This window comes from Schistocerca gregaria, chromosome 2 (assembly GCF_023897955.1).
Source record: "Schistocerca gregaria isolate iqSchGreg1 chromosome 2, iqSchGreg1.2, whole genome shotgun sequence".
Classification (NCBI taxonomy): domain Eukaryota; kingdom Metazoa; phylum Arthropoda; class Insecta; order Orthoptera; family Acrididae; genus Schistocerca; species Schistocerca gregaria.
The window spans coordinates 301,028,100-301,603,861 of NC_064921.1; the positions used below are offsets into that span (position 1 = coordinate 301,028,100).

Sequence of the window (575,762 nt, forward strand, 5' to 3'; positions counted from 1 at the left end):
TCAACTTAATCAGGTCCCATGTCCTTAATTTCCTATCTTTTTGCAATTTTTTTTCAATTTAAATTGTGGTCAAACTCTTCATCTGCTACTGGAAATGTCTTACAATTTAAAATCTGGTTCCAAAATCTCTGTCTTACTGTTATATAATCAATGTGAAACCTTCCAGTGTCTTCAGGTCTCTTCCATGTATACAACCTTCTTTCATAAGTCTTAAAACAAGTGTTAGCATTGACTAAATTATGCTCTGTCTATATTCACCTGCTAATTTTTCTTCTTTTCCTTTTCCCACTATCAAATTCCAGTCCCCTATCAAAAATAAACTTTTGGCTCCCTTAAGTATTTGAATAATTTCTTTTAACTCATCACACATTTTTTTCAATATCTTCATCATCTTCAAAGCTAGTTGGCATATAAACTTGTGCTATTGCAGTAAGCATGTGCTTTGTGTCTGTCTTGGGTGCAATAATGCATTTTTATGTTCTTCATAATAGTTTACCTGCATTCCTATATCCTTATTCATAATTAAACATACACCTGCATACCACTATTTATATTTATAGCCCTGCATCCACCTGACAAGAAATACTGTTCCTCCTGCCACTGAACTTCACTAGTTCCCACGGTATCTAATTCAACCTATTGATTTTCCTTTTTAAATTTTCTAATGTACCTGCCTGATTAAGGAATCTAACGTTCTACGCTCGAATCTGTAGCACGTCAGTTTTGTTTCTCCTAATGGCATCTTCCCGACCAGTCCCTGCTTGGAGATCTGAGTAGAGAACTATTTTACCTTCAGAATATTTTACCCAAGAGATGCCACTATCATTTAATCATACAGCAGAGGTGCATGCCCTCAGGAAGAATTACAGCTGTGGTTTCCCCTTGCTTTGATCTATATGTACCAACACAGCAAGGCCATTTTGGTTGATGTTACAAGGCCAGTTCAGTCAATCATCCCAACTGCTGCCTCTGCACCTACTGAAAAGGTTGCTGCCCCTCTTCAGGAACCACAAATTTGTCTAGCCTCTCAACAGATACCCTTCCATTGTCGTTGCACCTACGGTGCAGCTATATGTATCACTAGGCACACAATCACCCCACCAATGACAACGTCCATGGTTCTTGGTTAGAAACATTTTTAATAACGGTAACACAGACGTTGATCAGTATTGTACACACTTTACTGTGGTACAGCCATGTAATAGTCACTACAGTTTTCACTGTATACAGAAAAATACACGAATACCCTACAAACTATGTAATTGTCATCCATGAATTCTTAGACAGTGTCCATGAGTGTGGGGCAGGCAGGGGGTATCTGTTGATGACTCACTTTTCCATTAGAAGAGAGAGCAATCTTTTCTGTGAATCAATCCATATTTTGAATACCATATATTCCTGCTATTTCTTATATTATAGTTTTTTAACTTCATATACCGCAGAGTCTGGCAACGCAGTGCTGAACACTGAGTAGAAAGTTTAAAATTTTCTTTCATTCATTGATTCCATCAAAAAGGAGAACTCTGAGGGGTGTGGAATGATTGAAGGTACACATTCACAAAAATGCAGGTAAGTGATAGAAATGTAATCAATGAACAATATTAACAGTAAATTATCATTACACTGCTTAACACCACTCTGAGGTTACTAAAGTCATGGGATAGCGATACACACATACACAGATGATGGTAGTAACATGTGCACAAGGTGCATGGAGGAACAGTCATATGTACTCAGGTAATTCACATGGAAAGGTTTCCGACATGATTACAGCTGCACAATGCGAATTAACATACTTTGAACACAGAATGGTAGTTGGTGCTAAATGCCTGGAACATCCCATTTTGGAAATAATTAGGGAATTCTATGTTCTGAGATCCACAGTGTCAAGACTGTACAGAGAATACCAAATTTCAGGCATTAGCTCTCACCACAACCTTCACTTAATGACCGACAGCAGCGGCATATGAGTAGAGTTGTCAGTGCTAACGGACAAGCAACATTGCATGAAATAACTGCAGAAATCAATGTGGGATGTACATAGAATTTATCCATTAGGGTACTGCAGTGAAATTTGGTGTTAATGGGCTATGGCAGCAGGCGACCAATGTGAGTGTCTTTGCTAATAACACAACATCATCTGCAGCACATTTCCTGATCTTGTTACCATATCGTTTGGACCCTAGATGGATGGAAAACTATGGCCTGGTCAGATGATTACAGTTGTTAAGAGATAATGGTAAGATTCAAATGTGGTGCAGACCCCATGAAGCCACAGACATAAGTTGTCAACATGGTACAGTTCGAGCTCACAGTGGCTCCACAATGATGTGGGCTGTGTTTATATGGAATGGACTGGGTCATCTGATTCAACTGAACTGATCACTGTCTGGAAATAGTTATGTGTGGCTACTTGGAGACCTTTCCAGACATTCATTAACTTCATGTTCTAAAAAATTAAGGAATGTTTATTGTTGACAATGTGCAATGTCCCTGGTCCCCAGTTTTTCATGACTGGTTTGAATAACATTCTTGACAATTCAAGTGAATGGTTTGGCCAGCCAGATCACCCAACATGAATCCCATCTGCATCTACACTATGTGACCAAAAGTATCCGGACACCCCTAAAAATGTACATTATTCATATTAGGTGCACTGCACTGACACCTAATGCCAGGTACTCCATATCAGTGACCTCAGTAGCCATTCGACACCAAGAGAGAGCAGAATGGGGCACTCCGTTGAACTCACTTCGAACATGGTCAGGTGATAGGTGTCACTTGTGTCACACATCTGTACGAGAGATTTCCACACTCCTACACATCCCTATGTCCACTGTTTCTGATGTGGTAGTGAAGTGCATGAAGATTTTGACAGAGCACTGAAAGACCTAAGTCGAAACAAGGCCCCAGGAGTAGATAACATTCCATTAGAACTACTGACAGCCTTGGTAGAGCCAGTCTTGACAAAACTCTTCCATCTGGTGAGCAAGATGTATGAGACAGGCGAAATACCCTCAGACTTCAAGGAGAATATAATAATTCCAATCCCAAAGAAAGCAGGTGTTGACAGATGTGAAAATTATCAAGCTATCAGTTTAATAAGTCACAGCTGCAAAATACTAACGCGAATTCTTTACAGACGAATGTAAAAACTAGTAGAAGCCGACCTCGGGGAAGATCAGTTAGGATTCCGTAGAAATGTTGGAACACATGAGGCAATACTGACCTACGACTTATCTTCGAAGCTAGATTAAGGAAAGGCAAACCTAAGTTTCTAGCATTTGTAGACTTAGAGAAAGCTTTTGACAATGTTGACTGGAATACTCTCTTTCAAATTCTGAAGGTGGCAGGGGTAAAATATAGGGTGCAAAAGGCTATTTACAATTTCTATAGAAACCAAATGGCAGTTATAAGAGTTGAGGGGCATGAAAGGTAAGCAGTGGTTGGGAAGGGAGTGAGACAGGGTTGTAGCCTCTCTCCAATGTTATTCAATCTGTATATTGAGCAAGCAGTGAAGGAAACAAAAGAAAAATTCGGTGTAGGTATAAAAATCCATGGAGAAGAAATAAAAACTTTGAGGTTCGCCGATGACGTTGTAATATTGGAAGAGACAGCAAAGGACTTGGAAGAGCAGTTGAATGGAATGGATAGTGACTTGAAAGGAGGATATAAGATGAACATCAACAAAAGCAACACAAGGTTAATTGCATGTAGTTGAATTCAGGCGGGTGATGCTGAGGGTATTAGATTAGGACATGAGACACTTAAAGAAGTAAAGGAGTTTCGCTATTTGGGGAGCAAAATAACTGATGATGGTCGAAGTAGAGAGGATATAAAATGTAGACTGACAATGGCAAGGAAAGTGTTTCTGAAGAAGAGAAATTTGTTAACATCGAGTATAGATTTAAGTGTCAGGAAGTCATTTCTGAAACTATTTGTATGGAGTGTAGTCATGTATGGAAGTGAAACATGGACGATAAATAGTTTAGACAAGAAGAGAAAAGAAGCTTTCTAAATGTGGTGCTACAGAAGAATGCTGAAGATTAGATAGATAGATCACGTAACTAATGAGGAGGTATTGAATAGGATTGGGGAGAAGAGGAGTTTGTGGCACAACTTGACTAGAAGAAGTGATAGATTGGTAGGACATGTTCTGAGGCATCAAGGGATCACCAATTTAGTATTGGAGGGCAGCATGGAGGGTAAAAATCATAGAGGGAGACCAAGAGATGAATACACCAAGCAGATTCAGAAGGATGTAGGCTGCAGTAGGTACTGGGAGATGATGAAGCTTGCACAGGATAGAGTAGCATGGAGAGCTGCATCAAACCAATCTCAGTACTGAAGACCACAACAACAACAACAACAGTGAAGTGGAAACATGAAGGGACACATACATCACAAAAGCATACAGACCGATCTCGTCTCTTGACTGACAGAGACCGCCGACAGTTGAAGAGGGTCATAATGTGTAATAGGCAGACATCTACCCAGACCACCATCCCACAGGAATTCCAAACTGCATCAGGATCCACTGAAAGTACTATGACAGTTACATAGCAGGTGAGAAGGCTTGGATTTCATGGCTGAGCAGCTGCTCATAAGCCACACGTCACGCCAGAAAATGGCGAAAGAAGCTTTGCTTAGTGTAAGGATCTTAAACACCGACCGTTTGAACAGTGGAAAAATGTTCTGTGTAGTGACAAATCATGTTACACAATGCGACAATCCAAAGGCAGGCTGCGAGTGTGGCGAATATCCGGTGAATGTCATCTGCCAGCATGTGTAGTGCCAACAGTAAAATTCGGAGGCGGTGGTGTGATGGTGTGGTCATGTTTTTCATGGAGAGGGCTCTCACCCCTTGTTGTTTTATGTGACATTATCACAGCACAGGCCTACATTGATGTTTTAAGCACCTTCTTGCTTCCCACTGTTAAAGAGCAATTCGGGGAAGGCGATTGCATCTTTCAGCACGATCAAGCACCTGTTCATAATGTACGGCCTGTGGTGGGGTGGTTACATGACAATAACATCACTGTAATGGAATGGTCTGCACCTAAATCCTATAGAACATCTTTGGGATGTTTTGGAATGCCAGCTTCATGCCAAGTCCACCGACTAACATCAATACTTCTCCTCAGTATAGCACTCCATGAAGAATGGGCTGCCATTCTCGAAGAAACCTTCCGTCACCTGACTGAATGTGTTCCTGCAAGAATGGGAGCTGTCATCAACGCCAACACCATATTGAATTGCAGCATTACTGATGGAGGGCGCCACGAACTTGTAAGTCATTTCTAGCCAGATGACTGGATACTTTCAGTCACATAATGTACATGGATACTCCGCAAATCACACTTAATTGCCTGGCAGATGGTTCATTGAACCACCTTCACATTAATTATCTATTATTCCAATCTTGAACAGCACATGGAAAAAACTAAAGCCTATATCTTTCCATGTGAGCTCTGATTTCCTTTATTTTATTATGATGGTCATTGCTCCCTGTGCAGGTCAGCATCAACAAAATATTTTCACATTCGTAGGGGAAAGTTGTTGATTGCAATTTTGTGAAGATTCTGTTGCAACAAAAACACCTTTGTTTTACTGATTTCCACCCCAAATCCTGTATCGTATCAGTAATACTCTCTCTCCTATTTCACAATAATACAAAACATGTTGCTCTCCTTTGAACTTTCTTGATGTACTCTGTTAATACTACCTGGTAAGGATCCCAGACCATGCAGCAGTACTCCAGAATAGGACGGACAAATGTAGTGTAGGCAGTCTCTTTAGTACATCTGTTAAATTTTCTACATGTTCTGCGAATAATTTGAACCTTTATGTTACATTATTGAGAGGTCAATTTGTGCTCAAAATACTGCACCAGCAATACTTAAGCAATTATGGATGGCTATAGGGCCAGTATGGCTCAATAATCTACACGGGACTTCTAACGACTTGTTTGAGTCCATGTCATGTCGAATCACACTAAGCCGGGTAAAAGGAAGTCCGACGCGATGTTAGGAGGTACCTCATGACTTTTGTCACCTCAGAGTATTTGTGTGCACACCAGCTAGATGTAACCCAGTAATCGAACAGGAAAGCCACTGCACGGAAATAAATAAAATGTATATTCCTACTGCCCCAGTTATGTTAAATAGTACTCACAGAAAGATCCATACCCAAAGACTGGAAAGTTGTGCAAGTCACACCAATACCCAAGAAAGAAAATAGGAATAATCTGCTGAATTACAAGCCCATATCACTAATTTCAATTTGCAGTAGGATTTTGGGACATACATCGTGCTCAAACTTTGAATAAAATGATTTATTGACAAATAGCCAATACAGATTCAGAAAATATCGTTCGTGTGAAACACACCTTGCTCTTTATTTTCACAAAGTAATGACTGCTATTGACAGGGGATGTCAAATTAATTTCATATTTTTAGATTTCCAGAAAGTTTTTGACACCATTTGTCACAAACTACTTCTTATTAAATTGCATGCTTATGGAAAATCATATCAACTGTTTGACTAGTTTCTTGATTTCTTGTCAGGAAGGTCACAGTTCATAACAATCGATGGAAAGTCATTGAGTAAAACAAGAGTAATGTCTAGTGCTCCCCAAGGAACTACTTAAATGATTTAGGAGACAATCTGAGCAGGCCTCTTAGATTGTTTGTAGATGTTACTGTCATGTAAAGCCATCAGATGATCAAAATGGATTGCAAAATGATTTAGACAAGATATCTGTATAGTGCAAAGGGTGGCAATTGACACTAAATAATGAAAAGTGTGAAGTCGACCACATGAGCACTAAAAGGAACCCCCTAAATTTCAGTTTCACAATAAATCACACAAATCTAAATGCTGTCAACTCAACTAATTACTTAGGGATTACAATTATGAATGACTTAAATTAGAATGATCACATAGATAATGTTGTGGGGAAAGCAAACCAAAAACTGCAATTTATTGGCAGAATACTTGGAGGCTGCTCACACTATGCTTGTTCGCCATCTTCTGGAGTACTGCTGTGTAATGTGGAACCCGCATCACATGTGATTGACAGAGGACATCAAAAAATTTCAAAGAAGAGCAGCTTATTTTGTATTACCATGAAATAAGAGAGAGAGTGCTACTGATATCATACACAAACTGGGGTGGCAGTCATTAAAGCAAAGCCTTCACTGCAGCAGAAACTTTTCATGAAATTAAAACCAGTAACTTTCTCCTCAGAGCCTGAAAATATTTTGTTATCACCCACCTACATAGGGAGAAATGATTGTCATAACAAAATAAGAGGAATCAGAGCTTTAATAGAAAGATTTAAGTATTCATTTTTCCTGCACATTGTTCAAGATTGGAACAGCACAGAAGTGGCTTGAAGGTGGTTCGATGAACCCTCTGCCGCGAACTTAATTGTAAATTGCAGAGTAATCGTGTAGATGAAGATGTCATGCCATGCCGGTCACACATATTTTCAATGCTGGATAATCAGATGATTTTCAGAAGGTATGGCTGATTTTCTTTTGAAATGGTAGGATTCCCAATTTCTTCCTTTATATTAGTGGCAGCTTGTAGAATACTTTTGCACCAGCTTGTGCAAGTTCACTCTAAATCCTAGACACGTATGTGAAGTTAGCATAAAAACTTATTTTTGTATCTTGTATTGTGCCTGATCAAATCACATTTCATCTGAAACAGATTTAAATTACTAGTAACAAAAACAATTAAGAAAAATGTATATTGTTAAAGGGATGTCAATAATGCTGTTCTATATTAGTTTGGCAAGTAGAATTGTTTGATCAACACAAACAGAAGTTTTGCCAAGGTCACAGAATAATCTCTCTTATTTAGCTCTGCCAGAATGTGCATAGTTCTTTCTGAGGAGATACTTAAATGCAAACCAAACTGAAAAGTTGTTTATCAGTTTTGCTCAGAAAAAAATAGTTAGAATTTTATCACTGGTCACTTTGCCACAAACTCTTGAGAAGACTCAACCTACATGGCTTTGCACTGCTATACTGTTTTGTTTTTGTGAAGACTTATGTGGAAGGAAGAAGGAAAATTGGGTTTTAACATCCCCTTAATTATGGGGTCATTAGAGACAGAATGCAAGTTGTATTTGGCAACTAGATTTCCCATTTCCTTTTGAAAGAACGCTCTCAGTATCCATCTCAAATGATTTACGAAAATCACAGAAAACCTAAATCTGTAGGGCTGGACAGGATTTTGATTGACCATCCTCTTAAATACACACCGAGTGCCTCACCAGTGTGCCACCTCACTCATTAGTTCTGTGGAAGTAGCAACTAATGAATTGGTGGTGGTGTGTAGACAATTAATGCTTAATGTCACCCAGGCCAATAGTCAAATCTTCAAATCTTCGTAAATGCAATTGGATTGCAAAGAACATTTATCAGTGATGTTGAAATAGTGACAATTTTAAGCCTGTCTGATAGCCTTGCTTTGATCTGACTATAATTTACCTGGGTCTGTCAGTAAATGTTTCCTTCTAGATCTCTGGTGGAATACACCATAGAAGTTGTCTTGCACACCACACATCACCAGCTGTGGCCACAATAAGACTTTCCACAACACCACAGAAACCCCAAGGGCAAGACTTAGGAATGTATCGCATCATCATTTCTGCCATGGCTATTTTCCTGGGGACACTATTTCATTTTCATTGCTATTTTTGTTTATTTTTTATTTAATAATGTACCCATTTTCCTTTATTTTTGGAATACTGATGAATATGCATATAGACTCTTAAAAACATCTTCACTTATCAGTTGGTTTGGTCATGGCACAAATCGTTACATATAGTCAACTTAAAAAAAAAGGTAAATGTAAGTATCCTTGATTATATTCCGTGTCTATTGTCTAGTTTTTCTGGTTCAGCTTCATTTTACAACTTTTTGCTATCAATTTCACCCACATTACTAATATTATTTGAACATTAAAAAGTTAAAGGGTAGGACCTCTGAATGATACACAACGTACCTCCAGATGTTGACTATGATTCTTCAAAGTTAGAACTTGAGACTCAAAGTTATAGACATAAACTATGCTTGAAGCTGAAGCTTCAATTGGTATTGTTTTAGCATAAATAAATAAAAATTCAAAGCAGCCTAGTTTTCATTATTTGCACAGACCTAATCTATTCCCCTCCACAAAAATATGCAATAGTCAGTAATTAGAAGATGAAGAATCTTCTCACTGGAAATGGCTTAAAGCCCAACTATCCCATTTTATTACTCCACTTAACATGAGCAGTAAGATAACCATGTCACACAACTGTTGACATATTCACACAAGAGTTCTACAAAGGTATCGGAGGCAGATAGAGTAAAAGGGAGTTCTGTGAGTGTGTTTTGTTGATTCTGCAGGCACACAAATGTATTGTTGTAAAACAAGACCATACTAAAAGTTCTATATGCTAATCTGGTCTTGAACCCACGAACTGAATATTACATGTAGGGTCAGTGCCTGACCTACGACAGCTATTATCAGTCAAAGATCATCTTTTAACAGTTGATGGGTGTGTAAACAGAGATGACCATCAAGTGTAGAACGCTCTAAGTGTCATCATATGAGATTACTGCAGAAACCATCTGGCTCCACAGCTAAGGTTGCTGATGTACACCTGAACAGTGGCACCTGACTCAGAGGTAAGTCAGTTCGAATTTTCACCACTAGCATTTGGCCAGCAAGGAGAAGAGAGGGGAGGTGAAGGCACAAAGTTCCTGATCACAAGTGTTTGCGCCAATTTCCTGTATTAAATTCCAAATCTTCTCCACAGTGTGTCATGAAGTGAGGTCATATGATACAGTTGATGGTTGTCTGACCATCAGATGAGAACATTAGGCTTGACAGCCCCATTGGTTGTGTTTGAGATTAGGGGCTATGTGCCGGCACCAGGTTTCACCCTCTCACTTCTCTTATCATCATAATAGCATACAACACAAATGCAACACTACTCTACAAACACAGCCATTACACTCACCTACACTCTACAAATGCTCATGCAATACACAACTCTCACATATCCACACAGAAAGAAAACAAAGATTCCAAAACTTACAAAGCGGGAAAGCGCCAGTAGACAGGCATAATAAATAAAACACACAAACACACACACACAAAATTTCTAGCTTTCGCAACCGACGGTTGCTTCTTCAGGAAAGAGGGAAGGAGAGGGAAAGACGAAAGGATGTGGGTTTTAAGGGAGAGGGTAAGGAGTCATTCCAATCCCGGGAGCGGAAAGACTTAACTTAGGGGGAAAAAAGGACAGGTGTACACTCGCACACACAGACATATCCATCCGCACATACACAGACACAAGTAGACATTTGTAAAGGCAAAGAGTTCGAGCAGAGATGTCAGTCAAGGCGGAAGTACAGAGGCTCACCCTAGACAGATTACACTCCCATATTTTATTTACTCAGGCTTGTCTGACATTTGGCATTACCCCCAAAGGCCTCACACTTAAAGTTCCCATCTCTGGCTGCAATCCTTCTTTCCATCAGTCGTTCCAAACTGCACAATCCATAGCCCTCACCCTCCTAATCCTTCTCCTATACATCGACTTGGCCAATGAACACACCCGTCAACTCCTATCCCAAATCAAAGTCCTCAATCTTTCCTCTCCCACATCCACACTGGCTGTTCATAGCATCCTCCTACAGGCCAACCGCAAATTAGAACAGCATGCCACCCTCCATCTCAAAAAACTATCCAATCTCCTGGTTTACCACCTCCAGAAAGGCAACTCACTCACCCTCCACAACCTTCCCAACAAACCTCAACCTCCTCTCATTGCACACAGACCCAGTCTCTCCCATCTACTCAATCTCCCACTTCCAGCTCCACTCCCCGCAACACCTCAAAATTCTAGTCAACACAATCTGGAACCACAACACCCCAATTCAGTAGTTAACCTTTCCTCCAAACCTCTCTCCCAATCCGAAACCTCTGTCAGAGCAGCTTGTGCATCTGCTGGTGCCTTTGACTGCTATGTAATGGCAGCAGAGGAAGACAGCTCTTTTGTACTGCACTACACAAGTAAGCTATGTTTACACATGCAGGGTATGTTTCGGCCACTTCCACAGAGTGTAAGCTGATGCAGCAACAGTAGCCACTATGGCCAGCCACTCTTACATGTGTGCGACCCTTGCTGCTGGATGCACTGGCTATCAACTGCAGCGTGAACTGCCCCGGCAGGCCATGTTCTGTCTGGCCTGACCTTTATGATTCTGACCAGACTGACGAGACAGAGAACACACTCAGTAACACCAACCCTTACCACATTTGAAGTAGGTGATTAGGCCATATGTGCGCATAAAGCTAAAACTCAAACGAACGAAATATGTTAAAAGTGTAGTTTATCAATTGCGTGAAGGACAAACCTTTTAATACACAGTGACTCATCAATTGTTTCATGGAAGTCCATTCATCCTATATTTGTAATATGACAGTTATGTGCGCATTGCTTGTTCTGTGAGATATTCCCAACAGAACAGACACTATACATACAGTTTACACACTGACAGAAAAAATCTAATACCAAGAAGGAGTTGTGTGACATAAACGAAAGTTGGTGGAAGTGTTTCTACATCTGTAAGACGACATCAGTTCAGATTTAATGCATAAGAGTGGCAGTAGTAGGGCAAAGGGGGTATGAGGACGTTTTGTTAGTATGGGTTGCCTACATCAGGGGCAAGTATACATTCAGGGAGAAACCTATTTTCTCTTTTGATTGACATGTCCTTAACCTATTGTTCTGCTTGTGACACCCTGGAGGTAATCTGTCCTCATCAGAAATCTTCCCCTACCCTTTCCCCTCCTCCTCCCAACCCCTCTGAAAACATCCAATCCTCTCTCAACCCCCTCAATATACAAGGACACTTTCAGGTCTCTCTGTTATTCGAGTAGCCCAACCTACTCTATCATTTTGATTGACTAATTAATTAAACTGATCAATTAATTAACCCCTCTCCCTCTGGTAAACCTTCCAGCCCTCCTCCCCACACACACCCGAAAATTTTAAGGAAAAAGACACAATTGAAATGGTAGGAATGCAGATGTTATGAATACATTGAGTGCCAACACTTGTCAGTGATCAATAAAGGATCACTCAGTTTTACATGGAGAATATGTACAACGCTCGGTCACTGACATAGCCCGACACATGCTGAGTATCAGTTCCCTGTTCTGCCGTCCAGAAGGCACAGCCACCGGAGCCTGCTCTGCAGCTGCGGGCAAGAACTGAGAAGCTGGCCAGCTGGAACTTATCTTTGTACCTGCCTCTCCTGAGAATCTTAAGCTGGAAATCCCTATTCATTCCAGCCATAGGCTATCTGCAACATGCACCCTGCATGCCAAATTGTGTCATCCTAGGAAATCAACCAAATATTTATCACTGTAATTACAATTAAATATTATGAATGTGGCTCCAATCTGATGGTATTCGACAATGAGCAATGTATAGGGAAAACCTCCTCCTGATGGCTGTGGCTCTGGAAATATCAATATCTATAGCCTTCTTATGACTGGACGTAATTTTCCACATAATATGCTTCATCCCCTTTAAGGCTATCAGTGCATTGAAATCACAATCTCCCCACCTATGACCAGACATAGTAATTTTCTACGAACATGTCACAAAAATGATCACAGCAGCTTTACACTCCAACACAAACTTTATAAGCCTGCCAATCACAGTGGATCTATGACACACCCCATACTAGGTGTAATACTTCGCTAATAACTGAATGCTGGTGGCACCAAACAATACTGAGCAAAAATACATGATGGACGCACAGCCTCTTTTGTTTTTCTTACGAGTGGTACCAATGTGTTTTAGGAAGAGAGACGTAGTCATCTTACAAGCAATTAGTGGTTAAAAACAAGATTGCAATAACCATATTACTGTCACCCTGCATAAAAAGCACTCTTAGTTCTACAGGCACACATAAGTATCACTAATGATATCAGTTTTAAAAACTATACATACCTTGTAAATTGAGTTATGGTATGGCTTCCCAATGAAGTAGTCTTCCACACAGATACTGAAACACTGAATATGGACGGTGATCATGGGGTGTCCATTAACAGATGGAATGTGCAGGTGCACATTGCCAACAGTGTAAGCTAGTAATAAAATCACCATTCTCACCAAATTTAAAATGTGATTCATGTAAGGAGCTTGGTGTTAATCTGATATTTGCAACTCCATGTCACTGCTAGATATTTCCCATGCAAACAAGGAGTATCTGTAACGCATTCTATAATGTCACGTAGACAGTGTAACAGAGGTTCTGCGATGCATGTGTGGGTTATAAGCAAAGGGGGATGATGGGTGATTCAGAATGATCACACACAGCAGACAGTGCGCTATGTGAGGAATCACTTTAAAAAAATGCAATGCTAGATTGAAGTCACAAGTAATGTATGAGCAACACACCGGCTTCTCAGATCTATAGTGCTACGCTTTCTGGTAGAAATTCTGTCTGGGATTTAGAATCAAGTCTCTCCATTCAACCACATATTTGTGTTGGATCCCATGGAGAGGTCTTTTAATGATTAATAATGAAGCACATATGGTAAGCAATAAGATTATATGCTCATGGGAAAAAAAGATATGAGCAGCAACAGAAATCAACTCTATACACAAGTGAGACCCCTGTTGCAGACACCTATACAATGGAGTGGAAATCAAATGAACTTGTAGAACTGTTTCAAGACTTTTAAGTTTCCATCAAGTGCAGCACTACATGAGTCTCCACAGAGGCCCCCTAAGGGCTCAGAGCAGTAAATGGAATTGCTTCCAGACTTCAAGTTTGCAATACAACTATCACATGCACCACTCATTGAGTGTCATACAGGTATGAAGCTACTGTTACTATACTTTTCATGATCGTCCTATCCAAAATGCATGCATGTGGATCATTAGGGAGAGGTCAAGTATTAGGATCTATTAGGAGGCTGGTGTAGAAAATCAAACAGAGCATGGGTATGCCAGTTATATGACTATATAAATATGGTAAACTGTGGAAAAAATATGAAAATACATAAAATTGGTAAAATTCAAGGAAAACCTGGTACAATCACGAAATATTGATGGAAAATACATAAAAAAGAGGAAAATACTATGAAATATGTAAAAATTGGAAAAACTGGTAAAATTATGGAAACTGACAGAAAATACATAAAATCAAAGAATAGCATGAAATGAGTGCCGAGCAAATAAATAAAATTGCATGCTCTGGAGGAAGAGAGTATACTGATCTTACATATACACAAATTAATAGTGGAAAAAGAAGGCAAAATTACAATATTATCCTGCTCAGAAGCAATAAAACCTTACACTGGGCCATGACTTCTGTGTGTAAGAGGGTTGGTGGTAAACTGCAATAAGACTGTTATATCTCCTCTGGCTATTGATCATGGTGTTTATTTCCTTGAAGATGTCACTGTTTTCTCGTAGGCATTTTTGGCTAGTGATGATCATTTTATAGCACTGTTGTGACCATATCATAATTTCTGAACTGTAATCAGGGTTCATCTTCATAAACAGCAGGCGTCATACACCTCTGGATACCTATATAGTATTTGTCTTACAAAGAATCCATGTTTTCTCAGATGAGCAAGGTAGTTGTTATATAACATTACAGTTTGTTGCCATAGTTTATTATAGAGAAACTTGTAGGGAGAATGTATGCCATGCAACGTAAATATATTCCTTACATTGGAATATTAACAGTGTTGCATTCCACATGACTAACAGGTTGGAAACCACTCAGCTCTAGCATTACAGCATGTTTAAGTGCAAAACCATGTAGCCTTAGGACTGCACGAGTTTGTGTTCCATGATCATTTCTCTCTTTCCGATATCTTCTTGATGTGGACAACAAACACCAGGACATTACTTCAGAATTGAGAGCACAGTTGATATATGTAAAACGTTTTGAACTCTATCCATCTGGACTTCCATCATGCATAAACATGTTCCTTCTTAAGCATCTGTTATCACCACAACACTCTCTTATCTACTACACACCAATACGGGATGCTTATCCGCTCGACAAGCACGTTCCTCAAGAGCTCTTGAGCACTTAGCTGAGTGCCATGAGTAAGACTGGTGCAGAACAGTCTTTTCTGGAGACCGGTTACAGACTCAGCTCACTCTGTTCCTTCACAAGACTTGGAATGTAGTGGGTATAGTACCCTAATACTTCGGGTAAGCTGCAAATTAAACTGGTGACAGTGTTATAGGGAGGGTTGCTTGAAGACGATGCAGGGAGATCGTTCACTCTCAAACTTTATCCTAAGAAATCAAGAATACTCTATGACTCCCTTCCACATGGGGAAACATGGGCAATCATAGTCATAAATTATATACTTTGATCAAAGTGCTAGAAATATGTAGATGACCTAACTACATTGGTATATGATGCTGTCTGGTATACTCTGGCGTAAATGTTTGAGAATTATTCATCAATGGACATACTGCATAGTCATCTATCTACATTCGTAATCTGGATATAATAGAGGGAAACATTCCATGTGGGAAAAATATATCTAAAAACAAAGATGATGTGACTTACCAAACGAAAGCGCTGGCAGGCCAATAGACACAAAAACATACACACAAAAATCAATCTTTCGCAACCAACGATTGCTTCATCAGGAAAGAGGGAAGGAGAGGGAACGACGAAAGGATGTGGGTTTTAAGGGAGAGGGTAAGTCAACCAACATCCTCCCTCGCCTATAACCACATGCATACATCGCAGAACCTCTGTTACACTGTCTACATGATATTGATATAGAATGTATTACAAATACTGTTTGTCAGCACGGGAAATATCTAGCAGTGACTTGAGGGAGTGGCAAATATCAGGTTATTGCCACGTTCCTTAGTCAAATCATTTTCTAAATTTGATGTGAATGGTGATTTTATTACGAGTTTCCACTACTGGTGATGTGCACCCGCACTTTTCATCTGTTAATACATACTCTGCAATCACTGTCTATATTCAATGTTGCGGTATTTGTGTGGAAGACATCTTCATTCGGAAGCAATACCATAGCTTGATTTATAGAGCATGTATAGTTCTCAACATGGATATCATTAGTGATACTTGTAGAACCAAGACAGCTTTTTATGCAGGGTGACAATAACACAGTCATTGTGATTGTGTTTTTGACAGCAGGTTTCATATAGGACGATTACGTCTCTCTTCCTAAGACATACTGGTACCATTGTCAAGAAAAACAAAAGAAGCTATGCATCCATCGTGGATTTTCTCTCAGTACTGTTTGGTGCCACCAGCATTCAGTAATTGATGAAGTATTATACTTAGTATTGGATGTGTGATAGTTTCACTGTGATTGGCAGGCTTATAAAGTTTGTGTTGGGGAGGGGGGTAAAGTTACTGTGGTCATTGTTGCAACACATGCATGACTCTGTCCGGTCATTATGAGGGGATGGATTTGATGTGGGAGGTGGTGCTTTCAACACACTGGTAGCCTTAATAGTAATGAAGGACTCTACATGGAAAATTATGTCCAGTCATAAGAAAGATATAGATCTTGATATTTTCAGAGGCACAACTGTCAGGAGAAGGTATATCCTGTACTTGTTCATTGTCAAATGTCATCAGATTGTGGCTGCATTTGTAATATTTAATTGTAATTCGAGAGATAAATATGTGACTGGTTTCATAGTACAACATTGTCGGCAGGCGGGGCACGTGGCGGAAATAGGCTATGGCTAGAATGAATAGGAGTTTCTGGCTTAAGGCTCTCCTGAGCAGTGGGTACAAAGAAAAGTTCCAGCCGTCCAGCTAGCCAGTCCTTGCCCACAGCTGCAGGGACAAGTTCTGGTGGCAGCACTTTCTGGATAGCAGAATAGTGAATTAATACTCAGCATGTGTCGGGCTGTGTTTTTGACTGCCTGTGTTGTATGTATTCTCCATCTAAAATTGAGGGATTCAGTATTGGTCACTGACAAGTGTAGGTGTGGGTGTATTCATAACATCTGCATTCCTACCACTCCAATCATCCCCAGATGCCCTCCATGGCCAGGGGTGGTGCTCTCTCACATACACATATGTACACAATTGCAGCAGTTTTCTCTGACCTCTGAGAATTATGCACTGGCAGTGTATGAGGGGATGAGCCTCCTTCCAATTGTAGTGGAGAAAACCAATTTAGGAATTCTATTGTTCTTTAAAAGCCCAACCCCACATCAAATTCCTGATTGACCAATTTGTTGTTTCCTATAGTGGTATTGTGAGCACACACACCAGTCCAACCCTTCCACGATTTATTTAAGGACACAGCATGCAACTGAGCTGAGATTTAAAATTTTCAGCTCCTCTAACATAATGGACTTTGTACCAAATGACCTAACTGTGTCCGTATCCACTGATAGGAGGAAAGGGAAAAAAAAAATTTCAGTGTGGTTTGGAAATTGGACGATTGCAGGATCAAATCCTGCCAAATATATCCAATCCTAGTATCCATCATTAGGAAGCAAGGAGAAACTGTCCCACACAAAGGGTATCAATTTTGTGAATTTGTCAATCAATCTTATAGAGTCAGGTAACATTTCCAAGACATCCACAGCTGGGCGTTTACCAGGTAAACTTTTTTTTTGCGATTCAAGCTGAGTGTGACCAATCATGCGTACAGGTCCAGCAGTGACATGCAACATGTTGTGAACACTCAACAGGGGGAGAGAGCATGTATTTGATAGGAATTTCTCAGTGTGACATCCGGTCTGTGACACACAGGGTCTGAGCAGCCATATAGCGAAGCTGGTGACCCAGTGCGTTATGCCCTGTGGTCAGTGTAAAAGATTTTTAACAGTGTAATTACAAGTGGTGAGTATGTTTACAGTATTCCTTGTGCTTTGGGACAAAGAAAGTGCCTCAACTGTAAATATTCTGTACCGCCTTGTCACCCTCAAAATGTTTAAAGAAAAAGTATTCCATACAGTTCAGTAAATCACCCAACAATTTTTTTTAATAAATAAAAGAACTATATTCCCATCACTGCCCTGTATTCAATAAATTATTTAAATAGACAATATTCCACACATTGCCTCATCTACTAGAAACTATTTAAACAGTATTTCATACACTGCAATCGATTCTCCGCCTGATGCCCAATCAACAGTCTTTTTCCTGCCAATTTTAGGTGAGGGTGTGGGAATAGTGGGGCTGGAGGGTTCACCAGAGGAAGAGGAGTTAATTAATTGATCAATTTAATTATTTAATCAATCAAATTGAAAGAGTTTATGGGGCTATTCAAATAACTCAGGCCTGAAAGTCTACTTGTATTGGTGAGGGGGATGGAGCAGTATTGGATGTTTCCAGAGGGATTGGGAGGAGGAGGAGGAGGAGGAGGAGGAGGAGGAGGAAAAAGAGTAGGGGGAGGTTCCTCAGGAGGACAGATTATCCCCTGGGTTTGTAACCCACTTATCAGAACAACAGGTTAAGGGGCTGTCAATCAAAAGAGAACTATAGGTTTGCCCTAACTGCATATTTGCCCCTGATGTAGGCAACGCAGACTAACAAAATCTCCTGATACCCACTTTGCCCTGCTACTAGAGGCAATAGTAGTGCCACTATCAGGAAGCAAATCAGCTTTGCTTTACAAACACACACTAATGGTCGTGAGCATTAGTTACCATTGATATTGGATGTGATGAGTTAATGTTATTCAAGAACGCCTTTAAGGCGACAAAGATACCGTCACCATCACCCCATGGAATTTGAACTAGGTAGTGTAATAGGGCTGCGATGTTGCAGAAAGGCTTGGCACGAAAAGTAGCCACAGTTCATGATTGCTGGCAGCAGTGGTCACAAGACTGTAAGGCTGGACTCTGCATGGCCACATGACACTACCAGAGGGAAGGCCACCATGTTCGGCATTTAGCTCTGGTGCACCTTACTGCATCCGCAGCAGCAATTTTAACAGCAGTTGGCACCACAGGGACACAGTTACTTCAAGGACAGCTCTGAGCCAGGCACCGTGCAGGTTCATTCCATTGGCCCCAAACCTCTGCCATCTGCGATTTCTGTGGTGTAAAGTGAGAGATCACTGGAGGGCAAGGGTTAAGATCTATTATGTTTTCTGATGAAAGATGATTCTGTACTATTAAGTGTTCATATCTCCTCTTGCCAACAGCTGAATTGGATGTCATGGCAAACATATGTGCTTTAAATTTTCAAATCGATTCCTAATTTAATGCTTTCAGGACATAGTTGACTGCTGGAATCACCATCTGACCAGTAAATTACACATAGGGCGCCGAAGCGGGGAGGAGGGGAGGGGGGGGGGCAGTGGGTGCAGCTGCCGCTAGGGAATATTAATTTCGTTTAAGGGTGTGCGAAAATTGCTGTAGAAGCATCTTAGTGCTATTGGAGTGCACGGCAGTCAGCACGAAAGAATTCCGGACACTGAGAATATCTGTTGTCATCCAACTAGTGCCTGCAATTAGAAAATGTTTCATCTGCTGAAACAACTGGATAGTATACTTCGATATTTTTCATTAGTTTCAAAAACGAATGTAAAAGATTGACACACGAATATCAATAGTTTAAAAATGGACATTGCATTTGGTATAACAGCGATACAAAATATTAATATTTTTGGTTCAGTACCTATATCTGGTGCAACAAGCACGTTCTTTGGTCGTTCCTGCCACAATTTGAACACTTAAAAAACGAATTATTGTGTCAAAAATGAACTTTATAACATAAACACAAACATGTAAAAAATGAAGTAAAATCTTTGAAAATAATAGCTTCGTTGAAAACTTGAACGCTGCACAATACCTATAAGACGAAAAATGCAAAATTAAATGTATATTGCCATAGCCTGAATATTCGGGATCTTAGTAATTGCGAACAACGGGTAGCTCATAAGGAAAGGAAGATTACATGTCAACTAACTCTCTGACTTACTTACAAGCTATGAAAAAAATAAATGTCCCGGAAATAATGTCTTCCTAGAGAACAAAAAAGTCGCCCTCACAGTTCCCACGTCACTATTTTGTTTATAGGTGCACACATCTTCAAAACCTCAAATGGCTATTGGCGTAACAAAACAATAGCACCACCAAAGCTTACTCCTTCAAAATTGAAATAATGGTTAACATCTGCAGGCGCTAAATTAAAGTAGATATTTTTTTCTTTTTTTCTTGCTGACGGGGTGTGCTTTTGTCGTTTTGTATGGTCGCTGATTGGTACCTGTCGGTAGAAGTAGGAAACCGCGAATGGATGTACTGCTAACATATGTGGTGTAACAGTGGGAGGCGCTCATTGAGTAATTGTTGTGCAACAGCCTTTGTTTAATTAATTTCATAATCACTACTGCAAATATCCACCACACATGAGCAAAAATGTCTTTATAGTAAGCTGTGGCAAAACTCTGGTGAACGGTGCAGCTGCCTGATGTTGGTGGCAGTCAATGAAGTTATCTGTCAATTATTCCACAGTCTACAATCAGATGTAAGTGAGCAGTGGTGCATGAACGTGTTTCACGTAAAATTTTGTGCAGTGTGAGGTGTAAAAAGGTAGTGAATAGAGTAAGAAAAATTACTAACATCCGTAAATGTTGGTTCCTTATAAACGAATCAAAACCAAAAACGGGAGTGAGGGTATGGAAAGTATACCACCTGCGATGTTATCACACGGAACGGGTGAGTCAAACTTAAACTGTCTACTAAAAATTCCTGTGATTGTACTGATGGAGGAAATGTACATCTAGTCAGTTCATCTCCTGGTTTCAAATGCTTTGATAAAAAGGATAGTAATATCTTGTTCAGTATGACCTACGTTGGAAATTACTCTGGAGGAAAGGACATTGACGATTCGCTAAAGTAAAAGATTTCATTGAACCATGGCAACCTGACAAAAATTGTAGTTTCAAGACTCAGGTTAGATGGTAAACTCCACCCGAACTGGCCATGAAGGCCGAAGAGGTACTGATAGTATACTCAGGAAATTTCGATTGGCTGTTCGTCATCAAATACATGAATGGTTTATTCTAAAGCAGTAAAACACGCAATTTGTAAGTTGTGTTTGCCATTTCTTGGCATCATGGTGCATTCATAAGCCGTCCACTAGCCAGTTTCAAAAAGTTTCACAATTTGTAAACGTGCATATAAATTCCGAATGTCATAAAGATGCAATTGAAAAGTCAAGTAATCTTGTTAATGTCGTCATAACCAACAAAACTAAGATAATACAAAAGCTGTGAATGAGCATCTTGTAAAGTTTTTAGTACACTAATTGCGGTAGGCTAAAATCATTTGTATCTTGCGTATTGACTCATATACTACATGACTTGCCTTCAGGAGGAAAAACAAATTCAAATGCAGTTCCTGACTTTTTATTGCAGTTTAGAGAAAGTCAGGTGACGAAAGATTACACGAACATTTTGAAAGTACTAGAAATTCAATTTATATTTCTCATAGGACCCAAAATGATTTAGATTCTGAAGCAAACTATAGGCTTACAATTTTGTGATATGTATTATGCTATAGCTTTTGCACGAGCGGGAGTACAATTTAGTTTCCATATAAATCGGTTAGTAAATTGACGGTGCAGCTTGTAGTAGTGGTTCAATAACGCAAAAGGAGGAGAAATGTTATTCATAAGATTTTTTTTTATTTATTTTCCTTCAGGAAAAGAATTGATGGAGAGAATAGGGCTCACGATAGGACGAACAGAAAATAATGTAAATAGCGGGAAAACATAAAATCTGAGAATGTAAAAACAGGTTTTACTACAATTAGTATATTGTTAGCTCTTTAATGTTTATCACGTGGACCAGGTACTAAAAGCGCGCAGTAGAAACCAATATGAGTAAATAATCAGCGGATGACAATCTCCTCAAAATTTTTGACTTACATATATGTAGAAAATGTTTTGCCCCGCTGACATGAAAACCTCTGTGCACCCCTGTTACAAATTACGTTATTTGACTCAAGTGTACACGCGCAAACACCAAAAAAATGTGGAACAGTGTCGCGAATTTGTATCAATCTGTAACGCTGTCTTTTTGAAAAACCAGTTATCACTCAAAAAGAATAAATCTATCATTGTACCGACGTGCGCGAAGTAAATGCTTTCAGACTCCACTAGTGTCAGCCGTTAGTGTGTTATCAAATGCTCTACATATCTAAGAGGGAATGCGAGCACTAGCGGTCTCTGTCACCGGTATGTTGCTGTGTCTAAATTTACGTAGCACGACAGTTTCAACGCACATCGGGCTTCAGCTGCGTCAATGTTCAGAACGTTAAATGAAACTACTCTTTTGGTAGAAACGGAAATTGTGATGCACAGTTGTCTTACTGGTATGACGATATTCTAATATGCAAGAGCACATTTATCTTAGTTATGGCTTACTCAGGTTCTGCAGACCGCTAGGTTGAACCTGTAGTGTTGGTCGACCACTGGAAATTTTATTGCAAGCAGCCTACCAAAATGGCATTTTTGAACAATTTTCGCGTCAATAGCGTAAAACGCAGCATTTAGTGTTTATTATTTAATTGTATAAAATGTTACCATACAATTGTAAGATTAAATGAATTGATGAGATTAAAAATTAAGAAACTGAAACCATCAATGCGTCAAGAACTGTTTTTTAACGTCACTGTGAACAGTTATAATTAAAAAGAAGTTGAGTTTCATTTCTATGCAAAAATCAGTATTTTAGTTTTCATAATGACACACTGAAACTACGAATAAAAATATTTTTATGAAAATATACTCGTATTTATTTTTAAAAAGTTGGCCAAGTGTGAGTAGAGCTCGCGTTCTGACGGTTCCGTAAAATTAATTGCATATTAGATAATTTCCATCGTGGGAATCGATAATCTCGACGATTTCTGTCACCTATCTATATCGATACGGACAAGATATCGGTCCTGAGAATTCCAAGACTTTCGAGAATATTTTACTTTTCAAAAGTAAATTTTTTCGTGCACTTTCGCATTTGCTATTATAATTCCAGAGAAAAAGAAATCTAATAGATGTACAATTGGCAGTCGGACAACAAATAACAAAAAATATGTTTTTCTTGATACAATTACCAAGCAACAATTTTCGGATTTTTTTTTTCCTTTACTTGTACTGGAAAACTTTGCTTCTTGCTATGTGTCATGCTTCTATGTCAACGAGAAGTAACCTATAGGTTTCGATGGGTGAGTTTGTTTGCATCAAAGTATGCGAGACATATATGATCATATTTTTTGATCGCATTGACTTTGAAACTTAAATGTTGTCCACCGACAAGGGACCTTGCACTTTATACGTGACAAAAATTTTAACTTGATACGTTTACCCTTTCCTGAGAAAAAGGAGTCTAAGCAGACAGGCACATGACAAAAAAAAATTGTATGATATAATTACAAATTAACAATTTTCGAATTTTTTCCTTTGCTTGTACTGTAAAACCATGTTTCTTGCCATATTTCATGGTTCTGTGTCATTGAGAAGTACCTTTGAGGTTTTGACGAGTGAGTTTGCGTCAAAATATGTTACATAAATGGTCGCATCGTTTGACTTGGAAGCTTGAAGTTTCTATACCGTCAAGGCACCGAAACGTTAATATGTAACATAAATTTGAACTTGGGTGTATGTCAACCTGTACTTGAGACTAAGAGTTCTTACCAATTGGACAGACAGACCGACAGACAATTCTGTTTACGAGGTCTGTTCAGAAAATTCTGGAACTTAGTCCACAAAATTTTTCTGCGCTTAACTTCCACTAATTGGACAATGTGTCCTTCGAAATACTCTCCTCCACAATTGAGACACCACACCCAATGCCGTTTCCGCTTCCGGAAGTATTCTTGGTACGCCTGTTGCTGGATCGCGCGAAGTGCCGTCTGCGATTTTTTTTATCCCATCAGCCTTTCCAAATCTTCGTCCTTTCAACCAGATATTCAATCTTAAAAACAAGAAAAAGTCCAAAGGGCCCAGGTCTGGAGAGGCGGAGGATGAGGCAGCACAGTGATTTAATTTTTTGTGCAATAGTCACGCACAGCAGGGATGAGTGTGCGGGTTCATTACCGTGATGCAAGAGCCACGGATTGTCTCGCCGCATTCCAGGCCATTTCCTTCTCACATTTTCTCGCAGGCGCCGCAGCGCGTCCCGATAGCACCATCGATGAACACGTTGTCACTGTGGCACGAATTCATGATGAATTATGCATCATGAATCCTTCAAAGTCAAAGAAAACTACCACCATGGCGTTGACATTTGACCTGACCTGTGACGAGCTTTTTTTGGTCTTGGAGAATCTTTCACGGCCCACTGTGAATACTGAATCTTGGTCTCAACGTCATAACTACAGATCCGCCTCTCATCATCAGTTGTGATTCTCTTAAGGACCATCTCATTATTATTTGCACGATCCGAAAGGTGTTTACAGGTTGCGAGGCGAAGATCTTTCTGGTCTCGTGACCTGTGCGACGAACTTGGCGACTACACGATGCATTCCAAGATGCTATTTCAGGATTCCATGACATGGTCCTACTGAAATGTTATATCCTTTTGCTATATCTCGGATAGTCTGTCTTCGATTGGCACGCACAATTTCGTTGAAGTTGCTGACATTGGTGTCGTCGGTCGATGTCGAAGGGCGTTCTGAACGACAGTTATCTTTAACTATCATCCAGCCATTTTTAAACCATTGTGAACCATTCGTAACACCGAGTACGGATTAAGCACATATCACCGTAGGCTTCCTGCTTTATTTGGTGTATTCTGTAAAGTTTTTCTTGAGATTCTCGCAAAATTTAATCCAGGCGCGTTGTTCCTCTAACTCTGCCATCTCGAAATTCGCTAACTGTGTGACACAACGTGAGTGTAGGCTTTCTCGGTGAATTTCATATATGAAGTCTTCACGGGCTGTCAGCCGAGTACCGTCGTCGTATCGTAGCAACGTTTCGATGGAATGCATCTCCACCATCTTCAGGTGAAGTGTCAGGATATCGTCGGTCGCGGGCTGATATCACTGCTGGACCGCTCTCCGCTTCCCGCCGCCGGCCAGCGGACGCGACGGTGCAGCTTAAATCAGAAGACTATTGGCAAAAAATCGACGCCCTCCTGCAGGATCCTGCCTAAAACCGACTAGGGAATGACCCCACCACAACAGTGACTCGCAAGAACGTTGAGATGTTCAACAACTCGGGACTAGAGAAGGATACCATCAGGAAGCTGTACTCGAGGACACGGGCACCACCACGTCTCTATGGCCTCCCAGAGGTCCACAAAGAAGGCTTACGACCTATTTTGAACACTATTAAATCGCCGACATATGATATTCTAATCATTTATCATAGATGCTAAAACCCTTGGTGCGTTACGGTTCACACCATGTGAAAAACTCGGCTGCGTTTGTGAATGTACTACAAGGCATGCGACTGGAAAATGAAGACCTACTAGTCAGCTTCGATGTGACATCCTTATTCACACGAGTACCAACAGAAGACTCCCTGGCTTTACTCAAAGAACACTTTGAGGAAGATATCATCAAGCTCTTTCGCCATGTGCTAACCACCACCTATTTCTAATGTGGTGGGAAGTTCTACTAACAGATTGATGGTGTAGCTACGGGTTTCTCCTAGCACCAGGCATAGCCGACCTACAATGGAGCACTACGAAAATCTACCACTGGACACTGCTAAACACAAGCCAAAAGCTTTCTATAGGAACGTTGATGATACTTTTGTAGTTTGGCCACATGGCAGGGACAAACTGCTAGAGTTCCATCAACACCTCAATAGTATACATGGAAATAGCAAATTTATGATGGAGATAGAAGAGAACAGAAGCTTACTCTTTCTGGATATCCTGAGCACAAGAAACGCTGGGTCACGGAGTGTACGGAAAGGAAACACATAGACATCTATCTTAATGCCAACAGCTGCCACCACCCTGCTCAACGCAAATCTGTACTCAACACCTTAGTGTACAGGGCCAGGTCCATCTGCGATAAGGCAACTTTACCAGGAGAATTGCAACACCTCAAGGACACCTTCAAGAAAAATGGATACAGTGAGAAACAAATAAGGAGATCTCTTAAGACCGACCACAAGAAGAGAGAAGAGAGACCAGATGAATACGAAGCAATGGGCTATGCGTTCTTGCCATACGCGTGTTCTCCAACAACAAAGATCGCGAGAATTCTCAAGGAACATAAAGTGAAGACCGTTTTACGCGCAGCGGGAAAAATCAAAGACCTTCCCGGTTCAACCAAGGATCCACTAGGAATGACGGCACCTGATGTGCACAAGATCGGATGTGAATGTGTGATGCAATATATAGGACAGACACAGTGTTGCATCTCACAGCGCCCCAATGAACACATCAGGCATGTAGGCATGGGTCAGACCAACAAATCTGCTGTTGCAGAACATAGTATTGACGAGAAGCACACCTTCGATTTCGAGTACACAAAGTAAATATGCAGTACAAACGGATTTTCGACTCAGTAATCAAAGAGTCCATAGAAATAAGGTTACACGACAACCTAATCAACCGTGACAATGGCTACTATCTCAGCTCAGCTTGGGAGCCTGCAATCATGAAATTCAGAGATGAACGTTCCGTTCCACCAAGGGCCATGGACGGAGCAGCCAGAGACGGACGCCGGGACACGAATCCCGCACTAGCGTCCACCCCCCACCACCACCACCACGAGCCGCACCAGGCGCATCGGGCCTACAAGAGCATCTGATTGCCCTCTGTGATGCCGCAGAGGAGGGGGGTCAGCAGGTCGACAGTGTTCGACTTCAGGCTCTCCTCTACCCCAACATGACTGCCGCAGCCGACGACAGCGATGACGGGAGCGTGATGGAGTTTGACGACGACCATCGGCGCCCGGTCGTTGAGCGTCAGAAGCAGTAGTTAGCCTCGCCTTCTGACTGTGAGGCCACTCTGCCTGCTGAACGTGGGCAGTCTAAGAAAAAGAAGGCCATTGTTGACACAGAAGAATTCCAAGTGCCGCGTAAAACGGCACCCCGCCATCAACTGGCCACGACTGCAACGGACATACCCGTCCACAACTCATTCGCGGCCATTGATGGTGCCGCAGGCACCCCACAACCAAACCCCCCTCCCCTACCACCCTCCTCCACCCTCTCTGCCCCCCCCACCCATCAACATAACATTCTCTGGCCACATCAGAGAACTTGAAAATATCCTTGTGTCAAACACTGATTTCCCCTTCAAATTCAAATCATCAGGCGACAATTGTTTTAAACTATATGTCCAGTCACCCGCCGATCTAGATAAGACTCTCATTATCCTCAAAACAATCAATATAGAATACTTCCTCCCCCCCCATCCGGTCTCGCCACGTTTGGGTAGTCGTCAGGGGGCTTCCAATGCAATACTCCGATGACGACCTGAGGACGGCCCTATCATCGCTGAACATCACCCCCACTGTCATATCCAGAATTATTTCCCCCCCCGAACCTGTCGCCCCACACCACTTTTCTTCGTCTCCGCTCCTGACACGCCGGACAACCGCCGCCTCCCGACTCTCACTCTCCTGAATCACGTTAGCGTGACGATGGAGAAACCGCGCTCCAGGATGATGACCCTGGTATGCTATCGGTGCCAGGGACTGACGCACTTCGCAGGTGACTGCACTCGTGAGGTGCGTTGCCTGAAGTGTGCCGGTGGTCACGCCTCCTCGGAGTGCTCTAAACCCAGAGACGCCCTACCCCCCACCTGTGCCCACTGTGGCGGGAATCACACGGGCAGCTACATGGGCTGCCCAAAAATCAAGCTGTTTAGGGCAAGTCAAAACAGATTTGCAAGGCCATTGGCGGCGACCCGTGGGGGCGCCAGTTACTATGGTGCCCTGGTGGGATCGCCACTGCGGGCTTACTCCCAACATGCGTCTCGCTCCCATCACTCCCCTCTGGGCTCCTACCCCCCCTCCTCTCCATCTCCATCCCCATTCCCATCCCCCCCCCCTACAGCATTCCCTCACCTCCCCACCCATCAGGCGTCAAGCACTGCTTTCCTTTCCCCACGGCGGGTGTCACGCTCCGCTGTTCCTTCCCCATCCCAGCAGCAGGCGTTAAGCACTGCTGCCCTCTTCCCCACCCCAGTACAATCTCAGCAGCACCCTCTCCCCATCCCACCTTCTGTTCCCACCCACCTCAGTGACCTCATCAACAATGTTGTTGAGGCACTGACCTTGGCAATCTCCACCACTTTCAACTCCCTCCTCCAAACCATCCCACACCAACACGCCACTGCCCTCTCCCAATCCATGGCCCCCTTCACCACCACCACTCCCATTCCAACCAGTCATGGCTGTTAGATATCACGGACTGACAACCATGATCTGGAACGCCAATGGCCTCCCCAAACAACAGGGCGAGTTCCGACAATTCCTCCTAGATGAGGGGGTTGATATTTGCCTTGTTGCTGAGACGCACCTCAAACCTGGTGTTTTTGTCCGTGTAGTGAACTACTCCTGCTACAGGATAGACAGGCCCACCACCTATGGCGGCACGGCGGTGTACGTACGTAACTCCGTCCGTCACCACCCCATTCCCCTCCCCAACTTAACACCGTGGAAGCCACTGGTGTTGTTGCCCACACGGTGACAGGTCCCATCACGTTCGTTGCTCTTTATAGACCATCTCGAGGCCTTCTTGAAACACCAGACTATGAGGCATTGCTGTCGCTCGGCATCGACGTCTTTGTTAGCGGTGACTTCAATGCCAAACATTTTGCCTGGAACAGTAGACTAACAAACACTTCTGGTCGTCGACTTCTCCGGGTCGCTGAGCGGCACCATGCCCGCACCATCGGCCCGCACGACCCCACCATATACCCCACTGGAGGACGTCCCCCAGATGTCTTAGACATTGCAGTGATGAAAGGTCTACCCCACCCCATCACTGCAGCCACCCGCATCGCTCTAGCTTCTGACAACCGGCCGGTCATCTATTCCATCGATCTCGTTGGAATCACGACCGCACTGAGTGAAGGCCTGAACATCCGCGGTATTGACTGGAAGTCCTACCAGCGACAGGTCGAAGCAGCCCTACCCACAATCCCTGCTGCCAATCAAACTGATGCAGATCGCACCCTCATACACCTCACCACCATAGCCCTAAATGCTGCAGCAGCAGCGACCCCTCACCGTCCACACAGGCCCCTAGACCATCTGCGTCCAATCCCCCCCCACATCCTTGCTATCATCACAGAGAAAAACCAGACCATCCGAGAAAGGCAGCTCAGTCGGAATCCGGCAACCAAGCGCCTCATCAATAGATTACAGCGCCAAATCAAGGCTTCGGTGCAAGATCACCGCAATCAGGCATGGGAGAACAAAATCTCTGCCATTGACCTGAGTGACCTGTCCACTTGGCGGCTCACAAAAAGCCTTCTGAGACGAGAGCAACGGATTCCCCCTCCAGGTTGGCAATAATTTTGTGTCCGAACCCGACGCCAAGGCTAATGCCTTCATTGATGTCTTCGCGCACAACTTCACCCCAGTCAATGACCCCGTTGACCCGGACCACATCCGCCTGGTAACGGCACGCCTCCCACAACTCCTTGCTGTTCAGGACCATGAGGATGAAATCACCCCCATCAATGAAGAAGAGGTTGAACTGCAATTGCGGTTTCTCAAATCCAAGAAAGCTGGTGGTCCCGATAAGCTGACGAATGCCCTCCTCAAGCAGCTACCCCCAGCTTCTATTCCCATCCTGACGGCCACCTTCAACAACATCTTCACAACCAGGTAATATCCCACTGCCTGGAAACATGCTGAAGTGGTCGCCATCCCCAAGGCTGGGAAGGATCTTCCTTCCCCTGCCAGCTACCGCCCCATCAGCCTCTTGCCCGCCATTTCCAAGGTGTTCGAGAGGCTGTACCTTAAACGACTGCTCATCCACATTGCCCGAGAACGAGTCCTCCCTGTTGAGCAGTTTGGCTTCAGGCAGGGACACGCAACCACCCACCAACTCCTGCGCCTTGTAGAAGAGGCACTGGACGCCATAGAACGTAGGGAGTACTTCGGGGCTATACTCCTCGACGTGTCCAGAGCGTTTGACTCGGTCTGGCACAAAGGGCTGCTCAACAAATTATTTTCCCCTCGGCTTTCCAGTGTCCCATGTACGGCTAATAGCCACATACCTGGAAGGTCGCACCTTCCACGTTAGGATCCCCGACGAGAAATCTACACGACGACGCATTAGGGCAGGAATACCACAAGGCAGCTTACTTGGACCACTACTCTACTCCCTCTTCACAGCCGACCTGCCCTCTGCGCCGAGGGTACATTTAGCTACATTTAGCTCTCTACGCAGATGATACTGCACTCTTCTCTCGTTCTCGGAGTGCGGCAGGTCTACAACAGCGGCTCCAGGGCGCTACAGATTCCCTAACCGACTGGGCTAGGACCTGGCGCCTGGCATTTAATCCCTCCAACACCCAAGCCCTTATCATCTGCCGACGCCATATTCCCATTCAGCTCCCTCAGGTGACGGTCCTTGGTACCCCAGTCCCCTGGACATGTACTGCGAAGTACTTGGGTGTTACCCTGGACCAACGCCTCACCTGGCGCCCCCACATCGATGACGTGCGTCGTAAGGCAATGGGGCGGCTATGCCTGCTCTACCCTCTCATCAATCCAACCTCTTCACTCCCCCACACACCTTGCTGTTAGATTGTACACCTCCCTTGTTCGTCCCATCCTTGAATACGCGGCGGTGGTGTGGGGCAATGCTGCCCCCACCCACCTCTGCCGACTCCAAACCGTCCAGAATCGGGCTCTCCGGCGTGCCCTCCACCTCCCCTTCGACTTCCCAACCCAAGAGCTTCACAACCTGGCCGAGGTGCCGCTCCTTCGCACCCGCATCCTCTCCGCAGCGAATTACTTCTACCAACATACCCGTCACTCTCCTAATCCCTTAATCCTCTCCCTGGGTACCCGTGTTCACCGTCTAGCCACCACTCGATGGCCTGACCTTCTATTCCGCCCCCCATGAATTCGCATGCAAAAGCCACCTCATCCCATGTCAACTACTCTTCCTCACATCACCGATCATCCACCAACATGTCATGTCATTCACCCCCCCCACCCCTAAAGCACGCCATCCCCCCTTCCACCCACTCTGTCCCCAATGTTGGCCTAATCACGACAGGCCCTTCCTCTTTCCATCTCTTCATCTGTCACCCTCTGACTTCTTTCTCCCCCCCCCCCCCCAACCCATCACTTCAAGATTGTCTGCCACCATCAAGACGCAGTCATGATGAAGAAGAGGCCAGGATAATGGCCTTTCGCTTTCACTTACTCTCACTATTCCTCCTTCTGTCCTTTATTCTGTAATTTAATCAAATCCCCGGCCAGTCAATTGGGCCGTTCGTTTTCCCATTTCTTCCACTATCTCTCTGACAATTCTTTCAATCTTTATATAAAAAAAAGCACGAAAGTCAGGCAACCATATGACCGTCACGACATCCAACACCAACCTTCATGTAAGAAGGAGAAGCGCCTTAGTTGCGCTAGTACTTCGCCAACCGCAGAGGGTACAGCCCTCAGTTATATGTGCAGTGCAGGGCGATTCCGCGGGCGCGTGATTGGCCGGCGGCGGGAAGTGGAGAGCGGTCCAACAGTAAAGCTATCCATACTGCCTTGTACCACTCTCATCCTGTCATCGCATACTTAACACTGCCGGAAAAGAAAACTGGAGACAGAACCCAGCAGTAGCTGGTTGGTTGGTTTGAGGTATAAAGGGACCAAACTATCGGGTCATCAGTCCTTTTTTCCTGACGCAAGCAAGTCTCAAGGTACAAAAACACCCAACACCACACCCGAAAAGAAAACGAATGGAACGAACCAAAAATAAGGAAAACATACACCACAAGGAAAAGTAGAAAAAGCTATTAAAACCATAGAGCATATGGTGTGGGCTGGCTGATCACAACAATAAAAGAGGATGAGCCAGCCACTCTAGAACACATTAAAACGTCCACCCCAAAAAGACAAGGTGAGATGAACACATGTAAGGAAAAGACGACCACCAAGACAAACAAATGCAAATAAAGTGCGACAGAGTTAAAATGGAGGGAGGGTGGCGACCTCTGAGAGAAATCTAAATGCCCAACCTTAGATGGTACGATAAAAATCCCCCTCACGAATAAAACGTAAAACCAAATCTGCTGTTGAGGCAGTATCACGCAACACCGAAGGTAGTGTGCTGGGAAAGTTGAAAGTCCGCCGCAGAACGGCTAAAAGTGAGCAGTCCAGCAAGATGTGGAGCCACAGTGACACTGGCGTGGGTTCTTGCAATGGAGGAGGTATCCATATGTTAGCCACATATGCCCAATGCAGAGTCGACAGAGAACCACAGAGACCCAGCAAGAGGCCCACGTGGAGGTCTTCCACACATTCGTAGTCTCCTTAAGAGCAAGCAGTTTGTTGTGCATACTGAGATTACGCTATTGTGTCTCCCAAGGTTGAAAAACCTTGTAGCATGATAATGATCGCAAGTCAGTTTCAGGGATGCCGATCTCCAGAAGCAGTTTCCATGTTGCCTGTTTGGCCGGTCTGTTGGCAAGTTCATTTCCTGACATTCCGATGTGGTCTGGGGTCCACGCCAACACCACAGAACGCAGAGTGACTAGGTCATTCTAGGGCCTAGGTGGACTCCAGGATGGTCGCTACCAAAGGACGGCGGAGGCAGCACTGGTCGATATCTCGTAGGCTGCTCAAGGAGCCAGTACAGAGAAGAAACGACTCGCCAGGTCGTGAGCAGATGAATTCAAGAGCACAAGATATGTCTGCCAGCTCTGAAGTTGAAACACTGCAGCCATCTGGCAAGGAGAGCTGTCAATATGTCCTCCGTGAACATACGTGAATCCAACGTGACCATCAGCCATAGAGCTGTCAGTGTAAACCACTTCTTGGGTTTGGTACATCCCAAGAGTCGCGAGGAAGTGCCAACAAAGAGCCACGGGGTGAACTGAGTCCTTTGGGGCATGTGAAAGGTCCAGGAGAAGCTTTGGCCTAGGTGTACAACATGGAGGTGTACGTGAATGGACATCGAGTATAGGTGGTAAAGGCAAGTACTCCACTGCAGACAGAAGAGAGAGGACGCAAACCGCAATCTTAAGCCCTGACCTGGGTCTCTCATGCAGCAGATGAACTGCCATGGATGGGAAAAGGAGACATTAATTTGAATGCTCAGGACAACAACGCATGTGTGCTACGTACTTGGCGAGCAGATGGACACGCCTAACCTTCAATGGAGGGACTCCAGCCACCACCAGCACACTGGTCACCAGAGTCGTCCTAAAAGCTCCTGTAGCCAGTCGACTGCCACAGTGGTACTCTGGGTCGAGTAAGCGCAACGGTCAGGGCGCTGCTGAACCATAACCCAGACTACATAGCCAATGTGGGATTGAACAAGGGCTGTGTAGAGTTGCAGCAGTGTAGAGCGATCTGCACCCCAGTTGGTGTTGCTCAGGCAGCGGAGGGCATTAAGGTGCTGCCAGCACTTCTGCTTCAGCTGATGAAGATGAGGAAGCCACGTCGATCGGGTGTCGAAAATTATTCCTAAGAATCGATATGTCTCCACTACAGTGAGTGGATTATCACTAAGGTAAAGTTGTGGTTCTGGATGAACGGTGCGACGCCGACGCCGACAGAAATGCATGACACACGACTTCGCGGATGAAAACTGGATGCCGTGGGCTAGAGGCCATGACTGCACCTTGTGAATGGCTCCCTGTAGGCGCTCAGTAACACGAGTACTGGAGGAACGGTACGAAATGCAGAAGTCATCCGCATACAGAGAAGGTGAGACCGACGGCCCGACAGCTGCTGCTAGACCGTTAATAGCCACAAAAAATAGAGATACACTTAATACAGAGCCCTGCGGGATCCCATTCTCCTGGATATGGGGGAAACGATGGGAGGCATCAACTTGGACATGGAAAGTATGGAGCGATAGGAAATTTTGGATAAAACTCTGGAACGCGCCCCGAGCCCCCAGTCATATAATGTGCCAAGGATATGATGTCACCAGGTCGTGTCATAAGCTTTTCGTAAATCAAAAAAGATGGCAATCAGGTATTGGCGTCTGGAAAAGGCTGTTCAGATGGCAGTTTCGAGGGAAACTAGATGATCAGTGGTAGAGCTAGTAGGCCACGTAACTCCAGTATGCAACACAACCGCCGACACACCGTACATTCCAGCATCTTACAAAGAAAGTTGGCGAGGCTGATGGACCAATAGATATCCACTCCAAGCGTGTTTTTACCGGGTTTGAGCGCTGGAATTATGGTGCTCTCCCGCCATTGCGATGGAAAGACGCCATCACACCAGATCCGGTTCTAGATGACAAGTAGATGTCGCTTGTAGTCGGACGAGAGATGTTTGATCATCTAACTGTGATTCCGATCTCGCCCAGGAGCTGTGTCAGAGCAATGTGCAAGGTCGCTGAGGAGCTCCCACTCTGTAAATGGATCATTATAGGGTTCACTGTGACGTTCAGGAGAACGAGAGGGCTTTCCTTTCCATTTGCCCTTTGAGGGTGCGAAGTGCTGGAGGATAATTCTCTGATGCGGAGGCTCGAGCTTAGTGCTCAGCAAAGAGCTAGCAATTGCGTTTGCGTCGGTAGATGACACGCCATTGATGTTAATGCCAGTAATACTTGTCGGGGTGTGGTGCACACAAACACGTCTGATCTTCGTCCAGACTTGGGATGGTGACGTATGACACTCCTGGTCGAGACATATGTCTCCCAACATGCCTGTTTCCGTCTTTTTACAAGCTCGGGAACGCGGGCATGGAGCCATTTATAAGCTAGTAGGTGCTCAAGGGAAGTGTGCCGCTTATGTCGCTGTAGAGCTCGCCGACGCTCTTTAATGGCCTCAGCGATTTCCGGCGATCATCAAGGTACTGACTTTCCCCAGGGGCACCCTAAAGAACAAGGGATGGTATTTTCCGCCGCAGAAACGATCGTTCTAGTGACCTGCTCAACTACCACACCGATGGTACCATGTGTGGTATATTCAACGGTGGCAGCAGAGATGAAAGCTTCCCAGTCTGCCTTCTTTAAAGCCCATCTTGGTAGACTTCCAATGAATGGCGCTGGGGGAGTGACAGGAAGATGGGAAAGTGGTCACAAATCATCGTGGGCTGTCAAGTTGACAGATGGGAGAAGTCCTAGGCTGCAGAGGGACAAATCAATGGCAGAGTAAGTGCCATGAGCCACACTGAAATGTGTCGAAGCCTTAGTATTTAAAGAGGCAGAGATCGAGTTGAGACAGGAAGTCTCGACATCTCCACCTCGGCAAGTAAGCACAGTGCCACCCAACAAGGCTGTATGAGTGTTAAGATCTCCCAAAAGTAGGAGAGGTTTAGGGAGTTGATGAATCAGTGCAGCCAATGCATTCAGGGGTACTGCACGATCTGGAGAAGGATATACATTGCAGACAGTTATTTCCTGCGTCGGCCTTATAAAAAAAAAAAATGTTTCAAATGGCTCTGAGCACTATGGGACTCAAGTGCTGTGGTCATTAGTCCCCTAGAACTTAGAACTACTTAAACCTAACTAACCTAAGGACATCACACACATCCATGCCCGAGGCAGGATTCGAACCTGCGACCGTAGCAGTCGCACGGTTCCGGACTGCGCGCCTAGAACCGCGAGACCACCGCGGCCGGTGCGTCGTCCTTATCCTGACAGCCACAGCTTCAAGAAGGGTTGAAGGGGCACAGGTTCACTACATACTGAGTTAAGGACATAGACACAAATTCCACCTGACACACTGTTATAGTCGCTACAGTTCTTGTAATATCCCAGATAGAAACAAAGGGCAAGGGTCCACATTGCCAGGGACCAGGTTTCCTGGAGGGCAATGCAGAAAGCAGTCGTAAAGTTTAACAGTTGCCATAGCTCAGCCAGTTAGTGGAAAAGACTGCAGCAATTCCACTGGAGGATGACATTATCGTAAGGCTGGGAAGGCATGAGGCATGCAAGGAGGCAGGTTACACCTCAGGGTCACCTGCTACCACCAATTGAGTATTTGCATCCATTCCTATTGTGAGTAAGGCATGGGTCAGATCCAGGTCCTCAGGGGAAGCCGAGATCCACCTCATCTGCATGTGCAGAATTGGTAGGGAGTGGTGATGTTGAGGCCAGCAGAGGGTCCTTTTTCTTGGCAGACTTCTTTGTTTGCTTGCCCTCTCGCTTCTCTTTAGGGGCTTTCTTGGAGGACTTCTCTGAAGTAGCTTCAGGCATGGAGGAAGACCGTGAAGCTGTTCATCCAGCAGCTTTTGGCTCCTTTAGCCACTGACGAGTGTCTGCTGTAGTATTAGTGGAGACCTTGGGAGAGAGGGTCCCAAGGGACTAATTCCGCACGAGAGGAGCTAGAGGAGGCTGTTGCTTCTCCTGTTGGACAGGAGGGAATTGATGTCCCCTCCATTTTGGGGGGGCCTTGCTCCTGAAGTAGGTACTTTGGGAGTAATGGAATGAGATTTTCCCCCTACCACCAAGGGTGCAGATGTGGTCTGGGACCCTGGAGGGTCCACTGTTCATGGCACAGAGTGTGGTATGACTGGTACGACTGGCGAAGGTAATGTAGCTGCACCATATGTGGACGTGAACTGAATGGGGTGTGATCGTTCAAATTTACATTTAGCCTCTTGGTAAGGCAACTGGTCCACTGTCTTGTACTTCATGATTTTCCGCTCCTTTGGAGTAATGTGCAGTCTGGCGAGCAGGAGGACTGCTGCTCTCTGCAGCTGATACAAGTGGCAGGAGGTGCACAGAGGATATCTAGATGCAGTGGACGTCTGCCGTCTCGACATTTGGCGTTGGAAGTGCAGCAGGAAGACATGTGCCCGAATTTCAAGCACTTAAAGCACCATGTAGGGAGAGGGGCTTATGGTTTAACGTCACAGCGGTAAACCGTCACCTTGACCTTTTCAGGTAACGAATCAAGGCCAAGATGAAGGCACCAGTAGCAACCCTGTTGTCTTTGGGTCCCCTGTAAACGCGCCAGATGAAATGAAAACCCCTCCGTTCTAGATAGGCGCGGAGCTCGTCGTCAGGCTGCAAGAGGAGGTCATGATGGAAAATAATCCTCTAGACCATGTTGAGGCTTTTATGGGGAGTGACGGAAACAGGAATATACCCAGCCAGTCACAAGCGAGAAATGCAAGGGATGGGATGGGGATGCTGTCTGAATCAAGACTGCACCGCTTCTCATCTTGGACAGCGCTGTAACTTCCCCAAACTTATCCTCAAGATGTTCAACAAAAAATTGAAGCCTCATTGGTAGAAAGGAGTCCCCATCCATTCTACTACAGACTAAATACTGAGGCGAATATGTCTCTCTTCTTTCTGTAGCCCTACTTTCCTGCCATGGTGTAGCAGGGAAGGGAAACGATTTAGGGTCTTATATGTCAGCATTGTACTTGATCTTGCCCTTCTTAGAGGCTGCTGGCTCTGTACAGTCACCAGCAAAAGATGACTAAGTCCACTTCATTGTGGGTCATCTGCCCTGATGCCACCCACTCCGATAAGGGGCTCTCCTACGGGCGCCACCCAGCCACAGCAAAGGCCACCAGGCATGATGGCCGTTGCTGGGAGTCCTGATGCCCAGGAAGGCAGGCATCTACTCCTTGGTATACATGGGGAGTTCATAGCTCAGGCATCAGCCGTGTGATCCCTGTGTTGTCAGGGAGCTACCACCAAATGGGTACATCACAGCCGCACCACAACAGACTGGCTACCGTGCTGGATATTGGGTGCAGAGAAGTCCAGTACTGTCATGGGTGCGGAAGAGGACAGGAGACATTGGAAGAAGATGATATACCCCGAAAGTGTCCTCGCCAAATATCTGAATTGCAGGTGGACATGCAAAGCCATGACAAGAAGTTCAGGATATCGAATCTAAGAGCACTATGGATAACTCGTGCACCCTGTAAGGCGTCCTTCCCCTTATGGCCCGCACTTCTATAGAATTTGGAAAGTGGCAGGACAAACCATAAAATTGGACCTGAACTTGTAGGGCCTCTTACGACAGGCAGGGACAACTCGGGCCTATTCTAACCCCCGGACCCGCAGGGGGACCAGCAGTAGTCAGCGGAGGCTTGTGAGCGAAGAGTAAAGTGCACTACTGGCCATTAAAATTGCTACACCACGACGATGACGTGCTACAGACGCGAAATGTAACCAACAGGAAGAAGATGCTGTGATATGCAAATGATTAGCTTTTCAGACCATTCTCACAAGGTTGGGGACACCTACAACGTGCTGACACGAGGAAACTTTCCAACCGATTTCTCATACACAAACAGCAGTTGACCGGCGTTGCCTGTTGAAACGTTGTTGTGATGCCTCGTGTAAGTAGGAGAAATGTGTACCATCACGTTTCCGACTTTGATAAAGGTCGGATGTAGCCTATTGCGATTGCGGTTTATCGTATCGCGACATTGCTGCTCGCGTTGGTCGAGATCCAATTACTGTTAGCAGAATATGGAATCGGTGGGTTCAGGAGGGTAATACGGAACGCCATGCCGGATCCCAACGGCCTCGTATCACTAGCAGTCGAGATGACAGGCATCTTGTCCGCATGGCTGTAACGGATCGTGCAGCCACGTCTCGATCTCTGAGTCAACAGATGCGGACGTTTGCAAGACGACAACCATCTCATCTGCACGAACAGTTCGACGATGTTGGCAGCAGCATGGACTATCAGCTCGAAGACCATGGCTGCTGTTAACCTTGACGCTGCATCACAGACAGGAGAACCTGCGATGGTGGACTCAGCGACGAATCTGGGTGCACGCATGGCAAAACGTCATTTTCCGGATTAATCCAGGTTCTGTTTACAGCATCATGATGGTCGCATCCGTGTTTGGCGACATCGCGGTGAATGCACATTGGAAACGTGTATTCGTCATCGCCATACTGGCGTATCACCCAGCGTGATGGTATGGGGTGCCATTGGTTAAAGTCTCGGTCACCTCTTCTTCGCATTGAAGGCACTTCGAACAATGGACGCTACATTTACGACCCATGGCTCTACCCTTCATTCGAGCCCTGCGAAACCCTACATTTCAGCAGGATAAAGCACGACTGCATGTTGCACGTCCTGTATGGACCTTTCTGGATAGAGAAAATGTTCGACTGCTGCTCTGGCCAGCACATTCTCCAGATCTCTCACCAATTGAAAACGTCTGGTCAATGGTGGCCGAGCAACTGGCTCGTCACAATACGCCAGTCACTACTCTTGATGAACTGTGTTATCGTGTTGAAGCTGCATGGGCAGCTGTACCTGTAAACGCCATCCACGCTCTCTTTGACTCAATGCCCAGGCGTATCAAGGCCGTTATTACGGCCAGAGGTGGTTATTCTGGGTACTGGTTTCTCAGGATCTATGCACCCAAATTGCGTGAAAATGTAATCACATGTCAGTTCTAGTATAATACACTCCTGGAAATGGAAAAAAGAACACATTGACATCGGTGTGTCAGACCCACCATACTTGCTCCGGACACTGCGAGTGGGCTGTACAAGCAATGATCACACGCACGGCACAGAGGGCACACCAGAAACCGCGGTGTTGGCCGTCGAATGGCGCTAGCTGCGCAGCATTTGTGCACCGCCGCCGTCAGTGTCAGCCAGTTTGCCGTGGCATACGGAGCTCCATCGTAGTCTTTAACACTGGTAGCATGCCGCGACAGCATGGACGTGAACCGTATGTGCGGCTGACGGACTTTGACCGAGGGCGTATAGTGGGCATGCGGGAGGCCGGATGGACATACCGCCGAACTGCTCAACACGTGGGGCGTGAGGTCTCCACAGTACATCGATGTTGTCGCCAGTGGTCGGCGGAAGGTGCACGTGCCCGTCGACTTGGGACCGGACCGCAGCGACGCACGGATGCACGCCAAGACCGTAGGATCCTATGCAGTGCCGTAGGGGACCGCACCGCCACTTCCCAGCAAATTAGGGACACTGTTGCTCCTGGGGTATCGGCGAGGACCATTCGCAACCGTCTCCATGAAGCTGGGCTACGGTCCCGCACACCGTTAGGCCGTCTTCCGCTCACGCCCCAACATCGTGCAGCCCGCCTCCAGTGCTGTCGCGACAGGCGTGAATGGAGAGACGAATGGAGACGTGTCGTCTTCAGCGATGAGAGTCGCTTCTGCCTTGGTGCCAATGATGGTCGTATGCGTGTTTGGCGCCGTGCAGGTGAGCCCCACAATCAGGACTGCATACGACCAAGGCACACAGGGCCAACACCCGGCATCATGGTGTGGGGAGCGATCTCCTACACTGGCCGTACATCTCTGGTGATCGTCGATGGGACACTGAATAGTGCACGGTACATCCAAACCGTCATCGAACCCATCGTTCTACCATTCCTAGACCGGCAAGGGAACTTGCTGTTCCAACAGGACAATGCACGTCCGCATGTATCCCGTGCCACCCAACGTGCTCTAGAAGGTGTAAGTCAACTACACTGGCCAGCAAGATCTCCGGATCTGTCCCCCATTGAGCATGTTTGGGACTGGATGAAGCGTCGTCTCACGCGGTCTGCACGTCCAGCACGAACGCTGGTCCAACTGAGGCGCCAGGTGGAAATGGCATGGCAAGCCTTTCCACAGGACTACATCCAGCATCTCTACGATCGTCTCCATGGGAGAATAGCAGCCTGCATTGCTGCGAAAGGTGGATATACACTGTACTAGTGCCGACATTGTGCATGCTCTGTTGCCTGTGTCTATGTGCCTGTGGTTCTGTCAGTGTGATCATGTGATGTATCTGACCCCAGGAATGTGTCAATAAAGTTTCCCCTTCCTGGGACAATGAATTCACGGTGTTCTTATTTCAATTTCCAGGAGTGTATATTTGTCCAATGAATACCCGTTTATCATTTGCATTTCTTCTTGGTGTAGCAATTTTAATGGCCAGTAGTGTATATTCACCTACTTATAAAGTGTGTTCCTTTGATTTTAAAGTTTTGTTAATATCAGCTTGGCGGATAAGATCGTAGCGTTTTTATTTTGCGTGTTGGTATTCCGGTTGCTATGGGTTTATTTATCGATTGTTAATTTTTATTTGTAGTTCACTGTTGCTATTTGAGTTTACATATTGTAATTTTGTTGTTTGGAGATAGTGATGGGAACTGTGGACGCTAGAAAATGGAGTGCCAGTGGAGTAATCGGAACATTTGCGACATAGGGTCTATTCTTCTGTTTGAATTCAATAGAGGGGTGACACCAGCAGAGGCAGGCAGAAGCGTTTGCGCCCTTTATGCGGTTAATGGCATTGGATAGAACACGGCAAGAAAATGGTTTTCTCGTTTTGAAGAGAGTCACTTTCACATTAGAGACGTCCACGCCCAGGAAGACCTTTGGGGTTTGATGGAGATCGTTTAAACGCGCTAATCCACAATGATCCACATCAGTGTACTCGAGATCTGGCAGATGCTATGAACTTTGATCATTCCACTATCATGAAACATTTGCATGCAGTGGAGAATGTTCAAAACTCGGGTGTATGCTACATCATGTTCTGAGCCGAAATCACAATGATCAATGGGTGACCATATGTGCATCTCTTATTGCTCATCATCAATTGGCTCGTGAACAACACCGATCATTCCTATCCTCTGTTGTTACTGGTGGTAAGAAACGGTGCCTTTATGCTGATGTAAGGAGAAGAATGCAATGATTAAGCCCAAACAAAGCAGCAACTTTATATGCAAACTAAAGGTGGAGGGAGGTGATTGGCTGCGTCAGGATATAACGCAGCAATGAGTGAAAATGTGTATCAGACCGGGATTCTAACCTGAGATCTCCTGTTTACCAGGCAAGTGCGTTAACCACTGCGCCATCCGGGACACAGTGTTATCACATCTGCTCAGACTATCTCGGCATGCCTCACGGTCGATTCACATTCTCACCAAGCGCTGCCACACATCTGCAGACCCCGTTCATTTCCTCCATATTTGCTCTCTGAGATTCCCGCAGGAGGTAAGTATTATATTCAAATGTTTTATGTTTTTATGTCATACTTTATGACATAATCCACACCCATAGAATCATCTCATTTTTGGGGCTATAGAACTAAAACTGAATCTAATGTAATCTAATCTAATTAAGCCCGAAAAACGAGGCCTCCATTGCAAGACAGTAATTGACAAGCTCATCTTCAAGAGTGCTGCCTAAAATTGTACGTCTGCCCTTTTTAACATTCGCTGCTTCCTTTGGAGTGGCATATTTCATGTTAGACAATGTTATTAGCGTAGTTTATGAAACATTATACTGCTTACTTGCTTTTTTTCCAGCCCATCTTTTTACTTCTAATAGCATCTATAGCCCCTTTAATTTTGGTTGGACTCCACACATTCCGACTTGTTTTCACCATTTTATTCCCTTTGATTCTGGAACAGAAATCCCCATGTGCCAAAGATAAACGACCAAGAGCTGTGAACGTTGTGTCTTCCCTGTCAAATACGGCATCCCTGGTGTCTGTAGCCAAATAATTGTAAGCGAGGCCTTCGTATGTTTAACAGCTGCTCTTTGTGTTCTAAAAGAGCACCGAACAGTCTTGAAGTTTCATATGAAACTTGGAAAAACTGTGGGGAAGACTGTTTATCACATACCAGTCCCGGATCTACGATATTTCCGAACCGGGTCAAGAACTTTATGGCCATCAAACCTATTTTGAGGACAGGAGAAATTAAAACTGCCCTGTAGTGCCTCTCCTGCTCCCAGTAGGTAGGTTTGACATACCACCCCCCTTGAAAAAAAACCTAACAATTAATACTAGGTGGGATTATTTGTAACGGGGAGAATAAGCACTGTTCAGAAAATTTGCACTCTTTATTGCCTATTAGCTAATAACATATTTTTTGTGGCATAAAATTAAATATAGGTACCATAAAGAAGGAGACTAGCAAGACAGTACAAATTTCTCTTATCCATAGGTACGGCATTTTGTCCTTTCTGATCTTGCTACAGATTTACACAGCGTGTTTTCCTTTCTGCGAAAAAATCTATTATCTCATCAAAGTTCGTCAAACGTTTTGCTACATGACAAATCACAGTGTAGTTCTCTAATACTTAAAAAGCTGTTAGTATGAATAGTACCCAAGACTGGTGGTGTTTCTCGATTTGATTACGTCTATTTTGTCACTGTTTGTTAGATAAAACGAAATAGGCCTTCCCAATATTGCAGCAATTGTAACACACGCCAAATAAGCGAGACTGTTTTGGCACAAATGGTCATTTACATGGATAACACGACAGAATGTAATTTACAAAGTACCAATATGCATATTAGGCATACTACAAATACTAGTTTCACATTTCCTTCATACGATCCTGTCTCTCAAGCATAAAATCGAAAAGTAGTAGTACGGAATTTTTACATAAATTTGGAATCGTCATATCGTTCCATATAAATTTTATGATATCCCAATTTCCTCTCCTTCCTCTTTCAAGCAATCTTGTCATCACTAATTCTGTAACCATTCGTGCCATTGTCAAAACTAATTCTTCGGCTAACTTCGCAAAGCTTGCAGAGTCACAGGTTCAGTTATCCCGAGTTTAATCTCCAGTTAGGCATTATTACGGGTCCGTACATCGCGTTTTCTGAGAGTAGATCTTAAGCAGCTGCTATCCAGGCACTATAGGACTGGCGCTCAGTGTAGCGATCAGCCGGCCGAAGTGGTCGAGCGGTTCTAGGCGCTACAGTCTGGAGCCGCGAGACCGCTACGGTCGCAGGTTCGAATTCTGCCTCGGGCATGGATGTGTGTGATGTCCAAGGTTAGTTAGGTTTAAGTAGTTCTAAGTTCTAGGGGACCTCAGATGTTAAGTCCCATAGTGGTCAGAGACATTTGAACCATTTTGTAGCGATCAGGCAAACATTTTCTGTCAGAATTTCAATTTCCTGGCTGCACCGATAAAATTAATATGTAATCTTCCTTCAGATGGCTCTGAGGACTATGCGACTTAACTTCTGTGGTCATCAGTCGCCTAGAACTTAGAACTAATTAAACCAAACTAACCTAAGGACATCACACACATCCATGCCCGAGTCAGGATTCGAACCTGCGACCGGATGTAATCTTCCTTACCTGTTAGTCGTTTATTTCCATTGTGGTAGTCTGAATCTATTGGATTTCGCTAATAATTATAATAATGCTTATCATTCGCTCGCCCAAACAACCACATAAAAAAAGACGACTGGTCTTTACACGTTCTGATTTATTCGGCACAGCTCGTATAGCCCCTTCCATTTTTGTCGGCGGAAATGTTTTTTACTTCTAGATGCGACGGGCATCCCCTTGGAAAAGACATCACGTACGCTATGGATGCATTAAAAAGTCGACTTATGTCGAAAATCGTTCGGAAAACAACTTAGAATGTGTTCAAAAAGGTTTAAAAATCAACAGCGATGCGTTTCAAAATCGTATAAATACTCGGTAGACTAACGTGCACTCGATGGCAGGCGCTTTGAGAAACAAGATATTTTTGCTTCAAGAATATGAATTTGGCACCTCCTGAAAGTGCCATCCAGGGCAGATACACCCCCCCCCCCCCCCCCCCGCCCCCTGTCCCCCCTAGATCAGGCCCTGTCATATATGGAAAGCACTGAAGACGAGTCACGCCCGGGATATCAAAAACGGATGGAAAAACTGAAAAGTAGGTAATCTGATTCGATCTGACGATCGATTGAGTATTCACTTGATTCTTGATACCATAAGAATTGACAAGAATGTGTAAGGCTAATTTGACATACCTAGCTAAACATGAGAAAAACTGTGCGCGAAACTGGTACCAAAAATCCTCACGACTGAATTAATAAAAGCTCGTGAAAGTGTTACTGACAATTTGAATAGCACTAAAATGATCATAATTTCTTAGAAAAAGTGAAAACATATGACGAATCTTGTTTTTTCTCTTGTGTCCAGAAACTAAGCGCCAATCCATGCAATGCTAGGGCTCAACTTCAGAGAGAGCTAAAATAACTCGAACGAGAAAAATCAAGATTAAAAACGATAGTGACTGTTTTCTTCGATATTAGTGGAATAGTATATCTTCACTGAGTTCCTGAGAGACTATTAATCAACGTTAATACCTCGAAGTTCTTGCTCAACTCCGTGAGAAAACAAAAAACACCCGAAATTGGAAGAAAGTTCTGCATTAAGACAAAGCACCGGCTCTCATACCGCATTTTCTTTTCAAACGAAGTACAGCATTCCACTGTTAGACTACCCACCTTCTTCGCCTGACCTTGCACCATGTGACTTATCTGTTTCCTGGGTCAAATCTGCATTAAATGGACCGGATCTCAGTCCATGGAAGCAGTGAAAGAAAAAGCGGCAAGCATCATCAATAAGCCCACAGAGGAAGACTTCCGGCACTGTTCTTGTCAATGGAAAATTCGCATGGATTGTTGGAGTGATGGAGAAGAATATAAGGGTACTGATGGCGCCAATAATTAAATATGTACGTTTTACAGCATTTTATAGCCACACCTCATACATGGCGAGCCGGCGGACAGGAGAACTAAAGGCCATTACAGATTACGCAATTTTAAGCAGTCTTCCTCAATTAGAGTGAACGATTTAGTAGTTTACTGGAAAGCAGGATGTCAAACGGAGCCGTTTCAACTTCGAGCATATAGCTTTTTCCTTCACAGGAACACCAGTAATAGCACTAAGCTAGGAATCGTTGATTTCCAAGATAATAGGAACCTTGAGTATGGAAAAATTAGTGAGAAAATTTCAGCTAGGAATTAAGAGAATGATATGGCTGACTTGAGACAAGCATTAACGAAACTCTAACGAAGAAACTTGCTGAATCTGAAACAGATCAGAAAAGTAGTGTATAGTGTCAAGGAAAAGATAGGAAGTAAACCCACAAAACCTTTGAAATTCCCGTGAACTGTAAGAAAGGTCTAAGAAGAAACATACCTTATCTTTCATCGGTGTGGATGAATATGAAACCAACTTTTAAAATCATTACAAGATAATGGGGAAGAACACAGAAGAAAACTATGCAGCGGCTAATGTGAAGACGAAAAAAGAATGATCTAAAAAATGACAGACACAGGAGCAAATTTCCAACAAAAAAAAAACAAAAAAAAATTCAGCCCTGGAGACATTTCAATACGTCGACTGCAGCTAACCTCCTGGTAAAAGGAGTATTAACAATAATTCTCAAAGACTGCATCAGAGAAGGAAGTGAAATGATAGGACCTGAGCATGCCTATATTTCAAAAAAAGAGGGAGAGATTGTAATAATTACATTGAGAGGTACAACTAACATATGGAAAATGCTACTTCTGTAGTCGGAAACTGGCAAGGCACTTGAAACAAGACGACCACAGTGGTGTGACAAAGTTCTTGTAACCCAAGTCTGCATTGTTGTCAAATTTATTCAAGTTGGTGGCAGTAAATATGGCAATATTGTAATGTCATGGTGAGAAGTTCAAATTTTGGCGGCAAAATATGTCATTTGCGCTACCTCCACTAACCTAAGTCATCTGACCGCCACCCCTTCCTAGGAATTGGTGGGAAAAGGACTCAGTCTTTACTGGGCTCCTGGATAGGATGGCCATAAGTATTTTGCATGTAATGTTTAAATAAATAATTCGAGGCAGTTGCTCCATCCAGTGTGTCCACCATGAAGTAAAGAGTCCAACTGACCTAGTACTCAGTACTGCCAATAGAGGGTGCTGTTGTCCTTTCCATGACGTAATCCAAGATGGCGGGAAAAGCACTCAGCCTGTGCTGGGCTGCTGGAGTGAGGAAGGTGTGTACTTTATTTAATTTGGAACAATTTATTTAGGGACGGATTTCACAAAGATCATTTATTACACTGATACAAAGCACTCACCCTGATGATGTGCTTGGAGTCACCCTGCAGACCTAAAAACTACTTGTAAATTATCAAAATAATGCAGTACACTGACGTACAGACACCGAAACAACTCGTTAGTTGTCAATAAATAATGCAGTGCACAAATACTCATTGCATATAAAAAACACTTTCGAACTATCGTCAACAGCAACGTTTCAGAGGCCCCAATGCGTGCACGCGCCGACACCGCCGTCCTCTAGATGACCGATGGCGAACTAATTCTTTGTATGTGTTAGACAGCATTCGTGATCGTGAGGAAATTTGAGAAGATTAAATATGGATGTGTCTTTGGGCTGGACCATCATTCCCACTCATGTAAATTGTCTGGTTGACTGCTTCTGTACATTTCCCGTCTTTATTTAGTTGAGGGAACATAGATTGTTGTGTGCGCATCTATCAGGTAACAGACAGATGGAAGACACGTTTGCTGGTTCTCTAGACACGAGAAGCACCTTACCTGAGTTTGTAAACTATAAATATGATTTGGAATATGCTACATCATCGACATCTGTATTGATATGTCTATGTAAGCAGAAGAAACTAACGATCCAAGTCCAAAGACAATTTATTGAACTATACAATTAACCAAAACAAATTCTCCAAGTGTAACACCAACACAAAACAGTGATCCGTCTTCGAATCACAACTACATGGAAAACAACTGAAATAATTTCCTACTTGTCTCCACCAGAGACTTCTTCGATGTACCAAGCCTAATCCAGAGACCAGGGGGAAGATCCAAGCCGGGCTGCCGGGGCGGCAGATATCCACGTCTGCTGGCGATTGATGAACTGCCGATGTGTGGCCGAGCGCCAGCCTTTATAGCGCTTTGGCGGATGAGTACCTCGAAACTATTTTCCATCACGTGGTTTGACGTGTGAAAATAGAGCCGGGATCTGCAGCGACCTCTTCCTTATGTTTATGTGGCCGGTAGTGGCCCCTGGTGGCCGCTGGTGTCTTTGCTGTAGTAGTGTTGTTGTTGTTGTTGTTGTGGCCGATCATCAATATTGCCTGTCGGTTGTGTAGTGCTTCGGTGGGCCTGCGAAGCGGTAACCCGCGCGGCAGGCAGTCAGTTTAGTTGCTGATACTCTAGGCGCCGTGATGTCTGGTGGAGAAGGCCACAGCAAGTATTCACGAATGGAAATATCAATTACCTCTGTTTTTTTTTTTTTTTTTTTTTAGAGTTCTCAAGTAAAGGGCTTCGCAGACAGTATAAGTTTCTATTTAGTCAGTGGTTTACACCTCGCTAAAGTTTCGGGTTTCTAGAGAAATAATATCCAGTCTATATCTTCGGAATTTACTGTGTGAGCGATAATGCTGTGTTCTTGATATCGAGAAGTATCGCATAAATGGTATAATATTCTGGCAAACCATGTGAAAATACATGTGTTCTTGTAATCCCAGAGTCTGGCGAGGGGTGTAGAAAGCAAGCAAGCAGGTTGTGGCCAGAAAAACTAACGCCTTTGTGCCAAGGGGAAAAGAGCTCTTCTTTGTACAACAGTTCTGAGAGTGACTTCGGTGCATGAGTGCACCCTGGTCGCGCATCGGGAGTGGATGACTTGTGACCATCGGCTGCAGTGGATGATCGTTTGACTTCTCCGGAAATATCTAGTGCTGTGAGGAGTATACCTACGGTGCATGTGCTTATGTTCCCTGTCTTCGCCGTATATGTACAAGTGTCTGGCAGTCAATAACTATATGAATGATGCAAAAAGGACAATTTTGTATGGCACAGGATATTAATTGTATGTTTACTACATCGACACAGTACATGGTGATATATTGTCGGGTTGGAGATCGTTTTCACGCTCTAATATTCAAGATTCCATCCTCAGTGACAGAGCAGGGTAACTGAGTAAGAGTCTTTCCGTATTTGACGATCTACAGGCCACTTTGCAGGATTTAACTGTCAGTGTAATATGGCGATCTCTACAAAATAGTTTTGCCACTGAATGTCTCGCCTGATGAAAGAAAGAAAAAGGCAGGCAGTGCTTCCACACTGGCAGCATCAGTAATTTGGCGGTTAAATTGAGTAAGCGCCGATCAGAATGTTCCATTCATTCGTAAGATATCCTTTGTGCTGGGCGTACGAGACTGTACATAGCTGTGAGAACATTACCGTTTCTGAGGCGTATGTTGAAAGCAGGACGTCACAATTTCCAGGAAGGGTAACACGTGAGGACGGAGTGCATCCTTAGGACCATCACGAAGAATGCAATCGGTGTTATTCTGGGCTATTTTAGTAAACAGTTCCTGTTAGTAGAATAATTTCCATATAGACAAGCTGAGACATCACGAAAGCCCCTACAAAAGCGACCGTTAACTAGTTCTGCAGCACTTTACTATTTGTGAGAGGTAGACACGCCTTTTATTTACAAAGACATGTGACCTCAGCATAACACTGAGAACCTTTTAGCTGTGCCTGCGCAAGTGAGCCGCTATGCAGACGTCTCTCACTTGATGTTGGACATACAGGTAGATGTCAGTCACAGTAAACACGTGTATACCTAGAGTTGACTTGGCTCTTCAGTATAACACTTTAAGAATTCTATCTGTATACCCGAAAATAGACGCGATTTTCACCTACAGGCTGTATGTAGAAGCAGCCTGAGAGCAATAGCTCACGCCACTGAATTCGTCTGTCCGGCGGTGGCTCGTGTGAGCGTCGGCGTGTGCGCGCGTTGAAGCCTCTGACACACTGCAGTTAAAGTGATTTTTACGTGCAATGAGTATTTGTGGACTTCATTATTTTCGGCTGTTTAAGCATTGTGAGCATGTTTGCAGAGCCTTTTACATGCAGTATTTTTTGACAATTTACGAGTTGTTTGCGTTTCTGTAGACTGTGTAATGCATTATTTCGACAGTGACTGTGTACAGAGCATTTTACATGCATTATTTTGATGATATACGACTAGTTTGCAGCTCTGTAGGGTGTGCAATGTATTATTTCGATAATTTACTAGTAATTTGCCGGTCTGTAGGCTACATAGCGTGATCCCAAACACGTCAGAGCGAGTGTTTTGTATCAGTGCAATAAATGAACTACCCGAAATCCATCCATAAATTAACTGTTCCAAAATAATAAAGTACACTCCTTCCTGTCTCCAGCAGCCCAGCACAAGCTGAGTCCTTTTCCCGCCATTCCCCCCTCCCCCCCAAGACCGCCATTTTGGATTACGCCATGGAAGGGACCACAGCCGCCTCTGGAGGCGGTAATGTGCACTAGGTCAGTTGGAATCCAGACCTCATGGTGGACACACTGGATGGAGCTACTGCCTCAAATTGTTTAAATAAATACTGCATGCAAATTAAAGAGTTACATCCACGCTATCCAGTATCCCAGCACAGGCTGAGTCCTTTCCTCGCCAATTCCTAGGAAGAGATGTCAGTCGAATGACAGGTTAGTGGAGGTACCCCAGGTGACCTTTTTCCCGCCATTTTCTTAGTTTAGTGGAGGTAGCTCAAGTGACCTTTCTTGCACCAAAATTTGAATTTGCCGCCATTTTCTATGGAATGGAAGGGGTTTAGGTTAGTGGAGGTAGCCCAATTGACCTATTTTCCCGCCAAAATTTGAACTTCCTACGATGATGTCATTGCGATGTTGGTATGTCTACGCTGCTATCTGGTCAAATTTGGCAACAATGCAGAGTGGGTGACACGAACTTTGTCCCACTACTCACATTTCCACGTTCCTATTCTCACTGCCCGCAGACAGAGGATAATGAAGGGTGATTCTCGTGACTTTAGCTGTAAGACACTCAAACGTGATTGCAGAAAAAGAGGTTTAGCAATAAATATTCAAAAAGTATCTTTATTTTTTTTTGTATGGTTTTACGGCGCAAAACTGCTACGGTCATTAGCGCCCGGTCTGTGACTTAGGAAAAGGTAAAAAAACGCAACTGGAAACCAGCAGCAATGGGAACGAAACTCAAAGAATTGGAGAAACTAAAAACAGAAGGAAAGCTTAAAAAACCACTCGAGAAGGGGGGTTGGCTGTCCCCAAAAAGAGCTTCAAATGACTGACATCTCACTGGCACTAATAAACTCGAGAACGCGATCGGCTGAGCGCGTGTAATCTGCTAAAATGGAAGATATATCAGGCGATAGCTGTAGAAGGGCGCGTAATGGAGTAAAATAGGGATTCTCAATTAAAAGGTGTCTTACCGTCCACAGCTGAGAGTAATGGGGACAGAGTGGGGGAGGATCGCCACTTAAAAGATGTCGATGGTTAAAAAGACAGTGCCCTATCCGGAATCTAGTTAAAATTACCTCCTCCCGACGACGAGTTCGGGAGGAAGAGGTCCAAGCACAGGGAAGAGCTTTCACGTCCCGCAATTTATTATTGGTAAGTGTCGACCAATGTGCGCGCCATAAAAGAACAACACGACGACATAAAACACTACGTAGATTGGCGAAGGGAATCGTGCGAATAGCTGGCCGAAGAAGAGAGACTGCAGCCTTGGCCGCTATATCGGCCGCCTCATTTCCACAGATACCAACGTGTCCTGGGATCCAGAGGAACGCCACAGAGACGCCCCACAAGTGGAGCAAGCGCAGGCAGTCCTGAATCCGATGGAGAGCTTGGAGACTGAGGAGAGAGCTGATAACATGCTGTATCCGCTGATGGCGACGGATGTATTGGTCAGCCTGGAGAACAGCGTAAAGCTCCGCAGTATAAACGGAACACTGGTCGGGAAACCGAAATCGATTTGGGGTGTCGCCAACAATATAGGCACTCCCTACACCAAACGATGTTTTTGAGCCATCAGTGCAAATAAATGTAGCTTCCTTCCTTTGTGCACATAGAGCAGAAAATGCCGGACGATAAACAAGTGAAGGGGTACCATCCTTGGGAAACTGACAAAGGTCACGGAGCAGGCAGGTCTGGGGACGGAGCCAAGGCGGTGCTGTACCCCAAGTTGTCAACAAAGCTTTAGGAAAGCGGAAGGAAAGAGAATGGAGCAGTTGACGGAAGCGGACTCCCGGTAGCAGGGAGGAAGGGCGGCCTGCATACATTAAATCAAGGAGGCGTCGAAAAAAATGTCATGGGCTGGATTAGCAGGCAGCTCGCCAATTGGACAGCGGAGGTTCAGCAGTCTCAGCATAATGGCTTTCCACAGGGCTGGTGTAAAAAGCTCCAGACATCAAACGTAATCCACGGTGGTGGATAGAGTGGAGACGCCGAAGAATAGACGGCCGAGCAGAGGAGTAAACTATGCTTCCATAGCCCAATTTTGAGTGCACTAAGGCGCGATAGAGGCGGAGAAGGACCACTCGGTCCGCACCCCAGGAGGCACCATTCAGGACACGGAGGATGTTGAGGGATCGCAGACAGCGAGAAGAAAGATAGGTAACGTGGGAGGACCAGCATAGTTTTCTGTCAAGCATAAGACCCAAGAATTTAGCGACGTCCGAAAACGGAAAGGTTGACAGGTCCTAGATGTAAGAAAGGTGGAAGAAACTCCGTACGACGCCAAAAATTAACACAAACGGTCTTACTGCGAGAAAACCGGAAGCCTGTTTCGATGCTCCAAGAGTGGAGGCGATCGAGACATCCTTGAAGACGTCGTTCAAGAAGGCTGGTCCGCTGAGAGCTGTAGTAGACCGCAAAATCGTCCAGAAAGAGGTAGGCCGAGACATCAGGAAGGAGACAATCCATAATTGGATTTATGGCAATGGCAAACAGTACAACACTTAGCATGGAGCCCTGGGGTACCCCGTTTTCTTGGGAGAAAGTACGGGAGAGAGTAGTGTTCACCCGCACTCTAAATGTGCGCTCTGCCATAAATTCGCGAAGAAAAAGGGGCAACCGACCTCGAAAGCCCCAAGAGAACAGTGTGCGGAGGATCCCTGTCCTCCAACACGTATCGTATGCTCTCTCCAGATCAAAAATATTGTTACTGTTTGGCGTTTCCGGAGAAAATTGTTCATGATATAAGTGGAGAGGGCAACAAGATGGTCAACTGCAGAACGATGCTTTCGTAAACCGCATTGGGCAGGTGGTAAAAGACTGCGGGACTCCAGCGACCAAGCTAAACGGCAATTCACCACACGCTCGAAAACCATACATACACTACTCTTGAGAGAAATGGGCCGATAGCTAGAGGGGAGATGTTTGTCCTTTCCAGGTTTCGGAACAGGAACGATGATAGCTTCCCGCCATCGTCTGGGAAAAATACTGTCGGTCCAAATCCGATTATGAAGGCGAAGGAGGTAACGCAGACTATGGTATGATAAATGCAGCAACATTTGTATGTGGATACCATCCGGTCCTGGGGCGGATGAGCGAGAAGAAGAGAGTGCATGTTGGCGTCCCCTAATGGAGAAAACAGTATTGTAGCTTTCGCGATTTTCAGGGGAGAAAGCAAGAGGTTGCACTTCCGCTGCACGTTTGTTCGGGAGAAACGCGGGCGGGTAATTTGAAGAACTCGAAATCGCAGCAAAGTGTTGACCCAATGAGTTAGAAATTGCGACGGGGTCCACTAATGTATCGTGCGCGGCAGTGAGCCCAGAGACCGGGGAGAAACTAGCCGCGCCAGATAACCGTCTAATCCGACTCCAAACTTCCGAGGAGGGAGTGAAGGTGTTAAATGAGCTAGTAAAGAAGTCCCAGCTTGCCTTCTTGCTATCGCGGATGACGCGACGGCATCGCGCACGGAAATGCTTATAGCGGATACAGTTGGCCAAAGTAGGATGGTGTTGAAAACGCGAAGAGCACGTCGCCGCTCACGTATTGCCTCAAGGCATGCCTCGTTCCACCAAAGAACTGGGGGGAGCCGGGGCAATTCGGAGGTGCGAGGTATTGAACGTTCCGCAGCTGTAAGAATAACGTCTGTAATATGAGTTACCTCATCGTCGACGCTAGGAAAGTGACGGTCATCGAATGTCGCTAGACACGAAAAAAGTGTCCAATCGGCTTGGGCATACTTCCAGTGTCACGGACGCATATACGGCAGTTGTTGCTGCAATTGAAGGACACATGGAAAGTGGTCACTCGAGTGTGTATCAACTAGGGTGAACAATTCGGAGCGCCGAGCTAGCGGAGGCAGACAAAAATATAGGGTCCCTAGTGTTGAGGCAAACAAGATCCACTTGGTGGAAGACGTCTATCAATGCACTTGGACGTGGACAAGGATGTGGAAATCCCCAAAGCGGGTGGTGGGCATTGAAGTCCCCAACCAGCAAATAGGGGGGTGGAAGCTGACCAAGAAGATGAAGGAGATCAGCTCGTGCCATTGGTGTGGACGATGGAATGTATACAGTACAAAGAGAGAAGGTATATCCAGAAAGGGAAAGACGGACAGCGACTACTTGGAAGGAAGTGTTTAATGGGATTTGGTGATAATGGAGAGTATCATGGAGAAGAATCATGAGTCCTCCATGTGCTGGAGTGCCTTCAACAGAGGGGAGATCAAATCGGACTGACTGAAAATGGGGGAAATCAAAGCAGTTGTGGGGACGCAGCTTTGTTTCCTGAAGACAGAAGATGACCGGCGACTAGGACAGTAAGAGGATCGACAATTCATCCCGACTGGTTCGAATGCCGCGGATATTCCAGTGGATAATGGACATAAGGTGGACAGAAAATGGAAGAATGTGACCAAGGTTGCCATCAACTCAACGACTGCTCAGAGCTTGCGACCGACAGTGTGGAACGGCATTCAGCCGAAGGCAGAAGATCCTGCTCCATAGGTTGTTCAAGAGGAGCTCCTGCCACCAGCGATCGGCCGGTTGATCAGCCGCCAACAGTGCGCCTCAGCGACACAGAAGACGGCCGGGGGCGGCTACCGCCAGGTGGTGCTGTAGATGAGACACGCCGTGGCGAAGAAGGAGAGGAACTGGGTTTCTTATTAGCCTTCTTGGAAACAGGATGTTTAGATGAAGGAAGAACTGATGGTTGTGAAGTTGGGGTACATAAAAAATCTTCACGGGTAGGCTCTTTTTTGGAAGTCTGACTTTTGGACTCGAGATTTATCAGAACCCGATGAAGGGTGAGCCATAGAGTGAGCAGGCGAAAGTGGGGAGGTTGAACGGGCGATCTTTGTGCTGGCCGATCTGACGACCGTGGCACTAAAGGTGAGATCACAAGTCTGCATGGCCGCCTCCTTTGTTGGCTGAGGAGAGGCAAGGACAGTGCTGTATTTTCCTGTCTGAGGCACAGTGGGCTTTCGACTGGCGAATAATTTTCGAGCAGCAAAGGTCGACACCTTTTCCTTCACTCTGGTTTCCTGAATGAGCTTTTTAAAAATGGGACAATCTCTAGAGGAAGCTGCGTGGTCACCCATACAGTTGATGCAATGAGGGGAGGGAGGTGGACAAGCACCCTCATGGGCATCCTTGCCACATGTAACACATTTGGCCGGGTTGGAACAGGACTGGCTAGTATGATTGAACTGCTGACACCGATAGCAATACGTAGGGTTTGGGATGTAAGGGCGAACGGAAATTATCTCATAGCCCGCTTTTATGTTACATGGGAGTTGAACTCTGTCAAATGTCAAGAAGATAGCACAGGTTGGAACGATGTTCGTGTCAACCCTTTTCATGACTCTATGAACAGCAGTTACGCCCTGGTCAGACAGGTAGTGTTGAATTTCCTCGTCAGACAATCCGTCGAGGGAGTGTGTATAAACGACTCCACGTGAGGAATTTAAAGTGCCGTGCACTTCCACCCGGACAGGGGAGGTGTATAGCAGCAATTTATGTACCTGGAGGGCACTGACTGTTTCTAACAACAAGGTGCCATTCCGTAATCTGGAACAAGACTTTACAGGACCTGCAATTTCGTCGACACCTTTCTGACCGTAGAGAAGTCGTGACCTTCATCAGACCGAGAAACAACAAGGAACTGTGGCAACGATGGAAGACTTGTCTGTGGCTGAGACTCATTGAACTTACGCTTGTGAGAAGACATAGGAGAAGATGAAGAAATGATTGCGGAAGTATCCCCCATGATTACCAGCGTCTCCGATGGCGCGCTCCTCTCTTGTGTGGGCCCTCTCTGAAGGCACTCCCGTCTTAGGTGATTGTTCACACCTCCCGAGAAACGGATGAAGGGATCAATCGGCACTTTCGGAAGGTATCAGCCTGGCCGTTACCAGGGAGTACGTAGGTGTCCTACCTGTCTTCCCGGGGCGGGGAATTACGCGTTACCCCGTCACCGGCTACGCATGGAAATGCGTGGGTCGGTCTTCAGACATGCACAGGGAGGGAAAAAAAAGAAAGGGAAAAACAAAGAAAGGGAAAACAAAGAAAGGGAAAAACAAAGAAAGGGAAAGGGATGAAGAGATGTCTCAAACGCTGCAGCGGAGAAAAGGGTAAAGAGAAGAGGTAAGGAAAAGAGAAGGACAAAGGAAGGAAGAAGACTTGCAAGCAGAGAAAACGAAGAATGTGTTACTTTCTCGAGCGTCCGTCTCCGGACGTAGGCACAAAACATACTCCCAGAGAGGGAGAAAGGGAAGGAAAGAGGCGGAGGGGAGGGGGCGAAGATGGGCGATGGGAAAGGATGTGGAAAAGGAAGGTATGCAGCCTGAAAAGGAAGGAGGGCCACATTAGCTCGGGGTCCTGCGCGCTCGCTACGCATGAATCCACAGGAGAGTTGTAGACCCCCTGGAAGTATCTTGTTGGTGGTGGAAATGTATATAATGAAGTGAATGTTATTCAAACATGCAATGGACTTAAAAATCTTGAACTTTTATTTAAGGAATATGACATGAAATCTACATTACACTTCCACGCTGATTACTCTGTTGGAGTACTGGCTATTCTTTGTAAGCAAATTGGATACAAAAACCAACAGGATATGATATAGAAAATTGTTGCGTTTTAATGGAATATTTGTTAATGGCAGGAGGCAGTAACAAGCAGAAATGCACTATTAAAAAAGAGAACAGGTAGCTGTACTTAATGTGACTTGTAGGATACGCCACTAAAATAGGAGACTAACTGGCCTAGTGCAATCTCCAACACAGAAAATATAGGTATTGTACTCCCTAATTGCCATATTAAAGCTGGTTAACTTATTTTTTCTCAAACCAGGACCATTTATTCCGCTCCATAGCTATTTTTCTGCACCAGCGCCTCTAGACAACAAACTTGGCAATCTGTAAAAATATAAACATAGCTGCATCCAGTCACCGAGCCTTTCCAGCCACATCTATAAATGACGCGAGCGTAATTCTGCCGCGTGAAGCAAACTGTAGTGATCAACAAGATGAATATGTAAACTTCCGCAGAGTCATATGATGATAAGCCTTAGAAAGCTCGAAGACCACTTCGAGAAAATAAAACAATATTTCGTGACAGGGAAAAGCAATACAGTATTTAGCATACTGGTCAGGGGGTTCTTCACTATTACTAATAGACGAGCTTAATTGACAATCTGATTCCTACTATACATTGACACTGGCGGCGTAAAGAGAGAAGAAAGTTAAAATGCAGTCTTGCAAGTTTCGCAGGAGAACTTCTGTGAAGTTTGGGAAGGTAAGACACAAGCTACTGGTGGAAGTAAAGCTATGAGGATGGATCACGAGTCGTGCTTTGGTAGCTCAGTCAGTAGAACACTTGGCTGCCAAAGGCAAAGGTCCCGAGGAGTTGGAGTCTCCGTCCAGCGCACATATTTAATTTGCCAAGAAGTTTAATGTCAGCACCCATTCGGCTGCAGAATTAAAAAATCATTCTGATATAAAATCCGTCGAATTTCAAAATCGAGAACGAAAAATATCAAAATTCCATGTCAACCGCGATAAATTCAAAAGGTGCAACATCTTTATGTGGTCCACTGCAAAGCATTAGATTTCTGAATATGAAAAAAGTGGGTAGGCAGCCTGTTATTACACATACCCACTACACACGTTTCGGCAGTAGCAGCATCAACGCTTGACAGCACTATACTACAGTTAGAATTAATGTGCAAGGTAATGACGTCATCGCTATCAGCTTCTGTGACCATCACACTGTAAGCATTCAAATAAAATGTGTACCTCGTTCGCAAATAATTGGTAGAGGATACTGGAAATTAAATTGTAACAGGTTCCAAATAGCATAAGTAAAATTTGACTTTGGGGCTCGTTACTGTTCGTAGTTCAGTTGCAAACATTTCTTTCGTGACGTATTTGTTTTGTTTTAGTCATGAGGTCATACGCGCCCAAGTCAAAACTATACAACACGAACACAGAGAGGAGGGAAACGACTATACGTCAGTCCCAATGGACATAATAGGAGATAACTAAAAACAGGCACATGGAAAAAGGGCTAAAAAAACACCATACGAAAATGGAGCTCCAAAACTAAGAATTAAATGGCCTTCGCCATATTGCAACGTCGGATAAAAAGTAAAACGCGGTCGACAGCCCGCGCGTCATTCGCTAAAACGGCTGATAAATCAGACGCCAAACTCAAGCTGGAAAGTAAATTGTTAAAAAACGGGCATTCCAGTGGAAGTGGCGACAGCTAAAATTTGGGCACAATGTGTACAAAGTGGTGCCGTAGCGCTACTTAGCAAATGACGATCGATAAAAAGGCAGGGCCCAATACGCAGCCGAGTTAAAATAATGTCCTCCTGACGAGAGGGCCGAGAGCACATCGTCCAAGCCGCTGGGAAAGGCTTAATAAGACGAAGTTTATTACCGCGAAGGGAGGACCATTGGCGATGCCAAAGGGACACCACCTTCAAACAGACGGCAACGCAGAGGTCATCGGAGGGAATAGAGGTACTAGCGGGCTGAGGTACGAGGACTGCAGCCGTGGCAGCAGCGTCAGCAGCCTCGTTTCCTGGCAGACCGATACGAGCAGGAACCACATAAACATGACGTTGCCTCCACCAAGAGTGAGCAAGTGACAGTTTTCCTGGACCAGCTGCACTAAGGGATGAGTAGTCTACAGCGCACAGAGAGTTTTGAGGGCGCTGAGCGAGTTGGAGCAGAGGACACGATTGGGAAGGCTGAGTCGCCGGGTGTACTCCTTGGCCTAATACAAGGCAAAAAGCTCGGCTGTAAATACTGAGGAATGTGCTGGAAGCCAATATCGAAAGAGACGGGTGCCAATGACGAGGGCAACCCGACCCCATGGTCAATCTGAGAGCCACCAGTGTATACAAAGGTACGAGGGCAATCCTAAAAGTAAGGTATCCTATTTTTTATATATATAAGTACATATACCTGTTTATTTCTACAATGGTTTACATCAGTTAACAGCTTGGATATTTAGCTATTTTTCGACATAATTACCATTTCTGTCGATACATTTTTGTAGACGCTGTGGCAGTTTTTGTATACCCATGTCATACCAGCTCGCCGCCATGCTTTTCAGAAACTTATGAACCTCTTCTTTCACCTCGTCGTCGGAGCTGAATCGCTTTCCGGCCAAATATTCTTTTAACCTAGGGAACAGGTGACAGTCACTGGGTGCAAGTCAGGACTATAGGGTGGGTGGGTGATCATGTTGCACTGAAACTGTTGTAGGAGGGCAAAGGTTTGCCGGGCAATTTGTGGGCGAGTGTTGTAATGGAGAAATGTGTACGCCCTTGCTCAAAAGTCCTCTCCGGCTCTGAATTGCCCGTTTGAGTTTTTTCAGAGTCTCACAATACCTGACAGCGTTAATTGTGGTTCCAGCGATTCAGCTCCGACGACGAGGTGAAAGAAGAGGTCCATAACTTTCTAAACAGCATTGCGGCGAGCTGGTATGACATGGGCATACAAAAACTGCCACAGCATCGACAGAAATGGTGATTATGTGATAAATAGCTAAATGTTCAAGCTGTAAACTTATGTAACCCATTGTAGAAATATACAGGTCTGTTTACTTACAATAAAAATAGACCTTACTTTTGAGATTACCCTTGTACTATCGCGAAGTTCTCTGCGAAGGCTGTAAAACTGAAGGCGATAGACAGAGGCTGGAGTAGTGTCCTTAGGAAGCGAATGAAGGCTAAGATGAACATGGGCCGCTTCACAAAGCCAAGGTAGTGAAGGGTTCACACCCACTGGGAAAGTTGCAGGTAGCATGAAATTAAGCCACCGTAGCAAGTGGTGAAAGCGGATTCCAGGAGGTAACAGAGAAGAGGGACGAACCCCATACCGACGATCAAAGGAGGAGGCATAGGAGGGGTGGCCTCGCATGGCAGACAAACGGTATGCATTCCTGCTGAGGGGAAAGTGGTAGAACAGTGCTAGTTCAGCAGATTCAGCATATAGATTCTCAAATGGGCTGGTGTAAAAGGCACCCGTGACCAAACGTATGTCATGATGATGGATATTGTTAAGATGGCGTAAAAGGGATGGGCGTGCTGATGCATAAACAAAGTACCCGTAGTCGAGTTTCGAACGGACTAGGGTGCTTGGATCGGCACCCCAGGAAGTACCATTGAGGACATTGAGACACTGCTAGGTAAGATACATGGACGGACCAAGAGTGATTCCTATCGAGCAGGAATTTCGTAGTGTCAACGAACGGAAGGGCAACAGGCCCAAGGTAGAGAGTTGGTGGGAGAAATCAGAAATTCATAAAGGCGGTTTTGTCAGGGGAAAAGCGAAAGTCTTTGTAGATGCTCCAGGAGTGAAGACGATCAAGACAGCGCTGAAGACGCCGCTCAGTGAGATAGGTCCGTGGAGAACTGCAATAGATGGCAAAATCATCGACAAAAAGGGAGCCAGAGATGCCCGGTGGGAGACAGGCCACTATAGAGTTAATGGCGATAGCAAAGAGGATGACGCTCAGGACGGAACCCTGAGGCACACCACTTTCCTGGATAAAGGTGTCCAACAAGGCAGAACCCACACGCAACTTGAAAACTCTGTCTTCGAATATAACAGGGGTACGGAAGATACCAGTTCTCCAGTAGGGGTCGTAGGCCATCTGCAAACGCACTGTGCATTCGTTAGTAAATCGCGAGACTCGAGCCACTACAGCAGCCAGGTTTGAATCATACGTTCCATCACCTTCTGAACGCAGCTGGTAAGAGATGGGGCGGTAGCTAGAAGGAAGATTTTTGTCCTTATCAGGCTTCACACCAGCATCTGGTAAATGTGCCCTCTGCCCAGATGCGGTTGTATGTGTTTAGCAGAAAGTGTTTGTTCGCAAGAGAAAGGTGATGCAACATCGGAATATGGATGGCGTCTGGCCTTTGGGCGGAGGATCGGGATGAACTGAGAACATGATCTAGCTCCCTCATAGTAAAGGCGGCATTGTAGCACTCACGATTCTGAGAAGTGAGGGTATCGCCCGAGGCTTCTCCACTCGTTTCCGAAGGATGAAGGAAGGTTGATAGTGGGAAGAGCTCGAAACAAACTGGCGGCCTAAGGTGTTGGAGATAGTAATACGGTCCATGCTTACATCTTCAGCTACTGTCAGGCCGGAAATGGGGGATGGGTCTTGGTTCAATAAAGCCGTCGGAAGTTGGCCCACACGACAGAAGAAGGTGTGGAATTGTTAAAAGAACGAATGAATGAAATCCAGCTAGCTCTTTTGCTATCCCTAAGAACTCTACGACACATTGCTCGAATCTGTTTACAATGAATGCTGTTTGCCAGCGTAAGGTGACGGTTAAAAACGCGTAGAGCACGTCTCCATGCGCGAATGGCGTCGCAGCATGCCTCAGTCCACCAAGGGACTGGGACACGACGTCGTAAAGAGGACGTGCGAGTAATGGAACGTTCTGCAGCAGTAAAGATAACGTTGGCGATATAGTCCACCTGGTCATCACAACTGGGGAAATCTTGTTCTCCGAAGGTGGCCAGGGAGGAGTAAAGCTGCCAGTCAGCCTTAGTAAGCTGCCATTTGGGCGTGCATGCGGATGGGGTAGGAGTCAGCAGATGGAGAACAAGCTGGGCAGTGCGAAAAGATAGGTCCAAATGGGAATAGGTGTGCGAGAGTCGGGAACTGTGTGCTCCTCTGTTAAGACAGAAGAGGTTAAGTTAGTTAAGAAGCGTAGCCAAGAGGGCACCTCTCTGACAGGTCCTGGGAAAACCCCAAAGGGGATGATGCACATTTAAGTCACCGAGTAGCAAAATTGGGGGGGGGGGGAATATCTGCCCAATAAGCTGAAGGAAGTCTGCCCTGGTGATAGCGAATGATGGAAGGACATAAATGGTACAGAGGGAAAAAGTCAGGCATGGAAGGAAAAGGCGAACTGTAACAGCTTGAAGACGGGTATTCAGGGAGATGAGCTGACTATGAAGGTCATCCCATATGAGCAGCATGACGCCCCCATGAGACTGAATGCGGACCTCAGGGGGAAGGTCAAAACGAATTGGTAAGTCATGTGAAAGCTTAAAGTGTTCATGAGGGCGCAATTTCGTTTTCTCAAGGCAGAGTACAAGGGGATGCTGAGATGCTAAAAGCAGCTGTAAATCATCTTTGTGGGACCGAAGGCGTGAACGTTCCATTGCAGGACAGTCATTAGAAGGAAGAGATGTAGGGGTTCAACTCGGCGGCCGCCGAAAGACAGCCGGTGTAGAGTCGCCACTACAGGGACAGAAGCAGGAGGATCCTGCTCCATGGTGTCCACAGAAATGTCGGCGTGCTTGTGCCGTTTATCTGTGGAGTCCTACACGGAAAAACGGTTTTTGATGCGCACCAGCAAGACAGAGGCCGGCCGAGCTAAGGGACCACGTGGCGACACTATCGAGTAGGATCTTCGAGTTGGCGAAGGAGAAGACCGTTAGTCTTTAGCGGACTTCTTCGGGGCCTTCTGGTTATAGGGAGACATGGGTGTTGTTTGGCTGGAGGGACACAGGAAGTCTTCACGGGAGTACTATTCTGTCCTTTCCTGCCTGCTGGTTGTGTAATGGGTGGCTTCGCCCCCTTTAGGCGAGAGTTTGACGGTCTGTTGCACAGTGGGACGGGGGGATGGCGATGCTACTTTGACACTGGACGATTTCACAACCTCAGAGCCGAATTTGAGGTCACATGCATGTCTGCGTGGCCGTGTACTTCGTGGAGCGAGGGGTAACAAGAACTATAGTGCCAGACATGAGAACACAGGGTTTGCGACTAGCTAGTAACTTGCGAGCTACTGGGTAAGGCACTTTACAATACCCCTGCCCCCACAATGGGATGGCTACCGTGCTGGGTTTTGGGTGCATTACTTTTGGCAGAAAAGAAGAGAGCAAACACAGAAAGGTACAAAAGCGGAATGTGCATCACGGTGAGAGACGTTTCATGCATGATTCAAACGGCTGTAAAATTTGGAAGCGGAATGTAGGTGAAACCCAGCAATGGAGACTATGTAGTGAAGAATGAAACGTTGTGTATGATGATGGAAGAGGAAAAAATGAGTATCCCATATTGAAGCATTGTCGGTACCAAGAAGAGTATCCGACAGAAAGTTGTTGTTGTGGTCTTCAGTCCTGAGACTGGTTTGATGCAGCTCTCCACGCTACTCTATCTTGTGCAAGCTTCTTCATTTTCCAGTACCTACTGCAACCTACATCCTTCTGAATCTGCTTAGTGTAGTCATATTTTGGTCTCCCTCTACGATTTTTACCCTCCACGCTGCCCTCTAATACTAAATTGGTGATCCCTTGATGCCTCAGAACATGTCCTACCAACCGATCCCTTCTTCTGGTCAAGTTGTGTAACAAACTTCTCTTCTCTCCAGTCCTATTCAATACTTCCTCATTAGTTATGTAATCTACCCATCTAATCTTCAGCATTCTTCTGTAGCACCACATTTCGAAAGCTTCTATTCTCTTCTTGTCCAAACTATTTATCGTCCATGTTTCACTTCCATACACGGCTACACTCCGTACAAATACTTTCAGCAATTACTTCCTGACACTTAAATCTATACTCGATGTTAACAAATTTCTCTTCTTCAGAAACGCTTTCCTTGCCATTTCCAACCTACATTTTATATCCTCTCTACTTCGACCATCATCAGTTATTTTGCTCCCCAAATAGCAAAACTCCTTTACTACTTTAATCGTCTCATTTCATAATCTAATTCCCTCAGCATCACCCGCCTTAATTCGACTACATTCCATTATCCTCATTTTGCTTTTGTTGATGTTCATCTTATATCCTCCTTTCAAGACACTGTCCATTCCGTTCAACTGCTCTTCCAAGTCCTTTGCTGTCTCTGACAGAATTACAATATCATCGGCAAACCTCAACATTTTTACTTCTTCTCCATAAATTTTAATACCTACTCCGAATTTTTCTTTTGTTTCCTTTACTGCTTGCTCAATATACAGATTGAATAACATCGGGGAGAGGCTACAACCCTGTGTCACTCCTTTCCCAACCACTGCTTCCCTTTCATGCCCCTCAACTCTTATAACTGCCATCTGGTTTCTGTACAAATTGTAAATAGCCTTTCGCTCCCTGTATTTTACCCCTACTACCTTCAGAATTTGAAAGAGAGTATTCCAATCAACATTGTCAAAAGCTTTCTCTATGTCTACAAATGCTTGAAACCTAGGTTTGCCCTTCCTTAATCTAGCTTCTAAGATAAGTCGTAGGGACAGTATTGCCTCACGTGTTCCAACATTTCTACGGAATCCAAACTGATCTTCCCAGAGGTCGGCTTCTACTAGTTTTTCCATTCGTCTGTAAAGAATTCGCGTTAGTATTTTGCAGCTGTGACTTATTAAACTGATAGTTCGGTAATTTTCACATCTGTCAACACCTGCTTTCTTTGGGATTGGAATTATTATATTCTTCTTGAAATCTGCGGGTATTTCGCCTGTTTCATACATCTTGTTCACCAGATGGTAGTTTTGTCAGGACTGGCTCTCCCAAGGTCGTCAGTAGTTCCAATGGAATGTTGTCTACTCAGAGGGCCTTGTTTCGGCTCAGGTCTTTCAGTGCTCTGTCAAACTCTTCACGCAGTATCGTATCTCCCATTTCATCTTCATATACATCCTCTTCCATTTCCATAATATTGTCCTCAAGTACATCACTCTTGTATAGACCCTCTATATACTCCTTCCAACTTTCTGCTTTCCCTTCTTTGCTTAGAACTGGGTTTCCATATGAGCTCTTGATGTTTATACAAGTGGTTCTCTTATCTCCAAAGGTCTCTTTAATTTTCGTGTAGGCAGTATCTATCTTACCCGTAGTGAGATAAGCCTCTACATCCTTACATTTGTCCTCTAGACATCCCTGCTTAGCCATTTTGCACTTCCTGTCAATCTCATTTTTGAGACGTCTGTATTCCTTTTTGCCTGCTTCATTTACTGCATTTTTATATTTTCTCCTTTCATCAAGTAAATTCAATATTTCTTTTGTTACCCAAGGATTTCTACTTGCCTTCATCTTTTTACCTACTTGATCCTCTGCTGGCTTCACTACTTCATCCCTCAAAGCTACCCATTCTTCTTCTACCGTATTTCTTTCCCCCATTCTTGTCAATTGCTCCCTTATGCTCTCCCTGAAACTCTGTACAACCTCTGGTTGTTTTAGTTTATCCAGGTCCCATCTCCTTAAGTTCCCACCTTTTTGCAGTTTCTTTAGTTTTAATCTACAGGTCATAACCAATAGATTGTGGTCAGAGTCCACATCTGCCCCTGGAAATGTCTTACAATTTAAAACCTGGTTCCTAAATCTTTGTCTTACCATTATACAATCTATCTGGAACCTGTCAGTATCTCCAGGCTTCTTCCATGTATACAGCCTTCTTTTATGGTTCTTGAACCAAGTGTTAGCTATGATTAAGTTGTGCTCTGTGCAAAATTCTACTAGGCGGCTTCCTCTTTCATTTCTTTGCCCCAGTCCATATTCACCTACTACGTTTCCTTCTCTCCCTTTTCCTACTACCAAATTCCAGTCACCCATGACTATTAAATATTCGTCACCCTTCACTACCTGAATAATTTCTTTTATTTGATCATACAATTCTTCAATTTCTTCCTCATCTGCAGAGCTAGTTGGCATATAAACTTGTACTACTGTAGTAGGTGTGGGCTTCGTATCTATCTTGGCCATAGTAATGCGTTCACTATGCTGTTTGTAGTAGCTTACTCGCATTCCTATTTTCCTATTCATTATTAAACCTACTCCTGCATTACCCCTATTTGATTTTGTGTTTATAACCCTGTAGTCACCTGACCAAAAGTCTTGTTCCTCCTGCCACCGAACTTCACTAATTCCCACTATATCTAACTTTAACCTATCCATTTCCCTTTTTAAATTTTCTAACCTACCTGCCCGATTAAGAGATCTGACATTCCACGCTCCGATCCGTAGAACGCCAGTTCTCCTGATAACGAAATCCTCTTGAGTAGTCCCCGCCTGGAGATCCGAGTGGAGGACTATTTTACCTCCGGAATATTTTACCCAAGAGGACGCCATCATCATTTAATCATACAGTAAAGCTGCATGCCCTCGGGAAAGATTACGGCCGTAGTTTCCCCTTGCTTTCAGCCGTTCGCAGTACCAGGACAGCAAGGCCGTTTTGGCTATTGTTACAAGGCCAGATCAGTCAATCATCCAGACTGTTGCCCCTGCAACTACTGAAAAGGCTGCTGCCCCTCTTCAGGAACCACACGTTTGTCTGGCCTCTCAACAGATACCCCTCCGTTGTGGTTGCACCTACTGTACGGCTATCTGTATCGCTGAAGCACGCAAGCCTCCCCGCCAACGGCAAGGTCCATGGTTCATGGGCGGAGGGGCAGAAAGTTATATAAGTAAAAAAGAGTAGTAAAAGGTAGACTTTGAGCATGGACAGAGAAGCAGCGTTGCAATGGTCAGAGCTATGTAGGACAAGCATGACCTTACAAAAAAGATGCAAGGGGGTGGGGGGCAGGTGGTAATATTAGAGTATTTTCGTAATGAATTATATTAAATCCTCCCTCTTTTGCATAATTTGCCATGATATCCATAAATTGCAACAATTCAGTTGTGCCAGCGTCACACACTATGTCAAAATGTCTTTCTCAAATTATGTTAATATTTGCCGCCATTTTGGAAATAGGATAATTCTGCTGCTCATGCTTTCGCTACAGTGCATAGATCTCAAGTAACGTTGCTAATGTACCTGGAATGGTAATAAAAGGGGTGATGCGATGGGGGACTTAATCTAAGTATTCCTCTTGTCCTAGAGAGAAGGGTGGGAAGGAAGTGGGGGAAGAGGAGGAGGGAGGGGGGGAGTGGGAGGAGCAGGAGGAGGAGGAGGAGGGGGGCCTTGTCTCGGGTCATTAACTGAACTATATCAGGCGTAGCGAATGAGTGACCTTGATTTTCTTGCCACTTTTGTGTTACAATTAGCTTTTCAGGGCAACTATTTGCTGTGGCTTGTCTGGTTACCTAAAAAAGAAAGAAAAGAGAATGCACACATTTCTTACATGCATGGGAATTAAATATGTCCTAATTCCTTGTCACGGCTGCCTGTTTCCATCTTCTCCTTCCCCCTATGTCCATCTCCTCCTGCCCCCACTCTCCTCCCTCCCTCTAACCCTCCCCCTATCTCTTTGCCCTTCACCTCTTCCCCCTTTCTCTGTCCATCTTCTTCTTACCCCTCTCTCCGTCTCCTCCTTTCCACTTTCTATGTCCATTTCCCCCAACCCAACCCCACCGGTCTGACTATCTCCCCTTCCCCCCTATCTCTGACCTTGAGCCTTGTTTATTGTTAATGAAAATTGAGATTTCGTGATTGTATTCTAATCATAAGCCAATAAGCTACAAAAACAATGTTCCTGTTTCTAGTTATATACATTTAAAATATATAACCTTTATTGTCCAAAAGGTTATGATATTAATGTGTAAAAATCTGAATTAAATTGGTCAAGAACTTTGATAATTTTGGTAACAAAATATCCGTTTACAATTTACATATTTATTTACATCCTGCATATATTAAAAAAGAGACATAATAACATGCGTGTCTTCAAATGCAGTGTTCTGCCAAAATTTCAAGGCACACAGCCAAGAAATTAGGAGAGTTGCGATTTAGTAAAAACATACATTTACATTCTTATTTATATAAATAGGTTAATGTGCGTAGGTGACCATGTAAGGGGCATTATCTTTATGCATAACACGTATGAGGTTACATCCTGAACTTGAGTGTACCACACACAAGTGTTCCAGAGATGTGGGCGAGTTATCAGGTTACATCGTGACCTTGAGATAGGATCGTTAATTTTTTTTAGAGGAGAATATTATAACAATTAGAGTCTGAAAGAATTGAACCAGATACAGATGCAGAAACATATATCGTATAATGACCAGAGACAATGAGGGGGGGGGGGGGTAATCATATTACCAAGTTCCCTTGTTTATCTCCACAGTTTTTAGTTGATATGTTCGAAAAGGTAAAAGCAGAACGAATGATTTCATACGACAAAATAAAAGAAAATTGTGTGCATAAGAGTGCAATCATTTGAGTGACGCAATAATGATTGGCGGCACGTTGATGACATTGGAAGCCTGATGATTTTACCATCAACTTACGTAGGAAGCCCGCGACACATACACAATTCCACTTAAGATTCTAGAATTATGTAAGAAAACACAGTCGGCCAGATTTATTCGTAACATTCACTAGCAATTCGTCATGGCCAGAGATCGAGGACTATATGATTTATGGAGAAACTTCCATGGACCCTCAAGATATAATAGCTCGAGGTATTTGATCGGAACACGAGATTTACGGACGTCCTCAAAAATTGTATGTTTGGAACCGTTGATGCTGGGGATACACAACAGACACAATCGAACAGCAGAAGCGACATTAACTCATACGCACAATTTAATTTAATTACTTGAAAAAATCCGACGATTTATACTGATCGGGATATGTTGATGAATATTTGCAACACGTCACTCAAACAAGTCATTGTTAACAGAATATCAAAAGCAATTTATGATTTCATCGTGAATCACATGAGGGACCAGACTTTTTCGTAAGCCTTATATTGGCTGAAATACACACCGAGAACCATATTGCGCTTGCATTATCATCTACCTATACATGTATACTCAGCAAATCACATTTAAGTGCCTGGCAGATGGTTCATCGAACCACCTTCACAATTCTCTATTATTCCAATCTCGTATAGCGCGCGGAAAGAATGAACACCTACATCTTTCCGTACGAGCTCTGATTTCCCTTATTTTATCGTGGTGATCGTTCCACCCTATGTAGGTCGGTGTCAACAAAATATTTTCGCATTCGGAGGAGAAAGTTGGTGATTGGAATTCCGTGAGAATATTCCTTCGCAACGAAAAGCGCCTTTCTTTTAATTACTTCCAGCCCAAATCCTGTATCATTTCTGTGACACTCTCTCCCATACTTCGCGATAACACAAAACGTGCTGCCTTTCTTTGAACTTTTTCGATGTACTCCGTCAGTTCTATCTGGTAAGGATCCCACACCGCGCAGCAGTATTCTAAAAGAGGACGGACAAGCGTAGTGTAGGCAGTCTCCTTAGCGGGTCTGATACATTTTCTAAGTGTCCTGCCAATGAAACGCCGCCTTTGGTTAGCCTTCCCCCCACAACATTTTCTATGTGTTCTTTCCAATTCAAGTTGTTCGTAATTGTAATACCTAGGTATGACCGTGGTCTAGGGGTAGCGCCTAAATTTTGATAAATCAGCATTGGCGGCCGAAGACTTCCGGCATAAGAAGTCAGCCTCATTCTGCCAACGGCCTTGTCAAAGAGGGCGGAGGAGCGGATAGAGGTTCAGGGCACTCTCTTGTCCGAGGGGTGGGAAATTAACCCTAAAGGCGGAAAAATCAGCAATGATCAACGACATGAGGATGCAGAAGGCAATGGAAACCACTGCATTAAAGACACATAACTTGTATCCACAGGACATGTGGCCTGTAGTTGAAGAAGTGTCATGATGATCTCTCCATTGGCAAAAGATTCCGGAATAGTCCCCCATTCGTATCTCCGGGAGGGGACTGCCAAGGGGGAGGTTACCATGAGAAAAAGATTGAATAATCAACGAAAGGATAATGTTCTACGAGTCGGGGCGTGGAATGTCAGAAGCTTGAACGTGGTAGGGAAACTAGAAAATCTGAAAAGGGAAATGCAAAGGCTCAATCTAGATATAGTAGGGGTCAGTGAAGTGAAGTAGAAGGAAGACAAGGATTTCTGGTCAGATGAGTATCGGGTAATATCAACAGCAGCAGAAAATGGTATAACAGGTGTAGGATTCGTTATGAATAGGAAGGTAGGGCAGAGGGTGTGTTACTGTGAACAGTTCAGTGACCGGGTTGTTCTAATCAGAATCGACAGCAGACCAACACCGACAACGATAGTTCAGGTATACATGCCGACGTCGCAAGCTGAAGGTGAACAGATAGAGAAAGTGTATAACGATATTGAAAGGGTAATGCAGTATGTAAAGGGGGACGAAAATCTAATAGTCATGGGTGACTGGAATGCAGTTGTAGGGGAAGGAGTAGAAGAAAAGGTAACAGGAGAATGAAAGAGGAGAAAGACTAATTGAGTTCTGTAACAAGTTTCAGCTAGTAATAGCGAATACCCTGTTCAAGAATCACAAGAGGAGGAGGTATACTTGGAAAAGGTCGGGAGATACGGGGAGATTTCAATTAGATTACATCATGGTCAGACAGAGATTCCGAAATCAGATACTGGATTGTAAGGCGTACCCAGGAGCGGACATAGACTCAGATCACAATATAGTAGTGATGAAGAGTAGGCTGAAGTTCAAGACATTAGTCAGGAAGAATCAATACGCTAAGAAGTGGGATACGGAAGTTCTAAGGAATGACGAGATACGTTTGAAGTTCTCTAACGCTATAGATACAGCAATAAGGAATAGCGCAGAAGGCAACACAGTTGAAGAAGAGGAATGGACGTCTCTAAAAAGGGCCACCACAGAAGTTGGGAAGGAAAACATAGGTACAAAGAAGGTAGCTGCGAAGATACCATGGGTAACAGAAGAAATACTTCAGTTGATCGATGAAAGGAGGAAGTACAAATATGTTCCGGGAAAATCAGGAATACAGAAATACAAATCGCTGAGGAATGAAATAAATAGGAAGTGCAGGGAAGCTAAGACGAAATGGCTCCAGGAAAAATGTGAAGACATCGAAAAAGATATGATTGTCGGAAGGACAGACTGAGCATACGGGAAAGTCAAAACAACCTTTGGTGACATTAAAAGCAGCGGTGGTAACATTAAGAGTGCAACCCCGTTGCAACCCCGTTCCACTGTTAAATGCAGAGGAGAGAGCAGATAGGTGTAAAGAATACATTGAAAGCCTCTATGAGCGTGAAGATTTGTCTGATGTGATAGAAGAAGAAACAGGAGTCTATTTAGAAGAGATAGGGGATCCAGTATTAGAATCGGAATTTAAAAGAGCTTTGGAGGACTTACGGTCAAATAAGGCAGAAGGGATAGATAACATTCCATCAGAATTTCTAAAGTCATTAGGGGAAGTGGCAACAAAACGGCTATTCACGTTGGTGTGTAGAATATATGAGTCTGGCGACATACCATCTGACTTTCGGAAAAGCACAATCAGCTTGACAGCTCATGCATCGAAGCTGCTTACAAGAATAATATACAGAAGAATGGAAAAGAAAATTGAGAATGCGCTAGGTGACGATCAGTTTGGCTTTAGGAAAAGTAAAGGCACGAGAGAGGCAATTCTGACGTTGCGGCTAATAATGGAAGCAAGGCTAAAGAAAAATCAAGACACGTTCATAGGATTTGTCGACCTGGAAAAAGTGTTCGACAATATAAAATGGTGCAAGCTGTTCAAGATTCTGAAAAAAGGTGGGGGTAAGCTGTAGGGAGAGACGGGTCATATACAATATGTACAACAACCAAGAGGGAATAATAAGAGTGGACGATCAAGAACGAAGTGCTCGTATTAAGAAGGGAGTAAGACAAGGCTGTAGCCTTTCGCCCCTACTCTTCAATCTGTACATCGAGGAACCAATGATGGAAATAAAAGAAAGGTTCAGAATTGGAATTAAAATACAAAGTGAAAGGATATCAATGATACGATTCGCTGATGTCATTGCTATCCTGAGTGAAAGTGAAGAAGAATTAAATGATCTGCTGAACGGAATGAACAGTCTAATGAGTACACCGTATGGTTTGAGAGTAAATCGGAGAAAGACGAAGGTAATGAGAAGTAGTAGAAATGAGAACAGCGAGAAACTTAACATCAGGATTGATGGTCACGAAGTCAATGAAGTTAAGGAATTCTGCTACCTAGGCAGTAAAATAACCAATGACGGACGGAGCAAGGAGGACATCAAAAGCAGAGTCGCTATGAAAAAAAGGCATTTCTGGCCAAGAAAAGTCTACTAATATCAAATACCGGCCTTAATTTGAGGAAGAAATTTCTGAGGATGTACGTCTGGAGTACAGCATTGTATGGTAGTGAAACATGGACTGTGGGAAAACCGGAACAGAAGGGAATCGAAGCATTTGAGATGTGGTGCTATAGACAAATGTTGAAAATTAGGTGGACTGATAAGGTAAGGAATGAGGAGGTTCTACGCAGAATCGGAGAGGAAAGGAATACGTGGAAAACACTGATAAGGAGAAGGGACAGGATGATAGGACATCTGCTAAGACATGAGGGAATGACTTCCATGGTACCAGAGGGAGCTGTAGAGGGCAAAAACTGTAGAGGAAGACAGAGATTGGAATACGTCAAGCAAATAATTGAGGACGTAGGTTGCAAGTGCTACTCTGAGATGAAGAGGTTAGCACAGGAAAGGCATTCGTGGCGTGGCGGGCCGCATCAAACCAGTCAGTAGACTGATGACAAAAAAAAAGTATTTAGTTGAATTTGCGGCTTTTAGATTAGACTGATTTATCGTGTAACCGAAGTTTAACCAGTTCCTTTTAGCAGTCATGTGGATGATCTCACACTTTTCGTTTTTTAGGGTCAACTGCCACTTTTCGCACGATTCAGATATTTTTTCTAAGTCGTTTTGCAGTTTGTTTTGATCTTCTGATGACTTTATTAGTCATCTGCAAACAACCTAAGACGGCTCCTCAGATTGTCTCTCAACTCGTTAATGTTCATAAGGAACAGCAAAGGGCCTATAACACTACCTTGGGGAACGCCAGAGATTACTTCTATTTTACTCGATGACTTTCCGTCAGTTACTATGAACTGTGTGACCTCTCTGACAGGAAATCAAAAATCCAGTCACATAACTGAGACGATATTCCATAAGCACGCAATTTCACTACGAGCCGCTTGTGTGGCATAGTGTCTACAGCCTTCCGGAAATCCAGGAATACGGAATCGATCTGAAATCCCTTGTCAATAGCACTCAGTACTTCATGTGAATAAAGAGCTAGTTGTGTTTTACAGGAACGATGTTTTCTAAACCCACGTTGACTGTGTGTCAATAGACCGTTTCCTTCGAGGTAATTCATAATGTTCGAACACAATATATGTTCTAAAATCCTACTGTATATCGACGTTAACGATATGGGCCAGTAATTTACTGGATTCCTACTGCCTTTCTTACTGGAATTGCGGCAGAGCTAATGAGAGGGCCAATAACTGCCCGTTGTGCTTTGAAAATGGCTTTAAATGTTACAGAACAAGAATTTTCAGCCTATAGTATACACTGGTAAGTAAAACATACGGACGAAAGTAACTTTCACCTTGTGTATCACTGCGAAGTAACATAGCTCGCTGAAACTTCGGTTACACGTAGAAAAGAACTGCCACAGTATAGTGCAGAAGGTCACTGAAATAAATATGCAAAGAGACGAACAGATGTCACTTTCATTCAAAAATAATAATTACACTGATATACCGTGATTTCATGGTGGTGGTGGTGGTGGTGGTGGTGGTGGTGGTTAGTGTTTAACGTCCCGTCGACAACGAGGTCATTAGAGACGGAGCGCAAGCTCGGGTTAGGGAAGGATTGAGAAGGAAATCGGCCGTGCCCTTTCAAAGGAACCATCCCGACATTTGCCTGAAACGATTTAGGGAGCATGGTGGTCTTATGGCCATTACAAAAGGCGGGACGTGGTTCGTAATATGGTGTGTGACCACCACGGACAGTAGTGCATGCTCTGCAATGGGCTCCCTCGTGGGCTGCTAAGTTCCACTCCTCCGTCAGTGCGGTCAACAACGGCTTGATGGTTGTTCCTGCGTGTGGACGAGCTGGAATACGTCTATCGAGGAATGTGTTGGGCAGACGTGTTCCAGCACGACGGCATGCGCCAACAACCATCCAGCAGTTATTAATCGCTCTGGTGGAGCAATGGTGGTGGTGGTGGTGTGTTGGGGCTTATGGGCGCTCAACATCGAGGTCATCAGCGCCCTGACACACATTAAAAGGAACGAACGTGGACAGACCTAAGAAAACTAAAGCACACACTCAAAGAAAGCAGGAAAAGAAGGAAAATGCTACATAAGAAAGTAAAACCTAAGGAAAGGGGAAACATAGCAACAAGAATGTCACAGGAAATTGTTATTGGCTGCCCACTGACATAAAATATGGGCTAGCTTCTCACACAATGAGCAAATTAAAATCATCCCCCTAAAATCTTTGTAAAAACATTTGACATGTCACAGAACTTTAAAACTTTAGCCACATTCGTCCGAGTGTTGCCTGAAAGAGATGGCAGGTCCGCTGGCAAGTCAGCTGCGGCCCGCTGGTAAGAAAATTAAACGCAGTCCAATAAAACGTGGCGCACAGTGACCTGGACGCCGCAAGCACCACACAGTGGAGGGTCCTCACCACACAGTGGAGGGTCCTCTCGCCGGAGCAGGTAACCATGCGTCATAGGGCTGTGGCCTATTCGAAGCCGAGTGAGGAGAACCTCGTCCCGTCGATGGGGCTGAAAGGAAGTACACCACACACGCGTTGTGGGCTTGACTATACGGAGCTTATTGTCAGTCACTTCCAGCCACTCATCCTCCCACCGACGCATGACTCGTGAGCTCAACAGCGAGGTGAGTGCGTGAAAGGGGATAGCACACTGAGATACTTGTGGGGCGACACACGCCTCCTTGGCTGCGAGATCTGCCCTTTCATTCCCAGCAATGCCGACATGCCCCGGAACCCAGCAGAAAGCTACAACCTTCCCCAGTCGCTGTAGTCGGAGGAGGGCATCCTGGATGGTCTGGACAGTTTTTTCTGCCGGATACAAACGTTGCAATAAGTGAAGGGCACTGAGTGAATCGGATCAGACAAGAAATTTAGGAGAGGAAGAATGTCTCATGTGCTCCAGTGCCCGCAAGATCGCAGACAATTCTGCATCAATGACAGCGAAAGTCTGAGGCAGGCGGACCTTGAAGACACGATCTGGAAAAACAACTGAGCAACCAACAGAATCCCCTTGTTTCGACCCATCCGTAAAAACAGCTACATAGTCGTGGTGCTCAGATAAAATGGCAGAAAATGCTGCATTAAAAACGGTGGCAGGAGTGCAATCTCTCTTGTACTGCAATAAATCTAAAATCACTCCGGGCCTCTTCAGTAACCAGGGTGGCAGGCGGTTAAAACCCTGGATTTGGGGTTGTACAGATTCCACACCGAGGGACTCTAGTACACGTTGCACACGGATCCCAAAGGCAATGTACCCTGGGGACGGCGGGAAAAAAGGCGGTCCAGAGGTGGATGGGCAACAAGATGGTGAGCAGGCGAGCTGGGAGCTGCAAGAAACTTACAAGTCTGGCGCAGCAGCAGGAGCTGCCGCCGGATGGTAAGTGGCGGTTCCCCAGCCTCAGCACAGAGGCTGGGTATGGGACTGGTCCGATAAGCACCCGTGGCCAGTCGAATCCCAGCATGGTGAACAGCGTCAAGGATCTGCAAATAAGAAGGCCTCGCTGACCCATATACTGTGCACCCATAGTCCAACCGTGAACGCACGAAAGCTCGATAAAACTGAAGGAGACGCGCCCTGTCCGCTCCCCAAGACCTGTGGCTGAGGCACTTGAGGATGTTGAGTGCCTTCAGGGTTCTGGCTTTCAAGTCACGTAGGTGTGGCAGCCATGACAACCTGGAGTCAAAAATTAGGCCCAGAAACCGCACTGTGTCTCTAAAATGTAGGACAGTATCCCCCATATGCAAGGCAGGCAAAGTAAAAAGACGACGAGAACGATTAAAATGAACACAAACACACTTATCGGCAGAGAACCGAAAACCCGTCTTTTTAGCCCACTCCTCTAACCGTCGCACTGTTAACTGCAACTGACGGCTCACGGTTGCAACACTGGAGGAGGAACAGAAAACAGCAAAGTCGTCCACAAATAAGGAGCACTGTACTGGACTCCACACTGTAGACGTTATACTGTTGATGGCTATGCAAAGAGGAGGGTAACGCTTAAAACGCTGACCTGGGGGACACCGTTCTCTTGCTCAAAGCGATCAGACAGTGTGTTACCAACGCGGGTCCAAAAAAACCGCTGAGACAGGAAAGACCAAATGAAAATCTGGAGGCAGCCACGAAAGCCCCATTGATGCAGTTGTGCAAGAATACAGTATCTCCAAGTAGTATCATATGCCTTACTGATATCAAAGAAGACACCAATACAGTGATGCTGACGGAGAAAAGCCTGCTGAATAACCGTCTCTAGGAGGGTCAGGTTGTCGACCGTGGACCGAAATTTTCGGAAACCACACTGAAAGCGGCTAAGGAGCTGTCTGGTCTCTAACAGCCAGACCAGACGCCGGTTAACCATTCGTTCCAGGGTCTTTCCGACACAGCTTGTCAAGGAGATACTACGATAACTACTGAGACATGTGCGGTCCTTTCCCGGTTTGAGGAGAGGGATGAGGATTGCCTCCCGCCACGAGGTGGGGAACACTCCTGTCTGCCATATGAGATTAAAACATTCGAGGAGGATTTCCTTTGACGCCGCTGGCAGATGTCGAAGCATGGAGTACCGGATGCGGTCGTAACCTGGTGCAGTGTCAGAAGTCTCACTAAGAGCCGATTCAAGTTCCCACATGGAGAAAGGGGAGTTGTACGCTTCAGAACTGTTCGACCGAAAGTCCAAGTTCGCTCTTTCGACAGTCGTACGGTAGCGGCGAAACGCTGGATCCTGATTTGCAGTGGCAGTATTTTGTGCAAAATGCTCTGCCAGCGTCTGAGCAATGGCTCTGGGTGTCGTTTGGAGGCATCCCTGGTTCAGGACAGCAGCTATTGGTAAACGGCTATGTTTACCGGAAATCCGCCGGATGGCTTCCCATACCTTTGTGGAACAAGTGGAACGGTTGATGGAGTCCAGGAACGCCTGCCATGACCTTTTCTTGCTCTCTTTAATGACACGGCGTGCCCTGGCTCTCGCGATTCGAAAGGCGGTAAGATTGACCGCTGTTGGGCGGCATTTAAATCGGCGAAGAGCCGCACGCCTGTCCCAGATGGCTGAACGGCACTCTTCTGTCCACCAAGGCACAAGGCGCCGCCTAAGAGTGCCAGAAGACTGTGGTATGGACAGGTCAGCAGCATGATGGATCACAAGCGTGATATGATCCACCCATTCTTGGATGCTATTGTGGCGGTCAAAGACAGCCAACCGAGTGAACAGTGGCCAGTTAGCCCTGCCAATTATCCACGATGGTGGCCGCTGCTCCAGCAATACATCATCCAGGAGATGAATGCGGATGGGAAGTGATCGCTGGAATGAACGTCGTCAATGACCTCCCAGTGAACAGAGTCGGTGAGGGTTGGAGAGCAGAAAGATAGGTCAATGGCTGAGAATGACCCTGTAGCATGAGAGAAATGAGTCGGAGTACATGTGTTGAGGATGTACAACACTTGAGGTGTTAGGAGGCTCTCCAAAATTCGACCTCGAGCGCAAAGAGAAGTGGAGCCCCACAGGACATTATGGGCATTGAAGTCTCCCAGGAGGAGAAACGGGCGGGGGAGTTGGTCGATAAGATCTGTGAGAGCGTCTAAGGTCATTGCATCCAGAGGGGGTAAATAAAGGGAGCAAACGGTAAGCCTCCGAGGTGAATGAATTTCAACTGCAACTGCTTGCAGGTCAGTATCCAGGGGGAGAGCAGAGGAGTGGTGGTCATTATTAACAAACACAGAGACTCCGCCTTTGGCCCTTTCTCCAGTCAGGTCATCTTTGCGATATTACGTATAGCCCCTTAGTACAGGAGCATCAGATGGTTTGAAATGCGTTTCCTGTAAACACAAGGCACAGGGGGCGTTGCCGTGCTAGGAGGTGCAGGTCCTCTACATGTGCCAGGAATCCATTCATGTCCCACTGTATAATGGGAGCCATCTATCAGGGTGGGAGTACCTTCATTCTCACTTTCTGTCGGGGAGGAGAGCCCACAACAGACGGAGGCTCAGTTTTGGGGCGAGATGAGTGCCCCAGTCTGACATCAACCTCCATCGCCTCTGAAGAGGAGTCGAGAGAGACGTCAGAGAGAATGATATCCACTTCAGCAGACTGTAGAATGTCGGTCTCCTTTAGCGGGCGAGTCTTCACCTTTGTCTTTGGCTTCGATTTTCTGTCCTGAGGCGGCATTGGTGCCAAAACCTCAGAAACAGTAGGGGGTGCAGCAGCGCTGGGCAGTGCACAAGACTGGACCCGGGAAGGAGCAGGAAGTTCCATGACGTCAGCTACCACAGCCTGGTCAGAAGGCCGGGGGGGGGGGGGGAGGGGGGGAGCAGCAGGCTTCACAGGAACGGCAGCAGCACACGTACATTGACAAACGCAGGTGCTAGTGCTGACAGTAGCAACCTCCGTTTGTGTAGTGGCATCGGATTTCAACACTGGCTGTTTGAGAACGGAAGAAAAGGAAGCAGCGAACGTGGGCGGCTGCATGGACTTGTAAATTTTCTTCGCCTCACCATACGAGAGGCGTTTTGTAGTTTTAAGTTCCTGGATCTTCCGTTCCTCAAGGAAAACTCTGCAGTCCCTACTCCACACAGGGTGATCCCCAGAGCAGTTGACACACTTGGGAGGATAGGAGCAGCCAACTCCCTCATGGGCGGCTTTACCACATTTCCCGCAAGTGGCTTCCCCTCTACAGCCGAGAGTAGTGTGTCCAAAGTGCTGGCATTTAAAACACCGCATGGGGTTGGGGCAATAAGACCGCACACTGAGACGAAGGAAACCGGCCTTCACATGCTCTGGCAATTTGGTGGTGTTAAATGTAAGGATAAACGAGTCAGTCTTTACGAGAGTACCATCCACCCGTTTCATAATGTGTTGCACGTCGACAATTCCTTCCCGGGACCATTCAGCCTTCAGTGCGTCTTGGGGAATGTCAACGAGATCTCTGCAAGTCACAATACCCTTGCTGTAGTTCAAGGTGTTGTGAAATTCAGTCTCTATCGCAAACTCCCCAAGAAATTGCGCCTTCTGAAGGTTCTGGGCTTGCTGTAAGCTAGATGTTTCAACCAACAAGGTGCCATTTCGCAAGCGCTTTACAGATTTTAGAGTGCCAGCAATGCCTTCTACGCCCTTCTGGATATAATATGGTGAAACTTTCGCGAAACTCCCATCTTTTCTTTTAATTACAAGAAACACATTCGGCGAAGCAGCATGCGTTCTGTTACAACTACCCGAATCAGGAAGACTGGCTACACGAGCCCCCTTGTTAGACTGGGTGTTAGAACCTACCAGCGGCCCACCCTCTCCGCTGGGAGGAGAAGAAGAAAAGTTCGAGGGTTCCATCTCGGTCCCACGAGCAGCTAGGGAACTAAGAGTCCACCTAGACAGAGCCCCGCGTGCCTAGGTAAGCCTTATACAAATGAGGTGCAGCAGGTTCCCCAGAGGTTGCCCGCTAACGACTGTTCCACCTCAACAGCCATGGAGCAATGGAGCGCCCTACCATAACTCATTAGCAATTTTATGGCCAATGTATTGAGAGCATCTGGACAGAGTCAACTTTTAAAACAGTATAATCATTTGGGACCGACGCATAGAAAGTCCTTCGAGGAAATGAAAATCGCAATAAAATAATAGAAATCAGAGCTCGTACCCAAAGATATAGGTGTGGACGCTCCCATGTGTCGTTCAAGAGTAGAATCAGAGTAATGCCTGACACTTACGAGCAAACAACAGCTTACTCATGTTGATGTAGGTTGATTTTTAGGTAATATTTCGAATCAGAACAATATCTGTGCTAATAGCTTAATTGAGAAACAAATAATAATCTGTGGGACTGAATTAATCTGTGTTAGCAGACTGAAGAAAACAAACGTCAGTGTTCTAGCTACCCCTAGAGTTCAACAGAAAAAGGAGAAATTCAGAAAAATTCAACAAAGGAGTCCAAATATTTATCACGAAAAGTTCCCTGTTGTGCTTGAGAGCTAGATTTTTCAAGAAGACAACGAAGGATAAAATACTCGTTAATACAAATACCAGAACAGCCTTCGCTTTCTGACGACATTATCTGCACCAGATGCAAAATGTATAAACGTCAATAACGAATTATAGAACGTAGAGTCGTTTTGAAAGCGAGCCTGAAAATTAACAATAAGACTAAAATAATATACGAAGAACGCATCAAACAGAAAATGAAACAAGAAAATGCAGTCACAGAACCAGTTAAGTTTTGTATTTTGGGCGCTTGGAAGAGACAGGCGTGGACAACAAAAGAGATCAACAGAAGGGCAAAAGTTGTAGTGCCTTTGGGAAACAGTATTTTTAATATTAAACCTACTAAGTGTCTGAAAAGAAAAGTTACTACCGCTTTTGAGCTATGGCAATGAGAAAGGAATTTTAATGTGAAATCATTTAAAAACTGAGGATTATTCAGTGAAGAATGCGGAGTGGCAAGTTTCGAATTACTATCCGCGCCAGACAGCGCAAACCGAGTTGACACTTGGCGAGGTAGCTCGTGGCAGTTGCCGCAAATGGGAAAATTAATCCTTGCAATATCAACACTTTTCAGTAACATATATTACCGGAGAGGAGGAGTTACTTTATGTCCAACACAATTCTTTTATTGTCAGCTTTTACTAAAAACATATTTTTTGAAGAGAGATTGGTGTGTAAGTAGGTCCTAAACCTGAAAATATTCAGTGTGGGCTTCATTGCGAAAAATCCCCTCTACTACTAAGTCTTAAATTTTTTGGTCAAGTTTAACGGAAAAATTTAAAAGATGCATATGGAATCTGGAAAGAGACTACAATATAAAACACTTTTTCAAAATTTTAAAATATAAAGTACCACAGCTTCCCCCCACTGGTCCTACGAGGTTTTACTTCTTTACAGTTGCTCCTGTCAGCCATCGCACCGAGTGTCGGCTTGGTTTGCCTGCATAGTATGAGGGGGGGGGGGGGGGGGGGGTCAAACCAATGGACAAGGGAACGATGGACAACTTAATTATTACTGCAGTGAAAATTCAGGTAAGCGAATGGCTGTAGAAGTTCTTAGATGGTTTCGAGGAAAAAATAAACAAAGTCGATACGACGACCTAATGGAGGTAGGGTGGATGACGTTAGAGAACATGCAGGAACAACACGGGCGCTTGTAGCTGGAGATCATAGAGCGCAGGAAATACTGGAGGGCAGCTTTTATCCGAAAGTAGATGTCTGACGACAGTTTTCATCGTCGTCGTCATTATAATTTGTACGGCAAGAGCTTCAACTGTGGATGTTTTATCGTGAAATCAGAAACTGCGTCCTTAAGATTCCTGATGTCCTGCACTACATTACAGACCATGAATCTGTCTTCACGTAAGGATGGCATTCCAACCAGATTTTACTGTGTGTTACTAATTTAGTCGATAACACTTAACCTAACCACAAATACGACTAGATTCTCCTATGAATGTGTTTCTTTTTGAGTGGATCTACCTGTTCTTAGCTAGGTTTGTATAGCAGACGTGGAAAGATTAGCCCAGAATGGAACGAATCGGATGTGTATGACAAACTGGTTAATGAAGCAATGTTGACCACAATGAATAAATTCTAGTGCTGATCGAGGGCACGGTAAAGAAACTTCGCAGAACTGTCTGTGCAGAAACATACAGCGCAAGAAAGAAAACAGTTGTTGCATCTTGTCCTAACTTCAACACTTCAGGAGAGATTTAAGCGAGGTATTGACTACAGGTATTGTTACATTCACAGAGAACACTGTTTCGTCGACGCAACAATGGCCCCTGTATGATGGTACAGAAGAGGGAGGGGGCGCAAGAGGGGGGAGAGGAAGAGTTATTTACTAAAGAAATAGCTTATACACGGAGTCTAGATTAAATATAGATACCCAAGCCACTGTATGGCGAAGAGAATTTTAAATGTCGTGCACGTCCGTAATCTCTTTGATATCTCATTTTTTTCACAATGTTAATCGAAATACATGATCGAAGCACTGAAATAGTTCTAGCCCTTCTCAAACACTAGGCCCCTAATCTTAACCAAAACTGTTTAGCAGAAACATTTTCTGGAAATTTTTGCAAATGCAATAAACTGCGTAACACAAAATTAGCAGAGCGCTTTAAATGCCTTGGCTTTATTCCCATCTTTCATTTCAAATGACTAGGGGTCTCAGGCTGATTTTCCTGAATTCTGTCAATGCATTTTGCCCTTCCCACAATTAGGTTTTAATTCGTTTCACTTCACACCGCCTAGTAAAGTCAAACCTAGATATTTAATTAATTTGACCGATTTTTATGATATTCATGCGCATTGTATTAACGTTTTGATATTTATTTAATGTTCGTATAACTGAGTTGAGAAACGCCAAAACAGCAGGTTTCCATCTTATTCAATCATACTAACCTGAAACAAATCGAATTTACGCCTTCAAGCGTTTTTTTTATTTTGCTTTATAGTTCGTGCCTTGGTAATGGCTGTCAAACATATTGCCATATCTAAATCGAGAGATTTTGTTAACGTATAAATATCGGTGTTTATTCAACGGAACTGAAACAGCGACGATCATCAGGTTGTGTTAGTCCATAAATGATACGTAAACGGGCAATAGAAATTTATCTGAAATGATGAAAAAATTAAGCAAGGCTACAACCACGTAGTATGTTTACCTTCCACAGTCCAAATTAGATAACTGACCGTAAACGCTGATCTAAAGAGGTTGATACTTGGGACTTCCTAACATTAACATAATCCAAGTTCCTCCCGGACGAAAGTGCTTTAGACTGGTGTGTTTGTTCAGTGGTAAATGTAGTTGCTACACTTTCAACACCAACGTAACATACTGATGCGCCAGAAAATTATACATCCCTATATAATGAAATGCCTCCAAGGAACACCTGAATATAACAAAAACACGTGTCTAGGCAAAATATAATTTTATGTGAATAAAGAGAATAGAGATAAGTTAGAGGGAAGCACTACAATACTGTAGCCGCAAATGCATTAAAATTCTTAATTACATATGTTTTGCCACGTTAAGACTACAAACCATATGAAACTGATATCTACCATCTGTCATAATATTTTTTGCCCATTCTTCGAAGTGGGAAACTGCTGCATTTAATTTATGGGATGGAATTACATTCACTGCTAGCTAGTAATTATCTAGTGACTCGGCGCATTATTCCAAAATTTTCAGTTATAACCTATGCAAACCTGAACGAGAACGTTGCCCCTAGAAAGTTTAATATTCCAGTACCTACACCGGGCCTTTCCTGAGACACCAGGGACAGCTCCTTTGGGTAGTTTCTTAAATAGCGGTTCCTCACTGTCGTGTATGAAACCAAACAGCTTTACATATTTTCGAGCTACCGACGTTGTAAAATACAGGACACTTATTTGGCACTATATTCATAGCAGAACTGGCACCATTGCTATCTGACGCAACAACGCCGCGTGCGCAGCTGTACATCAGGATCTGGTCAGTAGCGCCGTCACGGCAAGCAGCGGAACTACGGACCTTTGCTCATCAGTCCACTGCGGTTGGGCTGCCACGTGTCTGTGTGCTCCGTGTTGCAATGACAAATTTTAGACGATACAAGTGATTCGAAAATGGATCATTCTTTCATAATCAACAGGATATGTCTTTGGTCGAGACCTCCGAGAGCCATACCTTCTCATGTAAGGACATGGGATGGTTTGTGTTTATTTTAATGTCATGGACTAAAGTGTGATAGACTTGTGTTTCTTTTATGATCTGTGATTTGAATACTGCTTTGCTACGTGATTCATTTTGAATTGTTATTAATAGTAAATATACCGCTGAAAGGCAAACATTTTCAACAACGTTACTAGTGTGAAGAAACACAATCCCATCGATGATGCAGCACGCGAAATTAACAACTTATTTCAGGGCATACAGCAAATAAAATTGTTAGGATACGTTCAGAAAAATATGGAATTTAGAGCTTCTGAAACTCAAGAGTAACGTTTCTAATTTACTGAAACATTTCTTAAGGTAAATTTATCAGATCTGTTACATCACACCGAGAAGATCCTTATGATTGAACCTGTAATGCAAACCGAGGTTTCTTGCAGCACCGCTAGAGCGCGCGGGGCTAGCATTTGCTCGCATTTTAGTGGGTGTCAGAAATGGTCTATTTCATAATAAATAAAATGTATCTAACCCTTTCCTTCTTCCCTTGATTCGAGCTAATGTAAGACACTAAATAAATTTCTACCAAAAAACAACGACCTGTACTCAAACTGAAAGACGCCTGGTAAGCATACAAATTAAACGTCATAAGCGACCGGACGTACAAATATTGTCATATTTATTTCAGGTGTGCGCATCAGTCAGTGTAATTCTGTGTACTACGTACAAATGAATGGACTTCCTCATTGCTAAATGTATCAATTTTGTCCCCCTCAATCTAAGTAGTAGCATTGGTTTTATTAGACCAACTAAATGAAACTCCAGAGGCTTATTTTAAAAATAAAATAAAGCTCCATTAGGCAAGAAATCACAAGTACTATATTATGTGTAGTGTCTCTATAGTTGTACGTAAGGTTTACTTACAGTGCTGCAAGTAATTGTCTATGTAGTTGACTATAGAAATAGCGACTTTGGGTATGGCTGCTGATGTATAGATTTTTAACGGCTTACCAATGAACACACAAAATCTCTAAAGGAAATTCAGTGTTAAGTAAATTTTCTCCATCCGTACATTTTGTGTATCGTTACGAAAGTTCAGAATGTGCTAACCACGAAATGCTTTCTTGGATGGCTAGTATTAAATGATTTTAACTAAAAATATTTTTATTAAGAGTTTACGGCACAGGCTTAAGTCATTAAAATACGTTGTTCAAACAGCTGTAATACAAGTAAATAACAGGGCAATCCGAATACATTAACTTCCGAGTCACGCTTCCAGTTCTTATCCTCTCTTTGAAAAATATCATTTCACTGCAACCACAAAAAGCGTTGTATTCTCTAATTCCACATTGCATAAACAAGTTTTGCATTGATGATAGCACGAAGTGTTGAACAAAACTGATTAACAACAAGTACGTTACTGTACAGAGCACAGGGCAGCACAGCGACGCTTCCCTATACAGCCCTGTTCTGCACTCTGAATTCGACCCGATCTGATCTCCTTCCCTGGTGGCGGCCTCCCCTCCGTGACACTCTAGCAGTGGACTCGTCCAGTCGGCTGCGCAACTCGCGCGAAGCAAGTTCATTCCCGCCAATGCGACGTAGCGTCCCAGTCGGCGAGCCTAGCAAGGTTTTCGTTCTGATCCCGCCACGGTGACGTCACTCAACTGTAGATTAGTGTGGAGAACCACAGCAGTAATGTGTTGTGCAGGAATCGCCGGATTTATTATGTTTCGTGCGTACGTTTTCCTGCCGAGAGAAGCTACGTGAAGGTTCCCCGATGAAGAGTTCAGCGCAAGATGGTTAGAGAGACTCGTCATCTGTGGGTCGGAAATTTGCCGGAGAATATCCGTGAGGATCGCATCCGAGAACATTTTAAACGGTATGTTGTTTGGTGCCAAGGGAAAAATGGTGGTGATACCAGATCAGCATCATCGAGTGTTGTTGTCTTAGGTGTTTTTTGTTGTTATGGTGTTGTGGATGTGCTAGAAGGTGCCAGTGTGTGCAGTGTTTCACGACGTGAGTTGTTTTCAGCTTCGGAATCTCCGACAGCGAACATCGAACTCAGGCCTGCCTACTCCGGACGCCGTGAGTCCTAACGAACAACATAAACACAGATCATTTGTTTTGGATTGCTCCTTTTTATTATTTCAGTCTATGATGTTATTTGTGTAGTAACTAATTTTGAAACGACAGTTTCGTCAATGCATGCTTCCCCACTTTTATAAATGTCTTCTGTTGTTTTGGTGTTTAGTTCCTCGAATTATATGTAATCGTGGAATTTCAGATTGAACAATACCCACGTATGAGGTCGCATTTCAATGTTTTCTCTATGGTGATAATGTTACAGTTTTTAGTATCTTATTACACAGTTTCTTTCTTCAGTGGTTCTCATTTTATGTTATTAACGTGCCACACAAGTCGCCAGTGTGAAATTCCAGAAGCATAGCACTAGGGGATAAAATCAGTCTAAGCACCGCTGACTGTTATGCGTGTGATTTTAATTTTGTTTTGAAAGTGATACAGAGGCGGCAAACATGTATGACGTAGTATGGTGGGGGCGCTGTAGCTCTCGAATGCGGAAAGCCCGGAGATACGATGCAGATATGGCAGCAACATAGTAGATACATTTAACTAATCTTAGCTTTCAGGTTAATGGTGTTTATTCGTAGTAGCTGTCAGTCTGTAAATTGTGAAGGAAGTGTCAGGTCCTTTTTTGAAATTAGCGTGTATCTAGTCGTCGAAATGCGATCTATCCACGTCATTATACACATTACATATGATATGTCAGTGGTCTGGCGTATTCGTTTAGATTTTCATCATATCTGATGTGTCGCCTACTGTGTAAATCACCACTCCCTCCCCTTTCTGCTATCATTTCTTTTAAAACTTGTCATGCACCACTGCTTTGTGAATTAGAGGCAAGGGGGTGTTATATTCAAACAGCTTATGCTTCTTCATAATAATCAATATTTGGCAGTCAAGTATTTAGCAGTTTTAATTTTTGTAACACTATGTCGTGATATATATATATATATATCTTTTAGTAGTGTTACGTATTCCTTTATTTCGTAGCGTGCAATGTTTGAAACTGTATAGGAAGATATGGTTAACATATAGTGTACAATCAGGGTTTCTGCCGATGTCAAGTTCACGTATATAGAATGTTTATATATTGTAGAATGTGTTGTGGTAGGCTGTCGTGCAAAATTTCAATCCTACACATCTTTGTCATATTCTTCTGTGTGAGATTCGTGAAAGATCGAGCTAATTTTCGCAAATAGAAATCCATTATTGAATAAGTGACATTTATCATAGATTGCTTTAGAATACGACGATTCAGATATGTGAGGCAGTTCATGCACGTCTCGCGGTATATATTGAAACGTGGCCACAGAGATATTGGGTTGTGTCCTCTAGTGACTACGACGAATCCACATAACTGTTACGCACTTTACACAAAACACATGGATATTTTAAGATAAAAACTGAAATTTGTTCTTCATTGGTTCCTAGTAGCCAAGGCGTACTTACTTTATTTAGATCACGTTTCGAGTATGCCTTCAAAAGTTCAGTGAAGGCAGCCATAGTAGCGCAAATCATATCGTAAAGATGGTTTGCAATATCTACGCCATAGGCCGAAGTACGTGAGGTACACATTTTGTTCAGATTGTAACTTTCTAAATGAGTTTTGTTTACTAAACTGGTAACCTTGTTATGGTGTTCTATGTTTGTTGAAATTTTTAATATATGCTATTTCTCACGACCAGTGTAAACCGGGAGGATGTTGCAAAGCAACCCGCAATTAACCAGAACTAATTTTGTGTGTCATTTTGTAGAAGCAAGATGCATAGTGAACTTTGGTGGCTTAAATTTGCAGTTCCTTACGTGAGACTATTTGTAAATATTGTTTTGTCTGCGTGTTTTAAAGTTTGCCCACAGTTATATTTGGTAGGGGTAAGACTAATGGACATAATTTTGACAAGTGACACTCACCTACACTGTAAGTGCGCAGTAAGTTGTTATTCTTTTAATTGTAACACCGAAGAGTATGCTGCTGCCACCAAGACATTGTTCGTGGCAAACAGGTTATGGCCAGTACATACCAGTTATTCGCAGCGTGTATCATTACTTTTCTACAATGTGGTAGTTGCCTATGAACGAACGCTAAGTACAGATGAATTACAGACAAAATTTGCAAATAGAAAACTGCATAGGCTTAGTGTTCACACACGCGTCAAATGGGTCTCTGTAAGCTATACTGGATAAATACCGAGTGACAACCTATTTGTAAACGTTTCTTCTAAATTTTGATACGAGATTTAAGAAGCTGAATCAGTGAAATGTGAAATACTGCTTATCTCTTTGGAGACGATTTGCTACATACCCTACTACTTGTCCAGTTTCCTTAACAGAAAATAATTTTATCTTTTCATTTGCGAACGTTATGGTTATTTATTGTTCTGGAATACCGTATTTGTGAGCACATATTAGTAATGCATCTTTTGATATGTCTATTGATTAATTTCATGTTTATGGTATTTTGCGTAGCGCACATTTTCGCACAATTGAGTACAATGTTTGCGTGCTAACAAACCCCGGAGTTCATGGACTTTGTTGGTTGTAAATGCAATATTTGTGTCTGACAACATGAGTTTCATTCCTGACAAATTTTTATCTCTATGTCACGCCATGGTTTGGTTACTGATTGAATTGTACTCGTTAGGATAGATTGTTGAGTAAGTCTGAGTAGTAGGCCAAGAACGCTATACCATATTTGCGCGTATAACGTCTTACGTCTAATTCCTTAGTTTGGTGTAGGCATTTCCTAGTGACGGGATGTTTATCATGGTATTCAGTGACTTAAGTTGGCACCCTCTTATGTTATATTGGAATCTGTTTCCACTGAATTTGTATTTTAGTTTCTTTTAACACAAATTTACTGACCAAATGGGAATCGTTTTGCCGTAGTATTATTTTAAGGACTGTAGTTCGCCAATTGTAAAAAGTTTGTAAAATGTAAAACAGTGAAACCAGAAAAGCTTAGTGTGGACTTACGCATAGTATTTATAAAATAATAGATTCACAAGTCTGATTTTCAGTGATTATTTAAGATAATTACGTTTCAGAGGAATACTATTTTTGGAGCAGTTAGTGGCCTAGTTGCTTGAGCGATTCGCATATGTCTTCAGTTTAAGTATGCGATTTTACCCTGGTAGTGAAAAGTAGATACAAACTTTGGTACCATTTACCATTAATTGTTGCACTGAGTATCCATAATCGATAGTGTGTGTTTTGGTAGCGACTACCTCAGTTCCGTTGGTCACCCACAAAACCGTATCTACTTCCTCCGTACTTCATTGTTGTTGTTTTTTTTTTTTTTTTCCTAACGCCTAGTACGAAATTTTTGTTGCTATTACGCTGGTAACACTAATCATCGATCATCAATACCCAGTTTCCGTGTTTAGGGGTGGTTTGAAAGTGTCTCACGAAACCTAAAATCATTCCTATTCTAAATTATTCTGTGTGATAAAGGGACACTTCTTTACACCGTTTACGGCAGTCTCTCAACTCTCGTGTAACTATCCAATGTCCAGTGGGCAAGTTACTTAACTTCCCAGTAAAGGTATCTTGTATGAATTTCTTCGCTTCGGATAAGACATTATCTTCCATGAAGGCATTTCAGTTTTAGCATAGACTATAAATAGCAACGGAGTGTGAACCTGTCAGAAAAGTGATTGTTTGTACCAAAACGTGACGAGGACCAGGGCAGTTGCGTTATAGGCATCCTTCTAATTTTTTAATCATCTCATCATGTCTCGAGGACTTTTTGAGGTTTTCATTGAACAGTGCCTCTGCGTTATAGGTACCCTTCTAGTTTTTTGAATCCTCTGATCACGTCTCAAGGACATACTCAGATTTTTGGTAAATAGTACATTTGAGTTAAGGTGATGCCCCAAGTATATAGGCCGTATTAACTGATCAGAAAGCTGCGATTAGAAATATTGCGTAAACAGCTAGCACGAGATAGCTTGCACCTACACACTCATGGTTTTTTTCCCAGATTAACACTATATAACAAGCAGCTTGTATCATTATAGTTGCGTGGACATGAATCATACCGAAATTTCCTAGTTGGGATCCCGCTCGAGTTGAAATTATTGCATATTTTGATCCCTATTCTAACCCGGAAGAATCTTGCTTCGCGCGTGCGAATCATTATTCTGAATGGAAATTTTGCAACAGAGTAGATGAAGTATAATGCCAGCCCTTTATTGAAGTGAATGTGTTAAGTGGATTTACGACACTCCTGTTGTGTAAGTATCAGGAAATGTGCGTGACAGTAGATTTATGTTCTTCGTACTTCCATTGCTAACTATGTCTTGTGATCTAGTTCACATAGCTCCACGGGGAGTGTCTACTGAACAAAGTGTTTCCTTCTTGGTGCCAGTTGTTGTTCAATCTTGGAAACCAGTTGGTATTTTGTGACGTCCAAGTGAGCTGGAAAACTTCGTCACACAATTCGTCTCAATTGATGCCTCAGAAATTTGATGCTCACAGTTTTTATTTGGATACACTGTGCATCCATTGTGTCCATTATTGTTGCTGTTGTAATGCATCCAATGCCGATACTAATAGTATCCCTAACTCGGATGCACATTATTTATATTGGATTAAATTTCAGCATTTGTTCTCGTGCGTCAACGGAATTATAAAGTGTTACTGATTTAAGATTTTTCTACGTTCATTCAAAAGCAGATGTAAGGAACCCCAGATTTCATACAACTTGTGGGAGTCCCTAAACAAGGTGCCCTAAATAGGAGCAGTGGTCAAATTCAGAGATATGACAGGAACGATCATTTATAGAAAAAAGTTAAGTAAATATGGGCTCTAAAATGCATACGTTAAGAGCTATGAGCACTCGTTATCTTCGCTACTGTGAAACATCTTTTTTACTTAACAGCTGCTCATAGCTCTTAAAAGGTATGCATTTTAGAGCCCATTTTTTCTTCATTTGATCCATACTACCTCCTCACAAAATATGAAAAGCAAGGAACTTGCAGTTGAAGAGATTTGTTCCACAGTATCGATGATGTTCGTTTCTTTCATATCCCTGAATATTGACCTTGCCTTTTGGGACACCCTGTATAACTGGCGCCCTAATACCTCCGTAGCCTGAACAGATTCTGTGGAGTACCGTAGCATGCTGTTTGGTTTTTGCTCTATGATAAGTCGCTGCATGCATTCCATAAACGCGACCAAGTACTGCGATTTGTTATACATAGTTATTGCAGATTCTACGAATTCTGAAGTCATGTGTCCCTACAGAAGTGTTCTTCGACGCTTTTATTTGCACATCTAATGCGTTGTTGTTTCAGTGAACAATAAGGACTGCATAGGGATGACCTTTGCTCTATTTCACGTGTTACGATACATAAACTTCCAAGTGAACCGTAAGGTTTAGGATGGCGGAAGCGTGTCGCGGCATATTCTCTTGTTGTACCATGTTCGTCACATATCGATGTTTCCGCTCATTGTTTCGAAACAGTAGTGCCAGTGTTTGTCCCAAGCAGTTTTTGGGAAAAGTTTGTGACAATAAAAGTGTATGGTTCAACTCCTGGAGACGTGCTCGGATTGCCTAACGGTTAAGGCGACTGCACCTGCCGGTGTGGCACTACCCTCAGCTGGTATAGAAATCATAGGTAATGTCAGTAGTTTATCGTGTGCGTTTCTTACTGCTGTTAAGATGTACATACATTTATTAATAACCATAACCAAGAGGTATGGTGAACAGTGCCAAACGTTATATCAACACTGTCTTTTATCTTTTACAGGCAAGCACGTTTTGAAGGAGTAGTAGCGACGTCAAAAGAAATTTGTATTTTCATTTGCAGGGCAGAGGCACGGAAACAACCGATATCTGCAAATGTCACTCATTATTAGTAAATGCGTGCAAACGAGTAGCATTTTACATGATTCGGAACTCATTACGCTACTCGGGTCAGTATTAGGAGTTTCAGTTATGTGCGTTTTCGCTCGCCACTCCATTCGGTTTCATTGTTCACAGTAGCCTAAACCGTTTGGTTATTACTTCCTAGTCGCTTGCTTTCCTTTTATGTTTCAGCTGCATTGGCTCCTGACTGGACTCACGCCCGTGACGGGTATTCGCCACGCTCTGTTACCCTCCAGTCCAGCCGCACCGACAATTTCTCGATACGAATCGTACCAAGTTGCGACCGGTCTGTATTTCGAGCCAGTTTCTCGATACGAATCACGCCATATTTGGAGCGGTGTATATTTTTTCCACGTAACTGGTTACTACAGACTAGTGCCGATCTTTAGAACACAATATCAAACCGACCTGCACGAACCCATTACATAGGCCGTAAATTATCCCGCAACCATTGCGTGATTACGCACCTAGTCGTTCTGATTTTCGTTTTCCACTTGTGTAAACTAAGATTTTAGCCGAATTCTGAATGGCTTGTTACACAGAGCCATTTCCGTTTTCATTTCATTGCCTCTGTCACTAATAATTAATTTGCTCACCCCCTACTATACAACTCTTTGTGCTGAAATAGTCCCAACAGGTATCCTGTAACTGTCTGTTATAAAGTATTCTTCAGTTTCTAATCATGTGGCCATTAATGACCTTTTGGAACTCGAACTTTCGGTGAGGTGCTTATCATAAGCTTGTCATGCTACGTATCCATATTTGAACATTACCATGTTGCCATTCACCGCATGTACACAGTAGTGTTCTCATCAGGTAGTATATTTCATAAATTACTCTACTGTGTTGGGTAAGCATGGGCAAGAGAATATGCTGTGTCATATTCAAAGAAAAGTCAAACCGATATTGCTGAATGCAAATTCCGTGCATAATATCCCAACATTTTTGTTGCGAAATTGGGAAGACATGTAAATCGCTGTGCTGAGAAAATTAATCAACTCGAATGACAATTAAGAAGTAAACAGAATAACGAGTGGTTTTTGGAAGTGCAGATGGATTATGTAATGAGTTATTAATCTTCTGCTAGTGTCTGTGGTTGGTTCTGAGAATGTATCTTTTTCATGTGTTAAGTTTGATCTTTCGTAACCAAAGAAGCTATAAAATACAAGAAATACAGTATTGCTCATTCGTAACGTATGTGCCAAACCATGTTTATTACCCAATGTTGTATGCTGTCTTTCATCTCTTTGTAAAAGCCGTAACAACACCCCCAGGAGATTTTTCAAATTTTCTTTAACGTTGATGTTGCTACAGACGACTTTTGTATAGTAGAACCTGGCCTCATGTTGCCGGTTTTCTTGTCGCGCCCCGCTGTGGACGCCTACGCGCCGTAGGTGAACAATGGCGCCCACTTAACCGGATCTAAGGAGGTCACACGCCTGCTGCTCCGTGACTGGCTCCTGTGGCAGGTGAGGCTACCGAATCGAGGGCATCCGGAGCAGACACTGTTAAGCCGTGGCTGCCATTGCTGGCGTTTCTCCATCATTAACAGTTGATGAATTATCGGACATCTATGTAAAACTGGCCACAATTCGATTAAAACGTTGTTCGATCGCCCCTGGGGAGCAGAAGACGTCCAGTTACTAGAGACGGATGAATACACGCACTTATGGAGTAGTTGCCGATTGAAGCTAGTGCCTGTGGGTTCAAGTGAACTGTGACTCATTCTTCCTTGCAAGTACAACGACTGTCCCGTTATAAAAAGTTGTAAATCTGACTGCATGAGCAGCATCAACGATTATTGCGGCAGCAAACGTCCAACGCGAAAAGATACATCTAGCAACTCTATGGACCGAAGATTAAAAGACAAACAAGAGTCTATACAATTGAAGAAAGTTAATTTCGATGACAGTGTTGTGTAAATAGCTCATGGACCTTGGCCACAAATCATATAAGGGTTTACGAGACACGTGCAGTGATCTTAACCAACATGCATTTGTATCTGTTAATGTTTTTACACCAAAACAGGTTTACCTGCTGCATATAGTTTGACGGTCCTAATTTACTGTAGTCCGGTTTTGATGCAGATAATGGCCTTTTATCTATATGCTTGACATTATCAAGTTAGGAGGCGATTTCGAGTTATGTGGACACAGAAGTACAACTGCAAACAGGCAAGATCGCTGTAGTTTGCTGAAACTGGTCATCGAAGTAAATGCTGTACTATAGCGGTCATAGCTGTTTGGAGTTGTACTTCTGTTTCTGCATAAACCATTAATATGTCGCCTCTTCAACTTATTGAATGTCAGTTTTCCAGTTTAATCAGTTAGCTTATTATTTGGCCTCATGATACCGAATTAACCATTCTACGACAAAAAAATCCGAGGTTATCACATGAAATCGAACCCGGAGCCTCCGCGTCAGTTGGTGGCGACAAAACCACCAGCCCACGGAGGCGGCAACTTGGTTATACAATATATGTTTTCCCTGGTTTGTCAAAGTGACATCATAGCGACGCCAGGGTGTTCCTGTAGAAGACAACGCTCTGCTTACATCGATTTGCTTGTCGTAAGTTGGCATAATCTCATGTATCTGTAAGCGTGATTGCCTGTCGCCTAGAAAACTAGACTCCTGCCCTGGAGGTGCCGGGAACTTTCGCCCGGGTCCCCATGGTCCGATGTCAAAATGAGTGCCGAGGGTCTTTCCCGTAGTTGAAGGCAGCCGGGACGAGGTATCCGTCGTCCCTGCCGCTACTATTGCCGCGACGGATAGAACAGCTACACTCCAGCTGCAGTCAGGCCTTTTAGACCGGTAACAGTGAGGTAGACGAGTTCCAGTAACCAACCATCCCTCCTTCAACCTCTCACAGTAGTATTCAGAAACAACACTTGGAGTGGTGCTCAGAACGAAAGTAACGTTGCACCACGTTTTTCTACAGTGCACCCGGACAAGAGCTGAGGAAGTACGGTCCCACATCTGAAGCGTGGACTGTTGCGCGAGTGTGATAAAACTGGAGTACAAAACTTGTTCGGTGACAGTTACTTCTGTGTGTGCCCTATTTTCAACTAATTTGTGGCGACAGTTGGTAGCAGAGCGATTTACTGGATTCGTAACGCAGTAATCAAGGTAGTGGACTCGAGTTCGAGAGGGATGTGGCTCGCACTGGTATCACGTTCAAGAGGTTTGTTGCGAAAATCCGCTTACATCCTCCAGGTTTAGGTTATCCGTGGTATCTTTAAATTGGTTGTGGCAAGTTTCTTTTGCAGGGAGCGTTCGATTACTTTTCCATGTCCTTTTACAGTTCGAATTTGAGGTAAGTCTCAAGTGTCCATGTCGTAGACTTGACAAACTCATGTCTCCTTCTGAATTGCTAAATTACATGCGTGTAGCTCGTGATTTATTCAGCTAATTTCCGTTTTTGCATTGATTAGTAAAGAAGGCACTCGAGATGTAAGGCACAATTGTAATTTGCTCAATAAGTAAAAACGTTTTACAAAGTTTTCAGGTATAATGTACCTCAGCTGAACGTCATGTAGTCGCGCAAACAAAAAGAGAAAGTGTATAAGCAAGTAAGACCTCAGATATTCATTACCCTTTGAGTATAGTTCGTCATTTTTAATGCTCTTGGCGGAATAATCCAGCGGAAAAACCAGCTATTAGCTGAGAATTTCATAACACAGTGTGTTTTTATTTTTTATAACACACAGTGTACGTAGTACACTATGTCTGGTACAGTGGTTTTTGCCTTCCAGTATATGTTGATATTAGTCGATGTATTACTTTTGGAAAATCATATCATTTGTGTCTTACTAGAAAATTGGATGCACATTTAACCGCACATTGTGAGAAACCTGTAGATTTTCTTAAGGATTGTTTGGCTAGTGCTCTCTCCTCAACTATCATCAAGTTTCAACAAAATACAGCGTTGACAAAGCATTATTCTTTTCTTGCCCAGCGGCTGGAATGTCTTCGATGTTAAGTCGCAGGTCTCCTACACGCGCAAAAGCTGGGTTTATAAGGCGGCAGTATGGCTGAGGAGAACGTTCATCGCCGCTGATAACTATCGCGCAGACACATCCCGTTAGCGAGTCTGCCGTGGACTCTTGCGGAACGGGATCAATGAGACCGATCTATTCTCACGTTGTAGGAAACGTGACTGTCCGATCATAGATGTGTGATGACGTAACAAGCGGGTGGGCACGCAGAGGTTATATAACAGTCCAGCGTTGCCACGTCGGACGCCGCCGCCTGCCAGTCTGAGCTTGGCTGCGCTGGCGCGCCGTTGCCACGTTGCAGCGACAGCTGCGCTGCGCTCTCGGACTGGGCTATTTGCTTTGGTCTCTTGCTTGCGCGCTGTCCTGCGCCTCCGGCATGTAGTCTACCGCGTCGGTATCGCATGCAGTGCCCCGCGGTATCACAAACGCGGCTTTCTCAAAACTGGAATAGTTCGTGTACAGTACGTCGTTCTTGGTAGTCATAGGGTAATTTTAGTTTTTGTACATACGGGAGTCATTTCTGTAGACTGGTGGACACGAACTTTTACACTTGGGTGCTAGGTAGACCAACAAATTTCTAGAATTGAAGATACATTGTCGCATGCCTAACGCAAGTTGTATCGAATGTGGTTACTACATATATTGTGGATTTTGTTACACAGTTTGTGTAGTATGAAGAAGTTTTTTTGTCGCAACCAAGTATTTGCAACTCCTACAGAACTGCTAAGAAGTTAAAAATTCGTTGTGTGATTAGGCACGAAATTTATAACGTTATGATTGTAAATTTCTTCCAGTTATCACCCTTGTTTAGCAGTGCGCAAATTTCTGTGCAACTTCATTTCAGACGTACACAGTTGGTGCTGTTTGTTAACTAATGCTTTAACGCGATGGAGCAACGCAGTCCTGTAATTTAACAGTTGCCGCTGACCGTGGTGTCGCCCGTGGCTGTTTTCTGGATGGTAGTACATCGTTACGCATGGTGTGGTAACAGAGGAACACGCTGATTTTTTTGCTCCAAAGACTGCCTACCTTTGTAAACCCGGACTCTCCAAATAGTCTCAGTTAAAGTGAATTTCGTGTCATCCTTTTGCAGGATGACACAGCCCACGTGTGGTTTCCCTCAGAAACTGTTGTCTTCGGATTTGGGGGGGGGGGGCTTTATTGATATTAGTCGCTGTTCAGCGCGTGCAACGTTTTGTCATTGGTCAGTGAAATCATACGACGGCTGTGAGCGATCTGTTTGACGTTGTTAACAATAAATCTGTGGGAATTCATGTTGGTTTGCACTATGGTATTTTTTTTATGAAGTGAAGTAGAAAGCGACAATAATTCTCCTCACTGTGTAATCTTCCCATTTTTTCTGCATGATTAATAATTTATTTTTTTAGATGTTCAACACATCATTAATTTACCCTATTCACTCACAGTCTCTTTACAAGGGTTGGACAGAAGTATAGAACATAACCACAACACATTGCCATACCGAGTACGGTGTAGGGAACCCTTTGGTGTTCGAAACAGCTCCCAGCTTCACAGAATGGATAAATAGAGGCCTTGTATAGTTTTCAAGGGTATGTAACACCATTATTCCTGCGAAATAGCGGCAAGTTCAGGTAACGCTGATGGAAATAGATAACAGTCGCATCCTTTTTCTCTCCAAAGACCATGAAGACTCGATAATACTGAGATCTAGTGACTGAAAGACTAGCGGAGATGGGACCCTTCATCCTCGTGTCCACGAAACCATTCTTGGACGATTTGAGCTGTGTGAACAGGGACCCTGTCGACGTGGAACGCAGCATCACCCTTGGGGAACAAACATTTTGCTTTGGGATGGACCAGATCAGTCAAAATGCTTACATAATTCTTGTCAGTTATGCGACATGGTAACTATAGGGCGCATGGAATATCACTGCCGAACCTACGCCGGGTTTCTCTCTTGGGATGTAAACTCTGCCGGATGTTGTAAATAGTGTGAAACAAGACTGGCCCGACCTAATGACTTTCGTCTATTAGCCCCATTTGCGTTGTTTTAGTGGTGACACGGTTAGCGAATACGACTTGTAGTTCTGCCGTGACTTTTGCAGCTGTAGTCGTTTTAGCTTTCGTCACAGTCGTCCTCGATGACCGTGTGTCTAGATCACTCTACACATACATTCTTCCGCGTTGTTACTTTGCGGATGATGTTTTTTCCGGTTTTCCTGCATGCGTCGATACGATGCCTCTTGTAACAGTGAACAATACGACTAACTTAACGAGCACCAACAATTTGCCCACTTTGTGGAGTTCCCTTAGCTCCGGCATAATATACTCGTAACCGTACAGAAATCGTTCAGGCCACGACTGACACGACTTACTTCGGACATTGTACAGGTTCCGTTCGTAGGCAAACACAGCAGCGCCACCTGCAGGCTTAGCTAACTAGCATTTGCGTTTATATTGAAGCATGCTTCGGTCGCTGTTTTTCCATATTGTTGCCCAACCCCAGTATACGTCGTTGAAACCCAAAGGGGGAAAAAAATGTGTGTTTATGCATCACATTTCATTTCACTCGTTCTTACTTATTGTACTTTGCTAACTGATTAGCGTAATATTTCCATTTCATAAATTTAGATAGCTATGTGGCTCGTAAATTATTGTTCTTGGGCGCGTAGTATTCAAAGAGAATGACTTGTCTCGGAATATCAAAAGCTTCACCGTACAACTTTATGAACTTGTCGAGGGAAATAGCTCTATTCCATTTACGTTCTTTCTGTTACTAGATCGGGTGAACAGGTATGAGTTCCATCCTTAGTAAATTGCATTTCAGGCTGTTGCATTTTTTTTTTCCCTGGGGCAGTTTTGTTGCTATTTTCATTGTAGATAAAAGGATGTTAGCCTTGATGCCTCACATTCAACGGAACAGATGGTTCAGTATTAGAATCACTTGCCACAGCACCTAGCTTGACACTTTACTATCATTAAAAAGGTATAGTGTCAGTTCTTTCCGGCATGCATGTCAGAATGAGCAGACCACTGCGTCGATCCGCAGCCGTATATGTATACACTTGACGAAAGAAATTTCAGACTTTTGCTGCAATAGGACATTGAAAGAACACATTGGTGACAAATGAAATATCTCAACTTTATTGCAACAAAATTCGGAAATTTCTTTCGACAAACTGTTTCCTATCATGTCGTAACGATGTTTTACACAGAACTGTGACCAGAGACTAAAATTCTTGTATTGTGTGTGATTTGTCTTGGCGAATCTGCACCATACCTTCAGTGCTACATCATTCTCTGGCGATACCGTATCTCTGAAGTGGACTCTTAAGGAATAGAACTAATGTTTTTAACTCGACCCCTTGCATATATATATGCTGCAGTACTATTCAGTTGTGTATCAAATACTTGAGCCTGCGAGTAGGAGGTGGCCTATGTTGTAGAACTCTGAATAGAAGCTTCAAAGTGAGCCTCCATTTCTCAGTTTAATACGTCCAGACAATCATAACATTTCGTAGTATGGGGCAAATTGCACGGATTGCTTTCGTGTCTAGCTTAATACGTCTTTTTTGCAGATACCTCCGAAATGTCTGTGAAGATTTTAATACACATACATTTGTCCCTGTTCTCTTACAAAATCTTTCCAGCGATGTTGGCAAGCCCGTATTTTACGGGTGAACGGTGTGGCATGACAGCTGCGCCGGATGTTCAGTCGACTGTTGTTTACAGCACTACGGAAGGGGCTTTTCCTGCATGCAACTCTTTCTCTCTCCCCCCCTTTTTTTTCTTCCGTAGTTGACTGCCATATGCTGCGCGTACAATGAAAGGCGCTTACTGTGTGCAGACTAGGGCTGCGCCCCAAATAACGTAACTTTTAGCTATATATACACATTAGAACATTGCTGTGTTGATCATTCTGATTGTTCGGTCGTCACAGTTTACGCAAGTACATGCGTGGTACGTTGTTTCCGTGACTGTGTTAAAATATAAACAAAACTGCAACGAATCACTCCTTAATGTAAATTGTTTTTTATTTGCGACACATGCCAAGGCATTGCCACCAACATCAAGTGACAGTTTGAGTAGTTAGTTCAGGTGTGTTGTTGTGCATTGTTCCTTGGAAACCAACGATCTTGTAATATCTGCAGTCCCGTGCTGCTTCATTACGTACACTCCTCTGTAGATTTCGACATCGTTGGTTCCCCAGGGGCAGTGCACCTGAGTCAAACACCCGGTTGTTGAACAAAAACTCCGAGACTCATAATTAAAAAAAAAAATTCGCACTAGTCGCGTTGTGGTCTGAGTAAAGAATGGAAGAGTCAATATTGTATCGGTAACACCGTGTTCTAGGATTCTCGCTAATTTTGTCACAGTGAATTTGGCGTCACATCCATTCTGTTATGGAAACCATTCAGTTTGTAACATGAAGAATATGGAAAAAGGTATGTATTTAACTCGGACGTAAGTTACTGTTCATGGTTTAGTATATGAACGTAAAAGCTATCGCGTTCTGTCTATTTGTGCGGTCGATAACAAAACTGGCCGCGTCTGTACTGCAACAGGCCGACGTGCTCCGCCGACAAAGGCCAAAGGTCACCGTGAACGCTAAAAGGGGTCATGTTTTCTCAGGGCATCGCCAAATATTTACATTTTGCGGAAGCGCGTCACAGTAGAGATGCCTCCATTCTGTTGGGGAGGCAACGCGTTCCTGTGCCTTTGCCGTGAAAAACGCAACGCAGTCCCAATGCCACAGCACGCGGTGCCAGTGGTAATACTGCGCAAGGAAATGGGAACATTTCTTGGAACACTCGTTTGTAGTGGGCCTTAGATAGAATGGATTATCAGTCGTTTCAGGAGAGAGAAAGCGAAAATTACCACTCGGGCTATTAATCTCGATATCGTAGTGTAGTACTTGAGGCGGCTCGAGAGTGAGTACAAAGATTCCCTTCTTGGGCAACTGATTCCTGTGTGCTCTTGCGACATGTGGACTGCGTTATCTTCAGCAACATTAGATTTCGTTTGTGCCAACACGCTCAGCTCCATAAATCTGAGAGAGAGAGGGGTGGGAGAGGGAGGGGGGGGGGCGTATGTGCGCGCACCATCTTCTAGACACGGGTAAGTGCTGCTAAAGGTTGCACATTGCAGGCCTGTGGAACAGCCACAATTCACTTCTCTGGACATTTATAGTATCTCCTTTCAAGGAAGGATGCCTGTTAAGCCTCTGAAAACAAACCATAGGCTGCGCTGATAAGTAGCACCACCCAAAGAAGATCTAATTACTTGTCTTCTTTGTAGTGTTTCTAAAATGAGAGAGGTGTCGCAGTGCTTACGACAAAAGACACGGTTTCGGCACAAGTGGAGTTACATGCTCGTCCGTCTATCATTAGTCTGATTTTTCTGTGTTTTTTCACGCAAATAACTACTGCGCCACCTTAGTTCCTAAAGTAAACTGACTGCTACCTTACCTCACTCATCATCATCATAAAGACAATTATGTTAGATTCTTAACCCCAGCCCCCTCTCCCCGGTCATTTGCTCTCGATATCATAGTTGACTTTCCTCCACATAACTATACTTCTTAGACAAGAAGAGAATAGAAGCTTTCGAAATATGGTGCTACAGAAGAATGCTGAAGATTCGATGGGTAGATCACATAACTAATGAGGAGGTATTGAATAGAATTGGAGAGAAGAGAAATTCGTGGCGCAACTTGACTAGATGGAGAGATCGGTTGGTAGGGCATATTCTGAGGCATCAAGGGATCACCAATTTGGTATTGGAGAGTAACGTGGAGGGTAAAAATCGTAGAGGGAGACCAAGAGATGACTACACTAAGCAGATTCAGAAGGTTGTAGGTTGCAGCAGGTACTGGGAGACGAAGAAGCTTGCACAGGATAGAGTATCGTGGGGAGCTGCATCAAACCAGTCTCTGGACAGACCACAACTACTACTACTATGCCTCTACGCGAGCAATTGACGTTGGTGGCTCTTTCGTGATAACACTTTCACATGGTTTCTTTCGGCTAATAGTACTAGCAAACTACTCGATATACTGGTGTACTAACGTGGGGAGGGCGGTTTGCTTCGAGCCTTTGACCTCTATGTATTTGTTCTCATAGTGTTAATGCGGACTTCAGCCATATCCGTTCAAGAGCAGCGAAGCCGTACAGCAAGCAAATCTTGTTGGCACGCGCTGCTCTGATCCTATTAACGAGAATAGTAGAGTCGGCTTTGGGAAGTCTCCAAATACTGGTTGGAATTTATATCCAGCCTCCGATCATTCGTTACTGTTTTCGTGGAGGCTTTTCGTTCAGGATTTGGACCACACTGTTCCACGCCATTGAGAAATGTGAAAGTAATAAAATCGAACAAAGAAGCTTAGATTACTAGAATTTCAAACAAATAAAACAGTCGAGAAAAGAAGTCGATTGGAAACTTGTGCAAGAATCCGTATGGTTCGTGGGTAGTGCTGAGGAACGTGAATGTCAAAGGTAATATGGCAGTGGAAAGATTGATTGAGCTGAGAAGTGCGGAAGAAAGCATCTGAAACATACAGGTGCAGATCATTAAACTTACCATGTAATATGTGTTCACCGATGAAGTAAGTGGAACGAGAAAGAAATAGGAAAATAACCTACTTGGCCTAGTGCTGGGAAAGGAATGTATCTTCATCTTTAGATTTCAGAAATGTCGACCTTAATTATCGTTGCTTGCTTAGGAAAGTGGCATTGTACAGTATATGTAGAAATAATTCAGTTTACAAAAACAAATATCAGTTTTTTTCCGCGCAGCTGAAACATGAACTATTGCAGCTCGTATGTTAACTGTGGGCCAGAATGTGTAGAACGCTGTCAGTCGTGCTTTCTCCAGTCGCAGCGTGGGAAGCTATTACGGACATTACTTGTTCCAGCATCATCGAACTGTATCTGTACACTGTGGCTTGGTTCACCCACACACTCGTAGCTAGTGCAAAACGCAACAGTCTGAAAACGTTAAAGTAAGACTTAGAAAAAGAGCTCTAAGTTTACAAAATTGTTAACGCTTTCGTGGCCACTTGTTGACAAACTGCCTATTGGCCTCTGTCTCGGGTTCTTCGGCCGACGTTGTTTGCAGTCGGTACTGGGAGATGAAGAAGCTTGCACAGGATAGAGTAGCGTGGAGAGCTGCATCAAACCAGTCTCTGGACTGAAGACTACAACTACTACAGCCACTGACTTCTACGAGGCAGAAGTCAATAAGGCAGCTCTAAGTTTGCCCGATCTAAGCTGCTTTTCGGCGCTCATGTCCTGCATTCAGGAAATGACGTCACATGTAGTCTCTGAGAGGTATGTACTACAGACGATTCACGGATAGAAGGAAATCCATTTGTTATCGGATGGCACCCTTCTCGGGAAGAGCAGCAGCCAATGAGCTAACGGGCCCATGAAAGCAGTGTCCGGAGTCAACAGTTGCGTTGCTGAGTTTCACCTGTCTAATAGTATTAAAAAGGAAATAGTATAAGCTGGCGTCATCACTCTCACTGACAAATACACAGAAATAATACACCTCTCCTAATTCCTGTATAGGGGCGTGTTCTGCTTTATACCGTGTAAGAAAGTAGTATTGAAATTTGCTGTTCCATAGACGGAGAAATTTGGAGCGTGCTAGTATCCGCGCGATCGACTAATGCCCTGTGTTCCGATTAATATCTTCCGTGCTTGGTTTGATTCTCACCATTTCCTCCTAATATATGAAAATAGTATGAAATTCTTGTTTTTCTTCTGAGATAATCAGCCTTCGAGACATTGTACGTGCCCAAAACTCAAGTGTATGTGATAAATTGTACGGAAGCGAAATATTCTTGTAATCTTGACAACCCCTTCTCACGTTTCCCACTTGCACAAATAGACAAGAAGGGAGCGTTGTCGGGATCTCCAAAAGCAAGCAAGTGGAAAACTCGTTCACGCATGAAACATGGAAGGAATTGTCATGGTGTCGGTAGTTAGTACGTGACACTGAATGATTTTCACGTGTGAACAAGAAAACAAACACACGTAGTTATAACAAAAGAAAATCAGTTTAAAAGAATGCGGAAAATACGTGTGGTAGGGTTTTTTCGTTCACGGCAGACAGTATGAAAAAATGTCAATACATATGTAACGTACTCAAATTTCTAACACGGTTTGCGCTACAGATTTTCACATATGCAGGATGACCCAAAAGTCTATAAACGGTTTTAAACTTCAGTACTTCACGGAATACTGTAGGTAGAGAGGTAAAAATTGACACGTGTGCTTGAAATGCCATGGAGTTTTATGGAAACAAAAAGTACACAAAATGACCAACAGACGGCGCTTCATATGACTGAGAACAATAATTAGCGTAAGAATTGATTTTTGCCAAGGCAATGTTCTCTATAAAAAATGCTCAACATGTCGACCGTCTTTCCTCAACAGTGCCTGTAGTCGATGGACAGTGATGTGAACAGCACTGTACATCATTTTAGTAGGTATTGTGAGTAACTGCCATTGGATGTTCTCTTTCAGCGTTTGAGATCGGATGATCGCACAAGACTTGAAACTTCAGGTAACCCCACAGCCAATAGTCGCACTCGTACTCTGGTGACCTGGAAGGTGAAGCATGACGGAAGTGGTGGCTCGGCATGCGATAATCAGCAAACTATGTGCGCAAGAGATCTTTCACACAAGTAACAATATGGTGTGGAGCGCCGTCCTGCATAAATATTACCCTTCAGATGATGTTTATCAGCTAGACTAGGAATGATGCTATTCTGTCACGTGTCGGCGTACCTCACAGCCGAACACTGATAGTTTGAAAAGTAACACCCCGCGTTTTCTCGAAGAAAAAGGGTCCGATCACGGTTGATGTAAATCCACATCACACCGTGATTTTCTCGTAATGCAATGGGGTTTCCATGACAGTTCTAAAATTTTCAGTAGCCCAAATTCTGCAGTTGTGGGTGTTTAGAGACCTTCGGAGCGTGAAATGGGCTTCTTTGGAACCCCATTTTTGGAAGTGCCAACATCGCAACTGCTCTCTACGTCACAAAAGACGTGGATAACAGGTCATTACGACGCTGGGTTTTCTACGAGTAGCATTGGAAGGTACTGACCTGTTGCTGTCCAACGCCATATATGTATTGGTATTTGTAATTTTGGCCTAAAACAATCCCGTGTTATTTCAGAAATGTGTGTCAAGTTTTACCTCTCTACGTACATATTACTTGAATAACTGCATTTTCAAATGTTATCGGACTTCTGGATCACCCACTAAATCGGAAACAAGCATCAGCATGCCTATCTGCAAATATTATTTGTCTGTAACGTCCAATGTAAATTTTATTTTGGGGTATCTAACAAACTCCTTACATCACTTTCGGTGGAGTAACTAAATTCGAGCGAGTAAATAGTTTGGTGTCATTGTCTAAATATTATTTTGCATACGCAGGATGATTATTGCAAGCAAATTCAATCGGATCTGAGTTTCATTAGCTAATCGCATGTCCTTGGGCCATGTAAATCAGTGCAGATCAAGAACGGAATGCAGTGGGCCTTCAAGATTCTTCCGTCCCGAATGCATATCCTTGAGCTCGTCGTCAGGCAGTACACAACAAACAGATCCTGCTCTCGCGTTAATACTAGAGCACCGAGACTTGGCTGTTACACAGATCTGCTTCTCTATATTTCGCACACCGTGCAGCGAGATAGAAAGGTAACAAACGACTACTGATTGCTCATTACACATAATGCAAGCTTCATGAACGCAGCAAAGAATGGGCGCAGGCAAAAGGCGCCTGCCACAGTGGCTGTGCGGTTCTGGGCGCTACAGTCTGGAACAGAACGACCGCAACGGTCGCAGGTTCGAATCCTGCCTCGGGCATGGATGTGTGTGATGTCCTTAGGTTAGTTACGTTTAAGTAGTTTTAAATTCTAGGCGACTGATGACCTCAGAAGTTAAGTCGCGTAGTGCTCAGAGCCGTTTGAACCATTTAATGAAAGGCAATATGTAGAGGCAATTGTAGAGAAAATGGAATGGAGATATGAGCCGCATGGAGCCCGGCGACTGGACGGTAGATGGACCGACGATGTTCGTGAGTTTATTGCAAGAGATAAGAAAAGACAACACGATGACGTAACGGAATGCGGGACACATTAAAAATCATGCAGGGGCAACAGTGATGGGAAGCAGCTTATATCCAACAGTGAATGGCTGACGTGAACAACATCCCAAAAATAAGATTTCGTGGTAATTAATTTGTTGGCCGGACATACGTATTCTTAATTGCATCCTACAACTAATGGGTAGTATCTCTGGAAGTTGACATTGTCAAGCTCACATATTCAGGATATGGAACGTGTGCCTTAAGAATTTTGTACTTGGTGCCATCTGTGTCGACCTCTGGCCTTCTGGGGCAGGAAGGGCTGCAAGCGATAGCGAGGCGTAAGCGAACACGGCGACGCAGGCCGCAGGCGAGAGAAACGGCGTGCCCATTGAGGAGGGATGGCTGGCGAGAGCCGCGTTTCGGGTTCCTTTGTTTGCGCTGGCGCACCTGCCGCCCCCCACTGCATTCCACGGCGGCGCTGTACAATGGCCGCGGACAAAGACGAGCAAGGCGCGCCGCCCGCTACCTGCACCTGAGCCAGCCAACCCAGCCTCGCCATTTCTCCTCTACGTGTTCTCAGGAGCAGGTTTTAGTTAAATACAAATATCTGCGATTTCCACCTTTGCGATTTCATTTTAAAAAACAGCCTTATATTTCACTGTTTATTTCCTGCATGACGTACTAAGAAAAAATATAAATCACAAATTATTCAAAAAAATAATACGAATCCACTACTTCTACGAAAAATTGTTTTTGACACAGGATTCCTCGTTCACAGATCTATATCAATGTCCGACGCGAATTAACAGCTTCATCAGGACTTTACTCCATTTTCCAAAGCTTCTTCTCCTGGAATACTGTTGGGCAATGCTCCATACTCTACTGCTTCGCAGTCACATCCACGGCCATCGACGATCTGTGCACGGCAGCTCTAGTTCTGGTGTGGCTTTCCCACCCTGGTCTTGGTATATAGGGTTCTTCGTAACAGTTAAAGACAAGAACTTTTGTAAAATATTTCTTTATATCCTTACTCCAACAGAAAGAGTTGTCACGGAAACGGAACATCTTATTGCTTCGGAGATCTGAGGGATGTCAGGTAGTATTTGGAGCGTTATGCAGTACGGTATAGATAAGACGTGCTCTTGGAAGTACGGGACCGCTAAGCTTATTCTATTATCTAATAACGCCATAGTCGTCTCGGGTCTGGCGGAACGATGTTTACAGTGGCATGGAGCCAGGTGTCAGTGAGGGTTTCAGCGTTCCATTTGCAATGTATTTAGTAGCACATCAATTTTGCTGGTGGCGTGTAGGATATCTGCTCCCCCCCCTCCCACACCCCAACACTGCCACCCAAACTGTTCCTGTCATTTGTTTTGTTAAATTATGTTACAATGCAGTTGTAGCTAAAAGTTCCTTTGGTATAACTGTGTCACATTTCGAGGGAAAATCGTCTAAGTATGCACATATTTGTTTCGACTTAGGTCGACTAAGTCGAAACAAGGCCCCGGGAGTAGACAACATTCCATTAGAACTACTGACAGCCTTGGGAGAGCCAGTCTTGACAAAACTCTACCATCTGGTGAGCAAGATGTATGAGACAGGCGAAATACCCTCAGACTTTAAGAAGAATATAATAATTCCAATCCCAAACAAAGCAGGTGTTGACAGGTGTTAAAATTACCGAACTATCAGTTTAATAAGTCACAGCTGCACAATACTAACACGAATTCTTTACAGACGAATGGAAAAACTAGTAGAAGCCGACCTCGGGGAAGATCAGTTTGGATTCCGTAGAAATACTGGAACACGTGAGGCAATACTGACCTTACGACTTATCTTAGAGGAAAGATTAAGGAAAGGCAAACGTACGTTTCTAGCATTTGTAGACTTAGAGAAAGCTTTGCTTTTGACAGTGTTGACTGGAATACACTCTTTCAAATTCTAAAGGTGGCAGGGGTAAAATAGAGGGAGCGAAAAGCTATTTACAATTTGTACAGAAACCAGATGGCACTTATAAGAGTTGAGGGACATGAAAGGGAAGCAGTGGTTGAGAAAGAAGTGAGACAGGGCTGTAGCCTCTCCCCGATGTTATTCAATCTTTATATTGAGCAAGCGGTAAAGGAAACAAAAGAAAAATTCGGAGTAGGTATTAAAATCCATGGAGAAGAAATAAAAACTTTGAGGTTCACCGATGACATTGTAATTCTGTCAGAGACAGCAAAGGACTTGGAAGAGCAGTTGAACGGAATGGACAGTGTCTTGAAAGGAGGATATAACATGAACATCAACAAAAGTAAAACGAGGATAATAGAATCTAGTCGAATTAAGGCGGGTGACGCTGAGGGAATTAGGTTAGGAAATGAGACAATTAAAGTAGTAAAGGAGTTTTGCTATTTGGGGAGCAAAATAACTGATGATGGTCGAAGTAGAGAGGATATAAAATGTAGACTGGCAATGGCAAGGAAAGCGTTTCTGAAGAAGAGAAATTTGTTAACATCGAGTATAGATTTGTCAGGAAGTCATTTCTGAAAGTAGCCATGTATGGAAGTGAAACGTGGACGATAAATAGTTTGGACAAGAAGAGAATAGAAGCTTTCGAAATGTGGTGCTACAGAAGAATGCTGAAGATTAGATGAGGCCCGCATCTCGTGGTCGTGCGGTAGCGTTCTCGCTTCCCACCCCCGGGTTCATGGGTTCGATTCTCGGCGGGGTCAGGGATTTTCTCTGCCTCGTGATGGCTGGGTGTTGTGTGATGTCCTTAGGTTAGTTTGGTTTAAGTAGTTCTAAGTTCTAGAGGACTGATAACCGAAGATGTTAAGTCCCATAGTGCTCAGAGCCATTTGAACCATTTGATTAGATGGGTAGATCATATAACTGATGAGGTATTGAACAGGATTGGGGGAAGAGAAGTTTGTGGCACAACTTGACTAGAAGAAAGGATCGTTTGGTAGGACATGTTCTGAGGCAGAAGTGTTCAAACTCAGAAGAGTATTTCTGGAGCCACTCTGTAGCAATTCTGGACGTGTGGGGTGTCGCATTGTCCTACGGGAATTGTCCCAGTCGGAATGCACAACGTACATGAATGGATGCATGTGATCAGACAGGATACTTATGTACGTGTCACCTGTCAGATTGGTATCTAGACGCATCAGAGATCCCATATCATTCCAATTGCACACGCCCCACACTGTTACAGAGTCTCCACCAGCTTGCCCAGCCCCCTGCTGACATGCAGGGTCCATGGTTTCGTAAAGTTGTCTCCATACCCGTAAACATCCATCCGCTCGATATAACTTGAAACAAGACTCATCTGACCAGGCAACATGTTTCGAGTCATTAACAGTCTAATGTCGGTGTTGACGGGCCTAGGCGAGGCGTAAGGCTTTGTATCGCACTTCTGTCACGTTGTACGATTCTCTTCAGTCGTCGTTGGTACCGTTCTTCTTTTTTTTTTTTTTTTTTTTTTTTTTTTTTTTCCGGACCCAGCAATGTCGCCGATTCCTGATATTCACAGTACCCTAGTGAAATGGTCGTACGGAAAAATTCCCACTTCGTCGCCACCTCGGAGATGTAATGTCCCATCGGTCGTGCGCCGACTATAACACCACGTCCAGAATCACGTAAATCGTGATAACCTGCGATTGTAGCGTCAGACACTTGTCTTATAGAGGCTGTTGCAGACCGCACTGCCATATTCTGCCTGTTTACATATCTGTATTTTAATATGTATTTTAATATGCGTGCCTATACCAGTTTCTTTGGCGCTTCAGTGTATGAAACATGTTTGTTCTACCTTTCGTGAAAGGAACAATAGGGTTAGGATACAGATCTGGTCCCACCGAGAGCGGGTAATAGATATAGTACATCATTTCAGTCTTTAACAGTGATAGTGTGTGGGTGAGAGACTTGCACTGCCCGGAAGCTGATCCTATGAATTCTGCGATGTGGCGTCGTAATGAGCATCTTCCTTACAGTACACACCATATATACTGGAGAAAGGTGGGTCACAGTTTGCATGAAATGTACAACAGACGTAGCATTCAGGACCAAATGAAAATTCTTGTTTTCACGGGTCATTTCGTTCCAACATGTGCTCACAGGCTACTTCTGAAATCGTTAGATTACATCGTGGATTACATGACCCTAAGAAAATGTGTGTATCCGACTACGGATTTGCTCTAAGGACTGTTGTCCGTCGGGAGCTCCCGCCGGAGGTTCGAGTCCTCCTTCGGGCATGAGTGTATGTGGTATTCTTAGCATAAGTTAAAGTTAGCTTAAGTAGTGTGAAAGCCTTGGGACCGATGACTTAGCAGTTTGATCCCTTAGGAATTCACACGCAAAGCCTCAGTCGGGAGCAAAAATTAAGGAACAACCTATAGATGACTTGCGGCTGTCCGGGTCTGATACTGAGATGATTAGAACAGCGTTTCACATTCCATTTCACCCGGAAATTCGCTGACTTACTCTCAAGGTGTTAACTACTGTTAAGATGAATCGATATGCTACTTTATCAGAGACTTCTGCTGGATGAAGTTGATGTTGATTTCATTTTGTTGTACATTTGGGATACTAACGCAAGTCCAACAGCTATAGAGACACATTTCCATTAACTCTTCAGACATTATTCCCGATGACAGCATACGTACTAATGAAGTCATTTTTGGTGAGAATTGTCCTAGTTGACATTAATATGGAGGCGTGCCCACTCTTCGCCTTCGTGACGGCTTCAACTGTGCTGGGGACACTTTCAATGTTTGAATGTCTATGGAAGAATGGCAGCCCTTTCTTCGAAACCAAAGGTGGAGGGAGGTTGGTGATTTGGACGCGTGTGGCTGAACCGAATTCTTACGTTCAAACTCATACCAAAGGTGTTCCATTGGCTGCAAGTCGGGACAAAGGGCAGGCCAGTCCATTTCTGGAGTGTTATCATCCTCAAACCATTTTCTCGTAGACGTTATGACAGCGTGCACTGTGAGGCTGATACAGTCAATCATCGTCTTCGAATGCTGTAAAATGTGTTCATGTCCTTCAGTATTTAGTATTTTGTTAAACGAAATAAGGAGATCACACCCCAACCACGTAAAGGATCCCTGTACCTTAACACCACCTCCTCCGTATGTCCCTCTTAGCACTAAGCATGATTGACAAACCCAAGCCTTCGCAATTTGTTTCCTACCTTTCACTGTCCAGTAGCACAGCCGTTTACACCACCAGAAGCGTCACCTAGCATTGACTACAGAAATGTAGCCCGTCAGTACAATGAGGTTGACGTGTTCTTGGTTTAGTGGTGGTTGTTCCTTCGCATTTCCACTTCACAATTGCGTCACCAGCAACGTTTTGGGCAGGATTAGAAGTGTTGAAGCTTCCTTTATAGAGTTGTTACTCAGGTAGCTCTCCTAACCGACCCATTCTGTTGTTACTGCTTTTCTACCACACTATAATCCCCGCCTCCTCCTGTACTGGTGGTTCTACCTCTTGTGACATCTAGTGGTCAGTTCGGCATTAAATAGAAGTGTCTGAGTACTTTTTATCGGACAGTGTAATAGGAACGGGATAGCAGTACTGATAATTGAATGGAAGTATTTTCTATACGGAGAGAAGGTGAGAACATCCTGAGTCGAAATTAGAAACTAGAGCCTCATACAATTTCTTCCTACTCCTCCAAGTGTGGTACATGTTAAGCAGGAGGCCCTTTGCTGGTTTCTTAAGTTTTTCATTTTGAAAAATTATTGAGAATTTCAGTTTGGCTCGACATCCATATATGACTTTAGGGTTGGAATTCAGGATCGTTGAGATTTCACCTCTCATATCCATTTGATTGTGTTATATTTAGCTATATATCTGAATTAGATAATGTTATCGTGGTACAGGAAGTGTTGTTCACCACGTCTGGATCCTGTGTTTCCGAAATGACATGCCATAATGTCTGTGTGATTTTAAAACTCTGTTTCGCTGCAATGGCTACAATTGTCTTATTAAAGAATGGAACTTCAAATTTTTACTTCAGTAGATGCTGCTATGTATCAGCAAAAGATAAACTTCAGACTGTCTCTGTACCAATTGGGACGTAGACTACCTTGTGATCCATTCATATTGCCCCATGTATGTGTTAGCAGTACGCGCCGTTCGATTGCTCACATTTGCTCATGGCCCATCTACATCTATTTCCTGCGGAGGAAGTTCGTCGTACCATCATGTGCCCAACCTTCCCCCCGTGTTATTATCCAATTGTTACCTCATTCTTGCGTGGTGTGATTTGTCGAGGAGACCTAATAAAGAACGGAAGATAAGTTAGCAAAGCTTAGTGCTGTCCGGTGTTGTAAACGTTTGTGCACCCTCTGAAAAAGAATTAGCTGTAACGTTCTACATCTACATGGATACTCTGCAAGTCACGTGTAAGTGCCTGGCAGAGGGTTCATCGAACCACCTTCACAATTTTCTATTATTCCAATCTCGTGTAGCGCCCGCAAAGAATGAACAAATGTGTTTCCGTACGAGCTCTGATTTCTCATATTTTATCGTCGTGATCGTCCTTATGTAGGTCGGTGTCAACAAAATATTTTCGCATTCGGAAGAAAGAGTTGGTGATTGGAATTTCGTGAGAAGATTCCGTCGCGACGAAAAACGCCTTTCTTTTAATGATGCGCCGGCCGGGGTGGCCGAGCAGTTCTAGGCGCTACAGTCTGGAACCGCGCGACCACTACGGTCGCAGGTTCGAATCCTACCTCGGGCATAGATGTGTGTGATGTCCTTAGGTTAGTTAGGTTTAAGTAGTTCTAAGTCTAGGGGACTGATGACCTCAGAAGTTAAGTCCCATAGTGCTCAGAGCCATTAATTATGTCTAGCCCAAATCCTGTATCATTTCTGTGACACCCTCTTCCATATTTGGCGATAATACAAAACGTGCTGCCTTTCTTTGAACTTTTTTGATGTACTCCGTCAGTCGTATCTGATAAGGGTCCCACACCGCACATTAGTATTGTAAAAGAGGACGGACAATCGTAGTGTAGACAGTCTGCTTAGTAGGTCTGTTACATTTTCTAAGTTTCCTGCCAATAAAACGCAGTCTTTGGTTAGCCTTCCTCACAACAGTTTCTATGTATTCCTTCCAATTTAAGGTTTATTGTCTTGACAATATGTAACTGTTTTGCGCACGAACTGTCGTAAGCGTTTCTTCTGTCGGGTATTGACATATTTCTTATCGAAAGAAGAATGAGCTAGTAAAATTCCAGTTGAAGGGTGAAATTGTTTGATGCGTCAGTTAAAACTAAGGATTAAGTGTCATTATTCGTTTTGTTCATATATTCTAAGAAGAAGAGATCAAATCTACTAATTCAGTTATCCACACAAATTACGATTTTTCTTGGAGAACAGACCCAACGTACACTTTTCCGCACTGCGCGTCTCAGTTTCCACATAAGATGTGAACAGAGTTTTGACAGTGATGGTCTTCAGCATTGGTAACGAGGACCCTGAAAGCTGAACGCATTTGGAGTTTCCAGAAACTTTGAGGGTAGCTTCCCTCCTTCCTGCCCCTGGCAGACTGTGCGGTGACAGGTGTGTACAGGGTGGGCAGCTAACGGTCCCGGGCATACCACACACAACCGTTAGCGCTGTTATCGCGCCCTCCTTCTAGTCGCGACTGCAGTGCATACTTTGAGCCCAAATATGCTGTTGGTAAGGAGGAGGAAAATATACCGCTACATCTCATGTGACGAGTCACCCAGTGTTCATGCAAGCCGGTCGCGTTTGATTATTGGCAGTAACATAGTAATGCCTTTAGCAGAAGCAATGGTGAACTTATTTCATACTGAAAACCTCGTAGAATACTCAGGGGTCGAGCGCTCGGGCTTTTGTGGAAGCTCGACTCTTGGATGCTGCCTCCATTTGCATCGCGAACTCGTGCCGTGAAGGTCAGCTTTTGGCTATCGTCAGATGGACGTAGTTGATTAATCTACGATCTCGAATCATTCATTACTTGCAAACAGGGTCACGATTGGAATTTTCCTCGTTTTTAAGTAGCGAAATGCGATACCGTAATGCATGAACTACGCATCGTGTCTTGTGTAGTTTTCAAAGCAATGAGTGGTACAAATTACGCTGTGAATAACTGTGGCATTGTGTGAAAAGTATTGTCACACAACCGTGGCGTCCAAAGATTTATTGACTCGAATGGATAGTTTCATTTCATGTTCACTTCTCGCCTGTGGCTATAACAGGAAACTAAATTTGAACTTGAGAGAAAAAAAATACTTAGACACATGGCATCCAGAGCTTTGGAAATGAATTTTAAGAGCACCAATCCTCCCCTGTTTACTGCAGTGACAAATTTTTGCAAGAAAATACTTCCGATCCTACTCCTCCCGCATCACCAAGACGTAAATCCAGTAGAACTAATGAAAATGAAAGCTCCAAAACTAGATGCAATAGGGTAATATATTTTTAATATTTTACACGGCAGGCCTGTTTCGATTTATTGTCATTATCAAGCCACCTGATAAAAAAATATTTCAACGATTATCCACACGTAAATCATGGCTGTTTTTGTTTACATTTGCGTTCGTACTTAGTCCAATTGGAAGTGACAACGATTTTGCAGTAAACCGAAACAGGCCTGTCGTGAAAAATATTAAAAATACATTACTGCTGGTTTTGGAGCTTTCATTTTTATGTCGTCTTATAAGCCTGAAAAGCTGCAAAGAAAAGGATCCGTAGCTGTACTACATCAAGCATCTCGCTCTCTAACCTCATATTTAAATAAATTAAAAAAAAGGTTGATGCTTTTGCTGCTAAATAAACGTGTGTCACCTAGCCTAGTGCAAGCCTTTCGACGTAAAACGCTATGTCGCCGATATAAGCTTCAGTTTCGCCCCTGTTATGTTCGAGCAGCATTTCAGTTGGTCTCGCAAGGTTAAGTGAACCCTCTTTCCACCAGAGAGAAAGTTGAGGTGCTCAACGGGAATCGAACCCCTGACCAAGGACTAAGTTCACTTGACCACGCTGTCAGGTTCCTTTGCATTCTGTGGCATTAGAAAACTATAAAGGCCGGGTAATACATAGCATGAAATGAAATGCTCATAGTAATAAGGGAATCAGACCTGGTACGGAAATTATAGGTGTACATATTTCCCATAGTCGAGAAGTTTCCCTAATGTTCCTCACCAGAGGCGTTTCGGCAGTCGTCCTTCTTCCCGGGTTCCATACACAAATGGAACGGGAATGAAGCCTACTAAAGGGTGCTATGGGAAAGTATGCATGCAGTACAAATTGATGAATATGGATGCCTATGTAGACCAGCTTTAACTTTGTAAATATGGAAGCTCTTATCATTGCAATTTATGAGAGACGTGGAGGTAGACCGTATAAGGCGTTGCACCGATTCGTCGCTAGTGCGCAGTTTGCAAGCAGAGTGCTTGTGTTCGGTGCTGCGCCCGCACCTCTCACCGGCCGACCTCGTTCGCCTTGGTGGGTAAATGTAGCGGCGCTGCAGCTGTGACATTTGAGGCCGGCGTGCAGGCCTTCGGCGCAGCAGGTACAGCGCGCTCCCTTCGCGCCGTTTTTATGCTCTCCGCGAGCGGAAACGTTCGCCCACAGCTGTTTCAGGGCTACGGGAACAGCTCTGCTGGTATTTCGCCGGTGGCATTCTGCCAGGTTCGTGTATCGGAAGTAACGTGGCGGTCGGAGTAAGAGAGATTCAGCATGAACACAATCATGTATCTTGTGAAATATCATAAGACGCAAAAATACCAATAAATGCAATTTCCGAGAATAAAGTCATAAGGTATTGTTACAGGATAATGGTTTTGTTTACAAGCAATAAATAATGGTGTTGGGACTGAAGTCCGAAGACCGGTTCGCGCAGCTCTGTCCGCTAGCCGATTCTCTCCAAGCGTCTTCATATCTACATGACTCCTGCAACTCACCTACATTTATTACCTCCGTACTGTATTCATCTCTTACCCTCCATCTACGATTTTTGCCAATGACACTTCCCTCCAGTAAAGTAGGTGATTGATGTCTCAGATTGTCTCCTATTAACCAGTTTCTCGTTTTTGTCAAGTTGAGTCACAAATTTCTCACCTTCCCAGTTCTGTTTAGTACCTCAGCATTAGTTACATGATACATCCACCTAATCTTCGCATTCTTCTCTAGCGCAAACTTCTCTTCGTTGCTTGTATAAACTGCTTACCATCCACGTCTCAATTACGTGCGAGGCTACACTCCATACAAATATCATGAGAAATGACTTCGTGACACTTAAATTTATATTAAATTTTAGCTAACGTGTGTTTGTTTCTCAGAAATCATTTGTTCCTACTAGCAGTCTGCCTTTTACAGCCGGCCGGAGTTGCCGAGCGGTTCTGTTTCAGTCTGGAACCGCGTGACCGCTACGGTTGCAGATTCGAATCCTGCCTCGGACATAGATGTGTGTGATGTCCTTGGGTTAGGTAGGTTTAAGTAGTTCTAAATTCTAGGGGATCGATGACCTCAGGTGTTCAGTCCCATAGTGCTCAGACCCTTTTTTTTCCAAACTACTTCGGCCATTGGTAAATTATTTGCCTGCCCTAATGCCAAAACACGCAGACTACTTTTAGTGTCTCATTTCCCAATCTAGTTCTATTAGCTTCACATAATTTAATTCGACTACATACCATTAGCCTTATCAGTGTTCATTCGGCCTAATTCCTAACCCTTTGCAGTCTCTTTCAGAATGAACATTCTCACCAGCAAACCTGAAAGTGTAAACTTTAATTCGCTTTCCAAATTTCTCCTCGACTATCTTTATTGCTTGCTCAGGGTACAGGTTGTATATCAGGAATTCGTAACAGCCCTACATCACAACCACTGTGCCCTTTGTTCTCCTTCGACTGTTGTAACTGCAATCACGGCTTTGTATAAATTGTAGATAGTCTATCGCCCCAGCCGGCCGGTGTGGCCGTGTGGCCTCGCGGTTCTAGGCGCTACAGTCTGGAAGCGAGAGACCGCTACGGTCGCAGGTTCGAATCCTGCCTCGGGCATGGATGTGTGTGATGTCGTTAGGTTAGTTAGGTTTAAGTAGTTCTAAGTTCTAGGGGACTGATGACATCAGATGTTAAGTCCCATAGTGCTCAGAGCCATTTGAACCATTATATCGCTCCATTTATTTTATGCCTGTTATTTTCAGAATTTTGTAGATTGTAATCCAGTCAACATTCCAAACGATGTCTATTAAATTTACAAACACAATAAACGTAAATTTGCCTTTCTTCAACATATCCTGTAGGATAAGTTGTAGGTATGTTTTGCGTTGCGTGTTTCTCATTTCTGCCGAACCCAATCTGATATTCTCTGAGGCAGCCTTCTTCCAATTTTTCCATTCTTGTGTAAATCGTTGCCAGTACAGATGAAAAATTATGGTGTAACACTAAATTACTAGAATCATTTATTGATGAGGTCGCTAGGAGTAAAACGGGAGAGAGAAAGGCACAATTTAGCTTGCGTGAGCGTTTGTGTTGCTTTCAACGGATAGAAAGCACGACCAGATCCACCATTTGGAAAGCCGTTAACAAACTGTTTATTTTTATCTGGCTTATCACTGTCACAGCTCGGAATACATCTCCCAGCGAAACATTGGGGCCGAAGTACATGAGGCCCGAGGTTATCGCTGGCTGCTTTGTTTACTGTACTGTGAATCGTCTGTAGGATTTCGGCTTCAGTTTTTGAAAAGGCTAAGGTCCAGCTATACGGAATATTATCAGCGCGTTTGATTCTTTGTTCGGTAGTTACACACTATCAACACAGAAAAAAAAGTTCGGGTCCAAAATATTTGACATCATAGCAATATCTACAAGAATGAAGTAATATCTACCAGAATGAAGAGGAAAGAATAAGAATGGGACGACATGAGAGTAATACTCGGATGAAAAAGGCATAAGACAGTGATGCAGTCTTCCTCCTCCACTCTTCCAAGAAGCAACGAATGAATTAGAGGGTTCGTACCTGATATTAAAGTTCATGGTGGAAAGATATCATTGATAAGATTCGTTGATAACTTTGCTATCCCCTAAGACAGCCGGCCGCGGCGGTCTTGCGGTTCTAGGCGCCCAGTCCGGAACCGTGCGACTGCTACGGTCGCAGGTTCGAATCCTGCCTCGGGCATGGATGTGTGTGATGTCCTTAGATTAGTTAGGTTTAAGTAGTTCTAAGTTCTAGGGGACTAATGACCACAGCAGTTGAGTCCCATAGTGCTCAGAGCCATTTTGAATCCTAAGACATGACCTGATGACTACTGAAAACAAAATACAGTCCGAGAGAGTAAGCCAAAGACGAAAGTATAACTACATAAATGAGATTGGCAACAACTTGACAACAAATTTGAGCACAACGTGAAAGAATTTTGTTAACATGGAAGAAACATAAAGCAAGACGGACAAAAAAAGGACATATGAAGCTAGCGTGGAGTGATCATTCTTAATTTGATGAAGGAATTTGCGAGAATGCACGTATAGAGTGCAGCGTTGTGTGTATGGAAGTGATTGACCAGGATAACGTGAAAGGAGACTGGAAGAGTTAGAACAAGTTAAGATTGTAAATACCTCACAAAGTCGGGGGAGGAGAGGAATATGCGTAAAACACTTATCAGGAGGAGGAACAGATGATAGGACATGTTATGACATCAGGACGTAACTCCCATGGTACTAAAGGAAGCCATTGAGGGCACATGTTATAGGGAGACAAAGTTTGGAATATATACGACAAATAATTAAGAAAGTTGGAGGTTAAGTGCTACTTGGAGGTGAAAAATTTGCTACAGAACAGGAAACCGTGGTGGCCCACACCAAAGTAGACAGAGGACTGCTGACGAAAAACGAAAACTGTTCTACTTCGTATGTTATATGTTCAGAGGCTCAAGTATCCTTTTAAGGAAATAAACACAAGCTGATAATATGACCATCTCCCATCAACCTAAACTATTCAATTTTGTGCAGTAGTTACCCTCAACATGATGTATACATAATTATTTATCTCTTCGTTGCTAATGTGTAATTAGTAACAATTAATGAGATCATAAAGGTAGTTAAAAATTGATGTTTTCGTATTTTTTGATATAGTAAAGGCAATTTCCTTTTGGGATTTTAATAACAACAGACTTACTTCCTAATCTGCCAAATGCACATTGCCGTTTCGCACTTTTGTTCTCAAATAACAAATCTCATATTCTAGTTCAAGGCACCATAATTATACTGATAGCTCTGGCCTTAATCTGTTGGGTTGACTCGGAGCAAAAGAACTGTAATCTCTGCGCAGGATGTCAACGGCAGAAACTAGTGTTATAATACAGATTGCTGGTATTTTGTCGCAGTGTTCTTTCCTTCGGTAACCAGTAAAATCTCAAATGCAATTTTTTAGTACATCACCATACGCGGCTCATTAGCGACTGGTAGCCAAGATAGAATGAAAGTAAATAGGCCTAACCTGAATTTGCACGAGCATCGACGTTACTAGTAGTTTTATGATGTTTTGTCGAAAATTTACATAGTGAGACACAAGCTGTACGAAAATGCAAGTCAACTGAAGGTGAAAATAGCAACCGGCCACTGTCAATAATTCTGTTTATGAAGAACAAGTGGCGTCTTCGTAGGTTTCGAACTGACACGTTCGTCAGATGACTGTTCACGTTTAAAATTAAACGTTGATGATTCTGTTACGTAATGCTGGCGGTTTTCTTTCAGGCGAAAGTTCTTTGGGCTTATAACGTAAAACGATTTGAGAAAAATCTGCTGTGTTGTACTTGAACCAAAAATATTAATGAAAATAACCTTTTGAGATAAGAGCTGAGTTGGTTTTTGTTACTTGTTCGAATTCTGCGTCTTTATTTAGATTTTCGATGTAAGTAACTAAAAAGTAGCTCAGCTCTTATCTGAAAGTTAACGTTGTTTTAATTCATCGTTAGAAAACAGTTAAAATAAAGTATTTGTAAATCGTTTTTTTTATTTTAGGTCAAGTAGTACTTTTAAATCGTTTTTTTATTTTAGGTCACCATTACTCAAAGACCTTTCCTCATAATGAAAATCAGTCAACTTCATGTGTACACCAAAGCATTGTGTATATTTAAATGTGAATAGCGGTCCGTGACGGACTTGTCTGCTCTAAATCGGAAACTGGACCAGTTGTCCTTAGTAAATGGTATCATTTACAGTAACTGGTTACTGTTTTGCTCTATTGCAAAAATTAAACTGCCCTTGGTTTATATTGTTAATTGCTTACGCTTCTTATTCTTATGTAAACGTACCATGGGTGGAGTAATCCTGGTAGCAGCAGATATAATGTATTCCTTAATGATTTATTAGGAAATACGAAAGTAAGGGGAACTTACCTGTAAGTAACACGTGTCATTTCTGTCTTATCTTGTGGTTAATTTTGAGGTAGTGATAAAGAGATGGTGATGAGTAGTAGGTGGCTTGTTATCTTGCTCAACTGCGGCTAAGCGTGCGATAGCGGGGAAGACAGCAGAGCGCTGGCTGGGGACGACGCTGTTGGCCAGCTGGCAACCGCGCCGTCGTCCCTTGCGTTTTTTGCCCCTCCGCGGTTCCCCTCCGTGTTGCCTACCCCATGTTTACCAGTCTTCCCTGGAAAATCCCCGCGCCCGCCTTACACCATCGTTGCTTTCGGCAGTTCCTGTGTACGTCGTTCTTCACCACGATTCACGTACTCGAATCTCCACTGTGCTTACCTCATCCTATTCGACCCTTTACCCACGCTCCATTTAGGCCCTACAGTGAGTACGAAAAGTATTCGCATGCCCAAATATTTCATGTTTGTGCCATATTCAGGACAGACCTATCAAGAAAGTACGCTGCTGACTGTATGCTTTGGTATTTACCTTTCATACGAAGATCAAGAAATTTTAAAAAGGAAAATATGTTGTTGTCGTGGCCTTCAGTTCAAAGACTGGTTTGACGCCAACTCTCCACGATAGCCCAGCCTGTGGAAGCCTCATCATCTCCGAATAACTGCTGCAACCTACGTTCATTTGAACCTGCTTACTGTAGTCAAGCTTAGGTTTACATTCCTCCCTTCCCGTCATTGCCAAATTCCGGGAATTTCATTTTTGACGCGCAGCAAGTATTCAGACACCTTTTATCAAACCTACGAACAAATGTTTGTACAAAAATGTATATAATTTGCAGGTGATAACTTTGATATAGAGGCTGGCGATTTTATATACAAACACCAGGTACAGAACAATACCGAGCATATATTATCAGACTAAACGCTGACACATACCATTGTTATTTTTCCTACAAAGAGATAAGTTTTGTAGACGTTTATTAATGGGTTTTGTCAGAATCAGTGCTATACACAGTTGATATTTTGCCCCTTCTTTTTTTTTAAGTAAGAAATAAAAAACGAAAGAAAGAAAAGAAAGGTCCTGCAGATCGCTTAACTTGCATAAATTGGCTTGTTATACAAAATTTTGTGATAATACAGAATACATAATGTTTCACACACAAGCGGTATTTACAGGTATAAATGTTGCCGTGTGGGATGGAAATTGTCCCAGAACCAAACGAGAGTACTTTCCCGAGCCCTTTTGTTATAGCACTTTATCAACTAGCAGCCATGCCGCAACAATCAACCGTATAAAATTTCACATTGATTTCAAAATTCACACGTCTTGTAGCAGATGCGCGCAAACAATAGTCTATATTTTGCTGGCTCCATTTTCGTTCAAAATTGTTCAAATGGCTCTGAGCGTTATGGGACTAAACATGTGAGTTCATCAGTCCCCTAGAACATAGAACTACTTAAACCTAAGTAACCTAAGGACATCTCACACATCCATGTCCGAGGCAGGATTCGACCCTGCGGTCGTAGCGGTCGCGCGGTTCCAGACTGAAGCGCCAAAAACCGCTCGGCCACTTTCGTCTCAGTTACGGTGAGCTGTGAACCACAGATCTTCTTCGACTTCATTTTCATTATTCGTTTTTCATTTTCCAATCATTTTTCATTGAATTCCGACCATTTTCAAACAAAAGGAGGAGCTTTTGGACTTCGATGGTGGAATAGAGTGTTGGAGATTAGATCGGTAGATTGAGTAACTAATCGAGAGTTACTGGAACGACCTGGAGAGGATTAACAGTCATGGCACAACTTTACCAATAGGGAGGTATGGTGATTAGACAGATTTTGCGACATCAAGGAATAGTTAATGATGTAATGGAGGAAATTACGAAGAATAAAAGTTGTAGGAGAAGACGGAGGTCGCTCACAGTATGCAGTTTACGACCGAAGCAGCTGCGGAACATCTACATACACTGACACAAAACTCTCAGCACACAATATAATTCATATTGTTGTTGTTGTTGTTGTCTTCAGTCCTGAGACTGGTTTGATGCAGCTCTCCATGCTACTCTATCCTGTGCAAGCTGCTTCATCTCCCAGTACCTACTGCAACCTACATCCTTCTGAATCTGCTTAGTGTACTCATCTCTCGGTCTCCCTCTACGATTTTTACCCTCCACGCTGCCCTCCAATGCTAAATTTGTGATCCCTTGATGCCTCAAAACATGTCCTACCAACCGATCCCTTCTTCTAGTCAAGTTGTGCCACAAACTTCTTTTCTCCCCAATCCTATTCAATACCTCCTCATTAGTTACGTGATCTATCCACCTTATCTTCAGTATTCTTCTGTAGCACCACATTTCGAAAGCTTCTATTCTCTTCTTGTCCAAACTATTTATCGTCCATGTTTCACTCCCATACATGGCTACACTCCATACAAATACTTTCAGAAATGACTTCCTGACCATTAAATCTATACTCGATGTTAACAAATTTCTCTTCAGAAACGCTTTCCTTGCCATTGCCAGTCTACATTTTCTGTCCTCTCTACTTCGACCATCATCAGTTATTTTACTCCCTAAATAGAAAAACTCCTTTACTACTTTAAGTGTCTCATTTCCTAATCTAATTCCCTCAGCATCACCCGATTTAATTTGACTACATTCCATTATCCTCGTTTTGCTTTTGTTAATGTTCATCTTATATCCTCTTTTCAAGACACTGTCCATTCCGTTCAACTGCTCTTCCAAGTCCTTTGCCGTCTCTGACAGAATTACAATGTCATCGGCGAACCTCAAAGTTTTTACTTCGTCTCCATGAATTTTAATACCTACTCCAAATTTTTCTTTTGTTTCCTTTACTGCTTGCTCAATATACAGATTGAATAACATTGGGGAGAGGCTACAACCCTGTCTCACTCCTTTCCCAACCACTGCTTCCCTTTCATGCCCCTCGACTCTTATTACTGCCATCTGGTTTCTGTACAAATTATAAATAGCCTTTCGCTCCCTGTATTTTACCCCTGCCACCTTTAGAATTTGAAAAAGAGTATTCCAGTCAACATTGTCAAAAGCTTTCTCTAGGTCTACAAATGCTAGAAACGTAGGTTTGCCTTTTCTTAATCTTTCTTCTAAGATAAGTCGTAAGGTCAGTATTGCCTCACGTGTTCCAACATTTCGACGGAATCCAAACTGATCCTCCCCGAGGTCGGCTTCTACTAGTTTTTCCATTCGTCTGTAAAGAATTCGTGTTAGTATTTTGCAGCCGTGGCTTATTAAACTGATAGTTCGGTAATTTTCACATCTGTCCGCACCTGCTTTCTTTGGGATTGGAATTATTATATTCTTCTTGAAGTCTGAGGGTATTTCGCCTGTCTCATACATCTTGCTCACCAGCTGGTAGAGTTTTGTCATGACTGGCTCTCCCAAGGCCGTCAGTAGTTCTAATGGAATGTTGTCTACTCCGGGGGCCTTGTTTCGACTCAGGTCTCTCAGTGCTCTGTCAAACTCTTCACGCAGTATCGTATCTCCCATTTCGTCTTCATCTACATCCTCTTCTATTTCCATAATATTGTCCTCAAGTACATCGCCCTTGTATAAACCTTCTATATACTCCTTCCACCTTTCTGCCTTCCCTTCTTTGCTTAGAACTGGGTTGCCATCTGAGCTCTTGATATTCATACACGTGGTTCTCTTCTCTCCAAAGGTCTCTTTAATTTTCCTGTAGGCAGTATCTATCTTACCCCTAGTGAGATAAGCTAGTACATCCTTACATTTGTCCTCTAGCCATCCCTGTTTAGCCATTTTGCACTTCCTGTCGATCTCATTTTTAAGACGTTTGTATTCCTTTTTGCCTGCTTCATTTACTGCATTTTTATATTTTCTCCTTTCATCAATTAAATTCAATATTTCTTCTGTTACCCAAGGATTTCAAGCAGCCCTCGTCTTTGTACCTACTTTATCCTCTGCTGCCTTCACCACTACATCCCTCAGAGCTACCCATTCTTCTTCTACTGTATTTCTTTCCCCTATTCCTGTCAATTGTTCCCTTATGCTCTCTCTGAAACTCTGTACAACCTCTGGTTCTTTCAGTTTATCCAGGTCCCATCTCCTTAATTTCCCACATTTTTGAAGTTTCTTCAGTTTTAATCTACAGGTCATAACCAATAGATTGTGGTCAGAGTCCACATCTGCCCTTGGAAATGTCTTACAACTTAAAACCTGGTTCTTAAATCTCTGTCTTACCATTATATAATCTATCTGATACCTTTTAGTATCTCCAGGGTTCTTCCACGTATACAACCTTCTTTCATGATTCTTAAACCAAGTGTTAGCTATGATTAAGTTGTGCTCTGTGCAAAATTCTACTAGGCGGCTTCCTCTTTCATTTCTTAGCCCCAATCCATATTCACCTACTATGTTTCCTTCTCTCCCTTTTCCTACATTCGAATTCCAGTCACCCATTACTATTAAATTTTCGTCTCCCTTCACTATCTGAATAATTTCTTTTATTTCATCGTACATTTCTTCAATTTCTTCATCATCTGCAGAGCTAGTTGGCATATAAACTTGTACTACTGTAGTAGGTGTGGGCTTCGTATCTATCTTGGCCACAATAATGCGTTCACTATGCTATTTGTAGTAGCTTACCCGCATTCCTATTTTCCTATTCATTATTAAACCTACTCCTGCATTACCCCTATTTGATTTTGTGTTTATAACCCTGTAGTCACCTGACCAGAAGTCTTGTTCCTCCTGCCACCGAAGTTCACTAATTCCCACTATATCTAACTTTAACCTATCCATTTCCCTTTTTAAATTTTCTAACCTACCTGCCCGATTAAGGGATCTGACATTCCACGCTCCGATCCGTAGAACGCCAGTTTTCTTTCTCCTGATAACGACATCCTCCTGAGTAGTCCCCGCCCGGAGATCTGAATGGGGGACTATTTTACCTCCGGAATATTTTACCCAAGAGGATGCCATCATCATTTAATCATACAGTAAAGCTGCATGTCCTCGGGAAAAATTACGGCTGTAGTTTCCCCTTGCTTTCAGCCGTTCGCAGTACCAGCACAGCAAGGCCGTTTTGGTTAATGTTGCAAGGCCAGATCAGTCAATCATCCAGACTGTTGCCCCTGCAACTACTGAAAAGGCTGCTGCCCCTCTTCAGGAACCACACGTTTGTCTGGCCTCTCAACAGATACCCCTCCGTTGTGGTTGCACCTACGGTACGGCCATCTGTATCGCTGAGGCACGCAAGCCTCCCCACCAACGGCAAGGTCCATGGTTCATGGGGGGATAATTGATATAGAGTAATGAAATTTTCGGAAAATATTTGTCTAGGTAATATATTTAAGTGGTTAGCATTCCTAAAGTAAGCGCGGGATAAGCCATTGCAAATGTGAAATGCTGGTTGGTACATTATTAAGCTGCGTAACCGCCACAATGTTGAATGGAAGCATGCAAACGAGCATGTATTGTGTTGTACGAGTGTCGGATGTCAGTTTGTGTGAGGGGGCTCCATGCCTGTCAATGCAGGCACGGTTAATACTGTTGCGGATGACGCTCTAGTTGTCGTCCGACGATGTCCCATATATGCACGATTGGAAACACATAAGATGATCAAGCAGATCAAGACAACATATCGAGACTCTGTACAGCCTGTTGGATTACAACAGCGAAATGTGGACGAGCGTTATCCTGTTGGAAAACTCCCACTGGAATACTGTTCAAGAATGACAGTACAAATCGAATCAGCAGACTGGCGTACAAATTTTGCAGTCAGGATGCTAGGGTTAACCACTAAAGTGAAATAGTTCTTCAGACCGTAACTCCAGATGAAGGCCCAGTGTGTGTAGCGCGGATACAAGTTGGTTGCAGGCCCTCAGTTGGTCTCCTTTTTTTTAGTTGCTTCCACGATTTCCCTCCAATAAGTTCTCGCTTGACACCACTGAAGTCGCACAAGGCGATAGTTAACTGTCTGTGGAATGCACTTGGCGTCTGGATCGGAGCTTTAGTTGAAGTAAGCGATTTGTAACACTATTGTGTCACTGTGATCCCAACCGCTGCTCAGAGTGCTGCAGATGGAGTAAGATGCGCCATGGCCGAACACAGTGATTCCCTCGGTATATTGACACTTGACTGTCTGGAGCCCCATGTTTTTACGACCGCACATTCTCGTGACCAACGCCGCCAGCAATCTTAAACAATGGTTACATGCCTGCCAAGTCTTCCTGCAATACCGCAGAAGGAACATCCAGGCTCTCATAGCCCTATTACTCTAGATCGTTCAAACTCAGTGTTGTGATGATAATGGCGTCTTTCTCACCTTAAAGGCATTCTTGACTAACATCAACTTACTACAACCAGTCACGAAGGTAATAACGCTCACGACAGTTGCAAAGTGTTTTTAAAGTCAACCTGAATTGCACCTTGTTAGTGGCGCTACTAACACCCCAATTGCGCGACTGGTGCAAAATTTGAATAGACATAATCTTCCACATGTGTAGAAACGCCCTTACCAACTTTTATGTCGCACAACTACTCCTCGGTGTTTTTCCGTCAATGTTCGTCCTTTGCAAGCACATACTGGAGGTACACCGTCTGCATTATTTCTGATTTTCACGCCTTTATTCGCTTACAGAGCGAGGGAAAAATGGCAGTCTAAACTCCCTCGTTTATGCTCCAGTGTCTCTCGCTTCTTATTCTGATGGACCCTATGCGAGATAATACGATGGTGGTGGCACCATTACGGTCGTACACCGAGACGGCTGTAGCATTTCTGCGCAACGGTAAGCCTCCAACTGACGCCGAAGCTAAGGATAAATTTTGTAATAACTAAGGCGTATAATAGCTTTGAGTACAACGTAATACTCAGCGTAGTATGGTTCATGCGTTCAGCCATCGGCGACCCCTTGGAGCCGGCGCCCGGGTGCGGTGCACCCCTTTGCACTCTTGGTGGGACCAACTCTGGTTGTATAGTCGTAGTGTAATACTCGTTGTCTAATTTTACACAACAGTTGTTTGTGGGAACTACATCTTTCCTGCAAGGTTTCTCACTTAAGATCCCAAAGCATTCCTGTGACACCCTCGTTTTGCTAATACCAAACTGTAACGATCCTAGAAGGGCATCTCTGATTCGTTCGATGTCTGTTGCCATGTCTACTTTGTAAGGAAATCAAACGATGGAAAAATACTCTGCAGTTGGTTCCACTTGCGTGATGTACACAATTTCTTTTACAGTGCGCTGCAGTTTACTAGAACCTTCGTACATATATTGATTCTTCCATTCGCCTTTCCTGATACTTATTTTGCGTGACAATCACGTTCAGATCGCTCCTTAGTGTTACTCGCATCTACTTACAGGGTGTGACATTATCAAGATGTCCGTCACTAACCTTTACCATATTCTGTCTAGTTTTTTCTCTTTGTAATAGGCATTATCTTACATCCACCCATATTTCATGAAATTCATTATGTCAGGTAGAAATTTTGTCCAAGTCTTCCGCAGTTGCTTACAATTTGCCAACGATCATATTTTTCTGTACATAACTGCATCGTTTATATATACTGAAAATATTGAGGTTGTATTACGCTTCCTTGGGGCGTACACGATATCACTTTTGTTTGTGTGGATGACTCACCGCTCAGTATAACGTACTGGATATTATTAGTGAAGTATTCCGCGAACTAATCACATACTTGCCGAAGACAATGCGGACGATCGTGCCAGTAACTATGCAGGTTCGAAAATACTTGGCCATGGTATGTTAACGGTGGAAAGGTGCACAATGACGACAACAAAACGAACAGCTACATGATGGCTCAGGCCTGGTCAGCTGGTGGTTGGGTGCGAACGCCGCGTTGGGTCAGAGACCGGAGCGTGGTGAAAGGCTGGTGGCGGCGCCGGCTGTTGCGCCACGGCGCTGGCTGGCCGCTTGCCAGAATTCCGCCCCTGCCCCTACCGCCTGTCCCACTACTACACTCGCCAGCCTGCGTCATTCACCAGTCTCCGTCATGATCTGCTCCTCGCCTGCCCTAAAACTCTGTGGCTATCCGGACCCAAAAGATTTTTGCCTAAGCACAGTTTGTGAAATTACAAGGGGTGTACTAGGCTAACTAGAGACTGTAATTTGCCGAACCGTGTGGCTGGGCCGATGCGAGTGTTTCAGTATGTCCATGAAGTAAGTCCTCCTGGAGGTGGAGTACCTATTGGGTGACACGTCTCTCTGTGATAGTTTTTGTGGTTGATATTTACGCAGTACCCACGACTTACTTAGATAATAAGATGCGAAGTTCTGAAGATTTCTATATAGGCAGATCCACAATATCTATCACATTAGTGATACTGAAGATTTATAAGAGTTTTATTTTTAGGATTCCGTGCTTCAATCGGTAAAAATGGAACCCTTATAGGATCGCTTTGTTATTTTCCTGTCCGACTGTTTTTGACTTTTATCGTTGCGACCCAGTCTGCCTGAATGAGTTCAGAATTACTGATTACTATAATAAAGACAGAACGGCGTAGCGCAGTGGTTAGCACACTGGACTCCCCTTCGTGAGAACGAAGGTTCAAACCCGCGTCCGGCTATCTTAAATTAGATTTTCTGTGATTTCCCTAAATCTTATAAGGCAAATGCTGGGATGGTGCTCCATCTCTAATAACCACTAAGTCGTCGGGGCGTTAAACTCTAATCACCTCCTCCTCTCTTATAATAAAGGTAGCCTGGCTTCTATGTGACTTTGTCACATATATATTATTGAAAATAAAAAAAACGTTCTCGAGAATCTTGGAATCCATGGGACGGATATCATGCCAGTATCAATGTCGGTAAGAGGCAAACATGCTCGAAATTCTCGGTTCCCCGAATGGATGTACTGCCTGTGCACACAATTTAGTTTGTACGTGACACTCAGTTTGCGAGTCCTACTCGCGCCTGGCCAGTTTTTGGTGTCCTCTCAGCGGTTAGATGTGGTCCACCACGACTTCCCATCTTGTGACCATCTCTTCGTCTAGATTGCCTCAGATTTTTGTTTGTACCCATAAACACACAGTGTCAAAACTATAACTTCATGCATAATTAACGTATTAAATAATTTATTCTTAAGGCGTTTATGATGTCATTTGTTGAGTGTATTGAAGCAATGCTAACACAACAACAAAATATTTAAAAATATGTTTCAATAATTTGTGGACTCACTCGTCCTGTTCAGTCGTCTTTTATCAGAAAGCTGGCGGAAGGCGACCTTGAGTGAGAACAGCGAGGATAGAGCTGTAACGGACATGTCGCCTCCCGATAAGATATTGCTGCCACACGACCTTTTTTTCCTCTCTCCATAACAAATAATGACAATAGGCCCACTGTGTGGATTCTCATGCGCCGCGTGTTGTACGGCACATCCTACTACATTGATCATTGATTGTCATTCATGAATGGCATACCAATACTGTTTATAGCCTAAGGTCGCAGTGTTTTTTCTTTCGATATTATTACATGTTATGAGTGATCATAAAATAACAGAATTTTACAGTCACGAAACTTAAGCACTGTTGCATATCTGTCGTAAAAGACGGTGAATTAGTATGTTGATTAGATTTAGAGATGCGGTAAGTCAGTGGCACATTTGAAAGGGGATCGAAGCACTAATTCACTGAAACGAAACTTACATGATAAATATACCAAGAAATTACGGTTGCCGCCCGGGACCGACTTTGTGGTTAATTCAGTTCTTGTAGTTTTCAATTCAGGGATATTTCTCTAATTCACTTTGCTTTAAGTGGCATTATATGCATGAGTGGCATCAGATAGTAAGTATTTGGCCTTAGGTTTCTCCCATTATTGATTTTCTATTTGCATTTCTTCTAAATGTTGATTAGGGAGAAAGAATGGAGAGTCGAAGATCTACATAGTTCGGTAAAAGATGATAAACTGTACTTAATTTCTTTAAGACGTACTACAGCCAGGTGCAGTAGAGGTAACGTCAAGTTGATTTCTGGGCTATTGAAGGCTTTGCTCAACTTTTTACAATAACTGTATTTCATAATTCAATTTCGCGTACTGCATTTACAGTTCACACTCAAAAGCTACTCAGCAAGAGAGACACCTATCAAAGAAAATACAGATTTAACATCTGGGAACAAAATCAAGCTTCTCTGAATTCCTTATATCTAAATCAAAGAAAACTTGTATATCTTCACTTTCAATACTTTACATGCTCTGGAGATATCGTCCAGTAGTATTGCCTGTTCCAGTGAGGCACTTTCTGACAGTGGTATTCTACTTTCTCCACATGCCACGGTTGGGGTTGAGCAAGGAGTTGCGGGTTTGGCGTTCTGACTTGCGGCATAGTGATCGATCGTGTTCTCAGAGACGGTTAGAGAAACATTGCGCCAGATAGCTCCTTCACAGCTCCGACATGCCACAGGAACCCGAGCCAGCCTCATTCTGTTAGCCGTGCAAGATCTGTGACAGCTGGATGACTGCATTAACTGGCAGCCTTAATACCTCCACAGGCTCGTCGTGACACGTGCTAGGTGTTCAGTAGAGCTTCAGAAGACTTTTCGATGGCCACAAGGGTTTCCTAAGTCGTAGATCATATCGAAGAAAAGCTGTAGTAGGTAAAAGCGTGTCCAATGGAAACTTAATACCTGTAGCAGGAGCAAGTTGCATTTGACGAAATACTCTTCTATTTTCACAAGCATGAAACTTTAATTCCATTGCATATCAAGAATCGTCGTCCAGCCCTCGGCTGAAAGCCAAACGTTTGTTGGAATGTTTCTATAATTTGAGAGAAACCCTATTATTTCGTAGCAGAAGTGTTTTTACTGTTGTAAGGTAGTACAAATAAAATTTTAGTTTCATGTCACTTTTTTTTAAGTCATAATACACTGGAAAAACTCCATTTGGTGCGTGTGTGCTTAAGAGCTGTTTCATTTATGTTTTGAAAGGAAATAGTACAGCCTCGTGTCCGTTATGTGCAACATCTTGAACCTGTTGTCTGCCTGTGAATCTGTACCTACGTACGAGCATCATTAGTTGAAGGACACCTGACACGCCCATATTATTGTGTAAGGTAGTATTACTTGGAATACGCTCTCCGGTGTGAGGTGGAAACGCCAGAAGTCTTTGCCAGAAATAGCAGTTGCACCAATTTGGAGAACTTAAGTGCTCATTTAATCCGCAAACGTAATTGATAACAACTACTATTCTCTCAGGTTCACAAAGACACGCACTTCAGAAATAAGTATCATCGCGTATTGGAAGCATGAAGGTGCAGGAAGAGAGTTCAGTGTGTGTGTGTGTGTGTGTGTGTGTGTGTGTGTGTGTGTGTAGCGATTGCACGTGATATGACACAGCGCACTGAATAGAACGAACGTTTCCTGTTCGAGTATTCCCACAATACCCATATATTCGACGACGAATGATACGACAGCCATATTGGCGAAATCACCGTCTTCGTGATCTGGGCTGTTAACTGTCCATATAATACCCCAGTGACCTCTACCTTTTAGACATTTCTGGCGGTACTACACGCTAAGTCGTGCGTCATACGATTCATCACATGGCATCATCATTTACACTTCGGCGCCGTTTACCCCAGAACGGCAGAGCGACCTGCCGACATGAAGCAGCCAGCGGAACCCGTACGGCGGCGGGAAGGAGTGTGTTTTCGCGCGGCTGCAGTGGTGCCTGGCGAGCAGCCACGGCTCGACTGAGCCGGGCCCGGCAGAGGCAGCCGCCCTGCCGTATCGATCCGCCTTGGCGGGCCGGGCCGGGCCGGGCCGGGGCCGGGGCACGCCGGGCTGCCCGCCTGCGCTCTCGCTGCGTTGCCGTGCCGCCACTGCAGGGCACGGCGAGCCGGCCTCTGCCTCTCTATGAACGAGCGTCGCAGTGTCTGCCATTATTCACTAGCGTCTCCGGCGCGTACACTCAGCCACCCTAAAGGTCACATCTCGGTACACAGCCGCGCAAGCCTGTCCGTAAGCTGTGTCGCTCAAGGGATTCCCTTGTATTTTATACAAAATGTCAATGGGCTTTTCCTGAGATCGGAAAACGTACGCAGGTGTGCGCGTAACCCCAGCGTAGTTACATTGGAAAGGTCACTTCCAATCGCCATCACGCAGATAGCCCGGTAGTGCTTTCAGGTTTTGAGAAGTTATTTAGGACAAGCAAGTCGATGAAAATGGATAATATAACACAGAATTCTACCACATTTGACAATGCCTCTGAAATTGAACTACAACCAAAACGCATTTGTTTGTAGGTGATAAATTCCGCATATTCATTTCGTTGGTCGAAACATTAAGATGTGAAATTACGTAAGAACGATAGAAATGGTACGTGGATAACACTATCGTCGAATCCACTAGAGTAAATGCCGATTGGAGATTCAAAATTCGTTTGTCATAGGATGAGGACCCATATCACCGACTTAATTAAGGTGGCTGCAGCCGGTATTATTGAGAAATCGATCTTTCACTGTATAACTTGCAGGGAGAAGACATTGAGGTGAGCAGTTATCGGCTCTAAAAGCTGAAGCTTGATTCCTGATAACTAGGCTACCTTAATTACGGCCTCTGTGATACGTCTTCCTTTTTGTATCGAAAGTGCCATATGTCGTGACGGATACCGATTTCAGATGGAAGGCGGAGTGGTTGGACATTAGATTCATATCCGGAAACTGGGAATTGCCGAGTCCCGCGTTTCTCTGTACTGATTTCGATTATACATCGATTTCCTGCATCACTTCGAATGCAAGGGTGGTTCCTTCTACCGATTTCTTTTCCCGTAAGTAACCAGTTGAGCTGCTGCCACTACAGCTCTGGAAACGTTGCTGACGACGCGTTTTATTCATCCTCAGTAGAACGGGGCCTTGCTGTAGTTTGCATCACGAATGAGGATCGAGTTTAGGCTTGCTTCTGCTCCTACGCCTCTCATTCTCCGACAGCCAATGACAGTTAGGTAGTGTTCTGAGCGCTCTTTTGTGATTGTCGTAGCCATTGTAAGCATATATCGTGATTGTTGCGAGTTATTTAGTGCATTTTTAACCTATTTGTGGCAAGTAGTCATCGCTGATGATGGTAGTGGTAAGTGACAAATTGTATGTAACCAAGCGAGAGCCACAATTTTCAGGACACACGCTTTCTTCAAATGCAAAGCACATGATGTGTGTACAGCAGCTGTCGCTCGGAATCTGCAACAATGCAGTCAATCCCTATCCGTGCCACAACCTGCGTGATCCGCCATGGTTCGTTAATCGGACACACGACAAACCTTTGACGAATTCCAAAAAAAGTTCATTAAGAAGTTGTTGTGTTATTTATATCGACTTATTACTGCAAACCAAACAGTGTATGGTTGTAATCATGAATGTGTAGTTTGTACACAGTGAGCCGTAGCATTTCGACCTGGCTGTTTGGAGAGCATTGACGCGACGTGCGCCCAAGTGGACGAACATGGTGACTCCCCACTCTGGTAGGGGCTGCAGTCCGCATTGGATGCTTTCTGGGCGGAGTTCAATTATCGTAAACAGTGCCAGCGGCGAACAATGGACGCGGCCCCGGAAAGGATGGAGAAGCGCGATTCGCGTGTCCATCTGCCGCCAGCTGCGAAACGCGTCGGCCGCCGCTTTTATATTCAAATAGCAACGCGAGCGGTCAATAGCGGCCTTTGTCAGCGATACCTGGTGGCGTGCGGTGTTGCCAGTATGTACCAGCCAGCTGCATCAAACTGTTTCATTCTCCACGCCGACGCCCGTCGTATTCGGAGCGAGAAGCTGAAAGTGACTTCTGAGGGCACCACCTCACTTTCTATAGTTCTTTTTTCATCGAAGTACTGTATTTTAATGTTATTATTTTACCATTAACGCAAAATGTTTGATCTTTTCGGCAGCTCGCTGGCTTCTAAAACACACACACAAAGAAACAAAAGAAAAGATCGCAAGTGCATTTCACGTAATGAAATTTTCGAAATGTGAGCACAAAATATAATCCTCGTGATGATAATGGATGACCATGCGAAACATGAACTAAAATATTGCACGGTGTTGGACATAGGTTGTGTATAGTCGTGTTACTCATGGCACAGACATCAATGCTGTTCTAGTAGATGTCAACGTGTACACTTCATTCAGCAAAGAAATTGACAGAGGATAGTCAATCGGATTTATGTGGTATGTAGTCTTGATCCCCGGCTTCTGTGATAAATACAAAACTGCGAATAAGTTCACCCGCGTTCAAAAAGTGCAGTTAGTTGCTGTTGATACACATCTTTAGTTTGTAAAACTTTTATCGAAGTGATATGATGAAAGAAGGAGAAAGAAGTTTTATATTATTTCGTTTTTTCATCCGTGCATTTATGCCAATTTCATACCGCAGATCATAAAATTAAAACGAAAAGTCCAACAAAATTACTTATTGTGGTTAGCTATCCGTGTACACGAGAGATCGTCTCGTCGCGTGTTGCGTCTGTGACTTGGTAATCAGATCGGAGACGCTCAGTGTAACTTGGTAGGCGGAATACATTGTCAATCCCCTCTAATTTGCTAGCGCAACAAGTGCTCCAATTATGGAATAGGAAACGGTAATCGAACCAGTAATATTTTATGTGTGCATCAAATACGCGGGACTGGTGTCGGCAGTTATAGCACTGCTGTACCCTACTATTGTTCTTTTGGTGTGCCTTCTGCACAAATTTTCTACGCGTTTTCGATGGTCATCGTGTACTTTTAGTAATGTTATTGTGTGTGTCCCAACGGTTCACTGCTTTGACATTTGTCGCTGTCAGCAGCCACTATCGTACCAGATGGTTCAAATGGCTCTGAGCACTATGGGACTCAACTGCTGTGGTCATCAGTCCCCTAGAACTTAGAACTACTTAAACCTAACTAACGTAAGGACATCACACGCATCCATGCCCGAGGCAGGATTCGAACCTGCGACCGTAGCAGTCGCACGGTTCCGGACTGCGCGCCTAGAACCGCGAGACCACCGCGGCCGGCTATCGTACCAGACGGCACGAAAATTGGTCACTATCAAATTATGTAAAACTCTGACGAGGAATAAAAGATTAGTCAGATTTGTTAGCATTTCTCTGCTTGGTACAATACACGTTTCAATCATGAGCTTTACTTCAGATACAGTGATTTGCCTTAGTTAACGCCCAGAGAGATTGCAGTTACCCCACATTTTTATGTATGCAGTATTTTGTTAGCATGATTATTGTCATTAATGTCTTCATTGTGTATAACAGCATTTACTACGTAATCCACTACACCACTTAGCAAATTCTTCGCTGCAACAACTTTATGGTAATAAGCGGCTATTTATACAAAATAACTTACACCCTTTTGGATCACTTTCATAAGATACTCAAAGCATCCGAATCATTGAAGACGTGCCTACGTGATTTCTGTGCCGCGCCCAGTAACTGTCATTTATTTTTCGGCAGTGTCTTTCAGCGCGGCGTTGTTACGCTTAAAACCTCTTGAATCACGTGATCTTTCTTATTCCATAATTGCGTGATTTTTCTGAATTATTTCTAATAAAAGACAGTGTTATTTCTCGGACAAGACTGCGTGTATTCCCTGCTTCCAGTTTCATCTTCTTCGCTAATGAGCTTACTGTGAGCAGAACACCAAGCCCCACTCATAACTAAGTCATCTGTGTAGTTGGATTAGCCTTCAGTGTTGGCAGAAGTTGATTTGACTTATATTGGAACAGATTTGTTTTTGGTTCATCGGCTGCTTAGAAGTCTTGGAAGGCTGTTGTTAGTTTCCCGTAAGACATTTTGTGTCTCAAATTAGTGAGAAGATTTGTCTCAGGCTACTTGTTATTCAATGTATTTCTAGGACTGCTTGAAAGTCATCTGCGTGACATGTTAATTTGTACCACCTGACTTCGACTTTTAAATAACGATTTTCCTTAATATGAAATCAACGTCTCTATAAGTATAACTTTGCGCAAACTGTCCAGTCAGGTAGAAATAACTGCAGATATCATCATTTCGGGTTTATTACAAGGTGCACCATTGATGAGATGAGCATTTTGAGGAGACGTACCGAATAAGTGAACGAATGCTTACGATATTCTTGGAGTACGCGAGGCATACTTCCGGAATCCTAGGAAAATCTACACAATGCACAGCTGGCTTTTTTGTGTGGGCGAGTCGTTAAGCACAGGGTAATGCCGTATGCTAGCTGCCATCTCTAGCTCCGTTTGTACTTATGTTGCCCAGCGGACGGTCGTAACAGTGCTGAACGAGGTTAACCGCCTCCAGGAGATTGGGTCGTTAGCCGCTGACCGGGCCGTGTAGTGTCTCCGTGATCATCGTCTGCTCTTAAACGATGCGGAGGAGTGGCTTTCTTCATTGCGGTCGATAAGAAAGCAGCCGTCGGCCCTGACACGGATTACGGCCCCGTGTTTAAGGAAGCGAGCCATCCCACACAAAGGTCACGGCAGCGTTGGCTTGCGGAAGGTTTTGCCGGTGTCGTGCGTGATCTTAGCCAGTGATTTACTGAGCCTATGAGAGCTCGGTCAGAGTTCAAGAGTTTAATTTTATGTACGCTGTTATTCATTATCAGATCGTACTGCGCAGTAGGCATGGAGTTTTTGGTGTTAAAGACTATTACCCATGGGTAGAGATTCGTAGGCGCGTTTCACGCTGGGACACTGGTGGCGGTCGGCAGTAATGGTCACCGGTGACGTGAACACCGTTGGATCACTGGTATCCGACCACGCAGGTATTGCTAACTAATTAGTTAATAAAATGGACTCTTACAGGGGTAGCAACTAAATTTCTCTAGCCTTTTATAGTTCGAAAAATAAGGTATTAAATTTGAAAAAAGAACATACAACTTACAAAATTTTGTTTTTCTTATCCGTGCTCTTCTCATTGAAATCAGGGACAAACTTCGTTATAATTGCTTGCCACGCACTCGTTTTCATCAGTTTGTTGCTATAGTCGTCGCTTTTCACATCTTAAAAAAAAGGAGGACAGCGTTCTACTTCACTTACAAAATCTTCCTTGTTAATCAAATCTAATTTCATGACTACAGTATGTATAGTATAATGTACAATGAATATTTCGCGTCACTGTCGCAGAAATGATTGCCTGTCGGTTGGCAAATCTGCAGCGCTGTGTCTGTGATCCAGTGTTCCATTGTGAACAGTCCAAACTAATGCATATACGTTGGTGACTGCTGTGAACACAGCTTCCTTGTCCGTCACATGTGGCGAGGGTGAGTAACTGCTGGGTCACAGTGGATTGGTGGGGTAGTGTAGTATTCCGGTGCGAACGCTCCAGTTCTGTCGAATGTATCTCTGTCGGTGACTGTCGCTGGTGACCGTCACCAGCGTCCCAGTGAGAAACGGGCCTTATAGTTCGTATTTGAGTGAGTCTCTTGAGCACTTCTCTGTGTTGTTCTTATATCCATATGTGTAGGTCAGTATATTGCTCTCATGGTCGGCAAGGAAAGATACTACTCACTTCCTCGTAAGATTGACCCCTAGTCTACTGGAAACGGTACGTTTGGCTTCAGCTTCTTCCGGCATACGATGTTCGCGTCTTAACTTTACAGGTGTCTGAAATGGCAGCATAGCAAAATTTATTTTTGAGTAGTCGCAAAATTGCGGTGAAATTATGGCTTTCGATACAGAGACAGGAGGTTTAAATTGCAGTGTTAGTTTTTAGTGGTAGAATCTCGTCGACGAGAGAAAAAGATATTGCGACGCAGACTCACAATAGTAATGACGCTGGCTCAATTCACGGACAGATTGTTTGCGATGCTTAACAGAGATTTGTAAACGTTATTGTTTATGAACGGAAGTTTAGCTGCCTGTGTTCCCTGAATACGTGTGAATACTAGGCCGTGTGGATCCACTGCGTCGTGTCGAAGCTGTCGTTGCAAGATGTACCACAAGGAAAACTATTCGCGGTGCTTGATAAATTGACGCATGATCACAGAAGATGCCTACTTATGCGTCCACGCATTTTCCAAGACCAACCAAGTCCATGCAGCATTCTTTTGCGTCATTAAAAAAAAGTGTCAAAAATGAGATGAGTTCAGTAGTATTCACTTCTTGTGCGGCGCGTGATACGTCTCCGATGAAGCTCAGTAATTCACCCTGCACTACAATTTCTAGGAACAGGCTTATCGACTGACCGCCAGCGTGTGGACACGCGGACAATTATCGTACAACCACACGTGTAAACCCTTTATTTTTGTGCAGTGCAGTGGCAAGAAAGTAGAAACAGCAGCACTAAAGTAAAAAAAAAAGATATACAAAGTTTCTATTTTGGTAGCAAATTAAATGTTAGAAAAGATAATGTGTCGTACATTTTCCCCGCTGGAAGTCCCAGTGATCTTCATGAAAAGAACAAGATGACTATTAAATGTGTCTCCATTGTAGTTTGGGTACAAAATCGTATTTGCATCATATTTGCTATATTTATGATTAGAAAGGAAGACACACGATAATCACTGTTAAGATGTGACTGTAGGGTTTTCTGGTATCTTCGTTGGAGTTAACATGCTTTTATACACCGTCCAGTCACATTAACGTTACCACGTACCGGAAGCCTGAAAAATCCCCTTTTGCAAAGCATACCTCTGCGAGACGTGCAGGAAGAGTGTCAGTGAGGTTCTGGAAGGTACCGACAGGGATGTGGAGCCATGCCGATTCCAGTACCGTTGCCAGCTACGCTGTGTGTCTCGCTTAAGGATCCATGGCGCGAACAGCCCCATCGAGGTGACCCTAGAGATTGTGTATTCGAACTAGGCACATACACTGCGAGCTAATATGGTATGTTGCATTGTCTTGCTGGTAGACGCCGTCGTGCCATGGATTAACAAACTTCATGGAGGGATGGACCTGGTCCCCAAATATAGATGCATACTCGTTTTGATCCATTTTGCCTTCCAGGAAATGCTCTCCGTCCAGAATCCATCCGAAAATTTTTGTAGGATCTTTGCTTTCAGGCTGTCAGATGAAGCAAAAACGTGATTCAACCGAAAAGGCCACCTGTGTCGCCGCTCGGTGGGCGTCCTCTTGCGTCTGATTTATGCACTCATGCATGATTGCATAAATCATGCGCCTGCTGCGGAGGCCTGTACGCAGCAACGATCGCTGAGCGATTGTTGAGGAGACGCTGTTGGTAGCCCCCTTGGTTCATTTAGGCGATCAGTTGCTCAAACAGTTGCACGTCTATTCGTCCGTACACATATCCGCAGCTGTTGTTCACCCCTGTCATGTCTGGCGCGTGGTGCACCACATTTCCCTCACCGCCTGTTTTGGATAGCGCTATTTTGCCATGCACGGTGTACGTTAACCGCGCAACAGGTGAACACTTAACAAACGTAGCCGTTCCGGAAATGCTTCCACCCTTGGCCCCAAAAGTCAATGATCAAGTCCTTCTTGACGTCAGATAAATCGTTCTGTTTCCGCATTACGACGACTATGGCGCTGTTTACAGTTCGCCCCCTCACCACCCCCCCCCCCCCCCCCACACACACACACACACGATGCTCTTTATATACCCTCCACTGCTAGTGCTGCTGCCAATCGTGGTTATTGCACGTGGCATCGAACACAGCCGGTGGTCTGTGACTGGGCAGTGTAGCCAGAAACTGCGGTCGCGATGCTGTCAGATCTTTGACGAAGATGGCTTTCTACCCATTAGTTGCAGAGTGGGATATAGTTGTGTAAACTCTTTTCTACTCACGCTTCAGTTTCAATACGTGCTTAAAATTCTTTCGTTACCTCAACTGTCAGAGGGATTTTTACGGAGACCAGAATAATGTAATAGAAAAACGTACCTATTTCAGTTGTGTGGTTCCCACAGTCTTCCAAACAACAGTTACGACGAAGTCTATTTTACCAAGAGTTTCTGCACCAAAAATGTTTGCTGTAGCATGCAAATGGATTGTCTGATTTCTGATACTTTTGTAGTAAGACTGCAACAGTACCACTTACAGGATATCTATCACCAGCATTATATATGTTTTGGTACTATTGTGTTCATAGTAACTTCCAGTGGCTTCTTTACAGTTTACTATTTTTTCTCGTTAGTCAACTGTGCAGTTCTCTTTTACGTTCGCCCCTCTCATTTTTTCCCTATTTATGTCAGAGATCATCAAGTCCTCCATAAAATTTGTAGGCGTCCCCCGCAATAAATAACTGAGCACGGCGAGGGAAATAGAGCGGAAAATATATCGCAGCGCTGTGGGCGGTGCGTGTCTGTAGGAGCGCGCGCGCGCGTCGCCGAGCGCGGTCGCGTGATCGATTGCGTTCGCAACACGGCGTTGCGCCGCGCTGCCTCGCGTATTTGTTGTGGAAACGGGATTTTCGCTCTGCTGGGCAAACAAATAAATGAGTGTGGGGAGGGGAAGGCTCTCGTGCCCTCCGCCGCGTTTCATTATCCTGTGGGAAAAGTTTTCCAATTAAAGCGCGCGTGATGGTCAGTGCTCGGCGCGCGCTGTTGTTTCGAAACCGGGAAGAGACGCGCGGGCTTGTTTTGCATTCGGGGCCGGGACCAGGGCCCGCTATCCCTACACTTCCTGTCACGAGTATCATCTCCCCTTCCTCGCCCAAGTGTTTATTTTGTTCTCTGTTTGTGAGGGCGAGGGCTGCAGTCTCACCCCTTTTCAGCATAGTAGGTAGCTCAAAATTACTTTCTTCTGCTGTACACGTTCTTGCTGGCCGTGCATGTAGCGTACGTAGATGATGTATGTAAACTGCCTTCCTATTATAGGTCGCTAAAATAAATTTTGTGATGAACAAATCCTGGGCACACGCAGCTCGTATCCCGACGTTGAAAGAAATTTTCATTGCAATTATTTGTTCTCCAAGAGCAAATTTGTGGTTCCTAACTACCAGTCAGTGAACCAGTGTCGTAGCTGAAATTTCGAAGTTCTTGTTAGTGTGTCGTGAATGTAAAGGACATGCTGTTGAAAGTTAGCCGCCTGTCGGACGGACATGCATTCCGGCGTACTTGTTAGCGCCTTTAGAGTACTTGTTCGCGCCTTTCGAGAGCAATGTTGTACGTTTTGACAGAGGGTTTCCCCCTCACCTTCCGTCATACAGATCTGTAACGTAATAATGCATTGTACCAGTTGTCATCAGTCATTCACACGGTGTAAAGTAGATACACACCCGACCCTTCGTAACAGGTATAAGGAACGCAGTGACACCATTTTCACTAACCATGTTGAGTAGTTCTACGAAAACTTCCTGCACAACACTTCCTTGCTACTATCTTAACATTCAAGTAATAATGATTTTCCCGTAACTGAACAGTGGCGCTTTTGTAGTGGCTTCCGTTTCATGGATCTCTAAACAAGGCCATGAAAAATCTTTAACGGTAAAGACGTGACTTGGCCCGTGTAATAAGAAGGATGCCATAGTCAGTGGCCTAAGGTTGGGGAGGATAAGATCAATCATTCCGTACATAGCTGACTCTTATACTACTGTGACACAAACGGCACTGACTTTTAAGTGTACACACGGAGCGAGGTGACGCAGTGGTTATCGCACTGGACTCTCAATCGGGAGGACAACGGTTCAAAACCACGTAGGCCATCCAGATTTAGGATTTCTTTAATTTCCCTAGATCTCTGCACGCAAATGCTGAGGTAGTTCCTTTGAAGAGGGCTCGGCCGATTTCCATCCCCATCCTTGACACTATCCTATCTTGTAGACGGAACGCTAAACCCAACATAACAGGTGCCACGGTCGTTACGGTCGCAGGTTCGAATCCTGTCTCGGGCATGGATATGTGTGATGTCCTAGGGTTAGTTAGGTTTAAGTAGTTCTAAGTTCTAGGGGACTGATGACCTCAGATGTTAAGGCCCATAGTGCTCAGAGCCACGGTCGTGATTGCAATTTCATGCCGTACGTTAGTCAAGAATTGCGCTGATACATTACGAGCGTAGGATCTGAATGTATAAATCTTTTTTATGTCAGTAATGGAAAACACGAAAGTGACACTCTCAGTAGGACACAGTTCCACTCATTCCATGTGACATATCTTAATAATTTTTTTAGTGATACTGTCGTAGTTGCGGTAATTTGTGCGAACCTTTCTCGTCGAATAAACTAGTCAGTAAGGTTGATAATGAATAGTGGTAGAACATGACTGTAATAAACATTACATTTGATATTTATCTTGTTTTGTGGCAGGAAGACTACACAGAATTGCATATATGCACCTAGTGGAAATGTGCATTATTAATTATATTGAATGCACAGTGGGAAGAAGATTGCTGTCAGGACATTTTGGTCCAAGTTTTTCGTTGTTTATCCAATTTCTTCAAAATGGCCACTTGGTAATTTACTGTCTCGTAATTACACACACACACACACACACACACACACATTCTCTCTCGCGGCGCGTAATTTTGAAAGGCAATAGCCTTAGTTCCTTGTAATATCCCGTCCGAACAACAATTTCTATTTCTCAGCATCACTGCCGTATGTGACTGTGGCTGTACACAAACTTTTCACCTTGGACGGATCGTCGACAGCTTGCTTATATAAAGAGTGTCGAGTGTCTCGGGAAGAAGCCTTGTAGCGCTCGTAGAGGCGGCAACAGAGCGCGCCTGGGTGACGTGGCAACGCTGGGCGCGAGCGGAGCCGCGGCCTGGCCGAGTGATGTAATGGCGACGGATCGATGCGGCGCCACGCAGCACGGCGCACAACCGGAGGACTGCCTCGGCCCGAGCGCTCTGGTCCTTATCGCGCCACCGAACCACCGCCGAATCTCTCTGTCGCCTCGCCAGTCTGATTAATTGCCGAGGGCGAGCTGGGGAGCAGCCCTTCCCCCTGTATGTCTCCTGGGTGCCGCGTACGGAAGCTGCCAGCACGTGCTAACTTCTACGGTACCGCTCGTGAGTCTGTTGGTACATGAGATGGTACTACAGTACCCTCATGTACCCACTACTACTCACCATAACGTGCAAGTGGATCACCGTGAAGTGCGTGGCAGAGGGTACTGTTTGTTTTAGGTAGCTTACCGTTCTACATCTACATCTACCTGATTACTCTGCAATTTATATTTAAGTGCTTGGCAGAGGATTCATCGAACCACAATCATATTATCTCTCTACTATTAAACTCCCTGTTCCAGCTCTGATTTCTCGTATTTTGTTTTGATGACCATTCCTACCTATGTACCTCAATAAAATATTTTCGCATCTGGAAGAGAAAATGGGTGACTGAAATTTCGTAAATAGATCTCGCCGCGACGAAAAACGTCTTTGCTTTAATTACTTCCATCCCAACTCGCGTATATCTGCCACACTCTCTCCCCTATTACATGATAATACAAAACGAGCTGCCCTTTTTTTGCACCCTTTCGATGTCCTCCGTCAATCCCACCTGGTAAGGATCCCACACCGCGCAGCAATATTCTAACAGAGGACGAACGAGTGTAGTGTAAGCTGTCTCTTTAGTGGACTTGTTGCAACCTTTGGCTCGCCTTCCCCACAATATTATCCACGTGGTCCTTCCAACTGAAGTTGTTCGTAATTTTAACACCCAGGTACTTAGTTGAATTGTACTATTTATCGAGTAATCGAATTCCAACGGATTTCTTTTGGAACTCACGTGGATCACCTCACACGTTTCGTTATTTAGCGTCAACTGCCACACCATACAGCAATCTTTTCTAAATCGCTTTGCAACTGATACTGGTCTTCGGATGACCTTACTAGACGGTTAAATTGCAGCATCATCTGCAGTCAACCTAAAAGAATTGCTCAGATTGTCACCCAGGTCATTTATATAGATTAGGAACAGCAGAGATCCCAGGACACTTCCCTGGGGAACACCTGATATCACTTCAGTTTTACTCAATGATTAGCCGTCTATTACTACGAACTGTGACCTTCCTGACAGGAAATCACGAATCCAATCGCACAACTTAGACGATAGCCCATAGGCCCGCAGCTTGATTAGAAGTCACTTGTGAGGAACAGTGTCAAAAGCTTCCCGGAAATCTAGAAATACGTAATCAACCTGAGATCCTCAGTCGATAGCGGCCATTACTTCCTTGCTTCATTTCGCATTCACAGAGCGTAAGGAAAGTACACCTGTGTTCTGATACCAGTGCGATCTCTACGAAATAGGGAGCTTAAGACTATTCGTATTATCTGTCTCAAATCTTCAAGTTTTCTGCTCAGGTTCTCTCGAGATTTTACGGTGCCTTTTTTGAAGTGTCTGCTGCTTAATATTTCTCAGTATTTATATCACACTCTTGCCAAAGGCCGACATAATATGAGACCCATGTAGTTGAGAAGTATTCAGTTGTGCAGTCTTATAAGTAAATTAGTATGGTCGTTGCACGTAATATTGCTAAACAATAATTGTGAAAGACACTGACTAGTCAACTCGTTAATCGATAGCCAAAGGATATCACGTTTTAAGCGGCGTGGACTTTTTCTACATTACGAGTAGGTGCCTATATTGCCGGTCTTTGCGGCAGTTTATTATTTTATCGAGATATAACAAATGTATTTTGGGATTCGTAGTAAAGCAGGAGGCTCAGCTGTAAATTAAAACCAATGGCCAATCACTGATTAATTGCTGTTAATCAACGAAGACAATAGAATGCTGTAATAGGTCCCGGTGGAGTCCCTATCATGCTAGATACCGAAATTCGCGAGTAATGTGGTACAGCTCTCAACCATAATCTACCGCACATCCCTTGAGCTGAGAAATGTGACCTCCGTCGCTGTCGTTAGGTATAAGCAGGTGACATTTACCCACTCGAGGGATGTGCCTTAAATTATGGTCGAGAGCTGTACTACATTACTCTCGAATTTCTGTACAAAGCCTTATAGGGACTCCATCGGGACCTTTTAAAGCATTCCATTTACTTCGTTGATTTACAGCACTTTCTCAATAATTGTCCATTGGTTTTTATTTACAGTTGAGCCTCCTATCGTACTACGAATCCCCACATACAGTTACTCCCAAGTATTCGTATAACTTGACTGGTTCCGGTATTGTGAGTCATTGGCCGTGTTATAAAGTTTTCAAGAAGTGTACAGCTTTAATTTTTTCTACATCACAGTATTGAGCGACGTACGCAATGGTTACCACGCTGGACACGCATGTAGGAGGACAACGGTTCAAATCCGCTTGCGACCATCCTGATCTCCAGGCAAATGCACGGCAAACAATCCGAGCTTATGCTCCCGTCGCAATGACCTCGACATCGACGGGAGTTTAAACATAAGTCTTCCTTTCTTCCATATGTATCATAGCTGGTTATGGATGTACCAAGTAAAGATTTTGCCACGATACGACTCTCATAACTATATTCTTCTCGGGTTACATTTCTTTATGCAGAAAATTGCGTTATATGTCAAAAGTAAGAAAACTATTAAACCTAAAATTGTGTACTTCAGTGTGTCTACGCCATTGAAATGAAGCATTGACAGTTTGCTTACGGCTGTCGTCCAGGTTATACACCGCGTCGTATTGTAAATTGATATTGTTCGGCCACTGTCGCTAGTAGCCTAAATCAGCGAATTAATATGTTACGTTGTTGTAGTGGCTGGGACTTTGCATATCGCTTTACCACATAGCTCTGTCTGCAAACCACAGCTGCTGTGTGGGAATTGGTCGTGGTCCGAAAGCTTAGGAACTTACTTGCATTCTGCTTGTTACGCTGTCGTCGAGTCGCCTCAACACAATGTAAGTATAATATCTATGGTGTAAAAAGCACATACGTTTTGTAGTAGAGTACTGTTCTAAGAGTCATCCTCGTCTGTTTCGCTCCAAGAGGCGGATAATCAGTAGCGTTCATCACTAAAACACAAACCGAAATTGCCGAATCAGACAGAACCACTTTATTATAACATCTACATGCGTTTCCACGCCTATGCTGTGATGATATGCCAGATCTAGGCCATAGCCCAACGCCATACCACCCGGAAACAGTTTGAAAATTCTAAAATAAAGAGTTTAATGTATTTTGGTATTAGATCGCTGTATGGTTCAGTGGGTGGCAGACTAAATATCCAAAGCCAGGGTTCACCTAACCTAACAGAATCGGTCGGCGCATTGCCCTTTTCATCTCTGACAAAGGATTGTATATATGAGTAATATTAAGTTGCTTCGTCGTTAAGACTAGCTGTTACGTATTACTTTCCAAGTAAGACCGTAGGTTGGAGGTAGGCAAGGGGATGCCACATAAAATAGGACAATGTGTAGTAAAGCACGGAACTTCGAAGTAATCTTCACCTAATTAGTCATGTACGGGGAGTGGTTAAAGAGCATTTCGTGCTGATTTTTGCTGGGAGCAGTTGGCCGAACTGGGCGGCTGGTATTCCTGCGAGGAGAGTGCGCACTAACGAACTTCCATTACGGCCGGCCTTGGCCACCTGCTGTTGATACGCGCTCTGATGAACTCCGGCGTGCAAATATTTACTCGCCGCACCTTATCACGCCCGAGTGCCAGCAGCCTGCCCCCCCCCCCCCCCCCCCTCCCGTACCTGTGCGCTCCCCACCCCCTGGTTTGCGTGATTCGCCCAGGGAAACATGGTCGAGAAGCTCTAAGAAAATAAATTATTCACAAGACGCACGAAATGTGATGGGATCATTTCTGTTCCAAACGGCAATACCCCAACTTAAGTATCTGGTTACAAGAAACAGTGGTTTGCTTTCGGAATTTCCTGCATTTAATAGAATCTTCCTGTTGTTGCAGTCTTCAGTCCAACGACCGGTATGATGCAGTTCTTGACGCTAGTCTATGTTCTGCAATTATGTTCATCCCAGAATAATTACCGCTAAGTACAACCGTTCGAAGGAGCCTACCGTTGCCAGGTCTTGAACTCCATTTACAATACTTTATTCCCACACTTCTCGCTATTGCCCAATTAACTATTATTCATGCCTCTGGATGTGTTCTCTCAAACGATCTTTTCTGTTGGTCAGATTGTGCCATAAATTGTTTTCACTCCAGCTGAATTTAGTACATCGTCATTAGTTACGCTTTAACTATCTCTCTTCTCTTACGGGTAACACACTTCATAAGATTCTGTTCTTTTCCGCGTACTGTTAATCGTCCACGTTTCTCTTCTGAGTAAGCCGGCCGGGTTGGCCGTGCGGTTCTAGGCGCTACAGTCTGGAACCGCGCTACCGCTACGGTCGCAGGTTCGAATCCTGCTTCCGGCATGGATGTGTGTGATGTCCTTAGGTTAGTTACGTTTAAGTAGTTCTAAGTTCTAGGAGACTGTTGACCTCAGAAGTTGTCCCATAGTTCTCAGAGCCATTTGAACCATTTCTCTTCTGAGTAAGGCTACACGCCAGACACACACTTACTCGTAATTTTTTCTCCCTTCGGAAAAGCTTTTCATGCTATACCCGGTCTGCATTTTGTGTTCCGAAATGCTACACTGGCTAAGCATTTTCTGAAATAGGCCAATATAACCTTTAGAGCAGTTGTATGTAGAAAATACGTATTGCAAAAGAAGGATCATTTGTAGAATGAGGTGACAAAGTCATGGGATACCTCCTAATATCATGCTCGACCACCTTTTACCTGGCGTAGTGCAGCAACTCGACGTGGCATGGACTTAACAAGTCGTTGGATGTCGCCTGCAGAAATATTGAACCATGCTGACTCTATAGCCGTCCATAATTGCGAAAGTATTATTGGTACAAGATTTTCCGCACAACTGACCTCTCACTTCTATCCCATAAATATTGATGGGATTCATGTTGGGCGATGTGAGTTGCCAAACCATTCGCTCGAATTGTCCAGAATGTTCTTCAAACCAATGGCCGAATAACCGTGGCCGAAGATAGAGCGCATGAATGTGCTCAAATAAACTCTAACAAGTAGCCGAATATAATCTTTTCCAGTCAATGATCGGTTCCGTTTGGCCAGAGGACCATGTAAACACAGCCCTCACCTTTATGGGGCCCCACACTAGCTTGCACAGTGCGTTGTTGAGAACTTGGATGCATGACATAGTGGGGTCTTCGCCACACACTAACACTTCCATCAGCTCTTACCAACTGAAATCGGGACTCATCTGGCGAGGCCAGGGCTTGTGTCCAACCGATATGGTCACGAGCCCATGACACGCGCTACAAGTTATGTCGTTCTGTTAGCAGAGGCACTAGCGTCGGTCGTCTGTTGCCATAGCCCATTAACGCCAGAATTCGACACGCTGTCATACGTATACGTTCGTCCGATATTGATTTCTGCGGGTATTTCATGCAGTGTTGCTTGTCCGTTAGCTTTGATGGCTCTACGCAAATGCCGCTGCTCTCCGTCATTAAGAGATGGCCGTCGGTTGCTGCTTGTCCGTGGTGAGAGGTAATTTCTGAAATTTCGTCTCCTTAAAGATTTTCGAAATGGAATGCCCCATGCGTCCAGCTCCAGCTACCATTCCGCGTTCAAATTCGGTTAATTCCCATCGTACTGCCATAATCACGTCGATAACGTTTCACCTGAATTCCTTTAGTACGAATGACAGCTCCGCCAATGCACTGCTCTTTTATACCTTGTGTGCCTGATACTACCGACATCTATATATGTGCATATCGCCATCCCATGACTTTTGTCACCTCATTGTATATAAAGGTCGGTGACAATATGCTGGGTATAGTGGTTACAGCTTACGAAAGGCTTCCATGCTACATAGTATAATCCTTCACAGCCTCTCGATGGAGTGCCCTTATACACAATTTGCAAGTGAAATGGCTCCTAGCGTAATTCACCGCAGATCCCTTGAGCAGGGAGATTTTCACCTTGATTCGGAAAGAGCGCAGGTGACAATCATCTACGAAGAGGCAGTAGAATTGGTACGCTTCCTCACTCTAGAAGACATTACATGGACGGGAGACCGGGGGGGGGGGGGCGCTCTATTCAGATGAACGTGGGTGTTTGGTAAATATGACCAAAAAATGCTCTCCGTTCTGGCGATACATCTTTACCTTCCATGACGTTTGTGCATCTACGTTCGCATCATGTGTCGCCTATTCATAGACGCACTTGAGTGTGTTTTGTTTATGTAGAGATGACTGATAGTTGGCGTTAGCGGAAGCGCTTTTTGTGGCCAGGGCCGGTGACCCGTTTAGGCGGGCGGCGGGGCCCCGTATCGGGTGTCGGACGTCCGCACACAGTGCTGGCCAGTATGGGCGCCGGCGGACCGGGTGAAAGTACGCCGTGCAGCCGCTGAACCCCACTTCCGTTTCCTCCACAAGGTTGCCGGCTCCGCGTTACGTAAGCAGCGCCGCTCTCCGGCACGTTTTCCTATTCTCGCAGCTGGAAACGAAAGGTTACTCGGAGGGTAGGGGCTAGGAACCTAGTTGGGCCCGCCTTATCGCCGGCGTGACTCCGCCCGAGCTCTGAACTTTGGCGCGCCGCGCCGCGCCGGACAAAAGTCGAGATAGACGTCACGCGCTCCGCTGGCGCCCCACTCTTGCGGGCCGTTGCCCTTCTCACAATTGAGTGCGCCGCCCGTCGATGGCTATTGCTGCGATTTGGCTATTAACAACCGTCAGCAGAGGCCCACGCATACCCTATCGAATAGTGATAAGATTACAAAGTGGTGCAGAGCTGGCAATTTGTTTCAAATGAGCACAAATTTAAAATTCTGCACTTTGCAAAACGCACAAGATGATACGACTACAGCATCCAGGAGCACAATTACAACCAGTCAGCTCGGGTAAATAAATGCATCTACATCTACATACACATCTGTACTCAGAAAGCTACGCTATGGTGCATGGCGGAGGGTAACCTGTACCCCTACTACTACTCGATTTTTTTTTTCGTTTCACACCGTTAGTAGAGCGAAGGAAAAAGAGTATCTACGAGGGCTATCCACAAAGTACATTACGTTTTTGAATTAAAAATAAATAAAGTATTGGAAATGTTCTTTTTTTATTATATACAGGTGAAAGCCACATTTAAATACTACTTTTCTACATAGTTGCCATTTAATTAAGGCACTTATCGTAGCGATGGACGAGCTTAGAAATTCCTTCGTCGTAAAATTCGGCCGCTTGCGCCTTCAACCACGTGGTTACCTCTTCTTGAAGCTGTGCGTCGTCATCAAAACGCTGCATAGCCAACCACTTCTTCATTGCTGGGAATAAGTGGAAGTCGCTCGGTGCCAGGTCGGGACTGTGAGACGGATGAGGAAGCAACTCCCACTTGAAAGATTCGAGAATTTCACGAGTGGCATTTGCCGTGTGGGCCCGTGCGTTGTCGTGAATCAGCAAGATCTTTGAGCCCAACTTTCCCCTGCGCTTTTTTTGTATTGCTCTTCTGAGGTTGTGCAGAGTTTGGCAATACCTTTGAGAGTTTATTGTAGTGCCTCTTTTCAGGAAATCCACAAAAATCACACCTTTTCTGTCCGAAAAGAGGTAACCACGTGGTTGAAGGCGCAGGCTGCCGAATTTTACGACGAATGAATTTCCAAGCTCGCCCATCGCTACGATAAGTGCCTTAATTTAAATGGCAACTATGTAGAAAAGTAGTGTGGCTTTCATCTGTATATAATAAAAAAAGTTCCAATACTTAATTTATTTTTGATTCCAAAACGTAATGTACTTTGTGGATAGCCCTCGTATATGTCTACATCTCTCTGTTTTCATCTTAGTGGTTCTTACGCGAAATGTAGTGATAGGAGTGGGATCTTTCTGCAGTCAGCTTTAAATGCCGGTTGTCTTAACTTTTCTCAATAATGTTTCTCGAAAACAGCGCCGCCTTACATTCAGGGATTCCCATTTGAGTTCACAACGCATCTCAGTTAATACTCGACTCGTGGCGATAACATATTGGACCTTCTGGTGACAAACAGACCCGAACTATTGAAACAGTTAATGCAGAACAGGGAATCGGTGATTTCAGCCGTAAATAGAAATATTTTTAAAAAAGTAGGAGAATTTTTCTGTTTAGCAAAAGTGCCAAAAAGCAGATTTCAGAGTACTTGACGGCTCAACACAAAATTTTTGTTTTAAGTACAGATAGTGTTGAGGATCAGTGGACAAAGATCGTAATAGATGGAAAGGAGCCACCGTGGTACAACAACCGAGTTAGAAAACTGCTGCGGAAGCAAAGGGAACTTCACAGCAAACATAAACATAGCCAAAGCCTTGCAGACAAACAAAAATTACGCGAAGCGAAATGTAGTGTGAGGAGGACTATGCGAGAGGGTTTCAATGAATTCGAAAGTAAAGTTCTATGTACTGACTTGGCAGAAAATCCTAAGAAATTTTGGTCTTACGTCAAAGCGGTAGGTGGATAAAAAAAAAAAGGTCCAGACACTCTGTGACCAAAATGGTACTGAAACAGAGGATGACAGACTAAAGGCCGAAATACTAAATGTCTTTTTCCAAAGCTGTTTCACAGAGGAAGACTGCACTGTGCTTCCTTCTCTAGATTGTTTCACAGATGACAAAATTGTAGATATCGAAATAGACGACAGAGTGATAGAGAAGCAATTAAAATCGCTCAAAAGAGGAAAGGCCGCGGACCTGATGGGATACCAGTTCGATTTTACACAGAGTACGCGGAGGAACTTGCCCCCCTTCTTGCAGCGGTGTACCGTAGGTTTCTAGAAGATCGTAGCGTTCCAAAGGATTGGAAAACGGCACAGGTCATCCCCGTTTTCAAGAAGGGACGTCGAACAGATGTGCAGAACTATAGACATATCTCTAACGTCGATCAGTTGTAGAATTTTGGAACACGTATTCGAGTATAATGACATTTCTGGAGACTAGAAATCTACTCTGTAGGAATCAGCATGGGTTTCGAAAAAGACGGTCGTGTGAAACCCAGCTCGCGCTATTCGTCCACGAGACTCAGAGGGCCATAGACACGGGTTCCCAGGTAGATGCCGTGCTTCTTGACTTCCGTAGGGCGTCCGACACAGTTCCCCACAGTCGTTTAATGAACAAAGTAAGACCATATGGACTATCCGCCCAATTGCGTGATTGGATTGAAGAGTTTCTAGATAACAGAACGCAGCATATCATTCTCAATGGAGAAGAATCCTAAGGCAATGCAATCCGAAAGCAAAGGAACTAGGTTACAGTACGCTTGTTCGCCCACTGCTTGAATACTGCTCACCAGTGTGGGATCCGTACCGGATAGGATTGATAGAAGAGATAGAGAAGATCCAACGGAGAGCAGCGCACTTCGTTATAGGATCATTTAGTAATCTTGAAAGCGTTACGGAGATGATAAACTCCAGTGGAAGACTCTGCAGGGGAGACGCTCAGTAGCTCGGTACGGGCTTTTGTTGAAGTTACAAGAACATACCGTCACCGAGGAGTCAAGCAGTATATTGCTCCCGCCTACGTATATCTCGCGAAGAGTCCATGAGGATAAAATCAGAGAGATTAGAGCCCACGCAGAGGCAAACCGACAATCCTTCTTTCCACGAACAATAAAAGACAGGAATACAAGGGAGAACCGATAGAGGTACTCAGGGTACCCTCCGCCACACACTGTCGGGTGGCTTGCGGAGTATGCATGTAGATGTACTTGTGTGTTGTTTGAACTTATCAGTAACAAATCGACAAAACACTTCTGAATTTCTTTGATGTTTTCCTTTAATCCGACCTGGTGCAGCTCCCAAACACTGTAAAGTATACTCAACAATGGGTCGTACTAGTGTCCTAATATGCGATCAGATGAACCACACTTTCCAAAAATTCTCCCAATAAACTGAAATTGAACATTACAGTCCTTAAATGCTCATTCCATTTCATATTGCTTTGCAGCATTAAGCCTAGATGTTTATCTGCATGTAACATTTTGTAGAGACGTGAAATGGAATTATCACCCAGGCTCTAACTTCGGTAAGGTAGATGAATGTCTTCGAATCATTCGCAGAATAGTGGGAAAGTATAGTCAGTATACAGAAGAGACTGCGTATAAAACGCTTGTGCGTGTCGTCGTAGGCATTGTTAAAGTATAGGAGACCATTAGCTAATGAATCTAACGAGAATGTTGAACGCCGTATTGCAAAAAGGGCAGCATTACTATTATAGTCGCAGGTTTGTTTGATCCACTGGGGAGCGTTACGGAAATGCTGAGACACCTGAATTCAGTGTAGACGCCAGTTATTCCTTAACTTTTAAGTCGGTTTTCAAATAATAACGGCCATTTTAAAAAGCCATTATTAAATCGAGAGATATTCTTCATCACGCAACGTGTAACTCCCGTTGCGAATCCTAATTGTAAGACAAGATTAGACGAATTACAGTCCGTACAAAAAAGTTATACCTGTTTTCTTTCCGCATTCCATACGTGACTGTACATATGATACAATGCTATGTTCCATTTCCCACGCTCTGAACAGTGTTTTGCAGATTGTGTATACAGGGCGTTCAAAAATTCAATGCCCGAACTGAGCGGGGTGACAAAGGAGACAAAAACAAATAGATTTCGTTAAGTAACCATCGTTGTGGTGTCATGTTCTACGACACTTGGTCAGTACACAGTGGGTAACACTGGTGCCTGTATGAGAGTTACAATGTCGACATCAAATGCTACACGTGGAGAGAATCGCGAGACTAGCACTTTGTTTTCGGTGAGGGCGAACACTGTAGTCGAGAGCCATGAGTGTTCTACGAATATTTCTCTGCACCCAGTTGTCCATGTCCATATTATCGTGCAGAGCTAGTCGGGGAGACCAAGGACGGTGCGTACACCTATCGTTGAGGAAGAGGTGCTGTTCCACTAAAGAGGAGGTGTCGCACCTGCCTTCCCCCCCGCCCCCCCCCCCTCCCCCCTGAGTGTCCGTGGGGTTAGAACAGGCCCGAGGTTTTTCTGCCTGTCATAAGAGGCGACCAAAAGGAGTCTCACACGTTTCGGCCTTTATGTGATGGGCCCCTGTAGGGTTTGACCTCCATTTTTCAAAATTTCCCCGAAGAGCGAGCCAATTGGAGAAGGGCGCCCTACATGGTGCATAGTGTCTATGATGCGCTGAGACCTCTCGCATCCTTCGTCGACTTTGATCTGCATTTCCGCTCATTCTCCAGCTGTTCGGCGAAGTCACCCTCCTGGGTGCATTTTCCTCCATCTTCTGTGCAGTATCGCTTCCTGCGCTGTCGACGATAATGGACTTGTTAGCTCGTTTGTGCCTGATATCCAGTACGGTAGCCAGTCCGTTGTGGTGGAGCCGTCATATACCCTGTTGGTTGTAGCCTCCTGACCACACAGGGATCGCACTGCTGATGCCTGCGCCGTTAACTCCGCACGTAGGCTAAGGAGTAGATGCCCGTGACCCTGGGGCATCGTGACTCCTGGCAATGACCATCCTGCCAGGTGGCCTTTGCTGAGGCGAGTTGGCGCCATGGGGAGGGCCCCTGATCAGAGTGGGTGGCATCAGGGCGGATGACACGGCATGAAGCGTAGAACGTCATCTCTTGCTGGTGGTCAAACGCCAGCAGTCTCTAAGCGGTCAAGGTCTAACTTCTATGCTAAGAAATACGACCCCAAATCGTACCACCCCCTGGCCACACCATGGAAGGAACGACAGGCTAAGAGTGGCAGCGAAGCTTATTCACCCTCGTATGTACGAGAGTTGATGGGGAATCTTCCTTGTCAATGAAGCTTCAGTTTTTTGTGGAGCATTTAGAGTACAAGCTTGGGGAGGTGGAGTTCTGGTCCAAAATGTGGTCAGTGTCGGTCTTGATCAAAATAGCATCCTCGGCCCAGTCACAGGCACTACTCTTCTGTGCCAAGCTGGGGGATTTTTCTTCTCACGCTCCATAAGAACTTAAGTGTGGTCCAGGCTATAATATTTCACAGGGACCTTGTTTTTCAGTCTGACGATGAGCTGCACGCCAATTTAGAGCGGCGAGGTCTTCATTTCGTCCGGCGCGTCCACCGGGATCAGAGGAATAATAAGGTTGCCACCGGTGCCTTCATCTTGGCCTTCGAGGGTGACACATTACCCGAGAAGGTCAAGGTGATGGTCTATCGCCCCCCGATGCGGTGCTTCAATTCCTGGACGTTCCGCCATATGTCTTCCCGCTGTACTTCCAGCGTCACCTGTCGGTATTGTGGAGTTCCTTCCCATCCCAATACTCCCTGTGCCCCCCCTCCAACGTGTGTCAACTGCAGAAAGCACCATTCGCCTTGCTCGCCAGACTGCAGGATTCTCCAGAAAGAAAGAAAAGTAATTGAATACAGGTCCCTGGACCGACTGACCTATACTGAGGCTAAGAGAAAATGTGAGGGGCTACATCCTGTGCATATGACGTCAACCTACGCCGCCGTTACGACAACGGTTCTACCATATTCCGTTCCACCGCGTACAGTAGCCTCTTAGAGCCGTCAGACTCCACCTGCCCCTTGATGGGGGGTGGGCACTTCCCACCCTGTTGCTCCTGGCCAGCCTTCTTCAGGAGCAAACCCCCCCCCCCCCCTTTCAAACGGGGACACCGGTCTCCACTTCTCAGCTGGAGAAGCGTAAGTCTTCTTCGGCTACTCTCGCCAGGAAGGGATCCCTTGGATCACTCCCGTTCTCTTCCCAGGCTCCTGCCAGCGGTCGTAGGGCTTCACGGTCCTCCTCAGTCCGTGAGACTAAATCGGTGAAGACCTCTCAGCCGGACAAACCTAAGGAGCAGCGAGAGAAACCTAAAAAGCAAAGACCCCCAAGAATCAAGGCAATGCGGTGGCACCCACACCACCACTACCTACAAGCTCAGTGTCGGGCCCTGAGACACAATGGATGTTGATCGCACAGGTACTCATCTGGTGGAGCAGGTGACCCTGGGCGTATGCTGCCTGATTGAGTGTTTATGCCTTTTGAGTCTCACGATCACGTAACCCTCCAGCGGAATTGCGCCGGTTTTTTCCACCGCCTAGCTGAGCTACAGCAACTGTTCAGCTGTACACCTGCTTTCTGCATTGCCCTCCAGGAAACCCGGTTCCCGGCAATGCGGAACTCTGCTCTCTGCGGCTATAAAGGATATTACAGAAACCGTAGCGACTATAATAGTGTCAGGTGGCATTTGCATCTTTGTTCTGAAATCAGTATGTAGTGAACCTGTGCCGATTCAAACCTCTCTTGACGCTGTGGCTGTCAGAATAAGGACGACGCAGAAAATAACTGTCTGCAGTGTATATCTTTATCCAGATGGTGCAGCAACCCTGAACGTGTTGGATGCACTGATTGATCAACTCTCAAAACCTTTCCTACTTTTGGGAGATTTTAACGCACATAAACCCTAGTGGGGGTGGCGTCATGTTTACTGGCTGAGGTAAAGAGATCGAAAATATACTGTCACAATCTGACTTCATAAATACGGTTGCCCCACACATTTCAGTGCGTCATATGGCACATATTCGGCCTTGATCTCTCGGTTTGCAGCCCTGGCCTTCTCCCATCTATCCACTAGAGAGCACATGACAACCTGTGTGGTAGTGACCATTTCCCCATCTTTCTGTCACTCTCCTGGCGTCATGCCACCGGACACCTACCCAGATTGGCTTTAAACAAGGCAGGCTGGGAAGACTTCACTTATGCTGTCACCGCTGAATCTCCCCCACATAGTGCCATCGATGTTGTCGTTGAGCAGATCACCATAACAATTGTTTCTGCGGCGGAAAACGTGAGTCCTTGGTCTTTAGGGAGCCCCTGGCGAAAGACAGTCCCTGGGTGGACGCCGGAAGTCGCTGAGGCAATTACAGAGCGTCAGCGAGCTCTACAGGGACATAAGCGGCAGTCTTCCCGAGAGCACTTAATAGCCTTTAAACGGCTTCGTGCCCGCGTTCGCCAGCTTATAAAACGACGGAAACAGGAGTGTTAGGAGAGGTACGTGTCGATCATTGGATGCCATATGTTACCTTCCCAAGTCTTGGCGAAGATCAGATGTCTTTTTGGTTACCAGACCCCAACAGGTGTTCCTGGCATTAACATCAGTTGCGTGTTTACCTGCCTACAAAAAGCGATTGCCGAGCACTATGCTCGAGCCTCTGCATTGGAGAACTACCCCCCTAGCCTTTAGCACCTTCAAGCGGCGGATGGAAAGGAAATTCCTCTCGTTCACAACACGCTACAGTGAACCCTGTAACGCCCCATTTACAGAGTGAGACCTCAGCGCCCATGCACATTGCACCGACACAGCTCCTGGACCAGAGCGGATCCACAGTCAGGTGATCAAGCGTCTCTCATCTGACTACAAGCGACATTTCCTGGTTATCTTCAACCGGATCTGGTGCGATGGCGTCTTTCCATCGCAATGGTGGGAGAGCACTATCATTTCGATTGTAAAACCTGGTCAAAACCCGCTTGATGTGGATAGCTATCGGCTCATCAGCCTCACCAATTTCCTTTGTAAGCTGCTGGAACGTATGGTATGTTGGCGGTTGGGTTGGGTCCTGGAGTCACGTGGCCTAGTGTCTCCATGTCAGGGCGACTTCCACCAGGGTCCTTCTACCACTGATAATCTTATGTCCCTCGTGTCTGTCATCCGAACAGCCTTTTCCAGACGCCACCATCTGGCAGCCTTTCGCTTACGTAAAGCGTACGACACTACCTGGCGACATCATATCCTTGCCACATTGTATGAGCTGGGTTTCCAGGGCCTGGTCCCGATTTTTATCCAAAACTTCCTGTCGCTCCGTATTCTCCGTGTCCAAGTCGGTGCCTTCCGTAGTTCGCCCCGTGTTCAGGAGAATGGCGTTCTCCAGAGCTCCGAATTGAGTGTCTCTATTTTTAGTGGCTATTAACGGCGTAGCAGCAGCTGTCGGGCCGTCGGTCTCACCTTCTCTGTATGCGGATGACTTCTGCAGTTCGCACTGCTCCTCCAGTACTGGTGCTGCTGAGCGGCGCCTACAGGGAGCCATTCACAAGGCGCAGTCATGGCCTCTAGCCCACGGCATCCAGTTTTCATCCGCGAAGTCGTGTGTCATTTCTGTCGGCGTCGCACCGTTCATCCATAACCACAACTTTACCTTAATGATAATCCACTCACTATAGAGGAGACATGTCGATTCGTAGGACTGGTTTTCGACGCCCGATTGACTTGGCTACTTCACCTTCGTCAGCTTAAGCGGAACTGCTGGCAGCACCTCAATGCCCTCCGCTGCGTGAGCAACACCAACTGAAGTGCAAATCGCTCTACGCTGCTGCAGCTCTACGAATCCCTTGTTCAATCCCGCTTTGACTATCACAGTCTGGTTTACGTTTCGACGGCGCCCTCAGCGTTGCGTTTACTCGACCCAGTGCACCAATGTGGTGTTCGCCTAGCGCTTGAAGCTTTTAGATCGAGTGCGGTGACCAGCGTCCTGGTGGAGGCCGAAGTATTAAACTGCTCGCACAGTTAAGTTGCACACGTTCGTAGTTCTCCTGCGCGTTCGAATTACCACCTCCTTTTTCCAACCACGGCAGTTCATCTCCCGCATCGGCGGCCCAGGTCAGGGCTTACGATTGCCGTTCGCGTCCGGCCCTTCTGTCTGAACTGGAGTCCTTCCCATTACTACCTCTCTTCCAGGTACACGTACACCTTCATTGTGTGTACCTATGCCACAGATTCTTCTGGGCCTTTCGGAGGGCCCTAAGGACTCCGTTAACCCTGCCGCTCTCCGTTATCACTTCCTCTCAATTCTCGACATGTACTGGGGTCATGAAGTTTACACCGACGGCTCGACGGCTGATAGTTACGTAGACTTTGCGTATGTTCATAGAGGACATACTGAACAGCACTCCTTGCTAGATTGTTGCAGTGTTTTCGCTGCAGAGCTGGCGGCCATTTCTCGTGCTCTTGAGCGCGTCCGCTCGGGCCCTGGCGAGTCATTTCTCCTGTGTACTGACTCCTTGAGCAGCCTACAAGCTATTAACCAGTGCTATCCTCGCCATCCTTTGGTAGCATCCATTCAGAAGTCCATCTATGACCTGGAACGGTCGCACCATTCAGTGGCGTGCGTGCGGACGCCAGGACACGTCGGAATCCCAGGCAACGAACTTGCCGACAGGCTGGCCAAACAGGCTACGCGGAAACCGCTTCTGGAGATGGTCATCTCTGGAACTGACCCGCGTTCTGTCTTACGCCTCTGGGTTTTTCGGATTTGGGAGACAGAATGGCATAACAGTACGAACAGCAAACTGCGTGTCATTAAGGAGACTACGAATGTGTGGAAGGCTTCCACGCGGTCCTCTCGTAGGGGATCCGTTGTCCTCTACCGGCTCAGCATTGGCCGTACGTGGCTAACGCATGGTTACCGTCTCCGGTGCGAGGTCCCACCTCGGTGTCGCTGTGGCTCACAAATGACGGTCGCCCACCTCTTGCTGGACTGCCCACTTTTAGCCTCTCTGCGGTGGACTTTTAACTTTCGGAGCACCCTACCTTCGGTGTTTGGCGACAGTGTGTCAACAGCAGCTTTAGTTTTACATTTTATTCGTAAAGGTGCGTTTTATCATTTCACCTAAGTTTTAGCGAAAGTCCTTTGTCCCTCTGTGTCTTCACCCGAGTGCATGTAGGGTGGAGGTTTTAATGTGTTGCAGAGCGGCTGGAGTCTCCTTTTTATTGTCATGGTTAGCCAGCCATAATAATTTGTTCTCTTGGTTTGATCTCTTCTACATGTTTCTTGCGTCTCTTTGTTGTTTTCTTGTCTGATTTTGCTCATTTTAGTGTTTGTTGCCCTTCTGTCATTCTTGTGATTTTCTACTTTCTTCCAGCTGTGTTTTCTATGTCTCGATTATTTTACTCCCACCCTTGTGAAGTTATTTTAATCGGAATGAGGGACCGATGACCAAGCAGATTGGTGTCCTCCGAGGACACCCGTAGATGCAGATTCTGGATTGTCGCACTAAGCGGAATTGTCTGGTGGTTAGTACTGTGGTTAGTACTCGCATCGGACAGCAACGGAACTTACATTTATATTCTGGCATCCAAATGCCGTTCTTCCCACTTTCCCGCCACTTATCGAGTAGTCGCTCTATAACGATTTCGCTGGTGATGTAATGCGACCTTCCTTTCTACTGTCAAATCTCCTTCGGCCGTCAAAACTATGCACTGTGCCTCTGAATTTATTAAGGGTAAGAGCTACACAGATGGTGAGCCGTTTGCAAATAAAGTAACAGAAGTCATACTACATGTGGCGTTAAATTGTGGCAGTCGTATTGTCACTTGGAAGTATACTGTCGATAGCTGGTCTCCCCAACACTCAGAATTTGAAATCTGAAAAGCAGCCTCATGTGCACGACACTCATCTCTTGCCAATACATACCAATTATTCACATCAGGGACTTTCAGGCGAACCATTCAGCTTCGATGTCACCCAGGAACCTTCTGCTTGGCCCAACCTACTAATTAATCTGCCAGTATCCCATTAGGGCTTACCTCGGCGTATCCTCATTGTCACCAGACTATTTACGACATACTACAGATTAAACACGTACGATTGTGGTGTACTATTACTATGAGCAGGAATTTCAAAGTTATTTTAATGTCAGTACAGGTGTGACGAGCTTGCGTCCGTTTCGCTTTTGCGTCATAAAACAAATGTCTAAGAAGGCGATAGGCATGATGGATATCTTATTTTCCTCTCAGGGTTGCATTAAGCAACGCGAGTGATGTACACGCATGCTCATAAATTAAGGATATGGTTTATTCGCCTGGGGACCTGCAAGGTGCATTCCACTGACCCCTGGTCACAGGAGAGCCCCCGTAAAGCCTGGTGTCGAGAACACAGTCCATATTCATTGGAACAGTGGTCCCAGGTTATGTTCACAGACGAGTCCGGGTAGAGATTTCGTTTTTTAAATTTTTGAACGTAGATAAATAAAAATAATTAAAATCACATGCACAGAGATTCTAATCTTTTACTATTATGAATTATGGAATTAGTCTCGTCGATGACGCACATGGAAGAAGTTATTTCCCTCTACGTCGATTCCTATATGCATAGATGAAATACTGGATTTCTCGACGTGTTCTGTTTCGTATAGGAAAGCAGTGAATCAGCCACAGTAATTCTTACCGAAGCATCGAATCCAGTTAGCAGAAGTACCATAATTTTAATGATGGCTACATGTTGGCCATCACAATTTATGAAAGACGTGAAAGGACTGTAGAGTGCAAGTAGTGAGGTTGTAGCTATGAATCCCGTCGTTGTTCTGCACGTTGCTTGATAACTGCCACTATGAAATTTCTTAGTGCAGCTTACTTCCACGCGGCACTGTTGTGAGTAAGTTCGTATAACATTTAGTGTCTGGAATATCATTCCCAAAATGGTCGCAATTTAGTTGAAAACCAGTTTGTTAGGACGTAGAGCCCAATGAGAGTCTCTTGTGGGCGGCTGTAATGACTCTTGGCGTGCATGCGTTGGCGCGGCGTTCGTGTTGGCTAAGTCACCATCGCAAGGACGTCTTGTGCCATAGCGTGCCGGTTTCCACACCTCCAAGCTTTTCCTGCCGCCCTCCATTTGGAGGCGGTTGCGCCGGCAACTAGCTAATAACATATATTTTTTAACACCCCACATAAGAAAACACTGAACATCCGCTTGGCCAGTGAGAGGTGTGTCTGTCCGACACGTTGGTGTCTACTTTACCGTCATCTGTGCAAATTACGTATGGGGTATTCACAGGTCTTATGCTGGCAAACTGTGGCAGACAAATGATTATCTGCGGCCGTTCAACTATGATTATAAAGTATCAGATTAAAGATGAAGTTGTGTGAAGGCCCAGTACGTACGACACTAGCGCATTTCTGTTGTGTGCTTAACCGGACTTTGATCTTAGCTATGTTTTTCATGTATGGAACGTTCCACTGTGGATCCGTGGAGAACTATTTGAACTAGAAGCAGAGGGACACACATCTTAATACTCAGGACACAGTCAGCATACTACCACAGTATATAGCACGTTCGTAATGCAGCTTACGTGTTGCATACTACTGCTACTTCATCATCATCATCATCATCATCAATCTCCACTTACTTGGATTCGGTAATTTGCACTATTTCGTCTCGTGTTTGAGAATCATCGTCACCTTTTATAATATCGAAAGTTATTACAAAAACATCGGTTTCCTACCCTTTCGAGCTTGCAATATAATGTCGGTGTACAGTGACGCAATATTTATCATCTAATAGCGTAGAACAACTTTATTATAAGGTTGTGAAGTTGTTCCCTTATTATCTGTTGCCCATAACCGGCCATACTTTCGCATTACTTATCCTCAGCGAAGGTCCATAGAGGCTGCAAGCATCAGTTTATTTAGTAGAAAAGTGTCGGCAGTGAGCTGAAGTGTTAAAATGTTAAAAACGGGTCGAAGTCACAGAGAATAGGTAACGGCACTCTTTTTTGCTAAGATTCAATGAGTGTATCTTACAGCTACCCAAAAATCAGTTAATGACGATTTTCGGTAAGTCTCTGCACTTACCGCAAGCATGGTGTGTGACAGTACTTCAGTGACTAATTCGCAAGTATTGAGAGAAACTAACCTGGCACAGTTCATTAATCGAAAGAGGTACGAATAGGGCTCGCACAAGACTCTTGTCGTCTTACACAGCATCAGAGAGATCTTATGTGTGAATCCGTAAACGTTCTGTCAAGAGTAACAACACGACGTCTAACATAGGCCTGTTGTCTTTCGTGATTTGTTTGACCTTAGTGTCTGAAAGAAGCCCAAGACATATGCTGTGGGTGGTGTTTTCGTCGTCGCCGAACTGTGCTTGCCAGTCTGCAACTTGAACGGTGATGGAAGTGTAGCATTATTGCTTCTCTGTAAATCGTGTTTTTCAGACTGTCATGGTCTCTGCAGTCACTCTTCAGCATCCAGTACGTTTTGCGGTGGCCCTGGGTCGCCAAGATGCATCGTCGTAACTGTGAAAGTTTTTGCGCGCTCGCGGCTCTTCCTCCAGGGCAGGTTCGCTTTTTGCGCAGCTGGTTTGCTGGTTCTGCTGCTGGAGCTCGGCCATCCGTTAATCGGAGCGCCGAAGCGGCGTGCCGTCCGCTAGAATATTTATTGAATTTCCGACCCGGAATTGCTTCCTAAGATTAACCTGACCATTTCCGCCGCCTTCCTCGCATTTAGTATAGCTTCATTCTTAACGTAAAATGGATGCCCTCCAACCCAAACCGTTCCGATGCTGGTTGCTGCCCTTGCCCGCAGGCTTTCTTGCAGCAGTGCGTTTTGCTCCGGAAGCAGCATCCGGGTGACTTGCTCGCGTTTCTCGCTGTGTACGTGCGTGCTCGCAAATAAAGAGAGAGAGAACAAGAACATGATGAAATTTAGCGTACACATTAGGGAATATGTTGCACGTATGAAGAAACTTGTTGTTCGAAGTAGCTTGGTTTGGAGGCGCCAAACAACGTAAGTACCAGAGCGAGGAGCAGATTCCCAATGGCGCAAGTTACCAAGCACATCCTGTTTCTGATAATCCAACAGCCAGCCAAAGGGTGCGTTACTTTGATCTGAGAATTTCGTGCATTTTTGTCTTGCGGGGTACTACAGCCGTATATTTGTGAGTTTCCCATCTCGGCTGTTTTTCACAATTATGTAGTACGATTGGCCAATTTCGGTCTTACATGCCACTTTCGAGCGCAGAAGGTATCTGTGTGTTGTACCGGTATCCTGTTATTAATATATTGTACAGTACTTCGACGCCTACTGCGCTGGAAAATGACCCGTAAGGGCGCAATTGGTCAATCGTGCAATATATAATAAACTGAATACATGTGAAAAACAGACAAGGTGGAAAACTTCGAAATTTGCTTCAATAGGTGTACATGTTGAGTGTTACTACCAAGAGATTCTTCGTGTTACTGCTGGTCATTCAGTCGTAGCTTATTGATCGGCTTCCGCTTCTCAGTTACCGTAAATTGGTTTGTTGTGTCAACAGCTTAAGTATATTAGAATTGCTCCAAATTGACTTATCTCTCTTATTAAATACTTATTTTGGGGCGGGGGAATAGAACAAACTAGTAATTAATGCGACATTTGTCCAGCGCCGCGACCCACATTCGGATTGGAAATGTATCGTGGGCTGCATAACGTAAGCGTATGTAATTTTATATATTCGTGCGACAAAGGAATGATTAAGATTGAAAGATTGATCTATATTAGTTGCAGCCACAGCTGCAAACACTGGGAAGTACTAAGTGCGCGAAATGCCAGACTTTGTCGACAAAGTGTGACCAGAATATTGAAGTATGCGCGCCGCGAGCACATGTAAGATATCTGTAATAGATTTACGGAGGACAGGCGAGCTTCCGCGGTTGCTTTGCGGAACTAACGTATTGTTTTGTGTTCCCATTCGACTGAACTGCGAGAACAACTCCTTCATTATTGCGACTTATATCTGTATTGAAAAGGTGCTATATACACTCCTGGAAATGGAAAAAAGAACACATTGACACCGGTGTGTCAGACCCATCATACTTGCTCCGGACACTGCGAGAGGGGGCTGTACAAGCAATGATCACACGCACAGCACAGCGGACACACCAGGAACCGCGGTGTTGGCCGTCGAATGGCGCTAGCTGCACAGCATTTGTGCACCGCCGCCGTCTGTGTCAGCCAGTTTGCCGTGGCATACGGAGCTCCATCGCAGTCTTTAACACTGGTAGCATGCCGCGACAGCGTGGACGTGAACCGTATGTGCAGTTGACGGACTTTGAGCGAGGGCGTATAGTGGGCATGCGGGAGGCCGGGTGGACGTACCGCCGAATTGCTCAACACGTGGGGCGTGAGGTCTCCACAGTACATCGATGTTGTCGCCAGTGGTCGGCGGAAGGTGCACGTGCCCGTCGACCTGGGACCGGACCGCAGCGACGCACGGATGCACGCCAAGACCGTAGGATCCTACGCAGTGCCGTAGGGGACCGCACCGCCACTTCCCAGCAAATTAGGGACACTGTTGCTCCTGGGGTATCGGCGAGGACAATTCGCAACCGTCTCCATGAAGCTGGGCTACGGTCCCGCACACCGTTAGGCCGTCTTCCGCTCACGCCCCAACATCGTGCAGCCCACCTCCAGTGGTATCGCGACAGGCGTGAATGGAGGGACGAATGGAGACGTGTCGTCTTCAGCGATGAGAGTCGCTTCTGCCTTGATGCCAATGATGGTCGTATGCGTGTTTGGCTCCGTGCAGGTGAGCGCCACAATCAGGACTGCATACGACCGAGGCACACAGGGCCAACACCCGGCATCATGGTGTGGGGAGCGATCTCCTACACTGGCCGTACACCTCTGGTGATCGTCGAGGGGACACTGAATAGTGCACGGTACATCCAAACCGTCATCGAACCCATCGTTCTACCATTCCTATACCGGCAAGGGAACTTGCTGTTCCAACAGGACAATGCACGTCCGCATGTATCCCGTGCCACCCAACGTGCTCTAGAAGGTGTAAGTCAACTACCCTGGCCAGCAAGATCTCCGGATCTGTCCCCCATTGAGCATGTTTGGGACTGGGTGAAGCGTCGTCTCACGCGGTCTGCACGTCCAGCACGAACGCTGGTCCAACTGAGGCGCCAGGTGGAAATGGCATGGCAAGCCGTTCCACAGGACTACATCCAGCATCTCTACGATCGTCTCCATGGGAGAATAGCAGCATGCATTGCTGCGAAAGGTGGATATACACTGTACTAGTGCCGACATTGTGCATGCTCTGTTGCCTGTGTCTATGTGCCTGTGGTTCTGTCAGTGTGATCATGTGATGTATCTGACCCCAGGAATGTGTCAATAAAATTTCCTCTTCCTGGGACAATGAATTCACGGTGTTCTTATTTCAATTTCCAGGAGTGTAGAAATTTTACAGCTCTGTCTGTTAAGTACGAATATTGTGTCGAACTTAACACATTACATTGCTCACAGTGACGTACTTAACATAGGACACGGTATGTTAACTGATAGGATTGTAGAATGTGAACTGATAACTATATTTAGTTTTTCTCTTAATTTTTGCACTTTTTATTGTACTGATACGTATCTTGCGCTCCTCGCAGAGGTGGAATACAAAAATTCGATTCTTGTTGGTTTGAAACGGGGAAAACGGAGAGGAAGAATGATGGTTATATCAAAAACCGTATTTCATTTGTGCCAATAAGTACTGGATACTTCCGGAGATTACCGTATCTAATTTTACGAAGATAGACACAAGCTGTAGTGATCAGCACAGCTTGTATTCAGAATCAATAACATGGCCCCTACGTCGCAGTAAACAAGGTTATAAATTTGGTGAGGCGAAAGCATCCGTACTGCTGTGGAAGAGTTCTAGGCGCGCAGTCCGGAACCGTGCGACGCAAGTCGACTAACGTGGACTCAGAAAACGACAGAAAGTCTTTGTACTCGCTTGTTGACTTTCCAAAATAGTCTTGGGCTTAATCTGTGTGAGCTACACGGGAATAGTATAATGTAACTACCGTCTGAGTAGCAGCAATGTTTGTCAAGTTTTGGGGAGTGGGCGAATTCTTCTGATGAAACAATTTCAGGTGATAAAAGAAGAGGGCAGGTAACTGACACGATATAGTTGTTGAGAGCTGAGCTTCCGGAGTGTAACAGCCAAAAATATTCTATTACATCTGGCGATAAGCGTTTACACGAACACTTCGACCATCGCAGAAGTAAATATGCGCTACAATAAGGTCACCTGCGTTGCTGCTTCTCCGTCTGCAAATAAATATTTGAGATTTTTACTTACGAGTTACGTCGTAACAGAAGGCGGCGTATGTCCTGCTCGGCCGTCCAAATTTATGGTTTCCCCAGTACCTCTAAGGAAGCCGAGGCGAATGTTGGTGGTGTTCCTTCACAAGACCACACTCAAATTCCACAACTGTGATCCAGTATGAGCTAATGCTCTGTTAGTATGATGTTGCCGTCTACTGGTTGCTACCATCTTACCTTCCCAATCATCTAATGTAGTTATACTGCTGCTCCAGGCAGTTGTACCGTGCTCTACTGAGCTAAATAAGACGTAGTGACTCCATTGCAGCAGATAATTTTTGAGGTTTCAGTGATGTTTTTTCGTGTAAATCTAGTTTGCTAGATTTTCCGTGGATTAAAATAATCGTAATCTGTACAAGAAAGAGTTGATTGAGCAGCAGATTTGACCATCACACGCATTTGGTAAATCCTCTTCAGAGGTGGTCGTTGTGAGTGGATGCTGAGCTGTTTAGAAAGGAACATTCTCACAGAGTATCTCAGTATCCCTGAACATTTCTAGTGATGATCCTTGCGTTGCAAAGTATAATTTACAAACAGAGAAGGGGAATTTTATCTTATTCCCAACAATGAAACCGCCCGAGAGATCAGCTGAAAGAATCATTGACCTATAGACTTACAACCATTCTATTAGTATGTGGTTTACGTAATGTTTGCGTATTACCAAATGCCGTTACCACATTTTTAGTGCTGTCTACTGCTAAAGTAAGATGTCCAACCTTGACTGGTTTTCTGTTTTTCGTAAGCGATGTAGCGTCTTGCGAATGGCCTTCGTCGCCCCATTGAGGGGAAAATATTGCCGACTAATTGCCTAAACAGTCCTTGAGGACATTCTTCCACGTCACTCCTTTCGTCTGGTCCAAGAAGGGGGAAAAAAACCAAAAGATCTTACATAACGCCAACATCCGGGTATGGCATGCCGTGCAGCACATAGTAGCCAAGTCCACAGTCTTCTCACTTGAGGATACAACAAGTAACTAAACAAACTCGTTGAACTAAGGTAAGAAACCTTTCGCACGTTTATTCAACAGTATGGCAAAACTCTTGATACTGTCGCACATTTCTGGAATGGTTTTTTGACGTACATTTATATTTCGTTGCTTTATTTAGTGGACATACTTATGAATGTTCTTGTTGCTTCATTTTTAAACTTTGATTCAAATGCTTGGTATCATAAGTGCTTTTAATTGACACGTATGTACAGTTATTTGCGTATAGTTTATAATTCATTTCTACAAATAGCAATGGAACATTAATATCCAATCTGTTACGCAGATCAGCAGATTCTCAGCATTGCACGATGATAACGATCGGTAGTTAGATTTCGGATAAACGTAATTCGAATGTCTTCACTATGTACTAATTTGGAAGTACGTAATTTGTAATACCGATTTTAGTACCGTGACAGAAGCTGTTATCTTTACTCCTCTGATAAAGTTTCCTTAGTGTCTAACAGATTTTTCCGTATAATCTCGAGCCACTGGTCACATTTTACTGATACTTTGCGTTTTTGATCCCATACATGTGTTCAAAGATTTTAATAGAATTAGATTTCTTTTTTTAAATTTAGGAATAACCACTGTGAATCAACAATATTTTTCCCGTAGAGATAAAATTGGTTAAGTCAGTATCATAAAACATTCCCCTAAGGAAGTAGGTGGCATCTATTTGTGCTTTCCGGTCGCAAAAGAATTTCTGTGTTCTTTCTGGTACAAATGCAACGGGTAATGATTGTAACTGACACTTAATGCATCTCATCTGCAGAGATCAGTACAGACTTCGATCAAAATCTAAATATTTCAGAAGAAATCCAGGGGTAGTGCGATTGTTTGACATTTCTCGCACCGAAAGTTATCTATCTAGCCCATACTAAATTAATAAAAGTTTGAGTTAATTTGCCTCTGGACCACTGCATATTTATCCTTTACTTGTCTCTGCAGTAGTTTCGTTGGTAAGCCCTTACACATCCTCCATAGACTCAGATTTCTATATTTTTGGAGCCCCGAAGAAAGAAATTTGTGGCCGTCGATTTTCTTCGGTGCCTGGGTGCATTCGTGGTTCCATAGGCATTCACGAATTTTTTGTCCTGAAGACATTGACCGTCTTATCTCACAGTGCGCTAAATATGATAACAGTCGTGGATATTTTTTCTAAAATAATAAACAGTTTAGTTACTTACTCGTTTTCATTTGACTGACCCTTATAGTACATACGATGAGATGCCTCTGAGCTGTACGTAGTGTAGTGTAGTGTGAAACGCGCACATATACTTCCACATTTCGCGTTTTCATCAGCGCATTAAGAGGGTCAGAGCCTGACCACGAAAAACACATCCATACTTAACACCACCTCCTATGTACTTGGCTGTTGGCACTACACATGCTGGCATCTGAAGTGATCTATGACCTCGCCAAACCGAAACCCTTCCATCGGATTACCACAGGATGTAGGGTGATTCGTTACACAAATTGACTCGTTTACCGTCATCCACTATCCAGTGCCGCCGCTCTTTACATAGTATCAAGTGTCGTTAAGCGTTGACTGCAGAGATGTGTGGCCTGTGGGGAGCTGCTCTACCATTGCACCCCATTCTTTTCAACGAACTTCGCACTGTCATTGTGGTAGCTGGATTGCTGGCAGCACTTCGAAACTTACAGAGTGTTTCCTTCAGCGTATTTAATTTACAACCACAGTCTGCATTGCTCGGCGGTTCTTGTCATTCGGTACATTAGCCCTCGTCTTGGTATAGCTGTAATAATTCCTATACGTTTCAACATCACAAACGCATCACCAACATTCGGCTTGGGCAGCTCCAAAAAGGATGAAATATCCCTGATGGATTTGTTACTCAGGTAATTAGTCTGCGTTCAAAGTCACTCAGCTGTGATGGCTAGTCCATTCTGTTGTTACTCTTGTGTACTGACATAACAGTACTTCCCCGTCTCCTATTGTACAGGTGGTCCATTGGTTTAGGAGAACAAAGCTACATACATACATACATACATACAGTGTGTGACCAAAAGTATCCGGATACCTGGCTGAAAATGACTTAACAAGTTCGTGGCATCCTCCGTCGGTAATGCTGGAATTAAGTACGGTGGTGACCCGTGGCCTTGATAACAGCTTCCACTCAACAGGCATATGTTCAATCAGGTGCTGGAAGGTTTCTTGGGGAATAGCAGCCCATTCTTCACGAAGTGCTGCACTGAGGAAAGTTATCGATGTCGGTCGGCCTTCCAAATCATCTCAAAGGTGTTCTATAGCATTCAGGTCAGCACTCTGCGCAGGCCAGTCCATTACAGGGATGGTATTACCGGGTAACCACTCCGTCCCAGGCCGTACGTTGTGAACAGTTGCTCGATAGTGTTGAGTGATGCAATCGCCATCCCCGAATTGCTCTTCAACTATGGGAAGCAAGAAGGTGCTTAAAACATCAACGTAGGCCTGTGCTGTGATAGTACCACCCAAAACAACAAGGGGGGCAAGCCCCCTCCATGAAAAAGACGACCACACCATAACACCACAGCCTCCGAATTTTACTGTTGGCACTACACACGCGTGCAGATGACGTTCACCAGTCATTCGCCATATCCACACCCTGCCATCGGATTGCCACATTGTGTACCGTGATTCGTCACTCCAAACAACGTTTTTCCACTGTTCAGTCGTCCAATGTTTACGCTCCTTACATCAAGCGAGGCGTCGTTAGGCATTTACCGGCGTGATGTGTGGCTTATGAGCAGCTGCTCGACCATGGAATCCTAGATTTTTCACCTCCCACCTTACTGTCATAGTACTTGCATTGGATCCTGATGCAGTTTGGAACTCCTGTGTGATGGTCTGGATATATGTCTGCCTGTTACACATAACGACTCTCTTCAAATGTCGACAGTCCTTGTCAGTCAACAGACGAGGTGGGCCCGTACGCTTTTGTGCTGTACGTGTCCCTTCACGTTCTCACTTCACTATCACATCGGAAACAGTGGGCCTAGGGATGTTTAGGAGAGTGGAAATCTCGCGTACGTTCGAAGTCCGTGAGTTCCTCGGAGCGCCCCATTCTGCTGTCTCACGATGTCTAATGACTACTGAGGTCGCTGATACGGAGTACCAGGCAGTAGGTGACAGCACAACGCACATAATTAAAAAACGTATGTTTTGGGGGTGTCCGGATTTATAAAGTGTATGGCTTGTGTTGAGAGTCGCTTGTTGTTAAGTAGTTTAATGTTGCATTTACTTGTTTTACACTTTTATCCATCAGAAGTGCAATTCCAGTATTAACCGTACCTTATAATGGATTTGAACCCGAAAATAGTTATGCAGGATTATGTGGGCTTTATTTATTTATTGACGATTGTATTTTACAATTTAGCCAACAGTTCCGTTTTGCACATAAGTGAAAGCAGTATTATTTTTCACACGTAAGGATCTGTTTCAAAAATATAATGTCCTATTCATGAATACATCGTAATGTCAAAGTCTTAAACGGTGCTTGATAACTTAAGAGGCCATTGAACTGTAGTAAGTATTTCGAGCTCTGATTTAGGAAGTGGTAGAGGTTGGCAATTTCATGGTGGTGTTCTTAACTATAAGTAGACTTGCTTTGTATGAACCATGTCACAGTCGCATTAAGAGTAATGTGATCATTCTCTGGAACCTGAAAAATTATTTTTGGTCAAATTAGTCAATGATTAAACCATCGTTGATAAAAGTACCAATTCTAACATTAGATAAAAGTCTCTGTAAGGCAGCTGAATAAATGTAGCAGTCCCTTCCACAGCCTTAATCTACCCTAGGTTAATATATTTGTGACTTGGTTTTGCTTCCTCGATTAGCTCCGTAACATCGAATGTATGCGCCTTCGATTCTAGACTACATTCCAATTAGATTCTATTCATCAGTTCGAGTGAAATTGAAACTAAGACTTTAAGCGTACTGATAGTTTTGCGATAATGCGTGATGATGATAGTAATAGTGCGGTAAACGCCTCGCAGTCTAATTTACGGAATATTTCACAGCTATACCAGAGGTGCTCAACCCGTCGATCGCACTCGACCAGTCCATCAGTATGGCTTTATGGAGCAATCTTTCAAAAGCCGTGTCCGAAATATTTTGCAATGAACTGTTGTTGTATAAATATCACTTCGTTAACAATGAGAGTTTTGCGCGATATTTTTAAACAGTACATTAAACCCAACAACAGTTGTCTCCGCTTCTTTCGCCTCCATCTCCATGTCACCGCCTTTTAACGCTCATACCAAGAAACAGTCATTCCTGCTGCATAACGATTATGATACTATCTGTAAAGTGTAACTTGATGGCGTGTTCTGAGCGATGGTTACGATAGCAGGGGTAACAAGCTTCACCTTCAGTGGGCAACACAAACCCCTGTTTTCAAGCTTCCGTGTGTGTAGAGGAGATAATGATCAGTTAATTACTTCGTATTATCGCAACTGAGAGAGCTGTTGGTATTGAAGAGAGAGAAAGATTACTCACAACTAAATGATGTCAGCTGGTTGTTGCTGTGTCATTTGTAACAGATATGACAGTAAATCTAAATGAGTCACCCAAAGAACTTAAAGGAAAAAACCAAACAGTCATAGCTTTTATGCCATTTGTAAAGTGTTTCATGCAAAAACTTGTCCTTCGAATTGCACAGCTACAGAATCAAGTACGAAGCATGTCGCTCAAATATACTCAAAACTGTTGGGTCAGTAAACATCATTGGATCAAGAAACTGAAAAGAAGTATACAGTCAACATGAAAGCACTGAAGTCAGAGTTTGAAAACCAGTTTTCGGGTTTCAAAGGAATGGAACCTGTTCTGGCTTTCATAGCTCAACTCTTCCAAAAATGGATTGGAAGATACCACAAGTAAAATAAGTACCCTCTTGTGGGCCAGAACTTGAAGAGGTAATAATTTGATAATTTTTTGTACAATAACAGTTCCAACCACCTAAAGACGTTTATTTACTGCTGTTCGGTTTCGTCCACTGTTCTGGTCATCAGATGGCGTACTCTGTGAAAAGGGTAACATGAATGTACTACTTAGAAGAACGTAAACTACAAGTGAAAGAAGGAACATACTACATCAACAAATACGTGAGAAAAAGAAAGAAAGAAAGATATACGAATGGGAGTCTGCTGAAGCTGACGAGGAGCAGGCGCCAGTCTAGGAGGCATATCAGCACTGCTGTATTACGTGTAATTTACATCGCGTAAATAGCGGAAGCTGCACCCACCGCTCCAGCATTACATCATTGTCAGCCAGTAGCCACAAAACGCGTTAAATGAAGTCTAAATTCAATTAATTGTGTGCAGTATTTACGTCCAGACAATACGTATGTCGAAAATACAAAGAAACTTTATCAAACCATAATATAAAACTGAGTATCGGGAAAGCTTTGTCAAACCATAATGTTATACGTGAGGGTGGGTTTTATCATCTTGTTTAAATTTTAGCCCATGTCCTCCAACCTAGTGCTTTTAGGCTGGAGGTTTTAATGTGTTCAGAGTGGCTGACTTTTTAATGTGTGCAGAGTGGCTGGTTTCTCCTTTTTATTCTCGTGGTCAGCCAGCTATGGTCATCTGCTTTCTAGTTTTACTCTCTTCTAGCTGTTTCTAGCGTCTCTCTGTGGTTTTCTTGTCCTCTTCTGTTCCTTGTAGTGTTTGTTACCTTTCTGTCGTTCTTGTGCTTTTTCCTTCCATTCGGTATTGTTTTGTACGTTTCGTTTGTTTTCATCTTTCCCTTGTGGTATTAATTTCATAGGAACAAGGGACCGACGACCTAGCTGTTTGATCCCTTCCTCCATTATTTAAGCTAACCAAACAAACAAACCGTAATGTAAGACATAAGCTTCAGTAAAAAGAAAGAAAAGAAGCTGTTAATGATAAGAATACGCAAGGTGCCCGTGTATAGGCCCCGTGTATAGCAACCTTGAGGCAATTATGTTGAACAGAGACGCCATCAGTAACTATAGTAACGTTCTGAAGTTAGATGTATTACGACTACACATCAAAGGTACGTCGGTATTGGCTTACAATCTTTCGCTCGCCAGTAATAAAGGTACCATCGTCAAAATCGATATGTTATTACTACCGATCAGAGAACGAAATAGTTATTATACATTGAAATTGTCACAATTAAAGTAAAAAAACTTGGTCTTTTATCAATAAAAGGAGTTACAAGCAACGAGTAATTCATATATAAAACATTAGTGCCGGTCCATAGGGACAAGTATGTCAGGTGTAGATGGCGAGAAAAATATTAGCCTACCACAATCATGGAAGTCGTATGAAGATCCATATGTTCATATTCTTAATATTATGTTCAGCATTAGATGTGAGGCATTAATCATCTCCAGAATTACCAATTATGTTAATCATTAAAGATCATCAATGGAATAATACAAGCTAATGAGGATACACTGATGTTCTTGCTGTCGCCAGAGTAGTGGTGACGCAATGTCCTAATCATCGTTACCGTACACATGTCTTGAGTTCCAATTGTGAATATTTGATGTTACCGTCAAAGGTTTATTTCAATTTATTTTTGTATTATTCCATTGTGGTTCTTTGATGCTGTAAACGTAACTGTAAACTCAAGATAATTAATGGCACGCATCTAATGTACATGATATTAAGAATATGAACAAACACTGGTAGCAGTTACTTCTGTAAAATATCTGGGAGTATGCGTGCGGAAGGATTTGAAGTGGAATGATCATATAAAATTAATTGTTGGTAAGGCGGGTACCAGGTTGAGATTCACTGGGAGAGTCCTTAGAAAATGCAGTCCATCGACAAAGGAGGTGGCTTACAAAGCACTCGTTCGACCTGTACTAGAGTATTGCTCATCAGTGTGGGATCCGTACCAGATCGGGTTGACGGAGGAGATAGAGAAGATCCAAAGAAGAGCGGCTTGTTTCGACACAGGGTTATTTGGTAACCGTGATAGCGTTAAGGAGATGTTTAACAAACTCAAGTGGCAAACTCTGCAAGAGAGGCGCTCTGCATCGCGGTGTAGCTTGCTCGCCAGGTTTCGAGAGGGTGCGTTTCTGGATGAGGTACCGAATATATTGCTTCCCCCTACTTAACCCTCCCGAGGAGATCACGAATGTAAAATTAGAGAGATTAGAGCGCGCACGGAGGCTTTCAGACAGTCGTTCTTCCCGCGAACCATACGCGACTGGAACAGGAAACGGAGATAATAACAGTGGCACGTAAAGTGCCCTCCGCCACACACCGTTGGGTGGCCTGCGGAGTATAAATGTAGATGTAGATGTATCGATCTTCATGTCGTATATTATGGTTTGATAAAGTTTATTTGTATTTTCGATATACCTATGTTCTGGACGTAAATATTGTACACGAATGATCGTATTTAGACTTTATTTAACGCGTTTTATGGCTATTGACTGACAATGGTGTAATGCTGGAACGATGGATGGAGCTTCCGCTATTTAAGCGATGTAAATTACATGTCATGCAGCAGTGGTTATATGCCTCCTAGACTGGCGCCTGCACCTCGCCAGCTTCAGCAGACTCCCAATGGGATAGCCTTCTTTCTTTATCTCATGTATTTGTTGACGTACTATGTTCCTTATTGCGCTGGTAGTTTACGTTCCTCTAAGTACACTTATGTTACTCTTTTCACAGAGTAAGCTGGGCGAAACTGGTCAGCAGCAAATAAACAAACATCTTTATGCAGTTGGAACTGTTTATTAGATAATAAACTTAAACATTTGTTATAACTGCTGACTTTCCAATAGAAAAGGGGTAAAAATGTTTTATAAAAATTGAAATAGTTTTAGTTCAAAATGATATCTCCGTAAAGTCTTAATACAGTAAAGATAAACGTCTGGAACTTAGTGAGTGTAAAAAGTACCCTAACGTTTTATAAGTGAAATCGTATGTGTTATCGTTCTTTTTTGTGAAATTATTCATGTCAGGCAGCATTTTCAATGATGAACATACTGAGTGATCCTTATCTTTCACACTGTGGAAGGTTGCCTCTGACATTGTTTTGTGTTTAAACCTTTTACGCATTTTTAATTCAGTAGATCTCTAAATAGATTAAACTGCATGTAGTAGGTGTCAGGTCCAAAAAGGTTGAGCACCACAGTAGCAAAGATACTACTGGTAGATGACATGGCAGAAAGTGTGTTGTTAGTTTGTATGCTGAAAAAAAGAATCAACGCTGTTCTCGTCACGTTTGCTTCCTTGGAACACGGGAGTAGATTCCCGATACTTTGGAAACAGAGTGTAGCGGCGGCCCGTGCGTCCTCGGCGGCGGGAACTCGGCTATTTGCGAACACTGCGCGCCGGCGGCATTTTATTTTTTCGCCAGCGGTGCTGCGTGTGTGCGGCAGCTCGCGGTGTCGTCTTGGAAACGTGTGGGCCGCGGCAGGGGGGAGGGGCGTGCGGATCGATCTGCTGCGAGGGCGCAGGCAGCGCAGGGGTGAGGGCGAGGAGGCGCGGTCGTGGGCGGCAGAGGCGGCGGCAGGGCCGGGCTGCGGAACCCAGGCCGGCCGGCCGCCCGCCCGACAGGCCTCGGCCCGCCTCGGGTGCGCTCGCCGCACCTCCGGCATTCAAATTGATTACACACACACACACGTGTGCCCTGGCACTCTCGTAGCTTTCGCGTGGCCTCGATCGATTCCTCGAAAATCTTCTACACACCGACGGTCAGCTTTTTCCGACTCGCAGCGAGCGCGGACCGAGGTCACAGTAGCATCCCTCCGGTTTCGTCTTCCGTGTACTACTGAGGTTAGAGGGTCGCCAGCCGAACCAAAGCATATTTTGTATACACTGTTTATTTTGAAAACGCTCTTGAAGTTATTTTTTTACTTGTATGCGAGAGAATCGTTTACATGTGAATTGGGCCTTACACAATGATACTCCCACGTAGGGATTTCATATGTAAAGAAAGAAACTGAGGATTTTATACAGCCCATGCGACGCAGCAACTAATCTACTGCGTGGAGAACGGATCAGTGTTAGTATATCTGAATTAGGCTTAACCATGTAAGGTTCCTCATCGCCAAGTTTTAATTATTGCGTCGAAAAAGTTAATGTTGCGTAACTAAATTTTTGTTTGTTAGTTGGTACGTGCCTGGAGTTGTGATAGACATTAAAATCCTTGCCAATAAATGCCGTAGTACGCTTCATGAGCAGACAGAATAAAATTACAAGCGCTACGGTACTTTTTGGCAGGGATTTCAGTGTGTGCCAGAACTCCACGTACCAACAAGCAAAGAAAAACGTAATTGACTACATCATCGTGTTTTGTTAGCGTACTGAAGTTAACTTCACTGGTAATAGCCACACAGATTGTTTTAATTTATTTAATTGTTGTGTATTAACCGTTGTAGCTCGCTTTCAGGTGTAGCACTGTTAAACGAAGTTGTACAACACCTTCATTAACCCGTAAGCACACACATGTGGTAAAATCCACCCCGCTGTACCTCTGATGCGTTTGAAGCATTGTTAATTACATTCTACATCTATGACTTTCGATATAGTTTTCGACCAACTGTTCCTCCCCATATCAGTGTGTTGAGATCTCCAGTTTCATGCATCGTCTTGATGAGTAAAGGTGTACGTTCTAGGGCCTACGTCAAAAATGCACACCTTTGATAACGTAGCCGCTATACTTCAGGAATGGATTCTTTGTAGAAATTTGTGCAGATGAATATGAGATAACGAGTCTGAGAGCGAAAATGGACCACGTTTCATAGATTGATAATCATTCAGATACTGAGAAAGAGGCAGTTATCGACGTTTCAGAGGATTTGGCTGCACTATCCCAAGCAACTTATAAAGGAAAGAATGGCGCGGATAAAATCTGCACCACTTAGAAACATGTGCACTCGCTTATAAAATCTATCTGAGATCCAACACGAGTGGAAAAACCAAGACAGACGGGAGCTAGATTGTCTTCCGCGAGATTTGACGCGTGTCTCCGGAAAAAGGGAGCGGAAAACGAAAACTACGTACAATATTTGCTGTCGGTTAGTATGTAAGAAACATGAATTTTTAGTTCACAAAGAATGTCTCAACAGAGATTTTGATTCGATCTAAAAGACAAATATCGCAGAATACACTGTCTCTGAGGGAGATATACAGTTTTTGTTACAGTGAGAAGTGCGTTCTCATCTTAAAAATTGTGAAATACGTCTTTAAAATACTCTAATGATACGATGTATACAAATGGGTTTCAGTTTTCTGGGTAGTTCCATGAAAATAAATTATTATAACAATATGCGCTTGAGCTTACATGTTGAGACAGTTAATGTTGGGAGTGGCGTCCATCACGCTTCCAGTGAATCTATGATCTTAATTGTATTTTCAGATTACCTTATTCTCTCGATGCTACATGTTTTAACACGAGTCACAAAGAATACCTCACAGTCGATGTGTGCTGCTTTGTTAAGATTATTTACACTTTAACACATAACGGTTAACTAAGGCAAAGAAGACTATGTTTGTGTTTTTTGCCAAGTGAATTTTGTATCTCTACACCTTTTCATTTTTTTTTTATCCTTCAGATAATACACACATTTTTAATCATGGTACTTCTCAGTATAAGATTGGTTTCTTGCATTCACAATGTTGTCAATCAGTACGTTATGTACTCTTGGGGAATGTATGTAGATTAGGAAGAGTCGCTGTGTCATAAAGTTAGCTAGATATGACGTTGGATAAACTAATGGGCCCACACACTACGTAAAAGCTAAGTGACATCAAAGACTTATTAATAAATTTCGCTGACGGATCAAGTGAACTCGACTTTACGGGGTAGTGCTATCACAGCACACAACAGTAACATTTAACTTCGGGCAGTTTGTGCGTGAAGTGCAGTACTATCCGTTGGAGAGTGGCAAGCACGCAGCCTAGCCTGCTTGGTAATTGTTGCAGGCACAGCACAGCGCTGCGGCAGGGACTCCGTGGCGCGTGGCGTTGTAGGGTGGGATGGGGTGGGGTGGGTGGTGACCCGGGCGGGCCCGGCGGGAGCTCGCTGCCATGGCAACGCCCGGACCGGGGCTGCAGCCGCGCCGCTGCTACTGCTACTGCGGTGCGGCCCTGTTCCCCGTGCCCGACACGGCTTTCACTGGCTGCCAGGCACACGACTTCTGTCCCAGAGACGTACACTGTAAGGGGCTTGCGGAGAATGAGTGTAGATGCCGCTTCTGTTGCTGCTCCTGCTGTTGTTGGGTTTCTGGAGGGTGTCAGTAACGAAACACTGGTCGTCTTAATTTACTGTCTAGATATTGCTATGTACTGCCTTATTCTCTATTAACTGTCTGGGTGTGGCAGTGAAAAGTAGACATCCATGCCTTGCGATACGGGACTGGATGTGCCGTTTCGCAAGTTCGCAAGTGTGTGTGTGTGTGTGTGTGTGTGTGTGTGTGTGTGTGTGTGTGTGCGCCTGATTGGCCTCTGTGGATCCGTTCTCAGATCTCCATCCTTATTTTGAGCGAGAAATCGCCGATCACCTTGTTGCCTATGAGTATATTGATGTCCTCTTCACTTTCGCGCAGTTTTAGATGCTACGAAGCGGTGACACCGAACATAATTTAGCAATAACCAAGCAGCTGCAATCAGCCAACGAATGTAACTGTTAGCGAATGCCAGTTACAATCCATCCGAGCTCCCTATGACATTTTCTTCATCAAACGACGAGTAATTCATTAATTTCGTGGTCTCTCCCAACTAATTTAGAGTCACTGATCGTGTGAAACTCAGTTGGCTCTGGTTAGTTCATGAGATACGAAGGAAATAGCAGAGCTAACGAAAAGGTCGTCTTTCTTGACGTGGAGAAAGCCTTTGACAATTTTCCGGACCGTCGCCTAATAAACAGGATACATACACACGATATACCCGAATAGATTACAGTAGGAATCTTTATGAAATGTAACTCATCCACAAAGCAGGTAGCTTATAAGCCGCTTGTTATCCTTGAGTATTGTTTCATCTACGTGGGATTCTTACAAGGTATAACTGATAGAAGAGATAGAGAAAATCAAACGAAGAGCGGAGCTTTTCGTCACGGGATCGTTTAGCCGGCGCGAGTGTGTTATGGAGATGCTCGACAAACTACATTGGCCGACGTTATAAGAGAGACGTTGTGTATCACAGAGAGATTTACTATTGAAATTTCGAGAGAGCACTTTCCGGGAAGAGGCGGACAACATATTACTTCCCCCCTCGCATACGTCTCGCGTCACGACCTCGAAGAGAAAATTCAAGAAATTAGTGCCAATATAGAGGCTTACTGACAACCATTTTTCCGACGCGCTATTCGCACATGGAGAATCGTTGGAGGGTTCAGTTAGAGGTAGAAAAGTTCTCTTCGCCACACGCAATTAACTGATTTGCGGAATATGATGTACATGTAGGCTAGAATTGAAGGTTGTCCAATAAACGGACTAGATCTCGGTTATCCTCAAGCCTGTTTTGTGGCGCCACTGCTGTTCACCGTGTGTACAGTGGTGTAAGAAACTTAAGGATGAAAGTAACTTTTGTATCACGTGTTACTGCTAAGTAATATAACTTAATGACTGTTGGTCCGGACACAGGAAAAGCTGCTACAATGTAGTAAAAAGGGTAACTGAAAGAAATACGCAATGAAGCAACTGAAATTAAACTTTTATCAAAGGGCAATTACACTAAAGTCAGTAAGATATGTGATTGTTCCCCGACATCGCATAGGGCAAGACATGGTTAATAGGATGTGCGATCATCGCGGACAGCAGTTTATGCTCTGCAACGTGCTCCCATACCGGCCACAAGGTTGGTAGTGAGTTCTTCTGGGAGAACGTTCAATTCCTCCACAAGCGCGGTTCACACCTGCTAGACGCCCATGGTGCATTTAGACGTGCTAAAATAGGATGGGGGAATGGGCGGGCCAGTCCGTTCACCAAATATCCTCGTTCGAGAGCTGGTCCACCTCCGCAGTTCCATGCATTCGCTTTTCCCCACCCATAAAACTGAAGTCTAGGGCGAATTCAATCCTGGAAAGGCGCACATGTGGAAGGACTAGTGTCGTACTAACGATGACTTGTGGGTGCGCCGTGTTCAAAGACACGGAGGTCAATAGGATCATGCAACACATACCTCCTCACACCATAACATTTGGACCACCAGAACAATCATGCTCGATAATGTTCTGGAAGCATTACGCGTGCCGTCCCCCCCCCCCCCCCCCCCCTCTCTCTCTCTCTCTCTCTCTCTCTCTCTCTCTCTCTCTCTCTCTCTCTCTCTCTCTCTCTCTCTCTCTCTCTCTCACTCATCATATGAGAGCCATAGTCACTACTCATAATGAACAGGCTCTCATCCGATAAGAGCATGTGGCCCCACTTCTTGTTGGTCCAGTCTCTATGCCCTGGGCACCGACGCAAAGGGAGCCGCCGATGTGAGGGTGTCAATGGGAATACAAAATACTGCTCGTCGGACAAACAGACTACCCCCATGCAGTCGCCGTGCCACTGTGGAGCGTGTTGTGATTGCGTGCCAAACAATCCTGTTAAATGTGGTTGTTACTGCACCCGCTGTTTGATATGGGTGCTATTTGGCTGTTAGGTAATGTAGCGGTCATTTGCTGCTGTAGTTGCCCATGGTCGAAAGCCACCTAGCCTTTGGGCAGCAGTGTCAGTGTGTTTCGGAACGCTCCCCACGCACGTAAAACGATGTTGTGAGCAGTTCGAAACTCCTGTGCTACACACATCGCCCATCTTCCAGTGTCCCGATGACTCTGCCCCGTGTGAAGTCATGCAAATGTACCTGCTTACTGATTGTCACATGCACTGTCTTTTCCCGTTCCTTCTTGCTGCGAGACTAACGTTATTCGGTGCTATAGTCACGCTGACTTCTTACCGTATGATGGCCAACTTCCTCTGCAACTGTGGCAACATGGTCGCGCAGTTTCATTCAGTTCCACCAAGTGATTATTATGTTATGTCGCTTTATCTGTTTTGAGAGACGATATCGATATAAATGACCTCCGTATGTAGACTGCAGCTCTATGAGGCTATTCATAGACGACGCAGTTGTTTTCGGAGAAGCTATAGAGTCTGAAAATGTTTAGATTCTTACTAAATGCAGAGAGAGTTGCAGACGGTCACTGCCGGTAGAAGGATTGCCAGCTAACTCAAAAAGTAATTATGATGTAATGCACGTAAATTGAGGAAAAATTTGATACCGTTCGATTACACGATCAGTGACCTGTCATCACCTTCAGGAATCTAGGAGTATCTGTCCAAATCCATTTAATTTAGAGCGGCTACTTAAATCTAGCAGTGGAGATGGCAGAGTTGTTGTCTTCCGACTCATTTTTTACTACTGCTCGTATGCAAGGGACCCTTGTAATGTTTCAAAGAAGTCACTCGACTGTAAGATGTCGTTAAGTTGTCGCGACTGCGATGGTCAACAAACCGCATTGGGAGAGATTGTCATTGTGTACCGCAGAGAGCCCTACAAAATTCTGAGAGCCCATATTGCGAAACGGATAGAGAAACATAGTACTTTCTCCAACATGTCTCACGTTATGAAGAAAGCACAAAAATTAGATCAGTTTTCGCTGTTATAGATGGGTAGTAACGTGGTTGCACCATATCTCAAATGATTCGATTCTCTGCAGTTTTGGTTTTTCCACAGCCCATGTTTCACAACCGTACTATACTGTGCTTCATACGTACATTCTCAGAAATTTCTTCCTTAAATTAGAGCCTATGTTTGATACTAGTAGACTTCTGTTGCCCAGGAATGCCCTTTTTTCCAGTGCTAATCTACTTTTCATGTTCTCGTTGCTCCGTCCATCTGGCTTGGTTTGCTTCCTCGATAGCAGAATGCCTTAACCCAATCCTGAAGTTTCTCCCTGTTTTCATTTTTGCTACTTCTCATTATTTTCGTCTTTCTTCGATTTAGTCTCAATCCGTATTATGTACTCAATAGACTGTTTATTCCATTCAGCAGATCCTGCAATTCTTCACTTTCACCGAGGATAGCAACCATTGGTATCATTTCACCTTGGATTTTAATCCCACACATGAGTCTTCTATTTACTTCCGTCCTTGCTTCTTCGATGTACAGATTGAGCAGTAGAGGCGAAAGACTACAGCCTTGTCTTACACCCTTTTTAATCCGAGCACTTCGTTCTTGGTCTCCCACGCTTATTGTTCTCTCTTGGTTCTTGTACTTGTTGTATATTACCCGTCGTCTTTCCCTATAGCTTACCCGTATTTTTCTCAGAATTCCGAACCTCGTGCTCCATTTGACATTGTCGTACACTTTTTCCAGGACGACAGATCTTATGAACGTGTCTTGATTTTTCTTCAGTCTTGCTTCAGTTATCAAACGCAACGTCAGAACTGCCTCTTGGTTGCTTTTACCTTTCCCAAGAGCAAACTGATCGTCATTTAACATGGCCACAATTTTCTTTTCTATTCTTCTGTGTATTATTCGTGACAGAAACTTGGATGCATGAGCTGTTGAGCTGATTGTGCGATACCCACTTTTCGGGTGCTGCTCTCCTCGGGGTTGTGTGGATGAAACTTTTCCGAAATCCTGTTGGTACAAAGCCAGGCTCATACACTCAACGCACCAAAGTAAATAATCGTTTTGTTGCTACTTCTCCTACTCTTTTAGAAAGCACTGCCCATAGACTGCCTAGTCCCCTAGGCATACGCAAGAGGGCTACGCAATGATTCAGCTACAGTTTTGTAGTCACATGTTAGTAACCATAATTCAGGAATCCCTCATGTGTGTTGCATGCGGTAGGAGCTTAACATGATTATAGCACTGTATTTCGTTAGACCTCATCTTCCTTACTAAGTGGGCTGGCGCAGTGGTTAGCACAACGAACTCACATTTGGGAGGACGCCGGATCAAAGCCACGCTCAGCCATCCACATTTAGGTTATCCGTGATTTCTTTAAATCGAAAGGGAAAGGCCGATTTCCTTCTCCGCCCTTGAAACAGTCCGAGCTTGTGCTCTTGTTTCTAATGACCTCGAGCTCGACGGCACGTTAAACCCAGATCATTCCTTCCTTCAGTTTCTAATGACGCCGTACTGACTTGTTAAACAGAACACTAGAAGTTTTTCGCCTATTTAGCGTGATAAAGCGATAGTCTGAAATAAGGATGATAGCTCAGTACGTTTGATAGGTCATTATAGTGGTAGAATTATAGATCATCTCCGAAGGAACTTAATTTCGCGTGGAATGTTGGAAGTAAAATTTCAAGTTCTTGAGTGCTTCATGTTTAAACTGAGTGCTGAAACATTCGGTATGCAACACCTTTCACCATCTAAATGACATGACACAGTTTATTAAGTGTTATGTTAAACAGTACTCCCAAGTACGAAATCTCCAGGCGTTGTGCGGTAATTTCTTGGCAACCAATATTTTGTTGTATACTGCAGTTTACTATGTTACGCTGGGAGATTGCCAAAGTCAACATTTGTCCACTGTTGCCCTCAACAATATGACTACCTCACGTGAGTAAATCCGAAACCTTCTGTTGCGAAACATTGATTTGCGTAAACAGAGATGATGACAGACCCAAGTCGTTAACTGTTTCTAAATGAAAAGCACAAATGTGTTTCGTATTTAATTCGATCTGATCGAAGGTATGCAATACTACGATCTTCTGTATGTGTCAGATTTCAGAACTCACTAAAGATGGTTAAAGCCGCTGATAGTTGAAATCTTTTGATTAAACAAGTAATTTGTATTTCGGTATTCATAAAGTATTTAAAATATTAAAAAATGTGATGAGTTACACAAACTTAGAAGTTAGTCACGTTAAAAAATTTTTTTTATCATTTCAGTGTAGCAGAACTGTTGACATTCAGAATTGCGTCCAGCCTTCTCGGAGTGGATAAGTAGTGCCCCGGTTTAGTTTTCAATGGAATTTTGTATCTGCTACATAAACAGGGAACTGCCGGGCGACGTGGCATTCCGAACCCACTCTCCAGTGTTGCAAACGCTGTGTCAAAGCGAATTTTTGGCCCCAAGAGTGAAACATGCCGGGGGTTCAGTGAAGATCTGGGTAGCCCTATCGTGTTATTCCATGGACCCCATGGCTACACTGCAAGGTCTGCATCTACATAGATACTCCGCAAGCCACCATACGGTGCGTGGCGGAGGGTACCCTGTACCACTACTAGTAATTTAGTTTCCTGTTCCACTCGCAGATAGAGCGAGGGGAAAACTACTATCTATATATCTCCGTATGTGCTCTTATCTCTCATTTCTCATCTTCATGATCCGTACGTGCAATGTATGTTGGCAGCAGTAGAATCGTTCGTATGTTAGCTTCAAATGCCGGTTCTCTAAATTTTGTCAGTAGTGTTTCTAGAACAGAACGTCACCTTCCCGCTAGGGATTCCCATCTGAGTGCCAAAAGTATCGACGTCTTGTTCGAACGTACCGTTAACAAATCTAGCAGCCCGCTTTCCGATGTCTTCCTTCGGTCAGACCTGATATGAATCCCAAAAGCTCGAGTCGTACTCAAGAATAGGTCTCACGAGCGTCCTGTATGCGATCTCCTTTGCAGGTTAATCCACACGTTCCTAAAACATTCGCAAAATACCGAAGTTGACCATTCAACTTCGATACCACAATTCTAAAATGCTAGTTCCGTTTCATATCACTTTGCCCAAAAATTTAAACGACTTGACTGCAGGACACTACTAGTGCTGTATCCGAAAGTCGGAGGCTTCTTTTTCGTACTTTTGCGTATTAACTTCAGTTTTTCCGCATTTAGAAGTAGCAGATATTCATCACGCCAACTAGACATTTTGTCTAATTCGTCTTGTATGTTTCTCCAGTAACTTGATTTCGGCAACTTACCGTACCGTACAGCATAGCATCAGCAAACAGTGTGTGCTGCCCGCCCTGTCTCGAATGATTTATCTATACGGGGTGTACATAAAGTCCGGGAACACTTTCAATTATTTATTCCACAAGAACCAAACATTGTATAGATATCACACATATGTTATTTTGAAGAGAAAGCCTGAAGGTTTTTTGTGTGTACCGCCACACCATTGTTTGGAATTTGGCGAGTTCAGGTGCGGGGACAGCTGTTTCATGAAATGGCCTCCCCGATCACCAGATCTCATTTCATGTGACTTTTTTTTCTGTGGGGTCGCTTTAAAGATCTGGTGTATGTTCTGCTTGTACCATGTGATGTAGCAGAGCTCCGGGAGAGAATATGGGAAGCGACTACCACACTCTGGGACGGGTATGGCAAGAATTCGATTATCGTATTGACGTCTGCCGGGTCACTAATGGTTCCCATATAGAATGTTTGTAAAAAAAATAATAATAAAAAAACCTTTCAGCGTTTCCTTTCAAAATGCAATATGTATGACATCTGTACAATGTTTAGTCCTTGTGCAATAAATAATTGAAAATGTTCCCGGGCTTTGTGTATACCATGTATAGAGAACAACAGCTGACCATCTCACGTCTCTCGGACGCTCCTGAGTACCCTAGTTTGGGATGAACACTAGCCGCCGAGGACAACATATTGGGTTCTATTACTTACGAAGTCTTCGAGCCACTCACATATCTGTGAACTTATTCCATATATTCTTACCTTTGATAACAACCTGCAATGTGACACCCTGTCAGATGTTTTCCAGAAATGTAGGAAATATGGAATGTGCCTGTTACCGCTCATCATAGATCGGTGTATATCATGTGAGAAAAGGGCGAGCTGAGTTCCGCACGAGCGATGCGTTGTAAAACCATGCTTTTCAGTCTCAAGAAAGTTAATTGTATTTGAACTAAGAATCTCTTCAAGGATTATGCAACAAACTAAAGTTAGGGATATTGCTCTGTTACTTTGCGGGTCCGCTTTTTACCCTTCCTTGTATACTAGAATCACCTGCACTTTTTTCGGGTCGCTCGAGACTTTGTGCTGGGCGAAAGATTTACGCTAAATGCAAACTAGGTAAGGGACAGTGCCGTAGAGTATTCTTTGTAAAACCGAAATGGAATTTAGCATCCCGACCTGGTGGTTTATTTGCTTTTAAGTATTTCGGTTGGTTCTCTACGCCGAAGATGCGTTTTACTATGTAGTCCAAATGGTTCAAATGGCTCTGACCACTATGGGACTCAACTGCTGTGGTCACCAGTCCCCTAGAACTTAGAACTACTTAAACCTAACTAACCTAAGGACATAACACACATCCATGCCCGAGGGAGGATTCGAACCTGCGACCGTAGCAGTCGCACGGTTCCAGACTGCGCGCCTAGAACCGCGAGACCACCGCGGCCGGCACTGTGTGGTCCATACGAGAGTCTGTACGTTGGTCAAATGGCGGTATGTTTGTTCGATTCTCGTATGTTAACGGTGTCGTCAATTGCCAACGAAGCCGATTAGTGATTTTACTTAGGACCAGAATTTTCTCGGGTTCTATGTTACATATTTTGCTAAAGTGTGACGGTGGTAGGTTTTTGATGCTTCACGCATAGTTCTTTTCACAGACGCACTAATCTCTACTAACCTTTGCTTGTCGTGAGTTGTGCGTTCTTTTTTGAACTGATAGTGCAACAGCCTCTGCTTGCTCATAATCTTCCGAATTTTGCTGTTTTTTAAACCATGGTGCCTCTTTCCCAACCTATATCCACGTACTAGTCACGGTTTACAATCTGCTTAAACTTTGTCCATAATTCCTCTACGTCCACCATACTTGAGCTAAGTGATGTCAATTCACTGCCTAAATGAGATGCTAACAACTGCTTATCTGCTGCATTTAGCAGAAACACTCTGCTAGCCTTCTTGACTGAGTTAATAACATTCGCAACCCTTGTTGCTATAATGACATAATGATCGCTAATCTTCATTCGTATACTAACTTTGTCGATAAGACCCGGCCTATTTGTAGCTAGAGGGTCTAAGATATTTCCATTGCGTGAGGGCTGCCAATCTAGCTGCTCGAAACACGTTTTCAGAAAACGTGCTCAAAAGTAATTCGCACTAGTGTCTGTCTATACCTCCCGCAATGAATCCATAGACAACCCAGTCTATATTCGGTAGGTTAAAGTCGCCTCCAACTAGTATTGCACGATCTGAGTATTGAAGCGCTATTGACCATATACTTTCTGACAGTGTCTCTAGAACTGTCATTGCAAAATTGGGTGGTCGGTAAAAAACATCCAACAATTAGCGTGGTTTGTCCTACACCTGTTATACGCGTTCAGATGACTTCACTGCCACACACTAAACTCCGACCTCAATAGAGAGAATATTTTTGTCAACTGCAATGAAGGCTCCCCCTCCTGTGGCCTCTAGTCTAGTCTAGTCTTGTCTTTCCGATATACGTTCCACGACTTGCTAAATATCTCAGAGCTTTCCACTTCGGATTTCAGCCAGCTCTCGGTGCCAAGAGTAATTTGAGCGCGAGAGCTCTCCTGGAGCGCAGTAAATTCGCGAGCTTTGTTACGAATACTACGTCAGTTACTGATAAAACTTTGACAGTCGTATTGTCTTTACTCTGAACGGCTTCTGACTTCCGTTGCTGCGTATCGACTGGCGAGTTTTCATCAGAGCACCTCAAACTATTGTGTAGTACACCCCTGACTTACCAAGGGGAATCCTACAAACCCAACACGATGACGCAGATCTAGAAACCTGCAGCCAAGACCATCACAGAGTTGACGAAGCGTTTGGTTGAGGTCCCGCACTTGGTTCCAAACCAAAGTATCCCGATCAACTCTGGAAAGAGGCTGCAAATTGCGTTCTCTGGTTGCATCTCACGCGCGAAGCCACCAACTCTGCCAGCTGCCTGTATGAACTGAGGATGGCCTCGGAACTCATGCGACAGGCGTCTTTGGTGTCGAGCGGAACCACAACATGCAGATGGCTGCACCGTGCACGCTCTAGCCGCAGACAAAGCTACCTCCACATCTAGGCTGAGACCCCCGGCAGACATACCGAATGCACATTGTCTTTCTTTCCAGCCCTGAACGCCATCTGTCTAAGGGACTGCATAACGGTCCTAACGCTGGAGCTCTCGGTAACTATTAAATCTCTCCCCTCCTTGTGCCTGCTCTGACCCTGCTGAACGGGCGACCACCTGTACACTCGTAGGGTCAAGAGCGAGGCCAGGCGGCCAGTCTCCACATTCGCCCTCTGCCTTTAGCGACGCGAACTCATTACCACCCACCACTTCTGTGAGGGCGGATCCACCGCGTCGGGTAAGCCAAGAGATGCCTCTTAATCAGAGCCCCTGGACAAAACAAGCGACACCTGAAATGCCCCATGTGACGCGCCAGATTCTCTGCCACCGCTACACTCCGAGGGAGCAACCGGAATGTGACTGACCGTAGCCAAAAGCGCATTCAGCTGTTCGCGAACTGCGACCAGCTCTGCCTGCATCCACATACAGGATGCAAACATCCTAACCATCCTAGCAAGACTACTGAAGAATGAACTATAAAAGCAGGCACAATTCTAGATATGTGGTTTGCTCCGCTCCTGATGTGTCACCAGTGGACGCTGACTCTTAAGCAGAAACACGCACGAAATTTAATAAGCATATTACGAGGAAAACAGAAAAAGATTAACTTACCGCTTGTAGATATACAGGATGTTTGAAAAAGAACTCCCTAGTTTTAAGTATAAATTTAATGGGGAAATTAATGAAGAATTACGTCAATGAGTACATATCATCAAGGAGAATTCCTTCAAGTTTTGTTTTATGTTAGTAGACTTAATCGTTGGATTCATTTGTTGCCGTGCACACGTCCAGACGATATTTCACTTCTCGCCACATATTCACCAACATTTCAGGTGTAACTGTCCTAACCGCCGCGACCATTCTTTCCCGTAAATGACTGATGTCTCTGATCTTTTCACTGTACACAACCTTTTCCATGTGATCCCAAAATAATAAGTCCAGTGGTGTTAAGTCTGGGCTTCGTGGTGGCTAAGGTAGCCCTGCCTATCCAATTTGTAGTGCAAATTACGCAGATCGTCATACGCAGTACCTCTAGGCACTCCTAATTGTAGACTACGTCTGGCCAGTGACTTCTTCGGGCTCCGGACGCACGAAACACGGATCTGTCCAACACATCTTTAGAAGTTCTCGGTCTACCTGGTGATTTTGCTTTTAAAACACTACCGGTTTGCTTGAAATACTTCAGCCAATGACGGATAGTTTTTGCTGTAGGTGGTTCACCACCATACTGAAGTCAAAAATTAGATTGCACTGTTATAACTGACTCAGTTTTAATAAGCCAAATAGCAAGCTGCGCTTTCTGTTGCGGAGTAAACATTGTTGCTGAGTTGCTCCGAACTGCAAGCGCGGCTGGACTGAACCGAGGGAACAGAGGAAAAGAAAGAACTGCACCGGTGCCGTCTCGAGGTCAAGCAGACGGGTCAACTGCAGGGGAGCCAAACTTGAGAGTTGATGAATCAAATACCACAAACTATACTTCTCCGTCATAGTTTCTTGATCCTACTATTATTGACTACGCGAGTAGAGTGCACCTTGAGAACGGTTGCTTGAATTGTAGCTACATATTGGGTGTCCTTCTGTCTTACGTGGGGAGCGTGTCCGACACGATTGGTTGCATTTTGTAGAAGTATGATGCGAAATACGTTTTCCTACCTCCATCTAAGATTAGGGCCTTGTTAGGATCTGTTAAGGATGGTCTTGCTTTGCGTAACACGTGTGTTTATCGTATTCGTTGCAGTTGTGGCATGTCATACATTGGTCAGACTATCAACGCCGTTTAGAACCGGAGTACTGAGCATGAGCGTCTCATACACACTTACAACAGCCGAACAAAGGGCTATTGTTGAACATTTTGTTGACACCGGTAACTCTTATGGAATATAACAACACTGCGATTCTGGCATGTACTTCCAGCCATTGGGAGAGTGGTGTTAAAGGAAGCAGTTAAAATTAAATTAAGAAGCAACCTTGCAAATAGAGATGGAGATTTTTGCGTTAGTGTTTTCGTGCGTGTTTTTGTCCTACATTTCCTGAATTTCTCTGCAAGCCGAGGTTTTAAATGCCATTGCACAGCGGGTGTCGATATAATGTGTCGTCTTTCCAGCAAAGTTAATCCCAAGTGTCTCGGAGTAATTACAGTAACCCAGCTCATATTGGCACGAAACGAGTTATTTTCCTTGGATTCTAACTATTCCGTGTTACGCTGGTCGCACAGATCCTGGAACGCATAGCGCGCAAGGGCACCTAGAAATTTTTTGATCGCCGGGGCAGGAATGACCTACAACCTTCTTTATATACCTTCGCTGTGTCTCTCCAAAACATTAGATGAATGGGGGCTCTCCGCAGATCCCCATCATACTCACCGACGATGCTCACACGGGATAATGCGAAACCACGATTCATCGCTGAACGCAATGTGACTGTCCTTCATTGCCAGTCCATGCTTCCCGGTCACGGTACCACTCCAAACGTAGCCATTTGTGTTGCGTTAACGGCGGCCTGTTCTCGGATGGCAGACGCAGACGTGAAGAAGTTATGAAATGCCATCCCTTCTTGTGGTGGTCAGGCGTGGTGGAGCGGAACCTTGACGAGTACGCTTGCCCTCACGTTCCCATGCAGTGCTACATTGTACTGCTGTTAAATTCGACAGCCCACGTGTCTGAATATTGAACGACATGGCCAGTCGTCCAAATGATGAAATAAAGCCCCATTTCAGACTGCCAGGTGCCTATAAAGCTGACTCAAACGAGTACGTGGCATCTCCGTGCCCTTCGTAGTGTTTGCGCAACATCTGACGCTGTTTACGCCTCTTATATACTGAAGGAGACCTGGTAATAATGCTGAACACAACACTGTTACACACTGTTTGTAGTTCTACCTGTCACAGCGAATTGCAACTCTAATAATTTACAACCATGCTAATGGTTATACTGACTTCCATCCTTGTTCTGGGCGTGTTTCTTTTTTCGTTAGGCTCTGCATGTCATCATGTACACATTTCACAAATTCCTCTGATGTAGTAGCAATAGTCCACTTATATCTTTTTATGTATGGTAGTGGTGGTTTGCTCTTACCAAATGAGGTACTGCTGCGTTTTCTCCAACCTCTCTATTCCCTTTGTAGCAATTTACACGAATACTGTCTGTTGTTCACGAAGAAATACAGGCGAGTCTCGTAGTTGATGTTGGAACAACCACGGCGACAGGAAAGATATCAGTAGATCATTCTGTTACTACTTTCAAGGGGCCTATGTATAAGTTCATGCGATAACGCTATCCGGTGAGGACTTACAGCAGCGCGGCGTACGAGGCCGTTTTTAATAGACATAAATAAAGCAGCTTTTTCCTAGTTTCTTCTCTGGACTTTGTGTTGTTAAATGTGTAATTTTATGCGTGAAGGCTGCAAAGTTTTTATGTTGAGTGTGATTTTGCGTTAGTCTTCGTATGCATGAGTATGGGAGCCAAGAAGAGGGACCAAGAGATAACGGCATCTAAGTATAGCGAAATTGTTCGATATTGAAGGCAGTGACATTCAACCCGGTCATGAGCCACTCTCACATTCACGTACTTCAAATTCCCGTGAAGTATTCTTTGACTCATGATAGGAGTTGTAGCGCAGGCGACTGATTCTGAATAGGACGAGGAATTGCTGAAAGTGGCTAGCGTTGGTATGAAAATGGGCAGAAGCACGGCGGACGCCTGTATTGCCTCGTGCCGCCGCGTCACGTTCTCCGCAGGTTCAGGGTTATGCAGGATTCCTACAAAATGGTAGCATAACGACTGGTGGCGTTGCGTTTCATTCTGGCGCAGAAGAAACAATTAAATGGCTGTGGTTTGGACGCGATATCGCTCAGAGGTGTACGAGACACTTTACGATGACTACCCGACTCCGTCAAGAGTAAGATTATACGGGTTTTATCCACTGTCATCCCACTGCTGTGCAAAAAATATTCTTCTGGCATGATCGTCACTTTCCGTATGTGACAACTGATCTGTCGGAGACCCTAAGCAGAAGTGACGACCTGAGAAGGGGAAAATAAGCAGATGATGTTAATTGAAGTTTGTGTTTGGGCGGGGGTGCGGGGCGGTGGCGGACTATTATAGTACGAGCAGCTATGTTAGCTATAGTGCTGTTGTGGTATAATGGCTAGCATACCTGCCTAGTAAGCGAGGAGATCTGCGTTCAAGTCCTGACCATGGCATACATTTTAATTCATTCCTTCAGCTTCCATCATTATCATGACCTCCCGCAGTTGTTCGGATTCCATCCGAAACTGTGGGTCAGCTTGGATCTGACTGTTCTTCGTAAAACAATAATGCATTTGGATGTCCAACGAGACACTTGTTATTAAAGTGCTTTGGAATTTGAGATAGGTTTTAAGATGATCATGACTTTTTCTATAGTTGCGTCCTTATTCAACACATTATGCTTAAAAATTATGCTAGACGATGAATGTTGTGGCCAGTAGTTTCATCTCGCTTCTTTATTCCTTGCTTAGGATCTTGGGCGTTGTCGTACACGGATTCGCGTGGCTGGTGTCTCCAGTAGTGCAAATCTTGGTCCCCAACGAGACATCATCTGACGGAATATGGTTGTTATCTACTTCGCTGGCGTATTTTCAGTCTCATTGTTGAAAGTACACGTGGAACAAATCGGGTATTGCCAGCAGATGATTGGGTGTTTACGTTAAATCTAAATTCTAGACTCTGTATCTAGATAAGAGTTCTGGTTCAGTGGAATTAAATGAGTGTACTTGACTTGCACAAGTCCTGGAGAAAGATGACAGAATATAGTAAGCAAAACTTTTCACATATACTTTAAGCGAGAATAGAGAATGCATTTCATTATACATCCTACCATCACCATGTACGAGAACCTTATCAGCGTCTTCCGCATATTATTCCAACCGTACGGTCCTGGACGGCAGCAGTCACCAAGTTGGGGATCTTTTCTAATGAGTGCTCAATGCATGACGTTGTTCGAGGTAAATCGAGTTTGTTTATTCTAACATGGCTCAGTCGGAATTGTGGATCTGTTCTTTATTCTAGATGCTTCTTAGATTTTGTTGAGGTTTACCTGTCTAGAATTCTGAGGAGCCTGTATGACCCATTTTGTATTTAATCCACCAAAGCTGAACCATTGCTTTGAGTTTTCGCTCTATGTCGACAGTAGGTTTGACGTGTGAGTAAATGTAGGTTTATCTGAAAATGAAGCATAATTCTCGTATTGGACTCAGTGACTGTTAATTGGCTATACTATTTCGTTTGTGTAGGTGAAATGACATGATCTACCGACGAAACGATTAATGGTCTACTGATAAAACGATTAACTACTAGGATAGTTGTGAGGCAAGTCCATGCTACCCTAGAGAAAGGAAGGTTGGTTCATAATGATTTGTGGGATCGATAACCAGGCATGTGTAGTTCTCATGTCGACTTGCACTTTCCTTTAGTCCTTCGATAACACAGGAGGCAAAGATGATTACATTAATGTGTTCATTGTCTCCATTTCAACCACGTATTGTGTCAAATTTTTCTCGTCTTTTGAATGTATAAGCCTACTGTAATTTCCATCATTTCCTGCCGCTTATGTCTTGATGTAATGTGTTTTACTAAGTTGCTTTGTGTCCTGTTCTTTACCGACAGTGCTCACCGTTAAAACTGGCAATCATAGTTGCTGGTATTTCATTATCAAAACTACCGCCGATGTTTTTCTTTATAGTTATGTGAGCAGTCAACCCCACTGTAGTAAAGTACTAAGAAAAAAATCTCTATACGGAAAAACGAAAGCCGCATGAGCATCACATTTGTGGTGTTGTAGATCTGAAAGATGCGGAAGCGGATTTCCGTGTCCAGACAGGATGATTCCTGTGGTACTAGTTTTCCACCTCAAATGCAACACAGCTGGTTATGCAACGGTTATTAGACGTTTAAAATCCTGTGACCTTAGCGGCTTTCCAAATACAGTACCGAATACGGTGTTACTTATGCCAATGCTTCAATTTTGCAAAATGCAAAATTTATTATTAGACTACTGATGATGTCAGCATAATCATTCTGTCAGTATCACACAATTTCTCGAACATCGTGTTTGAGATATTCTACCCCTTCACACGAAACTTCCAACATTAATTGATATCTGAAGCTAGAAGAAACCACTTCGATTCAAACCAACCTTTCTTCGTGTGCTTCATAGATCCTCAGTGACGAACTAGAAAATATCCTCTACCCACAGAAAGCGCGCGAGGTTATTGATACACTAAGTGATACAAAGTGTCCGGACACCCCCAAAAACTGCCACCTACTACCAGGTACTCAATATCAGCGATGTCAGTAGTCATTACACATCCTGAGGGGGCAGAATGGGGAGCTCCGCGGAACTCACGGACTTCGAACGTGGTCAGGTGACTATCACTTGTGTCATACGTCTGTACGCGAGGTTTCCTCACTCCTGAACATCCCTAGACCCACTGTTTCCGATGTGATATTAAATTGGAAACGTGAAGGGACACGTACAGACAAAAGCGTACGGGCCGACCTCGTCTCTTGACTGACAGAGACCGCCGACGGTTGAAGTGAGTCGTAATGTGTAATAGGCAGAGATCTATCCAGACCATCACATAAGATTTCCAAACTGTATCAGGATCCACTGCAAGTACTATGACAGTTAGGTAACAGGTGAGAAAACTGGGCTTTCATGCTCGAGCGGCTGCCCATAAGCCATATGTTACGCCAGTAAATGCCAAACGACGCCTCGCTTGGTCAAAGGAGCATAAACATCGGACGATTGAACGATGGGAAAACGTTGTTTGGAGTAACGAATCACGGTACACAGTGTGGCGATCCGATGACAGGGTGTGGGTATGGCGAATGCCCGGTGAACCTTCTTGCTTCCCATAGTTGAAGAGCAATTCGGGGATGGCGATTGCAACTTTCAACACGATCGAACACCTGTTCATAATGCACGGCCTGTGGCGGAGTGGTTACACGACAACATCCCTGTAATGGACTGGCCTGCGCATAATCCTCATCCGAATCCTGTAGAACACCTTTGGGATGTTTTGCAACTCCGTCTTTGTGCCAGGTCTCACCGACCCATATCGATACCTCTCCTCCCTGCAGCACTCCGTGAAGAATGGGCTTCTATTCCCTAAGAAACCTTCCAGCACCTGACTGAACGTATGCCTGCGGGAATGGCAGCTATCATCAAGGCTAATTGTGGGCGCCAACACCATTTTGAATTCCAGCATTACCGATGGAGGGCGCCACGAACTTGTAAGTCGTCATCAGCCAGGTGTCCGGATACTTTTGGTCACATAGTGTATGTCAACGGCTATACAGTGTGTCCCAGAAGAAATCCTCAGTATTCAGAGGTATGACAGGAATGAGCATGCGAAGCAAAAATATCTAGTAGACTTAGGCTGTAAAACGCTTAACTTAAGGGCTATGGCACTTCTTCAACTTCGATACTGTGAAACACCTCTTCTACTGAACAGGTTGTCATAGCTCTTAAGATAGGCATTTTATAGCCCCATATTTAGTAAAGTTGATTTGGTTCGAATAATGACCATTTATCCTGGGACACCCTGTATCATCACGGAGAAGTAATTTCATTTAGAATGAGGCTAACCTGGATAAGTACTTAGTTAATGATTTTGTTGCTTCATAAAAGTCGTAGTTGTCGTTAATGCCAAGTGGAGAATTAGAGCGATCGCCTATCATAATTGTATGCAAAATTTATTCTCAGCATTGGTCCCGATGATCTATTTTGGACCATATCGTTTTCTGGTTAGCCATCGCCAGAACTCCGTGCATACTACTTACAATAGTGACGCTAAGTAGGGCGAGTATTACCGCGCCAGTTAGTAGATGTCGTTAGACATGTCGCAGTCGTTATCAGTATGCAAAGCGATCTGAGGAAAGCAAATTTGCTGGCGAAACAGCTCATCACTAGGTGTTTATATGAACAAATCTGGTGCTAGTCACTGTTACTAAATGTCCATAAAAGACACAAATGCTAGGAGAATGAATGTGTGTGAGGAATTGGGGACTGCTTTGGCGACATTGGAGTGTTACATGTATGTTGAGCTGGTGGTAGCTGCTTTGTTTGCGACTCGTTGAAGACGTATGTCTTGTAGTGGACCAAGGTCTAGGGCGGAGGCGGTCCGGTTTCTGCTGCGTCCGCCGTTAAATGCTGACTGACGCGTCCGCGCACACATAATTGGGCCTGCCGCCAGATTGCGACGTGGTGGCGTAAATATAGAGCGCCGCCATTCATTGGAACGCCCAGGTTAGAGACGAGAAAGTCGATGCGCCAACGGCGCTGGCGCAGTATCCAGTAGCCATTGCCTTGTCTGCAGTTTCTGTAGTAACAGCTTCAAGTGTACGCTCACCGTAAGACGAACAAGCGTACATCACAGCGCCGCTGTAGCCGATCTCTGCGTGAACGGCAGGACTTCTACTGCCCGAAACTCCCCTTTTGGCACATCGTAGAGAGGTCGGTTGAGAAATTAGATGATCGCAAAGCGATTATTGGTTAATTTTTAGATTGATGTTAAGTATCCTGCTGTCCACTTAACATCAGCTCCTTCATTAGCAATATAACGTCGATAATATTATAAAATGATCCACCGTTCAGTAATACATATTGCCAACATAACTGTGACAATAATGGAATTCAGTATCGGAAGTGTAGCAGGGTACCCACCCGTTGGCCCGCGGCGCACGCTAGCGGAAATGACGAGGCGGGTTCTCTGCGTCCTCAACCGGCTAGGTGTTCGATGTTCTCCAAATGTGTTTCAATAAATGTTGGATTCTATGAAAGAGAGAAGTTTAGTCACACCAAAAATATATAGTATTGAAATTTCGTGTTAATTGCGCTTCAGGAAACTACATTTGGTTTAGGGGAGTCGGAAGTGTAAATAGTCCTATTGCAGTGTGCGATTCGTTCGTAAACTACATCTAGTAAGAAATGCTGTCAGTTGTATTAGACATGTAGAACTTCCCATAAACTCTTCAGCACGATGCCCCCGTTTCTTTTACACGTCTAATAATGACTCTATCAACTCTTAATCTAGTTGCATTCAGGGTACCGTAAGTATTTGAAACGAGGCGGCACTGTCATTTGTTTGATGTCATCCCAGTGGAGCCGAGTCATTGCGCGTACGGCAGCTTCTTTGTCTTATATGGCAAATACGAAATACAGGAATGAAGCTGGAGGTAACAGGGACAAATTTTCCAGTGGCACAGAGAGATATATAAACATTCTTTCTACGTTCCATTTACGTTGGAAGGGGATGAATGCGAATAGAAAAATAAACTTTATGCAACACAGTTGAAATTATTCTCCGAGGCAGGATTTATTATTATAATTGGCAATTATAGTAGACCACACACGGCGAATGGATGTGGAGTGAGCAGGGCTTTACTCGTAAAGCTAATTTATCAAAAGAAAAGCAATAGTTCTGATCCTCTTCGCGAGCATCGACACATTAAAGTAATACGGAAAGATTCTCATTCCACACCGCGATTCGGAAGTTCGAAGTAACTGGCGATTTGGAAATTACTCCTCGGAGCGGCCTGCGGCTAATTGCTCAACAAAATGTTGGAGAAGTTACTGTTGCCATGGCTGAGGATACTGGACGGTGTGGTCTTCTAACAGCACACGAGCTGTGTCACAGCATCTGAACATTCCGTGGTCCACCGTTCAAAAAGTACTTCCAACAATTGTGAAATGTTGTCTCTGGTGAAGTTCTAGGCTGTCGTGGATGCAGGTGGACGTCACATAGAGCAAACTTTGTCACCTGAAACGTAAACATTGTACACAATTAACAAATATTACCGTCAGACGGGGAAATACAAATGTGCTTCTTTCAGTGGTTTATTCGTTATTTCTCTATCGAAAGTTTAATAACCCGAAAGCAGCTACTGTTGGCAGCGTTAATTCAGAAATATCGAAATCGAGTAGAAAAAATACTTTGGGCCCATGTAGCCCACCTACTTGTAAAAATTAACATCTCTGTGCCCGGACTAACAGCTGCCATCGATATGTCTTTTGAAGGGGACGATGGCGAACCTGCCAAATCCTTGTTCCCTAGCTGACGTTAGATCGCGGAGGCAAAGATGTATTCAGTAGCATACTGCAGTGGCTAACAGCTGCGTTCTCTGGGACCCACATACTTGCCTTTTGAAAATGTCGCGCAACTGCCGAGAGAATAAGTAAGTTTACTGGCTTTCGCCGGATTAAGGGCATTAACTTGCTTTCATTTGTGGCGCTATAATTGCCGTAGCACGATTCTTAAGCGACCTTGGAGACATTTGGTGAGATGAACGAGGTACCTGTTTTTAGTTTGGTGGCTTGGCAACAGACTTGATTACCAGCGTAAGGTGAACCTGCAGCTTCCCAGGCGGGTGAAACGTGAGCGGGCGCAGGCGCAGCGCGGCACTGTTCTGGAACCGAGGCAGCCAGGTATGGGCCGCTTCTGCTGCCACCGCCGCCTCCAGCGGCTCCCAAGCCGAGGAGTCCGCTCAAAATACTCTGCCGTCGACAAACAAAGCGAGCCCTACATGCTGCCAGAATAGACGCGACGCCAGCGTAGACGGACTTACCCGTACTCGTGCGACGCAGGAGACGATTTGGACTGCCGGCAGCTTCTAAATGCATTACTCTCTTTAAAAATTACCACACAACTACGGAAATATCGTTCAGGAATGTCTCAGTGACACCGATTTGTGGTCTATGACTATAGCAGGTGCTTGAGCTGAACAGCGGGCTTTGAACGAGCGTGATACGGACATGTAAAAACAGATGTACAAAACATTCAATGTCTGTATCGTGATATGCTAGCTATAATTGCTGCATAAGGTCGCCGACGCCTACACAGTCTAAGTCACGCCATATGCTCATAATTGTGTACATCACTTTTGCAAGGGTACTGAACATGTCATGGCATTACAGTTCAACTAACGAGAGTTTTACTTTGCCTGGACGTCTGTAGGGCAGCTTACATGTGAGGTGTCTTAACTGTAGTCGATAATGGCGTACATCATCACGGCAATTATCTGTTCGTGATGCGGCGTCAGATATTTGTCGGACACGTCTCTACCCGTGACAAGTTGTTGATTCACTTCATAGAGTGGTAGAGTACACCGGCGCTGCAGTCAAATGACTGCAAACATGCTTGAAAAAGAACGTCGGACAGTTACTCTTTAATCAAATAAATGCGTTTTATCTGAATAAATGTACTTGTCATAGGCTCTGTACTACAGTACTGTAAACTGTTTATTCCAGAGTTCCTAGTGACGCTTTTGCTAAATAAAAGAGCGGAGCCAGTCAATAAAAATCATACTGAGTGTAACTAGTGGCGGTCTTGAAAGACGTAATCATGTTTCGTGTCGAAGAACGTACACGAAATTGAATCGGCACGCAAGGAGTGTGATGGCTATACGTATTTTGCATTGAGGCTTGATTTAGTTTCTTATAGGAAGAGACATTGCTAGAGTGGCTCCCAGTCTTTTATGTCAAAACAAGTTTCGTTATATGGGTCGTAATCCTACATATTGCACACAATTATTGAAACGCACTAGTGTCTGTTAGTGTGATCTCTGTTTTGTTCTTGAAGTGCGTTTAATGAGAAAGCACCTTTGTTTCTTTGTGAAAGGAAATGCGAATAGTTAATGACGCAGGCAATCACAAGAAGGAAGACTGGCGTGGAAACAGCTGCGACAGATCGCAGATTACATAAGCGGCAGGCGCAGTTGCGCAATAGCGACGCTGTATTACATCATGCTGGCAGATTAGGCCCAGCATTCATTTATCCTGTGGGGCAAACGGCTGTAAAGAGCGTGTGAAACAACGATCTGAGTGACGTCGCATCTCCTGCAGGGTCATTTGCACTTTCTTCATGAGTAGCGCACCGCAACGTGACATCGGATGACCTCGACGGTCCCCAACAGACGGAACATTTACAGCATACTGAAGAATCGAAGCGAGGAGGTCGTGTACCATAGTAAGACATGCCAGTAACAAACGTTTTTCCAATGAGTAGATTTCATCGCTGAAGTGTGTTTCTCAAAGGTCTACTTAGGTGCGGCTGCTGTAAAATCGTAATTAATCTCAAAAAAATTTCCTAGCCACAAATTATAGCCCAATAGTTGAAAAGATTGAAGGATGTCACATCTGGTGAATCAGGCGCATATTCCAACAATCCCTACCTCAGATCTCTCAGTTTTGCCTTTTTTAAATCACCGCATGGGCAGAAGTAATATCCTGATGAGAGAGGGAGTTTTCTTTTGTTTTTACGCCTTGGTTAGAATATTTCATTCACTGCTTTGATTACTGTTATTTCACTGTCGCATTTGCTTCTGGTCAAATATAACAAATGCAGCACCCATAATTGCGTAAAGCTTTCTTGTATTTAATAATTCAAATAGTGTATCGTATTCCTTCTGGCATTCCAATTTCGTACTCCATGAAGCGAAGCGTCGGTTTTGCACCACAGTTATCGTTGTAATCTCAGCATTTGTACGTCCTTGACATAGATAGTTTTCAGGGGAGGATTGGTCACCTGTGAATTCATGTACCAATGTTACAAAAGAAAAAACTTCAATGTGGTCAACGCCATTTCTGTGTATTGCTATCATAAATCAGGTACGCAAAGTATGTCTACTCTCCGAGAGCAGCGAAGGAGTCTCTATAGAATTTGATTCGGAACCAAGCGGTATTCTCATATAAAGCGAATCTCGAAAAACTACGCGGTATTCAGTGCAGCGTTGTGAAAATTCTGTCGGTCGGACGTAAGCTGTACAAAGCGGAACGTTGTATGAGGTGGCATAATGGTATGAGACTGGATTCTCATTGGGAATGACAAGGGTTGAATCCTCTGCCCCGTCATTCAGATTGACGTTTTCCGTGGTTTTCCCAAATCGATTAACGCCGATCTTACAATTTGGACAGTACACGATAGATTTTCTTTCCTAATCGGATCCCACGCTGCGTCCCTATCGACGTTGTCACTAATTTATAACCTACCTTCCCTTACTTTTGGTAGGACGAAACACGATGAGCGTGCTAGGACTGCTTGGTTGAAGTTTCACCAAGCGGTAAAAAGTTGTTCTTAGTACTCCTTGAATTATGCTTCTCTGTTACTTAGTATGGACAAACGCAGAGTAGCTCAAATCACGCTGTTGTTGTTGTTGTGGTCTTCAGTCCTGAGACTGGTTTGATGCAGCTCTCCATGCTACTCTATCCTGTGCAAACTTCTTCATCTCCCAGTACTTGCTGCAACCTACATCCTTCTGAATCAGCTTAGTGTATTCATCTCTTGGTCTCCCTCTACGATTTTTACCCTCCACGGTGCCCTCCAATGCTAAATTTGTGATCCCTTGATGCCTCAAAACATGTCCTACCAACCGGTCCCTTCTTTTTGTCAAGTTGTGCCACAAACTCCTCTTCTCCCCAATTCTATTCAATACCTCCTCATTAGTTATGTGATTTACCCATCTAATCTTCAGCATTCTTCTGTAGCACCACATTTCGAAAGCTTCTATTCTCTTCTTGTCCAAACTCTTTATCGTCCATGTTTCACTCCCATACATGGCTACACTCCATACAAATACTTTCAGAAATGACTTCCTGATACATAAATCTATTCTCGATGTTAACAAATTTCTCTTCAGAAACGCTTTCCTTGCCATTGCCAGTCTACATTTTCTGTCCTCTCTACTTCGACCATCATCAGTTATTTTGCTCCCCAAATAGCAAAACTCCTTTACTACTTTAAGTGTCTCATTTCCTAATCTAATTCCCTCAGCATCACCCGATTTAATTTGACTACATTCCATTATCGTCGTTTTGCTTTTGTTGATGTTCATCTTATATCCTCCTTTTAAGACACTGTCCATTCCGTTCAACTGCTCTTCCAAGTCCTTTGCTGTCTCTGACAGAATTACAATGTCATCGGCGAACCTCAAAGTTTTTATTTCTTCTCCGTGAATTTTAGGTCAAATCACACTCGTAAGTTAAACAATGTTCTGGCCATTCTGAAGATGTAGTTTATTATGTCATCTATGCAAATGCCACACTTGTTTCCAACCGCAATTTCTTTGTCCTTACATTTCTATTCTTACAGCTTTTCCATGTAAAAAAGTATTACAGATCATTTTTTCCTCAAAAGGAACATAAGTGAAACACGTCGAGCTGTAAACGCACAAGTAGGTTTTGCATGTCGACGCAAGCGATCTACTTTTTCCAAAGTTTGGTTTAGTGTCTTGGTCTAAGTTTTAAAATTTGATTCAGGTGGTGACCTATCGGAAGAAATTCTGCTCTTACCCCACAGCATGGAAAGATTTGGTTGCAGGAAATCGACATACCAATCCCATTTCAACAGCCATCGATAATTCACCACTATGCGACGTGAGAATGCTCTGACTTCCTCGACGGAATTAAAAGAACTCGCTGGTGCCTGGATCATGATGTGTTCACCTTAAGTATATCCAACATTTTACTCTTTTTCGAAAAGCTGTAGTGTACTATAGGTCCAGTTTCAGAGTGTTGAGGATTTATAGTAAATTGTTATACTTCCTCTGACATACGCTAAAATACGATCCGAGACGAGGTACTGGCAGAAGTAAAGCTGTGAGGACGGGGCGTGAGTAGTGCTTGGGTAGCTCAGTTGGTAGAGCACTTCCCCGCGACAGGCAAAGGTCTCGAGTTCGAGTCTCGTTCCGGCACACAGTTTTAATCTACCACGAAGTTTCATATCAGCGCAGACTCCGCTGCAGAGTGAAAATATCATTCTACTATCCGAGCATTGAACAATTGTTGAAACGTATAATTCCATCTACAAATTGCCGTCATATCGATGGACGTCAAGCTCTAACCGCTCTGAATTAATGGTAAAGGAATGAGTATTAAATCCTGCTGAAAATGAAGTTGTTGTGTTGTTTTGACCAAGGCGAAGCGTGTGCATTCCGAAACAGGTAAGATACAAGCAGGGTTAAAACTGTGTTTGTAATGACGAGCACGTTTTTATTTTCTCGTGCAATACAAAACGTAAGTGAGAGCCTACTGTCGCGAGAGCGGTGTAAATACCCATGGCGGTTTCAAAATGGAACACCATCAGTAAGAATTGAGATCTGTTGCCGCCTGGGTTTTCCCCAAATCAGTCTAAAAAACATAAAAGTCGTTCGGTTGAAATGGGCATAGCCAATTTGGTGCTGTTGACTCATCACATGTAATGTTGAGCCACGTCTCTAATGATCTCGTCATTACTTTTAATCTCCATTTTTATTTTTTTCTGCTGTGAGTCGCAGTTGGATATCCAACGACTTATTCTTGCTTGTCTCGTACAAGCAAAGACAGTAGACTTACGGTTTTCGTTCATCATCTACTGGGGACATCGGACTTGACTCGTTTATCAAGCGATGTAACTGCCTGTTACTACTGGCGAAGGACGTCTGATTTTTCATTCTGAACATACGCCTAAAACATCAGTTCCATAGTCGTAACGCTTGTATGATACGTACTTATTTTAAGCATATCAGTGGATATTATGACAGCTATGTAAATATTAGTGCAACTGTTTTCTCAAAATGGTATAACAAAGTGCCGACGTACCATTTGTTCACTTTCTGCACGGCCCTTTAACTTTATACTTGTCCCCGTTGCTGAGTGATATGACTACATGGCAGCCACTGAACGAAATGATTGGGGATTCCCTTCTTTTACGCGGTGGGTATTCTCCACGGTGTAATTTGGAAGAAAGCCTTAAGAAAGCGCGAGTTCTCTCTGCCCGCAAAATTCTAAAGTTAATGCACACGGCACAATTCAACCTCTCCCCAAATGCTGTGGACAATTCTCCTCTTTCCATAGGATGAAGTTATGTTACAAGAGGTTGTATGCCCCCCTTCCAGAACGGTTTGTGTTTTTTTTTTTTTTTTTTTTTTTTTTTTTTTTTTTTTTTTTTTTTACCGAAGTGGTATGCATCATATACAAAAACATTCTAGGAGTCTCTTTTTGTGTCGAACGGCTGCAAGGGAAGCTTTGCAACGCGAGCCCCAGGTCAGGTCGTAACCTGTTTGCATGTTTCGACTTGGCCATACATGCACTATAGTCAAGAGCTCGCACCACGTCTGTCAGTACTGCCTTAGCTGTGGAAGAGTTAACGTTACGAGAGGCCGCAGTCGTAGGAAGATGAGTGCTCTGCAGTTTAATGAATAACGTTTCGAGGAAATGCCTCCAGTCCTTGTATAAGACTCTCAACGACGAGGTGTCGTAGTAAGACGAATCAAGACAGCTTCGGATGAATAATTTGAGCCGAAAACACAGTCGTCGCTCAGGTCTGTAACTTTTTATTACATCACTTTAGTAGCGAAAAAAAATTGGCGTTTCATAAGTGTCAACTGGATCCTTGAGCGTATCTGATTAAAGATTACATTACACCCGCTCATTTTCGATTACAAGCTGTTTAATGTAAAACGACGCACGTAAGAACAATGAGGTTTAAACTTTGGGCAGTGTATTAAGTGGAATAATCGGGAAATACGCATAGATACAAACAGGTTAAAAAGTTGCGGACTTTGGTGACATGTACAGTACATATGGAAGCGTTCTTGCCAGAAAACAGGGAGTAGAAGTAGGTTTCGTGATATTTCTAGCTTCATAGGTTAAACTCATCTGTTTATTTAATTTGTTTCCATACCACTGGACTTCCTCAACAGTGATCGTATTTTAACTCGGATTTTGGACGATGAAGATACATTTCATAAAACAAATGAATTTGTAGTACATTTCTTCTGTTAACTCAAGACTATGGCATCAGTTAATGTCTCTTCGGCGACGAGAGAGATAACTGCGCAGTAATTGTTTATTTCGCCGGTAAAGGACGGCGTTATGAGGCTGTGACTTGATCAGTACAAATAAAAGTGTTTCTGCGTCAGTCACATGTTTAGTTTGCCACTAAGCGCATTGAAGGTACACACCTTATCTTCAGGTGGAAACTTGTTAATTTATATGGCTGGTGTTAGTGAAGAGTACAAACGTCTCTTCGAAGTCACAGACCAAGGGCAGTGTTAGGCAATTTGCGTCGTTTGCTAATAATAAAAATTGTTGATTTAAAAAAGGCGCTTAGGTTAAACAACATGAATATCTAGCGCTGAAGTGTACTTACAGGGACGGCAGAGTTGTGAAAGATCTGCATAATGTTGCCTCTAGTGGATGTCCTCTCCATTATATTTACATTGTCGTTTCAAAGTTGTTGTACATGTTACAGATTTGTCTGTTTACAGTGGATGCAGAGAACCAAGATTAAATGGTTTTTACAAAAATGTGTTTTTCTTTTTTAAATATATGAATGGTCTGCATCAGAGCATTGACATGTGCACAACTCAGTAATCACATCAGGTAGTTATACATATATCCTTTCTTTTTTATGTGAATGCACTACAGCATTGGATACACTTCCATTCATCCCTCAATAAGTACGATCTACACTACATACTTATGATGTGATGTAACCGTTTTATATACAAGAAATTAATATAATAATTGAAGTGTTCATGTATCTATATTCAAGAGCATCCAATTAACATTTTTTAAATAAAAGGAAAACATTTTAAGCATTTAATCTTTTTTGTATCCCATGCTGCAGCATATTTACATTAAAAAAAAAGAATGTGTGTATAACTGCCTAATGACATATCTGAGTTGCGCACATGTCAGTATTCTTGTGCAGACCATTCACATATTTAAAAAAGAAAAATATATTTTTGAATATCTCCGTATCCAATGTCAACAGACAAATCTGTGCTATGTACAATTTCTTTGAAACGGCAGCGTAAATGAAATGTTCAGTGGAGAGTACAGACATCAAGTAACAGATGCAGATCTTTTACAATTCTGTCGCCGCAGTTAAGTACAATTCACTCCTAAAAATTTATGTTTCTTTATCTCTAAAATGCCTTTTCTAAATCAAAAATTATTGTCATTAGCAAAAGACGCAAAATAACCTTCACTGCCCTTGGTCTGCGACTGTGAAAAGGCGTCTGTACTCTTCACCAACGCCAGCCATGTGAAGAAACAGTTCTCCACCTGAAGATGATGGCGTGAACTATCGAAATGCGCAGTGGGAAAATGAACAAGTGACTGACGTAGAAGCTGTTTTATTTGTGGTATTTGCCAACGCTGGAGAAGGGTGCCGAGCGTTGTCTTGTTTATATATTTGTACGAATAGCTGCTTCGAGCGATATACGTAATCGAATCTTTCAAAATCAGCTTAATCATGTCTTAATGAGCTACGGACGTAGTTACCTAGCTCATTCAGCGAATGTACCTGTCACCTGAATGTGTGATTACATGACCACCGGCTCTGCCACATTTGTAAATGAAAGAGATGAAGCTGTTCCGCTAAATTTATACCGGTCTGAACATTTGCATGCCCTTGTAGTATCTTGCATCTGTAGTGCTCATAAACACAAGGTGCCTGTAATTCCACTTAAATTTGCCGGTGGACTGTGTATGAAAACTAAAAAGCATTATACAATCTCTCCATATCACCACGTTTGAGTCCTAATCCGTGAGTGGTGTTTCGATTTATCACGTGTAACGCAAAAATCATATCGAATTACCACCATCTACGCAGGAACCGTTCTTGCTCCCAGAGAAAGATGATAACTCGTTACAGAATTCTTGGAGCCAGATAAAAATCATGACAAGTATGTTGTCCATCACAGTTTTTAGCCATCGTTGTTCCATCTGTCAGATTGACATAGCGAAAAAAAGTTATTCATGGGTACATTGCGTATTGAAGATGGTTGCAAATGGTCGGAAATTCGTAGGTGCTAAAATCTAATGGATATTTGGCGACCCGGTCGTGCTGCTCGGCGTCTCGTTGCAAGCCACACTGGGTCATCAACTCAACTCTGCAGGCACGACCTCTACCCACGCATGGGGTACCTTATTAGAGTCTACTGTCGGAGCAGCGGATCTAGATAGTGTTATGTTCTTTTACGCCTAAAGTGCAGGCTTCTGTTGGTAAACAATCGAGTTCACATATAAGCCAAAAGTAAATGTCAAAGATGCATGAAAATGTATCGTATGGTTCTCGAGTGAACGGTTCATTTTTGGCACATCGGACTGAATGAGTTTGATTTTCTAGGAGTGCGTCAGGAATTTGCCCCAGTAAGAATGCTACCCGAAAGATTTGAACAGACAATTTTTCATGTCGTAAGAAGCATGTGCACTACACTAGTGCTTAAGAAGAGGAATTAAATGCATTATGTTATATCTCACCCCTATAAACCTCAGTTCTCGGTATTAATTGAAAATTTAGTGTGTACCATGCAGCTGAGCATAATCACCGACCCTAAGTGTTGAAAGTCTCCTACTTCATTTTACTCCTTGAAATATTAAGTAGTTCTTGACTTGAGATACATCTGGAACCATTTGAGACGTAAAGAAATTTATCGACGCATGATAGCCCGTAAAGGTCCGAACATTTCAGAATTTACAGTGTAGTAACATTTAAACTGCTTTCAATAGTCGTGGAGAATAGGATTCGGTGGTACCATTGTTAAGATGCATCTCTGTCCGAGTCAGCAGTAAAGTCTTGGCGGTATGCTAACCTCGTCGTTCCGTTTGGTGTTAGCGATGTTTCGAATAGCTGTCTCTTTTACTTATATTTTTCTGGATCTATACGCCACCCTAGCCATCTGCATATCGAGATTTAGCTTTACTGTGGTTTACCTTCCCCTTTTTGTCGACCTAGGCATTTGCTTTCTCGAATCTCTAATTTTATCTCGCTGTCGACGATGGGTTAAACTCTTATCTTTGTTACTTCCTGCTTTGAAAAGAGATATACAGTGCTGTGACGTTTATTGTGGTTTATAGTTGAACTTTCTCCAGGGAATGACGGGAGAAGGGTCAAACGCAGTGGTGAAGACTGCTGGCACAGTGTCGTTTCGGAATCTGTTGGGTACAGACAAGGTCCTCAGATTTTGCCATATTTACCGCATTTACAATCTAAAGAGGCACCATATGTCTACAATTTTATCAACGATTAAAAAAATTATTAATTGGAAAGAAAGCGTAGTAGCTAATTGCTAGAAACGTTAGTTGTGGGCTGTGCTGTGAATTAGGTCACTAATCGCTATTATTTTGGTCTTCAGTTCGAAGACTACCTCTGAATAACTACTGTAGCCTACATTCATATGAACCTGCTTACTTTTTTCATGCCTAGGTCTCCCTACACCCCTTATACTTCCCTCCGTTCAAAGTTGACTGTTCCTCGATACCTCAGGTTAAGGCCTTTCTTCAATAAAGTTTTTCTATAAATTTCCTTTATCTTGAATTCGATCCAGTATCTAAAAAAATGGTTCAAATGGCTCTGAGCACTATGGGACTTAGAACTACTTAAACCTAACTAACCTAAGGACAGCACACACATCCATGCCCGAGGCAGGATTCGAACCTGCGACCGTAGCAGTCCCGCGGTTCCGGACTGAGCGCCTAGAACCGCTAGACCACCGCGGCCGGCGATCCAGTATCTCATAGTTAGTCGACCTGCCCATCTAATCTTCAGCATTCTTGTATTACATCACGTGTCAATAGCCTCTATTCTTTTCTTGTGGGAACTGCTTGTAGTCGTCGTTTCATTTCCGTGCGACACCATACTCTAGAAAACTACTTTCAAAAAAGACCTCTTAACACTCCTGTAAAAATTTAATGTTAACAAATTCCTCTTTTTCAGAAAAGCTTTTCGTGCTATTGCCAGTCAGCATATTATAACCCCTCTACGTCGACTATGACAAATTATTTTGCTGCCCAAAAGACAAAACTTACCCACTACGTTTAGTGCCTCATTTCCTAATCTAATACCTTCAGCGTCGGTTAATTTAATTCGACATTTTCCATTATCGTTGTTTTACTTGTGTTGTTCATCATCTCTTCCAAGTTTTTTTGCCATCGCTTGACAAAATTATAGTCACCGTGGAAACCTCGAAATGCTTGTCTCTTCTTCCGGAACTTTAGTTCTCTTTCCAAGTTTCTCCTATGTTTCCTTCCCAGCTTGCTTAGTGTACAGATGGAGAAACGTCGGCATAATCTACAACAATGTGTCACTCCTTTCAGACCTTTGGCTTAACTTTTGTGTCCTTCAACTCTTATAACACTGATTTCTGTGCAAGCTGTAAATTAACTTTTCGCTTTCTGTATTTTATCCCAGCTACCTACTGAATTTTAAAGAGTTTAGTCTAGACCTACCCTGCGGTCTACTTCTACCAGATTTTCCATTCTTCTGTAAATAATTCGTGTTAGTATTTTGTAACCATGACTTATTAGATGAATAGTTCACTACTATTCTCGTCGTTCGGTGCTTGCATATTTTCATTTTGGGATTATTACGTTCTTCTTGAAGTCTTAGGGCATTTCTGCCTTGTACATGCTGTGCACCAGGTGAAATAATTTTGCCATGGCTGGCTCTCCCAAGGATTTCAGCAGTTCTGAGAGAATGTGGTCTAGTCCAAAAGTGTTGTTTCGACTTTCGTCTTTCAGTGCTGTGTCATACACTTCTCCCAGCATTATATTTCCCATCTCATGTTTACCTACGTTGTCCTCTCCGTTCATAACACCGTCCTCAACATTGTTTCCCCTATGTAGACCACTGTATACTACTCACTGTTAAGTCTCCGAAAAAATTTGAGATAAAAAAATATGAACACACTCCAATATCTGTAGACTGTATTAGTTTCCAAAAACATTGTCCATGTTCCATTGTTTGTTTGTTGTTGTGGTCTTCAGTCCTGAGACTGGTTTGATGCAGCTCTGCATGCTACTCTATCCTGTGCCAGCTTCATGATCTCCCAGTACCTACTGCAGCCTACATCCTTCTGAATCTGTTTAGTGTATTCATCTTTTGGTCTCCCTTTACGATAGTACTAAATCGGTGATCCCTTGATGCCTCATAACATATCCCTCCTTCTAGTTGTGTCACAAACTCCTCTTGTCCCCAATCCTATTCAATACCTCCTCATTAGTTATGTGATCTGTCCACCTTATCTTCAGCATTCTTCTGTAGCACCACATTTCGAAAGCTTCTATTCTCTTCTTGTCCAGACTAGTTGTCGTCCATGTTTCACTTCCATACATGGCTACACTCCAAACAAATACTTTCAGAAACGACTTCCTGACACTTAAATCTATACTTGATGTTAACAAATTTCTCATCTTCGGAAACGCTTTCCTTGCCATTGCCAGTCTACATTTTATATCCTCTCTACTTCGACCATCTTCAATTATTTTGCTCCACAATAGCAAAACTCCTTTACTACTTTAAGTGTCTTATTTCCTAATCTAATTCCCTCAGCATCACCCGACTTAATTCGACTACATTCCATTATCCTTTGTATTATTATTTATACACGCACAATAATTTAGTATCTATTACAACATGATAAATGTAAAGTTTAGTCTCAAAGACAAACGAGATAATTTCTGTTCCACGGAAGATGTTACGAAAGACTGAAATGCTCGCCTATTGTTGAATCACACCGTGGGTACTCTTTAACATTGTGAAGTCTCCCAGGGCTGTTTTAAAGTTGCAAAACGATGTACATTACTTCTCACGGAGTGTTGTTATTCGTACGGCGCGACGGAATGCTTGTCAGTTGTGTTGCATAATCACGGTCAGTACTGTTTTCGCCTTAGCGGCAACAACTGTCATGTTACAGCTCGGGAGAAGTGTGTGTGGCGCTATCTAATCAGCAACAGAAATGTGCCGTGTGCCCGATAGTGTGGAGAGCTATCTGTTCTGCGTAATACTGAGCAACGTGGGCTGTGGCGCAGGAGTCGGCGAGCGGCCGGCACCTGGGCGCGGGCGACTGTTCTGCTGACGTGGAGCTGAACTGACTCACCGATGTCGTGACTACGCCCTGCCTCCACGCACACCTTCGTGCTGGCTGTTTGCGTGGCCGCTAAAACAGCGAGCTGCCGCCAGAAAGGCACGAGCTCTGAGATTTTCTGTAGGGACCGCTGCTGACTTGCTTCCCACGACCAGTGGAGGGAAGTTACGCTTACCATAAGGAGCACAGGACCTAGTCGATTGGCAACACAGTTACTTCCTCCGGCGAGATCTACCACTGTGTGAAGCGTGTGGAATACCATTTTCAGTGCAATATGTTTTAACCGCCTGCACTTTATTGGCCACGAAGCGGAACCATAAGCAACACCTTTCCGTTATTTGGAACATAATCATAATAAAGTAACCCTCCCCCCATTCGTCTGTGTATTTTTTAATTATTTTTCTCATTACTACGACGTCTGCTTTTAATCCATTATCAAGTAAACTGCCAAATATATATGTGTACGTGTGAGGCATATCTGCATAACATATCAAAATATATGTCATATCTGTATACACTCAGTCCAATAGTATCCGGGCAACTATTTGTGGAAACTGTTATAGTTTGTATCCCTATTCCGCCGTTATGGTTGCTTGAACTCTGTCGGGGACATGTCTGAATGTATGTGGAGGGATGGCAGCTCATCCTTTTTCACGTGGCGAAACCGGAGAAGGTAGTAGTATTAGACACTGGTGCCAGGAGCGAAGTGGACGTACTAACCAACCCCAGTGGTGCTCCATTCTATTCAGGTCGGGATTCTGTGCAGGTCAATCCATTCCAGGAATGTTATTGTCCACAAACCAATGCCTCACTGACGCTGCTTAGTGACAGGGTGCATTGTCATGCTGAAACAAACAACTATCGTCTCGCAATTGTTCCATTATTTTGCGCACTATGCATTGTTGTAAAAAGGGCTGATATTCTTCCGCATTTAACGGGAGTTTTCCTTACTGCGTTAAGGGGAACACACACAAACGATGAAAAACCCTCCAAAGCCACAATACCACCACCGTGCTTATCTGTTGACACTACACATGATGTCAAGTAACTTAACCCAGGCAGTCTCCAAAACCTTGCATCAGATTGTCAGAGGGTATAAGCTTGATTCGTCTCTCCAAATCACTCGTTTACAATCATCCACAGTCAAGTCGCGTCGACCGAGCGAGGTGTCGCAGTGGTCAGCCAACTGGACGCATTCGGGATGACGACGGTTCAAATCCGCTTCTGGTCATCCTGATTTAAGTTTTTCGTAATTTCCCTCATGCAGGGACGGTTCCTTTGAAAGGACGCGGCCGATTTGCCCCCCCCCCCCCCCCCAACCCTACCCTAATCCGAGCTTATGCTCCGTGTCTAATGGCCTCGTTGTTAAAGCAATCTCCTCCTCCTCAAATAGCGTCGCTCTTTTTACGCCACCTATGGCTTCGTTTGTCTTTGCATGCGGACAGTAATTGTGCTGTGTGCAACTTACGAGTGATTCTTTCCGCGCTCTCTCTCTCTCTCTCTCTCTCTCTCTCTCTCTCTCTCTCTCTCTCTTTCTTTCTCTGTCTTTATAGCTACCCTCCTCAGTGCTTCACGGTCTCTGTCCTTCATTACCTGAGGTCTGCCTGATCACCTACGGCTTCTCTTTCGCGTTTCCACTTCAAAATTAATCACCAACAGTCTACTTGGGCAACTTTAAAAGGGTTGTAAAGTCCCTGATGGTTTTGTTACTAAGGTGATATCCAGTGAATAATACAACTTCGAAGTAAGTGAGGTTTCCTGAGGGACCCATTCCGCTGTTACTTCTTTTCTACTAACAATAATGGTTCAAATGGCTCTGAGCACTATGGGACTTAACATTTGAGGTCATCAGTCCCCGAGAACTTTGAACTACTTCGCTAACCTAAGGACATCACACACATCTATGCCCGATGCAGGATTCGAAACTGCTACCGTAGCGGTCGCGCGGTACCAGACTGAAGCGCCTAGAACCGCTTGGTCACTCCGTCGGCTACTAACAATAATACTTGCTTTTATACTGGCAGGTTCGCCTTTGGTGACACCTAATGCTAATTTTCGCATTGGCTTCATTGAGTGTATAACGTAGACATCTTACCATAAAATATGAGAAGAAATCATACATAGGGGCTACATTTGACATATCACACGGCTGATACTATCAGATTATGTTGTCTTTATTACTCGTACCTGTTGAATGAGCTGTGTACTTCTGGTTGATTTTGAATAGCGTGACGTGCAATACTTCACTTTGTTCTACAAACTCCAAAGGAATATTGTGGAGAACGTGTCATCGACAACAAGGTGGGTGAAGCGCATAATTGGATGGGGACGAAAACGACCATGCCCTCGCAAATAAACCATCCCATCATTTTTCCTTAACCGATTTATGGAAACTACCGAAATCTGTATCCTGTACTTACCAGCGAGGAGTGAACTTACGAGCTACTACAACATGGTAGTTTTCTGCCGCTGGGAAATGGGAAATACCAGAATGTAGACGTACGCATCAATATTCTTTTGGTAGCACGTGACTGGTGGATCAGTAGAGAACATGATCGAACGTGGCAGAAATAATCTCGATCTCGTGAAGAAAAGACAGAAGTGTAGAGTGAATTACTAAAATGGAAGATACCTTACGTGGTTGGGCTGTTGCTGTTTCCGAGTGCATGTCTGAGAAGCCCTTGCATTGGAGCTGGAAGTCGCCCGAGAAGTTAACAGTACTTTTGAAGTGATTTATCATCGGCGGTATCGGGTCACGCGCTGCGCGCGGGTGGCGGCCGTGGAGAGGAAAGCTCTCCCAGAGCGGCGCGTGACCCGCGGCAGACACTCGTCTGCCGCTGCTTGCTGAGGAGGCGCTTTGCGCTTTGTCCGCGGCACGACACCTACGCCCGCCACGACATCTTCAAGTGTACGCACGCAGCTCCCCAGTACTAACACTGTTTCGGCCTTTGTTTGGCTACCGTACCAGAACGTTCGGAATATTTCCCGTCTCTCTCTCTCTCTCTCTCTCTCTCTCTCTCTCTCTCTCTCTCTCTTTCTTTCTTTTCCCGTTCCTTATCTTAAAAATTATGGATAGGTTGTATGAGCGCCGCAAACTATATTGATATAGCTGCGTATGCGTCGAGTACCATTGCCCCACTGCCATTGCCCCCTCCCTCCTCCCCACAGCCCCCTTCTGCTGTTCCATTAGTGAACGGTAATAGGGAAGAAGATATTCAAATGTGTGTGAAATCTTTTGGGACTTAACTACTAAGGTCATCAGTCCCTAAACTTGCACACTACCTAACCTAAATTATTCTAAGGACAAGAACACACACACACACACACACACACACACACACACACACACACACACACACACACACACGCCCGAGAAAGAACTCGAACCTCCGCCAGGACCAGACAGTAGGGAAGAAATACTGTTGGTATAGTCTGTGAACTAAAAAGCGAGCAAGCGACTGCCCACGCAGTTCGTAGACATGTCCGAAGAGTTTTAACTTTACACTAATTGCGTTAACATTTTACAGAATGTAGACATTAGTAACTAACGTAGGCGTTTATCGCGTTAGTCGAAATAAATGTCTACGTAAATCACCGCTTGCTACGATTCACCGTTAACCTGGAAAATGGTTATTGGTGTTCTGTGGCAGTTGCACATGCACATGATGGCGTAGTTAAAAATGGCCCCCACCCCTCTCCCTCTGAATGCGAATGTGATATTTCGACTTCTGAAATAAATATCTACAACAGTGGCCAGTTTTATGCAATAATCGATTGGTAGCATTGTTCTGCCAGTACTTTAGTTCATGTCATTAGTGAATTTATACGCTTCTCTTTGCGGTCTACGTAACTTCATGTCATCAGTGAATTTATACGCTTCTCTTTGCGGTCTACGTAAGTTCATGTCATCAGTGAATTTATACGCATCTCTTTGCGGTCTACTTAATGACTTTCTGGAAAAAAGAAAGGATTGAATTGTGTTAACTTATCAGGAAATATGTTCGATTAAGGAAACCCGATTTTCGATATCAAGTATCCGGATAAAGGACTACCTGCAAAGAGATAACTGCAGAGTGTGTCAAATTTGGTGCACATACGGATCTGTGCAAAATGTAAAACGACAAAGAATGCCTTCAGTTTGCGCACCAGAAGTTATTGCAAGACATTCAGAGCTCAAAGAAGTCTTCACGTAAATTGCCCCAACAGACGCAAGTTAGCGGTAGGAATTGCCATAGGATATTGCAAAGTCTTAATATAGCCATATCTTGTGATAGTTGTCCAGCAATTACGGGAGGATGACAGAAAGATGTATATTACTGCACGTGGCTTTTGAATAACACCAACGATGGTGTGTTAGCTTCTTTCCGTTACACCGTGGGTGATTAAGCATGGTTTCAACTTTCCAGGTGTGTGAGTTCACAGAAAACGAGTTCTGGGCAACGTGTGTCAGCAAACACTCCGTGATAGAAATGCTCGGCGTTCCGTGCTGTGTAACAGGAACGCGAATCATTGGACCGATATTTTTTGACACTACCCTCAACACTGTTGCATATATAGAAATTTTTGATATAATTTGTGCCCAACTCACTGAATATGAAAAACAATAATGCTTCTTCCAGCGAGATGAGGCAACATACCACACGTCTGAAGTATCTCTGGAACGAGTCCATGGTGTCTTCACTAAGGAGTGAATATGGTCACCACGTTCTCCAGATTTAACAACACGTAATTTTTTCCTGTGGGGAGAAAGGTCTGTGAAACAAAGCCACCCACAATATCAGCCGTGAAGTTGCTGCCATCGATATCGGAAGTTCACGCCGGGTGTATCTGAGTATGCTTAGACGTGCACAGTGTGATGCTGTAGCAGGGGGTCACTTTCGACATCTTCTGTTAATGTATTTTTTACTGTTTTTTCATTGTAAATAAATGGTAAGTCCATTTCAGACCTTCATTTCTGTAATTTCACTGCAATTTCTGCACTACCCTGTAGCATTCTTACGGGAAAGACAACTTTCTGCACCACGACCGCCGCTCACTCCTCGGATACAGACGGACAGAGTACAGTAATCCTACGTATACTAAAGAAGTCCCTGCTTTTTCTTCTTTTTGTCAACGGTTAGAGTCTGGCAATTTTTGGTGTGAGAACAACGCAGTCCCATTGCTCATCGAATAGCACAAAGAATTAGTACCTTTGACCTGAGGGAATCACTCCGGCGTGCGTGTGCATATTTCTGCTGCGTGAAAAAGAGATTTCGAAGCAATGTAGATCTAAATTGGAATTACGCCATTATAACTAACCCAAAGCATCTTCTCTGATAGTTTTCGCTGTTTGGGTAAATGTTACGCTGTAAATCTTTCATTTATTAGCTTGGGGCAAGGAAATTAGTCAGCGGTTACATAGAACAAAATTCTCATTCATTTTCAGGACGAGTTCGGTGGCGGGCGTTTGGCGTCGGAAGGTCTGTAACAGAGGAGGAAAGAAACTGTGTAATAGAGGTAGCGGGGCGGTAAAGGAAGAGGGGATGACATACCAATAATTATGTGGGGGCTTATTTGCCCACTAAACAGCTGAAGGTGGAGATATTTGTGGCTCTAGTAAAAAATAGTTACAGTTTAACACTGCAGATAACCATTTCGTTTGATTTTTACTTTCATTTTAGTAAGTTAGAACCATATTTCCTTTGTTCGTCGCTTTTTAGTTTCCTAGTAGTCTTTGCTCTCTCCTTCATGTGTGTTCTTTCTTCCGACCCTGCAGTTCATCAGTTTAATCTGTGTTGACATGTTTCTAAATATAGTATTTTAGTCCGAAAAGAGTTTGCAATTTTTGAATAATGTTTCGTTTTATATGTATATTGATTCATCCGACGTATTTTTCTCATTCCTCCAGCCATTATTCGGCTATAAAGTATAGCAAAGTAAAGATATCAGCAACATAAAGGATGGTTTGAATGACAGTGGTTCTGTTGGATGTTGCATGCCTCTTCCTCTGACGTACACAGGAACTTATAAGCGAATCTGCAGTTTACAATGGGCTCCAAAATAGCACACCATTTGTAATTCTCTACATTAACAAATATTTTTAGGGGTGAAACAAGCGATAAACGAGTCTTTGGATTTGTAGTCTGAAACTTATGCGTGTAGTCACCGAGCCATACTACTTTTCTCGTATCAGTGAAATCGTGCCGGAAAGGAAGAGCACTTTCTACCTAATTTTTCTTTATTCCATTATATGTTAACTTCGTGGTATATTTATTCAGGCGACTTCTTATTTGACTACTTGTCGCTGGGTGGCCATAATTCCAGACGGTCATGAGCACATTAGCGACACCGCCGACTGCCCGGAAACGCTCGAAGAATGAGTAGCATGAGAACAGCTGTATATTTTTATTGTGACAGAACGAAAGCCATTGGGAATAGGGTGCAGCGCAAAGCCTGACTACAGTATGTGACGTGTAGCAGGACGAGGAGCAGCCACGCTCCTGGTGCGACGGCGCCAGCCCCTAGCCCCGGTTCGCGTGCCGCCTGCCGGCCTGCACCGGCAGAACTGGTTTGCCCTCGCCGTCTTATGCAAAAACGAAAAAGGCGCCCCCACAAAAAGCTGCGTGGTTTCCTGGTTTCCCCTCCCGCGGCGACTGCCCGCTGCCGGCCTGCCCTAAATACGACGGCCCCGCCGCTAGCCGGACATTCTGCTCTCTATCACCCGCAATTCACAGCGGTCACGGACTACACTGCAGATCGCACATTCACAGTCCTCTGTTCGACTACATTAGCAAAGATGCTCATTCCTAACGGAGATAAGAGGCCGGTCTGTTGCTCTTTGGTCTACAATACGACCTCTCAATCTGCTTAGACCACAGCACAATGTTCTCGTGCACTGTGGCTGTACGTTGCCTCTTTTGACACACATTAACGGGCGCGAAACGCACTACTCAGAAGAAAGAATAAAATTACTTTTCCGCCTTAAACGCCTTGTTTTGAGAACAATGGGCACGTTGATAGTCAACTGTAATGCAGTGCAGGGGAGCAAAATTGAAAATCGGCTCACGGTTGGTATTTTTCAGTATGGAGAGTAGTTTGATGCAGATTTCCACTCAGATCTGCCCTGTGCAGGTCTCTTCATATGTATAGCACTACAGTAACCCCTTTCTAGTCCATCGTTGGGCTCCCTCCACAATATTTACCTACCGTACTTCGCTCCAATTCCAAATTGGCTGTTCTTGACGCCTCAGAGTGTGTCCAAACAACCGGGCTCAACTTTTACTCAACTTGTATTTATGTTGTTGTTGTTGTTGTTGTGGTCTTCAGTCCTGAGGCTGGTTTGATGCAGCTCTCCATGCTACTCGATCCTGTGCAATGTTCTTCATCTCTCAGTACCTATTGCAACCTACATCCTTCTGAATCTGTTTAGTGTATTCATTTCCCTCTACCATTTTTACCCTCCACGCTGCCCTCCAATGCTAAATTGGTGCCTCAGAACATGTCCTACCAAACGATCTCTTCTTCTAGTCAAGTTGTGCCACAAACTTCTCCCCAATCCTGTTCAATACCTCCTCATTAGTTAATGATCTACCCATCTAATCAAATGGTTCAAATGGCTCTGAGCACTATGGGACTTACCATCTTCGGTAATCAGTCCTCTAGAACTTAGAACTACTTAAACCTAACTAACCTAAGGACATCACACAACACCCAGCCATCACGAGGCAGAGGAAATCCCTGACCCCGCTGAGAATCGAACCCGGGCGTGGGAAGCGAGAACGCTACCGCACGACCACGAGGTGCGGGCCCCATCTAATCTTCAGCATTCTTCTGTAGCACCACATTTCGAAAGCTTCTATTCTCTTCTTGTCCAAACTAGTTATCGTCCACGTTTCACTTCCATACATGGCTACGCTCCATACAAATACTTACAGAAACGACTTCCTGACACTTAAATCTATACTCGATGTTAGCAAACTTCTCTTCTTCAGAAACGCTTTCCTTGCCATTGCCAGTCTACATTTTATATCCTCTCTACTTCGACCATCATCAGTTATTTTGCTCCCCAAATAGCAAAACTCCTTTCCTAATCTAATTCCCTCAGCATCACTTGACTTAATTTGACTACATTCCATTATCCTTGTTTTACTTTTTTTTATGTTCATCTTATATCCTCCTTTCAAGACACTATCCATTTTGTTCAACTGCTCTTTCTAAATCCTTTGCTGTCTCTGACAGAATTAAAATGTCATTGGCGAACCTCAAAGTTTTTCGTCTCCTTGGATTTTAATACCTACTCTGAATTTTTCTTTTGTTTCCTTCACTACTTGATCAATATACAGATTGAATATCATCGGGGATAGGCTACAACCCTGTCTCACTCCTTTCCCAACCACTGCTTCCCTTTTTGCCCCTCGACTCTTATTACTGCCATGAGGTTTCTGTACTTGGCTTTATGTTGTACATTAAAAGCCTCATTTACAGCTATTCTTTTCTTGATACTGACTGTATACATTTTATATCCTTTCTACTCCGGCGTCGTCTCTTCATATAACCCTTTACTCGAAAGGATAATGATGGGGTTTCATGTCACGTCCACATCAGTGTGAAGTGGATGGCAGATACTGTGTCCCATTGTACCAGTTATTAGGGCGTTTTCGCGTTTCATTCACGTATTAAGCGCAGGAAAAATGATTGCTTGACGCCTCTGTGCGTGTTGTAATTAATGTGATCTTATCCTCGCGAATCCTAGGGGAGCAGTAGTTTGGGGGTTGTAGTATTTACCTAGAATCATCATTTGAAACCGGTTCGGGAAACTTTGTTAGTGGACTTTCTCGGGATAGTTTCGGTCTGTAACATTAAAGAGTCTGCCAGTTCACTACCTACAGCATCTCTGTGACACACTCCTACAGATCAAACAACCTTATTTGTGTGTACTTTCTCACCTGTCGTCATATTCTTCGTTAGACCACTATAGAAAATTATATAATGGTCTCAATGTATCGATCACATATTGATGCATTAATTGGAGAAGCGCGTGATATCTCAGAACTACGACTCAGACTGGTAACTTTAAAGTATTGGAAACTGGCCGAATCCACTGGATAACAGAGTACATTTCTGCCCCCCTGACGTCTCAAACGAGCAGAATTTCATTCAGTTATTTCACTCAGATTTGTCATCATTTTCGTGTTTAGATTTCATCTCACCTACCGGTGTAACATAACGCACTTTTCAAGCAAGCTTCCAAGCATTTCTTTATCATTATGGATTGTTCCACCGTCACATTGGAGCATGAACATAATTTCGTGTTCCTTTAGCGGTATACCAAAACCTTTTTTGTTTCCTCTGCGATTACTTCTCTAGAGAGTTGTGGTTTCTTGATATGCCCAAACCATAGCCTACTGTTTGGAATTCAGTATTGACTAGTGTCATTTTCTTTATACTGCGACGACATGTTAGCCACAAGTCTCGCAGCTTAGTTCTGAAATTGAATTGCTCAGTAGTGGCTATTTCCTTCAACACAGACGTAGAACTAGTTATGGTTAGGATGTATAAAGTCCTTATTCTGATATGGCTGTTTCGCTAATGAAGAGTATGATATATTGCCGTGACAACTTACGTTATACATTTTGTTCGCCCATTGCATTTTACCAAAGGCAGAGGTACACTAGCCGGCTGGAACGGAGGTAGACACAAAGAAAAGAAAGCGGCTGTTGAGGCTGGCAGAACGGGAGGTCGTTGAACGCGTGTTGCGGCTTTCTCCGGGTGAGGCTATACGTGTGCTAATGTGCTGCCGGAGGCACTGCCGCCGCCGGTGTTGCGAAAATGGCGTTTCTTCTGAGCACTCGGGCGCAGGAAACACTCGGCCCGGGGAAAAGCACTCCCTCTCAGCCCATTCTGTTGTTCCTTTGAGTGATCCTAAGTAATGCGTTGGTCCCACCAAGAGACTATGTTCCAGCTAAGATTCATCTCCTTTTAGTATTAGTTTCAGATTGGCAGGCGCTGGTAAGGACATTTAATTCCACTGCTGCAGAAAGGCGTCGAAGCTGATGACAGAATCGCTTAACGCTGATAAATCGTCAACCCCTCTCCCTAATCCGAATCAGTTATCAATTAACTTAATTCACGTAGGCAATGTGGAAAGGTTAAAGTGAGCGTGAAAATGACGATCAGCGTGGTGTGTGAAATTTATGACAAGTACTAAAGAACACGTTACCAAGGATAATACTGCCAATTATGTAGAACTTAACATAGATAAAACATGCAGTTTTAAGAATGTAACCAACGACATAGGAAAGCAAGGCCCTTTTCTCGAAGCTTCCGGGCATAATTTTGAACAGTAATTAGGAAAAATGCGAGCAAAACAAAACTTATCTTGTTATAAGTGACAAAACAGCGCCAATTTTTGAGATATATCTTCTAACTTACTAGCAATTCTGACGCCAATAATGTCTAAAAGTGTCGGTGAGGCTGGCAGTCAGTATGTCTTATTTACTCTCTGTCTTGTTAATAAAGACAGAGGTCTGTGAAATGTGATTAGTTAATATACTAGGTCACACAAATGAAATAACGGGTTTATGTAGAACGTCATATGTAGGTCGTGCCAAAACTGGGTGCATGAACTCTTTCTCATAATAATATGCAGCTGACATTCAAAGCAAAAAAATGGTTCAAATGGCTCTGAGCACTATGGGACTTAACTGCTGTGGTTATCAGTCCCCTAGAACTTAGAACTACTTAAACCTAACTAGCCTAAGGACATTACACACACACCCATGCCCGAGGCAGGATTCGAACCTGCGACCGTAGCAGTCGCACGGTTCCGGACTGCGCGCCTAGAACCGCGAGACCACCGCGGCCGGCTGACATTCAAAGCAGCTTTCAGTTCGACTACTTGACTATATATGCGAGTATGTAGGATTGATTTGATAGATAAACTTCTCGCTCAATCTGTGCAAGCGATTAACTACCAAAGATTGTCACAATTTATCGCTTGCCGCAAATTGCTGGATACTCATAAATCATTGTTTTCCACATTTTATAACTATATTTATTCTTCGTATAGCCGGCCGGCGTGGCCGAGCGGATCTAGGCGCTTCAGTCTGATGGTTCAAATGGCTCTGAGCACTATGGGACTCAACTGCTGTGGTCATCAGTCCCCTAGAACTTAGAACTACTTAAACCTAACTAACCTAAGGACATCACACACATCCATGCCCGAGGCAGGATTCGAACCTGCGACCGTAGCAGTCGGCTTCAGTCTGAAACCGCGCTACCGCTACGGTCGCAAGTTCGAATCCTGCCTCGGGCAAGGATGTGTGTGATGTCCTTAGGTTAGTTAGGTTTAAGTAGTTATAAATTCTAGGGGACTAATGACCTCAGATGTTAAGTCCCATAGTGTTCAGAGCCATTTGAACCATTCTTCGTATATGAAGGTCTCTCTATGACATGTGATTGTATTCTTTCTTATCTGGAGGATGGTGTATGACCGAAACTAGTCGCAATAAGTAAGTTTTACAAGACAGCATTGTGTCGTATATTTTCCCATACAGTGAGATGTTATTCTGTTAGCGAAATTTAAAGCAACTGTCACCATATGGTGCATGATTGGCCATTGCGATCTGAAGTACGAGCTAAGTTCGGTTAATTGAAGCTAACAGTCGCATAATGTAGACAGAGAATCTTTCATTTTGATGTCATAGGGCAGCACGCAACAACGAACATTGCGGCACTTGCGTTGGAAACGTTTTCTGGCAGTTTGGAGATGTCATCAGCGTTGTTGCTTAACTGTTCAACTAGTTTCCTGAACATTGACCGTATTTATCAGTGGTACATACTATGCAGACCACTGCGAAGTGCAGGACAGAGGGTACTTCCCATTGTACGACATAATGGGTATCATCCCCTTGCACTCGCGTGCAGAGCGTGGTAAGAATGGCTTCCTCAGTGTCGCTAGTCCGTGCTCGTGGTCTCGTGCAAGTATTCTTTCGCAGGACAGCTGCTGTATATCTTCTTAAAGTGTCTGCCGTTTCACGTGTTTCAGCATTTCTCAAACCGTTGACATTCGTGCGGCCGATCTTTCTACACCCTCAGTGTCCTTTGTTAGTCGTGTATGGAATGCTTCAGACATACGTGAACAAAATTCTAAAATGAGCAATCCCCTTTTTAGATTGCATTTTCCTAGTATCCTATCAATGAACCGAATTCTGCCACTTACGCCCCACCCCCATCTCTTTTCCCCCTTCTACCTCCTCACCTCTCTCTCTCTCTCTCTCTCTCTCTCTCTCTCTCTCTCTCTCTGTGTGTGTGTGGGGGGGGGGGGGGGGAGGGGACTGAAGTAAAGTATGACTCGCGGGCTGTTCAGAGAGGGTTTTAATAGCCGGATGCGAGTGCGCAGCGTATAGATAAACAGTGAGGAGGGACAAAGTGTGGTGGCGTGAGTACGCGAGGAGTCAGTGCCCCTAGCCGGTGTACTGGCAACAGCGCGGGGCCACGCCGGAGCTGCGGCTCGGTTCGGTCTGGCGCGGCGTTGCCTGGCCGGCGTCCCGCGGCCGTAGCAGTGGGCCGCGGCGTTCGGGACACCTCCGGGCGCAGCCGCTTCCGGGTTCTGCCGTTCTCCCGCTCTTTGCACTCCGTGACGCCAGCACACTCATCTGTGTAGGTGTACGTACAGAAGAGCACTGCCCATTTGATCACTCTACTCGCGACCAGCACCACAGAGGCTCAATGCACTCTCAGCGTTCGTCTCACGATTTGTACTGATTGATCGCAACTGTGCACAAACATAAATTAGCTTTCATATGTCGTAGGAGATGCAGATGACGTGGCGTTATTATGCCAGAAGAAAGATATCGACCACTGTGGTAGCATACTTGCTCAAGTGACCTCACCACTGTTGCAAATCGAGATTAGTCAAACCCACACATAACAAAGGTTAATGTGTTCCATCTCCGTAGTAAAGCACATACGAAGTTACACTTTGTAATTGATGGAGTCGAAGTTTCCAGTAACTGTTTCCCCAAACATATACATGTTATCCCGGATTGGAGACTGCCAAATGAGCAACATTGCACGAATCTGCAACAGCATCTTGGCTCTAAAGTAAACCTACTACTCAAAATAACCAGCAACAACTTGAGAGCAAATGCAAATACGCTACGCAATACTGCAATTTCATTTGCGCACTCGGCTGCTGAGTCTTGCTCACCTGCATAGAATTACTGCGCCCACAAAACTTAACTTAAAAGTTCCTTGTAAGAAGTCCGTTCCAAATATGCACAAGGTGACCAAATGTATCCGGACACCCCCCAAAACATAAGTTTTTCATATTAGGTGCATTGTGCTGCCACCTACTGCCAGATACCCCATATCAGCGACATCGGTAGTCAATAGTCATCGTGAGACAGCAGAATGAGGCGCCTCCGCGGAACTCACGGACTTTGAACGTGGTCAGGTGATTGGGCGTCATTTGTGTCATACGTCTGTAAGCGAGATTTCCACACTTCTAAACATCCCTAGGCCCACTGTTTCCGCTATGATAGTGAAGTGGAAACGTGAAGGGACACGTACAGCGCAAAAGCGTACGGGCCGACCTCGTCTGTTATCTGACAAGGACTGCCGACATTTGAAGAGAGTCGTAACGTGTAATAGACAGACATCTATCCATACCATCTAATAGGATTTCCACACTGCATCAGGATCCACTGCGCAGGTACTGTGACAGTTAGGCAGCAGGTGAGAAAACAGCTTTTATGGGCGAGCGGCTGCCCATAAGCCGTATGTTATGCCGGCAAATGCCAAACGTTGCCCCGCTTGGTGTAAGGAGCATAAACATTGGACTATTTAACAGTGGAAAAACGTTGTTTGGAGTGACGAATCACGATACACAATGTGGCGATCCGATGGCAGGGTGTGGGTATGACGAATGGCCGGTGAACGTCATCTGCCAGCGTGTGTAGTGCCAACAGTAAAATTCGAAGGCGGTGGTGTTAGGGTGTGGTCGTGTTTTTCTTGGGAGGGGCTTGCACCCCTTGTTGTTTTGCGTGGCACTATTAAAGCACAGGCCTACATTAATGTTTTAAACACTTTCTTGCTTCCCACTGTTGAAAAGCACTTCGGGGATGGCGATTGCATCTTTCAACACGATCGAGCACCTTTTCATAATGCACGGCCTGTGGCAGAGTGGTTACACGACGATAACATCCCTGTAATGGACTGGACTGCACAGAGTCCTGACCTGAATGCTATAGAACACCTTTGAGATGTTTTGGAACGCCGACTTGTACCACGCCTCACCGACTGACATCGATACGTGTCCTCACTGCACCACTCCGTGAAGAATGGGCTGCCATAAGCAACTTTCCAGCACCTGATTGAGTATATGCCTGCGAGAGTGAAAGCTGTCATCAAGGCTAAGGTGGGCCAAACCATATTGAATTTCAGCATTACCGATGGAGGGTGCCACGGACTTGTAAGTCATTTGCAGCCAGGTGTCCGGATACTTCTGATCACATAATGTATCTTTCCAGAGAGAGAGAGAGAGAGAGAGAGTGAGTGAGTGAGTGAGTGAGTGTGTGTGTGTGTGTGTGTGTGTGTGTGTGTGTGTGTGTGTGTAGGTTCGCGAACCGATATGGTTCGAAAGTCGGGTTGCAGATGCTTTCAGTATCACGGCGTAGAGGAAACAACACTAGAATGAACGTCCACTCCAGAACGCCACGTAATTAAAAATCCAACGGCGAATGTTGCATTGCTTGATCTCTCCCCGTCACCAATGATCGAGGCTCAACGACATCCGAAAGGAACGACGGAGATGTGACCACGTTTTGAAGTGTCACCAGTGCTGCGAACTGATTCCAGCTTTATCGTTAACCTGTATATATATTGCATGATGCGGAGCTTTGTGATGCTGCGTTCTGAAGCGTATTCTTATAACAATGGCACGACATTTGGAGGCGTAGGATTGAAAGTTGAGGACACAGTGCAATGTTTGGAGAGTTCCCGGAGACTAATCAGTCAGTGGTTTCGAAGTTATTTACTATTGCTTTGAGGTGACTAATTTACAATAACGCGTATATTGGTACGGCGAGTTTTATTGTTCCTTTCGTCTATTCTTCGGAGCTTCCATGGCGTCGCGCGAGGACACAGTCGCGGCTGCAGTCTGAACCTCCTACTTTTGTCATTTATGGCGCGCGAAACAAATGATGCGACGTGGATTTAACCGGAAACGTTTTTAGAGGATACATATAAATTGCCTGCATTGATAAAATACCAAATCAAAATACATTAGTGTTGCGAGCCTTGTTTTGTCCCACGAGACAGGGTCAAACGCCTTACTACTCCACTGTCAATATCAAATGTAACTTCCGACAGCTTTCAGGAACGGTTGTGAAATTCGATCACTAGATTGAAATAGATTCACCACAGAGAGCTTATTCTCTGACTCCAGCAGCGAACACCCCTCCCCCCCCCCTCCATTCCCCCTCCCAACCCAACTCCCTTCGATGATTTCCACATAACGAATCTGTAATACAGTTCAGAGAGAATAGAGAAAGACTCACACCACAACATCACCCTCCAATTTCCGTACTGCAAGAAATAAAGTTTATTAACATGAATAAATCGTAACGAAGTTAGTCACGCTTATCCACGCAAACTCCAGCTTGCTAATGCTCAACGCTCTGAAGTCTCTTTATCGAACAAGTCCACACTCACTAATCGGCAACACCCACCTAGAAAAACAGGAACGTATTTCGGATTCAATCTGTCTTCAGTACTGCGCTAACTAACTCGGATGATTACCGCTTCTGACACACACACACTAGAAACGTCACCATGGTCTCAGGGGGTTCAGAACTTCCCCACTCCTCGAGGGTTGCCAGCCGACTCCTCGATTTCACGAGCTCGAATATCAGCTCCAAGCCCCTCTCGCTGCTGCCAGATATGACCCAGGCGACTGCGATACTGAACAGGGTTAACAGGCTTCGGCGGCTCTATAATTTCGAATTATTTGCGTGATTACTGTTTTGTGTAACACTACGCTTTGGATCGTGGTGTGCAATGCAAAATATACATAATGCACATAATGTCTACTCTGAGACTAGATTTTGCAGCATTAGGTAACTCCTGCGGATGTCTGGTGACTGAGTGGAAGACTCCTCGTACTCTGACTACAGAATAAGTAAAATTCGCGTAGTAAATGTATAGTTCAACCGACCATAATAAAAATTGAATATTTGTATCAAGTGACTCAATGACTTTACACGCTGAACTGATATGTTGAAAGACTGAATATTTGAAAGACTTATTCGCTGCTTAAGATTTCTGTTTCCTGTCCTTTGACAGTTTCCTCATCTTCTGACTTGTGCAACTTAGGTATCGATTTCTGTGGTTATTTGGTCTTCTGTTCTGAGCGTTGTTGCTAGAAAGTAGGAAATCCGGTATCGGTTTTTGCTGCTGGTAAATTTTCGCTAGGGAATTACGAATACAGGGTAACGGAACTACAAACCTGGAAGTCTGACAATGGGTCGGAATTTTCCCTTGTTATTACTCTATTTTTCCTGGCGTTGCACGGAACTGGCAGTCTCGTTTCGTTAAGTTTCTGAATCAAACTTTGTAGTGTTTGAGAGGAGCATTGCGCAGATTATTTGATCTTCGTAGTATATGGTTCGTATTATTATTATTGCTGATTGCTTATATCCTTACTTTCCATCACCAATATATGGTTCTGGAAGATACTACGTATTATAGTCTTTTTGCGCGTGTCGAAGGAGTTCCTTGTTATCGTCACTATATCTTCATGCTCGCCGGTAATGTGGCGCATTTTTAGTCGATACCTCAGTCATTCCATCCTGATTTTTACATTCAGATATAGCCAAATAAAAATTTGAGGACCTGTAAAACAGAGGACTAGTCAAACTCTCTTTTTGCATGTGCACCGTTTACTCGTAGATGATGATACATTTCGAAACCATCGGTTCGGGTGAAACCTTTAGTTAGCTGATGCTCACAAAATTTCGCACAAATTAGCCGTTGTCGTCCAAGATCGGAAATAACGTCTGCGTGGAACATTAATTAAGATTAATGACTTTTTATTTAGTAATGATTTGTGGAAGGTGGCGTGTGCAGCTTCCAGGCGTCGGTAATTGAGCCCCGACGGGCCGCACCGCCGGGAGGGCAGATTATCGTACAGATTTACGACAGTCCCTCGCCATTTGCATTTAATGCCCTCGTAAAAAGTAAGCGATATTTCTGCGATTAAAGTTTAATGCGGAATTTTAGCATTCGGAGGTTTCGTGGGTCCTTAAAAGCGAGGCCGAGACTATCGAGGGAAAGCCATCGACGTTTCCTCTCCTTTTGAATGTCGCGCCAGCCGAATTTACTACTGCGATCGGCGACAGCGTGGCGCAGCGTGCAAGCTCGGCTTAGCTGCTGTGTTCTGCGCTCGCTGTCAGTTCCGCGTTCCCAGAGCTGCAGCCCCAGCGTGCGCGAGTCTTGCTCTGTTCACGAGTGTCACACAAGGCAATATAAAGACCCAGCCGTAGCGGCAACATAGTTACATGACTAAGTACAGGGTCACCGCCACGTTTTTGTGATGAGAAGGAATAAGGAAAGGCAGTTGATTATAGATGTTGACCAGTCAATACTCACATATATTGGCATTTGGCTAAACCAGTTTCGGCAGTTATGTCATTCACAATAACCCATGTAACTTCTTAGCCAATGGTTGCGTCAGTAGGTAGTAGGAGCGTGCATCTTCCCCCCTCCTCCCCCGCCGCCCCCACCCCCCCACACACCATCACCATCACCACCACCACCACCACAAGACTGACGCAGCCGTCGGCTTAGAAGATAATATAGTGTGTGGGTTGTCGTTAATGACATAGCTGTCGAAACTAGTTTACCCTGTGGACAGTACACTGGTGTCCAAAATAAAGAACGAAAGTAGCTTTCGCAAAATGTAATACTGCCTAGTAACATAGTAGAAACTTTGACCACAAACAGTAAGAACTGCTACAGGATAGTACAGAAGGTAACTAAGAGAAATACGTAACGAGACGAACAGAAATTACGATTTTATTCAAAGGCAATAATCACACTGAAGTCACCGTGATTGATGATGGTTGCCTGGACATACCAGAAGGTGTCTGGTAATAACGAGCGGCAGTGCATGCTCGGCTAAGTGCTCCCATGCTGGCTTCGAAGTTGGTGAGCAGTTCTTGGTTGGGGCGTTCGGCTGCTCAACGAGCGCGGTTTACAAGTGTTGGATTACCTCGAAGAATACCATCTGTGAGACACAGTCGGCACGGATTCAGAAAATCCCGTCCCTGTGTAGCACAACTAGCTATTTACTCTCACGAAGTGATAAGTGCTATCGACAGGGGATCTCAAATTGATTCCATACTTCAAGATTTCCAAAAGGCTTTCGATGCTGTTCCTCACATGCAGCTTCTAATCAGATTGCGTGCTGTCTCATTTATGGCGACTGGATTCGTCGTTTCCTGTCAGAAGTGCAACTTTTCGTAGTAATGACGGAAGGTCATCGACTAAAACAGAAGTGATAGGTAGCCTTTCCCCTAGGGATTATTAATCCCCCTCTTCTATTCCTAATCTATAAAACCAATTTCGAAGACAATCTGAGCAGCCCTCTTTGATTTTTAGGTGATACTGTCATTTACTTCCATAGTAAAGTCGTCAGAAGAAAATTTCAGTTACACAAAAAAATCAGACTAGTCTAAAGACAATCAATTCAGCTAAATACCTAAGAATCACAGCTACGAAAAAACTATATTGGAACCATCATAGAGATAATGTTGGGCGGGGAGGGGGGAGCAAACCAAAGACTACGTTTTATAGGCAGAACACTTACAAGATGCGGCAGAACTACTAAAGAAACTGCCTACATGACGTCTGTACGTCCTAGATGCTGTATTTGTGGTATTCTTACCACATAGAATTAAACGGAGTACACCGAAATAGTTCAAAGAAAGGCAGCTCGTTTTGTATTATCGCGGAAGAGGACAGAGAGTGTAACGGATATGATACACGTGTTGGGGTTGCAGTTATTAAACCAAAGGCATTTTTAAGACATATAGGAATGAATGAGACTTAGCTGCTAGTGGATATTGATTTGCATCAATGGGGAAGCTGAAAATTTGTGCTGGACAGGGCTTCGAACCCTAGTCTCCTGTTCGCTAGGCTGTTGCCCAGACCACTAAGCCATCCGGACACAGAGTTCATCGCAACTCCACGGACTACCTAGCACGCCTCCCGTCAGACCCAAAGTGTCAACTTATCCACACTACTGACGTAATGCCACAGCCTTTTATTCTCATTACCCGTGGCGTTTCGTCGATTCCCGTAAGAGTTCAAGCGCAGGGTTCATCTGCACTGTAGCGATCATTGGCCAGCCTCTCCTTAATTATATATGTGGTGCTTGTTCATTCGGACACGTGTTAAAGTGTTTAGATAAACCGTCAGCCAGGCACGTAAAGTATGAGTTGCAGAGTAGTCCAGTAGACATAGATGGTCGTTGGTGCTGCACTACGTCTCCTCAGCGCACCCCACATCTGCTCGGTGGGATTTTAGTCAGGGGGACAAGCAGGCCAGTCCTGCGGAATATTCTCTTGTTCAAGGAGCTCCTCCACCCGCATAGTTCGATTCGGTCGCCCATTGTCATCCATAACAATGAAGACACACATGGGGAAGGAGTACAATGTTATAATAACCTTGAGCGGTCAGTGTACCGTGTTGAAAGATGTGCCCAGTACGCCCAGGCAACATTATACCTTCCCACACACTACCACCACCTGGACCACTAACCAGTTATGTGCGACGGTGTTCCTGGATGCATTACGTGTACCTACCTCTCGCCACATGAAGATTGCGTCTAGCACTGTCGAACATCATCACAGTCGAACCTTCAAGTTAATATTATTATGAGCAGTTTGTCGCATCACACTGCTCTCTTGAGATTAGTGACTGTCCTATCGCATCGTTGGAAGCAGCAAAACGACATTGGTTGTACACCATCTGTCATAGAGTCACACAAGGGTGTCTTAACCAACGGTGCAGTTGCCGATTGGAATGGCGCAATACTTGGAACTCTGTTACGTGCCAAGACGGACGTCACCGGACACCACGCGGTGCTTACTCAGGCCCGTGAGCGCGAAGGACACGGTTTGGAAAAGGGAAATACCCGCGTCCCGACTCTCTCTGCAGAAACCTTGTGGTTCCTTCTCGCAGTACTAGGTTTGCAGCATTGCGGATTGCGAGTGTCAAGTTCGCCTCCGCGTAGGGACGTCCATGCATAGATGTGTGAAGACTATTAAACTTGTCGGATTTATCTGGTACCACCTTAAGACACAAAGCTCCTGTAGAGTTCGCAAGAAGAGCTTATATATTTAAGCATGGATTAAGAAGCACCAAGGTTCTAAGCACTGTACCAAGCTGCGGAGTAATACAGCTTATTAAAAACTCGAAAGTGTATCTAACCGAACACATTGCACACAAGTGTAACGTTAAAAAAAGGGAGAGAGAGAGAGAGAGAGAGAGAGAGAGAGAGAGAGAGAGAGAGAGAGAGAGAGAGAATCAACGTTATTCGGCCCTTTGCTGACGATTCCCGTCAGTTAATAATTAAGGATAACGCAAGGAAATGATATGATTTGGGGATAACGCAACGAAATAATATGAATTGGAACGTCCACCTAAATTGAGTTACAGATAGAAGTTCAATTTGTGAGTAAAGTGTAGAAGGAGTGTCTCTTGGTTACTACTTTGATTATTTTAAGGTCCACACCATTCCTAAAAGATGAATTCAAAACTATTGAGAAGTTTGCCCTGCAACACATCGGTTTAGTAACGGTAGTTACCAAGCAAGGTGGGGCAATTGTTAGATATACTTCGGGAGGACGACGCCCGGCCACCCAGATGTAGGTTTTCCGGAGATTTCCCCAAATCGCCCCTGTGAAAAGGGCACGGCCGATTTCTTTACCGACCCTTTCGCAATCCTAGTTTGTGCTCCGTCGCTAATGACTTTGCTGTCGACAGGACGTGGAAGCCAAATCGTCCTTCCTTCGTTTTTAAATCACTGTAATTGACCTCTGTAATTGCTCGTTTGCATTAGGAATCTAGTGGCGAAAGAAGATGGAAGCAAAGCTGCTGTGTTGAAGTAGTTGCTTAATTTTTCACATTAGGATGTGTTCAGCTATCACAATTAGGATTCTGTTACTTGTTTTGCCGTATTGCGCCAGTGTGTGTGTTTCTTCACAGATAACGTATCTGATTCTCATAACGTTTGTTAAAGTTGGCGAGGGACGGTGCAGTTATGTTTTTGCACCACAGGCGACAGTAATCGGTTTAATACGTGACTTGGTGACACATTTCCCTGACAGGCATTAGTCAAAGTAAGGGAATTTGGTGAACGGATTTGTTATTGCCACACAGTGCGAAATCCACTATTTGCTCGTTTGTGGCACAAATTGACCGAAATAAGGGATCGGTTAAAGGCACACGTTCTGAGTCATCAAGGGCTAACCAGTTTTGTGTGTGTGTGTGTGTGTGTGTTGGGTGGGGGGGGGATTGTCGAGAGAGTCAGAGAGACGAATGCAGTGAACAGGTTCAAAAGGATGTAGACTTCAGTAATTATTCAGTAGAGACTTCCACAGGATAGATTAGCATGGAAAGCCACCTGAAGCCAGCATTCGAAATGAAGACAACAGCAGCAGCTGCTGCTGCTGCAACAACAAGAGCAAGCTGACCTTTCAGAATTTGAAGGATACGCTGCTTCAGACGATGTAGTTACTATTTTTAGTTCCAAACACACTACAGAAACTGATGGTAACGGGCGTGACACAGTGTCAAGCGTATTAGTGGGTGAAACGTCCAGTACAGTTGCAGCAGCTAGGGAAGACTGTTTGTCTGTGCTAGAAGAATCATTTCATTGGAGGTTATTAGAAATTGAATCACGGCATTTCAACTGGCAGTGAACCCCAGTCCTAAGGAAATATCTTTCTCCTGAGAACGTTACTAATTTTCTGCATATTTTCAATCTTATTCTGGACTTAGTTATAATTAATACAGCAGTTTTAATGATTACTATTCTCAAAGTACCTACTGACATGTATGTCATTGTTAATCCGGATAAAACATTTTGTCACTAAAAGGGCCACACGAATGTATCGAAAAAGGGTGCATATCAAAGAGTTACTTTTCATTGTTTAGAATGAAGTAACTCTTGCTGTTTTTCTTTTGGACGCAGCCACGTCAAATGATTAGCTACGCTAGTTCAAATGGCTCTGAGTACAATGGGACTTAACATCTATGGTCATCAGTCCCCTAGAACTTAGAACTGCTTAAACCTAACTAACCTAAGGACAGCGCACAACACCCAGTCATCGTGAGGCAGAGAAAATCGCTGACCCCGCCGGGAATCGAACCCGGGCGCGGGAAGCGAGAACGCTACCGCACCTACGCTAGTGACCCACTGTTCGGCGCTTGGCGACAATTTGTTAACATGCTGACCATACACCTGACCTGTGATATACAGGGTGTTGTTTTATTAAGTGTCACATATTCCTATAGGAGGTAGTATTGGTAAAAACTAGGAAAAGTTTCTATAATTATTTCTGCAAACCAGTACCTGTTGTTATGTGGACCGTTTTACTTGTGACGAGTGATGCGTAGTATTCGGTGGTATAGACCGTCACAAGTGATGGCATATATAGTAAATTATAACGATACGCACTTGTGGCAGATGCATATCCTCGTGCAATCATGACGGTGTGGCAAAAAGATCGCTTTAACATCGGTGCATGGGCAGAAAATTGTAATTGACAGACTCATAGAGCCACAAACTTCAGCAAACAAATTAACAGCTGCAGTAAATCTCCGATTTCTGCGCGATGAATTACTATCTCTTGCAGAAAACAAAGGCTGTGAGATCTGCACGTCGGGAGACCACCTTGTTTTTTTTTTTTTTTACGAATTGTGCAACACTACGTTACCGCAACGTTTCTTGCGTGATGGGTTGGTCGAGGAGATGCGGTAACATGTTCTCCTTGTTCAACGGACCTTAATCCGTTGGATCTGGCTATGAGGACATTTATAATCGTTGGTGTACGGCCAACCCATCGACTACGTTACAGGAGCGTGTGACCAGCGCATGTGACCCAATCTGGCTGATACATAACTCACCAGGTATTGTTTTCGGACATGTAACTGTAGGACCTTTCCTTCTCGTTTTGACTAATACTACCCTCTGTAGGTATTTGTGGCCACATTTTTAAACACCCAATATTGTCTGACCAACCTAAGAATGAGTATTCGTGGAAAAACAACCGAGCTTGGGTTACTTCTGTTCCTCTTCTGTTGTTTTTTTTTCTTTCTTTTTTTCCTAATGGATGGAGAATAACGAAAGCTGTAAATTATCATAACTAAGTATGCTATTTCCCATTTGCTTTGAATATGTTATCAGTTTCTCTCAGAACTGATCGAGTAGCATAATAGCTCCGGCCATCGAAATTTACCTTTTCATGTTTCTGAAACTCGGTTAAATCTAGTACCAGGGTAATTCATTTTAATTCTCTTCGCGTCGTTGACAGGATGTAAAAACTAATTTGCCACTTTGTTGCATTCCGAATGGTATCGCATCTGGGAAAGCGTCAACCGCAACATTATTAGGGGGACAAAACGAGTCAAGGGGCAGAAGTGGACATAGCAATATTCGTTATCATCGTTGGGCCACACTTCGCTTCGTGTCGCTATGATACCACGCTCAAGTCACATTAGTCAAATAACTTTCTGCGTTTCCACATTATAAAGGCCCAATTTCCCGGTAGATGTATGGCATTGTAGATGTATGGCATTTGGAAGGCAAGATGCCATGTATCCGAAAATAAACTTAATTCGTTATTATTAGAAGTGGTCAAAGCTTCAGTTCTACCATGTGATTCTTTTATACCTGTAGTTGATACTGCAAGAAGCCGTGTCCTGCATTTGGTAGCGTTAGGAATATATAATCTACTGTATGTAATGCTGTCGGAAGTGGAAAAAAGGTGTACCACCATCACACTAATTTAATAATCGGTACTAAGGCTCGTTTCATACTGCCTGTGAATCCCCCATACGACAAACAAAAAAGCGACTGATAATCTTGCAAGACAGCAACAATTTAAGAGCTTGTGAACCGGCGCCGAGAGTAGCAATTTTACGTTATATAAGTAAAGCTCTTCTCAAACAGAAGATTGATTTGAACATAGCCTTTAATAAACGTGGTCGTATTGGAGAGAGTCTGTACTTTCCTGTCTCCGACCTCAGAACTCACTGATCCAGGGGCACCACAATGCAGTATGGCATTTTTCACATTAATAAATCATTACCTGAGGCCTCGGATGTGATTAATTCCAGGAATAAATTCTAAGACTGGGAATCTAACAGCGGCCTTTGGCATTTATCTAGTGAGCCACACTTGCTAAACTATTAAGTTTCCATCTTATTTGTGTGTTCTGTTGGTCTTCAGTTGCTTTTGTATTGCATCATTTCAGTGGCATACACTGTATGACCAGATGTATCCAGACACCTGTTGGTGGACATTATTGTCGGTCGTCGACCCTTCGCTTTTATGACGGCTGGGGCATTTTCAATGATGTGTCTGAATGTCAGTGGAGGAATGGCAACTCATTCTTCCTTAGGATTCGAAACCACAGCAAATAGTGATGTTAGAAGCTGGGATCTGTAGCGAAGTGAATGTTTCAACTCTCTTCCGAAGGTGTCCCATAGGGTTCAGGTTTGAGCTCTGGGCAGGCCAGTCCATTTCGAGCTACGTTAATTGTCCGCAAGCCATTGCGTCACAGTAGCTGTCTTATTAGAGGTTGCAGTGCCATGCTGACACAAACGAATATCGTCTGGGTACCGTTCCTGTGCTTTACGCGTTAAACAACGCACTCCTTCCGCATTTAGCGTTTCGGTTGGGGGAACACACATTAACCACGAAAAACACCTTCATACCGTAAAACCGCTTCCTCCTCACTTCACCGTTGGCTCTACACATAACGGCAGGTAATGTTCTCCAATCATTCTCCACACCCATTCTCTAACATCAAATTGATACAGGTAATAACGTGGTTCATCACTCCAAATTACTCCTTTCCCGTCGTTAATTGTCCAGTGCCGCTCTTTGGACCAGCTAAAGAGTTGCATAGCACTGACCACAGGGATGTGTGGCGTAGGAGCTACTCGACCATTGTACCTCGTTCTAGTCCCTGCGCATGCGCAGTATTTTTGCTATCTGACCGCTGGTAGCATTCGAATTTCACGAGTTATTCCCTCCTCCATCTTCATGCGATTTTTTGCCACCACTCTCCTCAGTTATTCGTTTGTGTTTCACCTCACCAACAGTCGACATGGACAGATTTTCAAGGTGTTGGAATGCCCTCGATGGATTTATTACTCAGATGACATCCAATAAATAGTCCATGTTCGAAGTCACTGAGCTCTCCCGATTAAGACTTCTCTACTGACATCACAGTAATCACCGTCACCTTTTATACTGGCATGTCCACCTCTCGTGACATGTGGTCAGTTCACCTTACATAGGGGTTTCTGGATACTTTTGATCGAATAAGGTTTGTTGTGCCCATATAATAAATGCGTTTCCAGATAATTATTCATTTATTATATACGTGCAACAAGTACATATTACTCGTCACCGAAGATGCTGCGCAAAGTGATATTGTATACAAATCACAGGTTTTTGTTTATTTGGATAGGCGGATCATATCTCGAAGGTATCGATAACAGTATTGTTTTGTTTGAGCTGGTTTATTTTGTGTGTGTGTGTGTGGTATAGGGCAGTGGCCCGCCCTCTTCGAAATGCGAGGCGCCTCATAGCTCGGCTTACGTCGCTCCGCGGCGCTGTCGTCAGGCTGTGCTGCCTTTGTTCACGGGAAGAAAGCGGCCGTGCTGCGAGCTCGGCGCTGGGATTCGCGACGTGAAAGTCGCAACGGCCGCCCCCACCGTTGCCAGCTCTGCGTTCCACTTCTCCCAGCCGCCGTTGTCGACAGGCAACCGCTGCCGCACACCACATTTTTAAGATGCGTCATCCGTCGCACTTAAGTCTTCGTTTGACGAAAGAGTTCCTTTCGCAAGTACGTGCACTTAAAAAAACGCTGGACTGGTAAATTCGTGTGAAGGCTAGAGAAATTCGGACAAAGAAATGCGCGGACAGCAGGGTTTGCCGCAGATTTGCGGACATCATTCTGTCATGTAGCGGCCGTGTGCAACTACGGGCCGGCCGCGGTGGTCTAGCGTTTCTAGGCGCTCAGTCCGGAAACGCGCGACTGCTACGGTCGCAGGTTCGAATCCTGCCTCGGGCATGGATGTTTGTGATGTCCTTAGGTTAGTTAGGTTTAACTAGTTCTAAGTTCTAGGGGACTGATGACCACATATGTTAAGTCCCATAGTGCTCAGAGCCATTTGAACCATTTTTTTTTTTTGCAACTACGGTGTGCTATTTAAAATAGGTCATTGTTTCTGCCGCACCATATCGAAACAAATATGTATAAATGTTTTAAATATATACAAGTTTCGAGTTGGTGCGCACGTAACTAAGTGGTGTTACAACTAAAGGTGTAGTTCCTTAATCATTTGTGATTATTTCGTGGAACTAGCATGCGTTAATTGTATAAATACGATATACTGTTCGAAATGAAAGCAATTTTCCGCAGCAGCAATGTGGAATACTGCTGTGATTTAATTCGACAAGTTAAAACTGTGTTTTCATGTTGAGAAAGAAAGCAATGCCCCACAGAATAATTTATTATTATTTACCTCATTCCGAAGTGTTCAGTATAATTATTGGTGCCTAGACTCATGCTGTCGAAGAAGGGTAGCGGCTATCATTTAAAACTTTCGTATCTGCGCATACTCCGCAGTGAGGCGAAAAATTCGTTCTGGAAACAATCCCCCAGGCTTTGTGTAGGGCATGTCTGCGCAGCATTCTTTCATCTAGGATTGCTAGTCTTGCGCGTTTCCCTGGAGAACTTCTGAGTAGTTTTCTTTCAGGTAGCTTGATATCAGCGCACACTCCTCTGCAGAGTGAAAAATCCATTCTGTAGTATTATTAAAGTTATACACAGCAGAGACATTGGTCAGCAAAGGCCATACAGCCAACAGCAGTTACAAAAGTGCCGTATTAACATAATCGTAATTTCCACAGCAGAACAATAAAAGTACTTCGAAGTACAAACGTAAGTCCCTGACGTAAAAGAAAAACACTAAGAGTGACACCATAAAGTCAGCCATATTTACAACAGTTCCAAGACAACATTAGTGCAATTGTCAGTATTATATAAAAGTGCGAAGTACAAAGATAAGTTCGTTGTATAAATTGAAAAGCATAAAATTATGACCCAAGGTCCGAACTGGGCCGCTTCCAGAAGAGAGTGACATTCGCAGCAACTTATAATTGAAGGCTAGACAACGGTGTCGGTTACAAAGATAAATTATTAATGCAAAGGAGAGACAGAAACAGATGTAACAGTGTTCGAACCGGGATGTTTCATGGCAGGACACGATCCACACAACTTAGGAGTCAAAGCTGGATATTGGCTATTAAATAGTCCGCGAACAAATTATACCTATATATCGGTTTATCGAACCGGCGAAATAAAGCTGTTAACACTTGTAGGGAGATGGTGGCTCCTCGCAACCAGTTTTTCCTCGAGATTGGCTGTGCGGCCGATTAGTTTGTGCACAACTGTATGACGCTGTTAAGGCCTGTTACCGCTGTTATGCCCTGATCACAGTGGCTTGAAACGTTGACGTTTAGTCGGTGTAGGCGTGTTCCCGTGTCCCAGCTTCATGCAAATGAGAGGGATCACATGACGTCTGCTATGCTTTCCCGAGGTGAACCACGATTGTGAAGAGACGTTCGGTTGTATGACAGCCCAGTGCTGGGATACGTGCCATTCACAGTTCCAGCCGTCATAAGCAGCTTTCTTGACCGTCGAGCTGAAATCCGTACAAGGGATTGGTGTTGGGCGGATGTGTCCTTCTGTAATGTTCGTCTTAGCGGGGCGGATAACTGTTTCATTATGTAGAAGAGAAGAGAATAGAAGCTTTCGACATGTGGTGCTACAGAAGAATGCTGAAGATTAGATGGGTAGATCACATAACTAATGGGGAGGTATTGTGTAGGATTGGGGAGAAGAGGAGCTTGTGGCACAACTTGACTAGAAGAAGGGATCGGTTGGTAGGACATGTTCTGAGGCATCAAGGGATCACCAATTTAGTATTGGAGGGCAGCGTGGAGGGTAAAAATCGTAGAGGGAGACAAAGAGATGAATACACTAAGCAGATTCAGAAGTATGTAGGTTGCAGTAATTACTGGGAGATAAAGAAGCTTGCACAGGATAGAGTAGCATGGAGAGCTGCATCAAACCAGTCTTAAGACTGAAGAACACAACAGCAATAACATGGAGAATGCCTCGATGCCCTTTTATCCTAAGTAAGTAGACGTCAATGCTCAATGTCCGCGCGTCTGTTATGGCCTCCAAGAGATCGAAGACACACAAGTTGTTAGTCTGTGTCCGCAAATCTCTGTGTCAAAAAGTGTCCGCGCGCACCGAAAATCTAGAACAAAGTTAATGTATGCTGCACAGCGCCTGGTTTCTACATATAGTTGCCTTGATTACATGTCGTATACAAGAAGTAGAAGTCGTCTCTTTCATAGTCTCAGTGAATATTCGAACAACAAATCCAGCTGAGCAACCTCGCTTAGAAGAATTAACAGTTGAAGAAGCGGTGGCGAAGTTTAAATTTGCATTTTGAAATCATATGCAAAAATAGGATGTGCTAGGAAAGCCACTTCACGGAAACATTTCCTCATTTGCCTCGCTATGGCTCTTCCAGAAGTCGAATATCAGCTAATACCTCAAAACAGCGTAGCTGCATAAATGAGAGAAAATTTTCAAACATTCAACACGTGATATTTCTGAAGTTTTTCAGGCATCTCAGTTTGATGGTGTCCATCCGGCTAGGCAATACCAATGTGTCAATTGAAATACACATATGCCTTTTCATCAGTCGCTTCACTTTTACGGGTCCTCGCCTTTTCGAAAAGTATTATTCGTCCTTCAATGCGTGGCTTTCGTGAAAAATCTCCATCCTCAGGGGTACTGAATAAAATCCAGATGTATTATTACACGACCGAAACAGACACATTCTACAAAACATTGCGCCACATAACATGATTAATAACATACTATATTAGGGCACACAGTACTAAAAAGGTGGATTTAGCCGTAGCTTTATGCTGGAATAGAAGGAAAATGTGTTGTAGAGTATGTATGGTCAAGTCTGGGTAATGTATGCAGTCAAAATCTGATCTGCCAAAAGACCCCAAATTTGCAGGACTCGGTGTAAGTTGTATAGATTTATCTTCATAAGCAAAAACTTCCTCTGATACATCAATCGTCCCTCACTAAAATGGGTTAGAAATCCTGACGTGTTCTTATAACTGCCAGTATGTTGAGGATTGTTGCGCATCTGTTATCTCGCGCAAAGCGGTTCATCAGAGAATTCGACATCGGCTGTCAACGCAAAATGTTGGGTGCTTCGTTGTAACATGTAATCCTAGGTCTTCCGCTTAACATTAACCACTGGGGAAAGAAGGTAGTTGTCCAAATGGCATTACCAGGGTAGTGGAATGTGAACGCAAAAATGTACCGCTGCGCAGGTATTTTGTGTTTTTCGCAGCACAGGAAGCACGGCAGACGGCCGCCGGCGCGGCGCGCGCAGACTGCAGAGGGCAGGGCGGCCGAGTTTCTCGGAACGCCGGCACTCTTTATTCTGTAGGCGGCCGCCAGTTCCCACAGCGCATCCTAATGCACGAGACGCCATTCAGACGCGCCAACAGTTTTTCCGTGAGAAGCCGCCGCCTTCCCCACAGGAACACACAAACTTCCTCTGCTCTCGTGTGTCCACGCAAAATATCGTTTCATGCAAGCAGACTATGATTATCTTAAAATTTCGTAAAATTTTCAGTAACTATAACTTGCAGAACGAGGTACTTACCTCGTATTCGCCTGACTGTCCAGATGCTCCTTTTATGTTTCGTTAAATCACATAAGGCAGGGTATCCGGTTTTTTTCCCCCTTAAATTAGGCAACTTGTTATTTCCCCCACTTAAGCTGACACTAATACCCTTAACTGTCAGAGAGGCAAAATCAGCAACTCGTTCCACCTTTAATTTGCAAACATCGTAACTCTCGTCAAATTCCACACATTATATAATTAGACAAAGCCTGGGCAAACTTAAACGAACAATTGGCATATCTCATTTATTGATAACGGATGTTCTTTCGTGTAAGGAGTTGGCATTATCTGCTAAAATTCGGGACACAACATGATAAGCTTACGACAAAGTGTTAGTCACCTTAAACGAACGCACTGCTCGCTTTGAAGAGCCGAAGATGTAAAACTCTCACCCGGCGGTCTCGTTACCCTCAGCCGCCAGCGGAAATTGGTTAAGTCTATTTGGCCGTCGGTCTTAGGAGTCTGTGCAAAGGTGAAAACGTGACCTAATGACAGAAAGTATCTAACTCACGCGACAGTGCTGCGTGAAGTTGTCCGATTGTGTGATATGTCAACGCGAACAGGCGAGAGTGCCTTCGAAGAATGGTGATACTACTCACTGACATGTACCATGGTGTAAACCATTCGTCATAGAAACATTCTAACCGACAGGCGCGGAGACGCCTAGTCTGTGACAATCGATACCAAACCTCAGAGGAATTTCTGCTTTCAGTGAATGCAGGTACATCTCAACCAGTTTCCTATTGAATACAGCGACATGTGGAGTCTGGTACCTCGCAAACGCCCATTCCTCACTGTGGCGCATTTAGCTGCGCGTCTACAAAGTTTCAAACAACTGGATGGTAGTAGCTGATTGGAGGCGAGCACTGCCGTAAATTTGCCTCATTGCTAATGATGCGGACCGGCCGCTGTGGCCGAGCGGCTCTAGGCGCTTCAGTCCGGGACAGCGCTGCTGCCACGGTCGCAGGTGCGAATCCTACCTCGGGCATGGATGTGTGTGATGTCCTTAGGTTAGTTAGGTTTAATTAGTTCTAAGTCTAGGAGACTGATGACCTCAGATGTTAAGTCCCATAGTGCTTAGAGCCATTTTGACCATTTGCTAATGATGCAAGGCGTAGTCATCGAGTGCGTCGACGGCCCAATGAGGCATGTAACCCACAGTGTGCAGTGTGTAGTTCAGACCGGAGGTGGTTCTGTGATTTATTGGCGTTGTTTTCCGTGCCATGGGTTGGACCCAATCATCCAGGTTATCGTGAACTTGAATGAGGATGTTTATTCAATATTATGGCGAGGAGTTTTTACCCCTTCTGCATCTTTCTGATGAAAATGTTACACACACTGGCGTCTGTCAAGATGGCAACAGCCATGTTCACAGGCCTGCACACCTTCATAGTAGCTACTTAAAATGACATTTGCAATGAAAAAATTAATGATGTCTAATTCGTATTATGATGTCAAAAAGCACAAAAAAGGCTCTGATCGACATTGACAGGTGTATTAGTCGAAAAGTTATGTGCACTGCTCTGCTGCGGGCAGAACTGCAGAATTGTCTGCAGTGTATTAAGCCAGTTACCCGTATTAGTCGAAGAACGAAAACGTGTACGGTAGACCATCCCTTAGTGCGCAGTGCACATGGCACGTAATCTAAACAGTAGCCATGCAAAATCTTAGCCCATTTCTTCAACGACGTTTGTTGGACTAGCGCAGCCCGTGACTTGTACGCTGACCGTTAGGCGCACAATCTTAAAAAGCCTGTATTCCTTTCGAACATATAAAGTATATTCAGCTGTTGATCTGGCTAATGTTGACTCTTGGTTTCAAAGAGGGTCTGGCGCTGTGAATGATGACCTCCACGCATGTTATTTTTTATCGTAATATGGTCAAGGTACTTCTTTGCATGATAAAATCTGAAAAATGCCGTGTGCCTTTATTTGTCGCGTGATAAAATTTGATGTGCTTGCTGGCATGAGAAAGATTAGTTTTGATCCATAAAATCTATGCAAATATTGTGCATCTGAACTAACACTGGTATATTGTAAGCAAGAAACACGTTTCTGTTTTGTGGAAATGAGTCTGGGTGGTGAGAAGTGCAGTCCATTGAGGGCGATTTGCTTCCCCGATTGCAACTACCAGTAATTGTTTTCAGTTTTGTAATTTCTCCGGGCAAACCTGACTCAGTCGAAACATGGGGTACACAGTTTAACGCAGAAACGCAGGAAGTAAGTTTCTCAAGTATAAACTGAGAAGCAGCCTGACGCATTTTCTGTGTTAGACACGTTTTTTCAGAAATTTTACATTAGAATGACTACAGTTTTTGAGGTGTGCTTCAAGCGGTAAACATGTGCTGCAAATGATGCACGTCGGGATGTGAAAGCTGCGTTGCGATTACATCGAATACTGGGGGGAATACCACTTATGGAACAGAAGGTTTCCGACGCCATTTGCAAGCCGTGCCTTCTAACGTGATACTGGAATTTTTTAATAAGATGTTTCAGCGTGTGACAAAGGAGTTTTGCTTCTACCATAGGCCCTTTTCTAAGATTAGCTTCACTTAGGCTCTTGAAAGTCACTCACACCACTATGAAACACCGGAAGCTTATAACTCGTTCACAAGATTTAGATACGGATCGTTCTCGAAATGGGTGGGCGTATATGGATGTGGCTTAAATGTACTTTGTAATATATCACATTATCAGAGAAATTAAAAAACTGGAATTTATATACGTGTGCGAAGGGTTTTCCCGTTCTATTGACGTACCCACTGGAATAAGTTTCCGAGACATGCTGCGGAAGTCTAGTTGTACCTACCTTTTTTTCCACATGTAGAATCACATCATGTAGGTATTCCTGTGGTCTAATCCATCACCTTACTAGACAAATAGTGTCGAAGGTTGGTTTGAAGAGCCTACTGGAAAGTTTTATCAAGTTGTCTGGCCGCTGTGGGACAATGTGTCATCGGTCTGTTGCTTCCAAGGTATCTACAGTATTTAGAGCAGTGGTTTAATGTGACAGGTGGCAAAGCGATTAAGGAATAGGACTCGTATTCCGTAGCAGATGCATTTATATCTTCTCCGACAGGTTTAATTAATTGTAATGGGTTTACTGAAGGGCAATTCGTTGATGGTACTTTGAAACAGGCCTCTTCATCGCTTTGCCGTTCTCCAGGGGCGTAACTAGACTGAAACAACTGAGACTGTGTCTCGAGACCCTGTGGGACAAGAGACACCTTGGTTAATAACAGGATAAAAAGGAGGAAAGATAGTTACAGTTAAAACTAAAAAAGAGGAGTGGAAAATAGATAATACGTATTCATGGATGTAGGTTCATAAATCTCCAGAGCATGCCTGTAGTCAGCAGCTGCGTTCTGAAAATATTCCATTGAACATTTGTGAAATGGATTTGTCGGGTGTACTATGGACCGTTTGACCTTCCCCGAGGTACAAATCAAGGACAAAATAAGCACTCCGTTTCGTGGAACGAAAAGGGCAGGTATGGGCTGTTTATAAACTGACGTACAAGTAGCGTGTGTGGTGAGGTCAGCAGAGCAGCCTTTCATGGAAGACAGCTTGAACTGCCGTAGAGGCACAATTGTTTTACTTTCCTGGTTAGTGATGTAGTCCATTGTGATATATGTAGTCCGTCTGTGCGTCTCTAATGTCGGTTGTATTAACTGCCTGACTCAGTTCAATTCATATATTTAGAGACTGATTTAATTAACCTGTTGGTTTAGTTTTTAGTAATTTTGGTAGGAAAGCCGACGGTACATAAAGTTTTAACTCCGGCATTCGCCAAACGATAATTTAGGCAGACGAATAACTGTTCCAGGAATTCGTGTACAGAGTGATTCCAAATTTCATGGATGATTGGGAACGGTAAGTGTATTACTTTGAGGTAAGGGGCGTTGTTTGGAAACTACAGAGTTGATAGTTATAAGCGAAAATCGTTCTGATTCCTTTGACAGTGGACCTTTTTACCTGCAAGCTCTTTGTTTTCCATATCTTTGAAGGAGGTAGTATGGACCAAAACAAGAAAAAGAAGTCTATTAAATGTGGGCACTAAAATGCGTACCTCAGGAACTGTTTTGTTACTTGTTTGGTAAAGGAGATGCGTTTCACATTAGCAAAGATGACCAAGTGCTCAGCTCAGGTATGCACTTCAGAGCCCATGTTTACTGGACGTGTTTTACCTGTTTTGGTTCACATTACCACCTCTCAAAATGTGGAAAGCAAAGAACTTGCAGCTGAGGGTCCATTTTTAAGAAGCATCAGAAAGAATTTAGCCCATAACTCTCGACTCGATCGTTTCCGGACCACAGTCTCTTACTTCAAACTGATACATTTACCCTTCTCCACTATCCCTCGAAGTTTATAACATCATCACGGAATCACCCTGTGTAATAGAAAATAAGGTTAAGATTATATTTCATTATACGGAAAACATGTCAAAATCATAGGCTTTTGAAGTTGTCTTACGTAGTTTATTTATTTATTTTTTTGTACAAATGGTGTAGAGTGTTGTTTATGAAAATGGAGTATAGCGAAAAAGATGATGGCATAGGAAGGGGGGGACGAGAGAGAGAGAGCGTTTGGAGGTGGGGGGGGGGGGGGAGGTGAGAATTGAGAGGTGTGAGTGAAGTTTCAGTGAGTTGAGAAGTGGGTTCACAATTCAGGTGCTTGCCCTCGAGCCCTCATGTCTGTAGTTATTCCCCTTATGAATTTGTGCTCGTTGTCGAATGTCGTCGTTAATGAGCCGTTGAACTGAAGCGTTAGTTCTGCCCACTAGAGCTGAGGTACTGCTCTTATAAATGTATCCATGCGATTTTGTACTTTGCCCCATTGGATGAGCGGGACTTTGATTTTCTTGGGCGGCATCTGTAGCAGTGGGAGAACAGTTGGGTTGGGCGGGTGGCTGGCCGCTGCAGTTTTCTCTGCCTCTGCCCCCGCCCGCCACACCGACGGGATAACGATCGGCTGGGCCCGCTCTGCGCGAGCTCAACCCTGCGGGAGATCGCCGCTGCTAAACGTTGCCGTGCCAGGGCCGACCTTAATTCATGACAAATGGGTTGCTGATCCACGCCCAATGTCTTGCGCTCTGTTCACTTTCTTTATGCTCTGTTTTCCGTCAAAGGAACCCACCACAATAGTCACAGAGTTCTTTGGCCGATATCTAATTGACGCTGTGTATCTGTAGCGTACCGTGATCTTAAGTGAAAATAACTGTTACATTTTTTTGTTAGTTATTGCCTTCAGTCTGGAGATTGGTTTGACGCAGCTTTCCGCGTGTCTAATCTATGTAAGAAAGTCTTTTCATCTCTGCATAGCCACTGTAACCTGCATCCATATTCTTTCCTTGGACACCCTCTATAGTTTTACCCTCCTCTATCAACTGAAAATTCCTTGACGCCTTAACATCGTATCAACTGTCCCTTCTTTCAGGTAAGTTGTGCTGTTAAATGCGTACATCCTGTCTAATGCATTCATGCTTTCAGTGTTAAGCTTCTTAGCAGCAAGGGAGGGTCTGAAGGATTAAAATCAAAAATTTGAAGTGTCACATATCACAAGGAGCATATCGAAATTACGTTCTGTCTATTAGCTGACTTTCGTGGCATAACCATCGAGCGTGTTCTGAAAGCTGCTCTGATTTTTATGAGTATGTTCTGTGTAATATCAGAGGTGTTCTGCCACGCCTAGACCCTGCCACAACACTCTTCCTCTTAGTGGTGGAACATTGTTGCATACTACTCCATTCCTAGTACACCGTTAATTTTCTTCTTGCTACTAGTTCCATGCGGCCACCCACAATTTCCTCTTTTGTTTCAGTACCTTCGTCCCGGAATAAAACCTATATACTTGTTTCAGTCCCTTCGCCCCGGAATAAAACCTATATCCTAAGTCCTCAACTATTCGTTTGAACACGCAACCTGTCATGCATCGTTTCTCTAATTAGCTTTGTACACATTCCTTTCGTCGTCTTCAGCGGAAAAGTTCTTTCTTTCGTATCAGACCAACTTATTTTTCAATAATCTTTTGTAACACCACATCTGAAACGCTTTGGTTCCCCATTATCGGTTTTTCCAGCCCTTGGTCCATCCTGGCTTAAACGTCGAGATGGTGAGTTTTGTGTTAGTACATTTTGTGACGATCTTAGATATTTCTTACAATCAAACGTGATAATTTTGTGTTGGTGGTATTTCGCTGAACACATGGGGAGAGCGCAAACATTAGTAACGCTCGTTAGCACGCGCCTGAAATAATAGGGGATTTAATAATTGCCTTACATAAGACAAGTGCAGTATTCAGTTATAATATGAAGCTACAACCTCCAAGACTGTTGGCTCACTCAACTAAAAATGTATATTTTTGTTATAAACAACGGCTGGTAAACAAGTCAAGAGTCTACGAAGAGTTATCATTGAGTACTCGTGAGAAAAGTGCTCATCCCCTGCACGTTGGAAAGTCTTTCTTCCGCGAGTTTTCTGCTCTTCGTTTGATATGGAATGTGACTCGAATGGAATGGCGTAGAGTATTTAATGGTATCAGAACCTGCACGGTGTATTTGACATGCCATCAAGACACTGCTACACGCCACTCATTTCCCTTTTCTTCTTCGCTTGGTACCTGTACCCCATCCACCGCAAAATTAATGAATATAGAATTCAGTATAATTAGTTTATGATCACAAAACATTCCGAACTCTTACCAAATCTATTAAAAGGCACTGGTTTCCAAATGCAGTTCTGATAGTGTTCATAGCGCCGAAAAGGGTTTCCCACCTATGTGTATGTAATCGTTTCTTTTGTAGAAGCCCTATCGTGCCAGTATGGCAACAAGTAATTAATTGTTCTGATACTTGAAGCTTACAGTCAAGTCAGTCATCAGTAACACACTCAAGACATGTCTAGAAACCCGCATCTCGTGGTCGTGCGGTAGCGTTCTCGCTTCCCACGGCCGGGTTCCCGGGTTCGATTCCCGGCGGGGTCATGGATTTTCTCTGCCTCGTGATGGCGGGGTGTTGTGTGATGTCCTTAGGTTAGTTAGGTTTAAGTAGTTCTAAGTTCTAGGGGACTGATGACCAAAGCTGTTAAGTCCCATAGTGCTCAGAGCCATTTGAACATGTCTAGAAATTGTTGGAGTCTGAACTGGAATCAGAATGGAAACACCAAGTAGAGCGGCTGATGCGGCGTCAAGACTCATTTCCCCCTGAGTCAGCCATGTGTGCAGCCTTTTCCCTTACACATTATCGACCTCTTTTTTCTCCTCTCGCTCTCCGCTCACTTCAGCTTGTTGTTTCCAATCTTTCATGTTTAGTATCAACTACTTCCCCCGACTGTCTTGTGCGTTTTACCTGAACTTTTTATTTTAGATTGTGGAAATGAAATGAAATGGTCGTTTGGCATTCGTTGGACGGGATATCCCCTTCAGGGTTCGGTCACCGTATTGCAAGTTGGCGCCACTTCAGCGACTTGCGTGTCAATGATGATGGAGGACACACTACACCTAGTTCCCAGCCTGGAATCGAACCTCGGCACCCTTGTGTGGTAGGTAGTAACTCTGCCGCTGCGCTACGAAGGCGGTATAGATTCTGGAGAACAGTCTGTCACGTTAATCCATTCGTGTAGCCTAAGCTGAAACAACCGGTTAGTAACTCGTACCAGTCGTTGTATTCGGGATAATAATGTAAGAGTAAACTGTCTTCTGACTAAATGTCGCCTCACGTTCGCTGTAATAACACATTCCTGCTAATCACGAAATAACAGTACGTGAATTGTTTTGGATCCTCCTCCACTGTCTCCATGGGCTGATTTTAAGACCGTGACTAGCAAAGCAGTGTGATGTCGAAGAACTTTTCTTGTTTCATAGTTTGAAACTGCATTAACAGGGCCTCAGGCCTACCTGAGGACAGGTGCCCCGGTCATTGGGGCACACTCTGATTTCACGCATCAGAATTGTTGAGACAGGCAAATCCTTTTTTGAGCCAGCTCTTTGCGGCATTCCATTCTTGAGTTAACAGTTGTTACACGAGTTACAGATTGTTCCGCAGCCCTGTCATTTTGTATGCATTATTAGCTGTATGGGCTGAATTCGGCGTTTCTTGTCGAGAAGTAAAACCCCATTCTTGTTTTGATGATGTTATCAATAGTATCCCCAAATCATTTGGAGATAACAGGTAAATCTGTATTGCATCGTTGACTGGAATTCGTTGCGAAATTGATGTTACGTGGTAAGTGATCTGTTTGAAGTACACGATTGTTAATCTGGAGATCAGGTGTTTTCTTTCATCACTGTCTCAACTTTTCTGTCTAAACGATGAAAAAAGGTTTGGAAGTAAGAGCGGACTGCATTTCTTTATGTATAGAGAAAAGTCGTGAAATTCCTTTGGAGTCGTGGTGCAAGGCAGTAAAAATGATAATAATTATTGTTATAAAATAAAAAACAAATGCGTGTGAAATATATACATCGACTGACTTCGTACAATTCTCATCTGCCTGAATGAATGCTTCGGAGATGTAGTCAAAGAGAACCCGTAGTTTCTCCAGTATGAGTAACTATCTTAAAAGATGTAACTGTGTGGCTGAGATGGGGCGGAAAGCTGTATTCAAGCAGCAAAGACTTTTTCCCCAGGACCTCGAAGCTTATCCACAGGATTGTTGTACTGCAGGCTGGCGGTGGAACATTAATACGGAGTAGCTGCTGGACGCCGGCCAACTACCGGTCCGCAAATAACGGTATGCCGGCTCTAGCTCACTGCGCTCGCCGCACGTAGTACATCCCAAGGGCGACGTGCTCGTTCTACGCGCTTCTCCTAGAACCTGGTCTCACTAGATTATCATTTTCATTACTTCATTTTCCCTTGCACCTGCTTTGCTTGAATTCTGGCAAACTTTGTGTGACACTACTTTGAGCATCACGCAGGATGCCACATTTTATTAGAAACGAAGAGTTCATTTTGGTTGTGCCTAAAACGAGTATTATAAAGACACTGCAGTTCCAGTTATACCTTCTCGCATAGCGTTAACTCCAGTCTTAATTTTTCATAGCTGGAACTGTTATCGAGAAGGAATTGATAAACGGAAAAAAATACCATTATCGATTCGTATAGCCGATAATATCGCTCCTCTAAAACGATTGGAAGTTAGATTCGAGTGTAGTGAAATGTCATTCGTGAAAGGAAAAATAATGTTGTAAATAACGATTAAGGGGTTTATCAGTTGGGAGGTTGCGTAGAGAAAGAAAATGACAAGATGAGGTACTGGCAGAATTGAAGCCGTGCTTGGGTTGCATCGTCGGTAGGACACGTACCTACGAAACGCAGTGGTTCGCCATACAGTTTTAGTCTGTCGGGAAGCTTCAAAATGACAACACTTCCGTTTTTTATAGTTTATTTGCAGATAGTAGTCATTTTACAAAAAGATCGTGTACAAAAACACATATGCCCCATATCCAGAATACTACTCCAGTGTGTGGGATCGCATCACGTTTTAGCAAAAGGGACATATAGTGTGTACAAAGAAAGGGAACACAAGCCAGGGCTCTTTTAAAGTTCAGAACTGCAGCGAAATGTGTAATTATAGTGTAATAATGAACGTTGCAATGTTTGTTCGTGTGTGCGCTTTTAGTGAATGAAATCCTATTATTATATAACTTAACTTTCCCCCGTCCAAATCTTGGTACAGCACGAAACATTGCGCAAACTAGCCTGTTTGAAAGCTGCAGCATGAGCAGCAGCTACCGACAGCTTGGCAACACTGTGCGCCCGTGGCCGACCCAGAACGGTCCACCCAAAGCGAAATGCAGCTGCGTTGCCTGCAGGGGAATTTGTGCTTCACGATGATTCGTAACGCGAGAACAATGCATTTCAAATTCTTGTTCGTAATACCTTATTATTTTCGATAATATTTGAAATTCTTTCATTTGACTGTCGTATGCCAACGAAACCGTATTAAGCTGCTCGATAAATCCTCCGGTCGAACATTCTCATATTCAATTGAGCCTGGGTAAAAAATCATGTCATCCAAACTTAATTATTCGATCAGACTAATCTTCCGTAATTAGCCTTGGTTATTGTTACTCATATTAAGTTCACGAGCAGCAAAGAAACAAGTTGTCCCAGAATGCTGTTCAACCTGTAGCTTATCTATTTGCGCTTATTTCTTGTATTAAAAAGGACTTTTGCGTCAGGGGATGAGACCGAGGTGTCTGTTCCAGAAACAGCGGTTACATTAATTAATGCCGTCAGTAGTAAGGCTACCAACTTCAACTGGTTGCATGATTATATTAAGAGATGTGTAATAGTACGATTGTTCGTTAAGTTCGCAGCATTTGTCAGCAATATTGTAGGCGACATGCCCTGTTTTAAAAGGACACCATTTCTTTCTTATCTGTTATGTATTAAACGCTTTTTAACAAAACGTGTGGATTATTAGCGAGCTCCGGCAGTCGCCACAAACGCGTCTCGAAGGAAAATTGTGTTGTTTGTATGCTGTGTTCATAGTTACTAGTTACATTGTTTATCACAGTTTATGACCTTTATAAAGGTTAGGTATAATTATTGCCAGTTCATTATGTTTTTCCTCTGGTAGTACTAATAGTTCTCCTTAAAAAGGTGCTTGCTGTCTTTGTGGCTGTGTTGTTAATCGCTTATGCCTGTTTACATGAATAGCGGTAGCTGTATTGTTTCGAAATGTTACTGCCACTCCAGGAAGTTGTTTCTCCTTCGTCATCCCATAGCTGGTTAACAGTAGTTTTACAATAGGTTGAGAGCTCACATTGTGCAACTCGAGTTTTGGAATGACTGGCTGTTTCAGCTCATCATGTTTATTTTTCAGTCGTGTTTTTCATTAATGGCGTCTGTAACTGCTGGATGACAGATTTGGTATGTTGTAAAGTACTATTCGTAAATTTGCAGCCATGGTTTCATATTACGGCCTCAATAAAATTTTCCTTCTGCTATAAAGGAGTAAAGAATTTTATCTGGAGTAAATGGGGTTGTTTCTAATTAACGGAAGTTCTCACTGCATCGTTCGTATAGGAATGTACCTAATGTTCCCGTAGCATTCTGTTTCTCCGAGATTGCAAATGCGCACCTGACGCTTGTGACGAACTAGCTCACGCCGTTGGCAGTCCTGTACAGCGATGGCCGCCACTAGGCTGGTCCCCAGCGGAGCTCTCTCGCTGCAGTGGTGGGCTTGTCCCCAGCAGCGCGCCCTCCCCAGTGATATTGATTTGTAAGTTTCACTGGCTGGAATGGCCGTGAACTGAAAGCGCCTTCTTCCTCCGCTTTATAGGGCACTACTCCCTAATATGCTATCCGGGACGTCGTATTTTACGCCATTAGAGGATAAATTGAAGTTCATGTGTTACAAGACGCCAGGAAACTAAGACTTTTTTACGTTCGTCGTTGTTCGACCGGAGCGGCAGTAAACTTCGCTGCTGTTAATATACAGAATACTCTTATATTCAGTACTTAAATAGTTTCTATAATCTGCCGGACGGAACCGATATATTAGTAAAATAACGGTGCTAATACCCACATCGGAAAACGGTGATATTCATTGCTAGACTGCAACGTGGTAAAATAACTTTGTAAGAGTACGCATCCTACTGTTTAGTTGGACGTTTTGTTTCTTTTCCTAATTTAGAATGTTTGTGAGAAAAAAAAACCTTGATACATCCAAAATTTAAAACAGGAAGTGGTGTAGAATCATTAATGTACAGAACTCAAGGGGCAAATATCGTTGAGGTTTACGCAGAAGTTGTTTTTACTTATCACGTACGACGTGTTGCACACAAGTGCGGCTGGCCGACGAGACGCCCGCCCTGCTGCGTGGCCTCCCACTGCTGACTCACGCGCGGCGTTGCCGCAGCCCGCATGGTCTCCAGCCTCACCGTTAAGCCCAGCCGTGCTTCCGTGTTACTAGTTTTATAAATTATCGCGCAGCACTTTGGTTTACACCGAGGAATAATTTGAAATGTCAGACCCTAGTTATCGTCAGGTACCACGAAAGATTTTAAATATTGCCCGGTTCTGTTGTTAGCCGATCTGCAGTTTCTTTTCCGGAGTGCATGTATACTTTGAGTACAAAGCGATACTACTCGCGTACGAGCCGTTATTCTACTTTCGTTAAATAATGTCTCCAGTCAAAGGTCTTCGTTAACGCTGGAGACAAGAGTCTAGAAACTTCTCATGTTTTAGAACTTTACAGCAGTGATACGTATTAACAGAATTCTAATGCAAGGTGTATGGCATTGTTTATGTTGTCATTGTTTTAACAGCTTGTTCTGACGAGGTCATTGATAGAAGAAAATTAGGTATAATTAACCTGTATTATTTAGGTGGGACTTGAGATAACATGAAATCTGCAATTCGTAGACTTGAACACATTACGGTGAAAACTATCATTAAACTTTCTTTGCAATCTCTGTGGTGTATCTGTTTGATCGTGCATGGATGGAAACATATTGGGAATACCGAAGTTCATTTATTGTCTGTTAATTTATTTATTGAAAACACTCACAGGAATGATGACGGGAAAAGGAGAATCATGCTGCTTTTCTTGTACACATCAAAACACACGTCAGTACTACATATATAATTTAATTCAAAAGTTACAGCTAACATATACCTGATAGACAAGGACGAGAGTCAAAAACTTTGCAACACAAGACGGTCGCATTTTCCATAACGGCAGTATTTACGTAAAACTGCTGTCGCGAACATTTTTCACAGCAGAGGACGGTGGAAGTAATACCATAGTGAAGCACAAAATAATAGCAGCTTACAGAATACGTGTTGGATACTGATACTCCTGATGTTCCTAATCGACGTCTGCCGTAGGCTCGTGCTGTAGGGTTACGGTTTTTTCCACGTTACGCCTGTTGGCCGATTGAGCATGAAAGCCTTGCTGCCATTGGTGGATTTCTCCGCCAATAGTGTTTAAGGCCGCTCCGAACCAGTCCTCGGCTGTTGTCGGCTGGACGCTTTATATAATAACCCCCCTCCCAGCTCTGCAGCAGGCTTTTAGTGATACCCCTACTTCACGCTATAGTTCTCCTTGAAGCCCTTCTACGATGCTGACGTCACCGTAGGCGCCATGGCAACCTTTCCCTCGCTCAGAAGCAACTGGGTTGCCAGGCAGGATCCTTCAGCTACATCGATTTTTCAGCAGAAAAAGGCAAAACATTCCAGTTCTCATGTATCTTATAACCATCTGCTCGTGAGGATCACATATGCTGTAACACTTAATTTTCGCAGTAACGTAATGAAATAAATGACAGTGATACTCACTGATTACGGATATGTATATGGCTGCAAAGTGCCTAGTTTTAAACGGAAAGCGTATAATAATTAAAATAAAAAATTGCGACACAGATTTTCATCGTCATACTGAGATGTGTTGCCAAACAGTAGTAGTATCCAGAATGAGTATAATGACAATTGATTTGATTCTGGCGTCAGTTTGGTATGCCAATACCTACAGATAACAATAAATTCCCTGAAAATAAACACAACGATACGATTATCTGCCCTATTCTGTTTCGTCGAAGTATTATTCTAGCGCCGAATTCGTAAGACTTAATACCGTTGCAGTAATGCAGGAATTAAATACACTCATTCCTGCTGCCACACAATTTAGTCTTCAGTTCAGCGCTGCGGAGAGGAGCGAGAATAAGCCAATACGACCGAAAGCCAAGAACTGCGTGCGGCAGTGCGCAGGCGCAACTTCTGTCCAATAGCGAGGCTGTAACCGAAGTGGGAGAAGTTCTTGGCAACGAGCCAGTCCGCAGCGGTGGCTGTGACCCCACCTTCTATGCAAAAAAAGAACGACTTGCTGTACTTTTAGACTTCTGCATTTGCTGTTTTCGTGACAGCGCCAATTCATTTGTGTTCACGCCACTTTCGATAAATGAGTTGTTAAGTTAAATGTACGGCATTGAAAATAATTTATTCTGCAATGAAAATTAAATTTCATTCAGTAATATAATTTTCAAAGCGAGATCGCTAGCTTTTAGTAACTTTGATCTTCTTCTTTAGTTATCATTTCCGTGTATCGTAGAAAATAACTTAGATATATTTTATGCTCGGTGAACAATTGTTTTCAGTCGTGTCTGAAGCACATCATCGTCGTTGGTAGGCCGATCATATTTGCCAGTATAATTAGTTGCAGACGAAAGAAAGACATGATAACAGACACGGAACTTAACTAACCATTATCGTTAATGTATACGTAAGTGGAGATACATGTGTGCATGTACCACCACAGCTTTGGGACGCCCTGAGTAGTTATCACCAAACTGGTACACATTGGGCCCAGTACCAGGAGAGAATTACCCATGGAATAAGAAAGACCTACTGCTTGTGGGGATGGGTGTAGGAAAGTGGTGAAACGAAAGCATAACTCGGGAACGCCTAGAAAAATTTCATCCAAGCTTCGTGTATGACTAAATATTCGAAAAAAGCAGTTGAGTAAGACAACCCTAGAATTATGAGCTATCACCTCTGGAAATGTTAGTAGGAGTAAAAAGGAATTACATTAAAAGTAATGAGAAAGGACACTTTCGCGAAAATATACCACTTCAGTGGTCTCAATGGCTGTTTGGTGAAACTAAAAATCATCAATTTCACTTCAGGGAGTAGGTTGCACAGCCTGTTCCGGAACCCATCTTACCCTTGTGCGTTCTCTACTTCGGTCATTCAAATTCTAGGCAGATGATCTTTTCGCACCAATTACACCTGAATGATAACACCAATTGACTTTATTTTTTAAATTTTCATGCCCTATTTCTGTGTTTCGTATTCTGACCATCAGAGTGCAGCTTTTAATTGCCCTGAGAAATTTCATCTGTGCAATTTTTTTTTTTAAAGTACACGTTAGTTTCGTTCCCGGTTTTATGTTTTAGAATTCTGTGAATAGTTCCACATACAGGTTTAAATTTACAAAGTTTTGTTTGTAAGTCGCGGTCTACTGTAAGGGATATTTCACATCCAAGATATTTAAAGGTGGATATCTGATCCAGTGATTTGCCTATCTCTGTTTCCGACCTTATCATGGTTTTCCCCAGATCTGTCATTACTTTTGATTTATGTGAAGATATCGCTCCAAATTCTTCTGCTTTGCATATTAATTTATTTAGCTGTCTTTGTAAATTATCTTTGTTGCACAACAACCACATCGTATGCATGTAAAATGCTACTTAATCTATACTATACTGCACGATCGTGATAGGAACCACGATTGAAAATTTCCTTGATCGCGTCCATATACAGTCAGTTCCAAAAGAAAGTTTACGGCGTAATCCGTATGAAGTAAAAAAAAAACGCTGTTATGAATATATGTTTACTACGTGATATTACTAAATACACAATTACCTAATAGTTAACCTAATCCCCGCCATTATCGATTGTAGCTTGGCACCTTAGCGCTCTCTCCGGTAAATCATCCACGTTTTGAACCTCTAAATATAGTTTGTCCAACTTCGCAACGAATGTCTTTGACTTTTTAAGATTTTTTAGCAGCAGCTCCATATGAAAGTCTTGGTTCCTTTGGATGATTTACAAGAATTACTATCTCGTGACGCTTCAGATATTTTAAACTGCAACTGACAAAATAAAACATTCAGCTCTCACACTGTACAAAAGCGCATTGATTACATATTAGAGACCACTGCCAGAGATGTGGCTGCGAACGCTCCATTGAAAATTATGTACACTTTCTTGTGGAACTGAGTGAAGATATTAGAAAGTCTTGGGGGCGAGGCAATCTGATAAACAGTTTGTGATTATGTATCACAGAGCACATCCCTGTTCAGGCTGTCTAATGCCTTCGAAGATGAAGTCGGTGTGAATATCCAAACTGAAGTCCCTTCTTTGCTCAATCACTTGCTTCACGTCGAAAATGGAATCTACTGTAGAGTGGGTCTGCCTAAACCCTATCTGTTCTTCACAGATGATGATGATGCCTACTATGCCCTCCACTCTACTATTGATTATTCTGATGCATATTTTATAGACGTTGTTCAGTAAAATAATGCTCCTATAATTTTCGCATTCAATGACTGTCGCTTCATCTAATTCTCAACTATTCTTCCTGTTCCCAATTCATATTCAGCAGATGCATGGATCTTAACATGTAAGAAGCTTCCACCATACCAAGTGTCTTTTTTATTAACAATACAATTTTTAAACAGTTTACTTTATAATTAGTGGTGACTAAGTTGGTGAGTAACAGACTACAAGTACGAAGCCCCTGGAGCTCTGTCGCTATTCTGTCTTAGAATTTTTTTCTGCCACTTATCGCTTCTCTCACCTCTGACATTAGTTTGTTAATGTGGAAAATAGCAGCTGTTCAACTGTAGGTCCTTTTGTAAAGTCCGAGTTAGCCAGTTCAAGGGCTGGAAGGAGACAAGAGTATGCCATCCCTAATAGGGTCATACCTTGTGCTAAATAAAACCAAACCTTTGACTAAAGGTTGCTACCCTTTTTTAAAATTCTGCGTTGCCTGTATATCTTTAAAATATATGCCTTAAATTAACTACACTTAGTATTACACTGTAGACAGATATAATTCCTTTCCCTGTCTGATAGAAAATTGGGATAAATAATTAATATGTAAACACTAGGTAATTGACTAGGTCGTACATATATTTCCCTCGGGTTTCACGGAAGCAGAGATTGTTTCCTTACACGTGTTTAATTTTCCTCTGCGAAAAAATAATTCTTTGTAACTCTCTTTTTACAGCTGTTAGGGAATTTAGATGGCAACCCAGTTCTAACCAAAGAAGGGAAGGCAGAAAGGTGGAAGGAGTATATAGAAGGTTTATACAAGGGCGATGTACTTGAGGACAATATTATGGAAATGGAAGAGGATGTAGATGAATACGAAATGGGAGATACGATACTGCGTGAAGAGTTTGACAGAGCACTGAAAGACCTGAGTCGAAACAAGGACCCCGGAGTAGACAACATTCCATTAGAACTACTGACGGCCTTGGGACAACCAGTCCTGACAAAACTCTACCAGCTGGTGAGCAAGATGTATGAGACAGGCGAAATACCCTCAGACTTCAAGAAGAATATAATAATTCCAATCCCAAAGAAAGCAGGTGCTGACAGATGTGAAAATTACCGAACTATCAGTTTAATAAGCCACGGCTGCAAAATACTAACGCGAATTCTTTACAGAAGAATGGAAAACCTGATAGATGCGGACCTCGGGGAGGATCAGTTTGGATTCCGTCGAAATGTTGGAACACGTGAGGCAATACTGACCTTACGACTTATCTTAGAAGAAAGATTAAGAAAAGGCAAACCTACGTTTCTAGCATTTGTAGACTTAGAGAAAGCTTTTGACAATGTTGACTGGAATACTCTATTTCAAATTCTAAAGGTGGCAGGGGCAAAATACAGGGAGCGAAAGGCTATTTACAATTTGTATAGAAACCAGATGGCAGTCGTAAGAGTCGAGGGGCATGATAGGGAAGCAGTGGTTGGGAAAGGAGTGAGACAGGGTTGTAGCCTCTCCCCGATGTTATTCAATCTGTATATTGAGCAAGCAGTAAAGGAAACAAAAGAAAAATTTGGAGTAGGTATTAAAATTCATGGAGACGAAGTAAAAACTTTGAGGTTCGCCGATGACATTGTAATTCTGTCAGAGACGGCAAAGGACTTGGAAGAGCAGTTGAACGGAATGGACAGTGTCTTGAAAGGAGGATATAAGATGAACATTAACAAAAGCAAAACGAGGATAATGGAATGTAGTCAAAGTAAATCGGGTGATGCTGAGGGAATTAGATTATGAAATGAGACACTTAAAGTAGTAAAGGAGTTTTGCTATTTAGGAAGTAAAATAACTGATGATGGTCGAAGTAGAGAGGATATAAAATGTAGACTGGCAATGGCAAGGAAAGCGTTTCTGAAGAAGAGAAATTTGTTAACATCGAATATAGATTTATGTATCAGAAAGTCGTTTCTGAAAGTATTTGTTTGGAGTGTAGCCATGTATGGAAGTGAAACATGGACGATAAATAGTTTGGACAAGAAGAGAATAGAAGCTTTCGAAATGTGGTGCTACAGAAGAATGCTGAAGATTAAATGGGTAGATCACATAACTAATGAGGAAGTATTGAATAGGATTGGGGAGAAGAGAAGTTTGTGGCACAACTTGACTAGAAGAAGGGATCAGTTGGTAGGACATGTTTTGAGGCATCAAGGGATCACAAATTTAGCATCGGAGGGCAGCGTGGAGGGTAAAAATCGTAGAGGGAGACCGAGAGATGAGTACACTAAGCAGATTCAGAAGGATGTAGGTTGCAGTAGGTACTGGGAGATGAAGCAGCTTGCACAGGATAGAGTAGCATGGAGAGCTGCATCAAACCAGTCCCAGGACTGAAGACAACAACAACAACAGGGAATTTATAGTGGCAGTAATGCTCTTCTGCGTGAAGAAGTCAGTAGAACAAATACGGGAGGATTTACTAGCGCCAAACGTACTGTCGGCAATTGTCCGTGGAGCCACAGTTGCAATTACTATTTCAACTAATCTATAGGAAGCCAAGGAGGTAAGGTAAGCTTGTACCCGTCAGTTCAGAACGTTTTATGGTGGTTTCTTAAGTTTCGTCTAGATGGGAGTTGCCTGTCGTATAGGACTGACGAAATGTGATGGTATTAATCAACAGAAGTAAGAAGCTACGTGCTGTTTAAACTGGAGTATTATATACCAATCATTCTTACTGGGCAGTGTCAAAACGTCAGGTTGAAAATTGTAAAATTGAGGTAATGAGGGATTCCTTAGTCGCTTGACAACCGGCATTCCGTTTTACCGACCATCATTTTATGTCTCTTCTGACGTTGCTTATTAACGTTGAAATGGTAGCGACCCAGATTTACTAACGCACTACATCTAATGCCAGAGTGACTTAACACGCTAAACAAATAAATGCATTGTGGGTCTTTCCATTTCAAAATATACTTTTGCCACCTATTCCCACTTTTTGTAGTCATACTCTGATTAAATGATTTAGGAAATGGCCAGTAGTACCAGCAAGCCAAAAACTGATTCTTTTAAAATGAATTCAAGTACAGTGTGCGAGCACCACAAATGGCAAACACTATTGTGACGGATTAACGATTACTTCATGAAGGATAATTCACAAAGGAATCAGAATCTATGGATCAGTCACGGAAAGTGCTGATATAATTGTAATACGTCTTCCTAGTTAAATATTTAAGGAGCTATACTGAAAATCGATATGAAGTGAACAACAGGTAAATCAGCATTGAAATAATTAATAGAAGCACTCTGGTAAAGTGCATTGCACCTACAAAGGAAATGGCATTTAAGACACAAGTACGACCATTCTAGTGTGTTCCTCTAGCAGTTGGAGCCCTTACTACGAAGGCATAAAAAGTGTCATCTAACGAATTCAGAATCGTAAGAGGACGGTATAACTCATGTGAAAGTGTAGCAGAGGTGCTCAGAAAACTTAAATGGGAATAACTGGAAGGAACGTGACGTAGTTCTAGCGAAAGCCCGTTGGATACGTTACAGGACCCTTATTCGAAGAAGGCTTCGTGACCATTCTACTGCCAACATCGTAGATGGGACTTTGGGGAAGTATAAATAAGGTAAGAGTGTCGGCGTTTACAGGGGCATACATGTACTAATCAGTCACTTATTCCTCGCTAAAAACTCGAATGTAATGCGACAAAAAATCGCTAATATAAATACGAAAGACCCTTCGCCATGTTCTGTACACTGACTTGCGAAATATTTTTACGTAGAATGTTATGGTTCAAATGGCTCTGAGCACTATGGGACTTAACATCTGAGGTCATCAGCCCCCTAGAACTTAGAACTACTTAAACATAACTAACATAATGACATCACACACATACATGCCCGAGGCAGGATTCGAACCTGCGACCGTAGCAGTCGCGCGGTTCCGGACTGAAGCGCCTAGTACCGCATGGCCACCGCAGCCGGTTAGAATTTTATCCCAAACGGCATGTTTAATTGCTTCAAGCCTGAAGATTGGTCACAACTTTCGAGACATACGCCTACCTTGTAGTATCTCGTCCACCAACTAAGCTTTGGTAGGACATACAGTGTTTTCCACCGGAAGAATATAGTCGGCTATTACCAGCGTGCAAGATAAAAAAGGTGGGCAGATGTTTCCCCGTATACCAGAGCCACTGCAAAGCGAGCCAAGTACCACACATATTATTCTGCAGGGCATAGATGGAAACACCCTTCCAAGCACCATAATGTGTGGTTCCCCCCTTAAGGCACCAGACGATTCCCAATACGATTCCTGTTCAGTTATATTTCAGAGTTCATCATCTGCCCTTGTGTAATTCGACCTAGTAGATATCTAATGAGCTCGATGTCGGCGGTCGTATAAATTTTCTACGAACAGCCAAAGAACTGTTCCAAACGACGTTAAGGCCGCTGCGTCGGACTATGACGGTCTTTGTCCTCACTATCAGTCCGCCAAAGCATGTGAGGATGTTCCGCGAACAAATGAGTCGTTGTTGTTGTTCCTGCACCTTTCTGTAAATAAATTCTTCGGGTCACAGACTGCAAACAAAGTTGTAGCTTTTTCACTCACCATTCACGATGTAGCTCTGTTCAGCGTCTTCAGGAGCCTCAATTTGTATGAGTCTGCCATCAAGAAGACGCCGACGATCCCTTGAAGCTATGTACTATCCGTGCAAAATAACCTGACATTAGTCGCTGCAGCTAAGGGGAAGACCCATTTACGATCGTTCCAACAAACCACCGCACCGAGTGTCAACTTGGTTTGCGCGGACAGTACATACAGGGTGTTAAAAAGAAATATTTCATAGTGCTGAGAGGTGTAGTATGGACAAAAACAAGGCAAAGCTGTCCAGTAAACATGGGTTCTAAAATGCATACCTTAAGAGTTACGAGCCCCTGTTTCCTTACTTTGAAACACATCTCTTCTACTGCAAGCTCTTTGCTTTCCATATTTTGAGAAACTATAATGTAAATGTTACCAAAATGTTACATATGTGCTTTTGTTCAAAAAACGGTTCAAATGGTTCTAACCACTATGGGACTTAACAGCTGAGGTCATCAGTCCCCTAGAACCTAGAACTGCTTAAACATAACTAACCTAAGGACATCACACACACCCATGCCCGAGACAGGACTCGTACCTGCGGCCGTAGCGTTCGCGCGGTTCCAGACTGAGGTGCTTAGAACCGCTCGGTCTTCACGGCCAGCACACCTTTACTGGAAGAGGTCGCTTTTTGTTATAGGAATATGCATGTTCCTTCAGTATCATCTGCACATATCTGTAAGATGTCGTGTCCTCCAAGTGTAAATTTAACTAATCTGTGGGATGATTCCACCGATATCTTGCAATGAAGTCAACACAAGCGGAGTAAGTACGAATGATGTATTGTTCCTTCAGATTAGACACAGGTCAACACTTAGCAGACTGAGACTATGTAGGTAGAGCTCTTTAAGTGGGTGTTTATGTTTTTCGTACATCTTAATCAATTAGCTGTAAATTATTCGTGTATTTACTCATCGATAAATTATTGCTACAATTTATTTCGTTGCTCATGATTATACTCAACTTCCAAGAAGCTGTAACTCTATAGACACTGTACAAATTCTTATACTCGTGAGCAATTGAATAAGACGCACCGATCAACTGGCGTGTGGATGAATTCAGTGATGCATCTTGACGTGGTTACCACGAGACATTGATAAAATTTGGGTGCCCTCTTAACTTACCAGAGCGCAATCGCCGCTACCAACGCTTGGAAATTGCTCAGAGCTGGAACGTAAGTTCTCACGTTACTTGGATCACGTTACTTGCACGGCGCCCGTAGATGTTTTCAGTAGGATTAAGGTCAGGTGACCTGAGGGCCCTACAAGCATCCCTATGTTCATGATGGGTTTCTCAGACCATTCTGGAACAATTCAGATGCGATGAGAAGTGGTGCACTGCCCTGCTGAAGGTACAGGTCGTCTGCAGAGTGATGTAAGCGCAGACGGATGTCACATGGTAGAACAGTGGGTTAATGTTTCGTTCAACATTGAGAGAGGATGACAAATTATCGAAAGAGCCGCATTTATTCACATGGAAGAACAATACCCCTGCTACTGGCCTGAACGGTGTCTCCACGGCAAGGGAGCTGTATTACTTCTGGTATATCACGACTCAACAATCTAGGCGACGTTTCCGCTTGCTTTGAGCGACCAGTGACCTTGATCATGCACTCGTATTCAGCTATAGAATCTCCGACATTGTGTGACAGACATACATGATGTATCTGTGCCCCACAGAGAAATAGTGAATTTGGATGTTACATCTGCTTTCCGGTTGTTGCTGAGCTTTGAATTGACAAGCGATGTGGAGCACTATGTCCACTCTTATCAATTGTATAACCACGATAGATGACTGCGACCCCAATAATCAATAGTGTGTTGCTAGCGGCGGCGTCGTTCGAAGTAGCCACACTACACGTTTTGGTTCGGTGGAAAGCGCGAAGTCTATTGCCTATCTGACAGGGAGAGACGGAGTATTATTGGTACGTCAGACACCGCGACCAAATGTGATAAATACGCGCCTTGCAAATGTTGCCCATGACTGTCGTATATCTCGTAATTCAAGTACGCGTGAATGTATACCGGCTTTTTTAATGTAGACTTCATAAGTTCAGCGTAATCGAGATATGGTTTTCCACGTGAAACAATGTTATGTGCTTAGGGAACGGTAAAGCTTCTATCAAGTAGGTTGATTTGGACGCCGTATCGATTTATTAGGTATAATCCCGTTAGAGTTCAAGACATATAGTTTCGCCGTACCCTTCGCCGGTCCGTGAGGTGGTTTTCCTAGATGGCTATAGTAAGGTATTGGCGGTCTTCGGTATTCTCAAAGCATCACCAGAGGCGCAAGTTACTAGAAAAATGTATACGAACAGAGGATTGAACATGGGGACTTTTGCAATTGACAACTAAACCACAAATTCATGCTAGCTGATTGTAAATATGGAGGTGTACTGTTGGGAATGCATATGGTAGAGTTTTTGCTTAGAACACGTTTTGGATGGATTGTATGCCCTCATTGTTTACAAAAACAACGTGAGAGGAGGAATTGCGTCTGATAAGTGTATGGTGTTTGCTTTAGTTCTGAGTTTGACCTTGCAGGCGAAATGGCGGAGATGCACGGGAATCTATATTGTATTTTTCTGTTGTGTTATGTTCCGCTTCTTTCCGACATACGCCTGACAGTGTGGCTTGTGTTGCAGCTATGGGCGCGTCCAGAGCGTCAAACTGCTGCCGCGCGTCAAGGACGACGACGGCGGGGGTTCCAGCGGGCTGTGCGCCACCGTCGCCTTCATGGACATCAAGTCGGCGTCCAAGGCCCACAACATGGAGCACAAGCTGGACGAGCGGTGCCTGAGCACCGAGTACTACGAGCCCGCTGCCATCCCCGGAGGCTACTCCACGCCGCGCTTCCCCCACGGGTGCGTCGCTGCTCTTGTCCTCTCTCTCACTGCCGCTACCCACCCTCGCTTGGCTTCGTCCGCGTCCCGTGTGTACGCGCGCTGCTGCACTCCTCCACTTCTGACGCGCTCTTCCGTTTGATTCAGTTCACAGATACAACACGGCAGGTCCCGCCACCTTCACTAGCTCATAGTTGACAAGAAATAGACGTCACGCACAACTGTATTTTCCTCTGGTAAATTTATTCTTCACGTTTAAATTGCCCACTATACTTCAAAGAATGGCTGGACGGTTTCAGAGATGTGTATTTTGTCCGGACGGCAACGTTGTAGCAGTGATCGGCCGACTCGAATGGAAGGACCGCATACAGAAACGCCGTTTTGTGTAGCATTAAGTGCTTCTTCTTAAAACTCAGGACTATAAAGCCACGAAGCTTTAATTATCATCTCGAAAGTGTAAAGCTACGTACTTGAGTTTTTGTTGTTTGGGGGTACATGTCTGCAGTCGTGGTTGGTATACACTGAAATCCCCGCGTCATAATACAGTAGCACGTCGCTAGAGTAAACAAAACAAAATTTGCACTTCCCGTTGATGGATGGGAGTATCGCACAATAATTCGTTTACGGCAACAGCGGAAGTGTTGCGGTTGTGTCAGGTCAATCTAGGTAGCTAAAGAATTGATCTCGATTAACCTGTGACTTATGCGCTGCTGCCGAAAACGAATTACTCAGCATAATCAAAGGACTACGACACCACTTACTTTTGGTTGGTCTTGCGGCGTGGTAAAATACTGTTTCACGGGGATTAGTGTGTAGCACGACTGCACATATATTTCCTACTAACAAATGAACAAAAAATACAATACGTAACTTTTTAGGTGATAATTACAACACGTCTACCCCGCGCAGTACACTCCTACATTTACAAAAGGACGCATACAGTTGGTTAACGACTGTTGTGGGATGGTCATAATACGCATCCCGTTGCCTTCCTCCGTCGACGACTGCTCGAATACACATGCACCATGTACGTCAAAGAAAAGCTGACGCATAATCGAAGGTTGGTTTGAGCACTTACAGTGATTTACTTGGGCTGTTGTACGTTGTGTGTACTTTTCTTCCTCCGAGCTATTAGCTAGAGCACCCAAGGGATCTTACTGTTTAATGTTGTAATCAGATCATTAAGTGCCTTAAATTATTTCACAAGCACAGTATAGAAGTGAAATAATGTTACGAAAAACGAAAATCCTGATACTAACTATGGATCGAGTACCCAATCCTAGACCCTCCGCTTTGAATATTGTCATCACAGCGACCAAGCCGTGTTCATTTAGGTTATGTGGCGGCCATGGGAATGTGAACTGAAAGAAAATACATACGCATCCGAAAAAGTGTACACAAGTAACGCCAGTACGTAGTCTACATTCTGTCGCCTTTTAAAAATTATGAAATGCGAGTAGCTGAAATATATGAGAGTTACGTAAACACGAATTGATGTCTTGTTATGCGGGTCCACAGCTTCAATATCATTTCACAAAAATGTCAGGCTCGCTTTTAACTACAAAAAACATTTTATTACGCTGTTCTAATTAGGCTTTTGTGCTATTCTCAAGCGTAAGATTTTATGTTATGTTACGGCGTAGAAATATATTAAAAATAATGTTCTTGTAAAGCTGTGCCACTCTTGGAGGTAATGGTTGTTATCAATGACCAGAATAATTTTTTTTATTTACAGGTTGGTTGAAGTCAGCGTAGGCCAGAGAGAACAACGATGGCTGACTTCAGTCTACGTGTAAATAAACCTACTCATGTCATTGATAGCTACTCTGACACGTAATCCGACATTGCAAAAGCGCAATAAGATGTTTACAGCTAAAAGCGAATGTGGCATCATTTACAAAAATGAATGGCACATTGACAAAAATAAATCGCTTACAACTTTTGTTTTCGTAATAAGAGCGTTCATATGACTTGCAAATCTGGTGAAAAACTGTGATCTGCAATATATGAAGCTGCCAAACGATATGTTTTGTTACGAATTAGGTTTTAAAAGTGTGTAGTGACTCTCAAGCAAAAAAGCAACGTCTAATTTTACCTTGTTCCGTTTAGCAGTGTACACCGTATTTACGAATGCGTATGTTTTCTCTTTCATTTTAAAAGATATCGTGAGCTTTTACTGTTCATGTTTTCTTGACAAACTAATGTAGAGCATGTCATGCAGCAAACCGGTGAAAGGCTGCGTGTTGCTGAAACGTGTCACGTGGACACACCTTTCGTAGGATTTTCCACTTCATTGCACTATTATAGTCGTGTTGAGCAAGTTACTAAATATCTGTGAACTGAATTAAAATTACCGAAAATTGTACCATACTGCTTTATGGCCGAAGATTCTGACCGACGAGCGCGTGTACATGCGGGATAATTGCTGAAGATCGAAGAAACGTGTCCCATCCTTTTCTGTCCTATTAAGCATTGTCGCATTAATTTCTTTCTGGGCTAATGTCTCTCAGTGATGACAGCTTCAGTTAGGCTTGTTCTCTTATCGAGGTGACTGACAATACTACTAGTTGGGTGTAATTAATTGTATATTCTCCTCCCCCAGATCCCCCCCCCCCCCCCTCCTTTCTCTCATCACATGCAAATCCAGGATGTTAGATACCAGCTTTCCGCTGCAAATTGGTGGTACTTCCTCATTGTGTTGTAGTCGTAGCGTATTTGTCGCTAAATGCGTACATATTGAGATAGTTCAGAACCCTGTGGGTCACTCTTAAGTGCAGTGACCCCACTCACGTATCTGCCCCTTTTGGTGTGCTGTTAGAGCGTGTGTTGTCGTCTTGCAACATCTTCGTTTGAGATAAAATTTATTTCTGTGTCAGTCAATGTTTGGATCAAAACTTCAGCGTCGCCCATTAGTTTTTTTCGAGGAGAATTTTCGAGATTGGTAGACTCTGTGTCGTGTTCTATACATGAGCCAGATAAGAAGAGGAAGAAGCCGCCAGTATAGTGTCGTACGTGTATGCGTGTGCCACTATCCATCTCCCTGTGCAAAGTGTCGTCGGCTCGTCGTGCCAGCGTCCAGCTCCACAGTGAAGCGACAAGCTGTTTGTGTGTTGTGTTTGTGAGAATTGAGTGTAGTGTTGCCGCAACGGATGTAGGCATCGTGCCCGATGGAAGCGCACTCATCTCCTGTGTGACAGTCTGCAACATGGAAACCAAACCGTCACAGTGAACACGTCTTCGTGTGCATCTAGTGGAAACGGCTGTGGAAGTGTGGACTGCGTGTTCAGGTGTCGAGGATTATCGCGCAGTGCTGCTCCGCGGTGTGCGCTCGTGGAAATGCTCCGTCGCCGTGAGCTGCAGAGCCGGTCGAGTCTGCAGGAGCGGTCGTGCGGCTTTCAGCGCGGAGGACCCGGCGGTGCCGAAAGTATCGCGAGTGTTTGGCAGGTAATCGCCACGGACGCCCACCGCGTGGCCAGCGTCTCATCGCAAGGTCAGTGTGGATTTCCTCATTCTCTGTTGTGTGAGCTGCGCCTGTATCGGCGTCGCTGTGCATGCCCCCTGCCGCCTGTGCCGGTGTGCTCTGGTAGATTGGTTCACACTGCAGGTGGACGGCCCCAGGACGTTCGCCTCGACTCCATTGGCGATGGTACGACGAACTGCAGCATATTATGGCAATAATGATTTGCCGAGTGGAAGAACTCTGACAACAACTTTAACCAACCCAACAGTGTTGCCAACTCTCATTCAACAGACCTTAAAAAGTGACCGTGGTTACGGCGGACGATCAAGTAAACGATTGACTAGGCCGCAAGCAGAGTGTCAGCAACCATGTCGATGTGGAAACTAACTTTATGCTAGCTTGTTGGTATTTTCCAACGTACCTGCAGTTTTAAAAATTATTGTATTTGACATATGTAGACATTAAATAAGACACACATCACTCATAATATGACAGGCATTGTATTTGTATATGCGAAATAGAAATTGCGTAGTGGTGGCCTCAAAGCAAATCAGACAAATGTTTATGTTCCAAGATTTATGGGAATCAGACCGTATTGAGCCTCTGATATCTGCAGCGATGTTCACCCAGTGTTGATACTGTTCTGATTGATAGACAATACGTGCGTTAGTTATAAAATTTAGACTAGAGTAAAATTAAAAGCGTCATCAGTCCGAAGATTGCTTTGAACACAGTGCCGTACTAGGCATGGTCAGGTGGAAGTGGTATTCCGTAGCCTTTCTTCGACCTTTGGATTGGTTTACCAGCCAGTTATTGGGGGAGATTAATGTGGATTCCGGACAATGAGGAACCTCGGCATTTTTAACATCAACAAAGAAAGAAGTGATAAGTGACAGATAAAAATCCAATGATTGACCGGGCACTTAATAATTGAGGCACCGAGCCACATGTAAAAGTTACGTAATTAATATTTTGTTGCGTGTTAGCCATAGTAGCTATTCTGGTGAATCGAGCGATTGAAATAAATGGAAAAGATAACACTAAAATCTGCGTACTATAGTAACAGTGTTTTTTCTGTATCAGCGGCATGTTTGTGATCGTTCTAAGCTTGTTGACACCAGTGCCAACCAATTTAAATTGTATATTACAGCACTGAGGATGGTCACTAAGTGCCCGAAAATCGATTTTGCGGTTAATAAAACAAAAAATACTACCAACGCTGTCTCTCCTTCTAAGTATATCCATTATCTGGTCGTGGTGCACAGGACACTCCATGGAGTCGCCAATCAAGTCTTACTATTGTTTCAGATTTGTAATTAATGTTATTGCCTGAGAGCGTCAGTGATCATATTACTTTTCAATATAAAGTTTATTTCATTTAGTGCTCAGAAAGTTTATTAGTGGCTATACCAGCTTCAGCTGTTCACTCATTTTCAATAGGCCATAAGTCGATGAAGCAATATTCAATGGACTATTGATAATGTCTAGACGTCGAAACCGGAATAGCAATTATAAAATTTCGTGATCATTGACTAAAAAAACTGCATTGGTTCTACTATTACTCCTGGCGTTGCATTTTACTGTGTTTGTTTATTTTTCTACTTAAAACTACGCGCCATATCTAATGCCCTAGTGCAAGCACCTGCATTTCGTGGAAAGAGCTTCCATTGGAGCCACTCAAACCTCTCTGGTTGACAGTGCAGTGAATTCATACTGCCACCCTTTTTATTTTTTACTCTAAATTCTGGAAGCTCCGCCATGATGTTGCCAGACTAGTTATAGCGGGAGAATATAATTGGAGGACAGCGTTGCTTAATCACAGCATCAGCGATGTAAATGGTATGAAATACATAGAGAATCTGTTGTAGTGAAAACGCTGTTGTCTTGGCTCGAGCCCCTGACAGTTCTAATGTGATGTACAACTAACTTTGCATATAAGCCGTCATGGCTATGGAACTTACCCTCCAGCCATTCCTTCCCCTCCAGCTATTCCTTCCGAGGCTGTAAGCCTACGAGCATAGTGCGGAAGTGGAGAGAAGCCAAAAGCATGATGAAGGTTTCAGTCGGTAGGAGAGGAGTTACAACTTCAAAAAGTAGGTTTCCGTGACTTCCGATCCCGCTACAGTACATAACTTTAACTTGGATTGTACGATCTGTCTATGAATGTTCGAATAACATGCGGGAAATCAACCGTGTGACGTCTTCGACAACATATTTTGACAGGTGCACACATGCCATTTCCAAGGCACAAATACAGCAAGCAGGCGCTGTGTAAGAGAATTTAAAATCTTGTTGTGCATATCCGCGTGCACACACACACACACACATACACACACACACACACACACACACACACACACACACACACACACAAACTCTGTAAACATTATAGCACCTCGTAACTAAATACGACAGACGTCAGAAGTTATCGGTAGTAGCGAATTCTAAACTCAGCAGGCTAGTTAACGTTCTCTCTGTCCCTCTGTCTTTTGACAAAGGAAAGCCACGCAGAATTTAAGAAAAATTCTCCATCTCTCTTAAAAATTCTGTGTGGAACTGTGCTGTGTCCCGTGATGAACAACATAGAGTGTTAATGCTACCCATTAGTAATTTTCACCATCTATACCTTCAGACGTCGGTCATCTTTTGTTGTATGGTGACGCAAATGTTTACGCGCGCTGTGTGTGTGTGTGTGTGTGTGTGTGTGTGTGTGTGTGTGTGTGTATGTGTGTGTCGAAAATGACTGGTTGTGACCTGTCAAAATGGCTGATGGCGGCTGTCCTAAGATACGACCAGCTGCTTTCCCGTAAGTTATTTGAAGACTACGCAACTTGCTATAAGGTGGTTTAAAAGTGATGCCGCTTTAAAAAGAGCGTTAAGCCGTTTTGAGGAAATAGTTCTGTAGTTGGTGGCTAGAGGAGTATGTTAGTTGTCGCTGGCACAGTGGGCTACCCGAAAGTGGCCGGCAGGGAGCGGCGCAGTGTTTCGTGTGGGCTCACGATGGGAACGCTGTGTGGACTATTTTGGGCGCGTAAGTGCGCTGTGGCACATTTCAAGGTTAGCGCAAGGTGAGAAGCCTGTGAGAGACGGCGGGTGGGGCTGGGGCGGCGGCCGCCACGTGGCAACGCCGCGGCCAAATGCGCGCACTTCCGGGTCGCCACAACCCTGCCGCCTGTGCGCTGCACCTGTTCCCCAGGCAGGGGGCGCAGGTAAACAGTCGTTATATCGTTGGTCGTCCCCGGTGCCATCTCCAAGTATTCTTGTTTTATCTCACACCAGCTGTGGTAACCTCACGGTTGCGTTTCGTTTTTGTTGTTTCCCGCAGTGCACGCCTAATTTCTGCAACAGAAAGTCTAAAGATAGTAGCGAAAGGGTTGAGAAAACCGATAAATCAGTTACGATTCCGTTAGTCGAACTTAGTATCCCGAGCGGTCTAGGGCGCTGCAGTCTTGGACTGTGCGGCTGGTTCCGGCGGAGGTTCGAGTCCTCCCTCCGGCATGGGAGTGTGTGTTTGTCCTTAATTTAGGTTAAGTAGTGTGTAAGCTTAGGGACTGGTGATCTTATCATTTAAGTTCCATAAGGTTTCACACACATTTGAACACCGTATGCACGACAAGGAAGGACGTTCATGTTTGCAGTGGGGAACCCAACAGCTATTACTACCGCGCGGCAAACTTTTAGTGTCGCCTCCTCTGTATCTAGTTGCCAACGACTGTTAGTCGCTTTGCTATTCTGATTGAGGTAAGCTGTTAATATTGTTATTGTACACTTCAGTCGGAAGACTTAATGTGCTGCAGCTATGCACGGTAGTCGATCCCGTGCAACTGTCTTCGTCTCTGCATAATTGCAACAAACTACACCTGTTTGAAGTCCTACACTTCCTCCATTAACAAATAATCGATTCCATGATGCCCCAGAGTATGTCGTACCAGCCGATTTCACCCCCCCCCCCATTTTTTAACTGCCCCATGCCTTAAATGTCATTCCTCACCAGTTCGATTCAGCACCTCTTAATTAATTGCACTAGCTCTTCATTAATTATCTGATTTACTGATCGAATCTTCATCCTTCGCTGCACAGCACATTTCAGATGCCTCAAGTATATAACAACGTATTTCTTATCCGTTAATAGAGAAGCAATAAGTGATATTTGAACAAAAATCAAACTTAAAATTTTTAGAGCTCTAGCAGAAAGAACAGCTTCACCGGAAACTATTCGCTGCAGTCTCCTGAGTAACGCACAGAAACCGTTAACACAATATTCAGAGTTTGATGTGTTCTTAAAAAAGGAACCATATGTAGTGCCCTGTGCAGAAAGTTGGAAAGACGCAAAATTGACACCAGTCAAATTTTTGGAGAAGCTTGTAATTGCATAAGGAGTGGTAGACCACTGGGAAATGGAAGTGGTGTATTCGTTTGGTAGGTAAGAAGCTGAAACCATTCGAGATAGAAACCGGAGCTGTATGCTGGAGTTTTTGGACAAATCCTAGTATCGAAGGTGGCCATAAACTTGTACATGGACCCTTTTGTCGACCACCAGACACATCGCTGGATGTAAGGTCATTAGAGAGTAAGTTCCCGAATCATACTGTTGTAAAAGGAAGAGACTAATCATCCGATAATCGATTGGTATAATTATTTTTGTATTGGGAAAATTGCCGCAGAACACGATGGAGTTCCTAAGCGGTTCTATGCAGAATTTTTGACTGAATTAGCACTAATTGAGACCGTAATATCATCATAAAAATACTTGAAGGGTCAATTGTGGGAATATGGAAAGGAATGACCATGTACGTTCAGTCGTTGGTAAGGCAGGTGGATGACTTTGTTTCATTGGTAGGATACTAATAAATCTGCAACGGAGATTGCCTGATGGAAGTGACGGTTAGTACACAAAGCAAATCTTCTTGAAAATGGTTATAAACGACAGTTTTACCAACGCGCCATTTCGTAAAAATATCGGCAAAGTATATGCTTCCCAAATTACAGGCTTTTGAAAGCTACCGGTGGCTCTTCTAAGCAGCAGGTAATTTATACCAAATCTTTTGAGAGAAGCCGCATGGTTAGCGGCGTCATGTCACTGCGCGCCCCTTCCCGCCGGACGTTCGAGTCCTCCCTTGGGCATGGATTTGTGTGTTGTACTTAGCAAAAGTTAATTTAAGTAGTGTGTAAGTCTAGGGACCGATGACCTCAGCATTTTGGTCCCTTAGGAATTCACACACATTTGAACCTTTTTGAGAGGATGTCATTTTGATTTTTTCTGTGTTAGTGAATAGTGTTTTTTGGAGGAAGTAAATGAATGAATACCAGTTGTGAGTGGCTGTCATGCAGTTTTTGGAGGTTTGGAAGATGTTTTAATGTGGAAGATTTTTGAAACTGCAGGGCTTATAATTGAGTGTTTCTAATAAGGAAATTGTAGAATGTGCCTCAGGCGTGCGGGAACTGTGTCAAGTATAGCTAACTGGGATTACTGAAATATACAAGAAAGACAACATTATCACTGTGTTTTTACCAGCTTGAGGGTGTAACAAAAATGCTGAACAACCTGATCTGGCAGGCACTTTAAGCTAGGGAGCAATTGCCCTCCGAAAGACAAAATAAAAAATTTGCCAGTACCAGTATCGAGAAATCAATGAATATACTACTAAGTATCGCTCCCGTCGTGACGCGATGAGAAGTTTGGACTAATTGCTGGCGCTTGGAAGCATTTAAGCAGTCATTCTTCCGTTGCTCCATAAGCGAATGGATCGGGAAGAAATTGTTAATACGTGGTAAAATGAAAAATACCCTCTGCCACGCACTTAACAGTGTTTTGCAGAGTGGATGTAGATGTGGAGTGAAAGCTAGGTCTGTCAACATTTTGATAGGCAACACTCAGATATACTTTGGGTGGATAAAAATGTGGAAACGCAGCAAGCACAACGAATTACCATGCGTAATACGGTGTAGAAGACCTGTTGGCATTCAAGACAATTCGGAATGGATAGATATAGTTATTCAGGGGAATCTGATACCATTCTTCCGGTAAAATATGGGCAAGTTTAGGCAACGTTGATGGAGGTGGATAGCGATCACACAGTCTTCTCTCCAAAGTAGACCGCAAAGGCTCAACAATATTAGTGCCTGGTGAGAGATTCATTTTCGTGCTCACAAAACCAGTCGTAGAAGATTCCATCAGTTTGAACAGGGGTCCTGTTGTCTTGTAACAACAAATCACCATTGGGAAACAGATATTGTACAGTGAGATGGACCTGATCAACCAAAATGATCACGTAATTCTTGAGGTTTTGGTCTTGGAAATTAAACTCTGCCAGGGGTTGTAAACAGTGTGACATTCAGTTCTGCAGTGACTTCTACAGCTGCCGTCTTTAGTTTTCAGCACAATCTTGCTATTTGACCTTCCGTCTCTATCACTTTCGTCCACATTGTCACTTTGGGGATGATGATTTTCCGGTTTTCTTGTATGCGGTATGAACTTAATAATATGGAACCTGAATGCACTCAGCCCCGACATAATGCTCTCTTAACTACACAGAACGCCCTTCTGACCACGACTGACACTTGCAACATGTTGAAGTGATTGCATAGTTGCCGTTAATGGAAAAGCGCAACGTGCTCTCTTGGCCAGCATATGCATTTATGTTACAGCTTGTGTTTCTCTTGCCGTTTTCATATTTTTCGCCAACCTCTGTATTTTCTTGGTAATGTTGATTCGTTATCGATGATACTTGTCATGACGATAAAAAAAAAGGCACCATTAAAGCCTGTAGCTTCTATTTCTTGGATATTTGTTTTTTATAGATAAGTGATGCTTAGTTAACAAGATTATGTATCTATATGTGGCACTGAAGAAACGATACGTATTATAAAAACCAGATCAGAGTTAATGAATCGTATTTGTGCTGCAACCTCATTGATATTAAGATTTTTTTTCTATATAGATGGAATTTTTCTACTTTAATGTATGGTACGTGACTTAATGACGTTAATTCGTACTATCCTAGACGCTAATGTATACAACCCGGAAATGAAACCCCTTACCTGCTAGAGATTGTGTTCTTATAACAAATTCATAGTTACGTAGATACCTCGCGATGTACTGTGTAGTTAGTGCCATAGGGTACTTAACCCATTGTGTACTATTCTCTTCATGCACCATACGGATACGATCCGTTAGCTTGCATAAATCGTTTGACTCTAGCTCGAGATACACGATGGAAGGAGGCAGAATGATTTTAGAATATGTAACGTTCACGTAAGTCGCTTTCATCTCGCGGTACCAGTCTTGGCCTGACGAAAGCAGCCTGTTACAATTCGTCAGAATAGGTCACACGAATGCCTTTAACGGAGTCTCCTTTGCTGATAACTGAATTTTTACATTTACTTGTTCGTATCTCTTCTTACTGCTTTGCTTTTCAATTCCCTTTTCCAAACGCACCGGGCTCGGTTCTATTGCAAAGTTGCTTACAGAACTAAGTCTTGATTTAATTTTTATTTCCAAAGTCTTGGATATGAGGTTAAGGTGAAGTTAAAAATTCTGTACTTTTTTCTTGAGTTATGTATAGAAGATAACAAGAAGTAGAGGATCATTAGTCATGGACGTTTGGTGCTCTTTGTGTCAAAGTGCGTTCAGCATTCGGCTTCGTATAGGAATATGCACTGCATGAGACATTGGAAGAACAAATTATTTTGTAAAAAGGATTTTTCAACCAGAGCTGACTCAACCGGTAGCGAACTGTTTGAAAATGAAAGACAAAGGGGCCTATTAAAACACTGAGGCACTAACTAGCAAAACCAATTTATGTACCCAATTACACGCACTTGAATACATTTTGAATACATTACATAGAAACTTCTCAAAGTACAACTGAATAGACAGGTAACTAACATATAATTGGTAGTTTTTAAATCACAAATGTAATATTAAAGTGTTCGTAGTATGAAACTGGTTGTGAGATATATCTTTCTCAGCATTTCTAACACACGGTCCAGTCACATTTATGTGACCGCCGCCCATCTTCGACGCCAGCGTGCTATAACCACTCACAGACGGTAGGTAACACTAGCAGCGGAGGGTATGTGTGCGGAGCGCGGGAAACAGTGCAGTTGTAAACTGATAGCGTGCCGCTGTGTTTAGGATATACCGCCCACGGCAAAATGGCGTTCTCCAAACCCGGCGGTGAGGCAACTGTGGCACACCACGAGCCATAGATGGCAAGGGTGAACGACGGCCGCGGACGTGTGTATTGGCGAATACACGTGCAACTCTTATGCAATTACCCGGCCAGATGAACCAAGGGAATACCAACAGTGTCTCTTCAACGATCGTTCAGCGAACGTTGCTGCCTACATGCTGATTACTGTTCATCGGCAACGAAGGCTGTAATTTGCACGCCAGTACCGCAGCTGGATGCCCATTGAGTGGCTACAGGTGGCCTTTTCAGATGAATCAAGTTTTGTTTATGCTCCACAGGAGTGAAACGCAAGAAAACTAACGCTCTGCAACAATCGTCGGTAGTGTACCGGCCGGAGGACGGAGCGTTGGGGGTCTGAGACATTTCTCGTGGCTCTCCCTGGGTGATGTCGTCAGTCCGGAGGCACAGTGGATCATCAGAATTATGCATCAATCCTTGGGGTCGACGCCGACCCCTACATGCATTTGTTTTCCCTCGGCACGGCGGCATCAGGAGCAGGACCACGCAATGTGTCATACACCTTACAGTGTACAGCTGCATCTGTACTCTGCAAAGCACCGTCAGGTGCTTGGCAGAGGGTGCGTCCTGTTATACCAGTTGTTAGGGTTCCTTCCCTTTCCATTCGCGTATGGAGCACGGGGAGAATGATTGTTCGTACGCCTCTGTGAGTGTAGTAATTATTCTGTTCTTATGTGAGCGACATGTAGGCGGTTTTAGTATATTCTTAGAGCCACCATTTAAAGCCGGTTCTTGAAACTTTGTTGATAGACGTTCTCGAGACAGTTTACATCTGTCTACACGAGTCTGCCAGTTCAGTTCCTTCAGTATCTCCGTGCCACTTTCCCACGGATCAAACCAGTGCCCATTCGTCGTGCTACCCTTCTCTGTGTGTGTCCAGTATCCCCCGGTAGTTCTATTTGGTACGGGACCCACACATTTGAGCAAATTCTAGAACCTCCTTTGTAGACTGGTTGTTCTTCCCCAGAATTCTACCAGTAAACTTGATTTACCCGTGACTGAGTCTACGAGATCATTTCTTTTCATATTTCTACAAAGTGTTACACATAGGTATTTGTACGAGTTTGCCGATTCCAACAGTGACCATGGATATTATAGTCATAGAATACTACGCTTTTTTCGTTTGTGAAGTGCACAATTTTGAGTTTCTGGGCATTTAAATAAAGTTGCCTATGTTTGCACCAGTTTGAAATCTTATCAAGATCTGACTGAATATTTATGCTTCTTTGAAACAGTTGTCTGCAAATAGACTGCGGTTATTATTAATGGAATTAGAATTATGTATTAATACCTTCAGCTGCCGACGGGTGTTATATATATCAACGGGGACAGGTGAAAATGTGTGCCGCGATCGGGACTCGAACCCGGGATCTCCTGCTTACATGGCAGACGCTCTATCCAGAGGACAGTGCGACTGCAGGGACTAGTTCGTAGTGTCCCTACCCAACATAATTATATAGTTCTGGCAATTTCGGCCATGACCTTCTTCTATGCGGATGCACACATATTACCCGAACTCTTGCGGGACTTGGCAAGAATGTCTTCCACGAGTAATGAGTATGTTCGGGAGGGACACTACGAATGTAGTGTGTGGACATATAAGGTGAGAATGTGGGTCTCGCGGGAGGCGTGTGCGAGATAGTCCCTGCAGTCGCACTGTCCTCTGTGCCCTCGATGGCTCAGATGGATAGAGCGTCTGCCATGTAAGCAGGAGATCCCGGGTTCGAGTCCCGGTTGGGGCACACATTTTAGAAGAAACAGCTTCTCTGACAAAGAGATAAATACGGCACTACATTGTAAAAGGTCTAGATCTTTTAATGAAAAAGAATAAAGTAAAAGGAAAGTTTTCCTTCCATTTGTAAAAGCTATCACGAATCGCCGCAGGAAATTATGCAGAAAACACGGTATTAATAAAGTGTTTAACATAACCAGAAAAGTGTATATTTGAACAGTGCAAAGGGCCTACGCTCGCGGCCTGCCACAGCGGGAGTATATAAGATCCCCCTGCACTCACTGCCAAATGTACATAGGAACTAAAAAAACAAGCATCAACACCCCCCTCATGGAACAACAAGTGCTGTTGTCATCTCTCTCTCTCTCTCTCTCTCTCTCTCTCTCTCTCTCTCTCTCTCTCTCTCTCTCTCTCTCTCTGTGTGTGTGTGTGTGTGTGTGTGTGTGTGTGTAGCTTATTGGCGCTCAACGGCGAGGTTATCAGCGCTCTAACGCATATTAAAAGAAACGAATGTGGATAAAACTACGCAAATGTTATCGCATAGTCAGGAGAAATTCTATAAAATGGCACTCATGCACTCACTCATTCGCGTGGCCCACACAATCACTCAGACGCCTTAATTGTCGCTTGGCCAAGAAGGTTAAATCAGCAATAGCAGATGACGCACTAGGAACGGGAAGCTACCAAATTCGTTCCTCTTAGCAAGATCTAATAATTACAGTGCTAAGATATACGGATAGACCATAGAAATACAAAAGCGCAAGAAACTATTTCAACAGAAGTGAAGGTTTGGAGTTAGACAAGTTGAGCCTTTAGTGCCGTATAAAACAAGCAGCGGCAACTCTTTTCCATTACAATCTCCGTGGCATATATAGCCGCGACATCGTGATCTTAGACAGCGGTCTGATGACGTCAGGAAGCGACCGTTGCAGGAGTACGTATAAACAGTGCGGCTTGCTTAGCTTGTTTTGTGTCTGACAGCTTTCTGAGCCGTTAGAGCCTCTAATGAAGTCTCCAGCAGTGGAAGACGAAAAGTTAGACAGAGAATTATGCCTTTGACCATGTCCATAATCAAATATCAGCAATATAGCAGTTTCACGTGTTTTTAACTTATTCTGTTAGTATACTGTGATAAAACCATCTTTCATATTTGATGAGCGCTAGGGTTCGTACGTGCAACCGTAGCATTGTCCGCCTGATACTTGTGAAATGGTTCACAAATCCGGTATTCTAGAAAAACAGTGTGCATATTAATAGACTGTCAGGGATCAACAAGAGCACTGTGAAATTTTCTGGGAGATCAAAACTGTGTGCCCGACCGAGACCCGAACTCGGGACCTTTGCTGTGAGGACGGGGCATTGAGTCTTGCTTGGGTAGCTCAGTTGGTAGAGCACTTGCCCGCGGAAGGCAGAGGTCCCGAGTTCGAGTCTCGGTCCGGCACATAGTTTTGATCTGCCAGGAAGTTTCATATCAGCGCAAACTCCGCTGCAAAGTGAAAATCTAAATCAAGAGAACTGTGGTTTACCACAAACTCACTATTCGTTATGCTGTAATATCGAAAATGAAATAATACACAGAGAGATGACCGCGTCACTCAACTGACAGACCGCTTTTGGCGTTTCTAGAATTTACTATAGACACGCCAGTGCTTGACCGGGAGATGTATATAGTCATACAGGGCTTCTTCGTTCTCATTGTGTTCGTTTGCGACGTCTGGGACGTTGTACGTACTGCAGGCATTTTATAGACACGCGGGATTAAGTTAACGTTTTTATGTTTTTCCATATGAGCTTGCAGCTTATACATTGCACTTGCCGGTATTTGCGTGTGTTCGACATCGAGATACTCTTGTTTGCGGTGATAGGTTCACGTACAGTTTACGGCAGTCTTCCAGTTTGCAGAGCATGTTTTCTTGGGTATATTATCGCTCAGTACAACATACCATATGCAGTTTCTCGTACGTCACCCGGCGACCTCGTGGAAGCTTTCGTTACAGCGCAGTGGGAATTTACCAGACAGTCACGTATATTTTTGACTAGCATGAGCGCCACGTACAGTTGCTGCCTAAGTTTGTGCAACCGGTAAGATACGTGGCGCCACGGATAATGTGGTGGTGGGAATGAAAGGTGCGACATATCGAGCTTTCGTCATGTCGTCAGTGGCACTTAAGTTGGCAACACGGCAGCAGTTAGTTTGCGGTCCTTGATCCTTCTGATGCTATGTGACGTGTTCGTCTGTGCGCTGGATAGCCCTGGCTGTGCCGCGCTGGACAGCCCTGACCACAGCGCGCCTGTGCCGGCAGCCATCTTGGCGAGCGTGGGCACGAGCAAGGAGCTCCTGCTTTCTCTCCGCGGCTGCTGATTGCACCACAGCGTTCAACTGTTGCGACTCGACTTCTTGGCTTCCGTTCTACGCCAGTGCTTGACCGGGAGCTGTACATAGTCATACAGGGCTTCGTTCTCATTGTGTTCGTTGGCGACGTCTGGGACGTTGTACGTATTGCAGGCATTTTATTTGCAGTATTTCACACACCCTGTCGGCCGCCTACAACTATTTCATTACATCCCTTTAATCTCATTGCGTCACAAAAATCAGAACTGGAATGCATTGTAACAGCAAAGTTACGTGCGTTTTGGGATAATGCTAGGTGAAACAATTTTTTCGCACCTTGCAATGTACACAGGTTCCCCAAAGATTATATGCGTTAGGTCTCGCAGTATCTTTCGGTTTTCGCCTCGTTTTATAGCTAACAACATCTATCTGAAACTACTAATAAAACGCCTATATTAATGTATGTATCCCATATACTGCATCACGTAGTCTCACTACAGACTACTCACATGGTGTTAGTTGTTATGCTTTTCTCACCATTGCCAGGTTGTAAGGGTTCCATTATATTTATGCTTGTTCATTCTGGTGCCACCAAAATTTCGCGACTTTTCATTATCGACCCTAAACACACAAGTAACAAATTTTGTATATTAACTGTAGATTACCGACAGATGCCAGTAGGTTTCGATACATTAGGAAAAGAAATGTGGCTTGTGGGTAAATATTTTCAGATTTTTTTTTTTTTTTTTCTCGAAACGGATCATAATTTTGGTTCTCAACTAACCTTCCGCGTATCCGTTGGTAACAGACATTACCAGATTGCGAGCCATCACCACATTTTGGATCGTTTCTGCGATTCAGTTGAGAAAACGTATTTAATTGACTTATGCTCTCAGCGCAGAATAAAACACAGTTGTTAAAAAAAAGTGTTTAACTCGGCTGTCACTTCTTCATCTTTGTACTAAATGCTTGTGTGACACAGTAGTATCTTTAGTTATGTGCGTGAAAATTAGGCCACGTCATTGGTAAGCCTACTTGTCAAAGCATTCACCTGACTGTTGAAGCTCACTCTTCTGTGCGTGTATGCTTACAATTCAATTTATTTTTTTATAGCCCCCTGATGAGCAGACACAAAAAGAAGAAAACATAATTCGACACATTGAATAGTGGAAACCTAAAGATTATGGCGATGTTTTAGAGATCCTGTTTGCCCTTTGCACTTAATCTTTTACCTTTGAAAATCATGTGAAAAAATACAAAGTTGCACCGTCGATGGTATTCTTCCGTAAAAAAATGGGCTAGTTGAGTTGTTCCAAGTATAGAAAGGTAGGTGATGCACTCGGAGAGGATCTTTCCTAGTAAACTTCTGTACCGAAGACTATTGCACTTTCATTGGTTTGAAAAGTTAGTGAATGCACAATGTGATACAAATGCGGCTGGTTGGTTGTAAGCACGTCCCTAGAGAGATCATTGCTTTTCGTTGCACGCTGTGGCTGCGCAGTCGCGTACTGCGGTAAACAGGCTCACATGTGCCGTAAGTCCGAAGGTTGTTTGCTGCGATAAACTTTTTTACTCTTCCCAAGGATGTCTGGTGTGCGCGCTGTTGCCACATGTACGCGGTCACGTGTCGCAGCAGCCCACGCCGGCATCTGCGCCTTTTAAAAACGTTTGGCCTCCTCCAGGGGGGGGGGGGGGGCAGAGCAGTGACGTGTACGCTCTCTCGCTCTCTCTCTCTCTCTCTCTCTCTCTCTCTCTCTCTTCACCATCGCTAAGGCGAGAGAAACATAGAGGATGTATGGTAGCAACGAGAAATACCATATGGTTTGTGGAATTGATTATTGGTACCTGATAAGCTTAGAATGTAATGAACAAGAATTAATAAAAATCAAGATATGTGTCACGATAATATCGTAATCGACCCATTGTTCTCAGTAAACGAGAACCGAATGCACGACAGTGCGCGTAGTTCATGCATTATTGCTGATCATCCGACCAGTAGCTACACTTCCTTGTTTTGTTGTTTTTTCCTTGGTAGCATGTGCAGACATCTACAGGAGCCGCTCACACGTTCGGTTTTCCACCCAGAAAGGTGATTTAATGTAGGACTGGCCCGGTATTATGGAGGAAGCGGGTCCATATCCATTTTATAACAAGCTTAAGTCACCTGAATGTTGGGTTGGTCCCTTTACCTTCTTCAACAGTCATGGGCGAGTCCAGGGGGAGGAGGATGGATTGCAGCCCCATTAGACCTCCTCCTCCCATTCCTGTGGATTCACCCGGGGCTCTGTTACATTACCTCGGCCGAAGGCTGCAGCCCCATAGCGTAAATGCCCCACCCCCCTCCTCCACACACAAACAAAGCTGTTTCGTGCTAATCTTAAAAATTCTTTGAAACATAGTTTTCAGGCTTAAGTCTCAAAAATTTCTTGCTATTGTTGTTGGTGTTATAATAGACTAAGAAAATACCTTAGCGTACGGTAGAGAATTTCAAAATTTCTATGAGCTCAGCCCCTCTGACCCGCCCTTCCGATCAGAACCCTGTGTTCGCTATGGAACAGAGCTTTTGTTGTATCTCTAACAACTTTTCCACTGCCCGAACTTGTAATCTTATTTCGATTTCTCAGTATGTGATGATTTCCATCTTCGCGAGAACTCCCACCTGTGGATAGATATTTTATCTTTATCTGGTACGATATTCCTAATAACTGAGAAAGGTGAGAAGTTTGTGTCGCTATTCTTGTTGAAGTGTGAGAAAAAGTAACCTTGTTACTTTGCAAATGTAGACTAGTAATTTTATAGACATCGCGATATTTATTGGCGCAAAAAAATCAAAACTTAGTTTTTTAATACACCTTTTGAAGTTATGTTATGGCAGCCACAAAACAATTAAAAGCGATATTGACTATTATTTGACGGTTTTCAGAAACCGCTACTATACCTTTGTTTTTGTTTTCAACTTGTGTTTCGAGGTGTGACCTATTCATCAGACGAAAATTTACTATACAAAAACGCTAAACATGAACGCACACAACTCTTACTGTACTAATTTTCTGCCTTTGTATGTGTTATGACCATCCTGCAGAGGATTATTGGGATAGGGTTTACTTCATTTGGTGGTATGCTCCATTCAGCAAAAACCGTAAATAATTGTTCACCCTAATCATCAGGACCACCTGCATTCTTGTGGAAGAAAACGCTACATCTATTTCTAGTAGTGAGAGCGAATTATCACATTTTTGTGCTATCAAAGACTTGTTGCTTCTCCGAGGACAGTTGTCAGAATAACATGGCAGCCACTGGTCAAAGATTAAAAATATACGGTTACTTTTTGGTAGCGTATTTACGCTCTCTAAACAAAGAACATTTTTTCTCTTTACGTCTATTCTCTGCAAGCCACCCTAAAGTGCACTGCATAGGGTTACTTCCCATTATACCTCATAAGGGGGTCTTTGATACGTTCACACGTGGAGCGCGAGAAGAATGACGTCTTAAATACCTTTTGTGTGCTGTAGTTAGTGTACTCTAAGCCTTCACAGTTGCAAGTGGAGTGATATGTTGAAGAAAATCTCTAAATTACTTACTTAGCAATAGTTCTTGAAATTTAATATGTGGACCTAAGCAAGGTAATGCGCCCCCCCCCACCCCCCACCCCCTAATAGGGTTTTCTGGTCGAGAGGTCTGATTTTTACCTCATTTTCATCAATTTTTGGGTGAAATCAAAAGATAAGATTATGATTATATCCTTTTATTCATCTATATTTTACCCGATTTAAATTTTTTGTCCATAAATAAAATGGAGCCGAAGACCGTAATGCACGCCGTACACCGGTAGGCGGGTGGAACTGGTTCAGGTAACTGGATAGTCTGTAATAGTCCAGACCAAAAAATGATTAAGTTATGATTGTAGCAAGGACCAGAACCTTTTAAAAGTGAAAAAGTCGTTTTTCGTAAAATGACGGCTACTTGGAAAAAGTAAGAAAAATCGACTTTGTTTAGACATTCAGACGTGCATAAAAAATCGGTATTTTGAAAATTGTTTACATTTCAGAGGTTCCGGCCATATCCAGTTCAATGCTCTACAAAAATAGCTAAGCGGCGTCATCATCGGCCGAGTAGTTTTTCTGCGATCCAAGCACCCAGCACAAAAATTTGACTTTGTAGGAAATCGCGTTTAAAGTCTTGGGAAGAAGTTTCTTTTTTCGGGGGGGGGGGGGGATGCATACCATCAGTTTGCGATGCCAGGGGCTTACAGTACGCCTTCCTAGACGCCGTAAACCTCGTTCGTGCGCACCACATGCTCTTGAGCCGCAGATCTGTCTTCTTTACTGGCCGTAGACTCCCGGTGTTCTGAGCGTACACGGCGGTCCGCATTGTGCCTTCGACAAAATTCGAACGCCGTGTTGCCAAGTTGAATGCGTATGACATTCACTGTTTGTGCTAGTCCCAAGAAGCCGTCGTTGAAGATAACTGTAGATACATTGTTTGCAATTTCGGCTACTTCCTTGCCGAAATATGTGTGTTTTCGGAAAGCATCCAAATCGGCGAATTTGTGGACTCGTTAGAGTTTTGAGCGTTCGCGCCAACACATCTTTCCAGTAAACTGTCATTCGACAGGTCTTCGTATACAGGTCAGGTAGCCGCTCGACGACGCGGGACTGCCGGTCAGATGGTCGTGTATTTCGACTGTATGCATTAGTTCACGGGTAAATGCTTTCGCCCACGTGTTCTCCATAATATAATATCTCGAAATATGAAATAAAAATCGATTTCTTGAAATTTCTAGACCAGAAAACCCCCTTAAAGCCGTCTGTCAGTTCTTTCAGTATCTCCGTGACGCAGTTCCATGGCCGAACAAGCCTGTGACGATCCTTACTGCACTCCTGTGTATACGCTCAATATTTCCCGTTACACCCATTTGGCATGGCTCCCACACACTTGAGCAATATTTTTAGCAATATTCCATTATGGGTCGCACGAACATTATTTAAGAATCTCGTATGTAGGCTGATTGCATTTTCCAAGTATTCTACCATTGAGCCGCAGCCTGGTATTTAACTTCACCTACGACTGAGTCTGTATGATTGTTCCAGTTCATATGTCATCGCATTGTTTCAACCAGATATTCGCATGAGTTCACCGATTTCAACAGTGACTCATTTGTATTATAGTCATCCTGAACGTTTAAAGCAAGTTGCCATTCTTTGCACATGTTGGAAATCTTATCATTATCAAGATCTCACTGAATAGATTTGCAGGTTTTTTGGACAATATTTCAGTAGATATGTGCGACAAGTCCGAGGTTACTGTTCATATCGGCTGTAAGGTCTTTAAATACAATGTGAACTGCAAAATGTCCAACAGCTTTCCCTGGGGGCATGCCTGTAATTAATTCTGCCTCTGCCGATGACTCTTCATCCAAGTTAAAATACTGCATACTCGATATCAACAAATCCTTAATCAAGTCACTAATCCTCAATAAAGGCATAAATTCTCGCCGCGTCATGCCGAATGTATAGGAAAATGCATAAGGAGTTGGCTGCCATAATGAAATTGATCAGATGACTGTACCTTTCCCTTCCCTACAATACTGGGGATTACACCTGGGAACTCCCGACATCGATAAGCTTACTTTTTAAAGCGATCCTTGTGACCAGGTGACAAGAACTGTCTGAAAGAATTCAGATTCACTTTCCCGTGTCAACAGCTGACTTAAAATCAGTAGTTTGAAGGATGTGAGCAGTGCTGATGGAGAGGTCACTCGAGATGGAAAGGTGTGAGCAAACGAGTACAGGTAATGTTAAGATAGCCAGACGTTGACTTATACTTAGAATTTTCAATTGTACGTTATCAGTGGCGTTGTTTGGCAGATGCCTGTATCGAGATAACTCATATGATGTGACGGGCTTCCTGATAGCCGGCTGACACTCAGCTCACGCGCTGCGCAGATAGCGTGTACAGTCGGCCAAAATGTAGAGCACTTCTCTTACCTACCATTGAATTGTGTCGGAAAAACGACACGCACCGTAGTTGACGCTGGTCTGTTGATGTTACACCTGAGCAGTGGAATTCGCCCTGTGCACTGTAAGTAGAGTTACAATAGACGAATGGTAACAGAATTGCCACACGTATATTATTTTCCAATCGGAAGATTAATAGCGTTTCGTGGAAAGTTCATAGAGGTCTGCTGTTTCCATTTATGTGGAATATCTCGTAGGTGTCATTGAAGTGGAGATTCAGTTAAATTAGTCTGCAAGTGAAGAACATCATTCTTTGGGAACGATCCACTATGGACCAATTTTTGGAGTATTCCGTATGGTGCGCTTGAGACGGAGCTTTATATGAGGAATGACTAGTAATCCTAAGATTTGCTTGGACGCTGTTGTCATTTCAGTCAAAAGTCGAGGTATATGGAAAAATGCCCAGTGGCAACTTGTTTCTGAATTTACCTTAATGCCTCTGATTAAGAGTTCGGAGAAAGCCAGGTTATATTGCTTTCCATTGGGATCATTTTGTGCAAAACACTTTCATGGTCATATCTCAAGCAGAGTTGATGACCACTAACTTTTTTATTGAACCGAACTAGGCTTGTGTGTGATGCTGCTAGGAAGAAGAATATTTCCAACCAGCTTTGTGGTTGATAACCTTAATACAACAATCTGAAACTCAATTTGTGTTTAGAACACTCGCAAATACTTTGAAATGACGGATTACCTCGAAAGAAAGTAGGATCTGACAGGAAAACCAAACAGAGAGAGAGAGAGGGGGGGGGGGGGGTTGCACGTGCGGTAGTCAGACGCAGGCTGAAAGACGTAGTTACTGCCATAGACATTTTAGATGGATTGACGTCACGTTGTTTTCCTGTTGTCCCCGTGGTGATGTGTTATTACGAGAGCATATATGGCCTCCTGGCCGTGAGACGTGAAATGTGACGAGATTTTAATGCGACAGTCTTCCTTATTAATAGGCATACGTATATGACTTCTTTCTGTTGGATGACCTACACTTGCGGCATAGTGCCAAAAAGAATGTGCTTAGGGTTACTTTAAGTGTATCATCTGTGATTCCATCACAATTGCGGAAATTACAAGTACATGCACTTGAATGTAGCCCTTAGGGAGTTATTGCAATTCTATTGACTGACACGTATGTCCCCTACTTGCCAACAGAGACTATATCCGTGGGATCGGGAAGTGTATTAGTCAACCACAATATTATTGCACTTTGGGGCGAGGCCGCTTCTGCCAACTTATTGCGAGTTTTTGCCGTATATTTCACGAGGACAGGCTGAACCACTTGATAATATATGTTCAACTGTGCTGAAAGCAGTCGGCACTGTATTATTTTACTGTAATGCCATCGCATGTTTCTGATAACTACCACGGGAGGACAAATGCAATAATATTGTGGTCGGGTAGTATGTTTGACTTGAATAGACAGTTACGTGGACCTCGACTAAAAGAAATGTGGACTTAGAAGAACAAATGGTTGAAATGGCTCTGAGCACTATGGGACTTGACATCTGTGGTCATCAGTCCCCTAGAACTTAGAACTACTTAAACCTAACTAATCTAAGGACATCTCACACATCCATACCCGAGGCAGGATTCGAACCTGCGACCGTAGCTGTCGCGCGGTTCCGGACTGAGCGCCTAGAACCTTAGAAGAACAACTACACGTTTTGGAACTATAGTAAATTGTCCCAAGAGCATATAAACACACAAGACATAAAGTTACCTCCAGGAAAAATCACGCTAATAGCGTGTAACACAGTGTCTAGCGAAATGAGAGAGAAGAGCGTTCGCAAATTTCTTCAGGTGTGCTATATCCGGCTGAAGCCAATCAATTGATGACTAGAGCCCGTAGAGCTGCCATGTTGCGGGGGTGTTGATTGATGCGTTTCACGTGCTGTTTCGAATAGTCCCAAATGTTTTTTATGGGATGCAGATGGGATGAAGTAGCGGGAGAGTCGCGATGCTGTAGGGTGCCTGACAGTCCGTCAAACCAGGAACGTATGCGTGCAGCCTTTTGAACAAAGCTGTTGTCATTTTGGAAGACGAGAATGCGGACGGCATACGCATTACGAAGATGCAGAAGAGGAGGCAACACTTGCTTCCCGATAATGTTGAAAGAAACATCATGGTTCGTTCACGATAACATGAGACAGATGACCGAAGTCATGGTACGAAAAACACCCTTAAAACCACCACCGGTTTGAAATAGATCCACCACATAGTGCGAGTTAAACGCCTCATTGTGCCGTCGGTGAAATCGGTAACTTGTATCGTTTCGAAAGAGGTAAAACTGCGACTTACCGTGGTACGCTACACGCCTGCAGTCAGCTAATGTCCAGTTTTTGTGTTGTTTGGGCTCTTGGAGAATACAGCTTAATGTGCCCCTGTGAGCGATGTCCTGTTGTGAGGGACACTAGTCCAAATGTCCATTGCAATGCCGTTCTCATTGTTCCGTGGGAAATGTATCTGCGTTCATTAATAGCTGTAGATGCTTTCGGGTTTTTGAAACTAATAGTCACTGTTAACGGCGTTTCCTTTTGGTTAGAATGTTTTTTCGACCAAATTTCGTACGCCATGTTACATGTCTGCGAGTACACTATTTCTTGTATGCGCTTTGGGTAACCCGCATTGTTAAACCAATAGGTCGGGCAACTTCATTCACACTATTGCCATGGGCATGCCTAAACACGATAATTTCTGTCAGACATTCTGTCACGTTGACTCATCTTAACTGCGTTGTTTCCATATAACCGACTGGCATATAAGCACCTTTTTTTTGCCATGATTTCCATCAGAGGTGGAGCGGTAACGTGGCCGCCTGATAAGAGTTCTATACAATGTACTGCGCTATGAGGGACGATTGTGTTCTCTTAAGATGGTGACTAATGTTATGTCCGTCGAGTTTAATACAGTAGAACCTTTGCGCGATAGTTATGAGGTATATTATACAGAATATCCGAGGAGGAATGGTCAGTATTAAGGGATTTAACAGAAACTATCATTCAAAGTAAACAGTCTAGGAAACATGTAGTCCAAAATGCATACCTTACAGTTATAAACATTTGTTAATCTGCTGAACAAGAGCCATAGCTCTAGAGGTATTTCCGTAGCACCCAACACTGCTGGTATGTTTCGGGAGTTATTCGCACATGCTGGGATGCACTGTGAGAATAGCTATTGCTGTTTGCGTTTCATTCTATTGTTTATAATGAATGATTTAAGAATTTATTTAAGTTTTGCTACTGGCGACTACTATACGAGGGCTTTCACGTTTTTGTTCCGAAGGCAGATTGGTGTTATTCAGGGTACCAACACACCATTTTACAACCCCACTCTTTTGGCCACAAAACCTAGTATCTCAACATAATCTCTGTCCAATGCGACGGCCGTACGCCACCTTACTGGGAGGCCGCAAGATCGATGTCGTAGGCAACGTCTTGCTGCATTAATAACCTCCCGGTCATCCACGTACTGCTTCCCGCGGAGTGCATCCCTCATTGGACCAAAGAGATGGGAAGTCATAGGGGCGAGATCCGGGCTGTAGGCTAGATGAGGAATAACAGTCCTATGTTCTGTAAGATCGTCTCGAGTGGGCAGACTTGTGTGAGGTCTTGCGTTGTCATGGAGAAGGAGAAGTTGGTTTCCATTCTTGTGACGACGAATACGTTGAAGTCCTTTCTTCAATTTCCTGAGGGTAGCGCAATACACTTGAGAGTTGATCATTGCACCCTGAGGGAGGACATCGAACAGAATAACCCCTTCTGAGTCCAGAAGACTGTCACCTGACTATACTGGCTGAGGGTGCGGCTTGAACTGTTTCTTCAGGGAAGAGGTGGTTTACGCCACTCCGTGGATTGTGTTGGCGGTTCGAAGTGATGAACCCATGTTTCATCATCGCCTGTGACGATGTCCGACAAAAAATTGTCACGATCAGTCTCGTAACGCGCAAGCAGTTCCGTGCAAGTGGTCCTTCGTTGTTCTTTATTATCTTCCGTTAGATGGCGAGGAACCCAGAGGTCCCACACCTCAACTGGTGAGCGAGTTACCAGCTCTACCAACGCAGACGTCCAGTTGAGCAGCAAGGTGTTTGATTGTGATCCTTTGATCACTTCGAATGAGAGTGTCCGCACATTCCAACATATCTGGAGTCACACCTGTGCGCGGCCGGCTGGGACGTGATAGATGGGACAAGTTTACGGCCCTTTATTGCGATGTTGACAGACGCCTCGCCCAACGACTTACTGTGCTTTTGTTCATTATCGGGACTTCGTAGACATTCTGCAAACGCTTATGAATATCTGCGTTGCTTTGGTTTTCCACTAAAAGATACTCAATGACAGCTCTCTGCTCGAAACTTCCCTCCGTTATAGACGCCAATTGAAAGGTTATGTATAGCGGTCGCCACTAATCGAAACTTCATGAAATTATTGGGGACTGAAGTGGGACACGTTATCTGCAAGGTTGGTTCGATATAATTTTCCCCCACAATTTGTTGCCCCATCTCCATCTCTGAGACATCACATTTCCGTGGACTTCTGCTCATTTTACTTGTCTCTTAAAAAGGATAACTCTCTCCATAGTTGAGTGGCAACAATGTCGGTTTTCACGCAGTTATTCTAGGTTCGAATACTGTTGACAACACAAATATAAATTGACACTGAAATGGCGACAGATGAAAGTATTTGCACCGAGCTGTAGGCGAAAAGAGATTTATAATTTATTTATCTATAAACAATGGCATACATAATGAGATTTCACTCTGCAGCGGAGTGTCCGCTGATATGAAACTACCTGGCAGATTAAAACTGTGTGCCCGACCGAGACTCGAACTCGGGACCGTTGCCTTTCTGGAAACATCCCCCAGGCTGTGGCTAAGCCATGTCTCCGCAATATCCGTTCTTTCAGGAGTGCTAGTTCTGCAAGGTTCGCAGGAGAGCTTCTGTAAAGTTTGGAAGGTAGGAGACGGATACTGGCAGAAGTAAAGCTGTGAGTACCGGACGTGAGTCGTGCTTCGGTAGCTCAGATGGTAGAGCACTTGCCCGCGAAAGGCAAAGGTCCCGAGTTCGAGTCTCGGTCGGGCACACAGTTTTAATCTGCCAGGAAGTTTCAATAGCATACATTTTCGTAATTATACGTACAGGATGGATTACAGTTAAAAGCGAACACTAACACGTGTGGAAATATACAGTGGCGAAAGTAAAAGCGTTCTGGTAAACATGAATCCACGAACGAGTTGTTGGCTTGATAATTGCGAATATGTGGTTACCATGCACCACTGACTGTAGTCTGATATATTGGCCAAGTTAGTACCAATGGATTTGAAATGTAAAGTTTTTCGTTAAGTCCCCATGTAATGGGTTCAAACTTCACTATGTCCTATCTCACATTGCTCAACGCTTAGAAATGAGGAACATGTTACTGCTGATACAAGATGACGTTTAAAGCGCCGACGTGGTCCAGGAAGGGTAGAGTACAAGCCATACGTTGACGTCCAAGGTCACGCTGCTTAAAACCTCGTTTGCGGTCCCATTGTTACTGGAACCCGTGTTTACCCTTGTCAGTTTTCGTAACTACTTATGATACACCCTGTATACCAATTTTGCAACTGGTCGCTTCTGGCGCCCTTCTGAGCTAGAGTCTTAAGCAGATCCTTCTTATCTGTGAATTTCATGGAACACCTTACTTGTTCAAATGGTTCTGAGCTCTATGGGACTTTAACATCTGAGGTCATCAGCCCCATAGAACTTAGAACTACTTAAACCTAACTAACCTAAAGACATCACACATATCTATGCCCGAGGTAGGATTCGAACCTGCGACCGTAGCGGTCGCGCGGTTCCAGACTGAAGCGCCTAGAACCGCTCGGCCACACCGGCCGACACACATTACTTGTACTCAGCCTCTAGCGATCTCACGAGACATGTGTATATAATGAGATGACATAAGTCTTCAGGTACTTCCTAATATCGTGCCAGACCTCCTTTTGCCCGGTGTAGTGCAGCAGCTCGATGTGGCATGGATTCAGCAACTCCTTGGAAGTCCCTTGCAGGAATAATGAGCCATGCTTTCTCTATAGCCTTCCATAATTGCGAGTGTGTTGGCGGTGCAGGATTTGGTGCACGAAGTGACCTGTCGATTATATCCCATTTACGTTCGATGGGATTCTTTTCGGGCTATTTGGGCGGCCAAATCATTTGCGCGAATTGTCTAGAACATTCTTCAAACCAATCCTAAACATATGTGCCCCTGTGACATGGCCTATTGTCATCCATCCATAAGAATTTCATCGTTCTTTGGGAACATGATGAGCATGAGTGGTCGCAAACGGTCTCCAAGTAGCCAAACTAACCATTTCCAGTAAATGATCGGTTCAGTTGGACCGCAGTACCCTGTCCATTCCATGTAAACACAGTCCTCACCATTATGAAGTCACTGCCAACTTGTACAGTGTTTTGTTGAACTTGAGTTCATGGCTTCGTGGAGTGTGTGCCGCACTCGAACGCTTCTATCGGCTCTTACCAACTGAAACCGGGACTCTTCCGACCAGGTCACCGTTTTCCAGCCGTCTAGGGACCCATCGAAATGGTCATGAGCGCCGCAGAGGCGCTATAGGCGATGTCGTACTGTTCGCAAAGGGCTCCCGGTGGTCGTCTGCTGCCATAGCCCATTAACACCAGATTTCGCCGCAGTGTACTAACGGATACATTCGTCGAATGCCCCATATTGACTTATGCAGTGTTGCTTGTTGTTAGCTCTGACGACTAAACAAATGCTGCTGCTGTCGCTCGTTAAGTGAAGGCAGTCAGCCACTGCATTGACCATGGTGAGAGGTTATAATGCCTGAAATTTGGTACTCTCGGCACACATTGAACATTGGATCTCGGGATATTGACTTCCCTAATGATTTCCAAAATGGAATGCCCCAAGCGACTAGCCCCTAAACTACCTTTCTGCGTTGAAAGTCTGTTAGTTCCCGTAGTGCAGCCTCAGTCACGTCGGAAGATTTTTTCTCATGAATCACCTGAGTACAAATAACAGCGCACTGCCGTTTTATACCATGTGTATACGATACTACCGCCATCTGTCTATGTAGATATCTCTATCCATGACTTTTGTTACCATAGTGTAGTGTTAGGAGTAGCATGTTTTGAGATAATGCTTGTTATCGCTGGCCAAGGCCTGAACTGAGCTGAAGGTGAGTTGGCTTGCTTGATTTTATATCAGCTGCATTAAATTAATAAGATGTCGACATGTAAACGAAAAAATTCTAATGTTTCTTTTGTATAGTGAGAATATTTCGAAACACGAAATATGCATATGCACTAATTACACATTTTCTGGGTGATGTCTGTCACCGCAAAAGAACTCGACGACGAGCGATCAGTTAGAAGTGTTCAGTTCTGTAGTGCATCTTCGGCCATTCTATGCACCGAAGACAGAAGTTAAAATGGGTACCCAATTTACAGAGACTATCGGATCTAAAAGGAGCTTACGCTCACAAGTTCTATTAGTCTTAAGTTATTTATACCGCATTATAAGTAAAATGACCAACGAACCAGGACCTGGGTCTACTGTCGGCAGCATGGGCATAGTTTGTCATTAACTATATCACTGTCCAGTAATCTCATTCTCTCATAGAAGTCGAATGAAAACAAGCATATTGTTAATTAAGTATCGTCAATCTGTCCGCTATAAAGCGATTAAAGATTTTGTAAAATTCAACACTGAATTCGTGCAAGATAGCTATCTGAACGCTCTTGGATCATTTCACACATTAATACAAAAATGCCAGGTTTTAGCGTACATCGTGATCTGTTAATTTCTGGAAAGTTACCAGCATAGGAAAACAGTTCAGTGATGAAACTACTCGGTGCAGCGGATATCTAAGTCCTTTACTCGTTATCTCTGGGCGCTTTTGCTTGATTTTGTGTGTTCGAAGACGGATCAGTAGCAAAGAACACGTCTTTGATTAAATTTATAAAGACTGCTAGGAGTATGCCGTAACGCACTCGCAGATTGAATCCAATACATCTCATTATGCTTCAAACTAACTCACCGCATCATATTTCTGCCACGTGACTTTTGAGACACCTCCTCTCCACCCACCAGCGCAAGCAAAAGTGCTTTCTTTATTTGCAGAAAAACGCCGTTCTCTCTGTATTCAGCAGTATCCTCGAGGCAGAGTTACACGGGCAAGATCATGTAGCTGTAGAGAGGATGCTCGAGAAGTTCAAAGGTGATCTGTAATGAATAGCTACAACCAGTTACTTTTATCGGCGTTTATTTTTGCATGATGACATTTGAAGACGCCTGGCATCGCATCTTCAGATGTTTACATTTATTTATGTGTCGTGAACATTGTTTCTTTACCAACGACGTTACAGAATTTTGCATTGGAAGTTTTTAAGATAGCAGTTGTAAAACGTCGTAAGTAAAGATACAGTGTTCACGAGGCGTAAATAAATGTAAACATCTGAAAATGTGATAAGCATAAAATGATTCTATTCTAAAAAATTTTTTTGACTTAGTTTGTTGGCATGGTGTGTCGGTAAGGGCGTACCATTCAGATCGGTGCACTACCCTATAAACATTAGGTCTCTTGATTACCCAATGCTAACAAGGGAACCTCCCCATCGCACCCCCCTAAGATTTAGTTATAAGTTGGCACAGTGGATAGTCCTTGAAAAACTGAACACAGATTAATCGATAAAACAGGGAGAAGTTGTGTGGAACTGTAAAAAAAAAAAAAAATAAGCAAAATATACCAACTGAGTAGCCCATGCGCACATAGGCAACATCAAGGATAATGTGAGCTCCTTATTTTTTTCATAGTTCCACACAACTTCTTCCTGTTTTCTCGATTGATCTGAGTTCAGTTTTCCAAGGCCTATCCACTATGCCAACTTACAACTAAATCTGAGGGGGTGCGATGGGGAGGTTCCCTTGCGAGAGACATCCCACACAGAAGGAAATTGTTGCTGGTCAGGATTTACAATCGCATATTGACTCAAAAGATCAAAATCGACATGTGTCCCCACACACAAATGGGTAAAAAGATGTGATAAACCTGAATCGCAATCGGCCTTAATACTGTGTTCGGCGAAGGTAATGGAAAGGATTATTAAGTGGCGCTTGGAACGGTTGTGTCAAAACAAGAAAATATTACTGGAAAGCAACTTTCATTTCGAAAAGGAAAAGGGACAACTTAAATCCTTTTACGGTTAGGTACTGATAATAGAGCTACATTTCCCTCGGGATAATTGTATGAAAGCTACTTTCACAGACGTTCAAATGGCCCTTAGCTCATCGGTCCCCTAGAATTTAGAACTACTTAAACCTAAGGACATCACACACATCCCTGCCCGACGCAGGATTTGAACCTACGACCATAGCGGTGCGCGGTTCCGGACTGAAGCGCCTAGAGCCTCTCGGCCACCGCGGCCGCCTTTTCATAGACGTGGCTAAAGCATACAACGTCGCCTTGTCAGTCTTTGGGAAAAAATGGGAGAAACATCAGTTTCCGAAACCACTCCTGTGTAATACTGCGAGCTTTCCGAGCGCTAGGAAATCTTATCATTTTGCAACACGGACCTACACTGGAACGCAGAAAAACTAGCAGAGTATTCTCACGGACAGAAGTCTAGATTCTTTTATTTAGTCTCTGTACTGCAAATCTTCAACACCTCTTTACCAGTGACATTCAAATATTGCAATACATAGACTACGTATGCTTATATTCTGAAGACAGTACTTCAACTATCAGAAAATGCTCACCGCTGTCGTATGTCTGCATGAGTGATATACAAAAAGTGGGTTCGGAAAGTCCGATAGTGATCTTCATTCCCGAATGGGTTCCACTTACCCAGACAATGCATTTGGGACAAAATAAGTTTCCAGTTGCGAAATCAACACATTATGTTGGGATGATTATCGATGGTAAACCGAGATGCGCTCATCATATCCGACGTGTCTTTATTATATGTGGAAAAACATACAGTCTTACCAGAGCTACGATTGGAATACGGTGGAGCTCTTATTGGCAGACAGTGTTGATTTTATACCGGTTCCTACTTAAGGACACGCTTTGGTTATGGACACAGCATCAGGCAGCACGCTCCAAAGACGCGTCACTCTGCAGTACAAACCCTTGCGTATAGTTACTGTGTCATTCGTGTCAATCCCAACCAGCGCATTACAGGTTGAAGCGAATGAACCACCGTTAAAACAGCGAAGACTATTTCTATGCAAAAAATTCCTCCTGCGGCTGTATTTCTACGAGTATGGCCCCTCGTGATGAAGAGATCCGGGAATTAACATCCTAGTACGTGTACGTAAGATATGACCATATAACCAACTTCCACCCGTCGCGGCTGACTATATGGAGATGTAGGCATTGAGGCACAAGGCATGGGAAGCTTCTCTTCTACCACATTACAGCTGGCCGTATGAAACGTCACTCTGCATGTTGATACCAGGACCAGTTGAACGTCTGAAAGCCAGAAACCAATGACGATGCGGCGTGTGGTATTCAGATGGATTCCAAATCTAGTGACGACGCAGTTAGTGCCTATTAGGTACCCCGAAGCAAAAGACAAGGCCTATACAAGCTGGATCCACGCTTCACGACTTTGGTAACCCATTTGATTACCATTTTGGAAGTCCTGATATTCGCAGAGACTACCACACCAGACACAGTAGTCATAATCTCTGATAGTATGTCAGCCCCAATACTGATTCGAAACTGTTATAATAGTTGTACTAGCCCCATTGTTGCAGCAGTTATCGACATTGTGTTCCGGGTGCAGAGGAACTATCGCAACGTCGTGAAGATATAGATGAAAGCGATACCTAGAAATGAACAAGTAGATGTCTAGGCAATTCAGCGTCTCTACATGGAGCTAAGAAATATGATAAACTGCCTCTCACATTTATCATACCCATGCTCAGGAAGCGGATGTCATTGGACTGGCAAGAGGAATGGTCGAGGACAGTTAAAATCAAGGGCAGTCACTACGCAATAATTTATCCCACGACTCTATGATCACTTTGGTATAAGACAAAAATATTGAGGAACTTCAAGGCTGAAATTTAATCACCGGAAGTTCAACAAAACGTCTCTATAGGCTCAACTTAAGCTCCACCCCTCTATGTGTTTGCGGAGAGGAAGACTATCCAAACAATATATTCCTGCGATGTCCTCGGAACATCTACCTCACGATCGTACGTGCAAGTAATCTTCGGGCCCTTGGTCATCAGTTCCCAAGCAGCCTCCAAACATTATTGAGGTAATGGCCTTGCTGCAGTGGATACATCGGTTTCCGTCAGATCACAGAAGTTGAGCGCTGTCGGGTGTGGCCGGTACATAGGGTGTGTGACCATCCGTGCCGCCATGCGCAGTTGCCATTTTTCGGCGTGTACTCAGCCTCGTGTTAACAATTCAGGAGCTATTCGACCAAATAGTAGCGGCTCCGTTCAAAGAAAACAATCATAACGACCGGGAGAGCGGTGTGCTGACCACACGGCGGTCGGATGGTCCTGATGGGGCACGTGTGTGAAGACGGATTGCTCCAAACATTGTTAGCATCCAACGATATAGCAACGTTTAAGCTACTGTGTGAGTTGGTCAACAGTGATAACATCAGGATATAGCTCCCAACGCTTCTAATCTAATGATCTTGGCACTTAGAATACCAGGGTAAGATCTAAAGCTCAGTAACTGCCACTCTGTAGAATATAGAAAGCTGAGTCTCTAAATGTGTGTCACTTTGTACCTCCTATACGTATAGGTCTGAATACTGGTGTATTTATAAATGTGGCTATACCTATTAGAATGGTACTTATAGCCTACACAAATATTCGATTCACTTCCCGTAGCCTTTGAAACGATTCTTACACCGACATACAGAGAACATTTTATTGCCAATGTAGACACACGGTCATTAATGTGTATTGAATTAGGATATTCCAAATGTGTGCCATAGGCGATTTATCATTCCTTATTGTGTTACCAGTAGGATATTTACAGCACACGCCTCTGTGTATCTTGTGTTATATTTTCATCTTGTTTACTCGTCGCAGTACACTGTGGATGTAAAATTTATTTATGTCGGACTCTGCCCTTTGTTAAGCCCCTGTAACTTCGTACCAGTATACGAGTCAATCTAATGTACAAGATCTGTACAAAAATTGGTACGCCTCTTGGATGTATTGCGCGAAGCGTCGCTTGCGAATTTTCTATCTATCTCGTCTATCGTTGCAAATCTTCGTCCTGTCAGACGTATATTCCACTTCTGGAGGGGGGGGGGGGGGGGGAGGCCACAGGGGCCATGTCGGGAGAGTAAGGATGATGAGGAAGCACACTGATTGCGTTTTTTGTAGTTATCACGGGGATGAATGTGCGGGTGCGTTATCGTGATGGAAGAGCCATGAATTGTCTCTCCACTTTTCAGACCGTTTCCTTTTCACATTTTCTCGCAGACGTCGCGACACGTCTCGATAGTACGATCGATTAAGCAGTTTGCCCCTGTGGCACGAATTCGTGATGGAACTATTCCTTCAAGGTGAAAGAAAACTATCAGAATGGCTTTGACATTTGACCTGACCTGACGAGCTTGGGGAATCTTTGCCGACCCATTGTGAAGATTGATCCTTGATTATAACCGTAGACCCAAGTCTCATCTCCAGTTATCATTCTCTTAAGAAACATCTCATTCTCATTTGCGCGATCAGTGCCATGATCCAACTGAAATGTTAAGTTCTTCTTCAGACTTCGATTGGCATGCACAAATTTCGTTGACATTCCTGACATGAGCGCCGACTTCAGTCCGGCCATTTTTAAAACGTGTGAATCATTCATAACACCGAGTACGACTTAAGCACTGATCACCGTAGGCTTCCTGCATCATTTGGTATGCTGTGTAAAGGTTTTCTTGTGTTTCACACGAATTTAATGCAGACGCGTTGCTCCTTGTGTGCCATCTAGAAATTCACAAGCCGTGCGACACAACGTTCTTCTCCGTACAGCACTGAACAATAAGTAACAGACATACAACGATGAAACTTTCGGCAGTTACACATTAAACTCAGACGTATGCGGGGATGTCAACCGCATTTCGCTCCAACACGCCATTGGCGCGAAGTTAAGAATGTTCCAGAATTATTTGAAAAGACCTCGTATACTCTGAATTGTCGAAACAAACTATAGTATAACATATCTAGTGTTGAGATAACTATATGGGCACGTTCCAAAAGCCAATAAATTGAAAATAAAAAATAAGATAAACGCTTGTCACGCACAGTATAGTTTAGATTGTAAGCGGTAAGAGCACTGCTATCGCGTCACGTGTAGAGGCGGCCTGCGAGCTTATACAGGGTGTGAGGAGGAAAGGTATGCGTTTTGACGGGTGATACTACTGGCGATTCTGAACAAAAAAACATCTAATAAACAAATGCCCTTTTCGTAACTGTCTCCGGGTATACCACCGAGCGATTCTAAACGCTTCAGTCTGGAACCGCGCTGCTGCTACGGTCGCGGGTTCGAATCCTGTCTCGGGCATGGGTGTATGTGATGTCCTTACGTTCGTTAGGTTCAGGTAGTTCTAAGTCTAGGGGACTGATGACCACAGATGTTAAGTCCCATAGTGCTCAGAGCCATTTGAACCATCTCCGGGTAAACCAATGAAAACAGCTAGGAACGGGAATGGCGCAGAGACCGTTATGTTATGGTTTGTTTAATTGTGTACATTTCCTCACAGAAGATGTTCAAACAGTCCACCGTCAACTGCAATGTTGTATTGCCGATCGGAGCTCAGGTTTGCATTCCTTTACCTGAGGACAAGCATGTAAAATACGAGCGAGACGTTCCTGTATTGTATCCACTCTGCGCTTGTAGACGTTGCTCTTGAGCCACCACCACAAGCAGTAATCCAATGGGATAAGATCGGGTGACATCGGTGACCAAACAATGACTCAATGACGAACGATCCAATGACCAAGGTATGTAGTGTTGAGATACTGTGTCACATGCCGTACGGAATGTGTAGGAGCTCCGTCATGCTCAAAGTACATAGGAGATCGCGTTGCCAAAGGGATATCCTCCACGTATTCTGGTAACACATTTTGAAGAAACTCAAGCTCCAGTGTCCCAGTAAGAGTTATCTAAAACAACTGGACCGATGAGTTGGTCATCAATAATACCGCACCACACGTTGACTGAGAAACGTCGTTGAAAATTCGTTTCCACAGTAGCGTGCACATTTTCATTTGCTCATACAAGAGAGTTGCTCGTGTTGTTGTTTCCATTGCGGGTAAATGTTGACTCGTCAGTGAACAGAGTATGTGGAATTGGTCTATCATTGGCAATGATCCATTGACAGAATTCTTGCCGGGAGGCAGAATCTCCTTCATGCAGATTTACACACAGACCGTGCTCGTGTTCTGTGCGTATTACTCGTGTTTGTGGAACACCAAGTTGGGCAGCAATTCTTCTAGAGCTAGTAGTATGAGTGCGCTCCAATATACTTGCAGAATGTTCTCAATTTCATTATGAGTTTGTTGTACGGGGCGTTCAGAGACAACATTTACGCTGGGAAGCGTACCACGCTCACGTAATCCGTGAAACACCCTGCTGTCTGGCACTCTGCGATTCGGAAATCGTTGTTGGTATTCTTGCACAGCAAAACCATGGACAAACAATAGAGAAACGCCGTGTTTAGCATACTCTGCATGTGTGAATATCCGTGGCATTTTCACTACACAAAACTGTATTCGTTTTTCACGTAACAGCACTGTAGTACTGTGCTCCACGACAAGCACTTTCGGGCTGAGACTTTGAGGTAAACAACTGCACCATGCGCAAATGAACTGCGCACTGACGACGTTACACGTCTCTCGTTCCTAGTTGTTTTCATTGGTTTACCCAGGAACGGTTAAGAAAAGAGCATATGTTTATTAGTAGTTTTTTGTTCAGAATCACTAGTATCACCCCTCAAAGCATGTACCTTTCCTCCTGACTCAGCCTGTATACAGGGTGTTAAAAAAAGGTACGGCCAAACTTTCAGGAAACATTCCTCACACACAAAGAAAGAAAATATGTTATGTGGACATGTGCCCGGAAACGCTTACTTTCCATGTTAGACCTTATTTTATTACTTCTCTTCAAATCACATTAATAATGAAATGGAAACACACACCAAAAGAACGTACCAGCGTGACTTCAAACGCTTTGTTACAGGAAATGTTCAAAATGACCTCCGTTAGCGAGGATACATGCATCCACCCTCCGTCACATGGAATCCCTGATGCGCTGATGCAGCCCTGGAGAATGGCGTATTGTATCACAGCCGTCCACAATACGAACGCGAAGAGTGTCTACATTTGGTACCGGGGTTGCGTAGACAAGAGCTTTCAAATGCCCCCATAAATGAAAGTCGAGAGAGTCGGGGTCAGGAGAGCGTGGAGGCCATGGAATTGGTCCGCCTCTACCAATCCATCGGTCAGCGAATCTGTTGTTGAGAAGCGTACAAGCACTTCGACTGAAATGTGCAGGAGATCCATCGTGCATGAACCACATGTTGTGTCGTACTTGTAAAGGCACATGTTCTAGCAGCACAGGTAGAGTATCCCGTATGAAATCATGGCAGTGAGTCGAGGAAGTACAGTACATACTGACGTAACTAAAATGAGCTCTAACATGGAAATTAAGCGTTTCCGGAAGACACTTGTCCACATAACATCTTTTCTTTATTTGTGTGTGAGGAATGTTTCCTGAAAGTTTGGCCGTACCTTTTTGTAACACCCTGTATGTGTATCAGGCCTGCCGTTCACAAGGCCTGCACTAGCTCATGGCTGCAGTGTCCTGTCTGAATATGCATAGAATATCTAATTCATTTGTAGAGTGGCTCTGGAAAATATGCTAAAATATATCACGCAACGGTAAATCAGTGGCTTCGTACCGGGGAGGAGACAGATCTGAAATGACGCACCTACTTCACTAATATGTTTTCCTTGGCTTCTCTAATGGTATTACACGCCAGCATCTTCCCGGATTCTTCGACGTCAGAGTGCCACCTCACCAGACGATGTCAAGAATGGGCGTGTAAAGTTCACTGCTATGTAACCGGTAAAGAAAGGGATAGAAGGAACATTTTAACGACATGTCGACATCAGAGATGGACCACAGTTTCGAATTAGGGAAGAATGAGCGATATCCTGTCACGGCGATTAAGCAAAATCGTAGGAAACTTAATCCACATGGGTGCTCTGGGATTTTAACCGCCGTCCTTTCCAATGCGAGTCTAATGTGCCAAATTGTTGAGTCGTAATGGAGGAGGAAAACACCATATTAATGCCCAATAAAGCCATCACTAGAATGCGATACATCAGCACATACCTTCGACACTACTTTGAAAGGCGCGTACTCTTCCCCTTTACCCAAGACACCGAAATTCAGTTCTTCTCTGTTTTCTCGAACTCGTTTGGGACAAATATCGAAATGGTTCCTTTCTAAAGAACATGACCGATTTTCTCTCCTGTCCGTGAAGAGCCAGAGTTTTGCGTCGTCTCTGACCTTATTGTCGGTGTGGCGTTAAACCTTAATCTTCCTTCCTCATTCCTTCCATATGCTTCCTACAATAAGTGCCTCAATAATATGCATATTTCAGTCTTTGTCTTCTTCTGTAGCATGATGTTAATAATTTTCCTCTAACACACCCCTAATTACCATACGCCCTTTCTGTAGAATTGCTTTTCGATTTGCTGTAAATTTTTAATGCTTGTTAAGCAATGTTACATCACTCTTTAAGGTCAGGTTCTCATTAAAATAAGCAAAAAGTGGGCAAAGTTTGAAATTTTTTTGCGGAAGTGAAAAGACATGCAACGGATCTGTTTGGGCTTTATCTTAGATTTTCAATACAAAAACAAAATGGCGCCCGTAATTATGGTTTGACCGACCGCCTGAGAATTCGAAGTACCCAGACTGGATGCAGTGTAGCCCTTCAGGAGTTATCTGAAATCAAAAATGGATAACATCAGTCGATACCACACTAAATGTATGTGAGCTTATACCGAACCACAACTTTAAACGGTTTGTTGCTAACTCGAAATTTGAGTTCGATTTTTGGGGGTTTATTTCAGTCTCTATGGTTTTACAAAAAAGTAGTTAATATTAACATGGGTATAAGGTACGAAGAAAAGTCTTTACTTTTTGGAGGTCAAAGATACAAGTTAATAGCCTTAAACGTTTTTATTTTATGGTGCACGATGTTTTCAAGAATCGTCTCGCAAGAAAAACCTTTCTAAAGCTTACGGAAAACTTTTATATGTATTATTAATTCAGTTTGCATAAAAATTACACGTTATATATATTTTTGGTATCACTGAACACACATCTGAATTTAGATTTTCAAAACTGAAAATGACCAATCCAATTTAGCGTACCAAAAAAATGTTTTGACCAAAAATGTGTTTTCGTTACTTACATGTAGTCTTCAATTCTAGGACCGTATATCAACCGTTCCTCTGACTCGAACTGTTTGGAGAGCAATTCTCTCGTTCTTACTGACTAGTCACCGTGTCATCCTCAGCCCACAGGCGTCGCTGGATGCGGTTATGTGGTCAGCAGCACACCGCTCTCCCGGCCGTATGTCAGTTTACGAGACGGGAGCCGCTGCTTCTCAGTTAAGTAGCTCCTCAGTACTGCGGCAAGGCTGTTGGCAATTTGTTTGCTGCATACTGCAGTATAAATCATTTTGTGAACGTGCGTCACGGCACGACAGGTCTTCTACCTTAGCCGGGCGTCTCCGGCTGAGAGCGTCTCAAAGCGGCCGTCACACCGCTTCTTACAATGGGCTGTGGAAACTTTTGTAACGCACGGATTTAAAAAAAAAAATCCTTTTCGTCCTAACATTCTGAACATCCGTGCCATTCAAAAACTGCAATAAAAATATCGAATTTTTGACCATTTCGAATGAAAACCAGTCCTTAAATCTTATCTACCCATCTTTTAACAGTAATGATTCCTGCTCTTTACTTTCACACTTGCTGTAAAATTTTCTACCACATTCTTCGTGGCCTTTCTCACGAACGAGGTACATGGGTTACTGCCTGTGAAGGTTTTGAGTTTCTCAGTGCAGCATTCTTTGAGGATTCACCATCCTCATCTGAGTCCATGCGATTCCTTGCTTGTGATAGAAACGGGAAATACCGTATCACGACTTCGCTTTGAATCACAGGAAACAATGTGTCTGCCTGCGAAACAACATCCGGCAACTGGTTTGGAAGTGTGAACTTATGCACGTAATTTGCAATTTAAAATACGCCGAGAAAATAAACTTGCACTGTGTGTCTAATGACTTCTATGTTGATATGACTTAAATCGTAACCTGTATACCTTCCGATCCCTCTGATGTATCCTCAATGTACCCAGGTTGTCACCCACCAGCAAGCATAACATCAAAACTGTCTCCTGAATATTATTTATCTTCTCCGGAGCTGACGTTTTTGGAATTTTACGTTTTGGATGTAGGTTTGACTCGAGCTTAGGGCCCATACAGCGAGCGCGTAGAGAACTTTCTTTGTCCTCGCCTTTAAACAATTCACGAACGCATGGAATGCGATAAAGTAACAGTACGGAATTCACATGATCAATGTACGATGGCACTTATATTCTTCATTGTTTTATTGGTAAAGGCAGTGTGCATCCGAAATTCTAAGATACTCGCCATATACGTGGCTCAAGAAGACAGATGAAGTTAGAATGTATGAGAGTGTGCTGGCGAATGACAAATTAACAACATGTTTACCTTGGACAGAATTATTAATTTAAATCCCTGTTCTGAATTTTTATTACTTACTTTGACAAAAATATAAAATGAAGCATATATTTCTAGTACATCTGCTTTTCATCTACAGTAGACATGTAAAAATACTATAATTAAGTGATAAGTGTCGAAGTAGTATTAAAATTTGCAGTAGCTATACATATAGGGAACGCAGTCATCAGCGTGAGGTTTGGTTGTATGCTAGCATTTGGGTGTTACATGCAGTTTCCATTGTGTCTCGGTGGTTCAGTAGGTCCCAGATTACAAGTACAAAATCCGATGTTCGAATTGTTACTCACTCATTTCTTTCTCCTCTGGCAGTGAAAAAATACCTGATTGCAGCGTAGTTCGGAATTCACGTTAACCTGTTGGTCTATATACACTCCTGGAAATTGAAATAAGAACACCGTGAGTTCATTGTCCCAGGAAGGGGAAACTTTATTGACACATTCCTGGGGTCAGATACATCACATGATCACACTGACAGAACCACAGGCACATAGACACAGGCAACAGAGCATGCACAATGTCGGCACTAGTACAGTGTATCTCCACCTTTCGCAGCAATGCAGGCTGCTATTCTCCCATGGAGACGTTTGTAGACATGCTGGATGTAGTTCTGTGGAACGGCTTTCCATGCCATTTCCACCTGGCGCCTCAGTTGGACCAGCGTTCGTGCTGGACGTGCAGACCGCGTGAGACGACGCTTCATCCAGTCCCAAACATGCTCAATGGGGGACAGATCCGGAGATCTTGTTGGCTGGGGTAGTTGACTTACACCTTCTAGAGCACGTTGGGTGCCACTGGATACATGCGGACGTGCATTGTCCTGTTGGAACAGCAAGTTCCCTTGCCGGTCTAGGAATGGTAGAACGATGGGTTCGATGACGGTTTGGATGTACCGTGCACTATTCAGTGTCCCCTCGACGATCACCAGAGTTGTACGGCCAGTGTAGGAGATCGCTTCCCACACCATGATGCCGGGTGTTGGCCCTGTGTGCCTCGGTCGTATGCAGTCCTGATTGTGGCGCTCACCTGCACGGCGCCAAACACGCATACGACCATCATTGGCACCAAGGCAGAAGCGACTCTCATCGCTGAAGACGACACGTCTCCATTCGTCCCTCCATTCACGCCTGTCGCGACACCACTGGAGGCGGGCTGCACGATGTTGGGGCGTGAGCGGAAGACGGCCTAACGGTGTGCGGGACCGTAGCCCAGCTTCATGGAGACGGTTGCGAATGGTCCTCGCCGATACCCCAGGAGCAACAGTGTCCCTAATTTGCTGGGAAGTGGCGGTGCGGTCCCCTACGGCACTGCGTAGGATCCTACGGTCTTGGCGTGCATCCGTGCGTCGCTGCGGTCCGGTCCCAGGTCGACGGGCACGTGCACCTTCCGCCGACCACTGGCGACAACATCGATGTACTGTGGAGACCTCACGCCCCACGTGTTGAGCAATTCGGCGGTACGTCCACCCGGCCTCCCGCATGCCCACTATACGCCCTCGCTCAAAGTCCGTCATCTGCACATACGGTTCACGTCCACGCTGTCGCGGCATGCTACCAGTGTTAAAGACTGCGATGTAGCTCCGTATGCCACGGCAAACTGGCTGACACTGACGGCGGCGGTGCACAAATGCTGCGCAGCTAGCGCCATTCGACGGCCAACACCGCGGTTCCTGGTGTGTCCGCTGTGCCGTGCGTGTGATCATTGCTTGTACAGCCCCCTCGCAGTGTCCGGAGCAAGTATGGTGGGTCTGACACACCGGTGTCAATGTGTTCTTTTTTCCATTTCCAGGAGTGTATGTACTAAATTTCAGGGTTCAGAGATTGGAAGGAAGGCAAGGACTTTCCACCTCCAATAGGGGACCCTGCCTTGTAAAGCTCTACGGAGTTCAAAGCAACCTTTAGGCTGAGAATTTCGTCTCACTTTGCAAAAATTTGAGTAGATAATCTGTTGATAAATGTGGTTTCCCAGAATCGCTTAATGTAAATACCGGTATGGTTTTATGGAAAAGATATGCGGTAGGCATATTTCTTTCCTCAGTCCATGCTTTTATTCGATCCGTAGTTAAACTTCGCCGTCGACTGATTGACTCACACCTTCGATCTTCTGCTGACAAAAATTTGTGAATCCAGCCTTACCTGAAAATGATGGGGAATTAGTATGTAAAGACAGTTCATATCTACCTTGTCTGACATAACGGATTCGTCTATCGTCAAAGGACTTCAAAGTCGCGGTAAAGCACTGAGGCGTATCGACGCTGTACAGGATGCTCCATGTTAACTGGAGATTAAGGGAAGTGGCTATATCCTTCAGATGACTTAATGAGGAAAGGCCGCTGATGGGATTGATGAGTAGAAATGCGAAGCACATTTTAAAGTGCTACAAGGATAGCAGATTGGCTGCGTGGCGGGGTCCGCACTGCTGACTGATTTAACACCGAGAGGGCCGAGCTGTCTTCATTTGTAGCTCTGGAGGGTTCGTTAGATGCAAGAGTCTGTTTCTCGTGGCGCATCTGCTAACTACTACTTAGAACCTGACAACTGGATACTTAAACGCTGTGAAGTCGTGTGTGCAAAGGAGATTCTTTTCCTAACGCGTGTTATGTTGTCCGTAACCTCCAAAAATTCTGCAGCCCACTCTTCAAATGTACTTCACTTACAGCATAACCCGCCACTAGTCGATGTCTGCTTGAAGTTGTTCCCTTAAGACTCTTGAATCGGAGAACTGGTCGCTGTCAGATAGAGGAGGGTGCTGGATGTTTCACAAAAAGATCACCCACTTTATATTATTGATTTTAAAACAATGTTGATTGGAACCAAGAGATTTTTATCAGAATATAAATAAACAAAATCCAATCCGCACTTATTTTTTTATTTATAGGTTACCGTGTTTGATGCATGGCCATCATCATACCTCTTTACAGAATTCTAAGATTCCTTAAGGAAAGAATAAGAGGCGCAGTACCCTTAAAAAATATCAAAGATTTATATGGCTAAAAGTAAAGCAGTCTTACCGGTAGCGTAACACAGCCTCTGAGGTTGGTATCTAAGGGATGCGTGTCATGCGATTCTAGCAGTTATCTTGCAACTGAACATCGGAGCGAATTGCTGGATATTAAATAACAGCAAGTCCAGTCCGCCAGTCCGAGGTGTCACATGCAGCCAGCCGAGTGCCTCCCTCACGCACAATACGCAATGTGATAACGTAAAGTATCGTGAAGTATTAGCAGATAATATAAATTCCGTAATAGCACTAAAGGAAATACAAAAGCTTTCAGTAGTATATGAGTTGGTATAAACGATCGTTGTAGACGTTAAAGTCTGAGACACATCGGGGTGGTCAAGATACATGCGCCAGCGGTGAGATCGTCGCGAAAACAAAAGGCGGGACAGTGTAAATCGAGGTGTCACCGTGATCTCCGTATGGATTATTATGAGAACACACTATGTATACCGAATTCAGAAATTCAATCGTAGTTTTCTGTTTATCGAACGGATGTAACGGATACTGTAGCCGTGTTCAGTGCTAGCACAGTTTGTTGGTGGATGTTCATCAGTTTGCCTTGTGTCAATCGTGTTTGTTACTATATTTATCCGTTGTGGACCTCGATGGCCCTTTGACAGCTGTAATGATGGATGGTAGGTCATACAGACAAGGCGTAATGTGATTGTTCTCCGTTAAAAACACCGCCATGTTGTGGCAAAATGACGTTTTACCACTGGTTAGTTCTATAGTAGTAGAAGTAGTAGTACTTATTTCCGCACAGCAGGCTGACGTTACGATGTAGGTAGTATTGTTTAGTACCGACTTTCAAGAGTTTGGAGCTGGTTATTGATATGCCTTTCGCCTTTGAAAGATACCCGTAATGTAAAGCTATTTCTATGAACCAGAGGGTGAAATTAATGTAAGGTGAACCTAGAGCGGGGCCGGCCGGTGTGGCCGAGCGGTTCTAGGCGCTACAGTCTGGAACCGAGCGACCGCTACGGTCGCAGGTTCGACTCCTGCCTCGGGCATGGATGTATGTGATGTCCTTAGGTTAGTTAGGTTTAAGTAATTCTAACTTCTAGGGGACTGATGACCTCAGAAGTTAAGTCCCATAGTGCCATTTTTGAACCTAGAGCAGCAGATCTGAACAAGAAAGAATTATGTAGAACTGATATGTGAAAATAACTGAATAAACATAAGAAAACAGTGTTGTAATGGCATTAGAGACTGAAAAAGAAAGATATGAAAGCATAATTGCTGAGAAGCGTAATAGATAAATGAGAAGGTGAGAATTTAACGTCGCAATATTAATAGAATAGAATGAAATATTGGTATCAAAAGAATTGGAACTGATAACCCGTGGTCAGAAAGAAAACAGATCTGTTGAATGTGCAACAAGGCTTCTACAGTAAGGGTCTGATCCAAAAGCTAACTTATTACAGCTTCTATTTCGTATTGTTGAGCCTATTAATGAACTGTTCGTCCGACAGTATAGTTCCATTACTAAGACTCAGTAGTCGTTTCTGTACCAACTCTTGTAGGATGTCATGACAAGAAAGTTAACTAACGAAAAATATGTGTGGCTTAATGACTCGGTGGGAAAGTGCGATTTTATCAATCTGAGGTTCAGGGTTTATTGTCGTGGACCAACGCTAGTATTCTATCAGTTGGCCCTTTTTAACAATGGAAATAATTTATGTGGGTGAAACTACGAAGTTGCGTCGTGGTTCAGAGAACTTGTTAAGTTGCGTGCCCTTCGGCTGCGTTCTTAAGGCAGTAAAAATGTTGGATAGGGCAAGGACATATTACATCCAACAGAACTATGTCCAACACTGCGGCGTTCAAACCAAACGTGAGGTTGAAGACGTCTTTATTTTAGTTAAAAGTGTATGTGTTCCAAGAGACCTTTAGTCCTTAACCTTTACTATTAGTGGTTAGCGGTACTGTTTTGAGGTCCTTCAGATACCATAATTTTGCTCTTGTACAAAATGTATCTGGACGAGATCGTGTAAGACATGGGAAAAGGCTTTGCTCTAAGTAACTAGCTATGCTGCTTCTCCTAGCCGTGTGTGAACAGGCTACTTGCGGAGGCTGAGGTCCCTCTACTACGGATCATCCGACACAACAAGAGCTACTCAGCTATGCAATACGTGTTCGGAGCTCCCCTTAGCATCCAAAAATACTGTGTCCTTTTCCCTAAAAGAGATGTGCACCTCACATAACAGAGTCTCACCAGAACTTAGTTCACAATTGCAGTTCGACTGCAGTGTCTCTATCACTAATTCTAGCTCCCCCCCCCCCCCCCCCCCCTGTCGGTTCTTCTCTTGTAGCGGTTGCGTACGCTCATACTACGTGTTCCCTGGCCTCAGATCTCACTCGTTGTATCCTTTGGATCGAAGATTCAGTTGTCCCCATGATCTTTCGCCATCTGTTCCAGGCCGTCCTCGATGCATTTACAAGACGCTCGATGGTCCAGTGGTCGATTGACGAACCATTTTTGCATGCACACATGCAAGGTGCAGTGAACTATATTCCTTGTCGATTGGATGCCAGCCGTCTGTGTCTCGACTCCTGAACATGTTCGGATCTCATGGAATGAACATGTCCCAAAACTAGATCTTACGTCGACTCTACGCTATCAGTTGTTGGATGTTTGGAAATCGAAATGGTTCACCCTGGACTCTCCAAAGTGAGGGCAGTAAAAGGAGACCACGACCACGTGGCAGTCTTCCCTTCGCGGGGAATCCATTGTCCTCTGTCGGCTACAGGTTGACGACACTTGGGTGAACCAGAGCCACATTCTCTGACGTCAGGACCCACTTTACTGCCGATGTAGTGCCTGCCTAGGATGGCCAACATTCTGCTAGACTGCACAAATTAGGCTGCTTTGCGGTGATCTCTGGCGGTAGCAGACCCCAAAGCGGCTGACCTGGTTCTACCTTTTACTCGCGAAGGTGGCTTCTACTCGTCTCTGTGAGGTGGGGAACTTTGGCCTCATTGGCCGTCTGAGTGTTGAGTGGCACATGTCGCCTGCTCTTGCGCAGGGGTGCCATGGTAGCCCCTGCTCGGCGGTCCGACCAGAACGCTTCCTACCGTTTGTTTTATTTTCCTTTTTACTTTTGCCGTTTTTAATCTGTCATCTTTCCCAAATTTTTATCACCTTGTCTGGTTGCTCGTTTCCTTGAGGCAACGGACGGTGAGGTGGCGCTGGTGTTGCGTCTCGCATCGCATGCCGTGTTCCGGGACCTCCAACTGCGGACAGAGCGGCTTGCCCATTTTACCCTTCTCATACTCCTCTACTTTATTGTATTTCTGTCTTCTTGTATTTTGCCTACAGCCACACTTCCCAGGATTTGCCCTTTGTATCCTTTTGAGCGTTGATCTTGGTTCTATACATGTAGGATGAACGCACTGATGACATCGCAGTTTGGTCCCTTTAACACCCAACAACGAATCAACCAACCTAGCCATGTTTTGCCGTCACAACTGGTCGTGCCGCGATTCTTATTTTTACCGGATTTCATACGGTTACTGGCTGGCTCTGAGCACTATGGGACTTATCTTCTGAGGTCATCAGTCCCCTAGAACTTAGAGCTACTTAAACCTAACTAACCTAAGGACATCACACACATCCATGACCGATGCAGGATTCGAACCTGCGACCGTAGCGGTCGCGCGGTTTCAGACTGTAGCGCGTAGAACCGCTCGGCCACCCCGGCCGGCCCATACGGTTACTGGAAATTCATGTAACTTAGAACTGCGGTAATGATACTACTGTATACTTTTGCCGATGACGAGAACCAGTAAATTTGCACGAATTGTTATTACTGCTATAACAAAGCAGTTGGTGCTATATTTCGCTGTGGGATACAATGGCAGCGTTTTTAGGGAGCGTTGGCTGTCACGTGATGCTTTTGCTTTTCGGCACAGCACGTGCTGTACAAAGGTGTTACAACACTACGAGGACGTGACCTAGAAGTAGCAGGCAGCAGCTTTTGTGAGTTTCGTCGAACGAGATTTCCGCTGGCAAAACGTGAACTCTGTTTACTGGCAAAGCATGTCCTGTTGTTCATTCTAGATGACAAGGTGTTGGCGTCTTCTAGAGATCGTGAGCGAACCAATTAGTCAAGTGAACTTTTTTGCCTAACGCATTTTTACGATAAAAATGGGATAAAACATGCAACATATAGTACATTTGCAGAAACGAAGATAAATTTAGCTGTCCGCAGCTCGTGGTTGTGCGGTAGCGTTCTCGCTCCCGCGCCCGGGTTCCCGGGTTCGATTCCAGGCGGGGTCAGGAATTTTCTCTGCCTCGTGATGACTGGGTGTTGTGTGATGTCCTTAGGTTGGTTAGGTTTAAGTAGTTGTAAGTTCTAGGGGACTGATGACCATAGATGTTAAGTCCCACAACGCTCAGAGCCATTTGAAGCGTTTTTTTTTTTAATTTAGCTATTTTCTTTGCATAGGCCTCTGGATCAAGACTGTGAACATGAGCAGCATTTTATTATTATTATTATTATTATTATTATTATTATTATTTTAAGTCTGTCATCTCGTTGTCGCGAGAAACCGCTTCAGTTCTCGGCTAGGACATTCTGCTCACTTCGAGGCGCCTCACAAGCTGCTCCGCAAGATTGTATTCGTTTCCTTCGGCCATTCCTGTCGGACTGTTAGTGCTGTATTTGCTTCGGCGTAACGCTCGACACATAAAAATTCCTTTGTAGGTCGCAGTCTCCATTGACGCGAAATAACTTCTGGCACCTGCTCAATGTTTAAACTCCTCTCGAAAAGGCCATGAAGGCACAACGGTACCGACCGGCCGCCGTGCCATCCTAAGCACAGAGGCGTCACTGGATGCAGATATGGAGGGACATGGGGTCAGCACACCGCTCTCCCGGCCGTATGTCAGTTTCTGAGACCGGAGGCGCTACTTCTCAATCAAGTAGCTCCTCAGTTCGCTTCACAAGGGCGGAGTGAACTTCGTTTGCCAACAGCGCTCGGCAGATCGGTTAGTCACCCATGTAAGTGCTAGCCCAGCCCGACAGCGTAACTTCGGTGATCTGACGGTAACCAGAGTTACCACAGCGGCAAGACCGTTGACGTTCAGTGTTTAGATGAATAGTAATTCTTAGGAAAGAAGTGGAAGAATGTATGGTCCATCTGAGTCCGTACTTTGTCTTGATAGCCACTCCTGCAGTTCGAAAGTGTGTTCTAACAGAATTTTGTGTAATCAACTATGAGTAGAAGCACCACTCCGTGTTGTAGATCTACAGCCACATCGATATTCCACAAACCACCAGCGCGTGGCAGAGGGTACCTTGTACCAGTATAGTCATTTCCCTTCCTGTTCCACTCGCAAATAGAGCGATGGAAAAATGACTCTCTATATTCCTAATCTCTCGCATCTTCGTGGTGCTGCCACTGCACTTAGATGTGTACGTTCTTGAAGACTTAAGGAAGGCTTTAGTTAATTTCTGGACAACAGCAGACTTTTTGTCTAACAGCCCTATACGTTGATAAACTTCAGGTGGGATTAGTCGGAATGGTGGGCGATATACCCGATCAGATTCCGACTGAAATATTGAAGGTAATTCATTTGCACTTGACAGGGGCTTAGTTTGTTTCTGTTTCTACTCTGTTGTATGAATGTCAAGCTACCAATGAAAATAAATTCATTCACATTTGATGTTTTCTATATATCTGGTATTTCTTTGTGGGTCTGAAACACCCCCCCCCCCCCCCAGTTCACACACACACACACACACACACACACACACACACACACACACACACACACACAGTCTGATGAAAAGTATCAGGACTCCGTTATGTAATGCGGAATTGACCACAAGAGGCGGACCCGCAAGTGTAAAAGTAGGTGGGGATTATTGTGTTGTTGGTAGAGAAACAGTAACAGCAGAAAGGGTCGACCAGGAGAGCTCACTGACTTCGAACGTGGACTAGCTTACCTGAGTAACTAACCCGTCAGGGACAGTCTGATCCTTTATGCTCACCAAGTCGACTGTTGGTGATGTGATTGTGAGGCGGAAACCCGAAGGAACAACCACAGCTAATCCAAGACCAGGTAGACTTCATATACCGACGGACAGGGACCATCGAGCATCGCGGAGGACGGTTGTAAAAGTTGCATGAAATCAGCTGAAGGAATGACTCGTACGTTCCAAAGAGATAACAACAATCCAGCTATCGTAATGACTGTGGCTAGTGGTTGATAAGCTCCTCCTAAGCCATACATTTCTGTAGTCAGTGCTTAGCGGCGATTGGGATGGTGTTAAGAGCGGCGCCAGTGAACAGTAGCTGACCATAAAAGAGTTATTTTGAGTGATGAATCACGCTGTACCTTTTGGTAGAATGGCATGGGTTTGGCGAATATCTAGACGAAGGTGCCTACCGTAATGTGTAGTGCGAACAGTGAAGTACGGAGGACCTTTCGTGGTCTGGGGTGTGGTCCCATTGCGCACTTAAAAAGACGCTAAAGGTGGAGGGATGTGAATACATTTTACAGAACTATGTATTGCGTACGGAAGAGTAGTTTGGAGACGATGATTGTATCAGCATGACAATCATCCTGCCATAAAGCAGCATCAGTGGGGCAGTGGTGTGTGGACAGTAAAATTACGGAAATGTCCTGGCTGCACATAGTCCCGACCTGAATCCAGTGAACAAGTTTGGGATGAGTTAGAACGCCGACTTGGCTGCAGTCCCCATCGTCCAACATCACTTCTCCCTGGTTTCGCATCGTGAGGAAGAAAGGGCTGCCTTTCCTCCACAGACATTTAAGGCTAGTCATTGGAGAGTGTCCCGAGCAGAGTTCAAGCCGCCATAAAGACCAATGGTGGGCAGACTCCATATTAATATATCCGAATACGTGTCCGGATGCGCCCACATCTCGTGGGCGTGCGGTAGCGTTCTCGCTTCCGACGCCCGGGTTCCCGCGTTCGATTCCCGGCGGGATCGGGGATTTTTTCTGCCTCGTGATGGCTGGGTGTTGTGTGATGTCCTTAGGTTATTTGGGTTTAAGTAGTTCTAAGTTCTAGGAGACTAATGACCATAGATGTTAAGTACTATAGTGCTCAGAGCCATTTGAACCATTTTCGTGTCCGGATGCTTTTGACCATACAGTAAATCTATTCTCCATTTGCATCTGAGAAATCACTTCACAGGTCGGAAAGAAACATCTTCAGCAGTATTAGACGTGGTGATGTTCACTAATTTTCGCATTGTAGGGCCTGCAGCTTGCTGTAGGTCACAGTATGAGATTTTAATGAGTATTTAGTTCCTGTTAGCTGCTTAGAGTTCATTATTCTTTCGTACTGTAAGTTTATTTCGGCATTATCGCCATTTAGCTTGTATTAAAGTACAGCATCAACGGTTACCTAGAAACCACCTTGGTCGGCAGAAGGCAGCATATCACATCACAGCCACTCATCAGCAGACACGGGAGTAATTTGAGGTATGGGGCTGGAAAGTGTGATATGACTATTATTGTTCGTTTTATGTAATTATGTATGTTATCCGATGAAAATTATAGCATTGTCTAACCGAATCTAGTAATAACGCCGAAATAAGCTGAGAAAACGACAGAATAACAAACTCCAAGCAGTTTACAGGAACTGCTCATTAAAATGATATTCAGCTAATCTCCGGGCTACTAAATGGTTTACTTGCGACGGAGACCGACACCTGATTCGAGACTTCGTATCTAATGATGTCGTTTCCGTTCTTGAGAAAGTTCATGAAATTAGGTGCTAGGTTTGAATCTGGGCAGCTGACGTCAATAGGTGTGCACAAATAGCGTTCCAGGTCGCCGGTGACCAGCTTGCGTAACAGATACTATATTTATTATGAGCGTTTTGTTCAGCGATTGCGTCGAGCAACTGATTAACAATGGAGATGAAAGTGTGGCAACGTGTGGCTCAAAATGACACACAGTCGGTGAAATTCTGCTTTACAATATAACGAAGGAGCTGAGAAAAAAAAAAGTTGTTTAGTAACTTTATTAGAAATATACTTGACTGTCAGAGAGTTAAATCACAACTTAAAAAGATGTAACCTGGCATATTTAATGGACAGTCGCAAACTTTTCAACAGACTTTTCTCTGCAAAATTGTAAAATAGAAAATATAAGCAAGTTTTGCGGCCATGTAAAATCAGCGAAGTGGTCGAAATCATTACAGAGTTTGTTGGCCATACTGAAGGTCATAAAATAAAGGCTGAACTCAGTGTACCGAAGTCAGTTAACAGATTAACCGGCCACAATTCTTGACTGAGATATTGCAAGAATTGAAAAAAATGCTGATGTTCAGGTTCTTCTTGCGAAGTTAGAAGCTTCTCTTGCTGTAAACCCAATTTTAAAAATCAAAGATATACAGATAAATCATGGCAGAATTCAACAGCAGTTAGTTGTTCGGAAGAGGAAAGATAAGCTATAATTTCTGTTGATGTCGTAGCCATTAGGGACAGTATACAGTTTGATCCCCTAAGAGCGTGCAAAAATGTAACAGGACAGAGAGAACATTTTGAGGTAGGGAATTTGGTGTCGGAGAAGCTAGCTTACTGAGGTATGGAAGTGAACTTGCCTACCACGTCGTCTAGCATTAATGTTTTCCACCTTATTTACAACTAAAATGCGTACAAGTTTACATTTACTGTGCTATTAATTTACATGTACACTCTGTATTTCGTACAAGGAAACGAGGAATTGCTAGAATTGTAGCTCCCTGTGATGTGATCCGAATATCCAGAGATATTTGTCAGTGTGCGCCAGTATCTTTTTGCCGATGTCATGCTTGCATTGAGGTTGATGGTTTGTAGGCTACAGTGCAAATGGTACGTTAATTGTGACAGTGATGGTATTTGTAGGTAACAGTAACTAATGTAAATAAAAATGTACAAGACAAAAAACTTTAGTGCAGTAACAGACACCTATATAGAATGGATTAAGAGCAGTCATCTGCAGACACGGGAAGAGTTTTAAGGTGTGATAGGACATTATTTTTCATGCAATATAATCACACACACACACACACACACACACACACACACACACACACACACACACACAACGATGCACGATGAAGGAATTATACAGATGGGGAAAATGGGCATTGTTTGATAGAGTTGGTGTGATGTCCGCATTAGGTATCTCATGCCAAATTGTGCCCAACTGGCACGTTAGAGAGTCAAAATCCCGTGCTGCCCATTATGCTCCAAACGTTCTAAATTGAGTGGAGATCCGGCGACCTTGCTGGCCCAGATAAGGTTTGGCAAGTACGAAGCAAGCCGTAAAAAGCTCTCGTAGTGTGCGGGCGGGTATTGTCTTGCTAAAACGTAAACCCATGATGGCTGGCCATGAAGCGCAACAAATGGGGTGTGGAATACCGATGACGTTCCGCTGTGCTGTTAGGGTGCCGTGGATGAAAATCAAACGAGTCGTGCTATTAAAAGAAATGGCGCCCCAGACCATCACTCCCGATCGTCGGACAGTATGGCGGGCGAGTCAGTGTGGCATCACACCACTGCCCGCGGCGTTTCCACGGCGTCTTCGCTGGACACCGGTGCCCAGTTCCAAGCGCGACTTGCCGTTGAAGACAATTCTACTCCAGTCAGAGATTTTAGGCCGAAGACGTGCCTTGAGACGTCCCGGGTAGTGGTGGGATATCAACCTGATTACGGCCTGACACCCAGGAGTGATGGTCTGGAATGCCAATTCTTTTCATAGCAGGGCCCCTCTAGTAGTCATTCGCGGCATTACAGTACAGCTGTACGTTGTCGATATTCTACGCCCCGTTTTGTTGCCCTTCGTGGCAAATCATGCTGGGCTTACTTTTCAGCAAGATAATGGCCGCACGGAGACAAGGATATCTGCTGCTTACTTCGTTCTTGCCAAACCTCTCAATGACCAGCAAGGTCGGCGAATCTCTCCCCAGTAGAGAATATTTTTAGCATTATGGGCAGAGCTCTCCAGCCAGCTCAGGATTTTGGCGATCTAACGTGCGAATTGGACTGAATTTGGCCCGATATACCTCAGGACGACATCCGACAACTCTTATCAATCAACGGCGAGCGAAGTAACTTCTTGCACAAGGGTCAGAGGCGGATCAACGCGTTAGCTCAATTTGTGAAGCTCTGAATAAATCATCCAATTTTTCTGAAATTGTAATCATTTGTTAAATGTACATGACATCAGTCGATTTCTATCCCATTCGGATCATTCTTTTGTGGTTCGTCGTTCTTTAGTGTGTATTATCCAATAATGATTATAACATTATCCAACTGAATGTAGACAAATTATCAACTCGATGGGGCAAAAAGTAACCATTTATTAATCTAAATAACTGTTTAGCCTCCTTTTTAGGTATATGACAAGACTTAATATTGTTGATAGAGTACTAGGTGACAGCAGTTTCTCTACCATTAAAATTACATACGAAACAATTGTATTTTCTGTGCTGTAACACCCGCACAAGCATGTTGTGTGCTTTTCATGTGACGGTGATAAACGATATCGAGTCTGAACAGAGGGCAGTGTGATTTGTCGCAGGCATGTTTGCTTTGCGCGAACGAGCTGTTGATAGTACTCAATTCGTGCTCCTCTCAGAAAGACACGCAATATCTAGCGAAAATTCAAGGAATAGTTTCCACTTGCGTAGTCATATACGGGTGTTGAACAAATATATGGAAAAACAACAAACGCAACACATACCATGCCTAATGATAGTGTAGGAAACGTGGTAGCATTAATAACAACTTCCAGACGTCTACCGAAAGGTTGAATAAATGTTCTATAGGGTTTTCACTGGAATCTGATACCATTCTTCCTGCAAAATACCGCCAACTTCAGGTAACGATGATGAAAATGCGTAGCAATCACGCAACGTTCTCTCCAAAGTAGACCACAAAGGCTCAATAATAATGAGGTCTTGTGACTGTGGTGGCCAGGTGAGATGCGCAATTCATCCTTGTGCTCACAAAACCAGCTGTGTGAATAGGGGCTCTGTATCCTTGGAACACCGCATCAATATTAGGGAACTAACATTGTACCATGGGATGGACAATCAGCCAAAATAGTCATAATCATTGGCAGTAATGGGACCTTGCAGAGTAACCATGGGGGCCGTGGAATATCACGACACGGCTGCCATAATCATCACCGAAACACCCTCACAACCCACATATTTCACTCTTGGGCCGTAAACTCGACAGAAGTTGGAAACTTCATGAAACAGTCCTCATCCGACCATATAACATTCTGCCATTGGTCCCTAGACCAAGTTTTGAGGCTTCAGCTCACGTTTTATTATTAATAGCATTTGCATCACCGATGAGTTGTTTTGGAATTCTACTTCGCCCTGGAATTTCCTGCTTCTGGAGCTCCCTTAGTGTTGTTTTCGTGTTGGCAGGGTTCGCGAGTGCGATATTCATTTCTGCAGTGACTACTGCAGTTGTCCTCGTCTTTACTTTTCGTCACAATCCTCTTCAATGACCGCATGTCACGTTCACTCAACACATATTTTCGTGTACGTTGTGACTCAGCGGATGATGCTTTTCCACTTTTTCTGTATGCGGTAAAATCTTCGGTAAAGTGCCTCTTGCAAACCAAACACTTCGGCTACCTTGGTTATGAAGCACCCACCATACGGCACCAACAATTTGCCCAAATTGGAATTCACTTAGCTCCGACATATGAACTCATAACTCTACAGAAAACCACGGCTGACACTTGTAGCGTATTGAGGACATTCCACAGGTGCCGTTCATCTTCAGTTACAACAGCGCAACTTGCAGGCTTGGCTAATATCTGCATTTATGTTGAAATAAGCGTTTCTTGTAGTGTTTCCATATTTTGTCCAGCTCGTCTATGTGGTGTGTTACACAGATTATTAGAAATGTCTTCTTGAAAAGATATGCACTACGAAGTGTTCCTTCATTTTCCTGGATTGGATGTACTCCCGATCGGGTGTGTGAAATGCAAGTCGTACTGAGCGTGGTAAACATAATTTACTTACGAAGAAACTTTTTCCATCCCAGAAATAATGTTTCATTGACATAGAATTTTGTTGTATGCTTTCACTTTATCAGAACCACACAGCATGTGTCGGACTCTGTTGCGTGAGGTCACTGTGAAGGACTCAGCGATGCCGGTATTCGCTTGAAACAGCAGTATTAGCACCTGACGGAATTTTAACATGTCCTCGATCTAAAGTCTCCATTTGGCCATTTGGTCGAATCGTGCAGTATCCGGATTGTTTGTGGGGTATTCAGATATGACAATGGCTCGATGTTGGACTGCATGGGAATGTTAGGGCAGGTATGCTCGTCGTTGAAGGTACCTGTCGGTGACGTCTGTCCACCACAAGGGAAAATAGCCGTCACACCGTAACCCTTTCACATCTAGGCCTGTCATCCGCGGATGATTGATAGATTCCCTGCAGTATTCTGTGTCATACCGCGTCATTGGGCGGCGACTAGCAGCAGCTGGAATAGGTAATTACTGTCTCACGCGTAGGTTTCCGGTAACACCACAACACAAATTTCTGTGTTTGGAGTGGTGCCATGACCGGGAAGCATGGACTGATGAATGGTGACTCATTGTATTCAGGGATCAATCGTGGTTCTACACTACCGGTACCTCGGATGACAGTCGTCGGCGAGTATAGCGGCGACTTGGTGAAGGATTCCATTCTTCCAGTGCTTGGGAGAGACCGTCATGGTTTGGCGAGTCATGGAGTATGACTTCAGATCACGCCTGTTATTGATTGATGCAACTCTGAGTGCATCTTTAATGTGGCAGTGTCGTGGTACCCTTTTTCAACTGGAGAATGCTCATCCACTCATGAAACAGTCGTGATGTTAAGGAACTCACATGGCCAGCAAGATCCCAAGATCTAGATCCCCGATAGAACATACGTGGGAGGAACTCTGACTTTAACTTCCGAACGACTAACTGCTCTTGAATTCTGCCATAATTTATCTGTATACCTTTGTTTTTTAAAATTGGGTTTACGTCTTTTCTCAGTTTTTGTCTAGGGTTGGTATTCTAAAATTCCAAGGACATACATCTGAGATGCACTGAGTTCTATGTGATCTGTGTGTGCGTTCGTCACGTCCCTAGAAATCAGCCAAACGGTAAGGGTTTGTGTTCAAATCTTGTCTGAGTGTGTAAGCTTTTGGAAATTTTATTGAGGCATTGGTTTATCAGCACTTCATTGCTAAAGGAACCTCCAAGAACCTTTCTCTTACTAGAGTCAATTCAAAATTTTAACTTGAAAAATTAATTATACTCATCAGGCGCGACTTCGTGTGGGATGTTGTCTGCTTCGTCGTTTTGATATTGTAGAGTCCACGGATGATGCAATATATTGCACTGGTGTGCTTAGATATGTTGCATTCGTTTACTTTCGCTTTTTAATTACTGTCTATGACTTTCGGCGACGGTTTACACGATTTTGCTCTGCATTCTGACATACAATGTAATTACTGTTTCTTTGCGGAATATATTGATGCGGAAAGGGGATGTGGTAGGTGGCATTACCCCTGTTTCGTATTCACAGAATGAAAATCGAAAAGTGCTGAGGTGGTAACCGACATTTCAGCGTGCTTCAGGACTCGAGAGATGTGATGCTGAATTATCGATGCTCAAGACATTACAGTTTATGCTTCAGATCAACGTCCCAGCGTTAGTCGTCATGTCCCACAGCGTACGGAAGGTAGTTGTAGCATTCTGTGTCGTGGTACAGACGCTGCCTGTCAACCGTTGTATTTTCCGAACACAAGTACGTACGCAGCTCGTTTACTGCTAACATTGGAACTTAACTGAGCTCAATGATGCACAGGATCGTAACGTAACTGAATCGCTCTTTTTAGGGCCGCAGTAGTATTTCTGAGCTTTTCGAAGTAAGTAGTTCCGATGCCGCTAGCTTACTTTCATTTCGTACCCGCCATGAAAGTATATACGTGCTATTTTATTGCCCAAGGATCGATTCACACGATATAATTTCGTAGTTGACTCATGAACAAAATGTCAACGGAAGACATAAAAAAGCCACTTCAACTTCTACCTAGAAAGCAATGTGGTATTTCACAGTGCTTCTGGAACTTCGTTGGCATTAACGTTTGAACTATATCTGTTTTGTATTAACTGTCACAAAATTCTTTGGTAATTAAGAATTTGCGCCAAGATCTTGCGTAGTTCACGTTTAAGAGACTTTAATATGAAAAATTAGTAAACAGAAGTGCATGATCCTGTCTACACTGCTGAGGAGGATTTGTGCTATGCGGAATGATGCTGTGTATTCTAAAAGCAGTCATTCGAGGTAGAAGTGTAATGATTCGCTTTCAGGCTCGAAAAAGTGGTGTTTTGGTAGGTAAAGGGAGAGGTCAGAGGCATTATTCGCTTCTAGATTTTACGAATACAGAAGACCTGAAACATGGATTTGATGTTTGTCAAAAACACATTGGATAGAGAACGGAGTAATTTTTTCCAGAAGGGCAGGCCGTACTGATCAGCGACTGAGCCCCGGAAGATGTGGGTGGATGCACTCCTATCAGTGCATTTACCATACACAGGATTCCAGAAAAGTTATCCTATATGGGCGCATTTGTTTTTCTTCTTCAGATTAATTTCAAATACACATACTGAATCTCATTGGCCTAAGCACACACAACGTATTCTCCAAGTGTGATCTGGCAACTGCAAACTTTAATCATCCCAGGTGTGCGTCAGTTTTTCTTCCGAAGAAAATCCCCAACCTTTCAGACGGGTCCAAGCGTGGAAATGAGACCAAGTGACGTAGGGGAAAAGTAGTATTGTAGATAGATTGTTCAGGAAATTTTGCGAAATAGAAAGTTTCATAATATTGACTGATTTGCTTGTATACAGCTGGAGTGTAAGCCACAACAGCCTAGTCTCTATCTTGGATGAGTAGCGCCTCTACAGTCATCATTCCGACCACTACTTTGTAGCGATTCTTGCGGGTGGATTTCTGCACGTTTCAACACTTCTCTCGAAGTGTAGAGAAGAGCCATCATTCTCTCCTTGGCAGACAGAACTTTAAACATCCAGTTATTGTGTGGCTACTTGTTCCTGCCATTTTAATACTGAAACAAGTTACTCCCGTTACGAGGTATGCCAGCATCTGTTTTTTACCTTTCCTTTGTACCAAGAGAAATGCTAAGTGGCGTGTTATTCTGTCAAGAAGTAAATTACTCATAAAAAATATATGTACCTCACACGTGTGAATTACAGGTGTAGATAGGATCGGACACAAGTGTGAATTACAGGTGTAGATAGGCCCAAAGAGTCTCCTGGTGGAACGTTCCCGACCGGTTTTCGTCCTGAGTGTTTCCGTTTTTATGGCAACATTATTTTCATTGACCAGTGATGATGTCGCCATTCCCAGTTTTGACGTAGCATCTGATTTGTGTAGTTCCCTTTGCGCTGTTAGTGTCTCACTGTGCCTCAGCCACACGGTAGAAATCAGCAAGAACGTTTTCGTCAACAGCAGCAGAGGGTAAAAAGCCATAACGGACAGACTCGTCATGGACGGCACCAAGGATCTGCAAGTTTCATGCGCCACTCCTTCAATATGAAAAAAAGCATCACGGCCACACGTTCCTATTATTATAGTTACATCGGATCCACTGGTCGTACTCTGCTCCCAACAACGCTTCGAGAGAGAGAGAGAGAGAGAGAGAGAGAGAGAGAGAGAGAGAGAGAGAGAGAGAGGGGGGAGGGGACTCGTCATACCGACTATTACTTGTTTCTGTGCTGTGTGAATTTGCTGTGCAACATTTCCGTGTTTTTCAAATGCAATTATAGCAAAGCAAATACGAAACATAACCTTTGTGTGGTTACAGTGATTAACTGGAGAACATTCCATTGACAGAGTGCCAAATACTGTGTTCCATGTATCGGATGTTGCGGTAGAAAGTATGTATTCCATTTAATCCCTGCAATTTTCGGACGAGACTCTACCTAACGTTAAGAACGATGCAAAAATTATTAATGAATTTCAGGATGGCAAAAAATGTGAATTGCTACTTGCTTTTGTCATATGAGATACGGAAATCTAAGTACATTCACCTCTAGATGAAGCTTGTTAGAATAAGCGTTCGCACTTTTTCCACATAATGCAAATCAACGTAGTCAGCTGGACCGGTTAACAACTACGCGCCGCGCGGGATTAGCCGAGCGGTCAGAGGCGCTGCAGTCGTGGACTGTGTGGCTAGTGTCGGAAGAGGTCCGAGTCCTCCTTCGGGCATGGGTGTGTGTGTTTGTCCTTAGGATAATTTAGGTTAAGTAGTGTGCAAGCTTAGGGACTGATGACCTTAGCACCTAAGTCCCATAGGATTTCACAGACGTTTTTTTGAGCAACTACGTAATAGCGTTATGTCCTCAGAACAGTCACTGAATTTCGTTAGCGTGCTTACGAGTATCTCTGTATGGTGCATCTGAACACTGTATTGAGACAGAGTTTAGTTGAACATGTTTCATGTGCACTTTTAATGATCCAGACAAGTATCATCATTTATAATTATCATTGTATACCGTAGAGTGCATTTAGCTAACGAAAACATGACTTGTGCTCTGGGAGAAGTTTTCGTACTTGGCACTGATTTTAAATGAGGCAGAAATGGGACTGTTACAGAACCAGTTACAAAAGCGTGCCAGCATAGTATAGAACTAGACAGCGCAAGGCATCGTAGCAGTTGTTGTGAGTGACACTGCATGCTTCTGGCAGACGCGCACAACGTTATTGGTTAGGTGATATTTGCCGAGTTGCACAACATTTCGTTTCACAGCCTGAACTTGTAGAGATAAAAAGCAAGCCATCAGCTTTGAAGCAGCGTACTATCAACGAGAAGCGATAATGCAGTAACTCCTTGGAAAGTATTGTTTCTTATATTACTTAATGACACTGTACCATTGTAACCTTCTCAGTTCGCGTTCTGAATATCTCAGGCACACCATTCAAAAAAATCAAAAACCTACCATATACACAAAGTTTTGCATTGCCTCGGTTCCGGAACCTGTACAGAAAATTGGAATAGAGATCAACATAAACATCATTTCCAACCTTTCTACTGCTCATGAAAACCACACATAGCATGTTGTACCACCATACAGCGAGACCTTCAGAGGCCGTGGTCCAGATTGCTGTACACACCGGAACTTAATACCCAGTAGCACGTCCTCTTGCATTGATGCATGCCTGTATTCGTCGTGACATACCATCCACATGTTCATCAAGGCACTGTTGGTCTCCATTGCCACACTCCTCAACGGCGTTTCGGCGTAGATCCCTCAGAGTGATTAGTGGGTCACGTCGTCCGTAACAGCCCTTTTCCATCTATCCCAGGCATGTTCTCTAGGGTGCATGTCTGGAGAACATGCTGGCTACTCTAGTCGAACGATGTTGTTATCCTGAAAGAAGTCATTCACAAGATGTGCACGATGCGGGCGCGAATTTTCGTCCATCAAGACGAATGCCTCGCCAATATGCTGCCAATATGGTTGCACTATCGGTCAGAGGATGGCATTCACGTATTGTACAGCCGTTACGGCCTCTTCCATGACCACCAGCAGCGTACGTTGGCCCCACATAATGCCACCCCAAAACATCAGGAAACCTTCACCTTGCTGCACTCGCTGGACAGTGTGTCTAAGGCGTTCAGGCTGGCAGGGTTGCCTCCAAACACGTCTTCGACGATTGTCCGGTTGAAGGCATATGCTACACTCATCGGTGAAGAGAACGTGATGCCAATCCTGAGCGGTCCATTCGGCATGTTGTTGGGCCCATCGGTATCGTGCTGCATGGTTTCGTGGTTGCAAAGATGGGCGTCAGGAGTGAAGTTGCGCATCATGCAGCCTACTGCGCACAGTTTGAGTCGTAACACGACGTACTGTGGCTGCACGAAAAGCATTATTCGACATGGTGGCGTTGCTCTCAGGATTCCTCCGAGCCATAAGCCGTAAGTAGAGGTCATCCACTGCAGTAGTAACCCTTGGGCGGCCTGAGCGAAGCATGTCATCGACAGTTCCTGTCTCTCTGTATCTCCTTCATGTCCGAACAATATCGCTTTGGTTCACTCCGAGACACCTGGACAGTTCCTTTGTTGAGAGCCCTTCCTGGGACAAAGTAACAATGCGGACCCGATCGAACCGCGGTATTGACCGTGTGGGCATGGTTGAACTACAGACAACATGACCCGTGTACTACCTCTTTCCTGGTCCCTTCAGGGGCTCAGCATGCGTTTGCTGAGTATGAGCTTGGCAACCGCGGGGTTCCTGAGTTGGGGCTGGTAAGTGCCACGAGTCCCCTGTCACCGCAAGCTTTAGACATACTTCAGCGACCACTGTGCGGCGCAGCGCTGGAATGTTGTGTGTTTCGGAGAACGGGGACCTTGGCTTTACCGCCTGGACTGCGAGGAAGGTACACACCTCTATAACTTCAAGGTGCGCTACGTACTGAGGAGGTGAATGGCTATTGAGGTGAAACAGTCTTCAGCGGGCAACCTCTGGGGCACCTGCTGCCCCCCAGTTGTATCAAGCTTGCTCAGGCAAGCGGGGCTCTGCCTGGGTCGACAGTTGTTTCACTAGCGTCTCGTGGGATTCCTATGGACCTGTCTCATGAAACTACTACTCCTGATGGGATGGATGGACTGTCAGGCAGCACCCACACCCACTCCACCAAGAAAACTCGGTTGGTCAGTCCTCCAGAAAAGAAGCCTCAGAGTAATAACAACAGGGCATTGGTATGACATAATACTTTCATTGTAGCCAAGCGGAACGGGGAAGCTTTGAGAAGATATCCCCTTTCTACACTCATGTTCATAAATTAAGGATAATGCTGATACATGGTGAAACAACGCTCTGGTGGGCGGTTTGCGGGTTTAAAGCACTTCGGGGTATGACAATGCAGTGCATTTGACCTGCGGTCGTCGCACGGTGGCGCTGGCAGCAGTCCACATGCGCAGAGGTGTGTTGCGGCATTTCAGAGTACGGTACAGCGAATAAGTGTGCAGACGTTTTCAGACGTCCTAATGGTGACTGTGTGTTGAAAATGGCTCAAAGATGATGTTATGCGGGGTAGAATACTAGGGCTACTGGAGGCTGGTCAAACTCAGCAGGTCGTAGCACGAGCCCTCCGTGTGACACAAAGCGTGATCTCACGATTATGGCAACGATTCCAAGAGACAGGAAACGTGTCCAGGCGCTACAGTACGGGACTTCCACAGTGTACAACACCACAAGAAGACCGATATCGCACCATCAGTGCCTGCAGACGGCAACGGAGTGCTGCAGGTAGTCTTTCTCGAGACCTTACCGCAGCCACTGGAACAGTTGTCTCCAAACACACAGTCTACAGACGACTGAACAGACATGGTTTATTCGCCTGGAGACCTGCAAGGTGCATTCCACTAACCCGTGGTCACAGGAGAGCCCCTGTAAAGCCTGGTGTTAAGAACACAGTCCATGATCTTTGGAACAGTCGTCCCAGGTTATGTTCACTGACGAGTCCAGGTATAGGCTGAACAGCGATTCTCGCCGGGTTTTCATGTGGCGTGAACCAGGAACCATACACCAACCCCTTAATGTCCTTGAAAGGGAACTGTATGGAGGTCGTGGTTTGATGGTGTGAGGTGGTATTGGATTATTATGATCGGTGCACGTACACCACTGCATGTCTTTGACAGAGGAACTGTAACAGGTTAGGTGTATCGGGACGTCATTTTGTACCAGAATGTCCGCCTTTTCAGAGGTGCAATGGGTCCCAGCTTCTTCCTGGTGGACGATAACGCGCGGCCCCACCGAGCTGCTATCGTGGAGGAGTGCCTTTAAACAGAAGATATCAGGCGAATGGAGTGGCCTGCCTGTTCTCCAGATCTAAACCCCATCGAGCACGACTGAGATGCTCTCGGTCGACGTATCACTGCACGTCTTCAAATCCCTTGGACACTGCTCCACCGCCCGATCCAGAGTATGCCAACCCATTGTGCGGCCTGTGTACATGTGCATGGTGATCGTATCCCATATTGATGTCGGGGTACATGCGCAGCGCAGGAAACATTGGCGTTTTGTAGCACATGTGTTTCGGGACGGTTTTCTCAACTTATCACCAGTACCATGGACTTACAGATCTGTGTCGTGTGTGTTCCCTGTGTGCCTATGCTATTAGCGCCAGTTTTGTGGTAGTGCCACGTTGTGTGGCACCACATTCTGCAATTAATCCTTAATTTATGGTCATGAGTGTATATTCCCAAGGCATTGGAAGGTATTGCTGGGTCTCTGAAAAGTATCAAACTACTTCGTAATGGAACGCTTTTAGTTGAAACTGCTAATTCCAACCAAATATCTAAGATTCTGGGATGTAAAGCCTTAGGTGACTACCCAGTCGAGGCTGAATTGCATAACACACTTAATACGGGCGTGGTTATCTGCTCCGATATAATGGAGATGGACTCCGCGGAGTTACGAGAAGAGTGGAAGAATGTGGGCGTCACGGAGGTGCAGAATTATGAGGAGAGTCAATGGCAAATTGGAAAAATCGGCAACGTTTATTCTAACGTTTAGTATTCCCGAATTACCGGACCATATCCTTGCAGGCTACATCCGCCTTAAGATTCGCCCGTTTGTTCCTAACCCCATGCGTTGATATAAATGTCAAAGATTTGGCCATACCACTATGGGATGTGACGGGAACACTACTTGTGACAATTCTGGAGGTTCCGCTCACGAGTCAGGGACTTCTTGTACACTGCCTCCGAAATGTGTAAACTGCTCTGGGGATCACCCAGTGTGGAGCAGAAAGTGTGGGATTTACAACGAAGAAAAGAAAAATCAAGAGTTGAAAGTAAAGAGACACCTACCCTATGGTGAAGCTGAAAAGGCTTACAAAGCTAAGCAACCACCGGTTTTTGCTACTTCTTTTTCATCAGCCCTTAACACAACAATCGTTAAATGTGATGGCTCCACACAAACAGACCACAGATTCCAGTGCTAGCACACGCACTTGACGATGTACCTGTGGGGAAACGCTCCACTTGCAACTGATGTCGTTCGGAAGTCGTCAACAGTAAGCTTACCACCTAAGCCACATACTACTCCCCAACATCGGAAGCCAACTAGGCCATCCCCGCAACCCAGGCAGCCGCCTCCTTCTGTCAGTAAAGAAAAACGTCCTTCGAAAAGTGGTTCTAAGTCCAAGAAAGCGGTAGGTAAACCTTCGGATCGACGAGCACTCTCACTTTCTGATGGCGACTATGCTCTTGAGGATATGGACTTCCAATCGGAGGAACCAGGGAGCACAGAACCAGCTAACGTACCCTCTGACCTCTCTGGTAAATCACCGCCTCCGAGGGAGAAAGAAAAGAACCATCATCGCTAACCAATGGCTTCCATTGAGACTTCTGTGTTGCAGTGGAATTTGACTGGATATCGCTCACATTTGGAAGAATTGCAGCTGCTGGTCCAGGATAAACCTTTCTGCATCTGCTTGTCTTAAAGTCACAGACACACCTGCATTACAGGGCTACCACATATACAGGAAGGACGATGCTACTGGAGACAGGGCTAAAGATGGAGCGGCTATTTACTTTGATGACAGATGCCACTTCTCTGCTGTTCCTCTTACCACGACCTTGCAAGCAATTGCTGTGAAAGTTCTCGCACCCTTTACTATCACAGTGTGTTCTCTGTACCTGCCCCCCCCCCCCCCCCAAATTGACGCTTTGGATGTGGACGCACTGGTAGACCTCTTCCAGGCACTCCCACGCCCATTCCTCCTTGTGGGGGACTTCAATGCCCACAATGTGCTGTGGGGATCGGCTATTTTAGAACGAAAGGATTGCGAACAGGAGGTGGTGGCCCATATCACTCATGAGATCCAAAGGGCTGCCACAAAGTCCATCCCTACGTCAAGTAACCACCTCAGACGACGGCCTGTACCTCGGTGGAATGACGACTGTCGATTGGCAATCAGGGCCAGGTGGACAGCTCTGTGGAATTTTAAACAGTGTTCAACTAAAGACAGACTTGATGCCTCAGGTCTGCGAAAGCACATCCAAAGAAGGGAAGAGGGCTTCCTGGGGGGAAATCAAGAATTCCATTAATCAGTCCACTTCCGCTGTGCACGTTTGGGAATCAGTAAGACAGATTTCAGGCAAGGGTAGTCCACATCGCCTTACGACCTTGTCAAATAATGTGGTCTTGGTGGGCGTGCCAGAAGACATGGCTCACTTTTTAGCAGTAAGTCATCCAGACAAGCTCCTGCTGTTCAGGTATTCCGTCGGACTGCAGAGATGAGGAAGCTCAATTTCTTCTCGCGTAATGAGGAAGTCTACAACCTTCCATTCTCCATGTGGGAACTGGAATCAGCTTTATCTGCAGCCAGAGACACTGCTCCAGGACCTGATGAGATCCATTATACCATGCCTCGTCATCTGTGCCCTAAAGTGAAAGGTCAGCTCCTCTCTTGTTTCAATCAGATCTGGTTTGATGGACAGTACGCCACTACTAGGAAGGAGGCAATATTAATTCAATTCTGGAAATCAGGCTACGACAGTAGCGCCCACTTGTACGGGTAAGACTCTTGAACGCATGGTCAGCTGCCTCCTTGTCTAGCTGCTCGAGTCCCGAGATCACCTGTGCCGCTCCCAGTGCGGTTTCAGGCGCTACTGTTCCACTCTTGGCAACTTAATTCTAGTGAAGAACGCGATACAGGGGTCCTTCTTACGCCAAAACCATTTAGTTTCTGTGTTTTTTGACCTCGAAAAGCCATACTGGAGGTACAACATTTTGAAATGCCTTGGCGGAAAAACATGGGGAGCTGACAGGTCCCAACTCCTGCAGTTTTATTGGGCATTTGTTTGATCACGCTTAGAGTATGGCAGCGTGGTCTACGGATCAGTCCGTCCTTCCTACCTCTGAATGTTAGATGCTGTCCACAATGAGGGCTTTCGGATATCGACTGGAGCCTTTCGGACCAGCCCAATTCAGAGTCTGTGTGCAGAGGCTGGTGAGTCACCACTCCGGATTCGGCACGTATCCTTTTGGCTCGACAGGCGCCGAAAATCGCAGTGTCAACTTAGTCTTTGGCATTTAGTTCAGTGATCCAACCCACCTTCGAACGACTGTTCAGGAATCGGCCCCAAGCGACCCAGCCATTTGGTATAAGTGCTACGGATTGTCTCAAGGATCTGGATCTCCCTGACATGAAAATACACACCCAGGGCTGGAACGCACTGCCGCCTTGGTGTCTTCAGAAGCCGAAAGTGATTTTAAGCTTGACACAGTACACGAAAAGTTGTAATCCAGATCTGGTTTTTACAGTTTGGTTTTCATCTGTTTTAAGTATGTACCATAGTTTTATTGTTATTTATACAGACGGATCCCAGCAGGAGAATGTTCTCGGTTGTTCTGTGGTTTTCCCTGATAGGGTTTTTAATGTGCGTCTTCCAGAACAGTTTAAAAGTTATGATGCGGAGTTATATGGCATTCTGATGGCACTGGAGAGGGTTCACAGACATCACCGTACGAGTTTTCTTGTCTGTTCAGACACTCTTTTGTGCACTGCAAGCACTTCATCAAATGTATCCGGTAGAGCCGCTGATTCAGCTCATCCATGACTCCTTACAGCGGTTCCAACGCCGTGACAGGTCATCTTTTGCTGCGTACCTGGCCACGTTGGGATACAGGGGAACGACATGGCTGACAAAGCTGCCAAGGAAGCATATGGGAATGGTGCTGTCCATCCATGTCCCATCGCGTTGCACGCCATTATCTCATTTTCTGACAGATGCATCATGCGTCAGTGGGAGACTGAGTGGTTACAGGTGTCGGACTTCGTGTCAGCCTCGCCGCTGGAAGGAGGTTTTGCTTACTAGAATGCGCATCTTTCATAGACGTTTCACACATGGCTTCCTCCTCCGGGGAGAGGATCCACCTTTCTGTGATGTTTGTGATGTGCCGCTTTCAGTTCAGCGTATTTGGCTCCGTGTGTCCTGTATACTGATATTAGGGCAGCCTCGCTGGAGATCTAGCCTCATCCTCGCAGATACCGATGCCAGTGTAAACGGAGTGGTGAAATTTTGTGAACTGTCAGGCCTCATCCCTAAACTGATAGGGGAGGGCGGCAGGCTTTAGTAAGTTATAAACTGCTCCGCACGTGGGAATAGCCTTCGTCCCCACCCATGAGATTTCATGTTGACTTTTCGCTATGGAGCTGATGGCCATGATACCGAGCGCCCCCTCAACCCAAAGCATCATCATCATCATCAGCCTTCCTGGTGGAATTACTGGAACTGATCGGCTGTCGGACCCCCCCCCCCCCCCCTCCCCCGTCTAATAGGTGCTGCTCATGTTTGCACTTTTGGTGGGTTTAGTGACATCTCTGAACAGTCAGAGGGACTGTGTCTGTGATACAATATCCACAGTCAACATCTATCTGCAGGAGTGCAGGGAACTGGGGTGATGCAAAACTTCTTTTGATGTGTGTACATTATATTCAACGTATTTGAAGGGCGGACACAAAACTAAAACATCTGCACACATGTGTATTTCAAGTAACCGGTTTGGAAAGTGAATGAGCTTCACAACAATTATCTGTTGGAAAACAATGCCTATATTGCTTCATTACCCCAGCAGCAAGTGCCATACTCAGGTAACGTAAGTCCCACGATAATAGTTATCTTTTCGTCATGCTAGTCTTACATAATTTTTCCTGTTAGCTGATAAGAAGCGTTTCAGTACACCTACCCACTGTCGTTAAAAACCTCAATAGCGTACCACCATCACCAGCATAATCATTATAACATGATGATGATGAAAGATCAGCAGCAGCAGCATAACCATGTTTGTGAACTCACTAATAAATATGCATGTAAAGTCACATTGCTTTCGTGATCTGCGTCGAATTATTTGATCGCCTAGTTTTTAACTTATAAGTTACTCATTCCATTTCCTTCTCATACGTATAATTTTGTCTTTTGCTGTGTAGATTGTATGGATTGATAAATGAGTTCATAGATGTTGGACTAATTACCATCTTGATCCTACAATGAGGTGACGAAAGTCATGGAATAGCGTTATGCAAATAAACAGATGGCGATAGTACAGTGTACACAAGGCATAAAAGGGCAGTGCATGGGCAGAACTGTCATTCCTACTTAGGTGATTCATGTGAAAAGGTTTCCGACATGATTATGGCCGCATGACTGGAATTAACAGACTTTGAACGCGGAATGGTGGGTGGAGCTAGACGCATTGGACATTCCATTTCGGAAATCATTAGGGAATTCAATATTTCGAGATCTACAGTGTCAAGAGTGTCCCGAGAATACCAAATTTCAGGGATTACGTCTCACCACGGACAACGCAGTGGCCGATCGCATTCTCTCAACGACGGAGAGCAGCGGCATTTGCTTAAAAGTCGTCAATGGTAACAGACAAGCAACTCAGCGTGACATAACCACGGAAGTGAATGTGGGACGTACGGCGAACGTATTCGTTAGGACAGTGCAACCAAATTTGGCATTAAGGCTGTGGCAGCAGACGACCGATGCGACTGCCTTTTCTAACAGTACGACATCGCGTGCAGCACCTTTCCTGGACTTTAGACTATTTCGGCTGGATCCTCGACGGCTGGAAACCAGTGACGTCGTCGGATGAGTCCCGATTTCTGTTGGTAATAGCTGATGGTAGGAATAGTGTGTGGCACAGGCTCCACGAAGCCATGAACCAAAGTTCAACAAGGCACTGCGCAAGTCAGTAGTGGCCCCATAATGGTGTGGGCTGTGTTTACATGGAATGGACTGGGTCCTGTGGTCCAACTGTACCTATCATTGACTGAAAATGGTTAAATTCGGCTACTTAGAAACCGTTTGCAACCATTCTTGCACTTCATGTTCCCATAAAACGGTGGAATTTTTATGGATGGATGACAATGGACCATGTCACCGAGCCACAATTGTTTGGTGCTTTCACCGGTTTTAAGAAATGTAATTTCTGATATTAATGTGACACTTATATCATTCCTAAATTTACCGCACTGTCATATAATTTCTTTGGACCAAATATCATACGCGGAAAATTAATGCCACTTCTGTTGCTGTTTTGTCTTGCCCTTAGATCCAACAGAATGGGACTTACACACAGTAAGTGTTCAGTTTTACTGGAACAGACGAAGTTCGGAGCCGTATTGTTTCTTGGCGATGGTAAATAAGTATGTCTTACTCGGTTAACATCCGTTTGATGTTTTGGGTTCCACACGACTATTTTTCCGACGCTGGTGCTCTGAATAGCAGTACGGAGCTGGCGCTCTCATATTAGTGCTTGGGAGCATGGCGGTTCAAATTCCTGTCCCACCATCCAGATATAGGTCTTCTGTGATTTCCTAAATCGCTAAAAGCTTTGTAAAGCTTCATTTAATGAATACCAACTCGTGAGTTACAGCGAAAGGACGTTGCAAAATGGCTTTGGGACTAGGATGCTCAACATTCACACTCCAAACCTCCCCTCGGATTAAAGTTACTCCCTCCCGCAAGTGTTAGTTAATCGCTTAAGTAGCCGTATGATGATGTTGAGGACCGGAGTAATAATAATAATAATAATAATAATAATAATAATAATAGCCCGTGGTTCAGTTGTGACGTGTCAGACTAAGGATCACCGATCAGTCACAGGATTTTTATCTGACATTTATCACTTCATTCACCTCTGACAATGTTTATTAATGTGAAAGCTGCCGGAGTCCACGCTGTAACTGGCTGGGTAATTGAGTTATAAGTTATACATTTTATTGGTCTTCATCTCAGTATAATGTTGTAACAACTAGATGATGATTGTTTACGGTTGACTAGCAATCATCCTCAGATAAGTGCTTACGCTATAATAGGTAGCTAAGTGCAGTGTTAACCATAAAAACACTGTTGTTGTTGTTGTGGTCTTCAGTCCAGAGACTGGTTTGATGCAGCTCTCCATGCTACTCTATCCTGTGCAAGCTTCTTCATCTCCCAGTACCTACTGCAACCTACATCCTTCTGAATCTGCTTAGTGTATTCATCTCTTGGTCTCCCTCTACGATTTACGCTAAGCGTAAATTGTCAAATATTCGAAGGCTGTTCCTCCGCAGTAGTTTTTCTCTCAACAGTGCAAATCCATGAAATTATACAGGAGGAACTGTTCGCTTTCATAAGTAGATGAGAGGGAGACCTAGCCAAACTGGCCAGAAAGTTTCAAAGGCATTGTTGTTCACGTTGGTTTTGAGAGTTTCGCTAGGAGAGTGGTCTCTACAACTAGCTTCTCAGCTTAAAAACATCATACACTACTCACATGTTACCGCATGTTATCGTGTCATATATGTACCTCCACAAATGCGTACTTATTCTAATTATAATAGCTTGGAAGTAGGTCAGCTGGAATTTCGTACTGCTGATCGATCATATCATCTGCTTTCCTTCTTTTCTTCCTTCGTTCCGTGCAACGAGGAAATTCAATGTTTCTACCAAAATTATAACAATTTTACTTCGTTATGAGACAGAACAACAGTTGAATACAATATATAGACAAAAGTATAATAAATTTTGAAAGCAACGATCTATATCCAGCCCTCCTACTTGTTAAATACAGAAGTTGCGGAGCCTGGATGGTCTCGTTATTTTTGAGAACATGTACATCAAGGAAAAAAACTAACCTGTTTCATGAAGAATGTTCTGACACATTGCTCTTTCAACGTTGGCATTGGGCGCAGCACAAGGCTCCATGCTGGTTCCAAACTTTTCACTTAGTAAACCGGTGACCGCCCTGACGCCCAGCATCAAATTCTACTCTACTGAAGACTTAGTTGTCTTAGCGGCTCAAACTACCGTGCTAAAGGAAGAAGAAAACGTCCTCTAATGACCTAGATATGCTCAATATACAATAGACGAAATGTGGACTGTCTATACAAGACAAAAGTATGTGCACTTTACATGCACAGTAGAACATCCAACAGCGCAACGTGAACTTCTGTCAGGAGATGTTGAAAGAAGCTACAAATATCGCACCGGACTGCCTCACTAATTCGTTATAGTCGTTAGGAGCTGGGGCTCCAGAGCAGACTTCGGTGATGATTTTCTTAAAAACTACGAAGTGTCGAGCTAAAATCTGAAAGAAGTGTTTTTTCCCCCTCTCAGTGACAAATATTTGCACCAGATTTCATCCATATGCGTGGGCCACGGTTGCCGTCCTCCCTTTGTTAGCAAAGTTGTCACGTAGTGCTGTGACGTAATTAAAATGAATAAATAAATGCGCGGAGGTGTGTGTGTGTGTGTGTGTGTGTGTGTGTGTGTGTGTGTCAGTCTACGCTCTCGAAACCAGCGGAATGAAGTTCTTCCTCTTCGGGGTAATGGATTAGTATGTAGACGTCGCCACATCAACAGGCACCACACTGTTTGAAGACAGGTGTCGAGAAGAAAGCTCTTATTAACCGCTGGAAAAAATTGAGAGGTTAACAAAAGACTTGTTAAGCTTCACATCATAATGAAGTGATTTGTACTGTGTCAACCGGGGTACGCATTAAACTTGCCTGCCCTGTGTGTGAGTGTGTGTGTGTGTGTGTGTGTGTGTGTGTGTGTGTGTGTGTGTGTGTGTGTGGTGAATTCATGTAGATGATGGAGCATCCGAGCACATTAGTAATTTGTTACTACATGGCGTGTACTCTAATCTTGTGCAACATTACTAAGTCGAATGAATCTTTAACGCTCCTGGCTAATCCAGCTAAGTACCTAGGTTAGCCCTAAAGCATTTAAACTTGTATATGGTCTATAGCGTAAAAGAAGTACTTTTGAGGCAAGATCACTGCAGCTAAGGTGGAGTACATGGAACAGTTAGGTTTTTGGAAAATTACTAGTCAAGCTTTCATGGTATGTTCCATTTTCTAAAATTTCATCCAACGAATTCTGAAATGTTTTACGCTATTCTGCCTTTGATTGTTTCCTTTATTTGATTTGATTGGTTTCGGTGCTAAGGCTTGCTGCAAAGGAATGGAAACTTGAGCTACTACGGCAGATCGATGGTAACTCATGTTCTTGTATTCGAAACAGGGATCTAACGTGATGATCTCAAACGTGGCCGGTACTGCATTACAACAGATTAGTCGCAAGTTTATATCGATAAATGTACTTGACGTTTTGTGCACTATTGAATAATGGCATTATTCCGGAAAAGAAGATGGAAAATTAAACTCTATGAAGCAATTAATTTTGTTCCATATATACGTTTGTGAGATCAGAAGTTCGAAGTGGATTGTTATTTGTAATCTGTGTGACTTTATATATGTCAACCGCTGAGAGACGTTGCGCCCTTTTTTTTTCTTTCTTGCTTAAAATAGGAATGCTGGAAACAGTTCAAAATTTAAAATTCTTTGTGTGTGTTAATCCCTGCACGCAAATATGTTCCTATGTGTTACGATGTTTTAAGTTTCTTAGTGTTATTTTTACTAATGTATATTGCATTTCAGTGTCGTGTTTCACCTGGTTATATAACAAGCTTTAGTTGTATAAATAGCATATACATAGCAACCCGCAAGTTTCCTCAGAATGTCCATGTTAATGGAGCACTGATTCTTTATCATGTGTGCTGTTTGCTTGTGTGTTCTGGAAGAGGGCTGTATCTCACCCGCAGCATGTTTCTACACGATGTCTCAGTGTGCTTCCATGTACATGTTGCCTGTGTTCTTATTAGTAACTGTGTCATTCATTATCTGTTGACGTGCCCAACGGTTAACGGGACGCTGTACTTAACAAAAATATGGCGGAAACGTCTTGTTAGGGTAGCTAATCAAAAGTACGTGGCTATTCGCCCACTCGCCAAACTGAGTGCGGCAGCCGTAAATTCCACTTTTGTCAGAGACTCCATCTTTCTTGAAATATTTAATTGGCCACTTGAGACCATTTTTTCCATTAAAATAATTCTAATGGATAACAAAATTTCAGATGAAACCAGGGCGAATGTTAATGTCCTGCAAATTGAACCATGAAAGATTACAGCAAATTCTTTAGTCTTTCCTTTTGCAAATTTCTGTGTACAAATATTTTATGTTAACAATACATATTGTATCCATGTGTTTTAGTTGATTACTCTCATCATCGTAATGACATAATTCCACGTTGGATTTTAGACATATGTGTGATAATAAACTACGCTGAAGAAAGACTAGAGTTTCTGTGTTTCAGTATATCCTAACCAAAATAGAAACAGCTGTCAGCGCTAGAGCATACAGTTAACTACTGGCCGCAGAACGCTGTTCTTACAAGGGAACCTCCCCATCGCACCCCCCTCAGATTTAGTTATAAGTTGGCACAGTGGATAGGCCTTGAAAAACTGAACACAGATCAGTCGAGAAAACAGGAACAAGTTGTGTGGAACTATGGAAAAAAAATTAGCAAAATATACTAACTGTGTAGTCCATGCGCAAGATAGGCAACATCAGGGATAGCATGAGCTCAGGAGCGCCATGGTCCCGTGGTTAGCGTGATCAGCTGCGGAACGAGAGGTCCTTGTTTCAAGTCTTTCCTCGAGTGAAAAGTTTACTTTTTATTTTCAGACAATTATCTGTCCGTCCGTTCGTCCGATGTATTTGACGCTCTACACACGGAAAAACTTGACCTATGACCTTGCGATCAAATGTTTTCGGTTCCCATTGGAGAGGCACGTCCTTTCGTCTACTAATCGCACGGTTTTGCGGTGCGGCTGCAAAACACAGACACTAAACTTATTACAGCGAACAGAGACGTCAATGAACGAACGGGCAGATCTTCCGTTGCGAAAATAAAAATGTAAACTCTTGACTCGAGGGAAGACTTGAACCAAGGACCTCTCGTGTCGCAGCTGCTTACGCTAACCACGGCACTCCTGAGCTCATAATATCCTTGATGTTGCCTATCTTGTGCATGGACTCAGTTTGTATATTTTGCTTATTTTTTCATAGTTCCACACAATGTCTTCCTGTTTTCTCGATTGATTTGTGTTCAGTTTTTCAAGGTCTATCCAATGTGCCAACTTATAACGAAATCTGAGGGGGGTGAGATGGGGAGGTTCCCTTGTTAGATCTTCGCAGTTTGTTAAACTATCGGTTGGGTCCTGGGTTGTAGGCACTTGAGGGGAACGGGGGGGGGGGGGGGCAGGCTTGTCTTAGCTAACTGATATTAGCGTGTTAATAAAATGGACAAACATGATGAATAGAGAGACTTTGAATGAATCATTTCAGTTGGCTGCCGTCATATTTTATCCACTGAAAACACGCAAACCAGCGGGCTTCACTTCACGTTTTGTTTTCCTCCCGTTACAAAACATTTCTTCACCATTGCACGTCATCAGTCACAATTACAGAAGAGTATAATTGGTGCTCTGGGTCAGCAACGTCTATTATGAATACAATGACTATTGGTTTGCTGCTCACATCTTCACCGTCATAACTTTTGATCCACCCAGCTTGGAATGCGATGCAGCCCTCTGTACATCTCCTCTCCAATGTTCAGAAAGAAATTTACGATTTGTAGCGTGCTATGTGTTGAATTACGCCAACGAAACTGTATTTGTATGCCGGCCAGGGACTCGAAACTGAACCTTCGTGGTGTCTTCAATGCAATTTTCATACAGAATGAGTCACTGATTACGGAAACGCCCATAGGTTGATTATATATAATTAAGTCTTCCATTGTGAACGTCGGGTTAGTCAGCTGCGACCTACTTTTTAAATTTATGTTTCATAATCGATTACTGCTATTAAGGAGGTTACAAATATTTTTCATACACAGAACATATAATTTAACATTCAGATCATACATATTTTCCTACTGCAACATTACAAGTGAAATAGTAATGGTCAGATATAGAGCAGTAATTTAATTAGTTACTACGTGAATGGCATTAGTATATAAATTTAAGTTACGTGGGCCGGGGTCTGAACTTTCCCTTCTATCTTTGTTCTTTGCTCAACGTTGTAGTTCATATCACTGCCGGATTTACCTGCAGAAATCGACCCGCGTGGGGTGTCTCAGTTGTTACGACGATTGACTGAAAGTATAAGGAACGACATTCATTCCCCGTTCAGAGTTTCGGCGGTATACCAAAACACAGGAATGGTTTGTTTACAAATGCTGGGGCTGATTCTATTCTGAGCTAGTGCTTAACCTTATAGTGAGCCACGTGAGCAGTGGGAATAGACTGAATTCGTATTCGGGTTGTCGGTGGTTTAATTCCTCGCTCGACGTTCTAGGTTTAGGTTTCCCGCGATTTACCTGTATGCTAGGCTAGTTCCTTTAAAAGTCACTGCTGATTCCCTTCACTAATCCGAGTTTGTGCTTCGTCTCTAATGCCCTCGTACCCCGTTTTCGTTTCTTTCTTCTAAACAGTCTTCTTCACCTTCTGCAGACAACCTTGTAGGTGGGGCAACTACAGCCGTGAGTAATCTACTTGGATATTAATAAACCGCTTCAGCTGTGTTTAGTCCTGTATTTTTAGATTCAGGACTGAAGGCAACAACGGCAACAACAACAACCAGTTTCGAGGCACCAAAAGCCATATCTTCAGGTGTGAACTAAAATAAAGGCTATAAAGGTTGAAATTTTGTATTCAACATTCGTTGTCATTCAGAACAAAACATTGTTAAAATGTGGTATGTCATGGAATAAAACAGCCGAATTACAATATGGTGGATTGGTCGGCTTCTTCGATGTGTACGCAATCGCAAATAGGTGGCGCAGCCACGTGCTCTCTTATGTTTTGGTTATATGTCACCTGAAGAGGTGGCTTTTAGTGCCATGAAACCGATAATGATTTAAAAGTAAAGAACTGAAGCGGTTTAATAATACCCAAGATGATTTTTCACCTTCGTCACAATTGTGAGAAGGCAGAACTTTCGACTTATGGCACAGTCCACGAAAAGATTCATCGTATTGACACGATTCAGAGTATACCTTTGTATTAATGCCATGTTTTCGGGCGTACAGCCGAGTTGTTGACTCTTATTTTATGCACAACTGGAATGGCTTGGAGTACAAGCAACAAGTATGCATAACTAACAGCTCTTAGCACCTTATGACGACGATTGGGTCAGTCGTCGAAATGTCGTACATAAAATGAAGTAGTACCAACTCCGCTGTACACCCGAAAGCACACTATAAAGCACACCATAACACTCGAAAGCACACTATTAATCAACTGCGACGAGAAGAGGAGAACTTTGTAAATTATTGCACAGTTTTCGCAGTTGCAATTCCCTCCGAATGAGCTGCAGGCGGCAAGCACAGAGGTCTCTAATGCGAAATGATGCGTACAGTGCGGGGAAAAGATCTGAAACTATATAATAAGTGTCTCCATCTGCGGATGGGTCAGAGTGGCTCGAATGTGATGTTTGGGAGGGTTAACATTACGCCAGATGAAAGCCTGGAACGGTCAGTACGGGTTTATGGGGCAGCCGAGTACCGTCGGCGGAGATAGAGTCGCGTTGGGATCCCTGTCCGGCAGAATATTGTAGTGGCCCTCACGAGACAGCGCGATGACGGGTCGGAGCCGGTGCCGGCGCGTGAGCCGCCGGTGGCATGCAGTGTGTGTGTTTCAGGGGCGGCGATGATTTCGAGCGGTCTAGCCACTTCTACGCGCGCGAGGGTGACGCGGTGTACCTGCGCCGCGCCGCCGTGGCCGCCGCTGCCGCGTGGTCCGCCGCAGACCCCCTGCGCGGCCGCGCCAGGGAGCGGGAGCGCCTCTACCGCAACGGGCCCTACCCACCGCTGCTCGACAGGTACTCGCCGCACCAGCACCAAGCCGCTAGGGACCGGGGCAGTGTCTGCGTTGACCGCTGTGCACACACACTCTCATTCCCATCTTGATAGCTCTCGCTCTCTCTTTAAGTGTCTGCCATTACAGTAGTCGTGCATGCTTTTGTTCTCAGTGTTCTGCAGTATATATTTATCACACTACATTTTGTGTCTCTTTATGTGTATGCTTTGCCGTAGAAAAGTTGTGGTAATGCCGTGATCTTGTGCCTATCTGTGTTGGATGCTTTGTTATGCCTGTTGTGTGTTGTACTGTATCTGTCCTGTAGCCACATACGTAGCGAACGCTGTCGGAAATTACGAGCTACAAGCACCACGATCATTGTACATAGTCACGCAGATTTTCTCCCGAGCGCAACAAATGAAGTCTCTCGTGGAAATACGGCAAATTCTGCGTATATTTTGTCGAGAGTCGTAATCGAGATAAATCATTTTTTACTATCGGTGACCGCTGTTAATTACTGTCCGAAGCTGGGAAGAATGTGTGGTACAGGAGGAGTGCCACAGCTAGTTTGGTGTTCATTGTGACGTGCCCAAGACAGAATGGTACACGTCGTTCTAAAAACATTTTCACGAATGGAATTATCATCATTGTAGCGGTAACTGACAGGACTTTGTTCGAGCGACGTAAATAAATTGAATCGTATCACCTCTCCATTGCAGTGAACTTCAGAGGCAATATCGGTCAAAGTCAGCATTTGTGTGCATATGACATCAGTAGCTGCTGTATCAATAATTTTTTTAAACTGCTATTGTGTACGCAACTATGCACAGATTTTTTTTTTTTTTTAAGTCTCGATGCAAGTTTCATTTTATTCAGTTAAAACATCGCCAATGGTAGAAGTTTCTCGTCCGTTTCTTGCTTACGTTGTTGGTATGATATCTGCGTCGAAACTCCACAAGAATTTTCCTTCTTTCTCAGTGAAGCTATTCATGAGATAAACTGGGAAACTGTAAATGGCGAATAGTGAAACTCAACAAGGCTGACAATGAAGTCTACTGGTAGGGCAATATTTTTTGGACGTCAAGTGACAGAGATCGTGGGCAGTCACGGGACGGAAAGGAAGCCTCTCCCCTTGCAGTGAGTCTCTTCAGTTGCCTACCGTAAGCCATCTTCACATTTGCCTATCCATTTTCGTAGTACTCTAGTTTCGGCTGTAACTTGTCAGTACATACGTGCTAGTGGTAAATGCTTCTCCATACACCACATCAGCAACCATACTGGCCGTTATAGTGAAGCTAACTGCATGCAGTGTACAAGTATGGGTACAGCTGACATAAGACAAACAACAGCCAGCCACGTGCGTTGTGGACATGTTGGGACTGTACGACGAGGCACGTTCTATCGTATCGGACAAGCGAATGATTGCTATCTCAGTCCACTTCGCGGATGTGGCGAGATGCTCTTTCCACTTCCATCAAGCGTGTACGCTTACGAACATTTGTGGTCTGGTAGTGGCGAGATCTTGTACGGCTCCGAGCAAGAGTTATTTTCTACGTACCACCGGCACCACAGTATGCGCCTTGCTACCTTTGCTTTAAAACTGATTCCACTTTTCTCCCGGTTGTTTTTAGAATGGCAGGAAATGCCATAATTCGTACTGATTGTCGTGATGCAATTTTTGTGAACATTGTCGTGTCGGCTCGGCGTGCAGCAAGTGCTTAAATTGGCGTATAGAGCGGTAGCTCGTGAACACGTACGGAAACTGGGAACAGCCTGCCAAATGGAAGTGAGACCAGTAGCTTTCTTAGACTGGGGGCCACTTTCCATTAAGTAAATTTGACAGTAGGAAGCAATAGAAGACTCACAGTTGTTAAGGAGTGTCTTAGAATGCACGCCAAGCCATCCCCAGCTGGGTTTTTCTAAATCACCATAACCGAATGTTGAAATGGTTCCTCCAAAACAGCCGCAAGTGTGACCTCTCTTCCGTCCCCCAAACAGCCGTACTTGAACTCTACTCTGCGCAGTACCGGCGGGGGGATAAATCTTTGTCTTCTTTCGTTGAGTAAATGATATGATTGGATTCTTTAAACCTTATTTCATCGCCGATGATCACAAAAACGCAGAACATGAGAAAGTAATTAAAGCTGCCCTACTACCATCTGTTGAGCGTTCAGATCTACGAGCTATTGGAAGAAACTATTCAGATCTGTGATGATAATTGAACTTTTCCTCGTCTTAAACCAGCGAAGTAACACTGCGTGACCTTGACTGTTTTTTTTTACTCTGTACCTGTTCATTGAACGTATCATGATGATTATGGTTGCGAAGAGCTGGGCAGCCTGACAGAAAGGTTGCTCGCTCACGTCGATTTGGCAGTTTAGGAGGTACGGTAAGTGGCAGAGCAGGACAGCGTATTATAGTATGCTGAGGTCGGTGTACTGGAGTCACGAACGCGCTATGTTGGCTTCGGCAGGGGCCAGGCGACGCACCACCGGCCGCTGGCGAACAACTGGAGCTACGAGCCGACGGCAGGCAGCGTGCGCTACCCGGCGGGCAGCCAGGCTGCCGACCCATATGCCGACCCCGACCCGGGGCCCGGCCCGGGCGCCGGGCCCGGCCGCAGGGACCTGCCGCCCGCCGCCCACAAGAAGAGGACCAAGTCCAGGTGTGAATCCCGGCCATCATTTCTATACTTGTGTTTCTTTCACCAGTAGCCTGTCTACTTCAGACAAGAAGAAGTCACTGCGTACCTGAGCATTGTATGTGAAGTAAACGTACTTTCTCACAACATTTCAGTAGAGCTTGGTGTGTCTCCTGTTGAGAAAGGGGCAGTGAACCTTATGCACACTGAACAGTCTGTGAACGAAGGGTCATTTCGATGTTAGACCACACTGGCATTGTTACTTAATGGCAGTAAGTTGCCTGGTGAATTTGAACGTTTGCCTGTTGTGACAAACACCAGCTGCTGACAGCTACCTACAGTGGCACTGCACAGTTGTCGCGATATAATCAATTTGGCCTCTGAGCATCCGTTACAGACAACACTACAAATCCTCCAGCACTGTGGTGTGCAAAGAACGTGTTTGAGGGAACAACTTGTATGGAAACTCGATTAGTGCCTTTGTATTCTCTTCGCTGATGACTGAAACGTTTTTGTGACAGCTAATCGTCACAGAAAAGTGTTTATGCAACTGGCTACCAATTCACGCCCCAAGTGTGCAGTCTCACAACTTCGGCAGGGAGCTGGGTTACTATCACTTACTGATGTTGACATCTCTCGTAGTTGTCGAGGGTAATTTGAGGCTGTTGGTATTGGACAGGATTGGTTTATTTTAGGAAACAATAATGAATGTACACTGCACCCAATTAGTGGACACCATCCTCCAGGAGGTTGTGCAGTCTTTTTGTAAGTTTCACATACAGGTCTATCTGCTACACAGTACTACTAATTAATAAACTGTATTTGTAGCAGTCTGAGCACTTTAGTTGTTGTTCTTGTAATTTCCACAAACACTACTGAACTTTTTGGTTCAGCAAAGTATGTTCTCCCTTAAATCAAAAGAAGCAGCTTATGAAGTAACAAAAATGTCCGTGAACAATGTCACATCTCTTAAAATGAGGGAATTCTAAGCATAGTTAACATCCTACTCATTGTTCAGCATAGAGGAGACTAGTTAAGTATTTTGTATCATTACAGTATGGTAATGGGCTGTTAAGTACATGGATATTGCTTTAGTGTTTCCCAAATTGAGCCATTGGAATGTTCGTCCAGTAATTGGATAACATCCCTTGAATGAATTTTGCATTAAATGTGGTGTCCATGGAAAGAATATATAAAGTACCATGACGTTTCATAGCTGTAGCCGTTTGTTTAGTGACATAACATAATGTGCTTGCATTCCGTATGTCTGAATTATATGTGTGGCTTCTGTGAAGATTGTGTGGACTGTGAAGATAGCGTGGACACATTATTATGTGTGCTATGTATCATCCATATTGCCTGATGAGAGAACCATGTGTCACATAGAATAACACACATTACAATTGTGTGATAAGTGGGTGTGTATATTCACTTATGTGTACATAATGGAGACAATGATTGCAATTCTGAGCATGACACATATTATTCAATCCTTGTGTAGTAAAGCAGGTATAACTGCATTGTAGTGGCAGTTTGGTATTTTTGTACAGCAAATTACCCATCATATTTTGATAAGTGTTTTGCTGCAAACTAACAAGCATTATACTGCAGTACTTTTCGTAATGAAGACTCTTGTGCATCATAAACACTACTTACCTCCATTTATCCAAGTTACTTAACTATATTTTCACAAACCTTTAGTTCAACTTATGAATATGAAAAGAAAGTTATGAGTATTAAACATACACCAGAAAACTTACTCCTTTGCACCTAATCAAAAATGGTGTTCACTAAGGGCAGATAAACGAAATCTTGTTTAGCTTTTCATAGACTGTTAAGTTTTGTTGCCACTGTCCACAACTGGCTGATGCATTTTGAAACCTGCACATGTGGCTACATACACTTTAGACATTTACAAACACTGCCAGATAGTGCAGTGTATCATTAAGTGATGGATTTTTGCAACCAAACAATGTACTGTGCATCTTGTCATTATACAGAAACAGTATATACACAATTTGGAATAAATGACTAACATTTTACAAAATTAAATCCTTACTAAAGTAGGGTGGTTACTATCAAAACATCGGCTGAGCTCTAAGCTCTCCGGTTTTAAGACTGGCGTGTTCTGGAGGTATGTCAATGACATATTCATAATTTGGCCCCAAGGTGAGAATAAATTGATCAGAGTTTTTTGAACATATAAACTTCATTCGCAAAAATATCGAATTTATAGTGGAACGAGAAATGAATGGCAGTCTGCTGTTAAGGGACAAAACCATAGGAGATCTTCTAACAGAAGTCAGAGCCCAGAAATATATATATATATATATATATATATATATATATATATATATATATATATATATATATATATATATATATATATAAAGAAACTTCCACATGGGAAAATATATTAAAAAACCAAGCGGGAAAGCGTCGGTAGACAGGCACAATAAAATAACACACACACAAATTTACGAGCTTTCGCAACCGGCGGTTGCTTCGTCAGGAAAGAGGGAAGGAGAGGGAAAGACGAAAGGACTTGGGTTTTAAGGGAGAGGGTAAGGAGCCATTCCAATCCCGGGAGCGGAAAGACTTACCTTAGGGGGAAAAAAGGACAGGTATACACTCATGCACACACACATATATCCATCCGCACATACACAGACACAAGCAGACGTGTCCTCTCTCCACGAGACCTCAAGACATAAGGGTGACAAAAAATTGAAAAAGGTCTTCTATAATTTGTTCTCGTCCTCCGGTGTAGCAAACTACATCTGTTGCGGGTGCTTACAGTGGTTATCCTTGGCTTTTACTATGTACCAATACAACAACCAGATAGCAGGTACTGCTAACCGTGCCATCTTATCATTAGTGTCAAAAATGGACCACAAGCCATAGATTTTGACCACAGTTGGCTGTCGCCCATGCTTAATCAGCACCTGTCAGTGGCAGCAAGACTTCTGTGACACCATTGCAGATGTCAGTGCCCTGGGACCAGCCTTCAACCAACTTGACTGACTTCTGTGTCATTGATGTGTGCTGCCAATTACACAAGACCCTGACCATTGTCCTGTTCCAGATTGATCCCAGTGGCCCAAAAACACAGTCATTCCATGAATTCAGCAGTGAGACCCAGCATTTAAATGTTGGTCCAGCCAGTATGTCATATTCAGCATGGCAAGGTCATGCGCAGCAGTTGTTGCATGTCAGTTGGGAGCCAACACCATAAACTTTGTCACTACGAGGTCAAAGGCGAGGGACATCTGCCTGTGTGCCCAGCCCAAGCAGCCAAGACCGCAGCAGCCACAGGTTCCTGCTCTTCACTGTCAGTCCAGTCTTCAAATCTGGACAACGCAATCACCACACCACAAGAAATGTCACAGCTGTAATGACAGAAGATGTGACTGGCTGGTCTTAACCTGGAGTGCAACCGCAATGGTCCTCGCGCAGCATTGGCGTCACTGTTGCTGATGCAGTGCGTTGTGTCGACGCTCCACTAAGTAAACAGTCCACCTTTCTGTGCTACTGGCCATTACTCTCCCTGCTGCTCAGTGCAGAATATTACATGGAGAAGGAAATGCAATTAAGTACCTATACTAGCCAGATGGAATAGTTAAAGCCTAGTTCTAGTTCATGTTCATGGAGGAATCAAGTTAATGATTAAATAAAGGACTTTGTAAATGTCCACCATTGATCTATCTGCCATTTCTCCATACATCACACCTGTCTCCCAAACCACTTGCAGACCTTACTGTGCCCACAGGAAGACACGAACCTATTGTGGGAAGCAAGAACTACTCATGTTTCACTCTGGTTTCTCCGCAGCTGTCCGTAGTCTGCATTTTTAATCCCCAACAGGGAGGATTGTGGATTCGTACATTATATTTGGTGTCAGAACTGAGATGTTTGGGATCTGTGACAATCGAGAAGATTCACAGAATGCTGATGGCAGAAGACCAAAGGCAATGATTCAGTAGGGGCAGCAAGACGTAAAAGTAGCAGCAGAAAACCTTTGACATCTTCACTTGTGGGATTCCCTACATCCTTCAGTTTGAACTTTTCTTATTTTACTGTATAATATTGGGGTTAGGTACCACTGTAGTGTTTGGTAAGGGCCTGAGAGCTGAACCTTTAACTCCAATAATAAATATAATAATAAGGTAGAGGTAACCAGTGGTAGCTCAGCATTGACCATGTACAGCATGGTTTGAAAGTCAAAGCAGAATTGGATGGTTCAGATTTTCTGTCTTTACATTATGCGTGACTGACCCAAAGCAGCAACATACTGAGGCATCACACAGATACGAGACGAATTATTGGCTCTAATGTCAGTTAAACTGATCCAGATTTGCTGGGACACAGTAAACATTATAGCAGAAAGTTCCATTACAACATTTAAGGTGTCAGTATCTTGGGCCAGCTTTCAAGAAGCCACTTCAGCACGTGTGACATCAGCATTGTTGACCCTCATTGCCGATTGTGCCAGACAGCGACCATTGCCCTGTTTCAGATAGTTTGTAGTGGCCCAAAAACGCATCTATTCCAAGAATTCAGTGCCGAGAACCAGTAGTTAAACACTGGCTCAGCCGAGTACTTTATGTTTGGCCCAACAGGGCCAGACATGGTGCGTGCAATGTCAGCCAAGAGTCTTCGCCATAAACTCTGCTGCCATTGTGTCATGAACGAAGGACCTCTTCCTGTCTGCCCAGCCTGGGCAGCCAACACCGCATGAGCAACACATTGCTGCTCTTCACTGTCAGCACAATCTTAAGAGTCCAGCCTTTGAATACAGCGCTATGCTCTGCCACGCCACACAACCAGGATGCCGCAGCCTGTTATAGAGACAGAAAATACTGCTGGCTGCCCTTGTCCTGCACAGCAACCACAGTGGGCCTCATGCGGCACTTGCATCACCATCACAGTCGCCGAGTCAGCGATCCGTGTCACGCTCCATTGAGTAAACAGCTTGCCTCTCTGTACCACTGGTCATTACTATGCCTGCCACTCTGTGTGGAATCTTACGTGAAGAAGGAAATGCACTTCAATAACTGTACCAGCTGGATTGAATAATTAAAGACTTGTTCGTGTTCATGATTGAATCAAGTTGACTGGTTGAATAAAGGACTGTGTAAATATCCACTGTTGGGCTGGCTGTTGGTTTCACATGTGCCTCATCCCAAGCAAGAACTACTCATGTTTCACTCTATTTTCTCTGCAGCTGTCTGTCGTCCTCTACACTACCATTTTTGGATGTATTAGATTGAAATAAGGAAGAAGGGTTTTAAGGACACTGCGTTTGCTATGAGCCCACCCATACAAATTTATATTTGCAGGCGTCTAGCTGCCACTGTCCTTAATAAACTGAGTTTAAAAAATCATCACTTTAGTACACAGGGCTGGTGTAGTGACAAATGCTGAAAGCTTACAGAGTGAACTCAGAAGAAATATTCCATAACAGTAGGTATATCAAACATCAAATAAAGATAGCTCTGCAAGAAAAAATGCTAGACAAACCACAAGAAGAGCAAGAAGAAAGATATATGAAATATTGTTTCAAAAATTGCAAGCATAATGAAGAATGTTTGAGATCTTCCTTCCAGCAGCTTAGATGGCAATTCTTCTGGTATAAGTGAAGGATGATCCTACTTTCACAGAAGGGGGTTATAAATGAAGCATCTTGTGAGCATTGTAAAAGGTACATAGAAAAATTCGTGCCTCATCACCAAAGTTTCTTTATGAGGATCTCGAACATATTTTCCCTGTGAAAAGGATTGCAGCTGCCAAGGCATTGAGTTTCCTTTCATTATGTTTAAAAGAAAAACTCTGTTTCCACTGTTTTGTACCTAGTGGTTTACAATATATGAGCATGTAATTGTCTGTTCTAAATCTCAGTAGGAGGGATGGAAGAGAGGGGCAGAATCACAAAAAAAGTCTTTAGAAGAGAAGCAGTGTCTAAAATACTGTATAGATATTTCTGCTAGTGAAGAAATTTAAACCAATGTGTCAGTTAACTTAGCTTTAGAGGTGATATAAAACGTAAGACAAAATGGGAAAAACTAGAAGTGATCGTATGGCGTTGTTGGCTGGCAGTCCCCATTCGGGGGAGTTCAGCCACCGTATTGCAAGTCCTTTTTAGGTGACGCCACATCGGTGACTTGCGAGTCAATGATGATGGACACACAACACCCAGTTCCCTGCAGGGAATCAAACACTGGTCCCCTGTGTGGTAGGCGGTAACGCTACCGCTACACTACGGAGGTGGTCACAAAATGGGAAAGTAATGGGAACTAGGCAAAAGCTGATGTTCAGATGTTCTGAATTTTTTGACACACGTTTTCTACAATTTAAAATGCCACTTTGTACTGCATCATTAACACAGAATTAACAAGAAATGAGCAGAAGTTAATGCTGTAGTAAATACATATAAAAGACGTATAGATTCTTACTATTGACATCAAATTTGGAAGTTAGTAAGTGATAAACTCATCTTTGTCATTACATGCTACAGTGATTTATATTTGTTTTTGTGAATTTGTTTTGCAGCCGATCGGGCAGTGAGTCACGTTCGAACTCTGCGTCCAGTAGATCTAGGTCTCGATCTCGCAGTCATTCTCACTCCAGCTCCAGCTCGAGCCACTCTGGCTCCAGCAGCTGTAGCTCTGGAACATCTACCCCTGCCACTGACAAGTCATGTTCACCACATAGGTGCGTCTGTATTGTGTAATGTTCTTTTGTGGGTGTTTGTTGTAATGTGTGTTTTCATCTTTCCTTGAAACTTATGAATTATTACTCACGTGTAAACAACATATCTATTTTTATTTAATTTTAAGGTTTCCCGTCAAGTATGTTTTTGAGCCTGATTGCTTTCTCTGGAAGTACTCTGTTGCTAAACATTGATACCTTAACTCTGTTTTCTTATGCAGATTGTACTGTTCGCAATATTTTTGAAGCCATATTCTGTTTCTGATATTAGCAGCCATCATGGAGCACTACGTGGCAGTGGAAGAGTGTCTCTGCAGTCGACTGTGAGTGCAACACATATGAACAATGTCAGCCCTGCTGTTCATACAGATGACCGCCGCCCTCTCGCCATCTGTGTTCGAAATCTTCCTACCCGCTCCAGTGGTATGTTTTATGAGTGGAAAAGTAAATTTGTTTTGTGGGTCTCTATGATTATGCTAGTAGGATGAAGTTAAAGGAAATGAGTTGTTATCCTCATCCATCCTCTGCTTGTGCTCAGTATCTAATTATCTCTGAACGTCTTTGTCCCAAGACAATTATTGCTAATATTAATGCATTTGTGGGACAGGTTTCCATAGAAGTACTAGTTTCTTGTTTTGTGCAGCATGGTAATCACTACCACTGAAACTGTCGTTGTCTAGATATTATGTGGATGATAGGTAGTAGAAATCCCAGTTATAGACAAGTTTCAGTGTAAAAAATAATAAAAAAAAGTAACTCAACATTTAATGGTAACTGAGCACAGGCAAACTGTTGAGCTTTTGCCATTAACATATAGACAATTGCTTTGCGGTACCTATAGTGTTACTTGACATATATTTCTTTGCGTCTTTCATTTTTTCTTTTCCATGTTTACTCCTAAATGTTTCATTATACACAGTTTTCCAGTAAAATTTGACACCCACACTTAATTTAACATCGCCAGAGCTCCTATTTTAGTCATAACACATTATTTATTTTAGTATTTTGGAATATAGGGTAATCTCATTTCCATTTTGTCTTTGCAGATACGAGTCTTAAGGATGGACTCTTCCACGAATACAAGAGGTACGGGAAAGTGACATCAGTTAAAGTTATTGGACAAGCTGGAGATCGCTACGCTATAGTTTGTTTCAAGAAACCTGATGATGCAGAGAAGGCACTGAAAGATTCTCATGATAAACAGTTCTTTGGGTGCAAGATAGAAGTTTCATTCTATCAAGGCTATGATGTAGATGAGAGTGAATCTAGGTTTGTCCTTCAAACTTATGCTAGATTCAGTATGTGTCTTTAGACATTTTGGTGATAGTTGATAACCCATTATTTTAGTTATTTGTGGCGTATTTCTTCCCTGAGATATTGTGAAATAATTTTTTCACAACTGCAGCTAATGATGTTCTCTTCTGAAATTGTATTTCAGACTGTATGAAGCTGAACAAGATGAATTTCATCCTAAAGCAACCCGAACTTTATTCATTGGAAACCTGGAGAAAGACGTCACTTCATCTGAGCTTCGAAAACATTTTGAACAATTTGGAGAAATAATTGTGAGTTCAGATTGTATGTTGGGTAAATTGAGACAAACTGTGCATGAACTCGCATTTTAAAAATACAAGATTCATTCCTCAGAATATTTCAATGCAGATTTTTCAGTTCTTGTATACATTGCATCAATCAATTGATTCATAACCATTCTTCAAAAGCAAGAGGGTGTGGTGTATCTGTTACAGTTTGAAGGGAACTTAAAGAAGAAATTGGCACTGAATTGCAGAGGGCGATAACAATAATTACTACTAAGAGAAATAATAAAGACTATTTAAAAGTAGAAAGACTCAAGTTTTACAAGATATTTGTGGTGTTTGGGTTAGAGAAATGCATAGGTATTTGGAAACAAAGTGGGGAATTAATGAAATGCAGGAATAATAAGTAGGGCAGAGAGAGCATTGACGGAAGTAAATGTGAAATGACAGTTCTGAGAGAGGGAAAGGGGGGGGGGGGGGAGAGGTTGGGAATAAAACACTTCAGCTCCAAGCATATTAAAAATTATAATATTTCTACTCCTTTTAGAAGGTTGGGCTGCACCCATATTATTGCATATCACTTTATCGTATTGATTTATTCCATGAACATAAACGCTTTTTAACCTGTGAAGAACTTTTTTTTAATCTCTCTCGCATTTTTCTTACCCCGCACCTGGCTAATTATGACAGCATGCACCCCCAGCCCCCCCCTTCCAAGCCTCTCTCTATCTCTCTCTCTCTATCTCTCTCTCTCTATCTCTCTCTCTCTCTTTCTCTCTCTTTCTCTCTCTTTCTCTCTCTCTCTCTCTCTCTCTCTCTCTCTCTCTCTCTCTCTCTCTCTCACACACACACACACACACACACACACACCAATTATCTGCCCCCTGTTTTAGGAATGGGGTTGAACTGTATTGAACTTTTTTAGTAGGTCTACTTATATTTTGTTGGCTTGATAGTCATGCATAATTATCAAGTACCACTATCCAATGATGGAAGGAAAAACTTGTTATTCTGTTGTACACTCCTGGAAATGGAAAAAAGAACACATTGACACCGGTGTGTCAGACACACCATACTTGCTCCGGACACTGCGAGAGGGCTGTACAAGCAATGATCACACGCACGGCACAGCGGACACACCAGGAACTGCGGTGTTGGCCGTCGAATGGCGCTAGCTGTGCAGCATTTGTACACCGCTGCCGTCAGTGTCAGCCAGTTTGCCGTGGCATACGGAGCTCCATCGCAGTCTTTAACACTGGTAGCATGCCGCGACAGCGTGGACGTGAACCGTATGTGCAGTTGACGGACTTTGAGCGAGGGTGTATAGTGGGCATGCGGGAGGCCGGGTGGACGTACCGCCGAATTGCTCAACACGTGGGGCGTGAGGTCTCCACAGTACATCGATGTTGTCGCCAGTGGTCGGCGGAAGGTGCACGTGCCCGTCGACCTGGGAGCGGACCGCAGCGACACACGGATGCACGCCAAGACCGTAGGATCCTACGCAGTGCCGTAGGGGACCGCACCGCCACTTTCCAGCAAATCAGGGACACTGTTGGTCCTGGGGTATCGGCGAGGACCATTTGCAACTGTCTCCATGAAGCTGGGCTACGGTCCCGCACACCGTTAGGCCGTCTTCTGCTCACGCCCCAACATCGTGCAGCCCGCCTCCAGTGGTGTCGCGACAGGCGTGAATGGAGGGACGAATGGAGACGTGTCGTCTTCAACGATGAGAGTCGCTTCTGCCTTGGTGCCAGTGATGGTCGTATGCGTGTTTGGCGCCGTGTAGGTGAGCGCCACAATCAGGACTGCATACGACCGAGGCACACAGGGCCAACACCCGGCATCATGGTGTGGGGAGCGATCTCCTACACTGGCCGTACACCTCTGGTGATCGTCGAGGGGACACTGAATAGTGCACGGTACATCCAAACCGTCATCGAACCCATCGTTCTACCGTTCGTAGACCGGCAAGGGAACTTGCTGTTCCAACATGACAATGCACGTCCGCATGTGTCCCGTGCCACCCAACGTGCTCTAGAAGGTGTAAGTGAACTACCCTGGCCAGCAAGATCTCCGGATCTGTCCCCCATTGAGCATGTTTGGGACTGGATGGAGCGTCGTCTCACGCGGTCTGCACGTCCAGCATGAACGCTGGTCCAACTGAGGCGCCAGGTGGAAATGGCATGGCAAGCCGTTCCACAGGACTACATCCAGCATCTCTACGATCGTCTCCATGGTAGAATAGCAGCGTGCATTGCTGCGAAAGGTGGATATACACTGTACTAGTGCCGACATTGTGCATGCTCTGTTGCCTGTGTCTATGTGCCTGTGGTTCTGTCAGTGTGATCATGTGATGTATCTGACCCCAGGAATGTGTCAATAAAGTTTCCTCTTCCTGGGACAATGAATTCACGGTGTTCTTATTCCAATTTCCAGGAGTGTATGTTATAGTTTCCAACATGCAGACATTCGTCTGTAAATGTACATAGTTGTGTTTTATTAGGTTTATAACAGCAAATACTTGTATTATTTTAACTAATGTCATTGGATTTACTAGATGTAGCCTGGAGCTAGTACATTCTTGCATTATTATGAATCATGAATTAGTTATTGACGAACAAATATACGGTTACACTTAAAATCTATATAACAGATTTGAATTTACTCACAATGAGTATTCTGCTCTGGAAATTAATTTTCTCTGACACATCCAACACTTTTGTTGGTCACTGCTTCATTATATTCGTGAACAAACCTATTAACTGCAATGGTTAAAAAGAAAACATTGTCATTTTAGTCTACTTCCATTTGGATGTGTGATTCACAAAAAGATTTTATTTTACAGGAAATTGATATTAAAAAGTCTGGCGTTGCATCACCATATGCCTTCTGTCAATTCACTGACATCAGTAGTGTTGTGAAGGCTATACGTGCTATGGATGGCGAACATATGGGCAACAACCGCATTAAATTGGGGTTTGGAAAATCTATGCCTACAACATGTGTTTGGGTGGATGGCATCACAGGTAAACTCCAGTTGTTCCCACTTTTTAATGTTATAAATGTGTAACACCAACTACAAAAACCTGGAAGAGACATGAAGATTCTGTTAATATTTGCAGCTTACTTTCATAGTTGGTAGTAGTGTAACTTTTGAGTGTTGAACAAAGAAGTCCTGTGATAATGAATTTTAAATTGTGTGATTGCTAACAGCAAAGGAATTGATATTTTAGTTACTATTGTTTATGTGTTATCAAGACTGATGTTAATGTTAATCACTACAGTGTATATTCTATAATCATTGAAGAATCACAACTTCTTCATTCAACTGGTAGTGTAGTGCCTACACTTCAGTACTTTTTTTATATAACTTATCAGTATGTATTTATAGTTCCTTACTACAGTGGCTGTTGAACTGGAGTCTGATATGACTGCTGCACATTGGTAAATCCGTGTAAAAGTAACAAAGGACCATTTTGCATTTAAGTCAGTGGACGTTGTTTTCTCCACATCCGCCATTTTGTTATATCCTTTGTGTTACATCTACTTCTTGTTGTTTTGAAACCTTACGTTTGTTGAATTAATTCTTACTTTTGCTTTTCAGAACATGTTTCTGAGAAGTACCTGAATATGCAGTTCAACCCTTATGGAACAATTCTGCATATTACATTGGATCGTGTACGAGGCCAGGCTCTCATCTATTATGAGCAGGTACTTTGTTGATGAAATTGAAAGTATGATCTTCTATAATGTTCCTTAGTGAAGCTATAATGTTTTATATAAATAAAGAGCATGATGATTTCTGAAGAATTAAAAAATTGTAGAGCACACAAGCTGAACTTAAAAATTGATTAGAAACTTCTCTTTTAGCGACAAATCTTACATATTTAATGTTTAACAATATCAGAGAAGGAATGTTACTACTCACCATATGAGTCTCAATAGACACAACAAAAAGATTCACACAGTTTTAAGATTTATGTATTACAGTATTAGCAAATAAATGCACTTTTGGTGTTTTGACAGAGGGAAAATTTTTTATCTTTTTAAATTCGTAACAGTTAAGTTTCTATTTAGTGACAGTGGAAATTTTTTTACTGCAGCTCGCCTCTGCTCAGGAAGCTGTTAGGGAAATGCGAGGCATCGGATTGCGAGGTCACAAGTTGCAAGTTGATTTTGCATCCAGGGAATGCCAGGAAGCTTTCTATGAACACTTGGAGAAGCAGGGGCATGCAGTGATTGGTGCAGAACGGCCATGGGAACACTACGAAAACAAGTAAGTAGTTTTAAGTATGTAGTTTTGTGTGTTTAGCTTCTTCAGACAAGTTGTTTTCTATGCTGTATCACACCGAAGGCGAAGGAAATGGCTTTTAACAGCATATTGAGAAGTATCCTTTATGTTCTATGCACAGTACAAAATTAATGGGACAGAAATTAATTAGTGACTGTACTTACTATATTTCAGATATGTTTTTACTACTACTACTACTACTACTACTACTACCACCACCACCACCACCACCACCACCACCACCACCTCCTCCATAGTCACTACAGAAACAACTGATATTGTTTGTATTGCATATTTTTATGTTATGTTATGACTGCTATTATAGTCATAAAACTCTCTCTTCTTCTGAACAGCCGTGAAATACCATCTGGACGTTTTGACGCTACTGTATCAACTCCTGGCTCCCGGTTTTCTCGGTATGAATCATCCCAGCGAACGTCTAGGGCGTCACTGTATTCGAGATCCGGTTCGGGAAGTGGTAGTGGTAGCGGCAGTGGTACGCCAGCTACCCCACCTGCCCCAGCAGGTGTTAGTGGCACAAACAGCAGGCCTACATCAAGATCTCAGCGTTCCTCAGGAAATCAGCGGTACGAGCATTATGATACTGCTGACTACACTGACCGCCGACACAGGTGAGAAACAGTTTGGCCCAGTTGTGATTTTGTGGCGGAAGATTCAACATGCTTGCTTTTCCTGGGTGGAAAGTGGCTCTCTGCTTATTTAACTGGAGACTGCCTAGTGTCTTACTAAACAATGTTTTTCAAAATTATTTGGGCTTAAGCTGTTAACACCTGTGTCGTATGTTGGTTCTTATTAACATTTGCTTTTTGAACATATATAAGTTTCAGAAGTAATGCTTTGCCAGCAAAAGAAAATGTGGCTATTTCAGTATGTTTTGGTAAAAATTAAAATAACTGTGAGCTGGATTTTATGATTTCTGCTCTGCCTTGATTTAGGATTAGCACTAATAGCATCTGCAGTGCACTATACTGTCTCTTGGCAAACATAAAATAAGCTGTGGTTAAAACTGCAGTAAGGATGAGCATTGATCATTTTTGCTTAATGCTCATTATTTTGGCTTTTCTGCATTCTATAAACAAGTGGCTGTACAGACTTCACTAATGAGAGAGAGAGAGAGAGAGAGAGAGAGAGAGAGAGAGAGAGAGAGAGAATATGTGTATGTATGTCCGTCCGTCCTCCCAGCATTGGGATTTTGATGTTTACTTTATTTGATGCCTTTCTGTGGTATAAATTAAAACCATTTAAAGCAGTATTGCTTCCATTCTTTGTGTAATTCTTTCAGAGATGTGACAGATCAATTGCTTTATGGTGATTGTTTCCATTTATCCACACAATAGCAATGGGGACTACAGAAAAAAATTATGAGCACAATGAATAGTTCATTGCATTTATGGCTAATTTCGCCCATAATTTTTCCTCATGTTAACATCACTCATATATCTTGGAAATACTAAATTCTATGGTGCCCCTGACTTGATAGTGATTTGGTGAGTGAAGAAAGTCCTTCCAAGTCTCTGGCTGGTGGTACGCAGTTCGTTTGGCATGTACTGTGTCATAGTTTAAATTCTGTTCCGAGTATATGCTATTAGTTGGAATTATAAGAACGCTTCACAAGACTTTCCTGATAAAACAGTGAAAAATCTATTTAATGATACTAGTAACCCTCTTAATCATGTGAAGAATTAGCAACAGTTAGTTCACTATTCTGTTTTTTTCTTGGGTACCTTTATTGACACCCATTGCAAGTTAATCTAAAAGCAAATGTAAAAGTGTGTTTTAATATTTACAATTTTATGAGAACTATTTAAACATGTAGAGATTGTCCTTCTTATTTACATACAAATTAAACATTTTTGGAATGAGGCAATAAATCTTTCAACTGGAAAAGACAATTACAAGATCTTATTTAGCTGCCAGATTGAAAGGAGCAAGGGAAAGGGAAAACTATGCTTAAATTTCAGTGGCAGTTGATTAATAGGTTGTAGTAAAATAGTACTGTTTAGTGGGGAATTTTTTGAATGAAGTACTGTTATGTGGCCAAAATTAACCATGTCTTACACTGTATGAAGACAATGTAACACACATTAACTGAGCACCAATATATTATTGCACAAGAACAAAAACTGGCATAGATAAAAAATCAATTTGAGTGAAGGTACACGTGGTATTACTTAATGCTGTAGTGTATGGTACATGTGAAGCTCCACTGATAAAATGATACATTTCAAACAGCTGATTTTACTTTTTCAAAATTAAATGACTTTTATTACAGTATAATGTTGCCGTTTCTTATATTGATAACTGCTTTTATTCAAGCACTGTACACACTAAGATGTGTTAAAAAATTCAATTTTGATTGTAAGTAACCAGTCCAATTCGTTATTGCAATACTTAGACTGGCGGATGTGACCAACCTGGTGATGGTGATACCAGCCCTAGTAGTGACATTAAACTGCACATTGTACCTGTTCCTGAGCCATAGAAAATGATGCCCACTTTTAGATTTCTGGTGTAAATAAATCTTTTTGTGACACATAACTGAAATATAAACTATGTCAATATGTGAGTTGTGAGATTCTCATTCATTGTAATCTTAGCTTTGTGAACTGGGTAATTTTATCTTTATTGCTGTTTAATTTTAAGCAATTAAGACATGATAAGTTTGACATCCTATGTGCCACATAGAGGGCACCATCTTCAAATTTCTTCACAATTGTATCCCTCCACTCCTCTATGAATGCTGCCACATCTATTCTGTGCACCCTAGTGAGTTACAGATGATGTACATGGCACCTGCAAATTGCTGGTTACTCTGAAACTGCTGTGGTATCATATGTACTGTTTTATTTTACCTTATACATGTAATAGATAGTTACCATATTTTACAGACTATAAGAAGCACTTTCTATTTCAAAAAGTTGCGTATAAAATTTTGGTCCTTCTTATACCAAAAATTAATATCAAAATGTCCAATGTGTCATTTAAAATTCCCAACAGTCCTAAAAATGGCCAAATGTTTGATGCCATGGGAAAACGTATCTCTGTCTGGCAACATTAGATTCAAATGGCATCAGCAGTGCACCAATGCGACAAACATGAGTTGCGGGGATTCGCAATCTTCCTAACACTGTCTCCCTCCCGCACCGTCAACGCCAACACAGAACACTGTCTAGCCTGTGATGTGCCATTGCAGTTGACAGTGCCAGTGAACTTAAATTGAAAGTGATTTGTGTTATTGGTAACAGTACAATATTTTTGTTAGTAACTAGTTTCATAATGTAAAAATAAAAGATATTCATATGATGTGGGCTATAAATTGAAAGTAATAGCATAAGCAGAACAACATGGAAATTGAGCAGCTGAGTGGCATTTGTGCCCTTCACCAACAAAAAACACCATTCGTGATTGGCGGCTAGAGAGGCTAAAAGTATAAATAGAGGACTGAATGCAAAATGGCAAAAACTAGAAGATGATGTTTTGAAATGGATTCAGAGGCACCATCAAAATGGCATTGGAATTAATACAAAAATGATTCAAATACACACTTGTAAACTAGCGCTACAGTGGAACTTAACCAATGTTAAGGGTGGAGTTGGTTGCTTCTGCAGGTTTCTGAAGCATCATGGACGTAGCATGCAAACCGTAACCAAAATATCTCAGAGAATGCCAAAAGAGTACTAAGAGAAAATATTATCATTCCATTGTTTTAGTATTCAACATTGAAAGAAAACTGGTGTGGAACTAAACCAAGTAGCAATTGTGGATGGCACTCCTGGGACATTTGATGTGCCGAGTATCAGAACTCTTGCTACAAAATGTGATAAAACTGTAACTATAAAAGCAAGTGGACATGAAAATATGCACTACACTGTTCTGGTACTTAACTTCATCCAATGATCACTTTTAAGTGCAAATTAGTACCAAAAACTTTCTGAAATACCTTAGAGTGTTGTTGTTTACATACATGGTTGGATGGATGAGGCTGGTACGAAATTATGGATTAACAGTGTGTAGAAGAGGAGGATAGGTGCTTTATTGAAGACGAGATCCTTTCTTGTGCTTGATCACTTTAGTAGTCATTTGAAAAATTCTGTTAAAGGGAAATTGAAATGGGAAATACAGAGCTTGCTAGTATTTCGGGAGGACTTACTTCACAATTACAATCTACAATGTCTCAATGAACAAGTATGACAGAGGAATGGATCAGATGGATGAAGCCATCATGAATTCATGCTGAAGGAAGCTTTAAAACGACCTACAATCAAACAAGTGTACTGGTGGATAAAACGTCATGGTCTAGAGTTGGAGAAGACATTATTGTTAAATCTTTCAAGAAGTGCAGTTTAAGCAACGCTCTCGATGGCAGTGAAAACTATCATGTATATATATTAAAAACAAAGATTCCAAGACTTACCAAGCAGGAAAGTGCCGGTAGATAGGCACAATAAATAAAACACACAAACACACACACAGAATTTCGAGCTTTCGCAACCGGCGGCTGCTTCGTCAGGAAAGAGGGAAGGAAAAGGAAAGATGAAAGGATGTGGGTTTTAAGGGAGAGGGTAAGGAGTCATTCCAATCCCGGGAGCGGAAAGACTTACCTTAGGGGGAAAAAAAAGAACAGGTGTACACTTGCGCGAGCGCGCGTGCGCTCACACACACACACACACACACACACACACACACACACACACACACACATCCATCCGCACATACACAGACACAAGCAGACATAATGTCTCCTTGTGTCTGTGTAAGTCTTGGAATCTTTGTTTTTAATATATTTTTCCCATGTGGAAGTTTCTTTCTATTATATATATATATATGAAGAGGACAACAATGATCGTGAAGAAGAAAGTCCAGATGACAATTTTCAGGGATTTTAAGGGTCAGTTTGATTTTATAAACTAAGAATATTTTTTAGAGTGGCCTTGCAATCTAATATTAAAATTTTATTTAAAAAAAATTGTTTAAAAATTAAGGTGCATCTTACAGTCTGTAATGTCTTATAGTCTATAAAACACGGTAGGTAAAATGACAGTTACCGTGCCTAACACACAAAACCAGTCATCATTGTAAGAAAGTGTGCCATTGCGCTGTAATAAATCATTTCTGTGCTTTCATGGTCATGTGTTTCTCCTCTAGACAATATACCTAACCTCAATAAATGTTAGTCGTCTTTCCGTCTCCTCCCCTCTTTCCTGAAGAAGCAACCGTCTGTTGCGAAAGCTAGAAATTTTGTTTGTGTGTTATTTTATTGTGCCTGTCTACTGGCGCTTTCCCGCTTGGTAAGTCTTGGAATCTTTGTTTTTAATGTATTAGTATTTAATCTCATATATGATGGGATCCTACACCATTAATTCAGTGCTTGTGGAATTTTGTGTGACTGCAGTGTGATGGTACTTAACAGGTATTTCTAACACTATGTATTCAGTTATTCATTGTAAGTCTTGCAGTATTTTAGAGGGAAACACAGAGGTATGCAATTTTGTTGAACTTGGCTTAACTTGTTACTGCAAAAATTACTGACTCATCTCTCCTCCTCCCACCTTCCCTCTGTCATACACATTCAGGAACTATCTTGGGATGTTGAGCATGCTGCAACTGCACTGCTGAGGATTAGAAAATTTTGTTTGAAAACTGTGTAGAAACTTTAAAAATACAGAATGACATAAGCTTGAGTACTGTGAATAGAGGAAGTTTTTTGTAACTTCATGTGATCCTGATACTTTTTAATACTTGTAAATATCCTCTTTGTGATTATTGTTTGTATTGAAGCGGTACCACCTTTTAGGATAGGGAAAGTTAGTTTTGTGCAATATTCTGAGCCAAATTACAGCTGGGTGCGGGCCGAATTGCATTGAGTTACACATACCAACAGCTGCGAAGTAGAATAGGGGCCACAGGACCGTCAAATTGCTGAAAGGGTGTATGTAGCGATTTTGCATGTCGCAAATCACAGGCAGAAGGGGCCCACTGGCCAACCTAGTGTGTTATGAGTACGTGATGAGAAGCAGCGCGTATGGCAAAACAAAGCCGCACAGCTGTGAATAAATAGTTCCGGGCTTATAAAGAGTTTTATTCAAGTGTGGCAGCTCTCCTGGATGGTGGGGCATGCCACATCACTAGCTACACGAAGCTGCAGATGGGCCGCCAGTCTTTCAGTCCACAGCGGGTTGCTGGTTCGACCCACTGAGGCTGACGTGGGGTCCTGTAGCCAGCCAGCGGCGGGCCGCTCCATGGCTCACTACCTTGGGCAATCGTCCTGGCGTCCAATACATGCCTGAGGCATCCTGAAGAGAGGGCCGCAGATTCGGACTCTGGATAGCAGGTGCTTGTTGTCGCCATGACCTGAATCACATCGACGAGAAGCACGCAGCTGGTGGTCACCTGCGGCTCACACTGAATGGCGCTGAGTCGGAAGGCAAGCAGACTGCTGAGTCAACAGCGGGCATCCTGACACCACCGCAACTCTGCTGCTGTACAAGGCTGACACACAGCTGTGCATGCACAGTTCGCTGAGGCAGCCATTCTGCGCCAAGCCATTTTACAGACAGCGAAGTGTTGTCCTCTGCATTGCGGGACCCAGTGATGCAGATTGAGAGGAACAGCAGCACTGTAGTTGGAAACAATAAATCACTTGGAAAGCTTGGATGAGTTTTAATACGGTGCCTTCTACCTCTTCCCGCTACATTTGGTGTTGATGTTACATTTGGATAGTGGACGTCGTGTGTCCAATACGACGTTCGAGCCCACCACTCACATTACATTCACAAGATGTGGTGAGTTTTTACCAGTTTTCTTTTGAGTACTGGACATTTTCTTGCCTTCTTGTGATGTTGAGACTGCTCATGGCAGGCCATTTTAGATGTTTTGCATAGGCTTTTTTCCCCCCAGAATAAGTGTTAGTGTATTTGGGGCAGTAAGATTTTTTTTCATGGCATTTAAGTACTTTTTTATTGGTTTGGGTGTGATGATACTGAGGTGTAGGGAGTTGGGTTATTCTTGTACTTAAATGTTTTGTTTTGGGACTAATTGGGAACAAAAGCAACACAATGGCAGTGTCAGGGACGCAAGGTGCGTCGGAGCCAGAAGTGGTACGGATTTTGTTGGAAAAATTAGCACAATTGACAGCAGACACTACGCAGTTGAAAAATGAATTAACATCTAGAAGTGAGGGGGAAACCGCATCTGATCAGTCATTGTTGCCTAGGGTGTACGAGTTTGATCCAGCTGCCGTGAGTTTTCTTATTCCATTTTCTGGCAAGGCATCTGAGGATGTGTGTTCGTTTGTGGAGGACTTAGAGACTTCAGTGATGGTGAATGGTTGGTTTGATAAGAAATTGTTACATACAGCCAAGATTAGATTAACAGGTGAAGTGAAAACATATATAAGGTGTTCTGAGACCTTAAGGAAGGCAGGACAGTTTAAGCAGTTAAAGGAAGGGCTTTTGCAAAGGTACAAAAAACATAATAGCACTCAATACTTTAGAGAGAGGTTAAGTACAATGTCAAAAAAATAGGGGGAGACGATGGAGAAATTTGTGGACAGGATAAGGGAAATTAATGAGTATACTTGAGAGTTGGGTCAGAGTGATGAAGCAAATAGCATTCTGTTGCAGGTGGCCGAGAAAAGGGCACTTGATGTATTTTTGAGAGTGTCACTGGCACATATGTCCCAGGAAGTGTGTGATGGGACTCCAAAAGATTTGTATTCGGCCATTCAGCTGGCAATTAAATGTGATGAAATAGACGAGGCAACAGTGGTTACAGCAGGTGTGAAATGTTTTAAGTGTGGTCGTACGGCACATGTGCAGAGGCAATGTACCCAGTCACCGAGGAATAAAGGAAGGGGTGGAAATTGGCAGCAGGGATTATGGAGAAGTGGAGATAGGAGAGATGGACAAGCGTTAAACGGCATAGGGGCCCCAAGACCCACCTAAGGGAGCTCACGTTTAATTTCAATGCTACGAATACATATGCAGAGGTGGGATGTTCAGTGGTAGGTTCCATAGGAACTAAAAAGTTTAAGATTCAGTTGGACACAGTGGCGCAAATGTCAGTGGCTACTGGGAATATAATGGGACAAAGGAAGCTAGACCCACCACTTTATAGGTTGCGTGGAGTGGGGGATAAGGAGGTCACGCCTTTGGGCTCAATGACAGTTGACTTTTGAATAAAGTAAGTCTGATTTAATGCATGCATGGAGGTAGTACCATGGGTAAGCGAGGGCTACGATATGATTCTAGGAGTAGATTTCTTGCATCAACATCATGCTAAAATTGAGCTTGCAGCGAGAATTTGGTAGTACTAGCAAGTTGTTTTGCGCGGGGAGTATTTGCAGAAGCGAAACATATAGAGCTCAAGGGATGAGGAATTTTAATCAATGGAACTAAGTGTGACATAATAGGACCAACCTTCCACCTGCCAGCATCAATTTCAGGAGTCACACAATTGAATGTTACAGAGCCACAGCTTTACTGGCCCGAAGCCACTTTTAGAGTTTTTGCCAAGGCAGAATGTGACCTTGTTAAATCAAACACTGGAGCCATGCCTGTTGAGATCCGTAAACTAGTTCACTTTAGAGCAAGAGGGGCGCATATCAGCTGATCAGATTATGCAACATGTCACTCAGTATAGAGAAAGGCAATGGCAAATAACGATCATTTTGAGCACCCCTGTGCCAAATGTCATCACAGCCTTAACTTTGTTGTGTGTTTTCTTTCTGATGAGGTGGATAGCTAATACCAAGAGGGAACGAAGGGTATTCTAAGTCGCGGTGGATTGGATACAGAGGATGTGAGACTAGTAGGAAAGGGGTTGATGGAGCAGTGGTCGTCCAGTAAGGAATTTTTACATTTTGTTTCATGTTATGGTTCTAAGGGGCACTAGACCACATTTAAGTTTTCTAATAGTAAAGAAATACGCCATAGGTACCGACCCAAACAAGTTAAGAGCTAGTTAAGGGCCGACCCGGGGTGGGGTCTTTCTGATGGGGGGAATAATGTAGCGGCACTACTGTTTAGGATAGGGAAAGTTAGTTTTGTGCAGTATTCTGAGCACAAGTTACAGCCAGGTGCGGGTCGGATTGCAGTGAGTTACGCATACCAACAGTTGCGACGTAGAATAGGGGCCACAGGGCCGTCAAATTGCTGAAAGGGTATACGTAGCAGTTTTGCATGTCGCAAATCACAGGCAGAAGGGGCCCACTGACCAATCTAGCATGTTATGAGTAAGTGACATGAAGCGGTGCATATGGCAAAACAGAGGCTCACAGCCATGTATAAATAGGTGAGAGTTTCTAACGAGATTCATTCAAGTGTGGCAGCTCTCGTGGACGGCAGGGGATTTCACATCACCAGCTACACACAGCAGCCGTTGGGGTGCCAGTGTTGCAGTCCATGACGGGTTGGTGGTTCAACTGTCTGAGGCTGACACAGGGTCCATAGCCAGCCAGCGGCAGGCCACTCCACAGCTCGCTACCATGGGCAGTCGTTCTGGCTTCCAAGATACTGGAGGCATCCCGAGGCGAGGGCCGCAATTTCGGACCCCAGATCGCAGGTGCTTGTTGTAACCGCGACCTTAGCCACACTGGCGAGAAGCACACAGCTGGCCGCCTACAGCTCACATCCAGCAGCGCTCAGTCAGAAGGGATGCAGACTGCTGTGCCAACTGCTAGCATCCTGACGACGCTGCAGCTCCGTTGCTGTCCAAGGGCGACACACAGCAGTGCGTGCACGGTTAACTGAGGCAGCCATTCAGCGCCAAGCCATTTCGCAGACAGCGAAGTGGTGTCCTCAGCATTGTAGGAGCCAGTGACACAGATTGAGAGGAACAGGGACACTGTATTCGGAAACAATAAATCACTTGGAATGCTTGGATGAGCCTTAATATGGTGCCTTCTACCTCTTCGTGCTACATTTGGTGTTGCTGTCACATTCGGTGGCAGAAGTTGCCACCACAGTATGTTTGTTTTCTTTTCCTTATTGTAATCGTCCCACCCATTATCTACTATTGAAGGCAGGAAAAGCGGTTGTATTATCTTTTTGCAGCTTTTGTTCTTGGTGGAATTATCAGTATTGCATGTTAACTTCCATTAAATGAAAACTTTCTTCACAGACAGCCATCTTATATTGTGCAGTAAATAAGTAAATCTACTTCTTTCTCATCCAGATAGTAATGATTGGTGAGTTGCATGAAATAAAATAATAAAAAATGTAGCAATGAGTTGTTATCAGTATTGGATCTTAGTGAGGACTTCCTGTGGTATACCAGCTTTAAAATTTTGAAAGAATTGTCCAATGTAGCAGTGCAGATATTGTGATGGAATCATTATCTTTGGTTTTTAAGAATGTTTCTGCACAACTAAGTGTAATTACCAACTTTGGGCACACAGAAGTTATCAAGGTAACAAATTTTACATATTTTTATTGAATTTATCATTTAAAGATAACCTTATTGGCTAACTCTAGGCAAAAAATATACGTAAACAAAAAAAATATTCATTGTACCTTGAGATTAAAGTCGTTTCCCCTTGACACCTCTTGTGCTACTGTAGATAATGTCTACAATCGAAAATCCAGGATGGAATAATGACAATTTATGAAAAGGAACTTTGCCACTCACCATTTAGCAGAGATGCTGAGACGTGGATAGGCACAACAGAGAGTCTGTTAGCAAGTACTCTTTTGGCCAAAAGAGTCTTCTTTAGGACCCCCCCCCCCCCCCCACACACACACACACAAACAAAACTCGCACACAGATGACCACAGTCTCCGGCTGCTGAGCCCAGAGCTGGCCTGACATGGCCTCAGCAGGCAGAGACTGGGCATATGTGCATGCGCGCTGTGTGTGTGTGTGTGTGTGTGTGTGTGTGTGTGTGTGTGTGTGTGTTTTTCTGAGGAAGGTCATTTTGGCCGCTGCAGCTCAGCATCTTGGCCACATGGTGAGTAGCAACTATCCTTTTCATGATGTTGTAGATAACATTTGGAAAATAATTTCATTATGTATTACACACCTCTAAATGGCCACCAAGTAACTATATAAACATTTTTTAAAAATAAAAGTATGTAATAACTGTTCTTATGACTTTACACATCATAATGTTTTTTGTGAATGTGATGTGGAATACACAACTAACTAATGGCAATAGTATCCTCTGATCGTCATTGTGCCTTGTTTCCGAAGATGTACCTTTCATAAGATATAGTACCCAAAGCTTACTGTTTATTCTGTTTAAGGGATGAATGAGTGTGCAAGTTCTGTCTTTAGTCCCAAATAACAATGTTATACACGATGACACTGCACACCAGAGGCTTCATTTTCAAGTTTCTTGGTTTCTACAGTATCAACATGCATTGTGTTATACATATTCTTGTATGTGATGTTAGGTAAATTGTTGCATTTACATGTTGTAGAAGTAAAGCATCAGAGAATGGAACACAGTGTCCAAAAAGTTGTTGTACTTAATTTTAAAGTTAAGATATTTAGGACTAGAGTCAGAAATTATATACAGATATTTGACTTGTTATACCCACCACTGTTGCAAATATAATACATAATATCTGTTTTGAGGATTCAGTATTTCCAATTAATCTGGATCTTACTAGTACTGATGGACTTTTTATTTTTTTGTATTTTCCAGAAGTTACGACGAATTCAGCCAAGGCAGTGGAGCGAGTCATGATGACTCTTACGATCAAGATGTACGTGACTATGGTTATCGGGACCGATGTGACAGCAGTCCCACACCAGCAGTGTGTGATCCAGTAGACATCTGTCGGCGGAGTACAACTGCTGGACGTGTGCCAAAGAGTTCGAGCCCTTGTGAAAAGCCCTTACAGGGTGAGGATGTCGATTTCAAGCCTCGCCATTCACTACAGAGCGTAGTCGTCGATGCGGCAGCACCTCTACCTCCACCACCTCCTCAGCCAGCGGACATCAGGCATCTACAGAAGGAGCGTGTTCATCTTCTAGAGCAGTTAGAGGACTGCACCAGTTCAGGAGATGATGATCCTGCTCCAAAGAAGCGGGCAAAGCTGGACTCTGTTGACCTGCAGTCATCCTGTAACGCAGATCTATCTTATGACTGTGAACCTTCATTAGCAATAGTAACACACAATCATAGGAAAACGGACGTACGTAGACTTTCGGACAGCAAACACTGTGCAAGGAGATTATCATCTGATAGCCTTTCGAGACACAGTAGGGATGGAAGGGAAGCTTCAACTGACCGTCCAGTGTCGGTACAGGGTTATTCTCCTCATCCGGTTTGCAAACGTCGGAAAACAGGTAGTAGTGCAAGTGAGAATGAAGAAAGGACAAGTTGTCGTAGTGGAAAACATGGACACCATCATCACCATCACCATAATGATGTGACTGTAACGACTGTTAGTGGCAGTGAAAGTGTTGATGGTAGTCGTCCAGGTACTCCTTTGTGTGACGAACGGCCAGAAAATCTTTTGCCCCCTTCTGAACCCAGGCGTATACCTCGCGAGAGAAATACCACCGAAGGACCCTTATCGTTGCCCCTTCCCAGGTTTGCAGCGCAGGTGCTGTCGTCATCCTCGAGGCTGTCAGCATCGGCCTCGAGTACAAGTTCAGGAAAGCCAGCCCCGTCCAGCAGTATCATCTCTTCTCCTCCACCTGCACTAACATCACCAAGACCAACACATGCTACACCATTGCTACAACCACCACCTAGTCCAAGTATCGTTCCGCCTCCAGCATCGCCGCCACCACGACCAGCCTCGATACTTTCATCATCATCATCCGATTCCGAGTTGTCTCCTCCCTCTCCGACACTGGAGGAACGAATCAAATCTTTAGATGAAAAATATGAGAAGTGGTCTGGATCTCGTGCAATAAGTGCAGCTGGAGGTGATGCTCTAGCAAAACTTGATGCCTCTGCAAGTGAACGTTTTCGTTTTCGTCACAAGCTTTTGGATCTTGATGACCTTAAGCCTTCTGAAATAGTGAAATCAGTGTTAGCTAAGAGGAGTGTATTTGATGAAGACACAAAGCGTCTGGAAAACATAGGTGACAAGTATGAGCCTCGTGAGTGGACAGCTGGGTGCTTTCAGAGCCTTCGTGTGAAAACTGAACCTAGGGATGCATCTCAGTGTATAGCTCTTGCCAAACCTTCTGTATCAGCCAGTAGTGTAAGTGTTTTAACGGCTCCAGTTGGACCACCTAAAAGTGGCTCTTTTACCATTCCTAGTGCGTCGCGACTTCTGAGTGCTTCCTCACCCTTGCATTCACCATCGCAGCCTCACCCAAAATCTCCTTTTTCTGTCAGTAGCCCTACCACTCCTACAACTGTTGGGAAAACACATACTCAGTCAGTCTCTATAGGGACTGTACCTCTTATACAATCTTGTAACAAACTACAGCTGATGCCAAAGAGTTCTAGTGCTGTTTCTCCAAGACCTGGGGGTCCTACACTGCCAACAGCAAAGGGACTTCAGTATCCTTTCCCTAGCCATCCACCTGTATTGCCAACAACTACTGTGGCTACGACAACTGCAGGCACCACTATAGGAACTCTAGTGTCTGTGTCGACTGTAGGAGTAAAAGCTAGCTTGTCTGTAAATGTACCTGCTACTTCTGCAAATGTGTTGTTTTTGCCTGAAATGTCACGGACAAGTGCTATTAAACCTCCAGTCTCACAGACCTTACCCAATAATGTTGTTAACACCCCGGACATGAGACTAGCAAGACCATTATCATCAGTAACAGTATTGACAACATGTACGGGCACAAAACCATCATCGGAGGTGATAAGTAGGCTGCCTCAAAAGGCAGTAACTTCCTCTCATTCTGTTGTATCAGTTGCATCATGTCGAGTAAGTACTCCCAAGACGCTGGCTCCAAGTGTGACTGTGTCTCTGCCTGTTGCTGTTAGTGTTTCCAGTACTCTGTCAGAAACTGTGCGGGCATCTCATACTTCAGTAAAAAGTTCTAGTACTGCAAGTTCCTCAGATAACACTGCAACTAAAACCCCAGTAGTTTGTAACATTACTTCATCAAAAACTTCAGCAGTTATATCTGTTGCATCTTCCACGCCTAAAACTACTGTAACTTCAACTTCATCACAAGCTACATCTCGAGGATTAATAGGAATGAAATCTACAGGCTCTGGTGTGCTGGTACCAGCTGGTAGTGCTTTGTCAACAAAAAGTGTGAGAGCTAATGAACATCTACCGAAGATCATAGGTTCGCCTCCGCCACGAAGTGACACTTTCAGGCCAAATAACATTCCAGGATTAAAATCTGCAAATGTGAGTGATAGCCAGTCTTCTAGCTCAAGGCTTGTTACCAATCCAGCAATATCACTGCCATCTATTGCTTCTGCTTCTGTGATGATGACTCCTTCTGGGACAACATCTCTCTCTGTGACGTCTGTTACTGCTGCATCTGGTGGGGATAGTTCTTTGAGTATTGTTACGTCAGGAGTTGTGACATCTGCGATCTCAGTAACAGAATCTGCAAAACAGAACAAAACTAAATGCTCTGCCTCAAGAAAAGATTCGAAAGATAAACAGAACGAGACCTCCACAACTTGTAAACCTGTACCTTCTGTGAAAAAAGATGCTTTGTTGTCACCAACAAAGAAAGAGGCTAGTGTGAGGGATACAGATAATGTGAAGGTAGCAAATCTTCATAAACAAAAAAATGTTTGTCTTTCCAGTGAGCGAAAAGAAAAGAAAGTTGCCACATCATGCTTAAAGAGAGAAAGTGAGCAAGATACGGAGAGTATAGACAGGCGGAAAGAAAGGTTTGACAGCACTGATGACAGAAGGAGAGATTCAGTTGACAGTATAGAAAAGAGGAAAGATTCTGAGTTATTAGATAAAGATAAGAGAAAGGACAATCTTCCTTTTGAAAATGAGAAAGAAAAGAGAAGGGATATGGCAGAAATGGTTGAAAAGGAGAAGAAAAAGGAGAAAGATGTTCAAGAGTCTAATGAACGTGATAAATTCAGAGAGATGGATGGAGAGAGATGTGAAAGGTGGAAAGATAGTCATTTATTGGAAAATCTTGATAAAGATAAATGGAAAGAGAAGGATGAAATATTTGAAAAGGACAAAAGACGTGACAGTGTATCTGCAGACCTTCAGCAGAGAGATGCTGAAGACAGAGAGAGGCGGAAAGAGCGTCGTAAAGATAGAACAAGTAACAGCAGTTCTCCTGCGAGCATTGGCTGTAAGCGTAGAATGAGCTCACAAGACAGTCTAGAAAGTGTACCAGATGATGCAAAAAGAATAAAACTTTCACCTGCTGTTAGTATTGATCAGCGCAAAATACCAGAAAGGCGCGATTCCAAAGACAGCGGTCGAAGCAGCAGCAGCAGTAAACGAAGTAGTGCAGAACGCCCTCGTCATAATGAAAAGAGTTTCACAAAACAGCTGGAAGATAAGATTCGTGATGATAAAAAAGGTAAAGATGAGTTGGACAAGAAGAGAGAGAAAGAGATCAGAATACAGGAAGATGCAGAAAAGCATAAACCAAAGGACAAACAGAAGAGAAAGAACAAGGTAGAAAAAGAAATCTTGAAAGAAAAGGATAATACAAAAATTAATAAAGAATCTCCTGTTGATAAGGACTTTTCGCCAAAAAGTGGAAAAAAGAAGGAAGACAGTGAGACTGAAGATAAGGAAGAGAAACACAAACATCAAAAGAAAGAAAAAAAGAGAAATTCAAAAGATGAGTTTGTAACATCAGATGTTGTTGAAGAAAAGGTAAAGAATATTAAAAAAGAGAAAGAAAAAAGAAATAGCTGTGATAAGAAAAAGGATGAGGCTTCCAACAGAGATGATCATAAAGGGAAAAAGGATTCAAAGGTCCACAAGAAAGAGTTCAGTCATTCTGATTCAGATACTGAGGATGACTGTGCAGACGGTCCCAAAAAGCATTCCATATTTGATATAATAGATGATGGACCAGCATACATTTCAATGTATGACAAAGTGAAAGCGCGCTCAACTAAGAATATGCAGAAACAAGAAGAAGAAAAGCGTCAGGAAAAGATGAGAGAGAAGTTCAATTTATTAAAACAGTCTCGTGCAAAACGCGAGGAGAAGAAGAGGTCAACATCATGGGATGAAGATTCTGATTCTGACAATGCTGATAGGGACCGAAGTAATAAATCCACCAAAAGGTTAACAAAGCTTATGATAAGCAGCTCTTCTGAAGATGATATCCGTGCTCGTTCCTCTTATGATTGTGATGAAATAAAAACAAATAAGATGCGATCAGGTGTGAAAGTGAAAAAGGAGGAAAGTTCTATAACTAAGTCTGATTCTGATTCTGATATGCAACAGAGACAAGGAAAAGTAATGTTGAAAGAGAACAAAAGAGTAGACATAAAATTGGAAGGAAGTGAGGAGGATGAGAATTGTGTAAAAACTAAACATTCCACATCATCTAGGAAAGGAAGCCGATCAAAATTGATATCTGATACATCTGAAGATGACAATACTGCTGCGAGATTCAAATGTAACCCTGTTAAAGTTTCTGACATTTATTCAGCAGAAAGTGACGGAGATGCTGTGTATACAGATGTTGATGACAAAGGTATTGGGAAAAAATCAAGATCAAGCAAAATTTGCAAAACTTCTTTGGATACATCAAATGATGAAAGCAGTCAAAAGTTGGTCTGTGAAGACACAAAAGTGGCTCTTGATAAACAGAATCTCTTCAAAAAAGTCATTAGTAAAAGTAAACAACAAAAAAGTACGCTTGACTCTTCTGATGATGAAAATCTGAGGAAATTCTCATCTGAACCAACCAAGATAAGTATGTTTAGTGAAGAGAAGCAAGCTATATTCAGAAAGTCAATTGCAAAATCGAAATTGGTGAAGGTCGCTGTAGATTCATCTGATGATGATAGTACCCGCAAAATGCTTGCCGAGTCAATGAAGGGAAATAATTTTAATGAAGATAATAAACTAAGTTTGCTAAACAGATATGGTGTAAAAGCTAAAATAAAATCTATAGATTCCTCAGATGAAGAAAACAATAAAATATTGAATGTAGAATCTTCAAAAAGCAGTTTTGTTTCTGAAAACCAGCAGCCATTTAAAAAGAATTTTAACAGAAGCAAAATTTCAAAAATATTCACTGATCCTTCTGCAGATGATGTTCAGAAACTACAAAGTGATTCTGAGAGGGATGACATGTTTGGAGATACATTTGTTTCTAGTAAATGTAATCAAATCAAGATTGAGCCACAACTTGAAAATATTTCTGATGCTGAGCCAACTGAATCAACTCCACCTCCTCAGCTTGAAAAGGTTGTATTTTATGGGAACTGTGTTACAAAAGGCAATGATACTGTGAGAAAGAAATCACACAAAAAGAAACAGAAACGGCAAAAGAGTATTCTAGACAACGAGGATGTTGGAAACACTGATAAGGATGTATATGAAGCCCAAGAAACAGAAAACTGTATCATAGAAGAAAGTGGAAAAGCAAAAAGTGACAATGAACGGAAGAGGCATAAAAGAGACAGGAGAAAGTCGAGTCACGGAAAATTGATAGACTCAGATGGAAAACAGTTGAAGATTCGCAAAAAGAAGTCTGGAAAATCAGAACAAGGAGTATTAAAACCAGAAAACAGCTTGAAAAGGGAAGAAAAAATGGAAGATATCTTTGGACCATCATCTGATGAATCTGAGCATGACTGTGTGAAATCGTCAACTGCATCACACACTCTTCAAAACAGTGTATTTGATCAGATGTCTCCAAAGTGGCAAGTTTCATTAGTATATGGCTCAGACTCTGATTCTAATGTTGATCATACAACACTCAATTCACAAATTGATCACTTTGAAACATCAGATAGTATATTACCTAGGTCAGCAGAAAAGGAAAGGAAACGGAAAGAGAAAAAACGCAAGGAAAGAAAATTACGTGAAGAAGAAGGTATAGCAGGTGACCTTGCTGAAGCAGGAAGAGCTTTGGAAGCAAAGTTATTAGATGATGATTATGTTGATGATGAATTGACAAAGGCCAACTTCCTGAAAACTGATGGTAGTGGAATAAAACAAGAATCAAGTGCAGATGCTGACGTATTTCATTTCACAGATGGTGATGACAGCTTGGAAGGATCATCAGCTGTACTGCCAGAGAAAACAAAAGAAAAGAAGAAGAAACGTAAGAAGTCAAAAGAAGAAAAACAGAATCGCCGTGATCACCATCACCACCACCATCATGACAAAGTATCTTTGAAATCACCTGAAAGAAGGTTAAGTGTAACATCTGTGTCGGAGGAGAGCAAACCTCAGTTGCAATCACCTCCCCCTCTACCCAATCTTGAAATGCCACCAAGCCCACCAGTAGTCAAAGGATCTTTAGCTATGATTTCGGAAAATTCTCATGCTTTGCTGCAATGTAGAGAGTCAATAATCAGTTCATCGTGTAAACTTTCACCTACTATAGCAAAATCTATTGAGAAAAAGAAACCAGAAAAATTTATTCCGGGCTTTGGTGCTGATATTGATGACACAATACATGAAAATGCTGTTAAAAGCATTTCTGAATTTGAAGAACCAAAAGTAGATGCTGTTAAAATTAATGATGGCAACAAAGTGGAAGAAATACCAAAAACTGAGTCTGATAGTTTGAACGGAGAAGAAGAAAAACCGCGGGCAGTAATTTCTCAAGAGGAAACTGAAGATGCTGTGGCTGCTCTGCTAGGGGAATCTTTTGGTGGAGGGTTTGGTGAGTGCTATGTGGCTGATGGTAACACCAGTCCTACCAGTACTGCTGTGACAAATCCACCGGAGCCACAGTTGCCAACAGATGAAGAGGAGGAGACTAGACAGGCAGTTGAAGGACTTATTGACTTGAAACCAGATACTCCTCAGTCAGAACCAGATCTGCAGATAGATACAGATACAGAGGATAATATAGAAGAAAATTATACAGGCCTCAGATTTAGTAATGATGACAACCCTAGAACACCAGATGGTTTGGATTTCTCTGGATTGCCAAAAACACCTGATCTGTCTCCATCATTTTACAGGCAGCATCAAACAACATCAGAGAAGCAGTTTGAAGAAAGCACTATTCCTATGCTAAAACCCTTGCCTGAGCCAGAAGTTGTACAAGCTATTCAGAATGACTCCCTAGTTAAATCGAAAGAACCTCCAACAAGTGATTTAGTTTGTGAGGAAAAAGAAGAGTCAATCAAGAATGAAACGGAAGATAGTTTGGATACAGCAACAGCGACCACGACTGAGGCCCTACCACCTGAATTACCTTCATCTTTACTGCCAGAAAACCAGTCATCTCCAAGATCTGAATTGGATGCAGATAATGAGACAACTGATGATATCCATTTGGAAACTAAACGTCATTCACCACTTGTATCTGAAGACAACAAAAAAGCACTGGTAGAACAAATAACACCTGAGGTGGAAGTTAAAGAAAGCACAGAAAATAATGTGACTGTGTCAGCACCTAGCAGTCCTTTACAAACAGAATTAGAGGTAGACAAAGAAATTGTTCAGGCAGAAGGCATTGAAGATACCCCAGAACTGTACGACAATGATAAAATTGATGTTGAGAAGTCCCCAGATGATGAATCTTCTGAAGAAAATGGTGTTATAGCAAATGTTGACGGAACTGTAGAAGAGCCATCTGTGGAAACCATAAGTGACAGAGATCAGTTTCATACACCAGAGCCTGACACTAAAACTGATGGTGGTTCTGTAACAGAACTGAATGACATGGAACCTGTAAAAGATGAACAACCAGCATGTGAAAGTGAAAAGAATGAACACTGTTGTGTAGAGGAAACTGAAAAGAAAAGTTATGAATTGGATGAGTGTGTCACAGAAGATACAGAAAAACATAGTTTAAATATTGAGAAGCAGGACACATGTGCTGAAATATGCACATCTGAGGCATCAGTTCTAGAGGCAAAATCACCTGAAGTAAAGGAATGTGTGGACACAGAAGAGCTAAAAGACACTGATGCCATCATGCCATCACCCAAACAGAGTGAAGCAGGTGAAGAAGTAACATGCGTTGATAACTCAAATGTTTGCGTTAAATCGGACCTGATAATTGATACCAGAGAATCAGACTTTTCAGAGTCAGAGAATGATATGAAAAGTGATAATGATTTTGTGACTAATTTATTAGCATCTGATTCTATGACTCAGGGGCTTTCAGATGATACACAGACAAGTTTTAAACTTTACAAAGAGAAAGAAACAGAATTAGTGTCAGTAATTAAAGAAACTGACAGCCTGCAGAATAGGGCAAAGGAAGAGAAATGTTTGTTTCCTGAACTTAAGCCAGTTGAGGATAAGGATGAATCTGTGAATACTTTTGGCATGGTGACGAATGATAGGGATGATTTCAGTGAAAAAGCAGATTTGATAGATGTAGTAAAGAATGAAGATTTCTGGACGGCTAAGGAAGAGGTGAACATAGACTCTGTGATTAAAAAAGTGGATGCTCTTTGTTCTGTGGAAGATGTACCTCCATTTGATAAACTTGCAGATAAGCCTGATGTGACGAATGATACCAAGGCATGGTTCAGTGGTGTAAATGAGATTGAAGCAGCAGAAGGTAAATTAGATATTAAGCAAGAGGATACTGAAAGGGAAGTTAAATCAGATATGCAGCAGAAGTCGTGCGACACTCCTGAATCTCAGATAAGTGGTAATATGGTTGCGACAGCAACTGTTAATGAGAAACATGACGAAGAAGAAGAAGATGAAGAAAAGCAAGACGTTGCCCTTGAAACTGAAAAAGAACAGAATGACAGCTTTTCAGTGTCGTCTCCAACTGCAGAGTCGGAGTGTAGAGCACCTTCTGGTTACACTACAGAGGATCAAGACCAGTCACATGTTTCAACATTGTCACCTGAACGTGAAATTATTGAGACTAGGCAGTGTCACAATTCTGTCGGCGTGCCACGTGGAACTAGGAGGGGGCGCAGAGGTTACGGTGGCAGACGTAAAGCAGCTGCATCCAGAGTGGCATCTGGTGTGACAACTAGACGAACTAGACTTCAAAAACGTGAAGTGAGTCCAGTCACATTGCCCCTGCTGCCGACATCTACCTCTCCGAGAAGAGGTGGCCGTGCTCAGAGAAGCAATAAATCATTAGGCATTGATTCCAGTGGCCAAACAGGCAAAAAACTTACTACAGATGTCTATGAATTTCATGATGACTCTGAAGAAGAAGGAAATACGAGTGCTGAAAAGGGCCGGCCACGTCTAATTCTTACTATCAAAAGTCCTGTTAGTGGTGCAACACCAAATATTTGTGCAATTACGAAAGAAGTTCCAGTTACAGCAAAACCTTTACCTTCCCCAGCACCTTCACCAGTCTTAGATGTACGAGAAGAATTTCCTTCACCTCCCACTCCTGCATCTTCTGCTACAACACGCAAGTCTCGTCGACTACAAGAACGAGATGGTCCTAGAAATACAGTTGATGATGTTATCGAAGATGTTGTTCGTGGGACAGTAACACGATCTGCAGCTGCAGCAGCAGCAGCTGCTGCTGCTGCTGCTGCTGCTGCTGCTGCTGCCGCCGCCGCTGCTGCTGCTGCCGTCACCACCACCACCACCACCACCACCACCACCACCACCACAACTGCCCTTACTTGCACTACAACTACCACAAGTACCACTATTACTACTTCTTCTATTACTGTTGCCAGCGTTTCGGCAACCACAGCTGCTGGCAGTGTAGGCCCTGTTGTGACACGTCGATCGGCTAGGCAGAACCATGCTGTAGTTTCCCGCCCATGTCCTGAAGTTAGAAAATCCCCAAGAGGTGCAAGGAAAGGTTCACAGCAACGTGGAGTTTCGGAGATACTAGATGAATCTTCGGATGAGAGGCAAAAGTTTGATGATGATCCACCTTGCCCCAAGTCTTCAGAAATGTCACCTTTGAATAGTGGTGAAAATAGAGACACTGTAGAAAAATTAGATGTCCCTCTGGACATTAATTCCCAAGAAAATAATTTGAAACCACCTGTGAAAGAAACAGATTCTTTAAAATCTGCCGATAGCAAAAAGAATTCTGAAACTGATGCAGAACCAGTGACTCTAATTGACCCTGTTACTGGACTGCTAATACCTTTCAGGGAGTCTGAGGAAGGACAATACGTTCCTGTGACAACTGCTGCATTGAATGCTACTTCCATTGTGTCAACTGTTACCACTACGCAGCCACCTTCAGTTACTTCAGAGCTCAGTGTCCCACAACTGGCAGCAAACGAAGTACTACAGAAACCACTGGTGCCATCACCTCCTGTTAAAGTAAGTAAACTTATTTATTAATTTTCAGCTTTTACTCTTTGTTGGTTATTTATAAATTAATATGTTTGTATAAATAGTCAGAAAGGCTGAATGTTTCGACAGCAAAATCAAATTATTAAATGTTGCCAACATTCATTTGTAGGACATACTCATCGCAGTGATTGCTATTTCTTCCTTTATTGTACTATTGTAAAGCATATCAATTGAATTTTGGTATGCTAGATATAATTGTAGCTGTTTGCTCATGTCATATGTTTCTTTATTTAATTAAGTAATCTTTACAGTGAAGTTGGATGCTATAAAAAATGTCTCAAAAGAAAAAAATGAGTAAAGGGATGAATATGATCGGCAATTTTATTCTATGACACAGTAACTACCTGTGTGACAAGTTCACTTTTATTTATGACTAAAATTTTGCTTCGTTTATACTGAATTGTTAACATGTGGAACTGCTTTTGTGATTTAATTCTCCTGCTGTCTCTCTTAACCACATCAGCTAAGTGTTGTTATTGTTCCTCAAATATGATCATTGCCAGTTTGGTGACACATTCTTGTTCAAGTAATTTTGTGCTTCATATTTCATGAAATTACTGTCAGTGGGACACTTGATTTCTTATTCTTCCTTTTTTTATACTCTTGATGAAAGAAAGTATATTGAATATTTGATTGTCCTTTGAGATTGTCTTCAGTAGGTTAATGGTGTAGCTTTTAAGGCACTAATAGCTCATTTTACATCTGTTCACATATTGCGGATTAGTGTGTAGAGCGCTGAAACACGTAACACCTAACACCACTCACACTAGCTTTTGAGCACTGGCTTTTTTTTTCCCTAGAGTACACACATTTCTCACATAATCACACAGACACCCAAACCTTCACTATTGTGGCTATGGGAGTGTAAGTTTTGGTGTCTGTGCGATGATGTGTGGGTGTGTGCACTTTTGATAGTGGACGGAAAGTAGTGCGAGTACTGTTTGCTGTTGTGGGTTTTTTATGCTTCATGCATTGGTTCACTATAGGTTAGTGGTTGCCTTTCCTCTCTTTTACATGTTGCTCTATCCAGGAATTTCCATTGTTGTTATTGTTTGCGTCTAGTGGTATTAATGAGTATAGCTATAATTTATCATTATTTTGTGTAGCTAAGTCCTATGCAAGATGCAATTTATGGCCTAGTTGAAATTGATGATTAATGTGTAGAGACCAATTGCAAGATACTAATTTACAGGGCTGTTCCTTCAGCATCGCTGTTTACTTCATGTAATCATACCATATCATTTCTTTTATGAAATATACCACAAACGTTTGTGAACTACAGATGCAATAGTAAAGCAGTATCTGTCAGTATCAGTACTAATTTTCTTTATCAACTTTGTCATTGATAGGATGTCAAATCTATGGTACTAATATAATTCATATTATTTTCAGCGTACTGTACATTTTGTCATAACAGTCAAGTATGCCAAAATCAGGTACACATGTTTAAGAGTGTAACAAGTTTCATTCTAAGCAGTGTCTCCCAACCTAGATCACAAAATCAGTCTCTGTTAACTGTGGTGCTATCTGCAGTTCTTTTTTCATTCCTAGAAATACATTTTATTACTTTGATGTCATAAATTATATTTGATTTTTTGTTCTGATTTCTTTTGCGGAGCCTTTTTGTGACAGTTTATTTTTAATGCAGGTCACTCCAGCCTCGGAAGAAGATTCCATTCGTGCACCAGCCACATCACATGTTCCAGTAATATCCAATCCACCTCAGAAACCGCCAAGTGCTACACCTCCGGTACCTTCTGTAACAGCATCTGTCAAATCGACAATAGTATGTAAAGTGGCACCGTTATCTTCAGCGGTACCACCATCCACAGCAACACCACCACAGAAATTACCAACACTGAAGGCTCATGTACTGCAACAGGCTGTCACAGTTGCACCACCAAAGCCTACTCCAGCACACCAGACTGTCACTCCTCTCCGTCCGCAACAGGCTGCAGTTACTGTGCCTACTGCTGCTGTTCCCATCAGGCCACTACAGCAGATACCATCTACTCCTCAACATCAGCCTCAGTTGCAGCAACCAGCTCAACCGCAGCCAGTCGTTAGACCACCTCCTGTCAATCCAAAGTTCCACTTACTTCAGGGAGCTGCAGTCACCACAGTGAGTCCTGGTACAGTTACCACGCGTAGACCGCCGTCACCCAGCCCTACACCAGTTGCTCCAAAGGCACACCTGCTCCAGGCTGCTACAAAGCAATTTAGTGTCCCAGTGAGTCAGGTTACTGGCCACAAAGGGCATCAGGTACAGCAAGTTCAGCAGCAGCCAATACCGACAGGAGCCGTAGCTAGCCCACCACTCAAGTCTAATGCACCTCATCACTCTAGCCAGCAGCCTGTAGTAGCGGGTGCTAGCAGTTCAAGAACTATTGCAAAGCCTCAGGTGAGAGACACATTTCTCTTGGCGTACTAGAACAAAATAAAAGTGCTATAACTTACGTAAAATTACATTGTTTTGCACTGTATTGTGACATATGTTACTACTTTACCTTTATACAAGAAAAATAGGACACTCAGAAAAAAATTAAATGTATTGGCTTTGCAGTGTGATATCTGTGGTTCTCAAGTGCCTCACAAGGAAGAGATCAAACGTACAGTGATAGTTAATAAATCATTACCTGTGCATCTTCAGTCTTTCCCATTGGGTATGTTCATTATACGGCTTTTGAGTCTGCTGCTGAATCGTGTTTTGTAAATTCCACAATATTTCCTGGAAGCAGTTGTTAATTGCCAGTAGTAAGCAGCAGTCACCACCTGATGCTGCTGAGCAGTTATCTTGAGGAAACACTATGGAATTTACAAAATGTGATCTGCTGAGATCAGTAGACAGTTTCATTTGAAAGGTTTGCTGCGGAATGGAGTAACTCTAGTTTTCAAAGTTTTCCATACACCACAAAATTTTTTTTGAAAAGATCATAATTCTAATTTGTGTGAAAAGCTTCTTTTTGACGCCACCCCCCCCCCCCCCCCCCCCCATATTATCCCAGTATTTTCACACGAAAATATGTCTTCCAAATTCCGGTGCATGGAACTACCTCTTAGTTGCCACAAAACAGTTGTTCTGTTCACTCTCAGCAATTGAGTTTCATAAAAAAGTACAATATACACACATTATATTTTATTTAATGAGAAGTAAAACATTTATTTTAGCTTTACCAACAGAATTTTATATTTTAATCTTCACATCCGTGCTTTGTACATATGGCTCACATGGTGCATCATCTGTAGTCCATTGTATGACCTCTTAGCAGTTTGTGTAATGTTGCCAATTCCATTACATCCTACATGTTCTACATTCTTGAGAGGAAAGCAGGAGGAATATGGAATAGATTGTTTAATAGTAAATAAGTACTGTGTAACATTAAAATTATTAATATTTGCACTCACACTTTGTCGGTTGCTTGAATTATGTTTATCATGTCGAGAAGAAACATTCTGTCTGATATTTCTATTATCTACATGATAAACATAATTAATAAGTAGGGATTTTACCGAGGAAGGCGTAGGTTTTAATGGATGGGTAAGCAATAGTATTGACAGAGATCTTGAATACAATACAATACAATACATTGTATGACAAGGTAAATATACAGACAGCTTCAAGACATAGACATGTTGAATATGCCGCCAAGATCAATGTCATTTGATCTTTCTGGTCAGGATTTTTAATTTGGAGTTGATACTGGTACAGAATCACACATTTACATCTTTCTTTTTTACTCTCTTATTAGGTAAGGTTACACAAGGCATGGTTCTCACCTCACCAGGAAAGTAAGGGCAAATTGTGTGGGCTAATAGCAAGAAACTTGAGTGTTAAAATAGCAGTAGCGATAGAGCAGCACCTTTTTTAGGGCTAAGGAAAGCAGGGAGAAATCATGTTTCAAGAGAGTCTGGGACTGAAACAACAATTGCTATTTGCAACAGGCTTGTATAAATTTCTAGACATAGAGAATCGTCTTTCCTCTTCCAAATCACTCATCATTCTTTGAATAATGTACACTGTTTCATAACATTCCTGTAAACAAACCGTAACAGACCTTAGATGCAACAAATAGATAACTCAACAAGTTACGCCTTTCTTGCAACAAACTGTTGAGACAGGGAGTTCCACCTTTTGTATAGTAAAATAACGACCAATGGGAATTATGTCATTTTTAGGACAAAATTAATGAGAGAGAGTGTCCGTTTTTGTTTTGTTTTGCCACAAAATAGTGCATGTAACTGCAGACACCTCTGCAATGGAGCTACCCCCTTTCTGCAGCAAACCCTTCAGTTCTAGAATGACCCAGATGTGCAAAATCAGTGAGAATCAGCCTGTGGGTGAACACAGAAGCCAGTTCCTTATGCCAAATGCTCACTCAGTACTAATATGCTTTTCAGAATTTATCTACTTCTGCATGTTACATTGTGGTTGTGTGATGTACAAGTAATTGAAGGGATTAATGGACTTGAAGCTTTCTTCGTAATCAAAAGCCACTTACAAAAATTTCATTCCATCATTGATATGTTTTTGACAGCCATTTTCTTATAAGAACACAACAGTTGGGTGTTGAAACCACAGCATTCGAACCTCCAAGTGTTATTGAATGAACTGTAACAAGTTGAATTACTTTTGCTCATCCCATTATGATAAAAGTCTGTTAAGTATTGGTAGATGGATTCCAAACAGTTTGACTCCCAAACTTAAACAGATGTGGAAATGTTGAGGAGTAGTGATTTTTTGATTTACAAACTAATGGCTTCCTTGGAAGGCCTATTCTTGAGGACAAAATGTGAATCCATGGATAAATATAGCAAAATCTTGGACCACAAGATGATTAAAAGAAAATCTATTGTAACATCTTAAGCTCTCCTTTAAGCTACTACCAATTCATAGTGATGTGTGTTGCCGATTGAAGGGTTCATTTGGCAGCATGACAATGAAGAATCCTGTATTGCCCGTGCAACAATTGTGATAACTTTATAACCTGATTTTTAATGTTTCTTTGTATAAACACATGATGTGAACTTGCCTGAAACTTTCTTCTATAAGCTTAGGCTTGTGAAAACACCTTGGGGGTGGGGAATGTGTGCCAGACAGCAGGTGAAGAAATGAATTTATAAACAGAATTATTTTTTTGTAAAAAACACTGTAGAACTTGAATCATAGAGGATGATAAAGACTATATAGAAAAATGATAATTTACATTATTGTGGTCCAGTAAGCACAGTTTATGAATGTAATGTTTTCATGTGATGCAGTCACACAGTTACTAGCTACGTCATTGTAGGTGTGGAGGACTTTGGGAGTAGAAACTGAGTCGTATTGTTTGAGTTATCATTGTCTTATTGCTCGTCAACTTAAATCTGCTAAGGTCTGTAGCTGTTTGATAGTTTCATGTATTTTTGCAAATGTTAATCTTGTATAAATCTTTGCCACACTTTCCCAATATGATGCAATAATTCAGTAGTGTATCAGAAGATTTTCAAGCAGTATGTTTCTCTTTATCATTTTCCACATTAATCTGTGTTATAAAACTGTTTTGTGTCTATTTATTCAGAAAAGCCTTCTGTTTAAACAATTATCTGCCACAAAAAAGATAGATGCTTTGATCCCAATTATTGTTTGTCTTTGCACATTGTTAATTAGTACAAAACTGCTGATAGTAAAAGGAACAAGATTATAATTCTGCATCCGTCTTCTAGGTGCCACTTACCCATCATGGAAAACCAGTAATAGATGGCTCAAAAGTGGAAGAATCAATGACAAGCTGCATTGTAGTTCCGAGTGTCAGCCCTCAGTCACGAGGACAAGTTATGCAAGCCGGGATGCCTGTTCCTGCTTATGAAGCATCTCTCGTGAGTTTTTAATGCTTAATATCTTTTGTAAATGCATGATAGCCCAAGTATTGTATAATCTATTTTCTCCTGAGAATCATAATTATAATAAGTCCATCATAATTTTCTTATAACTGTACAAAGGAAAATTCAGTAGAGGAAATTAACAAATATGAGTCGCAATTGCTGACCAGTACTTACCTTTAAGGGTGACATTTGTGGTAATGCTGATGAACTCCCATGAAAGGGGTATCTTTGTCTATCCTCACCCTCATTACAAATGGGTCCCTCTCATCCTGGGATCTGAGTGATGTGTCCTTCCTTTTTACCCTTCCCCAAACTATGCCTCTTTCCTCCCTGAGGAAGGAACTGATAGCTCAGAAAGCTAACAGAATGTCATCACTACTTGTGTCTGTGTTTATTAGCAGCACTAAACATGTCTCTTCCTGAAGGTAAGTAATGATTGGTAGTTTTCTTATCATCCAATTTTCAGATCATGGTTATTTCATTGTAAAGTAACTAAATAAGAGCTACTGCGTAGGTAATGTTCACTAAACTTTAGTGTATAGAAAGCTTTTGTCCATACGACAATGTCAGTTGAGTGACTGAAATAGCAGTTCTTAAATTAAATGAGCCAACCTTTCCTATTCCATTTCTGCGATCATCATCATCATCATCATCATTACTATAATTACTGCTATTAGTAGTTGTATTATTATCTGCTTGCTTGACACTTTCATTGCATCTTGATGTTGCCTCGTCCACAACCTTTGTCAGAACTATAGTGACCAAATAGGTCCTTGACATGGATTGTATATTTTAGGAGATAAACAGCAGCATACTCTTAGAGATTGTCCTTATTGCTTGGAGTGTGATGTTTTTCTGATTGTCTAACAGTACAAGAGAGTAACAATAACATACAGTTTGTTCATTTAGGAGTGACATAAAAGGAGTTCCTTCAGAAATTAACCAGAATTTGTCATTTATTGTTATGATAGTAATTTCAACTAACACTTAATGGTGGCTTTTATTTCTGCTGTGTTTGCATTTCTTTTCTATAACTTTTCTGCCTGGGGCTGGCAAGGGGAAGACAAAAGCTTTTACTCGGTCATCTAATTTTTAAACATTGACTTCACTTTTTTGTTGTTTTGTGTAGGCACTTTCTTTTGTTTTGACAGAGAATAGCAGTTGTCGTGTCTTGTGCGCATCTTTTTTTGACATGTGCGAATTGTATTGGGAAAGATATTTAGCTTAAATAATCAGCGTCAGTGTTAGTAAAAATCCAGTAACTGCAGAACTTTCTTCTGAAAATTATATCTCAATATATAATTAACCATGAAATCTGTGAGAGATGCAAATTGAATGTGAGGACAGCCCCAGGCAGACAAGGCTCGCTTAGGCTACTAACGTGGTTGTGGGTTGTGTGTGGCAGCATGCGGGCTCGGCAGGGGTGGTAGCTGAGTTGCTTCCCAACCCTCAGTTTGTCGTCACTCGGCATCACAGCCCCCCACCCGCACACCAACATGGTGGACAGGTAATATATGTGTTGAGAGTGTTGAAGCTTAGCTTTGCTGTGCTTTGCTTTGTATTTGCATGGAAACTGTGAACTTACAGCATGAAAATGAAAATTATATCTTTCTCCTTTGCTGTGTTTATTATGAACTTCTGTTCAATATTGTACAAGAATGGAGAGAGAGAGATAAGATATGCGGTAGACAGGTAGGGTATTGTTTGTTTGTTTGTGTGTGTTTGTGTGTGTGTGTGTGTGTGTGTGTGTGTATGTGTGTGTGTGTGGGGAGGGGTGGACGACGGGACGGGGGCAAATTTCAATTAATTAAAATGGAAAAAATTAAATATCTTCATTATACATGGTTGGTTACATCTAACGAATGCAGCTTCTGCAATATTAGTAAAAAATTTCCACTTATGTTTCATTTAAACTCCTTCTCATATTTTCTAACATGAGAATATGAAATACATGAAAACATTTTCTAGTAGAATGAAGCCTTCATTGCAGATTATCTCCTTGAAGCAAACATATTTCTTAGACAGATCGCAGCTTCTTCCCCATCTAAATTTCTCCAGTACCGGTGCTCCCTGTCTGACATAATCTTGTTGACTCTGAAACGATCAAATTCCTCGATCCATTTCTTCATGTTGTAAGAATCATTGTTGATGTAAGGTGTAGAAAAACGTAATTTAAAGAATAGTGGTTCAGGTTAGCATGTCTGACCACCGAATTTAGGTTTATGTGGTTTCTCTGTAAATCGCTCAAGGTAAATGCCAGGATGGCTCCTTCAGAAAAGATATGTCCAATTTGCTTTTACAATCTGAGATTGTTACATCTCTTGAGACAGCATTATCAGTGGTATGTTAAATTCTAATCTTCCTTTCTTTACTGTACCTCCGTGTATCTTAGAATACTTAAATAACCAAAAGTAGTAATTGTCTTTGTTGTGTAACTTATTATTTTGTTTCCATCCTGAATTGCATTTAGCAACTTCTTTTTTCATCATGGAAGCCTTTGTTGCTGTATACAATGGAACATGTGCTGCATAATTTGCTGTCAGTTGTTACAAAAAGTGACTGGCATATTGTCATTGTTGTAGTGCTCAACAGTTTTTCACTGGGTCATGAAACTAGTGGATGGAGTGTGTTGTTGCTGTACAGGCTGTGTTAGTGAAAATCGTGAAATTCCTCAACTTTTCGCAACCCTGTATAGTAAGTTCATGGACATACAAATTTGCATTGACTTGCCTTCAACTACCAACAAGTGAAGTGGAAAATTTATGTATAAAGAGATACTTTGTAATCCCTATTTGCCCACTCTGTTGTACATTTTCCATGTTTTCTCTAAATTAATTTGTTTAAACATCAGGATGTATCATCCAAAAATCACAGTAGATGCCTCTATAGTTTTTATTAAATTAAACCAGAGCTCTGTACTAAGAAAGGTTGGGATGTTAGTGAGTTTCTTTGCACCTAATCATCCAGATTGTCCTGGATTTAGTGATATTACAAGGGGCGTTCAGTAAGTAATGCAGTACTTTTTTCGCTGCCAATTACAGTTGAAAAAATTAGGAATTTTTTGTGGTACATCGTGGTATATTCTTTCTTTAGCCCCTATAGTTAACGAAGTTGCGATAGGTGACGGCACCATACATAGCCTTCAAAATAACATTTGTAATGGTAGTGTATTCCAAGTAGAGAGCTGTCATTGAATTTCATTTGTCAGGAAACCAGAGCATCACAGATATTCAGAGGCACTTGCAGAATGGCTACAGTTACTTGGCTGTGAACAAAAGCACATTGTGCTGTTGGGCGGGGCATCTATCATCGCAACAAGGTCGCACAGTCGCACAAATGTGCCCAATCTCCCTTGGGTCAGCCAGTCGCATACAGCTGTGACTTCTACAGTGTTGGAACATTTGGACACTCGCATCTTAGGTGATAAACATATCACAATCATATGTCTCACCGCACAGCTGGACATCTGTGTTGGTAGTGTTGACATACCTGCCCAAGAGTTGATGTACTCAAAGGTCAGTGCCCACTGGGTTCATCACCACTTAAAAGAAGACCATAAAAAGCAGTGAAGGACTATCTGTAAGGAATTGCTGCTCATTATGAGGCCAGACGTGACAATTTTTGTTGAACTTTGTCAGAGGTGTTGAAACATGATTTCATACTTTGAACTGGAAAGAAACGAGCAATCCACGGAGTGGCGCCATACCACTCATCCTCCGAATAAAAAGTTCAAAGCTGTACCTGCAGCCGGTAAAATGATGGTGACAGTATCCTGGGTCTCTGAAGGGCTTATTTTGTGTGATGTCCTCCATCATGGTGCAATGTTCAGCTCTGAAGTGTATTGTGCTGACCCCAGGAAATTGAAGAAATGACTTCAGCATGTTTGTCACCCCAAAAACGCAAATGAACTTCTCCTTCTCCATGACAACGCAAGGCCTTATGTAAGTTTGCACACTTGAGAGAAGCTCACAAACTGTAGCTCAGTTCTTTCATCTTCCAACTTTCATATGTCTGGCTCAGTGAAGGATGCAGTACATGGGAGGCAGTATGTGGACGATTTGAAGGTTATTGATGCAGCAAAACATTGGTTCTGATGTCGACCTGTAGACTGGTGCCATGCAAGCATACAGCTCACCCCCCATCCTCCCTCTAGTAAGGTGGCTTCTGGCCTTCACATTGTACAGAGATTATGTTGAAAAATGGGGTTTTGTAACCAGAAGAGTTGGGAATAATATGGTGTATTGGAATCGGAAGAAAATGTGTTGCATTACTTTTTGAATGCCACTTGTGTCTATAAACTGGATTCCAAAAAATGTCACTCTAGGAAGTGTGCTTAGCAGAGTTTGACTCAATTGCACAATGTGTCTTAGGATTTCACCACCAACAAGCATGAACCCCTAATCTTCTTGTACCTTTGTGCTATTTTGTTATTACTCCAGTAGCATTTCTGCATTGTTAGTAGAATATTTTTTCCAATTTAGTGAATGATTTTAAAAGTTATGTTTTAAGGTTAAAAATATTGTAATATTTAAAACTAATATAAAATTGTAAGGCAATGTTGTAGATTCACTTCTACATTTTAAGTGTTTTCTTTTAATGACAGACATTTTAGTTTCTGAAGCATGCATGTTTAGCAGCCCAGTGTATAATCTCTGTCATGTAATCTTGTTACACCACTGAAAGGTGCCCTTCATTTCTGACTCTACCCAGTATCATTATCTGAGATACTACTTCTTAAACTATTGCTAGGTTTCTTTCATTATCCTAATAAAGACAAACACTGTCCAGATAGACCTTGAAGGCCTAACAGTACTGACTTGCCACTGTGTCATCCTCAGCCCTATCCTCCTGTTACATACATAATTCTGATGTCCCAATCAGCTCTGTTTACAGCAGTGAAACAATATTACTGTGGGAAAGAATTGACACCACATATAAACCAGTTAAGCATTCCATCTTATATAACCACTGTGAACATTTTCATAGCAACAGTTACAATTTTTAAATTGCGTACTGTGGTGTGTTCTACAGTAGTCAACTTGTTTACAGATTTCGTACCAAATGCTGTAGTTACCTGCCTAAGAGATTCTCACATATTTTGGATGTAACCTTTTTATGTGGTTAGGATATTTTACGATACAAGTTTACATTCGTAATTTTATGTAGTTTTCAAAGTACAAAGTATTATTGCTATGAAATGGCTTATTGCATATATCATAATAAAAATATTAGCATGTTTGTACTTTGCATGTGATAGATTAGAAAATGCTGTAATGATATGAATGTCATTAGATAGTAATAAATTCATTTTTAAGCATTAACATTTTTGTTGGCAGGGGGAGGTTGTGCAACATGTGCCTTTTCCACATCACATTCGCTCAGCTGCAACACATGATTTGCATTACGTGCACCCACAAATCATGTACCAACAGTTTCTGCGTGCACAAGAAGCTCTTGGTGGACACATACCTTACCATATCCCAGCAGGTGAGATTACTTTTTAATTAAGAAGTTTCTGTATACCTTGCATGCAGAAAGCAAATTTAACATGTAACTAGGTGGTGTTTTTTCACACACAGTTCTTTGCATTTAAATTCTGTTTTGATCTGAATAAAAGATATAACATGGTTTTTTCCCTCTAATGTACTGATGCTGAAATCACACCTAAGCGTTAACATAATTCAGCTGAAGCACTCGCTTAGTGTAAGTATCACTGCATCTTGGATTTGCAATTACAAAGGCACCAGTTTGGAGCTCCTGCAGTTTTTTTCCCGTTTTTGCACTGAAATGAGCTGATGGCGGTGTAAAATGTTCTAAACTAAATATGAGGTTGGTATTAATATGATGACCGTGTAATTTGAAATAAAGCTATTAGAAGCCAGTATTTAATGTCAAGAGTTTTGCAATTCGTAAAGCTATAAATCCAGCACTTTGTAAATAAGTTGATAAAACACTGAAAAAGTATGAATTTTAGTTTTACAGTGCTATCAATGAAAATAATATGTGGCTGATAGCCAAAGTGGTCAGGCAAAATTGGTCTAGCTGATCCCATGTTTTTGTTCGAAGCAGCTGTGTAGTTTTCAGAACAAAACAAAATTTTTCATGTTTGTAAAGTACTTGAAAATTTCTGTTAACCATGTAGCTCTTGTTTTCATGGAAGAGTTAATCTGTGAATGAAGAGTTGGAATAATTAACACTTAAACATTTCAGAATAAATTCAACTTAATAGTTATTTGTAGTTGGTTAAAGCAGTTATTTGGAACAGGAATTGAACATAATGCAAATCTCTTTTTTGGGGGGAGGGGGCAGTATTTGAATCTGATATCAAATTCAGTATAAATTAATTAATTAACTATGGTAACAGAAACACCCTTTGGTGTCAGGAGTTAGAATACACATACGGCCATTCCTTGCCTGTCATAAGAGGCAACTGATAGGACTCTTTTTATTTGGTCATGTTTTTACCTTGCTATTTTAACTGTTGTTTGGCGTTCTGAAGGTTTTTGCTATTTTCACTTTCTTTTTTTTTTTACACTTTTCCCCTCACCTTTTTTTTTCTTTTTAAATTGTGGTCACAATTTTGGGTTTGTCCTCCACTTTCCAGATTTTACAGAAGTGTGGCCCATTTGAGGAAGGGTGCCTTAAGCAACATTCAACAGATTTGTATCTGGCATATGCGGAGAAAATTATCTTCATAGATGTCTACCACGACCTAATTCAGACACATGTGCCCAGCAGCAGCAGCTGACATCAGCCTTCTCACTGGTGACGTCGTTCACCTGGAAGAGAAGCGAATCAGTGCCGAATTCTGATGTCCTCCACGATCAACATCTGACCTCAGATTCTGAATTTTACTGTCCAGTTCTTTATCTGAAATACTGAACAAAGAAGCAAGTTGTGGAAGTGCTTTGCATTTGGAGATGCAGTTTTTATAATATGGGAATGTGGAACCCCATAACGAACATCTTTCGTGGAATTCTTAAACTAGTTTAACTGTTATTTATTTGTCCAATCCATCTTAACAGACTGCTGCTGAATTTACACAACTGACTACTTTCACGCGAGACAAAACACCATGAGTATGCCTGCAAAATGACTTCTCACGTGGATGTGCATGCCCAGTAGAATATGTATGTGGGATTTGTGCCGCGTTGTCAGTGAGTGAAAAGGTACAGGCACAAGTACGAAAAATACTTTTTGGAATTCTAGCATTGTGTTGCATAATCATGTCACGGGAACTTGCAACTTGTGCCACACCTCATTGGCTACACGTGCTAGGCACAAGTGCAAGCGACAAATCCCTCATTTTGAATGTAGCTTTACTGTGGTGCTTTAACTCTTCATTGTGCACTGTTACCTTTTGCAACTGCTAATCGAGTGAATCTATGTTTGCACTCAAAATCCAGCGGGATAGCCAGTCCGTCGTGGAGGGGTTGTCCTGTACCCTGGGTTGTAGCCCCAGACAATGTAGGGATCGCATTGCAGATGCCTGATCTGTAACCTCCCTGTGTCAGCCTAGGAGTCTGTATCTACCCACTTCAGGGCACCAGGATTCCAAGCAATGGCTGCTGTGCCAGGTGCCTTTTGCCTTAGTGGGGTAGTGGAGAGCCTCCGATCAGAGTGGGTGTCATTGGGGCAGATGGCCAGCAATGAAATGAATCAAACGTAGTGGTGGCCATACCAATATGGTCATCTCAGCAGTCAGGAACAGTTATTTTAATGCAGAGGTTTACAATCCTATGGCATTTCTGTCTTTGACCATGCCTCAAGACAAGAGCCAGGTAAGGAGGATTGGAGTGGACAGTTTGCATAATTCTTGGTGTGTTTCCAAAACTAATGGTGAATCTTTCGCTACAATGATCAGTTTTGGGGGTTGCAGTAATAGAGAAGGTGAGAAATGGTTGTTTGCTGATCAAAACATCGCACACTGACCAATCCCGGGCACTTAAGGCCTGTGTCAAGGTATAAGATATACTAGTCACCATTTCTCTTCAAAACAACCTAATAGATTTCAAGGTATTACCTTTCGTCAGGACCTAATGCTACAAACTGATGAAGAGCTGCGTACTAATCTGGCGCAACATGGAGTCCATTTTATTCACCACATCCAGAGGGGACCCAAGGATAATAGAGTGAACACTGGAGCTTTTATTGTATCCTTCAAAGGCAACATTTTGCCAGAAAGGGTTGAGGTCATGGTCAATAGATATGATGTCAGTCCTTATTTCTCTCCTCCCTGATGACATGTTTTAAGTGCCAAATGTTCAGACACATGTCCTCCTGCTGTTCTAATAAGGCTATCTGTAGGGCATGTGGACGGGCGTCCCAAGAGGGCAGCCCTTGTCACCAACACCCTCAGTGTGTCAACTTTCTGGAACTGCACCCCCCTTGTTCGCTGCAGTGCTCAGTGTTCAAGACGGAGAAGACAATTCAAAAGTATAAAAAGCTTGACCACCTGTCTTATCAAGATGCAAAGAACTTCATGCGAACTGAAATGGTCTCACATTTTGTGACTGTTATGTCACAGTCCAGAGCTCACATGACGACAAGGTCTCGCAGACACCTCCTGGCCCTGTTCATATTCTAGGGGCTGCCCTACAGGTGGGGGAGGGAATGTCAGCTCCCTTGCTCTCTACAACTATAGGACTGATGGTTCCCACCCCTAGGCCAGAGATGCCCTTCATCCTGGAAAAGTATGGTCCTCTTCACTCCTGAAAGATAAAATGAGGAAACCTTTGCAGAAATCGATGTAGGGTAAGCAGAAAGATGATAAACTAGTTTCTGAGGCTTTGGAAGTTCCACCACCCATTCCTGCAGAGGTCGAGCCTATGCACATTGATGACATATCACACAATCAGGTGGACTACAACCTGGGAGCAAATGAATCACACTTACCTTTTCCATTCTCCACTTTCTCAGACCTGTCTCCAATGCTACTATTGTCCTCTAACTGAACTGTCATTTAGCGGCTACTTATTCCGTAGTTGGCATAGCGCTTCAAGAAACACAGTTTACAATAACACACCTACCCGCTCTGAAAAACTACAGACCCTACTATAGCAGTCGCATTAATGTTGAGAGAACATCTGGTGGGATCTGTACCCTCATACGCTCTGATATTTCCAGTGAGCAGGTGCCCCTTACCACTGCACTAGGGCCTGTGACACTGTCCTGCAGAGGCCAAGTACTACAACACCTCCTTTTGGAATTGGATACCTGTGTACTCAACACTGGAGCTGCAACATGTTTCACTGCAGCCCGCAGAACATATTCAGCTATTGATCTCACAGTTTACAGCCTGAGTATTTTAATCCTGATTCAGTGGTATGTCCATGCGGATCTTGGTGACAGTTACCATTTTCCTATTGTTCTCTTCCTCTCTACTCACAGACATCTGGAGCATGTCCATTTAGGTCACTTCGGAAAGCTGACTGACAGTCTTTCTCCGCTATAGCCATTTTTGCAGCCAGTTGTGTGATGGGTATTGACAAAATTGGTACAGAATACTATTGTTGGTATTATTCATGCTGCAGCAGCAACTATACCCTACTCCTTCAGTTTATCCCAACAGCCATGGTGGTCTGAAGATATAGCCACAGCTATCAGGGAACGCCGGAGGGTGCTTCTACAGCACAAATTCCATCACTCTATGGGTAATTTAATAGAATTCAAGAGACTACAGACAAAAGTGTGGTTTTTAATAAAGGAAAGGAAGTGCAAGTGTTGGGAGCAATATGCATGATCCATACGATCCCATACACCACCGTACCAAGTACAGACTAAACTCGGTCACATTTGTGGCCATCCACCAACTTCGGCAGTTCCTATCATTTTTGTCAATGGTAACATCTGCACTGATCCCATGGTATTTGCCAAATGTTTTACAGCACACGTTGCTAAAGTGTCTGCTTGCAGTAATTACTATCCTAATTTCCTGACCCGGCAACACCTTATTAAGTGCCTCCTGCTACACACACGGGTTTGTATCGTACAATGGCCCTTTCAGATATGGCTGCTGGACTCAACAAAATTCACAACCAAATGCTCAAACATTTTGCCGACAGCATGAAATACATCCTCAGTCTTTTTAATTGTATTTGGCGGAAAGGAGAATTTTCCTCTCAATGACAGGAAGGTATTATTATTTGTGCTCTGAAACTGTGAAAGGTCCCACATAATTTAACTAACTACAGGCCAATCCCTCTGATGAATGGGCTGTGTAAGTTATTCAAACAAATGGCCATCCGCTGTCTTTGTTGACGACTTGAAGCTGGAGGGGCACATCATGATTCCAAAGTGGCTTTCTGACATTCCTGTCTACTATAGATCATCTAGAATCTGCATGTGCTACTCTTTCACGCATCGCCAACATCTGATTGCAGTGTTCTTTGACCTACAAAAGGTATACAATACCACCTGGCGACATCACATCCTGTCTGCACTTACCTGAGTGGGGTTTCCGGGGCACTGCAAACTGGAGTCCCAGAGGGATTGGTTCGAGCTGTAATGCTGTTCACTATCACCATCAGTGGCATCTTGTAAATGCAGTGGCCCCCACAGTATCTTCGCCACTGGATGTGGATGTGGATGGTCTTTGCCTGTATTATGACTCTTCGTCACTGTGCCCAGCACCAGTTTCAGGGGGCTTTCTGGAGAGTACTTGACTAAGCCCTGAATCATTGCTATCAATTTTCTCATGGAAACTAATAAGCTGTGTATTTTTGTCAACTCATGATTGTGCACCTGGACGCAGAAATTTAATCTTGGTGACCAGTTACTTGAAGTTGTTGAAACATTTCAATTCTTAGGTGTTTTATTTGGTAACTAGCTAACTTGGCTGCCACATGTCCACCAGTTCAAGGCAACTTCCATGAAAAAGCTAAATGCTTCTCATCCTGCGGTGGGTACCTTCATGCGACCACAAATTACTTTCTTCCTGTCTCTTCGTGTTGTGCCTTTAGCCCTCCCTTGTGCAAGATGCTGTCTGGATTATCATTATTTTCCTTTACCTATTGTGTTATAACTAATGTCACACACTTCTTCAAACTCTTGACTTGTTATACAGTTCGAACAGACAAGGCTCCACTTTTTCACTTTTCACCTTTTTATACGTTTTTCTCATGAAATAGAGGAATAGATGACCCAGTAGTTTAGTCCATTTACACACATAATCATCATCATCATCTACAGTAACTCAATAGAGCATGGCGTTGTGTACAGAACTTACCATAAATAGCTTTTGCTCTTTGAAATAGTGAAGCATTTTAAGTAAGTTCCCTTTGTACAAGTTATGATATCTGGTGAACTCGTTTAGCTCTTGTGGAAAGGCAGCATTCTAGACATATTGTACCTAAAATGGTATGGGCAGCAATGTTAATACTGTTTTTGTTATCAGGACTCTGTTCATTGTGATCCTCATAGATTTGAAGTGGGCTTACATTGTGATGAAATGGCTGAGACCAGGCTGCAGATTTTGTATTAACAGTGTTATAATTCAAGTTTACATGTAGAAGGCCTGAAGACCAGTAAACATCCTTTTTTTTTAGCATAATAGGTAGGCTGTTGAGAAGTAATGACCTTATTTTACATACTATAAGACACTACAGATCATAATATGCACCTTAGTTTTCAAGCAATTAAAAAAAAAAAAACATTTTTATTATTAGATTGCAAAGCCAGATTTAAAAAAATGTACTTTTACGGATAATGCAGTTCACTTTCAGTCCAAGTTCATTGGCATCATAGACTGAAATGAAGCATCATAGACTCGTTGTTCTAGGTTTGTGATGACAGGGCAGAAGGGAGACAGTATTTTCACGCTTGTGAATCCCCACACCGGTGCATTGCTGGTGCCAGTTGAATCCAAATTGGCCAGATATAGATAGGTTTCCTGTAGCATTGGATATTTGGCCATTTTTAAGACCGACGAGAATTTTAAATTGAGCACTGGATATTTTTATGTTAATTTCAAGTATATGACTAATTTTTTATGCATCTCAGTGTTTATAATGTCATCAACTGAACAGGTACATTCAGTAGTATGTGTGGACACCATCTGCAAAATGTGTTGATAGAGTTCGTAGCAAATAAGTAATAAATCAGAACATCATGCATGATTCTGAGGTTTTTCTGGTTGTACGCTGAAAATGTAAAGTGATAAACTTACTTCATACTGCTACTTTGTGGGATTGTCAGCAAGAAATTTTTTGCCAATGTTTGAAATTGTGTGTAATGTTTGTTGGAAGTTACTAAGTGCTTTCGTTCTCAAATACTGAATTAATATAGTGTGGATAATTTGTGTGTATTATGTTGCCTCAAGACCGGTGCACAGTTTTTAACTTTAATACTTTACTTGCCATGTTTACCTTTTACATAACGTTATACTTCTTCAAGAATGGATTATGATGGCAAATTTTTAAAACTCTGGCTGTAATTATATGAAACACTGAAAATCAATTTATTGTTGGCCCAAGAAGCCATTAGACGGGCAACCTGCAATTGGGACTGTGGACCGTGTAAGCTGTTTAGTGTAATAGATATTTTGTAGTTAGTACAGACATGATAGTTGTAGCCACTGTAAATTATATTCTTGACGTGTACCTGTTGGTACTTAATACAAGCCTGCCAAGAATTGTGGTACCTTCAGGGCTCAGGGTGCTGCTGCCATTTCCAAAAATTAAATGCGGGATCAGAATAAACCACTAAGAGCTGTAACATTTCCGCAGGTCATTGGATGAAAAATACTGAATGAGAAACAACAATTATTTTGTTAATAGTTACGGTATTGTTGACTGTGGTACAGTGATTTGGATGATATTTTTTTATTTTTTTTTGTGTGTGTGTGTGTGTGTGTGTGTGTGTGTGTGTGTGTGTGTGTGTGCGCGCGCGCGCGCGCACGACGGGCGGGAGGGGGGAATGGGAGGTACAGAGTTCCTTTTCGTGATGGGCTATAAGTTACAAGTACTCAGCACTGTGTTTACAAGCAGTCTGTGAACTTTTAACTAACAATTCTCATGGTAGCACTACATAGAGTGCTCATATTAGCAGTGATTAGCTATAGCTAGCATGTGATGAGGTTTGAATCTTACAGTTGGCCTAATTTTTATTTGCCTTCCTTTCAACTATTGTGTACAGTACAGTACTTCGTATCTGAGTGTATCTTGTTATGCCATGCTGTCAGATACGCATATTATAATTAACCAATTTGTGTTCTGTGATGTCACTTACTGACCATGGTCATGAGCCATGATGGGTTCTATAAACGTTTGATATAGACTAAATGTTTCGCAGAAACCTGTCATAAATTGTGAAATTCTGTATCCACTGAAATTCCATTTTTGAAGACAGATATTATTTGCTATTAAGGGAAGAGGGAAGAAGGCATTCTATTGGCTTCAAGTGCACATTTGTGTCTCGTGACAACGATTATGGGTCAGTCAATCCTACTCATTGTCATCCACATGGCAAGTTCTGTTTATGTGGTACACAATAGTTTGACCTTACTGCATCCAGTTGTAATTTAAAATAGACTATATTGTGTATGCAGACAGTACAAGAGTGAAGATCTGAGTTTGAACAATTTTTGGATTTCCTGCCATGATTCCGACTTGTATCAAAATTAAAACTGGGTCTGTATTCCAGAACAACAAAATCAGGTTTTGCATTTTCCCCACATTTTCCATCAGATTTTCATCTCTTTTATAATCCCTTATTCCACTTCATTTCTATATGTTGATGACAGGCATATCATGAATAGTTAATTTTGTCATAGCACTAAACTACCCACAGGATGTTAGTCTACTCTTATCAGATACCTCTCAAAAGAGCAACCACAACAGACATTTCTGGTGTAGAAACCAAGCAAGATGGCACACTGCTTAAGACTGGACTTTGTTCTGGAGGCTGGCAGTGCAACCCTCTCCCCATCTAACTACCCAGCTGTAGGTTTTCCTTTGTTTCCTTAAATTGCTCAAAGCAAATGTCACAATAATTTCTTTGGAAAGAACGTGTCCTATGTCCTCCTCCAATCTGAGCTTGAGATGGGTCATTAAACCCTAAGCCTCCTTCCTGTTTTTTCAGGGTAGAAGAAAACCACATGAAATTCCAACTTAATTCAGGTATCGGCTAATACACTTACTAATGAAAGTAGTAAATCAAGAATTGAACTAGAATGTTTACACCAATTAAAATGAAGCTGCAGATGAGGTATAATATATCTAAAGTTACTGCACAAAATTTGAAAATAACGAACTATAAATAAGGGAAGCGCATAAATCATCTTTTTTTTTTTAAAAAAAAGGATATGTGGACCAGAAATCTGAACACTTGTTGTATAAGGGGAAATGATACTAGCTTGCATTGTTGGGCTACAAGAAGTTAATCATTGAATATGAATTTAGTATTTTGTGTTGCACAATTGTTTTGCTTTTAATATAGGGACTAAAGTAAATATTTATAGACCACTACATGTTTCATATTGTGTTTTTAGCTATTACATTACAATGGTTGTTTGGAGTCGGTATATTCAAGCTGAACAGTGAAAGACAATATGTCAATGCTTACCAAATGCAGTTAAAATTTTGGGAATGTGAACAGAAACATTGTCAAAATACAGAACTTAAAAATTTCTTGCAAAGTGATTTAGTGATAGGTGTGTGTCACAGTTTACTAATTTACCTTTGGGATGCTAAAGACATTCACCCATGTGGAAGTTCATGATAAAGTACCTTTTTTGGTTGTGAGTTATTTATAACTGAATTAACATAGAATAGATTAATAAACCAGCTTATGTTGAGGCCTCACTTGGTCATTCAAGTAAAAAAAAATTGATTGATGTTGTTACAAAAGAAAGAAATTCAACTGGCCAATCTCATTTAACGACCTTTCCTTTCTTTTTATATATACACTTTATAGAGTGTCTCTGCCATAAACATAGAGAAAGTTGTCATTTCAAACTGATATCGGGTGGCCTTTTTGAATCATTGTGCATAGTCACTGTGGTCTGCAGATAGCACTGAGAGACTGAAGTTGCTCAAAGAGTGGAATTTTCTGTTTGTTCTTGATATCCAGCATCCTTTTGGATTCCTTGTCCTTTAATCACTTGCTGTGAATGTGCCAATCCTCCAGTTCACCATTTATGTTGGAGTTTTTAATTTAGTCTGTGTATTGTAGATTTAACTCTTTCCTGTTAAAAGTTGTATGAAGTCAATTTTTTGAGAAAGAAAAGTTGGTGTATCATTTTCCATATCATTTGTGAGGGAACTTTATGTCCTTTTTTTTGTTACAGGAGCTGTTCGTTCTCCTATTCTGCCTGCAATTGACATTAAGTGTGCCGATGTAGATGAGGATGCCGTACACGGGAGTAGCCCACCTCTCGAATTACGGAGGCCGTCAAATGCAATTCGTGGTAGTAGTAGCAGTGTGCGTGGTGGTCTCACGTCACCTCACGACCGTACTACTGACTCACCACAAGTGGCTACGGTATATCGTATGGCAGCTCATTACACCCCGCCACCTGGTCGGTACTACGGTGAGCCAGGTGCCGAACCTCCACCGGCACATCTACCCCCACGTGCTCTGCCTCGACATCACCATCCCTTACCTGGTTCTGAAGCACCACCAGGTGGACAACCAAGACTTCAGGTTGCTACACCACCACATGCTAGCCAGGTGCCTCCACAAGCTGATTCACTGCTTATGTTATTGCAGGTATGTAACAATTGTATTCCCATATATTCAGTTTATATTGTCATTTTGTAATAATTTTTGTAAACTTGTGGTACACATGAGAGATGAGAATGTCTGATTTTCAATTGCTAAAGTAAAAAACCATAAAAGCCAGGAACGGTGATAAAATTATGCTTAATGCCAGAGGTATGCAGACAGGGTATTTTATGTATTTACACTAGAGTATGCAGCACTCAGGTGTCGCGTGTTTGAATGTGAATGGTTGTAGTGGGCAGGCTGTTATTTAATGTAGCATTTGGGTGTTTGGAAGGGCGGCGGCGTTGTGGCTGTCATAGCAGCTCTGTGTGTCCACCTTCTGGTGTTGCATTGTGACCTATGAATGAACAAGCTTGCTTTACACAACAAAGAAAATTTGGAAACGAAAGTTTCACAGAAAACAAAGTATTTACCAACTTCTGTAATAACACTTGGTCCTGAAATGAAAAAAAATTATTTTATATATTTATTTATTTAAGACATCTGCTTTATTGAACCTGCGTATTTGAATGTTCCCACCAAACGAATTAGAACTATAACAGAAATAAAAATTTCTCAAAGTTATTCTCTCTTAGAATTGTAATTTTATTTATTTATTTATTTATTTATTTATTTGATAGCTGCATTTGAGACTGGAATACAAAACAATATTTTTGCTAAAACAGATAGCTTTCAAAAGAGACAACTGTTACATTTCCAACACTCAAGCGAATCATCATCATCATCATCATCCTTTTGAGTTAAATACAGGTCAGCCTCATCGGTAGATTACCACATAGTTCACAGTCCAGTCACTCCTGAAACAGGCTTAATTTTTTTTTTGTTGGCTAACGCACCTGACACCTTCTAGATGGACCGAAATAAATACATAATAAATAAATAGAGCACTAAAACAGAATAAGGTACTACTGTCATGTTATAATTTTATTCTAGCCTAGCTGAAATTGACATTTTGCAAATTTTGCATAGTATTCCCACGTCTGCGTCTGCATACATACTCTGCAAGCCATTCTGTGGTGCAAGGCAGAGGGCACCGTCAGCCGCTACTAGTCTTATTGTTATGGTACTTATGTGAAACACACATTTGCGGCAGCAGAATCTGTCTGCAGTCAGCTTCAAATGCCAGTTCTTTAAATTTTTTTGATAGTGTTCCATGAAAAGAATGCCACCTGCCCACCAGGGATTCCCATTTGAGTTCCGAAGCATCTGTCTGATACCTGGGTGTTGATTGAACCTACTGGTAACACATGTAGCAGCCTGCCCCCGATTTGTTATGAAGTCTTCCTATAATCTGACCTAGTGGGAATCCAAAATACCCGAGTAGTACACGAACATTAGTCGCACTAGTATTCTATACCTGGCCTCCTTTGCAGGTGAATCAGTTTCCTAAAATTCTCCAAATAAACTGCAGTCAATCATTCACCTTCCCTGCAAGAATACTTAGATGTTGTTCAATTCCAAATTGCTTTGCTGTGTTACACCTAGATATTTAAATGACGTGACTGTGTTGAGCAGCCTACTACTAATGCTGTATTCAAACATTATGGGATTGTTTTTCCTATTCATTTGCATCATCTTAGGTTTTTATACATTTAAAGAAAGCTGCCATTTGTCACACCAACTAGACATTCTGTCTGTCATCTTGTGTCCTTCTATAGTAACTCCTTCCCATGCATCAGCAATAAACAGCCACAGATTGCTATCTGTAACATCATCAGCAAACAAACACACAGCGCTGTTCACGTTGTCCGTCAGTACATTTATGTATATAGAGAACAATAGTGGTCCTATCACACTTCTCTGGGGCGCTCCTGATGATACCTTTGTCTCTGATGATGAATGCTTGCCATCGAGGACAATGTACTGGATACTATTACTTCAGAAGTCTTAGAGCACCTTGCATATGTGTGAAGTTATTCTGTATGCTCATACCTTAGTTAATTTTGCAGTGAGGCACTGCTTCAAATGCTTGCAGAAGTCTAAGAATATGGGATCTGCATGTTGCCCTTCATCCATAGTTCAGAGGATATCATGTGAGAAAAGGACGAGCTGAGTTTCGCATTAGCGATACTTTCTAAAACTGTTGTGGACCGAAGCCTGTCTGTCTCGAGGAAGTTTCATCATATTTGAGTTAAGAATATGTTCAAAAATTCTTTCCAAAACAAATGTTAAAGATGTTGGTCTGTAATTTTATGGGTCCATTCTTTTACCCTTCTTGTACGCAGTTGTCACTTCCACTTTTCACCAGTTGCTTGGGACTTTGTGTTGGGCAAGAGAGTTCCTTGTCTTAGTCCCATAACATTCTTAAACCATTCAGTTCTCCCAACTGGTGTCTGCACACAACTAGAGCTTTTTTCATAAATTGTCTGGCTGACTTCAAGTGTTTGCTTTCCAAATCCCTCTCTCTTCAAGGTTGCCCATACCTTTTCCCTGAGATCGCTGCCATATGCTTTCATGAGTTCGAGAAATGTCATCACCAGATCTTTCCCATACTCCCAATGTCTTTCCATCAGCTGTCTCATACTAAAGATTGTGTCCACTGTTGATCTACCATGGCGAAAGCCATACTGCTCCTCTTCTAACTGCCCTTCCTCTCTCTCTCTCTCTCTCTCTCTCTCTCTCTCTCTCTCTCTCTCTCTCTCTCTTCTTTCCAGTATCCTCTCCACTATTTTTGCTACTTGGGATATGAGTGGGATCCCTCGATAGTTGTCACATACTTTCCTATCCCCCTGCTTGAAAACTGGGATTATTATTCCCTTTCCCCATTCTTGAGGTACACATTGTTGGGTCCAAATGCATCTCATTAGTCTATATAGCCACTGTAGCCCAACTGGTCCAGCTGCCTTTATCATCTCCACCGTAATTTCATCTATCCCAGGTGCCTTTCCTGTTTCCATTTTTCTCAGAACTAGTTCCACTTCTAACATCGTTATATCCTCGTCTTCTTCCAGACCCCTGCCGTACTTCTATTCCCATTCATAACATTTAGTAATTTATCAAAGTACTCTTTTCCATCTTTTCCTTATCACCTCTGGTTGCATTAATAGCTCTCTGTTCTCCTCTTTCAGTAGCTTTGTGTGTGTATTTTCCTTCCTCATACTCTTTGTAATTCCATATATCATCCGCTTACCACTAGTAACATCTTTTTCCAACACTCGAGTGAATTTCTCCCAGCTTTTCCTCTTTTCTTCTGCTACCATTTTGTTACACTCGTTCTTACGGTCCTGGTATTTCCTTTTACTTTCAGCTGTTTGGTCTCTGTTCCATTCATGGCCAGGCTTTCTTCTTTTCTTTTACTGCCTCCTTCACCCTCTCATTCCACCTTGGTGTCTCCTTTTCCTTGTCCCTTCCGGACACTCTGCCACAGGTCTTCTCAGCAGAGATTACAAACGCATCTTTGAACTTACCCCATTCCTCTTCCACATTGCCATACTCGGTGTTAGGGATTTTATGCTTAAGTGACTACTTAAACTTTTCTTGTACCATGCCAACCTTTAGTTTTCACACTTATATTTTTTCCCCTTTTTTTCTTCATGTCTTTCAATTCATCGAATCTCGTCTTTGCCACCACTACTCGATGGTCTCCATCAAAAGCCTCTCCTGGGAGTGCAGTTACATCCATCAAATGTCTCCGATTTTTATTTTCCATCAGATAATGATGGATGACTATCTTCATCCATCTATCACCCCATCCATATCTCGTTATCTTTTGGCTGTTCTTTTTATGGAACCATGTGTTACCCACAGGCAGCCCGTTTCTTTAACAGAAATCAACCAGTTTCTCTTCTTCCTCATTTTTCCTCCCATATCCATATGGGCCAATTATCTCCTCCTTCCCTCTGCTTTCTTTGTCTACCTGCACATTTAGGTCACCCATTACTATTGCTTCCACATCTGTAATTATAGTCTCTAATACCTCTAGAAAATTCTCTATGTTCTCGTCTTTATTTTCTGTTTGTGGTGCATATACTTGGATGAAGTCCTTCACTATATTCCTTGTTCTCAGCAGAATCCTCATCACCCTATCACTTGTGTATTCTACTGCTTCCACATATTGCTCTAGGTTTGGTTTTATTATGATACCTACTCCATTTTTGGCTTCTTGTCCACCACTCCAGTAGAGTGTGTAGCCTTTCCCCATTTTCCTCCTTCCTCCTTCCTTTTCCCTTCCACCTAACTTCACTAAGTCCCATCAGTTCTATGTTCTCCTTTTCCATGATGTCTATAAACTCTTCTGCCTTCCTAGTAAGGGTCATCAGATTAATGATACCCATCTCCATTGTGTTTGTGCCTAGTCGCCCACTTCTCACAGTTCCCCCCAGCACCCCAAGAACTGCGCGTCGCGTGCAGAGAACGTCCTAACTTTTTCCGAGGCTAGTTTTGAAGTACCATTTCATATAGGCTATTATTGTGATGGGGTCGCCACTCCCAAAGGCATTTTAGAGCTGCTGCCAGCATATGTTCAGGCCGTTTGTAGCTGCCCTTCTGGAGTACAGACACTATGAGAAGTAAGTTACGAAGACAGTTCTTCCACTTTTCCACCGTTGGGACTTGTAAAAACCTCTTCTGCTTTCCAACCGTTGTCTGTCTTCACATGTTACACTGGCAAGGGGTCCTGGCGGGTTACAGGGTACTACCATCTGGAGCCAGATGGACCCAGGTTTTTTAACGAGGTTGTTACTCCTCCCCCTCCTCCTTCCTCACCACTTGCAAGGTGAGGCCACAGGCTTGGGACTGGCACTTCGTGTGTATGACAATCATTAGTGGGTGGGACAGTGTCTCTCATGAGCTGCAATATATAATCGTTTCCTTTATGACACCTCATGGTCCTGCTAATGCTTTCAGATGGCAATCATCAAAAGATCAGTGTGTAGTTCCCTTTTCCGAAGCACTGCTCTTGTTAGATCATCCTTGTCCACTTGAAAATTCAGCTCGGCTTTACAAGTTCAGTGAGAAGCGGATGACTAAAGACAAATGTATTCTTTTCAACAGTGCAATGTTGATTGTTACATTGTAGGAGATTTTAATACATGGAAAGTCTAGAAGTAGTAAAGTCATGACAGAAGACTATAATAATTTGTGTAATATCATATGAAGAAAAATGGGTATATATATATATTCTGTATCTCATTTTTGTTATAAAATGCTTTTGAATAAAATAATGAATTGTTTTCCTACTCACTTATGATGTTGTAAAGTAATTATTTTGATTCAGAAAAACCAGTTTTGTGTGACATTTATTTATAATCCGCATTCAATTTAAATATTTATGTGTCCATGACTTCTTAACCTTGAGAGTAGAGTTAGGTGAAACCTAAAAAATTTCTCTTTTCATACAGACAGATATTGCCCACTCTTATTGCACGTACAATGACCAGCTAACATACCATGAAATTTTTAGAACATTTAGGGTGTGGGTTTCGGAGAAAATAATTTCTCAATGATTAAAAAATTTCAGCTTCTTTCATCTTTATGTGCAAATTTTTGACAGTTTAAGAATTTCATGCATTAATGTCATAGCTGACAGTTACCATTCCACTTTGTTATTTCTCAAGACAGTTAACATCCTGTGACTACTCATGTTTCCAAAGCATAACTTTGAAGTTCACAAAGAGGTACAAATTTTCATTGTTTATTTTTCCAAAAAAAATATGAAAAGAAGCTCAGAAGTGTGTGTGTGTGTATTAATCATGTCTCATGGTATTGGGAAAAAATATTTATTGAAAATAAATTCAGATCTGTATCACTTTTGGTTTCTTTATTACAATTTTTTCAGTTTTACCATTTGTTATGACATTTTCACAGATACTCTCATTTAGAGAGGTCTGTAGTGTTTTAACAAATCATCAGAAAATCAAAATATTGTAGGTTTGGAGAGGTATCATGTAGAGCTTTCAACATATAATTTTTTTTTCAGCAAACTTTGAAATAGTTGTGTGACACATTCACTCTTGATCTGTTTGATCTGAGACGAAATCACCCTTTTGCAGTCTTCTATTGCCGCACTGGTCTGGTTAACGAATGGCTGGATAGAAGCATCTGACCTGCTTAGCAATTTTATTTAGGACTAGAATTTTCTCAGGTTCTTGGCAAGATCTTTTGTTAGAGTATGGAGGTGGTCATTCATTTGTTGTATGCTTCACACATTGATATCTTGTCTTATCAGCTATGGACATAGCTTGTAGGTCAAACGAGTGGCCATAGACATGTTTCTTCGTGCATTGCCCATATTTCTACTTTCTTCCCCTTCAGATGGAGACAAAAGTTCTTTCAGTCCTTTTAGTACCTACTGTAAACATAAGGTAATACAACAGTTGTACCTTACTGCCAAGTACCAGTGACGTAGAAACTGACTTTTGCGCATAAACATAATTTACACATGCTTGATATGCAACCTGTATTAAAGGCTGTAATTAATGTTTCCTCAATATGACTCCTGAAAATTTCCATAGATTTCTTCTTCTCTGAACAGTGGGTTGTTGCCAGTACCATGTTTTGCAATGTTCGGTCTTGATCAACAATATGTGCAATGACAGGTATGTAACACCTCTTCCGATACAGATCATCCCGCAAATTCACTATATGCATATATACATTTATGTCTATAGTCAGGACAATACTGGGCCTCATAATCACCCATATTTCATTGACTGATCTTCCAAAGTTTTGTGCCACTGTTGTAGGGTGAGGCAGAATGATGGAGATGTCCAGATTCTGATCGATATTTACAAGCTCCTGATGTAGAGATTGAAATCCTCCATCTGATATTAAAGTAAATGGACAAAGATTTGTGGCACACATTTCAAAGCACATTTTTGTTGCATAGTCTTCCATTGAAACTGGTAATGTGTCAAAACTGAAGCTGTGTCTTGCCATCAGATGGGCTGTAGTGGGTCCGTAAGACTGGAGATCACAGCACCTGCTAAAGTAAACATAGCCAACATGATATCCTTCCTTATCAGTCACCGAGAAAAATATCTCTCAAACATTGCTTTGACAATTTTTCGCATTGAGGATATTTTGAATCAAAGTCCCCCCCACACTCTTTAGTATCACGTTCACGGGCTGTGAGATTGTGCAGCAGGCAACCGAGTTGTGATGGGGTACTTAGGGTGCACGTACACCGAATGCTCATTCTAACACCTTTCAGTTGCCCAGAGTTGCATGGCATCATGTCAACAATCCCAGAAAGAGCATAAAATGGAAGTGCTGAAAGCAAATCAGTAATATGATTATTTGCATATACATGTTACTAGGATTTTAGAACCAAGTCAAACACTCTACCTGTTTTATGCAGCGGATAATGAAAAGGTTGTTAATTTAATTAAGAACCCAGGTTGACGGGACCAAAATGATGAAAATTATCACTGTCTTGGCCAACAAAGAACTGAATTGTTTTAAATTGCAGTACCCTTTACAAGGCAAAACATTAAAAGGACTATTTTGAAACACACTGCATAGGCTGTACACTGTGTAGTCCTGTTATAAACTATTTGCCATGTCAACAACAAAAAACACTTGACTGTTTCCAGGTTTGTTCTAAAATAACTGCAGAACCCATATTTACCCATTCCTTCTTTTTTTTTTTTTACCACCTGAAGAGAATTGTCATTATGGTAGAAGTTCATTACATTGACTACTAAACATGCGACCGTCTGCAAAATACTTGTGAAATGTGTGAGCATGACGGAAGTGAAAAGCAGTTGCTCCGCACATCCAAAGTAATTACTCTGACATCTGTTGAACTTTGACAGAACTACATGCACTTAGCAATTTGAGCGAGTATGAACATCAGATGCAGACCTCTACTTGATGCTTTGGAACTGGCATCTGCATTGTAGTGAGAGGAAAGCCCAGAAAGGTGTATAGCTAGTGCTGTGGAAAGGGAAGAAAAGTGCACTTGAACTTATTGTGACTATTGTGCCACAAAAAATGTGTTTTTCATGCTTGAACATTAAAGGAGTCTTAATTTTGTTGATTATGCGATAATTTGCAATAATTTGTGTAGATGAGTTCTGTATAAAAGCCTTCTACCACAAATATTATCATAATCATAGGTGGAGGAGGTTTTATTTATGTAGAAATGAGTATATTGTAAATTTATTTATTTATTTCTTGCTACGTTGATAAGAACAGCAGACACATGGAGGAAACTAACTGTGTCTTTACAGCACACTCACCATTACATGGTAAATACTATAACGTGCAGCTGTTGTACAAACCTATGGAATAATATTTGTAGTATGTAATGCTCTTTTTAATATCCCACACATTATTTAAAATTTATTTTACAGCGCTACCCTGTAATGTGGCAAGGGCTTCTTGCTCTGAAAAACGACCAAGCAGCAGTCCAGATGCACTTTGTGTTTGGAAATCCACATGTTGCACGAGACTCCCTTCCATGCAATTCAGATGGCAGCACACCACCTCTCAGGATAGCTCAGCGTATGCGACTGGAACAGACGCAAGTGGAGGGTGTAGCCAGAAAAATGCAGGTATGCCTTTCTTAATTCACATAATACTGTTGCCCCCATGCATATTGTCATACAGCCTTTATAAAGTTAATTAACTACTATATTAAAAACAAAGATTCCAAGACTTACCAAGCGGGAAAGCGCCGGTAGATAGGCACAATGAATAAAACACACCAACACACACACACAGAATGTGAGCTTTCGCAACCGGCGGCGGCTTCGTCAAGAAAGAGGGAAGGAAAAGGAAAGATGAAAGGATGTGGGTTTTAAGGGAGAGGGTAAGGAGTCATTCCAATCCCGGAAGCGGAAAGACTTACCTTAGGGGGAAAAAAAAGATAGGTATACGCTGGCGCACACACACGCGCACGCACACACACACACACACACACACACACACACACACACACACACACACACACACGGACGGACGGACGGACGGACACACACACACACACACACACACACACACACACACACACACACACACACATCCATACCAGCAACAATGCAATAGCTGTCAGTTCCGTGACCTGTGCGAACTGCCGTTGTTCACGAATCTGACTACAGTGACGCCTGTTGGTACTGGTAGTATCTCCTTGACAGGTCTTGCCGCTGTAATTTATTCTCATGGTAACAGTTACAGTCAGTGTAATATGATGTATTTCCTTTGTTAGACATTTCATTCAGGATTAATTTTCCTTCTTCTTTCAAGTGGATGTCATCATCGTGTACCTATGCTGATTAGAAGCTGGTTATGTTTTTACCCTGTATTCTAATATGTGAACAGCTGATGAATTTTTAATTTGCAACTCACTTAGTAAATCATTTCAGTCCCTCATAACCAAATAATTCTGAATCAACTAATGTTTTTTGCAGGACAGCATTCCCATTTTAGAATGCCACCTTTACTTAAAAAGCACCATTTTTTGTATATAGTATCCAGTATCCAGTGCTCTTTTTTTTTTTCTAAAAAAAAAAGTTTGATGGTACTCCGACATTGGATATAATGCAGCGAAAATTACTTATAACTAAAGCATGGGATACCACCTGTCTGCTTTTAGCCATAATGTCATCAACACCATCATGGTAGCAGGACCTTAGACACATCTATCGGTAGCTCGGTGTTTGAGTGCATGCTTATCCGTTTAGCACTGCCATCGCCCATTATTAGCGGGCGAGGGCGCTACATGTTTGTCGAACTGACTGCCAGCGATTCAGTTGTCAAGAATGGTTGTTGCTGTTTCAAAATGCTTGAAACAGTCAATGACATTGCTTTTCCCACCAAAAACTGCACTGGTATCGTTCTTATTGCAATTACAAACACGAAAAAATGAAATAAAAAATTTACATCCGTGAAATAAATTTTGGCACTCTTCCAAGTTCTCAACATCGTAAAAAAAAATTACTTTGTCGACGAAAAAGTTTAGGGGTACATTTCCCCCAGCGTTCCCCCAGAAAAACAGCACTGATAGTATCCATACATGTATGGGAATGTTTATTGCAACCATGTGTGAGTAGCTTTTAATGGTGTGTATGTTATTGTAAATACAATCGCAGGAGTGTGGACTGACAAACTAAATGTGTTACTGAGCTCAAAGCCACATCACTCACATGAAACTGAAAAGAATCCTGTGTGTTTGAAAACCGATCTCATTCATGAGCAAATTAATAAGCAAACCAATAATTTCACTCTCAGTGGACTTGTCAATGCGAACTGTATGCAAAAACTTAACTATGCTCTGAAATAGGGCCCTTTTAAAATAAAGAAACTGACAGAACCTACATTCTGCAATGAAAACGAAACAGTCACGTATTATGAAACTCACCTGCACAATAAAGTACCGGCAGAAACAGCAACACAGCAAGACTCCACAACAGCTAAAAAAAGTACTGCTAAAAACTAAATACAGTTGGTCCAGGTAAATTGGTTTCATAATCTTGATACAGAATGCCAGTGTAACATATGACTCAACATTTAAGTTCCGATATATCAGTTAGGAAGGAACTTATCAAAGAAAACAATAGACTCTAATGTGAAAGTTCATTTAATCTAATAATTTCCATTGTACAGGAAATTAACTCAGAAGGTCAATCAGTAGAATAATTATCCAAAACTGGACTGTGATGAGGTGATGGTGAAGTGGACCAACAGTAAAAGTCTACAAAAATGAAAATAAACTTTTTACCTCACCAAATAATATCTTGTTCTTCATTTCAAAGCCTTTATTATGTCTGTATGCTATCCAACCATTGTTCTGAGTCCTCACTCCTCATTGTAATAGACCTGCAACTCACATAGTTCTAAAAGCACTTCCATGCATTACACTGTACACTCAACAAAACCCCACCTACAGCACGCCTCATTATCCACTACTGACTGTCAAAGATTCTATAATTTCATAGTGCTGCCATAACAGAAACGGATACTGGTGACTAAAACGTTTCTCTGACCATCGTTCTTCAAACATATCATTTTCTTTTACAAATGTTAACACACCCATTAACATCATCAAAAAATAACCACCTTACACTTGCTCAGATACAACAAAAATTTGTAAGATGATAGAATTTTATGCTATTTTCTCCTGTGTTTCATGAAATTGTCAAATTTTATTAAGAGAAATAGAATGTTATAGTGGCTAGTTCATGATTCCTTGTATATTTCTCACACAAGTGCCGCATGAGTCAGTGTCGTGATCTTTCAAGCAACATCTATAATGTATCAAGTACTTCAGTGTAAGGAAAATCTTGCTCCTGTTGGGACAAGAGTATCATTTGCCAAGCCTTGCTCTTCTGAATTCTTCAAAACAAATCTGCACTTACATCAGTGGCCAAATCTTTATCTCTAAATATAGGACGACTCCTATAAATGTAAGACTACCATTATATACTCTACTAAACAACACAAAAAATGCTGACCTCGGCAGCAGTAGTTTTGATGTCCCTGTATTTTTCATATGACGAATTCTGGAAAAAAAACTTAATCATGCAGTACTCAGTATTCAGGGAAGAGGAAATAGAACTGACAGGGTCTTATTTGACCCTATTCTTGAGAATTTTATTTTTGTGATTTAAGACCAAAAACTATGGTGGTGCATATATCACCAAGACATCGTTTTGAGGTATTAAAGCTATGGTTGGTAAATGGATTTCCCTCTTCCCTTTCGTGAGCTGTTATGTGTTGCCATTATATGTAAAAAATAATGAACAGTGTTTTCTGTTTTCATTTTAAGTTTTCTTTTACTTTGTTTAAAAATTTGATATTACAGTTTACGTACCACAACGTGGAAACAGTCGTATAAACTTCCTCATGCATTAAAAGTATGAGTTGATACAGATCACAATAATGTATATTGTACAAGCAAAGCAATGTGTTCAGACAACAGTAGTGATCCCATGACAAACAGAAACTGATTGTAGCAGTCTTCATGCACCTGGTGCAATGTACTACTACAAGATGTCAGGTGTAGACAGAGGTGATAAGACATATTCCTAAAAGGTTTGGGATACCCCTAAGTTGGTGGTAAATATGCTTCCCAAGTACCACAAATGACAAATTAATTTTGTGGGAAGTTTACTTCTCAAGCCCCTTCCAGGAACTAGTCTGGTGGCAACTATATTTCTAAAAAACTATTAAACCATCTTTATTTGATGGGATATATGCTTCCCACAGTCCTGAAGGCTATATTTCATAACAAACAGAAACTACAGCTGGTGCAGCAGACTGCCACTAGATACCAGGAGCATACAGAAGTGGTAACACATATTCCTTTAAATGCTGTAAAGAGATACATTTAGTAGGAAGTATATCCTCCATAGCTCGTGAAAGGGTTAACAGATGCGCCGTCTCATTTGGTTGGTCCCTGTTATACAAGTATCTTCTGAAACTAATGATATAAAAACATAATTTTTTCTCTTCATCACCGCTTGCACTAAGGATTTCTGCTGATGACTTCTAGGTCATGTTAGTTACTTAGTTAATTTCAGGTTACGTGAATCACTTGAACAATAAATTGTAATGGTGAATGAGTCATTTTACATGCACATCACAAATTTTTAAATGTGGCTACTTGCTGAGCATCTATAAAGTTAGTTATGTAATGACTGTGTCTCCCAAGAGCCGTCAGGTGCATTTTCTATCGTGTTTCAGCAGATATTTGCAATTTTGGTTTTGCATTGGATAGTTGGAAGTCAGCCTCAAAAAATAGTCGTCACATCTTTCATATGATACCGAGTGTCGACGGTAAGAGACAGTCTCTGTCCCTGTCCAAACAAAATTATTTTTAATGATGATGTAAATAAAATAGAAAGAAACTTCCACATGGGAAAAATATATTAAAAACAAAGATTCCAAGACTTACCAAGCGGGAAAGCGCCGGCAGACAGGCACATGAACAAAACAAACACACACACACACACACACACACACACACACACACACACACACACACACACACAGAATTTCTAGCTTTCGCAACCGACGGTTGCTTCTTCAGGAAAGAGGGAAGGAGAGGGAAAGACGAAAGGATGTGGGTTTTAAGGGAGAGGGTAAGGAGTCATTCCAATCCCGGGAGCGGAAAGACTTCCCTTAGGGGAAAAAAAGGACAGGTGTACAACCGCGCGCGCGCACACACACACATACCATCCGCACATACACAGACACAAGCAGACATATTTAAAGGCAAAGAGTAAGGGCAGAGATGTCAGTCGAGGCGGAAGTACAGAGGCAAAGAAGTTGTTGAAAGACAGGTGAGGTATGAGCGGCGGCAACTTGAAATTAGCGGAGGTTGAGGCCTGGCGGATATCGAGAAGAGAGGATATACTGAAGGGCGAGTTCCCATCTCCGGAGTTCGGATAGGTTGGTGTTGGTGGGAAGTATCCAGATAACTCGGACGGTGTAACACTGTGCCAAGATGTGCTGGCCGTGCATCAAGGCATGTTTAGCCACAGGGTGATCCTCATTACCAACAAACACTGTCTGCCTGTGTCCATTCATGCGAATGGACAGTTTGTTGCTGGTCATTCCCACATAGAAAGCGTCACAGTGCAGGCAGGTCAGTTGGTAAATCACGTGGGTGCTTTCACATGTGGCTCTCCCTTTGATCGTGTACACCTTCCGGGTTACAGGACTGGAGTAGGTGGTGGTGGGAGGGTGCATAGGACAGGTTTTACATCGGGGGCGGTTGCAAGGGTAGGAGCCAGAGGGTAGGGAAGGTGGTTTGGGGATTTCATAGGGATGAACCAAGAGGTTACGAAGGTTAGGTGGACGGCGGAAAGACACTCTTGGTGGAGTGGGGAGGATTTCATGAAGGATGGATCTCATTTCGGGACAGGATTTTAGGAAGTCGTATCCCTGCTGGAGAGCCACATTCAAGGTCTGATCCAGTCCCGGGAAGTATTCTGTCACAAGTGGGGCACTTTTGGGGTTCTTCTGTGAGAGGTTCTGGGTTTGAGGGGATGAGGAAGTGGCTCTGGTTATCTGCTTCTGTACCAGGTTGGGAGGGTAGTTGCGGGATGCGAAAGCTGTTTTCAGGTTGTTGGTGTAATGGTCGAGGGATTCAGGACTGGAGCAGATTCGTTTGCCACGAAGGCCTAGGCTGTAGGGAAGGGACCGTTTGATATGGAATGGGTGGCAGCTGTCATAATGGAGGTACTGTTGCTTGTTGGTGGGTTTGATGTGGACGGATGTGTGCAGCTGGCCATTGGACAGATGGAGGTCAACGTCTAGGAAAGTGGCATGGGATTTGGAGTAGGACCAGGTGAATCTGATGGAACCAAAGGAGTTGAGGTTGGAGAGGAAATTCTGGAGTTGTTCTTCACTGTGAGTCCAGATCATGAAGATGTCATCGATAAATCTGTACCAAACTTTGGGTTGGCAGGCTTGGGTAACCAAGAAGGCTTCCTCTAAGCGACCCATAAATAGGTTGGCGTACGAGGGGGCCATCCTGGTACCCATGGCTGTTCCCTTTAATTGTTGGTATGTCTGGCCTTCAAAAGTGAAGAAGTTGTGGGTCAGGATGAAGCTGGCTAAGGTGACGAGGAAAGAGGTTTTAGGTAGGGTGGCAGGTGATTGGCGTGAAAGGAAGTGCTCCATTGCAGCGAGGCCCTGGATGTGCGGGATATTCGTGTATAGGGAAGTGGCATCAATGGTTACAAGGATGGTTTCCGGGGGTAACAGACTGGGTACGGATTCCAGGCGTTCGAGAAAGTGGTTGGTGTCTTTGATGAAGGATGGGAGACTGCATGTAATGGGTTGAAGGTGTTGATCTACGTAGGCAGAGATACGTTCTGTGGGGGCTTGGTAACCAGCTACAATGGGGCGGCCAGGATGTTTGGGTTTGTGAATTTTAGGAAGTAGGTAGAAGGTAGGAGTGCGAGGTGACGGTGGGGTGAGGAGTTTGATGGAGTCAGGTGAAAGGTTTTGTAGGGGGCATAAGGTTCTGAGGATTCCTTGAAGCTCCGCCTGGACATCAGGAATGGGATTACCTTGGCAAACTTTGTATGTGGTGTTGTCTGAAAGCTGACGCAGTCCCTCAGCCACATACTCCCGACGATCAAGTACCACGGTCGTGGAACCCTTGTCAGCCGGAAGAATGATGATGGATCGGTCAGCTTTCAGATCACAGATAGCCTGGGCTTCGGCTGTGGTGATGTTGGGAGTAGGATTAAGGTTTTTCAAGAAAGATTGAGAGGCAAGGCTGGAAGTGAGAAATTCCTGGAAGGTTTGGAGAGGGTGATTTTGAGGAAGAGGAGGTGGGTCCCGCTGTGATGGAGGACGGAACTGTTGCAGGCAGGGTTCAATTTGGATAGTGTCCTGGGGAGTTGGATCATTAGGAGTGGGATCAGGATTGTTTTTCTTCGTGGCAAAGTGATATTTCCAGCAGAGACTACGTGTGTAGGACAGTAAATCTTTGACAAGGGCAGTTTGGTTGAACCTGGGAGTGGGGCTGAAGGTGAGGCCTTTGGATAGGACAGAGGTTTCGGATTGGGAGAGGGGTTTGGAGGAAAGGTTAACTACTGAATTGGGGTGTTGTGGTTCCAGATTGTGTTGACTAGAAATTTGAGGTGTTGGGGGGAGTGGAGCTGGAAGTGGGAGATTGAGTAGATGGGAGAGACTGGGTCTGTGTGCAATGAGAGGAGGTTGAGGTTTGTTGGAAAGGTTGTGGAGGGTGAGTGAGTTGCCTTTCCGGAGGTGGGAAACCAGGAGATTGGATAGTTTTTTGAGGTGGAGGGTGGCATGTTGTTCTAATCTGCCTGTAGGAGGATGCTATGTACAGCCGGTGTGGATGTGGGAGAGGAAAGATTGAGGACTTTGATTTGGGATAGGAGTTGACGGGTGTGTTCATTGGCCGAGTCGATGTATAGGTGAAGGATTAGGCGGGTGAGGGCTATGGATTGTGCTGTTTGGAACTGGTATAAGGACTGATGGAAAGAAGGATTGCAGCCAGAGATGGGAACTTTAAGTGTGAGGCCTTTGGGAGTAATGCCAAATGTCAGACAAGCCTGAGTAAATAAAATATGGGAGCGTAATCTGGCTAGGGTGAAGGCATGTTTGCGGAGGGAATGTAAATAAAATTTAATGGGGTCGTTGTAGGGATGTTTTTAAAATGAAATTTTACATGCCCATTTGATGGAGCAGTCCCAGATTAGTCTAGTGCAATATTTGTTTTATCGATACAGAATGACAGGGACAGTTAAGCGCAAAGTATAACCAGTACTCTAGCAGCGACACCACTGCCCTGGCCGGTGCTGACTCTTACCAACAAGCATGCAGTACTACTACGTTGCCGTGGATGCTGCTTATTCTTCATGTTTTACTGTTCCTGTTAATACATACCAATAAAATGAATATTGGACTAGACTAATTTGGGAGCACTCTGTCGAATGGGCACGTAAAATTCCAATTTAAAAATAATTTTGTTTGTAATGAGAAACAAACCAACACTTTCTGTTGAAAGACATGACAGGCAGTAACTATTCGGGATGATTTCAGCTACACAATGCAACAACAAAATATATTTAATTCCTACCCACTGCCTTTCACGTTTTACAGTAACGGAAATTCTTCTGCGTATTAGAAGGAACTGTCAAGGAGAAACTTTTGCGGGTTTGTTTTCAGATTTTACTTTATTATGTCAGATATTTTGTATCACTGAGTAAGGTATCAAAAATTTTAGTTGCAGCATTGTGCACTACTTTTGTTGCTGAAGACTACCTTAATGTGGAGTAATGAATGTTATTTTTCATTCTGGTATTGTAATTATGTACATCATTGTTCCTTTCGAACAGCAGTGGATTATTTAAAACAAACATCACAAGGGAATTACGAAGAAATGGTCCGAATACCAACTCCTTAAACAGTTGTCCACAAGATAATGGGTGTGGACCACATATTACTCATACGCCAGGTTTTTCAGCACTGAAAACTTATTTTCTTAAAGATGAGTTACCCCAGAACATTATTGAATGAAAATATGCAAAATATGTCAGCTTGCCAATTTGTCCCTCCCCAAGATTTGCAATAATTCTAAATACAAAAGTGGTTGAACTAAGTTTTTTTAGGAGTTCCGAAACGTGTTTCTTCCAGTTTAAATTCTCATCAATATGGATTTCTAAGAATTTTGAAGTTTCCATCCTACGTATTATTTCCTCCTCATGTGTTAGACTTATCGAAGGTGTGGTACCCCTAAATATGTTGCATCTTTTTAAAATTGAAGTTGAGACTGTTCGCAGAAAAACAGTCAATGAGCCTTTTAAGAACATTCTTTACTGTTATTTCTGTTTTCACGTGTAAGCTTGGATTGATTAAAATATTAAGGTAATCTCCAAAAAGAACTAATTCTGCTTCTTGTATATTAGATGAAAGTTCGTTGATATATATGAGGAACAGTAGTAAACTTGAGATTGAGACTTGGGGCCCCATACATGATTCCTCCTCCGTCAGATTCATATCCCCGGACAACATTGGTTGAGTTGCTAAGTTCAACTTTCTGCTTTCTTTTGGTTAGATATGACGTTAATCTAGAAAAATATTGTGGTTCACAGTCAGATGTCCTAGATAGGCGATATAAAATGCCAATTGGTGCTTTTTTATTATTTTATGCTTGTAAAATTTGGTGAATGATCATGTGAATGGCATTCTCAATAGAACAACTTTTCTGTAATCCAAATTGTCATTTGATGAGGATATTTCTATTGCTCAGATGAGTTATCATTCTAGAATTCATCATCTTCCCAAAAAGTTTGGAAAATGACATAATCAGTGAAACAGTTGGCAGTTATTGACATTTGTCGTATCATCTTACTTACAGAGGGGGGTTCGATAGTGGGATATTTCAATATCTCTAGAAAAATGCCTTGCAATAGAGATGCATTGCATGTTTGAGATAAGACAGGGATTGTTATGTGGGAACAGATCTTTCATACTCTATTGGAAACACCGTCAACACCAGTTGGGTTTTTATTTAGAGAGAATATATAATTTTCTTAATTTCAGAAGCAGAAGTTAAGAATGCATTCATGTGATTGAATTCTATGAGAGTTGCTTTTTCAACATACTGCTGTGGTTTCTCTCTTGAACTGTTTGTCCCTCCACTTTTTACTGTATTTAAGAAATGATTATTAAATATATTTGCCACCTGTGACTCATCATTTATAGCCCTTTATGAAGATGCTGCTATGCCCCTTGTGATAACTCCAGTATGCCTGGACAACCAATTTCTGAGCCACCAACATTCAAGTGTGCTCCATATTTCATTCCTGTCTTCCCCTCTGCCAGCCTGGGGTGGGGGGCACTACACAGCAGTACATTACTATCATGCACTGCCCTTCAGATACTGACATATGAATTTCTTTCAAAAGCAGTAAACCTTGGTCATGTATTGAAATGCGACCAGGCATTTCAGTTAACTCCTTGGATTATTATCTATGACTCTTTGAGTCCTCCAAGTAATCTTTAATTGTGTGGTTTGCATTAATTGTGAAGAATGTTTTAGCTGCATGTTCGAACAGATATATTTTAGTAATATCTTGCACTTCCTTGGGCAGTTTATTATACAATTTTATTCCTTGATAGAAAATAATGTTTTCAGCTTTTTTGTTGTTTTTCCTGGGTTAATGTAAGTTCATACAGGCTCTTGTTCCATGATTATGTATAGAACTATTAGAGAAATACTAGCAATGTTATCCCTCATATGCACCACACATTGGTAAATGTACTCACATGGTGTAGTAAGATGCTCAGTTTTCTAAATAGCTCTTTAAAAAGTATCCAACCAACTACTACTAGTTATTATTCCTTTTTTTCCAACTTAAAAACTCTCACGTTTCGTGCCTTTGCTCCCTAGAAAATAATAATCCTGTGGATAAGAATTGAGTTAACATAGAAATGGTATAATATTGTAAGATGTTGTCTATTGCAAATGGATGGTAAAACTTGTATAAACATACAATTACTTTGGCAAGAGAGAAGGTATGATGATAGTAAGACACTCAGAAGCACCTGTAAGTTGGAAGTTTTTTCTTTTATACAACTACCATGGCAGGACATAACAATAGGTACTACTTTTTATCTTCTGCAACATGAATTCAAAATGATTAGTCTTGAAAGATCTCTTCCTGTTAATGATAATTATCTCTTCTCTATCATAGTACAGCAATGCTGATGATGATGTGTTTAAAGGATTATTCCCAAGATTTGCTCCAATAGTTCATGGAGCACATAGAGGGAAACAGGTGTACGTGAAGCTCGTAGAAATAACGTACTTTTCTTTCATGAGCTAAACAAATTTTCATTGTTACTTACATAGTTGTATGTTACAAGCATTAAAACAAGAGAGGTGTTGTAAAAAATCAGAAGGTACACTGTTTTTTTTTTTTTTTTCCCTCCCCACTGCTTTCTCAGATTACATTAATTTGGCATAATATGAACTAATATATATTTTGCTCATTCAACTGGCACCTGAATTGGTAAACCTTGTAGGTACCCACATACACCCCTCAAGGTACCCACATACATGCCTCAAGAGCATAACATGCTGATGACATTATTTTTGCCAGTGCCTCTGTATGCTCATTCTGTGTTAACTGATAATCAGTATTCGTCCCTAATAACTTTGTGCTTGATACACAATCTATAGATTTATCATCTATATCTAATGTATACTGTTTCTTTTCTTTATGTTCAATAACATTTTATTACATCTTGTCTAACAGTGAACATCCTTGAGGGTTTCAGTTTTAATCTCTAATTGGAGCTCTGGGTTTCACCAATGATTAGATGTTGCCGTAATCAGTGAAGAGATCCTTTTTTCCATGTCTAATACTATCTCGGAAGCCCTTGATATATCCAATATACTACTGTGAAGAACACCTGTGTTTGTGTTTTTGTTTTCGTTTGACAGTTGTTTTACCAAAAACGTATCAGCAGCAGATGTGTGGACTGTCTCTCTACATTTTTCAACCTGTTTTACAGTTAAGACTGGAACCACTTGTTCATTGTTCCTCTTAAACCTCATGTTTAGTAGTATTTTATGGGCAACAGTGCTAAAGGACCTCGGACAAGTCTAAGGATATGCCCGAAACACAGTCTTCCCCGTTACGAGCTTCAAGTACCACTTTTGTGAACTCAGTTACTTTTCTTTAGTAAGGGCACAACTCATGTGTGATTTTAGAACTCTTCAAAATTTCTGAACTTACTCTGGAACTCCATCTAAACCTGCTGACCCTTCATATTTTTTAATTACTGTATTGTTTTTCTGACTTCAGGCTCTGTTGTGGGAAATGTCGTCATTGTGCTTGCTGTGTAGGTCATTGTGAGTGCTACATGCATTTAAGAAAATTTTGCTGCAACCTCTCAGCAATATCAGAGAAATACTCTTTCACAAACGTTACCAATTCTTGAGGGTTTTCATTTATCCTACCCCTGTCTTTGATATGTATGTAATTAAAATTGTGCCTGCCTTTTCCAGCTTTTTGTTTTATGACATCCCAACACTCCTTTGATTTCATTTTTTGCTATAAATATTTTTTATCGTTGATCTCATCATGATGAGAGAAGTACTCTCCTAAGTATGTTTTTATACCAGTGATGGTAATCTAGGACCTGTGGATTTGTGCATTGCTTTTTCAAAGAACTGAGAAATTTAGATGCACAGGAGGACTCTCTAATAGCCACAGTTATATATTTATTTTCTTTATCTGCTGCTGTAGATGTGGCTACTCTCCTCAAAAATTAATTGAAACAGTACACAGAGTGTAAATCACTTAGCATCTACATTGTTTTCCATGTACATATATTGCTGCAACATGAGATGACCTGGAATTGATTTACAATAGGTAATTTTTTCCAATAAATGTTACATGGTTACAGTAAAAATGTGTGTTCAGTGCACATTCTAGAAAACTGGTGGTTACTAAAAGTATATGTGTACCACGGTGACCTTGAGGACAACATGAATCAGAGTGACAACAGGATACAAATTTTCAGTTCTAGAAGTAAAAACTATTCTTTGCAGCATTTTGCCATAAAAGAAATTTTTTATATGTTTACCTTTGAACATGAGGGGCAACTATATTTCTAGATCTCTCTTTCGTACTCTTCTCAATTTAAGTTCCAGCAGATGCCAAATAAATATTGATTCAAAGTCATAGTTCATGGCTATTGGCACCTGTTTTGCATGGCTGTATATGTACTTCTATCATAATCGTATGAATTCATAATAGTCAACTTTTTAGTAGCTCCAACATGTTTATTTCATAATTAAATCAGAATTAGCACAGTTCTTAAACATATTTTGTCTTTATTTTTTCAGATTGATCATGAACACTGCATGCTCTTGGCTCTACCTTGTGGCCGGGATCATATGGATGTGTTGCAGCAATCAAATAACCTACAGACAGGTTTTATCACATATTTACAACAGAAACAAGCTGCTGGAATTGTGAACATTGCAGCCCCTGGCTCTCAGCAGGTATATTATTACATCTGTTTGAGGATGATTTAGTGTTGTGTAGAAGTAAAATCTATTTGAAACCAGCACTGGAGAATGCTTGGGGTTTACAGACATTCTCGAATTGTTAGTTCTGTAGTGTGTTAGGTCCTATTAACTCAATGTTCTGAACACACAATACATGTAACTACTTCACATATTTTGTTGTCTATAAACTCTTATTATCCTACAACAGAGAAATCTAAGTAATAATCTATTTTGAAATTAAATTAAAGCAGAATTGGTAACAGCAGAATTTTTGACTTATAAACAAGAATTAAGAATAAAAGTGAGAAGATACCTCAAAAAATAAGGTTTTTGTTCAGGAACAGTGTGGATTGAAGGTGAAGTGGAATCTGCACTAGTGAATACGGAGATAATTGATAGATTCAGAAATGATTACTTGCTGATAACTTCCCTAAATTTGTGTATTGAGCTATTCTGAAACACTGGATGTATAGGTATAGGTAACCGTATTTAACAATTAAGTGATAGGGTAACAGAACCATAATACTTCAAATCATTTAACCAAACTAAAATCAGTTTTTTAATAGTAAATATATTAAAATGAAAATTTGGTGACTTTCCCTAGAACTGATTGACTACTTAATGCATGGCTCTTGGGTCTGACATCAGATTATGTTTTGTTATCCCCACAATATTTCCTCAAGTCAACTGTCTGACATCATCAGGAGGTGGCTGTTTGTTATTACTGGCAAGTAGCAGCTGCTGGTGTCTGCATTGGGATGATCTGTATGGAAACCACCTTTGAAAGTTGCACTCTTGTGTGATTGAGTTGCTTGCAGACTAATGATGGTAGAATGTTCAGGGCCTCCTACCAGGAGCTGAGCTGTAGTCTTCCATGCACACAGCTGGTAACAGATGCTGTCGATAGTTTCAATGTGGCCAGGACCCAAACAAAATTTAGCGAGATAGAACCTGCACTATGTATCAGTCTACCAGTTGTCAGAAATACATGTTTTTCTCTGTATTTAATGGCAGCGAGTGCAGGGCTCCCGGCTGTACTTGGTTGGAATCCTGAGTCCCCATTTATTAAGGTGTCCACTGTGCCAATACATATTGCCTCCTTTATCACACAGTCCCAGAAAGACCACATCTGGACCAGCCAGATAAATCTCAAGAGCACTGCTCTAGTACATGACACTATATGATATGTGAAAAGACAGAAATTGTTTATTCAGTTTTGTTTTTTTGAGACTGTGAGGTAAAGAGGCAATACATATTCACACAATAAAAAGATTAATTAATAGGAATTCAGAATGCCAGTTAATTACAGTTTGTAAACCTGCACTTGCAACCATTAGATATAGAGATAAGCAAGAAATTCTGATGACAACATAGTGGAGGTTACAATCAATTAACAATGTTGGTTTGCCTCCCAGCCACAGTGACCCTTAGTGGCAACACTGTTTATGTGGCCCATGCTCAGAAGGCCACAGCAGGGTCACTGTAGGGGCTTTGAAATGCTACCATTATCTGTTTGCAAGTAACTGAACCATGCACTTGCGACATTCACATGAAGCTTCCATACGGATTATTGCAATGCAGACAGCAGCAGTTGCTCCTTGCTAGCAATAACTATCAGCAATCCCCTGATTATGTCAAGCAGTTCCTTGGAAGAAATATCATGGAATACACAAAAGATGATCTGGCAGCAGACCTAAGGGCCATATATTAAATAACTTGCTGATGGAACATAAACAATTATGAAAGGTATAGATCACTGCTCACTGTAAAGATGACATGAGTTGTTGCAGACATGCACAACAAAAAGACTGTAACACACTGAGTTTTCAGTCAAAGACTGAAAGAAAATACATACATTCACACAAGCAGGCATACCCCACTGCTCTGCCCAAACTGCAACTGTTGCATTGAATGAAAGTAACAATGTGGAGTGAGGCAGAGAAGGGGGAGGGATAGAAGAGTACACATGACAGAAGAGAAGAGCACTGTCTAGTGGAGTATGCAGGAACCAGAAGGTAGCCAGATGCATTGTCAGGAGGCTGTGGGTGGGGGGGGGGGGGGGGGGGGGAGCAGAGAGAGAAAAAGATTGGTGGGAATATTGGCAGAGAGTAGTGCACAATGAGGGTGTGGAGTGGAGACATGAATTGATGGGAGGTTATAGGCCAGGGTGACAACTGTTGGCTTGCAGGTGTGGGAACAGTAGGTTTTTGTAGGTTGAGGCTGGGAAACTTCAGGGAGTGGAGAATCTGTTGTAAAGATAACTCCTACCTGCTCAGCACAGAAAAGCTGGTGGTGGAGGGATGACTCAGATGGTGTGAGTTGTGAAGCACCACATATACCCTTGGCCACAATTCAGCAGTGTCCATTCATGCTAGTGGAAGCTGGTCAGTAGTTGTACCAATACAAGAAGCTGTGCAGTGATTGCAGCAGAGCTGGTATATGACGTAACTGCTTTCACAAGGGGGTCTGGCTTCTGACGGGGTAGGGTAAGCCTGTAACAGGACTGGAGTAGTGAGTGATGGGTGGGTGGAATGGACAGGAGGGAGCTGGGATTGGGAGTGGATTAGGGATGAACTAGTTTGTTGTGGAGGTTGAGTCAGCGAAGAAACAGCACTTTTGGAAAAAATGGGAAGCACTTGGATAGGACGAGCTTAATTTCTGGGTATGATGATAGATAAGCAAAGCATTCATTAGGGCTTCACACATTGAAATGGGTGACATCCTACCCAAGATCCTTCCCACCCCTGCTAACATTTTCAGTCACTCGTCCAACCTCCACATAATCCTAGTCGATCCCTGGGCCACTCCCAATCCCAACCCCTTGCCACAGGGATCATATTTCCTGTGGAAGACCCAGGTCTACGACCTGCCCAAACCACCCATCCAGTACTTCGTACTCCAGTCCTGTCACAATCTTATCCCACTCTATCAGAGGCCAGACGACCTGTGAAAACAGCCATGTCACATACCTGTTCTGCAGCAACCATTGCACAGCTCTTTTACATTGGTATGGCCGTCAACCAGCTGTCCACCAGGAAGAACAGCCACTGCCAAAATTTGGACAAGAGCAAAGAGGATCTCCACGTGGAACAACATACAGCTGAACGTAACATGTGCTATTTCAATGGTTGCATCACAGTCCGTGCCATTGTCCTTTCACCAAGAGCTTTTATGAATGGTGCAGATGGGAGGTACTCTTGCAACCCATTCTGCACATCCTGGTCTCATCCTACATTAACCTACTGTCCTCACATGCTCCACCCAAGAGTTTGTACCCTCTCTGTCCTATAACCTCCTACCAATTCACATCCCCTCACTCTCATTGGGTGGTGTTCTCTGCCCAACACACACCCATTTATCTCCCCCCCCCCCCCCTCCCTCCCCCTCCCAATCTCCTCCAGATGCTGCACGTTGTAGTCTTGTCCTGCCACCTTCCTAGTCCCAGCACATTCTGCCAGACAATGCTCTTAGCCCCCTCCCACCCATTTTTCATTTTTCATGTCATGCCCTACTCCAGACTGCTGCTGACGTTCAATGCAACAGTTGTAGTCTGAGTCTGCCCAGGGTGGGCAGAGAGAGAGCAGTTGTGTGTGTGTGTGTGTGTGTGTGTGTGTGTGTGTGTGTGTGTGTGTGTGTGTGTGTGCGTGTGTGCGTGTGTGTGCGCGCGCGCGTTGTCCTTTAAAAAAAAAAATAGAAGGCTTTGGCTGAAAGCTCAGTGTGTAACAATCTTTTTGTTGTGCCTGTCTGCAACTCAACGTGTCATCTTTACGGTGAGTAGCAATCTATCCTTTTGTAATTGTTGATACTATAACCTGGAATTTTGCTTGTTTGATAAATTAATGATGGGCATGTTGCATGTTTGTACTCCCTTAAGGATCTCTGGCCAACCACTGTTAGTGATTTTTCTAACGTTTTCCAGTACAGGTGGTTATCATTGTCAGGGTTCACCTAAAAGTTCTTTGACAGTGCTACCAAACGTGCTGGGGAAATCTCAGAAAATCCACTAAACAACAGTCAGTTGAAGATCCTGAGACTAAAGCCAACAGGCAGCTTGTGAAGAAGAAGCCGCAAAATCCTTAACAAATTACTGATTGTTCCAGAGTATGCCAGAATTTAGGAATTATGTGTGGCAACTTTCTTCTATGTTTTATTAGATGATTCCAAAATTCAGCAGTTTGCTGTATGGAATTTGGATCCTTTTAAATGAATTATCTGCCTTGCAACTTATGTTGGTGAATAGTAGCGTAAAATTTGCTCTCTGTTGTTTGCAGTTATTGAGTAGCAAAATTCACATTTAACAGCAGAAAAATTCAATTTTTGTCTTGCATTGCTTATTTTTCTTATAAAGCAGGCATTTTATGGGAGCAAGTCTTCCTGAGAGTGAAATTTCTGTCTGCAACTGTTTATTAATTGTTTGCAAGATCCAGAGTACAGCTGCAGTTTTACATTTGTATTTGTTCTCTTTATTTAAATTTTCAATTTAGATAGTGTGAGCAACCAAATGTTGACAATGCCCATCTACCTAGAGATGCCCGTACCATCCAGTTTTTCCACATGCAGACAATTTTTGTGTGTCTGTGGCAGGCAGAAAGCAGTGATGCCTTTGAAAATGTGAATTAGTTTTAGCAGATTTCAGTAGTACATAGCCATGCCTAACACGCCATTTAAGTAAATGAACAACAGAATATCGTCTTGGTACCAGAGAAAGGTGCACCTTAGTACTGCAGACCATTTCACAAATTGTCACTCTGCTTAGTCATAGGATCAAAGGAATGTGACACTGTTGAAATTTTCTTCCCACAGCACATCAGAGGTCAGAGTCTGTAACCGTCAGTTGATGTTGGAAGACTTTGGGCTACTAGTGTGCCTGCCTAGTGTCAACATTATAGAGCTAACTATAACAGTACTTAGTTTTCTGCTACAGTAGTCATCACTTAGTGACTGTTGTGTTGCACTGTCTGTCTGTTCTGAAATGTGAGATAAAACATTTTCAAGGTCCATTGTGAGTGCTGCCTAAGATTCATCACATTCACAGTCTTCTCTAGTACCTATTCCCAGGCTCGGTAACATTATAACCAATATCTGTCAAATGTAATGGTGAACAATTAGATTTCTAATGTTTCTTTTACTGTTGAATTCGTGTCGTATGAGTGGTGGTGTACTATTAAGGTATCTTCTGAACTGAGTTTGTGGTCTTTTATTAGGTTATGTTTCATTGTCACTGACTTTTTGAAGTTTCCAGTGGGGTGCTCTGACATAGTGCAGATTGTCTGCACAGCATAGTTTTTGATACATTCATATGGCGTGTTGTATATACCATATGATAAATTGCTTAGGACAAAATTCTCCTGAGCTGGTGTTGGAACCTGAGTTTATTTAAATCAGGCATGGGCAACATTTGGTACCTGCAGGCCTGATTCACATACACACTTAAGCTTGTGGGGCCACCTCATCATGACACAGCGGGAACACTCCTAGTGCATGAAGTCAAAAACTATATTGCCCGGTACATTAATGGACTCGAATATGAGGGTCTTGGTGCAACACACAATGTTAATCTGCTAAGAAATTTCAGATCAGCACACACTCCACAGCAGAGTGAAATTTCATTCCGGAAATATAGGCCCATTCCCCCTTTCCCTTTTTGTGGACATTTATATGTAGTTTGAGTTCTTCTAAATTTTGAATGAATGGTTGAATAATTTAGTTTTCTATGTACCGTAACTGCATCAAATCAGTCTCAGGACTGAAGACAACAACAATAACAACAACATATACCGTGAAGTTTCTTATACACTCAAAGTTAAATTTTCCAGATGGGACACAAATTGGTAGATGTGATTTACATGTACATACTAACAAATGATTATGGTTTCAGACGAATTGGGTGATTTATTATAGAGAAAGCAGTTCAGAAATTGAGGAAGTTCATAAGGCGTTGTTTCACCTCTGGCCCTTATGCGAGCAATTATTCAACTTCACATTAGTTGAGAGAATTGTTGGATGTCTCCTGAGGGATATTGCGCAAATTCTGTCCAGTTGGTGCATTAGATTGTCAAAATTCCAAGCTTGTTGGGGAGCCCTGCCCAAATGCTCCAAAAGTTATCAATTGGGGAGAGAGTGGTGACCTTGCTGGCAAGCACAAAGACAAGCAGTAAAAACTCTTGCCATTTGTGGATGAGCATTATGTTGCTGAAAATCCCAGGATGGCTTCACATGAAGAGCAACAAAATGGAGCATAGAATATTGTGAATGTACAGCTGTGCACCCCAGACCATCTGTCCTTATTGTCAGGCTGTACGGAGGGTGACAGTCAGGTTGGTATCCCACTGCAGTCCAGGATGTCTCCAGACACATCTTAAGTTTGGAGTAGAATTATCTTAAGTGATGAGTCGCACTATGAACTGAACTCTGATGACTAGTGAAGTTGTGTTGGGAGACACTCCAGACAGCGGTGCCGACAACCATATGTGATGGTCTGGAGTACCACATCATTTCACTGCAGCACTGACAGCGGTATGTCGGCGATATTCTGTGCCCTTTTTGTTTCCCTACATGGCAAGCCACCCTGCACTTAAACTTCAGCAAGGTAAAGCCCACCTACATGTGTGAGAGTTTCTACCTTTGTCTCTGCTTGCCAAACCCTATCTTGGACAGCAAGGTTGCTGGGTCTCTCCCCAATTAAGAATGTATATAGCTTGATGTTTGGACAATCTAACATGCCAGTTGGAATTTGGCACAATATCCCTCAAGAGGACATCCAACATCTCTATCGATCAAAGCCAATGCTCGCAAAGGGCCAGAGTTGGACCAACATATTACGGACTTATTCAGTTTGTGAAGCGCTTTCTCTCGAATAAATCATCCAATTTTTCTGAAACTGTAATCATTTGTTTGTCTGTAGATGTAAATCACGTGTACCGATTTCTATCCCATTTGGATAATTCCTTCTGTGGTGTGTCACGTGTACATCAGTACATCACTTGCATTCTTTAAATTGTATATTGTATCTTACAGATATGTGTAGAATGTGTTATTTAAAATCTGATTGTAATTTTTCATTTTCAGGCTGCATATGTGGTGCATATCTTTCCGTCCTGTGAGTTTGCTAATGAAAACCTAGCTAGAATAGCTCCTGACTTGTTGCATCGAGTATCAGACATAGCACACCTACTCATAATTATTGCAACAGTGTGAACACTTGACATAAGTGGACCTTTGTCAAGTGAATTATAGAATGGCCAAACGGCACCCAGCAGGAAGAAGAGAAAAGTTGACAGCACGTAGTAGAGCAGTCAGCAAGATGGCTGGGTGGTGGTCAGTGGCAGGCTCGTGGTGCTGGCCCGCCTGGCACTAAACATGCAGCTAGTACAGAATTTCTCAGATTGTTTGCTTTGTTTAGGTTTTCTGAAATGTGCTTTGGTGTTGTATTCTGTTAGAATTTTTTTGTTTTTTGAAGAAAAAGAAAAGAGGGGCCTAATTTTGAATGTGTCGGAAAGGAGTTCTTACTCTCTGCATGTTTAGTATCAGGCATATGTTTTGAACTCCTGTGGGAATCAGGAATTAAAAAAATGATGTGTGATGGTTTTCGCTAATGAGATAGCGGATATGTCTGCAAAGTCTTAGATGATTTGTTGATTGATTCACATTCAGTAAGCCAGTAGCATCACAGTTATCAGATCAAAAGTGTCTTTAATACTACTGGTGACCAATGATGCGATTTGGTGTATTCAGCTGTAAAGAAGTAACGGATTATATTAAAGATTTATTGTTGCATGCTTGCTGAAAGGAAATATGAGAAATGCTGGGTAACATTCCTGTATAGTTGTCTGATTATTTTTATAAATAAATAAATAAATAAATATGTGTATAAATATGTAAATGTGTATATTGTAGATTGTGTTGTTGTCCATAGGCGGAAAAATAGCATTATAATATTTATGGACACAATAGTTTATTCTAGTCACAGTTTAACACTTTAATGTGGAAGATTTTACCCAGCAGTTCTTACATTTTTGTTTCTAATGTGACGCAACAATAGTCTTGTATGAAGAAACTGCAAGTCATTTTGACTTTGAATGTGTCTGTCATTGTGTGTGAATCAGATGTTTCCTGACTGTGTGACACTGTTTGGAACCTACATTCAGACAGTTTATAAATGTGTTTTAATTTACCAAAACTGTGTGAGTGTGTGTGTGTGTGTGTGAGAGAGAGAGAGAGAGAGAGAGAGAGAGAGAGAGAGAGAGAGAGAGAGAGAGACGACACAGAGATATTTATAATAATTTAAGCTTTGGCCGCAATGAGTGCAGTTATACTCATTGAAATTGATTGCTTTTAGGCAAGCACAATTGTAGAAAGAACCCAAAGGATATTCTGTTCTATAGTGTGTGCATATTTTCAATGAGTAGCTGTGTTAGTGAGATCAAATCGAGACTAGGACAAGATATTTGAATGTCACATGCATTTATGTACCATGTGCTTACACATTTTAACAAATAATATGAAGATTAAGATAAGTACAATTTATTAATAAACGTGTTTTATGTTAAAATTTCGAGTCTGTTATTAACGGGCAGTGTTACGAGAGTTGTATGTCAGCGCGCATATTACATAAAACCTGCCAGGTGTACCATATGTAATTTTTAATTTTCTGTAGGTACCGTCGTTCGAGCGAATGTTTATTCGATGTACAGTCTGTAATTATATATATTATAAAAACTCTTGTTACATCTTCATAAGAAAAACTGGACTGATCTACTCATCATTCATAATCATTAATTTTAAGATCATTTCATTACTTGTATATTTTGTATATAAAAATACTATAATTGTGCAGTGTTGTTCGACTCTTTAGTCCATGTACCTACACGCGATGTGGTTTAAATATATGTATATAAGAAATGAGCGCATGTGTATAGGAAGAATTGTAATACTGCGGATAGATGTATATTGGTGTGTAGATAGAACTGTTAAATGTGCACTTTTTTTTCCTGCGGTTTAGTATGTGCATTTCTTCGTACTTACACATAGCTCTTTATTTCCTGTTGCAATAAACAGAGGTGTCTCTCTTTAGCCTCTGTTCTCACTAGCTTCAAGATGATGTAAATGTATTGTGTAGAGTGTCTTGTATTTTTGGCATTAGATTTATTTGTTTTTAAATTATTTTAAATTTAGATATGCCATAAGTGGTTAAAAAGGTGTTTTTCAATGTCAGTTTGCTCAAAATGTCATCCCAGATTCTATTTTCACTTTTTATTATGTAAAAGTGAGTGAAATCATTATATATTTTTTGATGTGTACAAAAGTAAAACATGGAAAAATGGAAAAAAATGAACTATGGTGAAGCGGACACAAGTTCGATTGTTTAAATATACAGCCGATTCGGTTATGAAGGCAGGAAACAAAACTTGTAAATATTTTCAGAGACTACCTTAGGCTGTGATCTCTCTGCATTAAGTTACTAAATTTCATTTGATAAAAAGATCGTCCAGTGATTTAAGTTATTTGATGAATGAAAATATAAAGTGTTAATAAAAATAAATGGAAATTTCATAATGCTGTTGTTTATTCATTTCGTAATGTAATGTAATGCCTGCACCATTTTCCTACTTTATTATAAGTGGTCTTTGTTATTTTGGTAGAAACCTGATTCTTAGTTGTCTTTCAGTTGCATGATAAAATTATAAATATTGAACAGTATGCCATATTATGTCTTAAGAGCACTTACAGTTATAAGATGAGTAATTTCATTATCATTGATAACTATGTATTAACACTCTTTGGTGTCCTGAATATGTGGGGGTAAACAGTAACACTGGCCAATAAATATTACCAGTGTGCAACTCATCATAGACAAATGTAATGTATTGCGAATACATAGAAAGAAGGATCCTTTATTGTATGATTATATGATAGCGGAACAAACACTGGTAGCAGTTACTTCTGTAAAATATCTGGGAGTATGCGTATGGAGTGATTTGAAGTGGAATGATCATATAAAATTAATTGTTGGTAAGGCAGGTGCCAGGTTGAGATTCATTGGGAGAGTCCTTAGAAAATGTAGTCCATCAACAAAGGAGGTGGCTTACAAAACACTCGTTCTACCTATACTTGAGTATTGCTCACCAGTGTGGGATCCGTACCAGGTCGGGTTGACGGAGGAGATATAGAAGATCCAAAGAAGAGCGGCTTGTTTCGACACAGGGTTATTTGGTAACCGTGATAGCGTTAAGGAGATGTTTAACAAACTCAAGTGGCAAACTCTGCAAGAGAGGCGCTCTGCATCGCGGTGAAGCTTGCTCGCCAGGTTTCGAGAGGGTGCGTTTCTGGATGAGGTACCGAATATATTGCTTCCCCCTACTTAACCCTCCCGAGGAGATCACGAATGTAAAATTAGAGAGATTAGAGCGCGCACGGAGGCTTTCAGACAGTCGTTCTTCCCGCGAACCATACGCGACTGGAACAGGAAAGGGAGGCAATGACAGTGGCACGTAAAGTGCCTTCCGCCACACAGCGTAGGGTGGCTTGCAGAGTATAAATGTAGATGTAGATTTACCACATTTAATTGTTTTGCTCCTGATTCATTAGTATGAATATTTACCAACTGATACATTGTGGTGGACTCAGAAATACATAATAAATTGAATATATGTACTCATTGCTAGTTCTAAAGAGTATGTACTGACAAGTATTTCACTGTCTTGCCCGAGGAAACATTAGGCACTTAAAGGGTACAGTCATTGTTTGTTGTACTGTTACCAAGCAAGGGACACAGTGGTTAGGGAACTGAATTCACATTCAAAAGGAGCGGGGCTTCAAATCACCATCTGTCCATCCAGATTTAGGTTTTCTATAGATTGTCTAAAATTATTAAGGAGAGTACTGGGGTCATCACTTTCGAAGGGACACATCTGATTTCCAATCCCCAATCTCCGGTACTATTTCATCTGATAGCAAAATTTTCACTACTCTCTATGGTGACTTACAAACATTACTCCCCTGAAAGTATTTTCACTCTGCAGTGGTATGTATGATGATTTGAAACTTCCTGGCATACAGATTGAAAGACGACGATAAATTATGTAAAACAAACTGAAGACCATTAACAAGGAGATCAGAGGAAGCTTTTTGCTTGACATTTTGTTGTTGTTGTCTTCAGTCCTGAGACTGGTTTGATGCGGCTCTCCATGTTCAAAAATGGCTATGAGCACTATGGGACTTAACTTCTGAGGTCATCAGTCCCCTTAAATCCAACTAACCTAAGAATATCACACACATCCATGCCCGAGGGTGGATTCAAACCTGCGACCGTAGCGGTCGCGCGGTTCCAGACTAGCGTCAGAACCGCTCGGCCACTCCAGCCGACGCTCTCCATGTTACTCTATCCTCTGCAAGCTTCTTCATCTACCAGTACCTACTGTAACCTACATCCTTCTGAATCTGTTTAGTGTATTCATCTCTTGGTCTCCCTCTACGATTTTTACCCTCCACGCTGCCCTCCAATACTAAATTGGTGATCCCTTGATGCCTCAGAATATGCCCCACCAACCAATCCCTTCTCCTAGTCAAGTTGTGCCACAAATTTCTCTTCTCCCCAATTATATTCAGTACCTCCTCATTAGTTATGTGATCTACCCATTTAATCTTCAGCATTCTTCTGTAGCACCACATTTCGAAAGCTTCTATTCTCTTGTCTAAACTATTTATCGTCCACATTTCACTTCCATTTATGGCTACACTCCATACAAATATTTTGAGAAACGGCTTCCTGACACTTAAATCTATACTCGATGTTAACAAATTTCTCTTCTTTAGGAATGCTTTCCTTGCCATAGCCAGTCTACATTTTATATCGTCTCTACTTCGACCGACATCAGTTATTTTGCTCTCCAAATAGCAAAACTCATTTACTACTTTAAGCCTCTCATTTCCTAATCTAATTCCCGCAGCATCACCCGATTTAATTCGACTACATTCCATTATTCTCGTTTTGCTTCTGTTGATGTTCATCTTATATCCTCCTTTGAAGAGACTGTACATTCTGTTCAGCTGCTCTTCCAGGTCCTTTGGTGTCTCGGCGAACCTCAAAGTTTTATTTCTTCTCTACTGTATGCTTCTTAGGTGACCAGACACAAAGCATAAAATGCTCATTCTCACCTAAAATAGTATTCTGGTTACAAATAAGAGTGATGAAAATTCCAAACTTAAACACAAGAGTAATTTTTCTGGAGCGAGATATGTGTGATGCAAAAGCATACTGCAGAGATTTCACCGTATTGTTGAATACTGAAGTTACTAAATGTATTAGTCAGTTGTCTGGTAATCTCTTAGCTCCTTCCTTATCCGAATCTAAGAACTGCATTACAGTTCTCTAACTGTCATCCACTACGTTGATAACAAGTCAGTCAACAACAGAATCTGCATTTTCACCTCTCCTTTGTGATGTGCCATCCTATATCCCACCGGCATTCAGCATTGACGTGTGAAGAAACTGTATGTGTTAGTTCCAGTACATCTGGCAGCCTGACAGTCTTGTAATTTCTCATGACAAATCCCTTAACTTGGCTCCAGGTCAGTTAAGTTCATATTGTAATGCTATAGTGCCAAATGTAAAAATGAAGCATTTGTATAGTGCTCGATGTTGTGAAAATGAGTGTTTTTCATGTTTCTATAACACTTATCAATGATTCATGTGAGACAATGTGTGTGTTATAAAACAATGGCCATAGTATAAATAGAGTTTTTGGTGTTTCACTTTCAGCCTAAAAATTAAATTGTTATGTTTCCTTAATTTAAGCAACTTGTATTAACAATCTTCCACAAAATATCAATAAATGAGAATTTATATTTGAAATGAAAACAGGAATTTCGTATGAAATATGTAATTAGAAACAAGAAATGTGTGTTATTCATACAAAATGATGACGAATTTTACAGTTATGAGATGTAGGTATTTCAAATTCAACGAAGAACAAAAAAAGAATGAACTTGAATCAGTGATCCATGAACTGCACCAAATTATCAATCTACTACGCTACCGATTCTGTTACACATCCAATGTGTATTTTTTATCTCTCAGCTGTGTTAAATACAGTCCATTGGTAAACTTCAAAGTCGTTTTTCTCTGTAAATTTGTGAAAAACATTGAGAACATATTGGCACTTTCTAACAGTGTTCCACACATGTGTTTCACATCGGAGGAGGAAGCGTTCTCACCCGTTTTCATACTGTGTATTAACAGCACAACAGTACAGAGACTGTGACTGTACACGATTTTTTAAATAAAAACTACAGTGCTAAAGCATGATTAAGAAAAATGTTGATGGCTGTTAATACATTACAATATCATAAAGTTTCATTTAACGTAACTTAACTGTAGTAATAAGATATCTGATACATAAGTAGGACATACTGCCAAGAGAATAACACCACCAGTGTACGTGTGCTGTGGCCTCTGATCAATCATCATTTTTGTGTTTGTTTGCGTCAGGTTTATTCTTATCTTGAACAGAGTACAAATATACATCCTCATACATGTTGCACAGGCCACCATATGGTTTATGGTGGAGGTACCTTGTACCACTACTGATCATTTCCTTTGTGTTCCATTCACAAATAGAGCAAGAGGAAAAACAACTGTCCATATGCACTAATTTTTCTTATCCTTTGTGGCCCATGTGTGAAATGTACTATGGTGGCAGTACAGTAGTTCTGCAAGCTTTGTTATGCCAGCTCTTTAAATATTCTCAATAATGTTCCTCAAAAACAAAGTTGCCTTCCCTCCAAGGATTTCCATTTCAGCTACCAAAACATCTCCATAACACTTGCATATTGATCAAATCTAATGGTAACAAACCTAGCAGCCCTCCTCTGAATTGCTACAGTGTCTTCCTTCAATTTGATGTAATGGGGATCCCAAAACACTAGAGCAATACTCAAGAATGGGTTGCACTAGTGTTCTATATGTGGTCTCCTTTACAGATGTACCACACTTTCCTAAATTCTCTCAATAAAATGAAGCCAAGCAGTTGCCTTTCCAACTAAACCTGATTTGCTCATTCACGACATTTCAAGTTGCTTTGCAATGTTATGCCTAGACATTTAATTTGAATATTGCAGGATTGGTTTTCATACTCATCTGCATTAAATTACATTTCTCCAAATTTGGAGCTAGCTGCCATTCATCACACAACTAGAGATTTTGTCTAAATCATCTTGTATCATCCTACAGTCAGTGAACACCACCTCCTTGTACACCACAGCATCATCAGTAAACAGCTGCAGATTGCTGTTCACCCTGTCCATCTGTTCATTTATGCGTCTAAAGAATATTAATGGTCCTGTCACACTTCCTTGGAAAACTCCTGATGATTCCTTTGTCTTTGATGAACACTCACTGTCAATATCAATGTTACACCATGTTGATAGTCATGTCCCAGATATGCCATCATCTAGACAGGCTGGTGTTCAAAATGTAATGTGTCACAAACACAGCTTGGTATATTATCCTAATGGGGAACACTCACCTGGGCTTTCATGGGATCTGTGGTACTAGCCGAATGTACCGTAACTGCTGTGGAGAACATTATTTTGGAACCCTTTATACTTGATGTCATCCACTATGGCAATGGCATCTTCCAGCAGGATAACTGTCCATATCACAAGGAAAGAAATGTGCTACAGTGGTTTCAGGTGCATGGTAGTGACTCATATTTGATGCCTGGGACATGCAAATTCCCTTGATCTGAACCCAATATTAATGGGCACCCAGCTTCACACCCACAAACCACCACCCCAAGTTTCAGGGAACTATAGGACCTGTGCATAGATATCTGATGCCACATACCATCAGAAACTTATGAAAGACATGTCAAATCCATACCATACAGAATTGGACCAACATGTTATTAAGCAGGTGGTTGTAATGTCTTGGCATATGAGTGTATAATGATGTAGTTCTCCAACTGGTGACAGGTTGGTCTTTGCCTATGACAGTGGTATGTTAACTGCTAAATAAATCTGTTCCTTTAGTTAGCATATCAGTTTTTAGGAATATGATACTCTGTACTGCATGTCGTATCCATTCTTGTGTGAAACATTGAGATCATAAGTATAATTAGCACAATTCATACATGTTCTTTACTGGAACTCCTTCTTACCATGTGGTAAGAGGTCAATTACCCAAATTGTATGTGTTAACGAGCATTTACTCATTATGTATAGTGGACAGATTGCTACTATTTATTATTTGCCTGGCCATCCCTTTGCACTGTTAATTCTATAACTAGTTACTACAACTGCTGTTTACCTCTAACTGTATCGTAGTTATTACAGAACAGTAGAGATAGGTTTGACTCTTGGTTTGCTGCTTGCTACTATAAAGGAATACTTCAGTATGAAGTTATGCACAATTATGTTACTTTGATATCTGCATTTGTTATAAGGCTATATCAGTTTTAACAGTAAGTATTGAATTAAATTTCCCATTTTTTTGTCAATGGTCAGCTAGGAAAATTGTAAGCAGGTTTACACCTTGACTGGAAAACACAGCTGAACAATTTGGAAGACAGTCAGATGACAGAAATTTGCAGACGTCCACAAAAAGCATGTACTAAACGATACAAGAAAGTTTTTGACAACGGCATCCTTGTTTAAGATGACAGAGGTAGGAATATCCACGTAGGAGTTTCTGACACACTGAACACTACTTCTGTTGCCAACATACATTGCCCCCACAATCATGTGACTGTGGTACTGCATAAGATTTACCCATAAATGCCTTGCGTATTCCTTTTAAAAGGATGAAGTAGTTTGTACACATGATTCATGTGCATCTTAATTATTAGCATTTGACAGCTTGGATGAACTTTGCTTAAAACTTTGGAGAGAGAAGCAACAGATGTTTGTTGTTTGCAGCCTACATCACAGATTTTATGCAGTCATATTAATTTCACTTTTAGATTTTGTGCATTTCAAGTCCTGATTTTTACCCATGTTGTTACCGTTAAAACCTGTTGTGGTTGATGCACTTAGTAATAATTATGATTCCCGGGTTGAGGTAAGGAACTCTTTATTCATGACAAGTTCACAAATGAGTTTAGTTCTAATAACTGAAAAGATTTATTTGTGATCACAGGAGATTAACAGAAACAAAGTTCACTGACATGGTTCCAATTCCGAGGGAAGCTTCATCCCAAGTGGCTGTAGGTTTAGTGTCTTGTAAGGGCCATGCTGTGTGAAGTACCATGAAGCAATGCGTCTGGGCTGAGCATATGTTAAAATCTGCATAGCTCATGTTTGGGCTGATCTTGCGGATATAAATTACACTTTTTACGAGTTGAACGATTCAGCCATCCTATTTGCCCTAGAAAAGTTTAACTTCTACCAGGAGCATAAGGAATTTAGATTAGAAATGGATAATTGGGTGCTGAGTTGAGTTCTAGACAGGTCTCATAAGATGAAGGACTGCTTGGTGGGAGGTCCGAACATCAGCCTTCTAATTTGGAATAGTACATGCATGGTCCAGTCACAATGTGACCACCGCCTATGTTCAATGACAACTTTCAATAACCACTTACCAGCAGTGGAAGTTATATAAAGTGTGTTGGACGCAAAAAACAGTGCAGTTGTCATAATGCAGAAACGGAGTGATTTCTTAGACATCAACAGGGCACAATCATTTTCTTTCAGGCCAAGGATGGAAAGCATTTCCAAAACACCTAAGTTTGTAAACTGTTCGCTTGCCACCAGGGTAAAGTATATTGTGCATAGCAAAATGGTACTATCCATAATTGGCATCGACGCAACTGTGGTGCTAGTAATGCAACCAGATATCCACCCGAGTGGTGACAGGTGGCTTTTCAGGTGAATCACATTTTATGCTCCATCAGACAGACAACCATTGGTGTGTACGGCACAAAATGTCTCAAAGTAAACAAGGATGGAGTGTGGCCTGGGAAGTGTGGTAATGTCATTCTCTGAGTGACCTCATTTTCTGGAAGACACAGTGGATCAACGCAAGTATGCATCTTCCTTTGAGGACTGTGTCCATCCCTACATGCTGTTCGTTTTCACTTGGCATCGTGGCACCTATCAGCAGGACAATGCAATGTCTTACACATCTTGCAATGTACATTGGGTTGTTCGCAGTATGCAGCTGAGAAACCTAGTGCAGCTGGCTACGGCATTGGAGTCGGCATGGCTTCACATCCCTGACAGTACCTTCCAGAACCTCATTGACACTCTGCGTGTCTTACAGTGGTCCACACTGTGACAGTTGGTTATTTAGGCTTTTGACAGGTGAATGGACAGCGTATCAGGGAGGACAATCTCGTTGAGGATGTGCTTAGTTGCATGTTTCAGGAGAACATTCCAGAATCTGACAATGAAGCAGCGGTACTGGATTTCACGGTGATCGCTGTGATTCTCTTGGAGATTCTTTCACTATTTGTTGATCTGAAGGAGAGACAATAGGAACATAGTGAGTTGGATGAAATTTGGCCAAGGCTGGAGGTGGCCACCCATTACAATAGGAAACTGAATATCTGTCTTTGTTGAAGCTTAGTCCCTGCTGTTTTTAGCTATTTTCATTGATCACTGTGGGGGGAGCACCTGGGCCTTTATAAAACCAGGATGACAATTAAAGGACATCTGACTTGGAAAAGCATGGAGAGATTAGTAGGTCTGTGTCAAGAATGCAAGACCACCAACACTAGAAACAGTCTTTCTGCAGTCACTAGAGGATGTCAACATGTGGTTAAGCTTTTTATTAATTACTTATGGTCCCTCCTGCTTACCAAAAATGGTAATAAGTAAGTTCTAATGGCGATTGATGCCTTTACAAGGTTGGTTTGGTCAGTGTCTAGTAAAGGAATGACAATCGACATTAGCGTCCAGCACGTAAGTGTTATATTTGCTGGTTTTGGAGCTCCTAAAGTCTTAGTATGAGACAATGCCCCTGCATTTACATCAGAGGAATTTAAAATAAATAAATAAATAAATATTTTAACAACTGACAACTATCCTGTATTATCCTCTGCCATCTTTTACGAAAGAATGTATTAACAGGAATCAGAAATCTGTCTTAATAATTTATCATTCTTGTTTGCAGAAACATTAGAGATAGTTCCATGAATTGGCTTAGTCTTGCCTTCAATAGTGCCTGTCATGTGGCATGTAAGATGGTGACTGCCATATTAAAGTTCCCATTCTCCCTAAATTCATCAGTGAGTAATTTGTGGTTGTTCGATGATCCTACTTGGATCGTGTTGACCTGAGGATATCAGGGTTAATTGGGAGGTGGCGAAAAATAAAATTTCTCTTACACATCAGAGAGCCTCCTAGGTAAAGCTGAGGGAGACGCACAGCTTTGTAATCAGTGGCGAATACTTTCTATGTAAAAAAATTTTTGGGAGGGGGGGGGGGGGGGGGGCAAGGTAGAGGGGACAGGGAATCATGGACAAAATATTGTCCCAAATTAATAGTGTTTACTGGCTTTCTTGCTGTGACGTGTCATTAATAGTGAACTGCATATCAATTGTTCACAGTAAGTTATTTATACACTGGTATATACTATGATGGAATTGATAAAGTAGTCTGTAACTATGAAGAACACCAGTTAATATTTTTCTGTATACTAAACACAATAACACGAGAGAATAATCTGTACCATGTAACAAAGATAACTAAATACAGTGCTTAGATCTTGCCTTGAACAGGCAGGATCCACAAAGTTTGAGCTCATTTAATAGTTGTTTATCAGCCTGGTTCCATTTTGCACAAAACACATACTACACACATGATCTTCTCTGGATATGATGTCATATGCAATACTTTCCCCATTAGTTGTATGGGATATGTCATCAACTAGAAGCTGGTAATTATATTTTAGAGCAACGCACATCGAACTTCTAATATTCTTCTCGCCTCATATCTCCAAAAAGTCACATCCTTACATAGAACAAACACTGTCCACTCAGTCACTACCAACCAGGTTTTTTTTTAGAAAAGATATTACACACACAGTAGTATTAATTATTTCTTCATATACATATGACTTTCTACTACATACTAACCTGCTTATCAGCAGGAATAATTAATGCAGAGCACTGTTCACACTAGCATTGTGTGTGCATGACTTTGCTGATTGCTTATGACTTGCTATCTGTGTACGAACTGAGTAAAACACTGTCTTTTGGTAGGCGTGGTAATTTTCCAGATCACCAGTACTTCCCATTCAAAGATAAATTTTAACTCTATTAAGGGTGATATTTCATACAATAGTTTATAACATGGATTTTTGCTACACATTTTTACATAACCCTAGTGTCACAAAATAACGTTTAATAAAACAAACAAGAAACTAACATTACAGACCTTACTCGACCTGAATAATATTTAAAATAAGTTTAGTAAACTTAAAAAAAATTACACAAATGTAGTTATGACAAAAAATGCTAGCTTACTTGTATATCATTTGTGTGCGTATTTTGTGTAGACATTTTACACATGTCCCACATTTCATGTCTCTACATAGAATATAACATGGTGAAATACCTTTTATGTAACATTTTATTCAGTTCAAATTAATGAATCAGATCAAACTTCAGCACACTGTCACAAAACATCAATTTCATATTCATTATCCCCTAATTTATATAGTATAATTATCACATAAATTTTAGAATTTGATACCTTCTATTTTATATTATAAACAAAGATTCCAAGACTTACCAAGCGGGAAAGCACCGGTAGATAGGCACAATAAAAAAACACACAAAATTTCGAGCTTTTGCAACTGGCGGTTGCTTCGTCAGGAAAGAGGGAAGGAGAAGGATGTGGGTTTTAAGGGAGAGGGTAAGGAGTCATTCCAGTCCTGGGAGCGGAATGACTTACCTTAGGGGGAAAAAAGGATAGGTATATACTCGCACATACAGGCACGTACACGTGTGTGTGTTGTGTGGTTGGTGTGGTGTGTGGTGTGTGTGGTGTGTGGTGTGTGTGTTTTATTGTGCCTATCTACCGGCGCTTTCCCGCTTGGTAAGTCTTGGAATCTTTGTTTTTAATATATTTTTCCCATGTGGAAGTTCCTTTATTTTATTTATACCTTCTATTTTTTTATTCATATCATGCTCACCGTCTCCCCAGTTTTTTATTACTTCTACTCTTAGTCACTTCCATAGTATACAATATGACAATGTTGTTGTTATTTACAACATTTGTTTTCCATTCAATTCACCTGAAACTGTAAACTTATCTTCAGTTTGCTATGCATGTATAAACATTTTATAGGGTAATCAAAAATGTTCATGTATAACTGTTTACTAGTTATTCATTAAATGTTATATAGTTACTTACCATTAACCATGAAGTAAAAAATTCATCATTATTTACAAATTACTGAGAAAAATAAGACACTTGTGGAATTTGTCAGTTCTGGCAGTGTATTCTTTAATATATCTTAACCTGAGGTGTTTACCAGATTTGGAGTACTCTAAAAAGTAAGCATTTGTAAGAGGTATGTTTGTGATGTTAAAAGAACCATTACACCTGAACCTGAATTTAAAAATTTCATTGGAAGTTGTTCAGATTTTGATTACCAAAAAAACTGACCTCCATGAATTTCCTAAAGAATCCAGCCAAACCAAAAACCACTGTCAATAGCTTTTTGGGCTTCAAAATTGTATAATTTTTAATAGCTACCATTTTACTTGGCTCTTTCTAATTCCCTTTGTTCAAATATTATAGCCTAAACCTCTCTCTTTCTTGACAAATTCACACTTTTTGAATTTTAATGTCATTCCTCCATTGTCAGTCGGAGAAACGATTTTACCAGTCACAGTATCTTTATACCACTAAGTCTGTTTGAAATGCTTGCAGCTCCACCTACTTGCATTATTTTATACTAAAAGTAACAGTTTTATTACCTCTACAGTTTCTAGTTAGTATTCCAGTTGTCTTTCCACCTCCTTAGAAGCTCTCAGGCTTGTGATTATGCTTCAATTGCATTGGCTGTGAAGGGAGCTTCTGGTGACAGTGATAAGTTGAACAATGTCAAGTCTATAAAAATATCTTGATATTTGTATTTGTATTTCTTTATTGGTCCTGTAAATCGTGTTTAGGTACATATTTTGCACAAATGATGTAGGACAAGTCAGGTTGGTACAGTATATACATCATACACATTGTTATTTTGAAAGGATAAATAATTAAAAATTATTAAATACATGTTGAATATTGATGAGAAATTTAATATAATAAAATAAAATGATAGACTTATTAAGAATATTTGAGCAATTACACTACACTTCTCTCATACTCTAAAAACTCGGAAACAGAACAGAAGCAGTGGTCAAGCAAGTACTCTTTCAGTTTCACTTTAAACTTTTGTAAATTTTGTATACGTTTCAAATACGATGGCATGTGATTGTACAGCATTATGCCAGTATGATACACTCCTCTCTTACAAATGTTTGTACTTACTGTATTGAAATGCAAGTAACGTTTCTGCCTAGTATCATGAGGGTGGTAATCACAGTTATACTTGAAGATATTTCCATCTTCTAAAATACTTCGGTTTATTATTCTAACAATCTTTTTCTGTAGCCTATTTTTTTTTTTCGCATCTACGGAGCTCCCCAAAAAGATAATGCCGTACATCAGCAGAGACTGAATACTGCCATGGTACATTGTGGTCACAGACACACGGCTTGTATTTTGTGTGAGAATTCTTACTGCGTACGTAAGTGTGTTTAGCTTTTTATTTACATGGTTAAGATGTGTCTCCAATTTTAGGTTTTGCTGTATATGTATACTTAAAAATTTTGTGTCGCTCACAGATGAGACAGTTTTTCCATCAATTTTAAAAATTGGTCTTGCAGGATATAGTTTCTGTGAATTGTGGAAATTGACTGTCACTTTTTTTCATTATTTGTTATTAGCTTGTTTGTTCTGAACCATTGTGTCAAATTTTGTATTATACCTGTAGCTGTGTTTTGTAGGCTTTCCTCATCACGTGATTTGCTTAGGATATTTCTGTCATCTGCAAAAAGTACTGCTGTCCCTTTAGTTATTTTTTCTGACAAATCATTAACACAAAGAATTGGCCCAAGCACTGACCCTTGAGGAACTCCATATGTAATGTTTTGTGTACTACTGTAAAAATTACAATTTTTTTGTGTTTTTGTGTATTTGTATTTTATTTGACTGACCTGTTGACAGTCATGAAGGTAGGAATGTATCCAATTATTTGGCAGGCCTCGTATTCCATAATTACCTAGCTTCTACAACAGAGTATTATGACCAGTTACATCGAAGGCTTTACTAAGGTCAAGAAATATGCCAGACACATGTTGCTTATTATCCACTGCAGTTAAAATTTCATTTAAGAAAGTATAAATAGCTGACTGTTGATCTGCCAGTTCTGAATCCATGTTGCGCATCACTTATTATGTTTTCTTTATTTAGAAAGGCTGTCAGCCTTCTAGGGAATAGTTTTTCAAGAATTTTACCAAAGCCTGACAATACTGATACAGGTCTATAGTTTGCAGCTTCATGTTTGTCCCCTTTCTTGCACAGTGGTGTCACTTTTGCCATTTTCAGATTTTTCGGGAATATACCACTCACGAATGATGACTTGAAAATATCCATTAGTGGTTCTATGACAGATGTTACACTTGCTTTGATGATAGTAACTGGTATTTCATCAGTACATGCTGAATACTTATTGGGTAACCTTTTTATGACATAATTCCTCAGGTGTTGGAGACATGAATAGGGTTCTTGTAAGAATTTTTGTATCTGACTGGAGTGTATTGCTGTCTGGTTGTGAGTTGTAATGTTTGGTAATCAGGTGGTGTGCAACACCAAGTAGTTGTTAAATTTATTAGCTGTGGGGTTGATTATTTTATTGTTTTCATGAAGTTCTATATTTTTGTGGACTAATGATGTAGTACCTGCTTCTCTTTTTATGATACTCCAGTTTGCTTTAGTCTTATTCCTGGAATTTTTTATTTGTTTGTCATTTTCCATTTTCTTTGCTTTTATTATAACTTGTCTAAGTATTTGTTTTTATTGTTTAAAGTAGCTGATAAATACAGGATTTGTGGTTTGCTTTGAGTATTCATGTAAGTTCCTTTTATTCTGGCATGATATTTTTTTTTTCTTGTTGTGATCCATTTATTTGGTTTGTGCACAGAATTTATAAGAGATATTTGTTTAGGAAAGACTCTTTCAAAAAAATGTTTGTATGTGGCCATAAATTGATCAAACTTGTCATCTGTGCTGTTTGAACTGTAAAGATCAGTCCAGATTTCTCTTCTCAAGAGAGAACAAAAGTAATCCACGTTTTCATTATTAAACTTCCTCACAATAGTTCTAGTTTTCTGGGCTTTCGTGTTTCCTGGAATAGTGATTGTTAGTATTTGGGCATTGTGATCACTAAAACCAGTGTTTGCAGTCTGTGTGTTGCAGATATATTTATCTGTGTTTACAAACACCTGATCTACGGTTGTTGCAGAAGTAGTGGTTATATAAGTTGTGTTGGTTATAGCTGGTTTTAAGTTAAAGGCCTTCAGGAATTTACTGGGTTTGGAGAAATCAACATTGAAATCTCCACATATGATAATATTTTTTAAGGGTGTTGAAGTCCCCTAACAGCTCTTCCATATGATTATAAAAAACTTTTTTATTGCCATCTGGTGACTTATATACACAGATGATTACAGTATTGCTAGTTGACAGTTCTACTATTGAGAGTTCTATGTCTCTTTCTTTAGATAAGCTGTCAAATTTGGTTATGCTAGTGAAGTCTATATCTTCTCGAACATATATGCAGCTACCACCATGCCTGAGTACTTCTCTACAAAATGTGGCAGCTAATTTAAACTGAGGTAGGTATGCTAGTTCTATCATGTCTTTATTTAGCCAGTGCTCAGTAAAGCATAAAACAGAAATATCACTCATATCACTTAACAAGGTTTGTATTTCATTTCGTTTATTGGAAAGAGACTGAACATTCTGATGGAACAATTTAAAGTATGTAGTCTTACTTGACCACTTACCTCTTTTTTACATCTTGTATTGCTAGCAGTAAAAAATCCTCCTTGATTTGAGGTGTGGGTGGTGTCTTCTTGCTAGCTGGTTCCCTGGATTCTGGGCCCTGCCTTTCATGTGCTGTGGTGCTTCTAATGGTAATCCACTTGTTAAGTAGCATTTGTTTCATTTTAGGCACTTGCATTGCACTGGTTTTCACATTGTATCTATTTTGGTGAAACACTAATTTCTTCAGGTAGACTGGTCGATTCAGAGGTACATGCATCTGGTTTGTACAATTGTTAATTTTAATTAACAAAGACAGTCTGTTGCATACTTGCTTCTTCCCCTGTCCAAGTGGAATCCGTGACGTGTGAATTTATCACGAGACAGTCTTTCCATTTCAAAGTTTATGGATATTCGACTTTTGTTGCAAGATGTTGAACAGTTCACTTCAAAGTAAGCCTGCAATACTGAAATAACAGTTTGTTTTTACTTCTTCTAAACACCTGATCTCCTGACATGATCTAACTTTACCTGGAGCATTAGATATAAGAAAAATACTGTTTTTTAAAGTTAACCTAAATGAAAGGGTAACTTTTTACTAGTATTAAAACAGAAATTTTACTCTAATAGGGCACATTTGGTGAACATTTTAACTTTCCCAAGCACTCAGTAAATATAGGCCTATAGGTAAAATGTTATATTTGTTTGCGATTTGTAACTTTACTCGTGTCCAATGTTTTCAAAAATTGCAATAAGTGGTACAAAGTTACCCCAATTAATTGCAATTAAGGCTTTACAGACATTGTCCTAGATTTCTAAACGCTCTTCACAGGTTTGTGTGGTGATCAGGAAATCGTCTACATACAATAAAACTGCTTTTAATAGTCTTCAGTGGACTGACCCCCAAAAAGTGAAACTGCAAGAAAAGTATAAAATTACAGGAAAGCATATGAAACTTAACTGGCAGTAGATTTTGTGTCTTTTGTTGTTTGCAAAGACTGCCAACTTTAAGTGGTTTCTTTTTAATGTGATTTCAAGGAAGACTTTTGGTTCTGTGTTTTATTTACATCACTGGATATGATTGGAACCAAGACGAAAAAATGCCACTGTCATCGAAACAATTACAAACGCAATGGCAGAGTGATTACACCATGGACGTAAGAATAAATCTTGGCTTAAACAGGCAACCGCACACGCAGTTTTCCACCTTTGTTCTGATCATGTCTAATGATGTAAATAGAGCACTGAAGCAGAAGGCTTTCCTGAAACGACATTAAAATGATATTCGTGTTCTGTGAGGCTTCTTACTGACAATCATTATAAAATTGCGGCAAATAAAACTTTTAACATAATATTGGTTAAAACACTAAAGTTCGCATTCTTCATAAACAGGGAACAATAAGGACGAAATCTACGGTTCGTTGCTGACAAGGAAGTTCACACAGTTCATGGAAGTCCTGGGCGAGAAAGAGGGCAGAAATTGTTGTCACGTTAGGCAGCATCTTCAGGAGGCATTTTACGTCTGAAATCAGCACGTATCATACTAAAACTGAGCGCTTAGTACGGATTAGGTATTGCACGTAGAAATAACGATTCGTGAATCCCCATAATAGAGACGGACGTCTTCAAAAGCGGTGTTCATTTGTATAAACGACTGAAATTAAATTAAAGCTGTTGTAATACAACACAATGAGCAGAAGGAAGGATACTACTAGTCACTAAGGTCAGTTCATTATTATCATTAAGAAAGTGGCTCAGGATACTTTCCCGCCCTTACAAATGCTGTGAACTTACCATTATAGGTGGCCGTGACTCAACACGCCTACAATGACAGTATTGCTTACCGCACTAGTGCTACGTTATGTGATAAAAACTTCGCGTATACTGTTCATTTTTTGCTTTGTTCCAGGGCTGACTGAGCAGGAATACGATGCACTTTCGGCAGAAATCTATATGAAAACAATGTTAAAGGTCGTGATAACATCAAAGAATATTTAAAATGTGGAAACATGGAATCGTTAATGACACAAAAGCACTGCATTGAGAGAATAAGACTTCTACTGGGACTGATAAAAACGAACGTAAAAAGCGGGAAAATGTAAAACACGGGAATGTGAAAACGAGGTTTTTCTGTCTGTACATGATCAAGCATGACCCAACTCTTTTCCTAACACTTTATCCAGAGCTCGGATGGATACGGAAACTATTGAAACCAAATGGCACTACTTCGTAGTGATAACATTTTCCTGAACATAGAAATGCTGTGAATTACGTCAGTTTTGGTTAAGTGACAACCAACAGCCAAGTAATAGAAAATACACATTTTTAACCATCAACTGTTTATTTTAAAAACATTTTTCTACCGGACTCAAGCATGGACTATCTTCACCGGGCATAGGGTGAAATCAGATTAGATAAAAGTGCATTTCATGTTCCTTATAGGCTGATACAGCACTTACAACAGCAATGAACACGGTTCCCAGCAAATAATGTAAAAGGGATAAAAAGTCTTGGTGAAAAATACATACATGAAATAAGCAAAGCCAATAATTTAGACGATAATTCCGGTATTTGACTAATAATTTCTTTTAAGTAATCTTCAGCGTATGCTATAGATGATTGTCTTTGGTTGTTTCAGGTGTATAATATGTTCCTCCATGATTCTTGGTGCATATTACATTAATCATTGTGAAGTGTGTTCGTTACTACTGTTAAGTGTTGTATTCCAATACTGATTGAGGATTCTCACTATGACAGCATTGAGGTTATATCAGCGTAAAAGAATCATGCCTTTATCTGATTTGTTTCACCTTATGATCTGTGAAGATAGTCAATAACCAAAACTGGTAGACATAAACAAACACCGCCTGAACAGGCCTTAAAGACCAACCAGCATCCATGTCAAACTGAGCCATTAGGCATCACCAGATACGGATACTGACGGGCACGTGATTAGCACACCACTCTCCCAGCCATTGCCAGTTTTCGTGACTGGTGCTGCTACTTTCAGTCAAGTAGCTCCTCAATTGTTCTCACAGGTGCTGAGTGCACCCCACTTGCCAACAGCACTCTGCAGACCTGGATGGCGACCCATCCACATGCTAGCTAAGACCAACACTGCTTGACTTTTGTGATCTGATGGGAGGGAGCTCTTGTTACCACTGCAGCACGTCCACTGGCGGTAGACATATAAGTCTTTAAAATAAACAACTGATGGCTAAAACTGCGTTTTTACTGATAATTTCCTTTAATTCATTTTCACCATAGTCTACCGTTATACTACTCACGTTATTTTTCTGAACTATTTCCCTTGACATTGTTACTTGAAGTCACAATTAACCGAAAGAGGTTCTACCTACTTTATTCCATCACCTTTGGTTTCTTCAAATCCAATTTACAACTTTTGTTGTCCATTTTTACACCTTAAGTCTTCCATTACAGTCAATAATTATCTGTTCCTTAACTAGCCAGAGCCTAATATCACCTCTGCACTTAATTAGTGCACAGCTAATGTATGTGAGTCTACTGAGAAACATACTAAGACTGGAGTTCCGCAGGGCTCTGTCTTAGGACCATTTTTGTTTTTGATTATGATAAATGACTTACCCTCCTTTATAAGTTCCATTTCGGTCCTCTTTGCAGATGACACATTCTTCCTAAACTACAATTATGACCAGAATAAGCTAAAAGATTCTGTGGACAATACACTTGCCCAAGCAAGTTAATGGTTTTCTCCTGAATGAGAACAAGACACAAAAAATGTTATTTAGCCTCAGGGACAAACGATCCCAGCTATGTAAAGTTCTTGGGGATATACTTAGACAATAAATTATCCTGGGAACAACACATAAAATATGTTAGTATCAAACCGTCTAGAGTAATTTATTTATTAAGATGTCTTATAAAATATGTATCATCAGCCTATGTTAAGACTTCGCATTTTGCATTCTTCGAAAGTATTGAGTCATATTCAAAATATATTACTTCTGCAGAAGAAAGCAATCAGAATCATTACATGTTCCCAGCATAAAGCACATTGTAAGCCCTGGTTCGCCGAACTCAAAATAATGACTGTTATAAATCTGTAAAACGTAGAAATAATATCCTTGGTCACAACACAAGGTAAAACAAGTCCATATACAGTCAATAGCTATGAGCTAGTGGGCCATAAACCATTTAATAAGCTTCTGCAGACAGTACAAGACCTTCCAGATTGTGAATTTAGGAAAACATTAAATAAGTGGCTTATTGCCAACCCCTTTTATGAATTAATAATAGGTTAGCTGCAATAGCTAAGGAAGATAATTATCAGTCAGAAGAATACACAGTTGAGGAAAGAATACACAATATTAACGAAGATAGAGAAAGTGACAGTATGTGTTTTCTCTTCTGTCGTTATTGGCATGAGGTCCAACGTTAAGTGAACATTTTTGTCGAAACCAGTTGTATTAAATAAATAAGTATTTGTGCAATCTTGGCTGTTGAATGTTTTGATCTGTTCCTTAACGACAGTTTGCACTTCCAGTAAGAGTAATCCAAGCTACCTATGCAAGTAGGGCTGTGTAACTAGTAGAACTGATTAATTTAAAGAGACAAGTGATCACCTTGTAAAGTAATTTGAATGATATCCTACGAAAAGTAGGAGATAGTAATGATTTCAAGTGTCACACAGAATCTGTCCTGCTGACCGCTTAACCAGTTCCAGTCTGTCTATATTTAACATTAACGACAACCAGTATACAATGATGACACACTGAACAATGGTCACTACTGACCTACATTATTTCTTACCAGCTTATTCTTCTTCCACATCGACAAAGTCTGTGACAGTGCAGTTCACACAGCTATGAAAGAAGCTGCTACTTACAATTAGTCAATCCACTTCAAAGTTTAGTGCTTTTAAATGTGTTAAGAAATCTTGGTCTTGAAATCTGTTAATCCTGACCAAATCTGAGCGTATTTTGGGTACTTTATCCATAACGTTGCAAAGCTAAACCATTCTGTAACAAAGTTAATTATTCTGTGAAACAAACAGAAGTATTTAAAATCTAGACACTAAATGTCTCTATACATTAAATCATGTATACAGTAAATTTGGATTTACTACCTGGTATTTTTTACGTATGGTGACGAGAACTGGTGATGACAGCTTCCCATGCTTATTTGAAATGCGCTGCTACATTCTGAGCGATGTCTCACCAATATGTAAACACAAAAAACATTATAGCAGCGTTCTGACAATCTGCTGTCGTTGCTTCTCTGAAAATTGAGAAAAAAGAAAACACTTGCATCGCTATATGAGAGAGTAGTTCTTATTGTATTTTCTATTTTTAAATTTTTTCTTGGGCTACTCTCCAGCTTGATTCCTTCAAAATCGTGAAAATCCATAAAAATAAAACCATGAACTGCGCAAAATATTACCATCATCATCATATCATCATATCATCATATCATCATATCATCATATCATCATATCATCATATCATCATATCATCATATCATCATATCATCATATCATCATATCATCATATCATCATATCATCATATCATCATATCATCATATCATCATATCATCATATCATCATATCATCATATCATCATATCATCATATCATCATATCATCATTTAAGACTGATTATGCCTTTCAGTGTTCAGTCTGGAGCATAGCCCCCTTATCAAATTCCTCCATAATCCCCTATTCAGTGCTAACATTGGTGCCTCTTCTGATGTTAAACCTATTACTTCAAAATCATTCTTAACCGAATCCAGGTACCTTCTCCTTGGTCTGCCCTGACTCCTCCTACCCTCTACTGCTGAACCCATGAGTCTCTTGGGTAACCTTGCTTCTCCCATACGTGTAACATGACCCCACCATCTAAGCCTGTTCGCCCTGAATGCTACATCTATAGAGTTCATTCCCAGTTTTTCTTTGATTTCCTCATTGTGGACACCCTCCTGGCATTGTTACCATCTACTAGTACCTGCAATCATCCTAGCTACTTTCATATCCGTAACCTCAACCTTGTTGATAAGGTAACCCGAGTCCACCCAGCTTTCGCTCCCATACAACAAAGTTGGTCGAAAGATTGAACGGTGCACAGATAGCTTAGTCTTGGTACTGACTTCCTTCTTGCAGAAGAGAGTAGATCATAGCTGAGCGCTCACTGCATTAGCTTGGCTACACCTGGCTTCCAGTTCTTTTACTATGTTGCCATCCTGTGATAATATGCATCCTAAGTACTTGAAACCGTCCACCTGTTCTTACTTTGTTCCTCCTATTTGACACTATCTGTTTAAATTTCTTTCCCACTGACAATACTTTCGTTTTGGTGATGCTAATCTTCATACCATAGTCCTCACATTTCTGATCTAGCTCTGAAATATTACTTTGCAAACTTTCAATCGAATCTGCCACCACAACTAAGTCATCCGCATATGCAAGACTGCTTATTTTGTGTTCACATATCTTAATCTCACCCAGCCAGTCTATTGTTTTCAACATATCATCCATAAATAAAATGAACAACAGTGGAGACAGGTTGCTGCCTTGTCTTATCCCTGAAACTACTCTGAACCATGAACTCAATTTACTGTCAACTCTAACTACTGCCTGACTATCCATGTAAAGACCTTTAATTGCCTGCAAAAGTTTGCCTCCTATTCCATAATCTCGTAGAACAGACAATAACTTCCTCCTAGGAACCCGTTCATATGCCTTTTCTAGATCTATAAAGCATAGATACAATTCCCTGTTCCACTCGTAACACTTCTCCATTATTTGCCGCAAGCTAAAGATCTGGTCCTGACAACCTCTAAGAGGCCTAAACCCACACTGATTTTCATCCAATTGGCCCTCAACTAATACTTGTACTTTCCTTTCAACAATACCTGAGAAGACTTTACCCACAACGCTGATTAAACAGATACCTCTGTAGTTGTTACAATCTCTTCTGTTTCCATGCTTAAAGACTGGTGTGATTACTGTTTTTGTCCAGTCTGATGGAACTTGTCCTGACTCCCAGGCCATTTCAATTATCCTGTGTAGCCATTTAAGACCAGACATTCCACTGTATTTGATGAGTTCCGACTGAATTTCATCCAACCCAGCTGCTTTATTGCACTGCAATCTATTGACCATTTTATCCACTTCCTCAAATGTGATCCTATTTCCATCATCATTCCTATCACATTCTACCTCTCTACCATTCTACTTCTCCATAACAAATTAATTCATTACCCAATGTAGGATTTTTTTTTACTTCAGTATCCTCAACTGTACATGCTCTCATTTCACAGGTTGCATCGGCTGGAAGACGTGATGGATCTATGATCCCAAACCAGAGGACAGAGAGCAGAATTATTCCTTCCTCTGATTCAATCCCATCCTCGTTGCGCCTTCTCAGTATTTCACCTTAAGGACAGCTCCAATATTTCACGTTAAGGACAGAGGTATATGACTTCTGGTTAGGGGCAGAGACTACAACACCATATTGGTACTATCTTTGACTCGATGCAGCATGGATGCAGCAGACGCCACATTTGCTCTTGTGTATTTAACTGTTTTAAGTTATAACTTGCAGTATCCTGTATCAAGGCAATGGTGAATTCAAGATTTATCATTAACAAATCATCCTTATAATTAAATGTCAGTAAATGACGAATCAAGAAAGCAAGAATCAAGAAACACCGACAGATTAACTTCGGTGACGATTGCTTTTCCCAAATTTCCATTAGGTACACACGGTTTAATTTTTACCGTCATTAAGGTCGATAAGTGAGGGGGAGGTTATACGTGGCGACCTGGTGACAGGACAATCTTCGGATTTGAGGTTGTTCTGGACACGAATTTTGCATTGTGCAAATCTCGTAACAAACTACTGGTTATGAACAGGTCGTTACGTCAGCGAGAATAAGTAGTGGGAGGAATCGTAATTAGATTTGAGATTTGGTATTTATATTGAAAACTGGTAAAATGAGTGAAGGCAACAATTACCAGAATTTGGTAGACTTGGGTACGGAAAAATCAGTCGAACAGTGGGAAAGGCGCAGTGCGGAACCCATTGTTGAGGGGCAGGCGGCTAGCATGAAAGACGCGACCGCCGAAACGCAACAAAGAGCAGAAATGGAATTCTAAACTTTAGAAAATGTTTCGGAATCGGAAGTGAAAATCAAATCTGAACCCCTTGATGACGAATACGGGCGGGGGGGGGGGGGGGGGCATTTATAGAGGAACCCCTCTACAGAAGTAAAACCGGTAGTTTCCGGGAATTTAACTGATTTATTGAATGTTTTGATTAACTAAATCAAAGCTCAGTCTAGCTAGATAGAAACTCAATCGGCAGAAATTAAAGCTCAGGCTGAAAAAATTGACAGGAAGCTAGACAATCAGAACAAAGCTATTAATGTTGTTAACAACAATGTTGGAGTTGTTAACACAAAAGTTGATAAAATCAAAGAAGATATTGTTGATATAAATACCGAAACAGGTAATCTTAAACAGGAAATGATAGGAGTTCAGGCGGAAATTGCGAGCATAAATACTCGTTTTGACTCCGAAATTAGCAGAATCGAGAAAAGCGTAGGAGAAGCAATTACTCCGATCATCGAGAATAAGGTAACGGAACAAATTCTGTTAGTGAAAAAACAGGATCAACAGAAAGTGGAAACTTTAAAGGCTTTAGCAACCGAGGTAGATACTAAAGTGAGGAAGCAGGCTAATAAATGCGAAGAGAAAAAGAGGGAAGTGGAAACGCTTGTGACAACCACTTGCCAATTAAATACGAGAGTGTCGGAATTACAAAATAAACTTGATGAAAAACAGAGCTATGTGCCAATCTGTGCACATAGTTCGGAACTGTTGACGAAAGAGGAGCAGTTCGACCCCTTGAAAAAGGCGGTATACACGCGACCGATTTCATTAAAAATTGTGAAAGTTTTACGCAGATCATGGACTAATGAGAGAAAAATTAATGCGGTTATTGACGTGCTGACCGTCGGGGCTTAACCCTCAACATCACGAACCTGACTTTCGACGAGTTTAAAAATTTGTTTCTGGCTGAATACTGGTCAGAGCAAAAACAACAAAGTGTCTGGCGCGAATTTGTCGTATAGAGAGGCCTTTCGATGCGAATTCGCGTGGCTCGATGAAGGAGTTTTGTGAGGACTGGATCCACAATTTGGAATATTTGCGTGATCGTCGCACGGGATCCGAAATAGTCTGGGAACTCTACAAGAAGCTTCCAGATGATACAAAACGCAACGTAGGAAGCAATTACAGGACAATCGATGATTTCCTGGAAAGAGTTGAGGACGAGGACAATTGGCGCAATAATCGCGACACTGGTAGAGGCCGTGGTAACAACAGCGGGTACGACAACAACCACAACAACGATAACCATGGGAATAATGCATACCGCAACCATGGCAGCAATAACAATAATGGTTTGGACCGTAATGACAATCGGTACAGTGAAAATAACAGGAATGACGGAAACCAGTATCATACTAACGTGATGCGGGCTTCACAGCATAGCACTAACGCCAAAGGGTGTGATAAGCCGCCTCAGCAGCATCTGGGGAGCGGAACTGCTGGGACGAGACAGGGAAACCATTAGCCGCGCCGGTGAGGGGCCGACCGGGCGTGGAGAAATTTTGACGGCCCAATAACAGGAGAAAACTCAGGTGTCGTCGTTATGAAAATTCCGTATGGAATAATCAACGGCGGCAGAGTGTGCCAGTGTTAGGAGAAAGGAGTGTGCCCACAAGTAGTAGATCAGCTGTAGACAAGGCAGTAGAAAATACATTCACTGTCAGCGAGAACAATTTAAGTAGTGTTCCTGAAATCGATTGTAAAGTGGCAGCTGTAACACTCACAGCGAAACCGGAGATTGAGTTTAAGAATGATTCGCAAGTGTTGAGAGAAGATCAGATGTCGGATAAAACGTCCGTCATAGAGCGAGGGGATGCAGAGAGGGATGAGGTCTGGCTAAGGCAGTTCGGTCGCTTATACGACGAACTAAGATTATAGGGGCCTGTATGGAAGAAGTGTTTATGGGGAGCGCGTGCCAGGATTTGCCGCGTCTCGTCCCGCAGGAAGATAGTGTTTGTGAAGTGATAAAAAGTTCTGCCCCGAACCGGTAGGCTTTACCAGACATAGTTGATGTTAATGGGGAGCACGAGCAAGATTCGTCGTGTTTTGGTAGAAAAGCACGTAGATTACAGCATGTATGAAGTTAGAGCTGACGTTATACGGTCGGACGGTAGCAGTGTGGGTTGCGCAGGTCCAGAGGAAGTAATTGCAGATACTACTGGGCACATTCCTTTAGGTAGATTGGCAGAAGAGATCAATCTGGCCAAAGAGGAATCAACGAAGGTGACAATTAGTGAATTGATAGCAAAGCAACACTCACTAGTTGACGAATTACAGGAAAAGGTTTCGGTATTGGAGGCGAAGCTACAGACTAAGCCCCAGGAAAAACGTGTTGAAATTAAAAGTGTATGTGAACAGAGGCTGAAAAAGCCGTCAGATAAGCCGGATTTAGGATCAAAGCCGGATGTTTTTTTTTTTTGGAATGACCTGGATATAGACGAGGATTTACTGTGGGAAAATAAAGAAACAGTCGAGGACAAGTGTAGACAGGTAGTAGTGTCTTAATATGCACGACCTACAACTTAACTTGTTGATTGACACCGGTGCAGCATTGACTGCTGTATCTGGGAAAATATTTGAGTTACTGAAAGACAGACCTGGCATCGTAGTTCTGCCAGTAACAGGAGTGAAAATTATCGGTGCTAATGGGAAGGCCAGTAAACCGGTCACAAAACAGATTTTTGTCGACTTGAGATGGGCATGATTTGAACAAGAGTTTGTCGTTGTGCCAGACGTAACTACGGAAGTAATTATCGGGTAGATTGGCTATTAAAGTACCGTGCAGTGATTAATTGCGAAATCAAAACTTTGACATGTACATCACAGGATAAAACATTAGTAGTTAGTTTTGACGAGGCAGCAGACGGTGTGCATAGGCAATACCAACCTACACACATTGTTAACTGGCTGGATGCCATTGACGTAGGTATAAATTTGAACTACTGTAACGTGAGGAATCTCGGCATTGACAATACTGTAGAAAGTGAATTGGAAAGTATTGTAGACGGTGTGTCAAACGTAACACACGAACAAAGACGAGGCCTGTAGGAAGTAATAATGAGGAATAAGAGTGTGTTTTCAGACAAACCGGGACTTGTGGAAGGATATAAATGCAAGTTGCATGTAATTCCGCACGAACCATTCTTCGTGAGACCGTATGCTATAAGATGATCGAATGGGCAGTGATTGAAAGAAGTACGAGTTCATACAATAACGGTTTGGTCATTGTAGCAAAACAGGATGGCAGTGTGCGTATTGTGATTGACGCACATACGTTGAATAGGGTCGTTCATCGCGAAACAGACAGATCAGAGAGTATGGAGGAGATTTTGCAACTTTTCATGACGTTAAGTTCATGACTATCCTCGATCTGACGGATAGTTACTGGCAATTAGAACTCGAAGAAGAATCTAGGCCTTACACCGCCTTCTTGTTTGCGGGCAGGTGTTATCAGTATAGAGTACTGCTGTTTGGACTTAATATATCTGTGTCCGTATTCATCAGGTCTCTAGATAAAGTGCTGGGCCCGGCATTGAGCTCAAGATTAACTGTACATGTTGACGACCTATTGTTGGCCAATACCACTTGGCATTACCATTGTGACCTGTTAGATGAAGTTTTTAGTGCATTGCGCCGCGGCGGAATGACTCTAAAACTAAAGAAATGCGAATTTGTGAAGCAGAAACTGAAGTTTTTGGGACATGTAATTACCACTGCTCGTATTATGAAAGACCCGGAGAAACTAGAGGCAATAAGGAATTATCCTCTGTCCAAGTCGAGGAAACAGTTAAAAAGTTTTCTAGGGCTCACAGGATTTTACCGTAAATTTGTAAAAGGACAGATGTTTAATAATGAAAATTTGAATAACCTCTTACGCAAAAATGTCCCGTCTGTGTGGACTAACGGGTGTCAGGCCGCTTTCGAGAGATTAAAAGACGAGTTGTTAAGATCTAACATACTATTTCATCCTGATTTATCGCTACCCTTCCATCTGGGAACGGATTCGTCGAATTACGGGGTGGGGGTGGAACTGTTCCAAGAAGTTGGTAAAGGAGAGGATAAGGAACACCGGACAATAGCGTTCGCGAGTCGAACTTTATCAAAAAGTGAGCGAAATTACACGAGTTATGAGAAGGCATGTCTCGCTATCGTGTGGGGATTCAAGAAGTTCAAGGGTTACCTATGGAACCATAAGGTGATTGTTCATACGGACCATAAGGCGCTCACTTATCTGAAGGATTGTAAACTACTTCACGAAAGACTGTCTAGGTGGTCGCTGTATTTACAGCAGTTTAACTATGACATCTGTTACCCAAAGGGACCGACAATTGCGTAGCGGATGCGCTAGCGCGGTTGCCCGAATCTAATCAAGATTTGTTTAAAGATGAATCATATGGAGTGGTCAAATTATACTATTTTATAAAAGTTGAGGGACGTAAATTAATAGTGAACATCTGTAAGAATCTACGTCGTCATCAGAACGAGGACGGTTGTTTAAATATGGTGAAAACCCGATATGACGAAAGGAGTCCAGAAGGAGACAAATTAAGGAAGTATTACAAGATATACAATCATATCTTGTACATACGTAAGGGTGAAGATAGTAATATTTGGCGGGTATGTTGGCCCACCCAATACGTAACGGAAGTAACAGACTACTGCCATTTGGCGTATGGTCACTGTGGACCAAAGAAATGTACGGAAAAGCTGAGTGAAGTAGTGCATTTTAACAACATGTTAAAACGCGTTACTGACAGAGTGAAAACTTGCGATTTATGTCAGAAGGTGAAGGTTACCAACTGTACGAGTCGTGGTCCTATGCAAAGTATAAGGCCTAACGACACCTTTGAATTACTGTGCGTGGACTTGTACGGACCTTTGCCCAAGTCATCAGGAAACTTTGCCTACATTTTAGTAGTGCTAGAAGCTTTTCCCAAGTTCATAAAACTACACCCAATTAGGAAAGCAACAGCCAAAGCGGTCTATAGCAAGCTTGTGAACCATTATTTTGTTCATATTGGTAAGCGCAATGCGATTTTATCAGACAATGGGGTAAAATATACTTCTAGGTTGTGGAATGAAGGCATGGCAAGTAATGGGGTCGAACTGATCCATATTTCAGCTTACTGTCCGGCTGGAAATCCCGCTGAGAGGTATATGCGGGAGCTGGGCCCACTTTGCCGTACCTATTGCCATCACTACCAAAGGGCATGGGGCAAATATGTAGCAGAATTTTAGAGAATTATGAACACTTTGAGACATGAATCTATGGGATTTTCTCCAGAGGAAATCCTGTTGGATGACAGAAGTAAAAGTTTAGTGGAAGAGCTAATCAAATTCCCTCCACGGATTGACATTAGTATCGGTGTGAAAAAAGATCGTTTGCGTCGTCATGACGCTAAAGCGCGTTTTGTAAGTTTGCAATCGGAGACTTCGTACTTGTAAAAACTCATGAGAAATCGAGCGAGATAGACAATGAAATCTCTAAATTTAAGTTTATAATGGACCATATAAAGTCATTGGTATACCTCACACAAATGCTTATTGCTTAGAGTATCCAAGCTCTGGAAAACTATTGGGTATACGGAACACTGTAGACTTTAAACTGTATCAAATGGTTCAAATGGCTCTGAGCACTATGGGACTCAACTACTGTCGTCATTAGTCCCCTAGAACTTAGAACTACTTAAACCTAACTAACCTAAGGACACCACACACATCCATGCCCGAGGCAGAATTCGAACTTGCGACCGTAGCAGTCGCACGGTTCCGGACTGCGCGCCTAGAACCGCGAGACCACCGCGGCCGGCGAAACTGTATCAACCAAGGATTGATTAATACCACAGAATGGGTAATTTGTACAGTATGTAAATATTGATAGTAAGATTTAAGGATTTGCCATGTTGCCATGCCTTTGCCTGACCAATAGGTCATTAAAGAAATTGTAATGAATAAGTAATTAATTTTGATTAAATGGTTTAAGAGTAACTGATTATTAATCAATTGAAAAATCCAAGCTGCTAGTTTAAGTTTTCAGCTGAGTCACAGTAGATTGAGGATTGTACGTGTTTTACTAGTCATTGCCGATGTACTTAGACGCTGTTTTAAGTTTCAGGCTAGTACACGCATGTTATGGACAGTGTTGAGTTATCCACTGTGATAGTGTTAATGGATTCCTTAAGATTACTCGGGAGTGAGTTTTTTTTTCGAAAGAATTCAGTGAAACAGACGTTCTGGAAATGCCATTGGACAGGCGAGTGAGATCAAGCGTGCCGCACAGGCGGGCGCAACAATACTGGCGAGGCGGAGCCGCTGTCGGCTCTTGTGCCGATTTCGGCATTCTTTGTACTTGCGAGTACGGAAGGCGGAGTTGTTTTTCTTCCTGGACAGCTGATGTGAAATAATTCTGCTGTCAATATTTATGTTTTTTTCGATTTGCTGTATATTATTTTCTTCCTTAGCGCTAAGTGGACTCTCATGCCGAGAATATTAATTATGAAAAGGTTATATAAAGATGTGTATTCTATGTAATAAATTATTAATTTGCGTATTTTGATCTACCTGTTTTTATGGCCATGTACTCTGATTAATTTTCTAAATAGTATTCCATTTCTTGATACTGTTAGGAATTTTACTGATTTTAGAATAGCTAAATCATTTTCTATGTTTTCTATGAATTTTAATATGTTGTCAACCTGTTTTCCTGTGTGCAAGATGACAGAGTGAAAGATTAGAAGTGTCTCTACTCAATTATTATGGTCTAAAAATTGATTTATGGTTAATTAGCTTAATGCTAAATTTTCTTGATTTTGCACATATGCATTTCCGTTTTTTTCTTTTTGGCACTTTTCTGAGTGTTTTGGTTACACAAACATCCTCAGACAAATGCATATCTTTCTGTTTCCTTCTGTTGTACTATAAATTTTTTCCTTATTTTGTTACATTTATGTGTCTTTATATATTGTAATTGCTTTACAGTTTGTATTCATGTCTATGTTTAATTGGTTTGTTTTGTAAATATTATTTGTATTTTTATGCTGGGTCTTGCTTAGGGAAAACTATGCTATCGAACGATTACATCGAAAGGTCGTATGGAGAACCAAAGTGTTTAGGATCTTTGGGAGTGTTGGCTCCGCTGCGGGGAGTGCGGGCAGAGAGGGAGTCTAGCTGGAGTAGGGCGGTGGAGCAGGTGTGTCGCGTGATGCTCCCGCGAGTTGCCGCGCTTTCGGGATTTGGCAGCGTGTAATTACGCTCGACTTACTATGATAGTTTCTGACACGGTTTCGCGGATGGGAAGCATTAGCTGGCGCACATAAAGAGTGTTATGGCTGGTGGGAGAGCCAACCCGTATACCTAAAGGAGGCCGAAATGCACGCGTTTTAGCTCACGCAGGCTGGCGTGAGGTCGGGAACATGACAAGGGAATTAGAATTGAGAAAAACGGACGTAGCTGGTGGAATACTTAACTTTAATACATTAATGGAGAACGTCGCTCTTTATGGTACATGATTCACAATATCAATAGTACGGATACCGGCGCCTTGCTAGGTCGTAGCAAACAACGTAGCTGAAGGCTATGCTAACTATCGTCTCGGCAAATGAGAGCGTAGAAGTCAGTGAACCATCGCTAGCAAAGTCGGCTGTACAACTGGGGCGAGTGCTAGGAAGTCTCTCTAGACCTGCCGTGTGGCGGCGCTCGGTCTGCAGTCACTGATAGTGGCGACACGCGAGTCCGACGTATACTACCGGACCGCGGCCGATTTAAAGGCTATCACCTAGCAAGTGTGGTGTCTGGCGGTGACACCACATTCCTCCCACGCAAATCGATGTACGGTTGTGGCATAAGGCTTCCGTCCGCTGTGGGTAGGACCGCATGCTGACGTATGCTACGAGGTGGGGAGCCTAACAACAGGCGAGGCCGTGCCACCCGCACCCTGCCATTCGGACCGCGGGGAGCTAGGAAACGCCTGAAAACCTGCTCCAGGGTGCACGCCAACATGCGGTGTATGCGCCCGTAGAGAGACGGGAGGGGCCAAAGGGTCGACCTCCATCGGGCCGGGGCACCCGACGGGCGAAGACGACATATGGTCCGGAGCGGGCAAGAGTTCCATGTCGGAGGACAGCTGGTCACGGGAAGTGATCGGCGGCGCGTGACCCAGGGAGGCGTCCGGCGGTTGCAGCGACGCGTCCACTGCGGGCGGCGCCGGCGGGAGAACAGGCGGCCGCACGTCGCCATGGGGCAAACTGGAAGGCAGCGTCGGTAACACCTGGGGCTGAGGCGAGCCAGTAGATGGGTCCCCGGGGCGCTGACCGGACGGCACCGTCGCTGAAAGCAGACGGCGAGCGGCAGATCCCGTGCGACGACAGAGACGCAGCTGACAGATGCCGACGCACCTCACCAGAGGCCCCCAAAACCAGATACATAGCGCGGCCGAGGCAGCGAAGTATGCGCCCTTCGAGCCAACGCCGTGAACCCGGTAGTGGCGATAGTAGACAACGTCGCCTGGAGCAAAAGCAGGTGTCTGCCGCTGCACAGGAACCTGAAGCGGCGGATGTAGCAAAGACATGAAGGGTCGATGAGCGCGACCGTGGAGCAACTCAGCCTGCGAGCGACCATCTCGGGGCTGGGAGCGATACGAGGACAAAAAGAACAATAACGCGTCCTCCCGAGAATGCGACTCTTTCAACTTCAACATCTGTGACTTGAAAGTCCTGACCAATCGTTCAGCGGCACCGTTTGACTGTGGCGAAAACGGCGCGGACGTCAGATGTTGAATGCCATTGGCCCTGCAGAATGACTGAAATTCTGCTGACATGAATTGTGGGCCATTGTCGGAAACAATTGTCTGTGGAAGACCTTCAATGCAAAAGATAGCAGATAACGATTGGATGGTGGCAGATGACGTCGTGGAAGACATCTGGACAACAAAAAGAAAATTACTGAATGAATCTACCACAACCAACCATCGACCATTCCAGAAGGGACCAGCAAAATCGATGTGTAAGCGTTGCCAAGGGGAAGTGGCTTTTGGCCATGCAAAGAATTTCCGCGGTGGTGCTGACTGGTGTTCGGCACACACCATGCAAGAAGAGCACATATTCGTAATCGCGGCATCGATTCCGAACCAAGTACAGTGCTGACGAGAAAGTTGTTTCGTCCTCACTATACCCCTTGGTGGAGAAGCTGTAAGACAGAGGACTGTAACGAACGTGGTACCACGACCCTGGACTGATCATTATCAGAACGCAAAAGCATAACACCCCGTCGTACAAAAAGTCTCCCCTTGTGGGCAAAAAATCGGCGAACCAACGGGTCCCCGATCCGTGAGTTTGACAAGGGCCATTGCGTAGCAACAAAACGTAGAACGGGAGCAAGGACAGGGTCAGCAGCTGTGTCTGTAGTTACACGACGAAAATCAATCGGAAAAGATTCGACCACGTCATCGGTTTCCGCATCAATGAACATGCAAGCCAGTTCGGAGGAATCGAATGCCCTATCCTCAGCAACAGTCAGGCGGGACAACGCATCGGCGTTTCCGTGCTTAGCAGTGGACCGATACAAGATATCGTAGCGGTACTGCGAGAGGAAAATAGACCAGCGAATGAATTTCTGCGCTGTACGCAGAGGTACAGGCTTGGTGGGATGAAAAAGCGATGTCAGAGGTTTGTGATCTGTGATTACGGTAAAGTGACGACCAAATAAGAAATCACAAACTTTGTAACACCAAATACGAGAGCCAATGCTTCTTTCTCGATCTGTGAATAATTTCTTTGCTCAGACGAGAGCAATTTGGACGCAAAGGCAATAGGGCGATCATGCGATCCATCTTTGTACGCAAGCACAGCACCGATCCCGAAATCCGATGCATCCACCATTAACAAGAGGGGCTTCTGGGGATCGAATGGCGTAAGGCAAGTATTGGAAAGCAACGCCGATTTCAACTGGCGAAAGGCGCGTTCGCATTCCGTCGTCCAGACGAACGGAACACCTTTACGGCGTAAGCGATGAAGCGGAGCTGAAATGGAAGAGGCATGCGGCACATAGTTATGATAATAGTTGATTTTTCCCAGCACACACTGGAGCTGCTTCAAATTCTGCGGCGATGGCAAGTCTTGTATGGCACGAAGGTGCGTGGGACTGGGATGTATGCCTTGGGCATAAATTACATGTCCCAGGTATGGCAAGTCCCGAGCAAAAAACACATTTGTCCTTCCGCAAGCGAAGACCATTTTGTCGCAAGACCTGAAATAATGTTCTGAGATTGGCCAAATTTTCTTCTTCCGTCTTTCCAGAGATCACAATATCGTCCAGATAATTTGCTGCAGTAGGGACCGACGCACAAACAGTTTGTAGATATTGCTGAAACAATGCAGGGGCGGATGCACACCCGAATGGCAGTCTTTTGAATTGATACAACCCAAGATGCCTGTTAACCACCAAAACGCGCTGGGATTCTTCGTCCACCGGTATTTGCAAGAACGCATCTGCTAGGTCCATCTTCGAAAAGTATTTACCCGGGCACAGTTTGTCAAAAAGATCTTACAGGCGGGGTAAAGGAAAAGTGGCAATCACTGGTTGTGGATTCACTGTTGCCTTGAAGTCCACACAAAGTCTCAATTTGCCGGAAGGTTTTGGCAAAATTACTAAGGGTGACGCCCAGAGAGAAGCCTGCACACGTTCAATTACACCTTGTGATTCCAAATCGTGTAATGTTTTTGCGACCTCATCCTGCAACGCGTGGGGAACATTGCGCGCTCTGAAAAATTTCGGTTGCGCGTTTACTTTCAGTTCCAAATGTGCTTTATAGTTCTTAGCGCAACCGAGGCCCGGTGCAAAAATGTCTGCAAATTCTTCACATAGACGAGAAACACTGTCTGAAGGCACAGTCTGGTTCACTGATAGGACCTTATTTACTATAGACAAGTTAAACAACTGAAATAAATCGAAACCAAACAAGTTCACTGCAGAAGAAGAACGAAGGACGTAAAATGACAAGTTTTGTTTGTCCTTTGTATGTTGCAAGAAGGCTGCACTGTCCTAACACAGGGATCTTTTGTCCGGAATTGCGGCACGCAACGGAGGTTTGCCCAGCAGTTTGTAAGTGTCTCGATTGATCAGTGAAACTGCAGCTCCGGTATCGAGCTGGAATGGTATCACTTTGCCGTTAATGTCCAAGTCTACAAGAAGTTTATTGTACTGCTGACGACAAGAGCGACTGTCTCTTGCAACGTGAACTGACACTGGGACATAATCACTTACGACTTGACGGGAGTTCCGGCGATGTCGACGCACACTATTCTTGGGACGAACACATTCACTGTTAGAGTGGCACTGTACGGAGTGGAATGAACTACATGAATGTCCATGGGCGAAGTTTCGCGGGCCTGAGTATCCTTGGTTCGATTCCGATTCCGGCGCGAAGCAAAGGGCCTGGAACGGTTTTGAGCTTCCGATCTGAGCATTTTCTGGCAAACATTCTGAACATGTCCTTTTTTATTACAATAAAAGCAAACAGCTTGGCGTGACGGCCAATTCTCACGCGAATGTTTAGTAGCACACCGCGGGCATGATTTGATCACTGTATTTGTGTGCTGGCGCGGCACACGTGGCTGAGAGCCTGGCGACAGCGGCGCGGCTGTTTACCGCTCCATGCAGCTCGCCCGGCGGGCCGGTTAACCTGACACACTGCTGGCGAAGTTTCAAATGATTCCTGAGCAAAGTCAAGTGTGTCCTGCCGATCCAATATGTCCATCACTTGTTGAAGGGAGGGATTGACTAGTTTCAAAATCTGTTCCCTTATACGAACATCAGAAACGTTCTGTGCAATGGCATCACGTACCATAGTATCTGAATAAGGGAGTCCACATTGACACTCAAAAGCACAATCCCTAGTAAGGCCTTGCAAGGTTGCAACCCACTCCAGATTAGTCTGACCTGCCGTACGTTTTGTACGAAAGAAGGTATACCGTTGGGCAACTACATTGACTGATTCTTTTAAATATGCATCTAATGCAGACAAAATTTCTTCGTAGGACAGAGTTGCTACGTCGCGTCGGGGATATAATTTGACTATCACACGGTACGTGGTCACGCCGACCGATGATAATAAATAAGGCTTCCGCTCGTTACCTTTAATTCTGTAGGCGGTGAGATGGAATCCAAATTGGCGTGACCACTCCGTCCAGCTTTCCAGTGCAGCATCAAAAAGTCGAAAAGTGGGTACAACCGCGTGTTGTGGCTGCGTTAGCGGTGAAGCGGCTGCTGCCGCATCATTTTGCATCGCACGTTGACCCTGGACGAGCTGTCCAAGGGCATCCAGTAAGGCCTGCGTCTGCTGATTCTGTAAGCGATAAAATTCGGACAGTACATCTGGAGATTGTGGCGAAGGCATTACACAAGTAAATCAGGGCAATTTAGATAAGAACACTTTTACTCTCGTCGCCAATGTTGTGGCTGGCGGGAGAGCCAACCCGTATTCCTAAAGGAGGCCGAAATGCACGCGTTTTAGCTCACGCAGGCTGGCGTGAGGTCGGGAACATGACAAGGGAATTAGAATTGAGAAAAACGGACGTAGCTGGTGGAATACTTAACTTTAATACATTAATGGAGAACGTCGCTCTTTATGGTACATGATTCACAATATCAATAGTACGGATACCGGCGCCTTGCTAGGTCGTAGCAAACAACGTAGCTGAAGGCTATGCTAACTATCGTCTCGGCAAATGAGAGCGTAGAAGTCAGTGAACCATCGCTAGCAAAGTCGGCTGTACAACTGGGGCGAGTGCTAGGAAGTCTCTCTAGACCTGCCGTGTGGCGGCGCTCGGTCTGCAATCACTGATAGTGGCGACAAGCGGGTCCGACGTATACTACCGGACCGCGGCCGATTTAAAGGCTACCACCTAGCAAGTATGGTGTCTGGCGGTGACACCACAAAGAGCCCGTTTCGCCTGGCGACAGAGTCGAGAAGAAGGCGCGCCAACATCCAGCTTGTGCAACAGCGACGGCTTACAATGAGTGACTGTCGCCACCTCCTCGACCGACGACTTCAAACCTTCAATCAACCAACGAGGAAGACTGGAAGCACGTAAAGTTTTAGAACTGTATGGCTTTTAAAATTGTTCCATTTGCCTCACAAAATTACACCAACTTAGTATGAACCTTTGTTGCCCATTGTCCCAATTGCATAACCAAGCAGGGTCCCTTCCTTTTTCCGAAACGAACTCGAGTGTCGTGGAAATTTAAACGCCAGCATTAAAGTAATATCATTCGATTTCACTGCTTCAGTTTCAAAGTTCAGTTAAGATATTCATAGGTGGCTACAATATTTAGATTACTCAAACACAAATTAAGAGTGCGAGTTTTGTTACCATATTTTAGCTTACCTGTGACTGCAACTCAGCTTGGTACGTACTAAATATTACTATTGTTAATTGTTCAGAATAACTTAATTCAAGTTCAAAGTTAAATCTTTTATTTCTAAATCGTGTAGATTCAAGTAGCTTTGAAATGATTGTGGAGGTGGCCCAAGACTAACGTTATTTTTTTGAATTTCATAGTGCTTCAGAAACAAAGTTCACTATTAATTTCAGTCACTAAATTAACCTTCAATTTTCCGGTTTTATTAATTCTTTTGCTAAATTAAGTCAGAGTGTAGCAAAATTTATTACTTCTGACAAACATTAAGTTTTCACACAACACATGTCAACCTTCAGTTGCCACCCTTTCAGTGTTAATTATATGTGCAATAACTTTTCTTTTTCAGTTATTATAGTAGTTGTCCATAGGACTGGCGACCGTAATTTTCCCCAAATCTCAAATATCTAATTAACCCCAGTTAATTGTTAATGTAACAACTGCACATTCACTTTCTTTATTAACTTTACCCTTTTTCAAAATTAATTTCCACCAGTTTCATTTGCATTTTCCTTTCATTTAGATGTAACCCTTTCAGAAACAAAGTTCACTATTAATTTCAGTCACTAAATTAACCTTCAATTTTCCAGTTTTATTAATTCTTTTGCTAAATTAAGTCAGAGTCTTAACTTCCAAAAATAAAGTCTTTCAGCATTCCTACTAATTGCAATTTGTACAAAATCATAGTTTGATACCCTCTGTCCACTAGGTCAATACGGTCAAACTATGGAAAATTCCTCCCATAGGTTAACGGTAATTGTGATGAAGTGTTATACCTAAGGTTATACACGACTTGCAGTTGCATTATACTCGACGCCGAGTGACAGGACTTTCTTTAGTTTTACTTTCAGAGACAGTTTAGAACCTGAATATTGGGTGAAAAACAACAGCAGAACGAGTAGAGAACGTCCAGCGGCTCAAACGTGTAAGACATCCGGAAAAACGAAAGTAGGCCAGGGCAAGTGAGATGGGAAAGTAGGTCGATAGATGCAACGACAGATAATGCCACGAGAAGGCAGCAAGCTTATGTGGAGTATCACACACGTGTATATAATAAGATATGAGTAATGAGATTGTCACAAATGAAACAACATAGGAAAGACGATATAACTAAAGATAGTGGTTATATTAACGACTCAGTGGACATGTTTAATTCATCGAAAGGAGACGGTGAAACTAGTGACACACGAGGAACAGAATCCGAGTACAAAGATACATTAGAACAGCAGAGCGAAAAACCACTGAGCACGAATGATTTATTAAAAATGTTGTCTGCACAGATTGCAGCACACAGTAGCAATATAAATGTGCAATTTGCAACGCACGGTCAACAAATTAATGCTCAGAATAGTAATTTTAACAGATTGCAGCACAGGGTCAGCAAATTATAGCACAGAGTAATGAGATTAATAACCAAATTAAAACATTTGAGAAAACGCGAAGTAAGCCGATTGAAAATCAAGGGATTAAGATCAGTAAACAAATTGATGAAGTAAATTCAAGGGTATGTATAGTTAGTAATGAAATCAGCGATATAAAACCTGAAATAAATACTATTAATAACAATGTTGCCACTATGCAAGGCTAAATAGATGAAATTCACGAAATATTTGACAAATAAATAATAAAAATCTAAGACAAAGTAGAACCTTTAGTAATAACTAAAGTGGATGATAAAGTTTTCGGTTTCAGAACAGAAGTAATAATGAAATACAACACCGAAATTACTCAGTTGAGACAATCAGTGGTTGAGTCCGTAAGAGAGATAAGTAAACAAGTAGCAACCTGCGAACAGAAGGATGAACAAAACACTTCTGAAATTCAAGGCTAAATGTGCGACCTTGAATGAAAAATGAGAGAAAAACCTAATTACACTACTGAAAGAGTAATTTGCAGTAAATTACTGGAGGGCGAAGAACATTTCTACCCGACAAAAAGGCATAACGGAATGCATCCATTAGACTTTGTGAAAAATTAATGTGATGATTAGTGCTTCAGCAGATGACGCTAAAAGATGGGGACTGATTTTAGAAACAGATCAAATGTCATCTGAGGAATTCAAGCAAAGATTTATTGAGGAGTACTGGCCCAAACAAAAACAGGATTATTTATGGCGAGAATGCATTATAGCTAGATTATACAATAATAGAGGTAGAAACTCTGTGAAGGAATTCTGTGAAATGTGGTACCAGAAATTGACCCATTTAAGGACTAGGCGAACTAAATCTGAGATAGTGTGGGAGCTGTGGAAAAACTCCCCGGGGATTCAAAACGATATGTGGGAAGCAAAAGCTTCTAATCGTTTTTGGAAAGAGTAAAGGACGAAGATCACTGGAGAGAAAACCGTCCGTACAATACCAACTGAATAAGTGAAAATCATGACCAGAGCGAACAATCAGAGAATGAACGATATCGCATAAACGTGATACAGAGATGCAGAGGTAGAGAACGCAGGAACATATGATTTTGCGGTAGGGGATTTGTGCCGTGAAATTTTCAAAATAGAGGCGATACGAAAAACTAGGGCCCACATCTATTACGGGCCAGATTTGCGCAGATAATAAGTTTGGGCCCAAACTGGAGAAATCATACAGAAGTAAGAAATATGAATGCAAGCAACGAGCTAATGCTAGGAACATGACACAAGTCGGTGCACGTGCAGCGACAGGTATGGTGTGTATGAGTCATGCATGGGCGAAAAGACAACAGGCAGGAAGATGCGAAATAGGCCACAGCATGCAATGAACCTTGCGAGGCTATCACCTGGCTGCTGTGAGACCGAAATAGCTATAGTAATAAGAGATGACGTAGTCGAAGACTTCAGTGAACAAGTTTTGCTAGTAAATGCCTCGAAACAAATAAAAGTTCGGACTTATTAAGTAGTAGAAGTGAAAAAGGGGACATGTTATGCAAAAGGGAGTCGTCAAAGATCGAAAAAGAGCGGGATGATGCAATTAATAGTGTAAAGCAAACTGAACAAGAAAATTTGAAAAAAGTTATATGGCCGATAATGTAATAAAGAGAGGAGGCTTCGGTGTAGAGACGTTATCCATAGGCAGAAAAGAGGTGGAAATAGGAAGCACTGCGCAAGGTGCGCATGCAGACACTTTAGGAGCTAGTGAAGACTGAAACAAAAAGCCGAAGGCAGATCTAAAAGTCACAATACAGGCCTCAAAGTGACTAAGTTCAAATTGGTAATTTTGTTTTAGTAAAAACTCATGAAAGTCCTGCGATATTAAGCATGAAATTTCAAAATTGAGATATATTTATAATGGTCCCTTTGAAGTGGAAGGAACTCTGCACACCAATGCATATTGCCTCGTGTACCCCAAATCTAAAAAGCCACTGGGGGTTTGCAATGTTGTAGATAATAAATGTATGTCCATAGCAATGAACAATAAGAGACAAAAGTGAAAAAGATGTCTATGTACCTTAATATATATGATTCTTATTTGGACATTTTATTACCAAGTGTTGCATTGAAATAGACGTTTATGGTGTTAGATTTCTAATACCTGTTTGTAAGTTTCAGATTCTAAATAATATAAAAAGATGTGTCATACAATCTATTCAAAATACCAACTATGACCTGTATAAGGACTGCAAAAATGGAATGTTGCAGTATAACAAAAATAGACTGCCTAATGTGTTACTGGACAAACAAGCAATCATGATGAAAAAAATAAAGAACTACCTTGAATACAAAGCGAGCAGTAACAAGAACTTCCCAAACTGCGGCAAGAACGTATGTGTGAATACGGTAAAATATTACTTATTAACTGCCACACATCAGTGTTACACAGTGTATGGAACTGAAATTCTTTTGAGTATTTTCTGTGTAATGTTGTGTTAAAAAATGACTGCCTTAAAGTCCAAGGTGCGCAGTCAAATGTTTGGTGTGTGATAAAATTACAGTGTTTGCAAACATGGACTGCTGAATGCTATTGCAGGCCCCCAAATAATTTGATGATTATCTTAATTAATATTGTGTGTGTTGTCTTATGGTTTCTAAAATGGGCTGTCTGTTTCAAAATATGGGCAGTGAGAAAACAATATTAGGCTCAATGTAAATGTCTCGACAATGGACTGTTATTAATGAAAGCAGCATCGAAAAATTTCTTACTTGATACCTTTGAAACTACGTTGTAAAGTATATAAAGTTTACAGTGTAAAATCTCTTGTGCCATTGTTATGTGTATGTTTATGTATGCATATCTAAATTTTTGAATACTATACAATTTTCTTGGAAACGTGAAAATTTCGATGAACCTATTGGTTCACAAAATGAGAGTGGATTATCATATCTTTATATGGAATTGGATATTAATGTTTGTGTCTTTGTTTTGAAAATGGTGTGTGTATAGGTACATAAAGGAAAAGCCCCAACACACTACGATAAACACTGGTGTCACCACTGTAATCGCCAGGAAAGAGATATTTTGCTATGCCGGAAGGCAAAAGACAAATTATGGAAACCTTATTTCATTTTTTTGACAATTATTAGAGAGTCTCTGTCGTTAGTTCTTGTGGCGAGAAGACATATTCTTGTGAGAAGTGTGTAGTAGACATTGTATTATCTGAATAACAATTTTTATGAAAATAATGAAGTGTGAGGACTCTTATTAGTGCAAAACCACGAAAGTTTTCATTTCTTTCCGCACATTATGCTAATGTCATGTCACTAGCTGCCAGTATCTGAAGAGGAAGACCGATGAAGAATCAATATTGTACACACGGTCAAGAATGAGAAGAAATTGTACAGCAATCGATGTAGGTTAAAAGTGAAGGACATTGCATTCTCTTAAAAATCTATAAGGAATCAAAATGGTATAAGTGAGAAAAATATATTCGTTTAATTAATTATATTATATATATTTTTAACATAAAATTTGCAAAACTGGTGACATGACATTTTGCAAAACTGGTGACATGACATTCAGAAAGCCATGAAACCAGTTGTGTAAATTATTCAAAATAATGTATCACATTGTATGAAACTTTTTTGTATGTACTAATTATTTTCAAATTTTCATGTGCAACATTATGACTGGGAGCAAAATAATCAGAACCAAAAATGTTTGTGGATGAAGCAGTTCAGAAGGGAATCGAAAGTGAGACCAGAATTTACAGAAAATTTTGGAAATACGCTGTTCGTTTCATTGCAGCAAAGGTAGAACCACTACACAACCGCTTGCTTTGCTGTGCTTTGTAGCGTCTCCTTCTTAGTAATTAGACATCCTTTTCCTTAATTTTCCTTCCTAAATGTATTGTAATGAATTTTTCAGAAATTTTATATAATGATTAACGAGAGAAAAGTTTGAAGTTTATGTGCCATAACATTTCGTGCATCATAAAAGTAGCCAATTAACGCTTGATGACACGTAAATTATATGTTTAAATTTCCAAAAATAATATATTTCAATTTTCTATTTTTCAAAATTTTGATTTTAATGTTCAATCAAAATGGCACAAAAATCAGATTCCATTATTCTTGACAATGGCGAAAAGCAAATGAACCAAGATGGTGTACAATTGTAAAACAGAACATCTGAAGTACCAGAGCCAGTAGTTCAGAGATGAACATAACTGAAGTAACAAGTGCTAGTGAGATTTCACAGGGTTCTAACTTTGCTGATAGGTTGATGACAATAGATGAAACTACGTCTCTCTGCGAGCACCATTCTCCTCACCCAGGAAAACATGGAAAGTGAAGATAACATAATTTTTGACGACACTTCACCGTCACCTATCATTCGAAATCCAGATGTTAATTTGCAAAGTAAAGTTATTAACAAGCAAAGTACATTGCACAGAAACCAAAATGACACACTTTGCCGCTTTACTTAAAAAACTCGATATTCTGAACACAGGTTTGCGTAAAGACATAAAAAATATAAACATCAATTTGCGAATGGACATAAATACAAGATTTGACAGTTTGTCGCAAAACCTTACCATAGTCACACAAGACATAAACAACACAAAACAAGACCAGAAACAAGTTTTAAAAGATTTCCGGGATATAGTCACACAACAGACAAAGAATTTTCACGAAGAAATGAATGTAAAATTTAGAGACATGGAAAAACAGCTAAAACAAGATGTCCTTTCCGAAGTAAGCAATGACATTAAGGAAAAAAAACAGAAATTAGACACTCGTAACAAGCAGAATGATACAGTAGAGCAGCACATAAAAGCGATTAAACACACACACACACACACACAAACCTGGAAGCTACACAAACACAATTAACTTCCACAGCACAGAACATCTCTACTGTAGTGAACAAACTGCAAAATATACCAATAGCTATTGATGAACTCACTTTAAAAGTAGCATCACTTGAAATCGAATCAGTCTGTCCCAAATAGGAAGAGACAAAATAGTGAAAATTTATCTGATGTAATTTCACAAGCTGAAGCATGTACTTTAAACAAAACCAGTACCACAGCGGAAAAAGTGGTGAAGAAATGTAGATTAATCAATGATGCAGTTGAAAAACTTAATCAGGAAAAGGAAAATGACAATACTGACAAAGTGAACACCAATTTGCAAGCTACTGAGCATAGAATACGCAACTACTTAGGTGGAAGTGTTACAGGGACACAAGTGGTACACATAAACAAAGAGCCAGCCACAGCTAACCAAAGTGATGTATGCACACAGATCATTGCAAATCCTAAAAACAATGCCAGTAGTAATGACAGAATGCAAAACACCTGAACCATTACCTACGACAAATGCAAATGATTATGACAGCTATGTAAACACAGCACAAAATGTAAACAGCTTGTCCACTATATTTGCTGAGTCGGTCTATTAAGACATTGTCAACTCCCAACATTTACAAGTGAAGGTAAGAAGATGAATCATGTTGTATTTATTAGTGCTTTTCGACATGTGTTTCCTAGAAATTGGACAGAAGCACAAAAGATCATGTTTGTTGTTGGGTACATGCAAGACGGTGTACTTTTGTGAGTGACCACGGTAGCTGAGCGTTGTGCCATATATTTACAATTTGAATGGGCATTTCCTGACAAATACTGGTCAGATGCCATACAGGAGAGACTTAGGTCAGAGGTTTTTAACCCCACCCCTATTAATAGCAAATATGGTAGCTCGTGAGGGTATTTTGAGAAGTCTCTCAGTAAAACACGGTATTGCACGAATCCTATTTATCATGTTGATTTGCCATCACACATTCGTGAAAAATTAATTACTACACCTGAGTGAGAGACAGATGATTTTCTATTCATTTTAGATTCATTCGACCTAATGTACGAGGAGAAAGTAATGACAGATAGGACGTCAGACTGCTAAACACCACAAGAATATAACTGGAATGGTCAAAAAAAAGCCAGACGCAAACATGCAGCAAGGCTGGTATGCGCAACTACAAGGATACATTAACCATGGTAACGGATATGGGAATGGAAATGGCAGAAACACCAGACTTAAACAAAACTTTCTGTATAACAGGAACGATTACCATCCACAAGCTAATTTCAATCCCTCCTCTCAAAACTATGCACCGCATGTAAATAAAAAAATTCAGCCATACCAAAGGCCAGCGCAAGGCAACAACAATACCATGCCGCACGCCGTACTGCAGCCAACTTTTCCCCAGCAAAATCACAATATGGCAACATTCCACAACAGCAATATGAACACACGAGAAAGCATGTTGTGAATTGGAAACAATACAGACTGGGGAAACAATCACACAGTACAACTGACAGAAATTGTCCCATGTACGGAAGTAGATCAGACTACACCGCAGGAAAACCTGAACTGGTCATAGTTGAGCCCCATACTATAGACCTTATAAGTGATTGGGGCAAATCAGATTTTCAAACATGTTCTGTACGATTCGATGTGCAAGGAGACATAAAAGACGATCTATATTAACATGAACTAAAATCAGTGAAAAATACACTAGACGAACAAGTGGAAGCAATAATCAGGGTGAAAATTTTTGGTATAGACACACAGTTAACACTTGATACAGGGTCCACGACTAACTTAATGTCTGAAACATTTTTCACTGAATTAAAAAGATGGAATAAATATCCTTTTCTGCCAGTACAAAATTGCAAAGTACAAACTTCTGCTGGCGGCAAAACTAAATTAGTAAAACACCAAGCTCTTATCACCATGCATATTGAACAATTTTCTATGCAATGTAATTTTTTAATTGTAGAAAAACTTATTGTCAACTGCTTGATATGTATGGACACATTTAGAACCTACAAATCTCAAATAGACATATGCAGTGGCAAGTGTCATTTCTTTATGAAAGACCAAAGACTTTCTATCAGCCTAATTACCACAATGGAGAGGCATGACAAAGTAAACCCAGAACCCAACGTCATTGTACAGTATTCATAGCCCACCGTGTATTTGTTGAACAAATGTGGTAACGAACATGAGACTGAGACTGAAGTTAACCAGGAATTAGTAGAACAAAAACTGAATGAATCAAATATTCTAGATGCTACACAACAACAAGAGCTTTCTTACTTACTTTTTAAGTATGCATGTGTTTTAATAAGATTCCAGAAGTAATCAAAGATTATGAGCATAAACTTAATGTCTACCCTCATGAAACGTTTTGTGTTATGTCTTACCCAATACTGTGGGCAAGCGGAAGCAGTTAAGCAGGAAATCAATAGAATGTACGAATGGGGAATCATTTTCATCATATTGCAGCCCAATACTACCAGCTAGCAAAGCTGATGGTACAGTACGACTAGTTTTAGATGCTAGAGGCATAAACAAAATCCTAGTACCAGTAAGAACAAACCCAGATAATTTAGATGAACAATTGCAAAAATTTCATAACACCAAATATTTCAGCACCCTCGACCTTACAAAATCTTAGTGGCAAGTAAAATTACCTGAGGAAAGTAGAAAATACACAGCATTTGCCTGAAATGGCAGGAGTTATGGAGTTCAAGTTCTACCCTTTGGCTTAAACATTGGAGCAGACGTATTTATATCAGCTTTGGACAGGATCTTAGAACCATTCATGTTGACAATATGTTAATAGCTTCATCATCTTGGGCATAATACATCAGTATAATGGAACAAGTATTTCAGAGATTTACTGAGTACAAAGTAACAGCAAATCTTAAAAAATCTAGCTTTGGCAAAGAACAAGTAAAATTTTTAGGACATGTCATATCAGAACAGGGTATATTACCAGACCCAAACAAACTAGATGCCATACGTAATTGTCCACTCCCAAGGACCAAACAACAATTGAAAGCATATCTGGGACTAACCTCCTTTTTTCGAAAATTTATACCACAACAGCTTATGAATAGCGATGCCCTACTTAACCTGTTGAGAAAGAATAAACCTTGCCTATGGGATGAATGATGCCAGGAGGACTTTACCAAAATTAAAAATGAATTAATATCAGCAAACATTTTGAGTCATCCTGACATGTCTAAGGACTTTGGTTTAAGTACGGAAGCCTCGTCTCAGGGGCTGGGGGCATGACTGTTCCAGATACAGGAAAAAGAAGGAAAAACAGTACCCAAAGTCATCAATTTGCCAGCAGAACTTTATCAGAGGCAGAAAGATCATATTCTGTATTAGAACTGGAAAGTTTAGTAGTAATTTGGGCGTTTAAGAAATTCGAGTATTTTTTGGGGGGTAAAAACACTAGGGTCTGTTGTGATAAAAAATTATTATCTTTTCTCTTAACATGTATACTGTTACACCGAAGACTAGCGTGGTTGTGTTTGTACCTGCAGCAATTCAATTTTGAAATAATATACATAAAAGGCAGTCAGAATATTATCGCAGTTGCCCTGTGCAGTTTACTGATAGTTCAGTGAACTATCTGACCACAATTCAGAAATCGAAACATTACTGATGCAAAATAATACACAAAAATCAGACTCCAAAAATTTTGTAAACAGATGGAATGACACAACACCAAGACAATAGGTGGAAAAAGGTAATACAAAATCTCAACCAGAATATAAATCATAAAGTAAGTGAATGGTTATACAAAGGCATTTTGTTTCACTGGAAGTACGAAAGTTCTAACTATTGATGTGTATGCCTTCCAGGGAATATAGCGACGAATTTATCAAACATACACATGAAGTATGGGGACACTACGGAGTAACAAAATGTACAGACAAGATTTGCAAAATTTTTTACTTTCCTAATTTACGACGACGTGCTCCAAAAATATCAAAAAAGCATGATATTTGCGAAAGAACAAAACCATCCATTATGTCAAAGTTTACAGAACTACACTCCATACTCACCAAAGCTCCACCGGAAATGGTTTCTCTGGATGTCACAGGGCCAAATCCCAGAATAAAATGTGGTGCCAAATACAAAATAGGTGTTTATGATATTTTCACAAAATACATTAAACTTTATATTGTCAAAAGCCACTACAGCCACTAGCATCATAAGGAGAATTGAAGAGGATTATTTAAGAAGAGTATTGAAACCCAAAGTAGTATTAACAGACACTGCAGCCTGTTTTGTAGGAAGAAAATGGAAAGAATTCATGAATACACAGGGCATTAAACACATCTTGGTAAGTTTTTCCACCCAGAAGCAAGTCCTGTGGAGAGGGTGTTTAAAGAACTCAATAGATTTATAACGACATATGCTCATAATAAGCATTCACGATGGATTGAATACATGATTCCATTTATGCAAGTAGCAAACAATGTCCCCCACTCTTCCACAGGTTTCACTCCTAATGAACTTATGTTTAACACAAAGCAAACTGGGAATTATCCATGCCAAAAGTACCTACTAAGGAGTTAACTTTACAGGATAAAATCAGACAAGCAGTAATTACACTAGAGAATAGGTGCAGGAAAATAGGCTCTGAGCACTATGGGACTTAACATCTGAGGTCATCAGTCTCCTAGAACTTAGAACTACTTAAACCTAACTAACCTAAGGACATCACACACATCTATGCCTGAGGCAAGATTCGAACCTGCGACCATAGGGGTCGCACGGTTCCAGACTGAAGCGCCTAGAACCGCTCGGCTACCATGGCCGGCAACAGCGCAGAATATAAAAAGAGAATATACAACAAAAAGTTAAAACGAGTTACACATTTTTTAGAAGGGCAACGAGTCCTTTTGGGAACACATCCCAAATCGACAAACGTCGGTAAGCTAAATAAAAACTGGAAATTACTATACTCAGGACCCTATATTATTGCAAAAATACCTTATCCTGGAGCTTATAGGTTGGTATATGAAAGAACAGGGAGAGACGATGGTCTCCACCCTCATAAAGACTTAAAGGCTTTTCACGAATAGTGACACAGTATCACAGCAGTTCTCTTGTCAGAAAATATATTTATAAGTAAATGTTATAGTTTTATAAGAAAAAAATTTTATTATGTGCATTTTAAATGAAATGTGTATAAACTCAAGTAATTTTCTTGTTTTGTAAGCAAAGACAAACATTTGACTAGAAGGAAGTGTAAAAACGCAGCTTCACACGAAGCGAAATGCAAACTGGAGCAGCGTACAACTCAGCTGTGCGCACTCAACAATGCATGCTTACCTCAGTATTAGGGAAGAGACATTGACCTTGGACAAGCGCAACAGGCTACCTCGTGGTGCAACCAAATAGAAAGGTGAAGTTACACAAGTATCAAACTCAATTTCAAAATAAATAATAACATTTAACAACTATATTTAGTATCAGGGAACGAAAGAATATAATATAACATTTATATCAACATGTGAAGATGCGTCAATACTAAGATACATACATTGCAGCTAGAATTAAAAGAAATCATTACAAGGAAACATACAGGACGTGTTAGCTAACAAAAAGATAGCATGGGAGATGTCAAAGTAACTTTCTTTGCAGGGTAAATGAATAAAAAGAATAAAGATGCAAGTGAATAAACATATAAACAAATAAGAATGAAATTTGAAAAACGTCTGCAAACGAATGTGATGACCGAGTATATGCACGGCCTATGAGCTACAAAACACAATTCGTTTTTAAGTTAGTAATAAGTTTTTTATATTGCAGCAACCAGTGCATCGACATGGCGCAGAAGAAGAGATTTAAGATGGGTGTTATATGTATCATATGAAAAAACAGGCTGCACCTCAAAGAAATGATTTAGTTATTAGTATGTCTATGTGTATATTTTGGTCATCAGACAGATGAAAAATAAGAATATACATTGTCACAGTGCAACTACAAAACTTTTACCCGTACCTACTAACTAAAAAGTGCACAAAAACATGGAGGCATGTGACCTCAAATAAAACTAATCAATTCATATTGTGTCACATGCGAATATAAACGACGACATTTCCACATAATCATCAAGAGGTAAGCATGAGGTAATGCAAAAACTTATGTGTTATGAACACAAAGCTATGTCTAAACAATTATAAGCAACATAATGGTATATAGTACATAAGTCGTTAATACGTTTCGGTTCCATGAAAAAGGAGTTCCCTGATAAGTGATTTAAGAAAGGACGATCAGCATTTAGGTAGTAATCCATAAACAAGTAGAATAGTAATTCCTTATTCCCTTCCCAATGCAGGAGGTGTCGCCAAGGCATAGTTAAGCCAGCAACGTGTAATGTAGAATCATGATGTAAATGTTTTTCTGTTCCTCCCTAGGTACACATTAAACTCTCATAATTGATGTATGCTTGACGAGAAAATAAAATGTGGATGCATTAAATGCATATATGGTAACACAATGTAATTAAATGTTATTGAGTTATGTCTATTTATTTACAAAGGATTTTTTAAGCTAACAAACAAACTATACTAACCAGCAACTGTAACTGAAAAAGAAATTTCCTAATGTTTTAGTATTTAAGAATTTTCTACGTTTGATACAAATAATGTATGGAATATTAGCCTTATATGTAAGCGATTGTAAAATGCATTGTTATGTCAAAGTGTTTATGTCAATTTTAAGTGTATGTTAGGCTATATGTAAAAGATGAACTTGAAAAGCTAAGAAAAAAGGAAAAACCTCGAGGACTAGAAACATTTCTCAAGCCAAAGTGAACGACGAAATAGATGATGGTATCCAAAGGCATGTGCAATAGAGTAACGAATCAATTGTGTTAATGTCATGCTACACAACGTCTGATATATTAATCAGCAAACTACAATTGTGCAAGCATCACTTACTTTGACGTCGGGTGTTCATGTGCAGTATTCACCCCACCGTAAACGTGGATACAATGGAGAAAATCCTTCCCAGGCCATATCAAAGGTGAATTATCTGCCACAGCATCGGTTCTTGGAGAGTAAACGCACATGCACCTCACTCACAATGGAAGACCACGCCACAGCAAATTATTCGACGGATAGTACGGTACTCAGGTCAAAAGTGACATTAAAGTGGGCATGGAAGTGTGAACGACCATACACAATAATCTATGGGCATTAACGTCTCTTTCACAGCCAACAAACATATTTCGTGTGCATTCGCAGCGCTCTCATGTAAATACTTAGTGAATTGTCATTCCGTATGTAAGTTGTGTGTTTCCGGTAAAATAATGTGTAAGCAAGACAAGCTGACATCTCCAACCCAAAATACAAAGAAAAATACGCCGACAAATAAAGGTCATTGTACCCCTTTCGGAAAAAATTTAGATTTAAGCTGTGCAGGTGTATACAAAACACTGTGTGCCTCCATCGCATGTCACCGCATAGTGTGGGGGCAATTGTATAGGTACATAAAGGAAAAGCCCCAACACTAGCGTGGCCACTGTAATCGCCGGCAAAGAGATATTTTGGTATGCTGGAAGGCGAAATACAGATGATGGAAACCTATTTTCATTTTTTTTTACAGTTATTAGAGAGTCTGTCGTTACTTCTCGTGATGAGAAGACGTAATCTTGTGAGAGGTGTGTAGTAGACATAGTATTATCTGAAGAATAATTTTTATGAAAATATGAAGTGTGAGGTCTCTTATTAGTGCAAAAATACGAAAATTTTCATTTTCTTCAACATATAATGGTAACATCATGTCATTGGCTGCCTACATCTGAAGAGTAAGTCTGACGAAGAATCAATATTGTACACATGGTCAAGAATGAGAATTAATTATACAGGAAATGATGTAAGTTAAACATGAAGGAAATTGCATTCCCTTAAAAAATCTATTAGGAATCAAAATGGTAAAAGCAAGAAAAAATCAATTTGTTTTATTAATTACATTATTTTTTAACATAAATTTTGCACATGTGTATAAAGCGCAGTGTGTTTTAGATTATTTTGTGCCTTTTTTTTGCTCTACTCTGGTTGGATTGATTATTTTTTTAACTGTTACACACTGCGTATGTGTTATTGATATTTATATGTTGAATCCCTGTTGGGAAACCTCAATGAAACATGGGGCATGTGTAACACCAGTATCGATTGTAAGTACTTTACACAACGTAATTATGTGTATATACCTATGAAGTAGTTGTTCTTTACTGATTAAGTTCATTGAGTTGTGAAAGGAAAGTTGATATGTGTAATATATATAACATAAAAACTTTACAGTGTGTTTAAATAATGAAACTTTAAAAAATATGCCTGTTTATAAAAGAGAAATTGTATGGAAAAGGTGTAAGGAACCCCCTCTGCTACAAAAGGGGTTTGACGTGTGGGAAAAGGTGGTATTGGCTGTCAATCTGGGCGGCAAGAGAGAGAGAGAGCACATTGCGCAGTCAGTAGCCAGCAGTTGTACAGTCAAAAAATCCGGGTGCCAAGTGAGGAATGGGCACAATTTGAACCCTCTGCCAGGCACATTATTGTGAATAACAGAGTAATCACGTAGATGTAGATATAGATGTGTTTTCAACAGTAAAATGGTGCTCTCGCGTTTTGGAATGGCTTTAAAATGATTAATATGTCGCGAAGAAAATCTGAATAGAGCATTAAACTGCCAGAGGTGAGACCAGATAGCTGCCACGTGCTTGCCACCACTATTGTGCCACTGCTTCACCAACTTTGGAAATCAGATATGCATACAAGTATGAACCAGTGTGCTTGTGTGTGAGTGTTTTTCGATAATAATTTCAATGATAAAAATTCGTGTTAATTTACTTATTTCACAGGGAAAGAGAGAGGCACATAATTTGGAACTTACAAAAAAAGTTTATTTTGCTTTGAATTGTTTCTGCTTTGAACGTACCAAAATTTTAGTGCTAAAGGGCATAAATGTTGTTAGTTAAAATCACTTGCTTCGCAAGTAATGAAAAAGGCACACAATTCTGAATCTACTTGAAACTTAACTTTACCGTGAACTTATTTCTGAAGTTAATTAAGAATATTGTTAGTGTAAATTGCTGTACAGCATTGAAAGATAAATAATCTCAAGTGGGATTGGTAGTATTAGCATGATGCAAATTGGTTATGAAATGTGTGCATAGATTGCTTGTAAAGGATGTAACTGCTTATGCATCCCCATTTTAATCTCTTCTAGTGTGAGAAAGTTAACCTGAATAGTAGTTTTGCTAATGAAATATGAAACATTTCCACAGTAGAGTGAATATAAAAATTGTATGTACAGTGTCGTTTAATCGCATTTGTGATGATTGGGTGTTAGTCAAATTGGGACTCTGTTCATGCTCAGATTTCGTTTTTTGATGCCACTGATAACGTTTGGTACGGAATCAGTTAATGGTTGAGATGATTATTATTATTAATATATTATAGAGCCATTTGTCTTTCTGTGATTGCCAACTAGGAGAATGATAACTACTGCTATCTACTGTTCAGTTTGTCTGGTAGTTGCGTGTGTTCATTGCACTTTACAAAGAAAGAATTTTCGAAAGTTTTCTTTCGTAATATTATAGTTAAATTCTTTGAACTTGACATTCTAAATTATTATGCCAAGTTAGTCTGGCTACCGCATATGCGTTATTTTATGTGATTTAATTACATTCTTTATTTCCAAAAATAAAGTCTTTCAGTATTTCTACTAATTACAATTTGCACGAAATCATAGTTCGATACTTTCTGTCCACTAGGTCAACAAGTTGAACTATGCAAAATTCCTCCCAGAGGTTAATGCTAGTTGCAATGAAGTGTTTTACTTAAGGTTCTACATGACTTGCAATTGCGTTAGAAGTTGACCTGTATAGGTCAACTGGGGAATACGATTACAGCTAACCAAAAATGAAGAAATCGACGTAGATAACATTGGCATCCCGCACATAAGTTCAAATACGCGAAGGCGAAAAGAACGATACTCATAAAATTTGTATCCCATACTTCATTTAACCTATATAGGTTAACTGCAGTATGGGATACGATTATTTTGTCATAGTCCTGCTAATGACGACAAAAATATCGACAACAGTAACATTTGTATCCTATTCTTCAGGTGAGCTATATAGGTCAAGAGAAGAATAGGATACTACTACTAGTGAATGACCGATATATGTCAACTGAAGGACAGGATACTAAGGTCAGCGTAGACGAAAAACAGCGAAGTATGTGACTTTTGTATCCTGTTCTTCAGTTGACCTATAAAGGTAAATGACAATCAATTTTAAATATATCGCTTTTTTCGTCAAGCTGGCACCAGTATCCCGTATTTCTGTTGTTGTGTATACTTCAACTGAAGTAGGGGATACAATTTTTTCAAATGTCAGTCTTTTCGCGTTCACTAGTGCTAGTATAACCTCGAATAAATCGTATTGACACTAGTACTACAAAAAGGAAAAGAGAACATAAACTTCCGTGCAGATTAAAACTGTGTGCCTGACCCAGACTCGAACTCGGGACCTTTGCCTTTCGCGGGCAAGGGCTCTCTCTTTTTTTTTTTCTAAAGAAAACCAAGACTCCAATTATCCGGTTTCTCCTTCCAGTAAACAAAAATGAGTCTCCTTTGTCTTGTTGGTGAAGAAGCAATCTTTTGTAACAATTTTTTTTTTCAAAGCCAAACTCAAATTTCTTTTTCTTTAAGAACAAATTGTGAGGAATAAATAAGGAAAAGTTTTTTTTTTTGCAAAAGAAAACAAAGACTCCAATTATACCGGTTTCTCCTTCCAGTAAACAAAAATGAGTCTCCTCCGTCTTGTTGGCGAAGAAGCAATCTTTTGTAACAATTTTTTCTTTCAAAGCCAAACTCAAATTTTTTTAAGAACAAATTATGAAGAATAAATAAGGAAGAGTTTTTTTTTTTAAAAAAATACGTAAAGTCGTCGTGCGACTTGTAGTTAAAGTCCAGTTCTTTCAGAAGCTCCTGAAGTGCCTCCGCCTACAGCGTGCCTGCTCGTCCAAACGTGTCTTCTCATGGCGTAGGCGTGGGTTCTGGGTAGCAGATCTATTCAGTTCGGCTCGTTTTATACAGTTTTCAGCTTCTCAGGGCTTGGACGTTCCAGCTACTAGGTGGGTCATCGAAAGTGCTCCGTAAGAAATTGGAAAAATATTGTTTATAGCGTGGGTTGCGTATCAGGACGCAGTGTCGTTCGTTGAGATAAGTCCAATATTCTAGCGTAGACTTGCCGCCAGAAGTAAAAAGAGAGCGGATCGTGTGGCCACAGATCCAATTCACAGAGTGAGTTTTGGCGGAGGGGTAGAAAGTCTTATCGGGGTACAAAAGCATGTGGACGTCGATCTGAGTCGGTGTCTGGCGAGTAAGATACGCCAAAATTCGCCGCGCAAGTGTCCAGACGTCGAACGCTGTGCCACAGTGGAACCGGTGGACATCCGTGTCATTCACTCCACAGTGGGTGCAGAGTGATGAATCGGCGAGATGGATGCGGTGCAGACGATCTCGGTTAACTTGTTTGCCATTCACGGTGATGTACCACGCTGATCGAACGTCTGATTCAAGAAGACGCGCATGGATCGCCTTCCATATGTGTCGCCACACGTACTGTGGATACTTACGTTCGATGGGGTTGGACGGGCGGCACTGTTGTAACAATTCGGAGACTGTTTTCGTGAGGTACAAACGTGGAAGTGGTAAGGATCGGTAGATATAACTGAACTTCAGGAAAAATCGTTGGATGTAATAAAAGGGGGTTGGAATGGTCGATACCAGTACTGGGGCGGACAAGGAGGCCGGTGCAAAGTAGTGAAGCAGGAGGCTAGTAAGGCTCTGCGGGCAACGGTGCCAAAGTTTTAGTTGGGAGCTGACGTATAGTGCCTTGACACGAGTCGGCACGTGGATGAGTCCCACCCCGCCACGATCTCGTGGCAGTGTAAGGGATTCATACTGCACCATGAATAACATCCACGAGCTGACGAAGGAGCCGAGAGCCATCAACAGTCGTCTCGCCAGGAGATTTGGGACTGGTAGTACTTGAGCCACGTGTGGTATACGGGAAGCATGATACATGTTCACGTATTGCGCGCGTTGAATAACGTCGAGAGCTCGTAGCCGGTGACCTGCAAGATTTGCTCTGATTGTCTGTAGCAAGCGTCTACCATTGATAGTCGCTGAGCGGCGCAGGTCTGCTGTGAAATCAAGTCCAAGACACCGTATGGTGGCGGCGACACTAAGGGGGGCAACGCATCTCTCCGGCAAGCCCTCACCAATGAGTAGGACCTTGGATTTTGACACGTTGAGGCAGCTCCCCGACGCTTCGCCGTAAGTCGCCACCCATGTCAGTGCTGCTCGTACTTCATCTTCACTGCGCAGATATAGTACTATGTCGTCTGCGTAGGCTCTACAACAAAAACGGTGGCCGTGCACAGCCATACCTTCCAAACGTTAGCGCATGCCCTGTAGCAGGGGTTCCAAGGCGAAAGCATACAAAATCGTGGAAAGAGGGCAGCCTTGTCGTACGGATCGTGCGATGACCACGGACGGTGTAAGGCGACCATTGTACATGATTTTAGAGGTTGCACTACTCAACAGGCGCATAACCACTGTGACAATACCGCCAGGAAAACCCATATGCTGAAGAACTGTCCGTAAATAGAAATGGTCAACACGGTCGAAAGCCTGGCTAAAGTCCAGTGAAGCCAAGGCGCCAGGGAGACGCTGATAATGCGCTACTGCTATCATGTCTCTGTAACGGCAAAGGGCCGTACGGATGTTGTTGTCGCCTCCTAGGGAAGTCTGGTCGCAGAATGTGACGTAACGTGCGACCTTCTTGAGTCGCGATGCCAGTAGCCGTGTGAATATTTTCATGTCGCTGTTGAACAAAGTAATTGGTCGATAGTCCTGGTCCCTCGATAACCCGCGCGGTTTATGTACGGGGATAATAATACCTTCTAGAAAGGCGCTCGGGACCACTGTCATCGGTGACATCAGCTCTTGTGGGATTGCCGTCCACGTGGAAGCCAACAAATAGTGAAAACTTTTATAAAATTCGATGGGTATACCGTCAGGTCCAGGAGATCTGTTATCGGAACCCGCCTTGATAGCATCTACCACTTCATCTGTGGTTACGTCGTCTTGAAGGTCATGCACTGCATCCTCCAGAAGAGCGTTCGTAGTAAGCTGAGCGACTTCTGTGATCAGTGCTGCAGAATGCGGGACGGCTGCGTATAGCCCGGCAAAATGAGCATGGAGAGCACGACCGATGCTTTGTTGGGTGTCGTGCCGGCGCCCTTCCACATTAGTGAGGACTTGGATCAGAGCTCGTCGTCGTCGTTGTCGTTCCTGAAGGAGGTGGTACATCGACGGACGTTCTTGAGGGATTCGATTAGAAGCTCGAGAACGGACTACTGTGCCTTCCAAGTTACGCCGCATGATCAAGATCTGCGCCTTCGTGCGATGGACCATCGACTGCTGGGCTGGCGAGAAAGGCATCGTCGTACAGTCACGTAGAATGGTGTAGTAGAAGTGCAGGGTATTAGTTTGCCACGCCTTTAATTCCTTTCCATAACTTATCAGAGTCTTCCTGAGGGTCGGCTTTGCACAGGAGAGTCACTATGATAAGGTGGAGTCATAGGCTTCTCGACGATGGTGGCAGCGTGCCCACGCTGCTTCAACCATACGGCGACAGTCTGAGGAGGTCAGGTGAGCGACATTGAGTTTCCACAGACCACGACTATGCCACACTTGCTGTCCGGCGAGGGTGACGTCACAGAGGTACGCATCATGGTCTGAAAAGGCCAAGGGCCAGACTTCCGCATGACGTGTGCCATCAGCAAGGGAGCGGGTAACGTAGATGCGATCTATGCGGCTTGACGAGTGAGAGGTGTAGAATGTATAGCCCGGTTGAATTCCGTGGAGCTTCTTCCATGTGTCAACAAGTCGTAGACGGTCGATGACCACTGAGAGAGATGCACAAGGGGAATGTCGCGGGAGTCGGTCCGCGGGCTCTTGTGTCGAGTTCAAATCCCCACCGAGTACCAAATCGTCCTGCGGACCGTTGAAGAGGGGTGTGACGCTTTCAGCAAAAAGTGTTTGTCGGTCATGACGGCGGCCAGTGCCGGACGGAGCGTAGATATTAATAATACGCTCGCCGAACAGTGTGAGGGCCATACCTCGCGCAGTGGGGAGTTAGATGACGTCCTCTGCAGGGAGTGCGTCGCGTAGCAGGATGGCGACGCCGCTACCGGTGTCGGATGCGGGGGAAACATGGGCGTTGTATCCGGTGGGAACTAGGAAGTCAGCCACAAAGACCTCTTGTAAGAGTGCTATATCCACATCCGCAGAGTAAATAGTGTCTCTGAACATGGCCAGTTTATGGGGGGCACGAATGGTGGCAAGATTCGTCGTGGCGATACGATATTGCTGTGTACGGCCATCCTCAGTATTTGCAGAACGTGCGGTAGAAGTAGCCGGCAGGTGGAGACCCACCGGTGGTCCCGCATTGGTGATAATTACTGGCGGGGGGCCAGCCCCAGAGTCGCCGAGGTGGACTCCTGTGCAGACACGCTGGCAGTCTGTTCCACTTCTTCTTCAACGTCATCGGCCCAGGAAGCTGACGACGTGGACATGTGACGGTCACGTACTGCCGGAACGGGTGTTGTGGATTCCGCAACATGAGTGGCAGGGGGACCGCCGTCATCATTCGTTGACAACGGCGAGGACACGTCCCTGGCTGGGAGAGTAGGCTTCACAGGAGGGGCGCCTATTGCTGCTGCATCGCGTGACTGGCCGCAATGTGGGAGATCACCGTCAGACATCGGGTCGACATCTCGCGGGGCCGTCTGAGAAAGGGCGTCATCGGAAGGAGTTCCTCGTCGTTTCCTGTGTTTGCGAGGCGACCGCTGTTTTCTGATGTGGCCTTCTGAATCATAATGTGGTCGTCCGTCGTCTGACGCCGAACCCGTCTGGACAAAGGCAGACGTCGGCACGACACCGAGGTCGACGTCCATGGTTCCAACAGGAACATCGGTTGCGGTCTGCAACCCGGACGGTCCTGAACCGAGCACTGGAGGCGACGCCGTGCTGGTGTCGTCGGCGCGTTGTGCTGCGGCGGGTGGCGTTGACGATGCTGCTGGTGCAATCGAGATTCGTACGACTGGGTCCTGTGCAACCGTGGCGTAGGTGATGGATAAGGACGTGACCGTCGAAGCCTGGGTTTCTTCACGTAACGGCGTCTGTATTAAACGGCGGTGTAAACATTCGGAACGTACATGTCCCTCCTGGCCACATCCTGCGCACGTTCGTGACTGTCCACCGTACATGACGATGGCCCTCACACCGCCAATCAGCAGGTACGATGGGACATGTTTCGTCAGCTCAGTTTTTATTTGCCGGACGCCATTTAATACGGGGTAGGTCGTAAATGTCTGCCACTTCTCCGCGACGTGACCCAAGACGGTGCCATATGGTTGGAAAGCGGCAATGACCACATCCTGAGGCACCTCGAACGGGAGCTCAAACACCCGCAATGTCCGGAGACCGAATCCAGCATGGGCGACTGTCACAGCACCCATATGTCCATCAGAGTGTTTAAATTTCAGTCCGGTGGCATGACGGTGAATTATGTCATTGCAAATTTCCTCCGTCGACATATTGATGTAGACAACACTTCCAGTGATGGAGAAATGTATGCCGATTACGTCCTGGGGGTTCAAACGTAGATCCTTACGTATGAACTGTTCGACTTCGAAAGCTCTGGGTCGTGGATGATCGGCCTGAAACTTTACTTTGATCGTTGCACAGCGATACGAGTGCGCCATGGTGTACGTTAGTACTGGACTCGATTGACACAAACACGGCGATTCGGAAGTAAACACAGCCGATAGGGGAGCGTCGAACGACGCGCGGAGCAGCTCCGCACGCTAGCACGGCTGCGAGCCGACTACCATCTGAGCTACCGAAGCACGACTCAGGCCCAGTCCTCACAGCTTTACTTCCGCCAGTATCTCGTCTCCTACCTTCCAAACTTTACAGAAGCTCTCCTGCGAACCTTGCAGAACTAGCACTCCTGGAAGAAAGGATACTGCAGAGACATGGCTTAGCCACAGCCTGGGGGATGTTTCCAGAATGAGATTTTCACTCTGCAGCGGAGTGTGCGCTGATATGAAATTTTCTGGCAGATTAAAACTGTGAGGACCGGACGTGAGTCGTGCTTCGGTAGCTCAGATGGTAGAGCACTTGCCCACGAAAGGCAAAGGTCCCGATTTCGAGTCTCGGTCGGGCACACAGTTTTAATCTTCCAGGAAGTTTCATATCAGCGCACACTCCGCTGCAGAGTGAAAATCTCATTCTGGAAAAAGAGAACAACTGGTAAGTTTGTATTCCGTACAACAGATGACCCATACTTAATGAAGAACAGTAGTATACGACAAAGAAATACATCAAAATAGACAAATTCAGTACAAGATAAAAATAAAAAAAAACCTATCACACGCAAACTTCTCTGCAAGAAACCAAAACTCGCCTTGAAGAACGTCAATAAAAGTCACATACCCTCATACACAAGAAACACAACATCATGAAAAACACACATATGCACAAATATATTAACACAGAAGTTCATATCAACGAAATGAAGTTGTTGTTGTTGTTGTTGTTGTGCTCTTCAGTCCTGAGACTGGTTTGATGCAGCTCCCCATGCTACTCTATCCTGTGTAAGCTTCTTCATCTCCCAGTACCTACATCCTTCTAAATCTGCTTAGTGTGTTCATCTCGTGGTCTCCCTCTACGATTTTTACCCTCCATGCTGCCTTCCAGTGCTAAATTTGTGATCTCTTGATGCCTCAGAACATGTCCTACCAATCGGTCCCTTCTTCTTGTCAAGTTGTGTCACAAACTCCTCTTCTCGCCAATTCTATTCATTGGTTATGTGATTTACCCACCTAAGCTTCAGCATTCTTCTGTAGCACCATATTTCGAAAGCTTCTATTCTCTTCTTGTCCAAAGTATTTATCGTCCATGTTTCACTTCCATACATGGCTACACTCCACACAAATACTTTCAGAAGCGACTTAGTGACACTTAAATCTAAACTCGATGTTAACAAATTTCTCTTCTTCCGAAACGCTCTCCTTCCATTGACAGTCTACATTTTATATCCTCTCTACTTCGATCATCATCAGTTATTTTGCTCCCGAATTAGCAAAACTTCTTTACTTCTTTAATCGTCTCATTTCCTAATCTAATTCCTTCCGCGTCACCCGAATTAATTCGACTACATGATATTATCCTCGTTTTGCTTTTGTTGACGTTCGTCTTATACCCTCCTTTCAAGACACTGTCCATCCCATACAGCTGCTCTTCCAAGTCCTTTGTTGTCTCTGACAGAATTACAATGTCATCGGCGAACCTCAAAGTTTTTATTTCTTCTCCATGGATTTTAATTCCAACACCGAATTTTTCTCTTATTTCCTTTACTGCTTGCTCAATATACAGATTGAATAACATCGGGGAGAGGCTACAACCTTGTCTCACTCCCTTCCCAACCACTGCTTCCCTTTCATGCCCCTCCACTCTTATAACTGCCATCTGCTTTCTGTACAAATTGTAAATAGCCTTTCGCTCCCTGTATTTTACCCCTGCCACCTTTAGAATTTGAAAGAGTGTATTCCAGTCATCATTGTCAAAAGCTTTCTCTAAGTCTACAAATGCTAGAAACGTACGTTTGCCTTTTCTTAATATATCTTCTAAGACAAGTCGTAGGGTCAGTATTGCCTCACGTGTTCCAAATTTCTACGGAATCCAAACTGATCTTTCCCAGGGTCGGCTTCTATCAGTTTTTCCATTCGTCTGTAAAGAATTCGCGTTAGAATTTTGCAGCCATGACTCATTAAACTGATAGTTCGGTAATTTTCACATCTTTCAACGCCTGCTTTCCTTGGGATTGGAATTATTATATTCTTCTTGAAGTCTGAGGGTATTTCCCCTGTCTCATACATCTTGCTCACCAGATGGTAGAGTTTTGTCAGGACTGGCTCTCCCAAGGCCGTCAGTAGTTCTAATGGAATGTTGTCTACTCCCGGGGCCTTGTTTCAACTCAGGTCTTTCAGCGCTCTGTCAAACGTTTCACACAGTATCATATCACCCATTTCATCTCCATCCTCTTCCATTTCCATAATATTGTCCTCAAGTACATCGGCCTTGTATAGACCCTCTATATACTCCTTCCACCTTTCTGGTTTCCCTTCTTTGATTGGGACTGGGTTTCCATCTGAGCTCTTGATGTTCATACAAGTGGTTCTCTTTTCTCCAAACGTCTCTTTAATTTTTTGTAGGCATTATCTATCTTACCCCTAGTGAGATAAGCCTCTACTTCCTTACATTTGTCCTCTAGCCACCCCTGCTTAGCCATTTTGCACTTCCTGTCGATCTCATTTTTGAGACGTTTGTATTCCTTTTTGCCTGTTTCATTTATTGCATTTTTATATTTTCTCCTTTCATCAATTAAATTCAATATTTCTTCTGTTACCCAAGGATTTCTACTAGCCCTCGTCTTTTTACCTACTTGATCCTCTGCTGCCTTCACGACTTTATTCCTCAAAGCTACCGATTCTTCTTCTACTGTATTTCTTTCCCCCATCCCTGTCAATTGTTCCCTTATGCTCTCCCTGAAACTCTGTATAACCTCTGGTTCTTTCAGTTTATCCAGGTCGCATCTCCTTTAATTCCCACCTTTTTGCAGTTTCTTCAGTTTTAATCTGCAGCTCATAACCAATAGATTGTAATCAGAGTCTATAATGCCCCTGGAAATGTCTTACAATTTAAAACCTGGTTTCTAAATCTCTGTCTTACCATTATATAATCTACCTGATACCTTCTAGTATCTGCAGGCTTCTTCCAGGTATACAGTCTGCTTTCATGATTCTTGAACCAAGTGTTATCTATGATTAAGTTATGCTCTGTGCAAAATTCTACCAGGTGGCTTCCACTTTCATTTCTTAGACCCAATTCATATTCACCTACTACGTTCCCTTCTCTCCGTTTTCCTACTATCGAATTCCAGTCACCCATGACTATTAAATTTTCGTCTTCCTTCACTATCTGAATAATTTCTTTTATCTCATCATACATTTCATCAATTTCTTCAACATCTGTAGAGGTTGTTGGTATATAAATTTTGTACTACTGTAGTAGACATGGGCTTCGTGTCTATCTTGGCCACAATAATGCGTTCACTGTGCCGTTTGTAGGAGCTTACTTACACTCCCATTTTTTATTCTTTACTAAACCTATTCTTGCATTACCCCTATTTGATATTGTATTAGTAACCCTTTATTCATCTGAGCAAAAGTCCTGTTCCTCCTTCACTAAACTTCACTAATTCCCACTATATCTAGCTTTAACCTATCCATTTCCCTTTTCAAATTTTCTAACCTACCTGCCCAATTAAGGGATCTGACATTCCACGCTCCGTTCCGTAGAACACCAGTCTTCTTTCTCTTGGTAACGATGTATTCTTGAGTATTGCCTGCCCGGAGATCCGAATGGGGGACTATTTTACCTCCATAATATTTTACCAAAGAGGACGCCATCATCATTTATAAAATAAGTGAAGTTAAATAATAAAAAAAATCCACAGGAGAAAATTCCCTAATATAAGAAAATGAAGAACGATGGATCAACCTCAAAAAACCAAATGAATATTTTAACCATCCAGACCAAACTCACCCTTTTACTTAGTTATCAGTTACCCTCCCCAATTGCCATCCCAACCTGAAATTAACTAACAAATTTTGGACAATACTTTTCATAATACGTTTAAGGAAACACTTAAACAGGGAATATATATCAGGTAAATTTATCTAAATGGCTCTGTAGTATCGAAATGCGTCGTTCCCCCCATCTTACAATAGATTTTATAGCTGATCAATAAACTTCTATACCATTGGTACAAGCCCCAGTTGATGAAGATCTTAATTCAATATTATGATTGATGACAAGATGTGATGAGATGTGATATCAGGTCGTAACACTCTATTAGCCTGACCGGTTGGCCGTACACTCTAACACATGGCTTTCCGGGCGGGAAGGAGCGCTGGTCCCCGGCACGAATCCTCCTGGAGGATTTGTGTTGGCCGGCCATTGTGGCTGAGGGATCCTAAGCGCTTCAGTCTGGAACCGCGCGACCTCTATGGTAGCAGGTTCGATTTCTGCCTCGCGCATGGATGTGTGTGATGTCCTTAGGTTAGTTAGGTTTAAGTAGTTCTAAGTTCTAGGGGACTGATGATCTCAAATGTTAAGTCCCATAGAGCTCAGAGCCATTTGAACCATTTTTTATTTGTCTTGAGATCCGGTGAGCCGGCCAGTCTGTGGATGATTTTTAGGCGGTTTTCCATATGCCTCGGCGAATGCAGGCTGGTTCCCCTTATTCCATCTCAGCTACACTATGTCAGAGATTTCTGCGCAAACAAGTTCTCCACATACGTGTACACCACTGTTACTCTACCGCGCAAACATAGGGGTTACACTCGTCTGGTGTGAGATGTTCCCTGGGGGGTGGGGGGGGGGTCCACTGGGGGCCAAACCACACAATAACCCTGTGTTCGATGTGGGGCTGCTGAGGGGTGAAGTGGACTGTGGTAGTCGTCATGGGGTTGCAGACCACTGCTCCTTGCCTGCAGGGATGGAGCCTCTCCGTCACAAGAACACATTGACACCGGTGTGTCAGACCCACCATACTTGCTCCGGACACTGCGAGAGGGCTGTACAAGCAATGATCACACGCACGGCGCAGCGGACACACCAGGAACCGCGGTGTTGGCCGTCGAATGGCGCTAGCTGCGCAGCATTTGTGCACCGCCGCCGTCAGTGTCAGCCAGTTTGCCGTGGCATACGGTAGCATGCCGCGACAGCGTGGACGTGAACCATATGTGCAGTTGACGGACTTTGAGCGAGGGCGTATAGTGGGCATGCGGGAGGCCAGGTGGACGTACCGCCGAATTGCTCAACACGTGGGGCGTGAGGTCTCCACAGTACATCGATGTTGTCGCCAGTGGTCGGCGGAAGGTGCACGTGCCCATCGACCTGGGACCGGACCGCAGCGACGCACGGATGCACGCCAAGACCATAGGATCCTACGCAATGCCGTAGGGGACCGCACCGCCACTTCCCAGCAAATCAGGGACACTGTTGCTCCTGGGGTATCGGCGAGGACCATTCACAACCGTCTCCATGAAGCTGGGCTACGGTCCCGCACACCGTTAGGCCGTCTTCCGCTCACGCCCCAACATCGTGCTGCCCGCCTCCAGTGGTGTCGCGACAGGCGTGAATGGAGGGACGAATGGAGACGTGTCGTCTTCAGCGATGACAGTCGCTTCTGCCTTAGTGCCAATGATGGTCGTATGCGTGTTTGGCGCCGTGCAGGTGAGCGCCACAATCAGGACTGCATACGACCGAGGTACACAGGGCCAACACCCGGCGTCATGGTGTGGGGAGCGATCTCCTACACTGGCCGTACACCTCTGGTGATCGTTGAGGGGACACTGAATAGTGCACAGTACATCCAAACCGTCATCGAACCCATCGTTCTACCATTCCTAGACCGGCAAGGGAACTTGCTGTTCCAACAGGACAATGCACGTCTGCATGTATCCCGTGCCACCCAATGTGCTCTAGAAGGTGTAAGTCAACTACCCTGGCCAGCAAGATCTCCGGATCTGTCCCCCATTGAGCATGTTTGGGACTGGATGAAGCGTCGTCTCACGCGGTCTGCACGTCCAGCACGAACGCTGGTCCAACTGAGGCACCAGGTGGAAATGGCATGGCAAGCCGTTCCACAGGACTTCATCCAGCATCTCTACGATCGCCTCCATGGGAGAATAGCAGCCTGCATTGCTGCGAAAGGTGGATATACACTGTACTAGTGCCGACGTTGTGCATGCTCTGTTGCCTGTGTCTATGTGCCTGTGGTTCTGTCAGTGTGATCATGTGATGTATATGACCCCAGGAAAGTTTCCCCTTCCTGGGACAATGAATTCACGGTGTTCTTATTTCAATTTCCAGGAGTGTATATAACGAATGTAAAAAGTGATGCTTCCACTTTCCAAAATATAAAATGCTGAGTACTCTTACTCAGGCTCCTTGCATAATGTGAAAAATTTCCATTCTGTACATGTAATAACATCTCTACCGTGCGCGTTGCTTGTGTTGTTTTGCATTTCTGTCTCATTCTTCTAATATACAAGCTACTCTGCAAGCTGCAAACCGTTTGACTCCAATAATGTCATTTTCGTACAAAAGTGAACTCCACCATCCATGCTACCACTTCATGTATGTGCACTTTTCACGTAAAAACAGTTAAAAATCAACTTGCGAAGATTGCAATTCCTGAAAAAAGAGCAGATGAGGACAAAAATGTGAGCTGAGATCCCATTAGTTGAATTGACTTAACGTGCTGTGACATAATGGCCAGTGTGAAAGCACCTTGACGTAATGGTGCGGTGATGTGATAGTGCCATTATGGGCAGTGTGATTTGGTCTTTATGGGGCTTTCTTATGGATGTAATACAATTACGTCCTGTAGTAATCGATATCATTTACATTACTGTCTGATTGGGAAATGAAGGTGTAATAAAAATTTAGCTGTTTATTTCTGAATAAGTGGTGATTTCTGACTGTGTGGTTAAGCAGGAACCTAAATGGATAGCTTAAATTTCTGTGAGTGAAACGAACAACAGTGAAATTCATATTCTTCTTTGTCATAAACGCTTGGCGGTTTATTTACTAGCATACGCAATGATCATGAAGGGACTGCTACTTTACATGTTACAGACAATGACATTTCGGGTTGGTGTAATTTTGCTGCTAATGACATGCTTCCTGAATAGCGTAACACTTTCCACAAGCCTTTTTTTTGCTTGTTCTTAACGAGAGGTGGTGTGACTGCACTTCTTTTAAACATATAATTTGCTTTTCTAGAAGACATTGACAGATGTCTCTGTTGTCAAGCTATCGTTGTGACTGTGCGAGCTATTCCAGCAGACAAATTAAGGCAGAAGATGTTTTTACTTGCAACTGGTTCATTAAGTGTAGATTTGGAAACGATTGCTGTCTTTTCATTCTTTGAAAGTGAGTAGCTGCCCGCTTTACACTCGTTATTTACATAGTGGTACACAGTATGAAAAGTGGTGCTAAATAAATATGGTAGTTGTGTGAAGAGTGTTCTAATTTGTGAAAAAATTACAATTCACTGTCAGGAAAGTAAATTCTTCATTTGCTCTTGAATGTAACTGAAACAACAAGAAAAAATATCAACAGGAATATGCCTGTGCCAGTACCAGAGTGCATTTCATCTGCATATTTGCTTTATTTGAAGACCTTCCTGTTTGGAAAAGAAATCTCCTAAAACAACTTGCCTATAAATTTTCTTTTGTACTTTATAGCAAGACTAAGTCAATTTTTAATTCTTTCACACATATTCCAGTCCTTTTTATGTTCTTTGTTCCAATTAGTGGCAGTTTTTTGTACCAGCTAATCAATGTTTTTAGAGTAACAACACATCCATTGTTTTATACTTAATTTGTAAATTAACAATGATGACAATTACCAGAAGCTCTTATAAACGAGAGAGTAATAACAAAAAGTTTTCTGATGAAGGATGCGAACTATAATTATCGTATCATCTCTTTTTTCTCTTCACACATTATTCATTACACAACACGAAAGCTGTATGTGTTGTACCTCTGGGTGATTCGCCTCCTGAAACCTTTATACACCGATAACTCATTATCTGACATCTAACTTCAATAAGCTGTATCTTTTCGAGAGACCCTCAGTGTGCTAGTGTTCTTACTTAAAGGACATAGGTGATAATGTAATTATAATTTAAAACACAACAAATGTAAGCTTGACGAAATCAAATATGTCCTCTGCTAGCTGTTTCAGCCAAAATTCAGGCTGAATAAAAAAAAAATTAGATTAAAACAAAACATAAGTATTATGTTGTTTGAGATATGTGCATGAGCAAGGTACTGCTGGAAAGGGCAAACTCTATGAGTTTTACATGGTTCCCATTAGATAGCAGCAGTGTGTCCCACCCCAGTTCTAGTAAAAATGGTGTTGGGACAACAGGAAGCGTTTTGTGTTGTACGTTTTGCACAATATGGGTCAGTAATAACAGTTCAGCGTGGATTTCGTACTAAGTATGGTGTGGATCCTCCTACAGCACAGACCATTAGACAATGGCATGAACGATTCCGAAAAACAGGTTGTTTGTGTAAAGGCAAATCGCCGGGCCATCCCCAAGTGTCTGACACACGCGTCGATCGCATGTGGGGTAGTTTCACAAGGAGTCCGCGGAAATCCATTCACTGTGCAGCTCGACACCTAAACATGCCCCTGATGTTCGTCTGCATGTGTTGCGTCGCCGTTTACATGTGAAACCAAACAAAATTCAGCTCCGGAAAGCACTTTGTGAAAGTGACAAACAACAACATGTCAAGTTCTGTAATTAAGTTCTTGGCAAGATGGAGGATGACAGTTTCCTTCTATGCTTAGTGTTTAGTGACAAGGGAACATTCAATTTAAATGCGAAGGTGCATCGTCATAATTTGAAAATATGGCGTATGGAACAACCACATGAAGTTCTAGAACATGAGAGGGGACTCTCCAAAATATAATGTGTTTTGTGTAGTATCACAGGAAAAGGTGTATGCTCCATTTTTTGTATATAACGCTGTTACAAGAAGCACATATCTCGATATGGTTGAGAATTTTCTTTTCTCGCAGTTGAGGAATTCTTTGAACAACTTAATGTAACAACATTGTGGGGCATTGCCACACTGGCATCTGGAAGTGTGGAAATTTTTAAATCAAAGGATTAATGAGTGATGGATCGGTCACATTGGACCAAATGATTCAGCCTTACATTACTGGTCTTCAAGTTCACTGGACCTGACTGTACGCTATTATTTCTTGTGGGGCTTTATAAAAGACTCTGTTTATGTGCCTCTGTTACCAACAACAATGATTGAAATGAGACGTCGCATAACACCTGCTGTGGAACCTGTAACTCGAGATATGCTCCCTTCAGTGTGAAAACAATTTGAATACCACATTGGCATATGATGTGCGTCTCAAGTGGGACTTGTTGAACACATATGAAAAGATATGAAAAAGTTTTTGAGTTTCTTGTTCATCAGAAAACAAAATTCATTATATATGTTTATGAGTTACAGAAATATAGACATGCCAAATCAGATGATTCTTTTTGATGCCCCTGTATTTACATTGTTGAACCTATCATCATATTCATTAATAAAATGTAAACCTGAAAGATTACATCAACATATACTAATGATACTAGGAAGGAGGAAGAAATGACTGACTTATTTTGACATTATCACTTTCAGTGAGTGAAAAGATGGCACTGATTACACAGAGACATTTGGATGAAATTGTTTCATGAGCAACTGAATAATATAGTGAAATTATTTTCATTTTCAGTATCCAGAAGGAACCCTGGGTACAGATTTTTAGTTATTTACTGCAAATATAGTAATCATTGTCTGTGATTCTACTTAACTGCAGACTTAGAATTGCAGAGGACAATGGAAAACAGGTTTTCTTGTCTACTAGATTGTTCAAGCAAAACTGTGCCATTTTCTTGGCATGATCGTAGTTTCAGTGCAGGCTTGCACTCTAGGCTGACTGGAAGTTTTATGGGACACTGCTGAAATAGTCCCCAAATTTCTGTCACTTCCTCGTAAAGCTCTAATTAAGATGAAATATTTATTCATGCTTACATAGAGCCAACAGGTCTCAAACAGACGTAATATGATTTCAGGAAGGGAAAGTCGATCAATGGCACTGTAAATAAGATATCTGGAAACATTGCTAGTAGTTTTGACTGCAGTACAGATTTTTATGCAATACTAACACACAAAATATGTATATATTTATCAGTTTCAGAAATGTAGATGTACGAAACTGGGTGATTCTTTCTGATACATATTATATTTTTGAAAGTAGCACAGCCACAGTACCTCTTGTAACATATATGCATATAAAGGCACATAACACTTTTGAGGGCTAGTAGCAGCTGTAGAAAGACAATGACTTTGTCTTCAGATCTTCAATAGGTGACAATTTATTTACTTGTGTATTACTCCTATAAAATAAATTACAAAAGTGGACATCTGTTAAAGGTTGTCTTTTATATTTTGCAAGTGTATATATCAACTGTGGGTCAAAGTACTGTACTAACTGCTTGGGAAGTGATGATTTATTGGGAGAAAGCCCTGAATTCCAACATAAAACCTGAGAAAATACATTCCAATATTACAAGCTTTGTATCAATAATGGAGGAACTATAGAAACATTCTACAGGACCGTTGAATTTTTGTAAGTGAAAAGTAACAGATTTTGGTAAAAAAATGTGATGACATTTGTGACATAGCATATGCTAATGCTTCAAATATTATTGCTATCGATAAAGATAAATTTTAATTAAACTTCAGCTTGAATTATGGCCAGGGTTTATGCATGGAATCGATTACCAGGTACGTGAGATGAGAGCTAAGCAGGTGAGCAAGCAGAGGCAACTGGAAAAAGGCGAGAGTGAAGCAAACAAGCATGTAACAACGATAGCAATAACCATTTAATGGCTGATCCGGACACGGTCGATAGTGGGCAAGATTCCCACACAACCAAAAACTTTGACTTCTTGAGAAACAGAAATAAAAAAAACTTTGGTTTTCCAGACCATGGCATCTGGTGTATCTATGTTGTGTTGTGTCGCTTATTATGAATAAAATAGTTAGCTTGAGTATACTAGTGTGTCGTATTCACTATGACTCTGGAAATATATTGGTGACCCTGATGAGTCCAGGCAACAGGTATTGTGAGCTATCCACACAAGCATTCGCAGACTTCTGTGGATCTTCCATAAGGCAAGATCTCACTTACCAGAATTGTAAAGATATCTGCAAACTGCTGAATATTAGAATCCTGTGAGTGCAGCAGTTATAGGGAAGCAAACATACAACATAATGACTTCGCCACTATGGGCAGCCATAACTATGCCTTTAGAATTTAATTACAAGCATTGTGTAATGCACTGAGTGGAATGGTGTTTCAATGAACCGTGTATGATTATGACAGTCCTCTTATGTACATGATCAGTCAATGCCGTTCACCAGATCTACCACATCGATCTTCAACTTTCGGTGTCAAGAAGTATCACAAGGGTTGTCCTTATCCGCACAACCGCGAAATGCAGAAGATGTATGTCGAAACATATCTATACTGCAGGCACAGATGCATGAGTGTTTGCCCTTCATTTTTAACTACACCACAAGCATCTGAAGAGAGTTTGCTTGTGTCTCACGACACCATGTGGTACGAGCAAAATATGACCAAGCAAACGCAATGTAAGGTGACAGGGTTCTCCGAATTGTCAAACTTGTTTCGCATTTAAAAATTAATGCTGCAAAACTACGTTATGACTGAAGACAATCTTAAGTTTGTGACAGTGTTAAATGGTTTAGCAGAACTTGCTACTCTAGTTAGAGTCATAGTAGCAGCACCCTATTCATCACACAAGTTTGATGTGCTAAAAGAATGCTTATTATGTCGTTTATCAAAGTCGCCAGAACTAAAAGTACACTGAATAATAAGACACCATAACAATTATAGAAGCACGTTTGTCGATGTGTGGGAACTGACGTCTTGCCCAATGATGCTTTATGAAGGATCCAGATTCAGCAGTTGCTATCAGCTTTGCAAATAACATTTTCGCCAGTCAGGGGGATTATATCGACAACAAAATTCATTTAGCAGACAAGATTTTTGCGCTTAAGCAGAAACAAGATCGTCGTAGTCGTTTCATTACATATAACGTCAAGCAAGCAAGGTCTATACAATGGAACAGGTGCGACTTAGGGATTCCCTGACCATTACCAAATAAACACAAAGCTGGACCAGCTCACTGGATACAGGCAACACGAGCGCTGCTGGTAGCAGACGAAACTTTATGAGCACAAGATCTGAAATGCAGGGTGTTGGCTGTATAGACCATGCCCGTTCCTCAGCTGCACATGGAGGAGTGTCACTCAGCACACTTCTGTTGGTTCTGAAATGCCCCTTAGAAAAATTATATAAGACTGTGCTTAAATTGACATACAATATTTTTTTTTTTTTTTAGCACAACGCAATCTGACTTTCACCAATCCCTACAAAAGAATGGCCCTGACTAACATTAACCTATACCTTTCACAAATCACTTACCTCACAAAAATCTTTGTTACTCGAACTACTGCAATACAGCGAGCGCCACTACTGCCAGCTAAATAAAAGATTCAAACTACGGAAGGCACTAACTACTGATAGGCATAGTTAGCAAATGAAAGATTTTAATAGAGAACAAACAATGTATTTACCTTAATAGTCATAATATATATATATATATATATATATATATATATATATATATATATATATATATATATATCAGTTCATGACATCCATTTGTACAATGTACTGTTTCTGATGGATACACCTCCAGATTATCCATTCTCAAAAATCCTCCATCTCACTTCCCCACATCCACCACTGCTGGCGGCTCAACTCCAACTGCGCAACGCTACACGCTCTTAACAGCCAGCTGCCCAACACTACAATGGCAGACAACAATGCAAACTAGCCACAGACTGTACACAGCACAACCAGTGATTTTCATACAGAGTGCTACATGGCATTACCAATATAAAAACCTAAACAGCCTACCTACATAGACCCCATGCACCACACAAAAAATTTTAGACATAGTTTTGGGCAGTAGCCAATACAGATTTGAAAAATTATTTCATAATTATAATAACAAAGAAATCAAATGCACACACTTATTGATACAATGTTGGTCAGAAGCTAAAATTTTCTCACAGTCCATAAAGACAGTCCTGATCGTTCATCACAGTAAAATTGCATTGTTTTTTTTTCTTCTGAAAGTCTGCACAATAAAAGAAAATGCACACAGAAGTAGTGGATTTCCATGCAGTCTTGAAGAAGTAGTGTTGTCCTTCCAACGGAAAGACAGTGCTGACTCTTGACATGCAGACAGGTAATGGGCCACAACAGAGCAAACCCACCACAGAGTCAGTCATAGTTGAAGAATATTGGTAGGTACGTCATCACAGATCAGACCCACTGTAGTCCTGGTAGAGTGTATGGTATTGGTGGGCCACCAGAGGTGCAGACCCACAGTAGTCCTTGTAGAGATGGCCAGGAGCTATCTGTTACGACTGTGCAGGTGCACAATCACCATCAAAGGGTCTTGTGGAGAATACAGCAAGTCCATAAACCACCACTTGTGCATGCACAAAGTTTTTGGAATTGTCCTTAGAACCAGCACTGCTGTTAATCAGTCCCTTGCTGAATTATCAACACATGTCCAAACACTAACAGTCCTCTTTTTTTCACATATTGTGCATATACTATGACCAACAGAAATGTGTGCAGTGAAATGTAACTTACAAGTTACTTAATTTGATGAAATGGTGTCAATTACAATTTTATAACATGAGAATACAATAACAAAGGTACAAAATACATCATTAAAGAACATAACTCTACAGGTAACATTTGTAGTAATACAGGCTTTACAAAAGAATAGAAATATACTTATACATCAGTGTTACAGGAATTCTGATGTAAGTTCATACATAAAAGATCAGACTAACTTTTGAAACATCAACTTCACACATGAGAAACAGAATAAATAATGTCTAAATATCTTTGCGAAGTAAATAACATATTATTATTGCACATTATATTTAAGAATAATAGTATTCCTCATCATATTGAATGTAGCTTAGTATTAGACGAGAAAAAATTCTATGAAACAGTACACAGAGACAGGAAGAAAACAAATACACAAGGGTACACAAGCACATAGTGGGAGAACACAAAAGGAAAGGACAGGGATTGTTTTCAGTGTAACATTTGGTACTGCAGTCCAACCCAAAACTTCATTCCATAGAATTTCAACATTTGCTCCAGCAAAAAAAAAAAATAAATAAATAAATAAATAAATCCTATCCAAGCATGCTTTCTGTATTCTGTTCACGTCCTCTTTCAAAAATAGTTTTTCTCCACTGTACACTACTTTTTTGGCCAAACCATTTTCTCATAGATTCTCAATGCATTTCTTCAAATTCATCATAGTTAGTTTCTTGTATAGTCTACCCTCTCTTAAACTAACTTAAATCTACTGAGCTCAGATGCTAAACTAAGGGAGGAAGCAATGCAGCAGCAAAAAACAATTAACACAAACAGCAATGAATAAAAAATGCAAATTGGCAAAGCAAGTAGCAACATATATAAGTTATATATCAGTTAGCAAAGCAAATGCCACATTATCACTAATATGAGCCAATATGTAGCAAAAAGAAAAATAAAGCAGTAGTTAAGCTGGCTTAACAGAGTAATACAAAGTGAAGTTCAGTAGCACTATGCCTGACACACTGCAGCAGCAAATGCAATAACTTATACCTAAACATGACAAAGCTCAAGCAGAAAAAAATATTACAGTAAAAATGGCCATGTTTAATACCTATGCCACAACTTAATACTAGAGTGATGCATCATCTTAACTTACACTACTAAAAAGATACCAGTCATTGCCAAAAATTATGTATGCAATTCCTCTGAAGGAAATGTCTTTTTGTGCTCCCTCATTTTTTTGGAAGTAGATCATAAAATTACTGTTTACTGGAGCTGTAGGCATAAAATATCTATATTAGTACATCTATTAAATTTTATTTTAATCAATGCTGCAGTGCAGCTAGAAACTAGATATTAAACAAAATGAGTAATCCCTCAATTAGAAAGACAATAGATGTAAAATGTTTCTCATCATTTCATTAGGCATTTTAGTATATAACATAAATTAAGAGCTCCACAGTATAATCATATGTTTTTAAGTTTGAGTGTGTTGCATTTGCGATGCTTTCCACTAGGGAATGTCAATAGTGAGGATAATGGCCTCCTTCCTTCTCCACCTGTGCCTCTAAAAGGCACACACTAATGGCTTTTTTCCAGGCGACTGTTATGCAGCTGGGTGCCCACGACACATTACGTGAAGGTGGTCACTTAACTTTCTTACCGAAATGTTTACGACACCAGTTTGCACTACAGTGACAGTCTCATATAAAAATTTCACAGGTTGAGAATTTGCGTTGCAAATCTGTAGAAACAAAATCCTATAAATATAACAGTGTCCAAAACATTTTCGCCAGCATTGTGATACATTCATACATGTACATACATTTCATAACTCTTAAAGTACGATTCTTGGTTTCCAACATCCTTTTTCACAAATCAGCCTCCCTAACCACTATTCATTATTCCTTACCTTATTCAACATATACATATTCGTCGACATTTTTTCAATATTTCATCATAATAAATACGTAGCATAAACAAATTCCTGATATAGCATCAGCTTATTGATCATAAACATACCGCAACAGCGTAATACACATCGTCATCATAACATCTTAAAACCTCAGCCAAATCTCAAAATCATTGTAGCTTCCTCCAATAATTTCAAAACCTAAAAAAAAATTCTCTTCTCATGTCAAAAGTTTCATCTACCTCAAACATACCTTAAAAATCATGATCCCATACCAAATACATCATTCAAAGCTCTCATAGTATCACAATGGTTCCAAAAAAATATGAACATTTCACAAAGTACAGACAATATACAATTTCATAAGTGTGAAGTTATCCAACTGTAATTACTTAAACATCTGTCACTGATGTAGTAAAATAAATATTTGTCTCTTTCAGTTAAATGATCAGATAGCTGTGTAATTCTGTGTTAGAGAAATATGGTACCAATGTGTAAAGTTGTATAAACAAATACCTTATTAGCTACGGCTCCTTGAGCTTGCAACACACATGGCACACAAAGTAAGTGTGCACCCCTCTGAGGATTAATGTAATTATACCCTTAGGTGTTACAGCAAAGGAATGAAATGTATCACGGAAAACTTACTTTGTAATTGAAAAACCTGGAAAAATAAATGGTTTAAGTACAAAATTAATCACTCAAATGCGTGTCCTGTAGCGCTAAATGTGCATCTTGCTGCAAGTTAGTTATCGTCCTCTGTAAGCAAAGTTCTGCTGAAGTCAATGTACTTACCTCATCATAAAAGAAAGTGAAATGCTTTGCGTATAGATATCGTAGTTATTACGTTCCTTACCGCGATCAAGAAAGTACTATATTGTAATGTATTGTTGTGCTACGGAAAAGGCTGTCTCATTGTAGCTATACCACAAAAGTTACTACTAAAACATGTTTTACTTTCCAGAAGAATTCAGAAAAACTGTGTAGATATAAAACAGATACACCGCAAAACCAACAATGTAAATCGTGTCACATATTAGTAACGTCGTGATATAATCGTGTAGCTGTCAAAAAAACCAAATACTAAGTCACCTTTAATCTCACAGAAAGTACTTCAAATAAAGAATGCCTTTTCAACTAAACCAAAATGAGGCATTAAAATCTCATTAGCAGTACCTGTATATGTTCTAAGTGTGTAAGCCTTATAGTCGTTACATAATCGTGCAACTAACAAGCAAGAATGTACACACACAATAACACTGTGTCGCCTGTTCACTATAACAATGCATTCGTAATTACTGTCTAAATATGTTCCCTAGGTTCTAGACTGGATAGTTTATTTTAAAACATAGTTGCATGTTAACAGTTTGTAAGTGTGACAAAGAGTACTAGTAACGTGAAGTGAAAAATTTTATAGCAAAGACTAAGTTAAAAAGCAGTTTATCTTTCAATAAACGGTTTTACATGTGTAATGTGGTGCAATCCTTTACTTTTCCTAGTACGCGGAATTTCAACTTGAACGCAATTATCATGCGGTATACGTCGGTAAGGAATGCTAAAATTTTTCTCAAGGTTAGCATCTATGTTATTTTTCTCTGAGACAGCCGGGGCACGTGGCTGCCTGCGGTGCAAGTCATTGTCTGTCTCTTTGTTGGCGCGCGTCGTTATTGGGATTAGGAGACCTAACTTCTAGAAATTCACCTTGTCGAGGTACTAGTAATCCCGCCAGTTCTGATGTAATTCAGGTCTGTCGTTACGATCATATCGTCTGTCGTCATCTCAGTAGATTCCATAATTTCTTTCTTGTCGGTCACGTGGTGGAGAGTTTCTCCCTGAATCGTAACTCCGCGCTAAACTGTTGCGTCTGAAGTTATTCTGTCTCCCTTGATAATAATTGTTTTGGTTCCCATATTGTCTGTTTCTATGGTTATCTCTGTCATATTCATTACTACGGAAGTGCGATCTTTCTCTGTAACTATTGATTTGCCAACGGTTGTCATACGGGTGGTGTCTGTTTTGGTCACGATTTACGTTGTAAGAATAGCCTTGTCGTGTCCAGTTATTATTTCTGTCATCGCGGAATTGTGACGAATGTGATCTGTAATTGTTGTGCTCCTGTTTTCGCGTTCTGCGCTTGTCAGTGTCAATTTCCAGTTCTTGTAACAGTCCCTGAAAAGCTTCAATGTCGCCTTTGCAACGTCCTGTCAAAATAGTATGTCGTAAATGTTCAGGCAATTTGATTAAGCAAATGCGGATGAGTTCGAAATGTTTCATCATTATGGTGCTATGTTTTACTCGGTCTTGTGTAGCTTGAGACCAATATGCTGAGAAGAAGGCATGATAAAATTCTCCTTCACTATGACAATCGTGAATGACCGATCGCATTCTTACAGCTGGTTCATTCTCTAAGTAGCCACAATAAATTCTAATCTGTGCTGCAATGACCAGTTGGGAGGAAAACAATGAGAGAATTGATGAAGCCATACTCGTGGATGAATGTCGTTGCCAGAATTCTTAAATGTTTTGAATTTACGTGCAGTAATGAACAGCTTATAGTCAAAATCATCGTGTCGTCGAGACGCACATCGCTCATTGTTACGTCGTTTCGGCGGTTCCATCTCAAAATTCAATGCGCTTTGCCAATTTCTTTCATAATTTCAGAAGTGTCCTGTATTATTATTTTGTGGTTGTTCCGTATTTCTATGTCCCTCTTCCCGTACTGGAGCGCGAGTGTCCTCTGAAATATGTAATTCTTGTATTACTTGTGCCAACTGATCTTGTGCTTCCTGGATTTCTCTTTTGTACTGTGTATTGATTTGATTTTGATTTTGTTTGAATTTTCTAATTTGTTCATACTCTTCAGTGTCAGTGAAGGCTACAGGTCTTGTGTCATTCAGATAATCATCTACCTTTGTAGATAAGTTAGTGAACTGATGTGAAAGTTCGGGTACTTTACCCGATAGTGAACACATTTCCTCAGTGTGTTTTTCTGAACCAAGTTTCAGAGTGTCCATTTGTGTTGAAATCGTATCTACTGTGTCCTTTAAGTTTTCCTGAGATTTTGCAAGTTGTCTAACCGAATCGGTAGATGCAACTGAGTCAATTTTAGCTTGCAAGGTCTCATGATATTCATGAACAATAGTTTGCAGTTCTTTTATGGCTGCTTTGTGATTCTGTAATGCATTTTCATGCCGCGAAAAAATAGGTTGAAAATGCTCACAAATTTGTGATTTTACGTCATTACAGACTTTTTGACATTTCGATTCAATGTTATGTAACTCAGTAGTTAAATCTTCACGTGTTTGTTCAAGTGTGGTGTCTAACTTCTAAAGATTTTGTTCCATTGTGTCTTAACTTTTGAAGCTTTTGCTGTGCTTGTCTCTGGTGTTGTTCCATTGTGTCTAACTTTTGAAGATTTCGTTCCATTGTGTCTGACTTTTGTAGCCTTTGTCCCATTTGTTGCATTAACTGTAATTACAATGCACTGGTGTCTGAAATATGTTCCTCAGTGCTATTCGGCAGTGTATGTGAACCGGCAATATTCGCATTTTGAAAAGCAGAAAATGTGTCTTGACTTATTTGAGAAAACGGCGAGGACCCAAAACCTGAATCTACAGTATTTGCAAGATTGTACCCTGTCATTTCGGATTGCTGAGGCGAGCTGTTGCCGATCGATCGATCGATAATGCTTCCCTGTTCACTATTTGTTTCACTGTCTACGCCATTATTTGCCGCCCGCTCAATTTCCCTATGCACAATTACGAAATTACTACTTTGAATGTCTGTTAATTCATTACACAGTGGTGCTGATAAGCTACGCTCGTCGACACTATTATTTCTCAGTTTACTTTGGAGCCTAGTGTTACGTTTTTCACACGCCATAATTATCACGTATTTCACACGATAACACAGAAAAGCACAATTTGAAGAGCAAAATAAGAAAACACATTAAAATAGAACTGAAAATAATATCTAGTTAATTGCAAGCGCAGCTGCGAAATACTTCGTGCAAACCTACATGCATGCCACAACTGTTTTACTGTACAACAATGAAAGACTACAACTACAAAGGAGATTCTCTCTACAATTACGCGCTAGCAATAAACAAAAGCTACACTAATTACACAAACTACAAGAAAAAATCAGAAGATTCCAGTGAGGTATCCTCGGCTAAGGGTCGACATTTGAAACGTCCCCTTAGAAAAATTATACATGACTGTGCTTGAAATGATACACAATATTTTTTTTTTAGCGCAACACAATCTGACTTTCAACAATCCCTACAAAAGAATGGCCCTGACTAACATTAACCTATACCTTTCACAAATCACTTACCTCACAAAAATCTTCGTTACTCGAACTACTGCAATACAGCGAGCGCCACTACTGCCAGCTAAATAAAAGATTCAAACTACGGAAGGCACTAACTACTGATAGGCATAGTTAGCAAATGAAAGATTTTAATAGAGAACAAACAATGTATTTACCTTAATAGTCATATATATATATATATATATATATATATATATATATATATATATATATATATATATATATATATATATATATATAGCAGTGCATGACATCCATTTGTACAATGTACTGTTTCTGATGGATACACCTCCAGATTATCCATTCTCAAAAATCCTCCATCTCACTTCCCCACATCCACCACTGCTGGCGGCTCAACTCCAACTGCGCAACGCTACACGCTGTTAACAGCCAGCTGCCCAACACTACAATGGCAGACAACAATGCAAACTAGCCACAGACTGTACACAGCACAGCCAGTGATTTTCATACAGAGCGCTACGTGGCGTTACCAGTATAAAAACCTAAACAGCCTACTTACAGTTCCATGCAACTTTTGGCGCATCTGTGCATAATAAACGTGTCCAGCAGTTTTTCAGATCAGACACAATCACCACACACAGACGCACTGGTAATGTGACAGCACGAGACTCCAAACTACCAGGACATGATGCTAAAGTCACGCATGATATTTTGCTACGTAAAGACCCGAAAATTTTTGTGTGGGATCAGGATAAAGACACCTTCTCATTGACTCAACCTCAGTGGTTAGCACTTTTCCTTATGAACATTCGTGTGAAGGTGATAAGTGTGGAATAATATCCTTATGTACGTTGACGACACACCAGTGCAGCATTTTGGCTACAAACTTTGAACAGTCGACTTTGCACTGTAGCGCAGTTTTATGTGTAATGTTTTGCGTCACTGAATTGTTTGTTCCGATTATAGGTGCTTAGTCTCTATGAACTGTCAATAAACATTGACACCATGGGAATCAATATACAGTACACCCAATGGAACATGTTGGGCCCACCAATACACTGTCAGAACAAGACAGTTGGAGGAGTTTCATAGGCTGTATACGCCAAACAGAAAGCGACATTATCGACAAGAGCTCAGAATTTTTATCGTTAGTCATGAAACTGCATCTTTACATTGTGAAAACACATCCCTGCAGACTCATGTGGTAGAGCAAGAATTACAGTTGCAAGATCTGAATAAGCCCTTATCCACACTAAAACGCATCATAGATTATGATGATAACGACAGTCGGCAGCAACTTAAACAACACGAAGAGCAAGGCACCTAGCAGCTACGTTCCCATCAGTTACAACAGTAACATCTATTATCACTGCATCAACGTCAGAGGCACCAGTTTCTACGACTCCTACGAACACATCGCAAGTTTTCCTGGCAGAGGTGAGCTCCATGTGATCTATCAATGTTAGAGCAACTGCTAGCGGCGCCCCAACCACCTGGCCACCAACGACAGCCTATTCCGCTACAACAGCAGCAGACATTTCAGTAGGGCCGGCGGCGACCTACAGCATATCAATGGCCGAGACAGTGGCTGTTAGAGATGGCGACACCAGAAGTCACTTCTACTTACCAACAACAGCACTACAAGGTGAGTGGCGTGCACGATGAACATTCAAGGCCAGGACAGAGCAACAGGGGTGGAGACTTAGATTTACATAATACATTCAAATGGTGGGTGGGCTCCAATTTTCGCTAGAGCGTACCGATTACTGCTGGATGGAGTTTGAAAGGCTTTGAAAATTGTAAGAGACTTGTTAAATTTAGGAATTATTAGACCTTTCTCCAGTGCATGGTCTTCCTCGATCCATTTAGTCTAAAAACGGATGGGTCACTTAGGCTTTGCGCGTTTTACAGAGCACTCAATTCCGTATTGTACCAGATACATTATGTGATTGAAAGTATCCAGACTCCCCCAAAAACATACTTTTTTTCATATTAGGTGCATTGTGCTGCCACCTACCGCCAGGTACTCCATACCAGCGACCTCAGTTGTCATTAGACACTGTGAGACAGCAGAACGGGTGGGTGTCACTTGTGTCACACGTCTCTACGCGAGATTTACATACGCCTAGGTCCACTGTTTCCGATATGATAGTGAAGCGGAAACGTGAAGGGACACGTGCAGCACAAAAGCGTACAGGCCGACCTCATCTGTGGACTGACAGAGACCGTCGACAGTTGGACAGGGTCCCGTCGGATAGACCGTTCGCCGGGTGCAAGTCTTTTGATTTGACATCACTTCGGCGACTTGCGCGTCGATGGGGATGAAATGATGATGATTAGGGCAACACAACACCGAGTCCCTAAGTGGAGAAAAATCTCCGACCCAGTCGGGAATCGAACCCGGGCCCTTAGGATTGACATCCTGTCGCGCTGACCACTCAGCTACTGGGGGCGGACAGGGTCGTAATGTGTAATAGGTAGACATCTATCCAAACTATCACACAGGAATTCCAAACTGCATCAGGATCCACTGCAAGTACTATGACAGTTAGGTGGGAAGCGAGAAAAGGTGGATTTCATGGTCAAGCAGCTACTCAAAAGCCACACATCACGCCGGTAAATGCCAAACGACGCCTTTGCTTGGTGTAAGGAGAGTAAACATTGGGCGACTGAACAGTGGAAAAACGTTGTGTGAAGTGACGAATCACGGTACACAACGTGGCGATCCGATGGCAGGCTGTGGGTATGGCGAATGCCCAGTGAACGTCATCTGCCAGCGTTTGTAGTGCCGACAGTAAAATTCGGAGGAGATGGTGTCAGGGTGTTTTTCATGGAGGGGGCTTGCACTCCTTCGTGTTTTGCGTAGCACAATCACAGCACAGGCCTACTTTGATGTTTTAAGCACTTTCTTGCTTCCCACAGTTGAAAAGAAATTCGGAGATGGCGATTGCATCTTTCAGCACGATCTAGCACCTGTTCATAATGCACGGCCTGTAGCGGATTGGTTGCACGACAATAACATCCCTGTAATGGACTGGCCTGCAGGGAGTCCTGACCTGAATCCTATAGAACACATTTGGGATGTTTTGGAACTCCGACTTCGTGCCAGGCCTCATCGATCGACTTCGGTATCTCTCCTCAGTGCAGCACTCCATCAAGAATTGGCTGTCATTCTCCAAGAAACCTTCCAGCACCTGATTGAACATATGCTTGAGAGAATGGAAGCTGTCATCAAGGCAAAGGGTGGGCCAACACCATATTGAATTCCAGCATTACCCAAGGAGGGCGCCACGAACTTGTAAGTCATTTTCAGCCGGATGTCCGGATGTCACACAGTATAGGTACCTGACACAGAATCTGCTTGGCTCATTCCATGCCCTATCAGGCGAAAAAAAATTAAATGTAATAGATTTCACAAAAGCAAGCCATCATATTACAATGTTCCCAGCTGACATATAGATAAGACAGCGATCATTATGACGTTCAGGTTGTCTGAATTTGTTCGAATGCCTTACAGACTTAAAAACGCTGTCCAAACATGGCAGCGTTTTATCAGTTCTATGTTAAGTGATATGCCATACTTTTTATGAGTTACTTAGATGGTATTTTTTTTCAATTCGGCAGAAGAGTATGAGAAACATTTAAACATTATTTTGTGTATGTTAGACTCACATGGCACTCCAGTAAATAAAGAAGAATGCAATTTACTTAATGAGCATATAACATTTTTTGGACCACAACGTTAGTAGTGAGGGAATCAGACTAGCTACGGAGAGGATAGAAACTATCTGAAAAATACCACACCCGACGAATTTCCATGAAACATCATTTCCTCGGTATAATAAATTTTTACAGAGATCACTCACTCCTGGCAGCACAGGTACAGGTGTCACTAACAGTTGCAAAGGCTAATAAGGATACAGAAGCAAGGAGAGTTTTAAAATAGATGGAGGAAATGCAACAATCATTAAGCGCCTCCTTGGAAGTGCCGTAACGCTCAGCTACCCTGCAGTGGACATGCCGTTGACACAGCACGCTCAAGCGACAGGGCAACAGGCGGGAGTTTTGCATGAGATTATACAGGGACAACATTGCCCCTTACACTTTTTCCCAAGAAGTTGTTGGCTTGTCAGCAGAAATGGTTGGCAATTGACCAAGAGTGTGTGAGAATCAATCAAACCAGACAAAGAGGACGGGAATTCACAATCTTTAGGTATTAACGCCTATTGGCGGAGGTAATTCGAAACTTGATGAGAGACTGTCCTCTGAACCACTGCAAGCATCTAGGTTTTAGTAGGCAATTTTCAACAGCTGTGGAACAAATTAAGGGGAATGATAATATCTTCAAGGATTAACGCCCTGTTGAACGCCATTGACATGGCGCCAATTGCGGAACCTCAGGACAATGCAATGATGACGAACTACAACAATTATTAATAGACGATACAGCTGATATTAAGGTTGAATGTTTTCTAATGAATACTATGAATTGTAAACTGTGGTGGGACACATCACAGGGCCGCTCATGACCATCATTGCCAAGCTGTGGAAATCGACTATATTCAAACGTTTGCACGGCCTGGCACACCCTGGTATACGTCCCTCGGTTCAGAAGGTGACTGGACACTTTGTATGGCCTGCTCTGGAGCGCGATCATCAACAGTGGACTCAAGCATGCGTAGACTGTCAGATGTCTAAAGTGCTAAGTCAAATGAGCCCTCCATTCGGCGGGTTTCATTTCGCGACTGGTGGGCTGCAACACGTCCATTTGGACCTCAGGGTACTGTAGCCAATGTCTGGTTGTTTCCTCTGCATTCTTACGGAAATTGACAGCGTGTCACAATGCGTGGAGTCAAGACCATTTGCAGATATAACGGCAGCATCGACGCGAAAGCCTTCGTAGAGTCGTGGGTTTCTCGTTTTGAGTGCACTGTTGTCATAACATCAGACCAGGACAGACAACTCGAATCTTCACTGCTTTGGCAAACAATAGAACCTTTTGTGAAGGCATTGCTAATTACGCATATAAAAAATTTTCATTTTCTATGGATTTCTATTCTTTTTCTTTTGTTAATATGGGCATTTCTAATTGTGATTATGTAACATTCTACTGTGGTTTTTAAATGTAAAGATGTAATTGTGATTATTTCGTTTGCCAGTGGATAAATATGTTTCTTGCTTTGTACCTGTGGTAAAGTTTCTGAAGTTCTCTTTTGGAATATTATTAATTGTGAAAAATGCAGTCAATAACATTTATAAAGGTTTATGTAATTTACGATAATGATATAACATCTATAGACATGGGACAGCAATAGTGATATCGAGAGTTGAAAGGTTGTTGCGCAGTAGAGGGGATGGTGGATGGCGTGTCTGTGAAGCGTGCGCGGGAAAAATAGTACTGTGTTCCATGAAAAGCATACGTAATTGTATGGACAGTGATACCAAACTATCAGATTGTTAATTCTCTTTACCACTGCGGCATGTAATGCCATCGTCAGTGAACTTTAAAAGCAAATAAACCGGACTGTAAAAGTGCCGCTAACATTACTTTGTTGTGGCCGACACGAACTGTGCCTTTATTCGAATGAACTTTGCTGGTATTGGTTTTGGGTGGTGGAACTGTTGTATATCACATTCTATCAAGCAAGGAAAGTGAAGACTAATTAACTGTGCAATATAAATGGCTTTCAGTGACGTTGTCGAAGTTTGAAATGCGAGAACAGGGTGAACATTGTTTACGGTGTTCTCGCATACATGAACAATTCTATGAACTGTGTATTTGTGGCTAAGACTATATGAATGTGACGAACCGTGTAATTATGGACGATAGCGTCAGGGACAGTGCATAAAGTGTAAAAACGAGCGATGTCTACGTCATGTACTTTGAAAGAGAGGACATGTCAACAACGTTCGTGTACTGGCGTCTTGTGGTTTGTTAATCACCACAGGGTTAATAATACAGCTGTGCCAGAACTTTATTTGCGTTTCGCCGGAGAAGATTAACCAGCGGAACTGTCTGTATCCTGCTCTCATCATCGTAACCCGCCGACATTGTGCTGCCTAAAGCAACGCTTCGTATGCAACAAAAAGTTAGGGGATTTCGATGAACGCTATCCCCTTTCTTTCTCTATTAAAAGTATGTGAATTACAGACACTGTTTAATTAAATTCTTTGTTTAGTTAGTTTGCTTTCTGCTAACGAAAATAAAATTACAATCAGTGAATTAAAAGTTGCCTGGTAGTCATTGTTGAAACACCAGTAAATAAAAACTTCTTCCTCTCATTAGGACTAATCCTCCTTGCATGTCAAAATTATTGTAGTTATTTTATGTAGTTTTATGTACTGTTATGAGACTAGATATATGACAGTAATTAATAAGAGTATTTTGTCGCGAAATATGGCTTCGCGCGAAAATTACGGCGACTGCCATAATTGCTTGCGTTCTGACCAATAATGTAAAAGCTGCTATTCCCGTATTGGTGCTTTTCCTAATGTGAGCGGGAATTACAAATGTCAGTTGTCAAATCACGTAGTGACCCTTTACCCAGTAATAAAAGTTTTTTTGATATTGTATTGCTACGAGTTGTAGTATTAAGAAACACTGGTTATGCTCAAAAGTGGGTAGATGTATGGTGAAACCCCCCAGTGTTCATGAGATTGTTAACAGTATTGTGTGTGATTCACGAAATTTTGTCACTTTTTTATAATTCCTTTGAAGTTTCAGAGAATATATACACAATTTTGTCGGTTCAGGTTAATTTCAGAGCAGTTTCTCGTGAATATTAGAGTTTTCAGTTCATAGACAAAGTGGGATCGTGACCAAATGAGAAGTATAACAAAGAGTGTGTTTTTCGACTAGAATTTTGGATGACTTCACAGTTCAGATTTTGATAATTATTTTTCTTGTGGGTTGAGGTCATCACACTTTGCAACATATGCTGTGTCCAGCGCAACTTTTGCCAAATGTGTCATGTCAAACTAATTTGCAGCTCCACATACCACCATCAAAGTAAAATATTGGTGAGGCAGTGCACTGAACTTTAAAAGTGGCACGGATGTGCCGCAGAGGAGAATGGCAGGAGGCCCTTCTGCCAGTATTGCTAAGGGGTGTGTTCCACTTTCAAAGAGGATCTTCAGGCAACATTGGCAAAAACTGTATGTGGTCAGAAATTAATTTTACCTGCAGAATTCGTGGAGTCTACAAATGTAACTTAAATTCTGACATTGCCAGAACTTGGAAAACTGAACAGTAAGTGGCAATTACTATACACTGGACCATACATAATTACAAAAATCCCTTACCTGGGAGCATACAGATTGGTACAGACGAACACAGGTAAAGAAAAGGGCCTGTACCCACACAAAGACTTGCGAAAATTTATATATTTAAAATGGGTTGTATTATGAAACGTCCCCTTTGAAAAATTTATACAAGACTGTGCTTAAACTGACGCACAATATTTTTTTTTTTTGCGCAACGCAATCTGACTTTCAGTAATCCCTACAACAGAATGGCCCTGACTAACATTAATCTATATGTTTCACAAATCACTTACCTCACAAAAATCTTCGTTACTCGAACTACTGCAATACAGCAAGCGCCACTACTGCCAGCTAACTAAAAGATTCAAACTACGGAAGGCACTAACTACTGATAGGCATAGTTAGCAAATGAAAGATTTTAATAGAGAACAAACAATGTATTTACCTTACTAGTCATAATATATATAGCAGTTCATGACACCAATTCTTACAAATTTCAAAACTCCCCCATCTCTCTCCCCACGTCCACCACTGCTGGCGGCTCACCTCCAACTGCGCAACGCTACGCGCTGTTAGCATCCAGCTGCCGCTGCCCAACACTACAATGGCGAGTATTACAACAATGCCAACCAGCCACAGACTGCACACACCAGAGCCAGTGATTTTCATACAGAGCGCTACGTGGCGGCGGCGTTACCAATAAAAAAACTTAAACAGCCTACTTAGAGTATGCCCTCAACGTTGTATATATGTATAATAATATTAGATTCAGGATGATGGAAAATCACATTCCAGAATTTATGTTGTTAGTTGATAAGAAAAATTTTTGTTTGTGTTTTTTCTTATAAGTCAAATGTGTAATATGAAAGGTGAGTGGATGTAACAAGGAAGAATATTACTTATATGTGTCTAGATACGACGATACTTTAAACACAACGCTTCCCCTTGAGCGTTAGCCCAGTTATAAATGAATAAACGAACTTGTGAAACGCACGGTAGCGTGCAGTGCACTACACAACCTGCCGCGACGTTAGTGGTGACAGAGAGACGCAGCGCTGCGCATTGGGGAGAAAGCTAGTCAACAAAGCGCAATTGCAGATAGCCACAACTGAAAGTGTTGGAGCACCCAAAACAAACAAACCCTATGAGCTGCAGCCTGCACTAGCATTTTTAAAGCCTCTTGCATAAAAAGGGACGTAGGAAATTAAGGTTATCTATACTACAACTACGACTATGTACACAATACACACACGCAAACATAAGCTAAAGGATTATATACACGGAAAGGGGTCCTAAACTACGAAATATCTACTGAAGTCACGATACTATGTACATATGTCTATGCCTATAATAGGATCTGTGGGTGGTGGGGCGCTGAAATCAAGAAAATATTGTGCAGACACATCAAATTTGTTTGAATGAACAACGGTGTTTCCCTAACCCTGTCGCTATCTTTTGTTTTAGAATGGTGAGTGCATAAAATTCATACGTTCTTTTACTGTCTTGCAGCATTCTCTTTCAACTGCCATATATCACATTTTATACAGTTTAAAAACCTGAAAAAATACAATTTATCCTCAAAAGTATGTAGTTTATTGTGGTATACACAGATCTTTATGCTCTTTCACTTTAAATTGTTTATGACGAACCAAATAAAAATTATCATAAATTTTTAGAGAGATAGCGAAACATAATATCTGGGGAGTACATTACAGACTGTACATTTCTGCGTTACATAACATTTGTGCTTAAGAAAACATTGACTCATTTAAAATATTAGCAAGGATGTCATTGTAGCTTCATGAACTACTGCTACTTTCATTAAAATACTCTATTACTAATATTTTCCAGTAGCTCATGAATTTTATTGTGTTAGTGCTGTACTTGGGCTTGGATTGGACTCACTATCTAAAAATTGATACGAAACTTATTAAAATAAACACCTACTAACACTAAAGTTAAGAAAATAATAACACAAAAACGGGTGTTTTAAGTTCTAATTTGTGACTGTAGCTTTTGAAAAGACCCACCATCTCGATATTCAAAACAACTATTAATTTTTTGAAAGTTTAAAACTGATGAGCATTGCACACCCACAACATGTTCTTTTCCCAGCACGAGGAATGAGCGCTGGCGACTCGAAATATCTGAGTGTTTCAAATACTGACCTGTGTACTTTCTAATAGAGATTATGCAAGGTCCTATACTCCTGTATGCAATTGGCGTTTTTAACAGGAACCATAGACTTTGCCACTAGTGGTGTGGCCTACCTGCCTCTGCGATACACATAGCCATACTATACAATGGGGGAGTATCTGCTGAGAGGCCAGAAAACATGTGGTTCTTGAAGAGGGGCAGCAGCCGTCCCAGCAATTGCATGGACAACAGTTTGGTGGATGCCTGCCTGGTGTAGTCTTGTAACATCAACCAAAACAGACATGCTGTGCTGGTACTGCAAACAGCTGGAAGATAAGGGAAAATACAGCCGTAATTATTTCCTGAGGGCGTTAAGCTCTGCTGTATGGTTAAATGATTAATGCATCATCTTGGGTAAAATACTGCAGAGGAAAATAGCACTCAATTCAGATTTCAGGACAGTGACTACTCAGGAGAATGTCATCATCAGGAGAAACAAAACTGGCGTTCTACAGACCAAAGTGTGGAATGTTAGATTTCTTAATCAGGCAGGTAGGTTATAAAATTTAAAATGGGAAATGGATAGGTTAAAGTTAGATACAATGGCAAATAGTGAAGTTCAGGGGCAGAAGAAACAGGACTTCTGGTCAGGTGACTTGAATAGTGTCTGAGAGAATGGGGGAGGGGGAGCATAAAATATAATGTATAATGGAAACTGATTAAAAATTGCTGCTTAAATAATTAAAAAAGAAATTTCGAAAAAAATAATTGAAAGAAATCGGAAAGTACTCATATCCTGAGTGAACTTTAGTTGGCATTAATATCAACAGACCATTAATATTCAATATATTATTAGATTAACATTCGAAATTTACGTATCGTACATCCATTTCCTATTACCGCTATTGTGCATACAAATTGGTATGACAATACTGGTTCCGAATCGCACTTCCTCTGTTCACGCAAATTATTCTTGTTTGCTTCGATCCTCCTGGTGCAGGATTCTCGGTGCAGGCAAAATGATGAACAGTATATAAAAGTACAAATAATCTTTGCTTTCCTAATGACTTTCAATAGCACTTCTTCAATGTTCGGTTGGAATACATATTTTTTTAACGATATTAACTCGGCGGAACTCGTCATACGTCCGCCTGCTAGCACTTATAGAGACAAAACAGGTGAATATTAATTAATTTAAGAGCGTATCTCTCCTTGTTTTGGGCAGTGCGGTTCTAGGCGCTACAGTCTGGAACCGCTCGACCGCTACCGTCGAAGGTTCGAATCCTGCCTCAGGCATGGCTGTGTGTGATTTCCTTAGGTTAGTTAGGGGACTGACGACTTCAGAAGTTAAGTCCAATAGTGCTCAGAGACCATTTTTTGTCCTTGTTTTGTTTGTATGCTAATAGTATCTATGGAACAAGATTATTATGATTTTATATATATTCGGAGCGTGGAATGTCAGATCCCTTAGTCGGGCAGGTAGGTTAGAAAATTTAAGATTCGAGGGACATGAAAGGGAAGCAGTGATTGGGAAGGGAGTGAGACAGGGTTGTAGCCTCTCCCCGATGCTATTCAATCTGTATATTGAGCAAGCACTAAAGGAAACAAAAGAAAAGTTGGGACTAGGTAGTAAAATCCACTGAGAAGAAATAAAAACTTTGAGGTTCGCCGATGACATTGTAATTCTGTCAGAGACAGCAAAGGACCTGGAAGAGCAGTTGAACGGAATGGACAGTGTCTTGAAAGGAGGATATAAGATGAACATCAACAAAAGCAGAACGAGGATAATGGAATGTAGTCGAATTAAGTCGGGTGGTGCTGAGGGAATTAGATTAGGAAATGAGACACTTAAAGTAGTGAAGGAGTTTTGCTATTTGGGGAGCAAAATAACTGATGATGATCGAAGTAGAGAAGATATAAAATGTAGACTGGCAATGGCAAGGAAAGCGTTTCTGAAGAAGAGAAATTTGTTAACATCGAGTATAGAGTTAAGTGTCAGGAATTCGTTTCTGAAAGTAATTGTATGGAGTGTAGCCATGTATGGAAGTGAAACATGGACAATAAATAGTTTGGACAAGAAGAGAATAGAAGCTTTCGAAATGTGGTGCTACAGAAGAATGTTGAAGATTAGGTGGGTAGATCACGTAACTAATGAGAAGGTATTGAATAGAATTGGGGAGAAGAGACGTTTGTGGCGCAACTTGACTTGAAGAAGGGATCGGTTGGTAGGACATGTTCTGAGGCATCAAGGGATCACAAATTTAGCATTGGAGGGCAGCGTGGAGGGTAAAAATCGTAGAGAGAGACCAAAAGATGAATACACTAAACAGATTCAGAAGGATGTAGGTTGCAGTAGGTACTGGGAGATGAAGGAGCTTGCACAGGATAGATTAGCATGGAGAGCTGCATCAAACCAGTCTCAGGACTGAAGACCACAACAACAACAAGAACAACAAAATATGTTTCATATGGTTGGAACCTACACACTCTTTTCATTTTCATCCCACAAAATATGAGGCATTATCTGTTAATATGATTTCTGATCTTCCTACTCTTACAAAATAATCCTCTTTAATTTGTCGTATAATTGAACTGGCTGTAACTTTCTGTATAGCATACAGCTTTGCATGTTATGTTCAAATGTCATATACGCCTACTATATATTTTACTCCCCCTTTACCTCTATGATAGTGTCCATCCACATTAACGACACCTTTTCTAGGGGTTTGTTAGCCACAGTGGGATCTAGTTCTATATGTTTGGAGATGTTAGACTGTTTCGCTTTTAGACAAACAACACACTTTCTTACCACCTGTAGTAATCTTCGTCTAAGATTGGGGAAATAATAATATTTAGCTATTTTGCAGTGCCATAATGGCCCCAATTGTGTGTATAAGATAAAATCTTCTACATATTCCTCTGGCAAATACATGCGTCATTGTTCTAGTTCGGGAGGATTCCTATGGAACGGAACACTATTCAAAAGAATAGTAATAATAATGTCGTGTGACTCGGGCCTCCCGTCGGGTAGACCGCTAGCCTGGTGCAAATATTTGATTTGACGCCACTTCAGCGACTTGCGCGATGATGGGGATGAAATGGTAATGATTAGGACAACACAACACTCAGTCCCTGAGCGGCGAAAATCTCCGACCCAGCCGGGAATCGAACCCGGGCCCTTAGGACTGACAGTCTGTCGTGCTGACCACTCAGCTACCGGGGGCGGACTGTGAATAGTGAAAAAACTTGTCAAGTTTTCATCATCTTTACGTGTAGGTTATGCTCTTACCTTACTCCAGCGTGTGTCTTTCTGCTGCAATTGCTCCATATGTTTACACACGTGGACATAGTATGGTCGGAGTGTTTTGTCCTCCATTAGCATGGCTCTTATTTCAGCTCCCTGCTCTAAAATATCGTTGAATTCTCCTAAGCCCTGTGGTAGCCGAGAAAGAGCATCAGCTATTATGTTTTGATTTCCTTTTATGTATACTATTTCAAAATCGAATTCTTGAAGATAGATACACCACCTGGCTGTCCATCAGTGTAGCAATTTACAAGTTAACAAAAACGATAGGGGCTGATAGTCACAGTGCACTTTAGTGTGTTTACCCCAAAGGAAATATTTAAATTTTTTAAAGGACCTAATTACAGCCACATCCTCCAACTCCGTGACTGAATATGAACGTTCAGCTTCGGATAAGGTGCGACTGGCGAAGATAATTACTTTATGGATGAGATTTACCTCTTCTTCTTCTATTTGAAAAAGGCATGCACCCAGACCGTGAGAAGAAATGTCGGTGCACAAAAAAAACCTTTCTTCATGTCTGGTTAAGAAAAAATATTAGCATTTAATAAGGCTTGCTTGATGTTTTCTAAATCGGTTTGACATTGCTTGTCCCATAACCAAAATATTTTTTTCCGGAGAAGATTGAGTAAAGCATCATTGTTCATAAGTTGATTAGGTATGAATTTCCTGAAAAATGACGGCCTAAGTATGCCTTTAATTGTCTCCTGTTTTGCGGAACAGAGCATCAAGTTTTTTAGGATCTGGCAGTATGCCTTCCGAAGAGATTATTTGTCCTAAAAATTATACCTTTTCTTTTCCGAAATTTGATTTTTTGAGATTTGCTGTTACTCCATATTCGGAAAACGGCTCAATACTTGTTCAGTTAATCTTAAATGTTCTACCCAAGTAGGTGTAGAGACTAAAAGGTCGTCCACGGTTTCTGTTACATTCCTCAAAAGTTCGGGCCCTATCACTCTGTCAAGTGCAGAGATAAATACACCTGCAATTACGTTCATTCCAAATGGTAATACTTGAAATTCGCAGCTCATGCCCCCACATACGAAGGCGGTATACTTCCAACTTTCTTCATGTATTTTTATTTGCCAGTGTGAAGACCAGAGGTCGATTATAGTAACAAATTTAGCATTATGGAATTTCATAAGCTGTTCCTCTAAATTGTCTGGACGTATTCGGACAGGTACAAAAATCTTAGTAATGTTATGTATGCCAAGGACCCAGTGTGCCTTGCAATCTGGCTTACTCGCAGCCAAGATACGACTACAATAAGGGGAAAATGATGGTTGTATTATGTCCCATTCAAGCATCCTGTTAATCTCTTTTCTTACTGCTTCCCTCTTTGTCCATGGTGTAGGGCATGAGAGAGAACAAAAAGTTTCATGAGGATACACTTCTATTTTGTACACGAATCCTTAATAATACCTGGTCTTTTTTCAAATACATGTATATAAGAAAGTATTAGTTCCTTAAGTTCCATTTGCTATTTGTGACACAAGCACTTTGATTCACTTACCTTTATGCTTATTATGTCGACGTTTACCTCTCCTACTGACGACTGTTCATTATTGTACATGTTGACAAACATAACTATGGGATTTACCATTTGAACTTCAAAGTTGTGAGTAACTTCAGTTTTACATCTATTAGTACTTTCCCTGATTCGGTCTATTACAAATAATTGGTTATTTACATTGAAATAACATTGGCCTTTTTCCTATATCAATTTGTACTTGGCATGTCCAAAATGTATCCACACCTGTTAAACAATCAACTATCAAAAAATTGCATCGTACAGAAAACTGTCCTGATTGCACGGGAATTAAGGCTTGTATTTTGACTCCTTCCGATTTCTGACCAGTGGCAGTTGTACCTTGCAATTTTGCTCTGGCAGTATGGGTACACGTCCACGTTTCTTCAATTCTTGAAAGAATCCCTGTGACATCAAATTATTTGCAGCACCTGTGTCAAGTACAATAGGTACATCAAGGTCAAGTGTTTTGGCTTTAACAGTAGCTTGTATCTTGCCCACTGCCAAGTTTTGCTGTGTACCCTCATTAGCTTGATACAGATCATTTCTCGCATCATTACCATGGTCGTATCTGATAAAGCAAGTGTCAAACAAGCTCCTGCCACCACTCCCCTCCAAGGTCACAGAACGGGGGCCGAACGTGACCGGTTTAAGTTGCGTTTGCCAAGCGATCGGCTGATTAACGCCGGCAACTTGTGTCTGTACATACTGTACAGGCTGGCCATACGCTACTCGCCCGTTGTAGTTGTTTTTCTAAATCTTTGCCCATTTCTTTTATATCCACCTTTGTATTTACGGCTTTCTCCATTACCGTTATGATTACGGATACCATTACCATAGGTCTGTGTGCGGAAACGTTGCCATCTGTGTTGTACTACGAATCCGTTGTTTACTTGTTGGTCCGTAAATCTCTCTGTCACTATCGGAATATTAACAGGCTTGGGTTGTTCTGGCCTCTCTTCGTATATCAAATCTATTGAGTCCAGTACAGACAGAAAGTATTGGGTGTCGTGTTCAGGTATGGTAATGCGTTTTTCCCTAAGGCTGCGTTCACACTGCCGGCCGGGCCGGGCCGGGCTGACGCTTTCTGGGTCGGCTCGTGCCTAGCCAGCTCAGGCCCACGTGTTGTGCATTCACATTGCGCGCCGCGCCGAGCCGGGACGGCGAAATGGAGGAAAATCCACTTCTCCGATTTTCATGTTTTAAAAATTCTTAGCGGTATATAAGACTTCGCCACATCGTTTTATGAACTTACTTTTTCCTTAAAAAGCGTTACTCACGTCGTGAAAAAATAAAAAGTCTATTTTTCGTTTCGCGTGATTTCTTAGTTTCGTAACGATTCCCAACTGATTTTGAAGAAAGTATGCGGCTAAAATATCTGATTTTTGTACACGTGGTAGTGTAACATCTTAGCTTCGTATTGAATCATTTATCTTTCCATATTTCTTAACAGTCATTGTGAAATGATGCTATTTGTCAACGTTGTGCACTTGATTTACAAATCTTGTAGTGAAAAAATTATGTAGCGGGTAGCTTACTGTTAGATCCGTTTTAGACCATACATTGTTGGGAATGAAATGTAGCTAAAAGTACAAAAAAGTTTTTGAAATGATAATAATACTGATATCTGTCTCTGGTCACAAGTAATGCGAGCTACTCAGTGGCGTCAGTGCCGCGTCCGCAAGCCACGGAGTTTGCGCGGATACAGCTTGGTTTAGTACATGTACAGGCAGAAGTGTCAATGACATAGGTCTGATAAAATTTGGTGTAAAACTAATCACAAAAACAAACTGGAGATTTGTGATACGTTTACTGCAGAAACTGAAGCGCAATTCTGTAGTCTCATTGTCTACTTTGACAGAAAAAATAATGGAGAGTTAATGAAACTACTGTAGATAGACACAGATGTGAGTTTCATTGTTCTTCATTGTTTTTTTTTTCTTCCTTTGCGGGCTGCGCTGTACTGTCAAGGTAATCCCCACTCTTTGGCTAAATGGCTGTTAGCTGCCGGAGGCCAAATAAATAAATTTAAAAAAATCCCCACCCTTCGACAGCTGACAAGCAAGTCAGTAGAAAACGCAGCTGCAGTCAACAGTTGCTCGCCTGTCTTCACTCTTTTGTTGGTATTGTTTTGACTCTGCAGTAACTCGTCGAGTTTTGAAGTACGGAAGAACTAGGAGGTTATGGATTCATCCCATAAATAGCTACAGACATTTGGGAGAGTTTTTTTCTTTACATGAAGAACTTAAAAACTATCCTGAAAATTTTGATTCATATTACAGAATGAATCATAATACATTTCTGGATGTGCTGCAGAACACTCAAGTCAAAATTTCGAAACAGAACACAAATTTTCGCAGAAGTATAACAGCAGAGTTCCTTCAACGAAGAATCGCAGAATTGCTCCTTCAGAATTTTCCAACTTTTTTCTTCATGATGCACCGCTGTGATGTTTCATAATGTGGAGTCACAGAATTCTTTTCATTACCTTGTAAGATAGACAGATTGATAGGCGAAGAGTTTTGAGATAATCCATTTGACTCAGTGGTTCTATTTCCACTGATAAGGAACTGTGCATAGCTCTTGAGATTTAGGAAAATCATATGACAGAACAAAGCCCGAGTGGAATTGCATTTTAATATAGTATTCCCTGGATCACATGACCTTATTCTCTGTAACTGTCTCTCATGTCTTTGCATTTCGATTTCATTATTTTAATTGAAAGAATATAGAAGGGTGGAAGAAAATGTCTCTTTAATTATTTATTGTTGTATAACTGTGAAATGACATGGACTAAGTAAATATCTACTGTGCAAACAAAACTGTAAAAACTTCGCCCAACACCACACTTGAGTAACACATTTTACGATTTTTTTTTTTCTCAGGTATCTGTCCACTGGCATCTCCTTTCATGCACTAGCATCGTCATTCCGATTAGGTGAAAGACGTATGTTTGGCCATATGGGAGTCACTTGCTCCCATTCTTTTACCAGCGCCAACTGTTTCTCGATGTAAAGAAATTGTCAGTGAAATGCATACGAGATGGGGATTTCCAAACTGTGTTGAATGTATAGACGGGAAGCACATACGTGTCCAATGTCCTAAGCTTTCTGGCAGCATGTTTTACAATTGCAAACAGTGTTATTCGATTGTGCTCCAAGCAGTTGCTGATGTAAATTACAAATTTATAGGTGTAGATGTTGGTGCCTACGGTAAACAGTCTGATGCAGGCGTGTTTAAAGAAAGTAGTTTATATAAGAAACCTAGAAATGGGGAGCTGTTATTACCGCCACCAACAAGACGTGAAGGAATGTGTCAGGAACTACCGTATGTCATTTTGGGAGATGAAGCTTACGCCTTATTAGAGAATTTGATGAGACCTTTTCCTCGCAGAAATTTCGACAACGAGAAGATTCTATACAATGATATGCATTCCAGAGCAAGAAAAGTTGTTGAATGTGCATTTGGTATAATGACCAATAAATGGAGACTACTGAGGAAGGAAGTTGAAACATCCATTGACGTAGCTGATCACATAGTCAAGTGCATTTGTCTACTTCATAATATTGTCATTGACATAGAAGGATGCAATGTTGAAGCTGAAAAGTTTTGTAACAATGCTGATATGCAGACAGCTAGTGCCACATTCAACATAAATTCCACATTACGTTCGAAAACTGTCAGGAACACTTTTGTTGAATAGTTCGTTAAAAATACAACTTAAAATAATTAAAAAACCTATCAAAAATAAATTTTGGAATTGAAAGTACTTAGCTATTTACTGTATTTTTGTGTATCTCATTTCACTGTAAATAAAACAAATAAAATTATAAAGGAAAATTATTTATATTTTTGCATACTATCTGAAACACACTCCTTGGTTACTTCGTTCCATAATCTGGAAACTGCGTCATTACTGTCATACTAGCCGAATTTCTGATACCAAATTGATGGACACAAGTTAATTTCATGTATATGTTATTCTGCATTCATTAAAGTAAGAACATCGCAAAAAGATGTCACAGACAACAGCTTTAGTAACGTGCCACAGCAGGACTTTATAATGCATTGTCATCTGGTAGGGACACATTTCCGTCCCTCAGTGACGCTCATATCTGTCTCCGTTTACAAGTAAATGCGAACTAGTCAGTGGTGGCAATGCCGCGATCGCTGGCATTTATTGTTGTAAATGCATGTAAATACGGTAGATTAAATAAATGAAATAAAAGTAATTTCGCATGTATCGTTATAATAAACGTAATTTTTCCTCACTGATTTTGAAATGTGAGGTAACATCTTAAAATATCTACATCTACATCTACATCCATACTCCGCAAGCCACCCGACGTGCGCAGTCTCACTTGTGATGAAAACAGAGGGGAGACGTGAGATGCGTGTACTGCAGAAGCTGCAGTGCTGCTCCACGGGCTCGCGCCTGCGGTCGGCTCGCGCCGGCAATATTAAACACTCGGGATGTCGCCGGCTCTGCTCCGGGAGGCTCACGCCGTGTCGGCGCGGCCCGGCCGCCAGTGTGAGCACCGCAATTCAAAACCACGTGTCTGATATCAAAGCGGGCGGCTGCCCGGCCAGGCTCGGCTCGGCCCGGCCGGCAGTGTGAACGCAGCCTTAAATGTGAGCAAGGATAGGCGTTTTTAAGCTCGCACATGGCGTAGCGCATGGCAACTGCGCTTGCTCGACAGGTGCAACTGCCGGCAAGTGTTGCTGTGTTATGCAACCTCCGCTTTTTCCCTCGAGGAGCTAACCCCGTACTGTGAGTAACCAGTGAAGGTATCTAACTTCTATAAAAGCATAGGTTTGTTTTCTTTCATATGTTGTTTTGGAATGTCAGTAGTTTTAGCATCACTGCCTCGTTAACTTTGCTCTGCTTCCTTTAAACCCGAATCTATTTGAAATAGAAGTTGACTTTCTTTCTCTTTTAGAGCTTCTCCTGCAGTATGTACATAAATTTTGCATTCTGACACTACCTTTTCAGCAAGGGTGGTGCCCTTATGCAGCATCTCAGCTTCAGCTTTTTCAGTACTGCTGGGCGCCGTCCGGCCAAGATCGCCATTGAATCTTGTCTGAGAGAATACGGGGGCGTGCATAAAATATAATATATAACAGAAACTGATTAAAAATTGCTGTTTAAATAATTAGAAAAAACAATTCGAAAGAATAATTGAAAGAAATGGGAAAGTACTCATATCTTGACTGAACTTTAGCTAGCATTAATATCGACAGACCCTTAGATTAGATTAGATTAGATTAGTACTTGTTGTATAGATCATGAATACGACACTTCGTAATGATGTGGAACGTGTCAGGTTAATAAAAGGTTTCTATACAAGATATTACATTACACAAAATATTACATGACACTTAATATTTTCAATTTTTGTGGGGTTGGGGAAATTACCAATTTACTATATCCAAAAATTCACCTAATGACTAGAAGGAGTTACCCTAAGAAATTCTTTTAATTTCCTTGTAAATGCTATATGGCTATCTGTCAGACTTTTGATGCTATTAGGTAAGTGACCAAAGACTTAATATTCAATACATTATTAGATTAACATTCCTACATTAATGTACATCCTTTTCCTGTTACCGATATTGTGCATAGACACTGATATGACAATATTGGTTCGGATCTCACCTCCTCTGCTCACACAAATTATTCTTGTTTGCTTCGATCCTCCCGATGCAGGAATCTCATTGCAGGTGAAATGATGAACAGAATATGAATGCATTAAGAAATTTTACTTTCCTAATAACTTTCTATAGGACTTCTTTAATGTACCGTTGGAATACACATTTTTTTAACAATATTAACTCAGATGAACTCGTCATACGTCTGCCCGCTACCATTTATAGAGACAAAACAGGTGAAGATTAATAATTGAAGAGCATATCTCTCCTTGTTTTGTTTGTATACTAATATTATCTATAGTAGAAATTTTTTATTGTGTCCCAGCTATCTTGTCCAACCAAAATATCTCTGGAACAATAACAGCAATTGGAAAACGACTTTTACCGTTATCAATGTAGGGCAGGGGCCCATGAATATTTGGAAACATTCTAAAACGAAAGCATATGTGTTTTTTAACACAAACTTATGTTTTTTTAAATGGACCTCCTATATTTTTTCTTCAGCAATCCATAGCATGACAAAGCACCTACTCAATGCCGTTGATTGAATCGCAATATTCCCATTACATCCCAAGATATTAAGACGCGAAGTTGACGCTTGAAACACCCGACATGCGCTGCTAGCGCACGTCCTGAGGCTCAGGCGTGAACCCCACCTCCATACTTATCAAGAGGTCCGAAACGAATAATACGGTCTGCTGCCATCAACTCTCATAAGCAGACAATGGTTTCCCTCTTGCACGTTTTACGTATCTACGTATACGATATGAACCAGTACCGATCGGTATCCTGCACACCCAAAATAAGGTTTATCTAATGCGTTATATGACCCATTGTGACTGTCGCGCAGGGCCTGGCTCTACCTAGTCAAGTGTCCAACGTAGTTCCCGCTACTGCCACAGTTACCACTTCGCCTTGTTTATGATTTGCCACCCATGCAAACTCCTGTACTCCACCACCCTCCGAGCATCCCATTTGTTGTTGCTTTGGCGTGCAGTACTCCGCTTGCCATTGTAGTCATGCATCAGAGTAATCTAGTGACGGCACGGAGATAGTACACATTGTGAATACACGTTGTGTTGTGGAACTTATACTGTATACAGTATAGTGTACACACATGAAGATATGGTAGAAATGCTGCTGATCTTTGGAGAATGTACGTTGACGGGAAATACGTTATGAGATTGCTTGTTTGTTGTTAGCGAACATTATGATTATTAAGTTAATATGTCTGTTTTCTACCCTACTCTACATACCTGTACTGTACCCTGTTGTAGGTGGACGAAATACTGTTCAGGCAGAACGACTGTACAGAAGACGATTCCCTGACAAGCCATCGCCTTCGCGCCGGATGTTTGGTCGTCTCACATCTCGTCTACGTGAAACGGGAAGCTTAAATCCAAGACCTCGACATCGTCCTAGAACACGCACAGATGAACGTCCTGAAGTTGCTGTGCTCGCTACCATAGCTGTGAATCCTCAAATCAGCATACGTCAAATTGAACGTGAAGTTGGTGTGTGAAATCAAGTGCACAGCGTATTCTTAAACGTCATAAATTTCATCCTTATCATGTTCATTTACACCAGGATCTTCATGGAAATGACTTCCGCAATAGAGTAACATATTGTCGTTGGGCTCAGCAAAAAATTCTGACTCATCCAAATTTTTTTGCAGATGTTCTGTTTACCGACGAGGCATCATTCTCCAGCAAAGGAATTGTCAATATGAGGAATATGCATTATTGGTCTGCAGACAATCCAAAATGGCTCCGTCAGGTACAATACTCCAGATTTCCTGTTCTCTTGGACACTGCACCTCTGAACCGGAGAATGGTCATGTGGTATCAGCATGACGGATGCCCTGCACATAACGTCTTACGAGCACGACGACTTCTGAACCATAAGTTCCCTGGTAGGTGGACTGGACGAGGTGGCCCAGTTAGGTGACCTGCCAATCTCCGGACCTTACACCGCTGGATTATTTTCTTTGGGGAGCAGTGAAGGATGCTGTTTACCAACATGAACCAACAACACCAGAGGAAATGAAGCAACGCATTATTGATGCTTGTACAGCCATCAAAGAGGAAACAGTAGCACGAAGTAGGGCATCCTTCATCCGCAGAGTGACCCTACGTATGCAAGCCAATGGGCATCACTTTGCACATGAGATGTGAACGCTATGTTTAGTATGTAGTGCTGGTATCACAGTGGAAGTTTCTAGAAAGGGTCATTTTACCCAGTGATGTTAAGAAACATTTGTTCGTAACAATTCGTCATTTAACGCATTAGATAAACATAACATTGATAATTATGTGATAAAACAACTAATTGGTTAAACATGTTTACATTCATCTTCTATGTCCTACCTGAACTTCCAAAATCAAAACATTTTTACCTAAACAACGATAAAACTTTTAGTCCACTTGCTCGTTTCACTAAAACCATCAACATTAATTTTACTATTACGAGTGAATGATTAACTGTCACTTGCGCTAGATCTACAGTAAAGTAAAGCTTTAACGTTGAACGGCATTACCTTTTTAGTAACGGATTAATGATAAGCGAAGTAAACTTTGTGCTGGAATGTACGACGTTAATGCAGGATGGGAGCAGACCGTATTATTCGTTTCGGACCTCTTGATAACTATGGAAGTGTGATTACGCATGTCAATCAAATCGCGATTACGGGCGGCATGGGGTACACGCCTGAGCCTCAGGACGTGCGCTAGCAGCGCGTCGGGTGTTTCAAGCAACTTCGCGTCTTAATATCTCGGGATGTAATGGGAATATTGCGATGCAATCAACGGCATTGTGTATGTGCTTTGTACTGCTATGGATTTCTGAAGAAAAAATATCGGAGCTCTATTTAAAAAAAAACATAAGTTTGTGTTAAAAAAAACACATACGCTTTCGTTTTAGAATGTTTCCAAATATGTACATTCATGGGCCCCTGCCCTACATTGATACCGGTGAAAGTCGTTTTCCAATTGCTGTTATTGTCCCAGAGATATTTTGGGTGTACGAGGTAGCTGGGACATCCTGTATATGTATGTAAGTATCTTATGTGATTCTTTACAGACTGGACTTCTGGTCTGGTGAATACAGGGTTATAAATACAAAATCAAATACTGGAAATGCAAGAGTAGGTTTTAGAAAGAATAAGGAAATAGGAATTGGGGGTAAGCTACTGTGAACAACATAGTGAACACACTACCCTAGCCAGGATAGACAAGAAGCTCACCCTCAGCACAGTAGTACAGGTCTACATGCTGACAAGGTCCTCAGATGATGAAGACACTGAAGAAATGTATGATGGGATAAAATAAATTACGCAGATAGTTGATGTTGCTGTTGTGTTCTTCAGTCCTGAGACTGGTTTGATGCAGCTCGCCATGCTACTCTATACTATGCAAGCTTCTACATCTCCCAGTACTTACTGCAACCTACATCCTTCTGAATCTGCTTAGTTATTCCTCTCTTGGTCTCTCTCTACGATTTTTACCCTCCATGCTGCCCTCCAATGTTAAATTTGTGATCCCTTGATGCCTCAGAACATGTCCTACCAACCGATCCCTTCTTCTAGTCAAGTTGCGCCACAAACTCCTCCCCAATTCTATTCAATACCTTCTCTAGGTGGGTAGATCACCTAACTGATGAGGAGGTATTGAATAGGATTGGGGAGAAGAGAAGTTTGTGGTACAACTTGACTAGAAGAAGGGATCGGTTGGTACGACATGTACTGAGGCATCAAGGGATCACAAATTTAACATTGGAGGGCAGCGTGGAGGGTAAAAATCGTGGAGCGAGACGAAGAGTTGAATACACTAAGCAGATTCAGAAGGATGTAGGATGCAGTAGGTACTGGGAGATGAAGGAGCTTGCACAGGATAGATTAGCATGGAGAGTTGCATCAAACCAGTCTCAGGACTGAAGAGCACAACGACAACAACAACCTCCTCATTAGTTATGTCATCTACCCATCTAATCTTCAGTATTCTTCTGTAGCACCACATTTCGAAAGCTTCTATTCTCTTCCTGTCCAAACTATTTATTTTCCATGTTTCACTTCCATACATGGCTACACTCCATACAAATACTTTCAGAAACGACTTCCTGACACTTAAATCAATATTCGATGTTAACAAATTTCTCTTCTTCAGAAACGCTTTCCTTGCCATTGCCAGTCTACATTTTATATCCTCTCTACTTCGAACATCATCAGTTATTTTGCTCTCCAAATAACAAAACTCCTTTACTGCTTTAAGTGTCTCTTTTCCTAATCCAATTCCCTCCGCATCACCAGACTTAATTCGACTACATTCCATTTTCCTCGTTTTGCTTTTGTTGATGTTCATCTTATATCCTCCTTTCAAGATACTGTCCATTCCGTTCAACTGCTCTTCCAGGTCCTTTGCTGTCTATGACAGAATTACAATGTCATCGGCGAACCTCAAAGTATTTATTTCTTCTCCATCGATTTTAATACCTACTCCAAATTTTTCTTTCGTTTCCTTTGCTGCTTGCTCAAAATACAGATTGAATAACATCGGGGAGAGGATACAACCCTGTCTCACTCCCTTCCCAACCACTGCTTCCCTTTCATGCCCCTCCACTCTTATAACTGCCATCTGGTTTCTGTGCAAATTGTAAATAGCCTTTCGCTCCCTGTATTTTACCCCTGCCACCCTTAGAATTTGAAAGAGACTATTCCAGTCAACATTGTCAAAAGCTTTCTCTAAGTCTACAAATGCTAGAAACTTAGGTTTGCCTTTCCTTAATCTGTCTTCTAAGATAAGTCGTAATGTCAGTATTGCCTCACGTGTTCCAATATTCCCACAGAATCCAAAGTGATCTTCCCCCAGGTCGGCTTCTACCACTTTTCCATTCGTCTGTAAAGCATTCGCGTTAGTATTTTGCAGCTGTGATTTATTAAACTGATAGTTCACTAATTTTCACATCTGTCAACACCTGCTTTCTTTGGGATTCCAATTATTATATTCTTCTTGAAGACTGAAGGTATTTCGCCTCTCTCATACACCTTGGTCACCAGATGGTAGAGTTTTGTCAGGACTGGCTTTCCCAAGGCCGTCAGTAGTTCTAATGGAATGTTGTCTACTCCCGGGGCCTTGCTTCAACTCAGGTCTTTCAGTGCTTTGTCAAACTTTTCACGCAGTATCGTATCTCCCATTTCGTCTTCATCTGCATCCTCTTCCATTTCCATAATATTGTCCTCAAGTACATCGCCCTTGTATAGACCCTCTATGTACTCCTTCCACCTTTCTGCTTTCCCTTCTTTGCTTAGAACTGGGTTTCTGTCTGAGCACTTGACATTCATACAAGTGGCTCTCTTCTCTGCAAAGGTCTCTTTAATTTTCCTGTAGGCAGTATCCATCTTACTGCCAGTGAGATAATCCTCTACATCCTTACATTTGTCCTGTAGCCATCCCTGCTTATACATTTTGTATTCCTTTTTGCCTACTTCATTTTCTGCATTTTTATATTTTCTCCTTTCATCAATTAAATTCAATATTTCTTCTGTTACCCAAGGATTTCTACTAGCCTTCGTCTCTTTACCTACTTGATCCTCTGCTGCCTTCACTAATTCATCCCTCAAAGCTACCCATTCTTCTTCTACTGTATTTCTTTCCCCCATTCCTTTAAGGGAGACGAACATTTAGTGGTAAAGGGGGGCTGGAAATCGATATTAGGAAAAGAAAGAGAAGGAAAACTAGTAGGTGAATATGGTCTGGGGGAAAGAAATGAAAGAGGAAGCCACTTGGTAGAATTTTGCATAGAGCATAGTTTTATCATCGGTATCACTTGGTTTAATCATCATGAAAGAAGGTAGTCTATAAGGAAAAGACCTTGAGTATGACCTTGGTATGACAGAGATTCTAGAACCAGATTTTAAACTGTAAGATATTTACATGGGCAGGTGTGGATTTTGAACAGAATCTATTGGTTATAAGCTGCAGATTAAAATTGAAGAAATTGCAAAGCTGTAGGAAATTAAGGAGATGGGGCCTAGATAAGTAAAAACAACCAGAAGTTGTTGAGATTCTTAGAAGGAGCTTTAGGCATCAGTTTACTAGAACAGGGGAAAGGAATATAGTAAAAGATGAAATAGCGAAGACAGCAGAGGATCAAATAGATATGAAGACAAGGTCTGATAGAAATCCTCAGATAACATGTTAGCCATTGAATATAATTTGCGAAAGGAGAAAATAACAAAAATGCAGTACATGAAGCAGGAGAAAGGAAACACAAACGTCTAAAAAATTAGATGGGCTGTAAGCGCAAAATGGCTAAGCAGGAATGGCTAGAGGACAAACATAAGGATTTAGAAACACATATCACTAGAGATAAGATAATACTACCTACAGGAAAATTAAAGAGGCCTTTGGAGAAAAGAGAATTATGAATATGAAGAGCTCAGATGGGAAATCAATCCTAAGTAAAGAAGGGAGAGATGAAAGGTGGGAGGAGTACATAGAGGGCCTATACAAGAAAGATGTACTTGGATGCAGTATTATAGAAATAGAAGGAAACGAAGATGAGATGTGAAATAAGATACGGCGATAAGAATCTGACAGAGCACTAAAAAACCTAAGTCAAAACAAAACCTCCAAGAGTATATAAGATTCCATCAAGACTATTGATAGCCTTGGAAAAGGCAGCCACGACGAAACTCCTACATCTGGTATGCAGGATGTATGAGACAGACGACATGCCCCCAGACTTCAAGAAGAATATAGTAATTACAATACCAAAGAAAGCAGGTGTTTGACAGGTGTGAATAATACCGAACTATCAGTTTAATAAGTCATGCTTGCAAAAATCTAACATGAATTCCTACAGAAGAATGGAAAAATGAAAAACCTGCAGAAGCTGACCTCAGACAAGATCAGGCTGGATTCCTGAGAAATATTGTTGCACATGAAGCTATACAGACCCTATGACGCCTCTTAGAAGATAGTTTAAGGAAAGGCAAACCAACGTTTATAGCATTTACAGACTTTGAGAAAGCTTTGGACAATGTTGACAGGAGTACTCTGAAATCCTGAAGGTAACAGGGGTAAAATACAGGGACGAAAGTCAATCTACCACTTGTACAGAAACCAGATGGCAGTTGTAATGATCAAGGGGAGGGCATGAAAGGGAAGCAATGGTTGATAATGGAATGACATAAGATTGTAGCCTATTCTGATGTTATTCAGTCTGTACACTGAGCCAAGAATTAAGAGGAACCAATCAAAAAATTGGTAGGAATTAAAGTCTAGGGGGTAGAAATAAAAACTTAGATGCTCGCCGATGACACTACAGTTCTGTCAGACAAGCAAAGGACTTAGAAGAACACCTGAATGGAATGGAGAATGTATTGAAAGGCGGATATAATATGAACATCAACAAATGTAAAGCAAGGATAATAGAATATCATAGAATTAAAGCAGTGGTGCCAAGTGAATTATTAGCAGATGAGCTTTTATTATTTCGGCAATAAAATTACTGATGATGGTCGAAGTAGAGACGATATAAAACATAGACTGGAAATGGCAACAAAAGAGCTTCTGAAGAAGAGAAATTTATTAACATCTAATGTAGATTTAAGTGTTACAAAGATTTATCTGAAAGTATGTTTATGGCAGGTAGCCACGTATGGAAGTGAAACATAGATGATAAACAGTTTAGACAAAAAGAGAATAGAGGCTTTTGAAATGTGGTGCTACAGAAGAATGCCAAAGACTAGAAGGTTATATCATGTAACTAATGAGGAGGTACTGAACAGAACTGGCGAGAAAAAAAAATTGTGGCATGACCTGACTAGAGGATGGTATCGATTGATAAAATGCATTCTGAGACATCAAAAGATCGCGAATTTATACTGGAGTAGTGTTTCCATCAGTCCCGATATATTGGGACAATTACTGTCATGGATCTTCTCGTCCTGACATCCCGACAAAACCAAATTTTGTCCCGATTTTGCAAAATACTATTACTAGCTTGACTCAAGTACGGAAGTCATCTGTTAGCGCAACATGTAAATGCATCCTTAGTTAGTTTTATTTATGTCAACAAGTTTAAATTGACAAGGTCGCCTCACAGATGGCGTCGCATGTTGTGTGTCTCATATCGACGATGCAAGCACCTTCTAGCTCTAGCGCCGTAATTCGAGAAAATTCCAAACTTCTCCCGTAGTATGGGGCTGAACTATTCGAGCAGCGCAACGCGGAAGGATCAGGCAGTTCCCATTTGAATATCGATTTGGTAAGACGATTCTTACTAAGTGTAATACGAACAACGAGTGCAAGTTAGTAACGTTTGAAGTGTTTATTATGCGTGTATACAGCGTGAACTGTATAGTGATGTGTTCTTCGATAGCAAGGTGTTATTGTCGACTTCTTACCGTCTAATAAACTTATCATAGCTTACGAAAATAATTAAGGGGGAAAGAGAAAGTGTCACTTTTAGGTTGATTACACAAAAGAGCGGTCTTTTGTCAAGAAAGGCAGTATAGATCAGGAAGCGTTGTGTGATCTTTGTAAGTGATTCACCTCAGTAACTCACAGAGATAAGGCAGATGTGAGGCATCACATTTCTGCAAAGAATCGAATAAACAGATTCGCGGTATCATCGCCATCAAAACCTATTTCTACATTCATGGTTAAAGAAGGTAGCGACGAAGAATTGCTCGTTGCTGCCGCACAATTAACGACAGGCTCTACAAAGGTGTCAAGCATCATCAGTCCTTTAGTTGCCTTGACTGTACCGTAAAACTGAATGCCACAAAATATCCTCACTCCAAAGTCGTCGCAAAGCAGTCTACAGCCAGGACCAAAGCTACAGCGATTGTTAAAAGTGTTCACGCACCACACTCCGTGACCGAACGCATAAAACAACTTCAAGAAGTTACATTTTATGCCTTAGGCACCGACGCATCGAACCATAAGGCTGAAAAGATGCTTGCTTTAGCTATTCAACACTTTACTGAAGCTGACGAAGTCCAACAGAAGCTGTTGATTTGCTGAATAACGAAACACCAGAGACAACTCCAAAGTTCTGCCAAGACAACTGCAAACTCCATTAGGTAAATTAACAGTACAAACATCAATTTCGGAGGGCTTCGTCGGCGCGGCCAGTGGAATGTGTTCACTAAATTGAAGAAGGACTAGAAAAAATGTAGAAGGAATTGGACGCCCTGCCCATATCCTCCACAGTACTATATCAAGCATTGATGTGAATCGTCGGGTTCTTCTACCTTGCTCAGATACAAGAGGGCTGCCATTAGTACCTGCAGCTGAGAGAAATCTTAAGCTTTGGATTCCATCAGAACAATTTTTTGATGCTGAAGATAAGCCACGTCAAATAATTTCGGATTTTTTCAGTAGTCTGGCCAGTGAAATTTACGTCATGTTTCTGCAGTCAAACTTTATATACGCAAATATGTCTAAATGAAAGGAAGACTGCCAATTTGATTGCCATGGAAACCAAGATGAATCTCAACAAATTAAAGAATGAGAACCGTAATCCAAAATTAATTTATTTATTTGATTTCGAAATTTGAGGAATAGATAATGGCTTCCCATAGCATGGCATTTAATTACTTAGAGAAATGTGCTGTTTATTTTAATAAATAGTAAATATTTGATTGGATGACGCTATCTGAAAGCTCAGATTGGGCGATGATTGAAAATACTATTATGTACCTGACTAAAAGTGGAGTGAAGATTTCAGGTGACAATTGTTTTCAGAAATATATGTTTCGTTTTAGAAACTAAGCGTGACTCGGAGGAATGGAAGTCTAAAAATTCCGTGGAAGAAATTTGGATTTACTTTCTTAAGGAAACCGAAAATCCAGAATGCAAATGTCAACTGCTAAAATTGCGAGATTAATTGTTTTCTACTCCCGCCCAAACACGCCACTGTGAAAAGAGTATTTTTGCTGATGTCTACCCAGTGGATTGATGAAAGAAATCGACTGCTAGGGACTGTACGATGTCTTACAGTGCCAGTTTAACGACAAGCTAACTTGCATAGTGTTTTATAAATACATTAAAGGACAAAAAGACTTCTTGAAAAAGATGAAATCTTTAAAAAAAATATAATGTATCAACTACTTCTGCTACCGTAAGTTCCATACAATCGTGTTCTAAATAAAAAGTAATTATATTAAATCAATTTTTTACTTCATTTCTACATACCTATCTCAGGGTCCTGATGAAGTCACAGCTAGATATGGCAACCCTATACTGGAGGTACATCTACATCTACATTGATACTCCGCCAGCCACCTAACGGTTTGTGGCGGAGGGAACTTAACGTGCCACTGTCATTACCTCCCTTTCCTGTTCCAGTCGTGTATGGTTCGCGGAAAGAACGACTGAATCAAAAGTATCTGCTACCAGTGTTTGTTCTGCTATCATATAGTCATACAATAAAAGATCCTTCTTTCTATGTATTCGCAATTTGTCTATGTAAAGGGTCAGTTGCCACTCCCTGCACCAAGTGCCCATCTGCTGCAGATCTTCCTGCATTTCGCTGCAATTTTCTAATGCTGTAACTTCTCTGTATACTACATTATCATTCGCGAAAAGCCGCATGGAACTTCCGACACTATCTACTAGGTCATTTAACCGAGCGAGGTGGCGCAGTGTTTAGACACTGGACTCGCATTCGGGAGGACGACGGTTCAATCCCGCGTCCGGCCATCCTGATTTAGGTTTTCCGTGATTTCCCTAAATCACTCCTGGCAAATGCCGGGATGGTTCCTCTGAAAGGGCACGGCCGACTTCCTCCCCCATCCTTCCCTAATCCGATGAGACCGATGACCACACTGTCTGGTCTCCTTCCCCAAACAACCAACCAACCAACTACTAGGTCATTTATATACATTGTGAAAAGCAATGGTCCCATAACACTCCCCTGCGGCACGCCAGAGGTTACTTTAACGTCCACTGAGAACAACATGCTGTGTTCTGTTTGCTAAAAACTCTTCAATCCAGCCACACAGCTGGTCTGATATTCTGTAGGCTCTTACTTTGTTTATCAGTCAACAGTGCGGAACTGTATCGAACGCCTTCCGAAAGTCAAAGGAAAATGGCATCTACGTGGGAGCCTGTATGTCATATTTTCTGGGTCTCATGAACAAATAAAGCGAGTTGGGTCTCACACGATCGATGTTTCCGGAATCCATGTTGATTCATACAGAGTAGATTCTGGGTTTCCAGAAATGACATGATACGCGAGCAAAAATTATACTCTAAAATTCTACGACAGATCGATGTCAGAGTTTTGCGCATCTGCTCGACGACCCATCTTGAAAGCTGGAACTACCTGTGCTCTTTTTAAATCATATGGAACCTTCCGTTCCTCTAGAGCAGGGGGTCTCCAAACTTTTTAGTCGGCGGGCCACATTGACTCCTCCACGAAGTCATAAGGGCCAAGATCTACCTAGTGCGATTAAAGCACCCTAGCACTCCATGATCACAGTAATGTAAGGCTAAAGGAAAGATGAAATCGCAAAAATCTAAGGTTGTGGGAATAGCTAGAACTGAAACGAACTAAGATTTTTATTGAATTACATAATTTTGATTGGTGGACGTACCTGACCGAAATTCTGGCGCATTTTATTCTGGCGAATTTCACCGACAGAAAAGTATGTCACTGTACATTCTTCACGAAAGCGCCCTGCAAAATTAATGAAATCTCAAAATCATTGTAAACAACACTATTACTACAAGATGTAATAGAGGTAGAGTATGTCAACGCATTGTTATTTCAAGCGGCGCAACAATAAGTTTAGTTATGTAGTCTTGTAGCGAGTAGCAGAGCCAGAGCATATATTTGATAGTTCTGTTGCGTGATTATGTCTATGTTGCGAGTGTCTCACGAGTTTTTTAGTGTTCTATGCGCTGTACTATTAGGTGAGACGACGAAGTGTGGGACAATTCATAGTTTGAATTTGAAGAGACAAGGAAAATCTGAAAATCGAAATACGTATAGCATGACTTGAGTATTTTTTCACTGTATTTTTTAGTGGAACTACAGTGTAACCGTGAGTATTTAATTTAGTAATTAAAATACCTTAAAATAAATTCATTCCATTTTGTTTAGGCATACTACTCCCTAGTTTTATTAATATTAAATACCACAATTTTATTTTCAGGTTAGAATCTTTTGTGAAGGTCTGTACAAATATGGAAAAGAAACGAAAGGTTGACAGTGGATGTAGAATTTTTAAAGAACAGTGGGGATGTCAATATTTCTTGATGGAGTCAAGCAACAAACCAATGTGCATTATTTGCCATGAAGCAATATCAGTCTTCACAGAATACAATATAAAACGTCATTATGAGACTAAGCACTCTCAGAATTACTCCAAGTTTACAGGATGCAATCGATTTGAAATGTATGACTCTCTGAAACGCCAGCTAAAAATCCAGCAGTCGCTGTTTAAGAAAGTAAATGCTGAACAAAATGCAGCAGCTCGTGCTAGTTTGTGTGTGGCTCGTTTAGCAGCGAAACAGTGTAAGCCAATTACGCTTTGGGCGCTTTAAAAATTAATTTTGAATCACGTTTTTCAGATATCAATGCAAATTCAAACGATATCAAGATATTTCAAAATACCTTTGACGTCAATATAGAAGCGTTACCTGCAGAACTTCAGTTTGAAATTATTGATTTGCAATGTAGTAACTTTTTTAAAGAAATACATTCAAAGTCAACATTACTGGAATTTTATAAGTGTCTTCCATCCACAGTGTTTCCAAATTTACATAAATTTTGCCTATGGCTTTTTTTTCGCTTTTGGCACTACTTACTTGTGTGAAAAAACTTTCTCCAAAATGAAACATACAAAAAGTATTTACAGATCAAATTAAGTGATGAGCATTTGAAGTCGCTGATCCCTACCAGTAAACTTAATTCACAACTGGAGGTAATTATGAAAGGAAAGTTACAGCTACGTAAAAGTCACTAATTATCTCTAAGATGTTAAATTTCTTTACATGAATACTCTAACACTGTGAGTTTTCAAGAGATAAATTAATTACAGTTATTTTTATACATCAGTTACAAATAAAATATTCAATATTATTATGTACACCAGGTATTGTATTTTCTTTAAATTGCCTTTAAATAAAAATATTTTATACGATTTACTTGCTATGTGTATTTTACAATGTAATCAAAAGAAAGTGGAACCTTGCTTAAGAAGCATCTTCCATAATGATTCATTACTAAGGCTAGTCGCCGAAGTGGCGTCCATCTGAAAGACTTGCACCAGACTCATGAGTAGAATACAGTGCAAAGAATTTTTTTACTTAAAATGTTTTCGCCAAACTAGTCTGTTAACCATTCTTTTTTTTCACTATCGCACGGAGAATGGTCTGTCTGTTTATTGTGGATAGCCATAAGTTTAACCATGACCTTCCGCTTTGTAAAGATAGAGCTCCGATAATGTCACGGTGTACTGGTCGCGATAGGCCTCGAAAGTCAATTGTTGGCAGTATAGGTACCACCTCAAATATTTGGAGGGCCGGATACCGGGGATGTTCGGCCAGCTAACGCGGGCTGGTTTTCCGGCCCTCATGGGCCGGTTTCGGCCCGCGGGCAGTAGTTTGGAGACCCCTGCTCTAGAGAGTTGCGGTACACGGCTGTTAGAATGGGGCAAGTTCTTTCGCGTACTTTGTCTAGAATCGAACTGGTATCCCATCAGGTCCAGTGGACTTTCCTCTGTTGAGGTAAGTGTGGGGGATAAAATTCGCAGCAGAAGACAAAGGGATGAATACTGTTAGTTGATTGAGTAGGATGTAGATTGCAGCAATTACTCGGAATGGAGAGCTGCATCAAACCAGTCTTCTGACTGAAAACAACAACAACGTTTGGAATTTTGCATATCAGGTCAGCCAATCGCATTAGCTGGCACGTATTCTGTAAGAGGAGCTGCTAAGATTAAAGCAGTGCATTTTTCAATATGCTTCCAGTACATCCATTGCCAACTATTGTTACATATTTCAATATTTTTTCTTGATAAGTCACTTTTGTGGAAACATAGGTAAACAAACGTTTTAGGTCTCAAGTATAATTATTACAACACTTCAGTGCTGCATATGTATGCCATTGTGGATCTCTAATGTGAATGCTGTGTCAGGACTTTAACTAAACTACCACCATATATTTAGTTGGTACACAAATTTTATACCGTTTGTAGAATTCTACCCAATATTATTCTGTGTGAGAACTCAGATTGTGGTTATAACAACAGTGAAAAGCATCCATTCAAAACCGCACTTATATTTGCAGTTTGCACTAGTGTTCTGCAATAAGGAAGTGTCAAAGCAGGTGCTATGGAAAGACAGAATGGCCAACTACCAAAGCTTGTAACACAGATTAATTGTACACACTTTGCTCACACTCAGGTAAGAATCACACAGGATATTGAAGCACATTTGATACTTCAGCTAAGCTACAGTGGAGTAACCACAGTCTGTCCCAGTCTAACTGTGGCATGGAGGTCAATCCACACTAGTTGTCACGTCCTGTCTCGTTCCAACAGAAGATTCAGCAACACATTTCAAATGGCGGCATCCACACTGTCTGTCTCGTCCTGTCACGTAACGTCACGTCACGGCGCTGTCAAAGTTACTTGGAAAGAAAGTTTTGACAGCTGGTGTCATCCATCTGTTATTGATCACTTGACCCCCAAGTTCATTTCCTCGCAATTCTCGGCTGTATGCAGATCTCCATATTTCGTTCCGCTGTGGTTAATACCAGTTGTTTTTTGTTGGTTACTTGTTATAAATTGATTTTTTTCGTTCCTTCTTTCATTGAAATTTGTAATAAATGACGAAGGACTTATTGAAGCAGTGAGGTAGCGGCCTGAATTGTATGACATGGTCACACTTGTCATCGTTCTCCTCCTGCAAATGAAGCAGCGTCTGTAACTCCTTATAGATCTCTCTCTCTCTCTCTCTCTCTCTCTCTCTCTCTCTCTCTCTCTCATATATATATTAGCCAACGATATATCGATGTATCAGAATGGGATACACGACATTTGTCAATTAATACTTTTCCAACAGATATAATCGTAACATTTATATTTTATGGTGATATAACAGGATAACATTATTATTATTATCATCATCGTCATCTAATTCATAACAGAGGAAACTCATTTCTACATTAGAACTAATATCGAAATACTTACAACATAGGGACCTCACTATCAATTTTTTATTACTCCAAGAGCCTACAGTAAAAAAAAACTGGTAGTAAAGTTCTTATGTTGTAAATATTTCGATATTAGAAGTAATGTAGACATGAGTTTCCTCTATTATGAATTAGATGGCGGTAATAATAATATTATCCTATTATATCACCATAAAATAACGATGTTACTGATGTATCAGCTTGAAAAATATTGATTAAAAATATTGTGTACCCTATTCAGACACATCAATACGTCGTTGTCTAATATCCCAATCCTAGTGCGGAGTTACTACCTAGGTTTCGTGCAGAACTGTCTTGTGCAGAGAGTCACACCGAAATTCCTTGAACAGTTTTCGGAGTTAGGAAGTTTTCCATCATTGGGCAATCATTCGGATTACTCGCACGGAGGACAGTCATAAAGGCTTCCATGGACGGTCACAAAGTGAAATATTTATTTGGGAAAGTAGTACACTAATAGAAAACATCATCGTGTAAGCGGAATAAATTTTGACTGGTTATTTAAGCATGGTTGGGACTAGTCACTATAATGAGAAACAGTTACCTACAACATACAGACGAAAGATGTGAAGAGAAGGTAAAAAAGTGTACCATTGCCCAAAAAACGTATGTGGACGACAGTCTACAGTAGTGCTCGGCAAATGCGGCTGAGTCATGTATTTGTGCAGCCTGCGATTGTCAGCAGTACTTATATCAATATGCATAGCACTAACAGCTGAATCCAAAAAAAGTCAAAAAAGTGAAGATCCTTTTAAGAAGGTAGATTTGCTGCTCAGGTACAAACAAAAATACTTACAGAGACATTAATATTTTAAAATGTGCCGTGAGCTAAGTAAACCTGGCACTTATCTCAAGGACAGAAAGGTAGGTAGCTCGGAGACTGGGAGGGGATTAGAGGATGAGAGGAATGTTTTATTGCTTGTCTTCCACGGCTGACAACTCAGGGGCGTGTACCTTCATACCGATCACCTGCTATGGTATAAATTTTAGATGGTACTAACATGGATTTGTGACTGAGTATTATAGAAACGGTTCTTCAAATGCGGTACTTGTTTGTAGCAAGGTTGATGAAATTAAATTAAAACTGTTGTAACACAACCTGATGAGTAGAAGAAAAGCGATATTCTGATTGTGTCCTACATAGTAAAAAGCATTTAAAAATAAGTGCAATTACTATTATTAATCAGTTATCACCCACTCACTCAGATAACACAATAACACCTTGTCAGGCAATTACAGTGTCACATCTAGGATGGCAGTAGCATGAAATGGAGATCAACCAACAGAACAGTTGAGAGGAAATTTTCCAAATTGTGCCTAGTTTTAATGACTATTACCTGGGAGCTAGTTCTTTGGAGGCTCATAGCATACTAATTTATGTGAGTTATTGGTCAATCAGAAGACCACACTAGTTTATGTAGTTTAAAATTATTAACCAGATCAATACATACAGGGTCAGAGGCGCTGCCCCACAATGTCAGTAACGAAACTCGAACAAAAATGTAAGACGACTATTAGTTTACAGCATCTTGGATTACAGCAGTTAGATTCCACTCCTCTGACACAGCCAACATGGCAACTGACAGGATTGGCCCAGTTATAGCACATCGCTGCAGAGCAACAAACAGTTGCATGAAGAAAAGTGTCACAAAAAGTGCCAGTTGTGTCTAGTTCGACTTTTGCTGCCAAATGCGAAACTCTTGCACCATTTGGCATGTGTGTGGAAGGAGATAGGTCCGTGTTCTGCATTTTTGATTTTCATTTGTAAAAATGAAAGACAAAACGATTAGAATTTAAGGTCCCAGCGAAAGTGAGGTCATTAGAGACGAAATGCAAGCTCGGATTACGAAAGGATGAGGAAGGAAACTACCTCTTATAACATCCACGACATATATATATATATATATATATATATATATATATATATATATATATATATATATATATATAATTATGAGTGGAATATGAACATGTGGAAAATTACGTAACTCAATAATATTCATTTAGTTACATAATTATTTCTTAAAAAGATGATAATTATGTAAAACAGAGCTAAAATTTGTCTCACATTCTTTGTTAATCTATGTCTTTCTTTTCTTTTGTCGTGTACTCTTTTTATCGTGTTCTTCTGATGTACGTCGCCGACACAAGATGTGAATCGATTTGAGATCTGTTGAATGAAAAACATTTAATGTAAAATTATTGTAGTTTTGTGTTCATTTGCTGGTAAAAAACAAATAGAGCTAAATGCATTAAAATATTTATGATTAATTATTGAAAAATCACTTCCTCTTTTAATTTTGTGTTAATTGTCTTATCATAGCTGCAAGAAGCGCAGCCATTGTTAGTTGCGATTATATAGCAACTTCGTCTGTACTTCTGGTCGATATCTAGGGTTTGTGTTAAACTAATTTGCAAAACAGTATTAATAATTTTTTGGTGGCATCAATTTAAATGATTAATTATTTATTGAGCAAAGGAAAATCTGAATTAAAAAAGAAATCCTCTATCTTTTGTTGGCTGCCATCTTAACTTTTAACTCAGTGGCGAATTTAAATTACTTGAAACTGAAAACCATATTCTGATGTGTAAGAAATAAATGTGCACCAGTGGTACTGAACTCTATTTATAAAAATCAAATCAAGCTTCACAGTAGTATATTATTACATATGATATTATGTGCTAGTACAAATGTTTGTTTCTGTTGTACTATTGTTTGCTTTAGGTGTTCCTTGAGTTTGTGTGTGTGTGACAGTTGGAACTGCCAGCTTACGCTATGATGTCACAGTACATATGACACAGAGTTATGATCTCTGCACGGTCTGTGTAAAGAGGCCCCGGGATAGGCGACTTAGAGAACTGTTAGCTAAGTATACACTGGAGAACGTGTGCCAGTAAACTCTCATTGAGAAGGTATATGTTTATTTGAATATTAATAATGCTTCTATACTGTTCTATACATGTTCTTGTAGTAAATGTCCATGGTTATACAACCCAGTGGGAACTTATTTAAAGAGTGCAAAAGAATAGTTAACAGTAAATACATTGCAAATGAAATCTATACTAGAATTGTTTTACAATTTTCCCAGCACCAACCCTCCCACAACTGACTTTTATCTGTTACTGTAAAACTGTAGTAATTCACATATTCATAGGAAAAAAGCTGTTGTTCGCTAATTCATGTGCTCTTCCAACATTTTTTTATTATGATACAATTTTATGTCTAATATATACTGGAGACCATAGTATTTTCAAGACTTCTTCATCTCATCTTCAACAGAATTGTGACAAACGATATTTCTAATTTTAAATTGTTCATAATAAAAGTGATTGAACTTTTTTATCTCATTATTCGATCTAGAGGACTTTGTACCATTTCAATGAAGACATAGTCAACTAGCTTATATGCTCTATATATAGTGTAAACCATAGAATTTTCAAGACTTCATTATCTCAGCATCAACAGAATAGTGATGAATAACATTTCTAATTTTAAACCGTCCATAATAATAAACTTTTTTTATTTCGTCATTCGATCTAGAGGATTTGGTACCATTTTAATGAAGACCTAGTCAAATAGAGTAAGTGTAACTGGTTTCACAATTCTGTCATATGCATATTTTCTTTCTTCTCCTTTTTTCTTCACTATCTCTAATGTTATTCTAAGTTGATCATGTTTCTAAGAAACATACTATGTTGATCAAAATTACTGTTTGGTGTTTATTCAAAGAGAACAGTACATGGTAGTAACCCAATTGAGCCATGACTATTTCAAAGTTGCCTAATCGAGTTCTTATCCTTTTTTCTACAGTGAGCACATAGTAGACATCCCAACCCAAGCATTAATTGTTCTAATGGACGTGTTGTTAACCTACAAAAAGATACCCAAATTTCCAGAATTCCATGTTTCTGCTTGAAGTCTTTCCAAAAACTTGAACGAATTTCTGTAATCTTTTCTGACAAAATCTGCTAGGGTTTCGTGGTATTTACCAAATAAGTATTCATATTTCAACTTTTTAATCGTAATTTTGCTGTTATCTTTTCTTAATAGGTAGAGCTGTGGAAATTTCAAAGAGATTTCTATAACAATCATAATTTGCATTAAATTTCCTTTATATTCCAACAATGGGCCATAAACATCTAATGCTGAAATTTCTCTGGGCTTCAGCTCTATGATGCTGTGCATTAAACCTTTATGTTGGTCAGCAGAAACTTTAATTTCCTGTCAGAGATCTCAAGACTTGTTCTGTGCTGTAGAACATTACACTTTCTTGCTAGTTCAACATGCATTTGCGTGGTCCAAAGTGAGTACAGCTAATGCGGAGTTATTTTATAGGATCGGCTTCATCTCTCAGCACAAATAGTGTCCAGTTATCTCAATTTATGTCACTCCATCTGTATAATATGTCATCATGCTTTAAATGATGTTCATATATCTTTTCCCCATGGGATCTTTACATTTATTTGATTATTTAAAAAATTCATCCAACTTTTAGTCTTGTCTGACATTGTGTAGGAATTATTAGAATTCAGTGAATCTGTGATTTGTTCAATTTCAAATTGTCAAAGTTGATCATTATACCAGCTCTCCTAAAGGCTACTTGAACTCAAGATAGAATTTCTAAATGTTCTTCCCACGAAGTAATGGTAATGGAATGTTGTCTGTACAGAGGGTTACATGCTTCAGTAATTCTTCTCCCAGAAGTTCATTTAGTTGTCTCAATAAACCCAATGTGAGACTGAAAGACCAAAAAGCATTTTCTTGAACTAGTAACATCTTCCATTTTGTTGAAAGGGCATGAACTTTCTGCTGTCTTCATCTAAAATAGTTACACTGCTACAGACAAAATATTGGAAGGAAAGGAATACACACAATACTGTGTGTTACTTGCTTTGTGACATTTACATTCATCTTGTACCAAGAGCCATTCCTTACATTGTCACATGTAGTGTAAAGGGCCTTGACTGTATAACAAAAACACACTTCGTGTTTGTTTCCAAGATGACATTACAGTACAGTACTGAAAAATGAAAAAGGACTAACTGAAGAGCTAAATACGCAGAGGACGAAAACAAAATTAGCTTTTGTTACAAAGATGAGAACATTTGCTGCTGGTGAAATGGGAAGATGCTAGTAATGCGTGCCTTATGATTATAACTTAAAAATAGTGCATCCATTCTCAATCACAGAACAAAATTAGGAATGGTAGAATATATACTGACTATGTTTTGGTTTATAATACAAATACAGTTAATGTGGAACTTAGGAACTATCCCTTTTGAGGGCAAGCAATTAGAAATCTTTTTCATATATTCATGATGATGATTGTAAATTCGTATGTTCTGTATAAAATCCTTGTAGCAACCATTTTGTTGCCAATGGCGTTGGTGAACAAAGGAATGCCTCGGTGAAATGACTTCAACTCAAAATAGATCATCTCTGAACAAATGCTTTGAAAGGTACTAAATTTGATTTCAGTTACAGAAATGTCAAGATGGCCTCAGAGGAGATGTAAGGGTTGAGCAGAATTAAGCAAGGCAAGACAGGGGAAAGTGGCAAGAAAATGTGCCAGGTACTGTTGTGAAAAATGTGATGTAGGCTGTCGTTTTCCAAAGTGCTTTGAAGTTTTCATACTGGAGCAAATATAACTAAGTATTTTTCACTAAAGAAACACGTGTTCAAAAATTTTTATTTTTAGTGTGAACAATTTCTTATCCTATCTCTGTTTAGGATGTGAGGCTCATCTGTGAAAACAACATTGGCCCACTGTTCGACCGTCGAAGTGGCACGTTGATGACTCCAGTCTAGATGTTCCCTTCTGTAAAGATGTATCAGAGGTAGATATAAAAGATGACTCCAACAATAAAGGCCACTCTGCCGAAGCCTTTTCCTCGATACACCACGTTCAGTGGATGCTGCGAGCAGTGGAGAAAGTCCATGTTTCTTTGAAATATTACACAGACAATATAACCCTCTTTCAAACGCAACAAGTTGATTTAAGTTCTGTGCAGTAGAATATCCTACACAAAATTCAGAAAAACTGTGTCACTCAACTAGTTGAACAACGTCTTAGATGTCGAGTCTTCAAAGTGTGAAGTATTTTACTTCTTTAAGCCATTGAGGAAGATATTCCAAATTTTCTGCGTGGTGGCCAGCTGATGCAGTTTGCTGAATACAAGGTGATGACTAAATGCACTCCGCAATCTTTCTTTGTTACAGTGTGGATCGAGTTGTTATATTCTGATCATATGGTATCCACTTTATTTTTTTATTGACTGCTTCTCTCCTCATGTAAGATTTACTGTGAAATGCTTCACGAACTTTATCTTTAATTTTTTCAAGTGCATCTTTAGATGATCTCAGCTGTTTCTGAAAATATGTCGGCATAGAATCTTAATAGTTCTGTCAGTGTTTGTTGTTTAGCTTCAGGTAGGTCCACTTAATGTCTGAATCTGTTTTGAATACTGGTCAGAGCATCTTCATCATTATTACTCTCTGGTAGCACAGCACATCCCTTTGAATTACTTAAAATTGCAGTTTTGTTTTCTTCTAGAAAACACGTCTCATATTTATGCACTCTTGTCCCCCTGTGAACTTCCCCAACAAATCCTTTAAATCTCTCTTCTCTCTATTTTTCAATTTCACTTGAAGGCAACTCTCTTCCTTATCTTCCTTAGATTTCATATTTTCCCAACTAATCAAAACCAAGCATTAAACCAGTGTGAGGACCGTCAGCAGTAAAAACGCTCAACTTGTACCTGTCTTCCTGAATTCTGAGTTTTAGTAGTGCCTCAACTTTGATGGGGTTGCTTTGATTAGCTATGACACTGACTATACATATACTGTTAACAGGAAATGTTGAGATTGCCAACGGATTAATTCAATTGTGAAAATAAATTTTCGAAGATAGCACTTGTCTCACTAGCTAAGCCCACTAAGGTGTCAATATGTACTATGCAGGAGCCATTCGTTTAGAAGTAGTTGGGATGAATTAGTATAAATTTTTTATTTTTAAATCTTAACTTCTATGCTTTGAACTGTTTGCTGTGAAGACTGCCCACTGCCTGCCCACAATTCCATCACATACTCTGGCCTAAGCATGCTTCTTACTGTGTGGATTGCTGATGGAGAAATGCCTTAGGAGAGAATCAGTCACAATCTTCGACCGATAGGAGTGAAAGGAGGAATCACATGGAATCTTGAAGAGGATGGCCGAGAGCCATGGCGGACACACTTCACTCTTATCTGCTAACCCGTTTGTTCCATTAAGACTTTGTTTGTAACAGTCATCTCCAAAAGGATGGTGACTTCCTAGGTGCGCTGTCTGTATCCCTTTATAGTGAATAAATACCCTATGGGATTTTTACCAGGTTTTTGTTGTCTCATTTGTGAATGCAACTGTCCCAGATGGTCACCTCTTTCGCTCATCGTAGGTCCTACTTGAAAATGTGGTATCATTACAGTGGGATGGTTCCCAAGTGGTGGTGTGATAAAAGTTGCCATCATTTGCCGCTGATTGCCGCCACAAACATGTTAGTAATGGATGAATAGCACAACTTTTTACGCTGCCTGTAGCCAAATCTGGCTTGTGTTTGCTAGTGCAGCGAGTGTGGATTTTGTCTGCGTCCCCTCAACACATCCTGATGATATTGGTAGCTCGCCAGTAGCACGTGCGCTGTGAATGTGTACACTTGTGGTGACTGCTGTTGCCTCCAACCATGTTGTGTTCCTGCCAACAGGACGCCGTTGTTCCACCTCCTGCCAGTACTTTCCCAGCTTGCCACTTGTTGCCTCCATCGTACTATCCAATATCAGGCTACATTTATTATTGATGCCTTCTGTTCGTGTTATCGCTTTGAGGATCCACTTGTCGACAATATCACGACTGATTGTTGCTGCCATCTCCGTGCAGTGTAGCTAATGTGAGTGTAAGACACAAAGACCAGACCTTGCTGGGGTTTTGCAAGAGCGAGCCTGTACCCTGACCTTTGAAATTTAGAGCTGGGGGACTGGTGAAATAGCTGTGGTAGCAGGCAGTTGCCCCCAGGACGAATTTCTGGTGTGAAAGTCACTCTTGATATTACGAGCGGCTAACCACCTATTACATTTGTTCCTGGCTTTTCATGGAGAATCTAAATACATTTTTTGCAGGATGTCTGTGATGTGGATAGAACGTGTTCATGGCCATATGGGTTTCTGTTGAACGTGGCACAATTAAAATCGTCCAGAGATGCACGTACTTTTTTCCCACTTGGTTGAGATTTTGAAAAATGCCAAAAGTTTCGACATTCTGACCAAAGGCTTGCCAGAGGATTGTTCCAATAGGAGAGGAATTGGCAACTATTGTAACAAAATCTCTAGCCTCAGACAAAGGCCAGGGAAGATTTTGTGGGTTTGCAGATTGAATCAGAAATATTTCGTGCGTGCAAAACTTATAATCTTGGCCAGAATGCATATTATAATGAATTACTTTTGGTAGAAGCTAAAGCATTTGCAGCTGATATTTTTATTTACTTTATAAACTCACAGGTTGGTGGTAAAGTTAAGATGGCATCTACGATCTCTGTTTATGAAGCTGTCTGTTTAGGACTGTTGTGTGAAGAAGCAGGATGATTTGTTTCTGCTCCTACATCAAACAATCAGCCACACCATATGTTTGCTAGTGATCCTGCTTGTGGACGATGTAGGTGAGCCAGCTATCAGCCAATAAATGCTTAGCTTCTTACTGCCCTGTCAGGAGATCCGACATTTATCAAATCACTGTCCGTGGCCATGAAATAGACAAATGAGTGTCCACAGTGGTCCCCCAATAATAGAAAAAATGAAAGATTTAAGCTGGGAAATGACAGGGGGGAGGTGCAGCCATCCCACCCCCTTCCCCACTCCTTCACTAGAAATTATAAACCCTGTCATTTTCTGTGAGGTATACGTGTGATTGTAACTGGAATTATGGGAGTGAGAGTGGTTCGAATTTTGGTCTACGTGGATACACATATAACTCTAATTTTCCTACATCCAGGTGACAAATGGCACTGAATCCGCCATGTTGCGCATTAGCACTCTAGGGATCAAAATAATTAAATCCCTGGGAACCTGTAATTCCACATTGGTATCCAATGTGAAAAAATAAGTGTATGAAATGGAAATTTTGAAGAAACAAGGCAAGGATTTTGACATCACCTTGAAAAATTATTTTCTGTCTCAATTCCAGGATGTGATTGGCTACTAGTCACTTACTGTAAAATTCAGTGGAGCAGTTCACTGTTTTGCCTATGAAAGTACCTTACAACAATGAGGAACTCTGAGGAAGGGCACCGTTACCCGCAATTCCGATACACTGCACATGTTGGTATTAAAGGAAACCACTACTGTAACAGTAAACAATGGTACAGAAAAGCTTCTCAGGTTGGCAACCAAATTCCAAGGTCTTAATGGAACTTTATGCTTGATCAACCTGCTCTCCCAGAATGAGGTTTGGGGCAGATTTCAAGTCCTCTTAAGGTGAGACCTTCATAATGCAGAGATTAAAAACAAAAGAATTTGTGTCCCCAAGTGCCTGGATAATTCTGGAGTGAGAGATACCCCGTATCAGAAAGCGCTGGCCAGTATGCAGGAACCAATTACTGACGTGATACTACCTATGCGAGAAAAACAGTGTCTGATGATTACAAAACCAAAGTTTTTGCCAGTTAAAGAAGTATGCAGAATGACACCACTCTGATTGCCAGAAAAGCTGTCAAATTTAGCTGTGTCTGAACAGCTTCTGTTGCATACAGCTTAGAGAACTATGCTCTGTTTTTTGAAAAATGTAATATTTGTCAGTTATTGACCTTGTTTACCAAGAAGTTCCAACTTGAGATGCTAAACAGAAAGCACAGTCTGCTGTGGAAGAAACTATTCAGCAACAACTTAATTCACGAATTATTCAACCATCTTGCTGCACCTGGTCATCGCTAGTAGTGTTTGTACCTAAGTCAACAGTAAAAAGACTTACTGCTTATGTTTGGATATTAGGGCAGTTAGTAAGATCACTACCCCTACCACTTACTACTTGCCTTGAATTGATGAAACTTTGAACAAATTGGAAAACTGCGAATTCTTTACTACTTTAGCCATGGAATGAAATTCAGCTACCACGAGATTCCGATGGCCCTCAAGAGAAACAACAGACTGCTCTCATAGTACCTTCTGGATTGTATGCATCTAAGAAATATGTCTGCCAAGTTTCAAAGATTTACAGACTTGTTGTTGCGAAGGTTGAAACCTGTGACATGCTTGGTTCATTTAGATTATAATACAATGTTTTCTCAAACCATTGAGCAGCATGCTGAATGACTGAAGAATATATTTTCAATTTTACAAAGTACCTACTTGAGTCTGAAGTTAGAGAAATGTTCTTTTACAGACTTGCAAGTTCTATGCTTCTGAGATATTATTAGCTCTGATGGAGTAAAACTAGATTCATGGCTAAGAGATGCAGTAGATAGTTTCCTGTTCCTACAAATGTAAGAGTTACAGAGGTTTTTTAGAGCTGTCAAACCATCACCATCACTTTGTGGAAAACTATACTGCAAAAGCTAAAACCTTAAGGATGCTTCTGAAGAAAGGAGTGGACCACAGAATGCTGAATTGCCATCGAACAAGACAAAGACATGTTACAAGCTCACCTTTACTGGCATAACCTCACTTTGAGAACCCATTTACATTGTTGTGAGATACCTTAGATTGTGTCGTAGGTTGCATTTTGACCCAGGAACGCAATGGTGAAGAAAAACGAATTAGTTATGCTTCTTGCCAACTCATTTATACAGAAATGTACTACAGCAGCACAGGGAGTTGTTATCTTAAGTGCCTGGAGTAAGTTTTTTTTTTTAATGCTATCTCTACAGCACAAATTTCACCATGATGCAACCATGGTGCCCTTTCACGGTTCCTGAATTTGAAAGACCACAGAAGCTGATTAGTGCACTGAAACTGAGTAAGTGTCACTATTGCATACGCCATGAACTAGGCAAATTTTGCCAAAATGCAGATGTCATGAATAGAAAGGTTCATGTAGACAGGGCGCATGAAGTACTCATCATAGAGATGAAGAAGCACTAATAAAAGATGCCAATTGTAAACACTATACCACACTTCGAAATTTTGTATCTGATGTTGGTATATCGTTACGAAATATTCCTCTTGGGAATCGGTTGGTAATACCTAAGGCTAGGAGCGCACTAGCGACTTTCCGTCGCGCGATTTATTTGTCGCAAGAATGAAACGCAGTGGCTCGAATAGGAGCGCGCGCACGTGCGACAAAACAGTAGGGGCGAATTGAAAGACGCAACCGGCCCTATTTCACGCGCGACGCGATTGTAGCAGGTGTGGAATGATTCACAGGCACTGGCATGGGCCCGCGCGCACTAGCGACGCGATTTCCCAGTCGGTCGCCCTCGCTCTGTGTTGCATACACGCAAGTTCAGTGCGCCAGCAGCATGTCTGATAATGGGAGTTGTGCTACGGATGACATTGTAACTTGTGTTATCGATTCAGAAAGACTAATTGCAGAAGTAGAAAAGCGACCATCTCTCTATAACAGGAAATTAAAAGAATGCAATGATCGCAATTTGAAAGAGAAACTATGGGGAGAAGTATGCTGCAGCCTAATTCGGAACGGGACTGAACTGCCTGGACCAGAAAAGACTAACAAGATACTGATCCTTGTGTAGTCACAAAGTGGTTAGCAAAATAATCCCTTATCTGCATACCGCACACATCAGCTCTTGTTCCTACAGGCTCATAGCGTTGCAGAAGGTATTCGTACGACTCGTCCTCAGTTTGTACACCATCATTTTGTCTTACGAAATTATGCAGAATACAACATGCTTTTATGATTATGTCTGAAAAACCAACATCTACATCCATAGGTCGATGAAATAGTCTCTATTTGTTAGCCAAAATTCCCAAAGTACATTCCACCATTCTACGAGCACAACAATGTCTATAATTAAAAACACGCTGTTTCACTGTGAGGTTTTTCTTCGAGTATGGCCGCAGAATATATCTAGACATTGCAAGTGCTTCATCTCCTGCAAAATTAAAAGGCTGAGGCTCGCCTTTCTCGTCGTGTGGTAATTTTTGAGGATTTGGAATGTTTAACTGATTAGATTTCAGTTTTTGATAGAAGTTGGATTTCTTGAACACATTAGAATCCCCATTGGCTCCGTACGAGCCCATGTCTATCACAGAGAAACAATAGTCAGCGTCCACTACGGCCAAAAGTATTGTCCAAAAATAATTCTTGCAATTATAAAACCCTGAGCCACTGTCAGCAGGCTTCTTCAGTCACATATGTTTCCTGTCCACAGCACCAATGCAATCTGGAAAGTCAGTTGTGTCTAAAAACTGTTTGGCAATAATCTTCCAATCATCTTCAGTTTTTTCTGCCATATGAATAGTCTGTAGACATTGCCACAACTGCTCGCATGTATCCTTCACAATTTCTCTGATCTCTGATTGTAGTGGCTCCCAGTAGATATTCGTAGTGTAATAAGCGAAAGCTATTTCCAGTTGCAAGGTATCTATGTGCAACATGGCTTTGCAGTTTTCTCATGAAACAAGTTCGCCAGTTTCGACTTGTAGTAGTGATTTTCTTGATGTATCTGATCAGTAATTTAAAATGGCAACAACAATTGTTGAATAAAATGATTATCTTGATGTATCTAATCAATAATTTACAAGGGCAATAAAAACTGTTGAATGAAATAATGTGTGCTCACCTCAGAGACACTGATAAGCGCTCCTCAGGTGATATACACTTCCTCCATGTCGTATCTTGTTTTGTTATATTCGGTCCTACTGTCTGAAGCAGTGTATCAAAGCTATTCTTACTCATTCAATAGTATTGAAAGAATTTATTTGGGTGATTTTGTAACACTTTGTGTAATTTGTAAAACTGCCCTTTCACTAGTCTTTGACTTACAATCGGATGCACCTAGTAACGACATTTGCGCTGTGTTCTCGCTCTTCTTCGTAGTAAAAGCGCCACCAAACAAGCTGTTTCGATGAAATCCATGCTGGTACTGAGAGTAGTTGCGATTTTCCTGCCGCTGTGTGCGCATCACAATGTACTTCCGCGACAGCGATTGTTAAGTCGCGCCGACTGAAAAATCGCCTGTGCGTTTCTAGCCTAAGGCTCTTCAAAGTCATGTCATTGATCAGCACCATGATAGCATCCCAGCCAGTCACAGTGGTAAAGAGCCACAAATGTTCAAATTTCTATCCGTTATTTGTGGCACAGTCAACAATGGGACATATAAAGATATGTATGTGCACAGCAGGTGCTATGTATGTGGCCACTAATTTCGTTACAGACTTTGCCAGAAGCTTCTAGTCCTTTGAGATTATGGTTCTGGACATCCCAGGATTCTTTCCTTAGACACAGCAGGAAAATAAACATATGCTCACGATTATTGGTCACTTTTCCTGGTACCTAGAGCTAGTGCTGGTTGCAGAAAATGTGCAGCACACTTCAAAAATGGTTCAAATGGCTCTGCGCACTATGGGACTTAGCACCTGAGGTCATCAGTGCCCTAGAACTTAGAACTACTTAAACCTAACTAACGTAAGAACGACACACGCATCCATGCCCGAGGCAGGATTCGAACCTGCGACAGTAGCGGTCGTGCGGTTCCAGACTTTAGCGCCTAGAACCACTCGGGGTAGCACACTTCAACCGGGGCCACGAAGCCAAGGAATGTACAAAGTGTTAGTAAGAAGAAAGTGCTACTGCTACCTTTTAGCCATGGGTGAGGTGTTCTCCTTCAGTTACAGGAAAGTTTAGGGGCAGTGTACCAGGCCACCAGTATCTTCAAGCCAAATGGAGGGCTAAGTCATGTGATAGAAGACCTAGGGTCTTTATGTAAGGACTTTAAAAAAAAGGACCATGTAGTGATAATTGATGGGGTGGGAAACAGTTTGGACAGGGATGGGGCATATGACATAGGTGGTGATCTGGATAAGATAGCCTCCCTGACTCATGGCACCAGTGTACACTTTGTTGAACTGTTCCGGTGTCTTGAGCAGTTAAACAGAGAACTGACTTGTGGCGATAACATACTAGACCTTCTGGTGACAAACAGACCCGAACTATTTGAAACAGTTAACGCAGAACACGGAATCAGCGATTATAAAGTGGTTACTGCATCGATGATTTCAGCTGTAGAAAGAAATATTAAAAAAGGTAGGAAGATTTCTCTGTTTAGCAAAAGTGACAAAAAGCAGATTTCAGAGTACTTGACGGTTCAACACAAAGTTATAGCTCAAGTACAGATAGTGTTGAGGATCAGTGGGCAAAGTTCAAAACCATCGTACAATATGCGTTAGATGAGTATGTGCCAAGCAAGATCGTAAGAGATGGAAAAGAGCCACCGTGGTACAACAACCGAGTTAGAAAACTGCTGCGGAAGAAAAGAGAACGTCGTAGCAAACATAATCATAGCCAAAGCCTTGCGGACAAACAAAAATTACGCGAAGCGAAATGTAGTGTGAGGAGGGCTATGCGAGAGGCGTTCAATGAATTCGAAAGCAAAGTTCTATGTATTGACTTGGCAGAAAATCCTTAAAAAAAATTGGTCTTATGTCAAAGTGGTAAGTAGATCAAAACGAAATGTCCAGACGCTCTGTGACCAAAACGGTACTGAAACAGAGGATGACAGACTAAAGGCCGAAATACTAAATGTCTTTTTCCAAAGCTGTTCCACAGAGGAAGACTGCACTGTAGTTCCCTCTCTAGATTGTCACACAGATGCCAAAATAGTAGATATCGAAATAGGCGACAGAGGGATAGAGAAACAATTAAAATCGCTCAGAAGAGAAAAGGCCGCTGAACCTGATGAGATACCAGTTCGATTTTACACACAGTACGCGAAGGAACTTGCCCCCCTTCTTGCAGCGTTGTACCATAGGTCTCTAGAAGAGCGTATGGTTCCAAAGGATTGGAAAAGGGCACAGGTCATCCCTGTTTTTAAGAAGGGACGTCGAACAGATGTGCAGAACTATAGACCTATATCACTAACGTCCATCAGTTGTAGAATTTTGGAACACGTATTGTGTTCGAGTATAATGACTTTACTGGAGACCAGACATCTACTCTGTAGGAATCAGCATGGGTTTCGAAAAAGCCGATCGGGTGAAACCAGCTCGCGCTATTCGCCCACGAGACTCAGAGGGCCATACACATGGGTTCCCAGGTAGATACCGTGTTTCTCGATTTTCGCAAAACGTTCGATACAGTTCCCCACAGTCGTTTAATGAACAAAGTAAGGGCATATGGACTATCAGACCAATTGTGTGATGAGATGGAAGAGTTCCTAGATAACAGAACGCAGCATATCTTTCTCAATGGAGATACATAAATGACCTTGTGGATAACATTGGAAGTTCACTGAGGCTTTTTGCGGATGGTGCTGTGGTATATCAAGAGGTTGTAACAATGGAAAATTGTACTGAAATGCAGGAGGATCTGCAACGAATTGATGCATAGTGCAGGGAATGGCAATTGAATCTCAATGTAGACAAGTATAATGTACTGCCATTACATAGAAAGAAACATCCTTTATCATTTAGCTACAATATAGCAGGCCAGCAACTGGAAGCAGTTAATTCAATAAATTATCTGGGAGTAGGCATTAGAAGTGTTTTAAAATGGAATAATGATATAAAGTTGATCATAGGTAAAGCAGATGGCATACTGAGATTCATTGGAAGAATCCTAAGGAAATGAAATCCGAAAACAAAGGAAGTAGGTTACAGTATGCTTGTTCGCCAACTGCTTGAATATTGCTCACCAGTGTGGGATCCATACCGGATAGGGTTAATAGAAGAGATAGAGAAGATCCAACGGAGAGCAGTGTGCTTTGTTACAGGATCATTTAGTAATCTTGAAAGCATTACGGAGATGATAGATAAACTCCAGTGGAAGACTGTGCAAGAGAGACACTCAGTAGCTCGGTACAAGCTTTTGTTAAAGTTTCAAGAACATGCCTTCACCAAGGAGTCAAGCAGTATATTGCTCCCTCCTACGTATATCTCACGAAGAGACCATGAGGATAAAATGAGAGAGATTAGTGCCCACACAGAGGCATACCGACAATCTTTCTTTCCACGAACAATACGAGGCTGAAATAGAATGAAGAACCAATAGAGGTACTCAAGATACCCTCCGCCACGCACCGTCAGGTGGCTTACGAAGTATGGATGTAGATGTAGATGATCGATCACAACTTGATGTAGCTGTGAGGCAAATCAATATGGGGTTACAGGAGGCTCTGAGTACAGCCAACTTTTCTCATGTTTCTCTGGTGCCTGTCAGGACTGTCAAGAGATGAGCTTTCACTCGGCAGGGTCTACACCTAAACAGAACTGGGAAGGGAAGATTGGTACAGCTGATTCATTAAAGTATAGGGAGTGGATCTTGGGCCACACATGGTCAAATAACTATTGCTGTAAGTAGGAAAAGTTGGTCTTTTTTTAAGATAAAACCGGACAACAGGTCCCACTGCCTAAAGAGTATCTCCAGCATTTAAAAAAATACTGAAACAATCACTCACAAGACAGATTTTAACACTTCAAACATCATACATACCAGATGTCACAAAGAAAAACAAACTACTGGAAAGAGTAACACGGAGCATTTCACAGACTTAGCAATCCTCAATCAAAACATGCAATCATTAAAAATTAAAATACAACTATTAGAAGTTGAGCTCCAATCTCTGAACTGCACAGTAGTTTGTATTACTGAGCACTGATGTAGAGATACAGAAATCCTACATGTAGTATTATCATTGTTTGAAAGGGCAAACTCTTACTGCAGAACTACTTCAAGGGGTGAGGGATCATGAATTTATATCAGAAAAGAAACACAGTTCAAATCAAGACATGACCTGAGTACAGTAAGTGAAGACAAACACTTTGAAATAGCAGCTATTGAATTAACAGGGCTCGATATCACCAAGAAATTAATCCTTTTGTGTGTATATAGATCGCCCGGTGGTAGTGTGGACACGTTTTAATAAATTAACAGAAGTTCCAGTGAAAGTCTCAAGTACAAAGGTCAACATAATTCTGTATGGTGCATTAACATTAACACTAATATCACAAATGAATCCCTCAGCACCCTCACAAATATTCTTCAAAGTTTTGGCGTGTCCGTATTCGTCAATAGTGGAACAAGGATTACTACAATGACTGCATCAGTAATTGACCATGTGACCACAAATATGGACAGGGAAAAATGTGATGTAGCTGTAAAAGATCTCGGACAGTAAAATCAGGCATCAAATTATTCCCTAAACTACAAGCCTACAAACAATATCTGTCAGATATCAAAATAAAAGATTTTTCAAAGGAACTAGCAAAACAAAGCTGGGATGAAGTGTATAAGGAAACAAATGAGAATATGAAATTCTCAAAATTCTCCACAGTATTTAAACTGAACTTTGAAAAGAAATTGGCAAAAGTATGCATGTCTGTATCAACAGGTCAAAAAAAGCAAAACAGATGGATAACAGAAGGTATTAAGAAGTCCTCACACATAAATACCTCAATTCGCTGAAAAAGAGTCACAATGATCCAGAATTCTTAAATTTTATCATAGATATGGAAAGAGCTATAGGAAGGTGCTGATTGCTGAAAAAATTCATTTAATGACTAATACATAATGCAGAGAATAAAAGCAAAGCTGTCTGGGATGTTATAAAAAAAGGAAATGGAGAGGGGCAAACAAAAGCAGAATAACATACTAATAAGGGAGGTGGATGAGGTAATAAATGAGGTTTTCAAGTATTGCAGAGAAGTTGCAACAAAAAATTCCCAAAACAAATGTCACACCTGTAAATAATGTTGCACTAAATGCAATGATGTTACTTCTAACCACAAAGAATGAAGTCAATAAAACTGTTGAAAAAGCAAAAAATAAAAAGTCAGTAGGCTTAAATGAAGTACCAATATGTGTACTGAAACAATGCATACAGATTATACAAGACCACTTAACAAATATAATAAACGACTCCTTCACATCAGGGACATTTCCAGAGCAGTTAAAACAGGCAAGAGTTGTACCTTTGCTTAAGAAAGGTAATGCAGAAGAGATAGAAAATTACCAGCCCATTTACCTGCTGTCACCATTCTCAAAAATAATGGAAGCAATTATTAAAGACAGATTAATGAATTACCTGAATAAATACAATCTTTTAAGCGAATCACAGTTTGGTTTCAAAAAGGCAAAACTACGCTATCAGCAATAGTAGAATCCATAAAAGTTGTACTTGATGCTCTTGTAAAAGATGAGTGTGTCACATGCATGTTTTTGGATCTTTCTGAGGCGTTTGATACAGTCGACCACAAATTCTATTAAATAAATTAGAAGCATTAGGAATAAGAGGGGTAGCTAATGACTAGTTTCGATCATACCTAGCAGATAGGGTACAAAGAGTAGAGATAACACATACTTCAAATAGACCTAAACATTTAGTAAAACATTTGTTAGAACCAAAATACATTAATATAGGGGTTCGGCAAGGTAGCATATTAGGACCAATACTATTCCTGATATACATCAATGACTTTCCCACTACTGTTACTCATGGTGAAAAAATTCTCTTCACTGATGACAGTGATATTACAGTCACTAAGAAAACAAGACAACTCCTTGCTGAGGAAGCAAATGAAACTCCCAAGGAAGTTTATGATTGGTCAATAAGCAATAAAGTGACATTCAACATAAAGAATACTAATGTCATGAATTTCAGTTTGAAAAGGAAAATTGACAATGTTAAATTAAATGTAGATGGCACCTCTATAGACTGCATAATAAATGCAAAATATCTAGAAATGAATATTGATTCTCAGTTGAAGTGGTGTGAACACACAAAGGTACTTGGAAACAGAATGTCATGAGCATGTTATGCCTTTAGAATCCTATCATCAGTGTGTGACATGCAGTGTCTTTTAGTTACATATTACTCATATGTACACTCAATTCTTAGCTATGGCTTTCTTTTTTGGGGAACAAACACACAAAATATGAACACAATTTTCAAACTCCAGAAAAGAGCCATAAGAATAATAACCAAAAATACTAGTCGAGCTCATTGTAAAGATATGTTCAAAACACTGGGGATTTTCACTGCTCCATGTGAATACATTTACCAGTTAGTCATACACATCAAAAATAACATTGGTAATTACTGCACAAACAGCTCTGTCCATACCCATGCAACAAGAGATAGACTCAACTTACATAAAACAGCATTTTCTACCAAGTAATAAAACTGTACAAGAAATTACCAAAAAGAGATTAAAGAAATTGCAAAAATATACTTATTTAAAAAGGCAGATAAAAAGTACCTGTTATGCAATACATTTTATACATTGAAGGTTTATTTCGATGAAAGAGAGGAGTTTGATGAAAAAATGTTGCACAAATAAGTAATAATAATAATAATAACAATTGTGATTATAAAACATCTAACATTCCACATAACACCTTCACTTTATGTTTTTTTCCTTCTTTTTTCCTTCCTAGAAATACTTACCCCCAAGCTATGCGTACCACAATACCAACACCTTTTCCTGTGTCTGAGCTCAACATCTCACTCATTATGGAGGGAAGCTGACTCAGTTTTTCAGGATAGCAAATGAGAAGTTGCAGTACAGAAAAATCCCAGAGATCACCAGTGTGTGTGTGTGTGTGTGTGTGTGTGTGTGTGTGTGTGTGTGTGTGTGTGTGTGTGTGTGTGTGTGTGTTTAGTGAGTGAAGTGTTTGAAACAATGTGAGTATAGTGTGTGCAGTGATTGATAGTGAGGTAAGAGTAAACGGTGTGGCATTACATTATTTAACTTAGTAAGTTATTTATTAAAAAAGTATTGTATACCAGGAGTAAACCTAATGATTATGCCTAACTAGAAGTCTGTAAATATATGTGTATACGAATTAGTTTATTTTAAATTGGTGTAAATACTTTTACATGTCCTATATCATTGTAAAAATAGATCTACAGATGAATAAAACTACTACTACTACTACTACTACTACTACTTGCTGATATGACAGCAGAGACTGTAGTGAAAGTATTTGTGAATCATTTGGTACTGCTCTTTGACAGTCCTGCCGCCATATTCATGGACCAAGAAAGAAGTTTTATTTCCACATTATTTGTGCAAGTGTGTAAACTATTAAGAATTAAAAAACAGAGAACCATCCTCTCTTCACTCGAAGGTCTATGGCCATATTAATTGCATCCCATAGGGTGATTTTTCGAATGTTATCCTACTTTGTGAATAAGACTTATAACGATTGGGACCACTATCTCCTGCACATTATGTCTGTTAAAAATGGCATGAACCATGAGTTGACAGGGCATTCACCATATGGGGTAGTGTATGGCAGTGCTACGAGTTCAACCTTTTAAACAGATAAACTACCTCTGGGTGTTGAGTCGAAATGGGCTTCTAATATGTAAGCAATGCTGCTGATTAAGCAGCCATTGTCTAGACCATTTAATTTCGTCTTTCCACCTCTGAGACTCTTTTTTTGAAAACTGATTGCAAACACAGACTATAGAACAATGAAATCAGTAATTCTGTAAACACTGAAAGACATTGGGCATAGATAAATTACCAAAGTATGTGGTGATACACTGCATATAGTGTTTACAAACTGGTTTAACAACTATAATAAATGAATCGTTGACCTAAGGAAAATTTCCAGAGTACTTAAGACACACAAGAGTTGTAACTCTGCTAAAGAAATGTGATGCAGGAGATATTGGAAAGTACTGCACTATTTCCCTGTGGCCATCATTCTAAAAAATAATAGAATTAAGGAAACAGATTAATTAATTACTTGAAGAAATACAACATTCTAAGAGGATTACCATTTGGTTTGCGAAGTGATAGAAGTACACAATCAGCCACAGTAGAATTCACAAAAGTGGTATTTGATACTCTTGACAAATATGGGGGTGTCATGGGTATTTTAAATCACTCTAAGACTTCTAATCAGTTGGCCTTATGATTCAGCTAAATAGGCTAGAAGCATTAAGAATAAGAGGAATAACTGATGACTGGTTCCAATCACACATAGTAGATTGACTATAAAGAATAGGGATAAGATATTCATCATATAAGAATGAAATTTTAATGAAACAATTAACAAAATCAAAATAAATTAACATAGGGCTTCCCCAGGGTTGCATATTAGGACCAATACTGACCCTGATATACATTAATGAAGTTTCCCACAGTGTTAGTTATCGGGAAAAGAACTCTTCTTGCTTATGGCAGCAATGTCATAGTCACGGAGAAAGCAGAGAATTCCTTGCAAAGGAAGCAAATGAAACCCTCAAGGGAGTTTACAATTCGTCAATATGCACTAACAATACACTGAATATAAATGATTGCCATGAATTCCAGTATAAAGAAGAAAATGACACTGGAATTAAATTTAAAATGGCGCCTCTGTAGGCTGTATAATAACATATGCACACTCAGATATTAGCTAAAGAGTTCCATTCAGGGGAACAAATGCACAGAATATAAACACAGTTTTCAGGCTACAGATGGGTGCCATAAAAACAATAGCCTAATATAATAGACAACTTCATTCTTAAGATATATTCAAAAGATTTTGGATTTTAACTTCATCATATGCGTTCATTTATCAGTCAGATACACATATAAAAAATAACATTAATCATTTCTGCATGGACAGTTCCGTCCATGGCAATGGACCAATGTCTAGACTGAATGTACATTTACCAAAAAAAAATAGACATAAAACTGAAAACAGATACTCAGGAATGAAAATAAAATTGAAAACAGCTATTGATGAATAAAATTGTGCAATAAATTGCCCAAGGATATAAAGACATTAAACCAAACTTTTTTTTAAAAAAAAGGCGGTTAAAGATCACCTGCTAAGGAATATATTCTACATAGTGAAGTATTATTTATTAAAAACAAGGCAAGGGCTTTCTAACATTGTTACACAAATAAATATTAATAATGATAATAAAACATCTACCAATTCACACAACACTTTCACACTATAGTTTTTCCTTTAGTTTTCTTTCCTTTTCTGGAAAACCTTACTCCCAGAATTATGGAATATGTAGAACTCAACTTCTCATTTATTACACAGCGATGCCTACTCAGTTATTCAAGTTAGCAAATGGCAAGTTGTGGTGCAAAAAATGGAAACGTAACATCCTGATACCAGCTGATAGTGAATGTATTGTTACATTAAGAATAATGTGTATATTGTAGTGAGTGCAGTGACTGGAAGTGAGAAATGAATGAACAATGTAGTACTAATCTCTTTGATTATTAAATAACTTAGTAAAGCAGAATTATACGTTAGGATAAACCAACTGTAGAACCACAATCAGAATGGCTGTGTACTCATGACGGTGGGGTCCAATCTTCACCCAGTCGTATTGATTTTGGTTTTCCTTGGTTTCTGTAAATTATTTCAGGCAAATGCCGGGATAGATTTATTTAAGGCAACGGTCGACTACGTGTCCTACCCTTGTCAAAGTAGGTCTGAAAATATGTAAATGTCTATGGTTAAGATTCATGATGTTTTGCTTGTTCTTGAACTGAATATAGCAACATGTCCACTGTCTTTATAAAAGTGGTCTATGGATGATTAAAACTACTACTGTTACTACTTCGTCCATTATGAGTTAGTGTCTTTAAATGAAAAATCCATAGCCACTTGCAGCTTAAATTTCACATCTGTGTCCGACAGAAAAATGAACAGTTCTTTGTGAAGAGAATGTAAAAAGCGTGTGATGAAGGGTATTCTGTGTATCAAATGCAACTACTTGCTACACGAAAAGTGCGCGAAAGTAAGTCTAAAATTCGTCAGCGATGGTTTTCCGTGGACATATCACGGTTGTTTACGTGACGAAACGGCCGATCTTGTAAGTGCAGTCGATACAATAAACGAGATTATAACGTTACTACAAAGTGACATTGAGCAAAAAAAAAACGAACTTTTGACCTCCAGGAAAGAAAATGATACATTAATACAAGACAAGAAGTCCTGTGTGTGTAAAAACCATCAGTCAGAAAAGCAAGAAGATCGCGAAAATAAGAGTGAACGATCGCAAATTAAAAACAACATTTCAAGTGTTGTCGTTGATGTCTCGGTAAACTCAGTAAGCCAAAGACCGAAAGATAAATATAAAAGGAAATTGGTGACATACATTAAAAGGAAAAACAAGGCGACAATACCCAACAAAAGGAAAATGACTTTTTAATAATTGGCGATTCGCTGCTGAAGAACATCGCTGTCTCTAATAGCAAGATCGACGTGCGACCTGGAATTATAACGCAACAACTCGGTAAATATTTTGAAAATATGGTAAATGCAAGGCAAACTACTACAGAACCAGATTGTGAAACTAGGCATAATTATGAAGGGGTGTTTATACATGTTGGAACGAATTTGTTAAGGAACAGCAGTGAGAAAGAAATGGCAAACGAAACTAGAAACATGATTCGTTCTGCAAGAAATATATATTCAGGATCTCAGCTGATACTTAGCGGAATCATAAACAGAAGGTCAGTGAGTGAAAAATATATCACCAAAATAAACTGTGCTCTTAAAGAACACTGTCGTCTTGGTGCAGTTTTTATAGACCCAAACAAATTACTATGTGAAAACTCACTAGCGGAGGATGGCTTGCATTTAAATAGACTGGGGTCTGTAACATTCAGCAGAATGTTTGCAGATGTCTGCAAAATCATTAGAACCAATGGAAACTAATATGGCCTGAAGGGGGTGAAAATCATACTCTAGCTGGAAAAGAAAAATATAAGCCCCATACAAAAAAGACAATGCTAAATAATTTGCCTCATAATACGACATGTAAACCAATAAAAAGAAAAATAACATAAAAGTACTTCATCAAAATATTCAGTACTTTGGTAACAAAAATTAGAAGCAGAAGTACTCATGAGTAAAGTGAGACCAGACATATAATGCATCAGTGAACATGGACTAACTTAGAGTAAAATAGGTAATGTTGCAATAAAGGGCTGCAAACTAGCTAGTTACTTCTTCAGATCTAAATATAAAGGTGGTAAAAAAAATGGTTCAAATGGCTCTGAGCACTATGGGACTTAACATCCATGGTCATCAGTCCCCTAGAACTTAGAACTACTTAAACCTAACTAACCTAAGAACAACACACAACACCCAGCCATCATGAGGCAGAGAAAATCCATGACCCCGCCAGGCGCGGGAAGCGAGAACGCTACCGCATGACCACGAGATGCGGGCAAAGGTGGTGACGTTTGTATATATTTTAAAACAGCTATTCTCCTAAAGAATGTAACAGTGAAGCTGCTACATTGCCTGTAGCTAGAGAAAAAGACTTTGAAGCTACTGGTATAGTCACAGAGGATTTTAGAGTGTTTTGTGTCTACAGATCGCCATGTGGCAATATTAACATCATTCTGAAAAAAAAATGATAGCTTATTGAGAATGAATATGAAGAGAAACCTTATTATATGTGGAGACTTCAACACTGACATGGGCAAAGACACAAAAATAAGACAGGATTTTGAAGATTTGTTAATACAGTATAACATGAAAGTAACAATAACTGCACCAAAAAGACAGTTGTTGACAACATAATTACTAATATGTGTAATTATGAGTCACATGTCGTTCAGACAGAAATATCTGATCATCATGGACAATTAATCAGCTTTTGCAGGAGTAATGACACAGTGTCAGAACCAAAACGAACAAGTAAATAAATTAGGATCATCAGTGAACAAAATATAAAAATCTTTAGAACAATGTTAAGTAAGGAAACCTAGATTGAAACCCTACAGACCCAGAGTGTAAATGAAAAATATGATGCATTTATTCCAACAATTAAATTCCATTTTAATGTAGCATTTACCAAAGTAAAGAGACAAGAAAGGCTGCAAGATCAAACCCAGTGGATTACCAGTGAAATGCTAGAACAGTGAAGGAAGCTGCAGGATCTGAGACGGATGGGCGAATCTGAAAACTATAAAACGTTAAAAAAGAAGTATGGAAAAACAATATGAGAAGCAAAAGCAAGAGCAATTGACAGCATCATAACGAACTAAAAAATCGAAGCAATGGCAGCTTGGAATGCAATTAATGCTGAAACAAAGGAAAAGATGGGTCAAACAAAGAAGAAGGTATTAGGTCAATTAGAATTGACAACACAGTGGTCACAGATGGTATGGAAATAGCAAATATACTGAATAATAACTATATCAGTGTAGTAGAAAACTTAAAATTGGAAAGATATAGTCAAAAACAGAAGAACATTAAGGTACCAAAAAGATCATGCAGTATTATGTTCTTAAGACCAGTCATGGAAGATGAACTACGAAAAGCTATACAGAAAGTGAAGTCCAAGAAATTAGCTGGTGGTGATGAAATATCAAATCATGTAATAAAGCTGGTAAGTGAGCAGATAATTAAACCATTGCTGAACATAACAAACTGTTCTTTCAGAGATGAATTTTTTCCAGAAAAACTGAAGATAACGAAGGTGGTGCCAGTGTGCAAGACAGGGTATAAGAATGACCCCAACAACTACAAACCAGTTTCACTTATATCAGGTGTCTCGAAAATCCAAGGAATGCTTATGTATACCAGATTAGTTAATTATTTGGACAAACATAACATTCTCATACTGTCACAACATCGTTTCACATGGTTTCAGGAAGGGCAAATCTACAGAATCAGCAATTGCCAGTATAACAGAATACATTTTACTGTCCTTAGATGAAAAAGGTTGTCTCTGCAATGTTTCTGGATCTTTCAAAAGCATTTGACACCACTGACCATGAAATGCTGATACAAAAATTAGGCAACTATGGCATTTGAGGGCAACCAGATGATGGATAAAATCGTACTTGTGCAACTGCAAGCAGTATGTACCATTAGGAAACTCATACCAATCAGAAACCAAACTCATCAAATATGGAGGGACACAGGGATTGGTAATGGGGCCATTGTTATTTAATGTGTTTGTTATGATTTAGGTGTTGAGGAGGAAGAAAAGAAAATATTGTATGGTGATGACTTGACAATATTAAATAGTGGCCAAAATATGGACCATCTTGAGAGAAGAGCATACATATCAGCAAACGTCACAGCTCAATGTCTGTTGGAAAATGAACTGGTTATAAATCTAAAAAAAACTATGTATGAAGTGTTTAAAAACAAGGAGAAGACTGTAGACATGGATATAGAGGTTGATGGAACAAGGGTGGAAGAAGTGGAAACTGCTAGATTCTTAGGTATTCTTGTGGATAATGAACTGAAATAGAAAAAAAATGTTAATAATGTGTGTAAGAAACTGAGCTCTGTCATGTACTTAATGATGGAACTATCACAGTATTCAGACGAGAACCTTCTCTGTACAGTGTATCATTAACTTTTCTAACCATACTTACAGTATGGAGTGACTGTATGGGGAAACTCAAACAAACAAGAGACAAAATGGGTGTTCACATTACAAAAAAAAAAGAAGTTAGGGCCATTTTAAGAAGAAAGACCTCTGAAAAGTGTAGAAACGGTTTCAAGAAGTTAGGTATCTTAACTTTTTCATCGTTGTATATATACAAAACAATAATGTACATCACAAAAGGTAGTGAGGACTGGATTACAAATGCTAGTGTACGCACCCACAATACAAGAAGGAAGAATGAAGTACAGAGCATACCCCACCAACTGGCAATGCTAGAAAAAGGACCCTAGTACTCTGGTATCAGACTACCAAGTAGTCTGCCTAAAAACCTGCAAGATAGTGTACTTGAGAATGACTTTCCAAAGAAACTTAAAGCTATCTCATTGAAAAAGAGCTTTACAGTGTTGCAGAATACTTATGCAACTTATTGTTATTCATTATCACTGATGTAAAAATGTAAGCTAAAGGGATGGAAATATCAGTGATAATGAATGTTACTACTTTGACATGTTCTGTATTACATGTACATTTACTGTACACAATGTAATCTTTCAGGATGAAATAAAATTCAATTCAATTCAATTCAAAATTTAATGGCGAAGTAGCAGTTGTTTGCTTCGATTTTTTGTTGCATATACGTCGGCGCAGACAAATCGTTGCATTTGGATCGGTTTACCTATAATGCACGGTCTAACTGTCGATTCAGGTAGTGTAGGTTTCTACATCATGTCTTCTGCCCTATTAACTTGTGTCTACAGGGTGATATGCAACTACGGCACTGGAGTTGAGCGTTCGCGAAAAAAGCCGATGCAGCAGACGACCCAAAATTTGCTGAAGTGAATGACACAATATCTTCTCCAGGGCAACTTGAAGTTTTAAAACGCCAGCTGTCAAGCACGTAAGCTACATTAGCTGCTGTTGACTCCAGTAAAGATCATAAAGGAATTGGCCCCTGCACTGCTCCATCAAGTAGGGAACAAAATATACAGCCTCAGAGATGGTTGTTCTCTACAAAGAAGAGGAGGAAAATAGTGCACAATTTCTAGAAACCAAGTAGAGCTGAGGCGCAAGAAATTACTGTTTCTCTATTACAAACAGTCAATAGATATTGACGTTTATACAGTGAACATTTACTTTACCTAATTCCTTTGTTTGTGTCGTTTCTTAGTATTTTGCTGTTCACATCATAATTATGCTGTTGATATTAAACTTCAGTCAGTGGCATAAGGATGACTATCATCCCTTTTAAATATGAAGAAATTAATTTAAATCAGTGCTGTATGTTTCGCTTTCTTGTTTAATAGTTTTATTTTCTGCTACATTCGTGATTAAAACAGAAAAAATTTATAATACTGTAAGTAAAAGGTCTCCTTTTCACAAAGTGGCTCACTTGTCAGCCGCAGTTGCGTGTCATCTGCTACTTCGTGCATCTTTGGTTCGTTCTGTAAAAGGTTGCTCGGCTCCAGTCAGTTCCACCTAGGAACCTAGTTGGCACTGCTCCAGTGCCGTCGCTCTGTAAACTCAAGTCCCTATTACCCCTTCAGATTAGATTAGATTAGATTAATTATTCATTCTATAAACCCATAAAAGAGGGAATCCTCCTGGGTGTGGAACATGTCAGATAAACACATTACAAAAATGTAATTAGAAAAACTTGAGTTTCATTTATTTTAATGATCCTCAGTCAATAAACATTAATATTATGTACATGAATTAAATTTAAAGTCCTAATATTTACAAGTTTAATACTTATATCTGATTTCATTAAATCCATCATTCAGACATTTGCTAGTTTCTTGGCTATTACAACCAAGTATTGTCAAAAATTACAGTAAATTATTTATTTAAGTGATCCTCAGTTAAGAACAGTCAGATTATGTACAAGATTTAAAATTAAACTTGCACTATTTACATCTGCTTTCCATACACCCATCATTCACACAGTAGGTAGTTTCTTGGCTGTTACAACCAAGTATTGTCAAAAATTAAATTATAATAAATTTTCATTAAAATGGTCTACTGCACTTGTTGAGAAACTCATGGATGGAATAGAAGCAGTTGGCCACCAAAAATTCTTTTAAATTATGTTCAAATTGTGCCTTGTCTGAAACTAAACTCTTGATGATTGTTGGTAACTTATTGACAATGTGCGTTTCTGAATACTGGACTACTTTCTGAGCAAGAGAAATGATTTTAAATATTTATGTATATTGTTCTTATTCCTAGTAATGATACTCTGTACTAAGCATTTGGTTGGAAAAAGAGATGTATTATTTACAACAGACTCCATTAAGGAGGAAAGTTTGTTGTAAATAATACATCTCTTTTTCCAACTAAATGCTTGGTACACAGCATAGTCTAACATAACAGTCGCGACACTCACTGCTGTAAAAGTTGTTGCCGTTTGACAGATGGAGCGACACTAGCGCTCCAAGCGGCAGGTAAGGTGAATGTCAGACGCGTCGTAAACATAATGTTTGTTTGCATCCAGTTCCTACGTAATTTCCAAATTATTCGACTTAGTTTCTTGCCTCCAAGACTTTGTGTAGTATCAGAAGGCATATGTGTTTCTAAAAATGATTCTAAAATAAGCGCAAGTATGGACATAAACCATGAATAGAGTGGCAAGCTACAACTCATTCGTGAAGAAAAACTTGTGACATTGGATTCAATTGCAGCTTGTCTCGTTGATATCAAAAGAATGTAAACACACAGATTTATGTGTAAGAAGCGCAGACATGTATCTCTACATGCAAAAGCGATGGACAGCTCGTTTATCGTTCTGTAGGCCTACTGTGTTTGTTATTTTCGCCTGTGGCCACAAGTACGACCTTCATCTTTATAATATTAAAAGTGGGGCAAGCAACTGACAAATAGTGGGAGAAATATGCAGAAAAGATTGCAATGAGCTGATTACTTTACATTTCACGAAAAGCCAAATACTTGAATAATTTTCAAACAATCTGTCTGTAGGCACTTTCCTTGTCACATAATAGTTTCGCTCGAAGTCTAGCGATCTGCACATTATGACGCTTCACACGCTTGTGTAAGGCACGAACAGCTGCACTTGATCTAACCATTTCATCGTCAAAGCAGGTCTGTGTTGATGATTCTCATGTATCTGGCACTAATACATGGAGAGTTGAACTGGCTGCTTCTGTGTCATAGGACTGTTTTACAGCTTTATATTGACTGTCAAATCTTTGTGGCTGTTTCCTCTTGATCGTCAGTTGAGGTGGTTTATTTGGAATGTCAAACAGTGTGCGTACTGCATTCCACAATAGTTTGTTATTGTCTGCGTTCATGAAAATGTAGCGAACAAAACCTAATATTATTATACAGGTAAACCGAGTATTTCTTCATAATGTCTTCTCGTCTGCTATTAACTAGCCATTTTTTGATCCTAAAACGAAACATTCATCATTTATACACATA

At 42.2% G+C, this 575,762-nt stretch overlaps 1 protein-coding gene and 2 non-coding genes across 12 annotated transcripts; all 3 read left to right on the plus strand.

The window, feature by feature from the left end:
• Positions 1-85,376: 85,376 nt before the first annotated feature.
• Positions 85,377-432,696, plus strand: LOC126336919 (protein split ends-like). 10 transcript variants are annotated; one of them, XM_050001061.1, is made up of 21 exons: positions 85,379-85,704; positions 265,049-265,267; positions 342,427-342,606; positions 345,058-345,249; positions 351,775-351,936; positions 352,205-352,356; positions 352,980-353,202; positions 353,372-353,498; positions 356,317-356,497; positions 357,076-357,182; positions 357,575-357,747; positions 358,116-358,394; positions 369,428-380,072; positions 381,754-382,506; positions 385,809-385,961; positions 387,373-387,474; positions 391,304-391,454; positions 401,254-401,675; positions 409,985-410,185; positions 422,977-423,135; positions 430,210-432,696. In XM_050001061.1, exons 1-21 carry the CDS (start codon positions 85,622-85,624, stop codon positions 430,336-430,338), a joined length of 14,793 nt encoding a protein of 4,930 aa, XP_049857018.1. In that variant the 5' UTR covers positions 85,379-85,621; the 3' UTR covers positions 430,339-432,696. The 10 variants fall into 10 exon arrangements, with proteins under 10 accessions (XP_049857026.1, XP_049857018.1, XP_049857020.1 ...); XM_050001063.1 differs by having other exon boundaries at positions 358,116-358,349; XM_050001068.1 differs by having other exon boundaries at positions 85,391-85,704; positions 352,980-353,019.
• Trnat-ugu (transfer RNA threonine (anticodon UGU)) lies at positions 278,587-278,661 on the plus strand. The gene has a single exon. It is a non-coding gene; the product is annotated as a tRNA-Thr (tRNA).
• Positions 280,019-280,093, plus strand: Trnap-cgg (transfer RNA proline (anticodon CGG)). Its single transcript has one exon. It is a non-coding gene; the product is annotated as a tRNA-Pro (tRNA).
• Positions 432,697-575,762: the final 143,066 nt, after the last annotated feature.

Excerpts from the sequence above, each read along its gene's own strand:
- LOC126336919 (XM_050001061.1), top strand. The coding sequence starts at position 85,622 with ATGGTTAGAGAGACTCGTCATCTGTGGGTCGGAAATTTGCCGGAGAAT. Across the intron at positions 353,203-353,371 it reads GTAGATGAGAGTGAATCTAG|ACTGTATGAAGCTGAACAAG; the intron begins GTTTGTCCTTCA and ends ATTGTATTTCAG. Across the intron at positions 353,499-356,316 it reads AACAATTTGGAGAAATAATT|GAAATTGATATTAAAAAGTC; the intron begins GTGAGTTCAGAT and ends TTTATTTTACAG.